This window comes from Rhinolophus ferrumequinum, chromosome X (genome assembly GCF_004115265.2).
Source record: "Rhinolophus ferrumequinum isolate MPI-CBG mRhiFer1 chromosome X, mRhiFer1_v1.p, whole genome shotgun sequence".
In the NCBI taxonomy this organism is placed as follows: Eukaryota; Metazoa; Chordata; class Mammalia; order Chiroptera; family Rhinolophidae; genus Rhinolophus; species Rhinolophus ferrumequinum.
Genome location: NC_046284.1, coordinates 81,348,573 through 81,925,288, shown reverse-complemented (window position 1 = coordinate 81,925,288; position 576,716 = coordinate 81,348,573). Strand labels below are relative to the sequence as shown.

Below are 576,716 nucleotides of genomic sequence, written 5' to 3'. Positions count from 1 at the left end.
ATCACAGATTAAGGGCACCTTTGACTTTACTAGGTTATTCTAAACATCTACCTAAATTCTGCTCACTAAAATGATTGTGCCTATACTCCATATTCTCATGAACACTCTTATGATCTAGAGCTCAAAATTTTGCCATTCTTTTCAGTATGAAATTGTCTACGAAGGAGAATAGAAAAGTAGTCGAGCAGCAGGAGGCAGATGTAGAGTCAAGTGAGAGGTTCCCCACCCCTTTTCTTTAGATGGGACCTACTAGAACCATGTTTAAATGCTTATGTTAATGACCCAGAAGTGATTTAAAAGAGAGAGAGATGAATGAGTCTGAAAGTATATATTTGGGGTGGGGTGAGGGTGGAGTGGGGGGAGTGATATGTTTGAAGTACTAGAGAAGATGGGGGATGAGATCCAAAGTACGAGTGAAGGGATAAGAGGAGAGATATTTTCTCCCTTGTAACAGGAGGAAGAAGTTCGGTGCAGAATTAACATAGGTTTAAAGATGAGTTGGTGGGAAGATGAGGGTTTTGTTTCGGAGCAGACACGGTGTCTGTGCTCAGGACCTTCCAGTCCAGCAGGAAAACAGAATAAGTAATTAGAAGTTATACGTCCTTAAAGGGAACATGGTGCTGTGGTAGCACTCAGTGAGGGCTTTGACTGAGTCCATGGAAAGCCTGCTAAGACAATGACATCTGAATGATAAGGAAGAGTTACTAAGGCAAAGACTGGGAGAAAATTGTACTAGGCTGAGGGAATGATATATTATATAATATGTAATATTATAATAATCTATATATTACACAATTATATATTACATAGAATATAAGATATAATTATATAATAAATATATTACATACGTAATTATACATACACACACACACACACACACATATATGTATTTATATATATTTCTGACATGATAAAGAGCTTAAAACAATTGAGCAAGCAAAAGAAAGCCAGTAATGCCAGTCTAAAGATTGAGGAGGACCAAGGTTGAAATGAAGCTAGAGAGGTAGGCATGGTTCACATCACTTGAGGTCTTATGGGTCGTGTAAGGAGTTTGGACTTAAGTCTAAGTTAAGGGGGAAACTGTTAGAGAATATTAAGCAAGGCGACAAACTTGATCGGATGTGTTTCTTTAAAAACATCACCATTGTTGGCTTTGGAGAATGTATTGGAGATGGGCCAGAGGAGATGTGGTGGGAACCATTTTCAGTAGCCCAGTCAATACCGTGTTTCCCCGAAAATAAGACCTAGCCGGACCATCAGCTCTAATGCGTCTTTTGGAGCAAAAATTAATATAAGACCTGGTCTTATATTATATTATGTTAGATAAGACCCGGACTTATGTTATAATAAAATAAGACCGGGTCCTATATTAATTTTTGCTCCAAAAGACGCATTAGAGCTGATGGTCCGGCTAGGTCTTATTTTCGGGGAAACACGGTAGATGCTGCTGAGTTGGACTGGAGTGGTGGCAGCAGATATGAAAAAAATGAAGAGATATTTAAGAGAGAGAATTGAAAACGTCTGGTGATGGACTGTTGGGGTGTGGCGGTCGGGGGCAAGATTCAAGGGAAACTCGTGTGTTTTTGACTTATAAGGACAGCTGGGTAGATGGGCAAAAATTGCTAAGGTAGAAGAGACCGGAAGAAAGAGAATCAAGTTCAGTGGTGAGGATCATGAGTTCACTCATGTTCATTTTGAGGTGTGTGCAATAAATGTGTCACGGTTAGAAATTCTTTTGGCTGCTGATACCAATGTAGATGCCAACAGAATACCCAATTAGGGGTAGTTTAAACAAATGGGACTTAAACTTTCACAAAGCCAGAGGCCTAGATGAAGGTGGTTGTTGGGTTGCTTCAGTGATTTAAAAGGTCAATGCTGACATCCCCATAATTCTCTTGCCTTTTTCGCCCTCATGGTTACAAATGCTGTTCAATGCATCCAAGTCCACGGCAGGAAGAAAGGAAAAGCAGGAGAAGGTTTTCTTCCCTCAAGGCTTTGTCATTTTGTTAGAAAGCGAAGCCTCTCCTTAGTAGAATCCTTTTTGTATCACATTAGCCTCCCTTGCGTGCCCACCCTTAGGTCAATCAAGAACTAAGAGGATTGTGAACACTGTCGCTCATTTAGATCAGTTCTCACTTCCTCCATGAAATCAAGGAATCTCTGTGAAATACCTACCTGGGAAAGGTTGGGCAGGAAATCGTTGTTGGGTAGGCCAAGGACCGTGATAGCCACAACACAGAAAGGGGGATGCCCATGACTCTTTTGGTTGTATTGACCTAGAGAGCAAAAGAGAAATCCAGACTGGAAATATAAATTACGCTGTCAGCTGCCAGGGAAAAACATGGTGGCATAAAGCCAAATCACAGAATTTCCCTCCTCTAACGTCTACTAAAACGAACCCAAAAGAAAAAATAGTAAATCCAGCAAAAAGCACACCCAGCAACAACAAAACAAGGAAGGAACCTCATCTCATAAATTTGAAAAGTGGTAGAGCCCAGACCTCCCAGCAACTATTCACCACCACCACTATGACCAGCAATCTGTGAACCCTTACGGTACAGAGAGATGGACAGCCAGACACACATCTTACAGTGCAATCCTGAGAAAGGCACAAAACGTTTTCAGATAAGGTAAGTCTGAGGATGGGAGAATTCATCCACCCCATATCAGAGAGAATAATGGACTGAACACGGTTTTCCATGTAAGTGTGAGCCAGATGAAAAAAAAGCGGGCTATTATGCAAACATACTGAAGCAAAAAAGTAAACAGGAACATAATATGCAAAGACAGGTTTAAAACCTAGTTTGAAGGAAATCACAACCCAAGGGACAGAAGAAAATTGCTCGCTAGTGCATCTTCTTGCCAAAGAACTGAATAACAACATTTTCTCATGCATTGGGAGATGTCTGAAATGATGTTCACTCAATGTTAATGATGGCTGTTTTGGAGTGTGGCATTTTAAGGTGATTTTTTGCTTTCTTCTTTGTGCTTTTCTGTATTGCTTGAATTTCTTACAATGAGATTTTTTTTTTATCAGCATGCAGGTAGTATTTAGATCTATAGAGGTGTGAGAGATTTCTTAAAAAGATAGAATAATGTACTGGAGAGATCTCTGTGGAATTTTTTATATTTGATGATGGCATAGCATAAAATTTTGGTGACAAAATGGACTCAGGAGAGTAATCCAAGGATTGGAGGGACATAGGAATGTTATATCAAGGATGAGAAGCCCATAATGCGGTTAAAATGAGAGGCACTAATAAGCTTTGTGTTGAATGCTGATGAGAGGTTAATGAGATGAAGACTAAAAAGCTGTCATTGAGTTTTGTAACCTAATGATCATTAGTGTCTTAGCAAGAGCACTTTTAGGAGTGGTGGAGGCCCAACCAGTCTCATGTGGGTTTAGAAGTGCATGAATAGTAAGGAAATGGGGACAGTGCTTACATAGACTATTATTGTAATACATGTAAGAATATTTTAATACTCATGAGATGGAGCCATTAGAGGTGGAAATGTTGTAGTACAGCAATACACAGTGATAATCATTAAAGCGAAAGGCTGAAAATGCAGGAAGGGTACTAAGTGCAGGTGCTGTGTGAGGTTTAGGTAACAGGAGGGAAGGAGAGTAGGTAGTGACAAATAGTTAGGTTTATAGGTTTAGTGGTGGAGGGTAAGGTTCATCTACGTTGTAGTATATGTTTCAGCACTTCATCTCTTTTTACGGTGGAGTAATATTCCATTGTATAGATAGAGCACATTTTTAAATCCATTCGTCTGTTGATGGACATTTGGCCATTGTAAACATTGCTGCTATAAATGTTTATGTACCAGTATTTGTTTAGTACCTGTTTTCACTTGGAGGTGTATATACCTAGGAGTGGAATTGCTTAGTCATATGGCAATTCTATGTTTAACTTTTGAGGAACTGCCAAATTCTTTTCTGTGTGGCTACACCATTTTACTGTCCCATCAGCAATATACAAGAGTATCAGTTTCTCCATATCCTTGACAACAGTCATTATTTTCTGTTTTTTGTTTGTTTGTTTTTAAATAACTATAGCCCCCCTAGTTGGTGTGACGTGGCATCTCACTGTGGTTTCGATTTGCATTACCTGAATGACTAATGATGTTAAGCATCTTTTAATATGTTTTTTGGCCGTTTGTATACCTTCTTTGGAGAAATGTCTATTCAAGCCCATATTTTAATTGGGTTATTTGTCTTTCTGTTGAATTGTAAAAGTTTTTTTATATATCCTGGATGTTAGAACTTTATCAGATATCTGATTTGCAACCATTTTCTTTCATTCTGCAGGTTGTTTGTTTTTCACTTTATTCATAGTATCTTTTGATGCATAAAAGTTTTTAACTTTGATGAAGTCCAATTTATCTATGTTTTTCTTTTGATGCTTGTCCTTGTAGTGTCACACCTAAGAATGCATTTTCAAATCCAAAATCATAAAGATTGACTCCTGTTTTCTTTTAACAGTTTTATCTTTTTAATTCTTACATTTAGTTCTTTCATTCATTTTAAGTTAAAATTTGTATGTGGTGTGAGGTAGGGGTCCAACTTTATCTTTTTGCATGTGGACATCCAGCTGTCCAAGCAACACTTGTTGAAGAGCATATGGTTTTGCAGTTAAATGGTCTTGGGACCACTGTTGAATTAATCATACATGTATATGTTTATTTCTGGACTCTCAATTCTATTTTATTGGTTTATATGTCTATATTTATACAAGTGCCACAATATTTTGATGACTGTAGCTTTGTATTACGTTTCAAAATAGGAAAGTGTGAGTCTTCCAACTTTGCTCTTGTCAAGATTGTTTTTGCTATTTGGGGTCCCTTGCAATTTCATATGAAGTTAGGGTTTTTGGGTTGTTTTTTTTTTTTTCTGTAAAACAGTCCATTGGTATACTTCAGATACTTCTGAATGTGTCAATGAAAGTGGGGCTAAAAACAGAAGGATTGCGGAAAAGCTTGTTTGAGAAGTTCTGAGATTTACAGATCCCCTCCTCATTCTGTGAACTGGGTGATTTATTTCCTGTGTCTTGGCAGAAGACTCAAGGACTATTCTTATGAGAGGGTAACACAGAGTGTCTCTTGAACAGGGTACTCTAGGCATAACTGAGTTTAGGAATCTCATTTTGCAACAGGGAGTTAAGGGAATATGTTCAAAGAGATTATTAGTCACCTGAGGAAAGTCTCTAACATGAAAGATAAAGAGGGATGAGAAGAAACTTGCAGGAAGCTATGTGTTAATAGGGAACCTTTTAAAAAAGGTATTAACTTCTGCACAGCAAAAGAAACCATCGACAAAACAAAGAGGCAACCAACTGAATGGGAGAAGATTTTTGCAAACAGTGCCTCCGATAAGGGGCTAATATCCAAAATATACAAGGAACTCATGAAACTCAACAATAAAAAAACAAACAACCCAATTGAAAAATGGGCAGAGGACCTGAAGAGACATTTCTCCAAAGAGGACATACAAATGGCAAATAGACATATGAAAAAATGCTCAACATCACTAATCATCAGAGAAATGCAAACAAAAACCACAATGAGATATCACCCCACCCCAGTCAGAATGGCTATCATCAACAAGACAAATAGTAACAAGTGTTGGAGAGGCTGTGGAGAAAAAGGAACCCTCATACACTGTTGGTGGGAATGCAGACTGGTGCAGCCGTTATGGAAGGCAGTGTGGAGGTTCCTCAAAAAATTACGAATAGAATTACCATATGACTCAGCAATCCCTCTCCTGGGTATCTACCCAAAAAATCTGAAAACATCTACACATAAAGACACGTGTGCTCCAATGTTCATTGCAGCTTTGTTTACAGTGGCCAAGACGTGGAAACAACCAAAATGTCCTTCGATAGATGAATGGATAAAGAAGTTGTGATATATATACACAATGGAATATTATTCGGTGGTAAGAAAAGATGAAATAGGACTATTTGTGACAACATGGATGGATGTTGAGATTATAATGCTAAGCGAAATAAGTCAGAGAGATAAAGTAGAGAACCATATGATTTCACTGATATGTAGTGTATAAACCAAAAGCAGCAAAAGAACAAGACAAACAAATGAGAAACAAAAACTCATAGACACAGACAGTAGTTTAGCGGTTACCAGTGGGTAAGGGGGAGGGTCCCCTTTACCCTAGATGAGGGTAAAGGGGATCAAATATATGGTGATGGAAGGAGAACTGACTCTGGGTGGTGAACACACAATGGGATTTATGGAAGCTATAACACAGAATTGTACACCTGAAATCTATGTAATTTTACTAACAATTGTCACCCCAATAAATTAAAAAATAAATAAATAAATAAAAAAGGTATTAACCATTCCTCAGAAGATAAAAAAATATATCCATGTAATAAGAACAGAATACTATTTTTAAAACAAAAGAAAATGTGCTCTTCGAAATTAAAATTATATTAGCAGAAATGAAAACCTTGTTAGAAGGGTTGGATGTTTGAAGAAGTCTTCCAGTAAGTCAATCTGGAAGTATGAGTATATACTCAGTATATATGTATGTATATACATATATATATATGTACATATGTGTATATATATGTATATATGTGTGTATATATGTATGTGTGTGTGTGTGTGTGTGTGTGTGTGTGTATGTATGAGAGAGAGAGAAGAAATAAGAGGGTTTAGACCAGAAGAGCTAACTACCAATAACAGGGATTCCAGAAAGAACAGGAAAAAAACAGTTGAAAATTACCAAAATGTCAAGAAAAATTCCTAGAACTGAGGGTTATACATTTTCAGCTACAGCAAGGGCAGGAGTATGTTTGGCATTTTCAAGGAACAGCAAGGAGGCCAGTGTGGCTAGACTAGAGTAAATGAAGGGACAATGGAAAAAGAGGTCAGAGAATTGACAGGGGTAATAGGTAAGGCCGAGCAAACTAAGAATTTAGACTTTTACTCTGAGTGAAGTGAGGAATCATTGCAGGATTTTGAGCTGAAGAATATAATTTAACATATCTTTTAAAACTTTTGTGGAAATTATAAACTGTTGCAAAGACACTTCAGAGAGGTCACATGTTCATCTAGTTTCCTATAGATCTCACATAATTATAGGACAATATTATATTGTTCCGTGTGTGTGTGTGTGTGTGTGAGAGAGAGAGAGAGAGAGAGAGAGAGAGAGAGAGAGAGAGAGAGAGAGAGAGAGAGAGAGAGAGAGAGAGAGAATTTGACGTTTGTGCACTGTGTTGTATATCATTTTATCATGTGTAGATTCATGTAATCACCATAATTAAGATACAGCACTATTCCATCTCCATAAAGATCTTCAAGCTTCCCCTTTTAGCTTCCCCTCTTTCCCTACCACCATCCCTAACTGTTGCCATCCAACCATCTTTTTTCAATTTATATAATTTTGTCATTTCCAGAATATTATGTAAATGGGATCATGCAGTTTACCACATTTTAAGATTGGCTTTTTTTCAGCTTCTGCACAGCAAAAGAAACCATCAACAAAATAAAGAGGCAACCAACTGAATGGGAGAAGATTTTTGCAAACAGTGCCTCCGATAAGGGGCTAATATCCAAAATATACAAGGAACTCATGAAACTCAACAATAAAAAAACAAACAACCCAATTGAAAAATGGGCAGAGGACCTGAAGAGACATATCCAAAGAGGACATACAAATGGCAAATAGACATATGAAAAAATGCTCAACATCACTAATCATCAGAGAAATGCAAATAAAAACCACAATGAGATATCACCCCACCCCCGTTAGAATGGCTATCATCAACAAGACACATAGTAACAAGTGTTGGAGAGGCTGTGGAGAAAAAGGAACCCTCATACACTGTTGGTGGGAATGCAGACTGGTGCAGCCACTATGGAAGGCAGTGTGGAGGTTCCTCAAAAAATTATGAATAGAATTACCATATGACCCAGCAATCCCTCTTGTGGGTATCTACCCAAAAAATCTGAAAACATTTATATATAAAGACACGTGTGCTCCAATGTTCATTGCAGCTTTGTTTACGGTGGCCAAGACGTGGAAACAACCAAAATGTCCTTCGATAGATGAATGGATAAAGAAGTTGTGGTATATATACACAATGGAATACTATTCGGCGGTAAGAAAAGATGAAATAGGACCATTTGTGACAACATGGATGGATCTTGAGAATATAATGCTAAGCGAAATAAGTCAGACAGAAAAAGCAGAGAACCATATGATTTCACTGATATGTGGTATATAAACCAAGAACAACAAAAGAACAAGACAAACAAATGAGAAACAAAAACTCATAGACACAGACAATAGTTTAGTGGTTACCAGAGGGTAAGGGGGGTGGGGGGTGGGAGATGAGGGTAAGGGGGATCAAATATATGGTGATGAAAGAGAACTGACTCTGGGTGGTGAACACACAATGGGATTTATAGATGATGTAATACAGAATTATACACGTGAAATCTACGTAACTTTACTACCAACTGTCACCCCAATGAACTTTACTTAAAAAAAAAAAAACGAAAAGGAAAAAGAAATAGTAAAAGGCTGTAAAAAACAACAACAACAAAAAGAAAAGATTGGCTTTTTTCATTCAGTATAATGACCCTGAGACCCATCCAAGTTGTTGTGTGCATCAATAATTTAGCACTTTTGATAGCTGAGAAGTATTCAATGGCATGGATGCACCACAGTTTGCTTAAGCATTTACCTGTTGACATATCGTATGAGTATGTGACATTTGGGAATGGATTTTTTCACTCAACCTAATTTCCTTGAGGTCCATACAAATTGTGTATATCAAAAGTTCATTTCCAGTTTTTGGTTATTACAAATAAAGCATCTATAAACATTTGTGCACAGGTTTTTGTGCAGACATATGTTTTCACCTCTTTAGGATAAATGCCTAGAAGTGGAATTGCTGGGTCATATGACAAATGTATGTTTAGTTTTTCAGGGAACTGAAAAACGATTTTCCAGGTGGTTGTGCCATTATATATTCCCACCAGCAATGTACGATAGATACAGTTTCTCCCCAGTTGTGTCAGCATTTCGTATTGTCATTTTTTATTTTAACTGTTCTAATAGATGAGTAGAGATAGCTCATCATAGTCACAATTTGCATTTCCGTAATGGCTAATGACATTGAACATCTTTTCATATGCTTATTTGCCATCCATATATTCTCTTCAGTGAAATGTCTCTTTATGTTTTTTGACTATTTTCTAATTGTATTGTTTCTCTTTTATTATTGAGTTTTGAGAGTTCTTTATATATTCTAGATATGAGTCCTTTTACAGATATGTAGTTTGCAAATATTTTGGTTTTTAGCTTGACTTTTTATCCTCTTAACAGAGTCTTACATAGAGCAAAATTTTGATGAAGTCAAATTTATCAGTTTTTTTCTTTTATGGACATATTTTTGGTGTTATGTCTAAAATCTCTTCACCAAGCCCCAGGTCCCAAAGATTTTCTCCTACGTTATTGTATAAGAGTTTTATAATTTTATGTTTTACACTTAAATTTATTATCCATTTTGAATTAATTTGTTTATAAGGTGTGAAGTCTAGGTCTGGGTTCACTTTTTACCTATAGATATCCAATTGCTCCTGCACCTTTTTGTTGAAAAGACTATTTTTCCTCTATTAAATTGCTTTTGTACCTTTTTCAAAAAATGATTTGGTTGTATTGTGTGTAGAGAAGTTAGCTATTTCTGGGTTCTCTATCTGTTCCATTGATCTCTGTGTCTATCTCTCTACTAAAACCACTGTCTTGATCACTGTGGCTATTCAAAGTGTTGAAGTCAAGTGGAGTGATTCTTCCCACTTTTCTTCCTTTTCCAAAATTGTTTTAGCTATTGTATTAGTTTCCTAGGGTTGCCATAACAAATTATCACAAACTTGGCAGCTTAAAACAACAGAAATTTATTCTCTTACAGTTCTGGAAGCCAGAAGTCTGAGATCAAAGTAATGGTAGGGTCGCCCTCCCTACAAAGGCTCTAGAGGAGAATCCATTCTTTCCTCTTTCAACTTCTGATGGCTCCCGGTGTTCCTTGGCTAATGGTGGTATAACTCCTATTTCTGCCTCCATTGTCACATGATTTATCCTTTGTTTCTGTGTCTTCTCTTTTATCTCTTATAAGGACAGTTGTGATTGCATTTAGGGCTCACCAAGATAATCTGGGATGATCTTATCTCAAGATCCTTAACTTAATCACATTTGCAAGGATCCTTTTATTGAATAAATTTACAGCCACAGATTTTAGGGGTTAGGAAGTGGACATATCTTTTGAGGGACCAACATTCAACCCACTAGAGTTATTCTAGTTCCTTTGCCTTTCCATACAAATATTAGAAAAATCTTGTCTATCTACAAAAATATCCTGCTGGGAGATTTGATAGGAATTGCATTAAACTTATGTATCTATTTGGAAGAACTGATATCCTTACTATGTTGAGTCTTCTAACCAATGAGCACAGAACACCTGTTTTTTAAAATCTTCTTTGATTTTTTTCATCAGCATTTTGTAGTTGTTAGCATACAAGTCCTATAAATGTTTTGTTTGATTTACATATAAACATTGTATTTTCAGTTATTGTATATTTTAATTTACATCATCTTAATTTTAGCTTCCAGGTGTTGATTGCTAGTATACAGAAATAAATTAATTTTTTTGAATCTTGATCTTGTAGTCTGTAGCCTTTGTGAAGTCACTTACCAGTTCCAGGAACCATGTTCAGCCTGGGTCACTTGTATTGTTCTATCTTCTTTATTTTTATTTTTCATTTGTCTTCATTCTGCTATCGAACTCATCTGTTGAGTTTTTATTTTAGTTATTTTACATTTTAGTTCCAAAATTTCCATTTGGTTCTTCTTCATATCTTCTATTGCTTTGCTGAGACTTTGTACTTTTTCATGTTTCAAATGAGTTTGTAAGTGCTTGTTGAAGCATTTATTTACGATGGCTCCTTTATAACACTTGTCAAATGATTCTATCATCTGTATCATCTTGGTGTTAGAATCTGTTATCTTTTCCTAATTCAATTTGAGGTTTTCCTGGTTCTTAGTACAATGAGAGATTTTTTAAATTGAAACCTGGACACTTTGGATATCACAAGACTTTGGACCTTAGTTAAATCTATTGTAGCTGGCCTCTTCTGAGAAGGCTCTGGTAGGGGAAGGTATGATGCCACCACAATACTGCCAGGTGGGGGTGGAAGTCTAGGTTCCCCACTTGGCTTTCTCTGACATCACCTCAGTGGTGGGTGGAGGGAGGTTAGAGCCTCTCATCACAGCCCGTAAAGAGTCTAGACTCTTCACTCAGTCTTTGTTGATTGAGTCATAGTTTTTCTGTGGTTGGCTGGAGTAGAATGGTCATTGTCTAAAAGTTTTCTGTGTTGTTAGGTTACCCCTTTATTGGTCCTTTAGATAGGCTTTTCTTTGGGCTTTTTTTTTAAATTTTTTTATGCATCCTTTGGTGTTTGTGGGTTTCCACCTTCTCCAGTATCTGGTTTAGGATGTATGAGGCAAAAAGAAAACCAAGAACTTATCACTGGGTTGTTCCTTAGATCCCAATGCCCTTAGCTTATCTCCCTTCTCTCTACATTTCAAAGCCTTACATCTGTTTTACATATAATACGTAACCACAGGGTTTGTGGTTGTACTTAGTGCACAGAATAGGAAAAAGTATGTCTTCTCCATTATCTCTGAAGTGGAAGTCCCTGACCTACTTTTTGAAAAGATCCTTTTCGATGCTGTGTTGAGATTAGACTGCAGGGAAGGAATGGAGGAAATAGCAAGATAGGTTAAGAGGGTATTGTAATTTTCCAGGTGAGAAATGATGATGGTTCTGGTCAAGGTGGTAGCAGTGGAGATGGTGAAAAGTGGTCAGACTCTGGAACTATTTTGAAGAAAAGCCAAAAGAATTTGCCTACAGCTTGGATATGGGATGTGAGAGAAAAAGATCAATCAAGGATTACCCAAGGATTTTGGCATATGACAGAGGCCAGGGAAGAAGCAGGTTTGAGGAAGGATCAGGAGTTACATTTTGGATATATTTCCAAGTGAAAATGTTGAGGAGGCAGTTGTATAATACTTTTCCCTCATTTGACCCCTATTTATTCCTTCTGCAACCCCAATTACTCCTTTGTGAGACCTTCTTATTCTGTCTTCCACATATCCTAGCCTCGTACCTTTTTCCTCTCTTTAACTGCATGTGCTATTTGCTGAGTAATTTCCTAAGATCTGTCTTCCAGATAAATTATCTTTTCAACAGTGTCTAATCTCTGTTTAATTCATTCATTGAGTTTATAATTTCAATTACTGCATTTTTTATTTCTAGAAGTCTGCTTTGGTTCTTTTTTCAAATCTGCCTGTTCTTTTTTCAATGGCGTTTTGTTCTTTTATGTTTTTATTTCTTCTTTTTATGTCCTAAATCAATTTTAACACTTATTTTATTAACTTTATTAGATTCTTCTATTATCTGAAGTTCATGGGGGTTTAATCCTGTTTGTTGTGTTTGCTTATTCTTGTTTATTATGTATTATTTTGTTGATATTCAAATGAAAATCCTGTTCAGCCTGACTTGCAGGCATGTTAATATTGAGAGGCTGGGTATTTGCTTTTGCCAGATGCTCCAGAGAGATCAAATTTTCTGTTAATTTCACAAGTTGTAGGTTCTGGGACCATATTAGTACTATAGGTTTGAACCACAAACTCATGTGAAGCTCAGTTACATGGTTAAGAATTCATAAAGGAGGGGCGGCCAGATGGCTCAGTTGGTTAGAGTGCGAGCTCTCAAGAACAAGGTTGTCGTGCTGCCTGCAACTAAAGATTAAAAACGGTAACTGGACTTGGAGCTGAGCTGCGCCCTCCACAACTAGATTGAAGGACATTGACTTGGAGCTGATGGGCCCTGGGGAAACACAGTGTTCTCCAATATCCCCCAATAAATTTTTTTAAGAAAAGAATTCATAAAGGAGAAAATTTTGTCCCCCATCCAAAGCCCACACCAAGATACACAAGCTGCCTCATTGTGTCCCTATGCCAGTAGGAAGGCTATTTTCTAGTCCCTTTCCCTGAGGGTATAGCTCTTTAAGGCCCTCAGCATCTCAAGTGGACCCATGAGTTCATCTCCTATCTCTTTTGTGTTAAGACTCAATCCCCTAGGTGGAACTCATTCTATTTCTTGAACTGGGAACTGATTACACAAATGTGTTTACTTTGTGCCAATTCCTCAATCTGCACATTTAGAGTTTGTGTCCTTCTGTGTATGTATATTATACTTCAATTAAATATTATATAAAAATCTAAAAGTATTCTAAATACCTCAATATGTCAGTGATCTCCAAATTGATCTACAGATTTAACACAATTCCTTTCAAAATACCAGCAAGGTATTTGTAGGCACAGAAAAGCTTATTCTAAAATTTATACGAAAAGCCACAGGACCTAGAATAGATAAATAATCTTGAAGAAGAATAAAGTGGGAGGAATCACTCTATTTGATATTAAAGGTTATCATGTAGCTAATTAAAACAGCATGGTGTTGGTGGAAGGATAGAAACATAAAATCAATGGAACAGAATAGAGATTCCAGAATTAGACCCACACAAGAACGGCTACCTGATTTTTGACAAAGGGGCAAAGGCAATTCAGTAGAGAAAGGACAGTTTTTTCAACAAGTGATGTTTGTACAATTGGACATTTCTTAGGCAAAAACCAAAAAACCTTGACCTAAACCTCTTACAGTATACAAAATTTATCTCAAAATGGATCATAGATCTAAATGTAAAACATGAAACTATAAAATTTTGGGATGATAACACAGGAGAAAATTTTCATGACCTAGGGTTAGTCAAAGAATTCTTAAACATGACAATCCATAGAATAAATAAAACTGATAAATTGAAATTTATCAAAATTAAAAACTGTTGCTCTGTGAAAGATACTGATAAGAGAATAAAAAGACAAGTTACAGACTGGGAGAAAATATTTGCAAATCACATATCCAACAAAGAATTTGTATCTTAAAATGTATAAAAGTTCTCAAAGCTCAATTGTAAGAAAACAACCCACATAAAAATATCAAAAGACAAAAAAGCACTTCACCAGAAGACATATAGATGGCAAATAAGCACAAGTGGAAGCATTGTGTTGTGTGCAACCATCTTGTAACCATGAGGAAATACCCTGAAGACAATGCTAACACATACACAAGACGGCAGAACTGAGATAATCAGAACCAAAGTCTGATTAAACAGTGCCTAAAATCCACAGACTTGTAGACTTAATTACTTGAGCCAATGTCCAACGCTTGTGTTTTCTGTTATTTGCCACTTAAAACATTTTTATGTCTACCACACTTATTATCAAAATATTCATCCTTCAAGACAACTCCCCTTTAAAACAACTCATTTCCAGGAAATTTCTCATGGCTGCTTAATGCTCTTTCGCCCTTTTTCCTTTGAGCTCTTCTAGTCCCAAGAGTCTAAGTCACTCACCTTACCACTTTACCTCACCTCTCCCCTCTGCTCTTTCTTTTCTCTTCTCTTCTCCTCTACACACACACACACACACACCTCAAACCCTGTGGCACTTTTGTTTTACCTCATTTTCCATTCTTTCCTCTGTTATACGTAGCATTGACCCTTGCACAATGCAACATTCAATGTTTGTTTTATTTAATTGTGACTGTCATGTTTCACTCTGTTTCCCTCACAAGACTGTTAGCTTCTGAGGGCCCTCGAATCGACTCCTCTCGGCTTCACTGTTTCATGCATTGACCCATAAAGATGAGGCTCAGCAAGGGGAGGGGAGGAAGGCTGAAAGGCATTCACTTGGGTTCATTTACTAATGCTTGTGCACCCCCCCTTGTTACCTGCTTACACGACTGCTGGAGAGGGAGCCATCTAGCTCCCTCTTTCTATTTTCACACATTCCAAATCCTACCCTTTCAAACTCAAAGCCTACTCTGGAAGAGGGAAGGGCTGTGATTGAGTGGGAAGGGACATGTGGGAACTTTCTGGGTTGATGATAATGTTTTGTATCTTGATAGAGGTGTGGGTTACACAGGTATATACATTTATCAAAATTATACTCTTAAGATATGTGCATTTCATGGTATGGATATTTTACCTAAAACATAATCAAAACATACACTGGCATGCATGCAGAAGTGTTGAAGGGGATGTGCATAGATGCCCAATTTTTAAATGCATTAAAATGGGTTGAAGGAAGGATAGAGGGATGAATAGATGTGTGACAAAGTATAGTAAAACGCTAATTGTAGAATCTAGATGGTGGATATATGGGTGTTCACAGAATAACTACTTTGACTTTCTGAATGTTTAAACTGTTCATAGTAAAATGTCAGGGAAAAGATGGGGTGTGGGTTAACATCTCAGGTATCTTCACAGCCACTGCCCTGGTTTAGACCTCACTGCATCTTAACTGGAATCTTGAGATCACCTTCACAGTGGCCTCCCCACTAACCCACTTCTGTCTCTCCCCACCCCAAGGATCACCAGAGAAAACATTCTGCAACAAATTGATTGGGTTCCTGTCAACCTCTTCAGCTTCATCCTCCATTTGCTGTCTTACTCTAGCCGGTGCACCAGCCCAATTCAAAGGCTTGTGGTTCCACCTACATACCAGGCTGCTTCAACTTTCTACTTTTGCTTATTCTGTTCCTTTTGCTTGGAATGCTCTACTCCAAACTCATCCTTCTGCCTTCCCTTTCCTGGTGAATGTCCTTCAATATTCAACTCAGGTGTTGCTTCTTCCTAGTCTTTTATGCTCCTCAGACTGGGTTCCATCTCCTTCCTTCACGTTTCCACAGCACCTCATACTGATTTGTAATAGTACAGCAGGTCTTTGAATAACATCGTTTCTTTCCATGTCATTTCATTATATTAATGAGATGTTATGGGAACTTCTGCTTATATTAATTAGCATATGGTAAAATTGGGTTCCTTGTATGTTGTTTTGCTTAAAGTTGCAGAATCTATCTATTGACAACGTTGTGAGGACTTTCTGTCTGTATCCCAGTGTGCTGTACTTGGGTTTCCATGTCTGGGCACTAAACCACGTGCTCCTTGAGGACCAAGCCCTCCAGTGGTGTACAGAAGGCCTGATACAAAAGAGGCTTTGATAAACCACTGTAGAACCGAACCAGTGAGACTGAACTGGCATGGATGATACTCTGGCACCTTCCAGAAACTGTGTCACAGATTTAGTTGTATCTCCTCTCTACAGAAGTGTAAGGATCACCACACCTATTGACTTAGCCACCTATGTCCTTCAGTTTCCTCATGAAGCCAACTCGATTTCCTGCCCCAATTTGAAATATTCTCTCCAATTCCTTTAAAGATTTACTTTCTCTATAGTTCTTATAAGATTATAGGCCTTGATGGGCAAATATTAACTGAGATAAATGAAAATAGATTCACTGATCACCTGAGTGCTAGACATTAAGTTCTTTAAAGACAGGAGCTACCATAATCCCTAATAAACCTATGAGGTAGGGATTTTTATCTTCATTTTACAGATGACAAAACTGAATCAAGGAAATATGAGATAACCAGCTCAAGATCACATAGGTGGCAGAGACGGAATTGAATCGTTGGTCTTCTCAACGCCCAGGCATATCCTCTTTCCACCACAGCCCTTTGTCTCCAGGTTGGGCCAGGTTCTGGAAAGCCTTGAAACGCAGAAGTATAATCACGCCGTGGGAAGCTGTGGATGTTCTTAAGCAGGAGGGAATGATGAAAACAGGGCTCTGGGGAGAAATCCTGCAAGGTTGTGTATGATGGATTGGACTGGAACGAAATGCAAGGGAGGCTTGCTGGACCCCTGACAAGGAGAATGTACTCGTAAAATGGGTTTTGTATCTTTCTTACCACATTCATTGGTGAATGCTGACATTATGTTGTGGTCCTATGGGGAAAGGTCTGGAAGGATGAGCTATTTTGAGTTAAAAAGCTGAAAAGGGGGGTGGCTGGTTAGCTCAGTTGGTTAGAGCGTGGTGCTAATAACACCAAAGTTGCCGGTTTGATCCCCGCATAGACCACTGTGAGCTGCACCCTCATTTAAAAAAAAAAAAAAAGCTGAAAAGGTGATGGAGGAGTGCAACTTCTCTTGCTGTGGTTGTATGAGTGACCAACTCCATGGTTCTGCCTCCTGGAAATGGCCTAGGATTTCTGCCTTTTATGAGATGTAGAAGTCCAGAAAAAAGTCAGAATTGACTGGAGAGTTGGGCGAAGGCTTCCTTAGGGAAGTGGCATTCAATGGGGTATTAGATGAGATGGTGCCCTCCTGTCTCCTTCAGTAACAACCTCACTGGTCTCCCTGGCTCCATCTCTCTCCCTCTTAATCCATTCCTATGACTGGCAAAAGGATCTCTTATAAAAGCAAGTTAGATCATGCCATGTTCTGCTTAAAACCCTTTAATGGTTCTCTATCATTGGATATAGTTAAGTCTTTTGACAAACAAAATTACATGTCCTCCATTATCTGAGGTTTTAAAATAAATATTATGCCTAAAACTAATCAGTTTTGATCACATGCCTTCTCAAACTAAACATTCCCTCTTGGAGAGTCTGCATTCGTTCCCTCAGGTGAAAGCCACAGTTGTACTTATACTAAATATTTTGTCCTCTATGCGCACATGGGTTCCCCCACCTACCTTTTTTTATTCATGTGATTGCCTTGGCTTGGAATATTCTCCCCACTGTTCTCTGCCTGACTGGCTAATTACTTTGCATCTTTCGGCTGAGGCATCAGCCCTGAGACGAAGCCTTACCTGGACTCCCTGCTTCCCAAGGAGATTCCCTGACGAGCGTCCGGTACACACCTCTGTTACCACACTGTCCCATATGGTGCCCTTCATCTTCACTTAGCTTACGGGAGGGCAAGTGCCCCTTCAGTCAACTTGGCATGAACAGGGTCGTGATAGAAAGGGAGGGGGCCTGTGTACCTGAGGCAACACCACAAGAGCAAATAGAAATGGGGATTTGTATTTAGGACAGGTGAGAGTTAGAGGATTCTGTTTAGGAATCAATAGCATCCAGAATGTTTAGAGGTGACCATCCTTCTAGAGGGCTTCATAGTTGAGACAATTCCAACTGGCAAATGTAGAAACTGACACCCAGATAAGCAATGTCCCCGAAATTAATTGGTTAGTTATTGAGAAGGTGGGCTCCTAAAATGACAAACCCTGTGCACCTTTCCACTGCATGGTGGAAAGAGGGAACACCGAAGTTGGCTGCCCTTGTTTTCCTTCCAATTTTTAGACAGGAGCCTCTGATTTGTTGGCACCTCCGACCAGCATGAGTAAGGTGACCAAGACTCTAGCTTATCCTTTAACCTGAGGCTAGTGACAGTGCTTTGGTCCCTCATGAGGGGGAAGGAGGGGTGAGAGTTGGTGACAAAAAGAACCCAGCCCACCGTTCCTACAAGGGCTCTGAAATGCTTTCCCTCTTTCCTGTTGCCTTTCTACCAGGAGACACAGTTCCCCATGCCCAGACAAGAAACTTCTCTACCCAAATCTTGCCAGATACCAAGAGTCAGATTGGGAGAGCTGGAGGAGGTCCTTTAGCCAGTAGGTACCAAACCCGGACAGCCTCATCCCAGACCCGTCAGAAGCAGAATCTCCAGGATGAAGAAATCTGATTGGGTTCAAACTCCTTTTACAGTGACCCTCAGACAGTCCACGGCCCTGCCCTGGGTCACACAGAGTCACAGTGGTGGTCAATTTGGAACTGAGGCTCCTGACATCACCCCAGGGGCTCTCCTCAGGACGCAAACTGTCAAGGCTACATCTTGCATAAAAACAGGTGCTCAATAAACATCTGTTGGGTCAGTGAGTTACAAAAGATTTTCTAACATGGTGAGGGGAAAGAACGTAAGTTTGGGAGTCAAGCAGATATTGCTGTGGAAGACCACTGGCAAGCTTCAGTGTCCTTCACTACAAAATAGACCATTAATTATCTCCCAGAGTTGTCAGGAAGGATTTAAATGAGATATCCCAAGTAAAACCCCTAGTCCAATGCCTGGCACAGAAAAGGCACTTAATAAATAGTAGCGATTATCAGTGAGAAATGGTAGAACAGTGAAAAGAACACAGACTCTGAAACCAGGTTGGCCCCACAACTTATGGTATATGACGCTGAAAGGTTTTTTTGCCTGTTTCCTCCTTAGTAGGATGAGGATATTGGTGAGGATGAAATGAATGAGAGAGAGAGAGAGGAGAGAGGAGAGAGGAGAGGAGAGAGGGGGGAGAGGGAGAAGGAGAGGGAGAGGGAGAGGGAGAGGGAGAGGGAGAGGGAGAGGGAGAGGGAGAGGGAGAGGGGGGGGGAGAGAGGAGAGAGAGAGAGAGAGAGAGAGAGAGAGAGAGAGAGAGAGAGAGAGAGAGAGAGAGAGAGAGAGAAAGAGAGACCCCCACCCAAAACTCCACATTCGCAGAAAGAAGATACAGGTGACACCACTAAAAACAGCCCATGGAAGCTATGGAAAGCCTTCCCAACAAACTTGTCAGGCCCCTTTGAATTGATGCACCCTTTTTTATTTTTCTGCTCACTGTCCTTTTCATTATGTTTCTGGTGTGTGAACTGTGTCTCTCATGAAGGCAGGGATCCTGTCCCCTCCCCACCTTGGGTATACGGCTGGGAACCAGGGCTGTGCTGAGTTGATGGAAGGGAGAATCAGACAATGTAAAGAGAAGGCAGCACTCTTGTACCCCATACCATAACCACCACCACCGCCGCCACCAAAAAAAAAAAAAAAAGAAAAAAAAAGAAAGAAAAAGACAAGCAAAGCAATTGCCAAGATAAATCACTTTTATCTCTATAGGAAAGGGAGGATCTAAAAAAAAAAATATAAATTACATTAGTAACACAACATAAGAAAAAAACGGGGGGGGAAAACCAAGTGTGTATGATGCTATTCTAACCTGTTTATAAAAAGGCCCTGCATCAGAAATTCACAATCCTACCCACTTCTAAAAATATATTTAGACATGTACAGAAGCGGTGGGCTTGTTTTTAAATTGTTTGCTTTTTTGTAAAAATATATTAAAGGTGAATAGAAACCCTCTCTCCCTGCCCCCTATCTTACCCCCAGCTGTGTGCTGGGGATTGGAGACCAGAGGTTAACTCTCTCACCATGTTCTAAACCTTGGTTACTACCACTCCCAACCCCTCCCCAACTCACTTCACTTAGAACCTGAAACATAAAAAAAAGAAAAGCACACTAGCCTCTTTGGAAAAGCATAACTCTGAGGGTAAACTTGCTTTTCATTTGAAACACAAAACAAACAGGAAGCTCTGAGAGCCCAACTAAACTAAAGGGAAACCCAGTCAAATGGAGTTGGGTTTCAGCTCCACAGAAACTTCTAACAAAGAAACAGAGGGGCAAGAGGCCTGGAACTAGGGGGATTTGCTAGCAATTAGCTGCCTTTGAAAGATCAAGGGGGGTTGTTAATGGGCAGAAGGGCGGGGGTCCTGGTCTTGGTTACAGCAGTCAGGGCCTCGTCAGGCAGTTGCCTGCACAGGAACACAGCCTGCCCCCCTTCCCTCCCCTCACTACGCTCTGCTGCCTTGAAATCCCCACGAAAAGTAAAGCTGGGCAGAAACAGAGAGGAGAGGAGTGGGGACCTCATGTGCTAGGGGGGAGGTAGCCAGGCTTTTTGCCTTTGGTGTGACTAGATGGAGGACTGCTTGGCCCCTGGGGTCCCCAAGATAGGAAAAGCAAACGGGGCTAAGGGACCCCTGATACCAAGGAAGAATAGATATGGGCTGTGGAGAAAAGACAAACTGGAAACATAAAGACAACAAGGGAAGTCTCACATATTCCCTGTGGTTTGCATGGTAGCTGTTAAGTTCCCCAGAAGCACTGGGCCAACTGGGGTGAGGTTGGAGTGGGGTAGGGGGTAAGGATGCACTCCACGTGGGCAGTGCCAAAACGGAGGGAGGGGGACATTCTCCATCCAGTCCAGGATGCCAGGGAGGGAGGAAGGGTGGTCACTGTCTAGACCACAGAGACATCCACAAAGGGAAGAGGAGGAGGGGAGGATCAGGTGGTCTGCTCCTTTACAGATGAGTGTCTCCTCTCCTAGGCTTGGGCTCCCAGGTGGCCATCTGCACTCTGCTTGAGCATTAACCCGACGTCTGGGAGTGCAGAGGCCCAGGAGTGAAGATGGGAGTTCTGAGGTCTTCCGATCAAGACATCAGGTGGAGAAAGAAGCAGGGAGGCTCCGGATAGAGAACCCAAGGCTGAGAGGTCCTGCCACATCCTCCCCAGAAGGTCCAGGCTGTGCTCTGTGGTACAGGTGAAGGGAGCAGACCGCAGAGCCCAGGTTATCTGCTTCGGTGGGAGGTGCTTTCAGGCTTTTAGGAGATGGTTTCTCACCTGCTGGGACCCAGCCACAGCCACACGGATAATGTTCTGCAGGACCTCAAAATCCAGGCAAATTCTTGGAGCTCAGCCTGGGATGGGGGCTTCATCTCTAGCCAACCAAAAGTAGCTTCCTCCAATGGGCAACAAAGTTGTGGTCAAAGGCTTGGGCATCGGTCCTCTTCCCGCCTTGAGAAGTGACAGGAATCTGTCCTTTTCCCAAGGATGAGAGAAGTCAGCCCATGGTCTTTCTAGGCTACCTCTGGAAATGGCCCATGGTGGGGCAGTAAGGAGACTCTGGGCCCTCCTCTTTATTCCCATGAAGCATTTGGCAAGAGAGGGCAGAGGCAGACCCTTCTGCCAGGAACGAGTCTTGAGTGGGACATGTCCACTGGGCTGAGGGGAGGAAGGGGAAGGAAGAACAGGCAGAGGTGGGCAGCCTCCTGGAGACACGGCTGGAGTTGTGGAAAATGTGGAGCACTGGGCCTCCCACTTCATGAGCAGGGAAATACTGAGGGGAACCAGGCTGTCCTCGTGCTCTCCTCATCCTGCCTTCTGGCTCTAGGTGGGGATGAGAGTAAGGGGCACACAAAGCTGGTGAAAAGGAAATGGGTTGGAGTAGCAGAAAAGAGGGTTCTAGGCAGCTGAAACCCTCTCCCATTTGCTTGCTACTCAGAGGTATGGAGAAGGCAGGATGTCCCCAGTGGAAGTGGGGAAGGGAGCTGGGGGTCAGTGAGGGGGCCATGGAGGAGTCCCTGCCTTTGGTCAGTTCCAAGAAAGCAGGACAACGCGCCTCAGCACCTTGTCTGGGGCAGACAGGATCCAGGAGCGCCCCGAGAGTTGACAACGGAGAAGGCAGTGGGGGTGAAGGGGTGATGGGCAGAACACGAGGGAGCTCACAGAAGCAGTTTGCCATTTCTGTGGATTTTCAGGATACGGCCGAGTCTCTGCTTTGCTGTGGCCAGGCCCTTTTTGGGACGTTTTCCTGTGGGGGAAGGGAGAGAGAGCAAAGGCTACGGCAAGGGCTCCAGCAGCAACTCCAGCACCAACTGCCCTTGGGCCAGTCCCTCCTCCGTTCCTCTGCCCAGTCTCCCCATCCTTACACCAGGCCCATCTTGGGCAAGAAGCCCTCCTAACTACTCCCATGGAACACCACGTGCCTCGGCTCTTCCTCCTGTGACCTCATGCACCAACTCCCCGGTTAGTCTGTCTGGTTCTTTTTCCCACTGGTTTCTTTGGTCCCAATAATCTTCCTTCCTAAATTCTTCAGGGACGTGATTATGCCTCCCTGTTCTCTCATCCTGTCCACCAGTATTAGACAAGTGCCTGGTTAGTGCTTATAGCTCAGTGTCCCTGAAATTGCCACCCCCAGGGCCTGGTTTCATTAGAAACCCCCATCCTCATCACCCCAATGCCACATCAGCCCCACCCCCTTGAGCTGCATACTCTAGGGACTGGGCTTTGAGGGCCAAAGCGAATCAAAGGAGGGCCTGAGTCATCGACCCTGGCCTCTTCCCCTGCCCACATCAAATCACCTCCCATGTCCCATGTGATCTCCATATTTAATCAGTTTATCCCCTCCTTCTCCATTCTCTGTGCCAGAGCCCCAGCCTCTCTTCACTGTAGCTTGGACCTGTGTATATGCCTCTTTTTAAGACTCCCCACCTCCAGCTCACTCACCCTCTACTCTGGCCACCAGAAGCATCTTTCTGAACCTACATCTGAGCTTGTCTCTGTTAACACCAGTCAATGTCTGTCTCTTCATGGACTATGAGATCAAGTCCAAGCACCTTAGGTTGGCTGCCAACGTCCCTCCCAGGTATTCTCATCTACCAGAGTGCATAGGGATTGGAGTGCATAAGATCCTGCTCAGTTTTATAACCATATGGCAGTTGTACCTTGTCCTGCTTGATTGCTCTGGGAGCCAATGGAAGGGCGCCGCTGGGTCAAGAAGACGCCGGGGGCCATGGGTGTGGTGCTGCGGTTTGCCTGAGCCATGCCAAAGGCATTGGGACGAGCAGTATACTCGTGGTCAGCAAGACTTCCTGAGAGGGCCTCTTGTTTAGGCTCAGGAGGAGGCAGGGGTGAGGAGGAGGTGAGAAGCGGGGGTGTAGTGGTCAGAGTCGGGGCTGGTGCTGCCACACTGAGATTGGACTCTTGAGGGCGAGGCTGTTCTACTTCCTTCAACAAAGGCTTCTTCTTGATATATTTCTTCTTTTGGGCCTTCTGCAGCTCCTGAAACACAAGCCAAGTGGAAAGCGAAAATTCAGGAATGGAGAAAAGAGAATTTCCCAGAAGGGAAATTAGACAATGGTCAGTGTGGACCTCAACCTGTCCCCACCCCAAGTCTAGCCTGGATGCATGGACACACCAACATACCAGCCTTCAATACCTGAGGTCATCTCTTTGGGACCATCCATCCGGAAGTCATCACTGCTACTAATCAGTACAGTGGCAATAGGAGGGTAAATGAGTTCAGAGACTTGGGTTTTGGTAATAACACTGCCAGTTACCAGGTGGATCGTGGCCACTTGTAATAATAATAGCTAAATTTATGTCAGCAGCTGAGACCCTTTATATACTTTATCTTATTCACTCCTCAGAGCAGCCCTGAGAAGGAAAATTCCTCAGTTTACAGATGAGAAAACTGAGGTGCAGGGATATTAAGTATCTTGAGCTCAAAGCCTCACAGCTGAAGAGTTACTGGGCCCAGGAGTCAACCAGGCGTATCTAAACACCCGCCCTGCACACTTCTCAAAATGGGACATCTCAGAGTAAAAGGGTAATAGTAGGTTTGGAATGAGGTAGACCTGGGTTCAAATCTAGGCTTGTGCTCCTAAGTTGGATGATCTTGGTCAAGTTACTAACCTTTCCGAATTTCAATTGCCTCATCTGAAAAATGGGCAAAATAATGTCTGTTTTTCAGAATTGTCAGAAAGATTAAGTAAAATAATGACATACAAAAATGTAGCATATAGTAGGTACTCAACAAGTGGTAAATTGTTATTCTATCTTCATCTCTTACAATGGTGTATCTTCCTCTTTCTTTTTTAACATTTTTTTAATTAGTTTCAGGTGCACAAAACCATGTAATAGTTACACATTTATCATTTACATCCCTCACACAGTGACAACCCCTCTCCCCCCATCCACTACCCCTCTGACATCACACACAGCCATTACATTTCCACTGTCTCTATTCCTAATGCTGTACTCCGCTTCTTGTAACTATATACATATACAGAAAATTATAGTTGACATTCATTACTGTTCATCTTCCTCTTTCTTTTAATAGAGGACTTGACAATCCTCTAGGTCATCAGTCTTAAAACCTCAATCTGGGATGAAGAGAAGAATAAGGAACTATATCACTTCTCCCAATATCTTGGATTTCATCCATCCATTGCTCTGTGGATTTACTATCCACTGGGTAGTGGGTACCTGTGTAGTGGGCATCTGGAGCCCTGAGGACCTGGAAAAGTGATGCTCAGAGCATGTGAACGATGGTACACAGCCACACAGACCAACTCAGTGATTACATATCTTTGCCCTCTCTTGGCAACACAGGTCTACTCCTGCCTTTGGAAGATCTGACAGGCTGCAGCTACAATAGGAATTTGTGGCGGACAAGAATAATAATATTAGTAATACATGCCAGGTACTGTTCTATAATTTAACTCATTTAATATCTGTAAGAAGTATCAGAAGAATCATAATCCCATTTTTAGGAGAAGAAATCATGGCACCAAGAGCTTAAGTCATTTCCCCAAGGTTACAGGACCAGTAAGTGGCAAACCTGAGATTCAAACCCAAGCCATCTGACTTCAGAATCTCTTTTCTCAGCCACGCTGGTATTCCACCCATACCAAGAACTGTATTTCTGACCCCATTTCTCTTATCTGAATCCAGAAATCTGTTTATATCTAGATCACATAGCCTAAATTTGCTACCTTTATTGCCTATTTACTTCTCATATAATTCACCCAGATTGCCCCACAGAAGACTAGACTGTCTTATGTTATGACAAGGCCCCTTTCACTTGGACAACTCCTTTGCTCAAAAAGCCTAGCAAGTGTGCACCCAAGTTCAAACTCCCTGGCCTGACACTCATGGTCTTCCAGACTCTGGCCACTTACACGTAGCCAACCCATAATGATAATGATGAAAAGCGAACATGTCTATAGTATATATACTACATGGCAAGTGCTGTTCTCAGAGCTTTTATATACATTACCTCATCTAATCCTCAAAGTCTATAAAAAAACTGAGGCACAAATTAAATAATTTGCTCAGTGGTACAATGAGGATTCAAACTCAGGCAGGCTGGCTCCAGAATCCATTTTTTAACCTCTATTTATCTTACCCTGCTCCTCACCATGAAGCCTCCAATCCAGAAAAACCTGCTCATTCATTCATTTACTCACCCAACACTGACAGAACATATGCTTAGCATGATGGGGATACCAAGTTAAATTAGATATAGCCCCATTCCTGCGGCACTTACAGTTTAATAAGGGCCACAGAAAAGTACACTTATGATTGTAAATACCATGAGAGAATGTTATGGAAGCACAGAAGGATACTAAAATAAATTGATAGTAAATGGTGTGAAGGAGGGTTAGGTAAGGCATCTGAGAGGAAGGCATGATTCTCAATGAGCAGAGGGAACAGCCTGTGCAAAGGCACAGAGGCGTGAGACAATCTGATACACAGAGTAAACTATGAGTAGCATAGTGCAATAGTATGGCTGGTATAAAGGATGTACATGAGGGGCTGGCAGGAAGTCAGGGAGGAGAGGTGACCAGAGACCAAATCTAGATGGCCTCTGTGCTGTATAAATTAGTTCTCTTACCCTGAAATTCTTCCCTGTCCCCTACAAAAGCTTCACCTGCAAAACCCCTCCCCGATTTCAAAACCTCTTCATTGAGGTCATTCCTGATTAACTCACACAGAAGTGAGCTCCTTAGAAGGCTGAGTGTAGTTTTCACACCTTTAATTAATTTTTCTTTATTTAAAGCAGAACCCCATTGTTTTGTTTTTTTTTCCAAATTACATTTTACACGGCACTAAGGTATACATATCAGAGAGAAGTTGTGTTCGAAGAAGGGCTGCCTGACAAAACCCAAACAAGCAGCATCTGGCTTCAGTGCACCCTGTACCTCTTGCTGAGCAGCCCCAAACCCAGCATTGGCAGCAGCCAGTCTCAGTTCATGGCTTGGCCTCTCCCAGGCACCTCCAAGCCCAGCGCAGGTGGAAGCCATCTGCAGAATGCTTTGTGGCTTATGCCAGGTAGCTCTGGACAGGGTACAGGCTATGGCTGAACTTGGCCTGTGGCAAGGCCCCTCCCAGGAGGCCCTGTGGCTGGCAAAACCAGCGGCTGGCTTCGGACCCAGCCAAAGCACCACCCGACTGCCTCCCTGGGTGACACACCCAAAGGACAGACTAGGCAGGCACCAGAGCCCCGCCAAAGTGAGTCCTGCTCCCTAAGGTCAGCCCCTGCACAACAGCTCGACTGTAGTCATGGTCAGTCCTCACAACTAACCAGCTCAAGGGTCAATCTCTCCCACTGATGTGCAAACAGAAACCAAAGCACAACTATAACAGGAGAGCACACACAACCCATACAAGGAACACAACTGAAGCACTCGGCTCAGGTGACAAGGGAGACTGTGCCACTGAGTCCCACAGGACACTTACTACATAAGGCCACTCTACTAGGACCAGGAGACATAGCAGCCCTACCCGATACATAGAAACAAACCCAGGGAGGCAGCCAAAATGGGGAAACAAAGAAACATGTCCCAAATGAAAGAATAGAACAAAGCTCCAGAAAAAGAACTAAACAAAATGGAGACACAAATGTACCAGATGCAGAGTTCAAAACACTGGCTATAAGGATTCTCAATGATCTCGGGGAGAACTTCAACAAAGAGATAGAAAACATAAAAATGGAGATAGAAAACATTAAAAAAAAAATGAGTCAGAAACAAAGAATAACTGAAATAAAGAATACATCAGAGGGAATCAACAGATTAGATGAAGCAGAGAATCAAATCAGTGATTCAGAAGTTAAGGTAGCAGAAAACACACAATCAGAACAGCAAAAAAGAAAAAAAGAATCCAAAAAAAAATGAAGATAGTTTAAGGAGCTTCTGGAACAACATCAGGCATACTAACATACACATCAGAGGGATACCAAAAGGAGAAGAGACAGAGCAAGGAATTGGAAACCATTTTGAAGAAATAATGACAGAAAACTTCCATAACCTGGTGAAGGAAATAGACATACAGGCCCAGGAAGTGTACACATTCCCAAACAAGATGAACCCAAAGAAACCCACACCAAGACACCTCATAATTAAAATGCCAACGGTTAAAGACAAAGAGAGAATCTTAAAAGCAGCAAGAGAAAAGCAATTAGTTATCTACAAGGGAGCTTCCATACGACTGTCAGCTGATTTCTCAACAGAAACTTTGCAGGCAGAAGGGACTGGCAGGAAATATTCAAAATGATGAAAAGCAAGGAACTACAACCAAGATTACTCTACCCAGCAAATCTATCATTGAGAATCGAAGGACAGATAAAACAGCTACCCAGACAAAAACAAAAAGCTAAAGAAGTTCATCAACACTAAACCAGTATTACAAGAAATGTTAGAGGGACTTCTTTAAGAAAGAAAAAAAAAGATAAAAAATCTGAATAATAAAGTGGCAATAACTACATATCTATAAACAATTACTTTAAATGTCAATGGATTAAATTCTCCAATGAAAAGAAATAAGGTGTCTGAATAGAAAGGAAAACAAGACCCTTACATATGCTGCCTACAAGAGTCTCTGTTCAGATTGAAAGACACACATAGACTGAACATAAAGGGAAAGAAAAAGGTATTTCTTGAAAATGAAAACAAACACGCTAGGGTAGCAATACTTATACCCAAAAAAATAGACTTTAAAACAATGGCTATAATAAGAGACAAAGAAAGATCCAGTAATCCCACTTCTGGGTATTTATCCAAAGAAACCCAAAACACTACTTCGAAGAGAAATGTGTATCCATATGTTCATTGCAGCATTATTTACAATAGCCAAGATATGGAGGCAACCTGGGTGTCCATCAATGAATGAATGGATAAAGAAGACATGGTACATATATACAATGGAATATTCCTCAGCCATAGAAACGAATGAAATCTTGCCATCTGCAACAACATGGATGCAACGAGAAGGTGTTGTACTGAGTGGAGAAAGTCAGACAAAGACAAATGTCATATGATTTCACTTATATGTGGAATCTAAAGAACAAAACAAACAACAAAACAGAAATAAACTCATAGATACAGAGAACATTTTGATGGTTGCTAGCTGGGGGTGGGGTTGGAGGTTAGGTGAAAAAGGGGAAGGGATTAAGAAGTACAAATTGGTAGTTACCAAACAGTGATGGGGATGTAAAGAATAGCATAGGGGAGATTGTCAATAATATTGTAATAACTGTATATGGTGTCAGGAGGGTAGTACTAGATTTATTGGGGTGATCACTTCACAAGTTATATAAATGTCTAATCACTATGTGGTACACCTGAAACTAATATACTGTTGTATGTCAACTGTAATTGACAAATAAAACAATTATTTTTTTAAAAAATAAAAGGGTCTCCTGGCCTGCAGGCTCCCAACAAAAGCCTCTGAGACACTTCTAAGCAACTTCAGAGCGCCATAGAACATCATATTAAAAACACCATTTTATTAATTTTTTAAATAGAATTACTGAATTATATAAACACTTAGCTATTTCATTTTATTTAAATAACAAGTAACATGAAAATTAGAAGATATGAGTTGAATCCTGTCTCCTCCATTTACTGGCTGTATTATCCTGGACTAGTCACTTAAAGAGAGCCTCATTTTCTTCACCTGTAAAACGATGAAAATATCACCTATTGAACAGGGGTACTGGGCATATCACATGAGACATTGTACATGGAAGCACCTAACATAAAACAGATGCTCAATAAATGCTCTAAACTACGGGATGTGGCACGAGGAGCTAAGCAGATGTTGATACGGAGAGAATCAGAAGATTCCCCTCCAACTGCTCTCAGGGTTGCTGAACACAGTATACACATTCAAGAACTCTGCCACCTCTAACAGGCTAAAAAGTCAACTTGATTCTAGTGAAGTGACCCTTAAAGACAAAACTTAGTGGGTGAACTTTTCTTGGGAGGTAGGGGGTAAAGATCAAGGTAATAGTATTTGATATAGAGAACAAGAAAAGCCTCTTCCCCAAAAAGCAAATTCCAATACTGGTGGGTGGGTAGCTGAAAACTTGAGTATACTCAATTGAGTCACCTCCTTGGGGCTTCATCTGAAGGCTAATGCTATTACCCAAGGACAGACCTGGTCCTTCCCATCTGAGAGGATATTACATACCCAGAAAAGCAAGGGCCTTCCGCTGGCCCTTTATTTTCTTTCGCCCTAAATCATGTCAACTGTGTGACCTGTGGAAGTAGCTTGTCATTGAGTTGGGATCTGAAGGATATAGGAGGGACTAGAATACTGTCATGGATAAGGATCAAAGGTTACTCACTCCCCAGTGAAACAACAGTGGGATCCTATCAACTCAAAGGTCTGAGCTTTGAGGCTCTAAGTTAAACTAGATTCAGTAGCAGGGCCATTGACTAGGTGTCAACACCTACCTGCTGGGCCAGCTTTGCAGCCGCTGCAGCCAAACCTGTCTCAATGGAAGCTACCCGGGTCCCCTCACGCACAGGACGGTCCTGCTTCGGCAGAGTTGGGGTCACACGGGCTGCAGAGGAAACAGGATGAAGACATTTATCCGAATGGCAACCATATTCCCTACCTCTGAGCCCCCCAAAGATGATCTCAATTGGTCTTCCTGCTTCCAGCTTAAACAAAGTCAGATTTTGCTTCCCATCTGGTAAGAAGCTAGTTCACAAATGCCTAAAGTACACAAAGTATACACTTATTAATGGATAAAAGTTAACCTCCCTGAACTGGCATTTAAGGTTGTCCATATTCTGCTCCTGGCCAACTACCTCACCAACCTTATTTCCATAGCCATATTCTCGGCTTCTCTAGACAAAATGGCTTCCTTACTATACCTTCAGAATATGTACAGTTCATCTTCTCTCCCTGTGCTTTCATCCTCACCATCCACACTGCCTGGAGTACCCTCTTCTCTTTTTAACTCCTCTTCGAAACCTGTCCATCCTTCAAAAGTTAGCTGAAATCAACCTTCTATGATGCAAACCTCTAAGAGGGGCTCACATTGATTTCTCCATCCCCCGAACTTAAAACATGTAGAAGTCACTTAATATTAGGTTGGTGCAAAAGTAATTGCGGTTTAAAACGTTGCAATTGCAAAAACCGCAATTACTTTTGCACCAACCTAATACATAGCACATACCATCTTGTCTCATTCCCTAATGTTTACATGTGTTATTTTGTCTACCAGCCTGGCCATGAGCTCCTGAAGACCTTTTATAATTGTATAATCCTTTTATAATTCCTTAACAATCTTCAATCAAAAAATAGTTATTCATTCCACATTTTACATAGGAAGTATATTTCAGTATAACCAAACTGCCCCAGATGATGAGGGAAAGCTCTTCTTTACAGAAGAATACCAGCTAATAAACGTAGAAGCAATGACAGAATTAGAAAATCACAGGTTTGCAAGCCCTTAATGGAAAAACTGGTTCAAGGGCACTGGATATTCACACAGTACCAAAGTGTTACCTCACAGATTACTTGTAACTCTCTAGAAGAAAACACCAACTTGACGAGGGTGAGATCAGGAAATCGCTCCCTTAACTAAGTATTAACTTTATTGTCACTAATAGTGAGACAGACACTTTCATGTATTTCCTGATGCAATACAATAGAAAATTCACAGCATGATCTGGGAAGCAGTTTTGCCAAAGATCTAAAATCAAGTAAGCAGTTCACATTACTTCCAGTTTTTAAGAAAGAGAGAGATACAAGAACAAGTTAAATGACACCATGAGAAAACAATCAAACATTCTACAAGATAACTGGCCTGGTTTCATTAAAAAGACAATTTCACAAGGAAGCAAACAAATCTAAAAGTTGGGATGTTCTACAGGACGATTATACAGGTTGCTGTTTTTTTTTTTTTTTAACAACATAAAACAAAAGTGGGGTGGGGGAACTGCTCTAGATTAAGAGAGACTTAAAAGGCATGACAGCCAAATGCCATATGGATACTATTTAGATCCTGACTTAAACAAATCCACTGTAAAAATACTTTTTACTTAGACAATTGAGGAAATTCGATTATGGACTTAGTGCTAGCTAACGTCAGGAAATTATCAAATTATTAATTTTGTTATGTATGACAACAGGATTGTGATAATGTGAGAAAATGTCCCTATTTTTTTAGAGATGCATACTGAAGTACATAGAAGGTGGGAATGGCACAGTATCTGGGAATTGCTTTAAAGGATATACAATTTTGAAAATAAGAAGCAACAGATGAGTCAAATATGGCAAAATCTTGATAACTGTTGATTCTCGGTGATGAGAGTATGATAACTCATTGTACTAGTCTATTTTTAATTAAAGAAACAAATCAATGTCACAGAAAAAAAGGAGGTGATGGTGATACTGACCTAGATTTAAAGATTACTTGGTTAGCTATTATTATTACAAAGGAGACTTTCTGTATAAAGATATGCAGATTGTAGAACAGGCAATTCAGGAAGTTGAAGTCTTTCCTTCAAAGGTGGTATTTTATTTGTTTAGAAAATGATCTGAAGCAAATCTAGCAAAAATGTTAATGCACAATTTTCAGTTATGGATTTATAGATATATTTTATATTGTTCTCTATAGTTCTGTAAGTGTGGTGGTTTAAAAACAAGCGCCCAAATTCTATTGATAGGTGGGGTCTATGTTCCCTCTTGTTGAATTGTGCAGGCTCATGTGTAGCCTATAGAATGTGCTGAAAGTGACACTGCATGACTTCTGAGGCTAGACCAGAAAAGGCAATTTCAGTTTCCACATTGCTTATTGGAACACTCACACTTAGAGCCCTTAGCAGCCATGTAAGAAGCTTGATTGCCTTGAGGCCACCAAACAGTGAGGAAACTAGTCATATGGAGAGGACACATGTTGGCACTCTGCTTGGCATATCTAGTATCTGAGTCCCCCCAGTCCAGGCACGAGAGATGTGAGTTAATGAAACTTCAGATGATTCAAACTCTTAGCCATCAAGTGACCTCCAGCCTTCAAAATTACCCAGCTGAAGCCCTAGATAGCATGGAGTAGAGACAAATTGTCCTCATTGTGCCCTTTCCAAATTCCTGACCTATACAATACATGGGCAAGTTGATGTGTCAAGCTGAAGAAAAAACAAACAAACAAACAAAAACAACTGTTTTGATTGCACCTAGGTTTTGGAAAAAACACCATAAAAGAAATTATGGAGGAACACTTGAGAAAATTTGATTATGGACATGGTATTAGAAGATCTTACGGAATTATTAACTGTGAAATGTAACAAAGGCAGTATGGTTACATAAGAGGGTGTCCTTATTCTTAGGACTTACTGAAGTATTAAGGGGTAAAATATCATGTTATGATAGCTGCACATTACTCTGAAGTGGCTCAGCAAAAACTATAGATAGACAGACAGATATAGATAAGTGGATGAAGCAAATACACCAAAATATTACAACTGTAGGATCTAGGTATTGAGAACATGAGTGTTTGCGTACTACCCTTCTATATATATGTATGTTTGAAAATTATCATTAATAAAATGTTTTACATAACCAATGAGACTAACAGATTATACAAATAAAATGTACAGTCCTTGAATAGATACTGGTTTGAATAAACAAATTATAAAAGATATTTTTGTTACAATTTTGGGAAATTTAAATAAGGATTTGACATTAAATAATATAGGAAATAAATGTTACTTTACTTAGGTGTCATATAATGGTCCTATAGCTATGGAAGAAAATGTCATTTTTCATAGAGATGTACAATGAACTATTTAGTATGTCATGATGGGTGGCATCAGCACAACTGACAAAGTTAAGGACCTCCAAAAACTCGCTCCTGAATTAAAGCAATGAAAAAACTGGCAAAAATTGCCCAAATAAACTTTTTCAGAACTCTGAAAATTAACCAAAGACTTACAGCAAACTGGAGAGCATGTACTTAAGAAAAATTGCTAAATCTCAGTAAGAGCAGTGAGCTTTACAGCATTTTACCTTGCCTTACACCCATTCAGGTCTCCTCAGCTCAGCAGTATCCTTGAAAAATAACAGCCCACATTCTCAGCAACTAGGGAACAGAATGGAGCTGGAGCTTTCTTTCAAAGCCTAGTGCTAAAAAGCTTCTCCCTAGGTGGCATTTAACAAAAATATTTAAAGGCAAGTGCTTTAATGTCACAGCTGCTTAAGGTGATAGATAACAGTTGTGGCAAACAACAGACTAACCCAAAAGCTTAAAAGGAAAAGCTGAAGAATGAGTTATCCACTGGGGATTAGAAAAACTCCCACATATTCACGGGAATGTAGAAGGCCATAAACATGCATAGGGTCTATATGCATAGTCAGGAAAGACTTGAGAATACCCTAGCACTCACGTCCGGCTGAAACCCAGGCTTCGGCAAAGCAGGAAGTGAAGCCTAAGGCAGAGTTGTAAATTGCCTGCCTGAGTGCTGAGGCATGTCCCAACATGCACATAGAGTCCCTTGTCAAACACTGTGAGATTTACTGGTTTCAGGCATTTAAGGAAATCTCTGTCCAGTCATTAGTTGACCACTAAACTGAGACTTCAGTGGCCACAAATAAAAAGAATATATACTTTAATGATTTTTCTGAACTAATTATAAACAAACAAATAAAAACAAGTAGCAACAAAACAAACCCTGGGGAACAGAGTGGGGAGTATCTCATTTCCAGAGTTGCCACATTATTTAAAATGTTCAGTTTTCAACAACAAAATTCCAAGATATGCAAAGAAATAAAGTGTAGCCGTACATAGGAAAAAAATAACCAATAAACACTGTACCTGACTTTCTAAACAAAGTTGGACTTACTAGAAAAGGACTTTAACCAGCTATTTTAAACATGTTCAATGAGCTAAAGGAGACCATGTATAAAGAACTAAAGGATACTACAAACAATTATATGTCAACAAATTGGACAAGCGAAGAAATGGATATTTTCCTAGAAACACACTATCTTCCAAGACTGAATCAAGAAGAAACAGAAAATCTGAACAGACTGATTACTACTAATGAAATCAAATCAGTAATCAAACAGATCCCAAATAACAAAAGTCTTGGACCAGATTGCTTCACAGGTGAATTTTACCAAACATTCATTCAGAGAAGAAGTAACAACTATATTTCTCAAACTATTCCAAAAAATTCAAGCAGGGAAGGCTCCAAGATCATTGTATGAGGCCATCATTAATTACCCTGATTCCAAAACCAGACAAAGACATTACAAAAAAGAAAACTACAGGCCGATATCCCTGACGAACACAGATGCAAAAATCCTCAACAAAATATTAGCAAGCCGAATTCAGCAATATATTAAAAAGATCATATACATCATGAGCATGTGAGATCTAATCCTAGAATGCAGGGTTGGTTCAATATACACAAAACAATTAACGTGACACACTACATAAACAAAATAAAGCACAAAAATCATATGGCCATATCAACAGATGCAGAAAAATAATTTGATAAAATTCGGCATCCATTTATGATAAAAACTCTCAGCAAAATAGGAACATACCTCAATAAAAGCCACATATGACAAACGCACAGCTAACATCATACTAGATGGAGAAGAGCTAAAAGCATTTGCCTTAAGATTAAAAACAAGACAAGGATGTCCACTTTCACCACTTTTATGCCACTAGTATTGGAAGTCTTAGCCACAACAAGCAGACAAGAAAAAGAAAAAGGCATCCAAATTAGAAAGGAAGAAGTAAACCTGTCATTATTTGGAGGTGACATGATACTATATACAAAGAACCCTAAAGATTCCACCAAAAAAAAAAAAAAAAACTATTAGAACTGATAAATGAATTCACTAAAGTAGGAGGATATAAATATTCAGAAATCAATTGTATTTTTATACAATAACGAACTATCAAAAAGAGAAATTAAGAAAACAATCTCATTTACAATTGCATCAAAAAATACTTAGGAATAAATTTAAACGAGGTAAAAGACCTGTACTGGGAAAATTATAAAACACTGAAGAAGATACAAATAAACAGAAGATCTGATGCGGGTCCTGGCCCTGAGCCCACCCACCTCCCCGCTGCCTGTCTCCCTGTCTCTGTCTGTCTCCCTGTCTCTGTCTGTTTGTCAGAAGGTTTCATTTTCTTTCTTCTCTCCTACCCTCAGCTTGTTTTTAAACTAGATTACTTTAGAAAGACTAAAGTTTCCCTTAAGTTTAAAAAAATAACAAACATTGAAAATATCCATGCTCGTGGATAAGAAGAAACATCATTGAAATATCCACAATACCCAAAGCAATCTATAGACTCAATGCAATCCCTTTCAAAATACCAATGACGTTTTTTACAGAACTAGCAGAAAATAATCCTAAATTTTATATGGAACCACAAAAGACCCCAAATAACCACAGCAATCTTGAGAAAGAACAAAGTTAGAGGTATCATAATACCTGATATCAAACTATACTACACGGCTATAGCAATCAAAACAGCATGGTACTGCCATAAAAACAGACACACAGATCGATGGAACAGAATAGAGAGCCCAGAAATAAATCCATGCCAATATGGTCATTTAATCTATGACAAAAGAGGCAAGAATGTATAATGGGGTAAAGAAAGTCTATTCAATAAATGGTGTTGGGAAAACTGGACAGATACACACAAAAACATGAAACCAGACCACCTTCTTACACCATATACCATAATAAACTCAAAATGGATGAAAGACTTAAATGTAAGACCTGAAACCATAAAACTCCTTGAAGAAAACATAGGCAAGTAAACTCTCTGACATTGCTCTTACCGTGTTTCCCCAAAAATAAGCCCTAACGGGAAAATAAGCCCTAGCATGATTTTTCAGGATGACATCCCCTGAACATAAGCCCTAATACGTCTTTTGGAACAAAAATTAATGTAAGACCCAGTCTTATTTTTGGGGAAACACAGTAGCAATATTTTTTCCTGACATATCTCCTCGGGGAAGGAAAAGAATCGAAAAAATAAACAGATGGGACTACACCAAACTAAAAAGTTTTTGCACAGCAAAGGAAATCATCAACAGAACGAAAAGAAAACCTACTGAATGGGAGAAGATATTCGCCAATGATACATCCGATGGCTTAATATCCAGAATTTATAAAGAACTCATATAACTCAACACCAAAAAATACAAACAATCCAATTAAAAAATGGGCACAGTACCTGAATAGACATTTCTCCCAAGAGGACATTCAGATGGCCAAGAGACATGAAAAGATGCTCAACGTCATTAATCACCAGAGAAAAACCACAATGAGATATTACTTCACACCTGTCGGGATGGCTGTCATCAATAAATCAATAAACAACAAGTGTTGGTGAGGATGTGGAGAAAAGGGAACCCTACGGCATTGTTGGTGGTATTGCAAACTGGTGCAGCCATTATGGAAAACAGTATGGAGGTTCTTTAAGAAATTAAAAATAGAACTACCTTATGACCAAGCAATTCCACTCCTGGATATATATCTGAAGAAATCCAAAACCCAAATTCGAAAATATATATGCACCCCATGTTCACTGCAGCCAAGAAATGGAATCAACCTAAGTGTTCATCGATAGACAACTGGATAAAGAAGATGTGGTACATATATACAATGAAATATTACTCAGCCATAAAAAATGAAATCTTACCATTTGTGACAATATGGATGAACCTAGAGAGTGTTATGCTAAGTGAAATATGCCAGATAGAGACAAAAACCATATGATCTCTCTTATAAATAGAATCTAAGGAACAAAATAAATGAACAAACAAAAAAGAAACAGACTCATAGATACAGAGAACAAACTGATGGTTGCCAGATGGGAGGTGGGGTAAGAGACTGGGTAAAAAAGATGAAGGGATTAAGAAGTACAAATTGGTAGTTACAAAATAGTCATAGGGATAAAAAGTATAGCATAGGGAAAGGCAATCTTGAGAAATAAGAACAAAATGGGAGGTATAACAATACGTGACTTCAAATTATACTACAAGGCTACAGTAATCAAAACAGCATGGTACTGGCATAAAAACAGACACATAGATCAATGGAACAGAATAGAGAGTCCAGAAATAAATCCACGCCTATATGGCCATTTAATCTACGACAATGGAAGCAAGAATGTACGATGGAGTAATGACAGTCTATTCAATAAATAGTGCTGGGAAACCTGGACAGACACATGCAAAAAAATGAAGTTGGACTACCTCCTTACACCATATACAAAAATAAATTCAAAATGGCTTAAAGACTTAAATGTAAGGTCTGAAACCATAAAATACCTAGAAGAAAATATAGGAAGAAACTTCTCAGACATTACCCGGAGTAAGATTTTTACTGATATACACCCTCGCTCGAGGGAACTAAGAGAAAAAATAAACATGTGGGATTATATTAAACTAAAAAGTTTTTTCACAGCAAAGGAAACCATCAATAAAACAAGAAGGGATCCTACCGAATGGGAAAAGATATTTGCCAATGATATATCTGATAAGGGATTAATATCACAAATCTATGGAAAACTTACTCAACCCAACTCCAAAAAAACAAACGATCCAATTAAAAAATGGGCAGAGGACTTGAAGAGACATTTTTCTGAAAAGGACATACAGATGGCAAACAGACATATGAAGAAATGCTCAACCTCACTAACCATCAGAGAAATGCAAATAAAAACCACAATGAGATACCACCTCACCCCAGTCAAAATGGCTATCATCAATAAATCAACAAACAACAAGTGCTGGCGCGGATGTGGAGAAAAGGGAACGCTTGTGCACTGTTGGTGGGATTGCAGACTGGTGCAGCCGCTATGGAAAACAGTATGGAGGTATCTCAAAATTCTGAAAATGGAACTACCCTATGATCCAGTAATTCCACTCCTAGGTATCTATCCGGAGAAATCCAGAACTTCAATTCAAAAATCTTTATGCACTCCTATGTTTATTGCAGCACTATACACAATAGCTAAGACATGGAAACAACCAAAATGCCCATCGGTAGATGACTGGATTAAGAAACTGTGGTACATTTATACAATGGAGTATTATGCAGCCATAAAGAAGAAAGAAATCTTACCATTTGCAACAACATGGATGGATCTAGAGAACATTATGTTAAGTGAAATAAGTCAGACAGAGAAAGATAAGTACCATATGATCTCACTTATTTGCGGATTCTAAAGAAAAGAATAAGTGAATGAACTAATCAGAAACAGTTTGGGAGACAAGGAGGAAAAACTGAGGGTTGCTAGATGGGCGGGAGGGGTAGGGGGTGGGGGGGAGGGTGAGGAGATTGGAGGGCAGTCGGTGACCACAGGATGGCCACGGGGTTTGAAAATTAATCTGGGGAACGTAATTTGGTGGTTACCAGAGCGTAAGGGGGTTGGGGGGGGGATGAGGGTGAGGGGGATCAAATGTATGGTGATGGAAGGGGAGCTGACTCTGGGTGGTGAACACACAGTGTGACTTATGGATGATGTGATACAGAATTGCACACCTGAAATCTATGTAATTATACTAACAATTGTCACCCCAATAAATTAAAAATAAATTTAAAAAAAAAAGAGTAAATGATAATTTTCCACATGTGGTTCTTCTAAGTGAGGGATCTAACAACTATTTTTTGTTTTTTATATCTGGATATCATAATAATAAAAGGAATAGAACAAGAAAAAAAAAAAGTATAGCATAGGGAATATAGTCAGTAATATTGTAAAAACTATGTAGAGTGCCAGGTGGGGGATCACTTCATAAATTATATAACTGTCTAACCACTACACTGTACAGCTGAAACTAATATAAAATAATACTGAATGTCAATTGTAATTGAAAAAAATAAATAAAATAAAAAGAATAAAGCAAAATATGAGAATGTTTCCTCAAAAAGAGAATACCAGGCCGGTCCGGTGGCTCGGGCGGTTGGAGCACTATGCTCCTAACGCCGAAGGCTGCCAGTTCGATTCCCACATGGGCCAGTGCCAGATGGCTCAGTTGGTTGGAGCATGGGCTCTCAACCACAAGGTTCCCGGTTCAACTCCTCGACTCCTGCAACGGATGGAGGGCTGCGCCAATGCAAGTAACAACGGCAACTGGACCTGGAGCTGAGCTGCGCCTTCCACAACTAAGACTGAAAGGACAACAACTTGAAGCTGAATGGCACCCTCCACAACTAAGATTGAAAGGACAACAGTTTGACTTGGAAAAGCCCCAGAAGTACACACTGTTCCCCAATAAAGTCCTGTTCCCCTTCCAAGGAAAAGAAAAAGAATACCAATAGACAGAAACTACAAGAAGGAACCAAATAGATATTTTAGAGTTGAAAAGTAAAATTCAGTAGAGGTTTTCAACAGATTTGAGCCGGCAGGAGGAGGAAGAATTAGTGAACTTAAATATAGGTTTACTGAGATTATCCAGTTTGACAAGCAGAAAGAAAAAAGACTAAGGAAAATGAGTAGAGACAAAGGCACCTGTGGGATGCCATCAAATTTACCAACATATGTATATTGCATTCTCCAAAGGAGTGAGTGAAAGGGGCAGAAAGACTACTTGAAGAAATAATTGCTGAAACGTTTCCAAATTTGATGAAAAATGTTAATCTATAGATATCCAAGAAGCTCAACAAGTCCAAGTTGGATAAACTGAAAAAGACAACACATCATAACCAAAACTAAAGACAAGGATCAGATCTTGAAATCAGCAAAACTGAAGTAACACAACACAGAAGGATTCTCAATAAGATTTATAGTGTATTTATCATCAGAAACCACGGATGATAAAAGGCAGTGGGATTATTCAAAGCACTGAAAGAAAAACACTGTCAACCAAGAATTCTAAAGCCAATAAAATGAGTTCATTACTAATAGTCCAGCCCTATAAGAAATGCTACAAGGAGCTCTTCAGGTTAAAATGAAAGGACACTATACAGTAAATCAAATCCACATGAATAATGAGCACTAGTAAAGGTAACTACACAGGGAAATACAAAAGAAAGGATAAACATTTTTTTGTTGTATCTCACTTTGTTCTTCTAATTAAAAAAGATGCATAAAGCAATAATTATAATTATGTTCATGGGTACACAATGCACAAAGATGTAATTTGTGACAGTAATGGCACAAAGAAAAAAGGGAATGGAACCATATAGGAACAAAGTTTTTGTACACTATTGAAATTAAATTGATATGAATCTGAATTAAAATGGTATAAATTATTAATGTTAATCCCCAGGACAATCACTAAGAAAATAACTCAAATATGTAGAGAAAAGAATTAAAATGGGACTCTAGAAATTAGCTAGAAACTAGAAAATAAACACAAAAGAAGGCAGTAATGGAAGAATTGAGGAACAAAAAAGAAATAAGACAGAGAAAACTGAACAATGTAAACCATACTTTGTCAGTTATTACATTAAGTATAAATGGATTAAATTCTCCAATTTAATTGGTAGAATGGATAAAAGCCCATAATCCTACTGCATGCTGTTTTACACATTTTAGATTCAGGACACAAACAGATTGAAGATAAAAGGATGTAAAAGACATACCATGAAGAAACTGAATAGCTACACCAAATGAGAAACTGAATAGCTATACTAATACCAGACAAAATAGACTTTAAGACAAAAATTGTTATTAGAAACATAGAAGTGACATTTTATAATGATAAAAAGGTGAATTCGTCAAGAAGATATAACAGTTATAAAAATATACGTACCTAATAACAGAGCCCCCAAATACAGCAAAAGCTGACCGAATTGAAGGAAGAAACAAATAATTCAACAACAGTTGGAAACTTCAATGCTCCACTTTCAATAATGGATAGGACAATTAGACAGAACAGCAAGGAAATATAGATTTTATGATGTCTCAAACTTCACTAAAAATGCCTTGAAAAAAAGGATGTGCAAATACAGCAAAATGTTCATCATTAAATCTGGGTGATAAATATATGGGTGTTCATGGTACTAACCTCTCTAATTTTGTGTGAAAAGTTGCACAACAAAATATTTGAAACATAAAAAATATTTACTGTTTATTTTTGCTTTGGTAACCACATTAATTTGATTATTGTAGCACTGTAGTATATTTAAATATCTTATAAGGCTAATTTCTTTTCATTTCCTTTTTCTAGTCTAACACTCTTTAAACTAATCATACCTGTTTACTCTTTTAAATTAATTTTAAAATGAGTTTCCCATAAAATTCCACTAGGATTTTTATCAGGGATAGTGTTGAACATATACATTTAATTAATGACCCTTTACAACACTCAGTTCTTGTAACCAGGCACATAACACACCTTTATTTATTCATGTTCATGACCTCTTTTATGTTCATCAGTAAAGTTTTGAAGTTTTCTTCATGTAGGTTCCACACATAATCTTAAAATTATTCTTGGGTATTTTATACAATTGTTGTTATTATCAATAGAATCTTGTTTCCTCGGTGTATTAAGGTTATTACTGATATATAACAATCCTTGATTTTTAGATATCTGGTTTATAGTCAGTGATTACCCAATTTATTGAATTCTTATATTAGTTTTAATAGTTTTTCAGTTGGTTCTCTTACATTTTCTAATTATATAATCATATCATTTCTTTCACTTGTCAAATATCAAATATCTTACGTGTGCCAGGCACTATGGAAGGTGCTACATATAATGAAGGACAAAAATAAACAGGATTCCCTGCTTAGGAAGCCTTACATCATGATAATTTGGTCTCTTAATTTCTAATAATTACAGTTCTTATTTCTGCTTTATTCCTAATTTTGCTGTCTAGAACTTTTAGAATAATACTGAATGATAGCAGTGATAATTGGCATATTTATCTCATTCCTTATTTTAATGGGAATACCTTTAGTACAATTGCCTCTATCTTTTTTGGGTAAGAGTCCACTTTGAAAACGTGATAAAAGTTATTAGCTTTCTACCTACAGAACGATACAGGCATATATGCATACATTTACCTAAAAAACACAGAGGGTTAATTATCTACTTTCTGAATAAGAAAACAATAAATGATCAACTTTTTTATAGAAATATTCATATTTTTTAATGTAGAATGAGGAAAAGTACCGTAAACAATTTACATACATATATGACTATTTCCTTACTGTATAAAAAGGGCAATTTGGAAAGCTTGAAGACCTACATGGATAAATTGGCGAAGGTCAGAAATAAAATTTACAAAGAAGAAATTCTAATGCTAATACAAACATATAAGAAATGTTTACTCAAAGAAATGAAAATTAATCAGATACTGTTGTTTGCTTGTGAATTACCAAAGATCAAAAAAATATGGTGGAGACTGCTTGTTCTCAACCCAGTATCACTTACCCTTACTTGCTTACTATCAAAAAACATGACAGTGTGGGACAGAAATGTACCTAGCTAAAAATTACATTTCCTGGCCTCTCTGGCAGATAATCTTGGCCATGTGACACAGTTTCAGCCAAAGATGATATTAAAAAAGTGGAACGTAAAACTCCTTGTAGAGGGGTGCTCAGCAGGCCCGTTCCTTTCTCCTTTTGCTCTTCCTCTTCTTCCTGACTGTAACTCAGAGCCCTCTGCTGGAGGTAAAGCAGCCATTGTGTGACCCTGAGGGGATACGCACTCACTAAGGATGCCTGGGAGGTTCTTGTTACAGGCAAACACTATTCCTAACTGATAAGTTCCAAGCCTGTGAGGATTCATAAACAAGTACTGTCGCACATAGCTGGTGAGAGTGTAAACTAGTATAACCTTTCTGAAAAGCAATTTGGCAATACATATAAAGAGCTTTTAAAACGTTTGTATTAACAAATTGTATTGGCAAGGGTCCAGGGAAACAGGCACCCTCACGCATTGCTTGTGGGAGCGTAAACAATCTCTAAGATGTAATTGTTAAGTGAGAAAAGTAAAGCACATAACAGTGTGTAAAATATTCTTCCCATTGAGTGAAAAAAAAAAGAGTGGGAAAGAAAATATATACATGTATTTACTTGTATATGCATAAGCTACCATGAAAGAATTAACATGAAACAGTGGCTGACTCCAGGTGGGGAATTGGAAGGCTTTGGAACAGGGGTTGGAGGAAGAATTTTCACTCTGTACCCATATATAAAGGCACACACTTTCATACACTTTGGCCCTTCTAGAGTTTCATGGGGATCCACCCTAAGTAAATAATCAGAAATACAAACACTTACATAAAAAGATGTTCATCCCAACCAAAGGGTAAGGGGGGAGAGGGGTTTTGGAAGAGGGTAAACGGGGTCAAATATATGGTGATGGAAGGACAACTGACTCTGGGTGGCAAACACACAATGTGATTTATAGATGATGTAATACAGAATTGTACACCTGAAATCTATGTAACTTTACTAACAACTGTCACCCCTATTGGGTGACAATTAACTTAAAAAAAATGTTCATCCCAAATGTTACCACTAAGTGTGAAAACTTGGGACTAGGCTAAACACCTCACATCAAAGGAGAAGTTAGGTGAATTAGGTATATCCATGGAATGGAATATTTTGTAACCACTAAAATATTATTTATAAACAATAGCATAGGGATATGTTTATGATATAATATTAACTTAAAAGGCCAGATGTATTTATTGGTTTTCAACTTTTACAGTCAACTTCTAGTCAATGTAGAGTATTAATCACAAGACAGCGTAAATGTTAACCACCTTGACAACATAAATGAAAAAGTGCGGCTCATAGAAAGTTTGAGGAAGGAAGAAAAAAACAGCGGCACTAATGTCCATATCTTAGAAAGTAGGTAATCAAGAGAGATTGACAGAAGTTGATGGAAGGAGAAACAGAAATTAATAAATTAAGAAATGGTGTTACAGGGCAGCTGGGCAAGCTCTGAACAACAGGGTTGCCGGTTCGATTCCCACATGGGCCAGTGAGCTGCACCCTCCACAATTAGATTGAAGACAATGAGCTGCCACTGAGCTTCCGGAGGGGCAGCCGGATGGCTCAGTTGGTTAGAGCACAAACTCTCAACAACAAGGTTGCTGGTTCAATTCCCGCATGGGATGGTGGTCTGCGCCCCCTGCAACTAAAGACTGAAAATAGCAACTGGACTTGGGGCTGAGCTGTGCCCTCCACAACTAGATTGAAGGACAATGACTTTGAACTCATGGGCCCTGGAGAAACACACTATTCCCCAACATTCCCCAATAAAATTTAAAAAAAAAAAGAGCAAAAAAAAAGATGATATATTTTTAAAAAAAGAAAAAAAGGTGTTACAAATCCTATTATATTGATTTTTTTGGAGGTAACTACCAGAAAAATTAAAACTATGAGGTTGCCTCTCTGGCATGGCATTGTAGGTGGAAAAAGCAGAGGCAAAAGACCATTGCATTTCATCCTAAACTCTGTACAATTTGATTTGCTACCAAATATACACATATATTTTGAATAAAGGCCAAAACAATTTTAAAGTAGGATATATGATTGTATACATAATGCAATTTCAACCATAAAAAGAAAAATGCATAAGAATAAAAGACTACAAGGAAATATGTAAACACATTAACAGCGGTTATTTCTGGGTGGCAGAATGATGAGTGGTTTCTTCTTTATACTTTCCTCTATTTTTTTCTATTTTTCAAATTTTCTATTATGCTAATAAGCCAGAAACTATAGGACAAAATAAAATCAGAAAATACGTCTGAAGCAAGAAAAAAGAAACATTTGCTGATTGACTCACTAAGAGAACTCTTTCCAGGACTGCTCTACCACCCTACTCCCCCAACCCCAAACAAACACCAGAAAGGCCAAATAAGGCTGGGTGGGGTTATCAGGCCCTTTATTTCCTGGGGAAACACGGGGACTGAGATGCCAGCACCCTCTGTGGTGAACTGCTGCGGTAATGGCTCTCAGTTAGCTCATATTTCCTCGTATACATAGGAGGATTTTGCAGCTCCTTGTCATAAGATGGAATCTATTTCTCCATGCCTGGAATTGAGGCTTGGCCATGTCTTTGGCCAATGGAAAACATGACACAAACAGTGGCTTGAAAAGGGCTTACACATTGGGACTTGTCCTTTCTTGCTGCTGGATACTCTTCTGCTTGCTACCTTGTGAAAAATCTTGGGTGGGCCCCCTGGTCGATGAAAGACCACATGGAGAGAGGCCCTAGCCGACCCAAATTAGGTCCCAGACACCTGAGGGAGATCTTTTCAGACCATCCAGACCCAGCCAAGCTGGTCCAGACTGGAACAGCAGCTCAGTCAACATAGATAATTGTGAGAAGTAATCGACTGTTGTTCTATGTCATTAAGTTTTGGGTAACTGGATAAGCAGCAAAAGCTAACGAACACACCCTCTAATGTGAAAAGCCAAGCCAATGAGATGAGTTATTTTATTATCCTTTAAATTACATGTTCAACTCAAATGATCATTCTTTCTTCCTTTCTCAGAGATGGCCTCTCAGCCAGTACAGGTGACAGTCTAAGGAGTCTTGGGCCTTGTACAGCTCAACACTCAGAAGAATTTCCCTTCTTTGACATTAATATTACCAAAGGGTAGGAAGATGGTAGCAGAATGTTCTCAGAAGCCTTAGACTGCTTGCTAGAATCTGTTCAAGGTCTTCCTCTTTTCATCTCTAGCCATAAAATATCAGAAGGAACATACTACATTACTTCTGGCTTTGCTGAACTGAATACATAAACTCTGTGTCTCACTGATCGTTTTCACTGTAGCACCTAACACAGCAGACAGTCAACAAATGTTTGCTGAATAAACAAATGAACAATTGAATCATATCTTCCTATATTAAATATCTCACCTACCCCCAGCCTATTTTCCGCCAACTACCCCCACAGAGTTTAAGGACAGAATACTAAATCACCTTTAGGACTCCATGGAGCATCATCTGAATTCTTCTTTTTCTTGGGTCGAGATTTCAAAGCAGGGTCATCATCGTCAGACTCCAGGGAAGGGTAAACTGCAGAGAGAAAAGCAAAGTCAACTGAGATCTCATCCGGAAGAGGGAAAACAGAACAATACCTACCTCAAGTCCTCCTACTCCCCTATAAGTAGCCCCTTTTACTTAACCCATACTCAACTGCAGGATTCCCTGAATATGCCACGTACTTTTCATGCCTTTCTACCTTTGTACCCTTGCTGCAAATGTTGTTCTCCAAGCATCACCTAATTCTGATTCATTCACCCAGCATCCATTTAGTGAACAACTTCATGAGTTACTTTACTCACCCTGCAAATTTCAGCTCTAGATTCACTTCCTAAAGAAGTCTTCCCTCGTTCTCGTAATCTGATTCAGATGCCTCCTCAACTCCCCATAGTATCCTCCGCATACCTTTACTGGAGTTGTTATATAATACTTAAGAGATGATTAGTAAATCTGTCACCCCTAATTTACCAGAAGAGCAGAAATATGTATTGTTTGATTTCAAACTAAGGGAGCCAAACATAATACAGAGTAGGTACTCAGTGTTTGCTTAATTAATGGAAAAAAAATGGTACACACTTCATTCACAAAAATGTAAGAAAAAGACTACCTGGGCTGAATTAGGAACAAGATTACTGGAACTGAATGTTCTGAATGACAAAACACACATATACAAGTATCTCATATGAGGTGTGACAGAAAAATACGATGACTGTTTAAATTTTTAAAAATTTATTACAGTAAAAGACACATTGCCATTAATCCCCTTCAAAATACTCCCCCTCACTTCGAACACACTTATCCCATCATTCTTGCCACTTTCTGAAGCAGTTCTAGAAGTCCTCTTTCATGACTGTCTTTATTTCATTCTCCGTCATGACACTCTCCATGTCACACATTGCTTCTGGTATGGCAATTTCTGTCAAATGAAAACATTACGGCGTGTCCTCATTGAACTTATTCACCGGGTCAGGCACCGTGCGACTCCTGGCTCTTCCCCAAAGTCAAAATGAGCATGAAAGGAAAACATTTTTAATCCATTCATGATATTAAGGTAGCCACAACAGCACAACGAAAGACACAAAAAAAGGATCTCCAGAACTACTTCAGAAACTGGCAAGAACAATGGTTAAGTATGTTCAAAGTGAGGAGGAGTATTTTGAGGGGAATTAATGGCAATGTGTCTTTAAGTATAATAAAAACTTTTTTAAAAGATTTTATTGGGGAAGGGGAACAGTGAGTATCTCCAGGACTTTATTGGAGAACACTGTGTTTTTCCCAGGATCCATCAGCTCCAAGTCAAGTTGTTGTCCTTCAGTCTTAGTTGTGGAGGGCGTGACCAAGCTCCAAGTCCAGTCGCCGCCCTCAATCTAGTTGCGGGCAGTGCAGCCCAACATCCCATGTGGGAGTCAAACCGTCAACTTTTTTGTTAAGATAACACACTATAACCAACTGAGCCATCTGGCTGCCCATCAGGAGCTCAAGTTATTGTCTTCAATCTAGTTGTGGAGGGCAAAGCTCACTGGCCCATGCAGGAATCAAACTGGTAACCCCGTTGCCCAGAGCTCACGCTCTAACCAACTGAGCCATCTGGCCGTCCCTGTAACAAATTTTTTTAATGTAAACATTCACCGTATTTTTTGATCATACCTCGTACTATACAAATACACACAAACATCCAGTTTTACCACACTCTCCTTATAATCCACATGCAACACCTATAGGATTTAATGTAAAGATGGTCTAGAAAGGTCTGACTGATGAGGTCAAACTACAAGAGAAGCAAAGTGAGACTGAAAAATTTCTCCTAATGACCAGCTTCATATTTCTCTAGAATTCTACTTCATTAGAGGAATCCAGTCTCCCATGTCCTACCAGAGGGCCTCTTTGTAGGAAAATTAGTCCATTTTTCAGGGCTTCCTCCTGCCTCCTGATTTATTAAAGAATTGTTTTAAGAAGGGTCATTGATTGTCCCTAGAAGGAAATGACTACTGGTAACAGAGTTGTTTGAGAAACCTGATTGGATGTCAATGTTATTTTGTTGCATCTGGAAGGTTATTCACTTCAAGGAAAGAAGTGTGATATGGTAGAAAGGCCTTGAGTCTCAGGACCAGACAATTACTTAGAAATCCTGAAGTGACCCACTAGCTTTGTAGCCTAAGAGAACTTCTCTAAGTCTCACTACCTTCATCCATAAAATTGAAATAATAGATAGGACCTGCCTTGCAAAGTTGTGAGGATTGAGATGTAATAGGTGTAAAGTAACGTGCAAAAGGAATTCCATTCTACGGTTCATATCTTTTTCAAGAGGGGGGAAAAGATGTAGATAATAATTAACTCTAGATGTCTAAACAAAATACAAGTTAAAATATGCGTATTAAAAATATAAGGGTGGAAGGAGTGATGGCCCCCAAAATGGTGGAGATGGGAGCACCAAGAATCTGTCCCTCCACTAAAGCAACCATTAAGCTGGCAAAAACTGTAAGAATCAATTTTTTTAGGACTTTGAAATCCGATTAAAAACTTACAACAAGGGGGATGCTTAACAAAGAAGAAGGCTGCTTGTCCCACCTGAGGGATCAGCATATAACATGGCAGAACTCAACGCTCATGACAGAGTGAAAATGGTGGTTTAAGCCTCAGTGCCAAGAAGAGATCAGAAGGTACAGGGAGCCTAGCCGCCCCATCCCCACCCTGTCAGAGTCTACCCCACCCCAACCCGCCCAGTGCTACTAGAAGCGGAACAGTAGCAGTGTCAGATCAAAAGAACAGAATATTTGCTGTTCTGAGAACTGTGGACCGCAGACACAGACTCACAGCCCAATTAGTTCTGGCGAACGGGAGGGATCCTTTGGTGCAGGACTGGCTGTGCTGGTGGTCACCGCCATTGCTCTGGGACACCTCTTACAACCCACCCTACCCCTTTCAGATCCCTGCAATAGTAAACAGAGCTGCTGAAACACATGGGCTCTGAATCTGGTGCAGGAAGAACTTTGGAACTTCAGAAACTCTCCACATCCCCCCACGGAGGCGGTGCCCTGTGACCCAGGCGAAGTGTTCACAGAGAAGCTCACCTTCCAGGGAATCCCCCCATTGTGTGAGAAGCCGGAACAGTGCACAGAAAATATAACACGACAGCATGAGAGAGAACAAAAGGCTGAGTCGTAGAGAAAATAAACCATTCTACCAACACCTCCTGGAAAGCAAAACAAACACCTCTTCCTATCAACCTGTTGCAGAACTCACTCCTGTAGATGCCTAGGAAGAAAAATAATACTTCACTAATTGCCACGAATAACAAAGGTAATAAGGCAGCACAGAAAGAAAATGAAACGTCTCCAGAAAAAGAACTGAAAGATATGGAAATATGTGACTTAAATGACAGAGAATTCAAGATTGCAGTTCTGAAAAAACTCAACGAGATGCAAGAAAACACAGAAAGGCAGTTTAATGAACTCAGAAATACAATCAAAGAACAAAATGAACATATTACCAAAGAGACTGAAATTTTTAAAAAGAACCAAATAGAATTTTGGGAGATTAAGTACTCAATAAAATAAACGAAGAATGAAATAACCAGCTTAGGTAGTAGAGTTGACCAGATGGAGGAAAGAATCAGTGACATCAAAGATAGAAATCTGGAAATGACACAGGTGGAAGAAGAGAGAGACTTGAGACTTAAAAGAAAGGAAAGAACTCTACAAGAAATTTCTGACTCCATCAGAAAGGGCAATATAAGCAGTAGGCATACCAGAAGGAGAAGAAAGGGAGAAGGGAATAGAGAGTATATTCAAATAGTCGACGAGAACTTCCCAAACTTGTCGAAAGAACTGGATCCTCGAATCCAGGAAGCAAACAGAACACCTAATTACCTCAACCCCAACAGGCCTTCTCCAAGGCACATTGTATTGAAGCTGTCAAAAATGAACGACAAAGAAAGAATCCTCAAGGCAGCCAGGGAAAAGAAGATGGTAACCTACAAAGGAAAGCCCATTAGATTATCATGAGATTTTTCAGCAGAAACTCTACAAAAGGGGAGGGAGTGGAATCAAATATTCAAACTACTGAAAGAGAAATTATGAGCCAAGAATAATATATCCAGGAAAGATACCCTTTAGATATGAATGAAGAATAAAGACCCTTCCAGACATACAGAAGATGAAGGAATTTTCTAACACACGACATGTACTACAATAAATACTGAAGGAGACTATTCGACCTGAAACAAAAAAGCAAAAGAATACAAAACCATGAGTAGTATTACGAACAGACAGAAGCACGAAATGGCAACACCTACACTAAATAGGACACTATACACTTAAACATAACATACAGAGTAAAGAAGGGAAAAAAAAACACTTAAAAAAAGAGGAAAAAGACAACTTGCTACTGCAGCGCAGAAATCAACTCACAGCATAAATACAGATCATTTCTGACAACAAAAACATAAAAGGGGAGAGAGTAAAGGTCTACCGGCACAAGGGAATGGAGAAAGGAAGCATGCTGAAGAAAATGGAATACTCTAAATATGAAACTGTCTTTTACATAAACTTAATGGTAACCACTCAAAAACAATCCAGTACTAAAATACATAACATAATAAAAAAAGAAATAGAGGGGAAAATCATAGAGTACCACCACACTGGAATAACAGACAGCAACACAAAGGCAAAGAAACAAGGGAGACACCATCGTACCAGAAAACCAGAGATAGAATGATAGGAAATTCTCATGCATCAATAATCACCCTAAATATAAATGGACTGAATTCACCAATAAACAGGCACAGAGCAGCAGACTGGATCAAAAAATGAAACCCAACCACATGCTGCCTCAAAGAGACACATCTCAGCTATAAGAACAAATATAGATTCAAACTGAAAGGGTGGAAATTGACACTCCAAACATAGTATCCAGAAAAAGAGGTGTAGTCATACTGATATCAGATGAAACAGACATCAGGATAAAAAAGGTAATGAGACAAAGATGGACATTTCATAATGATAAATAAGACTATACAACAAGAAGAAATAACAGTCATCAACATTTATGCCCCCAATCAGGGAGCACCAAAATATACAAAGCAACTACTAACAGAACTAAAGGGAGAAACTGACCAAAACACAATTATACTGGGGGACCTAAATACATCATTGACAGCTATGGATAGATCCAAACAGAAAATAAGAAATAGCAGCCCTAAATGACACATTAGATGAAATGGACATAATTGACATTTATAGAGCACTTCATCCTAGAACATCAGACTATACTTTTTTTTCCCTAGTGTACATGGAACATTCTCAAGGATAGACCATATATAAGGACATAAAACTAGCCTCAGCAAATTTAAGAAGACTGAAACCATACCAAGCATATTTTCTGATCACAAGGCTTTGAAACTGGATATCAACTGCAAAAAGAAAGCAGGAAATACCACAAATATGTGGAGATTCAACAACATACTTCTAAAGGACAACTGGGTCAAAGAAGAAATAACAGGAGAGATCAAAAGATACACAGAAACAAATGACAATGAAAATACATCCTACCAAAATTTCTGGATTGCAGTGAAAGCAGTTTTAAGAGGGGAATTTATATCATTACAGGCCTATTCTCAAGAAACAAGAAAAATCCCAGATAAATAACCTCACGTTACACCTTAAAGAACTAGAAAAAGAAGAACAAATGAAATAAAAAAACAGCAGAAGGAAGGCAATAATAAAAATCAGAGCAGAACTAAATGAAACAGAGAACAAAATAGAGACAATAGAAAAGAAATCAATGCAACAAGGAGTTGATTCTTTGAAAAGATTAGTAAAATTGACAAACCCTTGGCTAGACTCACTAAGATGAAAACAGAAAAGACACAAATAAGCAAAATCAGAAATGAAAGAGGGGAAGTTACCACGGATGCCACGGAAATAGAAAGCATCATCCAAGAATCCTATAAAGGATTATATGCCACCAAATTCAATAACCTAGAAGAAACGGGCACATTCTTAGAAACATACAGCCTTCTTAGGCTGAATCATGAAGAACTGGAAAATCTAAATAGACCGATCTCCAGTAAGACAATTGAATCAGTCATCCGAAACCTTCCCAAAAGCAAAAGTTCAGGACAAGATGGTTTCACTAGAGAATTCTACCAAACATTCAAAGAGGATCTAATACCTGTCCTACTCAAACTGTTCCAAAAAACTGGAAGAAGAGACAGTACTCCCTAACTCATTTTATGAGGACAACATTACCCTGATACGAAAATCTGGTAAGGACAACACAAAAAAAGAGAACTATAGACCAATATCCCTAATGAATACAGATGCAAAAATCCTAAACAAAATTCTAGCAAATCGAATGTAACAATGCATTAAAAAGATTGTTCATCACGATCAAGTGGGGTTCATCCCCGGGGCACAAGGATGGTTCAACATATGTAAATCAATCAATGTGATACACCACATAAGCAAAATAAAAGGACAGAAATCATATGAGTATATCAATAGATGCAGAAAAAGCATTTCACAAGATACGATATCCATTTATGATTAAAACACTTAATAAAATGGGTATAGTGGGAAAATAACTCATCCAAATAAAAGCCATATATGACAAACCCTCAGCAACTATCAAAATTAGTCGTGAAAAACTGAAGCCCTTTGCTCTAAGGTCAGGAACACAACAGGGCTGACCCCTCTCACCTCTGCTTTTCAGCACAGTATTGGAAGTCCTAGCCAGAGCAATCAGTCAAAAGAAATAAAAGGCATGCATGTTGGGAATGAAGAAGTTAAGTTGCCACTTTTTGCAGATGACATGATGCTATACATAGAAAACCCTAAAGTCTCCACCAAAAAGCTATTAGAAACAATAAACGAATATAATAAAGTTGCCGACTATAAAATCAATGAACAAAAGTCCATTGCATTCCTATATACTAACAATGAAATCTCAAAAAAAAGAAATACAAAAATCCATTCCTTTTGCAATTGCAACCAAAAGAATAAAATATCTAGGAAGACACTTAACCAAGGATGTGAAAGACTTATATACTGAAAACTATAAGACATTTTTAAAGGAAATTGAAGAAGACACAAAGAAATGGAAAGACATTCCATGTTCGTGGATTGGAAGAATCAACATAGTTAAAATGGCCATATTACCCAAAGCAATATCCAGATTTAATGCAACCCCCATCAAAATCCCAATGGCATTTTTTAAAGAAATAGAACAAAAAATCATCAGATTTGTTTGGAACCACAAAAGACCCCCAATAGCCAAAGCAATCCTAAGTATAAAGAACAAGGCTGGAGGTATCACACTCCCTGACTTCAGCTTGTACTACAGGGCAACAATAATCAAAACTGTATGGTATTGGCAGAAAAACAGACACACAGACCAATGGAATAGAACTGACAACCCAGAAATAAACCCTCATAAATATGGACAGATAATTTTCAATATATAAACCAAAAACATACAATGGGGAAAAGACAGTCTCTTCAATAAATGTGCAAAGAATGAAACTAGACTGGTATCTGTCACTGTTTACCAAAATTTACTCAAAATGGATCAAAGACCTAAAGATAAAACCTGAAACAATAAAATGCATAAAGAAAACATAGGTACTAAATTTATGGACCTTGGGTTCAAAGAGCATTTTATGAACTTGAACCCAAAAGCAAGGGAAGTAAAAGCTAAAATAAATGAATGGGACTATATCAAACTAAAAAGCTCTGCACAGCGAAAGAAACTATCAACAAAATCAAGAGGCAACCAACCGAACGGGAGAAGATTTTTGCAAACAACACCTCCGATAAGGGGCTAATATCCAAAATGTATAGGAAACTCACACAACTCGGCAACAACAGAAAAACAATCCAATTAAAAAATGGGCAGAGAACCTGAAAAGACATTTCTCCAAAGAAGACATACAAATGGTCAATAGACATATGAAAAAATGCTCAACATCACTAATCATCAGAGAAATGCAAATAAAAACCACAATGAGATATCACCTCACCCCAGTCAGAATGGCTATCATCAACACGACAAATAGTAACAAGTGTTGGAGAGGCTGTGGAGAAAAAGGAACCCTCATACACTGTGGGTGGGAATGCAGACTGGTGCAGCCGCTATGGAAGGCAGTGTGGAGGTTCCTCAAAAAATTAAGAGTAGAATTACCATATGACTTAGCAGCCCTTCTCCTGGGTATCTACCCAAAAAAATCTGAAAACATTTATCCATAAAGATATACGTGCTCCAATGTTCACTGCAGCTTTATTTATGGTCGCCAAGACAAGGAAACTACCAAAGTGTCCTTCGATAGATGAATGGATAAAGAAGTTGTGGTATATATACACACTGGAATACTATTCTGCCATAAGAAAAGATGAAATAGTACCATTTGCGACAACATGGATGGTTCTTGAGATTACATTGAGTGAAATAAGTCAGAAGAAAAAGTCGAGAACCATATGATTTCACGGATAATGTGTTTCCCCGAAAATAAGAGCTAGGCAGACAATCAGCTCTAATGCGTCTTTTGGAGCAGATATTAATATGAGACTGGGTCTTACGTTATATTATATAAGACCTGGTCTTATATTATAGTAAAATAAGACTGGGTATTATATTATATTATATATTATACTACATGAGACCCGTTCTTATAAGACCCGGGTCTTATATTAATTTTTGCTCCAAAACACGCATTAGAGCTGATTGTCTGGCTAGCTCTTATTTTCGGGGAAACACAGTATGTGGGATATAAAACTGAAAACAGCAAGACAAACAAATGAAGAAACGAAAACTCATAGACACAGACAATAGTTTAGTGGCTACCAGAGGTAAAGGGGGAGGGGGTGGTAGATGAGGGTAAAGGAGATCAAATATATGGTGATGGAAAGAGAACTGACTCTGGGTGGTGAACACACAATGTGATATATAGATGATGTATTACAGAATTGTACAGATGAATTGTATGTAACTTTACTAACAATTGTCACCCCAGGAAACTTTAATTATGAAAAAAAAAAAGAAAAAGAAAAAGGGTGCTTAATTTAGTTATTTAAGGAAATCTCTGTCAGGAAATATCAAGTTATACAGTCTTTGAAAACAATTGTTTGCAAAGTCACTAAATAAATAGATAACTATAGCTCACAATAAACAACAGCAAACGCTGGGAAGGAAGGAAAACATAACTTCTAGAGATACCACATTATACTATTCAAAATGTCCAGAGTTCAACAAAAAATTATGAGGTAAGAAAAGAAACAGAAAAGTCTTATTTACAGGAAAAAAAGAAATTGATAAAACTGTGAGGCAGTCACTGATTGAACTTTTTATACAAAGACTATAAATCAGCTGTCTTAAATACGATCAAAGAGAACCATGTCTCAACAGAAAATTGAACATCAATTTTCTATCAAGAAACAGAAAATATAAAAAGGAACTAAAAAGAAATTTTGAGGTGGAAAAGTATAATAGCTTGAATAAAAAATTCACTAGAGGGGTTCAAAGTAGATTTTGAGCAAGCAGAAGAATCAATGAAGGGAAGAAAGTTCAACTGAAATTATCCAGTCTGTCTGGGTGGTGAACACACAATGGAATTTACAGATGATGCAATACAGAATTGTACACCTGAACTCTATGTAACTTTACTAACAATTGTCACCCCAAGAAACTTTAAAAAAAAAGAAAGAAATTATCCAGTCTGATGAACAGAAAGAATTTTAAAAAAATGAACAGAGACAAAGGGACCTGGTGGGACACTATCAAGCCTATCAACATATTCATATGGGAGTTCCATATGGGGAGGGGAGAGAGAGAGAGAGAGAGAGAGAGAGAGAGAGAGAGAGAGAGAGAGAGAGAGAGAGAGAGAGAGAGAGAGGCAGAAAGACTATATATGAAGATATAATGGTCAAAAAATTTCCAAATTTTATGAAATACATAAAAATGTACATCCAAGAACATCAACAAATTCCAAGTAGGATAAACTCAGAGATCCACACTGAGACACATTATACTCAAACTGTCAATCTACAGGGAAAAGGAGAGAATCTTGAAAGCAGCAAGACAGAAGCAATTTGTCATCTACAAAGGATCCACAGTAAGATTAAAGATGGATGGAGAACTGACACAATGTGATATATAGATGATGCATTACAGAATTGTACCCTTGAAACCTATGTAACTTTACTAACCATTGTCACCCCAATAAAGTTTCATTAAAAAAAGATTAACAACAGTTTATCAGAAACAAAGGAGGCCACAAGGTAGTGGGGTGCTATATTTAAAGAGCTGAAAGAAAAATACTGTTAACAAAGAATAATATAGCTGGTAAAAGCATCCTTCAAAAATGAAGGCAATTAAGACATTCTCAAATAAACAAAGGCTGGTGGAGTTCGTCATTAGTAAACCTGACTTTTAAGAAATGTTTATTATTTGCCTTGTTGATAATAGCCATTTTAACAGGTGTGAGGTGGTATCTCATTTTGGTTTTGATTTGCATTTCACTAATAGCTAGTGAAGTTGAGCATCTTTTCTTGTATCTGTTGGCCACTTATACGAGGTCAGACAATTACACTCATGAGCTTGTTGCAATGATGTTGCTAACCTTTTTTTGATTATCAAAGAAATTATTCATTATGAATTTGTACCAACTGGACAAACAGTTAACCAAGTTTACTATTTGGAAGTACTGCAAAGGCTGCATGAAAAAGTTAAGATGACCTGAACTTTTCACCAACAATTCATGGCTCTTGCATCACGACAATGCACCAGCTCACACGACACTCTCTGTGGGGGAGATTTTAGCCAGTAAACAAGTAACTAACTGTATTGCAACATCCTCCCTACTCACCTGATCTGGTCCCCAGTGACTTTTTTCTTTACCCGAAGATAAAGGAAATATTGAAAGGAAGACATTTTGATGACATTCAGGACATCAAGGGTAATATGACGACAGCTCTGATGGCCACTCCAGAAAAAGAGTTCCAAAATTGCTTTGAAGGGTGGACTAGGCGCTGGCGTCGGTGCATAGCTTCCTAAGGGGATTACTTGGAAGGTGACTGCAGTGATATTCAGCAATGAGGTATGTAGCACTTTTTCTAGGATGAGTTCGCGAACTTAATTAACCGACTTCACATGTCTTATTGGCAGAAGTGTCTGTTCAGGTCCTCTGCCCATTTTTAAGTTGGATTTTTTGTTTTTCTGTTGTTGAGTTATGCGTATCCTTTATATATTTTGGATTATTAGCCCCTTATCGGAAGTATTGTTTGCAAATATCTTTTCCAATTTTGTTTGTTGCCTCTGTTTTGTTGATGGTTTCTTTTGCTGCGCAGAAGGTTTATAGTTTGACATAGTCCCATTAATTTATTTTTGCTTTTACTTCCCTTGACTTTGAGGTCAAATTCACAAAATCCTCTCTAAGACCAAGGTCCATAAATTTATTACCTACATGTTTTCTTCTATGCATTTTATTGTTTCAGGTCTTATATTTAAGTCTTTGATCCATTTTGAGTTAACTTTTATATATGGTGACAAATATTAATCTAGGTTCATTCTTTTGCATGTGGCTCTCCAATTTTTCCCAGCATCATTTATTGAAGAGCTTTCTTTTCTCCATTGTATATTTTTGGCTCCTTTGTTGAAAATTATTTGCCCATATATATTTGGGTTTATTTCTGGGTCTCAATTCTGTTCCACTGGTCTGTATGTCTGTTTTTCTGCCAATACCATGCTGTTTTGATTATTGTTGCTTTGTAGTGTAGTGTGATACCTCCGACCTTGTTCTTTTTTCTCAGGATAGCTTTAGGTATTTGGGGTCTTTTATGGTTCCATACAAATCTGATGATTTTTTTTGTTCCATTTGTTTAAAAAATGCCATTGGGATTTTGACAGGGATTGCATAACATTTGTGTATTGCTTTGGGTAATAACAATTCCTGGAGAGGTTATGGAAAAAGAGGAACCCTCATACACTGCTGGTGTGGATGCAAATTGACATAGCCACTATGAAAACAATATGGAGGCTCCTCAATAAATTAAGAATAGAGCTACCATTTGACCCAGCAATCCCTCTTCTAGGTATCTACCGGAAAAACTTGAAAACATTTTTTTATAAAGATATATGTATCCCTATGTTCATTGCAGCATTACTCAGAGTAGCCAAGACATGGTAACAACCGAAGTGTTCTTCAATAAATGATTAGATAAAGAAGATGTGGGACGTATATACAATGGAGTATTACTCGGCCATAAGAAAAGAAGAAATACTGCCATTTGCGACAACATGGATGGATCTTGAGAATATCACACTAAGCGAAATAAGTCAGATGGAAAAAGTCGAGAACCATATGATTTCACTCATACGTAGGATATAAAACTGAAAGCAACAAATGAAAAAGAGAAACAAAGAAACAAAATTCAGAGACACAGACAATAGTGCAGGGGTTACCAGAGGGAAAGTGGGGAGGGGTAGGTAGAAAAAGGTAAAGGGTGTCAAGTATACGGTACAGGAGATTTGACTTTGGGTGGTGAAAACAGAATGCTATATACAGATGATGTATTATAGAATTATACACTTGAAACCTATATAATTTTATTGATCAATGTCACCCCCAATAAATCTAATTTAAAAAAATGCTAAAGAGAGTCCAGGCTGAAATGAAAGGACATTAGAGAATAACTTAAAGCTGTACGAAAAAATAAAAAACACCAGTAAAAGTAGCTACAGAGGTAACTATAAAAGCCAGTATTGCCGTATTTGCAGTTTCTAACTCCTTTTTGTTTCCTATATGATTTAAAATTCCAATGCATAAAACAATAACTATAAATCTATGTCAAAAGGAACTCTCAGAGATCAACATATAAAAATCAGTGTGTTTCTATACACTAGCAATGAACAATCTCTAAAGTAAATTAAGAAAACAATTCCAGTAAGGGGGAAGGTGAGGGGATTAGAAAACAATCAGTAACCACAAGATGGCCACGGGGTTTGAAAATTAATCTGGGGAACGTAATTTAGTGGTTACCAGAGGATAAGGGGGTTGGGGGGTGGGAGATGAGGGTAAGGGGGATCAAATATATGGTGATGGAAGGAGAACTGACTCTGGGTGGTGAACACACAATGTAATTTATAGATGATGTGATACAGAATTGCACAACTGAAATCTATGTAATTTTACTAACAATTGTCACCCCAATAAATTAAAAAAAAAAAGAAAAGAAAACAATTCCACTTACAACAGCATCAAAAAGAATGAAGTAGGTCAGAATAAAATTAACTAAGGAAGTGTAAGACTTGTATACTGAAAACTACAAAACATTGCTGAATGAAATCAAAGACCTAAATAAATGCAAAAAAATTCCATGTTCATAAATTGCATGTCTTAATATTGTTAAGATGGCAATACTATCCGAAGTATTCTACAGATTTGATGCAATTCCTATCAATATACAAATGGCCATTTTTGCATAAATAGAAAAGTTGATTCCAAAATTCAAATTGCAAGAGACCCAAATAGCCAAAACAATCTTGAAAAAGACAGAGTTGGAGGATTCACACTTCCCAATTTAAAAACTTACTATAAAGCTACAGTAATCCACGCAACGTAGTACCGACATAAGGATAAATATATAGAGCAATGGAATAGAACTGAGTGTCCAGAAATAAACCCATACATCTAATAGTCAACTGATTTTTGACAAGAGTGCCATGACCACTGAATGGGGGAAAGGAGAGTCTCTTTAAAAATTGGTGTTATATAAGAAGAAAAAGAACTCAATTGATAAATTACAATGGAACACTAAAACTTAATCAAACAATCCAAATGAAGGCAGGGAATGAAAAACAGAGGAACAAAAGGCAGAGATAACCAAGAAAAAAAAGAAAAAAGAAAATGGTAAGCCTTCATTTGAACATATCATTAATTACATTAAATGTAAATGGTCTAAAATACCAATTAAAAGATAAAGATTATCAATAAGGAATTATTTTAAAACCAAAAGACTCAACTAAATGCTGTCTACAAAAAAACTCACTTTAAATGTAATCATACAGGTAGGTTAAAAATAAAAAGGATATTAAAAGATATACCATACCAATGCTAATTAAAGCTGGATTTGGCTGTATTATCAGACAAGGTAACTTCCGACCAAGGAAAATTACCAGGGATAAAAAGTGATATAATATAATGACAAGAGAGTACAATCAACAAGAAGACATAATCTTTTTTTTTCCAGATTTAATGGGTTTAATAAGTTTTCCCCTTCAGATCCTATTTGCAGCACGCAATATTCTTTAGAAACAACAGACAGAATCAACAGTGGCCGACAGTAAATTTCAGACCTCCAGAGTTTAAAAGTTTAGGTTCTCTGAGTATTCTGTGTTGCAGTGGCAGTTATCCAAAATTGGTACCTCCCTGTAGTTGGGAAACTTTAAATATAACAGTGGAAAAAGCTTTTTTTTTCCTCCTTCAAGGAGAAGAAAAATGACTCCTCAAAATCCAGCAGATCTGGCTGTGAGGTCTTTCCTCCTGTTCCATCTCTTTCAGGCTTGTTTTCTGCAGTGGAGCAAGAGACCAAAATCTAACCTGAGTTATGAGAAACAAAACAGTGATGGCTGTAAAAGGAGTGACCAGAAGCAACTGAGATACTCCTTTACCTCCCACATCCAATATATGAAAACAGAAAAACAACAAAAACAATAGGGCCACAAAATACAACAGCTAGAATTGCAAAATCCATTCATCTAAGGGTGGTGGAAGGCAGGAAGGGGAGGTACGAGGGTAAATGGCACAGGGAGAAAAAGTATTCAAATCAGTCCAGACACAGGGGCTGGTAAATGCTGGAAAAGAGCTGCAGAAAGACATGTGGTCCTTTCAGACTCACGGGTATTAAAAATCCACACATTAGTGTCAGGGAGATTGTGCCTTATGTTCACCGGAGACAAACTGGTCAGTTCCTCAGAGTGAAGGGACTATACAGAGGACCCTTGGCAGCGTGGGTCATGCCTGCCCTGGTGGGAGAGGTGACAATGAAAGAGCTGCTCAGCTTCCTTCCAATCCCATTCATCCCCTCTGGGTGGCAGGTGACTCAGTGGCCTGCAGCAGCCTTCAGTTTGGCAGGAGACAGGTTCAGTGAAGGGAACTTCTCTGCAGAGGTTGAGCTACTTGGGGCTGACTGTAGGTAGATTGTCTTGTGGAAGAGTCTGTTGCTTAAGAAGACCACAAGGAGAAGAGGAGCAACTGGAAAAGGGATGCTTTGCCAGGGGTCTTTGCTTCATTGGCGCTAATAATGAATAAAGAAAAGAGGATAGAGAGGAGGCAACCACTGATAATGTATGAGGACTGCATTGCTGTGAGGAGAGCCAAAGGCAAACCAAATCCGAAGTAGTAAGGCCAATTCCTCTCTGTCAACCATTGGTGCATTTCAATTCCTTTATTAAACCAACGATATTCAAAGCAGTATAGTGAGTAGAGAAGGGACATATGCAGGAGACTCACCAGCGGACCAACAAGATGGATGGAAAAGAGATTCACAAACATCCCCAGACGAGGAAGAGCCTGCAGCAGAAGGCTGAAGAACATGTCAGCAATGATTTTGCTGACACTAGGCAATGGGTGAGGCTTCCTCCCTGATACCTCGAATGCCAGATCAGCAATATATTGAAACCAAATGTCACTCACAACTTTGCTAAGCACAAACAGGGAGAGCACCCAAAGAGCAATGAAAACTGATGTGAGGAAGAATTCTAGCCACAACCAAACCTCTCCATGTAGTGACAGATCACCAATAATTTAGGCAGTTACTGACTGAAGCACAGGAATAAACAATCCATAAAACAAGAGGAGACTGAACCAGAATACTCCACCATTCCAAGCACAGCACTGGAAAACTCTACTAACAAAATCTGGCTCACTCTCTTGCTTCCTCTCTATCCTCTGGGCTCTCCTCTGCACTAGGACACTACTTGCCCTTCTTCGATGCTGCTCTCTCTTTCGCTGAATTCGAGCATCTAGTTTTGAGATGGTACAAATTCCCCAGATGGAGTCTTTCATTCCCCTGGCAAGGTCCAGGAGAAATGTTTTGGCACTGTCAGCCACCTCTTCATCACTCAAACTACCAATTCAGGTAGAGAGGTTTCTAGGGTAAGAAACTTCTGTTAATACTACCACCCCGCAGCTCCGCTGCCTGGTGCTGACCCAGCCGAGCTCCTCACCCACCACACACCTGGGTGCTCCCAGGGCCCAGGCCAATGCACCCACACTGGGCATGACCTAGGCATGAGGGGTGGCAAGAAGTCTGCAGACACAGAGCCCAGCTGCCCAGGGTGAGGGGATGGGGCCAAGCTCAAAACAACAATCTTAAATATGGATGCACCTAACAGCAAAGCTTCCATCTATATGAAGCAAAAACTTATGGAACTTAAAGGGGAAATAGACAAATCCCTAATTATACTTGGAGAGTGCAACACATCTTTCAGTAACTGATAAAACAAGTAGACACAAAATCAGCAAGGTTACAGAATGTCACCATCAATCAACTTGATATAACTGAAATTTATAGAACACACATTCTTCCCAAGTTGACAGTGCAAAATTTTCAAGACAGATTTAACCTTGGGTAATAAAACAAATCTTAACAAATTTTAAATGAAATGAAAACCCGGTTCTTTGAAAAAATTAATTAAAATGATAAAATCCAGCAAGAATGACAAAGGAAAAAAAAAGACACAAATTACTAATATCAAGAATGAAAAAGAAGATATCACTAAAGACCTCATAGACATTAAAGGGATAATAGGGGAATACTAAGATAACTCTGGGCCCATAAATTCTACAAGTTAGCTGAAATGGACCAGTTCCTTCAATGACATAAACTATCAAAATTCACTCAAGATGAAATACATAACCTGAATAATCCTATATCTACTAAAGAAAATCCACAGGGAAACCTGAAAAAGAAATCTCTAGACCCAGGTGATTTTGCTCACAAATCCTACTAACATTTAAACACACACACACACACACACACACACACACACTAATTCTACATAATCTCTTCCAGAAAACAGGAGAGAAAGGAACAGTTTCCAATGCATTCTTTGAGGCCAGCATTACGCTGATACCAAAATTAAAGACAGAGTACAAGAAAATTACAAACCAATACCTCTCATGAACATAGACACAAAAATCCTCAGTGAAATACTACTAGTAAATTAAGTCCTGTAACATATAAAAATAATAATACACCATAATCCAATAAAGTCTATCCTGTGATTTCAAGTCTGGTTTGATATTTGAAAATCAATCAATGTAATCTACCATATTAACAGTCTATAGAAAAAAAAAACATACGACCATATTCATTGATGGAATAAAAACACTGGACAGAGTGCAACACCCATTCATAAAAAAAAAAACTCTCAGCAAAATAAGAAGTGAACTTCCTTAAGTAAAGCTGCAATTATCTGCAGATGACATGATACTATATAGAGAATCCCAAAGATTCCACCAAAAAACTATTAGAACTGATTAATGAATTAAGTAAAGTAGTAGGATACAAAATATTCAGAAACCAATTGCATTTCTATACATCAATAATGAACTATCAGAAAGAGAAATTAAGAAAACAATCCCATTTACAACTGCATAAAAAAAAATACCTTGGAATAAATGTAACCAAAGGGGACAAAGACTTTTACTTGGAAAATTATAAGGCACTGAAGAAAAAAATTAAAGAAGATAAAATAAATAGAAGAATATAGCATGCTCATGGTGATACAATGAATTAACATTGTTAAAATGTCCATACTACCCAAACCAATCTATAGATTCAACGTAATCCCTCTTAAAATACCAATGTCAGTTTTCACAGAACTAGCACAAATAATCCCAAAATTTATGTGGAACCACAAAAGACACCAATAGACACAGCAATCTTAAGAAGAACAAAGTTGGAGGTATCGCAATACCTGATATCAAACTTTACTACACGGTTATAGCAATCCAAACAGCATGGTACTGACATAAAAACAGACACAGATCTATAGAACAAATAGAGAGCCCAGAAATAAACCCACACCTATATGGTCATGTAATCTACCGTGTTTCCCCCAAAATAAGACCTAGCCGGACAATCAGCTCTAATGCGTCTTTTAGAACAAAAATTAAAATAAGACCTGGTCTTATTTTACTATAATATAAGATCGGGTCTTATAATAATTTTTGCTCCAAAAGACACATTAGAGCTGATTGTCCAGCTAGGTCTTAATTTCGGGGAAAAACAATATGACAAAGGAGGCAAGAATATACAATGGAGTAAAGATGGTCTATTCAATAAATGGTGCTGGGAAAACTGCACAGATACATGCCAAAAAATGAAACTGGACCTTCTTACTCCATTTTCAAGAATAAACTCAAAATGGAATAAAGACTTCAACGTAAGACCTGAAACCATGAAACTCCTGTAGGTAAACAAAGGAGGAAGTAAACTCTCTGACGTTGCTCTTAGTAATATATTTTCTGATCTCCTCGGGCAAGGGAAACAAAACAAAACAAAACAAAAAAACAAATGGGACCACATCAAACTAAAAAGTTTTTGCACAGCAAAGAATACCATCAACAAAATGAAAAGACAACCTAACGAATTGCAGGAAATATTTGCCAATGACACATCCAATAAGGGGTTAATATCCAAAATTTATAAAGAACTCAGGCAACTTAACATCAAAAAATCTAACAATCTGATTAAAAAATGAGTAGAGGACCTGAACAGACATTTCTCTGAAAAGCACATACAGATGGCCAACACACATATTAAAAGATGCTCAATATCGGGGCCGGCCTGCTGGCTCAGGTGGTTAGAACTCCATGCTCCTAACTCCGAGGGCTGCCGGTTCAATTCCCACATGGGTCAGCGGGCTCTCAAACACAGGGTTGCTGGTTCAATTCCTCGAGTCCCGCAGGGATGGTGGGCTCTGCCCCCTGCAACTAAGATTGAACACGGCACCTTCAGCTGAGCTGCCGCTGAGCTCCCAGATGGCTCAGTTAGTTGGAGCACGGGCTCTCAACCACAAAGTTGCCAGTATGACTCCAGCAAGGGATGGTGGGCTACGCCCCCTCCAATTAGCAACGGCAACAGGACCTGGAGCTGAGCTGCGCCCTCCACAGATAAGACTGAAGGGACAGCAACTTAAACCTGAATGGTACCCTCCACAACTAAGACTGAAAGGACAACAACTTGAAGCTGAACGGCACTCTCCACAACTAAGATTGAAAGGATAACAACTTGACGTGGAAAAAAGTCCTGGAAAGTACACACTATTCCCCAATAAAGTCCTGTTCCCCTTCCCCAATAAGATCTTCAAAAAATAAATAAATAACTAAATAAAGATTTATTCATATGTTTAACAAAAAAAGATGCTCAATGTCACTAATCATCAGAGAAATGCAAGTTAAAACCACAGTGAGATATCACTTCACACCAGTCAGAATGGCTATCATCAACAAATCAACAAAGAAGTGTTGGTGAAGATGTGGAAAAAAACGGAGCCCTCGTGCACTGTTGGTGGGATTGCAAATTGGTGCAGCCACTATGGAAAACAGTATGGAGGTTCTTCAAGAAATGACATATACGGACATCATCAAAATGGCGGCGTGAGGTGAGCCTCTGAAAATCACCCCTAGAATTTACAATTACTCGAACAACTATAACTCCACAAAGGACTCCCTGCAGAAAAGACAGGCAAGACAAAGAGGCCCACAACTGAATTCACCTAAAGGTGGGCGAATCGCACGAGTGGGGGAGGAGGGAAGGGAGAAGTGCGGAGACAGAACCACGCGGGTGCAGGACGCAGACCTAGCTCAGTGCTTCGAGCTCGCTGAGTCCCGGAACTACCGCAGCTGTGGGAGAGGGAAGAACTCCGACTGCTAGGGCTCCGTTTGTGGCCCACAGGGCTGAGGGGACAGCACATAACATGGCTGAACCCAACGCTCAGGGCAGAGACCTCGGAGCAAAGACTGAGGGAAGAAGGCTGAAAACGGTGGTTTAAGCCCTCACTGCCAAGCAGAGAATGGAAGCCTTAGGCACTGAGACTAGCCGCCTCCTCCCTACCCTCAGAGCTCACCCCGCCCCCACCTGCCTGGTGGTATAAGCGGAACAGTAGCAGTGTCAGATCAAAAGAACAGAATATTTGCAGTTCTGAGAACTGTAGACCTCAGAAACAGATCTGCATCCCAACTAGTTCCAGCAAAGGGGAGGGAACTGCGGAAGCAGGACCCGCTGTGGTGGTGATTGCCGCCATTGCTCTGGGCCACCACTCACAACTCACCCCGCCCCTGACCCCACCTATCTGGGCGGATCCCTGCAGGAGTAAACAGAACTGCTGAAACACACTGGCTCTGAATCTGGTGCAGGAAGAGCTTTGGAACTTCAAAAGCTCTCCACATACCCACACGGACACTGTGCCCTGTAACCCAGGCGAACTATTAACAGAGGAAAAGCCCGTCTCCCAGGGAATCCCCCAATTGTGTGAGAAGCTGGAACAGTGCAGAGAAAACATAGCACTACCATGTGTGAGAGAAAAAAAAGGCTGCAGTCGGAGAGAAAATAGAACATTCTACCACCAAGTACTAGAAAACAAAAGAAAGACCTCTTCCTATAAACCTGTTGCAGAAGCCACTCCTGTAGATGTCTAGGAAGAGAAATAATAAATCAGTAATTGCCATGAATAACCAAGGCAACGAGACAGCTCAGAAAAAAAAGTGAGAAGTCTCCAGAAAATCAAGTTAAAGATATGGAAATATGTGACTTAAATGACAGAGAATTCAAGATTGCACTTCTGAAAAAACTCAACGAGATGCAAGAAAACACTGAAAGGCAGTTTAATGAACTCAGAAACACAATCAAAGAACAACATGAGCATTTTACGAAAGAGATTGAAATTGTAAAAAAGAGCCAAATAGAATTTCTGGAGATTAAGAAGTCAATACAAGAAATTACGAATGAATTAGCCAGCTTAGGTAGTAGAGTTGACCAGATGGAGGAAAGAATCAGTGACACTGAAGACAGAAACATGGAAATGACACGCATGAAGAAGAAAGAGACTTGAGACGTAAAAGAAATGAAGAACTCTACAAGAACTTTCTGACTCCATCAGAAAGAGCAATATAAGAATAATGGGCACAGCAGAAGGAGAAGAGAGAGAGAAGGGAACAGAGAATATATTCAAACAAATTGTCAATGAGAACTTCTCAAACTTGTGGACAGAACTGGATCCTCGAATCCAAGAAGCAAATAGAACACCTAATTACCTCAATCCCAACAGGCCTTCTCCAAGGCACATTGTATTGAAGCTGTCTAAAATCAACGATAAAGAAAGAATCCTCAAGGCAGCCAGGAAAAAGACGGTAACCTACAAAGGAAAGCCTATTAGATTATCATCAGATTTTTCAGCAGAAACTCTACAAACCAGGAACGAGTGGAACCAAATATTCAAACTATTGAAAGAGAGAAATTATGAGCCGAGAATGATATATCCAGCAAAGATATCCTTTAGATATGAAGGAGAAATGAAGACCTTTCCAGACATACAGAAGCTGAGGGAATTTTCTAATAGACGACCTGCACTACAAGAAATACTAAAGGAGGCTATTCGACCACCATCAACAGGGACTATTTGTGGCAACCGAAACATAAAAAGGGGGAGAGTAAAGGCCTGAACCGGCATATGGCAATGGAGAAAGTAAGGGTGCTGAAGAAAATGGAATACTCTAAATATCAAACTTTCTTTTATATAAACTTAAGGGTAACCATTCAAAAAAAATCCAGCACTGAAATATATAATGTAATAAAAGAAGAAACAGAGGGAAACATCATAGAATACCACCACACAGAAATAGTAGACAACAACAAAAAGACAAAGAAACACTGGAGACACAGCCTTACCAGAAAATTAAAGCTAGAATGACAGGAAATCCTCACATATCGATAATCACCCTAAATGTAAATGAACTGAACTCACCAATAAAAAGGCACAGAGTAGCAGATTGCATCAAAAAACTAAACCCAATCATATGCTATCTCCAAGAGACACACCTCAGCTACAAGGACAAGCATAGACTAAAAGAGAAAGGGTGGAAATTGACACTCCAAGCAAATGGTACCCAGAGAAAATCACGTGCAGCCATAATGATATCAGATGAAACAGACTTCAGGGTGAAAAAAATAACAAGAGACAAAGATGGACACTTCGTAATGGTAAAGGGGACTATACGACAAGAAGACATAACAGTCATCAATATTTATGCCCCCAATCAGGGAGCAACGAAATATACCAAGCAACTACTAACAGAACTAAAGGGAGACATTGACCAAAACACAATTATACTACGCGACTTAAATATGTCATTGACAGCTATGGATAGATCACCCAAACAGAAAATAAATAACGAAATAGCAGCTCTAAATGACACATTAGATGAAATCGACATAATTGACATATATAGAGCACTTCATCCTAAAACATCAGACAATACATTTTTTTCTAGTGTTCATGGAACATTCTCAAGGATAGACCATATATTGCGACATAAAATCAGCCTCAGCAAATTTAAGAAGATTGAAATCATACCAAGCATATTCTCTGATCACAGGGTTTGAAATTGGATATCAACTGCAAAAAGAAAGCAGGAAAAAACACAAATACATGGAGATTAAACAACATACTTTTAAAGAACCACTAGGTCAAAGAAGAAATAACAGGAGAGATCAAAAGACACATAGAAACAAATGACAACGAAAATACATCCTACCAAAATTTTGGGGATGAAGCAAAAGCAGTTTTAAGAGGGAAATTTATATCATTACAGGCCTATCTCAAGAAACAAGAAAAATCCCAAATACGTAACATCATGTTACACCTTAAAGAACTAGAAAAAGAAGAACAAATGAAACCCAAGGTCAGCAGAAGAAAGGAAATCATAAAAATCAGAGCAGAATTAAATGAAATAAAGAACAAAAAGACAACAGAAAAAATTAATGTGACAAAGAGCTGGTTCTTTCAAAAGATTGACAAAATTGACAAACCCTTGGCTAGACTCACTAAGAAAAAAAGAGAGAAGACACTAATAACAAAATCAGAAATGAAAAAGGGGAAGTTATCACGGACGCCACAGAAATACAAAGGATCATCCAAGAATACTATGAAGGACTACATGCACCAAATTCAATAACCTAGAAGAAATGGACAAGTTCTTAGAAACATATAGCCTTCCAAGGCTGAACCATGAAGAACTGGAAAATCTAAACAGACTGATCAGCAGTAACGAAATTGAATCAGTCATCCAACACCCTCCCAAAAGCAAAAGTCCTAGACCAGATGGCTTCAATAGTGAATTCCACCAAACCTTCAAGGAGGATCTAATACCAATCCTGCTCAAACTCTTCCAAAAAATTGAAGAAGAGACAGTAATCCCTAACTCATTTTATAAGGCCAACATTACCTTGATACCGAAACCTGGTAAGGACAACACAAAAAAAGAAAACTACAGACCAATATCTCTGATGAATACAGATGCAAAAATCCTAAACAAAATTCTAGCAAATCGAATACAACAATGCATTAAAAAGGTCATTCATCACGACCAAGTGGGGTTCATCCCCGGGGCAAAAGGATGGTTCAACATCCGCAAATCCATCAACGAGATACATCACATAAACAAAATAAAGGACAAAAATCATATGATTATATCAATTGATGTAGAAAAAGCATTTGACAAGACACAACATCCTTTTATTATTAAAACACTTAATAAAATAGGTATAGAAGGAAAATACCTGAACATAATAAAGGCCATTTATGACAATCCCTCAGCTAGTCTCATAATTAATGGTGAAAAACTGAAGCCCTTTGCTCTACGTTCAGGAACATGACTGGGCTGTTCCCTATCACCTCTGCTTTTCAACATAGTGTTGGAAGTCCTTCCCAGAGCAATCAGGCAAGAGAAAGAAATAAAAGGCATCCAAATTGGGAATGAAGAAGGTAAATTGTCACTCCTTGCAGATGACACGATGATATATATAGAAAATCCTAAAGACTCCACCATAAAGCTATTAGAAACAATCAACGAATACAGTACAGTTGCCGGCTACAAAATCAACGTACAAAAGTCCATTGCATTCCTATATACTAACAATGAAATCTCAGAAAAAGAAATACAAAAAACAATTCCTTTTGCAATTGCAACCAAAAGAATAAAATACCTAGGAATAAACTTAACCAAGGATGTGGAGGACCTATATGCTGAAAACTGTAAGACATTTTAAAAAGAAATTGAAGAAGACACAAAGAAATGGAAAGACATTCCGTGCTCATCTATTGGAATCCAGAATCAACATAATTAAAATGGCCATATAACCCAAAGCAATATACAGATTTAATGCAATCCCCATCAAAATCCCAATGGCAATTTTTAAAGAAATAGAACAAAAAAAATCATCAGATTTGTTTGGAACCACAAAAGACCCCAAATAGCCAAAGCAATCTTAAGAAAAAAGAACAATACTGGAGGTATCACACTCCCTGACTTTAGCTTGTACTACAGGGCTACAATAATCAAAACAGCATGGTATTGGCAGAAAAACAGACACATAGACCAATGGAATAGAACTGAGAACCCAGAAATAAAACCACATAAATATGGACAGATAATTTTTGACAAAGAAGCAAAAAACACACAATGGAGAAAAGACAGCCTCTTCAATAAATGGTGCTGGGAGAATTGGATAGCCACGTGCAAAAGAATGAAACTGGACTGTCACCATGTACCAAAATTAATTCAAAATGGATCAAAGACTTAAGCATAAGACTTGACACAATAAACTGCATAGAAGACAACATAGGTACTAAACTCATGGACCTTGGGTTCAAAGAGCATTTTATGAATTTGACTCCAAAGGTAAGGGAAGTAAAAGCTAAAATGAATGAATGGGACTATATGAAACTTAAAAGCTTCTGCAGAGCAAAAGAAACCATCGACAAAATAAAGAGGCAACCAACTGAATGGGGAAGATTTTTGCAAACAGTGCCTCCGATAAGGGGTAATATCCAAAATACACAAGGAACTCATGAAACTCAACAACAAAAAAACAAACAACCCAATTGAAAAATGGGCAGACGACCTGAAGAGACATTTCTCCAAAGAGGACATGCAAATGGCAAATAGACATATGAAAAAATGCTCAACATCACTAAGCATGAGAGAAATGCAAATAAAAACCACAATGAGGTATCACCTCACCCTAGTCAGAATGGCTATCATCAACAAGACAAATAGTAACAAGTGTTGGAACCCTCATGCACTGTTAGTGGGAATGCAGACTGGTGCAGCCGTTATGGAAGGCAGTGTGGAGGTTCCTCAAAAATTTACGAATAGAATTACCATATGACCCAGCAATCCCTCTCCTGGGTATCTACCAAAAAAATCTGAAAACATTTATATATAAAGACACGTGTGCTCCAATGTTCATTGCAGCTTTGTTTACGGTGGCCAAGACATGGAAACAACCAAAATGTCCTTCGATAGATGAATGGATAAAGAAGTTGTGGTATATATACACAATGGAATACTATTCGGCGGTAAGAAAAGATGATATAGGAACATTTGTGACAACATGGATGGATCTTGAGAGTATAATGCTAAGCGAAATAAGTCAGACAGAAAAAGCAGAGAATCAGTATGATTTCACTGATATGTGGTATATAAACCAAAAACAACAAAAGAACAAGACAAACAAATGAGAAACAAAAACTCATAGACACAGACAATAGTTTAGTGGTTACCAGAGGGTAGGGGGTGGGGGGTGGGAGATGAAGGTAAGGGGGATCAAATATATGGTGATGGAAGGAGAACTGACTCTGGGTGGTGAACACACAATGGGATTTATGGAAGCTATAACACAGAATTGTACACCTGAAATCTATGTAATTTTACTAACAATTGTCACCCCAATAAATTTAAAAAAAAGAGAAAAAAAGAAATGAAATATAGAACTACCATATAACTCAGTAATTCCACTTCTGGGTATTTATCCGAAGAAATCCAAAACACGAATTGAAGAGATATATGCACCCCTATATTCATTGCAGCATTATTTACAGTAGCCAAGATAGAGAAGCAACCTATGTGCCCATCAATATACAACTGGATAAAGCAGCTGTGGTACATATATACGATAGAATATAACTCAGACATAAAAAAATGGAAAATCTTACCATTTGCAAGAACACAGACGGACCTAGAAGGTATTAGGCTAAGTGAAATAAGTCAGACAGAGAAAGACAAATACCACATGATCTCATTTATATGTGGAATCTAAAGAACAAAACAAGTGAACAAACAAAACAGAAACAGACTCATAGATGCAGGGAATATGTTGATAGTTGCCAGATGGCAGGGAGGTTGGAGGGACAGGGTGAAAATGGTGAAGGGATGAAGAAGTACAAGTTGGTAGTTATGAAATAATTATGGGGTATAAAGTAAAGCATAGGGAATATAATCAATAATATGAGAATAACTATGTATAATGCCAGGTTAGTACTAGAGTAGTCAGGGGATCACTCTGTAAATTATATAACTATCTCACCATTACATTGTACATCTGAAACTAACACAAAATAACATTGAATGTCAACTGTAATTGAAAATTTTCTAAAAGGCGTGGGGGGGGGGTGTGAAGGTGAATAAAGGGTTCAAATTTCCAGGTATAAATCAAATAGGTCATGGGGATGTAATGGACAGCATGTGGAATATAGTCAATAATATTGTGATAGCATAGTATGATGTGAGATGGTTGCTAGACTTACCATGGTTATCACTTCCTTAGGTATATAAATGTTTGGGTTTTTTTAATGTTGAATTAACTATGGTTTACACCTTAATCTAATGTAATATTTTATGTCAGCTATATTTTAATAAAAAATCTTTTTTAAAAAACCCAAAAATCATTTCTAGATTGTATTAAAAACACTCCAACAAATGTAGAATATATAAAGAATACCTGCAAATCAGTAAGAAAAACAAATATCCTAATAGAAAAATGAGTGAAAGATTGAATAGATAATTCACAGAAAAGAAATAAAGAGACAATAAACATAAAACAAATTGAGACACCATTTTTTTTGCAATTGGCCTGGCAAAAATTAAAAAGGGTGACTGACAGCATGCACTGCTGGTAAGGATATGGTGAAACGGTATTTCTCATACACTGCTCATGTGCTGGCCCTTTTGGAGGGGAATTTGGCACTACTAACATTTATTTTGTACATCCCTTCACCCCAGCAGGTCCAGCTACCCTAAAGAAATATTAGGTGGCACATGGGCACAAAGGGTTATTTACAAGAGTTTTCATTACAGCATTGTTAGTAACATTAAAAAATTAGAAACGACCTAAATGTTAATCAGTAGGGAATGGTTAAACATATGAAGGTACATCTATGCTATAGACTACCTATGCAGCAGGCAGATCTCAATGTATTGATGAGGCAGATCTCTAGGAACTGATGTTGAAAGATATCCCAGCAAGCTGTAGAACCACACACACTAAATAAAACTATACCTCTATCTATTTTTCTGCATACGGGTGCAAACACACGAAAATGAAAGGTATACATCAAACTGATAACAAAGGTTACCTTTGGGTAACCTTCCTCAGAGGGGGAAGAGTATTAGCCAAAGGGAATTTTTGCTCTCTCTGTCTAGTTCTAATTTTTGGTCAATAGGATTAATTTTTCAAAATAATATTAAAACAAAAGCTCACATTAAAGTCAGCTGTACTATACAAAAAGTGCTTTATACACACTGTAGTACCCAATAAATCTTAGCTTAAAAAAAGGAGTCATCTCTTACATGTAAAAAGCCCATCGGAAGGTCATTATATACCTTTGCAAGGAATAAAATGAATGGCACAGAACACAAATGATACAGGTGATGGAAGTAAAATAGGCAAGAGGGAAAACAGTCACCAGTAGTGAAGGTTGGATAAAGCTAAAAGTGAAGGCTAACTAATTATAATAGCTACCAATTTTTGAAGGCCACCCATGAGCAAGACACTGCTAGGTGCTCTGTACAAGCATTATCTCTAACTCTTACATCGACCTGTGAGAGATCCCCGTTTTACAGATTAAGAAAATAGAGCTCAGAGAAATCAAGTATTCATCCTAAGGGCAAGCCATTGCTCACGGCAGGCTGTCCTGGATTGGGATTGGGATTGACATTGGGACCAGGGGAGCCCTTCTGGCCTGGACCCGAATGCTCAGCTGCCTTACTATACTCTGCATCCTTGAAGCATGCTCCCAAGCTGTCCTGTTCATCCAGACTGGCATTCTCCTCCTCCTCTTCGCTCTCAGTTTTCCAGTATGCTGGCCGCTTGATGGGCCGCTTCCCTGGGGTGCGCTGGGAAGCGGGACTGCCAGACACTGTGCCCAGCCCACTGCTGGAGCTCCCACTGCTTCGGTCCTGTGCCCCGGTCCACCAGGCCTGCAAGCTGGAGGTAGCAGGGGAGGACGACGAGGACTGCAGGTTGGCCATGCACAGCATGCCCTGGATGGCCTCCTGAGTGCTGGGAGAGGCAGGGGCCTCGCTGCAAGAGACAGAAGAGATATGCTGAAGGAGTTTCTCTAGACGTCAGGGGAAATCAGTCATCAGAATAGTCAGGGAGGAGGGGTCAGGGTGGGAGGAAGGAGGAGAGAGCCATCCCAGGTGAAAAATCAGAAACCAAACTAAAGGATTCAAATAGTATCTGTTTTCATGAAAAGGCCAGTCCATCTTGCCTCAAGTTTCTCCACAGACAGCAGGCAAGATGGCAAAAAGATGAGCGTTCTCCCTCCCAGTTCACTCATGCTGCACTTTTTCCTTTTTTTTTTTTTAAACAAGGTCCAGTTCTCCTTCCATGCCTCTTCCAGCCCCTCTTCCAACTTCCAAAGAACCCAAAACTGATTCCCCCTGATGTCTGTACAGCTTCTCTCTGTCAGATATTAAGTCCTTTAGGATAGATTGCACGTCTACTTTATTCTTTCAGCTCAAATGCCCTGGCTAATTCTTTGTCCCTGTAAATGATTCGATAAATATCTGCTGATTGGCTGACCCAGCCCTTCGGGCAGGGGATGGGGGTGTGCTGTTGGATCGCCTGGAAAGGGCAGAACAAAGCCATTACTCACGTGAGGGCAGCATAGTCAGGTCCCCCCACCTGCCTGCTGGCCTTGAGCAGATCAAGAATTCCACCAGCTCCACTCCCTTTCCCAAGCTTGCCTTCAACACCTTCTACCATGTCCTCATCTGTTGTATAGTCCTCCTGTTGGGGAAAGAAGGTATCACCTCAGCTGCCCAGGGTTGGTCTGGTAAGGCCCCAAAACGGGGTTGACAGTCTCACTCCTGATACTAATATCCTCTGAGCACCAAGTATATTCCAAATATTAAGCAGAATATTCATTCTTTCATCTTATCCTCCACAGCATCTTTGTGAGTTAAGTATTATAACTCCCTCGAACGGCTATCATCAACAAGACAAATAGTAACAAGTGTTGGAGAGGCTGTGTAAAAAAAGGAACCCTCATACACTGCTGGTGGGAATGCAGACTGGTGCAGCCGCTATGGAAGGCAGTGTGGAGGTTCCTCAAAATATTAAGAATAGAATTACCATATGACCCAGCAATCCTTCTCCTCCTGGTTATCTACCCAAAAAATCTGAAAACATTTATACATAATGACACGTGTGCTCCAATGTTCATTGCAGCTTTGTTTACGGTGGCCAAGACATGGAAACAACCAAAATGTCCTTCGATAGATGAATGGATATAGAAGTTGTGGTTTATATACACAATGGAATACTATTCGGCGGTAAGAAAAGATGATATAGCAACATTTGTGATAACATGGATGGATCTTGAGAGTATAATGCTAAGCGAAATAAGTCAGACAGAAAAAGCAGAGAACCATATGATTTCACTGATATGTGGTATATAAACCAAAAACAACAAAAGAACAAGACAAACAAATGAAAAACAAGAACTCATAGACACAGACAATAGTTTAGTGGTTACCAAAGGATAAGGGGGCAGGGAGGTGGTAGATGAGGGTAAAAGAGATCAAATACATGGTGATGGAAGGAGAACTGACTCCGGCTGGTGAACACACAATGTGATATATAGATAATGTTTTACAGAATTACCTGAAATCTATGTAACTTTACTAACAATTGTCACCTAATAAACTTTAATTTAAAAAATAAATTAAAGTATTATAACTCCCATTTTACAAATAAGGAAACTAAAGCTCAGTGAAGTTAAACAACTGGTGTAAGATCACAACTGGATATTTCAAATCAGATACTCTTTCTGCTACATCACACTACCTTTTATTCTACTCTGTATTAAAGGATTTTAAAAAATTTAAACTAAATTATAATCCCCCATTAATATGCTCAGCAGCACTGAGTATACAATCTTTCACTTAATAAATACCTTAGGAATTGAATGCATAGGATATCTTATTTTCCCCCAACTAGAATGACAACCTGTATTCTGTCTCTGTAACCAGAATGAGCAGAAGACTAGACACAGGAAGGGCAGGCTCCTACCTCAATGTCAAATTCAACTTCTCCTGGTTCACGAACTCTGTTGGGGTCAGAGCAAGGCTTTGCACGGGGCAGCTTTCGGGGAAATTCTAGAAAACAATGGAATGCACTTATCATGAAGCTAAGATTAGCATCTGAGCCAAACACTCAGGAGAAAGAAAATAAGACTATAATTTTCCTCAAAGTGATGACAACAGACAAACTCATTTAGGGAGCTTAGGAATTAGTTTATAAAAAATCTCTAGAGCAAAGGTTACATGGAGGCCTACAGAGCTGGTAAATCAGAAAGTCAGATGTGGGGGGTGGTGGGGGCATCAGAGTAGGATTAACAGGACTTCTGTGGCATGGGGGCAGGGGTGGTGACATTGGCAGCCATGTGTGGGGTGTTGGAGTCCAAGTAAGGTGATGAGGAATCCAGGTATTGAGCCCAAATGGGTTAAAGAGGGCATATGCAGAGGGGCTGGGATTGGCAGCAGGAGCAGCCTGGCAGGGTATTTGTGCCCAGATGAGTCAAATAGGACATTGAGCATTGAGGGATAGGTGGCAATAGCCCCAAGCTTGGTGTCAGAGCCCTGAGCGGGGCAAGGAGGGTGTCTGTCCAGGCAGAGGCAGCCATACAGCTTGGGAAATTAAGAGTCTGGGCAGAATGAGGAGTCACCCCCACAGCCAACGTGCTATGTTGGAACTCAGTGGAGGGAAGATGGCATCTGTGTGAGGTCAAGGGCTATATGTGACAATGGCCCAAAACAGGTTATGGGTGCTGAATAGAATGAGGAAAACAACTGGGGTGAAGGGAGGCAAGTGTCTACGGGGGTGGGGGGGAGTTGGAGCTTAATGAGGTGAGGCAGTCATCAGCGTGGGGTCAGGTTGAGGGAGCAAAAGCAGAAAAACAGAAAAAAACATAGAAAATCAACAAGCTCAGGCCTGAAGTCTGGAGCCTATCAAGGGGACCAAAAACAAATGTGAAATGAGCAAAGCAGGAAAGAGAAAACAGGTACACACTTGGTCTTATTATCAAGGTCGCCTTTTCCTTTCCCAGTCTCTCGTCAATCTGCAGTTCATCATCTGAATCCAAGCCAAATTCATCCTCCATCACCTGTTCTGCCACCAGCCTAGCCTTGTCTGCCTTCTTCGTGATCTTGGCTCGCCGAGACTTGGATAAAGTCTTTACCCTCTTGGTACTAGAGAGAAAGAGAAGGAGAACATAAAAACAGTCATGCTCAATATTGTTATGGTGGCAATTCTCTCCAAATTCATCTACAGATTAAATGCAATCCCCATCAAAATCCAGTTAGTGTTTTTGTAGAAATTAATAAGCTGATACTAAAACGTATATGGGCATACAAAGGACTTAACATGGCCAAAACAATTTTGAAAAAGAACAAAGTTGGAGGACTTACACTATTCCATTATGAAATTTACTAGAAAGCTACAGTAATCAAAGTAGTGAGATATTGGCATAAAGACAGATATACATCAATGGAACTGTGTTGAAAGTCTAGAACTAAACCCTTAAATTTATGGTCAATTGATTTCTGACAAAGGTGCCAAGGCAATTCAGTGGGGAAAGGATGATTTTTTCAACAAACGGTGCTGAAATAACTGGATATCACATACAAAGAAATGTGGATTCTTACCTCACATCATACACACACAAAAAACTCAAAATTGATCATAGGTCTAAAGGTAAAAGCTAAAACTATGACACTTCTAGAAGAAAATACAGGAAAATATCTTTGTGACCTGGGATTAGGTAAAATTCAAACATTTGTGCTTCAAAAGACACCATTAAGAAAATGAAGAGACAAGCCTCAGACTGGGAATAAATATTTGCAAATCATTTCTCTGGAAAAGGATTTGTATCCAGAATATTTAAATAACTCTCAGAACTCTATAATAATACAAACAAGCCAACTGAAAAAAATGAGCAAAATATTTGAATAGACATTTCTCTAAAGGTGATGATATACAAATGGCCAATCAATAAGCACCCGAGATGCTCAACATTGTTAGTCATTAGGGAAACGCAAATTAAAACTACACGAGATAGCACTGTACATCCATCAGAATGGCTGTAATCAAAAAGACAATAACAAGTGTTAACCAGTATCTGTAGAAATTCTTTATCGCTGGTGGGAATGTAAAATGGTACAGATACTTTGGAATCAATTTTGGCAGTTTTTTAAAAAGTTAAACATAGAGTAACCATATGACCCAAATTTCACTTCTAAGTGAGAAATGAAAACATATGTCCACCCAAAAACTTGTATGTCAATGCTCATAGCACTATTATTCATAACTGCCGAACAGTGGAATCAATCCAAATGAACATCAACGAGTGAAAAGATAAACAAAATGTGGTATATCCATACAATGGAATACTATTCAGCAATAGAAAGAACCAATTAATAATACATACTACCTCATGGATGAACCTCAAAAACATTATGCTGAGTGAAAGAAGCCAGACACAAAAGACCACATATTTTATGACTCCATTTATATGAAATGTCTAGAATAGGCAAATCTATATAGACAGAAAGTAGATAGATTACTGGTTGCTTGGGCCTGGGGAAGGGAACCAGGACTGACTATAAGTAGGTATATGGGATCTTTTTTTGGGGTGATTGAAATGTCCTAAAATTGGATTGTGGTGATGGTCGCACATTCTTTAAATTTATTAAAAGTCATTTACAAGTACACTTAAAACAGGTGAATTGCATGGTATGTAAATTTACCTCAAAAAAGCTGTTAAAAATATATCAAGTATGGGGAAAAACTCAAAAGTAGCTTAAATAATCCTGCTATACATGGCGAACAATATTAACCAGTACAAACTGCTAAAATAAAACTTATAGTTAAAAGGAAACAAGTTTTTGGTAAATCAGAACACCTGATACATTCAGCAAATAGTAATCTGGTGAAGTAGCTTTCAGTGAATTGGTTGTCATTAAATTGGCCTGTTCTCTACCTCATTGAATTGTTGGGAGGATTAAATGAGCTAATGCAGAGATTTATACATGGCTAGTGCCCAATGGTAGCTAATCTTTAAGTTATTGGGGACTCAGTTTCCACATTGGTAAAACAGAGATAATAACACTGACCTTCAGGGTTGTTACGAGAACTAAATAAAATAAAGTATATAAATAGCTAAGATAGAATCTGATACAGAGCAGGTGGTCTGGAAATGGTACCTATTTATACCCTGATCTTTTATTAACTTCTAATTACAAAAAATGTCAAACATATACAAAAATATAAAAGTATAACAAATTCCCGTGTACCTATCACCCAGTTAAGTTCCAGCAATTATCAACACACAGCCAATCTTGTTTCATCTACACCTCAGTCCCTGTAGAAAACTGGACTGTTTTGGAGAAAAGCCCAGATATAAGATCATCTGGTCTGTAAATATTTCTATACCTTGACTCTCTATCTAGGTTCACTTAACAGCTGCCTCTGACAGCTGCAGGAGGTAACAGAAGCAGCACGGTAAAGACTGGTGGGGAAGGGGGAAATGTCTCGTTGTGTCCTCAATAGCCATTACAGGCAGGACCCTTAGGACTCTCAATTTTCTCTTCCCCAGCACCTAACCATGGGTTCTGGACAAAGGCAATGCTCAACAGTCTCTCTAATCTTATTCTTTAGTAACCAGGTTCTCAAATCCCAAGAACAGCTCTGCTGCTTTCAGAATCTGCCCTACTCTCACACTTCCTTTTCCCTTATTGCCCAGCCCAGTGGACCTACTACACCCCTCTTTAGGATCTGAAGACAATCTTTTCCTACAAAAAGGCCATTAAGGTATCCTTGTCATTTGTATTCCCACACTGTTCATACTCTGTACTTGGCTCTTGACTGCTCCTGTCTGATGTTCTGAATGTTCAGATGATAACTTTTACTATCTTCTTCTGCCTTCCTACGTGTTTCAGGGCTTCTGATGACCCACTCAGCTTCTGACCACAGCCACGTCATCATCACCACTACCACCATCATCTTTCATCTTCAACTTCACCATTATATTTACGAGTTACCATTAATTAAGCATTTACTATGTGGCAGGCCCTATGATAAGCACTTTACATACATTATCTCATTTAGTCCTCCAACAACCCCAGGTTAAGTTTTATCTACAGAACAGATATAATGAGGACACTGAGGCACACACAGGTTAATTAACTTACCGTGGTCACACATGAATACACGTCAGAGCTGCGATTCATACTCAGGATTGTCTGATTCCCAAGTCCATGCTGTTTGTTGGGAACAGCTTTTATCTTATGCTTTTAGAAAATGCTCTATTAAAAATTATTTTAAGGGAGAAGACAACCAAGATGACACAGTAGATAAACACTGTGTTTACCTGCTCTCACAACCACATCAAAATTACAACTAATCTACAAAACCACCATTATTGAGAATCGCCTAAAATCAAACTGAACTGAAGCCTCTCAACTAAGGACGTGCAGAAGCCACCTCTAGAGTGGTAGGAAGGGCAGAGATGCGGAATGGGCTGGCCCCACAACCAAGTGTGACCATTAAAGATCAGGAGGAGTATTTCAGCCATAGGGGTCCCTAGAGGAGCGAGAGATCCCAGCCCCACCCCAGCCCAGGGTTCCAGTGCTGGGGAGAGATGTCCCATAATTTCTGGTTGTGAAAACCAGCGGAGATTATGACTGAGACTGAGTGCAGCTGCACTCACAGGCACTCCTCTTCAAGGGACCACGCGTGGACTTAACCCACCAACGGAATCACTCGCTCTGAGCTCCAGCGCTGGGGCAGCAGCTGGAGAGGCCACAGGGACATGTGGTGGGGAACTGAGTTGTCTGGCTTGGGACAATGGCTGCAGAGGCAGCTTTCTCCTGGACAGGGGAGCTGGCGAAAGCCATTGTTTCTTTTTTGAGCCCTCCCCCTTCCCTGCCTGTGGAACACAGGTGGCCTCCACATCTGAGTCTCTGCAGTTCGTCAGCCACGCCCTCGCGATTTGAGACCTGGCCTCGCTCAACTTTCAGGCACACCGAGGCTTCTTTCGGTGGCTTTTTTGTGCAGACTGCCTGTCTTGGCTCAAGCTGCAGACTTCCTAGACTCTCAAAGGTTAGCAGAACCCAGACAAGCAGCTTCTGGATTGAGCGTGGCTTGTACCTCTGGCTAAGCAGCCCTAAGCTGGCACTAGCAGCAGCCGGCCTTGGTTCATGGCTTGGCCTCTCAAGGCACTTCTAAGCAAAGCACGGGTGGCAGCCATCTGCAGATTTCTTTCTGGCTCCCACTAGGCAGCCGTGGGTGGGGCACAGGCTGTGGCTGAAGTAGACCTACAGCAGATCCCCTCCAAGGTGGTCCTGGGGCTGGCGCCCCCAGTGGCCAGCTTCAAAACAAGCTGGAGCATCACCCAGCCGCCTCTAAGTATGACACACCCAAGGGGTGGATTGGGCTGGCACCAGAGTCCTGCTGAGGCAGATCCTGCTCCACAGAATCAGGCCCTGCACAACTCTTCCACTGTTGTCAAGGCCAGTCCTCACAACAAGTGAGCCCAAGGGTCAGTCCCTCACACTGAGGTGCAATTATCAACCAAGGCTCAACTATAAGAAGAGGATACACACAACCCACACCAGGGACACAACTGGAGCGTGTGGCTCAGGTGACCAGAAAGATTGCACCACTTAACCCCACAGCACACCTACTACATAAGGCCATACTATTAAGAACGGAAGACATAGCAGCCCTACCTAATACACAGAAATAAACACAGTGAGGTAGCCAAAATGGGGAGACAAAGAAACATGTTCCAAATAAAAGAACACAAGAAAGCTGCAGAAAAAGAACTAAGCAAAATGGAGATAAGTAATCTATCAGACGCAGAGTTCCAAACACTGGTTATAAGAATGCTCACTGACCTCAGGAGAACTTCAACAGAGAGACAGAAATCATACAAATGGAGATAGAAACGAACAGAAATAAAGGATACAAAAGTGGAAATGAAGAATAGATTACAGGGAATCAACAGCAGATTAGATGAAGCAGAGGATCCAACCAGCAATGTAGAAGATAAAGTAGCAGAAAACACCCAACCAGAACAACAAAGAAAAAAAAAATCCAAAAAATTGAGGAGAGTTTAAGGGGCCTTCAGGACAATTATCAAGCATACCAACATTCGCATTGTAGGGGTACCAGATGAAGAAGAGAGAGCAAGGAATTGAAAATCTATTTGAAGAAATAATGACAGAAATCTTCCCTAACTTGGTGAAGGAAAATAGACATACAGGCCCAGGAAGCACATAGTCCCAAACAAGATGAACCCAAAGAGGCCAACACCACGACACATCATAATTAAAATGCCAAAGGTTACAGACAAGGAGAGAATCTTAAAAGCAGCAAGAGAAAAGCAGTTAGTTACCTACAAGGGAGCCCCCCCATAAGACTGTCAGCTGATTTCTCATCAGAAACTTTGCAGGCAAGAAGAAAGCGGCAGGAAATATTCCACGTGATGAAAAGCAATGACAAACAAACAAGATTGCTCTACTCAACAAGGCTGTCATTTAGAATTGAAGGACATAAGGAGCTTCCCAGACAAGAACAAGCTGAAGGAGTTCATCAGCACCAAACCAGTAATACAAGGAATCTTAGAGGGACTTCTTTAAGATGAGAGGGGGGTTAAGAATGGGTGAAATGGGAAGGGATTGAGAAGTATAAATTGGTTGTTATACAGTGGTCATGGGGATGTAGGGTATTGCATAAGGAACATAGTCAATAATCTTGTAATAACTAGGTATGGTACCAGATAGGTACTAGATCTGTCAGGGTGATCGATGGGAGTGGGGTAGGGGCAGGGTGAAAAAGGTGAAGGCATTAAGAAATACAAATTGATAGTTAATACAGTATGGGGAATATAATCAACAATGCTGTAAAGATCATGTAAGGTGCCAGATGGGCACTGGACTGATCAGGGGGATCACGTCATAGACTGTGTAGATGCCTGACGAATGTACTATACACCTGAAGAGCTAAAGTAGAATAATATTGAATGTCAACTATAACTAAATATATAGGTATATATAGTCACAGGATGTGGAGTACAACATAGGGAAGATAGTCGATGGTATTGTAACAGCTATATAAGATGTCAGAAGGGTAGTAACTTGTGGGGTGGGTTATCATTTTATGAGGGGTTTAAATGTCTATCTATTACGTTGCTTTGTACACCTGAAACCAGTAAAATAAGAGTCTAAGAAATATAAAAAAAAAATATTTTAAGAAAAGTAATACATGCTCATTGACTGCATAAAATTCAAATGCTACTGAAGTGAAAATTTCCTCTCCTGCCTCCACTACCCTACTTTCCAGAGACAACTACTGCTACAAGTTTGGTGTGACAAGTATCAAATATATAACAAATATATTTATTTGCGTGAATGTGTATAAATATCTCTGGAAGGAAATCACTGACATTGGTTGTCCATGGGGAGGTGAACTGGGGAACAGGGAGGAGTGGGAGCAAAATTTTTCACTATACATTCTTTCACACTTTTTGAATTTTAAACTGTATGAATTAAATTTGAAACCTCTTTTAAAAAGTTAAATTAAAGGGAAAAGTCTGTATGTTGCTTTTCTACACAAGCATACATGTGCATACAAGCAGTTTTTAAACATTAAAATGGAACTATTCCTATATATTATTTTATAAACTGATTTTTTCACTTAAGTATATATCTTGGCCAACAGCCTGATTTTGAACTAGTAGCTTGCAGAACAGTGTGAGAATAAATTTGTTTTTTTTTAAAGAATGTATCTTGGATATCTCCCCACATCAAAAGATGTTAAACTCATTTATTTCAACAGCTGCATGTGTTCTATTCTATAGATGTACCATAATGTATTGATGAAACACTTATTAATGAACATGTTTCCAATTACTATTCTAAACAATGATGCAGTGAACACTGAACATTTCTCTCTACACACCTGTGCAAATATTTCTGCAAAATAAATTCCTAAAAATTGAATTGCAACAGGTATATTAAAAACTAATGTGCTTCACCAGTATGCTGTACTACTTCTTATACCTGCCAGTGGTTCTGACCCACTGACTTGCGGAGATTTCTAGAACTTATACACGATTTTTCTCAGGATGGCCAATTAGATTCCAGACCTCTCGCCCTACCCATCCTCAAACATTACCATGGTTCTCTGAACTAAGAAATGATATTGGATAATATATGGGTTTCTTCCCAAGTAGAGTCCCTCCCAGACCCATGTTCCAGTTACAGGTCCCAATTCCATGCCCTGTGTTAGTGGCATGTTGCCACTGACAGTCCCAGTATCTCTGTGCTATTTCTCCCAACCTCACCTGCCATTAGACATGAGTAGGGCCAGCGGGCCCTCATTCCCATCAAGGTCCAAGTCTGGCGAGTCATCATCTGAGTCATTCAAGCAGGTACCAGTGATGTTGAGCTGCAGAAGGAGGAGGCTCGGTTGTCATCGGTCTGGGACTCCCATGTGAATCAGGATGGCCAGTTCCCTCCGGTTTCACTGGCTGAGTTCACTGTCAAAACCACCTGAACCAGGGTGTTCTGCTACACTGTCCCACACCCCCACCCCCAAATGATCACAGGAGGAGATTGAGAATGTATGGCTGGCTCAGGGAGAACCTATCAATCTTATAAAACATGTTCCCAAAAAAGAGTGGGGAGCATCTTCACATGCCCATGGACAGCACCACAATCTTGAAGCAAGGTAGAGCCCTGGAGGAGGGCTTTTCTCAAAAACCTGTTCAAGACTCCAACCTGACACTCATGTAACATGTTCTCAAATGTCATTCGCACCCCAGCATTTCAAGATTTAGCTCGTATCATGCTTTTTGAGAAGAGCTCCTGACCACTGCCCCTACCCAGACAGAATCATCCCCCCTCTGTGTCTCAGGGTCCCACACACACCCTTTGATTGTGGTATCCACAACACTTCATTGCACTCATTTGTTTTTATGCCTCTCTCTCTCACTAGCCTTCAGCCTCTTGGGGGTTACATCTACTGCACCTATCACAGTGCCCAGCATAGACAAGGTCTCAATAAATGCATGTTAAATGAGTGGGACTGGTAGCTAAACACCAGGGGCCCTAAGGGAGGTGGGAGAACAGGACAGTCGGTTCTTTTGATACTCTGCTCTTCCAAGGGACCCAAAAGGGTTGAGCTGAACCCATGGGCCAGCACCCACCTTTGCTTTGTGGGAAGAGCCTGTCTTCAGTGCCTGGTGATTGTATATGTCCATGAGATTATAGCTCAATTGGCCAGCAGGCCCCAAGGCTGAGCTCTCCTTGCCCTTTCGCTCTGCCTTCTTGAAGAATTCCTTGGACTTCAGGCCTTTCTTCTTTGAACCACTTTTGGAGGGCAGTGACAGGCTGGACATGGATACTGAAGTGGAATGGGCTGGCCTGGTTAAGGGAATGGAGCCAGATGGGAAGATCCTCTGCAGCCCAAAGATATTGCTCGTCTTCCCAACGTTCTGTTGGAAGATATCCTACAAGAGTATTAGCACATGAGGGGGTTAGAGCTTTACTCAAGGGTTCTCTCTTTGCTTTGCTAAGAGCAGAGGTCTGTTTATGGTATTGGTGGTAGTGCCATGGAAGTGGCTAACAGACGCTCCACATATGCACACCCTAGTTTTTGCATAATGAGTCATCAAGAATTTACCAGGTGGCATTTCTTTACCCAGCCACTGACGAGTAAGAAGACGAGCAGAGGAAAAGCCCAGCTTACTGTCAAAACTGGAGAGAAAAGACTCCAGGAACAGTTGACATGAGACAGAAAATAATTCAGTACTAAACTGTGTGGTTCCAACTCTAAGGACTGCAGTATTTGAGAGAAGGACAGAGGTTCCAGTCCTAATTCTGCTACTAGCTACCTCTGTGGCCTCAGGGAAGTGATCTGACCACTCTCCAGCTCTGTTTGCTCAGTTGTAAAATTGCAAGATTAGACTGGAAAGGTGGTTTTCAAAGATGCTCTGCGGCAACTTTGAGCTTCTTGGGAGGAGCACTGGGGACTGGAGGGAGGTGGCAGGCAAACAAGAGGAACAAGTGGAACTCTAAGCCTCTTGCCTTCATCTTATTCATAGTAGCTATACTTTGATTGGTTGTCTGTATATACTGGACTTCCATGTAAAACCTCATTTGAAAGAAAGGATTCTATTGCTTTAAAATATTTGAAAGCCAATGGACCAGATATGATCCATCTCTAAGTCCTCTTCCAACCAGCCCAAAGTTCTGTGTATACAAAACTGGTTTAAGTGGGGAGAGCTAGAAAAGGGATAGACCTTTTAACTACCTGAAGAATTCTGACAGATGGGAGTGGAGGAAAATGAGGCAGGAGGTGGACAATGTAAGCTGTGCTGTAGGCAGTGAAACATGCCGCCAGCGGTGAGGCTAGAAGCCCAACTTCCCAGTAGCTCATTCTGACCACGCTTCAACATGGATTTAGTGCTTATATCCTGAATGCCAGCCAAATCGAACGTTACAGCTTCTGAGCTAAAGGAAAGTTTAAACTTCCTCAAGTCCAGTTCTCCTCTGGTGCCTCTGCTACTTCACCAGCCCACAGTGAGTTCTGTCTTTGCTGCAAAATCTATTAATAACAATGACTCTCATTTATCGAGTACTTCCTCTGCCAGGCACTGTGCAGGGGCTCTATATATATTAGCTCTTGATCCTAACAAAACTCTCGAAATGTGGAGTGATCCCCACTTTACAGATAAGCATACTGAGGCTCTGAAAGGCTTGCAAGTGACAGAGCAGGAACTAGAACCCACGTTTCTCTGAGTCTCTTACCACTACACCTTACTGCCTCGCGGTATATGCCACCTGTTGAAACATGGCTTTGTAATCATCTTCAACCCGAGGAGAACTGTCACTTTGTAGAATGCAGAGACTGAGTCAAAGTATTAATAACAACAACTACTATGACCTCCACCATCCACCACCACCATGACCCACTGTCAGAATTCATTGAGCACCTACTGTGTGCCAAGCACTATGCTCAACCTGTATTACCTTACTGAATCCTTTTAACACTCCCTGAGTGGGTATAATTATCCCCCCTTCAGAGATGAGGAAACCGAGGCTCAGACAGGTTAACTTGGCTCAGGGTCCTCTACCAGCCTGTGAGTTCTTTGTGAGCAGGCATTGTATTGTGCATCCAAAGCACTTAGCCCAATGTATGGCACACCAAGGCACATAATATAGTTATTTGAATGAATAAATGAATCAATGAATAGGGTGCTTGGTGGGGTCTTCCCAACTCTTCCCCTGAGCTCTTATGACAACTGCAGAAGCCTGACCTTCCACTTGAGCCTTGAGCCCTTCCCAAACGCCTCCCCTGCTCCCATACTTCTTACTTCCACCAGGCGGATCTCCCTAGCCAGATCTTTAATGAGCTGTACAGTCCGCACTGTCTCCGGGATCTCATCCTCGTGGTCTGGCAGAGCCTGTCAAACAAAAGGCATGAGGAATAGACCCACACATAAAGGTACCAAGGCAATTCAATGGAGAAAGGGTAGTCTCTTTAACAAACGGCACTGGACTGATTAGATATCCATATGCAAGAAAAGGAACTTCAATGCATATCTTGCACCATAGTCTCTCTCTCTCTCTCTCTCTCTCTCTCTCTCTCTCTCTCAAAATGGACCACAGAACTAAATGTCAAATCTAAAATTATAAACCGGTTAGAAGAAACCAGAGGAGAAAATCTTTGTGACCTTGAGTTAGGCAAAGATTTCTTAAGACACAAAAAGCGTGAATCATAATAGGAAAAACAAAGACTATAAATTGCACTTAATAAAAAAGAAAAACCTTCTCTTAGAAAAGCACTGCTAAGGAACACCACAGACCAGAGAAAACATCTGCAAAACATATATCTGATAAAGGACGGTGTGAAGAGGTGCGAGGAACTCAGCTGAGGGCTTGGACCATACCCCTCAAAAGATCCCTGGGGATATCCCAGCCTCTCCATGTCTGAGGACAGGACTCGGCTGAGCAGCTACCGGCCTACAGCTAACTCGACAGCAACCCAGGGAGAAACCTGTTGGTTGTCCTCTTCTAATCTGTTAGCAATCTTTTTGAGTCCTCAAGATTTATATGTTTATGTAGACAAATCTCTCAAGCTTTTCCTTTGTGATTTCTTCCATCAATTTTCACTTCACTTCTGTATCCAGAGGATAAAACTTCCTCAGCATTTACTTCTTGTTTCTCATGGTTTGATTATTTTTTCCTTTACCTCTTTTAATCTATTTGGAATCTATTTTGGTGGCTGGGCAGAGGTGGGGCCTAGAACCCACGTGACCCAGCTGGATAAACTTAACAGCTCCCTCCTCCCAGCCCAGGGGCTCTGGAAGGGTGAGGGAAAAAGTGTCTCCCATGGAAGCTGTCTGCACTTCATAAAAGGCTTCTTTCATAAGTGTGGGCTCCTCATATCTGTGTCCTACTCTCCTCCAGCTCTCTTTTGCCACACTGTCTGGGTCTATCCCTTGGTCTGTGGAGCCATCCTGGCCCAGGGCATGAGTGCTTATGACCCCCCTCTTCCTCCCTTTTTAGTGTTCTGGGACAGAGTCACTTCATGGGGATGTCAGAGATAAATCTCAAGGTAGTCACACCTGAGGGATGTAAAGAAACAGAATCTCAGGGTAAAGTCCAAGTGTAGGTGAGTCTACGGAACAAGAGAAGGCACAAAACAAGAAGTTCAAGGATATCTGAGGGGATGATTAGCAATAGGAAATGGAGAGTTTGTACAAGTCAAGCCTGCAGTGGCTGAAAGGTTTCCTTAACCTTTACACTGCATTAATTGATTTCAAGTTTGTTCTCCAAAACGTGTCAAAAACCCACAGAAAATAATCACAGTATTTATGTTTTTAAGTAAATACAGTTAAGATGCTACGTTTTATTAAAATAAATGATTACTTTAAAGTATAAAAATTTCCTATTGCTATTCATTCTTGAAAAACACAAAAATACAGAAAAATGTATATCTGCTTTCCTAAACTTCCTTTCTGGAACACTGGGCTTGTGGGGTGAAGTAGAATGCTGCAATCAGTGGCATGGAAATATCATTCGACTATAGACAAACGTCGCAGTGAAAATGTTAAGCCACCGTATGTAGGGGAAGGAGTCTAGAAAGACTATTAGCAGCATAAAATAATATATTGATATTTCTTCTTCTATTTTTTGCATTTGTTAAAATTGGTTCTTTAAAAAAAATCAACAATTTGAGTAGGTAATCCATTCACACAGTTCAAAAATCAAACAACATAAAAAGATGTATATTGAAAAGCTTCAATATATATCTGTCCCTGCCATCAGCCCCATTAGGCCATGCCCGTATGTAACCACTTTTATTAGTTTCTTCTGCATCCCTTCAGATTGTGTCTTCAGGCAAATAAAAGCACATATAAATATAATTCTTACTTGCCCCATTTTTACAAATAAGGTAGGATACTATTCTATATACACAGTTCTACACCTATACTTAAATTCTGTAGATCTTTCCAAGTCAGTACATAGAGAGCTTTCTTAATATCTTTTATAGCTGTTTAGCATTCAACTGGTTAGATGGATATTGACATATTTCTAAAAAGCCATTTTGGCAGTACACATCAAGAGTCTTACATTTTTTCATATACTTTGATCCAGTAATTGCTCTTCTAGGATTCTATGCTGAAGAAACAATTAAGAGGTAAGGACAAAGACTGATGCAAATAGACAGTCACTGCTTGATTTTCTATAACTACTTCCAAATAAATACATAAAAAGGAAGCAGCAATAAACAAGTGATTAGGTAAGATGGTACATCCCTGCAAAAGAATATCATGTAACTATTAAATGTTTATGGAGAACTTGGGTGACACAGAAAAATTAAGATAAACTAACCAATTCAGATACAAAATTGTATGTACAGGGTGACAGCAATTATGTTTTTTAAATACATATAAGAAAGACCAGAAGAAAATATACCCAAATGTTAATGTTAATTCCCTGAGTGTTAACATTACAGGTTATGTTTTTCCTTTTTTATATTATACTCTTCTGTATTTTTCCAATTATCTAGAGCAAGCACATTACTTTTTATAATCGGAAAAATTTGAAAATGCAATTCAAATAGTCCTAGCCCAGTCCTCCCCTCTAATGCCAGGAACCCACAAGCCTCCCTGCCCTCTTCTGCCTCCCCAAAGCATCTACCCAAAGCCAGTCCTGACGGAGGGCAGAACTCTAGAGGAGGTAGGGAAATAAGTATATTTACTTCTTTCTTTGTCCAGGCTCTAAAGGCCAAGTTCAGGGCTTTGCCACCATGAACCAGATAGGAGGCAGGGTGTCTCCTGTTCTCTCGCAAACCTAAAGGGTGGAAGAGGAAGGCAGAGTGTCAACAAAGCCATGCAGGGAAGTGAAGGACTTGTTACTTTTTTCAGGCAACCAGAGAAAATGCTCAAGGTTCTAAACACAACTCCTGATCTCAGTTCTTATGATAGTGTGCATTTAATGAGTACCTACTATGTGCCAGGCATCCGACATCTACTATCTCATTTAATCCTTATACCCCACCCTGTAAGCAAGGCATCATTATCTTCATTTTATAGTTCAAGAAACTGAGGCTCAGAGAGGCAAAGAGACTTAACCAGGGGCACACACCTTGTAAAGTGCCAAAGTCAAGACTAAAATCATGTGTATTTGAATCCAAGGTCTGTGTAATTCCCGCCACACTACTCTTCCTCTTGGGTTTCAAAACGCCACAGGAGGCCCATGATTGCCATTTGCACAGATGTGAGCGGCCATTAATGCCCTTGTTCTAAGTTCCTCCAGGAGGAGGTTATGACGAGCAACCAGATTTAGGCTCAATAAAGAATTTTTCACTGAACTGGTAAGAAGGAGTAGTCATCCACCCTCTGATTGAACACTTAAGTGACAGTCTGTCTAGGTGGCAGAATATGGGCTGGAGGTATTGGGGAGGAGACTGTCTCACTAGCCTCTGAGATTCTTTGCAACTCTGAGATATTGATTCCTTCTGGCCAAGTCACCTTGCAGAATCTCATGTCTGAGCAAAGGAGCCACTCTATTTAGAGCAGACAAGGCAGGAGGAAACCCTGAAGGTGGGCTTCCACCTGGGCTGATGCCCAGAACCAACACAGCAATGCCAGGATGGTCAGGACTGGGCCTTGTCCCTACGGGAAGCACATCCAGGAAACTCTGAGACTATTCACACTGACTTTCTTACTTGACTTGGTAAGGAAATAGGGATAATTTCACTGTGGTTCAATTTTTTCAGCATCTTTGCTAAATAAAAATGTTAAAAATCTATGCTCTACCCTACATTATACTTCGTGAAAAAGCCAATCACAAAAGATCACATACTATATGATTTCAGTTTTATAGCACTCTTGAAATGACAAAATTATAGAGATGGAAAATAGATCAGTGGTTTCCAGAAGTTATGAGAAGTGCAGGGGGAGAGAGTGGGTGAGATTCTACGTGGGTAGCACTGGGGACATACCGTAGATCTCTGGTGAGGGACCGTGTCTTGATTGAGGTGATGGTTACGTGCACACACATGCACGCACACATACTCAGGGGACCAAGGGGAAAGGGACAGTTGGCAAAGGGCTTCATACCTCGAAAGATGTCCAGGATGTGCTTTCCCACATACCAACAGATGGTCTCAAAGTTGGGGAACTTGAAGAGGTCTGCTGTGCTCAGCCGCTTTTCAATCTCATAGGCCCTGGAGGAAGTAGGCACAACAATAATGACCATCACAAAGATCCTGTTTACTGAGTACCTACTGTGTATCAGGTACCTGGATGCTTTGTATCCATTATCTCTAATCCTCACAACTACCCTGGAAGACCCTACTTTATGGGTTAGGAAACCTGGGCTTAAAGATTATGTGACTTGTCCAAAGTCACATAACTACTAAGTGAGGAAGAGGTATTCACCCTCAGATTGAATATCGTCAGGAACCAGTATCAATTACTTTCTGGACATCTTGCCTCCTTCTGTGCTGCACTCCTCACTATACAGGAGAACCCAAGGACTCTAGCAGAGGGGAATGGCCAACTCGGGATCACCACAGCCTCAGGACTCACTTGAGCTGCATTTCGATGTTAAGGCTGTGTAAGAAGTTCCCTCCAAAGGCAAGGCAGTCCACGGGGGTCAGCACAGCATGGATCCAGCCTGCAGCGTAACAAGGCAAAATCAGAGCTGGAAGAGGCCCCTTCTTCCTCTGGACATCTCCGCTGCCCACTCAGCTCAAACACAAGTCCTTAGAGCATCCAGGCTGGCAGTGACTCAGAAAACAGTCGAACTTCCTCTAATTCAGAACATTCTAGGTCTCTCCATTCTCCTAATACCCACCCTGGCCAAGTCTGCCATCATTATAACCCTGAACTGGACCAACCTAAGAGGTCGATAAACTCCTACTTCCCTCTTCTCTACTTCAAAATATCTTTGTTGCCTCAACCATCCTCTCTCTTGTTTCTAAGAAGGGCATCATCTCCTGGCCATGACTACCCCTTTTAACTCTGCCCAAGATAAAACAAAGAGTTTTTGTGTTAGGCAGATCTGGATTTAAATTCTGTCGTATTATAACTAAATATCCACTTCACAGGTTGGTTGTAAGGCATGCACTTAAGTTGGAACTGTATTCACCTTGCCCTTAACCCTACAGTGCCTTCTGGGACCTTCTGATTTTTCTTCTGAAATCTCTGTCATAGTCACCTTCTCCATCCATCCATCCATCCATCCTACCAATGCTTTGATCAGACCCCTCATTATCTCTCACGGAAGCTACTTACAACAGCCTCCAAACTGGTTCCCCTACACCAGTGGTTTTGAAAGTGTGGCCCAGAGAATCCTGGGGGTCCCTGAGACTCTTCCAGAGCATATCTGAAGTCAAAACTATGCTCATAATAATACTAAGATGTTATTTTTGCCTTTTTCACCCTCATTCTCTCACAGGTGTACAGTGGAATTTTCCAGAGCATACATGGCATGATATCACAACATGCAGAAGTAGATTTGAGGATCCAGTTGTTTTCTATTAACCCACACATTAAAAAGACTTGCAAAAATGTAAATGTCAATCTTCTCACTAAATGTTTTTTGATTTGAAAATAGTTTTTTTTTTTAAATTGTTACTTACACTAATATGCAATGAGTTTATTAAGGTTATTATTAAATTGATTAATAAACACTTTTTAAATTTTCTGTTTTAATTTATAATATGGTAAATATTAATAAATGTAAACCAGAAAAAAAATAAAAGCTCTTTTGGGTCCTTAATAATATTTAAGAGTACAAAGGGGTCCTAAGCCCAAAGTCTTTGTTTACAAACCATGCTCAACAGCAATCTCGACCTCTAAAATCTATCTTCCAGGTGATGGAAGGAGAACTGACTCTGGGTGGTGAACACACAATGGGATTTATAGATGATGTAATACAGAATTGTACACCTGAAATCTATGTCATTTTACTAACAATTGTCACCCCAATAAATTTTTAAAGAAAAGAGTTAAAAGAAAAATCTATCTTCCACATCCCAACACAAAAGTGATATATCTAAAATACAAATCTGCCCATATCATCCCCTGCTCGCAACTCTTCAATGAAATGTCCATCTACAGGAGAATGGATAAATTGCTGTATACTCATACAATGAAATACTGGAAAACAAGTAAAATGAATGAACTGCAGCTACATGTATTAACATGAATCTCACAATCGTAATGTTCATAGAAAAAACCAAGTTGAGAATAATACATCTCTAATATGATGATTTCATTTATATAACATTCAAAAATATGTAAAATAATTGCATAATAAGGCATGCCATATAATAAAGGGATAGAAATTCATGAGAATGACAATCACCAACACTTCAGGACAATGGCTAGCTCTGAGAGGGAAAAATGGGAATGTAAATGGGAATAATGGCTAAAGACATAAACCTACACATTCAAGAACTTCTGTGAACATGTACAGTATAAAACCAAAGAAATCCATGCAAAGACACTGTTAAAAACTAAAGAAAAAATACTGAAAGTAGCAAAACATGACACATACAGGAAAAAAAACAATTTGAATGACAGTTGAAATCTCATCAGAAATCATGGAGGCCAGAAGGAAGCAGTACAACATTCTTCAAGTACTACAAGGAAAGAACTATTGAGCCAGAATTCTATATCCAGCAAAAATATCCTTCAGGAATGAAAGGGAAATCAAGACATTTACAGATAAAGGAAAACTAAGAGAATCTGTTGCCAGCAGACCTACCCTGAAACTGTAAACAGAGAGGAAATGATAAAAGAAGGAATCTTGGAATACTAGGTGGGAAGAAGAAAGAGTAAAAATACAGGTAAATACAACAGACTTTCCTTCTCTTGGGTATTCTAAATTATGTTTGACATTTGAAACAAAAAATTAAAACACTATGTGACATGGTTCTCAAAGTACAGAGGAAATATTTAAGACAAATACATTATAAATGGGAAGGGTAAAGGCACATGAACAGAGGTAAAATTTCAACACTTCCCTCAAACTGGTAAAATGTCAATTAAAATGTCAATACCTGTAGACTGTGATAAAGATATAGACATGTAAAATAAAACTAGAGTAACCACAAAAACCTATACAAAAACTGAAGCTAAAAACTCATACAGAAATTCAAGGAGCCCACAATAGCCATAACAATCTTAAAAAAGAAAAACAAAGTCGGAGGGCCAACACATTCTGATTTCCAAACTTAATACAAAGGTACAATAATTAACACAGTGTGATACTATCATAAGGGTAGATATATAGAAAAATAGAGTAGAATTTAAAGTGCAGAAATCAACCAATACATCTACGGTCTTCTGATTTTTAACAAAGGTGTCAAGATAATTCAATAGGGAAAGAATAATCTTTTCAAGTGGTTCTGGGACAACTGGACATCTACATGCCAAAGAATGAAATTGGACCTTTACCTCACACCATATACAAAAATTAATTTGACATGGATGAAAGACCTAAACGTAAGAACTAAAACTATAAAACTCTTAGAAGAAAACACAAGTATAAATCTTCACAACTTTGAATTAGCCAATGGTCTCTTAGATATGACACCAAAAGCACCAGCAAACAAACAAAAAATAGATAAATTGGACTTTGTGCTTCACAGGACACTATCAAGAAAGTGAAAAGACAACTCTCAGAATGAGAGAAAATATTTGCAAATAATATATCTGCTAAAGGTCTAATATCCAAAACATATAAAGAATTCTTACAATTCACAATACAAAAACAAATTACCAAATTAAAGAATGGGCAAAGGTTTAAAATAGACATTTCTAAAAAAAAAAAAAAAGATGCAAATGTCCAATAAGCACATGGAAAGATGCTCAACATCAATAGTCATTAGGGAAACACAAATTAAAATCTCAATGATATACCACTTCACATCCGCTAGGATGGCTATAATTACAAACACAGAAAAGAACAAGTGTTGGGGAAGATATGGAAATATTGAGAACCTCATACATCGCTGGTGGGGAAGCAAAATGATGCAGCTGCTTTAGAAAGCAGTTTGGCAGTTCCTCAAGAAGTTAAACCGAATTATATGACTCAGCAAATCCTCTCCTAGGTATATACCCAAGAGAACTGAAAATATATGTTAACAGAATAACTGGTACATAAATGTTCATAGCAGCATTACTCATAATAGCAAAAAAGTGAAAACAATCCAAATTGACTATAAAATGATGAATGGATAAACAAAATGTGGTATGCCCATACAGTGGACTATTATTTAGCCATTTAAAGAATGAAGGAAGTACTGATACATGTTATAACATGGATGAACCTTGAAAATAGTATGCTGAGTAAAAGAAGCCAGACACAAAAGATCATATATTGCATGACTCCATTTCTATGAAATATTCAGAATAGGCAAATCCATATACAAAGAAAAGTACAAAAGTGGTTGACAGGGAATGGGGGGATGACTAATGAACACAGGATTTCTTTTTAAAGTGATGAAATTTTCTGGTATTAGATAGCAGTGATGGTTGCACAACCTTGTGACTATTTAAAAAAAATACTGAACTGTATACCCTTTAACATTGTTAAGTTTTATGGTATGTGACTTGTACCTCAAATTTTAATGCATATTTAACTAAATGAAAATGAAAATACAATATGTCAAAATACGTGACATAGCTAAATCAGTACTGAGGGGGAAACTGATAGCACTAAATGCTTACATTAGAAAAGAAGGAAAGTCTGAAATCAATAATCTAAGTTCCTGTCTCAAGACTGCAAAAAGGAGAGCAAAATAAACCTAAAGCAAGCAGAGGGAAGAAAAAACAAAGATAAAAGCAGAAATCAATGAAATTGAAAACAGAAAGACAACAGAGAAAATCAATGAAACAAAAAGTGTTTCCTAAAAAGTTCAATAAAATTGACAAACCTCCATTAATATTAACACAGAATAAGAGAGAAGGCACAAACAACTAGGATCAGGAATGAAACAGAGGATCTCACCAAAGAATTGGAAGACATCAAAAGGATAATAAAGAAGTACTATAAACAACTCTACACACCCAAATTTCACAAATTAGATAAAATTGATCAATTCCTTAGAAGCATAAACTATCACAACTCACCCATTATGAAACAGATAATTTGAATAGCCTAATAAAGTTAAAGGTAATTGAATGCTAATTAAAAACTTACCCCCCCAAAAAACCTCCAGGTCCATGAGATTGCACTAAATTATTCTACCAAATGTTTCAAGAAAATTTAATACTAACTCTGAAATCAAGAAATTAAGAAATGAAGAAAAATCTAAAGAAATGGAGAAGCATACTGTGTTCACGCAAGACTCAACATAGTAAAAATGTCAACTTGCCCCAAATTGAGACAACTGGAGGACCTTTTCAAAATACATACACTCAGATCCCACCCCAGACCTAGGCATGTATTGTCTAGGGGGAAAGCCCCACCCTCACCCCAAGTCATTGTGATTTATAGCCTACAATGCCAGCCTTCCAGTCACTCAAAGTTACAGGGCTTAGACAGTCCTGTTCTCTGTATGTCCGCCAAGATGTCATCAGGCCACTGCAAAGGAGTCCATCAACCTCCTCCTGCACCTCCCCACCTGAAGTCTCCCCAAGCAACCATGCTGCTCACTGGCCACCATGTGACTTTTCTTGAAGTCCAGTTCTGAGCCTTCAGCTGATATGAAAGGGATATCCCACATAATCAGATCAACAAATTACGGGAAGGGGTTGGCTCTTGTGCCAGAAGCTCCCTTCCTCATCCCGCCCTCCTCAAACGCTCCCAGAGGGGCCCAGGGAAGACCTGTAGGAATGAAAAGTGTCTGTCCTTGCTTCACAGAACACTTGTAGCACTTGTCCACCTGGTCCCCAAAGAACATCTCATCCTGGTTAGAGGAGCTACTCCAGCACTCAAAGAGAGTCAGGTTGGCATTTGTTGGGCGGATCAGGTAGAAGATCTTCTCACCCTGAAACAAAAAGAGAGTGAAGTGCCAGAGAAGTCCTTCGGGTGTCTCCAAAAGGATATTCTCTCTCCCATGCTCCAAGACCATGTAGTATGCCAGAATTCTTTCCCAAACCCATCCATGAATCGGTTTTATGTGGATTTGGAAAACTTCAAAAGGTGCTTTTGCACACTGCACTTTTAAGCTTCTATAAGATTGACAAAAATAATTTGGAAAGGGTATTTCAAACAAAATTGTTCAACTTAGCACAAATGTACACCAAAGGCACCTATTTCAGATGCAATGCCAAATGAAAAAATGTCCTCTATAGATGAAAAGATCAATATTACTAGCCCTAGGAGAATTTAAGGCCACATTACCAATGAGGAAAAAATTGAATTTGCCTTTAAATGCCATTTACAGAGAGTGCTCTTTTTCACACCTGCCATCAAAGCTAATAAAAGTTTAAAAGTTCAGTAATCGCCCAAGGACTTCTGGAAGATTTTATGTTACATGATTATCTGTTAAAAGAACATTTTATTTCCTAATTATGTTTTGCCTGAAAAATCACCAGATAGATAATTTGGCACAAAAGAAGCAAAAACCCACTAGCACAAAAATATCCCCAACCCACAGCTTGATTAGTTTAACCATTATTTTATGATAATAAATTTCAATGTAGAAAAGCAACACTAGAAATTATCTATTGCACAACTGGAAAGATTTGAATCAGATTAATACTAATGTAGATTAATAGCATTACATAAATATTAATTTCCTGATTTTTATTACTATACTGTGGTTATATAAGAGAATGCCTTGTTTTAAAGAAAAATACACTAAATTATGAGAAAAAAGGACACTATGTCTGTAACTACTCTCAAATGTTTCAGAAAAAAAATTATATATATATATAACCATTTTATTATGTTTGCTTTAGAGAAAGAGAGAATATAAAACGGTAACATTTGGGGAATCTGAGTGAAGGGCACACAGAAATTCTCCCCATTATTTTTGCAAATTTTCTATAAAACATAAATTATTTAAAAATAAAAAAGTTAAATCTAACACTTGCATAATAGCACTTTTATTTACACGCTCCAATTTCTTCATGATAAACCAATGGAAACAACTATTTCAGGATTGGTGATCGTGTGGATAAGAGCCATATTCAAGTTTGCTGCTCTTTCCTTGGCATTTCTGATCAGAAAACTAAATAGTATGAAGAATGGCGGAAAACAACCACAATTACTTAAGAATTTGTTTTCCAGACCTCAAAACTCCTTTACAGTCATTGACAATCAATATGCTAATTACAAAATTGTTACAACCACAAAAGGGAAACTACCTACAGGAAGGCTGACATTAAAAAAACTTCTCCTATATGCTCTATCCTGATGGTGGTGGCAGTTATGCAACTATATACAAGTGTCAGAACTCATCAAACTATACACTTAAAACAGATTAATTTTATGGTATATAAATTATACCTCAATAAAGTTGGGGGAGGGGAAGTTTCTCATGTTACCAGGAATTTCTGCAGTAAATATGGACATTTCCATACACAGTGGTACGAGCATAGATTGGTTTAATTAAGAAGATAACAGGTGGAGGAAAAAAACATCCTCTGTTATTCAAAAACAATGTTAAGCATCATCAAAACCGTAGAGGCAGTTTATATGGCATATGCACTAAGTGTCCAACCCTGATAGAGCAGTTATATGGAAATGTCACCCAAATAGAATCCAGGAGGCAGGTAGGCCTCAGCAGCCTGTTTTGTGCTGCCACCTGAAACAAACAGGGAGGTCCAAGGCCAAGCTGCCTCCAGAAGCCATACCCATTCCTACCTTGAGCACATGGTACCAGACCGAGGTGCCGCCAAAGTCAATGTGAAAGTCTGTATAGCTATCCCGCACGCTCATGAGGCAGTACTTCTGCACATTGGGCCTCTCAAAGATACACTCCTCCGGCCACAAATTCTCCACCCATGAGAGCTTCCGAACAATCTTGGGTGTCTCTACAAGGTTAGAAAGCCTAGCAAGGAAGGGATGAAGAACAGATGTCAGCTGCTTGAGAATTGAGGTTGAAGTCTGAATAAAATACCCTCCATCCCCGTGAAAGTCACATAGGAATCCCCAAGGACACATAGGACACTTATTTCTGTAAGTCTGGTCAGCATCCTCATTCCACTCAGCTCTAGAAGTCCCAAGTCCCAGCTCCACAGCCTCCCCCAGTCAAAGGTGATCATTTCCTCCTCTAAATGCTCATACGCCCCGTTCCCCCCCCCTTCAGGGCCCACTCACTTGGCACTTGGTTTATAACAGCTATTGTACTGTCCCCATCTCATAGTGTCTTCGTTATGAGGAACCATCAGATAAACCTCTCCAGGCTCAGTTCCAGGTAAAGATGTGTTCCTCCTAAACATCTGGTTGTTTTTATCCTATGTGAAACCACAAATCTTGTAATACTGTATTCCTTTGTTTTTTCTGACCTTCAGGAAATTCAGTGAAAAGTCTACAGTCCTTCTTCACCAACTATCCAGACATTCATACATATTTCATGTGCAGATTGCCCACCAGATGTAGCCTATTTTCCCACCTTTATTTTCCTTTTATTCTAATTTTCTTTTTTCCCCCCTCTCTGCATCTCTTCAAGCTATTTCAAATAGTCTTTCAAGATGAAGGGAGGTGTAAGCGAACATAGTTTTTTAAACAATCTTCAGGTTGTTTACTTTGCATGTCAAAGCCAACAGCAAGGGTTTCAATATTGTACTATAGTTATTGTAAGATGCTGCCATTGAGGGAAACTGGCTGAAGGATACACAGGACTTCCCTGTACATTTTCTGCAATTTCCTGTGAATGTATAATTATGTCAAAATTAAAAGTTAAAGAAGTAAACAATTTGACAGTAAGCTTCCTAAGTGCAAAAAGATATTTTAAGATTTTTTTGGAATCTCCCATGGTTCTGAGCACAGAGAAGACTACATATATGTATTGAGTGCATGAGCCCAAACAGAATCATTTAAAGGTTATAAGCTTTTTTTTCTTTTATTTTAAATATAAAAAAACCTTATTCTTAGAGAAACTACTTGTGGGTAATTTTAGTAAATCTATTTCCAGGAGGAGAGGACCTATCTTGGGAATTAAAGAAGTGACCATGCCACATTCTGAATACCAGCAAAGAAAGCTGTCCTAGTCTTGAAGGAGATAAAAATTAATTAAAATAGCTAATGTATAATCACTCTATCCAATGCTAGACACTGCAGAGGAGAAATATGATTCGGTTGTTATAATGTGAGCAGCTCACCTAGAAAAAAGTATAAACCAGCTCCCCACCCCAAAGGAAGAAACCACCAGGAGGAAGGGAAAGGAACACTAACATATCCTCAGTATATCACAAGTTCCAGGCATTTGTCAGACTTTTTACTTACCCCTGACCCTCTTACCTGGTATCAGAGAATTCCAAACTAATAACATTGAGGACTTTCTCTCTCTTCCCGCTGTAGTAATATTTCACAAAATCACCAAGCTTCATTTTGCAGTCAGCCTGGCGGGTCACATCAATCACATCAATCTCTTTGTCAGAACCTGGAGTAAAGAGACAGGTTCTGTACCAAGTGGTCTCAGGGACCGGAGAAGAGGCTCTCATCCCCTCACAAGTCCCTAGAACAGCTTTACACTCAAAACCTCTCTCCTCAGACATTGTATTTGTATGTGCATGTTTGGAAGGTCGGGGTAGGAATCCCTCACCCTCTCCTTAGACTTATGTGCCAGGTCCAGGCCTGCTAGGGCCACAGAACTGCCTGACACACGGCCTCACTCACAGTATAGTCCACCTGCCTGGGCCCTGCGTCCTCACTTCTTCTCTTCCTATCGTCCAAAAGACAATTGGTAAGTGAGGGCAAAAGCCAAAGGCTTTCTCATCTCAACAGAGGACAGAGAGACTACCACGACCTCTGGAATTCCCAGGGAAAAAATGGGGCTCAGCCTGGGGTTTTGAGGTCTATTAGGAAAAAAAGGAAGAGAAGACTAAGATTTTGATTCTAGCTTTGCCAAAGAATGACTCTGGCCAAGCCACTTCATCTCCAATTCTCCAGATGGCTAGAAAGGACATGCAAAAGGTAGACTGGAGGGAAACGGTCACAGGTCTTGATGGTAGTGACCAATAGCACAGTTAAGAGGGTCTGTGTCGCTTACCAACATAGTGTTCCACATCCCTCACAGTGAATGATGGTGAGGGTAGCGTCATCCCCAACCCGTCCTTCTTCAAGACTAGGATGGGCACACTGAAGCTATTCTCTTCCAGAAATTCCACGGTCAGTTGACTTCCAGTGGGCTTCAGAATCACTTCTTCTGAGCTGTAGAACACATGAGAGAAAGCCTGAGGCCCAGGGGCCTTGCCACTGAATGCCTCACTGGATGCTGCCACTCACCAAAGTGTAGGGGGTCTTTCTGAGGGGACCTAAGGTGGGCTGGCAACCAATGGCATAAACTCCATGTGCCAGGGAAGAAAGGACCTATCCAAAGCAATAAGCCAGGTCACTGGAATAGGTGGGGAGCTTAACCTACAGCATCCTATCAATAGGGTGCTCTGCTCCGGGTGACAAAGGAAGAAATCAGTCAACAGCCTGCCCAGGAAGAAAAGACATAGCTGACAAGTTTAGCTGATTTACTCTAACCCAGAGAAGCATTACCCCATTTAAAAAATTGGCAAATATGTTTTGATTGGACTGTTTTTTAGTTGTTGAGTTGTATGAGTTCCTTATATATTTTGGATATTAGCCCCTTATCAGAGGCGTTTGCAAATACCTTCTCCCATTCGGCTGGTTGCCTCTTTATTTTGTCGATGGTTTGTTTTTCTGTGCAGAAGCTTTTTAGTTTGATATAGTCCCATTCATTTACTATAGCTTTTACTTCCCTTGCCTTTGAGGTCAAATTCATAAAGTCCTCTTTGAACTCTGAACAGACATTTCTCCAAAGAGGACATACAGATGGCCAACAGACATATGAAAAGATGCTCAACATCACTAATCATCAGAGAAATGCAAATAAAAACCACAATGAGATATCACCTCACACCTGTTAGAATGGCTATCATCAACAAGACAAATAGTAACAAGTGTTGGAGAGGCTGTGGAGAAAAAGGAACCCTCATACACTGTTGGTGGGAATGCAGACTGGTGCAGCCACTACGGAAGCAATGTGGAGGTTCCTCAAAAAATTAAGAACAGAATTACCATATGACCCAGCAATCCCTCTCCTGGGTATATACCAAAAAAATCTGAAAACATTTATCCGTAAAGATACACAAGTATGTGCTCCGATGTTCATTATAGCTTTATTTACAGTGGCCAAGACATGGAAACAAACAAAGTGTCCTTCGATAGATGAATGGATAAAGAAGTTGTGGTATATATACACAATGGACTACTACTCTGCCATAAGAAAAGATGAAATAGTGCCATTTGCGACAAAATGGATGGATCCTGAGTTATTATGCTAAGCAAAATAAGTCACACAGAAAAAGTCAAGAACCATATGATTTCACTGACATGTGGGATATAAAACCGAAAGCAACAAAGGAACAAGACAAACAAATAAAGAAACAAAAACTCATAGACACAGACAATAGTTTAGTGGTTACCAGAGGGTAAGGGGGGAAGGGGTGGTAGATGAGGGTAAAGGAGGTCAAATATATGGTGATGGAAGGAGAACTGACTCTGGGTGGTGAACACACAATGTGATATATTGATGATGTATTACAGAACTGCACACCGGAAACCTATGCAATTTTACTAACCATTGTCACCCCAATAAATTTTAATTTAAAAAGTTTTTTAAAAGTATTGGCAAATAAAAAAAATGATGAAAAAAATGAAACCAACTTTTACAACCACTTTCTCAACACGTGTACTTAATTAGAAAACGGGAGTTTTGGGGGTTTTTGGGTTTTTTTGTTTTTGTTTTTTTAATCATGCTGGAGAAAAGATGGACTACTTAAGTTGTGTGGGGATGAACATCTGGAAAAACATCTATGCACTCTTTATATAACTCTAGACAGATCAAGGATCAAACTGAAAAAAATAAAGCCATAAAGTAGTAGAAAAAATATGGGAGAGACAAGGCCCAGTAGTCATTAAAAATAGTAATAAACACATTTGTCTAGTGGGAACGTGAAATGGCATATCCACTTTGGAATAATTTGGCAATATTTGCAAACATTTTTAAAGCACATACTCTTTGACCTAGCAATTTCACTTTTAGGTAGTAAATCTACACCTACACTCAGCCACATATGCAAAAACTCAAGTACAAAGACATTCACTGAAGAATTTTTTCTAATAGCAAAATACAAGAATTGATTTAAATGTTTGTCAATAGAGGACTGGTTAATAATATATTCATACAATGAAATACTACACATCCATGAAAAATAATGAAGAACATCTGTATGTTCTGCTACGAATTGATCTCCAAGATATATAATTTAGAGTTAAAAAAAAGGAAGATGTAGAACAATATAGTGTGTTTCTATTTTGTATTTTTTTAGAAAGTGATACACATACACACACATACACACACACACACACACAACACACGTGCTTGTATAAGCAAAAATTATTTCTGAATGAATGCACAAGAAATTGGTTGACTTTGGAGAAGAGACCTGATGGGTTTGAGGAAGGAGACTCACTGCCTTTAAATAAACAGATAAAACAAAAAAATAGTAAGCTGAAGAAACATTTATAATTCTAAACATTTCAATTATAGGAAAGCTGAAAATGATCAAATGAATTAAAAACTAAGCTAAAGAGTGCTTCATTCATTAATTTTTCTAACTTATTATTTCTGCTCAATTGAAGTATTTTAATAAGCCATCTTAATTTTTTAAAAAGGAAAACTATTTTTGTTGATTGCAAAAGAAATACATGCCCAGTCAAAACTTTTTTTTATTAAAAACGAGTTTCCTCTTCTCTACAATGAGACAATTAAACTTTCTGATCTTTATGACTCCTTCTAGTTGTAGCAATCTTTGGGTGCATGTAAACACTGTCTCCTGACTTAGGTGAAAACTGCCACCCAATACCAAAAGTTTCCACAAGTGGACCTTAATGTACTGTGCACATTAAATGAAACTCTAGCAATGTTTCTCAGAAACTGATTAAAACAGAAGATCCCTCCCCACAGGGAACTTGCAGAACACTGCAGAACACCCTCAAATGGGGGAAGCAACTAACGGGGCAGCCAGTGGGAAAGTTGGGAAGAGATGGTTCCAGCTTCCTAGAGGCCTGGAGTAGGGGTAACTCACCTGTCAAAGGTCCTACTCCGGAGCTCTCGAATGAATGTAGGGCTTCCAGTCTTCACTGGCTTCCCCTTGTGTGTATCATGCCCTTTTGAAGACACACGGCGTTTTTTCACTAAGCCAGAAAAAGACAGGATACCGTAAGTCAGAATGGCCGCGAGCTATGGTTCCAAGACAAAGGCTTCAGTAGACCCTGCTTCTCTTCCAATCTAACAGGCCCTTGGAGCATGTGGGGTCAATGAGACCCTCACAGATTCAGGAAAGTTCCTGGTGAGAATAGGTTCCTTTGGGGAAAACCTAGGAAGGGAAGGAGGTGAAGCTCTGTACTCTGCCCTCTCAGCGGGGCAGCTGCTGGCCTGCGGGGCCTACGTAGGCGTCTGCCATTTCCCAAGGGAGATGAATCTGAAGTAATCTCCCTTCCACGCGACCTTTGCTTTGTCTCTCTTCTGGCCCATCTTCTCTTAGAAACCTTCAGATCTACTTACTAATGGAGGGCCCGTGTAAGACCTCACAGTTGGGGCAGTGGTACAGGTCAATGTCAGCAGCCCTCTCCTCTTCCACACCAACACAACTAGAAAAGAGAAACACGGAAATTTTATTTTTCATAAGGTCCAGAACTGTACTGTCCAGTACACGTGGCTATTTACATTTAAATTAATTCAAATTAAGTAAAAATTTCAATGCAGTTCCTCTATCACACTAGCTACATTTCAAGTGCTCAGTAGCCACATGTGGCTAGAGGTTACCATATTGGGAAGATTATCAAACATTTTCATCCATGCAAAAAGTTCTACTGGACCACATTGGTCTAAAAGATTTATGACAGAGTTAAAAATGTACAGACAGTAAAATTTCATTAAGATTCAAAATGGTCAAAGCTGAAAGAGACTTTAGAGCAATGCTGTCCAATAGAAATATAATGTGAGCCAAATAGGTAATTTTAAATGTTCTAGTAGCCACATTAAAAAGGTAAAAAGAAACAGGTGAAGTGAATTTTAATAATATTTTGTTTAACCAACATATCCAAAATATTATTATTTCAACATATAATCAAAAATTTAAACTTTATTGAGCTATTTTACTTCATTAATCGAAAAGGACTAAAACAGTATTTTATCGTCAACAGTGGTTCTGAGCAAAGGATTACAGGGAATCATTTTTTCTCTTATCTGTGTTTTCCAATTTTCTACAATGAACATGTGTGACTTCATATTGCAATGTCTAAAAAATATTTAATTTTGAAAATTTGAGTTTGCATGTATAATAAGATGGAAATCTCACAAAATTAAACCCTTCCTCACCACAGAAGTCATCAGCAGCCCTCCAAATAACTTCTGGCTAAGATCAAACTCCTCCAATCTTTTGGTCAGCCACACACAGCAGGGAGAATCAAAATAGGGCAGAGCTCCAACTGTTTCAGCCAAGATCATGCTCACAAACGAACTTCCTGGGATGAGGACCCACCACTTTCCCGCCTGCTAATCCTAATGCCTGTAAACAGGCCGCATAACAATAAACTGGGGGTATCACCATCAACTTGGCAGGATTTTTTTAAGGACTCAGATAATGTATATAAAGTCCCTAGCACAGTGAGTTCTGAGTCTGGTACACAGTAAGTAGTCAGTAAGTACTAGTTAATAGTTTTTCACCCAGTCTAGATCTCACCCCTCACCTGCCTAAACCTTCTTTAAATACCTTCTCCAGACCTTGTAGTATTTCTGACTCGCACCCGTTACCCTTGAACACTGCTCAAGAAGGAAGCCCTCTGGTCATCTCTCTTCTGAACTTTTACCCCACATAGTCATGTGCTTTCTCTACCCCAATCATCCACTGCTCATCATCTTTCCCAACTTATCTGTTGTACTTACTACCAGCAACCCCCTTCCTTGGTCAACAAACCTCTTTATATTCACATCCCCTTCAACAAACCCCTTCTTCGCCTTCTGGCTTAACGGAATGCAGCTTCTCCTGCGAGAAAACCATTTTTTCTGTACCAGTGCCACTCAAAGTGTAGTTCACAGACTAATGTGGTGGTGAGATAAGTACAGAAAGAGAGTAAGCATCTAAAAATTTTAATGGCAATTTGGCTGAGTAATTTTATGTCTGTTGAGTCTAATAATAAAAAATTGGGGCTTATCTTTTGTATAGCTTTTTTGTTCATACCATTTTTCTAGTAATTCATTTTTGTGAGTTGAAAATTAAAAAGTCTAGGAAGCACTGTGCTAGCGCCCTGTCAGACAGATATTGTACATTCTCCCAGACCCTTCCGACTCGGGCCTTGGCTGGGGGTAGATGTCCTCCTCGCTCTCCAGTAAGATTTCGAGATCATCTCTCCTCTACCTTTGTGTAAGATATCTAATCCTCTGAGTTTCATATCATCCGACCATACAATACCTCTTCAATGTCAGCTACTCATCTCCCCAACATACTCCCTTCACTCCCTGAAGAACCTACTCACAAATTCCTCTCTACCCAACTCCAATCAACATCCCACATGACATTTCTATCAATCTAGAGGCCCAACATCCTGGCCTTTTAGCTCTTTGACCTTCTCATCTTCAGAGTCTGCTGCCTCCACTCCCATTTCAGCTACCAACTCTCATGGCCATTCCCCAGACCTGGTCAATTTGCAGTTGCTCCACCCGTGAAATGTGAAATTCATACATCACACTCTCTGACCACAAATATATCCATCCAGCTTTCATTCATTACACCTGTTCATTGCCCTCCAAATCCCTTGATCCTACCTTTAACCTATTCACCTATTCTTGACTACCCTTCCTCCCTATCTTGGATTCCAGCATGCCTCACTTCTACCATTCCCTTACAGATATCCTCAACTCACTTGCTCCACTGCCTTTCCATTATCCCCACCTGCAAATCCCAACCCTGGTTCAACTACATAACAATGCACCATTGGACACGGCTGGCGAAAAATCACCCATTGGATTGGTGCCACAATAAATTCATTGTCCAAAATATCTGAGTCACAGAATAGCCAACACAATATTGAAGGAGAAGAACAAAGTTGGAAGACTGATACTACCTGACTTCCAGACTTACTACAAAGATAGAGTAATCAGGACAGCATGGTATTGAAAGAATAAACAAACAGATCAATGGAACAGAATAGAGAACCCAGAAATAGACCCACATAGAGATAATCAATTGATTTTTCACAAAGGAGCAAAGGTAATAAAATGGAGCAAAGATAGTACCATATTTTGCCATGTATAATGCGCTCCCATGTATACTGCACAACCATGTTTTTGGCCCAAACTTTCAGGGAAAAAAATGTTTCATTTTAATTTTTTAATTCAAATTTTTATTTGTTTACATTTAAGTACTTGTTTTTTGTATTATAAAGGAATTTTGGCATTTATTTTCTAACACATTACGGTACAAGAAATTTTATGTAACAAATAATTACAAAACACAAGAACAGATGCAAGGTACAAGAAATTTTATGTACCAGTAACAAATTTACGATATTTATGCATCATAGAAGGCCAAGAACTCTTTGTCGTTGCAAGTTTATCGTAAGTTCAACAAAACCGATTATCGTATTCCAGGGTATTATTTTGCATAAGGATATCATTATTGATTTCTAGAGTTACACTTTTAACTCATAAGCATAAATAAAAGAATTAAAGGGATGGCCGGTTAGCTCAGTTGGTTAGAGTGTGTTGCTAATAACACCAAGGTTGCCGGTTTGATTCCCGCATGGGCCACTGTGAGCTGTGTCTTCCTTAAAAAAAAAAAAAGAATTAAACACATTTATATAGATATGGAATCTACCCACGTATAAGGTGCATCCTTATTTATCCCTCACAAATTTAGGCAATAAAGTGTGCATTATACACAGCAAAATACGGTATTTTCGATGAATGGTGCTGAAACAACTAGACAGCCACATGCAAACAAATGAATCTAGACACAGATCTTACACCCTTCACATAAATCAACTCAAAATGGATCATAAACCGAAATGTAAAATGCAAAACTATAAAACTCCTAGAAGATAACATAAGAGAAAATCTAGATAACCTTTTGTGTGGCAATGCCTTTTTAAATGCAACACCAAAGGCACAATCCATGAAAGAACAAACTGATAAGCTGGACTTCATTAAAAATAAAAACCTGCTCTTTGACAGACACTGTCAAGAGAACGAAAAGACAAGCCACAGACTGGAAGTAAATATTTGCAAGACATATCTGATAAACGACTGTTATCCAAAATATACAAAGAACTCTTAAAAGTCAACAATGAGAAGATGAACAACCCAATTAAAAAAGATCTGAACAGACACCTCAGCAAAGATATATAGAAAAGGACATACAGATGGCCAATAGACATGTGAAAAGATGCTCAATGTCACTGATCATCAGAGAAATGCAAATAAAAACCACATTGAAATACCACCTCACTCCTGTCAGAATGGCTATCGTCAATAAATCAACAAATAAGTGTCGGAGAGGATATGGAGAAAAAGGAAGCCCTGTGCACTGTTGATGGGATTGCAAATTGGTGCAGCCACTATGGAAAACAACATGGAGGTTCTTCAAAAAATTAAAAATAGAACTACCTTATGACTCAGCATTTCCACTCCTGGGTATTTATCCAAAGAAATCCAAAACACTAATTTGAAAAAATATATGCACCCCTATGTTTATTGCAGCGCTATTCACAATAGCCAAGATATGGATGGAAACAACCAAAATGCCCATCAATAGACGACCGGATAAAGAAATTGTGGTACATTTATACAATGGAGTATTACTGTGCCATAAAAAAGAATGAAATCTTACCATTTGCAAAAATATGGATGGACCCAGAGAATCTAAAGAACAGAATAAAAGAGCAAACAAAACAAACAGACACAGAGGTACAGAGAAAAAAACTGATGGTTGCTAGATGGGACGGGGTTCGGGGATAGGGGAGAAGGTGAAGGGATTAGAAAGTATAAACTGGTAGTCACAAAATAGTCATAGGATGTGAAATACAGTATGGGGCATATAATCAATAGTGTTGTATAGATTATGTAGGGTGCCAGGGGTGGGTACTGGACTCATGGGGGCATCACTTCAGAGATTGTGTAAATGCCTGACCACTGCACTGTACACCTGAAGCTGATGTAGAATAATATTGAATGTCAACTATAATATATATATATATGTATATATATATAAAAACACACACACAGAGTCACGGGATGTAAAGTACAGCATAGGGAATAGAGTCAATGGTATTCTAACAGCTATGTACGATGTCAGAGGTGTAGTAGATTGAGGGGGGTTATCACTTTGTGAGGGGTGTAAATGTCTAATCATTATGTTGTTTTGTAAGCCTGAAACTAATATAAAATATAAAAGAGAATAAAAATAAAAATAAAAATAACAGCAAAAAAATTGTTTAAATTGGGGGGGAAAAGAAGATACACAGATAGCAAACAAGCGTATGAAAAAGTGCTCTATATCATATGTCATTAGAAAAACGCAAATTAAACCAAGAATGAAATATCACTATACACTATCAGAACAGACGAAATCCAGAAGACTGACACCACCAAATTTTGGAGGGGAGGTAGAGCAACAGGAGCGCTCATTCGTTGCTGGTGGGAATGCAAAATGGTACAGTCACTTTGGAAGACAGTTTGGCGGTTTCTTACAAAACTAAACATACTCTTACCATACAACCGAGCAACTAACTGCGCTTCTTGGCATTTACCCAAAGGAATGGAAAACTACATCCACACAAAAACCTGCACACGGATGTACATAATCAGCTTTATTCACAATTGCCAAAACCTGTAAACAACCAAGATGTCCTTCAGTAGGTGAATGAATACACTGAGGTACATCCAGACAATTCACTATTACTCAGTGCTTAAAAGAAATGAGCGGGGCCGACCCAGTGGCTCAGGTGGTTAGAACACCGTGCTCCTAACGCTAAGGTCGCCAGTTGGATTCCCACGTGGGCCAATGAGCTGCGCCCTCTACAGCTAAGATTGTGAACAACGGCTCTCCCTGGAGGTGCACTGCCGCAGGCTGCTGTGTGCTGCCATGAGCAGCCGGTGGCCAGCGTGAGCAGCAGGCAGCCGGCGAGAGGTGCTGTGAGCTGCTGTGAGCAGCCGACCGGGTGACCAACTACCTCAGCCCGTGGGGGCGGGGAGGTGGAGCGCAAGGCTCATAATACCAGCATGGGCCAGGGAGCTGTGTCCTACACAACTCGACTGAGAAACAATGGCTTGAACCGGAGAGGCGGGGAGGTGGAAGAAGGGGAAAAGGAAAAAAAAAAAAAGGTTAAAAAAAAAAAAAAGAAATGAGCTATCCAGTCATGAAAAGACACGGAGGAAACAAATGCATATTACTAACTGAAAGAAGCCAATCTGAAAAGGCGCCATACCGTGTTTCCCCAAAAATAAGACCTAACCAGAAAATAAGCCCTGGCATGATTTTTTAGGATGACATCCCCTGAACATAAGCCCTCGTGCGTCTTTTGGAGTAAAAATTAATATAAGACACAGTCTTATTTTCGGGGCACCATGGTATTTTATGATTCCAACTATGGGGACAGTTAAAAGATCAGTGGTTGCCAGGGATTAGAGGGAGAGAAAGAGATGAATAGGTGGAGCACAGAGGATTTTTAGGGCAGTGAAACTCTGCTGTATGATACTAAAATGTTATAACGGTGGATACATGTCATTATATTATACATTTGTCCAAACCCACAGAAGGCACACCACCAAGCGTGAACTCTCATGTAAACTACGGACTATGGGTGATTACGATGTGTTAATGTAGGTTCGTCAATTGTAACAAATTACCAGTCTGGTGCAGGATGCTGATGATGGGGGGCTGTGCATGTGGGGGCAGGAGGCACATGGGAAATCTCTGCACCTTCCACTTAATTTGGCTATGAACCTAAAATTGCTCTAAAACATAGTCTATTAAAAATAAGCTGGGTCACGCTGTCTGACAATCCTTCCACATTTCCCTGCTCAGTTCTCTCTCCCATTATCCACAGCGGCTATTTCAAATATCTGACCCCACTACCTCCCTCTTCTCTCTCAGCAAATGACCCTATTGCCTATTTCTTAGACACAATGAAGGAATGAAAAGGGCACTACCTCAATTTCCCACACTGAATCCACCTCCTTCTGCACCCATCTTTTCCTACTGTCACAATGAAAGAACTATCCTCCTTTCTTTCCAAAGTCAGTTTTTCCACCTGGGTCACTTTTTTTTTTTTAAATCTTCTCAATCAACAATCCCTTCTTTTTGCAGTATCTTCAACTCCCTCTCTACCTTCTCCTTCACAACAGCACGTTAAACAAGCTCACTGGGCCTTTAAGACAACAAAGACAAGATCCTCCCTCACTCCTGTCTGTCACTTCACAGCTAAATATCTTCTTTGGTTAAACCTGCCTGTACAGCTTCGTAATAATTTTAAAGAACAGGTATCAGTTATACGTGGTACAAAAAAAACTCAAAAGGTACAGAAGCGCATACAGTGAAAAGTCTCCCTCCTACTGCTAGTCACCGGGTAGTATCCAGAGATGTCCTATCAGAGCCAAACCTATAAAAAGAATTTGTTAGGAGTTTCTGTGTACTCTTTCTCACCCATTTGCTGCAGTCCGATTTCAGTCCCCACCTTCTTTAAAACAGATCTCACCGATGTCCTGACCTCCTTACTGATATGTGCAGTAAGTGTTAACAGTTCTCTCCTTTATCTCACTTGACCTCTTCGCACCATTACCACAGTGCCAACCCTGGGCTCTGTCCATTTCACAAGCTCTCTACCTTGGACTTCCAGAACACTCCACTTGCCTGGTGTCCATTCCTTCAGCTAACACTTAATGAACATCTTCCAGGTCCTGGTCTAGGTACTGGGGAGACAAAGAAACAGAACAAAGCATACAAAAAGCCCTGCCCTCATGTAGCTGACATTCTAGTGGGGGAAGCAGACAAACAAGAAAAAAATCAATGCAATCAGTGAAATATACTGTATGTTAGTGAGAAGAGCTAAGTAGAGAAAATAAAGAATGAAGAGGATTATACACGCATGTGTATATACGTGTGTATCTACACTCACACACACACGGTGGGGGGCATGCCACTAGTATTGACATCTTAGGTAGGGAAGTCAGGGATGGACTGACAAGATGACTTTTGAATAAAGACCTGAAGGGAATAAGGAAACAAGCCCTATGGCTATGAGGAAAAAGCATCCCAAGTAGAGAGAACAGCAAGTACAAAAGCCCTGTGGCAAGAACATGCCTCCATTATTATAAAGCAATGGGGGGGGGACAGTGTTCTGGAATAGAGCGAGCAAGTGGACAGTCATAGGTCAGAAAGGTAATAGACTTGTGTCGTAGGGTCCTATAGGCCAGCGTGAAGGGCTCTGGCTTTTCCTGAGTGGAGATCGGGGTAAAATCCACAGGAGGATTATGAGCAGGGATGTGACGTGATGTGATCTTAATTATGTCTCTGGCTGCTCCTGTTTCCCAGTGCGTTCTTTTTTTCCTGTCCACTCCTTAAATGTTGACGTTTCTCAGGCCCTCCTGCCTGGCACCCTTCTCGCCTCACTCTCCCTTGTTGATCTCCCTCAACTCCCAGGGCTCCAGGTGCCTTCTATGCACCTACAACTGCAAGCCAGATCTCTTTGCTGAGTTTCAGGCACCTCCCTCGAAATGCCTCCTGGGTATCTCTACTGAATAACCAACCCACTTACATCAAATTTAACATGTCCAAATTAAATCTCGCCCCCTGCCTGGCCCCTACACCTGCTCCCTTTCTTAGCAACCAGGTGCGTAAGCCAGAAACCTGGCAGCCACTGAGGACTCGCCTCTCACCCTCTCCCTCAAGTATACCCCAAGTAGGCATTCAAGTATCAAGAACTTAAGGCTTTAAGGTCAGACGGCCTGGGTTTACATCCTGGCTGTACTTGTGACTTACTAGCTGTGGGATCTTGGGCAAATTACTTAACCTCGGTGCCTCAGTTTCCTGCTCTCCAAGGCAGGGCTAAAAACTGTATGCATATCATAAAGTTGATATGAAACGTAAATGAGTTAATTGACATAAAGTGTTTAAAACAGTGCTTGGCACATAGTGAGTGTTCTGTATGTATTGGATTACCCAAGTTATCACCATGTCCTATCAATTCTAGCTCCTAATTAGCTATCAGTTGTGCTTTTCTGTCATCCTCATCGCCCCTGCCCTAACCCAGGCTGCTGTTATCTCTAACAGGGATTACTGTCCTGCCCTCCTAACTGGGCTCCCAACCTCTACTTTGCCCGCACCCAACTGGCCCTCCACACTGTAGCCAAAGTAATCATTTAAAAAAAAATTTGACCCTGTCAACCCGTGCTCAAGAGCCCTCACAGGCTTCCTATTTTTCTGAAGGTAAAGTATAAACTGACCATGGCCTTGCCTCTCTGGCCTCACCTCTTGCCCCTCACACACAGCATCTGGTGCAAATGAACATGAGGGGCCCCTTGTTCACAAAATGGAAAAAACAGCTTTTTCCTTTATTCCATGGTCTCTCAACTTGTCACGGGGCTTTTTATTTGCTATTTACTGTCACACTCTCTTGGGCATGGAGTGCGTGCAGGACGTCATAGGCCATGCCCTGCGACTCAGTGCACAGGCTGCAGGCACCTGGCCCTGACTCTCCTGCACCTGCACCCAAGCCTGGCACCCCAGGCAGCCAACCAAGAATTCATTCGGGGAGGCAGGACCACACATGAGGTAAAATTATTAGTCTCCAGGGCACAATCCATTGTCCCACGGGACTTCACATATGAAACACAAATTCAAAGGTAAAATTATTAAGAATTTTAAGACAATAATCATAGAGCATTAAACCTCAAGCTTGGGGTTTATCCAAATATGATGCTGTATGTTACTATGGTGGTCATACAGCCACATGTATGGAAGGCAACCCTGCTCTACAAGGCCAGCTGGACTCTCAGTGCCATGCTTTCTGGTCTCTGGGTCTCATCACATGTGGCTCCCTGTGCCTAGAACATTCCTGCTCTTCCTTTTCCCGATGGCTGTGGCGCCCCCCCACACACTATCCTTATTTCAGCACTCACCACGCGGACTTGCAACTGCTCACGTACTTGTGCAGGGATCTGGCCCACAGGCAGTCAAGGTCCCCCAGCTCCATGGGAACGCTTCTTATCAGCCAGCCAGTTCTGTACACAGGCCGGCAGTCAAGGTCTCCGGGCTTCTCCAGGCGCTGTGTGCCTGAGAGCAGCCTGCAGGGCCTGCCAGATGATTTCTCGCATGGAATGCTGTTTGTTTTGTTGTACCTGTATAACCTTGCTTCTTCTCCTCCTGAGGGCAGAGCACTACCTCTCCCGGAGGCTGCCACTGGAAACTCTCCCTGGTCTGGAAGTCTCAATAAACCTACGTCCCACACTCAGCCACCTAGTGTGTTCCTTGGCTTGCGGCTTCTCAGGCCCAAATCTTGGAACATCTCGGACTCTCAGTTCGAACAACTTGCTATCTGCCTCCACAACGTTCAGCAGATAGCATCTATCTTGCTCACCAGAAGTCTTCACCTTATCCATCTGTCTCCCAGTCTTGCTTTATTTATTATTCAACCCAATTGAACAAACATTCACTGGGCTTGATAACTCCTCATATCGGGAAGGCAGATGGATGAAAATCAGGCTTCTGTTGGCACTGTCTCAATAATTATCACCTGTGATCAAGGGTCCTAAATGTTATTTTTGCTTCCTTAGTGCAGACGGTAATTAGCACCAGGTCTCAAGATGAAGATGAATTATCCCCAGTGTATCTCACAGAGCCTGGTACATACCAGATAATCAATATTTAAGTAGGTAAATGCATAAATTCAATACATATTCAGAACAGCCACTGCCCTCATGGAGTGGACATTCTAGAGGGGGAGGTAGGTGATGCCAGAACAGTTTCATAAATGCTATAAAGTAAATAACGCAGGGTAAGGAGATGGTGAGTGAATGAGTACATTTGAAGCCTGCATAAAAGAACTGAGGAGAAAACGGAGCTATGAATTATACATGACACTTAATCTCCACAACAAATCAGGGCATTCTATACAGTATTCAGAGGCACTATATCATAGAGGTTAAAAGTAACGACTTGGGAGCCAAACTGCCTGGGTTCTAATCTCACCTCTGCCACTTACTAGCTCTGTGAACTTAAGCAATTTCCTTAACCTCGCTGTGCCTCAGTTCCTGCATGTATATGATGAGACTATTAATAGTACCTCACCTCATAGGGTTGTTATGATTAAATGAGCTAAAATAGGTAAAGTGCTAGAGTACCTGGCACATGATAAGTATTAGCTATCATTATCATTACTATTCTAATTTAACAGATGAGAAATCTGAGTAACTAAATAACTTCTGGGCCATTACAAAACTAATAAGCAGCAAAGCAGGATAAAAATCCAGATCTGGGTGACTCTACTATATCACCACAATGTGTCACTAGAACATAGTGTGGGGTCATCAGTAGTCAAGTGCTATGAGAACACAAAAGTGGGCACTCAGTTCTTCCAGGGCCGTGGAGGCCGAGGACTGGAGAAGCTTGAGAGGTGATGAGGCTGCACAGGAGCCTGTCTGGCTTATCTGCTCAAGCTCTGCTCTCTGAGGGTGCCCACAGAGCCAGGCCCTGTCACCACCTGTACGCTGGAAAAAGAATATCTTCATTCATAAATAAAGAGGAAAAAGAGCGTACTTTACTTTTCTTCATTATTCAAAAAATATCAGAAAAATCCAAATCAATTTCTGGTTTTCTGCAACAACCCGGACCAGGCTGAGCACAACCTATAAAAACAGGGATGGACCATCCCTAGAAGCTGGAGAACCCACTATTCCCAACAGTGGCCCCCCGCCTGCAGGCACCCAGGCCTTGAAAGAGTACAAAGGACACTGAATAAGTTCCAGAGCTCAGGGCGAGTTTCTTTTTGGTCTACCCGGTCCCTGACACTTAAGTTTTCCAATGACACATATCACTACATTCTGGATGCACTGACACAATCACTCCACATGCACTCACATGCACCACATGCACACAAACAGGCTATAACCGCTGTCTCCAAAAAAAAAACCCCAACCAAACGAAAAAAAAACTCTGTGCCTCCTTCAGTCATTGCCCCATTACTCTGCTCCCTGTATACCAAGACCTCCCCAAATGGAGTCATCACTGAGTACTTCCTTTCACAACTCCAATCTAATCCATCGGCAAATGCTGTAATCAATATAGGTTCAAAATCCAACCACTTCTCATCACCACTGGCTCTGGAACAAGCCACCACTGCCTAACTAGACCAGTGTTCCGCAAATATTAGGGAACACTTGGAGGGCCTGTTAAGCTAGATTCCTGGGACTCATCCCCCAGAGATCCTGACTCAGTAGGTCTGGGGTGGGGCCCACACATGTGCATTCCTAACAAGCTTCCAGGTGATGCTGACACTGCTGGTCCAGGGACCACAATTTAAGGAATAATGACCTATAGCAACCCCCAAACTCTCCTTGCTTCCACTCTTGCTCCTCACCTTGAGTCTGTCCTTACCACAGCCAAAGCCTAAACTAGATCACAAGTCTCCTTTGCGCAAAACCCTTCTGTGGTTCCCATCCCACCTGGAGTGAAAACCAAGTTTTTACAATGACCAGTAGGGCTCTATACCTGTGGTTCTCAAACGTTAGTGCACATTAGAATGACCTGCAGGGCTTGTCGAACCATAGATTCTTAGGCCCCACCTCCGCAGTGTCTGATTTGGTAGGTCTGGGGTAGGATGCAAGCATTTGCCTAACCAGCTCACAGGTGATGCCCATCCTACGGGCCCAGGGACCACACTTGGAGAATCACCGCCCCACATGATCTGCGCCCGCCCCCGACCCAGCCTCTATCATCAGTTTCTGCTATTCTCCCTTCACTCACTCCGTCCAATAACATTGACTGGAATGGTAGCACGTCCAGAGTGCTCCACACTCAGGTTCTTTATTTTCTTGACCTGGAACACTCTTCCCCCACTTACCAGCATGGCTACCTCCTTCACTTTTCTTTACGCCTCTGCTCATGTCTCAGCCATCCATAATCACCCTATATAAAACCACCACACCCCCAGCGCTGGGCACGGCACTCCAGCTCCTGCTCACTCTGCTTTATGTTTCTCTATACCACTTGTTATCACTTGACATATTATATATATACACGCTAGGTTTGCTGTCTGATGCACACTGCTGTAGCCTAACTTAACAGATGAGCAATCTGAGTAACTAAATAATTTTACTGTCTAGAATAATGCCTGGCACGTAGCACGTATATATTGAGTAAATCAGTACATAAATGAATGAATAAACAAATCCGTATTATTTTCTAGCTTGAGATAGATAATCTAGACAACCTGTGTCTTCTTCATCTTCATCAGTTCTTAGCCCACTCCTTGGCAAACAGTAAATATTCAATAAATATTTACTGCATGAATGTTCTAGGTGATAGCTAAAACTGAGTTGCTACTATGTGCCAGGGACGGTGCTAGATGTTCTACAGACATTCTCTTACTAATCTTTCACAACCAGATGAAACATGGATTTTGTTTGTTTGTTTTAAAGCTGAGAAAGCAGAAGCTTAGAGATGTGAAATGACCAGCCCGAAGCAATAGAGCTAGGAAATGGCAGAGCTGGGATTCCAGGTCAGGTTACTCTGACTCCCAAGCCATTCTTTCTCCAACATGCCTCTGTTTCCAAAGCAGATTCTCAGTTAGCTCCCATAAGTCAGCCCCGGGCATCATGCCTATCAGACCCTCCACTATATCCTAAATTTACAGGATGTTCCTTTTGGAGACACTGACCGCCCATACGTGTTTGCCATTCCAAACTCCTTCCAGGGGGGCTGGGGAAAAAGTATGCTACCCCAGTAATAAAGGAGCAGTTCTGTATTTTGATCGTCATGGTTACACAAATCTACAAATGTGATAAAATTGTGTAGAACTAAATACACAGACACACAAATGAGTACATATAAAACTGGTAAAAATGAAATAAGATGGCTGTATTGCACCGATGTCAGTTTCCTGGTTTTGATACTGTACGATAGTTACATAAGATATGAGGAAAACTGGGTAAGGACATACAGGCACACCCCATACATTTTTTTTGCAACTTCATGTGAATCTATAATTATTTAAAGATAAAAATTTATTTAAAAATTATGTCACTCCAAGAGACATTCCCAAGAGCCTTGACAGAGCAGGCTGTCCTCTGATCCTTCTAACTCTACAGCCTACAAGACCTTCTCCAGGGCAGGGATTCTGCAGTCCATACATTATATCTAGTAAACCCTGCATATTAATGCTGGGACTTCTCTTCCCTTTTCCATGCACTCTTAAAGCTGTGGGTTAGACTTCTGCAGTTTCAGAAAAAAAAAATGGTGTTCACTTTAACCTGATTTCACTTGGAACAAAAAAGTGAATTGCATGTAAGTTTTTAAACCTGATTTTTTCTATCTCCCACAATGTCTTGAAAATAGCTTAACCTGAACAGTGCTTTATACTATCTACAATATTGGATCTTATAGTAAGAGTCCAAGAGACCAAGGTTTGACTCATTTTCAAGCAACTAACTGGCTATGTAGCTTTGGGCAAGTTATTTAATCTCATGAGAGAAAACAATAGCTCCAAAGAGCTATTGTAACAATCAGTTGGTCACTTATGATTCTGGAACAATATGGAATAGACTCACTTCTCTCCACTCTTCCCACTAAGTACAGCTAAAAATCTTGGACATTATATGTATATATATAAAAGGCAAGACGACTCTGAAATATGGAGAGAACAAGGCAACCTGACTAGGGACAACAGGATGTGAGGCAGTGACCGTGGGGAATCTGGACTTCCACTCCCACCTGGCAGTAATGACGTGGTACCCCCTTCTCCTGCCATTGAAGTGCAGTGTCTGAAAAGACCTACAAGAACAGAAGATGTAATATCCAGAATCTCATAATACCTGAAATATTTAGGATATAATAAAATAATCACTCGTGATAACAGGAACAAGGAAAATCACAACTTAAATGAGCAAAGAAAATCAATAGTCTCAATAGTAAGATGACACAGATGTTGAAATTATCTGACAATGATTTAAAGGCATGATCATAAAAAATGTGTCAATGAACAATTACAAACATGCCTGAAACAAATGAATAAATCGAAAGTGTCAGCAAAAAGACAGTCTCCACAAAGGAATAGAAGATATAGAAAAGAACCAATGGTACTTTTAGAACTGAAAACTATAATAATTTAAATGAAAACTCATTGAATGGGCTCAACAGCAGAATGGAGACAACAGGAACAAAATAAACTTGAAGATAGGACAATAAAAATTACCCAACCTAAACAGAAAAAAATAGACTGAACTATGAACAACTATCCACCAACAACTGGACAACCTAGAAGAAATGGATAAATTCTTAGAAACATACAAACTACCAAGCCTGAATCAAGAAGAAAAAAAAAATTCTGTACAGACCAATTATTAGTAAAGAGACTGAATCAGTAATAAAAGACCTCCAAACGAAGAAAATCCCAGGACCAGATGGCTTCACTAGTGAATTTTGCCAAATATTTAAAGAAAAATTAACACCAGTTCTTCTCTAATTTCTCAAAAAAATAAAAGAGGGCCGGCCCAGTGGCTCAGGCGTTTGGAGCTCCGTGCTCCTAACTCCGAAGGCTGCCGGTTCGATTCCCACATGGGCCAGTGGGCTCTCAACCACAAGGTTGCCAGTTCAACTCCCCAAGTCCCACAAAGGATGGTGGGCTCCGCCCCCAGCAACTAAGATTGAACAGGGCACCTTGAGCTGAGCTGCCACTGAGCTCCCAGATGGCTCAATTGGTTGGAGCACGTCCTCTCAACCACAAGGCTGCCAGTTCAATTCCTCGACTCCCACAAGGAATGGTGGGCTGCGCCCCCTGCAACTAGCAACGGCAACTGGACCTGGAGCTGTGCCCTCCACAACTAAGATTGAAAGGACAACAACTTGACTTGGAAAAAAGTCCTGGAAGTACACACTGTTCCTCAATATTAAGTCCTGTTCCCCTTCCCCAATAAAATAAAAAATAATAATAATAAAAATAAAAGAGGAGGGAACACTCCCAAACTCCTTTTATGAGGCCAGCATTGCCCTGATTTAAAAAAAAAAAAAAAAAAAAAAAGCTAGATAAGTACATTACAAGAAAAGAAAACTACAGGCCGATATCCCTGATGAATAGAGATGCAAAAATCCTCCATAAAATACTAGCAAACTGGATTCAGCAGCACATTAACAAGAACGTTTACCATGATCAAGTGGGATTTATCCTTGGGATACAAGGTTGATTTGACATAAGCAAATCAATAAAGGTGATACATCACATTAATAGAATGATAGAAAAATCATCTGATCATCTCAAAAGATGCAGAGAAAGCATTTGACAAAATTCAACATCCATTCATGATCAAAACTCTCAAAAACAGGGTATAGAAGGAATGCACCTCAACATATTAAAGGCCATATATGACAAACACACACCTAACATTATACTCAATGGCGAAAGGTTGAAAGCTTTTCCTCTAAGATCAGGAGCAAGACATGGGTGCCCACTCTTACTACTCCTATTTAACGTAGTACTCGATATCCCAGCCAGAGCAATCAGGCAAGAAAAAGAAATAAAGGCCTAAGAATTGAAAAGGAAGAAGTAAAATTGACTCTATTTGCACTTGACATGATTTTATATAGAGAAAATCCTAAACACTCCACCAAAAAACTGTTAGATTGAATCAATGAATTCAGCAATGTTGCAGGATACGAAATGAACACACAGTGATGTCGGTGGCACACAGCATGAGAGGACCTCCAGGTCTCTCTCCTTGAAGCTACCAGCTGTAATTCAATAAAGGATTCCCTGCTCAACACACAAACACGTCTGAGGGATCTGCTCACAAGGACATCTGAAGGTGGGCATATGGGAGTGATCAGGAGAGACAGGATGGGGGAAGGACAGAGACGAGAGCCACAGAAGCAGCCTGGCACTCACTGGCAGTGGTCCCAGTGAATGTGATAGCAGGGAAGGGTCGGGGTTCAGCCCTCACTGGGCAGATCAGACCGGAGGGGCAGAGGCGACAATTGGGCCTGGATGGCCTGTACACATTGAGGCTGAGCCCAGGGTCAGAGGCAGGGAAGTGATGCAAAGGGCATCCAGCACAGAAATCACTACCACAGGACAAAGAAAGCGGCAGTTGTGCCACCATGCCCCGCCCCCCCACCCAATCCCCTTGTGGCCCGCCCAGTAGTAAAATCCTCACTTAGCAAATCGCAAAAAGCCAGGAAAAACTTTCCAGCATAAGTGGTTCATTTTCCAGACCAGTGCAGCTGAACCCACTGGAAGGTACAGAGCAGCAGACACAGGAACCCACCTACTCCCACCCACTCCTCCCCCACCATCCCAGCAGTGCCGCTGACAGCTTCTGGCTGCAGGAAGGCTGTGCCGAGAACACATGGGCCAGAAGACCCATCGCTACCACATCCCATCACAGGGCTGGTACCAGGAGACCAAGGCAACCCTGGTGTAAAGAGGATGGCCACTTCCTCAGGGAATACAGGACTCGGGACACTGCCCCACAGAGATCTGGAAAGCCCCCCGTAGTGCAGGTAAAAGAAAACAAAAAACTTTCGCGTCAGCACCACCTACTGGAAAACAAAAGAAAAACTCTACTTAACCTGCTAAACAGTTAAGAGTCAAATACTTAAAAAAAAAAAAAAAATCATTCCCACAAATGCTCAAAAAGAGAAATAATCCATCAAGAAGAATGAACAACCAGGGAACAAAGGAATTCAGAAAGAACCTGAAAAATCTTCAGAAAATAAACTTAAAGGCATAGAAGACTGGGATTTAAATGACAGAAAATTCAAGATTGCAGTTCTGAAAAAATCAACAAGATACAAGAAAACTCAGAAAAGCAATTCAGCAAGCTCAGAAATAAAATCACTGAATGAAAGAAGTACTTCACCAAAGAGATTGCAACTATAAAAAAGAATGAAACAGAAATTCCAGAGCTGAAGAACTCAAATGAGATGAACAATCAATTAGTGAGCTTAGGAAACAGAGTAGACCAGATGGAGGAAAGAATCTGTGATATTGAAGATGGAACTCCAGAAATGACCCAGGTGGAAAAAGAGAGAGAATCAAGAGTAATAAATAAATAAAGTAAAAGAACTCTACAAGAACTATCTGACTCCATTAGAAAGAACAACATAACAATAATGGTTATACTAAAAGGAGAAGGGAACAGAGAGCCCATTTAAATTAAATATCAACGAGAACTTCCCAAACCGGTAAAAAGAACTGGATCCTCGAATCCAAGAAGCTAACAGAACATCTAATCTCAATCCAAAAAAACCTTCAAAAGGCACATTACATTAAAGCTGGGAAAAATGAATGACAAAGAAAGAATTCTGGGGTAGACGGGTGGCTCAGCTGGTTAGAGCGTGAGCTCTGGGCAACAGGGCTGCCAGTACGATTCCCACATGGGCCAGCGAGCTGCGTCCTCCACAACTAGAATGAAGTCAATGAGCTGCCGCTGAGCTACTGGGTGGCCAGGTGGCTCAGTTGGTTGGGGCACGTGCTCTTAACCACAAGTTTGCCAGTTCGACTCCGGCAAGGGATGGTGGGCTGCGCCCCCTGAAATTAAGATGGAACACGGCACCTTGAGCTGAGCTGCCACTGAGCTCCCGGATGGCTCAGTTGGTTGGAGCGCGTCCTCTCAACCATAAGGTTGCCGGTTACTGCCGGCATGGTGGGCTTTGCCCCCTGCAACTAACAACGGCGACTGGACCTGAAGCTGAGCTGCGCCCTCCACAACTAAGATTGTGTGGGGACAGAGCCCCAAAAAGCAGTTTCCAGGCTCTCGGCCTCACATAGAAAGGTGCTGGCTCAGGTAGTAAATGGCCATCGACTGATCAAATGGCCAGCAGCTGTGGCTAGTTGGCCGTCAGCTGTAACCAGTGAGCCATTGGCCATGAATATAACTGCCGTGGCTACGCTAGCAGAAAATGGGAGCTAGCAAGAAGATGGTGGCTGAGTCTGCAAGCGGCACAGTGAGGGTTGAGAATTGTGTTGCTCCTGGTTCCTGTGTCTCCAACCCAGCCGCCAGTGAGAGTATAGTGGTATGACTCCCCTACCTATGGCTCCGTGGGTGTTCCTTTTTGGCCTCACCATGTCCTGCGTTCTTATGTGGGGAGCGGGACCAGAGACCCCGCAGGCCGCCCCGCATGACACTTGGCGTAGTCAGCGGGATCCCCTGCACTACAGATTGAAAGGACAACTTCATTTTGAAAAGTCCCGGAAGTACACACTGTTCCTCAATAAAGTCCTGTTTCCCCTTCCCCAATAAAATCTTTAGAAATAAATAAATAAAAACAAAACAAAACCCAATTACATGCTGCCTTCAGGAGACATACATTAGCTGCAAAGACAAAAATAGACTCAAAGTAAAGGGGTGGGAAAAGATACTTCTAGCAAATGGCATTCAGAGAAAAGCAGGTATATCCATACTTTATCAGACAAAATAGATTTTAATAAAATTCAATAAAATAAAAAACAGAGACAAAGATGGACATTTTATAATGATGAAAGGGGCAATACATCAATAAGACATAATACTTATTAATATAACCTGGAATCACCAACCTGGAAGCACCAAAATATATAAAGCAATAACTAACAGAACTTAAGGGAGAAATTGACAAAAATACAATTTTAGTAAGGGACCTAAAGACGCCATTAACAGCAATGGATAGATCATCCAAACAGAAAATCAATAAGAAATATTGACCTTAAATGACACATTAGACCAAATGGACATAATACTTATAGCTTTTCATCCCAGAACACGAGAATACACTCATATTGAGTACACATGGAACATTCTCTAGGATAGACCATATGTTAAGGCACAAAACTAGCCTCAACAAATTTAAAATTGAAATCATACCAAGCATAGCTCCTACCACAATGCTTTGAAATTGGAAATCAACTGCAAAAAGAAAGCTGAAAAACCACAAATGTGTGGAGATTAAACAACATGCTAAACAATGACTGGGTCAAAGAATAAATAAAAGATCAAAAGACACATACAGACAAATGACAATGACAATACGACATATCAAAATTTTGGGGATGAAGCAAAAGTGGTAATAAAGAGGGAAGTTTATAGCATTACAGACCTACCTTCAGAAACAAGAAAAATCCTAACAAACAACCTAACATTTCACCTTAAAGAACTAGGAAAAAAAGAACAAATGAATCCTAAAGTCAGATGGAAGGAAATAATAAAAATTAGAGAATTAAATGAAATACAGAACAAAGAGATAATAGAAAAAAATTAATGCAACAAAGAGCTGGTTCTTTGAAAAGATTAATAAAATTGACAAATGTCTGGGTAGGCTCAATAAGAAAAAAAAACGAAAAGACTCAAAATCAGAAATGCAAGATAAGAAGTTACAATGAACACCACAGAAATACAAATGACTATACAAGAATCTTATGAAAGGCTATATGCCACCAAATTTGATAACCCAGAAGAAATGGACAAGTTCTTAGACATATATAATCTTATGAGATTGAATCATGAAGAATTGGAAAATATGAATAGGCTGATCAACAGTAAGGAAATTGAAACAGTCATCAAGAAGTATAAGTTCAGGATCAGATGGCTTCACTAAGTGAATTCTACCAAACATTCAAAGAGGATCTAACACCTGTCCTCCTCAGACTCTTCCAAAAAATTAAGAACGAAATATACTTTCTAACTCATTTTTAGAGGCTAATTACCCTCATACCGAAACCTGGTAAGAACACACACACACACACACACACACACACACACACACACACACACGCACACACATAATTACAGACCAATATCTCTGATGAATATAGAAGCAAAAATCCTAAACAAAATACTAGCGTATCGAATACAACAATACATTAAAGAGATAATATTAACACATCATGGTTAAGTGGGGTTAATTCCAGGAGCGCAAGAATGGTTCAAAATATGCAAATGGTTCAATGTGATACACCACATTAACAAAACAAAGGATAAAAACCATATGATCATATTAATAGATGCAGAAAAAGCATCTGACGAGATACAACATCTATTTGTGATTAAAACATTCAATAAAATGGGTACAGGACGAAAGCACCTCATCACAATAAAGGTCATGTATGACAAACCATCAGCTAATATAATACTCAGTGGTGAAAAACTGAAAGCTTTTCCTCTAAGATCAGGAACAAGACAAGGATGCCCACTCTTACCACTGTTATTCAACATAGTACTGAAAGTTTTAGCCAAATCAGGAAACAGAAAGAAATAAAAGGCATCTAAATCAGGAATGAAGAAATAAAATTGTTATTTTGCAGATGACATAATTCTACATATAGAAAAGCATAAAGACTCCGCCAAAAAACTATTAGAAACAATAAACAAACATAATAAAGTTACAGGATACAAAATCAATGTACAAAACTCCATTGTGTTCCTATATACTAACAAGGAAACATCAGATAAATGAAAAAAAAAATTCAATTTGCAATTGCAACAGAAAGAATAAAATATCTAGTAATAAACTTAACAAAAATGTGAAAGACCTATACACTGAAAACTACAAGACACTGTTGAAAGAAACTGAAGAAGGCACAAAAAAATTGAAAGATATTCCGTGTTTATATATTGGAAGAATCACTATAGTTAAAATGGCTATGTTACCTAAAGCAATAGACAGATTTAATGCAATCCCCATCAAAATCCCAATGGCATTTTTCAAAGAAACAAAACAAAAAATCATCAAATTTGTATGGAACCACAAAAGACCCTGAATACCCAAAGCAATCCTGAAAAAAAAGAACAAAGCCAGAGGTATCAGACTTCCGGACTTCAAATTATACTACAAAGTTACAATAATCCAAACAATATGGTATTGGCAGAAACATAGATACACCAACCAGTGAAACAGATGAGACCCGAGAAATAAACCCAAATGAATATGGGGAACTAATTTTCGACAAAGAAGCCAAAAACATAGAATGGAAAAAAGAAAGCCTCTTCAATAAATGGTGCTGAAAAAATTGGAAAGCCACGTGCAAAAAGAATGAAACCAGACTGCTGTCACCATATACAAAAAATTAACTCAAAATGGATCAAAGACCTAAATATAAGACCTGAAACAATAAATTACATAGAAGAAAGCACAGATACTAAACTTACGGACCTTGGGTTCAGAGAGGATTTTATGAATTTGACCCCAAAGGCAAAAGAAGTAAAAGCTAAAATAAATGAATGGGACTATATAAAACTCCAAAGCTTCTGCACAGCAAAAGAAACCATCAACAAAATCAAGAGGCAACCAACCAAGTGGGAGAAGACATCTGCAAACAACGCCTCTGATAAAGGGCTAATATCCAAAATATATAAAGAACTCGTACAACTCAACAATCAAAAGACAAATAATCCAACTTAAAAATGGGCAGAGGATCTAACAGACACTTTTCCCAAGAAGACATACTAACGGCCAACAGATATATAAAAAGACTCTCAATTTCACTAGCTATAAGGGAAATAAATACAAATCAAACCCCCAATGAGACACCATCTGTTAGAATGGCTATTATCAACAAGACAAGAAATAATATATGTTGGAGAGGATGTGGAGAAAAAGGAACACTCTCAACACACTGCTAGTGGGAATGTAAATTAGTACAGCCACTATGGAAAACACTATGGAAGTTCCTCAAGAATAGAGGTACCACATGACCCAGCAATCCCTCTTCTGGGTGTTTACCTGAAAGTTTTGAAAACATTTTTTTCTAAAAGATATATGTACCCCTATGTTCACTGCAGCATTATACACAGTAATCAAGACATGGAAACAACCTAACTGTCCTTTGATGTATGATTGGATAAAGAAGATGTGATATATACAGAGGGTGCAAAAAAATGTACATTCATTTTAAGAAAAGAAAAAAACTATTAAAATTGTAATACTCAATATATACTGATAACAAAAGATGAACACAAGTCACATTTGACTTCTGCAATTACAAGAGGTGCTCAAAGTGGTTACCATCAGCGTCCAGACACTTCTGATTATGGCGAACTACTGCTTAAATAAGTCTTTAATCCATTTCGAGTTAATTTTTGGTATAAGTTAGGGGTCTAGTTTCATTCTTTGACATGTGAATAGTCAATTTCCCAACATCGTATTATGGTATTGGCAACGTTGACCAAAGTGCCCACTTGTATACATTTTTTTGGCACCCCCAGTTTATACAATGGAATACTCCTCAGCCATAAGAAAAGATGAAATACTGCCATTTGTGACAATGTGGCTGGACCTTGAGAGTATCATGCTAAACAAAATAAGTTAGATGGAAAAGGACAAGAACCATGATTTCACTCATATGTGGGACATAAAACAAAAAGCAACCAATGAACACACAAAATAAACAAACTGATAGACAACAGTATGGTGTTTACAGGAGGGGAATGGGGGTAAAGGGCGGTTGAAGAGGATACGGGGGTCAAATGTATGGTGACGCAAGGGGACTAGACTTTGGGTGGTGAGCACATGACACAATATACAATATACAGATTATTACAGAATTGTACATTTGAAACGTATGTAATGCTTTTAACCAATGCCACACCAGGAAATTTAATTTAAAAATTAACATACAAAACTCAGTAGCATGTCTACAAACTAACAACAAATTATCTGAAAAAGTAAAGAAAGGAATTCCAAAAACTATAAAATAGTTAGGAATGAATTTAAACAAGGAGATAAAAGATCTGTACACTGAAAATTACAAGACATCAATGAAAGAAATTTAAGAAGACACAAAGAAATGGGAAGATATCTCATGTTCATGCATTGGAAGAAATAATATTGTTAAAATGTCCATACTACCCAAAGCCATCTACAGATGCAATTTAATCCTTATCAAATTTTTTTTTCAGTTACAGTTGACATTCAATATTATTTTATATTAGCTTCAGGTGTACAGCATTGTAGTTAGACATTTATATAATTTATGCAGTGATCCCCCCGATTAGTCTAGGACCCATCTGGCACCATACAATAGCCAAAGCAATCCTGAGGAAGAAGAACAAAGCGTGAAGCATCACACTTCATGATTCCAAACTACATTAAAGGCTATCGTACTCAAAACAGTATGGTACTGGCATAAAAACAGACACATAAACCAATGGAACAGTAAGCCCAAAAATAAACCCATGCACACATAGTTAACTAATATTTGACAAAGCAGCCAAGAACACTCAATGGAAAAAAGACAATCTTTTCAATAAACGATGTTGGGAAATTGAATATCCACATGTAAAAGAATGAAACGAGACCCCTAACTTATACCAAAAATTACCTCGAAATGGATTAAAGACTCAAACGTAAGACCTGAAACCATGAAACTCCTAGAAGTAAACAGGAAAAAATTCCTTGACATGGGTCTTGGCAATAATTTTTTTGAATATGACACTTTAAAGCACAAATAACAAAATCAAAAATAAATAAAATCAAAAGTAAATCAAAAATTTAGTTTGAGGGCTGGCCCAGTGGCTCAGGCGGTTGGAGCTCCGTGCTCCTAACTCCAAAGGCTGCCGGTTCGATTCCCACATGGGCCAGTGGGCTCTCAACCACAAGGTTGCTGGTTCAACTCCTCGAATCCCACAAGGGATGGTGGGCTCCGCCCCCTGCAACTAAGATTGAACACGGCACCTTGAGCTGAGATGCCTCCCGGATGGCTCAGTTGGTGGGAGCATGGGTCCTCAACCACAAGGTTGCCAGTTCGATTCCTTGAGTCCTACAAGGGATGGTGGGCAGCGCCCCCTGCAACTAAAGATTGAACACAGCACCTTGAGCTGAGCTGCCACTGAGCTCCCGGATGGCTCAATTGGCTGGAGTGTGTCCTCTCAACCACAAGGTTGCTGGTTCGACTCCCGCAAGGGACGGTGGGCTGCGCCCCCTGCAACTAGCAACGGCAACTGGACCTAGAGCTGAGCTGCGCCCTCCACAACTAAGACTGAAAGGACAATTTGAAGCTGAACAGCACCTTCCACAACTAAGGTTGAAAGGACAACAACTTGACTTGGAAAAATGTCCTGGAAGTACATACTGTTCCCCAATAAAGTCCTGTTCCCCTTCCCCAATAACATCTTTAAAAAAAAATTTAGTTTGACCACATTAAATGAAATGCACAGAATGGGCATAATGCTTATATCAATGTATGCTTGGGAAAAAGCACACATTAAAAAAGAAAGAATAAGAAAAAACTGCACGGCAAAAAAATGATCAAAATGAAAAGGTAACCTGTGGAATGGGAGAAAATATTCGCAAATCATACATCAAATAAGGGGTTAATATTCAAAATGTATAAAGAACTCATACAACTCAAAAGCAAAAAACAAAAGAAGAAACCCAAACAAACAATCCAATTAAAAAATGGGCAGGGCAGCCGGATGGCTCAGTTGGTTAGAGCGTGAGCTCTGAACAACAGGGTTGCCGGTTCAATTCCCACATGGGACAGTGAGCTGCGCCCTCCACAAGTAAATTGAAGACAACAAGCTGCCCCTGAGCTTCTGGAGGGACGGCCGGATGGCTCAGTTGGTTAGAGCACGAGCTCTCAACAACAAGGTTGCCGGTTCAATTCCCGCATGGGATGGTGGGCTGTGCCCCCTGCAACTAAAGATTGAAAATGGCGACTGGACTTGGAGCTGAGCTGCGCCCTCCACAACTAGATTGAAGGACAACGACTTGGAGCTGATGGGCCCTGGAGAAACATATTGTTCCCCAATATCTCCCAATAAAATTAAAAAAAAAAACTTAAAAAAAATGGGCAGAGGAACTGAGCAGACATTTTTACAAAGACGTACAAATGGGACATTTTTACAAAGACGTACAAACAGTCAACAGGTACATGAAAAAGTGCTCAACATCACCAATCGTCAGGGAAATGCAAATCAAAACCAGTAAGATATCACTTCAATCCTGTTAGAATGGCTGTCATCAAAAAGACAAGAGATAACGTGCTGGTGAGGACATGGAGAAAAGAGAACCCTCGTGCACTATTGGTGGGATTGTAAATTGGTACAGCAGCTATGGAAAACAGTTCCTCCAAACATTAAAAACTACCATATGATCCAGCAATTCCACTTCTGGGTATATATCTGAAGTAAACAAAATCACTATGTCAAAGAGATATCTGCCCATGTTCACTGTAGCGTTACAAAAAACCAAGTCATGGAAACAACCTAACTGTCCATCAAAAGATAAATGGATAAAGAAAATGTCACACACACACACACATACACACACACACCACCATGAAATACTATTCAGCCATAAAATAAAGAAGGAAATCCTTCCATTAGCGACAACATGGACGGACCTTGAGGGCATTATGCTGAGTGAAATAAGTCAGACAGAGAAAAACAGTACATGATCTCACTTACATGTAGAATCTTAAAAAAAAACTCAAACTCACAGCAAAAGTGATCAGATTTGTGGTTACCAGAGGTGGGTGGGGGTAATTGGATGAAAGTGATCAAAGGTAGAAATTTCCTGTTATAAGACAAAAAAATACATGTGTCACGCGGGGCGGCCTGTGGGGTCTCAGCTCCCGCTCCCCACATAAGAACGCAGGACATGGTGAGGCCAGAAAGGAACACCCACAGAGCCATAGGTAGGGGAGTCATACCACTATATTCTCCCTGGTGGTTGGGTTGGAGACACAGGAAGCAGGTGCCATACTGTTCGCAACCCTCACTGCGCCGCTTGCAGGCTCAGCCACCATCTTCTTGCTAGCCCCCCTTTTCTGCTAGCGTAGCCACAGCAGTTATATTAGTGGCCAGTGGCTCACTGGTTACAGCTGACGGCCAACTAGCCACAGCTGACGGCCATCCAATCACAGATGATGGCCATTTACTACCTGAGCCAGCACCTTTCCACGTGAGGCCGAGAGCCTGGAAACTGCACTCCTGGCTCTGTCCCCACAACATGTAATGTACAACGTGATGACTATAGTTAGTTATCACTGTTCTATGACATATTTGAAAGTTGCTAAGAGAGTAAATCCAAAAAGTTCTCATCACAAAACCAAAAAGGTTTTATCTATTTTTTCATATCTATATGAAGTGATAGATGTTAAATTAACTAAACTTATTGTGGTAATCATTTCACAATATATGTAAGTTGAGTCACTATACTATACAGCTTGAACTTATACAGAGTTGTATGTTAATTATATCTCAATAAAAATGAAAGAAAAAAGAATATAGATTGAAAAAAATAAACAGAGCTTCAACAACCTATAAGACTAAAACAAAAGACAAACCCAAAGAAATCCACACTGAGAAATAGAATAATCAAACTCCTGAACACAAAAGACAAAGGAAAACTGTTGAAAGCAGTGAGCAAGAAATGACAAATTACATAAAGGAGAACACCAATTCAAATGACAGAGGATCTCTGATCAGAAACCACAGGCCGGCAAGATGATTCAGCTGGTAGGAGAGTGAGCTCTTAACAGCAAGGCTGCTGGTTCGATTCCCGCATGGGATGGTAGGGCGCACCCCCTGCAACTAAGATTGAAAATGATGACTGGACTTGGAGCTGAGCTGCACCCTCCACAACTAGATTGAAGGACAATGACTTGGAGCTGATGGGCCCTGGAGAAACACACTGTTCCCCAATAAAAAAATTAAAAAAAAAAAAAAAGAAACCACAGAGGCCAAAACGAAGTAGCACAATAATTTTTAGTGCTGAAAGAAAAGAATTAACTTAGAATTCGATATCAAACAAAAAGATCCTTCAGGAAATCAAGACATTCTCGTATGAAGGAAAACTAAGAGTATGTGTTGCCAACAGACCTATCCTAGAAGAGTGGCTAAAGGAAGCTCTCTGAACAGAAAGGAAGTGATTAAAAAATAAGATAAAAGAGAGAACAATGGAAAGATTAAAATTATGGATAAATATAATATACTTTCCTTCTCCTCTTTAGTTTTCTAAATCCTGCTTAACAGTTGAAGCAAAAATGTTAACACTGTCTCATGTGGTTTTCAGTGTATGGAGAGGAAATATTTAAGATAATTATATTATAAACAGGGGAACATCAAGGAATTTAAAGTGAAGTAAGTAGTCTTCACTCAAACTGGTAAAATGTCAATACTAGTTGACTGTGCTAAGTTATGTATGTACAGGCATACCACATTTTATTGCACTTTGCTTTACTGCCCTTCACAGATGTTGCATTTTTTACAAATTGAAGGCAAGACCCTCCACTAGTAAAAACATTATGACTCACTTTATTGTGGTACTTGCCTTGTTGAGGTGGTCTGGAACTGAATCTGCAACATCTCCAAAATACGCCTGTATTATGTAAATAACCTTGAGCAAGTAAAAAATTAAGCTTTTTGTACCAAAAAGGCTATACAAAGAGATACACTCGGGCCGGCCCAGTGGCTTAGGCGTTTAGAGCTCCATGCTCCTAACTCTGAAGGCTGCGGGTTAGATTCCCACATGGGCCAGTGGGCTCTCAAACACAATGTTGCCAGTTCAATTCCTCGAGTCCCGCAAGGGATGGTGGGCAGCGCCCCCTGCAATTAAAATTGAACACGGCACCTTGAGCTGAGCTGCCGCTGAGCTCCCAGATGGCTCAGTTGGTTGGAGCACGTCCTCTCAACCAAAAGGTTGCTGGTTCAACTCCTGCAAGGGATGGTGGGCTGCTCCCCCTGCAACTAGCAACAGCAACTGGACCTGGAAGCTGAGCTGCGCCCTCCACAACTAAGACCGCCTTCCACAACTAAGACTGAAAGGACAACAACTTGAAGCTGAACGGCACCCTCCACAGCTAAGATTGAAAGGACAACAATTTGACTTGGAAAAAAGTCCTGGAAGTACACACTGTTCCCAATAAAGTCCTGTTCCCCTTCCCCAATTAAAATCTAAAAAAAAAAAAAAGAGATACACTCAAAAACACTAGACAGTAGTCCTCCCTTATCTGCCAGGATACACTCCAAAACCCCCAGTGGTTGCCTAAAACGACGAGTACTATCAAACACTAATCAACTTGAACTCTTCCAGAAATGTGGCAGCAGCTTCTTCATTGGCAGATGCAGCCTCTCCAGTAATTTTTATATTTTTCAGTCCAAGCCTATTCTTGAATCTGTGTAACCATCCCTTACTTGCAGTAAATGGCTTGGTGCCACTTGTTTCAGGGGAATCCCTTGCTGAAGTCATTTTTATCATTCAACGTTTTCTGGCATAACGCATTGCAGTCAACTGCAACACATTTTCTGTTCATGTCTTCCACCCACAAATTTAATACCATTTCCATCTTAACTAAGCACTTATCACACACTGCGACCATAACTTTTGCAGTTTAAAGTGTGACAGCAAAACTAGCACACATTTCTTTTCCCTTCTTCACAATTTCACGGATAGAAGATTTATTCTTACCATAGATCTTAGCAACCTCAGCATATGATTTTTTTTCTTTCCTTATTGAGAATTCTAATCTTCTCACTTAAAGGGAGCACTTTACAGCTTCTCTTTGGCATATTCGAATTGCCAGCATCACTATTCTTGTTATTTGGGGCCATTATTAAGTAAAATCAGGGTTACTTGGACACAAACTGCAATACCATGAGAGCCGATCTGATAATCGAGACGGCTACTACTAAATGGCAGGTAGCATGTACGGCATGGATACGAGGGACAAAGGGATGATTCAGATCCCGGGAGGGATGGAGCGGGATGGTGTGAGATTTCATCATGCTAGTCAGAACGATGCAATTTAAAATTTATGAACTGTTTCTTTCTGGAATCTTCCATTTAATATTTTCAGACCATTGGTAACTGAAACCGCGGAAAGCGAAGCCGCAGATAAGGAGGGACTACTGTAGATACATCAAAATGGAATTCTAGAAAAGGTATAAGTAACCCACAGGAAGGCAAAAGAAAGAAAATAGAGAAAGAACAGAAGGAATAAACAGAAAACAAAAAAGAAAATGACAGACTTAAGCCCTAACATATCAATAATTGTATGTTGTATATATGGTCTAAATATACCAATTAAAAGAGATTGGCAGAGTGGATAAAAATAATACTGAACTATACGCTATATGCTACAAGAAATTCACTTCATATATAATGATGTAAATTCAAAGTAAAGGGGTAGAAAAGGATGTGCCATGCAACCTTAAATCAAAAAAAAAAAAAAAGAAAAGAAAAAGAAAAGGCAGGAATGGCTATGGTAATGGCTATTTTAATTTTATATAAAAAAAGACTTCCATGCAAAGAAAATTACCAAAGACAGAGGGCATTACATAATAATAAAAGGGTCAATCCACTAAGACATAGCAATCCTAAATACATACTCGTATGCATCAAACAACAGATGCAAAATGTAAAGCAACAAATGATAGAATTGAAAGGAAAAATAGGCAAATCAACAATTACAGCCAGACACTTCAACACCTCCTTCTCAACAAGTCACTGAACAATTAGATAGAAAATCAGCAAGGACAGAGAAAAATAAGCAACACTATCAACCAACAGGAGTAAATCGACATTTATAGAAAAATCCACCCAACAGCAGGATATACATTCTTTTTGGAGTGACTATGGAACATTTACCAAGACAGACCATATTCTGGGCCATAATACAAACCTTAACAAATTTAAAGGAACTGAAAACATACAGTGTATATTCTCTGACCAGTATGGAACCAAACCATAAACCAATAACAAAATAGTAACAGGAAAACCTACACACACTTGGAAATTAAACAACACATTTCTATATAATTCATAGGTTAAACATGAAGCCTCTAGGGAAATTAAAACTTACATTGAACTATGTGAAAAAAAAAACATATCAAAAGTTGTGAGACACAGCTAAATCAGTACTAAGAGGGGAGCTAATAGCAGCACTAAATGCTTACATTAGAAAACAGGAATAGTCTCAAATCAATAACCTAAGCTTCCACCTTCAGAAATTAGGTAAAGAGGAGCAAAATAAACCCAAAGCAAGCAGAATGAAGGAAATAAAGTGCAGAAATCAATGAAATTGAAACAGAAAGATGATAGAAAAAAATTAATGAAACAGAACACCTGTTCTTTGAAAAGATCAATAAAACTGACAAACCCCTAGCAACCCTGACAAAGAAAAAACGAAAGAAGACACCCAGCCTGCAGATATCAAAAGCATAATAATAAGGGAATACTTAAACAATTCTATACATTTAAATTTGACAAGTTAGATGAAATAGATAAATTCCTTGGAAAGTACAAACTACCACAACATACTTAATAAAATAAATAATTTGAATAGTCCATAACTACTAAATAAATTGAATTCCTAATTTTAAAACTCCTACAAAAGATTAAATAGTTTGGTGAAATGTTTAGCATACTGATCAGCGCCTTAGCTGGTGCTCAATGCACAAGTGCCATTACCATTGTATTTAAATCATCACAACCACTCTAGAGAAAACTGAGGTTTCACAGAAATTAAAGACTTTGTTTGCTAAAATGTTAACAAAGTCAGAATTGAACCTAGATGTGAAGCCAGTACTATTTCCTCCAGTGTTTACAGTCCATTCCACAGCTGCCCACTTGGGCCACAGCTATTCCCTTGGGGATGTGCCAACCAATACTTCCTTTATAGACAGTTGAACTGTAAAGGGGTTAGGTTTTGCCAGACATCAATAAATGCTTGTCAACTAACTTTCAACACCAGTGTAGAACAATGGTTCTCAAAAGTTAGAGCGCATCAGAATCTTGTTAAAATAGATTGCTGTGTCCCAGCCCAAAAATTTGCATTTTTAACAAATTCCCAGTTAATGAAGTATACGTTGAGAACTCTGTACAGTAATTGATATGTTAGCCCGCTAATTCCCCAACATCAGAAGCTGTCACACTCCACTGACAGGGAAGGAGACAGAATAATGCTTTAAATCAGTGGTTCTGAAGGTGGTCCCCACTCACCCACTGTGTCAGAAACCCTGCAGGTGGAGCCTATCTATCTTGTCTTTTAATAGGTTTTCCAAGTGATACTGAAGCACGCTAAAGTTTGAGAACCACTGCTCTACAAATCAAAGTATTTTGCAAATCCCAGCCCTTTACAGTAGGAGGAATGGAGCTATACCATATTTTTCCCACTTTTGGGAACCTAGGCTCTGGAGCCAGATAATTCTAAATTCAAATCTAGACTCAGAATGAAGTTTAACTTAATCTCCATGAATTCCAGATTCTCACCGGCAAGATAGCTTTCCTTGCTATAACCTTTCCAGGAAGTAACCTGTAATTATTAATCCCTAACTGGACTTCAAGAAACCTAGCTGGAAGTCATCAGAGATGTGAATAGATTTATATCACCTATTTGTGTGGGCTTAACTATTGTGAGCCCCATGGCAAGTCCAGGACATGTAGTCATTTTCAACCGGGCTGAAGCACAAACTTCAAAGAAGCACTGTGTATGGGAGAGGGAGAGGGAGAGGGAGAGGGAGAGGGAGAGGGAGAGGGAGAGGGAGAGGGAGAGGGAGAGGGAGAGGGAGAGGGAGAGGGAGAGGGAGAGGGAGAGGGAGAGGGAGAGGGAGAGGGAGAGGAGAGGGAGAGGAGAGGGAGAGGGAGAGGGAGAGGGAGAGGGAGAGAGGGAGAGGGAGAGGGAGAGGGAGAGGAGAGGAGAGGGAGAGGGAGAGGGAGAGGGAGAGGGAGAGGGAGAGGGAGAGGGAGAGGGAGAGGGAGAGGGAGAGGGAGAGGGAGAGGGAGAGGGAGAGGAGAGGGAGAGGAGAGGGAGAGGGGAGGAGAGGAGAGGGAGAGGGAGAGGAGAGGGAGAGGGAGAGGGAGAGGGAGAGGGAGAGGGAGAGGGAGAGGGAGAGGGAGAGGGAGAGGGAGAGGAGAGGGAGAGGGAGAGGGAGAGGGAGAGGGAGAGGGAGAGGGAGAGGGAGAGGGAGAGGGAGAGGGAGAGGGAGAGGGAGAGGGAGAGGGAGAGGAGAGGGAGAGGAGAGGGAGAGGGAGAGGGAGAGGGAGAGGGAGAGGGAGAGGGGAGAGGGAGAGGGAGAGGGAGAGGGAGAGGGGAGAGGGAGAGGGAGAGGGAGAGGGAGAGGGAGAGGGAGAGGGAGAGGGAGAGGGAGAGGGAGAGGGAGAGGGAGAGGGAGAGGGAGAGGGAGAGGGAGAGGGAGAGGGAGAGGGAGAGGAGAGGGAGAGGGAGAGGGAGAGGGAGAGGGAGAGGGAGAGGGAGAGGGAGAGGGAGAGGGAGAGGGAGAGGAGAGGGAGAGGGAGAGGGAGAGGGAGAGGGAGAGGGAGAGGGAGAGGAGAGGGAGAGGGAGAGGGAGAGGGAGAGGGAGAGGGAGAGGAGAGGGAGAGGGAGAGGGAACACGATGCACTACTGAGTAAGCAAGAGCAGCCACCCACCCAGCCGGCCTCCTTGTTCCCTGGCAGCCCATACAGAGAAGCATAAGAAGAGATACAACTTGGTCTCTTTCATAGAAAAAACAAATTAAGGCAGTTAACTTGTGTCAGAGTGTGCACAGCAACGCAAGACTCACCACAGAAATGTCATTGAGGAAGGGCCTGGCCCATAAACCCATTTCCATATTTGTAAATTTGGAATTCTTAAAGGCCTCGGTGGTGTTCCTTCTAAATGTCAAGTCTCTACTGTGCAAGGACGTTCACCACAATGTTCTTTTCATTGTAATCAGCACCCATGTCAAAATGCAAAACATTTCCAGAACCCCTACTTTCCCTCACATCACAATATTACTTATAATATAAAAAAAGTAGAGGGCCGGCCCGGTGGCTCAGGCGGTTGCAGCTCCATGCTCCTGGCTCCAAAGGCTGCCAGTTCGGTTCCCACATGGGCCAGTGGGCTCTCGACCACAAGGTTGCCAGTTCGATTCCCCGACTCCCTCAAGGGATGGTGGGCTCTGCCCCCTGCAACTAAGATTGAACACGGCACCTTGAGCTGAGCTGCCACTGAGCTCCCGGATGGCTCAGTTGGTTGGAGTGCATGCTCTCAACCACAAGGTTGCCGGTTCGACTCCCGCAAGGGATGGTGGGCTGTGCCCCCTGCAGCTGGCAACGGCAATTGGACCTGGAGCTGAGCTGCGCCCGACACAGCTAAGACTGAAAGGACAACAACTTGAAGCTGAACGGCACCCTCCACAACTAAGATTGAAAGGACAACAACTTGACTTGGAAAACAGGCCTAGAAGTACACACTGTTCCCCAATAAAGTCCTGTTCCCCTTCCCCAATAAAAAAATCTTAAAAAAAAAAAAGTAGAAATGGGCTGGCCCAGTGGCTCAGGAGCTCCTAATGCCGAGGTTGCCAGTCCCATTCCTACATGGGCCAGTGAGCTGCACCCTCTACAGGTAAGACTGTGAACAATGGCTCTCCCTGGAGCTGGGCTGCCCTGAGCAGCCCGAGGTTGGCGCCGGCTGCTCTGTGCTGCCAGGAGCGGCCGGTGACAGCGTGAGTGGCCGGCAGCCGGCGTGAGCGGCCGTGGACTGCTGTGCGCTGCCATGGGCTACTGTGCTGCCGGGGGCTACCGTGAGCGGCCGACTGACAACCAGCGGCCGACTGACAACTGGCGACCGACTGCCTCAGCCGGGGGAGCGCAGGGCTCATACCAGCATGGACCTGGGAACTGTGTCCTACACAACTAGACTGAGAAACAACGGCTTGAACCGGAGTGGGAGCGGGGCAGGCAGAAGAAGAGGGGGAAAAAAAGTAGAACTAACGTAAGCATCCAACCACAGAGGAAATGACCGAATAACTGAGGACATATATATAGGATGGGATATCAGAAATCAGGTTTAGATAAATATGTAACAACCTGGTAAAATACATTATAGTGTCAAGTAGGAATGAAAGTCAGGTTATAAAATGGTATGTATAATACAATCCCATGTTGTAAAAATGTTTATATTCTAAGTCAAACAACGGGAGTTAATCTGCTGGATAGAGTAGACGCATAGGTGATTTTTATTTCCTTCCTTATTTGTTTTCCGTATTTTCTACAATGAGCATGTCTCACCTATATAATCAGGAAAAATTTAAAACATTATTTTAAAAAGAAATATCTACCTTTCAGGGTTGGGTGTAGATTGAGAAAATTTATGCAAAGTCCTATCATGGGGCCTGGCACATACCGCGTTTCCCCAAAAATAAGACGTAGCTGGACCATCAGCTCTAATGTCTTTTGGAGCAAAAATTAATATAAGACCCTGTCTTATTTTAATATAAGACTGAGTCTATAATATAATATAATATACTACAATATCAGACCAGGTCTTATATTAATTTTTGCTCCAAAAGACGCATTAGAGCTGATGGTCCAGCTATGTCTTATTTTCGGGGAAACCAGTAGTAAGTAAGCACTGAGGAACTATTCGTTCCTGTTTCCTGTTCCTGGACTGTGGAGTTAGGATTTCTATACTGTGGGTAGGAGTTCACTTTCCAGGTTTGAACCTACACACTACCCATATAATCCAAAGTAAGGGCCACAGGAATAGCTTTTTTCAAAAAGACTCATTCACTAAATCATTCAAAAATGTAAAGGGGGGTGCGGGAAGGGCGAATTGGGTAAAGAAGATCAAATACGTGGTAACGAAAGGAAACTAGACTTTTGATGATGAGCGCACAATAGAGTATACAGATATTGAATTATAATGCTGTATAGATGAAATTTATGTAACATTATTAACCAATGTTACTTCAATAAAATTAATTTTAAAATGTACTCTAGGTTCTGGGGATACCAAGAATGAAAAGATGACATCTCTGTCTTCAGGTAGCTCTCTGACTAATAAGTGACACAGGTGTATTTACAACTATGATATGATGAAATAATGACTTTCAATAAGGATATATACAAAGTGCAATGGGAAGCCAAAGGAAGGCCTTTTACAGCACAGGTATGTTGTGAGTTGTAAAAGGAAGGAGATTAGTGGGAATAGCATACGCAAAGACAAAGAGCCACAAAGGAGTATAAAATTTTCCCAGAACTATAAGAGTTCAGTCTTGCTGGGACATAAAGAACAAGGGAAGAGGAATGGTGGGAAATGAGACAAGTAGATCACAAAAGATCGTGTCTGTCACACAAAGACCACTGAATTTTATTCATAGGGGAACCACCAAAAGAATCTTAGGCAGAGGACTGACTAGCAAAGATACCGGGAATCCTGAAAAACATCTGAATCCCCACTTACTTCCAGGGGAAAGGAAAAGGCCCCACCCTCTAGGTCTGTCCCCCCTGAAATAACATGAAGCAGTAAACAGAATCCTGCACCTGGTACACAGTGAATACTCAATAACAATCAGTTGAATATGAATTTGGATGTTCTGCATGAGGCAGTCTCTGCTAAGAGCAGAATTTTAGCAGCACGAGCACCTTTAGTTTGGTCCTGGGTGTGATAACAGGAACAGTTCCTTTGGAAAGGACTAGTGACAACTGAAAATTCTAGAATCTAACAACATGCAACAGGAGGGTGCCATATACTGTTTCGTTGTACTCCAGTGTACAAATCCCTCTCATGTTTTTCTTTCCATAGCTGGGATTTAAGTCCCAATAATGGGATAATATTACAGTGTTAGTCCACACAGTAACCTCTCTGGAATCCTGGATGACAGGTGCTTATGTGCACATATGGTAAACTGCAGGGAATTCATTAATGATTTTATTCCTGTTGTTTTACCCAATATCTCGTCTGCTTAATTCAAGTTAGTTAGATGGTTCTGCAGGTAAACACTACAGAAATAAAATACTACTGCATTTCTGCCTCCATTTACTGAATGCATGCAAAATGCTTTCAATAATCAGGAAGGCTGTGTTAGATATATTTTATTAGTGAAGACAATGAGGCTCAGAGAGGCAGCAACTTGCCCAAGGTCACTCTGATAGTAAGCTGCAAAGCAACAACTCAAATCCATTTTCGCTATGTTTTAACTATCTCAAAATTACAACAAAGTCTTCTCCAAAGCCAGGGTCTGAGACAAAACAAAATTGCTAGAATACAAAAATGATATTTTGGGGCTGGAAAGAAGATACTTTCTAAATTAAAAAATAAAAATCAAAAGAAGGGTGAAAAAGAGAAAATACATATGGGAAATGAAAAAAATATGGAGAAACCAGAAGCCAGTGTCAGCTAGGCCCTAGTCTGCAAGAAGGGATGGAGGAACCTGGGTCTGGGAGGTGGGCTGGAGTTCATTTTCAGCGAGCAAGGCGGGGAAAGTTTCTGTGGGAACCTAAAACAAAGCTGAGAAAGAAGCAAGTGAGCACCTGGCCACGGCACCCTGTGCCACCTGGCCTGCCTTCCTTACCTGCCGTGAAACCAGTCCTGGCACATGTCACACTCGATCATGAAGCGGGTCACATCGTAAGGCAGCCGGCAGAGGCAATACACCGGCACCGAGGCCATCTTCGCCTGGCCTTGAAGCGTTCTGCCGCGGATCAGTCTCAGAGCGTTACGAGGAGCGGGAGGCGGCAGCACGCGTCCTTTCTGGATGAAAGCTGGGCACAAACAACACTTTTTATAGTGAATCAGATCCCCCAGGGTACCAACCCACAGTTCACAAATGGGGAGTTACCACGGCCGTGATGCAACACAGCTGGTGCGACTGTAGGGGGCAATCGGAGAAAGTCCACCCGCCTCCAGAATTGCTTTAACAAATAAAGAACGAAGCTCTGCCGTCGAGGCTTTCCCCACACACACACACCTTCCTTGGCCCCCAGAGTCAGTGAGAACTTCTTTCCGGGCTTCAGGGAAATATCTGACGCCTTTAAGGAAGCTTTTTAAATCCCTCACTGCACCCTCTCTTTGCTAGAAACCTTGCTTCTCAGGGCGCTCTCTATTATGACACCAGCCCTAGCCTCAAGAATGAGACTGGGGGAGCTCAGCAAAAGCCCCTTTCTCTCCCCCCAAATAGAAGCAACTGGAGAGAGACGAGGGATCCCTAGATGTGGGCTCGGATTACTCGCAAATTACCTCGGTGCCTTCACGAACAAGGCAGAGGCGCCCAACTCAAATCACAGTTGTAGCGTCGTGTTCTGAGAACTCTCCCAATCATTCTACCCCAGAGCAGGCGGGAGCGTCATCATCCCCAACAACTGAAATAAATCTCAACTGCAAAACTCACCAGCTCGTCCTCTACTTCAAACATGACCGGGTTCTCATCGCACCCCTGAAACTAAAAAGGATCGCTACAAAACCCCTAAACTGACTACAATTTCCTTACACTCCCGCAACTGAGGATTTGTTTTCTTCCCTCCGCTCGGAAACGGGCATCTCCTCCCAAACCCCTCAAACTGACGAGGACTCCCCTGTTCCCCCAAACTGAACGGGATCTCCTCGTACATCTCGAAACTGACAGGAATAGTCTCGCAGCCCCGAAACTTACGAGAATCTCTTCACGCTTCCCAAACTGACAGGAACCTCCTCACGCCCCCAAACCGACAAGAATGTCTTCGGTCCTCGGCCCTAGGGGGATCTCCGCATCCGCAAAGCTGCAGGGATTCCTCCCGCCCGCGGAGCTCAGTCCGACCGACGCGCCGGCGGCCGGGCTCGCTGAGGAGCGGCTCGGCGCCTCCCTCAACGGAGGCTCGGCCGGCAGTTCTGGCCCCACCGGCGGCGCGCGCCGAATTCTGGGATCGTCACGGCAACGCCGCGACCCTAGCTTGCCGGCCCCTCCGACCACCCGCTGGGTCGTGCGGCCCTGGCCGCCAGGCTGTGCTTCCGGGCAGCTTTCTTCACAGCTCTGCCCCGGGCCGGCCGTTAGGGCCTACTAGAGACCGTGGCTCAGGCCTAGTCCGGCGGTTGTCCGGAGACTGGGCGAGCGTCGTTGTCGCTGGGCCGGCAAGAGCTAGCCGCGAGCAAACCAACGAGGATGGAGACGAACCGACGGCCAGATCGGAGAAAAATGGCCCGGAAAGTCGCCGGGAGAAGCCCGGTAGCGGTGGTAGGCAATTCGGAGTAGTCAATAAAGTTTATTCAAAACAACGAGGAAGTTGAGGCGGAGAGGGGAGGAGAAATATGGGGTAAACAGCTACCATATTGAGAGTGGCGGAGCTGCATCGAGGAGGCTACCCGACCGCCATCTTATGAGGGCTAGCCCAGTCAAGGCCCCGCGGCAGAGGCGGGGAAGGGAGCGTCTGCCGGCTCCCGCGGACGTCATAGGGCGGGGCACCGCCTTGAGACAGCGGGGCGGGACTAGGCTACCTTTGGAGCAGCTCGTCTACTCTAGGTGCCCAATGGACGCTGAGTACCTTGAGCCCAGAGGAAGGGGAGCCGCCATCTTAGACGAGGCGGTCACTTGGCTCCATTTTGAGTGGGGCCAGAACCTTCCCACCCTTCCCCCTCCTCCAGGCAAGCAGGGAGTTAAGCCCTACCACCACCACCACTACCACACACTCCTCCCAGCCTCTCCTCCTGTTAGACGAGGTGAAACGCTGTGACTGCAAACTGCAAAATGAAGAGGTGGCGGTGGGCATGGGCTCCGGCCAGGGCAGAGGCGGAGTATTCACTGCGGCTCCCGTTCAGTGAGCTCCTTTGCGGGCTAAGCTCTTTCAAAGGGTCCCTGAGTCGCGTATTCTTCATCCTGTAAGGAAAGCTCTATTATCCCCAAAAGAAGGACACGGGCATAGGGACGACTGGCATTTTAGAGCCAGGAAGTTGAATCTTACACCCTCTCCCACACCCGCGTTCTGTCCTTGGTCCCTCGTTCCTCCGTAAAGCTTCTGTCAGTTTCCTCGGAACTCTCTTATCTGACCCTGCTACTTCAGTTCAGTTCAGATACAGGTCAAAGATTTCCCTGCACATATCCCCCGATTTTCTGACTCCAGCCTGAGAGGGGTGGGAGAAGAGGTTGAGTGAAGGGAACTTTGCACACCTGCTTCAAGATGGCGCTGGTTTTCTCAGGCATTTTAGAATATTCTCTAGGAATGCTCTTACTATCTCATTTTCTTAAAGGGTCCTACCGCTTTAAAAAAGAAGATGGGTGTTTTGCACACCAGTTTCCTAAGTGATGGTGGTTTAGGCCCCGGGGATACAATGATAGAAAGAGGGACTTTGCGATGAGAAATTGCCAGCCAGTGCATCAGACAAGCTTGCAAGTCAACAATTGGAATACAACGTCCAGTAAGCACACAGATACCTTTTGCAAAATAAGGCTAAGAAAGTGCCTCAGCAGCTGCTGTTGCTGTCAAGGAAGATTTCAGGGAGACTTGGAGGATACATAAAAGTTCACTAACTGTAGATAAAAGGATCAACATGTACAAATGCATGGATGGAGGCACATGGGAACATATTTGCAAAAAGAATTTGAATATCAGATTTGATCCTGTAAGCAATAACAAGAAAGAGCAAGAGCAGCTGAGTCACATTTGTGTCTTAGAGGAAAATCCAGGTTTAGTGGAACCTGAAGCTTATACAGTTTACGAGGTGGGACTTCTTTATGAAAAGAATATAGAGTTGTGAATACAAAATTAGGTTCAAAGGTAGACGGTAAGAGTATTTCTAGAAGCAATTCCTATACCTGGGTAATACTGTGTTTCCCAGAATATAAGACCGGGTCTTATATTAATTTCTGCTTCAAAAGACACATTAGGGCATTTTTTCAGGGGATGTCATTTTTTCATGTACAGCAATCTACATTTATTCAAATACAGTCATGTCATCTTCTGGAACATCGTCATAACGTACTAAATGTGTCTGGCTGACGATCTTAACTGGGACTTACATTCGGGGAAACATGGTAGCTACAAAAAGAAGTGATATAGATCACATAGATGTCCCACTGAACCCAAACTAAATGTATCCCCCAAATCAACTTCCATTTAGCTGGATTTCAAATATGTCTGAGGCAGCTCCAACACCACCTCATTACAAGAGAAAATGTGACCAAGGAAACTCAGTGGGAAGGGACAACAGTTTTAACCAATTGTGGTTTAAATATATTTTACAAACTATAAAACATGACCATGTGACCATATGGCAAGTGATGGGCCCTGCAGCTTAAACTTTCTTAGCTTCACAAGGAGGCAGGAGGGTGCTCACTTTGACAGCACATACATTAAAATTGGAAAGACAGAAGACTAGCATGCCCCCTGCACAAAGATGACATGCAAATTCTTGAAATTGTCAAAAAAAAAAAAAAGGCAAGAGGGAAGAGGCTGTTGCAATTAGTCATGAAAAAAAAAAAAAAAAAAAAGATGAAGCCTGAGTCAAGATAGTAGCAGCAGGGGTAGAAAAGGATTAGATTAAGTGGGATATTTCGGAGTTTGAATAGGCAGGGCTTGGGGACTAATTGAAAAGGGTGGGTGAACGAATGAAAGGAGTGTGGGTTCATCTCTGGGTTGGATGTCAGAGTGGATAGTAGTGCCATTGACTGAGCCAGGGTACAGAGGAAAAGGTTTGGTAGGGAAGAAGAGACTAAGTTCAGTTTGGATTATGTTGAGTTAGGGTGTGTGTGGAACAGTAACTCACCCAACAATTCTTTGTTGAGCATCTACTATGCACCAGGCAGGGTGCTAGGTGCTGAGGATGTAGCAGTAACACAGATAAGGTCCTGACCTTCATGAAGCTGACATTCTACTGGGGGAGCAGTCAGTAAACACATATAGTTTCATTCACATATTTATTGAGCACCTATTATATACTGGGCACTGTTCTAGACACTAGGGATTCAAGAGTAAACAAAACAAAAGTTCCCTGCCTTCCTGTGATTCACATTCCAGTGAGGCAGACGATAAAGTGAACCACATAAGAGGATTCAGATTGCACTGAGCTCTATGAGGAAAATAAAACAAGTTATGAGATAAAGATTGGGGTGGAAGATAGTCTGTTTTAGGTAGGGTAGTTAAGGAAGGCCTCTTGAAGAAGGTAACATGAGCTGAGACCTGAATAACAAGAGCTGGCCTGGAACAGGGCAGAAGGAATAAAAAGTGCAAATGCCCTATTATGGTGGGGCCAGTTCAGGGCACCCTCTCCGTAACACCTCCTAGGCATTTATGATGGACGGGGTGGAGGACAGGTGGGGAGTGGGGTGGGTTCTCCAGACTTGAATAAGAGACGGTGTGTGTATCCTTGAGGAGGATACGCACAATCTAATGAGAGAGGCAAGGTTCTGTACACAATAACATGGCTGAGAAAGGACAAACTCTAAGTGCTTCCTAGAGGTTTAAGCAACATGTGTGGGAACAAAGGGAGCCACAATTAATTCAAACTTGTTCAGTGGGTGTGTCAGGACAGGCTCCACAGGAGGTGGCATTTAACCCTAGAAGTTCCTCCCCAGTGTTCTTGGGAGGTGGGGTGGGGGTACTATAGGATAATGGGAAAGGCAAAGCTGTCAGGGGGCTGAATCGAGGCAGTTAGGTTTGCTGACAGAAGAGCTCTTGGCACTGCTGTGGATGGGAGGCTGCCCTGGAAATGTGCATGTCTCTCACATCGTCAGCGCATGATCTGAACTGGCTGCCACAGTACGAGGCTGCCCTGAAAACCTTCCCCCCATCCCACCTCTGCTTAACAGTTGTAAACATTTTTTTTTCATAATAGGAGCAGGTTGTGAAAGACTTTTGCTACTCAAAAAATACTCCTTCCAGTTTCTGGTTGTGAGATCTTGTAGGGAATGTGTTTATAAGTTTCACTTTTTTTTTTTTTTTTTTTAAGGAGGGCACAGCTCACAGTGGCCCATGCGGGATCGAACCAGCAACCCTGGTGTTATTAGCATCACACTCTAACTAACTGAACTAACCGGCCACCCCCAAAACATTTATTTATTTATTTATTTCCCCCCTTCTTCTGCCTCCCCCGCCCCCACTCCAGTTCAAGCCGCTGTTTCTCAGTCTAGTTGTGTAGGACACAGCTCCCGGGACCATGCTGGTATTACGAGCCTTGTGCTTCTCCTGGCTGAGGCAGTCGGTCACCGGTCGTAGGTCAGCCGCTCACGGCAGCTCACGCCGGCTGCGAGCCACTCACGCCGGCTGCCGGTCACTCACACTGGCCACCGGCCGCTCCTGGCAGCACACAGCAGCCCGCGGCAGCTCACACCGGCTGCTCTGGGCAGCCCAGCTCCAGGGAGAGCCATTGTTCACAATCTTAGCTGTAGAGGGTGCAGCTCAGTGGCCAATGTGGGAATCAAACTGGCGACGTCGGCGTTAGGAGCACAGTGCTCCTACCATTAAATTAAAAACATTTATTTTTAATTATACAGGCATACCTACTGTAAACATTCAAACAGGCGGAAAATCTCTGCTGACCGCCACTCAATACTTGCTTACCTTCCTAGAGGGAACTTCAGCGGGCTCTTTTCCAATTCATCTCTCTGCGTGTATGTACATATAACTGTGGAGTTGAAAAATGAGGTCTAAGGTGGACTATAAAATACATGAGGAAAAAAGGGGAAAATGGGAAAACATTACATGATGAATAGGCTTGCTCCAAAACAGACTTGAAAGTACAGGGACAGGGAAAACAAAAGACAAAATGACAAATAACATTATCTGAGAATTTACTATGTGCTAAGCACTGTTCTAAGCTCTTTACATGCATGAACTCACTCAATCCTGACAGCAACACTATGAGTTAGGTACCAGTACTATCCCCATTTTATGAATAGGGAAGCTGAGTTAGACTTTAAATCACTTGCTCAAGGTCACATAGGTAGTATGTATCCAAGCTGGAGTTCCTGGTGATACAGGTCACCACTCCACTATACCACTGGTGTGGATTTAACAGCAGCTGGTGTGTCTCTAAGATCCATGTAATGGAGGAAGGTAATCAACGGTTCTTTGCATAATTTGAATCACAGAAGCAAAACAGGATTTACACTCACATGGAATAAAAACTAGCAGAATGATCCCCCAGGTGCCAAACTAGCTAACACCAACACACTTCTTGAGGGCCAGCTTTAGGGGTGTGCCACATGTGCAGAGCTCTGCTCCCAGGAGGGGCTTCAAGCCTGCACAAAGAGTAACTCTGCCCTGAGCCCTGGGATGAGGACTGCTAGCACGTAGGCAGCAAGCTTTGCCAGTAAATTACTACACAGTAAAAGCGGACCCATGGACATTGCAGTGAAGTACACCAAGGGGTTATTAGAATTTTATTTTTAATTTTTATTGGGAAATATTGGGGAACAGTGTGTTTCTCCAGGGCCCATCAGCTCCAAGTCGTTGTCCTTCAGTCTAGTTGTGGAGGGCGCAGCTCAGCTCCAAGTCCAATTGCCGTTTTCAATCTTTAGTTGCAGGGGGCCCAACCCACCATCCCATGTGGGAATTGAACCAACAACCTTGTTGTGGAGACCTCGCACTCTAACCAACTGAGCCATCCGGCCGTCCCTCCGAAAGCTCAGCAGCAGCTCGTCGTTGTCTTCAATCTAGTTGTGGAGGGCGCAGCTCACTTGCCCATGTGGGAATCGAACTGGCAACCCTGTTGTTCAGAGCTCGCGCTCTAACCAACTGAGCCATCCGGCGGCCCCTAGAATTTTTTGAAGACTTTTAGAATCTCTGGTTTTGAAAACTGGTGCAACATTGCAAAGCAAATATTGGAGGCTCAGATGTGGAAATTAGATTTAAAGATCATCACATTAGACACATTAGATGAAAGCTTTGGATGAACCAATTATTAATGAGAAAGACAATTTAAAAGTGTTTTCCTTGTAGTTGAAGATACAGTGGTGCAATGCATAAACAGGCATTTTGAATTATAAATAAATCATGAAGCCATTTTTTATTTCTTTTATGACCTTGTCTTAGACTGTTCAAGCTGCTAAAACAAAAACACCATAGACTGGGTGGCTAATAAACAAAAATTTATTTTTTCCAGTTCTGGAGACTGGGAAGTCCAAGATCAAGGTGCTGGTAGATTCCGTGTCTGATTAGAACCCACTTTCTGGTTTATAAATGGCCATGTTCTTGCTGTGTGATGGAAGGAGTGAAGGAGCTCTTTGAGGTCTCTTTCATAAAGGCACTAATCACATTCGTGACAGATCCACCCTCAAGACCTAATCACCTCCCAAAGGCCCCACCTCCTAATACCATCACATTGGGGATAAGGATTTCAACATATGAACTGGGGGAAGTAGGGGAACAGAAACATTCAGTCTATACCAGACCTTCACAAGTTATAAGAAATGTCAGAGGAAACATTAAATGCCATTGTATAAATTCATATTTAAAATTAGATTCAGACTTACACAAAACTGATTTGTATGAAGAGTTAAATTGTTCTAAAAAATTGTTCCACAAGAATTATCAGCTCTAGATACATTAAAATTAATATTTTGAAGTAATTTATCAGATATCTATCCCAATGTTGTCACAGCCAATAATAGTTGCATCAGCAGGAAGAACCTTCTCAAAATGAAAAGTTATATTATTTGCCACCTTGTGATTGATTTTGCTTTGTTATGTTGGTTGAAAATGAAGTTGCTAAAAACATAAATTTTGGTGACCAAATAATTGAATTTGCAGAAAAGCAAGCCAGAAAAACCTTATCATCAATCAAGATAACACATTAGTAACATGTTACAGTGGTACCTCGGTTTTCTAATGTAATCCATTCCGGAAGATCTTTCAAGTTCTGAAACGTTCGAAAACCGAGGTGCAGTTTCCCCATAGAAAGTAATGCAAAATGGATTAATCCGTTCCAGACCTTTAAAATCAACCCCTAACACTGCAAATTTAGCATGAATTTTACTATCTAATGATACCATAGATTCATAAGTTTTACGGCGTTCGTAAACTGAAATGTTCATCAATGGAGACGTTCGAAAACCGAGGTACCACTGCATTATTATATAAATTATGGTAACAAAAATATTGTTCTGCACTTTGTAAGTTTATGTTGTTATTCATGTAGCACTATTATCCCTATAATGTTTCATAAGTAATAAAGTATTTTTAAAAGAAAAAAAATTATATTTTAGTACCTTTAATTGCACTTCCCGCCTCTCCCCTGGTTTTTCAACTAGGAAACCTCCATTTTCATTTTGCATTGGCCCCACAAATTATGTAGCAGGCTCCCACTACTGCTGGATGGTAATTGTGAGGTGATTTGAGGGGAACATAGCCATTCAAGTAGCCTCTCTGCTGTAACCAAACTCCTTTCCACTGGGAGTGGGGAGTGAGGGTGGGTAGAAAGAGCTCGACAACACAGAAACATGAAGGTTACTGTGGATATTTATCATTTTCACGTGAATAGGATCATACATACTGTCCATATTGTTTGGCCAATTGCTTTCTTCACTTGACAATGTCTTGGAGATCTTTCTACCAAAAAAAAAAAAATCAACCTTGTTCTTTTTAAAATTCTTGTTCAGGGAATTCCATAATTCAGATGGGTCTTGAATTATTTCTCCATTCTCCTAATGGATATTTAAAGTGGCTTTATTTTTCACTAATACAGAGCTGCAGTGAACATACCTGTAGGGACTTCTGTATTTCTCTAAGTGGACACTCAGAAATGGGTTGCGGGGTCAAGGGGTATGGATATTTTCAATGTTTAACACATACTGCCAAATTGCCTTTCAAAAGCGCTATGCCGATTTTCACTCCCATCAGCAGTGTATCTTCACATTTCCTGACTCTGACCTTTAAATTGTTTACCAGCCTGATAGATGGGGGAAAAAAAGGTAACTCATGTTTGTTTAATTTGTACTCTCCCCATCACTAGTGAAGTTGAGCATCTTTTCATGTTTACTGGCCCATCCTCTGCGAACTGTTTGTAACCTCTGCCTAGTCTTTCTTACAAGCTTATTGAGCTGTAGGAGTCATTTATATTTCTGATTATTACCCCTTGTCTATTATGTTGCTAATATTTTCCCACAGTATGTAATGTGTATGGTTTGTGTTATCATACAAAAGTTTTAAATGTTTGTATAGTCATTTGATAAATTTATATCAATCTTTTTTTCTGTGGCTTTTTTTTTCAACTTTTATTTATTTGTGTTTTGCCAGGACCCATCAGCTCCAAGTCAAGTAGTGGTTTCAATCTAGTTGTGGAGGGCGCAGCTCACAATGGCCCATGTGGGAATCGAACTGGCAACCTTGTTGTTAAGAGCACTGCGCTCTAACCAACTGAGCTAACCAGCTGCCCCCCTTCTGTGGCTTTTCCATTTTATTGTTTTAGAAAACCTTCCTTATCCAAGGCAACAACCATATTATCCGTTTTCTCATTGTGTTATAGTGCTTTACATTTAGGTTTTAATCTGCCTTAAACTCACTTCCTTCTCAAAACCTTTGCATTTCTCCTATGTGGTACTCTCTTCCCCCAGGACTTCCTATGGCTGACACCTTCAGGGCTCAACTCAAATATAGCTTTATCCAAGGGGCCTTGCCTGACCACCCTAACTAAATCAACCTTCATTAAGATGTGCCCTATTTCATTACCTTGATTTATTTTCTTCATAGATCTTCTCTCTCTAAAATGATCTAAATTTATTTGTTCATAGTATGTCTTTCCTTAGTGTAAAGTTCACGAGAGTAGGAACTTTGTTTCGTTCCCAGCTTCTGGAAAATTTGTAGAGTTTATTCTGGTGAATTTGATATGGTGTAGGGATAATTTTACTTTTTCCCAAAAGGATAGATGATTGTCTCAACACCAGGACTCCTTTTTCTAAAGGAGAATTATTTCAGTCATCCTGTTTTCCTACTCCTACTTAATATTGAGTGAATCGAGGATGGTTATGATTATTATTCAGTCCAGTGGTTCTCAACCCTGGTGGTATACCAGAATCACACTTGAACATTTTTTTAACATTTAGATACAGAGTATATATTAGTTTCCTAGGGCTGCTGCAAGGAGGTACCACAAACTGGGTGGCTTAAAACAACAGAAATTTATTGTTCTGGAGGCTAAGTCTGGAACCAAGGTGTTGGCCGGGCCGTGCTCTCTTTGGAAGGCCTAGTAGAACATCCTTCCTTGTCTCTTTCTAGTTTCCAGTGGTTGCTATCCTTGACATCCCTTGGCTTGTAGACTTATCACTTTGCCTCTATCATCACATGGTGTTCTCCCTGTGTAGTTGAAGTTCCCTCTTCTTCTAAGGGAACCCAATCATTGGATTAATGTAGTATGACCTTATTTTAACATGATTAGATATACAAAGACCGTATTTCCAAACAAGGTCACAACCACAGGTTCTGGGTGGACATGAATTTGGGGGGCAACACTATTTTGCTTCACTAGGTCTGAAGTAGAGGCCCAGCATCCTTATTTTTTAAAAGCTTTATACACTTGACAAATGATATCAATGTTCACCTGGAAAGGTAAGCATGGAAGAGTAACTAGAACGTTTCTAAAAAAAGAAAGTGATAGAAAACTAGTTCTGTCAGATATTAAAAATAGTACAAAACTAAAATTATTAAAAGTTTAGTACAAGAAAAGAATTAGACCAATGGAACAAACAGATTCTGTAAGTAGAACCAAATACATAAAGGAATTTAATTTATTATAAAGGTGGTAATGGAAAACAGTGGGGAAAACAGGGCTTATTTCATAAACGGTACTTAGACAACTGGCTCTTTAGTGGTGAGTGGGGGGTATCCTTACCTCACTCCTTATACCAAAATATAATTCTTAATAGATCATAAGTGGAAAGGGAAAAAATTGAAAACATAATTCTAGAAGAAAATATGAACATACTTATTTGTAGTCTAGGAATAGGGAAGGCCCTTTTAAAGCAGAATCTTAAACCCAGATGCCAGTAAATAAAATTATTGTTGAATTTTGACGCACAAAAGTTAAAAGCTTTGTGAACCAAAAATACCATAAATAAAGTCAAAAGATCAACAAAAGTGGGAAAACATATTTGCAACATATATGACAAAGGGCTAGTTTCTTTAATTTACAATTAGTTGAAAAGAATCAATATAAAAAAGGCAAAACCCGGGGCCGCGAGCTCGGTGGAGAACCAAGATCTCCGTCTGCTTTGCGGACGCAGCTGGCAGTGGGGCTGTCTCCGGAAGGCGGACGGGCGAACGCCCAGTGCCGGCACTCGGACTCCTGCTCCTTGCCTGCCGCGCTGGTCTGCGTCCGTGACATCCTTACTCGGGACTCAGTGACCGTTTTTAAATCACAAGGGCGTGGGTCAGCCTCCCCTAGGACTTCATGTCTGTATATTTCCCCATTCACTGCCCTGACTATCTGAGATCGGCCGAGATGACTGAGGTGATGATGAGCACCCCATCCATGGAAGAGATTGGCCTCAACCCCCGAAAGGATGGCCTTTCCTATCAGATCTTTCCCGACCCGTCAGATTTCGACCGTTGCTGCAAACTGAAGGACCGTCTGCCCTCTATAGTGGTGGAGCCCACAGAGGGGGAGGTGGAGAGTGGGGAGCTCCGATGGCCCCCCGAGGAGTTCCTGGTCCAGGAGGATGAGCAGGACAACTGTGAAGAGACAGCGCCAGAGAACAAGGAGCAGTAGAGTCCTCGCTGACGCCTGGCAGGTCACAGCAGACAGCATTTGTACCTGAACTGTGTTCTTTCCCATTGTGATGGAAGAAGAGAGTGAGCCACAAGCGTTCTGAAATGTCAGACAATGGCTTTCGTTTTTGCACCTGCAAATCACTGAGTTGGTCTTCTTTTCTTTTCTTTTCTTGAACTGTGTTGGGCTGTGGAGCCCTCTGGGACACTTTGCAAGGCCTTCTGAGAAAGGAAGCTGCTTCGAGCAGGGGTGGGGGGTGGGAAACTGTGCGTCTTTGAGATCATTATCTGAACTCAAGCAACTCGAGGCCGTGGTGGGATTCCAGTGGGCTCTGGGGGTGGGGGGGCGGGGGGAATGTGCATGGCGAACAAGGAACATTTGAGGTAAGAACACAAACATGAGATGAAAGAGAAAATACACGTTTTAAAGAAAACATTGAGCAGAGAAGTACAGCCAGGAAGTACTGCTCAGTGAGCATTCACTCTGGCTGCTGGGGCGTCAGACAACAAAATCTTCATCTCTCTCCCGGGCTTCCCCCACCACTAGCCTTTGCTTTTATTCCAGGTGTGTTGTCTGTTTCAGGGGACGCGGGTAAAGCAGTGCAGTAGAAGCTCACTGCCTGCAAAGCCAGCTGGAGGAGATGCTCGGGAAAGGAAAAGGCCTCCCATTCCTTTTCCACGGACCCTCTGCTCTCGGCTCTAGCAGGTTCACATACCAGCGGTAATCTGGAGATTTTCTTTTAAGAGGCAGGGCTTTTGAGCTTCTTTCCCCTGATTTATCCTTTTTGCCCCCTAGCCCTTTTGAGAGTAGTGAGAATACTTCCTGCCCTTGTTGGAGGACCGAGGTGGACGCTTGGACATGAAGGTTCCTTCCCAATTGTTCCTCCCAGACTTGCTTTCTGTCTTAGCAGAGCTGGCAGGCAATCCTCGGCTGGCCCTTCCTTCTCCTTCCCACCCCTCGCCCCCCACCCCCAGGCACAGCCATCAGGAAAAGGTGGCTCCCAGCCATGCAGTGGGTTCCAGCCAGCCCGACCAGCCACAGTACCCGCTCCCATGGGGGCTCTTGGCCTGTTTTTCTGGTGAGAGCTGAGTGGAGACCAGAGGAAGCTTTTTCTGTTTCTTGTGGGGAGGTGAGCTTTACTGCAGGTCCCAAGAGCTGGCAAAGCCTGGGAATTGTTAGACGAGGGTGAGGAGGCTCGCGTGCAGCAGCCTGGGGATCAAGTTTAAAACTGAAGGGCGAGGAGTGACGTCATAGGAATGGCGGCAGCAGGGCGCACTTTCTGAGTTCTCCTCCAGATCTTGTTGCAAACGGGAACTATAACCCATCGAGGAAATTTTCGCTCACCACACAATATAGTGGAGAGATTCGTGGATTGCTTGAAGCTAAGAAATTCTTGGGGGTAAGCTAACTGGACGGAGCAAGGAGAGGAGGAGGAGAAGCGGCGTGGGAGCGCCCGGCCGGCAGCGGCGGGAGAGCCCAGCCCCCAGCGGAGCCTCAGCTGGCGGGGGCGAGGACCGAAAACCACGGAGCCGGGCAGGCGCGGGATCCCAGGCGGAGCGGAGAGCGCAGAGACCGGGGGTAGGCCCTTTCCCTGCTCCCACGGCTGATTTCTCCCGCCGGGAAGGCGGCGCGCCCTGCGGCGGTCGGGGGCGCAGTCCCCATACCTGGGCCCCTCCCCCCCGCCCTGCTCCCCCAGTCCTACCCCGCCCTTCCAGAGACTGGGACTGGAAACCGCGGTGCAGCCCCGCTGTGCCGGGCGCGCACAGGGGCCCAGGCGGAGCGGAGAGCGCAGAGACCCGGAGGCGGCTCTTTCCCTGCGTCCTGCGGCTGATTTCTCCAGCCGGGAAGGCGGCGCGCCCTGCGGCGGACGGGGGGCGCAGTCTCCATACCTAGGCCCCTCCCCCGCCCCCTCTTCCAATCTTACCCCGCCCTTCCAGAGACTTAAACCGGCCCCTGAACCGAGAAGTGGTATCTAACGCTCACGCTTTGGGAAGCCTGACGGGCAGCCCTGACCCAGGCAGACTGGGCAGTGTGCGTGATTTTGGCTGCGCTAGGAGAGAAGAGACGCCTCCACCCCCAGCCACCACCTTTTCTGGCCTGCGGGAAGAGGGCGACGCACGGCTGGGCTGGGAGAGTGAAGACCCCTCCATCTCCAGCCCCCACCCTTCCTGGCTTGCCTAGGGTGGGGTGGGTGCAGCGGCCGAGACACACCCGGAGATCAGCAGTGAGGCAGGCGCAGCTCTGGGCTTTCAGCAGATCAGAAATCTCCTGCCCGCACTCACACACACACACTGAAGAGGTGCCTTAAGACTCAAGAGTTTTGGTCACATATCTGGTGGTGCCACTCTCAGTGTGCATTTGTGCAGGCAAGGGCAGAAACTGCACTGATATTGTAAAAACTATCATCCAGACCCCTCAGGCCCACGCTTTTAAGTCTGCAGTCCCAAAGTCTCTCTGGGCACCAGGTGACCGGCTCTGCCTGCGCAATAAGCAGGGGGCTCCTTGGTACAGCAGAGAACAACCTGGACATTGCTTGGTGGGCTTAGGCCGAGACTGTCGCTGCTTTTTGTATTGCTTTGCTTTGTCTTGTTTTGCTTTGTCTTTATATCTTTGATATCTTTGCCTCTGTCGAGTGGGGTTATCAGGTGGTTTTTGCATGTGAACGTATTTGATATTTTTCTTTGTTGTTGTTGTTGTTGTTGTGCTTGGTGATTTGCTTTGTTCTGAAACTGCCCTGCCGGGGCCCAGCTTGTGAGGCACGGTCAGCAGATCAGAAATCTCCCGCCCGCACCCATACACACACACTGAAGGAGTGCCCTAGGACTCACGAGCTCTGGACAAAGGACTGGTGGTGCTCCTCTCGGTGTGCATACGCGCGGACAAGGGCAGAAGCTGCACTGACTTTGTGGAGACTATCATCCAGACCCCTCAGGCCCACGCTTTTAAGTCTGCAGTCCCAAAGTCTCTCTGAGCACCAGGTGACCGGCTCTGCCTGCGCAATAAGCAGGGGGCTCTTTGGTACAGCAGAGGACAACCTGGTCATTGCTTGATGGGCTCAGGCCGAGACGGTCGCTGCTTTTTTGTTTTGCTTTGTTTTGCTTTGCTTGGTTTTGTTTTGCTTTATCTTGTATCTTTGATATCTTTGCCTGTGTCGAGCGGGGGTTATCGGCTGTTTTTTTTTTTTTTTTTTTTTTTTTTTTTTCTTCTTTGCTGTTGTCGTTGCTGCTGTGCTTGGTGATTTGCCTTGTTCTGGGACTTCCCTGCCGGGGCCCAGCTTGGGTGGCACGGGACTCGGCATATCTGGGGGCCAACTCCAGACCAAATCGGAGTGCAGCCGGGGTTGACCTGCAGGTCACATACCTAGAGGGGGTTCTCGGCAGGCTCTGGAGCCCATAGAGGCCAAATCACATTGGGGTGGTCAACCCTCACGCAGCAGAGTGCCCTGCGGGGGGCAGAGCCAAGTCTCACGGCAGGTCAGCCCAGGAGTTGACCCCACCTGCTCATTAGCGGGAAGCAATTAAAGATCTTCTTGAACGGGACAGTGTACACAACACAAGACTCACCTTTGGAGCACACGCAGAGGAGGACGACGTGGTGCGAGTCAAATATAAAGGACACATACTACACAAGATAACCTAGCAAGAACTAAGAACTCTAGGGGATCTACCTAATATATCAAAATAAACACAGTCAGCCAGAATGGGGAAACAAAGATACACGTCCCAAATAAAAGAACAGAAGAAGCTTCCACAACTGGAACCAAATGAAGCAGACGTAACCAACCTCTCAGAGACAGAGTTCAGAACACTGGTGATAAGAATGTTTAAGGAGCTTAGAGAAGACATAAAGAAGGATGTAGAAATCATAACAAACGAGCTTAGAGAAAACATAAAGAAGGATGTAGAAATCATAACGAAAAACCAGATGGAACTAAAGAACACAATTACCGAAATTAAGAACTCACTTGAAGGAATTACCAGCAGGCTAGATGAAGCAGAGGATCGAATCAGCGACTTAGAAGACAAGGTAGCAGAGATCACCCAAACGGAACAACAGAAAGAAAAAAGAATAAAAAACAATGAAGATGGCCTAAGAGACCTCTGGGATAACATCAAGCGCAACAACATGCGCATCATAGGAATACCAGAAGGTGAAGAGAGCAAGCAAGGGATTGAGAACATATTTGAAGTAATAATGTCTGAAAACTTCCCCAACCTGATGAAGGAAACCAACATACAAGTCCAGGAAGTGCAGAGAGTTCCAACCAGGATTAACCCAAACAGGTCCACACCAAGACACATTATAGTTAAAATGGCAAAGCTTAAAGACAAAGAGAGAATCCTAAAAGCAGCAAGAGAAAGACGGAGGGTTACATACAAGGGAACTCCCATAAGACTATCAAATGATTTTTCTACAGAAACATTGAAGGCCAGGAGGGAGTGGCAGGAGATACTTAAAGTGATGGAAAACAAAGGCCTACAACCTAGATTGCTTTATCCAGCAAGGCTATCATTTAAAGTTGATGGAGAGATAAAGAGCTTTCCAGAAAAAAATAAGCTAAAGGAATTTATTACCACCAAGCCAGCATTGCAAGAAATACTAAAAGGTCTTCTGTAAATAGAAGAAAGATCAAAACAACCTAACTACAAATTTAAAAATGGCAATATCTATGTACCTATCAATAATCACTTTAAATGTAAATGGATTAAATGCTCCAATCAAAAGACATAGGGTGGCTGACTGGATAAGACAGCAAGACCCTTGTATATGCTGTATACAAGAGACTCACCTCAGAACAAAAGACACACACAGGCTGAAAGTGAAGGGTTGGAGTAAGATATTTCATGCAAATGGAAACGAGAAAAAAGCTGGAGTTGCAATACTTATTTCTGACAAAATAGACTTTAAAATGAAGAACATACTAAAAGATAAAGATGGGCACTATATAATAATAAAGGGATCGATCCGACAAGAGGACATAACCCTAGTAAACATCTATGCACCAAACATAGGAGCACCTAAATATATAAAACAGGTACTGACTGACATAAAGGCAGAGATCAACAGTAACACTATTATAGTCGGGGACTTCAACACACCTCTGACCACAAGGGACAGGTCTTCCAGACAGAAAATCAATATGGAAACAACAGCCTTAAATGATACATTGGACCACTTGGATTTAATCGATATTTTCAGAACATTTCACCCCAATGCTGCAAAATACACCTTCTTCTCAAGCGCACATGGAACATTTTCCAAGATAGATCATATGTTAGGCCACAAAACAAGTCTTGATAAATTTAAGAAAATTGAAATCATACCAATTGTCTTCTCTGATCACAATGCTATGAAATTAGAAATGAACTACAGGAAAAAAACGGGAAGACACACCAATTCATGGAGGCTGAATAACTTATTACTAAATAATGAATGGGTCAAGCAGGAGATCAAGGAAGAAATCAAAAGATATTTCGAGATAAATGAAAATGAAAACACGACGACCCAAAATCTTTGGGATGCCGCAAAAGCAGTCCTAAGAGGGAAATTCATAGCTTTGCAGGCCTACCTAAAGAAACAAGAAACATCACTAATCAACAGTTTATCTTCACATTTAAGGGATCTGGAAAAAGAACAGCAAAATAAGCCCAAAGGGAACACAAGAAAGGAGATAATAAAGATCAGAGCAGAATTAAATGAAATAGAAACCAGAAAAACAATACAAAAGATCAATGAATCCAAGAGTTGGTTCTTAGAGAAGATAAACAAAATCGACAAACCATTAGCCAGGCTCATTAAAAAAAAGAGAGAGAGGACCCAAATTAATAAAATCAGAAACGAAAGAGGAGAAGTGACAACGGACACTGCAGAAATACAAAGAGTTTTAAGAAGTTACTATGAGCAACTATATGCCAACAAATTTGACAATTTGGAAGAAATGGACAATTTTCTAGAGGCGTACAACCTTCCAAGGCTAACTCAAGAAGAAACAGAAAACCTGAATAGACTGATTACCACCACGGAAATTGAATCAGTAATCAACAGTCTCCCAACAAACAAAAGCCCTGGACCAGATGGCTTTACAGGTGAATTTTACAAAGCGTTCAAAAAAGAATTATCACCAATTCTCCTCAAGCTCTTCCAAAAAATCCAGAAGGAGGGAAGACTCCCAAACACTTTTTACGAAGCCACTATCACCCTGATCCCAAAATTAGACAAAGACACCACAAAAAAAGAAAACTACAGGCCGATATCTTTAATGAACATAGATGCAAAAATCCTCAACAAAATATTAGCAAACAGAATTCAGCAATACATTAAAAAGATCATTCACCACGATCAAGTGGGATTCATTCCTGGTATGCAGGGGTGGTTCAACATCCGCAAATCTATTAATGTGATACACCACATTAACAAAATGAAAAATAAAAATCACATGATCATATCAATAGATGCAGAAAAAGCATTTGATAAAATCCAACAGCCATTTATGATAAAAACCCTTAAGAAAGTGGGAATAGAGGGATCTTATCTCAACATAATAAAGGCCATATATGACAAACCCACAGCTAACATCATACTCAATGGGGAAAAGCTAAAACCATTCCCCCTAAGATCAGGAACAAGGCAAGGATGCCCATTATCTCCGCTTCTATTCAACATAGTTCTGGAAGTTCTTGCCACAGCAATCAGACAAGAAAAAGAAATAAAAGGCATCCAGATTGGTAAGGAGGAAGTAAAGTTATCATTGTATGCAGATGATATGATACTATATATAGAGAACCCTAAAGACTCCACCAAGAAGCTATTAGAGCTGATAGATGAATTTAGTAAAGTGGCAGGATACAAAATTAATATTCAGAAATCAGTTGCATTTGTATATACCAATAATAAAACATCAGAAGGAGAAATTAAAAAAAACAATCCCATTTACAATCGCTCCAAAGACTATAAAATACCTGGGAATAAATTTAACCAAAGAAGTAAAAGATCTATACTCAGAAAATTATAAGACACTGATGAAAGGAATGAAGGAAGATATAAATAGATGGAAACACATATCATGTTCATGGATAGGAAGAATTAATATAGTTAAAATGTCCATACTGCCTAAGGCAATATACATATTCAATGCAATTCCTATCAAACTGCCAACGTCGTTTTTCACAGAAATAGAACATATAATCCTAAAATTTATATGGGACCATAAAAGACCCCGAATAGCAAAGGCAATCTTGAGAAATAAGAACAAAGTGGGAGGTATAACAATACCTGACTTCAAATTATACTACAAGGCTACAGTAATCAAAACAGCATGGTACTGGCATAAAAACAGACACATAGATCAATGGAACAGAATAGAGAGTCCAGAAATAAATCCACGCCTATATGGCCATTTAATCTACGACAATGGAAGCAAGAATGTACGATGGAGTAATGACAGTCTATTCAATAAATGGTGCTGGGAAACCTGGACAGACACATGCAAAAAAATGAAGTTGGACCACCTCCTTACACCATATACAAAAATAAATTCAAAATGGCTTAAAGACTTAAATGTAAGGTCTGAAACCATAAAATACCTAGAAGAAAATATAGGAAGAAACTTCTCAGACATTACCCGGAGTAAGATTTTTACTGATATACACCCTCGCGCGAGGGAACTAAGAGAAAGAATAAACATGTGGGATTATATCAAACTAAAAAGTTTTTTCACAGCAAAGGAAACCATCAATAAAACAAGAAGGGATCCTACTGAATGGGAAAAGATATTTGCCAGTGATATATCTGATAAGGGATTAATATCACAAATCTATGGAAAACTTACTCAACCCAACTCCAAAAAAACAAACGATCCAATTAAAAAATGGGCAGAGGACTTGAAGAGACATTTTTCTGAAAAGGACATACAGATGGCAAACAGACATATGAAGAAATGCTCAACCTCACTAACCATCAGAGAAATGCAAATAAAAACCACAATGAGATACCACCTCACCCCAGTCAGAATGGCTATCATCAATAAATCAACAAACAACAAGTGCTGGCGCGGATGTGGAGAAAAGGGAACGCTTGTGCACTGTTGGTGGGATTGCAGACTGGTGCAGCCGCTATGGAAAACAGTATGGAGGTATCTCAAAATTCTGAAAATGGAACTACCTTATGATCCAGTAATTCCACTCCTAGGTATCTATCCGGAGAAATCCAGAACTTCAATTCAAAAATCACTATGCACTCCTATGTTTATTGCAGCACTATACACAATAGCTAAGACATGGAAACAACCAAAATGCCCATCGGTAGATGACTGGATTAAGAAACTGTGGTACATTTATACAATGGAGTATTATGCAGCCATAAGGAAGAAAGAAATCTTACCATTTGCAACAACATGGATGGATCTAGAGAACATTATGTTAAGTGAAATAAGTCAGACAGAGAAAGATAAGTTCCATATGATCTCACTTATTTGCGGATTCTAAAGAAAAGAATAAGTGAATGAACTAATCAGAAACTGTTTGGGAGACAATGAGGAAAAAATGAGGGTTGCTAGATGGGCGGGGGGAGTGGGGGGTGGGGGGGAGGGTGAGGGGATTGGAGGGCAGTCGGTGACCACAGGATGGCCACGGGGTTTGAAAATTAATCTGGGGAACGTAATTTGGTGGTTACCAGAGCGTAAGGGGGTGGGGGGGGGGGGGAGGGGGGTGAGGGGGATCAAATGCACGGTGATGGAAGGGGAGCTGACTCTGGGTGGTGAACACACAGTGTGATTTATGGATGATGTGATTCAGAATTGCACAACTGAAATTTATGTAATTCTACTAACAATTGTCACCCCAATAAATTAAAAAAAAAAAAAAAAAAAAAAAAAGAATAGCATACTAGGTAAAAAAAAAAAAAAAAAAAAAAAAGAATGCTTCTATTTTGAAAAAAAAAAAAAAAAAAAAAACAAAACTGAAGGGCGTCATGAGATCCTTGGCTTCTCCCCGCGTGTTCCTGGATGCAGGTGGGGGGACGGTGTGGTGAGGGAGCGTGGAGCAGTTGTCCTCCTCCCTTCCCACCTGCCCCACCTGTCCCCTGCAAGGGCACAGTTGCGTGAGAAAGAGCCTTGGACTGAGAGCTGCTTCTCATAGTTCAGAACCACGAGGAGCAGCAGGTTGCAGGACAAACTCTTCAAACCATCTCCAGCTCAGAACAGATTATGCCACCAAGAGGTTCGAGAGCCTCCCTGGGGCTGAACTGGCCCAACCAAGGCACCCACGTGCCCCCTTGGGTTTCTGGTCAGTCCAGGTTGACCCTGGTTTTGGACTGGAGTGTGGAGTTGTATTTAATACCTCAAGGTTCGTGTGGCTCTCGGGAACGTTGGGCAGTAGGACCAGTGTGTGCTGTTGACACATGAGCAGGATTTGGTTTTGGGAAGTTGCCTCTCCCCCTTCCTCCCTTCTGCCCCACTGCTCCCTTCCTCTGTGTTGTCTGCTTGTGTTACACACACTGATGGCAATAACTTCTTCCAGCTCCTTGAGGAAGTGGGAGAGGCCTGCAGCCTGCACTGCTGGGTGTTTCTCTCTCTTGCTCTCCCTTTCCTTCGGTTTTGGCTGCAGAGAGCCTTTCCTCCTGACTCTCATTCCCTCACAGCAGCATTTCTCATCCTGTGCCTCCCTTGTGGATGGGGTCTTGCCTTTTAAAATTCTGTGTTTCCGTGTCCGCCTCTCATCTGCGCCCCTGTATCATCTGTCCGTGTGATGGGAACGTGCTTGTAAACTGCATAACAGATCTACTTTGTGTATTTGTGTGTTTATGGGGTGGTTTATTGTTTTTGCTGGTCGCTAGACCCCTTTGTATGACCGTTTGGAGTCTGAGCAGGCCAGAGGCTAACCAGCTAACGTCAGGACCCTCAGCAGTGAGCTTGTTGGGGGGACCCAGCTGCTCTTGGACAAGTGGCTGAGCCTCCTGTCCGGCCTCCTCTTTTTTTTTTTTTTTTTTTTTTTTAAGTATCTTGTGTGTATTTCTAACTGATCGTATTGGAAAAAAAAAACCCTTAGTATTTCAGTAAAAATGCCTGTTGTAAGATGACCCTCCTGTAACTTCTATCTGTTCTTTTTTGAGGCTCAGGGAGAATCTAGCATTTTTTTTTTTCCAAACTACTTTTTGTCACTGTGACAGTTGTAAATAAAGTTTGAAAATGCTTTCCAAAAAAAAAAAAAAAAAGGCAAAACCCAACAGTATAAAGAGCTAAAAAATAAGCAAGTAATTCACAAAGACATACACACATCAAGAGAGATTTGAAAAGATGTTCAATCTTACCCATGATTAAAAATATAAGTCAAGAGCCGGCCCGGTGTCTCAGGCAGTTGGAGCTCCGTGCTCCTAATGCTGAAGGCTACCGGTTCGACTCCCACAAGGGATGGTGGGCTGTGCCCCCTGCAACTAATAACAGCAACTGGACCTGGAGCTGAGCTGCACCCTCCACAACTAAGACTGAAAGGACAACTTGACTTGGAAAAAGTCCTGCAAGTACACACTGTTCCCCAATAAAGTCCTGTTCCCCTTCCCCAATAAAATCTAAATATATATATATATATATATATATATATATATATATATATATATATATATATCAAAACAATAAAATACTATCTTCACTTATCACTTTGTGAAACGTTTAAAATTTGATTATATGTAGAGCAAGTGAGTGTATGAGGAAATAGATTCATATATTGCTGGTAGGACATGCATATTTTCTTTGAATGTTGTGGGCTTTGCTAGCACCTTCTCAGCAATCATTCCCCAGGTTTTCCTTCCTAATGATTTATAGATTTTCATTTGTGTATCTATTCTTCCCACTCACAGCCCATGTATTTTGGGGTAAACTGATTCTATTCCCAGTTCTTCTGGTCACAGACATTGGTTCAGGGGAGGACTTGTGACCCAAGCAAGCCTATAAAGGTGCACCTTAAGAGCCCTGCTTACTTGGAATACTGGGTCAGAAGTTTTCTCTGTTGGACTTAAAGGAAGAGACTCACAGCCTCCATTGCCACTTGCAGCCATCTCATGGCCACCTTGGTAAAGCAATGGTTCTCAGCTTGTAGAGTGCATCAGAATCACCTAATTTGTTAAAACTCAGATTACTGATCTCCACCCCTGGTGTTTTACATTCCGTAGGTCTGAGGTAGGGAACTTCCATAGGTCTGAGGTAGAGAACTTTTCTAAGTTCCCCCGTGATGCTGATGCTGCTGGTCCAGGGACCACACTTAGAAAACCACTTGGATAAAGTAGGACTTCAGAGCAGAGAGAATGAACGAAACTGTGTAGCTATAGCTTACCCTACCACTGGAGCTGTGTTTTGTTATTTGCAACCAAAAGCATCCTAACCAACAAACTCCACAATCTTGCCACTGAAACTTTACCCTATAGATATCCTTGCAGAAGTTCACCAAAATGTATGTCCACGCAGTGTTACTTGTAATAGCTAAAACTGGAAGCAATCAAAGCATTTATCAATAGGGAATTGATACATCTTACGGAATCATCCATCTAATGGAATACTGTGTAGTGTTAAAATTTATGAAATAGTCTGCCTATGCTCACAGAGAAATAGCTCTATATTAAGTATAAAAATCTATGATGACTAAAAGAGAGTAATTTATACCTTTTAAATAAAAGAATGGATAAACAGATAAAATATATGCAGGTACATGCTTAATTATTTCCTGGAAGACTAATTACTTCTTGGGAGGGTGAATTCTGATTAAGAATGACTGTATTTGAGGAGAGGGATTGGGAATGAGGTGGTGCTAGAGGTTTTTCAGTCTTCATTTTGTGCATGTTTATTGTTTGAGTTGTCTAACCTTAGGTAAAATTTTTTTTAAAAAGAGAAAATGTCATTCGGAGTTATCTGGGGTAGGTGTAGGCCAATTTTAATTTCCTTCTTGCATTTCTGTATTGAAAAAACAACTAACAAATGTTATATTATTTTTTAAAAGATAAATAAGATAAATGGAAAATTAAAGACTACTCAGGCATCCTGATGTGCAGCCAAGCCTGAGTGCCACTGACATGGTGCAGAGGTTATAAGCCGGTGAGGAATTATACCTATCCAGATTGAGACTCAACTAGCGAGCTGCTTATTATACTTCAATGTGAATATGAGTTGTAAAAATGCAGATTCTGATTCTGAGAGACAGTGAGTAGATCTGAGGTGGGACCTAATACTCTGCATTCTTAAGAGTCTCCCATGTGATGCTAACGTTGCTGGCCCACTGATTACACTTTGATAGCAAGAAAAAAGGAGAAGAGGAAGATGAAGGAAGAGGGGGTAGGGGTCCATGAAGATGAAGAGGAAGGGACAGATATGAGACACTGCGGAAGTAGTGGGCATTTGGAATGAGAAAAGAGCCTAGGATGACCAGGTTTCTGGCCTCAGTGATGTGAGAATGCTGGTGACATTAACCAAAGATAGAGGAATCGAGCTGGAGGAGGAGGTAGAGGAAACAGTAGAGGAGTGGGAACAAGACTTCACATTTAAATATAATGAGTTGTGATTTTTCCGAGAGAGTATTATGTGGACTTGTCCAGATGACATTCGAACTCTGCATCTGCTCAGTAGAGTTCTGAGAGGTAGATTTGGAAGTCATCTTATAAAGGTAAGAGTTGAGGCTATGGGATAGGATGAAACTGATCAGGGAGAAAGAATAGTGAGAAGATGGCTGAGAACAGAAACTCTGAGAAATGCTAACCTTAAGAGACACTCTAAGGAAGGCCTTTTGGCTCTTTGTGCAGCACCACGGCGGTCGGAAAGAGTAAGCACCTTATGAAAGGCAGCAAGAAGGGAGCCAAGAAAAAAGTGGCTGACCCATTTTATAAGTAAGATTGGTATGATGTTAAAGTACCAGCTATGTTCAATACAAGAAATATTGGGAAAACACCAGTCATGAGAACTCAAGGAACCAAAACTCCATCTGTGGTCTCAAGGGTCATGTTTTTGAAGTGAGCCTAGCTGATCTGCAGAATGATGAAGCTGCATTTAGAAAATTCAAGTTAATTACTGAGGATGTTCAGGGCAAAAACTGCCTAATTTTCATGGCATGGATCTTACATGTGACAAAATATGCTTCATGGTCAAAAAAATGGCAGACCATGATAGAAGCTCATGTTGATGTCAATAGTACCAAGGGTTATTTGCTTCATACAGTCTGTGCTGGTTTTACCAAAAAACGCAACAATCAGATTCGAAAGACCTCTTATGCTCAGCATCAACAGGTCTGCCAAATCTGGAGGATGATGGAAATCATGACCCAAGAGATACAGACAAATGACTTGAAAGTCGTCATCAATAAATTGGTTCCACATAGCATTGGAAAAAACATAGAAAAGACTTGCCAATCTATTTATCTGTTCCATGATGTCTTTGCTAGAAAAGTCAAAACGCTGAAGAAGCCCAAGTTTGAAATTGGGAAAACTCATGGAGCTTCATGGTGAAGGTGGCAGTTCTGGAAAAGCTACTGGGGATGAGACAGGTGCTAAAGTTGAACGAGTTGATGGATATGAGCCCCCAGTCCAAGAATCTGTTTAAAATTCAGACTTTTCACTGTGACAAATAAAATCCATTGGCATTGTGTGTGTGTGTGTGTGTGTGTGTGTGTGTGTGTGTGTCTTTTAAAGAGACATTCTAAGGAAGGAAATGAGGTAGTCAGAGACAGCACAGAAGACAAGATATTCTGAAGGATCCTCCTACTACAGAACTAGATCTTACATAAAACATAATTTTTCTTGTGTTGCTGGATGTATAAACTAGCAACTGCTGCATTGTAAACCATCCCAAAACTCAGAGGCTTGAAACCAAACTATTATTGCTCATGAGCCTATGGGTTGGCTACATAGCTCTGCTTATCTGGACTAGGTTTGGCTGATCTTGGCTGGGCTCACTCATGTATCTGGTTTGCTAGTGGGTTGGCTGTGGGCTGACAGGTCTAGGGTAGTCTTGGCTGGTGTAGCTGGACAACTGTGTCTCTCATCCTCCAGAAGGCTAGCCCAGGCTTGTTCACATGGTAGTTCCGGGGGTCTAAGAGAGTGAGTAGAAGCACACAAGGCTTCTTGAGGCCTAGGCTTGGAACTGACATATCGCTTCTACAACATTCTACTGACCAAACTGAAACACAAGACTAGTCCAGATTTGAAGGGTGAAGAAATTGATGCCATCTCTTAATGGGAGGACCTGCAAAAGGTGTAGATACACAGAGATGTGAACAACTGTAGCCATTTTTGTAATCAACTTACCATGCTGGTTTTACAAGTAAAAGGAATCTTTAAAGAGCAAGCAAACAAACAAACCAAGCCATGATAACAGTAACAAACCCCAGTGAGCTGGCTGGGGAGAGCAGGACTCTTGAGGAAACTTCCAGAAATAGAAAAGAGGTATATCCTTGGAAAACTGAGGTGGAAACTGACTGGAAGAAACAAGGAAAGGTTGCTGGTCAGGTAGAAGAAAACAGACATCTACCTCAGAATTCAAGCATCTATCCTTTTTCGGGAGAAAATTCTAGAAATACTTTAACTTGACATAGAATAGTCTTGGTCTCTTGGTCTTTCTGGTCTTTGAAACAAGTATGCACATTGGGCAACTTTTAGGAATTTAGCTTGGACTCAAAACCAGTATGTCAACTATGTCTTCTTAATGTGTTGGAAGTGTTTTCACATGCACTAGCTTGCATTATTCTCACAACTACCTGTAAGGGAGGTAACACAGGCATTATTATTTCCATTTAATACTAGCTTTTAAGAACAGTTTTTTCACTATCTTATCAAGATGAACATTTGCATGACTTAGGTTCCAGCAGGAGACATGTGCAAAAGTATTCATGGCAACATCAGTAGAAACAAGCCATTATTTCTATTGGACACAGGGTAAATTGTGGTATATTCACAAAATGGAATACTATATAGAAGTGCAAATGAACTACAACTACAGCAACATGTTTGAGTCTTAGAGAAATCAGTTGAGTGAGAAAAGGAAGTTGCAGACTACATAAAAATAACATTGTCATAAAATGTAAAAGTAAAACCTAACAATATATTGCTCAGGAATAATTACATATGTGATAAAACTTATTTAAAAACAAGGGAATGATAAATGAAACTCAAGATACCAGTTACCTCTGGGGAAGGCAGGGAGAAGGTAGTTCTTAGGTTGGGCAGTGGGCTTATGATTGTTCATTTTATTACCGAATTTCATAACGTATGTTACACATATCCTTTTGTGTTTATCAAATATTATACAATAATGTTTAAAAGTAGTTTTAAAAGGAAAGATAAACAGGAGGGAAGTGTAGGGGAAGCCAGAGTTTCAGGAAATAGGTTTTGTTTCAGTGTGAATTACTATGGAAGCCCTCAGCAAGATGAGGCCTATATGAAAACCCTGGACTTGGTGATTGGGGGCATATTGGTCACCTTTGGGAGCAGCCACATTCAAATTGGAAGGGCTGAAGGCAGACTATAGGCTAAGAAGGAATGCTATGTGAATGACTGGGAGCGTAGACATGTCTTTCATCTACCGTTTCCCCGAAAATAAGACCTAGCCAGATAATCAGCTCTAATGCGTCTTTTGGAGCAAAAATTAATATAAGACCCAGTATTATATTGTGTCTAATATCATATCATACCTGGTTTTATAGTAAAATATAAGGTCTTATATTAATTTTTGCTCCAAAAGATGCATTAGAGCTGATTGTTCGGCTAGGTCTTATTTTCATGGAAACACGGTACTACCATCTTCCCCCGAACCAATAACAACAGCTAATATTTTATCAAGCCTGCATTATATGCCAGGTACTTTACATACACTATATCATTAATCCTCACAACCAACCCCACAGGGTGGTCTAGGGGAGCTAAGCTCAATGCTTGTTACCACCAGATATTCACTTTAGCCCACATGCAGCGAATCCCTAGGACGCCTGAATGGGAATGAATGCTTCACTATCCCATTCCACATTTTAGGTACAGTGACTGACTCATGTGGTTAGGTAATGGCAACCAGCCAAAAGGTGATGAATCAAGTCCACTCAGAAACAGGTCATTTCTCCCTGTGATGCTATTATTGCAACTTGCCAAACTTTCCTCTCCCTTGTTCCAGGCACATAGAATTATACTTTGCCACCTCTATGAAATTAGGTGCAACCATGTGACTTGCTTTGGGCAATGAAAAGAGAGAAATGATGTGTGCCATTTTAAGCTTTAAGCCAGTGTGCATTTTGGTCACAGGCCTTCCCCTGACTCAGTGATGGGCCTTCTGTTAGTCTGAGTTCCCAAGTGACTATTGATAACAAAGCCCCCACTGCCAATCCACGTTGGACATACGAGTATAATATGGACAAGAAATATACCTTTGTTACATTGAGATTTGGGGGTTATTATTGCAGCAAAACCTAGCCTATTCTGACTAAAACACTCCTTTTTTTCTAGAGTTAGAGATTATCAATGTATAAAGACTGAGTTATGAAATGAAAATGTATATGGATGTGTAAAATAAAGTACCTCGGCCTCTCTCTGACACATAGTAAGTCCTTAATAGATCATAGACCGCTTTCTGTGTCTGCTCCTAATAAGTGACCATGGAATTTTCATATTTTTCACATACAAATAAAGACTGGTTGTAGAAGTTGTAAATAGAAGGCAATGTTCTGGGCTCACACTATTCTTTCTTTTTTTTTTTTTTTACACTATTCTTAATCCTTGTGATTTTAGAAGAGAAATCTCATTCTTTGTCACTTTCTCCCTCAAATACACAGAAAAGCCCTCCAATTGGCCCTTCTTGAGTCATATACCCATCCCACTGGGGGAGGTGAAGCCAAGTTACTGAAGGTCCACCCACCTTTACCCCAAGATAGAAAGGAGCAGTTCCCCGAAGGAAAAAAAACTGTGTTTAACTTCCAGAAAGAGGAAGGACTGCTGGGCAGGCAGAAGAAAAAGTTATCTACTTAGTCAAAACGAACTTAGATTTAGAACCCGGGTTGTATCACTGATTAGCTGTTTGTGAACCTGGGCCCCACTGAATCAATCTGTTCATATGAAAAGTGGGGATAGTATTTACTTTGCAGAGTTAAGGATTAGAAACAATGTACAAGAGACTAATAACTTGCCTGGTACCTAGTGGGCCCTCAGAAAACAGTAACTTTTAAAAGCCAAATGCTAAATATTTCCTACTATTGAATTCTGAGTTCCAATACCCAAAGATCAAAGGCTAGGCAAAGACAACTATAGCCATAACGAACCAAATCTAAAACAAAGTATGTTACAAATAATAGAGTTCCGTTTAAGGGTAAAGTGTTTATAAACTTCAGTAAGCCTCTAGGCTCAGCTGTTCCTTTAGTAATCTGTACACACAAGGCACAGAGTAGTCATAGAGACCACGCTCAGCTAGCGTCACTCAGCAGAAGCCTTAAGGATGCCCTAGAGTCCAGACTTGGCTCCAAGCATCCCTGTGTTGTTCAAAGGTGATTCAGAGCTCAGTTTTTTTCAGAGCCCATTTTAAAACACAATTTAAATGAATACTATTCAGCACTGAACCTGCATATTCAATCTTCTTATGTTTTTGCCATCAACTTATCTTCTGTCTTGGAAGTCTACAATCTGCTTTGTACCAGAGAACATTTTCAAAGGTGTTTTAGCTGTCCTTGATTTACTCATCAAACATTTACTAAGTGCATGCTGGGTGGTAGGTGTCAAGATAGAGGTGCTCAAGTTTAATCGAGGGGCAGAGATGCTACAAAGTGCTATAGGGACTGGCTGTGATGAGTCTACGCAGGGATCCCTAGTCAGGGATGAGGAAAAGAATCAAAGATATGAGCTGAATCTTGCGGGGAAACGTCAAGAATGCACGAGAGACAAGGGGAGAGAGGCAACGGTACAAGCAAATGAGAAGAAATGGATATTTACAGCTTAAAGTTTCTGGGATGCACTTTAGTGTCATTGGAGGGGGTTAGGCATGGTTGCAAACGAGGCTAGAGAAGCAGTCAGGGGCCACGTCATGAAAGTGAGGGTGCAGCATGTTACAAGGGCAGATTATTCTGGAAGCTGATAAGCATGGTGGATTAAAGCAGTGGTTCTTAATGTCTCTTGTGTTGTACACTTCTTCAAGAACCTAAGAAAGGTATGGGACCTTTCGCCGTGAAAACGTACATACACTTAGACACAAAATATTGCTTACAGTTGCCTGGACAGGAGTAAGACAGGGGAGCAACTGCAACAATTAAGGCGAGACATGACGAGGCCTGAACTAAGCCATGGCACCAGGGACAGAAAAGAGACAGATGTGAGAAACAGAAATATGGTTGAGTGTTATCAACAGAGCTTGTCACAAATTCTATTTGAGAAATGAGGGAAAGGTATGAATCTCAGATAACTCCATTGGTTTGTGATTTAGACAACTGAGCAGAACGTAGTGTCACTCATGGAGAAGAGCAGGCTTCAGAAGAGAAGATGAATTGAGTCAAAAGTGCCTTTAGACTTATTTCATTTAGCGTCATACCCTCTAGGACCATCCACGTTGTCGCAAATGGTAAGATTCCATTCTTTTTTATGGCCCTAAAGAACAAAATAAATGAACAAACAAAATAGAAACCTACTCACAGATACAGAGAACAAATTCATGGTTACCAGATGGGAGGGAGGGTTGGGGGCAGAGTGAAAAAGGTGAAAGTATTAAGAAGTACAAGGCAGTTACATAATAGTCACAGGGATGTAAAGCATAGGGAATATAGTCAATGATATGGTAATAACTATATACGAGGTGTGATCAAAAAATACGGTGAATGTTTAAATAAAAAAAAATTATTACACTAAAAGACACATTGCCAGTAATCCTTCTCAAAGCACTCCCCCTCACTTCAAACACACCTATCCCATCATTCTTGCCATTTTCTGAATCAGTTCTGGAAGTCCTCTTTCGTGTCTTTAATTGGGCTGTTGTGGCTGCCTCGATGTCCTCCATCGATTCAAAACGTTTACCTTTCATGGTCATTTTGACTTTGCGGAAGAGCCAGAAGTCGCACGGTGCCAGATTCAATGAATAAGCTGGATGAGGACACACCGTGATGTTTTTATTTGACAGAAATTGCTGTACCAGAAGTGATATAGGACACAGCATTGTCACGATGGAGAATGAAGTAAAGACAACCACCAAAGAGGACTTCCAGACTGCTTCAGAAAGTGGCAACAATGATGGGATAATTGTGTTCAAAGTGAGGGGGAGTATTTTGAGAGGGATTAATGACAATGTGTCTTTTACTGTAATAAATTTTTTAAAATTTAAACATTCTCCGTATTTTTCGATCACACTTCGTATGTTGTCGGGTGGATACTAGACTTATCAGGGGATCACTTCTTAAATTATATAAATGTCTAACCACTATTGTTGTACACCTGAAACTAATATAATATTGAGTGTCAACTGTAACTGAAAAATTAAAATTAAAAAACATACATATTAAAAAAAAAAGTTCCGTTTGAACACCCAAATAAAGAAGTTCAGCAGGAAGCAAAATATGCCCTTCCGTTTGATGATTCTTGTGTTGGCTCCCTTGCCCTGATATTCACCTACAAACAGGCTCCAAATCTCTGCATTGAGACAAGTATATCCACCATTTGCAAAAGGGATCCAGATATGGGAGAAGAAATTAAACTTCACACACTCAAAATTATTTCACATTATTTTTTACTAAAAGAATAGACTTTTATTAAGCACTGTAAGTTTCTTTCCATCAGCATTAACAGAACAACAACCAATTTCCATCACAGAACAACTCCTGAGACATTTTCATTCTTTTCTGAAACACTTCCATTAACTTCCGCAGTTTCTCCTACGAAGCATCCATTCAAACTTACATTAATAAACTATGGAGCTTTTGTGGTGAGGTGGGCCAAAAAGGCAGGGAATTTGGAATCTGGGAGTGGGAAAAAGAAATACATATTATCCACCCACTAAACACACTGTCAAGGGCACAGGAGAAGAGAGATTAACACAGGAAAAAACAATGAAATAATTTCTTACTTTTGTCAATAACGTCATTTATCAGGGAGCACAAAACATCGACTCCTTGCAGTTAAAGTTTCTTTACCTAGTATGTTATTCTAAAAATAGAATAAAATAAAAGGTGGGAGGGGAAGTATCTTCTGGGAAGTAACTAAAATTAAGTCATCAGATTTGGCAGGGTTACGAGAGATTAATGAAATGTGAAATATTTAATTTGCTTCATTTACATGAAAATTCACTAGTCATTAGTTACTAACAACATGGAGAAAAAGAACACCTATAAAATATAAAAGTACAAGGTCAATGTCAAAAGCTGAAATGGGCACCCTAGCACAGGGAGTAATTTTATTTTGCATTTAACTTGGAAAAGATGACTTCATAAAAAATGAAGTTATATTCTTAGAACATCAAAATAACCTCTGGCAATATTGAAGATAATTAGCAGTAATAGGGGAATAGGTACACTGAGCTCTACCTGCACCAGCAGACTACTTTAATAAGCCAAGGGAAAAGAAAATGGAAAGTCAAATAAAAGAAGATGCCAAAGTCAGGAAAGGGAGAAAAATATAGGGTGACACACAATGGAACAGTGAAAACTTACCCTCCCCCCGCCCCCAACACCCAAGCATATTTAGGAAATATGCATCAGGAAGTGAACAAGTATTATGATTAAACCTTAGTAGAGTTACACTAACTACTTTAAACTGTGATCTACTCGTACTGTCAGTTCAAAGGGCGGGGGTCTTCATAGGCTCAGAGGGTAGCACTGACATTCCCACAGGAGCCTTCTATGGTTCCAATGGACTTTCACATTCTTTCTACCCTACATAAGCATTCCTCCACCAACCCCCACCTTAACCATCCTCCCTAATGCCTTCTCTGGCTGTTTTTCTCAGCGATCAAAAAAAGTTAATGTGATTTGGCCAACAATGCCAGAAAATCAAGATAGAGACAAAAATCAAATGTCACTAGATGAAGGAAGTGCCATTTGGGGCTTTAAAGTTTATCCGAAGTCCTACAGGCTCAGAATGAAAATGATACAAGTGAGCAGAAGTTTGTCAGACCTGGTCCAGACCAGACCGGTCACTGAATATGGGTGGGAGTTATAGGCTGACCCCAAGGCACAGCAGCAGAAGTCAATAACTGCAATTCCTTGGGGATCAGTGGCTATATACAACCAGGGGGCTTTTGCTTGTGGCCCTAAAGGTAAAGGGGCCATTTCTGAGGGTTCCTATATAACTTTGTTCAAGAGAGGCCACATCATAGAAATGAAACCAAGTGAAGGATGACAGCCTCTTCAAGTGGTACTCACAGCAAACATCAGATCCGCCTTTCCCAATCTGTCCTCCAGTTAGAAACTGTAATGATCCTTAGTCTTTCTGGCTTCTGAATTGTGTGTTTTGGCAGATAAATTAAAGTACAGGAATATGGCCCTTTATGGTTCTTTCTTGTAAACTTCCAAACCCAAAATTCCGAATCCAAATAAAAATCAAGGTCGGAAGTGAGCCACTTGTTTCACCGTTGGCCAGGCTAGAAGAAAGTGGAGATTTGTAGAAGGGAGAAAAGCAAGCCTTTTGGCAAACTGGAATCATCCCTGTCAAAGTAGCAATTGTATTTCTCACAGTGAAGGTCTATAAAATAAATCTGTGAGTTAACAATACTGTCATTTGATTGTATCAAATAGATTTAAGATGCACAGAAACAGCAACTGAAGAAAATACCTTTCCCTATCACTCCAAGTACTTCCTACTAGAAAATGGAGATCTACATAGATTTAATTTAACACAGCTCAGTGACTCTGGTTACTTTTTGAGCTCCTAAGGATTCCTCCCCACTGTGGCTTCAGAAAGAAATTTCCAAGCCATCTAAGTTCACTACTGCTAGATATAGAAGTCATAACCTTCAAGATGTTGTGAAAGGTTGGGCAGGTCCAAGAGAAGAGTGGGGACCAAATTAGGGGGGCCAGTTCCACAGAGGAGATTTTTGTACATCTTGCTACTGGTTATATATCTGGCTTGGTGTGCATTCTTGTCATTCTGCTTTGGTTCATGTAAGAAGTATCTGGGCAAGGGGAGAGGAATTCTAGGGCTCCCTCCTCCTGCAAATTGTAGGTTTTCTTAAACTGGGCCAGACTAGGATTAAACAGTCTGAGACTGTTTTCAATCTCTCATGACATATTCATTGTAAGTAGGCAGTAAGCAAACAGCTGTCTGGTTGTCTGGAAAAAAATCAACAAGGACCTGCAGTGGGTTAAAGTGCATGGAGTTTTTCAAAAAGAGAGAGAGAACTCTGCTAGAAGTCTAGTCAGTTGTACTCCTGTAGAAATAGTACTTCTTGGGCAAAAATATCACAAAGCCCAAAGGAGGTGTGTGAGGCTGAAGGCCTCAATTCCTAAATGAAGACACAATGCTAATCTGTTGCAAGCCATGTTCCCATCCCTCATACTTAGACTGCTGAGGAGGGAAACTGGAAATGCAAGGTTGTCTTAAGAGTATCTCTGTTGAGGAGGAATAGCCTCTTTGTCCTGGGCAGATTCTGGCCTTACTGGGGCCTGGGAATCCCTAAAGGCCCGGGCCAGAGTCCTCTGAAGTCTTCCTTGCAAAGCAAATGAAAAGATCCAGTAGTCAAAATGTCAGTGAACAAATGAAACAATCTAGGTATGTAAAATCAAACTGTCGATTTCCTCACACTTCCCTACCTGTCTTTCCAATGCTAGTCCTCTCTCCTTCAGGGACGCATGGCAATCAATTCTAGCCTGAGGCCAATTTGATCCTGGAGCTCCGAATGAGATTTCCTCCAAATTGGCTGCAAGCCCTGATGGTCACTTCCTATCGCCTTTCTCTCTCAGATCTAGGCTGCTCCTTCAAAAGGAAATGCCCAAATCTTCCCAATCCCGTTCCAACCTCCTGTTTTCACCATATGGGATGTGAGGGCTCTGTTCAAGAATAAGCTGGTGACAACCCAACTGTTGTTCTGAACAGGCAATCTCTGGAAAGTACTTTTTGTCTGCTTTAGAGAAGCCCATCCATCTTCTCAGAATTGTGATGGGCTGTGACTTAGTAAGGATTTTAAAGGGTGGTCTTTTGAAACCTACCACTCCGTTGCTATGGAAGCATTTCTGGGAAATTCAGTAAATCCTCTGGGATATCACCATGTATGTATGTATGTAGTGTATGTATGTATATATGAATATATCTATATGTAGATATATATACACACACACATATACATATATTTATATATATAAAATATGTATAGATAAATAGATCTGTCTCTTTATATAAAGGGTATGTGTATGCATACAGATACACACATTCATATATACATCCACCCACGCACCCATACACAAATGTGCACATGTGCGCACGTGAACACACACACACACACACACACACACACACACACACACACACAGTCTTTTGAGTTCCCTTTCGTACTCAGTGTCTTACATCGATTTCCACCCTTTCAGGGTATGGGCAGCAGGGAGTGGGCGAACTGCACCACATCAACTATTTTACAAACAATGCGTTAGTTCAGAGGCAGGAAAAATCTGCCCAGTACTTTTGCGACTCACTTGAATCCCCCAGTACAAAGGCCATTGGTAGTTTTTTTTTTAAGTGTATAAAATAAAATAAAGATAAAAATAAAATAACCAATACTACCTCACTTCCCTGAAAACATCTATCTTTCTGATTGTCAGGCCAGAGCTAGAGGCGGTGGTACAAACTCCTGGGGTAGGTGAGGGGGGAGCAAGAAAGAGGTAAATACCGATTATATACAAAGGCCCCACTCCTTTATAGAGCAAAAAGCAACTTAGGAAGCCATAGGCAGGTGTCCCCACCACCTCGTGGGTTTTGTGAGTATCATGATGAAAACTCAGAAAACTGAAGTTGGCACTTTTCTATATATGGCCTTATGTGATGACACCCTAATTCTGACAGTCACTGCCTTACTAGGCTCCCAGGGGAGGTAAAGAGAATACTGGCACTCTATATTCAATTTGACAATAGGAGCTAGTCCTATTGCCATTCATCTTTGACCAGAGCTTCCCCAGAAGCAGACCGCTAAGTCTGGAGGCCCAGAAAAAGACAGGGAAGGGGAAAAGATAGATATAAAAGGACAGCCCAACAAAATCCTGGATAAATCTAGTGTAAGCATTTATGTCCTCCTCTAACTTGGGCCTAAAATCAGAAAAGTATGTTTTCCCCTCTTCCTGATCTGGTAAATCCATCTGCAGCTTGTTATTATTCCTCTTTTTGTTGTGCCATAGTTCCCAGTTTTTGCTCTCGCAAGCGGCTCTTCCCCACATTCTTCATGGGGAAGTAGCGATTACCATTATTACACATGCTGCTGTCTCTGGATAAGGCACACGGGGATGGAGCTGGAAGATGATGCTCACTCTTCTCTTCCTTGATCAATGTGACATTGCCTCCATTTACCTGTGAGCGGGATCGACTCTGATTAGGCTCCAAGGATTTAGAAACTCCATCTGAAGTGCCCTGCATCAAAAACAGAGATGCTCACTGGAAACGGTAATGCCAAACGGCTGACCCTTCCCAAGCACATTCATAAATCAACTTGTGGAAGCTGCTTCGGTTCTTCAAAGACACCAGAAAGCCCAAAGCTTGTTACTTAGGGTGAGAACCTAGGTTGACAACAGATAGAACTGACTGAAATCCAATGGCAATGACAACAGCACAATAATGACACAGCTACCATTTACAAAGCTTTACAATATATTTTTCGAATACTAATAGGGAACCTAAGTGGTAGATATTACGATGCCCTGTTTACAGATGAGGCAGCTGAGGCACAGAAAGATTAAAGTAACTTGCTTAAGAACACCCAGATAGAAAGCAGTGGGACCAGAATGTCACTCCAGGTCAGTCAGCCTCTAAAGTGTATTGTCTTAACTGCCTCAAAGCTGACATCCAGACATGTAAATGAAAGGAAAACAAACCATGAGATCTATGTGCAATATTCCACACAGTCTTTCATTAACTAAAAACATCATCTGTTTTTCTTTTAATTCCAGAAAGGTGACTGCTATTGAAATGCTAATGACACAAACTGCATTACTTTGCAGCACAGTGCTGGCTCTCAGCGAGTGTTAATAGGAATACTAACAGCTTGATTACTAGGCAATTGGGCACGCCAGCCACTCTGTTGTTCATTTTACAGATAAGACAAATGAGGCTCAGAAAAGTAAAACGACTTGTCCAAGGTCACTGGCATGCCTAGACTTGTATCCAAGTTTGTTCTACTCCAAAGGCTTTGTTCTTTCCACCAAGATACAATACATAATGGAAATCTAATTTCCGTTGAATTTGTGGTTAATTATAAATAACTACTAATTTTTATTGAGCATTTCCCGTGTTATGGGCCCCATGCTAAACTTTACATATATCATCTCATTTAACACTTGTAATGACTCTGTGAGGTAGATATCAATGTCTCCAATTAACATATGAGAAAACCAAGGCACAGAGAGGTTAAGTAATTTGTTCAAGGTCCCAGAACTGGTAAGTGGCAGAGCCAGATTCAAAGCTAGATCATTTGGCTCCAAAGCCTGTATACAACATGGGGGCTACTGTGAACTGCTGCTGAAGAATCTGGAGATAAAACAAAACTAGTAAAAATCCACACAATGGATAGAATTAGCCCTTCCCCCATCCCCGAGGGAGCGAACAAAGAAAGAAAAACATTACAAATAAGTGACTTAAGAATTTGAAAACACACAAAACTCCAGAGGCCTAGGAATACTCTTCGGAAGACATGACTATAATGTAAGCAGATTTAATAAGCTGGAACAGTGAATTATCTCACACTCTGAAGAAAGGGGGACTGAACAGCAAAAGGGGAGTCAGCAAGGCAATCTGTAGCAGCTCTGTCCAGGGAAGACGCCTTCGCTGAAAACAAAGTCAGCATGAGGATGGCCTTGCCAGGCTACCTCTACAGTAGGTAACAGTGTCCCCAGAAATCTTAGCCAAGAGAAACTTAGGATCATCAGCTATCTCGTGTTTTCTCTCAGTTTCCTCATCTGTGCAAGAGAGAATAATAGTATCTATTTCACAGGTTCCTATAAGGATTCAGTGAGACCCTCCATGTAAAGCACTCAGAACATGGTGTGCCTGGCACTCTGTAAGAACTCAACAAATGCCAGCTACTATTACTGTTCTGATTCCATGTCCCCAAGCAAACTTCTGACACCGTGGCCTCCCTTGCAGCTTGCACTTCGAGAATAAAAGCTCTGGTAGACATGGTTAAGAGCATAGTCACTAGAGTCAGCCAAGGCCTAGGTCTGGCTCTTGTTTCTAACAATTAGAGTTGGTACACTGTATTGCAATCAGCACAGCACAGGGCTTTGGATTGAGTCAGCTCGGGCTGAAATGTCAATTCTGATATTGACTTTATGGATAATTTTGGGCAAGATGCTTCATTCCTCTGAGCCTCAGTTTCCTCCTGTTTAAAATGAAGAATAATAAATCTCACATGTATTTACATGAGTGACTGGAGTAAAGTGTGTAATATATCGCGGTAATTATTTCTTCTCACCATAAGTCAGCACTTTATCTTTCACTCTCTCCCTTCTTATCCCCACACCCCATTCTTTTAGTCATATCTTTATAGCTATTTCTGTGATCTTGGTTAATGTAAGCTAACCACTGAGAGATGAAGTCACTCTTATTGTACCAAAATATGAGGTTTTTTAGACTATATACCTAACGATCAGACCCCGAATCATGGTGAATTCAACAAGGCTGTATTGCCTTATGGGAGCCTAGCTGAATGACCAGTTTTCCTTCTAGGTGCAATCCCTTTTACCTCACTGAACAGCTTCTGGAAAAAGCTGAGAAGCTTTGGAAAAAATTCCAAGGTCATTGCTTTCTGACTTTGGAGTGCATTACAAAATGCTTCATGTGGGGAACTTACCATTCTAGTTCCATTTTTGGCTCAAAATAACATTAGAGCAAATCTGTATTCTTTGGGAAAACATTAGACAATGGGGGTTAACACGGATAGTTTGAGGCCTCACTGTATACAGGAGAGCTGATTTGAGATTGAGAACTGATGACAAAGGTGCCTTGCAGTATGGTCTAGTCGGTGACCCTTGTGAAGATTAGAGACTGCATATGAAGTGTGTCGTAGACGAGATGGCTTGATAGAAAGTAGGCACTCAAGAAATGGTAGCTGCTATGAGGAGCCTAGCAGTCTGAGTCCAATGCAAGACTTTGGATCACTATAAGAATAGGCCTTCATTATTTGGGGGTGGGGGGGCAGGGTTGTGTCTAATGAAGACCAGTGAGGACTGTGATGTAATTCAAGGCGTAGATGGTGAGAAAGTTTAAGACCACTCTGAGCCATTAAGAATATGGAGAATGATAACACCTCCTCCTCTCCCACATTCAGCAAAGGCCACAGACCAATTTTGTAAGCATCTCTGGTAGCCCCTCAGAAGGTCAGGCATACTGCCGGCAATCCCACTGTTAACTTCACCCTGGCCCCTTCATGGCTGCATGTAGCACATATTATGCTATGTAAAGGTCTTTGGGACACAGTATCTGGTTTCCATCTTGTGGCCTCACTCAGTGAAAAGGATGACACTCTGCAGTCCTGTGGGAATGGCCTGGGCAAGCTAACCCTCACTAGGCCGCTAGAGAACAAGGGAATGAAATCAAATGGCAGGAGAAGCTATGAAAGCTCCCAGGTTTCCATGCCTGATCTGATCTCTTGCAATTTAGCAAAAAATGTCAAGAAGTATCAAACATAAGCTAGATAATCTCAAAAAGGTGCTTACTTGTTTATATCCTTTTTTATGTCCTTTGGATCCTCTACCAGTCTGTTCTTTTCCATGCCTTTAGAAAGTGAGGGGAAAAGTGATCATGAGGAACATATTAAGCCCATACTCCCATTTTCACTTAGTTAACAACTCACCTCCTCTAGGAACTGTGACCCTCTTAAGTTAGATGCCCCTCCTCTGTGCTACCTCTGTGCAAACCTCTCTCTCTCTGTCATTTCTATATTACACTAAATTGCTCTATGTCCCAGAATCCTCCTCCAGGGGCAAAAACTTTTTCATCAAGGCAGGGCATTTAGTATGTTTCCTGAACTAAACTGAACACTGGCTTTCAACATGGAAAGTTAGTTAATACCTTTACCTTAATAGGATTCAATAGTTGGGCATTTTCCCAAGGATGCCTGACTAACACTAGCTCATACCAACCTATTCGAATACATACCCCTTTCCTGGCCCACCGACAGAAACCACCTGCATGCCAAAGGAGCCTCGGCCCCTAGAGGATCTGCTGCCAGCCCACTGACCCACAACCATCCCGGCAATCTCCAGTTTTCCTCCTTGGGGTGGGATTGGATGGAGACCTGGAAAGAGAGGAATAATGGCAGTAATGAGTGGTTAAGTGCAAGGTAGGATAAGAGGCGGAACAAAAGATTCTACAGCCCACCTACTCTGCTTATTTCCATTTCTTTACGATAAAGACTTCATGATAACAACAAAGGGTCATGGTGGAGGCAAATTTAGGGACAGGGGTTAAAGATCTATACACACCCACTTTAGCAAGTGGAGTGTGGATGATTCATTTTTCAACTACAGAGCCCGGCACACAGCAGGCATTCAATACATGTTGAGAGAACGAATGTCTTAAAATCTAATTATTGGAAAATTATAGGCCCAAATCACTTTTGATTTAAATACGTATCATTATACACTGGAGAATTAGCCCAACAACCAAATGAAACAGAAATTAATGAAACTAAACTAACAGTAATTTATCATTAAAAAAGCAAGAATAGCAATACTGGAAAACCAGAACGAATTCAAGACAAGAGAGCATGATATCTCCTTAAAAGAGGAAATTCCAACTTTGTGTGTGTGAGCTCACAGGCACAGTAGAGTTTTGTAATTTGGCACAAAAGGAAGCCTTCATAGAACACAGAGTTCTAGTAATTCTAGTTCTAAAATTAAAAACCTTTAATTTTAGTTTATGGAGAAAACCCAAATGTTAATAATCCTTCACTCATTTAGCAGGTCATTAGTAAAGAGCCCTTTGTTTACATACAAGTGGAACCCTAAGGAACTAGGGTGCTAGCTCGTCCTAAGAGGGCAAGAGAAGACTTGCATTTGGGGATCTTGTGGCCTTTCAGAAGGGAGGAGGCTCCTCATGAACGACCAGTAACTGGAGACTAGGCATCACGGGGAGCTGGGGCAATGGTGAGGACTTCCTGAGAATCTAGCCTTACATCTGTCTTCTGAGACACCGTAAAATCAACAAGCAAAGAATGAGGGCCAGCCCGGTGGCTCAGGAGGTTGGAGCTCCATGCTCCTAACTCCGAAGGCTGCTGGTTCGATTCCCACATGGGCCAGTGGGCTCTCAACCACAAGGTTGCCAGTTCGATTCCTCGAGTCCCGCAAGGGATGGTGGGCTCCACCCCCTGCAATTAAGATTGAACAGGGCACCTTGAGCTGAGCTGCCTCCGGGATGGCTCAGTTGGTTGGAGCGCGGGCTCTCAACCACAAAGTTGCCAGTTCGATTCCTCGAGTCCCGCAAGGGATGGTAGGCAGCGCCCCCTGCAACTAAAGATTGAACATGGCACCGTGAGCTGAGCTGCCACTGAGCTCCCGGATGGCTCAGTTGGTTGGAGCGCGTCCTCTCAACTACAAGGTTGCCGGTTCGATTCCTCAACTCCCGCAAGGGATGGTGGGCTGCGCCCCCTGCAACTGGCAACGGCAACTGGATCTGGAGCTGAGCTGTGCCATCCACAACTAAGACTGAAAGGACAACAACTTGACTTGGAAAAAAATCCTGGAAGTACACACTGTTCCCCAATAAAGTCCTGTTCCCCTTCCCCAATAAAATCTTAAAAAAAACAAGCAAAGAATGAACAAGCAAAGAATGAGAGCAAGGATCCGTGAAGTCACCTTCAAGGGATGGAATGAAGGGCTGGCTCCCTGGTTTGTAGGACTTGATCATTACCTGACTGAACAGAGTGTTATCAGAGCAGACATCACACTGCTCATCTAATCATGGCCTTGCACTAAACATCCATACTGAATTCTGTGACCTTCAGTTTAACACAAACTTCAATTTCCAGTTTTATTTTTAAAAGTGACGAGCAATAGACTACAGACACCTTCGACCATAGCAATGACACTCCCACTCGATCACAGAATCTCTATATTTCATGTTAAAATGTCCCTATTGAAATATCCTGTTTCACCAGGGTACAGGTTGTTTGCATTCTCAGGATTAGTATCTTAGCTACCTAAGCATGACTGTCTATTCTCATTAAGCTGCAAGTCAGGCGTCATCATAATTTAATAATTTATACGTGTGTGTGTGTGTGTGTTTGTGTGTGTGTGTGTTTATTTTTCCCACTAAACCACATACCCTGAAGGGCATGGTCTATGGCTTATTTCTCTCTGTGCTTCTAGAAATATGTCAGATCTACCCTCAGAGTGGAAATGGGTACATCAGGCTATAGTCATCTGCCGACACTAGTCATTTACTCTTACCTCCCACTACTCTTCCTGCAACTCCTCTGTACATGTGCCTATGGGGACTGAGTGATATCACCAGCAACCATGAAGATCCAGGTCACATGAGTTATAGTTCTCAAAAGTAATCAAGTGGCTCTTGGTTTCTGTATCAGTTATTTCAGGAGTTTGGTTGGTGATAGTCAAATCCTTAGAGACCAACCACCTCTATGGACAGTGGTCTGAAAAGTCAGTGGACTTTCTTCCCCAGGCTACACCTTTCCATCTCAATAAACTCCTCTTCAAACTACCACACAACATAGAAGGTAAATGAGATAAATGTATGTGAAACTGCTGATTCTGTAACTGACAATAATTACCACATGGGTTATCATGAAACACATTGAGGATGACAAATACCTCATGCTTAGGTACTGACCTGCAAAGCCCCGGCTCCTTCCTTGAGGGGGAGGTGGCATACAGCTCATGGCTCGGGAATAAAGTGAAACAGGGTACAGAGAGGGCACCATGGGAGGCACAAAAGTAGGTGACGGAAGTAGAGCAGAAGGCGGTGGATGGTTCATGTTGACTCCTTCAAGGATACTCTGTCTCATCTTTTCCACTTTGGTTGCCAGGTCAGCCTTCAAATGAGGAACAGAATAATAATAGCAGCTGCCATTTTTAAATTTCTCCTATATTTCAGGTACAGTATTTATTGGGCACTCTAGGTACAATCTCACGAGTCAATTCCCGTTAAGGAAATCAAGGCCTGGAGTTAAATGACCAAAGTGACACACTCAGGAAAGCCTGTCTGGCACCAAGGCCCCCACTCTTCATACCACGCCACACTGCCACCATACTAGTTCTAACCTAGGGCTTGTGAGGCACACTGACTAGGTCAAGAAAGACAAATATAACAACAAGTATTTACTGATGGTCTATTACACAGCCAGCAATCGGCTAGGCCATTTTTCAAGAGGGAGGTAACAGAGAGAACAAAACCCTGACATATACAAAGCCTTTCAACCTTGTTCCCCATACCCAGGATCAGAGAACCCAACCTGTCCAGGATAGGTCCATGCCTCTAGGCCAGAGGTCGGCAAACTTGTCCTGAAAAGGGCCAGACAGTAGATATCTTAGGCTTAATGGGCCATATGGTCTCTGTTATAACTATTTGACTCTGTCATGTCAAATGAATGTGGCTGTGTTCCAATAAAACTTTATGGGAATAAAAATTCCAAATTTTGGAATTTGGGGGTAGTTTGCCAACCCCTGCTCTGGTCCTTCAGCTCATTCCTCCCAAATGAATAAAGGAATAAGTAAGGGTTCCTTTCCCTTGCCTTCCCTCATCTTTCTCAAGGTTTCTTTGGAAAAAAAATAAAAATAAAAATAAATCCCCTGCTTTTTACTCTGTATCTACATCACTACCCTCTTCTGTTTCCAAACATAGTTCCATTACAAAAATATCATTACTTGAAAAAGTAACTTACATTTTTGTAAATAAGGGAGACGAAATTCTAAGAATTGGAGGACAGACATATAGTATATCTGGGTATTCCACGGGGAAGAAATGCTCAGAGTAAGAAAAGATATATGAAAACATGAAGCTCATTTTTAAAAAGCTTTCCAACATATGATTTTATGACATGTACATATCAGACTCTGGGCCTTTGAGACTGTCACTGACCAAGTTAGGTCAAGGTCAGCCACATTCTCCCACTTCTGCTACCTCCCTCCCCAATGTCTTTGCACTGTTCCCTTCCCTGCCCATTCACCCCCACAGAAAATCAGAGATGGCTCCTAGCAGTTGCCTGACGTGCTGGTACCTGGCCATCACAGAGCTCAACCAGGGATACTCGATCTCGGCCCGCTTTAATTAGCTTGCTCTGGAACAGCTTGCCATCGAAGTAAATCCAAGGGCAGCAATGCTCCCAAGGGACTGGCTGACCACAGGCATCATTAGCAAACAGAGCCGTGTCGACTCCGCTCATGAAGAGGGCAGCAAGCTGGATACCTCGAGCATCCAGTTTCTCAATCTAAAACCACCACAGAGCAAAAAACATATTAAGAAATTACTGTTATTGGTTACATTTACTCTTGTTTCTGTTATGCTGATTATTCCAGTCAAATTTGAACATGTTGCCTTTCAATATAAACATTTGCGTGCACAGGCAGCTTCTATCCATTTCTTTCCTGAGATGGTTTGAAAGATGCTCATTACAAAAACAACAAAAAAGACATGTTTTGAAAGTTTAAAAAGCCACCAACTTGAGATACCAGTTTTTGTTGTTGTTGTTGTTTTGGCTTGTCAAATTAGAAAAAAATAAAAAAAACACTAAAGGCCAAAAGAATACCCAATGCTGTTGGTGATGCAGTGAAATAAATGGGCATGCTCATACAAAGTTCACGAGGAATGTATGTTACAATTAAGCAATATGTATCAAGAACTTTGAAATGTTCACATTTGTTGACTCAAATTCTACTTTTAGGAATCTATTTTAAGGAAGTAGAGATGTGAATAAAGTTCAATGCATAAAGATGCTAATTGTAACATTACACATAATAGGGGAAAACTAGAAAAAAAATGGCCAACATTATAATAATTAAATGATACAACTAAATGATAACATGTTATTTACTAAATTTAAGACATAGAAAATGTGTGCTATGTTAAGTAAAAAACAATGTATAGTTATATCAACAATATCTCAGCTATGTAAAAATGTACATGATGAAAAACTGGAAGAAATCATCAAAACGTTCACAGTGGGTTATCTCTACTTGGTGTGTTAGATGGCTTTAATAGGAAAAGGGAATATACTTGCAGGTCCCCTTCTAGGTGTGGTTTAGAGTCAGTAACTGCTGTAGGACCAAGCAACATTACATTTATAGTAAAAAGGAACCACCCATTGTTCATCTTAGACTGTGTTGTCTTTCCCTCAGTTGACCTCACTTGAATTAGGATTTTCCAAGTCTTGTTGGACTTGATCTTCTTCTAGTTTATCCTAGGGCTTCAAAGGTTTATGACTACTGAAGTTGGGAGAGGGGTGTCCTGTATTAATAGGCAAAATTTATCGAGTACTATGTAATACTTAAAATAGGTGAGGCACCATTCTAAGTGTTTTGCATCTATTATTTTATTGAATGTCCTCATAACTCTAAAAGTAAGGAAACTAATGCTAGAGAGGTTAAATAACCTGCCCCAGGACACACCAATAGGAGATAATGAAGCCAGGATTCAAATTCAAGGAAGCCTGGCTTCAGAGCCTGCCCTCGAACCTACTACCCTGTTTCCCCGAAAATAAGACCTAGCCGGACAATCAGCTCTAATGTGTCTTTTGGAGCAAAAATTAATATAAGACACCAAAAGACACACTAGAGCTGACTGTCCAGCTAGGTCTTATTTTCGGGGAAACATGGTATGTTCTACCGCCTTCAGTTATACTATGGATTCATTTTCTTCCTTATGCTGTTCTAGACTTCCCTCTAGCACCCAATAAGTATTATTTAAAAAGGAAGTTGTTCATCGACAGATGAATGGATAAAGAAGATGTGGTGTATATATATATATATACATATATATATACACATATATATGTATATATATATATATATATACACACACAATGGAATATAATTCAGCCATAAAAAAGGAAATCCTGCCATTTGGGATAGCATAGACGGAACTTGAGGGTATTATGCTACATGAAATAAGTCAGACAGAGAAAGATAAATACTGTATGATCTCATCTATATATGGAACCTAAAAAAAAAACCAAAAAACAAAACATCCAACCAAACTCATGTATTAAGATAAGGGCGGCCAGATGGCTCAGTTGGTTAGAGTGTGAGCTCTGAACAACAGGGTTGCCAGTTCGATTCCCACATGGGCCAGTGAGCTGTACCCTCCACAACTAGATTGAAGACAATGAGCTGATGCTGAGCTTCCGGAGGGAAAGCCAGATGGCTCAGTTGGTTAGAGTGAGAGCTCTCCACAACAAGGGTGCCGGTTCAATTCCCGCATGGGATGGTGGGCTGCGCCCCCCTGCAACTAAAGATTAAAATGGCGACTGGACTTGGAGCTGAGCTGCGCCATCCACAACTAGATTGAAGGACAACTACTTGGAGCTGATGGGCCCTGGAGAAACACAGTCCCCCAATAAAAATTTTAAAAAAAATAAAAGATGAGATTTGAGGTTATTAGAGGCAGGGGTGGATGGAAGAGGAATTGGATGAAGGTAATCAAAGGCACAAACTTCTAGTCATTAAGATAAATGAAGACTAGGGATGTAATGTACAACAGGATGACTACAGCACAGTTAACACTGCTGTATGATAGATAGGAATGTTGTTAAGAGAGCAAATCCTAAGAGCTCATCACAAGGAAAAATATATGTATTTATTTGGTATCTATATTTGATGATGGATGTTAACTTACTGTGGTGTTCACTGCATGATATATGTATGTTAAATGATTATGCTGTACAACCTAAACATATACAGTGTTATGTATCAATCCTATTTCAATTAAACTGGGGAAAGAAAGGAGGGAGGGTGGACATTTACTCAAGAGATCAACAGGGGACACCAGGATGAGTCCCCTGTAGTGTATCTTGAAGAGTCAGAAAGCTTACCATGGTCTATGGGCCACAACTTATTTGTCTTGCACAATATTCATCTTTTCTATCCATTCTCACCCATCAGCATGGGAACAGCGTTGCAGGCACCTCTTGGTTTTATTAACAGACATAATATTTGGTTAAAGTAAATCAAACATTTACCTATAGAACTTATTCTTCTCCCTAGCTCCAGGCAAAGCTCAAGTAAAGCTATGAGCTCATGAAATAAAGAATTTAAATGAGGATAGATCAAATCACCTTGAGTTCTTGAAGTTGATCTGGTTCATAAAGCTGGGTAGATACTGCCTGTGCAAGGAAGGTGTCTAGCTCATGGCGATGCAGGATTCGGCCACCAGGCCACTGAACCATGTACCTAGAAAATAAAAACATTGTTATTTGGTCATAAAAGCTTGGTTAAACTAAGAAACTATCATGGCCAGATCCTAGTCTAGGTTTTGGTGATTCCAATGGAATAAAGTAAAAGAATCTCTGTCTTTGGTTACTTGCAGTCTCAGTAGCAGAGGAGATAGGCACGTACATCAACTAGTGTGTTAAGTACCAAGATAGAAGAATGCTACAAGAGCACAGAAGAGGGCTACGACTAAAAGAATGAGGAAGGGCATCCTGAAAAAGTCAGCAGGAGTTGAGTTTCAAAGATTATGTAGAAATGAATTAATGAGACCAAAGGTGGGGAGAGGATGCTGTAGGTTGAAGGAACAGTATGAGTGAAGGCATAGAGGTATGGAGTTCAGCATGAGATGTCAGGTTAGATAATGCTGGAGCTAAGTAGGTTTGCAGTGATGGGAGGTGAGATTAGAAAGTAGGCCAGATCATGATGGGTCTCGAAAACAGTATTAAGGAATTTAAATCTTTACCCTGAAAATACAGGAAGATGGTTAAGGACTGTCAGCAGGAGAGTGATATTGACTGGTTTGAAGCTGACTTGGCTGAAAGCGTAAGAGACAAAAGGCATGGATACCAGTTGGGAGGCACTGTACAAATGTGTGGACCAAAGGTGCTGGCTGCTGAAGGGATGGAGAGGGCCGGGGACAAAGCTATTAAGGAGATAAATCCACAGGATCTGGTCATGGATTTTTATGGGGAGGGAGTAAAGGAAAGAGTCTAAGATTCCTAAAATTCTGGCTTGGGCAGATGGCTAGATGATGGAGCCATTCTCTAAGATAAGAAATGCACTAATTAAATAAATATTCACTTATGACTATTTGAATTGAATTTCATGAATTAAATATGCCTTACTGTTCTAGGCACCAAGAATACAGAAAGAGGAATAGAGAGAGATAAAAAAAAAAATACAAATAACATCAGTACAAAGTCTATGTTCTTAGCTCCTGAAGGCCCCACAAGACAATGTTCATAATTATTGGAGTTGTGTGAGACTTCAGAAACTTGGCATTTGAAGCAACAGCTGGTCTCTTTTAAGTGGCATATAAGGTGGGTTTCTGGGGATTCTGGCCCAGTTGCTACTACCAGGAGGCAGTGAGGTACCCTGGGAAGAACCTGGGCTCTGCAGCCAGAGAGCCTGGCTTCAAGTCTTTAACCTGCTGTTCCTCACCTGGAAAGATCACAACAGTGCAGGCAGTTCTATTGCCATCACTTTCTTCAAGCCCAAACGACCCAAGATGGTTCTGGGATTGCAGGACACAGCAACAAGCCCTGTTGCTTCTTTAGGAACTAAATTCTAAATGACTGGGATTTCCAGGGGGAATCTTCCTGGGCCACACAAACTTCCCTTTGCCCACACAATTACCTGCTTCCCTGCCCAGACATTTTCTACTTGAAAAGTTTATTCTTACTTTATAATGTATTTTATACTTTTTGACATTCTATCATATATTGCATAATTCATAGCTTATATCTTCTATCAATATAAAATATTTGTCTTCCTCAATGCTTTTTTTTTTTTGCCTCGAGGACTATATTACCTACTAATATTGTTTCTCTTTTGATTTGTAGTCCTATGCCCGTTCTTTTATTTTCAATTTTTCCATCTTATTTTATTGGCAAAATGTGAAGCAAAAATAGAAGAAAATGAACAGAAATGCGATTATAGTGGGAGGCTTTAGTATACTACCATCAAGCTATGACATATAAAATCCACCTAAAACACATTTAAAGTCACAGAAGATTTGAAAAATACAATAAATAGGTTCAAATGCTTGGCTGACTTTGTACAAAGAAAAGAAAACACATTCTTTTCAAGTGACCATGTGAGTTCCCCTGAGGCCTAGGATCTTGTTTGTTTGCCCTTGTCTATTGTCCTATTTATCATTCCAATTTATTATGAACTATCTAGCACAGCACATGGCATACAGTAAGTATTGGTAAATATTTATTGAGGGAATGACTGAATGCATCAGTCAGGCCATACCAAAAAACAAAACCCTCAGCAAAAACCCTCCAAAGCAGAATTGTAGCAGTCACACCCTGACCACAATGAAAGATAAACTCACCTACAGGAGTCAAGTGTGGAGATAGGCAGGCTCACAGACAGACTAATACAATGGGAGGGATGTGATTTGATAAACGGAACAGATTATTCTGAGTGCTCTAAGGAGAGAGTGACCACATTTACCTGGGAGAATCGGAGAATCACAGAGAAGTGAACATTTCACTTCCTAGGGATTTGAGTTTTTGGTTTGCTCTATACTTTAATGTTAATTTGCAATTTTCATGTCTCTCTAACCTCAGTATGGTGCATAGCAGAATGGGTGCTCAATAAATGTCTGCTGAATAAATGAGTCAATATCACGATATTCAAGAGGAAATGCTAGCTCCATCTTTCGGCCAGCACTGCTCTTTTAACAGCCTTGAATGAATTATGAGACAGAGTGTGTAGGGTCCAAGGAGTCAGAGGAGTGAGATGCTCATAAATGAGACAGAAGAAAATAATGATTATTAAATCAACCAATATTTAGTGATGCTCATCATATGCTGTTTTTTGAATATGATTCCATTGGGGGATTTTTATAGCATTGCTAAAAAATCCAAGGAAGTTCCTCAATCTCAATGACAAGATGACACCTTTATTATTAGTAGTAGTATTTACATTATTATACATGCTATATATGAGCATTATATATTACATTATAATATGTGCAGCAAACAACAAGTTACTCGTAGGAATAACATTTACTAAATTCTTCTTGCAGTCTCGATACCTTGGCAGACTCTTTGCATACATAGCATATAGTAGCAAAGAATACAGACTTGGAGTCTGACATACTTGGTTCCAATCTGGATTCCACTATTTCTTTTCTACGTGACTCTGGGCAAATGCCTTAACCTCTAGGGGCTTTAGTTCACTTATCTCTAAAATGGCGATGATGGGGCTGGCCCGGTGGCTCAGGCGGTTGGAGCTCCATGTTCCTAACTCCGAAGGCTGCCGATTCGATTCCCACAGGGGCCAGTGGGCTCTCAACCACAAGGTTGCCTGTTGGAATCCTGCAAGGGATGGTGAGCTGCGCCAACTGCAGCTAGCAATGGCAACTGGGCCTGGAGCTGAGCTGCGCCCTCCACAACTAAGACTGAAAGGACAACAACTTGACTTGGAAAAAAGTCCTGGAAGTACACACTATTCCCCAATAAAGTCCTGTTCCCCTTCCCCAATAAAATCTTAAAAAAAAATAAATAAAAAATAAAATGGGGATGCTGATGCTTATATCTCAAAAGGTTGTAATGAGGACAAAATGCATGTAAAAGCACTTAGCACAGTACCTGGCACAGCAGCAAAACTGTTTACCATTTGTAACTGAGCCACATAAGGTACAAATCCTTCCTTTACTACTTGGTGAAACCCTCATACCGTGTTTCCCCGAAAATAAGACCTAGCCAGACCATCAGCTCTAATGCATCTTCTGGAGCAAAAATTAATATAAGACCCGGTATTACATTATATTTTATTACATACCAGGTCTTATATTAAAATAAGATGTGTTAATTATGTTTTCTATCTCCATTTTTACGTTTTCTCTTTGTTGCAGTTCTTCCTGAGATCACTGAACATCCTTATAACCAGTGTTTGGAACTCTGCAACTGGTAGATTACTTTCTCCATTTTGTTTAGTTCTTTTTGGGGAGTATTGTTCTGTTCTTTTATTTGGGACGTTTCTTTGTCTTCCCATTTTGGCTGCCTCCCTGTGCTTGTTTCTATGTATTAGGTAGAGCTGCTATGTCTCCCAGTCTCCCAGTCTTAGTAGAGTGGCCTTATGTAGTAGGTGTGCTTTGAGGCTCAGTGGCACAATCTTCCTGGTCACTTGAGCCGTGTACTCCAGATGTGTCCCTTGTGTGGGTTCTGTGTGCATTCCTCTTGTAGTTGAGTCTCTGTTGCTATGTGCCCATTGATGGTAGGGACTGACCCTCGGGCTCACTGGCTGTGAGGACTGGCCTTTACTACAGTGGAGGAGTTGTGGTGCAGGGGAAGCCTACAGAGCAGGATCTGCCTCAGCAGGACTTTGGTGCCTGCCCAATCTGCCCCTTGGGTGTGTCATCCTTGGAGGCACCTGGGTGATACTCCAGTTTGTTTCGAAGCTGGCTTCTGGGGCACCAGCCCCAGGGCCACCTGGCAGGGGACCCTGTGCAGGTCAAGTTCAGCCACAGCCTGTGCCCCACCCAGGGCCAGCTGGCAGGAGCCACAAAGAAATCTGCAGATGGCCGCCACTCATGCCATGCTCGGAAGCTCCTTGAGAGGCCAAGCCATGAACCAAGGCCACCTGCCACTAGTGCCAAGCTTAGGGCTGCTCAGCCAGAGGTTCAGGACATGCTCAAGCTAGATGCTGCTTGTCTTGTTTCTGCAAACTTTTGAGAGACCCTAGGGAAGTCTACAGCATGAACCAAGGCAGGCAGTTTGTACAAAAAAGCCACTGGATGCCGCATGGGTGTGCCCAAAAGTTGGGCAGGGTGGGTTCTAGAATCACCAGGGCATGGCGAACCAGCAGCAAGAGGTGTAGCAATAGAGACTCAGATATGGCAGCTGCCTGCGTCTGCACACTGGGAAGGGGGAGGGTTCATCAAAGAAATAATGGCCTCCACCAGCTCCTCCGTCCAAGAGAAAGCTGTCCCTTCCACTGGTCCTGAAGCCAGACAACTCAGTTCCTCACATGTCCCTGCCACCTCCCCAGCTGCTGACCCAGCACTGGAGCTCACAATCAGTGATTCTGGCGGTAAGTCTGTGCACGGTTCCATTTAGAGTAGTACCTGGGACTCCCTCCATCCTCTGTCTCACTCAGTCACAATCTCCGCTGGTTTTCACAACCAGAAATTATGGGGACTTCTCTCCCCAGCACTGGAACCCTGGGCTGGGACCCCTCGCTCCTCTGAGGGGACCTCCACCAGATATCCCTCCCAATTTTTTTTTTTAAGATTTTATCGGGGAAGGGGAACAGGACTTTATTGGGGAACAGTGTGTACTTCCAGGCCTTTTTTTTTTCCAAGTCAAGTTGTTGTCCTTTCGATCTTAGTTGTGGAGGGTGCCGTTCAGCTTCAAGTTGTTGTCCTTTCAGTCTTAGTTGTGGAGGGCGCAGTTCAGCTCCAGGTCCAGTTGCCGTTTCTAGTTGCAGGGGGCACAGCCCACCATCCCTTGCGGGAGTCGAACCGGCAACCTTGTGGTTGAAAGGACGCACTCCAACCAACTGAACCAACTGAGCCATCCGGGAGCTCAGCGGCAGCTCAGCTCAAGGTGTCGTGTTCAATCTTTAGTTGCAGGGGGCGCTGCCCACCATCCCTTGCGGGACTCGAGGAATTGAACTGGCAACCTTGTGGTTGGAGCCCACTGGCCCATGTGGGAATCGAACTAGCAGCCTTCGGAGTTAGGAGCATGGAGCTCTAACCGCTTGAGCCACCGGGCCAGCCCCATCCCTCCCAATTTTTAATGGTCACACGCTGGTATGGGACCAGCCTGTTTTGAATCTCTGCACCTCCTACCAGTCTCGAGGCGGCTTCTTCTGCATATCCTTAGATGTAGGGCTTCAGTTCAGCAAGATTTTAGGCAATTACCAATGATGGTTGTTTTGTAGTTTAGTTGTAATTTTGATGTGGTCGTGACAGAAGGTAAACACAGCGTCTATATCTACTACGCCATCTTGACCGGACGCCCACTTCTTTTCATTTTAAACATTTACAATTTTATTCTGATTACAAAAGTTCAAGTTCATTCTCATTCAGAAAATGTAAAAAAAAAGCAAAAAAAAGTATAATGAAAATGAAAAACAAAAACTAAAATAATTTGTATTCTTACCATTCAGATATAACCATGGTTAAGATTGTTATGGTTTTGGCTTCTTCCTATCACTTCAAATCTCAATTTTTTTTCTCTTTTTCATACTACAAATATTGTATATATCAAGAAGTGCATCTTGTTTTCCATTCAAGATCATACTGTGAGAACTTTTCATTCATCACTTTTCAAAAACATGATTTTTACTAACTGCATGTTCATCATATAAGTTTATCAATTTAAACATTCCTGTAATATCGGAAACTTATACTGTTATATTATTTCTTGTATTATAAACAATACTACAAAGATCACATACACAAATCTCATTTGTATGTCTGATTATTCATTCCCTTAGGATAGATTCCTAGAAGTGGAATTATTACATCAAAAGTTATGTCCATTTTAATGGTCCTTAATACATATTGTAAAATTGTTTTCTAGGCCTATTTGTCCTAACTCCCAGCAGTGTGTCAGCATGGATTATCATTAATCTTTGATGATTTAATGGGCAAAAAGGTCTCTTGCTATTTAAATTTCTGTCTCTTTGATTGCTAAGGTTGCATATTTTTTTCCACACCCTTATTTACTTCTATGACTAGTCTATGTCTATCATAGACGTACCAGTTAATTTGCTTGTTCTGTCTGTACCTACCTCTCAGATAATCAAAAGTCCCATCTTTATAATAGTGACAGCTATTTGGACACAGGGCAAACAGCTGATCCAAGTCAAATCAATCCATGGCTTGCCAGAGTCTTGGTAATTTGAGCTAAGAGATTCAGAATTTGGTGAAACAGACAGGCAGAAAGAGCTACACAGGCCATGAGAGTAGGCAGTCTCTGTTCCTGCCTTTCCAGCATTATTCCCTGGGTGCAGCACTTTTCTTTCTTGTCCTTGGATGGCTGAGACTACCTGTTATATCTTTACAATAAAATAGCTAGAGGAGCTTTTATTTCTTGTAAACAAATGAATCTGAAGACTGTCATTTACCCGTTTTTAGAGTAGCATTACTTGTCTTAAAGTCTATTTTGACTGGTATTAGTATTAGTACAGCCATTTCAGTTTTCATGTGGTTATTGTTTGCATGACACATTTTTCTATTCTTTTTCTTTCAACCTATTTGTATCTTTGAATCTGAAGTATTACTCTTGCAAATATCTCATGCTTTTTATAGTGTTCAATCTATTTACATTTGATGCAGTTGTTATAGGCTTCATACCTTTTTTGCTTTTATGTTTGTTCCTCTTTCTTCCTTCTATTGGGTTAAACAGATATTCTCCAGTGAATTATTTTAATTCTTTTGTTGGGTTTTAATTATATTATTAGTTATTTTCATAATGGCTGCTCTATGGATTACGATATACACCTTAACTTACACACTATTTCAAATGAATACTAAATAATTCCAGAAGTATGTATGAACTTTGTTCCACTATAGTTCTCTTCTTCTTCCCTCCATTGTGCTATTATTGTCACGTATATTATACCTTTATTCTAAAACCAATACACAATTTTGTAATTGATTTATGTGATTGTTGTAGTTAAGTAAATAACTGAGAAAAATATATTTATACTACTTTTTATATTTACCTGTATAATTACCTTTACAGGTGGTCATTATTTATTCATTTAGTGTTATTTCCTTTCATTCTGAAGGACATCATTTCATACTTCTTTTCAGGCAAATTGGTAGCAATAAATTCTCTTAATTTTTGGTTATCTGGGAATCTATTTTATTTTCCTTTCTACTTTACAGCTTTACTGAGATAAAATTAACATACCATACAATTCATGTATAAAAAGTATATAATTCAATTTTTTTAGCATTGTCACAGGATTGTGTAACCATCACTACTAATTCCAGAACATTTAAATCATACCCCCCTATAAAAAAAAACTAGTATCCATTAGCAATCACCCTACATTCACACCTCCCACAGGCCCCTGGCAATAAGAAATCTATGGATTTGCCTATTCTGAACATTTCGTATAAATATAACCATATATGTCCTTTTGTGACTGGTGTCTTTCACTTAGCCTAATGTATTTCAGGGTTCCTTCATGTTGTAGATGAGTAAGTAGCTAACTCCTTTTTTATAGCTGAATTAATATTCTGTTGTATGAATATGCCACATTTTGTTAACCTATTCATTAGTTGATGGACATTTGAGTTGTTTCCACCTTTTGGTTATTATGAATGATGCTATATGAATATTCATGGACATGTTTTTGTGTGGATATATATCTTCATTTTACGTTCTCACCAGCAGTGTTCCAATTTCTCCATATCCTCACCAACATTTGTTCTGTCTTTTTTATTATAGCCACCTTAATGGGTGTATAATAGTATCTCATTGTAGTTTTGATTTGCACTTTCCTAATGATTAGTGATGTTAAGCATCTTGTCACGTGCTTATTGGCCATTTGTATGTCTTCTTTGGAGAAATGTCTATTCAAATCTTTTTCCCCATTTCAAAAATTAATTTATCTTTTACTGTTGAGTTGTAAGAATTCTTTATATATTCCGGATACTAGACCCTTATCAGACATACGATTTGCAAATATTTTCCCCATTCTGTGGGTGGGTTGTGTTTTCACTTTCTTCACGGCATTGTATCCAGCATACAAGCTTTAAATTGTGATCTACTCCAGTTTATCTATTTTTCTTTTTGTCACTTATGCTTTTGGCATCATATCTAAGAAACTATTGCCTAATCTGAAGTCATGAAGATTTACACCTGTTGTCTTCTAAGAGTTTTATAATCTGAGCACTTACAATTAGGTCTATGATACATTTTGAGTTAATTTATCTGTATGATGTGAGGTAGAGGTTCAACTTCATTCTTTTGCATATAGATGTCATTATCGCAGAAGTATTTGTTGCAAAGCTAATCTTTCCCCATTGAATTGTCTTGGTACCCTTGTCAAAAATCAATCGAGCATAAATGGAAGGGTTTATTTCTGGACACTCAATTGTACTCCATTAATTAATTAATTAATTAATTAACTAATTTAAATTTATTTTTCTTTTTATTGGGGAATATTGGGAAACAGTGTTTTTTTTTTTCCCAGGACCCACCAGCTCCATGTCAAATCATTGTTTTCAATCTAGTTGCGGGGGGTGCAGCTCAGCTCCAGGTCAGCTCACTGGCCCATGTAGGAATCGAACCAGCGACCTTGGTGTTATTAGCACTGTGCTCTAACCACAGGGCCAACCGGCTGCCCGTGTACTCCATTAATTTATATGTCTATCCTTATGCCAGTACACCACTGTCTTCATTACTGTAGCTTTGTAGTAAATTCTGAAATTAGGAAGTACGAATCTACAACTTTCTTCTTTTTTTCAAAATTGTTTTGGCTATTCTGAGTCCCCTGTATTTACACATTAATTTTAATGTCAGCTTGTTAATTTCTGCAAAAAAAATAGCCATCTGGGATTTTAGATTACGTCAAATATATGGATCAATATGGGGAGTACTGCCATCTTAACAATCTTGTCTTTTCAATAACGAACAAGGGATGTCTTTCCATTTATTTACATATTCTTTAATTGTAGTTTTCAATGTACAAGTGTTCTACTTGTTTTGTTAAATTTATACCTAAGTATTTCATTCTTTTTGATGTTATTATAAAAGGAGTTCTTTTCTTAATTTTATTTTTGGAATATTGATTACCAGTATATTAAAACATAGTTGATATTTGTATGTTGATCTTATATCCTGTGACTTTGCTGAACTCATTTACTGGTTCTAATTGTCTTTTTCTTTTTGTACTTTAAAAAACACTGGGGTAAAATATACATAAAACTTGCCATTTTAACCACTTGTAAGTCTACAGTTCAGTGGTATTCACTCACATTGTTGTACAACCATCACCATCATCTATCTCTATAACTTTTCCATCTCGTAAAACTGAAACTCTATACTGATCCCACAATAACTCTCCATTCTCCCCTCCTCCCAACCCCTGGCAACTACCATTATAATTTCTGTCTCTATGAATTTCACTACTCTAAGTACTTCACATTAGTGGAATCATACAGTATTTATCTTTTTGTGACTGGCTTATTTCTCTTAGTATAATGTCCTCAAGGTTAATCCATGTTGTGGCATATAGCAGAATTTGCTTCTTTTTTAAGGCTGAACAATATTCCATTTTATGTATATACTACATTTTGTGTATCCATTCCTCACGTGATGGACACTTGAATTGCTTCCATGTTTTAGCTATTGTGAGTAATGCTACTATGAGCATGGGTATACAAATATTTCTTTGAGACCCTGCTTTCAATTCTTTTGGGCATATACCCAGAAGTAGAATTGCTGGATCATATGGCAATTCTATTTTCAGTTGTTTGAGAAGCTGCCATACTGTTTTCCACAGCAGCTGTACCATTTTATATTCCCACCAGCAGTGTACAGGGTTCCAATTTCACTACATCCTCACCAACATTTGTTATTTTGTTTTTTTGATAATAGCCATCCTAATGAGTGTGAAGTGGTATCTCATTGCAGTTTTTTTTTTTTAAATTGAGGTAACATTTGTTTATAACATGTTTCAGGTGTGCAATATTCTATATTTCCCTGATGATTAGTGATGCTGAGCATATTTTCATGTGCTTATTTGCCATTCACATATCTTCTTTGGAGAAATGTCTATTCAAGTCCTTTGCCCATATTTGAATTGGGTTGTTTGGTTCTTCCTTCTTGAGTTTTAAAAGTTCTCTACATAGTCTGAATATTAATCCCTTATCAGATGTATGATTTGCAAATATCCTCTCCAATTCTGTGGGTTGATTTTTTTACTCCGTGGATAGTTTCTTTGATGCACTATTTTTAAAAATTTTCATGAAATCCAATTTGTCTGTTTTTTCTTGTTACCTGTTCCTTTGATGTCATATCCAAGAAATCACTGCCAAATCCAATGTTATGAAGCTTTTGTCCTGTTTTCTTCTAAGAGTGGTATTGTTTTAAATCTTACCTTTAGGTCCTTCATCCATTTTAATTCTTGTATACGGAGTTATGTAAGAGTCTAACTTCATTCTTTTGCATGTGGATATACAGTTCTCCTAGCACCATTTGCTGAAAAGACTGTCTTGTCCCCATTGAATGGTCTTGGCACCCTTCTCAAAAATCATATGTGAGAATTTATTTCTGGGCTCTCTAGTCTATTCCATTGGTTTTATATCTGTCTTTATGCCAATACCACACTTTTGATTACTACAGCTTTGTAGTAAGTTTTGAAACCATAAAGTGAGTCCTCCAGTTTTTTCTTTTTCAAGATTGTTTTGGCTATTCAGGGTCCCTTGAGATTCCATATGAATTTTATGATGGGTTTTTCTATTTCTGCCAAAAAACATTATTGGGATTTTAATAAGGATTGCATTGAATCTGTAGACCACTTTGAGTAGTATCAACATTTTAACTATATTAGTGTCTTCAAATCCATGAACGTGGGATGTGTTTCCATTTACTTCTGTCTTGTTTATTTCTTTAGCGACGTCTTGCAGCTTTCATTGTATAAGTCTTTCACCTCCCTGGTGAAGTTAATTCTTTTGTTTTTTTTAAAGAGTTTATTGGGGAAGGGGAACAGGACTTTATTGGGGAACAGTGTGTACTTCCAGGAAGTTAATTCTTAAGCATTTTATTCTTTTTGATGCTACTGTAAATGGAATTGTTTTTGTAATTTCCTTTTCAGATTTTTCATTTTTCATGTATAGAAAAGCAACCGATTTTTGTGTATTGACTTTTAGCCTATTTTGCTGATTTATTAGTTCTAACAGCTTTTTTTGGTGGAATCTTTAGGGTTTTATACACCTAAGATCATATCTTTTATTTCCTTGTGGATCTTCTGCATAGTTTTATCAATTTTTGAAAGTGGGGTATTGAAATCTCTAATTACTACTGAATTGCCTGTTTCACCTTTCACTTTTGTCAGCTTTTACTTCATGTATTTTTGGACTCTTTTGTTAAGTTCATGTACTTATGATTGTTATATCTCCCTGATGAATTGACCCTTTTATCATTATAAAATGTCCCTCTATGTCTCCAGTAACATTTAATTGTCTTAATGTTTATTGTCTGGTATTAGTCTAGCCAATTCAGTAATCTTATGGTTGTTGTTTGTATGTATATCTTTTTCTGACCTTTTACTTTCAACCTATTTGTATCTTTGAATTTAAAGTCTGTCTCCTGTAGACAGCATGTAGTTGGATTTTGTTTTCTTATATAGTCTAGCAATTGGGTTGGCTTTTAAATTCGCTCAAATTTTATATTACGATATGGCACATTTGCATCTGCCATTTGTTTTTTATATGTCTAACGTGTTATTTGTTACCCTATTTCTTTATTGTCTTCTTTTAAGTGGACATTTCTAATATAACATTCGAATTACTTTAATAGTAAGAGTATATTGTTACAATTATTACCTTATATAATCTTATTTCTTTTAAAGAAGCTGAGAAAAGAAAGGAGAGCACGTACATATTTCTAGTTTTTGCTGTGTTAAACCTAATTATTTCTAGTTTTCTTCTTGTAGATTAACGATCTGGTATTTTTTTTTTTTGTTACTCTAATACATCTTTGTTCCCATACACCTTTTTGTTGATATTGTCAAATACATTTCTATATATTATAGGCTCAACAATATAAGTATATACACATCATTTGATGTAATTATTTTTTAAATACTTTTCAAGAGAAAAAAGAATATATAATTATTCTGTCCTTTATAGTTATCTACATAATTACCTTTACTAGTGTTGATTTTTTTATATGGATTTGAATTACTATCTATTGTCACTTGCTTTCAGCCTATAGAACTTCCTTTAGGATTTCTGATAAGGCATGTCTGCTAGCAACACATTCTCTCAGTTTATCTTTGGATGCCTTTATTTCACCTTCATTTTTGAAATATAATTTTATTGGATATAAGATTGGCAGCTGAGAGTTTTATATTTCAGCACATCGCATTATGTTGTTGTACTACTACCTTCTGGTCTCCATTGTTTCTGATGAGAATCGAATCTTTGGGGTTCCCATGCATGTGATGATTTATTTTTTCTTACAGCATTCAAGATGCTCTCTTTGGCTTTGGCCATTTTGACTCTGATATGTCTTTTTGTATTTATCATTCTCGGAGTTTAATGAGCTCACTGGAGGTATAGATTAATGTTTTTCATCAAATTTTGGGAAATTTTAATCATTATTTTTTAAAATATATTTTCTACCCCTTTGTCTCTCTCCTCTCCTTTTGGTAGTCCCATTACATGTCATCGATTTGTGAAGCTTCCTTTAGCGTATTTTAAGTTATGTGTCTAGGGTCTTATTCAGTATTATCTGCTCTAAAACAATGAGCTGTCAATTTCTGTGCCAGTATCACATGATTTTAGTATAAGTTTATAATACATTTTGGTATTTTTTTGTTTGAGCCAATAATCCTCTTACAATGTTCTTTTTAAAAAATTCCAAGCTATTCTTGTTCATTTGCTTTTCCCAACAAACTTTAGAAATAGTCTGTCAAGTGAACAAAAATTAGTTCTTATATGTCTTTACTCTTCATATATCAGGATGGCATGTGGTTAACTCAAATACCCCATTATAGCTGAGAGTGAATCAGCTGCTTCTTAATAAAATTGTTTCTGAAAAGAGACTCCTCAATTTCACCCATGAATCTAGAGGAGTAACCTTGTCCAAATTTCAAGTTCTTTTTCTGGAAAACTGTTGATATTTGAATGAACCTTTGCTAGAAATGACAGAGCAGTGGTGCGTGACTCCCCACATTCAACAGGACTGCACCCCCCCCCCAAGAAGCCTGACAGAATTCCTCACTATCCTTCCCTTCTCATGGTGACTACTGTACATGTAAGATTCTGCCTTTCAAAATATATGGTGATGGAAGGAGAACTGCCTCTGGGTGGTGAACACACAATGGGATTTATAGATGATGTAATACAGAACTGTACACCTGAAATCTATGTAACTTTACTAACAATTGTCACCCCAATAAACTTCAATTAAAATAAAATTAAAAAAAAGATTCTGATTTCCTCAAAATGTATCAACCTATCCTAGTGGACTCATTTCTCTAGGCCAACTGCCCAAGAGCTTCACCAACATAAGTTTTAGTCACAACTTCCCCAGCATTACTTTACTTTCTTTTACCTATAGTTAATAGAAGCAATTGAGGAGTTTAGACTCCAGTACTCAATTAGGCCACAGTTCAGTGTTTCCACCAGTGCTTACCTGACGGCCGGGCAATGCAGTATTTAGGATAAGTTTATCTTCTTTCAAAGTTGAATTTTAAATTTCTCACCAGATTTTTGTTAATCTTTAAAACTGCATTATTGTACCATTTTGTTTGTTAAAAAGCATAGGAGATGGAGGCTGGAGAGACTTGGGTTCAAATTCTTGTATTACCCCTTACTAGCTATGCAACCTGTAAACCTTTATTTCCTCATCTATAAATGGAGATAAATCATACTTATTTTTCAGCACTATTATGAGGACTAGTAGCATCATACACAAAGTTCTAGCTTAGCACATTGCCAGGTACATAATATGTAATATTATAAAAACTGTTCTTGATAATTTTACGAACACTGATTATTGCTTTATGCTTTAATAATGCTCTTATATAGGTTACTGATTTATACAGGGCAGTTTCCCCTACACTTAACGACTCCAGATGATGCCTCTTCTTTTGGGGTTCTTAGGTCTTTTTAAAAGCAATCTTATGTCCTTTTCCCAGCTTTTAGGCAGTAGGCTATCACTTATCATTGCTGTCACTGGGCTGGTTCTCAGAATAACTCCTACTCCCTGAGTCACCTCCCTTAAAATTTGCTGCTTCTGATGTTGTACACTTGGCAATCAGATGATCAAACTGTCAGAAATGTGTCTGAATTAAGAATGAATAAATTGAGCAGGAGGCTAAGGGGTCTCTTCAGGGGAAGCATACAGAACCTATTAGACTATTATAGCACAGTCTTTGTGATAGCTATTATAGCTGTTCATAAGCAATTTTTACTTACTTTCATGTTCTTGGATGTGTTATAGGAAAAAACTCCCAGAGAACCAAATAAATGGGAAAATGAACTACTACTATACTTTTGAGAAAAAAAGTAAACAAAACACATAATTCCAGAGTTACCATGAGACAATGCAGGACTGTAGCCCAGGAACATATTAGGAGCTAGGAGGAATGAATCTTATCCGTTATTCTTATTAAAAAGACTTCTTAAGTCACCAATCTTAATCTCAAAGCAGTTAGAAAATTAATATATATTAAGCATTCCTTATGTGGTAGGGCCCCTGCATGTATTATCTCAATCCTCAAACATCTCAGAAGTAAGAATTATTATATCCATTTTATGGTGAGGAAATAGATGTTTTAAAAGGTTAAAGTAACTTACCCACACTGCAAAGTACCAGAGCTAGAATTCAAACTAAGGTCTATCCAGTTTCGAAGCTCAATACTCTATAACCTTCTGGTGACTTGTAGGGACTGACTTCATCTTTGTACAAAAACTTACTTCCTGTACATCAGCAAATAAACAATGAGGAAGTACAATAGAAAACAGAATACTGTCCATAATTGCAATAATATATATCAAGTACCTAGGAATTAATTTAAAACACAGAAGACCTCTATGGAAAAAAAATTAACTCTACTAAGAGATAAAGGAAGAGACCTGAATAAAGGGAGCAGTAAACTAAGATTCCTGGATAGAAAGACTTAACATCCTAAAGAAGTCAACTCTCCCCAAATTAATCTATAAATTCAATTCATTGGGAAAAAAAAGATTTTGTGGAAACTGGACTAATTCTAAGTTATATTTGGAAAAATAAAGGTACATGTGGTTCAAGAATAGCTACAATTCTGAAACAAGAAAAGCAAAGAGCAGGAGCAGACAGGTGGCTCAGTTGGTTAGAGCGTGAGCTCTGGGCAACAGGGCTGCCAGTTGGATTCCCACATGGGCCAGCGAGCTGCACCCTCCACAACTAGAATGAAGTCAATGAGCTGCCGTTGAGCTCCCGGGTAGCCAGATGGCTCAGTTGGTTGGAGCACGTGCTCTCAACCACAAGGTTGCCAGACAGTGACTGGACCTGGAGCTGAACTGCGGCCTCCACAACTAAGATTGAAAGGACAACAACTTGACTTGGATGGAGCTGATGAGTCCTGGAAAAACACATCACTGTTCCCCAGTAAAAAGTCCTGGAAATACACACTGTTCCCCAATAAAGTCCTGTTCCCCTCCCCCAATAAAGTCTTTAAAAAAAAAAAAAGAAAGAAAAGCAAAGAGCAGAGATCTGCCCTACCTGATATTAAGGCAAATTATAAACCCTTAATAATTGGAACAATGTGATCCTGGTGAGGAATCAAATAGGCAATGGAACAAAATAGAATCCAGGAATGGACTCATGTATATACAGGAACTTGGTACATATGAATGGTGGTAATATAAATCAGTGGGGAAAGAAGAGATAATTTAATAAACAGAGTTGGGAAAACTGACTTATTATGCAGAGAAAATAAAATTAGATCCTTTTTTACAGCATATACAGAACAAATATACACTATATTAAACACCTGATATGGAAGGCGACATAAAACTATACGAAAACGTAGAAAAATATTTTTATGACCCAGGGGTAGGGAAGAACTTATTAAATAAGATCCCCAAAGCATACACCATAAAGGTACAATTTGATGGGTTTGACAAAACCAAAATTAAATACTTCTTGGCTACAGATGAAGTGTACTGATAGCTGTAATTTACTTGGAAACGTATCAAAAAGGATGGGCAAATGGAATGGCTAGAGATGGATAGTTACATGGGATAAAGTATTGTAAAGTATTAATTGTAGAATCTAGGTGGTGGGAATATGGGTATTCGCCACACTATTTCTTCAGCTTTTCTGTATGTATGAAATAATAAAAGGTTGGTGAACATTTAACACTTCTGTTCAATAATGATTTTGTACATAAAGTTTTTAAAAACTGTGACTCGCTGGAAAAGATATTTGATATACACACAGGTACAGAAAAGGCACTTGCTATATATGTATGTGTATAAACACATATCTGACCAAAAAAAAAAAAAACTTCTGTAATTAGCAAGAAAAATAAGTAACCTAAAACACAATGTGCAAGATAAATAAATAGGCACCTCAGAGAATGAGAAAACAAATGGCTAATACGTATAAAGTAGAAGCTCAACCTCATCCATAAAGAAAAGCAAACTAAACCCCTACGCATTGTCTGGAGGACTATAAATTAGTACAGATATAATCTAGAGCAATTTGGCAATGTTTGGTGAAAAGCCTATATGCATATTTTATAGGATCCAGGAATTCTACACTGAGTATATACTTTAGATAAACTAACACAGGAACACAAAGAGACAGAGACATCTATGAAGACATTCCCTGCAGCATTGTTTGTAGTATCCAAGAACTGGAAACTATCAATCGATAAATAAAATACAGTTGACCGCTGAACAACACAGGAGTTAGGGGCACTGACCACTTGCGTAGTCGAAAATCTGTGCATAACTTTTGACTCCCTAGAAACTTAACTACTAACTGCTTACTGTTGACCCGAAGCCTTACCAATAACATAAACAGTCGATTAACACATATTTTGTATACGTATTATACACTGTATTTGTATAATAAACTATAGAAAAAATGTTATTAAGAAAATCATGGGGTGGCCAGTTAGCTCAGATGGTTAGAGCGAGGTGCTAATAACACCAAGGTTGCCGGTTTGATCCCTGCATGGGCCATTGTGAACTGCTCCCTCCTTAAAAAAAAAAAGAAAGAAAGAAAGAAAGAAGAAAATCATAAGAAAGAGAAAATACATTTATAGTATTTGTTGAAAAGAATCAGCACATAAGTGGACCTGCGCAGTTGAAACCTGTGTTGTTCAAGGAACAACTGTATTGATATTATTATTTGATGGAACATAATCTAGCAGTCATGGGGAGTGAACCATATATGAATATGGATAGTTCTCAAAAATCACACTGAGTAAAAAAAGTAAGAAATAGTTTGTCATCTACAGCACAATACCTTTCATGTTAAAAACGGAAAAAATCTACACACACAAATGATACTGTAGACTGTGCATGGATACACATGTCTAAGTAAATGTATGGAAGATGGCTTGGACGGACACAGAAGAAAAAGGAACTGGATCAGGAACAAAGACCAAAGGCGACAAAAACCAAATATAAAAGAGGAGTCATGCATGCACTGATGATGACAGCGATCATAAATTGAGGAGACTATCATAGCAATCAATTTCAGTGTTTCTGAAGTCTAAGCTAAATATAAAACAAAAAACTCCTCACCCCCAAACTCCATAAAAACACCTGATTAAAGACAATGTCCAAAAAGGAAAAGGAAAATGACCTGGCCACCTCCTTGTCACACAGCTTACCGGAGTACACAGCACATGAGCAGCAGATGGGTGGGGACATTAGCTGGATTGAGCATGCTGGGTGAGTCTGACTTCATGCAGGCCAGGAAGGCCCGCATCCTTCTGTTCTTGTCCTCAACTGCTTTGCCTAGCCAGAGCTTCTTGAGGTTTGGGCAAGTCCATTCCCGAAATGTCAGTGCAGACACCAGCTCAGGGGTTTGAGGTGACTTCCCTTTGTAGGCAGACCACTCTTTAAGGATCACTGAAGGAACTGGAAAACAGAAATTAAGGAAAACCAGGCTCTAGAGCATCTGAGCACTTCTGCATCTGGACACAACGGACAGGATCCATCGCATTTCAATATCTTTTTAATTTCTGTTGCTATGATTTTTACTGTTAGCAGTAGTAACAGCAGGAATAGTAATATAAGACCCAGTCTTATTTTACTATCATATAATATATTGTAATATAGTATAGTATAATACAATATAATATTGGGACTTATATTAATTTTTGCTCCAAAAGACGCATTAGAGCTGATTGTCTGGCTAGGTCTCATTTTCGGGGAAACATAGTATAATTGACATGTGTTAAGTCCTTTACATATAAATGTAAATCCATTTACTCCTCAGAACAATTATGAGAGAGAAGTATTATGAGTGTATTACTACAAAAAGTAGTGCTCACTTTGCAGATGAAGAAATCAAAGTTCAATGTCACACACACAGTTCTTAATGACTTTGAAACTTATTTCTTGAGTAGATGTACAAGCCTAGGCAAGGAAAGGAGTCCAAAGAAAAATTATCTACCTGGCTTCATAACAGACTATAGAACACCCCAAAAGACTTTAAAGAATTTCACAAAATTCTCAAAAAACCAACCTCAGATTTACAAAGGTGTATAGACATAGAAAACAGGGCTTTTGTCTACTTCTAGTACACCTCAGGCTCCTGAGCTATGGCCTCTTTCACTAAAGACGTTTAGCATCTACTCAATTACCCAAGCTAGTTATCCTAGAGCCCTCACTCTCCTTCACCTCCTACGCATCTGGTTATTCCCAAGATCGGCTGCTTCTACTACCTTATCATTCCTTATATCTGTCCCCTTTTCTTCATCACAACAAATATTAGACAGATTCAGGTCTCATCATCTTTCACCTGACAAGAGTCTCCAGACTTGTCCCTGCTTTCATCCTGTCTGGTCTCCCTCACACCCCTGCACCACAATCACTAGAGTGTTTTTTGAAAAACCTTTTAGTTTGGGGCAGCCAGATGGCTCAATTGGTTAGAGTGCGAGCTCTCAACAACAAGGTTGCCGGTTCAATTCCCACATGGGATGGTGGGCTGCGCCCCCTGCAACTAAAGACTGAAAACAGTGACTGGACTTGGAGCTGAGCTGCGCCCTCCACAACTAAACTGAAGGACAACAACTTGGAGCTGATGGGTCCTGGAGAAACACGCTGTTCCCCAATATTCCAATTAAAAAAAAACTTTTAGCTTGAAATAATTATAGATTCACAGGGAGTTGTGAAGATAGTAGAGAGAGGTCCTGTGTACCCTTTATCTAGTTTTCCTCAATGGTTATATCTAAAATAATTATAATAAAATATCATGGCTAGGAAAATGACATTGGTGCAACTGTGTGTATAGTTCTGTCATGTGTAGATTTGTGTAACCACCACCACAATCAAGATACAGAACCATTTCATCACTACAAAGATCTCCCTTGTGCTACCCACTTTTTGGTCACACCCAGTGCCCTCCAGCATCATCCCTAATCCCTGGCAATCATTAATCTATTCTCCCTATCTATAGTTTTGTTAACTTGAGATTATATAAATGGAATCATACAGTATGCAATGTTTTGGGTTTTTTTTAAACTTTCTATTTAAGTGTGTTTTTCCAGGACCCATCAGCTCCAAGTCAAGTAGTTGTTTCAATCTAGTTGTGGAGGGTGCAGCTCACAGTGGCCCATGTGGGGATCCAACCAGCAACCTTGTTGTTAAGAGCACCGCGCTCTAACCAACTGAGCTAACCGGCCGCTCCCAGTATGCAGTCTTTTGAGATTGGCATTTTCACTCAGCATAATGCCCTTGAGATACATCCATGTTGTTGCATATATCAATAGTTCATTCTTTTTTTGCCCAGTAGTATTCCATGGTATGGATGGACCATACCATTCACCTTTTGAAGGATATCTGAGTTGTTTCCAGTGTGGGGCTATTGTGAATAAAGCTGCTATGAATATTTGTGTACAAATTCCTGAATGAGAATAAGTCTTTATTTCTCTGGGATAAATGCCCCAAAGTGTCAAGTGATGGGTTATATGATAAGTCTATTTCTAGTTTTGAAAGGAACTGCCAAATTATTTTCCAGAGTGGCAATATCATTCTACTTTCCTACCAGCAATTTATGAGTGATCCAGTTTCTCCACATCCAATCCAGCATGTGGTGTTACCACCATTTTCATTTTAGCCATTCTGACATGTATGTAGTAATAACTCATTGTGTTTTAATTTGCATTTCTCTAATGGCTAATAATGAACATATTTTCATATCTTTGTCATATGCATGTCTTCTTCAGTGAAATGTTTGTGCAGGTCTTCTGCTGATTTTCTATTTGGATTGTTTTTATAATGTTCAGTTTTGAGTTTTTAAATATACTTTAGATACTAGCCTAGATACATAGTACTTGTTCACCTATGGATGGCCAACTGATCCAGGACCATCTGTTTAAAAGACTATCCTTCCTCCAATGAAGGGTTTCTGCAGCTTTATCAAAAATCAGTTGGCTGGGGGCAGCAGGTTACCTCAGTTGGTTAGAGCATGGTGCTCTTAACAAGGTTGCTGGTTTGATCCCTACATGGGCCACTGTGAGCTGCCCCCTCCACAACTAGATTGAAAACAACTGCTTGACTTGGAGCTCATGGGTCTTGGAAAAACACTTAAATAAATAAAAGTTTTAAAAAAAAACCTCCCTTAAAAAAAAAATCCGCTGGCTGTACTTATATGGGGCTAGTTCTGTATTCCTCATTCTATTCCATTGATCTGTGTCTGTATCACTGCCAATACCGCATACTCTTAATTATTGTACCTACCTAGTAAGTCTTGTAATCAGGTAGAGTGATTGCTCCCAATTTATTATTCCTTTTTAAAAATGTTTTAGCTATTCTAGTTCCTTTGTCTTTCCATATAAATATTAGAATATTCTTGTCTATACCTACAAATAATCCTGCTGGGACTTGGCTAGGAATTGTGTTTAACATGTATATCAACTTGGGGGAGAATTGATATTTTACTATGTTAGGTCTTCCAATTCATGGACATCTATGTTTCTCCATTTATGTAGGTCTTCATTGATTTCTTTCATCAGCATTTTGTAATTCTCAGCACACAGCTACTGAAAATCTTTTGTTAAATTTATACCTAAGTATTTCACTTTCATTGGAGGGATTGTAATTGGTATTGCATTTTTTATCTCAGTACCACATATTCATTGTTAGTATACAGAAACACAACTGATTTCCGTATATGTTTATCTTATATCCTACCACTCTGATGAACTCACTTTTCAGTTCTAGTTGTTTTGTTGTAGATGCCCTGTGATTTTCTACACACACTATATGTCATCTGCAATTAGGAAGTTTTATTTTTGATTTTAAGATCTGTATGTCTTCTATTTCATTTTCTTGCCTTCCTATACTGGCTAGAACTTCCAGTACTATGTGGAAAAGCAGCAGTAAGGGTGGGCATCTTGTTCCTGATTTTAGGAGAAAAATACTGTCTTTCACCATTAAGTATAATGTTAGCTGTAGGATTTCTGCAGATGTTCTTCATCAAGTTGAAAAAATTCCCCATATTCCTAGTTTTCTGAATTTATTTTTTTTACCATGAATGGTTGTCGAATTCTGACAAATGATTTTCTGCATCAACTGAGATGATCATATTATTTTTTTCTTCTTTAGCCTGTTTATATGGTGGATTACAATGAGTGATTTTTCAAATACTGAACCAGCCTTGCAACCATGTAATAAAAACTACTTGGCCATAGTGTATAATTCTTTTTATATATTGCTGAATGCCACTGGCTGATATTTTATTAAGAATTTTTACATCCATATTGATGAGAAACATCAGTCTGAAGTTTTGTTTTTATGCCCCGTCTTTATCTGGTTTTAGTATCAAGGTAATACTGACTTCATAGAAAGAGTTAGGAAGTGTTCTCTTCTAGTTTGTGAAAAAGACTATGTAAAATTTATGTCGATTCTTTGTTAAACATTTGGTATGTTTATTAAATTATAGCTGACATTCAGTATTACTCAGCTTCAGGTGTACACTGCAGTGGTCAGGCACCTACACTGTCCATAAAGTGGTCTCCCTAATAAGACAAGTGCCCATCTGACACCCTACAAAATCTTTACAACATTACTGATTATATTCCCGAAACTGTCTTTAGTATCCCTGTGGCAATACTGCGGTTACCAATCTGTGCTTTCTAATCCCCTCACCTTCTCCCTCATCCCTAACCCCTCCCATCTAGCAACCCTCAGTTTTTTCTCTATATCTCTGAGACTGTTTCTGATTAGTTTGCTCATTTATTCTGTTCTTGAGATCCCACATATAAGTGAGATCGTATGGTATTTGTCTTTCTCCGTCTGACTTATTTCACTTAGCATAATGTTCTCTAGTTCCACCCATATCGTTGCAAATGGTCCAAGATTTCATTCTTCTTTATGTGCGAGCAATACTCCATTGTATAAATGTACCACAGTTCTTCATCCAGTCATCTACCAATGGGCGTTTCGGTTATTTCCCTGTCTTGGCTATTGGCTCTATAGTAACAGGATGTGGAGTACAGTATAGGGAACATAGTCAATTGTATTGTAACAGCTATATATGATGTTAGAGGGGTAGTAAAGTGGGGGAGGAGCGTTATCACTTTGTGAGGGGTGTAAATGTTTAACTATTACATTGTTTTTGTACACCTGAAACTAAAAGAAACAAGAGAAAGACAGAAAGACAGGAAGGAAGGAAGGAAGGAAGGAAGGAAGGAAGGAAGGAAGGAAGGAAGGAAGGAAGGAAGGAAGGGAAATTAAATAAAAAAAAAACTTGGTAAACTTCTCTAGTGAAACCAATTGAGCCAGATTTTTTTGGGGGAAGTTTCAAATTAAATTTCATTAATATTTATAGGGCTATTCAAATGATCTATTTCATATTAGGTGAACTGCAGTTTGTATATTTTGAGAAATTGGTCCATTTTGTCGAAGTTGTCAAATGTCTGTGTAGAGCTATTTACAATATCGGGGTGCCAAAAGAAATGTATACAAGTTGACACATTGGTCAACGTTGCTCAAGCAGTAGTCCACCGTAATCAGAAGCGTCTGGACGCCCGCTCATGGCAGCACACAGCAGCCCACGGACGCTTGCGCTGGCTGCCAGCCACTCACGCTGTCACCGGCTGCTCCTGGCAGCACTCAGCATCCCATGGCCAACCTCTAGCTGCTCATAGCAGCCCAGCTCCAGGGAGAGCTGTGTTCACAATCTTAGCTGTAAGAGGGCGCAGCTCACTGGCTCATGTGGGAATCGAACTGGTGACCTAAGTGTTAGGAGCCATTGGGCGGGCCCAAGTATTACAATTTTAATAGTTTTCCTTTCTTAAAATGTGTATACATTTTTTTGGCATCCTGTTTTCCCATATAATTATTTTGATGTCTATAGGCTCTGTGGTGATATCCCTTGTCTCATTCTCGATATTAGTAATTTGTGTCTTCTCCATTTTTTTCTTTGCAGTCTTGCTAGAAGTTTGTGAATTTTATTGTTCTTTTCAAAGAACCAAGTTGTGTTCAATTTATATTTTTCCTATGCTTTTATGTTTTCAATTTCACTGATTTCTGCTCTTATCTTTATTTCCTCCCTTTGATTTACTGCAGGTTTAGTTTTCTCCTCCTCTTGTTTCTTGAGATAAAAGTTCAGATGACTGATGAGAGCATTTTCCTCTTTTCTAATGGGACCATTTATTGCTATAGATTTCCCTCTCAGAAATTATTTATCATTAGCTTGCAAATTTTAATAGGCTTTATTTTTATTTTCTTTTAGTTCCATTATTTCTTTCTTTTGCTTGAGACTTCCTCTATGACTTATGGATTATATACAGAAGTGCTTTGTTATTTTCCAAGTATTTACAGATTTTCCTGTTATCTTTCTAGTTTGATTCGATAGTGGCCTGAGAATATTCTCTGTATGGTTTCATTTTTTAAATTTATTAAGGTTTGTTTCGTGGCCCAGAATATGATCTATCATGGCATGTTCTTTTTTTTTTTTCAATTACACTTGACATTCAATATTATTTTATATTAGTCTCAAGTGTACAGCATAGAGGTTAGACATTTCTGTAATTTATGAAGTGATCCCCCTGATTAGTCTAGTACCAACCTGGCACTATACATAGTTACTAAAATATTATTGACAATATTCCCTATGCTGTACTTAACATCCCCATGACTCTTTGGTAACTACCAATTTGTACTTCTTAATCCCTTCACCTTTTTCATCCAGCCTCTCAACCCCTCTCCCATCTGGCAACCATCAGTTTGTTCTCTGTATCTATGAGTCTGTTTCTGTTTTGGTTTTTTTTTTATTTTGTTCTTTATATCCCACATATAAGTGAGATCATATGGTATTTGTCTTTCTCTGTCTGACTTATTTAACTTAGCATAATACCTTCTAGGTCCATCCATGTTGTCACAAATGGTAAGAGTCCATTCTTTTTATAGCAGAGTAATATTCCATCATATATACTATATGTACCACTTCCTCTTTATCCAGTTGTCTACCGATGGGCCTTAGGTTGCTTCCAAATCTTGGCTATTGTAAATAGTGCTACAGTGAGCATAGGGATGCACGTATTTTTTGGAATTTGTGTTTTGGATTTCTTTGGATAAATAACCAGAAGTGGAATTGCTGGGTCATAAGGCAGTCCTATTTTTAATTTTTTGAAGAACCTCCATACTGTTTTCCACAGTGGCTGTACCAATTGACAATCCCACCAACAGTGCACGAGGGTTCCCTTTTCCCCATATACTTGTTGTTTGTTGGTTTATTGATGATATTCACTCTGACAGGTGTGAGGTGGTAACTCATGGTGTTTTTATTTGCATTTCCTGATAATTAATGATGCTGAGCATCTTTTCATATGTCTATTGACATATGGACATAGCCATTTGTTATGTCCTCTTTGGAGAAATGTCTATTCAAGTCCTCTGCCCATTTTTTAATTGGGTTGTTAGGTTTTTTTGGTGTTGAGTTGTGTGAGTTCTCTATAAATTTTGGATATTAACTCCCAATTGGATGTATCATTGGCAAATATCTTCTCCCATTCAGTAGGTTGTCTTTTTGTTTCGTTGATGGTTTCCTTTGCTGTGCATAAACTTTTCAGTTTGATGTAGTCCCATTTGTTTATTTTATTCTTTTATTTCCTTTGGCTCAAGGAGATATATCAGAAAAAACTATTACTAAGAGCAGTGTCAGAGAATTTACTGCCTATGTTTTCTTCTAGGAGTTTTATGGTTTTGGGACTTACATTTAAGCCATTAATCTATTTTTTTTTTAATTTTATTGGGGAATATTGGGGAACAGTGTGTTTCTCCAGGGCCCATAAGCTCCAAATCATTGTCCTTCAATCTAGTTGTGGAGGGCGCAGTTCAGCTCCAAGTCCAGTTTCCATTTTCAAACTTTAGTTGCAGGGGGTGCAGCCCACCATCCCATGTGGGAATTGAACTGGCAACCTCGTTGTTGAGAGCTCGCGCTCTAACCAACTGAGCCATCCGGCCAACCCCGCCATTAATGTATTTTGAGTTTATTCTTGAATATGGAGTAAGAAGTTGGTCCAGTTTTCACAGAACCGTTTACTGAACAGACTGTCTTTACCCCATTGTATATTCTTGCCTCCTCTGTCATAGATTAAATGATTGTATAGGTGTGGATTTATTTCTGGGCTCTCTATTCTATTCCATGGATCTGTGTGTCTATTTTTATGCCAATACCATGCTGTTCTAATTACTATAGCCTTGTAGTATAGTCTGATATGTTACTGTGATACCTCTAAGTTTGTTCTTCTTTCTCAAGATTGCTGTGGCTATTTTTTGTGGTTTAACATACATTTTAGGATTATTTGTGCTAGTTCTGTGAAAAAATGCCATTGGCATTTTGATAGGGATTATACTGAATCTACAGATTGCTTTGGGTAGTATGTACATTTTAACGATGTTAATTCTTCCTATTATTATGGCATTTGTTCTGGAGGCATGTGTAAAGAAAGTGTATTGTGCTCTTGTTGCATGTTCTATGAGTTGATTAAATCCTATTCGTTAATGATGTTGTTAAGCTCTATATTCTTGTTGATTTTCTGTCTAGCTGTTCTACCCATTATTGAGAGGGGAGTTGAGGTCTCTAATTGTAATTCTGGATTTGTCTATTTGTCACTTAAGTTCTATCAGGTGTTGCATCACATATTTTGTAGCTTTGCAGTTTGGTGATAGATATTTAAGATTGCTACGTCTTTTTATGGCCAAGTAATATTCCATTGTATATATATGTACCACTTCTTCTTTAGCCAGTTGTCTATTGATGGGCACTTAGGTTGCTTCCAAACCTTGGCTATTGTAAATAGTGCTGCAGTGAACACAGGGGTGCATATATCTGTTTGAATTAGTGTAAGAATGAAATCTTACCATTTGCGACAACATGGATGGACCTAGAGGATATTATGCTGAGTGAAATAAGTCACACTGAGAAAGACAAATACCATATGATCTCACTTTTATGTGGAATCTACAGAACTAAATAAACCAACAAAGCAGAAACAGACTCATAGGTACAGAGAACAAACTGATGATTGCCAGAGGGCTGGATGAAAAAAGTGAAGGTATTAACAAGTACAAATTGATAGTTACAAAATAGTAACAGGAATGTAAAGTACAGCATAGAGAATATAGTCAATAATATTGCAACAACTATGTATAGTGCCAGATTGGTACTGATCGGGGGGATCATTGCATAAATTATATAAATGCCTAACCACTGTGCTGTACACCTGAAACCAATATAAAATAATATTGAATGTCAAATGTAGCTGAGAAAAATAAATTTTAAAAGAAAGATTGCTATCTTTTTTGATGGACTGACCCTTTTACCATCATGTAATGTCCCTCTCTGACCCTGGCAATTTTCTTTGTTCTGAAGCCTACTTTACGTGGTATTAATATAGCCATTCCTGCTTTCTTTTGATTAATGTTTTCATGGTATATTATTTTCCATCCTTTTACTTTCAAAGTACCTATATCATTTATATTTGAAGTGAATTTTTGTAGATAGCATACAGCTGGGTCAGGTTTTTTATCCAGTCTGTAATCTCTGTATTTTAATTGATGTAGTTAAATCACTTATTGATTAACATGTTAGGGCTTAAGTCTGTCATTTTATTTTTTTGTTCTGTTTTTTGTAGCTCTACTTTCTTATTCTTCCCTTCCTATGAGTTACTTGAACCTATTTTAGACTTCTGTTTTATTTTATCTATAGTGTTTTTGAGTGTATCTCGTTGTACATCTTTTTCAGTGTATTTTCTAGATATTACACTATACAGAAATGCCAAAAAATGTATACATTTTAAAAAGGAAAAAAAACTATTAAAATTGTAATACTCAATATAGACCGATAACAAAAGATGAACACAAGTCACGTGTATACATTTTTTTGGCACCCCTGGTAAACGAGTATACATAACTTATCAAAATCTACTGGTGTTGACATTTTACCAGTTCAAGTGAAGTGTAGAAATCTGATCTCTGTTATATCCCTGTATCCACCTCCATTTATAACTGTCTTAAATATTTTCTCTACAGACATTGAGAACCACATTAAACACTGTCATAGTTTTTGCTTCAACTGTAAAACAATTTAGAAAACTCAAGAGATAAAGGAAAGTCTCTAATATTTATCTGTATTTTTGTTCTTTCCATTGTTTTTTCTTTCTCCCTGATGTTTGAAGATTCCTTCTTTTATCATTTCCTTTCTGGGTAGAGGACTACATTTAGCCATTCCTTTAGGGTACGTATGCTTGTGAAAAATTATCCTAGTTTTCCTTTATCTGATAATGTCTTTATTTCCCCTTCATTCCTGGAGGATATTATTGTTTGATATAGAATTGAGTTGACAGTTCTTTTCTTTTGCCCCTTAAAATGTTGTGCTACTTCCTTCTGGTCTCCACGGCTTCTGATGAGAAATTAGCTGTTATTCATATTATTTTTCTCCTGTAGGTGAAACATTATTTCTCCTTGGCTGTTTTCTATGATGATGATGATGATGATGATGATGATTATTATTATTACATTTCAGGTGTACAAAAGAACATAATGACTAGACATTTACACCCCTCACAAAGTGATAACCCCACCAAGTCTACTACCCATCTGACGTCATACATAACTATTACAATGCCATTGACTATATTCCCTATGCTGTACTTTATATCCCGTGAAAACACATACACACACACACACACACACACACACACACACTCACACACCCCTTTAATTATAGTTGACATTTAATATTATTTTATGTTAGTTTCAGGTGTATGGTGCAATGGTTAGGCATTTATATAATCTATGAAGTGATTCTCCCAGTAAGTCCAGACCCATCTGACACCCTACAGTCTTTACAACATTATTGACTATATTTCCCATACTGTACTTCACATCCCCGTGACTATTTTGTGACTACCAATTTCTACTTCTTAACCCCTTCACCTTTCTCATCCATCCCCCAAACGCCTCCCCATTTAACAACCATCACTTTGTTCTCTGTATCGATGAGTCTGTTTCAGTTTTGTTTGCTCATTTATTCTGGTCTTTACATTCCACATATAAGTGAGATCATATAGTATTGGTCTTTCTCAGTCTGACTTATTTCATTTAGCATAATATTCTCTAGGTCTATCCATGTTGTTGCATCTCTCTGGCTGTTTTCAATAATTTTTATGTTTTAGCTTTCAAATATTTGACCAGGATATGTCTTGACACGGATTTCTTTAGGGTTTATATATTTTATAATTTACTTAGCTTCTTGAATCTGTGGGCTTATGTTTTTTGCCAAATTTGGGGGTATTTCAGCCATTACTTCTTTGAATACTTTTACAGTCCCAACCCCTTTCTCCTGTCCTTCTGGGACTCTGATGACACTGTATCTTCTGTTCGACTGGTCCCCGTTCATTTCTTCAGTCTGTTTTCTGTTATTCAGATTGGATAACTTCTATTGTTCTGTCTCCAAGTCCACTGATTATTTCCTGTTATCTCCAATCTGCTGTTTAACCCATCTATTGAGTATTTTATTTGTTATTGTATTTCTTACTTCTTAATTTCCATTTGTTCTTCTTTATGTCTTTTATTTCTTTGCTATGACTTTCTGTTTTTAATTTATGTAAAGTAAAGTATGCTCAGAATTGTTTGTCAAAGCAGTTTTATGATAGCTGACTTGAAGTCCTTGCTAGGTAATTTAAACATCTGTGTCATCTTAATACTGGCATCTATTCATTGTCTTTTTTGGTCAGTTTGAGATATCAGTTGGAAATATTTCTAGTTCTTGGTATGATCAGGGATTTCTCAACTGAAACATGGACATTTTGGGTATTAAATCTTGTGTCTTAGCAGGTCCTTTCTGACACCACTCTGGTGGTTGAAGGGGGACACTGTCTATAGTCAAGTGGGAGTAGAAGTCCTGGCTCCCCACTTGGCCTTGCCTCACACCTCCCCAGCAGGAAAGGTGGGGCACCCTGTTGTAGTCTGGCAAGCATAGAAATCTAGACTCTTCATTCAGGCTTTGCTGGTTGGGGTGGGTGGACCTCAGTTTTTCTGTGGCATTTGGCTGTAGAGTGGTTATTATCTCAAAATGTTCTATGTTGCTAGGTTGTTCCTTTTAGGTCCTTTGGCTAGAGAAAGCAGGCTTTTGTTGGGGTTTTTATTGGTCTGGACCTGTTGGCATTTCTGGGCTGCCAGTTTGTCCCACACCCAGTCTGGGATATACGCATATGAGGCAAAAGAAAACCCAGAGAACTTACCACTGCATCGTTTCTTGGATCCCAAGGTCCTTGGTCAGTCTGTCTTCTTCTCTTCACCTTCTAGAGTGTCTAGTGCTTGTTTTACATATAATATCCCGGGCTTTTAGTTGTATTTAGCAGGAGGAATAGGGAAAAGTATATCTACTCCATCTTCCCAGAAGCAGAAATTTAGAGGGTTCTTTTGAACACACTAAATTGACCATGTCACTCTGCAGCTTAAAATATCTCAATGGCTCCAACTACCTACAGGATCAAATCCCAAAATAAAAACCTTACTGAGGAGAAGACACTGTGTAAGATACACCTCTACATTCCCAAAGTCCAGCATGCTTCTTATAAATAGTAGTCACTCTGAACGCTTAATGATTAAAGAACTAGGGCTAAAGTTAATGCATTTCCCATATCAATATGTATCCTGGTGAATTATACATTTTCTCAAGGACTGCTCCATAGCCAAAAGTACTATGTGCTTACACAGACATTTTTGCTCTGCATCAAGCTTTGAGAGATCTGTCAAAGAACTACACTTACCTTCCACAGGCAGCCGTCGTCGTATGGCCAGGCGTTCCATTTTCCGCTGTGTCTCTGCCAGACTGAAAAGGACTCCGTACACATATTGACGAGCTGACCGGAACAGGAGAGCAGCTGGAGGCAGCTCCAAGTTACACTCATCCTCAATACATACGGGGATCTTGATCTCACCCTAATAAGAAAATGGTCCAGGGGAAAGGAGTAAATAAATTACCAGAAGTTTTGAAATTGAGCTGAGAATAACCAGTAATGAACTGGAGCCTCTGTAGCCTAACCGTTAAATTTTCTACTTGTACTTAGACAGAATTTCAGACTAAAAGAAGTTGTAACAAGCCCAACTGACCATAGCCAGGTTAAAAGCTATGTTCTGTTTTTAAAGTGTCTGCTATGACTGACTGTAGCTGACTAAATGGGAAAGTCTATCTTAGACATTTTGCTGGATTTGTATGGTAAGAAAGGGTAGAAGGGAACAGCTCTGGAGAAATAGAGGATGGACCAAAGAAAAAGGGCATAGAGCCTCTTCTTAGATCATGTCCACCCCTAGACCAGAGTCCAAGTTGGTGTATTATCTTCTTCGAAATCTCACAATTACACTTTACTTGAGGGCCTCATTTACTGCACAGTCCCATCTCCTGCTGATCTTGCCTCACCTGAGACCTTTAATACAATAAAGGGCCCCAGCACAGTTGGTTTCCTTTTATTTCCTTTCAGATACCAATGATCAGAATTTATCCTGGCAACTTACAGTTCTAGGAAGTATGAAGGACACTATTAAGAGCAGGGAGATAGGTGGGTGCTGATGTGCTTTCTCACCTTAGTGAGGACATGGTAGATATATGGGTACATAAGACCCCTTCGGTGTCGGTGTTCAGCAACTCGCAAGACTTCTGGAGCTACTGGAGGTAAGGGTGGAATGGTGATGTCCATGTGGTTCCTTGTAGACATAGACAGCAGAGATGGGATGTGGGGCTCACCATCCCCCAGGCTGGCATCTGAAACTCCAGTATCAATGGGCTGTACCCAGGACCCTCTGTCATCAGTTGGGTCCTCCCATACAGGTGGCTGCTGAAGGGTTTCTGTGATGTGACTAAAAAATGTAGAAACACAGCAAAGAAAAGAGAAAGGAGGTGGATAAAGATATTTCAACTCAAGATGTCTATTCTGATCCCAAGGAATCTTACAAACCCTCTGGAAGTCAGAACTCTGGGTTAGAAATAGACCTGATACCTTTCCTCTCAGTGGTCATCACTACCTTCCTGGCTTCTTTCATCTGACACAAACCAACGCGATCAAAAGTTGTGAGGACTATCTTGAATCCTTTGCACCATGTAAGAGGCAATGTTTAGAGTCTGCTTATGTTCTAAGAAAATAATTACAATTGAAACTGCAAACCTCAAAGCAGCCCTGTTTCCAAGGAATAATCTGCTTGGAGGAATAATCTAGAAACAAATAAGCTAATACAAAATCCCACTATTCTAATCCTTAGGACCCTGTCTTAGTTACTAAGCAATATAACTGCCTACTCAACTGTTCCAATACTTCAACTCTATAAATTCTTTTCATTTAAAAAAATTCAGTCAACCCCCCTCACAAATTGAGACATGACAGTCATGACATGTAGCACACCCATAACAAGGCTTCCCTAACCAGCTACTATGCTGCCTTTACCTGAGTGGCCTGTGTATCCGAAAATTACCATTGGTACAGGGTCAAAATGAGCACGAAATGGCCAAGCATAGAGAGAGTTTCCCTACTTTGCTTAAGAGCAAAGAGCCACAGAGAAAAGCTGGAAACATATACTTCCCCACATCCCCGTCTAGGTTACCAACAAGAGAATACAGATGCTTCAGAAGTCTGTTCCCTTGGGTGCCTATACAGATACTTACTGAGAGCTGGCTTCATTTGGCTCATCACCATCAGAGGAAGAGTGGGAAGAGTCTGGTCCCAGAGGAGATGAGGCCTTGGAAGTCAGGTAATTGGGAAATTGGGGTGTAGAAGAGTCATAAGAGACAGCCCAATTGGCAAAGGGGCTGTTCTGTAGCATGGGGTCCTCAGAAAAAGCACGGGATTCCCCCAAAGCATGGGAGGAGAAGAGGAGAGAGGAGTTGGGTCCCATTGGGAATGATGGTGGATATTTCATTTTCTGGGGCACGTGGTGAGAAAACTAAACGACAAAACAGACAGAAAAGCTATTTAACATTTTACCAGGCTCCAAGATGGTTTCCTTAAAAATTGTGACATAGTGGATGCTGCCAGGAACAGGGGTTATTGGGATATAAAGAACTTACTGAGAATAACAAGAAATAATCCTAATAGTGTTGTATGGACAGAATCTTCCAGAGGCAGGACAATGGACCAATCTATGTCTCCTAGTCCACTCTTCAACATTAGCTAATCTACCTTCTCAATGCCCTAGTAGTTACTGATTTGGATGTTTTCTTTATAGTCTGCCAGCGTCAGGTTGAGAACATGACATAGGTATATAGAGCCTCGACATTCTGATAACACTGAATCACCCTATCTCCTAAACCCTAACTCTAATGCTAACAAATGGTCTCAGGCTTCATAAAAGATACTTACCATTGGCTTTCCAGCAGAGATAGTGCCCATTGGATGCCGTGGAAGGGGAGGATTTCCAAGTCGATTATTACGAAAACCTGAAGCTAAGAGAAAGGGCTATAATTTAGTCAATCCTAATAATTCTACCATGTTACATTCTGCTAACCCCATTATCACATGAAAAATTATTCATAATAAATAAGTAACAATTTACTGAACAGCTACTATGCACCATGCCAGAAATGTTACATAAATTATTTCATCTGATAACAACCCTATAAAGTAGGTTTCACAAGCCACATTTCATACAAATGTGACTTGTCAAGATCACACAGCTAATAAACAACAGAGACGAAATTCAAACTCAGGCCTAACCCCACAGATAGGGCTATTTTACATATACCAGGCCACAATGGAGTTAGCACCAAAAGATGCCCAAACTAAGGAAATGGCATTAGACTCCATCTAAAGTTTTGAGAAATCAGGGCCAGTCTCATGTCACCTCTCTTATTACATGGAAATCAAAAGGAGAATGTCTACCAAATAGGAATGACTTCTAGGAGGGTGCAATACGAACAAGTGATTCCACTCTGGCCCAAGATTCCCTGAGGGACGGACTCAGTTTCCCCTATGGACAGAGCAGCTCCGGGTCAGATGGAAGCCTTACCTAGAAAGGAGGAGGGACCCACTGGCAGCGAAGAAAGTTTGGTTGTGACTGAATAGTACTCAACTGCTTTCTTGAATCGCTCTATTTTATCTTCTGTCCTGGACTGGATGTTGGAACATCAGATGTTCAGAAGAAGAAACAACACGAGAGTATCTTTTTCATGCAATTTATAATTTGAGAGTCAGAACAGTAGCAGAAATCAAATATTTAAAGAAACCCAAATGAGCAATTTTTCATGTTGCAGAAAAGATGAGACAGGGAGAAAGCATTGTAGACCATAAAATCTGCAAAGTTTTTAAAAATTAAGTTTAAAAATAAATAAAAGTCTACTCACATGTTGTGTTATTCTTAAATGGCCACGTGATATTAGAAAAAAATACATAAGGATGGGGGTAAATTACATAGTACCACCACCCAAAGATATTTTGGTGTGTTTCCTTCTAGTAGTGTTTAAAATAATTTTTTTTCTTGAAGTATAGCTGGACTCTTTTAATACACATATTTTTCTATAGTTGATACCTTATGTACAATTTTGTATCCTGCTTTTAGTATAAGACAATTTTGAATGGCTGTGGATTTTATCATTACAAACACGTCATAAATTATGTAACTATTTCCCTAATACCTGACATTTAGGTTATTTCTCACATTTGGCTATTGTAAGTTATGCAGCAAAGAACATATGTGTACATATAAGTTTTTTCTGGATTTCTTATTATGTCCCTAAGAAAACGTCTGTCCCAAAAGTGAAATTACTGGTTCAAAAGGTATGAATATTAAAACCAAAAGCACTTAAACAATATATAAAAACCACAATGTGACACCACTGTATATCTACCAGAATGGCTAAAATGAAAGATTATAAATATCAAGCACTGTCCAGGATACGGAGTAACTAGAACTCCAGTACATTGCTGGTAGGAATGTATGTTGGTTTAGTGTGGAAAACAGTTTGGCAGTTTCTTATAAGTTAACCATATATTTGCCACAGGGACAGCAATCCTACTCCTAAGTATTTACCCAGGAGAAATGAGTACATTTGTCCACCAAAAGACATGAAGAATGCTAACAGCTTTACTCATAATAGCCCCAAACTGCAAATAACTCAAATGCATATCAACAAAAGAATGGATAAATTGTGGTCTGTTCATATAATAGAATATTATACAGTAATTTAAAAAAGAACAAAGTACTGATACATGCAACATACAGATAAATCTCAAAGACATACTGAGTGAAAGAAGACAGACACAAAAAAGTACATATAAAGTCCAAGTAGAAGCAAAACTAATCTATGTCAACAAGAGTAAAAATACTGTTTACCTCTGTGGGTTTGGGACTGATTAAGAAAGGGCTTTTCCTTATCAAGCCTTTTCTAATGTAATTAAAAAATCGTCTTGGATATAATTTTATGAACTTCATAATATTTCATCAAGTGGAATATAAGGTATTAAAGTCATTTCTAATATTTCTTTATAAAAAATGCTCTGATAAACATATTTTTACATAAGTTTTTTGGGTTATTTCATAGGGCAAATTCTTATAAGTGGAATTACTAGGTCAAAGGATATGGTCATTTTCATAGACTCTTGGCACATGATACCAAATCTCTTCCCAAAACAGATGTCTCAAGTTATACTCTCATCATCAAGCATAAGAGTGCCCAATTTACCGTATGGCCCCAGTGTTGACTACTTTCTACAAAAAAAAAAAAAAAAAAAAAAAAAAATCTTCTAACTATAACAAACATTTGTTTCTTATAGAACAATTAAAATACATAATCAAAAAAGGAAAACTTAAAATATTTATAATCTCATCTCTCAGGGTTTGTAATTATTAATACCCCAGGATCTAGACAGCATTCCAGATCTCTTCATTTGCATGCATGCAGGCACACTAACATGGAAATCAAGACCTCCAGGGCCTCCAGCCTCACAAAGAAACAAAATCACTCTGCTTTCTAAAAAAATTGGACTTAACACAATTGTTTGAAAAAAGGGTTCCATGTCTAAAGAATGTTTGCAAATTACTTACTTACATGGTTGAATATCTACATGGTTGAATAAAGTTCCATTGTATCAAAGTTCCATTATTTATGTATTTATTATTTCCTTATTATATTTAATAATATACATAATAATTGAAAACAAGCTCCTAAAAAATACAAGCTATACACAGTGTTCCTTAGTATCTTTGCCTCTGTACCCACTTCCTTCCCCAGAGGTAACTCCTATTATCAGTTTGGTATATGTCATGTCATAACTTTTGCTGTGTTTATATACACATACGTATGTACACCAATATGGTTTTTTTCTCACACAAATGGAATATCAGCGCATTATTTTTTAACCTGCTTTCTGTACTTAACTAACAATATGTCTTGCAAGTGTAGATCTGTAGTGCAAAACCCTGAAATACTGAATTATGCATACTTCCTTCAATCTACCACTCTGTTCTGTGCTCTGATAGGCAAACATTTATTCTTCCTTCAAGAGGCACTACTTCTATGAAACCTCTCTCTTGTGAAACCTTTATTGTATTTTTTCTTTGTTGTGCTTATTTATTTGCTTCTGCCTTCCTCTTTAACCTCAAGTTCTGTGAGGAAAAAGAATGGTTTATTCATATTTATATCCCAGGGTCTAGCATGGGGCCTTGCCTATAGAAGTTCAGGCAGTACTTGATATAATTGCATTTACTAAAGTTCTACTCTTTTCTTTCATAGATTCACAGATGCCACAAGTAGCAGAGTAGAACCCCACACTCTGACACTATTACCTAGCAGTGTTTGCATGTCTGTTTAGAAAAGCTCTCCTCATAATTCTACAACTGTCAATAATAATGTTTATGAAAATTATACAGCAACAATGACAAAAGGTTTAAGACATAATATTAAATGAAAAAAGCAGGTTAAAAATTTTTACACTGAGATGACTACCACATCAAAATACACATGTAAAAGGAGACAAAGAAACATTGTAAAGAAATTAGGGTGAAATTAGGATCAAAGTCTCTGTTTTTAATTTTTTGTTCTTTTTTTCAATGAAAAAAGGGATCTTTGTTATTAAGAATAGTCATTGTCCAAGTTTTAAAATTCATGAAGCTACAAAGGGAAGCAAAAGCTGTAACACTGAAAATATTCAACTGAGCACTTAAACAATTCTTCCTCCATCTACATACAATGGAATATCATTCAGTCTTAAAAAGGAAGGAAATTCTGACACATGCTACAACATGGATGGACCTTAAGGACATTATGCTAAGTGAAATAAGCCAGTCACAAAATGACAAATACTGCATGATTCCATGAGGTAGCTAAAGTAGTAAAAATCATAGAGACAGAAAATGCAGTGGTGGTTGCCAGGGGCTTTGCCGGGGGAGGGAATGGCAAATTCTCATTTAATGGACATAGAATTTTAGTTTTACAAGATGGAAAAAGTTATGGAAATGGATGATGGTGGTGGTTGTACAACATTATGAATGTATTTAATACTACTGAACTGTACACTTAAAATGGTAATGATGGTAAATTTTATGTTATATGTAAAAAAAAAAAATTGGAAGAAAAATTTACTCTCCATTTCACCAGTATCCTCTACTTAACACTAGCATTTCTCCCTACCCGACATGTCAAATTCTTTCTTTGTGGGTCAGTCTCTTCCTAATTGTTTGGTGCAAACAGCTGAAAGTACAATGCAAATCAACAAAGTGAATAAACAAGCAAATCTGTCATTTAAATTAGGATTCCCTAAAGTCAAGGAAAATAATGGAGGACTGTTCACATCATGCTAGGAGCCACTGATGAATCAGAATCTGGAACAGTATTAGTGTTCAAAACTGGGAAAGGATGCACAAGAGAATTACAAAAGATGATGGCAGGAAAGGCACCTGAAAAGAGAATGATTTGAGTATCAAAAGAATGTAAGCCCTTTGGGAAAATAAAGACCAAGTATACTTTTTATAAAAAACAATGATCTTTATGATTGTGCTAGAACGTTAAATGTGAAGCAATGGATACAAGATGGTGCTGTCACAAAATTTTATCGTGAAAACTTATGTACCCAACCAAACACTGGTATTTTATTCTTTATTCATTAAATAAAATATCTATAGAGAGGTTTCTGTCCTGGTTAAGATGGAGTACCAAAACTCCACCTTGTTCTCACTGAAGGTAGTCGTAAAAACCAACAGCAATTTGAGGACTCTGAAAAGTGAACAGCAGCAGGACTGGAGAAGAACACCAGAATTCAAAGTACTACTAAACCAAGGGTGAGTTTAGCATTTCTTTTTCCTCCAGTGTTCCCTGATGTGGACATAATGCAACCTGAAATCTGGAAGCGTCCATTGACGTGGACAGAGAAAGCTCCAGGAGAAACCTCAGTCTCGTTCTGGCTTGAAGAGTGGAAAAAGGGTCTCCAAAAACTCAAGAAAGTATACAGAAACATCCCATTTTTCTTTCTTTTTCTTTTTTCTGTTGTTACGTGTGCAAGCCCAAAGCCAATCTGTGGTGGCAGCAGTGGCAATAGGGGAATGGCAGAAAACTAAAATTGAATAATGGAAACCTTCCTCTCCGATCAGCAGTAGTCTCAATAGGTGGAGTGAGCCTTTGATGCTTTTTCTCTTTCTGTCCTCCTGCTACTTGGCTCCAGACACTGAAAAAGGGTGTTCCAAGGAATTGGGAAGTATTGAAGAGATCGCAGACAAGGAGCAGCACATGTATGGACCTGACACTAAACAGCAGACGACAGCCTCTGAGAACTGAAGAGATAAACCGCAGCCCACGTCCCAGACTGGCCACTGAGTGGCATGTACACAGGACCGATCCAAATAGGTTTGCAAAGGCTTTGAAAATTGTGCTGACATTGAAACCAAAGCCCACAGATTGATGGTGAGAACTTGTGGCCTCCACCTAAATGGGTCAATTGCCTCTTAAAACAAAACTATCAACATTCCCCATTATATTGAAAGAAGACCAAGAATCTCATAATATAATACTCCAAATGTCCAAGATCCAATCCGAAATTGTTTGGCCTTGGACAGAACCAGGAAAATCCTTCCTTGAATGGAAGAACTGAATTAATAGATGCCAATGCTGAGATGACACACGTGTTGGAATTATCTGATAATGACTTCAAAGCAGCTTTGTAAAAATGCTTGAACGTAAGGGGAACACCTTTCAAACAAATAGAAAGATGGAAAGTCTCAGCAAAGAAATACAATCTATAAAGAAGAACCAAATGGAAATTTCAGAACTTAAAAATATAATAACCAAAATTTAAATATAGAGAGAATAATAATTTAAAAAAAAACAACAACAAAAACACAGTGCCTCAAGGATCTATGGGATAATACCAAAAGGTATAACATTGGTGCCATTGTAGTTACGGAAGGAAAGGAGAATGTGGAACAGAAAATTTATTTGAAGAAATAATAGCTGAAAACGTCTCAAATTTAGTGAAAGACAAACTTAGAAATTCAAGCTCAGCAAACTCTAAAGAGGATAAATTAAAAGAAATACATGCCAGACACATCGCTGGCAAATTTGATCAAAGAATTAAAGAAGAAATAACACCAATTCAACATAATCTCTTCCCCAAAATAGAAGAGGAAAGAACACCTGCCAACTCATTTTATTAGTCCAGCATACCAAAACCAGACCAAACAGTATAAAAAAGTACAGACCAATATACCTCATGAAAATAAATGCAAAAATACTCAATAAAATACTAGTAATGCAGCAATATTAAAAAGGAATACACCATGACTATATCTTGGGAATGTAAGGATGGTTCAATATTCAAAAATCAACGGACTAAGAAGAAAAACTACATGATCCCATCAATAGATGCAGAAAGTGCGTTTGACAAAATACATCCATTCATGATAAAAAATCTCAGCAAACTAGGAATAAACTTCCTCAACCTGATAACATGCAGCTACAAAACCTATAGCTAATATCATTCTTAATGCTAAGTGAATGCTTTCCCCGTAGATCAGGAACAAGACAAGAATATCCTCTCTCCGTACTCCTATTTGACACTGCTTGGAAATCCTAGATAGTGCAGTTAAAAAGGCATACAGACAGGAAAAGAAATAAAACTGTCCCTATATACAGACAACACAATCACCTGCACAGAAAATGTCAAAAAATATACCAAAAAACTGCTAGTGAGTTTAGAAAGATGACCTACAAGGTCAACACACAAAAATCAATCATATTTTTATATACTAGCAATGAACAATTAGAAATTGAGATAAACAAAAACATATCCTTTACAATAGGTACTCAAATATTAAATACTTAAGTATAAATATAAAAAGAAACATATATAGGAATTGTATGCTAAAAACTACAAAACACTGATAAAAGAAATCAGACAACCTGAATAAATGGAGAGGCATAATGTTTTCTGGGATTTGAAGATTCACCAAATTCATACACACACACATAGAAACACACACACACACACACACACACACACACACACACACACCCCAGGGATACCAAAAAATTTATACAAGTGGACATTTTGGTCAACGTCACTCAAGCAGTAGTTTGCTGTAATCAGAAGTGTCTGGACGCTGATGGTAACCACTTTGAGCACCTTTTGTAACTGCAGAAGTCAAACGTGACTTGTATTCATTCATCTTTTGTTATCGGTATATATTGAGTATTACAATTGTAATCCAGTTTTCCTTTCTTAAAATTTGTATACTTTTTTTGGCGTACACACATACACATACACATACACACACATACACACACACACAAACCAAAGAGGTTTAATTAATGTTTGAACAGGACTATGCCCTATGCCTAAGCATTCTCAGAAGTCTCTCTGCATATGCCAACTTTTTCTTTTTTTAATTAAATTTATTGGGGTGACACTGGTTAGTAAAATTACACAGATTTCAAGTGTACATTTCTACAATACATCATCTATATATTGCATTGTGTGCTCACCACCCAGACCCAGAGTCAGTTCTCCTTCTATCACCATATATTTGATCCCATTTTCCCTCTTCTACCACCTTCCTACCCCCATTACCCTCTGGTAACCACTAACTGCTGTCTGTATCTACGAGTTTTTGTTTGTTTGTCTTGTTCCTTTGTTGCTTTCAGTTTTATATTCCACATCTGAGTGAAGTCATATGGTTCTTGACTTTTTCTGTCTGACTTATTTTGCTTAGCATAATTATCTCAAGATCCACCTGTATATTGAAAGGAATCCCGATTATAATACCAGCAGGATTTTTTTTGTAGATCTAGACAAGATTATTCTAAAATTTATATGGAAAGGCAAAGAAACTGGAATAGACAAAATAATTTTGAAAAAGCATTAAACTGGAGTAACCACATCTGAAACTAAAAAAAAAAAAAAATGGAGGAATCACTACCCAATTTTAAGACTTACCATAAAGCTCCAGTATTCAAGACAATGAGCTATTTGCAAAGAAATAGACACATAGGTCAACTGAACAGAAGAGTCCAGAAACAGATCCACACAAATGTGGACAATTGATTTTTGATAAAGGCAATTCAATGGAGAAAGCAGTCTTTTCTATAAACTGTGTTGAAACAATCGAACATCCATATGCAAAAACAACACACTCTACACTTTATATAAAAATAAACTCAAAACAGATAATTTGACTTAAATGTAAAACTATATCATTTTTAGAAGAAAACGGGAGAATTTGTCATGCCTGCAGTTAGGCAAAGAGTTCTTAGACATGACACCAAAAGCAAGATCCATAAAAGATAAAAACTGATAAAAGTTTAAAACTTTTGCTTTGCAATAGACACTGTTAAAAGAATGTAAAGACAAACTACAGACTGGGTGAAAATATTTGCAAATCAAATATCTGACAAAGGACTTGTATGCAGAACATATACAGAACTCTCAAAACTCAACAGTAAGTAAACAAATAACCCCATTAAAAAATGGGCTAAAGACTATTAACGAACAGACCACATTCTTCAAAGAGGATATATGGATGGCAAATAAGCACAAGAAAAAGTGTTCATCATTAGTCATTTGAGAAATACAAATTAAAATTATGATGAGCTACCACCATACACCTATTAGAATGGCTATAAAAAATACTGACAATAATAAGTGCTGATGAGAAATGGAACAGCCACTGTACAAAATGGTTTGGCAGGGTCTCATAAAGTTAAAGTTATACATATACTTACCATATGACCCAGAAATCCCACTCTTAGGTATTTATATTAGGGAAATTTATTTTCAGACAAAAACCTGTACACAAATGTTTACAGCAGCTGTATTCAAACCACCAAAAATTGGAAACAACCCAAATATCCTGTAGGGATGAATGGAAAAACAAACGAAGGTATACCCACACAATACTACTTGGAAATAAAAATAAATTGATAGATGAAATATGTAACAATTTAAACAAATTTTAAAGGCACTATGTTGAATAAAAAATGCCATTCTCAAAAGATTACATACTGTATGACTGTAGTCACATGCTCTTCTCTAAAAGATACAACTACACTGAAAGAATAGACTGGTAGTTGCCAGGAGATAATGGTAAGTTTGGGTGTGATTGCAAAGACACAGCCTGAGAGATTTGGGGGTGGTTCAACTGTTCTGATGCTGAATGTGATGGTGGTCACATAAATCTAATTAAATCTGTTAAAAATTCACAGACCTGTACACACACATATATAAAAGTCAGTCTTACTGTATGTTAATTGCAAAAATAAAACTGGAAAACCCAGAGTACAAGATTAAATCAACTTGTTAAATATAAAACTAACATTAACTTTTAGTTTCATAAGACAAATCCCAATCAAGCCCTTTTTTCACTATTAACAATAAAATATTGATTCTTGTTTTATGGGGATCTACTTTAAGTGTCTTTTTCATTACCCATTACCCTCCACCAGCAAGACATCCTTTATATTAAAATATACATTGAAACAATAGAGTCGAAGGACATATGCTAGAGTGATAATACAGCAAGTTGTTTCTGGGTAATGAGGTTTATGTGACAATTTTTCTTTATTTTCTAATTTTCCAGAATGAGCTTGCATAACTTTTGATAAAAATCAGTGGAAAAATGGTACAGAACGCTTTCAATCCAGGCCCTTTTAATGTTTTCTCAAAGAAACCCTGGGGCTCCAGCCTGTAAAAATGGAGGCGACAAGCAGCTAGGAGAGAAGGGAGGCAGCACCTGAAGGATCAGATGTGCCGGTGGTACTGGTGAACGTAAGAAAACTAGCAACTCTTTGAAAGGGGGAAGCTAGCTCACCTGAGACTGTTTGAAAACATCCTTCCCAACCACATCCAGGTTAGAGGGGTCTTTGATGGAACTAACATACTCAGAAACAGCCTTGATCACCACATCACAGGGAGGAAGAACCAGCTGATGAGCTCGGACCTAGAAGGGTAAGATAAGCAAAGAACACTGACTTCACACGAGTCACTATGAAAAAGGGTGAGGTTGGGGTTAGATCCAGAATTCAAATTCAGTAAATCCACCGAAAGACAGGTAAAATCTTTTCTATAAAAAGTTTTCCCCCTAATTCTCAGTACAGAATACTTTGAAGAGATTGAAAAGTATAAAAGAAAGATAAAATCTTATCATCTATAATCTTACTACTACAGAGATAACCAATGTTTTATGACACTGCCATAATTAATCAGTTTTCTTTCACGATACGTTCTGCCTGCTTCCAATTTTTCACTATTAAAGGTAATGTCGAAATATGTGGACCATGTTTGGATCCTGATTTGAACTAACCACAAAAAGGCCTTTTTGAGACAATCAGGAAAATCCAAAAATGGACTGACTGTATATTAAGATGATAAAAAGAAATTATCAATTTTGTTAGGCATAATAATGGCATTGTGCTTATATATGAAAATGCCAATATGCTTTAGAGATGCGTATCGAAGAATATGGAAGTGAAATGACTTGAGGTATGGAATTTATTTTAAAATACATTAGCAGCAGCAACAAAAAAAGCCCCAACAATTGTGGCCACATCTTGATAACTGCTGGAGCTGGAAGATGTTACAATGGTATCATATTATTTTTTCTACTTTTGTGATGCTTGAAAATTTTTAATATAAAGGTTTTTTTTAAAAAAATTTTTATTGGGGAAGGGGAACAGGACTTTATTGGGGAACAGTGTGTACTTCTAGGACTTTTTTCCAAGTCAAGTTGTTGTCCTTTCAATCTTAGTTGTGGAGGGTGCCATTCAGCTTCAAGTTGTTGTCCTTTCGGTCTTAGTTGTGGAGGGCGCAGCTCAGCTCCAGGTCCAGTCACCATTGCTAGTTACAGGGGGCACAGCCAGGGGCACAGCCCACTATCCCTTGCGGGAGTCGAACTGGTAACCTTGTGGTTGAGAGGACACACTCCAACCAACTGAGCCATCCGGAAGCTCAGCGGCACCTCAGCTCAAGGTACCATGTTCAATTTTAGTTGCAGGGGGCACTGCCCACCATCCCTTGCAGGACTCGAGGAATTGAACTGGCAACCTTGTGGTTGAGAGCCCACTGGCCCATGTGGGAATCGAACCGGCAGCCTTTGGAGTTAGGAACATGGAACTCCAACCGCCTGAGCCACCGGGCCGGCCCTAAAGGATTTTTTTAATGCTGTGATAAAATATAGATATGATTTGTTATCCATTTCCCAATTATTTAATTACAAGCTTCCTAAAACAGCAGTAATTACTGAGTCAAAGGGTGTAAACTTCTTAAAGTCTTTTTATATAAATTGTTTAGGCAAAAACCTGCACCATTCATTCCTTCAAAAAATATTTACTGCCTACTGTGTGCTAGGCACTGTCCTAGGCACCAGGGATACAGCTGTGAACAAGATAAACAAAGATCCCTGCCCTCACAGGAGCTTACATTCTAGTGTAGGTGTGACTGGATGGGGTGAATGGAATCAAACAAACAGAATAAATAAGTAAAATGTATAGTGTGCTTGATGTAGATAAGTGGTATGGAGAAAATCTAAGCAGAGAAGGGGCTAAGAAATATGTGTGTGTGTGTGTGTGTGTGTGAGAGAGAGAGAGAGAGAGAGAGAGAGAGAAAGAGAGAGAGAGAGAGAGAACATGCACACATGAGCAGATAATTTTATTAATAAATAGGGTGGTCAGGACAGGCTTCACTGAGAAAATAACATCTGAGAAAACCTGTAAGAGTGAGGAAATAGCTATGTGGGAGGAAAAAGCCTTCCAAGTAGAAAGAATGGTAAGTGCAAAGGTTCAAAAAGCAAAAGAAAGGGAAGATGAGATCAGAGCTGTAATGGGGCCAGACAGTATAGGGCTTTGCAGGCCACGGTAAAGACTGGGTGAGTGATATGAAGAGCCACTGGAGAATTTCAAAGAGAGAAGTGACATTATCTGAGTTGGTTTTTAAAAGAATCACTCTGGCTGCTGTATGGAGAATAAATTTGGAGGGAGGGGTGACAGAAAAGAGAGCGAGCAGAAGACCAACAGTTAGTACGCTTTTATAATAATCCAGGCAAGAAAGAATGATGACGTGAGCAGGGTAGTAGCAGGGAAACCTGGTGGTATTTGATCACAGTTGGAAATGTGGGACATGAGAAAGAGAGAGAAGTCAAGCATGACTCCAAGGTTTGCAGCATGAGCAACTGGAAGGATGAGGTTGCCATTAATGAAAATGGGGAAGGCTATATGGGAGGAACAGATATAGGGAAAAGATCAGGAGTTTCCATTTGGACATATTTCTTTGAAGTGTTTAGTAGGTCATTAGATATTAGAATCTGGAGTGCAAGGAGGAAGGCAAAGCTGGAGACATATATTTAGGAGTCATCACTGGATAGACGGTGTTTAAAGTCATGAGACTAGATGTGATCAATTACCAAGGCAGTGTCTGTAGATAGAAAAGAGAAAGGACTAAGGATAGAACTATGGGACATTCCAAAGTTAAGAAGCAGGGAAGACAAAGAAGCAGCAAAGGAGACGGAAGCAGTAGCCACTGAATGAAGTAGGAAGGAAACCAGAAGATAGTGTCCTTACAGCCATGTGAGGAACATATTCTATAGAAGAGAAAGTGAACTGGGTCATATGCTGCTGATTGGTCAAGTAAGATGAAAACTGAGAGCTGGCCACTGGATTTACTAACATCAAGGTCATTGGTGACTTTGTCAAGAGCAATTTCAGCAAAGCACATTGAAGAGAGAACAGGGAAAAGGGAGAGTAAATAGTTGAAGTATAGACAACTCTCTAGAAGAGTTTGACACAAAGGAAGAAGAAATATGGAGCAGTAGTTTGGGTGGAGGGAGTGAGGTTGATTTTTTGGGTGCATGTTTATATATCTGATGGGAAAGAGCCAATGAAGAGAGGGAAACTGAAGATGCAGGAGAAAGAGGGGAGAACTGCTGAAGTGATGCCCATCGGTTAGCTAGAGGGGAGGGGATCTGGGGGAAGGGGGTGGTGTTAGGATCAGGGACAGGTCCTCCACAGTTAACAGGAGGCAGGCAGAGCATCTGGGCGCACAGATGCATGCAGGACAGATGAAAGGGTGGGAGTGGTGGAAGCTCTCTTCCCAATGCTGCAATTTTCTCAGTGAAATAGTACGCCAGGTCATGAGCTGAGAGTGAGCGAGGAGAAGGGAGCATTAGAGGCTTGAGGAGAGAGCAAAAGGTATGAAATAGTTGTCTGGGAGAATAAAAGAACTAGGGATATAAATACAATCACCAACTTACACTACTACCATAGCCTTGATAGAAATGGGTAGATTAATTTTTCAGTATTTGCTAAACTGTTAGGTGAAGAGAAATCACACTTCTCAATTAGTTTGTATGTCTGATCACCAACCAGTGAAGTGTAGCATTTAGTCACACTATTGGCAACTGTACTTCTCCTTTTGTGAATTGTCTGCTTCTGTCCTTTACTCATCAGTTCATTTATTGGGGTATTTGTTTTTTTCTTCATAGGTTTGTACAAATCCTTTAAATATTAAGGGTGTAAGATAACAGAAAATATATATTGGTCTCTGCCTCCAGTTCCTGGCACAGAGCTTCTAAAACCCTTGCAATATCCTAAGTGGTATGATCACTAGGAACATGTCTTGTTCTATTGAGGTGACTCTGGGCGGGCTCCTGGATGGTTCCTGGATAAGAGCTGGTTACCGGCAAGACCAAGTTATGATTAAAAACTTGGAACTTTTAGCCCCACTCCCATTCTCTTGAGAAGGGAAAAGGACTGAAAATGAAATTAATAGTCAATCATGCCTACGTGATGAAGCCTCCATAAAATTGCAAAAATATGGGGTTCAGTGAGCTTCCAGGTTAGCGAACACATCTACACTAGGGGATAAAGCACCCCCACTCCATGGGGACAGAAGCTCCTGCGCTTGGGACCCTCCCAGACCTCACTCTATATATCTCTTCATCTGGATGTTCATCCTGTATTTTATCACATCCTTTAATAAATTGGAAAATGTTTAAGTAAGTGTTTTCCTGAGTTCTGTGAGCTGCTCTAGCAAATTAATCAAACCCAAGGAGGGTGGTCATTGGAACCGCTGACCTATAGCAGGTTGGTCAGAAGCACAGGTGATAAACTGGGCTTGCAACTGGTGTCTGAAGTTGGGGGGGGGACAGTTTTGTGGGACTGAGTCCTTAACCCGTGAAATCTTATGACATCTCCAGGTGAACAGTATCAAAACTGAGGTGAACCATAGTGGGGGGGGAACCCATATATTTAGCGACCAGAAGTATCCGAAGTGACGCATTCTGTGTGAGTGTGGTAACAGGGTGAAAGTAAAGGAGATATACAGGAAAGAAAGACAGAGGAGGGAAGAACTGGAGGTGGAAAACTGAGTTTTCTTTTTATTAAGAGTATTGATCATAATTACAAATTTTGTAAGTATTTTGGAATATTTTAAACCTAATGAAAGATAATTATTCTATCAAAATTCCAATCAAAACCTGATGTCATGGATGTATATGCAGGAAATGGGGCACATTACCTTCAGTGATGCAAGGGGATGTTCTGGTCCCAAGAGGCTCCAATGAAAAGCAGCCAGGTCCTCATCTGGGAGAATGTGGTTACCTATAAAGTACATTTGTCATTTACTGACTGTGCACATGTTTTTAGACCCTCCATGCCATGAAAGGGCTTCTGGGAGAGAAAAATGATCAAATAATTCACGCCAATCTATATTCTTAATATAATGACTACAAGTAGCTATGTGTTGATTACCTGTGTATCACATGCATTATACGTATCATCTTTATGATAACCATGTACGGTATTATTCTCCCCATTTTACAGATAAGGAAACTGAGGTTTGGACAAATCTGGTGACTTGGCCTAAGGGGGCATGGTTAATAAGTGCCCACACCAGAATAAGCAGCTCAGGACTGTCTGACTCCAAAGCTTATGCTATTTTCTATCACCTAGTCATGCTGTCTTTTGTAATAGCAGCTACAACTGCCTGACTAATAAGTGCTGGGCATTTCATGTATCTCATTTCATTTGATCTTATCAATAACACCATGAGGTACTATCATTCCATTTCACAGAGGAGGAGACTGAATCCAGAGAGGTGTAACTTCAGTGATTTGCCAAAGGCCTAATTCCAAAACTTTGCTGACTCCGTGAGATTATCCAAGCTCAACCCCTTCGGCATTACAAACAGAGTTCACACCTGAGATAAGATACTAACCTTCATCCTGTCAATACTTGGAAAACCAACTCAAAACACAATCAACAGTCTGTAATTTACTCTGAAATATGTCTTTAAAAGACAGATGGATAGATGGCTAGAATGGATAGATAAAGCAAGTATAATAAAATGTTAATGGCAGAAAACAGGTGATAGATACAGGATTTCCACTATAAAATTCTTTTAATTTTGCTGCATGTTTGGAAATTTTCATTATAAAATGTTAGCACAACAGAAGCAAAAAGAAAAACATAACAATTTGTGTTCATGATCCAAATTTAGACACTGGGGAAGAAATGTGAATGCTCTGAGTGGGAAACCAAAACTGTCCAAGGCTAGGAAAACATTTGGCCTAAGAGAGTACTCTGCAAAAAAGTTATGGAATGTTACAAAAGAATTTAATAAGAATCAAAATAATGTTCTGGAATATCCTGTATTAATTCATAAGACAAACATGCTGAGTTTCTACTAAAGCCCAGAAGCACAGTGTTGGCATGTGGACTTTCAGAAGATAAATCCAGTAACGACAGACTAAATTGCTCTGGTCTTCATCTCTTATTACAGGAAGGGGAAACTTTACTAATCACTGGAGTCTGTTATGGGACTACCTACCTAGCAGTGCAGCAAATATGGGAAAATTCATCCGCTTCAGGCCCAGCTGCTTGGCCACCTCCTGCATCAGGAACTGGTTGGTAGTGAGGTTCTTCCCATTCCAGCTCAGCTTCAGAGCATGGGAACTGTAGTAAAAGGGAATATTGTAGAGCGCATACTCGGAGTCATGGGCAAGAAGGCCATGGAAGCCATTTTCCCTCAAGAAAGCCACCACTTCCAAATGGTGGTCTTCAAGGCTCTGAAAGACCTAGGAGGGAAGAAGAGAAGAACAGGTCATGCAACAGAAGCTGACCTGTATTTGGTTAGAAGTCAGGAAGTTTAGCAACTGAACTTTGCAGTTTGTTAAAACTTAATATTATATGAGGCTAAACAGAACACTCTTAAAAAAAAAAAAGCCTCTTCTATAAACACAGGCAGCATTAACCACATGTTCATTCAAATGCCCAGAGTTTTTTGACTCCTTTCATGAAATTGAGGCCTGCGGCTCTTCAAAAGAATACTGAAATGAACATGGTATATGAATTTTTATTTGAAACAATGACAGAAGAGACATTCGTTAGATAATAGAGCTGTTAGTTATTGCTCAGCACCTCCACCCACCGTGCATACTTTACATACATTATCTCAACTTCAGAACCATGGCCAATGTAGATATGGATGAAAAAACTTACACATGGACATAGACAAAAAGGTTAAACAACAGATAGCTAAAATCTGAATCTAAGTACATCTAATTCTTTTCTAAACAAATCCTTGCTTTCTTTCTTAGAAGCATCTTAGATGGCAAGACACCCAAATAGGTCACTTCCAATATGTGGGGTCAGAAACTTCACCCCATTTTAGAAATGGGAAAACTAAGGCTCCAAGAGGTTGGCTGCCCCCAAAGTTACATGAGTGACTGTAGACAGGATTCAAACCCAGGTTGATCTGCCTGCAGAATGCACACTTTCCACTGCACCAGGCTTCTTCCTGGAGAGCACTGTTTTTTATGTAACAGAGGCAGACATTAAATGCCCTTTACTGAGTATGCCTCTGTTGCTGCACTAGAGCATGCTGAGTACTGGTTCCACAACACTAAGTACCTTGACGGCAGAAAATTCACTTATCTCTGTATTCCTGGCTCCCACATAAGACCTAGAACATAGTATAATGAATAGTAATGGCTAACCGATACTGAACATGTACTATGTGCTAAGCAATGTTCCAAGTACTTTACATGTATTAACTCATTTAATACTCAACACAATCTTATGAGGCCATAACTATTATTCTTAAACCCATTTTACATTATTATCCCTAAGGTCACATGGCTAGAAAAAGCAAGCCTGGATTTGGGCTCAAGAGCCTGTAGATCGTGACAATTTTGTCCAACTAAACTGACCTATTTCTTCATTTAAGTTGTAAAAAAAATGGTAGTTTTCTGGAGTCTGACAGGAGTTTCAATGCATTAAGCTTCTGCTAGGCTATGTAACGAAACTCTAGTTAATAGTATAGTCATGTCACACATTAAGTCACACAAGGAGCGGGACACTGGTAAGCAGAGAGCAAAGCAAGGTCTGTGTTTGGTTTCCAAAAATCCTTCCTTTGCACTGCAACATACTTATTCCTAAGTTATGATTAATTCGAAATGGGTCAGGGTAGTACAGTTTTATGCTGCCACCTGGTGATAGTTTCTTCCAGCATACCTTTCATACAAGTCACTGAGAATTCATCTACCTTTATCAGGCATAGTGCTAAGTATGATATGTTCTCTCCCATCACCACAACCTAACCATGCAAGCATTGTAAGTCCCATTTTACAGATGAGGAAACTGAGGCTTAGAGAACTGAGGGGCCATGCTCAGGAACACAGAGCTGGGAAACAGAAAGCTGGGTCAGACTGACACCACAACACATGCTTTTTCTACTACAACATATGACCTTTAGCTGGTCTAAAGGTGATTCTGCCACCATCCAAGTGATTTCAACTCCAGAAAGCCAAAGACTAGCCGAGTGATTTTTAACTAATCTAGTGGCTCTTACAACACTAGGAATGTAAACCACAATCACTTGGAGCCCAGTTTTCAAAATATACAAACCTGTGCCTCACCTCAGATTGGTTGATGACAATTAACTCGTGACCAGGGCAAAGGAAAAGCCTTCTAGCCACACTGCCTCTTAGAATAGCTGTGTGCCTGGCTCCATTTCACACGACTACCACCACCTATAAGCAGAATAACTTCAGTTCCTGGCCCAAACTGATCCAGTTTAGTTGTCAACCTTGTCATTTTCTACGAGACTAAAATGATTTAGGCAAAATTAAACAACAAACAACATAGCCAAACAACTGATCAGAAAAAAGTACACGTAAGCTTTAAAGAAAGTAAAAGTTGAGATTCTGAACAACTATCTACAGCTTTTAATTGCTGCCTCACTTTTTGGTCCAACAAATATGAACTAAGGGCCTACAAGGTGCCAGGATGCAGACAGCACAGAGTGCCATGGGAACTCAAGTAAAAGCATCTAACCAGTCAGTGGGGTAATACGCTCTAGAGGAAGTGACACCTATTTATAAAACTTAGGGGATGGGCAGCCGGATGGCTCAGTTGGTCAGAGCGCATGCTCTTAACAAGGTTGCCTGTTTGACTCGCGCATGGGATGGTGGGGTGCACCCCCTGCAACTAAAGACTGAAAACAGCAACTGGACTTAAAGCTGAGCTGCACCCTCCACAACTAGATTGAAAGACGATGACTTGGAGCTAATGGGCCCTGGACAAACACAGTCCCCCAATATTCCCCAATAAAAAAATTTTTTTAAATTAGTAATAGAATTACCACATGCCTCAGCAATCCCTCTCTTGGGTATCTACCCAAAAAATCTGAAAACATTCATCCGTAAAGATATATGCGGTATGATCAAAAAAAATATGGCGACTTCTTAAGTTAAAAAAAAAATATTACAGTAAAAGACACATTGCCCTTAATCCCCCTCAAACTACTCCTCCTCGCTTCGAACACATTTATCCCATCGTTCTTGCCCCCTTCTAAAGCAGTCCTGAAAGTCCTGTGTCGTGTCTTTACGAGCGTTTAAGTAACAACGTGCACAGAAAACAGCCTTAAAAATTGGCAAACGGTTTCATCATCATGACAACTCTCTGTGTCACACATCACTTCTGGTACAGCAATTTCTGTCAAATAAAAACATTACAGTGCATCCTCATCCACCTTATTCACCAGATCTAGCACCGTGTAAATCCTGGCTCTTCCCCAAAGTCAAAATGACCATGAAAGGTAAAAGTTTTGAATCGATTCAGGACATTGAGGCAGCCATGACAGTGCAACTAGAGACACTCACGAAGGAGGACTTCCAGAACCGCTTCAGAAAGTGGCAAGAACAATGGGATCAGAGTGTTCAAAGCGAGGGGGGTATTTTGAGGGGGTATTAAGGACGATGTGTCTTACTGTAATAAAATTTTTTAAATTTAAACATTCACCGTGGTTGTTTTTTGTAATCATACTTTGTATGTACCCCTGTGTTCATTGCAGCATTATTCACGGTGGCCAAGACATGGAAACTAAAGTGTCCTTTGATAGATGATTGAATAAAGATGATGTGGTACATGTACACACTGGAATATTACTCAGCCATAAGAAAAGATGAAATACTGCCATTTGCGACAACGTGGATGTATCCCGAGATTATCATGCTAAGCGAAATAAGTCAGACTGAAAAAGTCGTGAACCGTATCACTTCACTTACATGTGGGATATAAAACTGAAAGCAACAAACGAATAAGACAAACAAAAACTCACACAGACAACAGTTTAGTGGTTACCAAAGGGTAAGTGGGGAGAGGAGATGGCAGAAGAGGGTAAAGTGAATTAAATATATGGTGATGGAAGGAGAACTGACTGTGGGTGGTGAGCACACAGTGTGACATACAGATGATGTATTATAAAAAAGTACACTTGAAACTTATGTAATTTTACTAACCAGTATTACCCCAATAAATTTAATAAATTGGAATCTAAAAAAAATGTAACTAGATTGTGAGCCTATTAGTTGCAGTTACAACCATCTGGGTCTCTAGAACCCTGCCTGTTCCATAGAAAGAGCTTAATCCAGAGGCAGTATCACTTTCTGACCTCTGCAATTCTTGACTTCCTCCAGCTCATCCCAAATTCCGTTGGAATACTGGCGTCACTCCCATCTACCACGTTAAATACACCAAGCTGGTGTCTGACACATGCAGGGCGCTGTGCTCCACCTCCACGTGTTCGCAATTCCAAAGCAATAAGAAATCAGAGGGGGGTGGCAGGATGGCTCAGTTGGTTAGAGCGCGAGCTCTGAACAACAAGGTTGCCGGTTCAATTTCCACAAGGAATAGTGGGCTGCGCCCCCTGCAACTAAGACTGAAAATGGCGACTGGACTTGGAGCTGAGCTGTGCCTTCCACAACCAGATTAAAAGAACAACGACTTGGCTTGGAGCTGAGGGGCCCTGGAAAAACACACTGTTCCCCAACATTCCCCAACAACAACAACAAAGAAATCAGAGATGACAAGGAAGCATCATCTTGTAAGAAAAGGGGAGGGTGGATTATATCTAAGTCTTCTTTAGCCATAGAAATATGGATACTTTATATTTCATCTGCAAGGCCTATGTGCCTTGAGGTCTAACCCCTGAACAATCACAGACCCAAACTGCTGTTGATACCCATTTACATCACTACACTCTATGGAGTTCAATAAGCATAGAGACTAAATTGATAATCACAAAACTAAAGAGTAATGTAGAATTAAAAAGTAAGACTAGCAACGATCGAAAACCATAGCAAATTCAAGGCAATATTGACAGTGTCCTTCCCGATAGAATTTCAATTATCTACATACACATGCATGGGAGAGTATTTACCATTAAATACCAGTCAAGCTGGAGGTAGGATACAGATCCAGTGTTCAGTAAAGGCTATTAAGGTGCTAATGTTAAAGAGCAAATACCCAATTTTCATGCCCTTAATTTCTCTTAGGCTGCCAGGAGCCAGCCTATTTCTGTAGGTGAAACTGCCTGTCACATGTAAAAACAAAAACTTAAGTTTTAAATATCCTGTGGCTCTTCTGGGGGCTTGGAGACTACTTTGAGAGTAACTTGTAATCAGGGAACAGGAACTTTGGCATCCAAGTGGTCAGGCAAATCACTTAGCTTCTTCATGTATAAAATGGAGATTTTGCTAATTCCTACCTGATTGTACGACTTAGAAATTGCTTATAGAAAATACCTGGCACACAGGATCCAAAAAAGCGGTTATTACAAAATAAATCATAGCTTGTTTATTTTGCAGAGATAAAGTCTACGGTATACACTACTGTCTGCAGGTCTTCAGAAATCCCTTGAGACAAGTAGACACTAGAATAGGCAATTGTTCTGCCCAATGCAAATTTTCAGGATTGAAAAATCAGAAGGCCTGATGAAAGGTATCTGTAGGAATAAGAGGCAAACAAGAGTCCAAGGGAGCTTTTGGGGCACCTTGGAAAGGAAAACGGGAAGTGCAGAGAGCACAATGACCGCAAGAAATTTCTAGGAATCCTTGAACCAAGGGCTGCAAATGCTTACATGGGCTGGAAGCTAACATAAATGAACAAAGGGGGCCAAGTTAAGAAAATCAACTACCAGCAATGTAGTCCCTTGTTTTCACTAAACTGTATCATGGGTGTTAATACAAACATATAAAACATTGGCATTTACGTTTGAAATTCAAAGTTGAAAACACAAGTCAAAAAATAGAAAAATTTAATCATTACATTTTTGTGATTTACACTCCTTTGACTTGTAACAGAAGTATGATGCCTTTCTTATGTACCAAGAGGTCAATGTTAGGTCTTTTATTTTTGTTACACTGTGCAGCGTTTAGCCTTGAATCCTTTTACTGGGAATAATTAATTTTACCATATTTCATAATGGAAAACAGTTGCTTAGAAATGTAGGCATTTCCAAACACAGACTTTTTGCACTGTTTTTCATATTTAGGGTAAGTACTCCCAAGATATTTGTAGAATTCTGGTATTTCAATGACATCATGCTTCATTTTCAGTACTATGGCACAGTAATTCAGCATCTCCACTGTAGCTCTTCTTTCACATCATGAACATTGAGAAAGGCTAACTGAACAATATTAGTTCATCTTCATACAATCTAAAGTGAGAGCCTTTTCTGGAATTCGATAGGCAGCTGTACAATTTTGGGAATGTAATTCAGGCTTCACTTTCATTTCTTGGAAAACAATTTCAGTTAAGGAAAGTCAGCCAGATTATCTCCTGGCAAATGAGTCTCCCAACGGCATAATTTTTGCTAGGAACGAGCAATTAGAACGATACATCTGTGAAGGTATTCCTGAGCAGCCCTGCTTTTATTCAGTGTCTAGACGAGTTGTAATGTCAACGAAACAGGTCAAATACGTTATTTCATTCATTGCTGATGCACTGAATGCCCTTTGGATGGCAAGTCTTTTTTTTTTTTTTCTTTTTCAGTATCTTCACAGTATCTTCAGTACCATGCCTCAACTAAGCCAGTCAGTCTGCACATAATAGGACAGATTTCCGTAACATGCATCATGTAATTCAACTGTGTTTGGTGCAAACCACAATATTAATTATTAGTTCCTGACATGATTCATTTTTAACATTTTGCACAAAAGTGAACACGAAGGAGCGATAAGACAAACAGCGTTAAGCATTTGTAGTGTTTCTGCTTCAAATTAAAGTTTAAGTCCAATAGTAATGCTATTGCAGAAGCATAAATGTAGTTATATTCAATAATTTTGACCAATCTATACTAAAAATTTCAAGACTTTTCTCATCACACAAAATCCAGCTATTTCTGGAGGTACCTATCGCAGGCTGCCAGTCCAAGAGTTAGATTGCACCAAAATTCTTAACACATGAATTATATCTAGGTGCAGCGTTCTCAAACTTCAGGGTGTTATTAGAATCAGCTGGAGGGTTTGTTAAAGCAGATTGACAAACCCCATCTTCAGATTCTGATTCAGTAGGTCTTGGCTAGAGCCTGAGAATTTCCATTTCTAACAAGTTTGCAGGTGGTACAATGCTGTTGGTCAGGGACCATACTTTGAGAACTACTGGCTAGGCATATAGCGAAGTACACAACTATAGGAGTCGTGTTTACATCTGTTGTAACCAGCTGCAATCCAAAACTTCACAAGTAACTTCTGGATGCAATTTGACCCCAAAACGTTCAGCCATGTCTTTAACATCTGGAGCAAAAGTACTTCCGGCCCTTGCAAATGCTTGTTTATGACGTAATTTCTGCTATATTCAACAGACACTCTTTTCTTAAAGGACTACCTACAAAAGGCTTTTAAGGCCTAGCAATTGTTTTCATTTAGTACATCGCATTTTCTAGCAGTATCACTTATTCTGTCTGTATTCAAAAACACAGCCTACTGAAATTCCAAGCTCTTTTTCAAGTTCTTTTTGTTTTCAGTATTCATCATTTTTGTATACTGGTTATATTTTTTATAATGGTTTATCTTAAAATGGTGTTTTAAACTGTAGTCTTTCAACAGACACATTTTATTTAGCTATAAATTACACATCACTTCCAACAATAGGCTCTCTCCAATTTTCCTTTAAGTATGTGACTTTCTTGTATATATAACCTTTCCCCCCCACTTTTCATAGATGTGGATACAAAAAATATTTCGTGTTCATCAAAACTACTATAAAAAAATACAAGCACGGGGCCGGCCCGGTGGCTCAGACGGTTGGAGCTCCATGCTAACTCCGAAGGGTGCCGGTTCGATTCCCACATGGGCCAGTGGGCTCTCAACCACGAGGTTGCCAGTTCAACTCCTCGAGTCCCGCAAGGGATGGTGGGCTCCGCCCCCTGCAACTAGCAATGGTAACTGGAGGTGAGCTGCGCCCTCCACAACTAAGACTGAAAGGACAACAACTTGAAGCTGAACAGCACCCTCCACAACTAAGATTGAAAGGACAACAACCTGACTTGGAAAAAAGTCCTGGAAGTACACACTGTTCCCCAATAAAGTCCTGTTCCCCTTCCCCAATAAAATCTTTAAAAAAAAAAAAGTACAAGCACAACAATCAATGGTGTTTTAGTTATCTATTTCTGTGTAACAAATTACCCCCAAAATTTAGTGGGTTGAAAAACATTTATTATCTCATAGTTTGTGGGCGTGGCTTAACTGGGTCCTCTGGCTCAAGGTCTCTCACAAGCTGCAATCAAGGTGTCAGCAGGGCTGCAGTCAGTCATCCCAAGGTGTGACTTCCACCCTTGGAAGGATCCGCTTCCAAGCTCAGACATGTGGCTGTTGGCAGGATTCAGTTCCTTGCGGGTTGGACTGAGGATCTCAGTTTCTTTCTGGCTGTTGGCCGGTTTCTTGTCACGTGGGCCTCTCCAGAGGGCAGCTCACAGCATGGCAGCTTGCTTCATCAGAGTGATAAAGCAAGAAGAGCCAGAGAGAGAGAGAGTGCAAGCAAGATGGAAGTCGCAGTTTTTTATAACCAAATCTTGGAAGTGACATCTCATCACTTTAGTTATCGTCTGTTCATTAGAAGCAAGTCATTTGGTCCAGCCCACAGGGAGTGGGGGGAGACTACACAAGAGTATGAATACCAGGAGGCGGGAACCACTGGGAGCCATTGCAGGAGATGGGTACCATGAATGGCCAGTGGCACTTGGTCACTGCGTTGGGGAGACACCATGGAGTGGTGCAGACTTCAATAAATGAAGACACGTATTTCAGCCAAAGGGAGCAACCAGTATTGCCAGAGGATCTGATATTTCAAGAGTGCTTAGAGAGTCAGACTGTTCTGTAACATTTCACAATTTTAAAAATGTTGGCAAAAAATTTATATTTATTAAAACAGAAATGTGTTCATATAATGCAAGTTAAACTATAGAGGTAAATGAAAAAAATTATTCAACTATGTGATGCCTTAATATTTGGTCCAAAACTTCACATTCTAGTAAACACGACTGATCAATGAAAATCAGTCAAGTTCTTTAAAAAACAGCTGGGCCTATGGGCTGCCAGTTTGCCATCCTTGCCATAACCTTTGTAATAGACTTTGTGGTATAGATGAAAGGGCAAGGATTTTCGTGTCTGGTGAGCAAATCTTGGTTCTGCCACTTCCACTATGTCTTTGAGCCTATGACAAGGGACAAAGCAATGATCCTCGGGGCTCACACTGTTAATATTGTCTAACTTGTCTCCTCTACTAGACTATGAGCTCCCAGAGGGACAGAGTACCCTCCTGACCTCAATTCACTCTTATCTCACTTCCCTGCTACACTTTTCTCCACAGCACTCCCCTATACCACCTAAAATACTATGTTTTGTCTTTTTATCTTTTCTGTCCTCCCCACTAGAATATAAACTTCCTGAAATCAGAAATCTGTTTTATTCACTGCTTTATCCTCATACATCTTGAACTGTGCCAGGTACACAGTAGGAGCCCAATACATACTTGTTGAATGAATTTCATTGTTTATAGTACTTAGCACAATTTCATTGTTTATAGTACTTAGCACAGGGTCTGGCATAGAATAGGTGCTCAAAAAAATGTTAACTGAACTGAAAATTATTCACTGTCCTGATTAGAAAAATGGGGTGAAATGAAAACAGAGAATGGTAGGCAGATGCTATGCCATGCTAAGCTTAAAGCATGAGAATGAAATGATCAATGTCCAACCTACTTGGCACACAAGATATTTTGGTCAAAGTAATAGTAGCAGGCATTTATATGGCATTCACTATAATACTGTATAATATTCTAAAAATTTATTTACGCGGTCTGACAATTAAGTTTGTGAACTTGCCACCGTGTGCTTACATTGGCAGCACTGTACAAACACCTCAGTGAGGTTTCATAACCCTAGCATATCAGTGTCACAGAGTTGTGTTCGTGTCGACGTGTGGTGGTGTCTTACTGAGTGGCGTTCATTATTGTTGTTGCGTGTTTTTGTGTGCTGTCGAGAGAATGTCTGAGCTTGAATTAGAGCAACGAACAGACATTAAATTTCTTGTTAAACTTGGCAAGAGTGGGAAGTGAAATCAGGGACGTGTTAGTCCAAGTTTATGGGGATAATGCCATGAAGAAAACAGCAGTGTACAAATGGATTAAACATCTTTCTGAGGGGAGAGACCATATCACTGATGAAGAGAGGTCAGAGCCTCCAATAACGAGCAGAACTGATGAAAATATTGCAAAAATTAATCGAATTGTGCATCAAAATCCTCTGCTGCCTGTGAGAAGCACAGCAGACCAAGTAAACATCAATAGAGAAAGTTAGGAAAACCTGAATTGAAAATCTTGGCATGAGAAAGGTGTGTGCAAAAATGGTCCCAAAGGAGCTCACCAACAAACAAAAGCAAAGCAGAGTCGAAGTCTGCCAAGACCATTTGGAGAGACAAGACGATGTTTTGGGCCGTGTTATCACTGGTGATGAAACATGGGTGTACCAATATGAGCCTGAAGCAAAGCATCAAAGTGCACAATGGAAGTCAGCCAATCCTCCACGACCAAATAAGTTCTGTGAGTCCAAATCAAGAGTCAAAACAATGTTGTTAACCTTTTTTGCTATCAAGAGGGATTATTCATTATGAATTTATACCAACTGGACAAACGGCTAACCAAGTTTACTACTTGGAAGTGCTAGAAAGGCTGTGTGAAAAAGTTTGACAAAAACGACCTGAACTTTTCGCCAACAATTCATGGCTCTTGCATCACGGCAATGCACCAGCTCACATGGCACTGTCTGTGAGGGAGTTTTTAGCCAGTAAAGAAATAACTGTATTGGAACACCCTCCTTACTCACCTGATCTGGCCCCCAATGACTTCTTTCTTTACCTGAAGATAAAGGAAATACTGAAAGGAAGACATTTTGATGACGTTCAGGACATCAAGGGTAATACGACGACAGCTCTGATGGCCATTCCAGAAAAAAAAAAAGTTCCAAAATTGCTTTGAAAGGTGGACTAGGTGTTGGTGTCGGTGCATAGCTTCCCAAGGGGAGTACTTTGAAGGTGACTGTAGTGATATTCAGAAATGAGGTATGAAGCACTTTTTCTAGAACTTAATTGTCAACCATAATCGTTATATATTAAATCATTTAACACCACAGTCTGTGATATAGGTATTATTACTATCCTCATCTTCCAGATGAGGAAACTGAGGCACAGAAAGGTTAACTTGCCCAAGTTTATATAACTAATAGGCAGAAGAACAAGGATTTACACTCAGGCAGTCTGGCTCCAAGGTCTGTGCTTTTAGCCATTATGATACTCAAACTAAATATAAGAAAAGTATTCTGAGAAAAAGTTATTAAAATGCAACTATACTGTTTTTAAATGTTAAATATGAAGGATTTTGGTGTCAAATACATTTAGTTTCATATTTTGGCTGAACCACGTTGATGCAACGCAACCTTGTGCCAGTGACTATGCTGAGCCTGGTTTAATTTTAGCTATAAAAAATGGAAATTAATATGTGACCTGAAGGGTGGCTGAGGGGATTAAATGATATAATAAACCTATGTAAGGTACCCAGCCCATGTGGTAGCTATTATTACTACCACCAATGGGGAAGGTATTCTGTAAGGAGCTACAGAACTAAGGAGCTACAGAACTTACTTATAAATAACATTATAAAACACTGGTTCTAAATTCTTTTTAATTTGACCTTTAAAGCCCTCTATAGCCAGTCTATCAACCTATCTCTCTGTCTCAACAACCATTATTGAATATAATGTGTCAAGCCCCAGAGCACATCCTTGCCCTCTTGGAACATAATTAAAAGAGAATTATATAAAAACTTCCAGTTATAAGATAAGTAAGTTCTAGGGACGTAATGTACAGCTTGGGGGCGGGGGAAGAGAATTATAATGTGATGTGAAAATACTACGAGAGAAAAAATGAGAGGTAAGAAAAGAGCACTCTGGTAGCACAACGGAAGGTACCATTCATCATGACTGGGAAAGATTTCAGTGATAACTTTTGAGCAAGAATAAGTAGGAATTTGCTAGGCAAGGGTGAGGTAACATAAGAAAAGCACTATGTAAGAAGACATGGTGTGTCTAGAAAACCAAAACTGTTCAGAATGGTTGGGACATTCCAATTGCCGGAACAGGCATGGGCAGAGGTAAGCAGGAAATAATGCTGGTAAGAGTTTGGGATCACACTGTGAAAGGTATTGTTTGCCCATGCTGAGAAGTCTAGACTTGGTAGGGTAGGCAAAAAGTAGCCAGTGGGTATCTTTGGGAACACAACAAAGTCAGGTTTGGATTTCAGGATGTATCTCTGATAGCAATGTGGAATATGGACTATAGTCCAGAGAGTGGTGAAGGAACAAGTTGAGGCTACTTTCATGGTTCAGATGAGAAACGATGGTGGGTAAATACCCAAAAGATGAATTGTTAGATCATATGGTAATTCTATTCTTTGAGAAACCTCACAACTGTTTTCCATAGTGGCTGCACCAATTTAGATTCCCACCAACAGCGTGCAAGGGTTCCCTTTCCTCCATATCCTCTCCAACATTTGCTAAGATTTCTTGTGTGTTTGCTAATTGCCATTCTAACAGTTGTGAAGGGATATCTCATTGTGGTTTTGATTTGCATTTCCCTAATGACTAGTGACGTCGAACATCTTTTCATGTGCCTGTTGGCCACCTGTATGTCTTCCTTGGAAGTGTCTATTCAGGTCCTCTGCCCATTTTTCAATCAGATTGTGTGAGTTGTGTGAGTTCTTCATACATTTTGGATATTAGCCCCCTGTCAGAGGTATCATTTGCAAATAACTTCTCCCATTTGGTTGCGTTTTTTTATTGTTGTTTTGTTGATGGTGGTCTAAACCAAGGCCCTAAGGGCAGAAGTGGCTGGACTCCGGAGACATTTTTGAGGTAGAAGTGACACGATTTGGTAACCAAGTAAATATGGAAAGGGACAGAAGACTGAAGAATTGAGAACTCCACGGTTTCTGCCTTGAAATGGATGAAAGACAACATTCATTAAAAAAACAAAAACGAATACTAAAAGTAGAACAAGTTTTCGGGAAAAATATTGAGTTCCATCTTGGATACTTTTTAGTTTAAGTGACCTATATGACACCGACTGGTAGAGAGCTGAAAAGATATGTCAAAAGCTCATGAGAGAGGTTGGGAGTCGAGAAAGAGCTCTAAGAATCATCAGAATATAGCTAATATTTAAAGCCATAATAATGGATGAGATTGCTCAGGAAATGAATAGAACATGACTAGGACAGAACCCTTGAGAGCACCAGTGCTTAAGGAAGCAAGGAGAGGAGGAGAAATAACTTAGGAAAGGAGCAACAACTAGAGACTTGTAAGGAGAATCAGAAATGAGCAGCATTGTGGAATCCAAGGAAGGGAATTCAAGGGAAGGATGGCTTAATAGCATCAGTTATCTCCAAGAGGACCAAGAAAGGGTTAGAATGGAAATGGATTTGGCAGCTTCAAAATGGCAACGGCAAGTATCAAGTGGCCACAGGTTAGGGAAGGGGAATTAATAGTTTTCTTTTTTCAAGAATAATGTTTAAAAGGAAAGTACAGAGATAAGGATAATGGCTTAAAGGAATTACAAAGGGGGAGTTTTTGTTTTTTTAAAGGTTATTTGTGTATGCTGTAAGTGAAAGAAACCAGAGAAAGACTAAGAATGAAGAAAAGAGATTTTTGTTACTTTTGAATTCCTGTAACATCACTACATGACTCACTGCACTTGGCACTTAGCTTGCACATTAGCCTGTACTTGCACTACGGAACACTTAGCAATGCTGACACAAACTAAGTGCTCAGTAAATCTACTTACTGTTTTCCTTCATGTATGTATGCATGTTATCTGGCCAATAAAAGTACACAATCTTACACAAGAATGTACAAAACAAAGTTGGTGAGATTGGGAAAAAAAGTCTTTGAGCAATACAGACCCAGAACATGGATTTTTATCCATCACTTACTAGTGTCCAGACCAAAGAAAAATCGTTTCACCTCTATGCACCTCAGTTATTCAACTGTTAGATGGGAAGAATACCATGCATTCTTGCAAGCTTGTAAGGACTAAACAAGATTTTAAAAGCACTTTATATACAACTTGTGCTCAAGAAATAGCAATAATTACTATTATGATTTTTTCCTACCACTAGAGCACCTAGCAGAGTCACTGACTTTTCAGGATGTATCTATGGCTAAGCATTATCAGCAGGAGGCAGAGCAGGCATTGCTGTAATATATTTTAGAGAATAAATGCACAAAATGACACCAGCTCTTGGTCACCAACGAATCTAAAGAGCAAAACCAAACTTTGGTCATTTATGTACCACCAACATGATTTCTGCCATGTCCAAGCACTGCACCTCACTACGTTTCTTCAAATCAACTCACTTTTATTTAATTGGCCCCATTCTAAAGAATTATAGCTGTGAAATGGTGGGTTTGATGTGATTTTTTTTCTAATACAGATTAACCATTAAAACAAAGCATTTATCCCCTTAACCACCCACATCATCTGCCAGATCATTCTAACTGCTTTAGGTTGCTCTACTTCTGAGACCTTTAGGAAGATATTAGACTAGCAATTTATGGGTTTACTTAATTTTTCTGCTACTGGTGATTACCACTTACAAAGGTTTGAAGAACACACAAATGAAAACAACCAAATGACGACCTCCATCCCAATAACATACACTGAATCTTTTCAATACAAATGAAAAGGAAATGGGAATAAAGGCCCATCTTGTGGCCTAGTCTCAAGAACAAAACCATGAGAAGAAATACAGTGGTGGGTTCTGTTCTGAAGCACCAGCATTTCAGCCAAAAGAAATGGCAGGTGTGCAGACCATCTAAGTGTAAAACTGTTACCTTCAAGATAGTGGAACACTCCTATGACTAGGCAAACCACAATCAGTTATGAACCAATACCTTTCAAGTCTATGCTGTAAACCAGGAAGTCCTCTGTAACAACAACAACAACAAAAATCACTGAACAGAATCAGGAGAGAGAACTTCACTCACCAATAACATCTACAGATACTTTACATATGCAATTTTGGAGCCAGTCTTAAATCCACTATATTAAGAGCCACACTACACACTCTTTAAGTAATTCCTACATTCCATTCTCTTAGGATCACCGACCTATTCATTCAGGAAAAAAAAAATGTACCCTGCACCTAAAATATCCAAGACACTATGGAAAATATAAAAAGATCAAAGTTATTTTTATAATCTAGCATGGGGAATAAGATTTCTATTTTCCCCAAATGTTGTTTCTCAGGACTAAAGAAGACTACTGGGAATTTTCCCCCCAACATTTTATTATGAACAATTTCAAACATATGGCAAAGCTGAAATAATTTTACAGTGAACATGCGAAAACCCACCAAGGTTCTACCGTTTTAACTAAACTTGCTTTCTCACACATCCATCCATCATACTTTTTGATGAACTGCTGGGACTTAAAAAATGAGACTATGTGTGATGAAGAATTTCAATAGGCCATGTCAGGGCTGCTTCTTTAAAATTTTGACTGATGGGGAACATGAACCAAAAAGTTTGGAAACCACAAAACCATGTTGTGTGTTCAACTCTCCTGCCAACCTCCAATCAAAATCTATTCAGAGCTCACAGCAGGCCATTTTAGGTCTCCACACCCTTGCCCACAATCTGAACTATCCTTCCCTGTCCCCTTCAAGGCTCAGCACCAATCTGTGAAGGCCTCCCCCAACTTTCACACCCTCACCCAGAATTAACCATGCCCTCTCTGAAAAGGCCACATTTTTCATTATTTGCAATTAGCTCACAGTACCTGCAACTTTCTTCATTCAGTCTGGCTTTTACTAAACTCTGACCTCCTTGAGGGCACGGATCCCCTTATTTACCTCTGAGTCCTCAGCAATTAGCACAGTACCTAGCAGCCTATAGCAAGCACTCAAATGAATAAAATAAATGAATAATGACCCACACCTGTCTTTACCCAGGACCAGAGATTTTAGTCAAATGTGGGAATGATCTAATCACGCTGGCACTTAGAAAGATTTCTCTTAGAGAGCACCATTGTTCAGAGCAGGGGCTTTGGAAACTGACTGCCTGGGCACCAATCCCAGAAACCCAGCTCTGCCTTTATTTGCTAGAACCTTGGGCAAGTTTCTAAACCTCCTGTGCCTCAGTTTCCTCATTTGGAAAACAAGTAATACTGCTCCACAGGTTATTGTGGGGATCAAATGAGATCATTTTTTGTTCAAGCACACAGATTGGCACCTGGCACTTAGTAAGTCTTCCATCAATGTCAGCCACTGTTGCCAGCAACCAGGTTAATAATGGCACTGAGGTAAAAAGTCCTTAAAACTTGGGTGGTAGCAGTGAAAACAAAGCGGAAAGAATGGCCATGATGATGCATCTACTGAAAAATGTTCAGTCAGGAAGGCAAGCAAAATGAGTGTGTGATATTTTTTTCTCCTTTGTATGTTTGACATAGCTCACGACTGAATTTTTATTATTAAAAGCAGCTATAATCTACCCAGCCTGGGCACAGATTTGATCCTGGGCACAAGGAGTCTAGCACGACTGGACTCTAGCCACAAGCCCTATGACCACAGCAAGCTTCTCTATGCAGGTCTTTCAGTCTCTTGGCTGCAGTTTTTTCCATTTCTCCCCACAGCACCATGTTTTTAGTTTATGATTCCCACAATCCCCCGTTGCCTTTTGATTGTGAGCACGTCACCAAGAGCCTTGGTTGAGGAATAGGTTTGAGGTTTTATCCCACCCAACCCTGTACTACTTTTCTTTTTCTTCCTCCTGCCCACCTCCTTTACTTCTCAAGCCTTGCTATTCCCCACACGTAGGAACTTGAAACCTAAGAGTATGGGAAAGCAACAGAGCAAGAGCAGTGGTGCCAAGAGCTCAGGATGCTTCCAAGCTCTTACCCAGGCCCCATATGCAATGACCAACTACATACGGAGACTGGACTTAGCTGCCCATGGGGCTTCACATGCTTGATATTTCTTTTTGATTATGCTCATTTTCTTCTTCCCCCTTAAAGCAGCCTTCTCCCAAACCCTCAACCAATTCAAATGCAACCCATCTTTGAAGACCCAGGTGAGGTCCAATTTCAAGGAAGCCTCCCCTGAACATTTCAGCCCACAGATATCCCAACACACCACACAAAACAGGTACTGTACTTACAGTCTGTACCATAAAGCATAATCAATACACATTTATAACATTAAATAAATGTTTCATGTGTATATATTTGAATTTCCAAGGGCAGGACCATGTCTCACATGTCTTTTTAAACCTCTTATTCTCAGTGGGTTAATACTTGTTGAACAGTGATTGAATCAGTGGGTTTTTTTGTTTGTGTGCTTAGGCTAAGGCAGGAGGAGGGAGAAGCACGTTGAAACGATAAAGGCTGAATGGACAGAAGCGTTAAAAAAAGCACTTGGTCAAAATGGGGAAAAAACGTCGTAAAAGGTGTTCAATTAACACGTTTAACTGATTTACTGCAAGGTTGGAAAGAGACATATAGAAGATAGATGCCAACTGAAAAAAACTGGAAAAAGGCATTTCAGCTTGAGGCAGAAGACACCAGGAGTAAGATGGGATTACAAAAGAAATTCTGCTAAAACCTAGGGCTAGGCCAACTGGATGCACGGACGGCAAAGGGAGTTACTGGGATGATACGGTTAGAGATGTAGTTATGTAGGTGAGCGAATCGGTAGGGGGTGATATGAAGGGGGAGTAGATGGATCAAATGAGAGGGTAGTTAGGCAAGTTGGTTAGCTGACTGGGCGGTGAGTGGGTAGATGGGAGGCAGGTAAGTGGGGGGGTTAGGTGTCTAGTTGGGAGGGAATAGGTGTGGGGCTTATTATTTAAGATCCGGCCCCTCCCTCACCTTGACCCGGAAGCGGATGAGTGCTAGCCTCACGCAGTGGCTCAGGCAGGCCGGTGGCAGGAACCAGGCCCGTGGAGGAGGGGTGCCCTTGTTGCCCACGTGTCCCACGATCAGTTGCGCTGTCTGCCGCTCGGCCTGGCACCGACGGCCCCACTCAGCCAGCCGGTCCTTGCCCAGGCCCCCGGGGAACATGACCACCAGCTCCAGGCCGTCGCCGCCGGGATAGGCACAAGCCTGGCACAGCGCTGATAAGTAGCCCAGCATGGCGTTCCATTGGCCGCCACACACCCAATCCGTCTGATAGCCGCCATAAAGCCGCGGCAGCGCCGAGCCCGCGTCTACCAGCACCCGGGCCCCGGGAAGCGGAGGGGGGGGCGGCGGCGGCGGGTGCACACCGGGCTGCGCCTGGCCGTGGTGGTTGAAGTGGTGAGCGGGGTGATGGTGCCGAGTCGGCCCCGCGCCCCCGGAGTAGGCACCCAAGGCAGCGGGCGGGAGCGGCGGTTGCTGAGGAGCGGAGCTCCGGGCGGCGCGCGGAGCCCCGGGCGCTAAGGGTGCCGTAGGCGGCAGTTGGCGATGTTGGTGCTGCTGCTGCTGCTGGCGCGAGACCGTGCGCGCGAGTTTGAGGAGGTCCACGGGCACCACAGCCCCGGGACAGCGCTTCTCCAGGAACTCTTGAAAGCCCTGGACGCCCATGCTTGGTCGGTGGGCAGACGAGACGGCGGCTGCGCGAAAAAGCTAGGCGGCGATCTGGGCGCGAAGCTGAGGGCGGGCGCGTGCGCACTCCACGGGGGGCGAGGGGGGCGGGAAAAGGATTCCCGAGGGGAGGGGTGAGCAAGCGAAGGAGTGAGGGCGGGGTGGGGAGGAGACCACAGATTGGATTTGGGTGGAGAGAAGGGGTGAAGCCAACCGGATTTAGGAGAGGCTAGGAGAATAAAAGCGATGACGGGCTCTAGTCACTTCTCTTTTTTTCCCTCTCCGGCCGCTCTTCGCCGCTTCAAAACTGGTGATGCCTCTTCCTTCCACCTCCGGGAGCCATGTTGCCTCGTCTTCTCGATGGTACCGTACACGCTTTCCAGCTGAAGCTGGGGGGGCGGGGGCAGGGCGGGGCGGAGGGGCATCTTGGGAGTTGTAGTCTTTTGTAGGGCCTCGTGAGACACTCGAGGAACAAGATTACCATCTCTGTCAGCCCTAGAGTTCACAGGATCACAAATGGTGGGTCATGTTGATATGTGTTTAGGACTTGCGCCTCCAACCCCTGGCATCCACCGAATTGCTTCAGGCTATTTAAGCCTTTCCCAGGAAAAGGAGTTTGGGGGGAAGAAGTGATGTATCATGGGAAAGGAAGTGGAGTGGATTAATTGAAATCAGCTAAAGTATGCTAAAATTCTCCAGGTAGTGGTAATTTTCCTTTCAAGGGAAAAAACAATATGTGTAGCTTTTAATGAATGAGAAAGGACACTTGTGGAAGATAAAATTAGTAACCACAAACATTTCTGTAGCAAACCCACTTAACTTTTAGCTACTGCAATTCTTTGAATAAGAGTTGTTGGCCCCAACTTATGAATGGGAAAATTACATTATTTATTTGCCCAAGGCAATGCAGAGAAGTGAAATTAAGGATCCCTTGTCCTCAGGATCTCTTTGGTCAGGGAGATAAGCACAAATACAAATTAAACTACAGGTTGTACCTTTCTGGTAATCACTGAGCTACAGTGTCCTATGCTTAGGATTCTGTGTTCAGAGATCATTGTGAATCAATATGTCAGGGAGCTCTAGCAAAATTACTGTAAGGGCTCCAATTCCAGGCATACAGAATCATAATCTTTGGAAAAGATATATTTTCAGCATGCTCTTCAGTTGATTCTGATGCAGCACCAGTCTTGACTGGCTTTTAGGGCCCACTCTTTCAGCAAAAGGACAGAAAACAATATCTGTAACAATGAGTAGTACCCAGATCTGGCTTGGAACTTAATGGGAAGTGGGAGATAATGGCAGGAAGAGTTAGAACCCAAAAAATGCAGAACTCAAGAGTAGTCAGGATGAATGAAGTCTGAGAACTGTCTAATAGGTTGCAAAAGCTGAAAAAGCTTCAAGCTTCATAAAGGAGTTTATCAAAACAATATTGGAGGTAAAACAAGCCAGATTGGCAAAGAATAAGTAGATTGTGAAGCAGTGCACCTAGGTAACTCTTTTGAAAACTAGCAATGAAAGGAGAGAGCAGTGGCTTAAAGGAATGAAGAATGTAAGGAATTGAGGTTTTCTAGTATAGTGGGCACCTATTGAATTGTCTGTTCAGCTGTCCTTTTCTAGGAATTGACCCTCCCACAATTTACAGAGTTACAGCAAAAACTGTTATGTTCTATCACCATGGCTGATTAAGTCAAAAGTGGACAACTAAGCGAAGCTGGGTCAATCAGAATTTCATTTTCTAGAAATTTGGAATTGGACCAGAGAGATAATTTTTCCTCTAAGTGTAAAGCTTGGAAGCTGTCAACAGTCAATTTTCTCACCAGAGGGACAGAAGTAATAGATGCTGGTCTGCAGAAAGAGAAGAAAAATGCAGACTCTCAGAGCAGAAACAAGAGCTAGGGAGTCATTGTGTTTTAGTCCCAGGTTCAACATCATTCCTGGGGCCTTCTTGTTCTTGGTTTTTCTGAGGTCACCCTATATGCTTATTATTACTAGTTTTGATTAAGATAGAGTTGGGTTAGAAACTACTTATGACCAAAAAATATTTATTCAGGAACTGGTACCGGAAATGGCGTATGACAAATTAAAGACCCTAAAATATGAAACTGGCAGAGATTGGTGATGTCCCATATGAGTTAATGGGAAGTTGGCATTCGATGTTATTTGGCAGTGAGGCAGTTGTTTATTGCTCTTGGGACTTAAACCAGAGCAGCCCTTCTACTGTATTAAGAGATCTGCAGTTGCTGAGGGTCAGATAATGATGAGCTTTGCTGACATGTAACAGACAGAAAGTCATAGACACAGACAACAGTTTACTGGTTACTGGAAGGAAGCGGGGAGTGGCGTGGTAGAAGAGGGAAAAGGGGGTCAAATAATGGAGATGGAAGGAGAACTGACTGGGTGGTGAGCACGCAATGCAATATGTAGATGGATGATATAGAAATATACGCTTGAAACCTACATAGTATTACTAACCAATGTCGCCCACAGTAAATTTAATAAAAATTTTTAAAATTTAAAAAATGTTTCACTGATTAGGAAACTGGCATCTAGGCAATTGGAATGAGGTTATCTACATAAGCCTCCATAGTGTGCCTTATTCTCCAACTCTCCCAAATGTGATGATGTCTCTGTAAATGCATTCAGCTGGGATGCAAGGAAGAGAGGGTAACTGTAACATTCCCAGAGCAGATCAGAAAAGAGAGGCTTCACAGCCTTGAACTCAACCTACTATTATTTCCTATCCAAGCTCTGAACTGAAGACCTGGAGCAGAATGTCAGGGAGAATGAGCCAAGTCCTTCGGTGGAGTGCTAAGAAATAGAAGCTGCAACAAGATGAACCATGTTATTCTCTTTAGCAGATCTGCAGATAACTTAATAATATTCTTGGCACTTGTTATTAGCATTCAGAGTTCCCTCGAGTGCAATATACAGGCGGTCAAGTGAGCTTTTGAGGAAGCTGTATCATTAGAAAATTATATCTTGGTGAATGGGCACCATGAGCCAGAGCAGTGATTCTCCCTGGACCAGCATATCAGCATCAACTACATGCTGTTTGAAATGTAAATACTTGGGCCTCATCCCCCCACACACACCTCCAGAATCAGGAACTCTGGGGGTGGTGCCAGCAATCTGGTTTAAGTAGGATCAAAGATAAACAAAGCTGGACATTAATTGAAGCAGTGAAAACAGATTTTATTCAGTAACTACTGCCAGTAAGGAAAAGCTGAGCTCCATTCCTATTTGTACAGAGGTGACTGGGCATTTTTAAAAGAGAGAGAGTGATAAGGGTAGGTAGATACCATGTTTCCCTGAAAATAAGACCTAGTCGGACAATCAGCTCTAATGCATCTTTTGGAGCAAAAATTAATATAAGACCCGGTGTTATATAAGACCAGGTATTATATTGTTCAGACAGAGTCCCAGAGAGCAGTTTCCAGGCTCTCGGCCTCACATAGAAAGGTGCTGGCTCGGGGAGTAGATGGCCGTCAGCTGTGGCTAATTGACCCTCAGCTGTTACTAGTTAGCCAATTAGCCCCTGATATAACTGCCGCGGCTGTGCTGGTTGGAGAGTCGAGAGTGAGTCAGTCGCTTGGCAGGCAGAAAAGCGGACAGCAGGTTGCAGGTTGTGTGACTCCAGCATCCAGTGAGACTATAGTGCCACCAGTGACACTATAGTGGTATGACTCCCCTACCTATGGCTCCGTGGGTGTTCCTTTTTGGCCTCACCATATCCTGCGTTCTTGTGTGGGGAGCGGGAGCTGAGACCTCGCAGGCCGCCCCGCACAACAAATGAAGCAAGCAGGGTCTCCCGCGTGACATATATTACATATTTGTCATGAGAGGTCTCTGGTCCTGCTCCTGGCAGGTGAATGCAGGACATGGTAAGGCCAAAAAGGAACAACAACGGAGCCATAGATAGGGGAGTCATACCACTATATTCTTGCTGGCGGCTGGTCGAGACACAAAAGCAAACATCTGCCAGTACCCTAACAAGGGGTCTTTCTGCACCCCAGTCTCGCTGGTAGCCGGGTGAGACACAGGAAGTAGGATCAACACGATCCGCAATCCATAATCCACTTGCTAACTGCACTTGCTAGTCGCAACCGCACTCTGCTTCTCTGTCTATCAACCAACCCCCTAGTGTAGCCACGGGAGTTATTTTCGTGGCTAATGGCTAACTGGTAACAGCTCATGGCCAACTAGTTACAGCTGACGGCCATCTACTACCTAAGCCAGCACCTTTTCACGTGAGGTCAAGAGCCTGGAAACTGCTCTGCTGGCTCTGTCCCCACAATATTACATGACATTACACTACGCTACATTACATGACACCACACCAGGTCTTATAGTAAAATGAGACCCGATCTTATATTAATTTTTGCTCCAAAAGACACATTAGAGCTGATTGTCTGGCTAGGTCTTATTTTCGGGGAAACACGGTAGATAGAAATGAGCAGGAGAAGGAGAGACCTAGCTCCAGTTAGAAAGCCCCTTGCTGCAGCTCCTACTTGGGTCAAGACCCCTTGCAGCTGCCCTCACTTAGGGCACAAATGCCTGTGGGACAGAGTCCCAGAGAGCAGTTTCCAGGCCCTCGGCCTCATGTGGAAACTTGTTGGCTCCGGTAGTAGATGGCTATCAGCTGTGACTAATTGACCATCATCTGTAACAAGTTAGCCAATTAGCCACTGATGTAACTGCCGCGGCTGCGCTGGTGAGTCGAGTCGGTCAGTTGGCAGGCAGAGAAGCGGACAGCAGGTTGCAGGTCGTGTGACTCCAGCCTCCAGTGAGACTATAGTGCCGCCAGTGACACTATAGTGGTATGACTCCCCTACCTATGGCTCCGTGGGTGATTCTTTTTGGCCTAGCCATATCCTGCGTTCCTATGTGGGGAGCGGGAGCAGAGACCCCGCAGGCCGCCTCTCACGACAAATGGCTCAGCGAACAGGGTCTCCCGCACGACAATGCCTTACTACCCCAGCAGGATTCCAGGCTCACATGTACCCCTAAATCAAAGGGATGTGTTGTTAGAAGCCAGAGAAGAAAGGAAGACATCCCACTTATCACAATATACATCCTGCTTATCAGGACCATTTTAGTGAGCTCAAACAAACTGTAAAAAGAAAATTGACAGAAACTACCTTGAGAAGGACTGGGCACTTCAACAGGAGAAAGAGATAAAGAGGAGGGAGAGGAGGAGGCAATTCTACCCATAGAAATAAGAGCCTCCGTACAATGTAAAGAGACACCATTCCCCCTCTTGGGATCGGTCTGCTCCACACCTTGGAGTGTATCTGACTTTAGTAATACACTTCTTACTACCCTATACTAGCACAAAATGCTGTCTCTTGGACTGAATTCTTTCCCTCGAGAAGACAAGAGCCAAGGAAATCATCACAACCCAGTAGGGTTTCCAGGTGGGAACTTGTCACACGGGGTGTCATGTGGGGGTCTCTCGTCCCGCTCCCCACATAAGAACGCAGGATATGGTGAGTCCAAAAAGGAACACCCACGGAGCCATAGATGGGGGGTTCATACCACTATTCTAGCTGGCGGCTGGGTTGGAGACACAGGGAGCAAACATCTGCCAGTACCCCAACAAGGGGTCTTCCTGCACCCCAGTCTCTCTCGCGGCCAGGCGAGACTTAGGAAGTAGGATCCACATGATCTGCAATCCACCGTCTGCTTCTCTGCCTGCCAACCAACCAACCAATGCAGCCACGGCAGTTATATCAGTGGCTAGTTGGCTAACTGGCCACAGCTGATGGCCATCTACTACCCAAGCCAGCACCCCCTCCATGTGAGACCGAGAGCCTGGAAACTGCTCTCTGGGACTCTGTCCTCACTCTTCACCCCTCCAGCGTCTCGCCTCACAATCTATGTGACAGGTGTCTTCCACGAGGAGTCCTGTGTCAGGAACCCAGCTCACGAGAAAACCCAGCTCAGTCCAGTTCAAGTAATTTCCCAGGGGGTGTCCCTCGATGTCCACCTATTTTCTGGGCACAGCCAGGGTTCCCAAAAATAAGACTGCAGTCTGCGCTGGAGTCAACTATGGCCAAAACCCTCTGCACATTAGAAGAGGACCAATGTATGGACAGTTCCACGTGGGGCCTCTGGTCCCCATTCATCCCCTCTGACTGGGTACCTTGGCCCCACCCCTAATCAAACTGAAAGGAGTTGGCCTCAAGCGGCTGCATGAAGTCCTAGAGGGAAACAGGTCGCACGTTCCCAGACTTTCCTTTTGGGCTTTGCTGGAATTACTGTTCCAGACGCAACTGTTTCAAACTTTCAACAAGACTGCATTGGGTTGTCAGTCTATTTTTTCCCGATCCAACCCTGCTGCCACAAGATCATGCCACATCTGTGCAAGTGTTACTCTCTGAGGCCCGCGACCTCGCCCCTTTACTTTTGATTTGGGCTTCCAGGTCTTAATTTCTCAGACCTCCTGTCTTAACTTCCCTTGCCGCCAGCTTTCAACATCCCCTAGGGTGGCCATGGCAATGGTAACTTCATGGATCCGCTGCCCCACACAGGGCATAAGAATGGCAACCAAGGATCCAAAAGCACTTGCAGGTGCAGTATCCAAAACCAGATCTCTCATGCTGGTTGTAAAACGTTCGTCATCCGGCCCCCACATATTGGGGTTGAAAATAGCATGTCTCATACCCATTTCATGGATGATTTGAGTAAGTTCAGTATACGATGGCCATTTACTCAGTGTCTGGCAGCTCGCCAGCCTGTCCCCATACTTTGCGTACCGCAGCAGTGAGCCACTCCATTAGAGAGTGGTTGCCCTGGTCTTGGGCCAACCTATGGCAGTTCTGTAACCTTTGTCGCAGGGACGGATGCACTGTCACGAAGGCTAGCTTTTCCATCTCGCCTGGGGAGCAGAGAATGTTGTCTGCTCCCTCATCCCATATACGTAATAGCCAAGCCGAGACTGGCTCTCCAGGGCGCTGTCTGTACCGCCTCCCCAGCTCCTGCAACTCAGTGGGAGTGTAAGGGGTGTAGGTTGTGAACTCAGTCACAGCTGGGTTGCCAAATGCCCCCGGGGCCCAAAGGTTGCTCATGCTTTACCTTTTGCTTCAAGATCGGCTGGGCATGGGGGGTGGGAGCTACATTGTCTCCACTTGCGTGGGCTGCCTCTGCCTCAGAGTTTCCACTGTGGGGCTCATCCTCTAACAGGCGGACCCGAGTTTCCAGCGCCTCCCACCGGGGCTGCTGGCCTGGTACCTGAGCTATTTCATTAAGTGCGTCCTCCATGTTATGTCCCAAGGCCGTGAGGAACATCCAGCCCACACGGTGGGCTGTAGCCTTCGCCTCCTCCGGCAACCGCTCAGCTAGAACCTGCAGGGCGCTCTCCACGCTGGCCGGAGAGCCGTCCATGTCCTCCCACCCCTCCTTGGGGGTCCAACTCCTGAGAACAGTGGCTACTGGGTACCACACACTGTGTGGGGGCCACCTGTCCTTCCCAGAGTGAGACACCGTGAGACCCCATTCCTACCTGGTCGGAATCCTGCTCACTGTGCCAGACATCTCATTGGGTGGAGGCCTCAGTGCAAGATGTCCGCAACCCTCGGAGCCTAAGGCCGCAGCAGATTACCAAAAGGAAGGCGATGCCTTCTATGGCCAAGAAGGTTGTGTGCCACCTGGAGGCTTGAGTCTCCCAGGCACACCGTGCCTCCCGTTCCCGGCGCAGCTCCTCACAGTACCCCCGAAGCTGAGTTTTCATACGCACAAACTGCTCCACCATCTTTCGGAGAGTTTTGGCTGGCACCGTACCCTGCTTGCTGCGCCATTTGTCATGTGGGGTGTCATGTGGGGTCTCTGGTCCCGTTCCCCACATAAGAACGCAGGATATGGTGAGGCCAAAAAGGAACACCCACGGAGCCATAGATGGGGGTAGTCATACCACTATAGTCTCGCTGGCGGCCGGGCGAGACACACGAAGTAGGATCCACATTATCTGCAATCTGCCATCCACTTTTCAGCCTGCCAACCAATTAACCAACCAACGCAGTCACGGCAGTTATATCAGTGGCTAATTGGCTACCTGGTTACAGCTGATGGCCATCTACTACCTGAGCCAACACCGTTCCACGTGAGGCCGAGAGCCTGGAAACTGCTCTCTGGGACTCTGTCCCCACAGAATTCCGGCCCATTCCCAGGAATTTTCTTTGCTTTCCCGTTCCCGAATCCCTAGATATAAACTGTTTTCTGTTCTCCACGATGAATCATTTCCACAAAGTGACGGCCAGTACTACCAGCCACCTGGGTTCAAGGACCCATTTTCCCGACCAACTTTTCTCGGGAATGGAAAATAAAAAATTCCTGAGAACGGGCGGGAATTCCCACCCGGAAAATCTAGCGATAACTAGGGAAAATGTCTAAGAGATACATTGTGAGTAGTACGTTTATTTCCCATTGTGGGTATTACTGGGTTCAAGGAGCTGATTTTCCTGATTTCCCAACCAACTTTTCTCAAGATTCGGGAACAGGAAAGCGAAAAAAATTCCTGAGAACGGGCGGGAATTCCCGCCTGGAAACCCTACAACCCGGTAACAAGAGGAGAAAGCATGGGCTTGGTAGAGTCAGGCAAGTGAAAAATTGCAAAGTGTTGGTCAGTATAAGTATAATTAGGCCAGCTGTGTCTGCTTGCTGTCAATTATTGAGGTTAAGTCTATCCTTTCACAGAGACTGGGAGACAGAGGCTCTAGGCTTCCTGATGATTAGTTTGCAAAGGAATGGTCCTTGAAAGAGACACTGGAGTTGTAGGAGGTAAAACCTACATCTCAGAGGGAGGGGAAGAATTCACAATTGTAAGCCCTTTATAGTAAATGGTGTCAGAAAGTGAGGTCAGGGACCTATGTCAGGTATCAGTTAGAGCAACCTACAAATTCTTTTGACAGCCTTGAGCTTTTCCAGATGGGAAGTAGGTCATCCCAGGGATTCAGCCTTAGGCTCCTAGAAGCCATGCTAAAGTTTGGTCATGTCTCTTAGTGCAGGTTTTTGAATGGAGTGTTTGAGTTTTTACAGGTCTCACTACCTACCCTCCAGGTGATTCTAATGCACTCTCAAGTTTGAGAATCACTGCTGTTCTAGAGCAGGCCCAGGCCCAAGTAGACTGGTTAAGCAAGAAGGTGCATCAGTAAATTGACGCCTGTAAGTATTTCTATGCCCATAATTTATTTCCTGTATTCCTGCCCAGGTGGAAATGGTGCATACTTGGACCTGGTGGCTAATAATGGTGTGCACCTCTCCTTTCCTAAAAGGGAATTTTGATCGTGGTTAATCTAATTTCTTTACTGTAGTATGTTACATCTGGTGGCAGTCAAATGGATCGAGAGCCACATTTAGGTTGTCACTAGACAAAGAAGGGACATGTCCATGCCATGCTGTTGCTTCTGGATGAAGTAGTTGCCTGTGACTTGCAGTTGTTCGTGGGTTGTGTTAGGTATGGGCATTTGGAGAATTGTAGAAAAGGGCGTGGAATATATGTTTATGAGAAGTAAAGAGGACTGTAGGTAAACATCTATTGTCTCCCCAGAAATTCCTTCCTGCCATCTTTTCTGCCTTATCTTCACAATTGCAGCAGGAGCTATCCCTTATGTACCTTCCAGAGAACTTGGGATTGAGCTCAAAGAGGAGGAAGAGGAGGAGAAGAAAAATCCTGGCTGTATTAAAGAATCTTCATTTATTTATTCCTAAAGCCAATCTGCATTATCCCTGGGTTTTGTGAGATACTGCCATCTTTATAATAAATTCCTTTGTGTTTCAGCTTGTTCAAATTGGGTTTCTATTACTTACACACGAGAGTCTTAACATGGATAGTACAGGAGAAACTTTAGGCTGGACACAGGCACTAGAGAGGGTAGAGCTAAGAGGCCAAAGTCCTGAAAGCAGAAGGGGATAGTAGGTGTCACAGAATAGTGGTTAAAAGTGGGCTTTGGAGTCAAGATGTGGGTTCCAGTTCCCGTTCAACTCCTTATTAGCTATATGACTTTAACAAGTTACTTAACCTCTTGATCCCTTACAGTATTTGTGAAATAGGGACTCATTAATTTATTCAACCAATTTATTTGGTACCTACTACATGCCAGGAATAAAGCTGGGCACTAGGAGAAGGCAGTTTTCAAGACAGCTTGAAAACTTAGAATGGAGCTTAGAATGGTGATGGCGAAGATACTTTCCTCAGATGTTTGTGAAGATGAAATGATGTACTAACATGTTTATCATAGTAACTGGCACAGTCAGCACCTAATAAATGTTATTTCTTATCATGAAGGGTGGAAAGAAGCATAAAGAGGTTTCCTGGGGAGCCTACCTTGGAATCTTCTGACTTCTTCCACCTAAGTAGTAACTAACTGTAGCTGTTCAGTTTCAGCAAGGGGCCCACTTAGCTTTCTCTGTTGCTCAAATCCTTTGGGCCTATTTGAGAGGATGTAAGCTCACATGGTTATAGGAAATAATTCATTAGAAGGTCTAATGAGGCTGCCATATAGCTTGAGTTTTTTGAACCAGCAACTGGCTAATACAAGGGAGATCATTTGATTAGTAAACAATGACAGTGGCTCTCAGCTTTAGTTACATTAATATGTACGAAACACATGTATACATGAAATATGTACAGTACACATTAATATGATACTGATATATCACCTGGTGAATTTTTAAAACAATACTGATGAGACCCAGAAACTATTTCTATTTTAAATTGTGGCCAAATATAAAAGCAAATACCAAAGGCTGATGTCTATATATGGGGCAAAGGGTCAGTATGGTATGTTTTTTCGTATCAGCTATTTTGCATTTAAAGTGAAAATTGTAAATGTTTGAAATAATTTCTAAAAATAAATTGTGACCAAACATATGTAACATAAAGTTTGTTATCTTAACCATTTTAAAATATACAGTTCAGTAGTGTTAAATATAATCACATTTTTGTGTAACCAGGAGAATAATTTTTTTTAAAAAAGCTCCCTGGGTGGTTTTAATATGCAGTCAGGGTTGAGAATTGCTGAGCTGGAATGGGGGAACAGGAATCCTTACAAATAATGGTTAAATTCCAGAGTCTATTTCCTCATTTGTAACATGCATGTGAGCTAGTCCTTTCCAATTCTTTATCCCAAGTTCCTGTTCCTATTTGGACCACCGTCTATGCTATACTTCGTTTCCATCTAAAGCCTCTGTCATAAGAACTTCCTCTTGTCCTCAACTACTACTTCAGCTACTTCTAAACTGCTAAGTCAGACTTAATTCTGTCATCTCCTTCTTTTATCTAGTGCTGCTCATTAATGATGGCACATTTTAAATGGGTTGTATGTTGTCTTATCCCCTAACCTAAACACTCACTTTTGAACCTTATTTTATTCCACCATCTAGCACCTTTTAAGCCAATATGTAATCTCTTCCACCAACAGACCTCACGTTGATTCACAGGTTGGGCTGTTTACTCACCTGTTTCCTCTTCTCTTAAAAGTATTATGTAAGATGCTGTCGGTCATTGTTACTATTATTTGAGCAAACCTACTACACCAGACACAGTTCTAAGCCCTTTATATATCCCCCTCCCCGGCAGTTATTCCTTTACAGATAAGGAAATTGAAGAGGAAAAGTTAAGCAATTTTTCCAAGTTTGCAAAGCTAATATACAAATGCAGGTCTGTTGGACCCCAAAAGGATCTGTATTAACTGTAGTAAGAATCAGGGCCCATTTCCAAACCAGCCTGACTACTTAAGTGCAAGTTTAGTGTGAAAGTCACCAGAGATGTCTAATGATAAGCACCATTAGCAAATTAGGGCCAGGGTAGCTGCCTTTACGTGTCTCATTTAATACAAGCACCTCATTTTACAATTGAGAACATGAACGTTTAAGAGGTCTGTAAAATGAAAAGCCCATGCTTATTCCACTGTGCACCTGCATTCTCCTGTAGATAGAATTCCTCAGTCACTGGGTCAATAAATCAAGGTAATAGATTTTTAAACTTTAAAAATCCCTACCTAATCATGAATATGTCTACTCTTCCTCCACGGCCATTTGCATAATCATATGTATGATTCTTCTACCTAAATTATCAAATGAATAAGTGAAAATGAGTAAGTGATCTGACCTCATTTGAGTTTTCTAAGTAACTGTGGTGTGAATGAGAGACACGGGGACATTTCCAAATGCATGTTTTTCTAAAGGTGGACCATAATCACTATCACTATGACAGGAAATACTCCTTAGTAAGTTTGTGCAAAGGGCACATTTTTAAAGATTTTATTGGGGAAGGGGAGCAGGACTTTATTGGGGAACAGTGTGTACTTCTAGGACTTTTTTCCAAGTCAGGTTGTTGTCCTTTCAATCTTAGTTGTGGAGGGTGCCGTTCAGCTTCAAGTTGTTGTCCTTCCAATCTTAGTTGTGGAGGGCGCAGCTCAGCTTCAGGTCCAGTTGCCGTTGCTAGTTGCAGCCTTGTGGTTGAGAGGACGCTGGCCCATGTGAGAATTGAACCGGCAGCCTTCAGCACTAGGCACACGGAGCTCCAACTGCCTGAGCCACCAGGCCGGCCCCCAAAGGGCACATTTTGAATCCTTGCTTGCACCATAAACATACAGTCTTGAAATTATGAAATAAGCACTAGATAGAACATCATGAAAGATATGTAAAAAGAATACATACTAATCCTAATAATTTGATGAAAACCTATTGATTATAAATGCATTTGGATTTTTTTCATGCAGCACATCTGAGAGGATGGATAGCCCAGGGTTTTTCCCATGAGATTTGGAGCCAGACAGACCTGAATTTGGATCCAGGCTTCATCATTTACTTAGCTGTGTTAACTTTGGTAAATTCTTTTATCTCTCTGATCTTCAAATTTTGTCTTTAAAGTGGAGATAGTAACAGACCTAGTTTATAGGCTAGTTTTGTGAATTAAAAATAACACAGGTAAAAGCCTAGCTAACACAGTACGTACTCAGTAAATCATTCCGTAGTGACTGTCAATCATCGGTCATTGACAAGTGTGGAAAAGAGGTTCAATTCAAAATTTGTTGGAGTTATAAATCAAGAGGTAGAGCAGTTTGGTTAGTTTGTTCAGCCAGCATAATCTACAGGACTAAACTTTTAAAAAAAATATGCTAATGAAGATTTTGGTAAATGATGAGCCAGATGACTGCAGTGACTATGACAGCATTTTTTTATTATTAAATTTATTGGGGTGACATTGGTTAAAATTATATCAATTTCAAGTGTTATATATATATAACACATATATATATATATATATATATATATATATATATATATATAATATATATATATTAGGTTGGTGCAAAAGTAATTGCTGTTTTTGCAATTTTTAACCTTTTAAAACTCAATTATTTCTGCACTATATATACACAAAACACATCATCTGTGTATTGCATTGTGTGCTCACCACCCGAAGTCAGATCTTCCGTCACCATATATTTCACCCCCTTTACCCTTTCTACCACCCCCGTGCCCCCTTAACCTCTGGTAACTACTAAATGGTTGTCTGAGTCTGAGTTTTTTTGTCTTGTTCATTTGTTGCTGTCAGTTTTATATCACACATATGAGTGAAGTCATACAGTTCTTGACCACTTCACACCTGTTAGAATGGCAATTATCAACTAGACAAGTAATAACACGTGTTGGAGAGGTTGTGGGGGAAAGGGAACCCTCATATACTGTTGGTGGGAATGCAGACTGGTGCAGCCACTATGGAAAACAGTATGGAGGTTCCTCAAAAAATTAACAATAGAATTATCATACGACCCAGCAATCCCTCTCTTGGACATCTACCCCAAAATGTGACAGCATTTTAATAAGATAACAAATTCATTGTAACACAACCTTTATTTTCTGTTTCAAAACAAAATTTCCAGGAAACAAAACAAAATACTTACAATGGTTGGGTACAAATAAAATAAAAATCACAGTTTCAAAGAACCAAAATAAGACAACTGCATAAAGGCAGATCACTTGGTTTACCAAAAGAGAAGAAAAGGAAAAAAGTTAATGTCAAGAAGGATTAAAATTAAGTTTAACAATATTCTATATAATGCTACATTCCCCAATTAAGAAAGGAGAGTTCACATATACAACTAAATGTTAAATGTAGAGAAGTGACTGAAATTCTGCGTACTTCAAAGTAAATTATGCATGAAAGTTTATTAACTGCATAAACTTCCTGAGTGACTCCCATGCTGTGCTAGGTCTACATGCTTCATATTCATATCAAAGAAATGACAGCTTTAAATGACTGAGCACGACAGACCTTGAACAACTGCACTTTCCCATCAGTCACTATGTCTGCTGAGGGTGTGTTCTGGACCACAAACCTCAATCTGAAATCTTCAGTTATAGTGAAAAAGAACTGCAACTTAAAAAAACAAAAGTGGAAGGATGACAAGCACACATTTAGGAGTTTATTTTACACTGGCACATTTTTTTCTCAAGAGCCCAGTTTCTCTCTTCCCTTCTTGCTTGACTTGTAGCCTTTTTGTTTGAGTTTTTTTTTTTAATTTAAAAGAAAACCTTCCAGAATGGGAGCTGTTGGTTTGTACACTCTTCTAGCTATCTCAGCTGAAAATAACTTCAGTGGAACCTAGTTGCTACTCCAGGCCCCTGCCTATGTTGGCTATCAAGACATGACCAATGTTTGTGTTCATCCTTCACATACAGACTATTTCCAGGGTGACCTGAAAGCATTTGGTGCCATAAAACTTTCATACTAATTTCACTTCAAAGGGTGTTACCAATTTGAGTGTCACCATTGTACAGCCTGGACTGTTTTTAAAAAAACAAAACAAAAAACTTTCAATCTCAGAAATTAAACTTACCAAATCAATGGCCTTTCTACTTCCCTCACCCACCTTTCTGGTTCATCTCTATACCAAAAGGGTAAAAACAAGTCTGCAATAAATTACAGATTGAAAAATGAACAATCTGAGAAAATGGCCTGCACACCATCTCAAATATCTCAAATTTTTTCTGAACCAAAGAGAAGATGAAAATAACTGAATCCCAAACTGATGGCAAATATACCTCAGGAATGTACATGTGCAGGAAGCCTGAAATACAGTATTTACTACCATTAAATATTCTGTAGTGTTACACACAGTAAACATGTGAAACAAGGAACATGTGGTTTACAAACATTTGCTGAGTTTTTTTGGGGAAAAAAGGAATGCATCATTTTCATCACTCAGAAAAGACAGCAAAGAAGAAAGTCAATGCCGTCCATAAACTTTAGAGAGAGATTGGATAAACAGTTACCACCAACTACAGTTCAACTAAAAGCATACAGCTATTTTAAGGTAACAAAATATCACTGCAAATATCTAGCAGTATGCTAATATATGCTGAACGACTGGCCACAGCTGTAGGATTTGTCAAATATTTCACTGTGGTAGTTAAAGCAATTTCAACCCATAGCCCTTTAGGCACACAAATAAGAAATGCATCTCTAATAACAGATGCAAAATTACAGGCACTGGACTGTCTAATTTAGGTACTTTCTTAGCATTTGTTTACTTTACAATTAACACCTACAACTAAGTCCTATATTGCCACCAGCTGGATATATTTCTCTGCTCTCCATCCCCAAATCCCCAAAGCTTATTTCAGAGGCACAAGGCTCTCGTCGCTTAAACACATATTGGCAGCAGAGTGATGGTCCGTCTCATCTCACACTCATAGAGCTCTGGGATGAGGAGGCAGGCCAGATTTATCACCTGAAAGAATACTGAGTGAGAATCAAGGCAAAAAAAGCAAGTTTCACAGGCAGTGTTTACTTGTGCACCCCAAAACAGCACTGAAAACGAGGTAGATAAATAAAAGTAACTGGACTGGAATTAAATCTGGGATTTTAAAATGATATATCATCCCATCATACTGTACATTCAATAAACTCTATACTCAATCCAAAAATCGCAGTGGAAAAGTGCCTTTTAAACTTTCACAGATAATTTTGCTGTCAAACCATTAGAATTAATGCTTGATATAAAATTGGCAAGAAAAGGATGAAAAACAGAAGAGATATTTGTTATATTACAGCAAATTACCTTAAATAGAGATTCAAGACTGCTACAAATATACATAGGGCTATTTTCATTAGATTTACACCAATACTGGTTTCATAATCTTATGATGTTACACCCAACTTCACAAACATAGCAGCAGGTACTTCATGATGAAATGCTCACATTGCCACATATGGAGATACAATACTATTCATCAGACTTGCACTTTGAGAAGTAAACATGGTGGCTGGACATACAGACTACCCACCAAATAAATGTTACAAGCAGGATGGTTTAATACAACCTTTTTCTCTTGCACAAGAAGGAAAATGAAAAGGACAGTTTGTGTGTTTTTTGGAAATGGGGAGAAGGCCCTTATTATACAGTAGGCTCTTTGTTAAGTAAGAAGGGAATTTTTGAGCTTTACCTCGAGAATCATTTCTGGGGAGGAAAAGTACCTCAGCAAGGATGAAAACAGCACTATTATATGATTTAGTAAAAATTATGAAATAATGAAAAACCCCTAGATAGAAAACTAGGCAATATTTACAGTCAAAGTGACTATAATCTGAATCAAACATTTAAGTAATGAGAAAAAAATAAATAAAACCCCACAGTGATGTGAATAACACTGTTTTCTTCATTTCTGCACAAAATCACTTTTTTCTGTATTTTTAAACTTACACATGTTATATATACATAATGTATACATAACATATATGTTAACCCAACTACTGCAGTCAGCATGGAGATAGCAGTACACTGTTCACCATCTTCAAAATTTAGAAGACTACTTTCCTTTCCAGCAAAAAATCTGAAAAGTTTCTAAATATTACAAGGCACTGCAAAAGTCTGCAGGCAAACTAATGATGAATTATACATAAAACAGGTGGTGGCAAAATGTGTGGGACATGTGCTATAGAGCAGCCATTACTAAGTGTAACTGTGCATGTCATCCATGAAGCTTTTTTTCATCCTTGGGTACACTGTTTAAAAGGATTAGAGAAGTGATCTTAAAATCTGCAGTATTTTTACTTTACAGGTTATAAGTCTCAGTGTAATCACATAAAGCCAACTCTTATAATGAAACACAAGCAGTTTTAAAGAATTATGGATTTTAGGCACATTGTTTTTGTACACATGGAAAACACTGCAATGCAAGCATTTGCATTACACTAATGTCCTAAAATCACTTTAACTTGCTAACCAATATTGGAGAAGAAATTTGAAGAATCTGTACAGAAGATTTAGAAAGACTCATCCAAACCAGAGTGTTTTATGAAAAGAAACTGTGGCTCTTAGCAACAGCAATTCTCAAAATGCTGCCCTAGATGCCCCAAATGATACCAACACAATCTTCAGAATGGTGAGTGTGATCCTCAGGTAAGCAGAATAAGACACTTTTTTTTTTTTTTTTTTTTTTTTGGAAAAAGGGTACTGTCACGAAGTAGACTGTGCAAAAAAAAAAAAAAAAGGTACACCCATTAAGTTTTTCTCATTAAGAACCTGGCAAGCCCAATGGGGTAAAATTTTTAGAGGAATATGGAGGAAAATCTGTTAACAGAAATGTTGGGTGGTAATTTGGAATGTTTACCAGTACAGAACTCGTTATTAAGGTAAATGTGTACTAGAAACAACCTTGAAATCTTCAGAGTGAAAGGTATTTTAAAAATGTATACGGGGTGGTTGGTAAATACCATTTAAGAATTCTATTTGGGTTTCACAGACTGAGCATTAGGGAACTCTGTGGCCATCCTTTTAAGATTATAATTAACTTTCTTGAAAACCAAAAGTGTAAATTTTGACATTGCCTCCCCTCCTCCTATAACTGGATAAAACCCAGTAAAGTGCAACTTGACAGTGATCTCTCTCAGATTCTAAAGAGGCTGCCGCAATCATCTAAGTTCTAAAATAAGATGCTATAGATACTAACACGAAATTATAACAACTAAAAAATGGCAATCCCAACAAAAGCTAAGGGCAATTTAAATAGTATCCTTTCAGGGCCTACTATTTCACTGCAGGACAGTGTATACCCCACATCTCTTAGAACCCTGTAAAGCCAGTGTTTCGTGTGTAAGTCTCAAAACCTACAAAACCTACTGTCAAGTAAATTTCACTTCAGAAGAATGGATCAATAGAGGTGTAACTTGAATCCTCTTTGTTAGGAATACAAAGATTCCCCCCAAATGAGATTCATATCAGCTGCACTATATCCCTTGCAAAAGAATGCAAGCCAAACCAGTGCCTCTCAGATGCTCAGAGACCAATGCAGTGTGCACATGAGAAACAAGGAGATAGCTGCTTTGAATTACTATTGAAATCCTTAAAGCAGCTACAGTATCTGCAGAATCAAGGAACTGTTACAGTTCTGTTTTTTTCCTTTCTCTCCGCCTCACCTAAAACAAGGCTTCATTTCTACTGCTGTGACGACGGGAAGAAAATCACATTAAAAAGGGCTCATGTTCTATATTGGGTGGCAAAGTTATTCTAATTTTATATACCAAAACGTTTCCTGTAGTGTTACCCTGCCTTCTCTGAAAGGTAAACCTAAGATAAACACGTGAAGAATCCCGTAGACTCCGGCTGTTGGAGGGTCTCACTTCATCCACGTTTGGGGAATATCAATTTAAATAGTCCTTATATATTTTAAAGAAAAGTATCATCCACCTGCAGACAGCAGTAAAAAAATGAGGGCTTTTCAGCAATGCATGGAAAGTGTCCTGGAAATGGTAATGCTCAAGCCGAGCTTATTAAAGCATTCTGAACAGTATTTTTAAAAAATCAAGTATCAAAGAGGATAGGATTTGAAGTGAAAAAACATTTCTGTGTGCAGAGTTCCACGTACAACCTGCACGTTTCTACAGAACAATGAACTATATCAAACACTACACTGGAACAACAACAAAAAAATACAGTGGAAAGTATAAACTCAAATGAGGGAAAACATGGCAGAACCCAAGAAGAAAAAAGTATAATATCTCAGGTGTCCTGAAAATAATTCTGAAAAAAATCTCCCTTTTCTTCATCATCTACTCTGATTCATTTGGGACCAGGAGGGATCGTGGATGGATTCTGCACTGATGAAGCTGGAAACGCTTGTAAATTCATTCCCGGCTGGAACGGTCCCCCGGGCTGGGTAGGAATTACTAAAGACTGTTGTGGTGTTCCTGAAATTCCTACCCACTGTACTACTGGATACCCTGGCCCCCCCACAGCATTATACTGACAAACATGGGGCATTCCGTATGATGATAATGGCCCAGGAAATGTAGGGAGTGAGAGTCCTTGTGGCAAGGAGGTTGGGACAGCTCCACGGATTTGGGACAGAGAAGAAATCCACGTTGGTGTGTAGCCCATAGTAGATGGAGTATTCTAACAAAAATAAAAACAAAAGATCAGTTTATTTGGTAGATGCTTTTTTACTCATCTATATTCTTCCCTATTCTTTTTTGTCTTACTATTCTCATTATTACTATGAGTGGCTACCATTTCTGCAGCACCTTTCTGTGAGCTAAGCATAGTTATCCATTATCCATAATTATCCATACCTTATCCATTTCATCTTCATAACTGCCCTGCAAGGTAGGCATTTTCAGATGAGGAAACAGAAGTTCAAAATTGGTAACACCTAACACACTAAGCAAGTTAATAGAGAGGAGAGGATTTGCACACAGTTCCACCTAACTCCAGGGCCCCTGCTAAATCTCTGTTCAGTTTAGTGTCTCCTTTCCTTGTGCTAGCACTCTTCTATTTTTATTTCCTTCTGTCAGCCCCAGGAATTCTCTCATTCAGCACTACAGACAATAGCCCATCTTACTATACTACATAATTCTTTAGAGACAGAGAAGCACGATTTAGTGTGGCACAGGGGAAAGAGCCTGGCATATAGTAGGTGCTCAATAAATGTCACCTCCCTACCCCCTTCTACTCACTATCTTAAATAAAGTCTGACATATGCTATATTTTTGGAAATTTCAACTCAAGACAATTACGTTTTGGACAATATTGAGAAAATTTATTCCTGCCTAACTCTTCTTATCATATTGTATTATGATTATGTATATGTATACCGTGTTTCCCCGAAAATATCTGGACCATCAGCTCTAATGCGTCTTTTGGAGCAAAAATTAATATAAGACCCGGTCCTATATTATAGTAAAATAAGACCGGGTCTTATATTTATTAATTTTTGCTCCAAAAGACGCATTAGAGCTGATGGTCCACCTAGGTCTTATTTTTGGGGAAACATGGTGGAGATTACTGAAATCTTATGCACATGGGAATAATAAGTCTAATGGAAGTAAATACTACTCACTTAAAGGAGACCTTCGTATCAGTCCCAAATGCTTAGTTCTTCTAAATTAAACAGTGAAGCTAAAACCCTTTCAACTAAAGTTTCAAACTAAAGTTACAATAAAGGTTTTTAGCTTGACTAAAGAATGAATGACAATCTCTCTTGAGGTGGGAAAAAAACATTTATTTTAAGTTCAGCAATCCCTTCTTCATATCAGCGTTTTTGTTCTATTAAAGTAAAATTAAAATTCACACTTCTGATTCAAAACAGCACATATTATATGATGGCATTCTTATAAAGTTATTTCCACATATCCATATACAGAAATAGAAAGATACCTGAAATGATGTTTATCTAAATTGAGTGACAATTATTTCTGGGTGGTGGGATTTTAAAATTTGTACTTTTCTGCACTGATTAAATTCTATAACAAACAATAACAATGTTATCTTTATTTTAAAATAAGACTGAATTGAAGATGACTTATGTTTAATTATCTCCTGGATATCTCAAAGGCATCTCAGATTCAAATGACCAAAACCAAACATACAACTTTTCCTCTACCAAAACACACTGCCTGCTCATGTTCCCCATCTTGATGATTGGTATGCTGGAGTGATAACCAGTTATACCGGCCCGAAACCTAACCCTGACACCTCCCCTCTGCCATACATCTGCTCCATCACTAAATATGGTCCATTTTATCTCTTAAATACTTCTTGGAATCTGTTCACTTCTCTTTATCTAAATTCCTCTTTATCTGACCTACTGTGACTAATTCTTAAAATTGGTCTACCAACATCTACCCTTACCCCTAAAAATCCTTTCTTCTTGCTTTAAGTCAGAAGTGATATTTTCAAAAAGCAAATCTGATCATGTCAACCTTAGGGCTTCAATGGCTATCCATATTCCTTTAAAATAAAGACAAAGTTCCTTATCATCACCAGCCACTTCCTACTTCCTTAGACTCACTATGAACGTACCAACTCTTCTCTGCTCTCTTCACTTCAGCCAAACTGCTTACTTTCAGTCCCTTCATGCTCCCTTTCCCCATACAGGGCTTTTGCCCATGCTGTCTTTTATGCTTGGAATCATGTTCCCTCTACTTTGCACCCAGTTAACACCTACTCATTCTTCAGATCTCTGCTCAATCATTGTTTTCTCAGGGAAGCTTTCCTTGACTTCCCTCTACTAGGTCAAATGTCCCTTACTGTACAGTATTCTATATCGCTCCTTTGTAGTCCTTATTAAGGCTGGAATTTTTCATTTATTTATACAAGTCTGTTCATGTCTAACTGTCCCACTAGACTATAAGTTCTATGAGTATAGGGAACATAACTGTTTTTGCTCATCAAACCCAGTGCCTAGCAGAGGACTTGGAACATAGTAGAGGACTTGGCACATAATCATGACAACATTTTTTATGTAAGGCTTCAGAACAGTAACATGCAAGAACATTCGATAGTGAGATGGACTCCCCACACAAGGTTATAAGCAACTGAACCGAGGCAACTTTATAAGCGTTACCTCATGTAATCCTCACAGCAATCCTGCAGGGCAGGTAGGTATTACCCCTGTCTTAAAGACATGAAAATTGAGGCACAAATCACATGTCTAAAGTCACACAACTTGTAAATTACTGAGCTAACACTGGAACCCAAGTCTGTTTAAAGACCTTCACCACCTTCATTCGTTCTCCATTTTTACTCACTCTTCCTCTAAGCATCCTCCAGTATACTGCAATAAACCAACCTCCTACTAGTCAACGAAAACTTCCATTCACACAGGACTCAGAGGATGTCTCATATTCATATCTTGAAATTTGCCTCAAAAGGATTTCAATTTTTAAAGTAGTGATACTATCTGTGTATAAACTGGTGCCAGAATAAGATAAAAATACAGAGCCTCCAAACCGATAAACTGCTTATAAGTTTGGGAAATCTAGGCTTTCGAAAATTTTTCTTCAACATTAACACTAAATGTATTTTCAGACTTTCTTTACCAAACTATATGCAATGACTATATATACACACAGATATGTGTAGACAGACACACACACACACACACACACAGATATATCTCTTTCAGTTACGAGGGTTCAGATTCTAAGTTCTGATCCACATTTTAATAGATTTATTCGTTTTGAAAAAATAATACTTACAGAAAAGTACAAAGGCCCAAATTCCACCATCTAGCCTTGTGTTAATGGCTTTTCATATTTCTATGCATATACACATATATCTAATATATACAATTATATGTAAATACTATTCTATAAAAGCCTGCATTCTCTCCATTCCAGAATGCATTGTGGACATCTTTCTACATTTCAATTGCATGTATACCTGACTAGGGCCATATGCAGTTAACTAAGCATCTTGTCCATAAACTTAAGATACCTTTCATAATATTCTCGCTTAAAAAGCTTTATAATTCTTTTTCATACAGAACAAATAAGATAATTTACTGGCTCTAAGAATACTGATGTACAACGTAACAGCTTTTTCTCAACCTCTTCTTGTACCACAGGATGGAATGAACTCACCCTCACTCAAGATTATTTCTTTTTTAATACTTGATGGCTTTTTTTTTTCAGATATAATAGTCTAAAACAAGGGTCAGCAATCGAAGACCTGCCACCTCTTTTTTTTTAAATTTTTATTTATTTTTTTAAATTTATTGGGGTGACAATTGTTAGTAAAATTACATAGATTTCAGGTGTACAATTCTGTATTACATCATCTATAAATCCCATTGTGTGTTCACCACCCAGGGTCAGTTCTCCTTCCATCACCATATATTTGATCCCCCTTACCCTCATCTCCCACCCCCCACTCCTCTTACCCTCTGGTAACCACTAAACTATTGTCTGTATCTATGAGTTTTTTGTTTGTTTGTTTGTTTGTTTGTTTTTTACTTAGACATTTATCATTTATATCCCTCACACTGTGGACCTGCCACCTCTTTTTGCAAATTGAGTTTTAATGGCACACAGCCATGCCCATTCATTTATGTACTGTCCATGTCTGCTTTTGCTCTACAATGACAGAGTTGAGCAGTTGCAACTGCATGGCTTGAAAATATTTACCAACCGGTCCCTTCCGAGAAAAAAGTGTGTTGACTTGCAGTCTAAAAGATAATTTGCTCAAAGACATAATTAATCTAGACAAGGATAAAAGTCTACATGTTGTCAAGTCACACCGCACTCTCATAGCGACTGTAACCATAGGCTGAAGTGAACCAATTTTTATGGTTTCAGTTCTCATAAATAAACAGGATGGGATATAAACAACTTACATCATATACTCTGTTCCAGTTGTCTGTCTCTTGTTTGTGTCGACTCTGTTTAAGTTGGTTTAAACTTGGCTTTATAAGAGAATTTCCTACTGTTTCCTTTGTCCAGTCGTCCACCAGTTTGTGTAAGTCGTCTGTGAACATCCCCTTTTTACTAGCTGGAGGCTGCCGGCGTGATGCTACATTACTCTCCACACACTGTACATCTATAAGGAAAAACAGAGAGACCATGAGAAGGAATTAAAATTGATAAATACTCTTCCTTGGACAACAGTGCAGTTGACAGAACTACACATGGGGTACAGAGTGACCAGATATTTCAGTTTATCTAGGGCAGTTCTGGTTTAAAGCTGTTGTCCTGGAGTAATTATTAACAGTATCCCTTTCACTCTCAAAACTGTCCTCTTGTTTGGATGGCAAATTGTATGGTCACCTAGGGTATAAGTCAAATATATCAAGTTATTATCAAATATAATAAATAGTATCTCTAAAAAATTAGTATAAACCCCAATCTTTTCATCAGTTTCCTCAGATAGATACTTAGAAGAGTTTTGAAAAACCATCACGGGGGAACATTTGAGGTCTTGCTTCCCCACATATGTTGTCCGTTTGGTTCAAATATACTCTTATAAAAAATCTTTACGGGTTTGGACGTTTCTTATGTTGGTATTTACTTGGCTTAGTCAGCAGGATTTCAAAGAAGCCCACCCCAGTGTCACCCTGTGGACTCGGACCTGGTGTTAGGTCCAAGCAAGGGCCCACTGTGCCCCAGCAGCTCTCTGCTCTGCACTGGGTATACTGGGGAGAGTCTTCTCTCAGAAGGTTCTGGGACTCCTTGCCTTAAGTACTAGGCCATGGCTTTATTTAAGCTGCTCTTAGAAAATCCTCGAGGTGGATAAGGGTTGAGATAACCCAGGTAAAGGAAAGAAAAAAATGGGTTGCTGCTTCTAATTTTGGCTTTTTAATTGGACTGCTTACAAAGAGTCTGAACAAAATCTTTGCTGGTTAAATGAGATACTGAACTGTCTTTAGTTCCGAAAGAGAAAGGACATTTCCTCAACTGGAATAGCCAAATGATGGTAGTTATTCAGATCCCCGAATCCAGACTGGCACAGATGGGTGCTGGGAGTCATCTAATGCAGTAATGCAGCCGATCCTGGAGAAGCCAGCAGGAGCCCCGAAGAGAGGGGCAGGGTGCTCTGGAATGGGTGGAGAGAGAGACAGAGAGACAGAGAGAGACAGAGAGAGGCCCAGGTCTTGGAAAGCATCACAGTTCCAGAGGTGTCCACTAAGCTTTTGCTGGCCTTTGCTGGGGTATTCTTAGGTGACTACGAATCTTTGTGGGGTTGCCTGAGGAAAAATTTTCCTCTAGGGTGTAAAGCAGTCTTATAGGGATATCCATAGCATTTGGCTCTACTGGAGACATTCACATAAAGGTTGGTTTTTTTCCTACAAATGTTTTTAAACTCTACAGATCTCAAAGAAACAATGGTCACAGAATGTTAAAAGTAGAAAGAACCTTAGAAGTCTAATCCAAACCACTTGTTTTATAATGGGGAAATGAGGCCCAGAAAAAGTAAATTGACATGACTGAGTTTTTACAGTTACCAGTGTAACTGCACATGAACTTCATTTCTTTAGCGTGCATTCTGCTCTAATCCAAGCTAGCTTTGTTTAGCCTGCTAGCACCACGACCACTTGCATTCTTTCCCCCAGGTCCCCCCACCTGTGCATATACTATATGTCCACTCCTTTTAATCACTAAGCCCTTAGGATATTAGGTTCTGGTCAGCATCAAACTCACTTAAGAATAAAGCTTCAGGTCTATCAACCACAAACAAGATACCATAACCAAACATCAAATTAGAATAAGGTTTTAGTCCAAGACAACACCTTGGCTTCAGTTATGTTTCAGCTCCGGACTCATGAAAGGAGAACGGCCCATGGACCGCATCCCTGGAAACCAGACCGAACAATGCCATAACTGACACCAGGACCTGAAGCCATGATCAATTTCTCCCTGCCTTCGCCCCAACCAGTCAGTAGAGCCCATGACCCCAATTCCCATAGCTCACCTTGGCACCAACTCCTTAAATAAACCTTTCCTTTCTTTACTGCAAACTCATGCCCGTCTTTTTGGGGGGGCGCCTAGGGTGCACGCAGGCAAGCAGATCCTTTGAGTCTGCAGTAACACCAGCAGAGCCAGGCCTGAAACTAGAAAGCCTAGACAAGGACTCATTCTCTTTTCAGTATACCACACTAACTTGCAACAACTTCAGAAAACTAGAATCTCATTTAATTTTTTTAACCAATATTTCTGTTTGTCAATGATAAAAAGAATGTGTGTCTAGACAGCAGAAACAAGGATGCAGATGGTTTGTGAGCTACATGAGGTCTGGAGCACAAGATGTCCAAATAGAAGAACGAAATCCATTGCAGGTGTCTCCATCAGTGAAGTTTCCTAATCTGAACAGCACACTGTCTTTGAATTATTTAGCATTATACAAGCTTACTAAATCATTCTCATAGAAAAGATTCCTAAAGTTCCAATTACTCTGACTGATTACAAACCAAAACTGCCAGAGTGGGTCTAAAATGAATTTTAGGAAATACAGTTGTGAAGTTGAAGCACAATAACATTCCAGGGATTTATTTAAATAAGCATGTAAAAATCTCTTGTACATTTGCTATGGTACGTTTTTTAATTGTGAAAACATACAGAATATGCAAAAGATAATGCAAGAAGCCTCCATATTAACACTTTCAAAGAACTTTTCTTTCTTTGAAACCTAATAATAGGCCTGTGAGATATATATCACATATATATATATGTATATATGAATATATATATTCGTCAACTATCACTCGGTTTTTTAGATGGGAAGACTGGGATCCAGAAGGAAATCAGCCAGGGTTACATACGGGACTAGAACCCAGGTATCCTAACTGTTAGGTCAGTGTGCTTTCCATTGTACCACGCCAAGCCATCCAATAAACTGGGAAATGGATGAGGAAATTGTTTAATAAGGAGGAACATGAAAATCTCAATGACTACTTATACACAGTCTGTGATTCTCTATGAATCCTGTACTACTGAAAACTTAAGACTCAAAGAGATTATATATTAAATGGAAACATATTAGTAAAAAATGCTTAAGAAAGAAGAGCTTGATGAATTAATTGGAACATATTCACATATACAAAGAGTTTTATAAAAATAAGGTTTCCTAATTTGGGGGCCACTATGATGCGCCAAAATGACACACCAATCTTGTTGTAACTCCTTGTTTTCTAAGACTTAAACCCGAAAGATACACAAGTCAGTCTATAATAAAAATATCATTCTTCCGGTTATCTTTCCGCACATTTATCTAATCCTATGCCATCTCCAGTGAAGGAACAAATACTGTGTTTCCCTGAAAATAAGACCTAGCCGGACCAGCAGCCTGTAATGGGTCTTTTGGAGCAAAAATTAATATAACACCCGGTCTTATTCTAATATAAGACCTGCTCTTCTATAAGACCGGATATAATATAATATAATACCGGGTCTTACATTAATTTTTGCTCCAAAAGACGCATTAGAGCTAATTGTCCGGCTAGGTCTTATTTTCGGTGAAAACACGGTATCTCATTTATTAAGCTTAAATATATAATTATGTATTAGATCAGATATATCATCTTATACCAAACTGTAGCACAGACCATCTGTGACAGTTGCCAAGTTTTTGTTTGTTTGTTTGTTTGTTTGTTTTATTAAGTATGGAAGAAAAACCTATTTCATCGAACTGTTATATTCTTTCTCCCAAATAAATCTTGCATTTTAACATTTTATGCCTTTATATCATGTATTTCTATTGACAGTACTGTTCCCACTCCACTTCATCAATTTGAATCCTGTCCATTTATTCTTCAAAGCTAAGTCAAATCCTACCTCCCGTATGAAGCAGTCTCAGACCACTATCACCCTGGATGATCTTCCATTGCCTCTTCTCAAACCACAGCAGACACAATTTCTGGTACTGGGAGGCAACTCAGTATAACCGCAAGAGCCAAGGCTTTGGAGTCAGACAGATATGGATTATCTCTCTTATGAACTGAGTTCCTAGGGAAGTTGCTTAACCTCATTAACTTTAGTCTCCTTGTTTATAAGAGACAGACACTAATTTCTACCCACCTTAGAGTTGTTTAGAGGATTGAGTTGATCTAATGAACTTATATTTCAGGATCCCCAAGACCTCTCACAGATTCATGGATTCAACAGAAGGTCTCACAGGTCTCAGCATATAGTTACATTCATGTATAAGTATATCATAGCAAAAGGTGGCACGGTAACATCGGCAAGGGAAAAAGACAAAGGAGTCTAGAGAAATTTGTGTACAGAATTCCTTATGCTCTCTTTTTATCATGAGGGGACACACTTGAGTATGCTCCTTTCTCTCAGAAACAAACAAAAAAAATGTAGCAACACATATGCAAATTTCTGGCCAGGAAAGCCCATTAGACACTCAGTGCTTTTTATTGGGGACTAGTCATGTAGTCACCTTCTACCTAGCATGTACCCAAATTCCAGACTCTAAGAAGGTAAACAGGTGTTCAGCATAGATCACGTTATTTGTACCAACAAGCTAGGCAAAGTGAACTACACTTATCAGTTAGGGAAGAGAGTGAAACCAAGTTCATCCACATCAGCCAAGAGCAAGCTTTGCAAGCAGATCTTTCTAAAAACAGCAGTTTTGTGCCTGGTATGTTAACTCTTTTCTGCACAGTTTATCACAGTACTCATAAGGTAAACTACACACCTACACTGTGGATACCATTATACTGTAATACCACATGAGTTCGTGTTTCTCACCAAATAGGTGCAATTATGGGCAGTGAGGAGTGGATGTGAATCTCTGTATGTATGTTAAGGCAGTGCTTCTTAAAATGTGTTCTTTGAAAAATGGGTTGTCTGTTAAAACTGTTTTGGGAAATGCTGTATATTATTTCTTTTCTTAGAAATCCTCAATTGGTATTAGCACATTAAAGGATTTAAGAGGTTCTACAGTGAAAAAGTTTGGTTTTTATGATTGAATCCAGCATTTCTCATTTGACCATGCAACACCTATTAACTCTTTGCTGACAGTTTATGAAATGCTGCACTACAGCCAACAAATATATCCACCAATTTAGGCCAGGGAAAATATGAAATGTCAGCAAGTTTGGAAAGAGAGATATTAGAACTAGAAATATGAAATCACCTGCTCCTGTGATAACCAATAAAGTGACAAAACCAGTAGAAGGTATGTGTAGAGAACCCTATCTTGGCAAACTTTGGCCTTGATAAATTCTTAAAAGAAAGAGAAAAATGAAGATAATTAACAAGTTAATTTAACAAAAGTACAGTAGACAGATACTAACTGCTAGAAAATTTTGGGCTTTCAGCATGACAGAGTGAGGAGATTATTGAATCCTCTCCCCCAAAAGCATTATTAAAACTGGACAAATCTCTGGTAAATAACCTTACAGTAATATGGAATTTGTACAAAGGTATACAACAAAATCAGAAGCATTTATTCATGATTACTCCTTAACTTCAGGGAAGAACTAACTGTGTAATCTGTGGTGTTTTTGTCCAGGACTGCTCTTGTCACCCCCTGCCGCAGCTCTTTCTGCCCAGAAATTCAACCAAGATAGGGAAGGCTGAGAAAACAATAAGTTTCACTGCTGCTGCCGCTGCCGCCGCCGCCGCCGCCGCCATAGGAAAGTCACTTGATTTGGAGCTTTAGAAGTAGTGACTCTATTAACCTGAGGTTAAGAGGGAGACCTGGGAGGTGAGACAGCCCTCGGGGACTTGATCAATTCTCCACATATCTCAAGTTGACTGGAAAATCATCACATACACAGTATAGACTTGAGGGCCCAAAACATATACACATCACTGGCTTACAGAGTCTGAACATGCAAAGAGGAGGCAGAAGAGATCCCAGGGGAAAATAAAAGCTGGGTCAGACTAGAATACGGCCTCAAGTTTGAATGAGCTTTCTGGCCTATACACAGATTCATCAGCAGAAAAGTGGAGGCCCTTCTGGCTTCAGGTGTTTAAGTGCAACCTCTGACTGAACACTGAACAATGCAGATATATGGGCCACTCCCAGGAAACTAGGTTTAAAAGTAAAAACTAGGATAAAAAATTAAGCAGCGATGTTAGTGGCTACACACTACAAGGAACACAGGCTTCATATATTTAGTCCATCAATAAAAGCTAAATAGAATGCATGGAGCAGCTATTTGAACATTCTGAATAGTAAACAGTAGCAGGAGACTAGGGAATAAGACAAAAATTCAAAGAACCTACCCCCAAAAAGAGTATCCCAAGGCTAAACTAGATGTGGGTACCAGGGTATGCAAAGAGAGATCTCCAGAGGAAATCCTCTACTTCTGGCATGAGAAATGGGAAAGGGAACTTCTAAAGCTCTTATAAGTACAGAACTCTGTTTTTTTCTTCTTTTCCCCATACTCTTTCCCCTGACTCCGAAGCAATCTTGTGGTGGCAGAGTCCAGAGCCACAGTGGAAGCTCCTAGAAGCCAAATTCTAAAGAAGAGGACCCCTCCTCCCTGATCAGTGGAGCTATGGTCCTATGAGGGTGAGGGCAATCACTGTTTACTGTTCTCTCTAATCTCCCAAAGGTTGGTCCTGGACATGTGCATAGTGGTAGATTAAAGAGATTAACGAAAATCCCAGATTTCTGGCTGAGGAACAGAAACAGGAGTCACTGGGACTCAGAAAGTACTAGAGATATTGCAGGGAAGGAGGAAATGAGAAGTTATTTTTGAACTCCTGGGTTTACCACTAAGCGGCACATACATGAATCTGATCCTATTCGGCATATCAAGGATCTGAGAACTGCGTTAACAGACAACTGCCCAAGAATGAGACTGACCACTGGGAGACCCACATGTGGGACAGCTCTGAAGAGAGCTACAGAGGAAATACAACTGAACTGACATTGGAACAACAAACCAGAGAAGACAGGTTGGCACTCATACGGTAAAAATAACTGAGTCAATTACTTCCTGTAATGAAAACATCAACATCTACATAGGATTTTAAAAACACACCAGAGTCTCATAACAGAGTATTCAAAATGTGCAGAATAAAATCTAGCATGACTTGGCATAAACAGAACCAGGACAATTTCAACTTATATGGGGAAAGACAATCAACAAATACTAATTCAAGGATGATGAAGATGTTGGAATCATCTGACAAACACTTTAAAACAGCTACTATAAATTGCTAGTAGTCACAAAAAATAAGTAGTCATAAAACTACTGAAACTAATGATAAAAATAAAAAGTCCCAGCAAAGACATAAATATAAAGAACATGAATGAAATTTGAGAACCAAAAAATACAAGAAAAAGCCTCCTTGGATGAACTCAATAACAGAATGGAGATGACAGAAGAAAATTCAATTTTAACAGAAATAAATAAGATTACAAAATAAACATGAATGGAAACTAAGGAAAACGTATGGGACAATAGCAAAACGTTTAAAATTTGTATCATCAGAGTCTCAGAAGGTGAATGAAAAAAAGAGTGTGATAAGAAAAAAATATTTGAAGAAATACTGGCTGAAAACTTCCTGAATTTGGCAAAGGACATAAACCTACATATTCAAGAAGCTCAGTGGAATCCAAAACAGGAATACACACAAAGAAAGCAGTGCCTATATTGTAATAATTGCTTAAAATTAAAGAGAAGAAAAAAATTTTGAAAGCAACCAGAGTAAAACAATGCATTTCATATAGGAAAACAATGATTTAAATATCTGTGGATTTTTCGTCACAAACCATTGAAGACAGAAGGAAGTGGCACAGTATTTTTGAAACACTAAAAGATATCTGTGAACTCAGAAATCTATATTAAGCAAAAATATTCTTTAGTAGTGAAGGTGAAAAAAGACATTCTCAGATGAAAAAGGTACGAAAATTTGTCAACAGCAGTCCTGTTCTGAAAGAATAACTGAATGAAGACCTTCAAACAGAGGGAAATTATGCCAGTGGGAAACATGAAAGAGCAGGAATGAAGAACACAAACAGAAATAATAATAGATATCTAGGTAAATGTATTCTTTTGAGTTCTGAAACTGAAGCAAAAATGAAAATTATAACACGGTGTGATGGAGTTTTCCATATATGTATATGTAATACATAAGACAAGTATAAAGAAGAAACCTAAATGGATGTAAAGTATCCGCATTCCTACTGAAATGGTAAAAGACTGATTTTTCAGTAGACTGAAAAAATATGTATATTATAATCCTTAGAACAACCATTAAAAATATACAAGGAAATATAGAAAAAACATAATAGATGAATTAAAATGGAATACTAATATATATTTAAAAACCAAACGAAGGTAGGAAAGGATAAAAAATGGAATAAAAAAAGAACAATTATGCTAAGCGAAATAAGTCACACAGAAAAAGTCGAGAACTATATGATTTCACTGATATGTGGAATATAAAACTGAAAAGAACAAAAGAAGAAGACAAACAAACAAAAACTCATAGACACAGACAATAGTTTAGTGGTTAATAGAGGGTAAGGGGGATGGGGGGTGGGAGATGAAAGTAAACAGGGTCAAATATATGGTGATACTGACACTGGGTGGTGAATACACAATGCAATATACAGATGATGTATTACAGAATTGTACACCTGATACCTATGTAACTTTACCAATCACTGTCACCCCAATAAACTTTAATTAAAAACCAACCAGAACAAACAGAAGACAGATTTAAAATATGGTAGACCAAAATACAAACATATCAATCATTACATTAAATGTAAAAAGAATTGAAAGAGAGAGATTGCCAGAATGGGTATATTTTTAAACATGATCATAAGCTGTCTCACTTCAAATATAATTATATAGGCAGGTTAAAAAGAAAAAGATGAAAAAGATACACCAAGCAAACACTAACAAAAGGAAAGGTGACATGAGTATTTAATACCAGATAAAGTAGACATCAAAGCAAAAAAAAAATTAGAATAAAGATGGACACTAAATGATAAAAGGGTCAATTCACCAAAAATACACAACAATGTTAAATTTATGTACAACTAACAAAATAGCATGAAATACGTCAGGCAAAAATTGACAGAACTGAAAGAAGAAATGAACATATCTACAATATTCTCTCAGTAAACACAAGTAGTAGACAGCACTCAAACAAGGATACAGAATAACTGAACAATACCATTCAAACATCTGTATCTAACTTAGATTTATAGAACAAGCAAAAACAGGGCATACGTAATTTTGAAATGCACATGAAATATTCATGAAAATAGACCACATTCTGGCTCATAAAACCAACCTTAACAACTTGAGAGGAATCAAAACCATTAAAAATACATTCCCTGGGGCGGCTGAATGGCTCAGTTGGTTAGAGCGCGACCTCAGAACAACAGGGTTGCCGGTTCAATTCCCACATGTGCCAGTGAGCTGTGCCCTCCACAACCAGATTGACGACAACGAGCTGCCACTGAGCTTCTGGAGGGGAGGCCAGATGGCTCAGTTGGTTAGAGCGCAAGCTCTGAACAACAAGGTTGCCGGTTAAATTCCCACATGGGATGGTGGGCTGCGCCCCCTGCAACTAAAGATTGAAAATGGTGACTGGACTTGGAGCTGAGCTGCGCCCTCCACAACTAGATTGAAAGACAACTTGTTGGAGCTGATGGGCCCTGGAGAAACACACTGTCCCCCAATATTCCACCCCAAAATTAAATATATACATATATACATATACATATACATATATATATATATATTCTCTGATCATAATGAAATTGAAGTACAAATTAGTAACAAAGAGACAACAAGAAAAACCTCATAAAACTTGGATATTCAACAACACACAACCAAGTGAACCATGGAACAAAGAAAAAGTCTCATAGGAAATAAGAAAAAATTTCATCCCAGACAAGAAAAGGCTAAAAGAATTCATGACCATAAAACCAGTATTATAAGAAATGTTAAAGAGACATCTTTAAGAAGGTAAAAAATATGAATAAAATAGCAATAACTACACACCTATCAGTAATTAAATGTAAATGGATTAAATCCTGCAATAAAAGACATAGTGTGGCAGAATGGATAAAAAAACAAGACGCATACATATGCTGCCTACAAGAGACCCACTTCAGATTGAAAACCACCCACAGATTTAAAGTAAAGGGAAAAGAAACTTCTTGCAAAAGGAAATGAAAAAGAAAAGCTGGGATAGCAACACTTACATCAGACAAAATAGACTTTAAAACAAAGGCTATAACAAGAGACAAAGAAGGACACTGCATAATGATAAAGGGATCAATCCAAGATGATATAGCCCTTGTAAACATTTATGTACCCACCATAGGAGTACCTAAATTTATAAAGCAAATATTGACAAGCATAAAGGGTGACACTGACAGAAATAAAGAAATTATAGGAGATTTTAACACCCCAATGACATCAATGGATAGATCCTCCAGACAGAAAATCAATAATCAATAAAGGAACAGCGGCCTTAAAAACACACACTAGGGCTGGCTAGTGGCTTAGGAGGTTGGAGCACTGTGCTCCCAGCCCAGGTGGCTGGTTCGATTCCCATATGGGCCAGTAAGCTGCGCCCTCTACAGCTAAGATTGTGAACAATGGCTCTCCCTGGAGGTGGGTGCCATGAGCAGCTGGAAGTTGGCGTGAGCTGCGGGGGGCTGCTGTGTGCTGCCAAGAGCAGCTGGCAGCCAGGAGAGCTGCCATGAGCTGTTGTGAGCTACGCAACCTGCAACTAAAGATTGAAAATGGTGACTGGACCAACGACCGGCAACCAACTACCTCAGCCATGGGGAGTGCAAGGCTCATAATACCAGCATGGGCCAGGGAGCTGTGTCCTACACAACTAGACTGAAAAACAACAGCTTCAACCGGAGTGTGGAGGGTGGGGAGGCAGAAGAAGGGGGGGGGGAATCACACACTAGTCCAGATGGTAATTTGGATATTTTTAGAGCATTTCACCCCAAAGGAGCAGAATATACATTCTTTTCAAGCGCACACGGAACATTTTCAAAGATAGACTACATGTTTAGCCACAAAACAAGTTTATGTAAATTTAAAAAGACTGAAATCATAACAAGCATCTTCTCTGACCACAATGGTATATAACTAGAAATCAATTACAAGAAGAAAACTGAAAAACATACACACATGGAGACTAAATAAAATGCTACTAAACAATGAATGGGTTAACAGTGATATCAAGGAAGAAATCAAATGATTCTTTGAGACAACTAAAATGAAGACATAAGGTCCCAAGATCTTGGGACACAACGAAAACAGTCCTAAGAAGAAAATTCACAACAATACAGGCCTACCTCAAGAAACAAGAAAAACCTCAAATAAACAATGTAATGTTGCACTTAAAGGACCTAGAAAACGAACAGCAAACAAAGCCCAAAGTGCATAGAAGGAAGGAAATAACAAAGAGCAGAAATAAACAAAATAGAGTCTAAAAGAACAGTATAAACGATCAATGAAACCAAGAGCTGGTTCTTTAAAAAGATAAACAAAACTAATAAACCTTTAACCAGACTCAATAAAAAAACAGAGGACCCAAATAAATAAAATCAGAAATGCAAGAGAAGTGACAACTGACACAACAGAAATACAAAGGATTGTAAGAAAATACAAAGAACTCATACACTCAACACCAAAAAGCAAACAATCCAATTAAAAAATGGGTGGAGGACATGAACAGACACTTCTTCCAAGAAGACAAACAAACGGCCAACAGATACATCAAAAAATGCTCAACTTCACTAGCTATTAGGGAAATGAAAATCAAAACCACAACGAGATATCACCTTACCTGGTAAAATGCCTTATCATCAACAAGACAAGTAATAGCAAGTGTTAGAGAGGCTGTGGAGAAAAAGGAATCCTCATACACTGCTGGTAGGAATGTAAACTGGTGCACCCAACTAAGGAAACAGTATGGAGGATCCTCAAAAAATAAAGAGTAGAATTACCATACAACCCAGCAATCCCTCTCCTGGGTATCCACCCAAAAAATCTGAAAACATTTATCTGTAAAGATACATGTACCCCCATGTTCACTGCAGCATTATTCACAGTGGCCAGACATGGAAACAACCAAGGTGTCCTTCGATAGATGATTGGATAAAGAACATGTGGTATATATACACAATGGAATATTATTTTGCCATAAGAAAAGATGAAATACTGCCATTTGCGACAACATGGATGGACCTTGAGATTATTATGCTAAGTGAAATAACTCAGACAGAAAGCATCAAGAATCATATCACTTCACTCATATGTGGGATATAAAACTGAAAGCAACAAATGAACAAGACAAACAAGCAAAAACTCATAGACACAGACAACACTTTAGTGGTTACCAGATGGTAAAGGGGGACGGGGGGTGGTAGAAGAAAGTAAAGGGGGTTAAATATATGGTGATGAAGGGGGAACGGACTCTGGGTGGTGAACACACAATGCAATATATAGATGATGTATTATAGAACTATACACTTGAAACCTATGTAATTTTACTAACCAATGGTACCACAACAAATTTAATAAAATTTTAAAAATAAATAAGGAAAATATATTATGAATAATTATATGCCAAGAAATTGGAGAATCTGGAAGAAATGGATAAATGCCTAGAAACAGACAATCATCCTAAGGCTGAATCTGGAAGAAACAGAAAAATCTGAATAGACCATTCACTACTAACAAAATCAAATCAGTAATCAAAAAACTCCCAGCAAACAAAAGTCCTTCACCAGATGGCTTCAGAGGTGAATTTTATCAAACATTCAAAAAATAATTAACACCTGTCCTTCTCAAACTATTCAAAAAAATTAAAGAGGGGAGGGAAGGCACCCAAGCTCATTTTACAAGGCCAGTCAGTAATATTACTTCTGGGTAATTTATCCAAGTGAACTAAATATGTATTTTCACCCCAAAAGCTGTAGATGAATATTTACAGCATCTTTTTTGTAAAACTCTGGACACAATCCAAATGTCCTTCAACAGGTGAATGGATACTGTGGCACATCCATGCCATGGCATATTACTCAGCAATAAAAAGGAAGAAGCTATTATGACACAAAATAACTTTAAGAATCTGGATACGATGTTGTGAGTAAAAAAAGCCAGTCTCAAAAGGCATGATTTTCCCATGAGATCCCATGCCTCTGCCTATGGTGGTTTAGAAAGAAGTGGTGTAGTATAAATCCTTGACATTAAGCTTTTGATTGTGGCGTCATCCATTTCGAAGACATCCATCTCATATAAACACAAGGCCAGCTACATAACTAGACGAAGAGCCAGGCTACCCCACCCATGAAGTTCCTTTTTTAGAAAGCCCTGGCTGACCTAGATAACTGATCATTTAACCCTAGGCACCTCCCCCTTGACCCCAATAAAAGCAGAACCCAAGGTCTGCTCTCTCACCTTTACCCATGACCTCTCACTGTGTGGCCCTAGGCATGCTGTGTATCCTCCAGAACCTGCGAATAATAAAACTTGTTTTTCAAATTTCCCTGATTGTTGTTGCTGAGGTGTGTCTTACAATCATAATAAGAACCAACCACAAGAGGTTGATCCACCTGCTCCGGTCACGGAAAATGCCTGTGGGGTCTCCCCACAAGTAGTATGAGCCCAGGTGAGTGCCCCTAAGCATTCGCAGTTCCTAGCGTCACTATTGATAGGCTGAAACACAAAACAGGTGGATACCTGACTGTAGAAGAGCCTCATAAAAGTCCAAGCAATGGCCCCTGACCCATTTCTTGGCATGAGAAAGACGAGCAGGGTCAAATTTTCTACCTCTGGAATCTGATAAAGGCAAGGTAAGCAGTGATTCAGAAGTGAAAGAATGCTGTGCGATCACAGCAAGCCAAAGCCACCTGAAAGTCAAAGGTCTGGAGAACAGAAACTACCGTGTTTTCCCGAAAATAAGATGTAGCTGGACAATCAGCTCTAATGCATCTTTTGAAGCAAAAATTAATATAAGACCCAGTCTTATATTTTAGTAAAATAAGACTGGGTCTTTAATATAATATAATATAAGATAATATAATATAATATAACATAAGTACAATATCGGGTCTTATATTAATTTTTGCTCCAAAAGACAGATTAGAGTTGATTGTCCGGCTAGGTCTTATTTTCAGGGAAACAGGGTAACTGTAGAGCATTAGACTAAAGAGCCACATGCTTCTACAACTAAACCTCCAAAGCTGCCTTCGACCCAAGTCTATCCTTCAGTGCTATGTTTATTAGGATCATCAAAGTAGACTTCCTGTTCGTGAGTTCTGCCTTCATTTTCTATTGTTGCTATAACTGATACCACAGATTAGTGGCTTAAAACAACACAGATTTATTATCTTGTAGTTCTGTAGGCAAGAAGTCCGACATGGGTCTCACCAGGCTATAATCAAGGTGTTGGCAGGACTGCATTGTCGTTCTCGGGGATGTCGGGAGGAGATCTGTTCCCCAGCCTTTTCCAGCTCCTAAGGGCTGCCTGCATTCCTTGGTTGGTGGCCCTCTTCCTCCATCTTCAAAGCTTAATTCCAACTACAATCTCAATTCCCCTTTGCTACATAACTAAACACAGTCACAGGTTCCAGGGATTTACACACGGACATCTTTGGGGTGGGCATTATTCTGCCTAGCATAAATTCTACTGACATCTCACATATATCCTTACAGTTCACTCTCAACCCCTACCTTGACTATGCACATGTAACCAAGGAAGTCTTACCTGATTAACAAATTCTTCAGTATTACTTAAGTAGATACTAATCCTCTTTTTTTTCAAAATCAGAAAGTACATTTTTTAAATTTCTCATAAATAATAAACGGAGATCTCTTATGTCAAATAGAACATGACTATATTTTAAAGATTATCTTTGTTAGCAACAAACTCTAAATGTGAGACCAGCAGTTCCCATTGCCTGCTAACATTTCAAAAACTATTTTGGGGATTGAAGTTGGGCCTTCAGGTGTTTGTTTTCCAAATGAAAACAAAAAACACACTCATCTGCTATCCAAACTCTCATCTGTCCTCAACAATAGTTCACAAAAAACATTTAACGCAAAAAAGGGTAGAAAAGAATCTCAAAATAATGTGCACATCTTTAAATCATCTTAGCTTAATAAAAAATATATTATCATTGTTTTTCTAATTTTGCTGATCTTTGATTAGTTTTTTTTTTTTAAATCACTTTTAAGATTGATTTACCTGTAGCAGCTGTGCCACTGTCCACATGTGTCAAGGACTGAGGGCGGCTGCGAAGTTTGCTTTTGAAAGATCTTGGTCTACGTGGTGATGCAGGTGGCAGGGGAGTCTCTGATGATTTGCTTTTGCTATCTTTAATTGCCCGAAGGCGTTCATAGAGCTCCTGCAGCTCCTTATTCTGCTGGGTTTGAAGATTTACCACCTCCTGAATGTGTCTGAATGAAAATCATGCAGAAAGCATTTTAATTGTACTGGCACCGAAGAGATGAGCCAACCAAGAAACTCTACACCAATACAAGTAAAGTTTATTTCACAAGGAATTTAGATTAAGAATGTGGAAACACAGAATATTTTCACAATTTAATAAGGAGAAATGCCTTCTTAAGCATAACATTAAACTAACCAGACATAAAGAGAAAGGTCAACAAATTGACAAGAACAAATTTCTAAAACTTCAATATAGTGAAAGACAACACAACAAAATTTAAAGTTACATAATATTGATAATATTAACCTTTTCTTTATTATATACTGCACGTATAAATGGGAAGAAAGTATTTGCATTATATAGTAAAAGGTTAATATTTAGAAAATATAAATAGCTCCTTAAAAATCAATAAGATAAAAAAGAAATTTATAGAAAAGAGAAAGCATATGAAAAGGCAACTCCAAAGAAGAAATACAAATAGCCAATAAATATGAGATGATGCACAACCTCACTATTAATTAGGAGAATACAATTTAAAAATTTTTTAATTCATCTGATTGGAATAAACTAAAAGGATCAATAATATCCAGTTGAACGTTGTTCAGAAGTGGGAAAAGAAGCATTTCCATAGATTTTTGTTTGGTATGTAAAATGGTAGAGGTACATTAGATGACAAAATAGCAATGTCTATCAATTTAAAATGTATATATCTTTTAACCTAGCAATTCCATTTTTAGGTATCGATCCTACAAAAATACTTGCATAAATATGTAAAATTATTAAGCTGTTCACTTCAACATTCTTTACATAAACAAAACATGGCATAAAACTGAAATGTCCATTAAGGAAGGATTAAATAAGTTTTAAATGGCTACATGCTATTCCAGTGTATGGAATGGATTATTGGTGCAAATACGAATACATATAGGCAATAAGGTTAAGTCAAAAAATTGTAGAATAACATGTATACCATGATCTTAATTTTATAAAAAGCAAAAACTATGTATTTGTAAATGCATAGAAAAATGATAAAATATATATATACATATATATATATATCCTCCAAACAGTTCACAGTGGTTGCCTCTGAGAAATTAGATTAGGGCATGAGAAATAGGAGATTGGTTTTTTTGTGTGTTTTACTGTTGTGATATGATTTATAATAAAATATATATATTTAGTCTTTGTCCCTGTTCTTGGATCATAGCTCCTAAAACCCTTGCAATTTCGTTAAGTGATAAGAGCAATGGGAAAATCTTATTAACATTTGGTCTCTTGTCCTCAAAGAGCTCCCGTTCCTGAAATAGCTCCAGAGTGATAAAGGTGAAAGGAGTATCTTGTTATTCATGGCAAGCCCCTTTGAATCACATCTCATTTTAGGTTAATGAAGTGACTTCTGGAAAGTCCCTAAGGATGGGGGGCTGGTTGCCAGGGAAGCCAACCACATGATTACAGGGGGAGAATTTTCAGCCCCTCTGCCCCCCACTCTGGGGAAGGGAGAGGCTAGAGATTGAATTAATCACCAATGGCCAGTGATTTACCTACCTACCATGAGGAAAATTCCATAACAATTCCTGAATTACAGGATTTGGAGAGCGTCCAGCTTGGTGAATACGTGAAGGTGCTGGGAGAGCGACACTCCCAAGAGGGCATGGAAGCTCCATGCTCTTTCCCCTGTAACTTGCCACCTGGCTATTCTTGAGTTGCATCCCTTTATAATAAACCAATAATCTTGTAAGTAAACTGTTTTCCCGAGTTCTATAAACCACTCTAGCAAATTAAGCAAAGCTGATGAAGTGTTCGAGGAAACCTCCAATTTATAAAAGGCTCGTCAGAAGCATAGGTAATACCACCTGCTCCTGTGGTGGGCATGGGGGGGCGGTGTTGTGGGGCTGAGCTCTTAACCTGTGAGATCTCCTGCTATCTTTGTAGTTTTCAATCATAAAAAGTTTTCAATCATTTAAATGTCACCAGTCCTAAATTAGCTAACAATCAGACACTTAGTTCTATAAAACCCAAGGCTACTAGATTGGCAACAAAAGAGAAACAATTCTTACTTTTCTCGTAATTTTTGAAGCTCCACCTTTAAGTCCTCATCCTCTATTTCTGACTCATCATCACTGCTCATTGGGGAAGATGGAGAATAGAAGAGTGAGCTCTGTGTTTGAGCATAGGCTTTTTCTTCACAGAGTGGTAAGCACTGATCACTCTCTGGATGAGTCTTTGCCACTGACTTCCCTCTGCCAGCAAGAGTGGCTGAAAATTCACCATCAGAGCTAGGCTGTTTCCCTACAGTAAGTCTCTCTCTCTCTTTACGCAACAGTTTAGATCCAGACTGCATGCTACTTCCCGTGGCTGAAATTTCTTCCAGTTGCTTTTTTGGGGTCATAGAAGATGTATCAGTCTTACAAGCTGTGCTGAAAGATGAGAAGTTGTCATCTTGCTTGGGAATTCTTTTATCTTCCTTAACGGATTCATGAGCAGATTCATGAGCAGCTCGTAACTTCTGAGGAGAAAATAAAGTTTGTGGATTGTGCGTGGCAGGTTCCATTTCTACCAACTGAGCCTTTGTTGTTTCAGTAAAGGCTAGAGCTTCTTCACTAGAATGGCTTGTCATTTCATTGAATGCTGGTATGTGCTCTTTTCCAAAAGATGTCACTTTCACTGACTGCTCCTGAGGAACTGTAATCACCTGAGATACAAAAAGGCAAAAAGTGGCTGGCTCTGCCTAACCAAAGAGTAAACCCACAAAGAAATTCATTATCAATATAGGGCACAGACAAGTGGATGGTCTGCTTCTCATGCACACATATCAATAACACCAAAACTTAAAAATCCCGGCTATATACCTCACGTTCAAAGTCTTTCACATGGTCCCCTTGGGTAAAGAAAGTTGGATTTGTATTGCTCAAACAAAAGACCACAACTTAAAAAAAATCCCATAATTAACATTGCCGAGATTATAAAAGATTTATAAAAAAGATGACCCAACCGCCCACCATAAAATGATGACTCATTTCTGTGCTCTCTTCCAGCTACTAAAATTCCCATTTCTGCAGATTCATCTTTACTAGATAGCTTCAAAAGGTGAGGAAATGCATATAATGGGAACAAGTTAAATATGACAATGATCTAGTTTAAAGTAAGTGTCATCTACAGACCAAGGTCCTTAATGCTATTACCTGTTATAATGCCCTTGTAGGTAAGGATTCAACCAAAGACACAAACCTGAAACCGACCCCGCTGAAATGATCCAGGCATCGCTTTACATCTACTCAAAGCCCTAGTATCAGCTGTGGACTCTTCTGTCATAGGAATGGGATCTGGAGTAACTGCTGATCTCTTATCTTCTGTTTCCACTGCACGTTTTGCCAAATTGTAAGCAGAAAAGAGAAAATTATTTAAGACTTAATTTGTTTACATTACCAAAAATGAAGAAAAGTAGAAAAAGCTTAACTCCTGCTAGACAATTAAAAAGTGTTAATGTAATAAGCAACGTTGTAAAGTCCCTAACTCTAAATCAGACATTGCAAGACTTATCCCAAGACTTAGTATCTATATGAAATGAAGAACTGCACAATCAAATTAGTTACAAAAGGAAAAATAAAATGGCAATGATATTAATGGGATATGTCACATACATGGGCTACGTGGAAAAAGTGGCAAGATTCGCGTATGAACAACAACAAAAATCCAAAAGCAAAACAAGTAAATGAAAAGTGATGTTACCTAGGCTATGTCCCTGACTGTAAGCACACTACCTTGACAGACTTTTGATCTCTTGAAAAAGCTGGTTGACTGCCGTAGCCTGTATGCCCAGCTTTTAAATTTGCGAGTCCAGGATTTCTTGCTAATAGGATTTTTGAGACTAGGACAAGTAAAGCTTAGGCCAAAATATCCACCTCCTGTCTGCAGACGAATGGCTCCACCACTTGACACAGCAGCAGGATAAGCCTCTGGATCCCCTGGAAGTGAAGTATCTGGAGACATCTCCTAATGGAGACAAGAAGAGAAAAATCAAAATGGTAATAATTTAGATAAGGTGGAGCAGTTGTTCAAACCTTTGAGGTTTCTAGTATGGACTAATCAGAAATCAAAAATAGAATGCTATGTATACTTGCATTAATAGTGCCGTATCAGACTGAACTTGGAATATTCAAATTACAGGAATTAAGCCTTCCCCTTTCTTTAAAAACATTATTTAGACTTCAGACAAATGAGAAGAATATTAATCTTCTACCTTAGAATATTTTTCCTCAAAGCAACTTTGGAAGCGGAAAATTAAAATTATTTCCTTCATATGTACCCATTTACTAAAAAGGTAACTGAAACCCTATACTCTTAAAATGAAAATTTTTATTAATGCTTGTGTTATTTAAGAGTTAGTGAAAGATGCCTGACATAAATGGTAACATAGAAAAACAAGATAACTAGGCATTTAGATTTACAGAGAAATATTACCAAATCCAGTTTCTTTCTTTATGTAAGTACACAGGAATTTACAATGGACCTTAAAATTATTTCAAATCAGGCTCTAAAAACTGTTAACATCAGGCCATGGCTGACTATAAAATCACTCTCCCCTCTTCTTGTCCTCCCATTGCTTCCCTAAAAAACCCAGAACTATTATATTCCAAATGAGTACTCTAAAAACAAACTCCCTATAATAATACACAAAATTAATATATACAATCACAAATACATTGGGAAACATGAGAATGGTCACCAGAAATCTAGAAAATTAAGAGTATTTAAAAGCTGAAAGAATGGGATTTAGCATATGTCTAAAAGAAGAGCGCCTAAGCAGCACTAAGCATACCACAGTCTTGGGTAAGAATTATTAAGGCTTAGGGCAGGTCAGCAGTTACTGAAAATAAAATCCTGAACAATCAGTTTTTATTTTCCAAAGTCCCATTTTTATAATAGTAATACTACTACTTTCATGAAGAGAAAAAAGACTGTCAATAATATTATGATTTAGAAAATGTTACATTGGTCCCACTGAAATTACAGAAAAGATTTTTAATAAGTAATAACTGGATCAACATAGTAAATTAAATACAAGTTGTAGCCTCCTTTACCAATCCAAATCCATAGACATGACAGGAAAAACAGATGTAGACATATGCATATATAATTAAAGGAGGAAAAAGCGGCCCATGACATACGCAGGAACTATTTCAAAATGCTGCAAATTCAAGCGTCAGATAGAGGCAGGAGGAGAGAACCCTGGGCAACCAAAGGATGAGTGGTTGGCTAGAACTCTTACAAAGCGCTACAAGATCTGTCTTCTATATGCCTCTTCATAACCCCATTAACACCCTCCTATTACTGGCCTTCTTTTGGTTCATTGAACAGCTCTCCACCTGTGAATGTCACCATCAAATACAAGTTTCTCCTTGACCACCCTATATTAAGTAATCCCGTAGCTTTTCTATCATAGCTCTTTACTTATTTGTTTAGAGTCTATCTTCCCCCACTAAAATGTGAGGTCCACAAAAACAGAGATCTTGACTTACTCACTGCTCAGGAGATAGTCACTGAGTGAAAGAGTGAACTGGTTGGGGTACCAAAGAAGGAACAGCCAGGTAGTTCTGGCCCTTCCCTCCCCACCTCCATAGCAAGCAAAAGACAGCAGAGGTATCTGCTCCCAAATCAAAGTGGGAAGAGGAAAATGTTAGTAGCCAAGAGAAAGGTCAGCAATGTAGGGAGGAGACAATATCCAGGAGGAAGGGGAAGCTCTTCTACCTTTGAAAACTAGCTACTGGGCCATGCTCCACACAGCATTAGTCAAGGTGCAATATTCAGTGCCAGGAAGCATGTCCTACACCTTTCTCACAATTACTAGAGGAAGGCTACAGTAATTGTGTACAGCATTTATGGAGAGACAAACAAGAAATATGATAGGAAGAGGGGAAGAAGAGATGAGTACACAACTAAGAATCACCAAACACTGAATGGGAAATCAACACAATAAGAAAACACTAAACTCAACAAACAGAAGAACAGCCAAGGAAATAGCATTATTAATAACACAGATTAAGACTTTAATATCTCCGAAGATGTGTGAATATACTATGTCCATAAGAAAAAGAATACGGTTACAAGAAATTAAAAATATAATCCTTGACATAAAAAATAGCTGAATAGGACATTGGAAACAGCTTAAAAACTGAGAAATTCTCCCAGTACAAAAATCAAAGGGACAAACAGATAGAAAGCATGAAAAGTTAATAGATAAGAAAAACAGGCAATGAAGAAATAAAACTATCTCCATTCACAGATCCTGAACAATACACCAAAAGCTGTTAGAGCTAATTGATAAACTCAGCAAAGTTATAGGACATAACATCAATGCTCAAAAATCAGTTACAGTGGCAATGAAAATCTGAAAAGAAAATTAAGAAAACAATTTCATTTATAACAACAACAAAGATAATAACAAATGGCTCTGGAACAACTGGATAGCCACATACAAAATAAAGAAGCTGGACCCTTATCTCATACCATATATGAAAATTAACTCAAAATAATCCTACCATATGTACTTAGTCAATCAAGTGTGAAGCAAAATAAAGACATTTTTGGACATTAAAAAAAAACAAATTAGTTACCCATGTAACATATTTAAAAATATCACTCATAGAAGCATTTTGAGTGTGTGTGGGGGTGAAGGAATTCTAGGACACCAGAAACAATGGCAGGTGAGTTTGACCCAGATGTAGCAATGGTCACTTGAATCGAACAAAAGCATCCACTTGACCTTGACAGTTGGAAGAGTCTCCTTTGAGCAAAAAAGTTTAAATGACAGAGAAGTGCATTTCATTTTTTTTATGTTTCTAATCACATTACGTGATCATTAGATAACACAAATAATCATAATATAAATACTGTTTATTGATTTTCAATTGTTTGAATCAACCTATAGGCAAAGCACAACCAATTGTTACAGAAAAACAATGTAGATATTAAAACTTTACCAATGTTAAAAAGTAATATAAGTAATAAAAACTGAGAGGTGTATGGGGAAGAAAAGTGGAGGAAAGGGAAAATACAGTAACTTCCTCACCCTTCATAGCAGTGAGTCAATAGGTATTGTCTAAAATTATGAAATCAAAAAAATAGATGAATAAATATATATTTACAAGTTACTAATGGCAATGACCACAAGAATTAAGACCAGGAACTTAACAGTGTTTGGGGAGTGCAATGGAGTGTGAGAGGGTGTTAACACGATTACTTTTAATTTTCTATCCTTCTGAATTGCTTTCATGTTTATGTATTAATTAAATAATCTAAAATTACTTGTTTATGAAAAAATATTTAAATTACATCGATTCAATGGAATATTATGTCATGGTTTAAAAAAGTTAAGTGAGGTAGAACTCTGTGTACTGACATGATAGATGTCCATAATAAGTGAAAAAAAATGCAGACCAGTACATATATGTAAAGAAGTATATGTAAATATATATCTATACCTTTGCAAATATATAATACAGATAAATAAAAATATGTATATAAATACGTGTATGTTAATTAAAACCATGTCTGGAAAGATTTGGAAGTGGGGTGAATTTTACTTTACATATATGTAAATATTACTTATGTAATAATAACAAAGAGATACAGTGGTAAAGATTTAGAATGATGTCTATAATATAATGTAAAATGAAAAAATCAAGTTGTAGACTGATATATATATATATATATATATATATATATATATATATCACAATCTTATTTTTGTAAATAAAAAGTTGCAAGTATGTAAATAGACCTGTGTAAACTTAAGTCAAGAAGGGTAAGTGCCAAATACTAGATAAACACCAGATAATGGTTACCTCTGTGATTTGAAGAGAGAGAAAAGAGAAGTTAAATTCCTACATTACATACTTAAAAAACAAAAAGTCATGAGATTATGGATGATTTTTACTTTATTTTTTAAAAAAAATTTCAAATAAGTTAAAACCCACAAAACAGATTAAATTAAAACCCTAACCATTTTTGAGGGAAACTGATAGCAAGCATTTTTAAGTGGAAATATAAAAGTAAGTTCTTCCCATCCCTGCACATTTCCACCTGGTGGGACGCCCACTCTGCGCTCAGGTATGTCACACATTATTGAATGTGACATGTGATCCTCTAACATTTACACGAAGTGAAAGTGCTAGTGCTAGACCATACGACAAACATTAGTAAAGCTTAATTTATTTATTTAACAATGCAAATAGAATTTCACTGCACACTAGTGGACCCTTTATTCCAACATAAATCCCAGAGTGGTGTACCCCAGTTTAGAAGCCACTGCATTACAAGCTTCCAGAAAAATGAGTTTATTACTTCTTTTTGGGCAGAGAGGATGGTGAAGGAAAGCTCAGAGGAGCAAACTTTCAGGGTGCACAAATACTAGCTCCAGGATGCTGGGGGAGGAATCTCCCAAATTGCGATTCTCCTTGGTGCTTTATCATCTTCCTTTCCTCATCCAAGCAGGCAGACTAAGTAAAGAATAGCAGCAAAGCAAACAGTACGAACAGTCAACTAGTCTGGTGGCAAGGAATATGGATTTTGGGAGGTGCCCTGGAGTAAGAGGTGTTTAAATGGAGACCGAGAGTACAAGCAGGAGATAGCCAGGAAAAGGAGAGGGGAACAGTGTTCCAAACAAAGGGAAGGTCATATTTGAAGCCTGTATTCAGTGTAGCTTGAGGCAAGGGTGAGAGCGGCTGCATATTGACTGCATACAGGGAGAGAAGGGTACCTGGTTTTAAGTGATAACGGTGGAGGGCAGCCATGCCTCTGCCCAACTGGTAAGTATCTCTGAACCAGGACACTGGGTCTGCTGGTTAAGAGTGTAAGTTCTGAAGTTGACTTGATCTGAGTTGATATCCCAGCTGCATCACTCTGGGAACTTGGGCAAGTTATTTAATCTTATTTCCATATGGGGACCACAAGAATCCGTACGTCGTCATAGTGGTGTGATGAGGATTAAATTAAATAATGCATGTAAAGAGTTCAGTCCAGTATCTGGCATATGGTATTCAATAAATATTGGCTATGATTTCCCCTGAACAACAACAAAAAAGTAAGTTCTTCCTACCAACTAAAACAACCTATAAATCAGTTCTGTTCTTATCATTAATACAAAAATAGACATAACAAGTTCCTAGCTCATTCACCAGAGGGCTCTCTCACCAAAGACAGCTCTGCAATCTATTGAGAAGTTCTGGGTACCTGCAGCCTAAGTCATGGCCTTCTCAAATATGTGTGACCTCAGAATCTTGTGACCTAGACAATTTCATTCCAAGGAACAGAACTTCAGAAAAGAAGGCATTTCTTTAAAGGCATAAAGGATAAGGAATTGGTTAGAAAAAAATTATACTTACATGTAAACATAATTCGCTGGGCACAGAAGTTATCACATTCAGGTCCCTTTTGAACACTGATATGTTAGCAGGCTGACTTGCAGCCACATTGGGCAAAATCTTAGAGCCTGTTTGCTGAAAATTAGGGGACTGTGCAGGACTCTCTTGAATTCCACCGTGACCGATGGCTATGACTTCTGGCAGTGGACATGAGAGTGTATCTTCAGCAGAAGAAGAAAATGGAGAGTCCATGCTTTGGGTATCCTTCTGGCTCTCAGGATAGACACTAGATATGCTATGCTCCTGATAGAGCAAGTTTCGTAATTTTTCATCCAGACTTTTAATTCGGTTATCTGCAAACTCCATTTTTGGAGGTCTTTCCCCATCTGATTCCAGGACAGTAGTGGGTAGAAGGGTAGTCGGTTCAAGGCCAGAGGTTTGACTGGGAATGACCGTCTTAGGAGAACTTGCTTCAGTGTTCAGTGTGGTTTCTCCTTCTTGGGAAATAAACTCTGCATCCTTAGTTGGCTGCTGTACTGATAAGGACTGAGGCTTTTGATCAGACATAAATGCTGGAGTCGTAAGAGAGTTACCAGTAATCTGAGTTGACTCACCAGGAGGAGCCATAATTACATCAGCCTGACTGGCAGCTTGGTGACATGGATGCACAGATAGGAATATGCCTGCTTGGTTGGAGAGTCCCTCACATTCAACTGGAACTGCACGAACTGAAGTGGCAGTGCAACTGGAACTACTAGCAACTGGTGCCATTATACGCCTGTCATCTTCCACTGGATAAACCATAGCTGGCTTAGTTTCTACACTGGTACATTCAGAAATCTTACCATCAACTACATCCTTGTGTTCTGACTTGGAGGTGAAAAGTGCACGCTGGCATGTATTATTTTCTAGAGTGAGCAGTGTGTCCTGTGATATTTCCTTATTATTTGTGTTTCTTGGACCTGGAACAATAACAAAGAATGGCTAAGCATGTATGGATAACTACAAAGCATAGACTAGTACCCAAACTCAAAAGGGACGGGAGGAGGGACAAACAAGAACCTGTGTGTAAATGAGTCTCAAAATACACAAAATTCAACCTGTCAAAAAAAAAAAAACTTTTCTTTTTTCATAAGTATTAAATAAAAATGTCGTAAGTTATACCCTAGTATTAACAACGTCAAAAATGCTTATGAAAATTTTCATAAGCACAAAACACCCCTGAAAACAAGTTAAAGATGTAGTCCATATCTTGCAGCACCGTCATACAAGTCTGAATAAAGTTAGCAGAGAATGCACACTTACTAGAAAGTGGATGCAGCCCAGGAATTGTAGACATGGACTGCTGAAGTGAAGGAGGAGATTGAGCCTCACGGTTTCTTATTGTTTGATTGATACAGAATCGCCACCGACCAACTGGGGATGACTGAGGAGCAGATTCATCTGTAGAAAGAATTAGCAAAATTTAATATGCTAAGCAATTATCAATATGTTTACCTTATTAACTAAGAAAACCAGGTTAAAACACCAATTTGTCTCATATCTCCATTTCCAACAGCACTAGGGTATGTGTACTTTATCAGAACAGACCTCCTGACCGTGAAGACACTCTAAAGAACAAAGCATAAAATGGGTTTAGAGAAGAATTTTAGATTCTACTGAAACAAACATTGTATCAATAGCAACAAGAAGCGGGGCACTTTAGGGGGGTGGAAATGGAAAGCACTTTTACCACGAAAACCTACATTTCCTGTTTTGTATCCTGACTATGGTGGTGTTTACACAAATCTATACAAGTATTAAAATTTACAGAACTAAATAAGTCAGACGGAGAAAGACAAATACCATATGATCTCACTTATATGTGTAATCTAAAGAACAAAATAAACGAGCGAACAAAACAGACAAACTCGTAGGTACAGAGAAAAAAACTAATGGTTGCTAGATTGGACAGGAGTGGGGATGAGGGAGAAGGTGAGGGGATTAGAAAGTACAAATTAGTGGCCACAATATTGCCAAGGGGATATGAAAGACAGTTTGGGGAATACGATCAATAATGTTGTAAAGATTTTGTAGGGTATCAGATGGGCACTTGACTTATTAGGGAGACCATTCATGGATGGTGTAGATGGCTGACCACGGTGCTGTACACCTGAAGCTGAATAATACTGGATGTCAACTATAATTAAATATATATATATATATGTATATATATATATGGTCATAGGATGTGGAGTACAGCATAGGGAATAGTCAATGGAATTGTAACAGCTATATGCGATGTCAGAGGGGTAGTAGATTGGGGGAGGGGGGCTGTCACTTTGAGAGGGGTGTAAATGTCTAACTATTACGTTGCTTTGTACACCTGAAACTAATAAAAAAAATTTCTTAATTAAAAAATAAAATTCACAGAACTATACACCAAAAGAAAAAGAAGTCAATTTTACTGTATGACAACTTAAAAAATAAAGTAAAATAAGCCCCTACATCTTTACTCCTACTTCGTAAACATATTCAAATAAGTAAATTTCTTTTAAACTTTACCCTAGTTTGTCAGACAGAAATCTGCTCAGGCTCCTGCTAATGAGAAAAAGAAGATAAGGAAGACCTTGGCATTCTAACACAAACTAAATTTCAGGGTAATGATATCTGGTTCCAGGACTCCCACACCACCTGTTGTTTCTTCATGTCATTATAATTGCTTTCGAGGTCCTCATTTGTCTGTGGCTCTTCTCCCACTCCTAGATACTCTAAATATACCCATGACCAGAGCTGAGAAGAATGGAGAGATAAAGTCGTCAGAAAAAGAAAAAGGACCCCATTTTTAGTCCCTGGAAGCTTCTCTGGTATCTGATTTACAAAAACTTAGTGATAGGAGCAAGCAGGAGCATATCACTGGTGAATGAAATCAAGATATGAATGACTATTAAAACGTGAGGTAAACTTAGAACGATTTTGGTTAAGAAAGTTTCTGTCCGTCTCATGATGGGGTGGGGCAGGGGGAAGAACTTACCAGTTAAGTTCAAACAGTAAAGCCGTTAAAGGTCATCAGTACTGTGACTGCATTTCTGGTAACATACCATGCGACAACTCAGAAATAAATTAATCAGATAAAGAACCAACACTTAGAAGAAATTTGGAGAATGATTTTACTTCTTATCCTCCTTTCTTCAGGGCCATGAAGTCCTTTCAAAGTGTGGGAAAGCCTACATTAACAATTCCTTTATTGGCTAACATCTTTCCCAATGAAGACGTGTAAATTAAAGTTTCCAAATGTCTTGCTCCAAAAGCCAAATGGTAAATTTTATTAAATATACTTACTGCTGGTTTGAGTGGATGCAGAATTTATCTGTACTTGTTCAGATGATCCTGTCTAAATTAAAAATGAATAGATAAATAAAGAAGTTCCTGATACATATCAGAGAAGACCTATTTACTAAACAATTGCTCTTACTTGGCTACTGTTGGATTCCACGGTAACAGAGTCAATTCCAGCGGCTCTTTCTGCAGCAGAGTGAACATGAAGGATCTCCTGAGCTTGACCTACGATAGCCCTCAATTCTTCTACAAATTTTTCTTTCTCACTTTCCAGCACAAAGTTATCTTCGACCTGTCCAAAAGTAAAAGTAAGTCTGTTTATGAGAATGAATTTAGTTTGTTCAAAATTATAATACTGTATCAATGGTGATTACCCTAAAGAAAAATAAATTAAAATTAAGTATTTAGAGCCAAATGCCACAACAAAGTTAACAAAGACCCAGGGGAAAATGCCATATAATACATTAAATTATTATTTCTATTTTGAGACCATTGACATTTGTCAGATTGGCACTATCCACCAAAAAAGAAGCTAGCATTTTAAAAACTATCTGACATTCTCTAAATTGTCGTTTGAGTAACATAACGGAGGCAATGTTTATATTTAAAACTGCATGTCCAAATCCAAAAGTTTTTAAATCACAAAATGAAGCCTCTCTAAAGATAAAGATAAACACAAAGATAAAGATAAAGAATGGCCAGGAGACAGTTCAGAAAATAGTAGTATGTTAAACAAGAGGCAGAACTGACAAAATTTTTAACTTTAAAATGTTTAATTCTGCTTGGCCGGGAATGTATAACCAAAGAAAATTGGCAGAAATAAAAGCATTATGAACTCTTCCTGCCACCCGAGCCTATCCTCATTTTTAAAAAAGGGAAAAACGATAACTTAGGCCTAACAATTTAAAGAAAATATGAAAACTAAATGAAATGATGAACATTACTTGAACACCTATATATAAGATGTATCAGTAGGTAACAAATTAGAATTTGCTAGGGAATTTTACAAACTCTTGATGCTTAGGCCTCACCTCTAAAGATTCTGATTTAATGAGGGACCCAGGGAATTGTTTTTCAAAAGCTCTTCAGGTGATTTTAACATGCCGTCAGGCATAAGAACCACTGGCCTAGATCATCTACTAATAAAACCCCCTCATATTTTGCAGATAAATACATTGAAACCACAGGAGGTGCAGTTAACTTCTTGATCATAACCAATTTAGCTCTGCACAAATTTTAAAAACTTACAGTACCCTAAAAAACCATGGATCTGAATAAATGAGGGAGAGAGTTAGACAGGAAAAAAGAGACAGGAAACACTAAAGGGAAAATCATTTGGTTTTATTGTACTACCATATAGTCTGCAATGTCCTCTGGTGAATCACCATCAACATCAAACTTGAAGGTGACCATTTTGTTATTGTGTGTCTCCAGTTGACATTCCACCATGTTGTCTCCAGAGGTTGACACCTGGGAACAAACATTTTACCACCAGTTTAAGAGTCAATCATTATCTTCTCTTTGCAAATGGTGCAGGGAACATTTAGATGAGCTCACATATAATACATGGGAAATACGGTTTAAATTGTTCAGAATCTTAAAAGATTGTTTTTCCCTAGGTGAAATACTGCCTAAACAACCATTCTATGACAAATCTAAGGCTCAAATAACTTGGCAAAAAATAAGTTACAAATGTGATGCTGTGGGGAAGAAAAGGAAACATAACTTTTAAAAAAAGGCAAAAAAAGTTGTAATAGTCACTATAGCTATCTGCTAAGCAAAGATCTAAATTTGGTCATTCATTTCCAAAATTCTCTTAATCCCACAGATAGACTCTTCAATCAGAAGAAAATGTACTGCTAATGGAAATGTAAACTGGTCCAACCTTTCTGGACAGTGATCTAGCAACATGTAATTTTCATACTCTTTGACCCACTAATTCTACTTCTAGGACTCTAACATAAGGAAATAATCAGGGATATGTACAAAGATTTGTGCTCAAGGGTGTTTGCTGCAAAGATGGAGATGGACAGATGGACATAGAGAGAAAGACAGAGTTAGAAAAAAGACAGACTGGCAGAAAGAGACAGAAAGAAAGAAACAACCTAAATGAAGAACAACAGGACTGATTAAATTATTATATCTCTATAAAAGGGCCTATCTAAGACAGCCATTTTAAATATGTTATTGAAAAATTAATTAATGACACAGTAAAGTGTATGTAAGTTTTTGAAAAGGCAGGGTACAAAATTATACATAAGGTTTAGCATCCATCTGAAACCTATACTATACTGGCTAGAGATATGGGCTTTACAGTCTGATCTGGATTCAGATCTAACTCTGGCTTGCTAGTTGATGTCCTTAGGCAAATTACTTTACCTCTCTAATCCTCATTTGTAAAGATGAGTATACTATCACCTATCAAACAAGGTTATTAAAGGATTAAATGATACAACTAATGTATAATATTTGGGGTGTCTACCACGAAATCACTCAATAAACTCTCACTACTATTACTAGTACTATTACAATCTTAATGTAAAATACTACACATGCATACAGAAAAAGAGATGAAACAAACTAAAACTTTAACAGGAACTATCTCTGAGAGTACAAGTGATTTTTATTTTCTTCTTTACATTCTCCCTATATCGCCTAAGTTTAACAAGTAATACGTAATACTCTTATCAGAAATTTTTTTAATGGAGGAAAAGTTAATTTAGAGAGTTTCACAATACATCACCCCACCCCCAACCCCCAAACCTCTACACTCACTTAAACGAACCATATTTGCACACTGACCTGAAGGACAGTAAGCTGGAATTTAGTCCCCTTCTCCGGTCGAGGACAGGAAGTTCTTCTCTGTTTCATCCGATCTTGTTTGCCATTTCCACTTGAGTTATCAGGGGTATTGGTGTTTTCCTTCACAGCTGCCACATCATGATGTAAACTAGTAATTAAAAACACAGAAGCAACTTCTATTCAATTTATCAGAGCAGAAATTATTCCGTGATTCTCAAAGCCCAGTATTTAACCCAAATCAGAGTTAACGTTTGAAATCCCTTCACGGCTAGAATCATTCCATCCTGATTTTAAAATTTGAAGAAAAACTCCCTATTCTAAAATCACAAATAATGAATTTAAGGAAAATAAATAAGTAGAACAATATCTTTTTAAAAGTTATGACTGCACAGCTCTAGGAATGTACATTTCATACAGGATGGAATGATACTAAAACCACTGAATTGTATACTTCAAATGGGTGAATTTAATGGTATGTGAATTGTGTCTCAATAAAGCTGTTCAAGTTATGAAAAACTGAGATCACATTGTATTTATTTGGCAAACATCCTCTCACAGTAAAGAAAGTGAAAGAAAAACACTGCCACTGATGGGCCTCTGGGGAACCTTTTATCAGATCAATTTTATCTTGTTTTTGGGGGTTTCTTATTAATATGTTCAAATAAACATTCTAGAAATCAAGTCTTACTCAAAATATACTTTTTTATGTAATGAACTCAATAGGAGATAGACAGATCAGGTTTGGGAGACAGGAATAGTGCAGGAGGCAGAACAAGAAATGAAAATAAGATAAAGAAAATGTGATATATATTATGCAATGGAATATTATCTGGCCAAGAAAAGTAATGAAATTTCAGCATTTGTGACAAAATGCGTGGACTTTGAGGGCATTATGCTAAGTGAAATAAGTCAGAAAAAGAAAAACAAATACCACATAATCTAACTTACATGTGGAATCTAAAAAAAAAAAAAGAAAAAGAAAAATGCTCATAGACACAGAGAACAGATTGGTGGTTGCCAGAAGTGGGGAGTAGAGGAGTGGGAGTAGGAGTTTGGCAAAATGGGTGAAGAGAGTCAAAGGCACAAACTTCCAGTTATAAAATAAATAAGTCACGGGAATATAATGTATAGCATGCTGACTATAGTTAATAGAACTGTACTGTACATTTCAAAGTTGCTAAGAGAGCAGGTGTGAAAAGTTCTCAGCACAAGGAAAAAAATCTGTAACTGTGAGGTGATGGATGTTAACCAGACTTACTGTGGTAATAATTTCACAATATATACAAATGTCAAATCATTATGTAGTGTACTGAAAATAATATAAAGTTGTATGTCAGTTATACTTCCATATCAATCAATCAAATTCACCACAGTTTTAGTTAAAAAATGAATCATGTGAAAAAGGTTCAACATGACTAATTCTAACTAGTTGTATTTTGCAAGTTCAAATCAATATGATTATGAAAGAGCAGACTAACTTTCAGTTTATCTGTGTCAAGGGAATTTTTCAGTCTTTAATAAGTTTGAAGATCTTTCAATAAATACAAAAATTCCAATAAACACATTTGAAACTTAAATAAGAGCTGTGAGCACCAAAAATATATATTTTAAATTATTTTTTAGGTAAAGTCCTCTTAAAAACTACTCATGAAGTATCTGTATTAAGATATAGAAGGAGAAATAAAAATACCTCCTAAAATTTTTTCTATGTCCATGTGAAAAAAAGATTTTGCATAAATACAAGTGGTAGAAGATCCATTAATACTGCTTAGTTTTTTAATACACAGAGAAATACCAATAACAAAAAAACCCTTCAGTGGATAAATAGGATGCAATTTAGTCAATGGGCTATATCATTCAACTGCAGAGTTACCTTAAAACACTAGTTTAGGGTTTGGGACAAGATGGCAGAAACTCAACTCTCCCTGTTCCTCCCCTCTAAGTATAACTAGAAAATCTGGAAATAATACAGTAGACAATCACAGGAGGGTAAAAAGATGAAGGCGGACTGTCTGGGGACTCCCCTGGACTTAAGGAAAAACAGCAGCTTGGCTCTCCTTCTTAACCCACGCAATGACAGAAGACAGTCCAGGCTTACTGTCTCCCGACTCCCGGACCAAAGGCAAAGGCAGCCCAAGTCTAGTGGCCTCTTAACCCCCAACCCAGTGGCAGAAGGTGGTTCAGGTGAACCCTTTCCTCCCTTAGTGATGCTGGCGGGAGCTCCACCAGTAGCAAGTGGCCTGGAAAGCTGGCCTGGGGAAGCAGGCCTAGAGGAGTGCTCTCCCACCCCTCCATCCAGCGGTGGGGCCCAGTGGTATTAGGTAAACTGAGCATACCAGAATCATACTATAAGGACTCCGAAAACTCAATTGTCATTAGAACAGGGTGACTGCCTGAAAACATACAGTATTTGAATAGGATCTAGAGTCTTCTAACATAATATTCAAAATATCCAGGAAACAAATGAAAATTCCTTGTCCTACCAAAACCCAGGAAAATCACAATTTGAATTCAAAAAGAAAATCAACAGATGCCAATGCCAGGATGAATCAGATATTGGAATTAACTGACAAGGATTTTAAAGCAGCCATCATCAAAATGCATCAATAAGCAATTATAAATACTCTTGAAGCAAATGAAAAAACAAAAGAAATCTCATAAAATAGACGATATTAGAAAAGAACCAAATGGAAATTATAGAATTCAAAGTACAATCATAGAAATAAACAACTTATTGAATGAGCTCAGTAGCAGAATGAATAAGACACATGAATAAATCAGTGAACTTGAACACAGAACAATAGGAATTACACAATCTGAACAACATAGAGGAAAATATTAGTTTGTAACTACCAAATAATATATATCTAGTTATAATTTATATCTTTAGATTAGCTGGAATTCTACTCTAAATTACATTATTTCTTACTTCCTTTTTTAACACTCATAAGCCTGTCTTAGGAACAGAATGCTGAGAACAGCATTCAGCATAATAATGAGAACAAGAAAATGGTCAATAATTTCACAATACATACGATCTTTACTAATATAAAAGGTAAAAATAATAGATACTATTTTTATTGAACATACACATAAATACAAGAACACAGAAGTCTCTCCAGTCAAGACATACTAAACCCCTAATGAATGCAAATAATTCAACATACCCTTATCGGTTTCATAGTATTAATTTGAAGATACTCACCTTCGAACTAAATCCGGTTTTAGAAGAGTTGCTTGTTGTTCAACTCCAACTAGTTGGGAGACAGGCTGTACATAGTACAGAAAGAAAACTTGTTATGATAATAGCAAACTTTAAGCTAAAGATGCAAATTGCTATTATTTCAGAAAACATACTTGTTACATTTCATATTTTGGACCTCACAAACCAGGTAGAATATCTACATTATTAAATGTCTGTATCAATCCTATTGTTGATTTTACTACCAAAAATAAAGAAAAATAAAATGTAACAGTACTCATATTCACTAAGATTTTTCATCAAGCTAGCATTGTTTTATATGCTTTTGTGTTATTTTTCAATGGAGAACATTGACATACAATTTCCAGTCCTGATTGTAAAACTACTACTAAAAGGAAGAGTTGCTACCATTACACAAACTGATAAATCAATGACTCAAGCTTTAGCATATTGTGTCGTCTTTCTCTTTCTCACTCTCTTTTCACAAAACTACTGCCAACTATCCCTCTGTCATTAGTACCAACAGCTGCAATACTGACTCCTAGGAGAAAAGTTTGAGCACTCTAAAAAAGGCAAATGCCAACCCCACTGGAAAACAACTTTAAATATTTATCTAATCCATCCTATATACTGCCACTGGTGACAGCAGAGTGACCTTAAAATTCAAATCTACCAAAATCGATCACTTCCCCAACCAGTTTAAATCCCCTACGATGGCTCCTTATCTTCTACAAGGTTTTTTTCTTTAGCTACAAAAAGCTTTACTGTTTCAGTTTGGTTCACGGCATGGGAGAGGGCTCCAGGGTGGTTAGAAGGCTGTCTAGTGGTTGCAGGAAGAAGCTCAGGTAGAAGCTCAACACCAGGGTGATGTAGAGGAGCCGCTTAAAGGCACTGGGCTCCAAAGGCTCCTAGTTGAGCTTGAGGGTGAGCCTTTAGAAGAGATACTCGCCCAGCACAGCCTAGGGACCGGTCATCCTGCAGAGGTTAGTCAGGTGGTCTCCCATCTTGATGAGTTGCACCTCCTCATCTAGGAAGTGGCTCTCCAGGAAATCACAGAGATGGAGGTCTGTGTGGGCAGAACCCAGGGCATGCAGATATAAAAGGGCCTGGTTCATGTTCTTCTCCATGACCATGGCGGATTCCATGGCTTCCTAAGTTTTATTCTACGCATCTTGGGAAGGCTTCTGCACATCCTGGAAGAAGGCATGGCTGCCAGACTCGTATTACAACTTCAAAAGACATTCAGCGACTTCGTGCTTCTCTTGAACCAACTTGTGAAAAAAAGGACCCATGCCCTCCAGAGTTACATTGTCGCAGTCAAAATAGAAGCCCAGAGAGAGGTAGGTGTAGGAGGCTCACAGGTTCAGGTTTACCAGGAGGCTGATGGCAACCTCCACCTTGGTGGACTAATTGTGGTGAACTTGGGAGCTCATGGTTGCTCAACAATAAGGAGATAAGCTCAAAAAATGGTGTTGGCTGCTCTTGGAGACCAAGGATGAATAAGATGCCTCTTAAGGTTATGACTGGAAAAGAGGTTGGAGGATGTTTGGAGGCTGAAAGAAGGGGCATTCCTGGGTCTATTCTGTCCAAACACTGTTGAAGCAAGAGGCAGATCCGGAGGCCAGCCGAGGGCACTGCCAAGGTTAAGTTCCAGTGGACGGCAAATAAAGTCATCAGTTAACCAGTCCCTGCCTTATTCTCTAGCCTCTTCTCTGCTTGAAGCCACAGTGAAAGTGAACTCAAACTCCTCTCAATGAGTTGGACTTTTCCATATACTGTGACTCTACTTATATTCCTTCATCTCCCCAGACTATCTGAACTCCTACTCAGTCCTGTCCATTTAGCAAGTATCTGAAAGAGAATTCCTATATAAAAGAAGCCTCTATTACAGTGGGCTCCAGAAAAACCACCAAAATCACACTGGGGACTCTTTAAAGAACCTATACCTTAGCTCATATCATGGTTTCTAAACTGAAAAGGATGAAGGTTCCTTGGAGAAATGGCTGATTCCAGCACTGGGGCAAGGAAAGTACAAGATGCGCCTGGATCATCTTTATGCCAAAAAATTAAAAATTGCTTAAAGAATGATGAAAGCATATCAAAAGCAAAGAGGAGACAGCTTGAAGGGTTCCCACTTCCCAAATATGGGACAATTTGGGCATCAAAATAAATGATAGTAACAGACTATAACCCATTTAATAAAATAAGTATCCAATTCCGGTCAAGATTGTGGAGTACATAAATGCTGTGGTTGCCTTCTCAAATGACCACATCAAAATTAAAACTAAACTAAAGAACAACCATCATTGAGAATCACCTAAAGTCTAGCGGAATTGAAGCTTAAGGACAATTAAGGACATGCAGAAGAAGCCACCTCAACACTGGTAGGAGGAGCAGAGAAATGGAACAAACTGGCCCCTGGTGTAATGGTCCTACACCATGTAAGAACATTAAAAATCAGGAGGGATATATCACCTGCAGGTCACTCCAAGAGGAGTGAAGGGTCCCAGCCCTGTACCAAGGTTCCCCAGCCCAGGGTTCCAGAGCCGGGGAGAAAAGTCGCCATACTTCTGGCTGGGAAAACAAGTAGAGATGGTGGCTGAGTGAGATGAGAGAGGCTGGAGTCCAAGACGCTCCTCTTAAAGGGCCCACACACGGATTCACTTGCTGACGGACTCACTCACTATAAGCTCCACTGCTGGGGCAGCAGTTGAAAGGCGCCACGGACATACAAAGAAGAACTGAATTCTCTGGCTTCAGAGCAAGGGCGTCAGGGGCAGCTTTCTCCCAGACAGAAGTGCCAGTGGAAGCCAAAGTTTCTTTGTTGAGCCCTCCCCTCTCCAGCGAGCGAAGTAGGTGACTGCCATATCTGGCTCTCCAACTACCTGGCTAACACCGTTCGTTCACCTTGCCTTGGTGATTCCTGAGAGCCCACCACACCCAACTTGTGGACCCACCCATGCCATTTCCCATGGTTTCCCATACAAACGACCTATCCCGGCTTACACTACAGACATTGCTAAAATCTCTTAAAGGTTCACAAAACCCAAACAAGCAGCATCTGGCTTCAGTATGGCCCGTACCTCTAGCTGAGCAGCCCTAAGCCCGGCACTAGCAACAGAAGCCTCGGTTCGTGGCCTGGCCTCTTGACACACCTCCAAGCCAAGCGTGGGTGGTGACCATCTGTGGATTACTTTGTGCCTCATTCCAGGTGGCCCAGGGCAGGGTACAGGCTGTGGCTGAACTTGGCCTCAGATGGGGCCTCACCCAGGACGGCCTGGGGATGGCAACGCTGGGTGGCTGCCTTGAGACTGAGCTGGAGCATCACCTGGCTACCTCCAAAGACGACACACCCAAAGGGAAGACTAGGCAGGCAACAGAGCCCTGTTAAAGCAAATCCTGTTGTGTAGGGTCAGCCTGTGCACAACAGTTCCTCCACTGTAGTCATGGCCAATCCTCACAACCAATCAACCCAAGGGTCAATCCTTCCCACTGATGTGCAAACAGCAGCCAAAGTTCAACTACAACAGGAGGGCACACACAACCCACACAATAGACATACCTGGTACACCTGCAATGCTGACTGGGGAGACTGTGCCACTTAGCACCACGGCATACCTGTTACATAAGGTCACTACTACAGCAAGCCTGGGAGGCATAGAAGCCCTACCTAATACATAGAAACAAACATAGGGAGGCACCACAAAATGGGGAGACAAAGAAACATGTCCCAAATAAAGGAACAGGACAAAGCTCCAGAAAAAGAAATAAACAATATGGAGACAAGCAATCTAACAGGCACAGAGTTCAAAACAGTGGTTAGAAGGATTCTCAATGATCTCAGGGAGAACGTCAACAAATACATAGGAAACATATAAATGGAGATAACAAAACATACAAAAGAACCAGTCAGAAATGAAGAATACAATAACCTAAATGAAGAACACATTAGAGGGAATCAACCGATTAGATGAAGCACAGGATCGAATCAGCTATTTAGAAGACAAGGTAGCAGAAAACACCCAATCAGGACAGCAAAAGAAAAAAGAATCCAAAACAATGAGGACAGTTTAAGGGGCCTCTGGGACAACATCAAGCATACCAAATTCACCATAAGGAGAAGAGAGAGAGCAAGGAATTGAAAACCTATATGAAGAAATAATGATGGAAAACTTCCTTAACCTTGCGAAGGAAATAGACATACAAGTCCAAGAAGCAATTGGAGTGCCAAACAAGATAAACCCAAAATGCCCACAGCAAGACACATCATAATTAACATGCCAAAGGTTAAAGACAAAGAAAGAATCTTAAAAGCAGCAAGAGAAAAGCAGTTAGTTACATACAAGGGAGCTCCCATTAGACTGTCAGCTGATTTCTCAACAGAAGCAGGCCAGAAGGGATTGGCAGGAAATATTCAACATGATCAAAAGCAAGTACCTACAACTAAGACTACTCTACCTAGCAAAGCTATCATTTAGAATCAAAGGACAGATAAAGAGCTTCCCAGACAAGAAAAGGCTAAAGGAGTTCATCACCACAAAACCCGTATTACAAAGAATCTTAGAGGGGCTTCTTTAAGATGGGGAAAAAAAGATATAAAGCATGAATAATGAAATGGCAATAACTACATATCTATCAAAATTACTTTAAATCTAAATGGCTTTAAGTGCTCCAACCAAAAATTGGGTGGCTGAATGGATAAGAACACCTTTACCACATGCTGCCTATAAGAGACTCACTTTAGATTGAGAGAAACTCACAGACTCAAAGTAAACAGATGGGGAAAAAGTATTTCACGAAAAAGAAAACAAACAAAAAAAAGCTGGAGTAGCAATACTTATACCAGACAAAATAGACTTTAAAACAAAGGATATATAACAAGAGGCAAAGCAAGACACAGCAATCCCACTTCTGGGTATTTATCCTAAAGAAACCCAAGCTACTTTGAGTGGACATGTTCATTGCAGCATTCTTTGCAATGGCCAAGATGTGGAGGTAGCTTGGGTGTCCGTTGAAGGAAGAATGGATAAAGAGGAGGTGATACATGTATACAATGGAATATTGCTCGGCCATGGAAGGGAATGGGTTCCTGCCATTTACGGAAGCATGAGTAGACTTGGACGGTATTGTGCTGAGTGGAGGATGTCACAGAGAGAAAGACAGATGCAATGTGATTTCACTTATATGTGGAATCTAAAGAATAAAATAAATAAATAAAACAGAAACAGACTCATAGATACAGAAAACATTTTGATGGTTGCCAGATGGAAGGGGGAGTTGGGGGTGGGTGAAAAGGGGAAGGGATTAAGAAGTACAAATTGGTAGTTACAAAACAGTCATGGGGATTTAAAATAATGCATAAGGAATACAGTCAGTGATATGGTAATAACTATAAATAGTGCCAGGTGGGTACTAAACTAGTAGGGCGATCACTTCTTAAATTATGTAAATGTCTAACCACCATGCTGTACACCTGAAATTAATATAAAATAACACTGAATGTCAACTATAATTGAAAATTTTAAAAAAGTAAAGAGGAATAATAGGTTCAAATTCCAGATGGGGAGGTAATATACAGCACAGGGAATATAGTCAATAATATTGCGATAGTGTGGTACAGTGTCAGATGGTTGCTGGACTAATGGTGATCACTTCTTTAGCTATATAAAATGATAACTATAATGTACACCTGAAACTAATATTGTATGTTAGCTATATTTTAATAAAACTCGTTATTAACAAGTAAGAATCCATGAGGTCATACTGATATGAACAAATAAATAAAGGAAAGCTCTACAATGCATAGTCACGTAATAAACAGAAGGAATGATGAAGTTAGAAAATCGTCAATGGATGATAAAACTAGTGGGTAAATTTGGTTAAGGAACAGAATATTTACATAGTTTCAAAATATCTCCCCACAGATTACTTATTAACTACAAAAGCAAAAATGGTCAGTTTACAGTAAAAGAACTTGGTGGCCTCACCTTAACCAAGTAATCAAATTTGTCTTCAGCAATATTGGTACAAACTGACATCACATGCTTCCTAACATGAAACAATGTACAAAGAAAACATCACATGCTTCCTAACATGAAACAATGTACAAAGAAAACAACATCGCTTACATGGTATTCCTGACAAAAATGAATGATCTGAATCTGCACAAGAAGAAACTTCAAACAAACTCAAATTCAACAATATTCTACAAAATAACTGACCTTTATTCTTCAAAAATGTCAATGCTATGAAAGACAAAGAACAGTGGAGAAATCTTTCCAGATTAAAGAAGATGAAAGAGACAAAGAGCATAACTAAAGGTTGTGTGTGATCTTCTATTAGATCCTGGATCAAGGAGAGAAGTTGCCATTAAGGACATTATTTGGACAATTGGTGAAATATTAACATCGACAATAGATTAAATAATAGTATTATATTCACGACAAAATCCCTGGATTTGGTCATTGTACTGAGGTTAAGAAAATGTCCTTGTTCTTATATAGGAGTATTCAGGGGTGAAAGGGCATTGTGTTTGCAATTAGCTTTCCCATGCTGCAGAAGGAGTATCTTATGTGGACAAATAGTGGATAGATGGATGGATGGATGGACGGACCGACCGACCAATTGATGGACCATTATCCATTAATGTCTTTTATCATGTCGCTCTTTATCATATATGTTTAATGTCTGACTCCAAGGACTCTGTGACTTATCTTTGTATTCTCAGTGCTTCTTAGCACAGTGCCTAACACATCTTAGGCTTCCAATAAATGTTTGAAGGTAGAAAGAAATAAAAAAGCAGTGAGATAAGAAGAAAGGTTGTGCCATAAAAATGTTCATGATCCGGGACCGGCCCGGTGGCTCAGGCGGTTAAAGCTCCATGCTCCTAACTCCGAAGGCTGCCGATTCGATTCCCACATGGGCCCGTGGGCTCTCAACCACAAGGTTGCCAGTTCAATTCCTCGAGTCCTGCAAGGGATTGTGGGCTTTACCCCTGCAACTAAGATTGAACAGGGCACCTTGAGCTGAGCTGCCTCACGGATGGCTCAGTTGGTTGGAACACCGGCTCTCAACCACAAGGATCTTGTTCAATTCCTCGAGTCCCACAAGGGATGGTGGGCAGCGCCCCCTGCAACTAAGATTGAACACGGCACCTTGAGCTGAGCTGCCGCTGAGCTCCTGGATGGCTCAGTTGTTTGGTCCTCTCAACCACAAGGTTGCCGGTTCAACTCCCGCAAGGGATGTTGGGCTGTGTCCCCTGCAACCAGAAAACGGCAACTGGACCTGGAGCTGAGCTTCGCCCTCCACGACTAAGACTGAAAGGACAACAACTTAGAGCTGAACGGCACCCTCCACAACTAAGATTGAAAGGACAACAACTTGACTTGAAAAAAAAGGCCTGGAAGTACACACTGTTCCCTGATAAAGTCCTGTTCCCCTTCCCCAGTAAAATCTTTAAAAAAAAATGTTCGTGATCCAATATTACCAATCCTGGACACATCAATCTGAAAGAAATAATACAAAGCAATAAAAAGGTACATAGTATAAAGTTTGTTTCATAGTTTATGTTCAATAAATGGTAGCTATCTCTGTGTTTTTATTTTGATATTATACATAATAAAAACTGGTAGCGAATTACTTGTCCAGGAATAGGAGCAGAGTTAGGTAAATATGAATACTTATTGCATTATTGTGGGACCTTTGAAAACGAATCATGAGGGCCAGGTAAAGGTAGGGAAAGTTACTTAAAAATTAATGAAAAAAGCAGAAAACAAAACTGTATGTATATAATTATAACCACTTATGCATATGATAAAATCCTGGAATACTATAACAAATATGATAACCACTGCCATGGTGAGGAAATGGCATTCTAGGTGGATTTTTCCCCATTTCCCTACTTTTTATAATGTCACTACATGCATTTTACAACTTAAAACTTTCAAAGGATAGCAAATACTAATCATACAGGAAAATAGGTACTTTTGTAAACCACTGGTGGGATTATAAACTGGATAGACCTTACGGAAGGGTAATTTGACAAGTCTTAAAAATGTCTAGCAATTCCATTTCTAGAAATTTATCCCAAAGTAATAATTAAGAGTGCATACAAAGATTTAACTATAAGAAGTTTCCTTACAGCATGGGATATAGTTGCAAACAGGAAAAAAAATCACAGATACTTGTTTCCTTTACTTGCTCCATTAAATAAATAATGGTAATCCATATTATAGGATATTATTCAGCATTTAAAACTGTGCCAAAGCATATAAGATAGTGTTATAAGCAAAAAAAAGATTATAAAGAGTTTGTACAGTATGGGTACAATAAAATTACATGTATGCATAAGCATATAAAATGGTCTGGAAGAATATATACCAAGGTGTTAAACAAGTTTATCTATATTCATCTTGCTTTGCTAATAGGAAAAAAACATTTAAGGTTGTATACAGATTTATCAACCCTCAAATGTAGTAATCTCAGGGCAGGTCCCCATTATTTTAATGCACAACATTATAGTAGTTTTAGACAGAAGTGAAAATGAAACATTTCACTAAATTTGAAAAACATCTATAAAAATGGCCCTACATCTATTTGTAAATGTCAGTTTTGAAACTCTTAGAAATATTGTGACAGAACTTGATTTGAAACTATCATATAAAAAGGCAGATGAGTCAAACCATTAGCCATGATTCTGAGGGCCAACACAAAGTAGCATTAATAAACCTGTTGATAATTATAAGTGGTTATAAAATATAATTCCAGATTGTTGTCATAACAACTATGTTTTGTTTGTCTTAATACATAGGCTTTGCTTTGCCTCCAGATTTATGCATCTGAACACCCTGTTACTGCTCTATCTTGCTAGGACTCACCACAATTCTTTTAAAATTTGTTTAATACAAACATTTGTTATGTTGCCTACATTTTGTTGAACCTTGCGTGTACAAGAAAAAGAAATCTCTGGTATTTGTTCTCAATATTTTAGAAATGAGTATAGTGAAGAGCTAACTACCTAATCTACAATTAGAAGCTAATCTAATTTATCCAGAAAAATACCTTAGCATGGGTTGACTAGATTGCAGGAGGAAGTAGAAGGCAGGAAATGGTATGTTGTGCTCATCTCTTTCCCACTCGTACCTTCAAATCAAAATGAAAGACAGCCACCAATCCCTTTTCCTAAATAAGATCTTGATACCTGGATACTTGAGACCTTAATAACTTGCTAGCAAAGTTTAATAAAACTAAAGTACCTCTGCACATTTGCAAACTGAGGATAAGGCCAAAATGAGAAGCAAAACTAGGCCTGGATCCCATGGGAAACACCATTCTCTCCCTTCTATTTTGGCACCTAAAACTGTCTCTTGAATTTGTTTCTAGATCTTTCTCAGCCATGATACTGTGAGCTCTTGAAGGGAAGAGACCGTATCTGTAAGATTTATCACAATATTTCCAGGGCCTAACCAATACCTAAAAGAGAACTAGCTGCTCAATAATGTCTTTCACAATTGTAATGTTCTCATTTTTATTAGTTTTTATTTTTATTATAGCAATAAAACAACTACTATTTATTGAACGTTTAATTAAGTGCTGCACACCCTCTACGCATTATTTAACAAATTCAAGCCTTACAACAACTCTAAGTGGTATGTACTGTTACCTTCATTTTACCAATGAGGAAGCTGAGGCTCTAAGTAAAAAACAATGAGGATGGCTTAAGAGACCTCTTGGATAACATCAAGCGCAACAACATGTGCATCATAGGAATACCAGAAGGTGAAGAGAGGAAGCAAGGGATTGAGAATATATTTGAAGTAATAATGTCCGAAAACTTCCCCAACCTGATGAAGGAAACCAACATACAAACCCAGGAAGTGCAGAGAGTTCCAACCAGGATAAACCCAAACAGGTCCACACCAAGACACATTATAGTTAAAATGGCAAAGGTTAAAGACAAAGAGAGAATCCTAAAAGCAGCAAGAGAAAGACAGAGGGTTACATACAAGGGAACTCCCATAAGACTGTCAAATGACTTTTCTACAGAAACATTGAAGGCCAGGAGGGAGTGGCAGGAGATACTCAAAGTGATGGAAAACAAAGGCCTACAACCTAGATTGCTTTATCCAGCAAGGCTATCATTTAAAGTTGATGGAGAGGTAAAGAGCTTTCCAGAAAAAAATAAGCTAAAGGAATTTATTACCACCAAGCCAGCATTGCAAGAAATACTGAAAGGACTTCTGTAAATAGAAGAAAGATCAAAACAACCTAACTACAAATTTAAAAATGGCAAAAACTATGTACCTATCAATAATCACTTTAAATGTAAATGGATTAAATGCTCCAATCAAGAGACATAGGGTGGCTGACTGGATAAGAAAGCAAGACCCTTGTATATGCTGTATACAAGAGACTCACCTCAGAACAAAAGACACACACAGGCTGAAAGTGAAGGGTTGGAGTAAGATATTTCATGCAAATGGAAATGAGAAAAAAGCTGGAGTTGCAATACTTATATCTGACAAAATAGACTTTAAAATGAAGAACATATTAAAAGATAAAGATGGGCACTATATAATAATAAAGGGATCGATCCGACAAGAGGACATAACCCTAGTAAACATCTATGCACCCAACATAGGAGCACCTAAATATATAAAACAGGTACTGACTGACATAAAGACAGAGATCAACAGTAACACTATCATAGTAGGGGACTTCAACACACCTCTGACAATAAGGGACAGGTCTTCCAGACAGAAAATCAATATGGAAACAACAGCCTTAAATGATACATTGGACCACTTGGATTTAATCGATATTTTCAGAACATTTCACCCCAATGCTGCAGAATACACATTTTTCTCAAACGCACATGGAACATTTTCCAAGATAGACCATATGTTAGACCACAAAACAAGTCTTGATAAATTTAAGAAAATTGAAATCATACCAATTGTCTTCTCTGATCACAGTGCTATGAAATTAGAAATGAACTACAGGAAAAAAACTGGAAGACACACCAATTCATGGAGGCTGAATAACTTATTACTAAATATTGAATGGGTCAAGCCGGAGATCAAGGAAGAAATCAAAAGATATCTCGAGACAAACGAAAATGAAAACACGACGACCCAAAATCTATGGGATGCCGCGAAAGCATTCCTAAGAGGGAAATTCATACCTTTGCTAAAGAAACCTACCTAAAGAAACAAGAAACATCACTAATCAACAGTTTATCTTCACACTTAAGGGATCTGGAAAAAGAACAGAAAAATAAGCCCAAAGGGAGCACAAGGAAGGAGATAATAAAGATCAGAGCAGAAATAAATGAAATAGAAACCAGAAAAACAATACAAAAGATCAATGAATCCAAGAGTTGGTTCTTAGAGAAGATAAACAAAATTGACAAACCTTTAGCCAGACTCACTAAAAAAAAGAGAGAGAGGACCCAAATTAATAAAATCAGAAATGAAAGAGGAGAAGTGACAACGGACACCCCAGAAATACAAAAAGTTTTAAGAAATTACTATGAGCAACTATATGCCAACAAATTTGACAATCTGGAAGAAATGGACAAATTGCTAGAGGCGTACAACCTTCCAAGGCTAACTCAAGAAGAAACAGAAAACCTGAATAGACTGATTACCACCAGGGAAATTGAATCAGTAATCAACAATCTCCCAACAAACAAAAGCCCTGGACCAGATGGCTTTACAGGTGAATTTTACAAAACGTTCAAAAAAGAATTATCACCTATTCTCCTCAAGCTCTTCCAAAAAATCCAGAAGGAGGGAAAACTCCCAAACACTTTTTACGAAGCCACTATCACCCTGATCCCCAAATCAGACAAAGACACCACAAAAAAAGAAAACTACAGGCCGATATCTCTAATGGACATAGATGCAAAAATCCTCAACAAAATATTAGCGAACAGAATTCAGCAATACATTAAAAAGATCATACACCATGATCAAGTGGGATTCATCCCTGGTATGCAAGGGTGGTTCAACATCCGCAAATCAATTAATGTGATACACCACATTAACAAAATGAAAAATAAAAATCACATGATCATATCAATAGATGCAGAAAAAGCATTTGATAAAATCCAACAGCCATTTATGAGAAAAACCCCTAAGAAAGTGGGAATAGAGGGATCATATCTCAACATAATAAAGGCCATATATGACAAACCCACAGCTAACCTCATACTCAATGGGGAAAAGCTAAAACCATTCCCCCTAAGATCAGGAACAAGGCAAGGTTGCCCACTATCTCCGCTTCTATTCAACATAGTGCTGGAAGTTCTAGCCACAGCAATCAGACAAGAAAAAGAAATAAAAGGCATCCAAATTGGTAAGGAGGAAGTAAAACTATCATTATATGCAGATGATATGATACTATATAGAGAGAACCCTAGAGACTCTACCAAGAAGCTATTAGAGCTGATAGATGAGTTTAGTAAAGTAGCAGGATACAAAATTAATATTCAGAAATCAGTTGCATTTGTATATACCAATAATAAAACATCAGAAGGAGAAATTTAAAAACAATCCCATTTATAATTGCTCCAAAGACTATAAAATACCTGGGAATAAATTTAACCAAAGAAGTAAAAGATTTGTACTCAGAAAATTATAAGACACTGAAGAAAGGAATGAAAGAAGATATAAATAGATGGAAACACATATCATGTTCATGGATAGGAAGAATTAATATAGTTAAAATGTCCATACTGCCTAAGGCAATATACATATTCAAGGTAATTCCTATCAAACTACCAACGACGTTTTTCACAGAAATAGAACATATAATCCTAAAATTTATATGGGACCATAAAAGACCCCGTATAGCCTCAGCAATCTTGAGAAATAAGAACAAAGTGGGAGAATAACAATACCTGACTTCAAATTATACTACAAGGCTACAGTAATCAAAACAGCATGGTACTGGCATAAAAACAGACACATAGATCAATGGAACAGAACAGGGAGTCCAGAAAGAAATCCATGCCTATATGACCATTTAATCTACAACAATGGAAGCAAGAATGTACGATGGGGTAAAGACAGTCTATTCAATAAATGGTGCTGGGAAACCTGGACAGACACATGCAAAAAAATGAAGCTGGACCATCTCCTTACACCATATACAAAAATAAATTCAAAATGGCTTAAAGACTTAAATGTAAGATCTGAAACCATAAAATACCTAGAAGAAAATGTAGGAAGAAACATCACAGACATTACCCGGAGTAAGATTTTTACTGATATATCCCCTCACGCGAGGGAAGTAAGAAAAAAAATAAACATGTGGGATTATATCAAACTAAAAAGTTTTTTCACAGCAAAGGAAACCATCAATAAAACAAAAAGGGATCCTACTGAATGGGAAAAGATATTTGCCAATGATATATCTGATAAGGGATTAATATCAGAAATCTATAAAAAAAAACTCACTGAACTCAACTCCAAAAAAACAAACGACCCAATTAAAAAATGGGCAGAGGACTTGAAAAGACATTTTTCTAAAAAGGACATACAGATGGCAAAAAGACATAAGAAGAAATGCTCAACTTCACTAACCATCAGAGAAATGCAAATAAAACCCACAATGAGATACCACCTCACCCCAGTCAAAATGGCTATCATCAATAAATCAACAAACAACAAGTGCTGGCGCGGATGTGGAGAAAAGGGAACCTTTGTGCACCGTTGGTGGGACTGCAGATTGGTGCAGCCACTATGGAAAACAGTATGGAGGTATCTCAAAAATCTGAAAATGGAATTACCCTATGATCCAGTAATTCCACTCCTAGGTATCTATCCGGAGAAATCCAAAACTCCAATTCAAAAATCTTTATGCACTCCTATGTTTATTGCAGCACTAAACACAATAGCTAAGACATGGAAACAACGGAAATGCCCATCAGTAGATGACTGGATTAAGAAACTGTGGTACATTTATACAATGGAGTATTACTGAGCCATAAAGAAGAAAGAAATCTTACCATTTGCAACAACATGGATGGACCTAGAGAACATTATGTTAAGTGAAATAAGTCAGACAGAGAAAGACAAATACCACATGATCTCACTTATATGTGGAATCTAAAGAATAGAATAAGTGAATGAACTAATCAGAAACAGTTTTGGAGACAAAGAGGAAAAACTGAGGGTTGCTAGATGGGCGGGGGGGGGGGGGGGGGGTGGGGGGGGGGGTGAGGGGATTAGAAAACAATCAGTAACCACAAGATGGCCACGGGGTTTTGAAAATTAATCTGGGGAACGTAATCAATAATGATGTAAAGATTTTGTAGAGTATCTGATAGACATGTGTCCCATTTTGGAGACCATCTCAGGGAAGATGTAGATGCCTGATCACTGCACTGTACACCTGAAGCTGAACAATAATGAATGCCAACTATAATAGTATATATATATATGTATCTATAGGTATGTATACATTTACAAGAGGCAGAGTACAGCACTGGGAGTGGAGATAGTGGAAATGGGATGGCTCGGTGCGATGTCAGAGAGATAGTGGATGGGGGGAAGGGGATCCACAGTGTGAGGGATATAAATGATAAACGTGTAAGAAAAAAAAAATCTCATAGACACAGACAATAGTTTAGTGGTTACCAGAGGGTAAGGGGGGGTAGGGGGTGGGAGATGAGGGTAAGGGGGATCAAATATATGGTGATGGAAGGAGAACTGACTCTTGGTGGTGAACACATAATGTAATTTATAGATGATGTGATACAGAATTGTACACCTGAAATCTATGTAATTTTACTAACAATTGTCACCCCAATAAATTAAAAAAAAAGTAAATAACCAACTACTGATACACATAAAAACTTGAATAGATCTCATATCAATCTCAAATGGTTACATATTGTATGATTCCATTTATGTAACATTCTCAAAATGATACAGTTATCCTGATGGAGAACAGATCAGTGGTCACTAGGGGTTATATGTGGGAGACGGTGTGGCTATTAATGAATACCTCAACGGAATTTTGGTGGTGATGGAATTGTTCTGTGTCCAGATTGTGGTGACTGTTATATAAGTCTATACATGAAATAAATGCACAGAACTACAGACAAACAAAGTAAGTGAATGCATGTGAAAACTGGTAAAATCCGGGCCCGCCCGGTGGCTCAGGCAGTTGGAGCTCCGTGCTCCTAACTCGGAAGGCTGCCGGTTCGATTCCCACATGGGCCAGTGGGCTCTTAACCACAAGGCTGCGGGTTCAACTCCTCAAGTCCCACAACGGATGCTGGGCTCCGCCCCCTGCAACTAAGATTGAACTCAGCACCTTGAGCTGAGCTGCTGCTGAGCTCCCAGATGGCTCAGTTGATTGGAACATGTCCTCTCAACCACAAGGTTGTCAGTTCGACTCCCGCAAGGGATGGTGGGCTGCGCCCCCTGCAGCTAGCAGTGGCAGCTGAGCTGCGCCCTCCACAACTAAGACTGAAAAGACAACTTGAAGCGGAATGGCACCTTCCACAACTAAGATTGAAAGGACAACAACTTGACTTGGAAAAAAAGTCCTGGAAGAACACACTGTTCCCCAATAAAGTTCTGTTCCCCTTCTCCAATAAAATCTTTAAAAAAAATAACCTGGTGAAATCCAAACAAGGTTTGTATTTAATAGTATTGTACCATTGTCAATTTCCTGGTTTTGGTGACTGTACTATGATTATATATTATTGGGGAAAGCTGAGTAAAAGGTACACAGGAACTCTCTGTACTATTTTGGCAGCCTCTATATGAGTCTAAAATCATTTAAAAATAAAAAGTTAAGACACCCTCTTGTCCTCCCTCCTGTTTCTCTCTCACTCTGTCACCTCCTAGCCTGCTCTGCCTATTTCTCATTCTCTCTCTTTACTTCTTCCATCCCTTTCCCACTTTGTCTATTTCTCACTCTCCTCCCTTGCTCTGCTCTTTCACTCCTGCTTCTTCCATTTGTCTGTTTCTCACTATCTGTCTTTTCTCCTCCTCATCCTGCCTCCTTTCTGTTCCCTCTATCTCTCTGTTTTCCTCTCTGCCTTGCTCATTTCCTGTATCTTTTTAAGCTGTTTTTCACTGCCTTTCTCTTTGTCTCTGGATCTGCCTTTCCCACTGTCACATGCTTTTGCTTGCTCACTGTCTCTATTTCTCCATGATTCTAAACCTTTCGTGCTCATTTTTATTTGTTTCTCTTTCTCTCCTTTGGGACTCGCCCCCATGCTGCCGTGCCCCTTCTCCCTTTCTCCTCCTCTCTCCCCAGTAATTACGAGCTCTAGCTGGGTCGCTACAACCTGTTTGAGAACGAAGACACAGCACAGTTCGTCCAGGTCAGTAAGAGCTTCCCACACCCTCAATTCAACTTGAGCCTCCTAAAGAACCACACCACCTATCCAGAAGAAAACTAGAGCTATGACCTCATGCTGCTCCACCTGGCAGAGCCCACCCACGTAACAGATACTGTGAAGGTCCTGGACCTGCCCATCCAGGAACCCCAACTGGGGATCACCTGCTATGCCTTTGGCTGGGGCAACATCAAACTAGATCCACTTCTAGTTGAGTACCCACATGAACTCCAGTGTGTGGACCTCAAGCTCCTGACCAACGATGTGTGTGCCAATGCTCACCCTCAGAAGGTGACAGACGTCATGCTGTGTGCTGGACACTTGCAGGGTGGCAAGGACACCTGTGTGAGTGACTCAGGGGGCCCGCTGATCTGTGATGGTGTGTTTCAAGGAATCACATCTTGGGGACATACCCCGTGTGGCCGAACCCATATGCCTGGAGTCTTTACCAAACTTCTCTCCTTCCTGGACTGGATCAAGGAGACCATGGCAGCCAACCCCTGAATGCCTCCCGCCCTGTCCCTGACCCCCAGTAAAACCAAATATGCATCAAAAATAAATAAATAAAAATAAAAACAAAAAGTTAAAAATAAATAAACATATGAAGAAACACTCAATCTCTAGTACTCAAGAAATGTAAATTAAAACAAGATATTATTTTCCACTCATCAGCCTAGCAAAACACACCTGAATTGTCAAATATTGACAAGAAGAGTATACCACTAGCTGATGAGAACTGAAATTGCTCCAGTCCCTTGGGAAAGCAATTTGGTAATATGTATTAAAATAGCTCTCCCAGCGCCCCCCACATGAATCCCTAGCTCTCCCAGTGCCCCCCCCCCATGAGTCCCAGCAGCTCCGGCGGGCAGCGAGAGGAGTGGCAGCTGCCAGGCAGCCCAGTTTCGGAAGCCTCGGCAGCACGCCATAGCCTACAGGCACCCAACACGCGCTAGCCCGCCATGAGGCCCAAAAGGAAGGTCAACTCCTCTGAGGGGGCAGCGAAGGAGGAGCCCAAGAGGAGGTCAGCGAGGTTGTCAGCTAAACCTGCTCCTGCAAAATTGGAAACGAAGCCAAAAAAGGTGGCAGGAAAGGATAAAGCTGCAGACAAAAAAAAGTACACACAAAAGGGAAAAGGGAGCAAAGGGAAAACAGGCCCAAGTGGCTAACCAAGATACTAAAGAAGATTTACCTGCAGAAAATGGAGAAACTAAAAACGCAGAGAGTCCAGCCTCCGATGAAGCAGGAGAGAAAGAAGCCAAGACTGATTAATATCACACCATGTCTTGTCAGTGGTCCCTGTCTCCCTTCTTATACAATCCAGAGGAATATTTATCAACTATTTTGTAAATGCAAATCTTTTAGTAGCTCTAGAAACATTTTTAAGAAGTGAATTCCACCTCATCCCATTTTTTGTTTAAATGCTTTTTCTTTTTAAGAAGTAAAATCATTTGCTGGTTGTTTATTTTTTGGTACAACCAGAAAATAGTGGGATATTGAATATGGGAGGCTTTGATTGTCTTGGGTGTCAGCTTAACTTTCCATAGATGAGGATAGTTTTTATATCCTATAATACACAGCATACCAAGTGGCCATTTGGAGTCAGTCGTGCATTTAATATGTCTTCAACATTTTGAATTCTATTCCCCCGTTTTTGGTAGAATTGTTTCCTAAACAAAACCACTCCTTGATCTTGGCTCTCCTTAAACGGATTTTGTGCACTCTGTACCATCTTTGGTCGTGGTAGTCCAGTTTTCTTAGTCATTTTGTTAATGTGCTGTGAAAGATTGAAAATTTGAGTATGTAGTGCATATGATATTAAACTGTGAATTAGTAGGACTTGGATGTAACAGTGTAGCAACATTTAAAGATATTGGTACTTGATAGTCTATTAAGGAAAATTAACCTCCAAATTGTAAGCTGGAAAGTCACTGGAATTACTTTAGAAAACAATCACAACTACATGACTTTTTAGGTTTTGGAGACATACCTTAAGAATTGTGTAGAAATTGAAATGTGTGTGTACTTGTCCTCAAAACAATTAATAAAATCACAGTTATGAAAGAAAACAAATACATAAATAAATAAGTAGAACTTATGGTCCTGATTTTGCCCTAGTATCTCCTCTAGCATGATCTACTTTGTTCACTGCAATCTTAGTTAAAACAGTGAACAACTGGAAACAGCCAAAAGGTCCGTCAACAGGAGGAATAGCTAAACAAACTGCAGTATGGTCTTATTAATGAATACCACGGGGCAATTAAATAAAATCTGTTATTACATAGAGACATATTTCCAGAACACATAATTGAGTTAAAAATTACAAAGTGACACATATGATAGGATCTCTTTTATGTGCTTAAAGACAAAAAACAAACCAAAAAACAATACCAGAAGGTCTAAGGATACATATCTATGTATGTAACTACCTTGGAAGAGATCTGGAAGGACACATATCAAGCTCATCACAGAAAGGACAAGGACACAGGGAGGGGTTTTGCATTGTTTTAAATTTTAACCAGGAGTATATATTGGTGTATCACCTATGTAATTAAAGTAATTAGATAAATATTTTTAAAAAGAAAAAATAACTCAAATATTGTGGTAGAGAACCAAAGTGATACTCAAACACTGTACTGAGTAGGTAGGCAACTGCAGAGAAGAATGCTGAGCTCTAATATTTCTAGCCAGAGGCTGAAAATGAAACCAACAAAACAGATGTTTGATTAGACCACAATGCCAACTGAAAAGGAACCAATCTTAACCACCAAAAGTACTAATGCTCTAGTACTAACAGATCACACAACAGGAGGTAAAAAATGCTGACCTCAGCAGTAGATAAAAATCAGAATAAGTGGTTTGCCATATTATTAGATAAAACAATCAAAACCACAATTGACACATCTGAATTCACGCTTCACTTCCTGTCTCCTATATGCCTTAGTCTATTACTACATGGAGAAATAAGAACAGACCTTAGGTTACCCACCAATATAAGTTCATTATCAATTTGGAAGTCCTGATTAGGCAACAAGAATGATAAACATCAACAAAGAACCCTTCCCCCACCGAGAGTAGGCTGACAGAAATACTTAGAGCAATTCTTATTAAATTATTCAACAAACATGTAACAAGCAACTACTTATATCAAACACTATGGTAGGTGCTAGGAATACAGAGCTAAATTAGATACAGATCTCTGCTGCACAGAATTTTCAATTTTACCTGGGACACAGACACAGAATATAAGCACAGCTTTCTATTTGATCAGGCTGAAGATCCCTCTCAACTTTGCCTTGGCATAAAAATACCCAAACATCAGAAACTCACTTCATTTTTCAACTGGATTGTTTGTTTCTTTTGTTGTTTAGTTATAGGAGTTCTTTATATATTTTGAATATTAGCCCCTTATCAGAGGCATTGTTTGCAAATATCTTCTCCCATTTGGTTGGTTGCCTCTTTTTGTTGATGGTTTCTTTCGCTGAGCAGAAGCTTTTTTGATATAGTCCCATTCATTTATTTTTGCTTTTACTTCCCTTTGATGTCAAATTCATAAAATCCTCTCTAAGACTAAGGTCCATAAGTTTAGTACCCATGTTTTCTTCTATGCGACTTACTGTTTCAGGTCTTATGTTGAGGTCTTTGATCCATTTTGAGTTAATTTTGGCACATAGTGACAGAAAGAAGTCTAGTTTCATTCTTTTCCACGTGGCTTTCCAATTTTCCCAGCACCATTTATTGAAGAGGCTTCTTTTCTCCATTTTATATTTTTGGCTCCTTTGAGATGATGCATTAAAGAAATGTACACTTGAAACCTATATAATTTTACTAACCAATGTCACTCCCAATAAATTTAATGAATGAATGAGTGAATGAATAAATGAAATTCACTTCATCCCTGTCATCAGCTCTTCAGGGCTTACTGATGGGCATACAGCAGTTACCTCAATTAAGTCAGGGTTGATATTTTGCTATGACAAAAATTAGGAAAGAGAGGTTCTACATCTGGTAATGGTTCCATCAGACTAATCCCACTGTAGATACCAACAAAAAGTGCTAGACAAATGTTAGAAAATAACTGCCTGAAGGCATAAGAGAACAATCAAAAGCAGGTAGAAACTGGGAGGAAGGTGTCAGTTGGGTGAAAGGAAGGACAGAGGATGAGTTTCCCATATTTATGGCTTTTCACTTGAGGGAAAGCCCTATAGAAGAAAAATCATATTCTTACAAGACCAAAGGAAAACAGGAAGGAGTCTGGTAGTAGAGAGCCTCAGGAAGCTCTTCATGTTCCACAATGCAGCAGAGAAAGATTCAGGCCAGGTGTCTCCTGACCCTTTCACCCAAAGGGGAAGGCAACCGAGGGCATTATGTCCCAGCCCTCTACCCAGTGGCACAGAGCCATGCAGATCCCACAACTACTGACCTTCTACCCAGCAGTAGACACTGGCCAGGTAAGTAATTCCGTATCTCAGTGTCCCCAGCAGAAATGGAGTACGAAGGAAACCAGCATGAGGTGGCCAGAAAACTGGCCAGGGGAAGGGGAAATGTTCTCCATCCTGTGGGTCCAGCATGCCCTACTCCCCAAATCTAACACTTGACAGCGCAGAGGAGCACCTTCCACTCCTCCTGTGGTACCAATAGGGACTCAGCAAGAGTTCAGCCAAAGCCAGAAGACAAAGCAAACCAGAATAGCATTACAAGAGCTAAAACTAAATTATTAGAAAACGAAATTATCATTGGAACTAATACTCACAAAAGTAGGCTAGAATCTACAGACTCAACAAGGCAAGTGTCTGCTAAAAGAGAAGATTTAAATATGATCAAAAGTCTCCAATCATTATATCTAAAATGTCCAATATACAATAAAAAAGTCACTTGTCATACCAAGAACAAGAAAAATCACAAGTCAAAGGAGGAAAGAAAATCAGCTCACACCAATAACAAGATGCATCAGATGTTGGCATTATCTGACAAGCAACGATCAGAAAAAGAGCCTCAGTGAGTAATTATAATTTCTCTGAAAACAAATGAAAAAATAGAAAACTGCAGGAAAAATAGAACTTATAAAAAATCATAGAAATTATTGAACTGAAAAATACAATAAACTAAATTTAAAAACTAACTGGTGGGCTAAATAGTAGACTAGAAATAACAGATAATACAATCAGTGAACTTGAGGCCAGATTAATATTTTTTACTCAGTTTGAACAGAAAGAGAAGAGACTGAAAGAAAATGAACAGGGCCTCTGAACCTGGGGAACAATAGGAAAAGACTAAAAATTCATACAAGTGGAGCCTTGGAAGAAGACAAGAAGGAATGTGAAGCAGAAAAAAACATTCAAAGAAATAATGGCTGAAAACTCCCCCAATTCAGCTAAAAACATGAAACAGATTCATAAAGCTAAGCGAACTTCAAACAGAATAAACCCAAAGAAATCCACGTCAAGATACATCATAATTAAACTTCTGAAAACAAAATTTTAACAGCAACTAAGAAGCAACTCCACATTACTGACAGGGGAACACCAATTTGAATGACAGCAAATTTCTTATCTGAAAACATGGAGACCAGAAGGAAGTGGCAAAACATTTTTCTAATGCTGAAAGAACTGCTAACCATGAATACTACATCCAGCAAAATACATATTTGGAAATGAAGGGGGAAAAATATATACTCAGACATAAGAAAACTAGAAGAATTTGTTACTATCAGATTTATCCTTAAATAATGACTAAAGGAAGCTTTCTACAGAGAAAAGAAATAATACACGGAGGCGTGTAATTTCAGAAAAAAAAGAAAAACAATGCATTGGGCAAAAATAAGGGTAAAATATAGTAGACTGTTCCCCTTATAAGTTTCTTAAATCACATTTAACGGTTAAAGCAAATTTTATAACATGTATAGTGGTGAATACCATATGTAGAGGAAATATTTGAGAAGTATTTAATAAGTGGAAAGGGTAAAGGGATCTAAATGGAAGTAAAGTTTCAATACTTAACTTCAAATGGTAAAATGTCCATACCAGTAGAATGTGATAAGTTATACCTACAGAAACCACTAACTATACAGCACAATATACTCAAAATAGTATAAATAAAACAAGAAGGAATCCGAAGAAAAATTACAAGTACCTCATACGAAGGCAAGAAAAGAGAAATATAGGGAAGAAATAAAAAGCAAATACTACAATGGCAGACTTAAGTCCTAAGATATAAATTATTACTTTAAATGTAAATGGTCTAAATACACCAATTAAAAGGAAGAAATTGGCAGAGTGGGTAAAAAAATAACTATATACATTTACATTCTACAAGAAACTCACTTCAAAAACAACAAAGATAAATAGGTTGAAAGTAGAAGGATAGAGAAAGACATGCTAACATTAATCAAAAGAAAGCAGGGGTAGATACGTAATATCAGATAATGTAGACTTCAAAGAAAAAATTACTAGGGAAGATGAGGGACATGATAAAAAGATCAATCCACCAAGATACAACATCCTAAATGTGCATGTACCAAACAAGAAACCTTTAGAACAAATGGGGGAAAGACATCACTTACCTAAAAGGATAAATATATAAACCCACAATAATAATTAAGAACTGCAACACCCTACTCTCAGCAATTGGTAGAACTCTCGACAGAAAATTAGCCAAGATACAGAAGAACTAAACTACAGACTAATATCTCTCATGAACTTAAGATTCAAAAAATCCTCAACAAAATTTAGTAAATTGAATCCAACAATGTTTACAAAGAATTATATATTATGACCAAATGGGTTTATTACAAGGATGTAAGGCTCAATCAATCAATGTGATCCACTATATCAATAGGTGAAATAAAAATAATATAATCATATTAACTAACACAGAAAAGGCATTTTCTCAGGGAGTCAGGAATAGCTGGGCACTACCTCAACTTGATAAAGAACATGTATAAAAAAATCTATAGCTTATATCATACCTAATGGTGAAAGACTTAATGCTTTTCCCCTAAGTCTGGGAACAAGGTAAGGATATTCATTCTCACCACTCTTATTCTACACAGTACTCAAAATTCTAGCCAGCACAATAAAAGGAAAATAAGAACTAAATGGCTTACAGATTGGAAAGAGATTAAACTGCTTCCATTTTAAAGATTACATGACGGTCTACATAAAAAACGTCCCAAGGATTCTATACACACACACACAAAAAAACAAAAACAAAACAAAAAAAAAACACACACACACACCAAAAACCCTCCTAGTACTAATAATAAGTTCAGCAGGGTCATGGGATACAAGATACATAGATACACACACAAATCAATAGCATTTCGATGAACATATGGAAACTCAAATAAAAAAAATACCATCTTAAAATCCCTCCAAAGAAAAATACTTAGGGATAAACTTAGCTAATAAAAGCAATCATTGAAGACCTAAATAAATGGAGAGACACATCATGTTCATGTGCTGGAAGACTCAACATAGTAAAGATGTCTATTCTCCCCACATTTATACATAGAATTAATGCAGTATCTATAAAAATCACAGTAAGATTTGCTGTAGACAAGTTTATTCTAAAATTTATATGGAAAGGTAGAAGTCCTAAAATAATCTTTTTTTTAAATTAAAGTTTATTGGGGTGACAATGATTAGTCAAGTTACGTAAGTTTCAAGTGTACAATTCTGTATTACATCATCTTTTAAAAAAGAAGACAGTGGGAGGAATCACTTTACCCAATGTTAAGACTCTCTATACAGCTACAGTCATCAAGACTGTATGTAAGTAACAGACGGATTAGACAGATAACTGAATTTTAAAAAATAGTTCAGAAAAAGACCCACACGAATATGCCCAACTGATTTCTGACAAAGATGTAAAAAGGAACTCAATAGAAGAGTAGACTTTTCAACAAATGGTATGGTACTAGAGCCACTGAACACCTACAGGCAAAAGAAAAAACTAAAACCCTTACGCCGTATACAGAAATCAACAAAATAGGTCCCACCTTGGCCTCTCCAGGCATAAGGGGATGCCACCCTTCTGCTGAGAGACAGGCTCCAGGAGCAGGGCCAGGTTCTGCCAGGCTGGCCCTCACACCCTTCCAGCCCCGCACTGGGTTCCCTCCTGACACTGGCAAGGACCACGGAAGTGGGACACAGTTCTGGAAATATACTCTCCGAGTGTAGTTGCAACTCCAGTTTGTTCCCCCAGCTCGCAGTGACGCCTAAGGCCCAGCTGATTTCTCTTCTCTGCAAAGTTACTGCACCATTGCAGGCCAACTACTCCTTCAATGGATGCACAGACCTCAATGCCAGAAAATGCGAGAACCTCAAAGAACAATGAAGAAGTCTTAAAGTTTCAAAATTAGGATTATTGGCCAAGGAAAACTCATTTTGGAGATAACAATAAATGGGTAGACACTCTGAAGAAAATAAAAGAATATAGTTCATTTACTTTAATTTATACACATCTATGGGTAAAAATGTCCCTCGAATGTATAATGCAATCATGATCATGGAGTTAAGATTAGGGGAATCTCTTTTGGAAAACCACATCTCTAAAATATCTGGGATAGGTTCTCAAGGAAAAACTGGAAAGGTACAAGGCATTTCTAAGGAACTACCATAAGAAAAAGATGATAATGCTTTCGAATGAAATGGAAACAAAGAAGCATATAGAGGGTTACAACTTCTCAGGATTCAAAACAGATGAGCTTACTGAACTACCCAGGTATTTGGATGCTGAATTAATTTATCTTTTTATTTTAAAAGCCCACAACTTTGATTAAAAAGTTATTAAGGGTGGGGGGGAGAGTGAGGGGATTGGAGGGCAGTCGGTGACCACAGGATGGCCACGGGTTTGAAAATTAATCTGGGGAACATAATTTGGTGGTTACCAGAGGGTAAGGGGGTTGGGGGGTGGGGGATGAGGGTGAGGGGGATCAAATGTATGGTGATGGAAAGGGAGCTGACTCTGGGTGGTGAACACAGTGTGATTTATGGATGATGTGATACAGAATTGCACACCTGAAATCTATGTAATTTTACTAACAATTGTCACCCCAATAAATTAAAAAAAAAAAGTTATTAAAATCTACACAACTTATTTTCTCTCACAAGCCTCTATTGCTCTTTTGAATGACTGCTTTTGGTTGTGGTTTCTCCATAAATTTAAGGTGTATCCTGATTGTTTGACACAAGCTATCTGTGCAACATTCCAGGAAGCATTTCCAAAATCCAGTAATCTCTTTAATAATGAATTTAAAGAAGATCTTGGGAATAATATTTTCCTTGGTTGTCAGGTTTAAAACCCCAAAAAAGCTTTTGGATGAACTTGAAACTGAAAGAACACTCCACCACAACATACATGGTACCAAGAAAGCACCTTTAAAATCTACAAAGGATAGGACTGCAAGAAGTCAAGAACACTTATCAAATTCTATAGACGTCAATATGATGAAAATTTTAAAGAACCCAAGAGCATATACAATGTCCACATCCAAGGAAGAATCAATATCATAAAGACGAACAACAAAGTCCCATTATAGTAGCAGTGGTCCAAAGTTTAACCATGTGCTCTTTAATACTGGAGGTCAGCGTCCACTGATTTTATATTATTTTAAGATGCATGATATAGCTGGTATTTTCAAAGCCCCTAGAAAAACCAAGATTAAACTCACTGAAAAAATGCGAGAACCACCACCTGCTCAAACTTACCATGATATTAAAAAGGAAGCAAAAACACAATTTGCAGGAACCAAAAGGATTTTAGGATAGCAAAGCACAGAATTAATGAAGAAATAAAACTCCTAAGGCAGAGGCAGGAAAGAATTAACAAAGAACTTGACAGACTCCAAGCAAAGGCTATCAAAAAACCTTACAAAGTTGAGGATGACTGACAAGTTCCTACATAATCTGCGTTCTGAAGCTCAAGTTGAGAGAATTTTTGGCATTACTACCATAATCAACAACAGAAGACTACAACTTGAAGAAGAAGAACACCAAGAGAAATCAGAAATGAACTGTATACTTTAGTGGTTACCAGAGGGTGAGAGGGTTGGGGGGGGTGGGAGATGAGGGTAAGGGGGATCAAATATATGGTGATGGAAGGAGAACTGACTCTGGGTGGTGAGCACACAATGGGATTTATAAATGATGTAATACAGAATTGTACACCTGTAATCTATGTAATTTTACTAACAATTGTCACCCAATAAACTTTAATTAAAAGAGAAGGGAAAAAAAAGAAATGAACTGTATTTAACAATATTGTATACAATTCAATTCTATCAGCTTAATAAATCAATAAATCTCAGTAAATCATTCTTTTAAAAAAATAACATAGGGCTCATAGATCATAAATGAAAAACCCTAAAATTATAAAACTTTAAAAAACTAGAAAAAGAATCTCTGGGATCTAAGGCTAGGCAAAGAGTTAGACCTCATATCAGAGGCACAATCAGTACAAAAAAATTGAAAAATTGGACCTTATAAAAACTTAAAAATATTTTCTCTTAATTTCGTGAAAAATGCATGTTTATATAAGACAAAAATTATAACATTGCATTGCATGGCTTATGATATATGAACATGAAACACACACACACACAAAACAACTATAGCTTAAAACCTGGAGAAAATAAATGGTTGCATGGTTCTTATATTTTATATAATACACTATTAAATACAATATTAAATCTACGTAAAAACTGAAGAATTAAGAATGTAAATTAAAATCCTTGGAACAACCATAAAACAATATATACTGAAAAGGGACACAAGAAACTTTCCTGGGTTTGTGAAATGTTCAGTAGCTTTATTATGGCATATACCCTGTTTAGAAAATAAGACCTAGCTGGCCAATCAGCTCTAATGCATCTTTTGGAGCAAAAATTAATATAAGACTGGGTATTATATTATATTATATTATATTATATTATATAAGACCCGGTCTTATTTTACTTATTTTACTTATAGTAAAATAAGACCGGGTCTTATATTAATTTTTGCTCCAAAAAACGCATTAGAACTGATTGCCCGGCTAGGTCTTATTTTCGGGGAAACACGGTATCTGTCAACTCACTGACTTGTACGCCATAATATATATGCAGATTATTGTACATAAATTATACCTGAATAAAGTTGGTTAAAAGTAGAATGATCCACAGCTAACATCACACTTAATAATGAAAGACTGAAAGCTTTCCCACTACAACAGGAAAAACACAACGATTACCCCTCTCTCCAATTCTATTCAACATGACACTGCAAGTTTCAGCAAGAGCAATTAGGAGGGAAAACAAAGAAAACAAAAAACAAAGTCAAAGGACTCATACTTTTACGGTCAATGGATTTTGAACAGAGGTGCCAAGTTTGTTCAATAGGGAAAGAACAGTATTTTCAATAAATGGGGCTAGGAAAACTGGATATTCACAAGAAAAGAATGAAATTGAACCAAAGACCTAAATTTAAGAGCTAAAACTTGAAACTCTTAGAAGAAAACATAGGGGAAACTTTACTTCACCTTGGATTAGGCAAAGGTTTCTTAGATGTAACATCAAAAGCACAAACTAACCACATAAAACATAAATTGCACTTTATCAAATTAAAAAAATTTATTCTGCAAAGGATACTATCAACAAAGTGAAACGATAACTTAGAAAATGGAAGAAAATATTTGCAAACCACGTATCTGATAAGGGTCTAGTATCCAAAATGTATACAGAACTCTTACAACTACAACTCACCAATAAAGAGATAAAAAAGAAACAATGAAAGAATGGGAAAATGATCTGAATAGATATTTCTCTTAAGAAGATACACATTTGCCAATGATATATCTGATAAGGGGTTAATATCCCAAATTTATTAAAAAACTCAACTCAACTCCAAAAAAACAAACGACCCAATTAAAAAATGGGCAGAGGACATGAAGATACATTTTTCTAAAAAGGACATACAGATGGCAAACAGACATATGAAAAAAATGCTCAACCTCACTAAACATTGGAGAAATGCAAATAAAAACCACAATGAGATACCACCTCACCCCAGTCAAAATGGCTATCATCAATAAATCAACAAACAACAAGTGCTGGCGAGGATGTGGAGAAAAGGGAACCCTTGTGCACTGTTGGTGGGATTGCAGATTGGTGCAGCCACTATGCAAAACAGTATGGAGGTATCTCAAAAATCTGAAAATGGAACTACCTTATGACCCAGCAAGTCCACTCCTAGGTATCTATCCGGAGAAATCCAAAACTCCAATTCAAAAATCTTTAAGCACCCCTATGTTTATTGCAGCACTATACACAATAGCCAAGACATGGAACCAACCAAAATGCCCATCGGTAGATGACTGGATTAAGAAACTGTGGTACATTTATACAATGGAGTATTACGTGGCCATAAAGAAGAAATCTTACCATTTGCAACAACATGGATGGAACTAGAGGACATTATGTTAAGTGAAATAAGTCAGACAAAGACAAATATCATATGACCTCACTTATGTGTGGAATCTAAAGAAAAAAAATAAATGAATGAACTAATCAGAAACAGTGTCAGAGACGTAGAGGAAAAACTGAGGGTTGCTAGATGGGAGGAGGAGGTGTGGATAAGGGGGAAGGTGAGGGGATTAGAAAGCACAGTCAGTAACCACAAGATTGCCACGGGGATACGAAAGTCAATTTGAGGAACGTAATCAATAATGTTGTAAAGCTTTTGTAGGGTATTCGATGGACACTTGTCTCATTAGGGAGACCACCTCAGGGATGATGTAGATGCCTGACCACTGCACTGTGCACCTGAAGCTGATGAATTTCAGTAATGAATGTCAATTACAATTTTCTATATATGTATATACTTACAAGAAGCGGAGTACAGCATTAGGAATAGAGACAGTGGAAATGTAATGGCTGTGTGTGATGTCAGAGGGGTAGTGGATGGGGGGAGAGGGGTTGTCACTGTGTGAGGGATGTAAATGATAAATGTCTAACTATTACATTACATTGTGTTGTGCATCTGAAACTAATAAATAAATGTTAAAAAAAAAGAGAAGATACACAAAGGGCCTACAAGCATATGAAAGATGCTCAACATCAGTAGCCTTCAGGGAAATGCAAATCAAAACCACAATGAGATACCACTTCACACCCACTAGGATGCTATAATCAGAAAGACAAATATCATGTGTTAATAAGGATATGGAGAAATTGAAATCCTTATACTTTGCTGGTGGGAATATAAAATGGTGCAGCTGCTTTGGAAAATAGGGCAGTTCCTCAAAACCTTAAACGTAGAGTTACTATACGGCCCAGGATTTCATTCCTGGGTATATAACCACAGAAATGAATGTTCACATAAAAACTTGTACACAAATGATCACAGCAGCATTATTCATAATAACAAAAAAGTGGAAACAATCCAAATGTCTATCAACTGATGAATGTATATACAAAATGTAATATAACCTATACAATAGAATGTTATTTGGCAATAAGAAGGAATAAAGTACTGAACATGCTACCACATGGATGAACTTTGAAAACACTATCATAAGTCAAAGAAACCAGACACTAAAGGCCGTATATTATATGACTCCATTTATGTGAAATGTCTAGAAGAGGTGAATAAATAGAAAGTAGATAAGTGAAGGCCAGGGGCTGGAGTCAAGAAGGAAGAATGACTGCTAATAGATATGGTTCTTTTTAGGGCGATATAAATGTTCTGGAATTAGCTAGTGGTGATGGTTGCACAACTTGTGAATATACAAAAAAAAACCACCGACTTGTATACTTTTAAAAGGTGAATTTTATGTTGTATGAATTATATCTGAAAAAAAATTGTCTAGATAAATTTGGATAGAAATTGTTAAAACAAAAAGATTGTATTGCTAAAAAAGATAATAGAAAAATGGAAATTGGATTCTAAATAAAAGTTTGTTTTTACCCAAAAGAAGGCTGGCCATGAGGAATGAAAAAGAGGGGCAAAGAAAAAAATAGTAAAATGGTATATGTAAAGCCATATTATTCATATGTCAGCATATCACCATTTCAAGAGATTCAGAAAAAGCATCAGAAAAAATTCAATATCCACTCAAAATAAAATATTCTTAGCAAATTAGGAATAACGGGAAATTCCTCACCTGTTAAAGGGCATCTAGAAAATTTTACAGCTAACAGCATACTGAATGGTGAAATACTGAGCACTTCCTCTAATATCAGAAACAAGATAAAACATCCAGTATCTTCTTTACTGTTTACCATTGTATTGGAGGTTGTTGCCAGTGCAATAAGGCAAAAATAAAAATAAAAAGCATAAACATTGGAAAGGAATAAGTAAAACTGAATCTATTTGCAGATTACATAATTATTTACATTGAAAATACCAAGGAATAAAAAAACTAATGAAAATAAATTGACTTAATAAAGTAAAAGAATATAAGAGTAATATACAAAACAATTTTCTTTTATATACAAACGGCAAACAATGGCAAATATAATTTAAAATTTCTATTTACAGTGTTGTCAAAACATAAAATATCCAGGAATAGGTTTACCCAAAAATGTGTCCCCATACACACTCAAAAAAGATGTGCTGAAACCTCCATACTACAAAATTTTGCTGAGAAATTAAAGATATAAATTAATAGAGAGATATGCCATGTTCCTCGGTTAGATGATTTAATATTATTATATCATTTCTCTCCCAGTTAACCTACAGATTCGATACAATCCCTATTAAAATTCCACCATTGATTTGATTTATGGAAATTGTCCATCTGATTCTAAGATTTATATGGAAATGCAAAGGACCTAGAATATCCAAAGAAATCTTGAAAAAGCAAAAAGAAGTAGAAAGATTTGAACTCCTAAACTCAAGACATACTATAAAGCTACGGTAAGGCTTATGGATTGACAAAAAGATCAATGCAAAAGAATATACAGATGAGAAACAGATTCACATTTACACGGTTATTTTACTTTCGTCAAAGTTGCCAAAACAATCTGATGGGAAAAGGAAATCTTTTCAACAAATGGAGCATAAACAATGGGATAGTCACATGGGTAAAAAAAAAAAAAAAAGTATTTTGATCCCTTATGTTACACTATTTATAAAAATTAATTCAGGATGGAATATAGACCTGAACAGAAACCTAAAACCATAAAACAGGAGAGTACCTTTGTAATGTGAGTAGAGGCAATGGTTTCTGAAGCCAAACAAAACAGAAAACTTTGATGAATTAGACTTCATCAAGATTAAATACTTTGTCTCATCAAATGAAACCATTACAAAAATGAATGGGCAACCCACAGATTTGAAAATATATTTGTAAAGCATGTATTTGACAAAGGACTAGTTTCATCCAGAATATATAAAACCTCCTATAAGTCAATAATAACAGGGAAAACAACAAGCAAAATAAAATGGGCAAATGCCTTGAACAGACACTGCATAAAGAAAGATATACAAAGGCTAATAAATATACAAAAAGGTACTCAACATCAAGTCATCAGGGAAATGCAAATTAAAACCACAATGAGACACCACTGCACATCTACCAGAATAATTGTAATTAATGTTGGTGAGGGTGTGGAACTCTTATACCGTGTTTCCCCAAAAATAAGACCTAGCCAGACAATCTACTCTCATGCGTCTTTTGAAGCAAAAATTAATATAAGACCTGTTCTTATTTTACTATAAGACCAGGTCTTATCTAACATAATAAGACCGGTCCTTATATTAATTTCTGCTCCAAAAGACGCATTAGAGCAGATTGCCCAGCTAGGTCTTATTTTCGGGGAAACACAGTATATTGCTGGTGTTAGTGTACAAGATGGTGCAGCCAATTTGGAAAACTGGCAATCTCTTAGAAAGTTAAACAAATACGTATCTAATGACCCAGGAAGTCTACACCTAGGTATTATCCAGGAGAAATGAAAACATGTTCACAAAAAGACTTATATAAGAATGTTCATAGCAGCTTTGTTCATAATAGTCAAAAACTAGAAACCACTCAGGTGTTCATTAATACCAAAATGGATAAACAAATTTAGCACATTTATGCAATGGAATACTACTCTGCAATAAAGAAAAGTAAAAAGAACAAACTACTGATACATACAACATGGATCATTCTCAAAAACATGTTGACTGAGAGAAGCCATACACAAAAGTACATATTGTATGATTCCATTTATATGAAGGTCTAGAACAGGCTAAACTAATCTATGATGAAAAGAATCCACACTGGTTGACTCGGGGGGGACGTGGTAGGGACCGACAGGGAAGGGGTATGAAGGAACTTTCTGCAGTAGTGGTAGTATTTTATACCGGGTGGGCGAGCTACAGCCTGCGGGCCAAATCTGGAGCACACCTGTTTTTGTGAATAAAGTTGTGTTGGAACACAACCATGTCCTTTCTTTCACATATTGTCCATGGCTGTTTTCGTGCATGCAATAGCAGAGTTGAGTCATTGCAACAGAGACTCGATAACCCAACAATGCCTAAGATAGTTTATCTATTTGGGAACAACCTTTACAGAAAAGGTTTGCCAACATCTGTCCTGTATTTTGATAATCATTGTTAGTCCTAAAGTGTTAGGAGCCTATCTTATTATTCTACATTTATAATAAAGCATTTGCCTTTATGAGAGGACAGTAATGATCACTCACTATTGATTCCTAGGTGTCAAATGTTGTTCTCTAACAGCTTGACGTGTACTGTCTATCCTTACAACAACCCTATGAATAGTAGCTATCATTACCTGCATTTTGTATGTGAGGGAACTGAGGTTCAGAGCAGGTAACTTTCCTGGTGTCGTACAGGAGGGTGAGGATTTGAACCCAGGTGTAAGCATTTGTCAAAATTCACTGAATTATGATCTGTGCATTTTACTACACATAAGTGTAAACTAAAAAAGATAAACAAATAGTACTGAGTTCCAGTCAATGATATGCATGTTCAAGTATTTATGGATGAAGTATACTGATGTGAGCAACTTTCAGTTTGAAATGTACCTGAAAAATAAGATGGATTGATAAATGCATACAGGAATGGATAGAGCAAATACAGCAAAAGTTAACTGTAGAATCTAGTTGGTAGGTATACGGGTATACACACTACAATTTTTTCAACTTTTTTGTACCTTTGAAATTTATCTTAATAAGATGTTGGGGAGTTTTTTTTTGATTAGGTAAGGAAAGTATACAACACATGCCCACAGAAATAAACATTCCAAACCAAAACACTTTGTGAAGAACTTTATTCTAAAGAAATAAATCCTGGAATAGGATGCTTTGTCTGAAGAAAGTTCAGCTACAACGATCTTTTTTAACCCCTGATCATTCCTGTTAGGAGTCAGCACGCACACATTGGAATTCATGATAATATATGCCCTTGATAAAGAGGGATTTTTTTTTTTTAAGGAGGGCACAGTTCACAGTGGCCCATGGGGGATCGAACCAGCAACCTTGGTGCTACCAGCACCATGCTCTAACCAACTGAGCTAACCGGCCACCCCAAGAGGGGATTTTATAAAACACACAATACTTGAGATGATAGCTATTTGGAACAGTAATACATCATCATTAGAAAACTTACAGTACAGCACACCTTTTATCTAAGAACCTCAAAGCATTTTATTAGCGAAACTCAATAACTTTAGAGAAGCTAAAGAAAATAGAAGAGCAAAAAAAGAATGAACTAGATTCTCAGCTCCTTTCTTTAATTAATCCAATCAATCCCCTGAGTTAAATAAATCTCACTGAAGTCATCGTGCCCTTTTTCTCCAATTCTGGCAAGGAGAATAACTATCTTATAAAGAGGCTGGATGGTGTAATGATTAAGAACACAGCCTCTGCAGCCAAGTAGTCTGGGTTCAAATCCTGACCCTCCTGCACGACACCAGGAAGGTTACCCGCTCTGAACCTCAGTTGCCACACCAACAAAATGCAGGTAATGATAATTACTATTCATAGGGTTGTTGTAAGGATAGACAGTACACGTCAAGCTGTTAGAGAACAACATTTGACACCTAGGAATCACTCAGTAGTGATCCTTTCATGAAGGCATATGCTTTATTATAAATGCAGAACAATAAGATAGGCTCCTAACACTTTAGGACTAACAACTACACTGGCCTCCTTGTTATTCTTCAAACATGCCACACACAATCCTCCCTAAGTGCCTCTGCACTGGATATTCCCTCTGCCTGGAATGCACACTGTGTACCTTCAAGTGTTTGCTCAAATGCCATCTTCTCAATGAGGCCTACCCTGATTGCCACCTTATTGAAAATTGCAATCCACTTTTCGTCCTTACCCTGCTCTACATTTCCCCAGTCTCCTTGTACCATATTATATCATTTACTTTTTACTATGGTTATCAACAATCTTCCCTCAATTAGGCAACAAAACTCAGTGACAGAAGGTATTTTTGTTTTTTATTCACTGACATATCCCACGTAGGTGCTCAAATACTTTTATCATCTTGTCTAATCCCTTCACTTTACAGGTAAGTAAACACCAAAGAAACTTGAATCAAGGCCATCCAGTAAGGAAAAGAGCCAGAAATGGACTGTAACTCCCAGCTAAGTGCCATTTCTACTATCTCCCTGACACTTGAACATTACAGAAAAATCACAATCATCCACAATTTTCCCCCAGGAGGATTTAGCTTTGGAATTTCTTGGCTTTGCAAATGCTGCTGTGTCTGTAACACAGAAATATTCTGAAAGGCAGTGGAAGCCTGCATTGCAATACTGAGTGTTGATAGATGAACAGAAGAAGATGGCTGATTTGGAAGGGCCACCCCACAGCTTTGAGAGATGATCTGCCGTTGTAATTGTGTTTCTAATGATCCAGAAACAAGTGTTAAACTAGAACATGGCTGCCACTGTGGCTGGACAGCACAATGCTGCTGAATACATGCTGGCTGGTGCTGTGCTTGGTTTTTCTGCAGGGAAAAAGTTTGACTGCTGTCTAATGGCTGAAGCTCTTCAGGCTGCTCTAAAGGTGTATTACATATTGGTGTTTCATTGCTACTGGTTGTTACTATTCTTGGAAAGGAGGAGTAACGTGGACCATAGTTGTAATGGCCTTTGGAATACCTGGTAATGGCTGAACTTATTTAGGTACCTGTGAATGAGGTACCAGCCACTGGAAAGCAGCATGTTGGCTATAAAGACTGCTACTGATTTACGTTGACCTTCTTGAGTGGATAACTGATGGCTTTTCCGTGCTTGTCAAAGAGATGAATGAGTTATCTGCTGATGCTGAATGAAAGCTGAATGAGAAACCTGGCTCACTGTTAGATGTGATTGGGAAAGCTGTGCAGAGAAGTCTGGGGGCTGGATCTGGGCCTGTGAGGAAGCATGCTGAATAAAGGACATCTGTGCAGGGTGTTGACGCTGTCCGTCCACAGCCCTCCGCGATGTAATGCTAGTGGACTGGGCTAATAGCTGCTAATGTCCAAAACTGACACCTAATTGGGCTGGTGTTTCTGAATGCTGGACTTTAAGGCTAGTAGAATGTGTCTGTGTATCTAAGGTTGATGTTAGATATGTCTTGTGTTCCAGCATTGAAGAATTACTACCTTGGGGTTGTGTTAAATAGGCTTGTAGTTCAGAAGTCTTTGCTACATAAGGTAGTACTGAGTATAACTTCTGGTCTGCAGAGTTTGTAATACATACTTCCTTGCTATCAGGAGTGTTTACTGTGTATACTTGATGGATTATGAAGATTGCCTGTTCAGTTGTCTGGATGGTGTAAGCAGTTTGTCCTGAATAAGGGGCATGGTTGCACAGAATAAGCTGTTTGGGTCACATGTGCTGGCTGGTCTGGAAAAGGTGAATCAATGAGAGGTTGTACTGAATAAGCAGGCTGCCTTTGGAATAAGGCTGCATAAGGCAACCATGGGTGAGACTGGATAAGAAGTCTGCACAGAATAAGCTGGCTATGATCCCAGTGGTTGTACAGTATAAAGAAGGTGCTCCTGGGCTGGCAGGGAATAAGCATGCTGTGCTGGGATCTGGGTTGGGCAAGTTGGCTGTGACGGTTAAGATGCTTGTTCCCACGGATGTATCACAAAGGGCAGCTGCTCAGCAGCCTTCAGTGGGAAGTTGGCAGTGCTGCAGGTAGTCTTGGATAAGTGTGCTGAACAGAGCAAGATGGCTGTTCCAGGGGCTAAATCACACACTTTCAGTATCACCCTTTAGCTACTGCCAACTTGCATGAGCTTCAGATTCTCACAGAATATAGTCCCATTGAACATTTTTTCCATGGTGATTCTATCATGCAGGGTCTCTGGTCCCGCTCCCCACACAAGAATGCAGGATATGGTAAGGCCAAAAAGGAACACCAATAGAGCCATGGATGGGGGGTTCATACCCCTATAGTCTCGCTGGCAATACAGCGAGTTGGAAATACAGGAAGCAGGCTCCTCACGATGTGCAATCTGCCGTCCACTTCTCTGCCAACCAACCCCACTTGCTAGCTGCAATCCACACCCGCTAGCCCAGCCACGGTAGTTATATTAGTAGCTAATGGCTAACTGGTTACAGCTGACGGCCATCTAGTCACAGCTGATGGCCATCTACTACCCGAGCCAGCACCTTTCCATGTGAGGTCGAGAGCCTGGAAACTGCTCTCTGGGACTCTGTTCCCAAAGATGCCATAATCTTAGGTTGTAAAATTAATGGCTGCTGCTGAATACAGGCTTAGAAGCAAGGCTTTTTCCAATGTACAGTCTGGCTTTGAGGCACTGAAGAACCTACAGTTATAGACTGGGGATGTACCACTGGGTATGGCTGGGATACAGCATGTATCTTTTGTGAAAGGTGTTGGGCCCCTGAGTGGCCCATAATGGAATTAGAAGGGGGCTGTGCTGTATCAGTAACATTCTGTGCACTACTCACATACTAAGCAGAAGACGATTCGACAAAGCTTGAGGATGATTAACCGATAAGATACTAGCAGTCTGGTTGGCATCTGGTGATTTTCTTAATGCCTGATTCCTATTTCTAGGGTCAGGCTCAAGTTGAAGACCGACTCTTGGATGCTGCAAAGTCATTTGTGAAGCAGACAATGTCTGAGGAGAAACTGCAGACAAGACTGGTTGTGGGAATCCAGTAACTGAGAAATCTAAAGTCATAGGCTTGTCCATCTACTCCAAAGGTCAGCTGCAGTTCCTGCTGCTGGTGCACGGAAAATTCAAACTACAGAGGGTGCCAAAAATGTATATACATTTTAAGAAAGGAAAAAAAACCTGTATTAAAATTGTAATACTCTATATATACCAATAACAAAAGATGAATACAAGTCACGTTTGACTTATGCAATTACAAACGATGCTCAGCATAATTCTAATACAGTTTTTTCCTTTCTTAAAATGTGTATACATTTTTTTTGGCACCCTCTGTATAAATGCATATACCATGCCCATTTTAATGGGACTGTCCCAGACAGAATGATACATAAAATAATGCTATGTTCTAAAAATCTTAGCAAGTTACCAAAGAGCTGCTGGGCATAGCATAGCATTAATCCTATAAAAATCCTAATACCATGAGTAAATGCTAGTTGAATACTCGAATACTCTAAGGGGCTGAAACCAGTCCCAGCAATATACTGCTCGTGGCTTCTCTATTCTTCTATTGCGATTGCCACATCCCTCATTCAAACCCTGGCAGAGATTGAGAGTAACTGAATCTGACACCTTTACACATCACACAGGAGAAGTTCCAAGAAAAGGCTCAAAATGATTTCAATATCACAGCTAAATGAACACAGAAACTCTCAAGAGGAGAAAGTTGGCTGAATAAATATATGTTGGCTGCAATAATTCCTAGAACTTGAACCACTACACTCATAAAAAGACCCCAATGGTCAAAATGCTTCCTTATGTGGCTTCTAAATACTAGGGGTGCCAAAAACAAAATGTATACACGAGTTGTATTCATCTTTGGTTAACGCTATATAGTATTACAATTCTAATACAGTTTTTTTCTTTCTTAAAATGTGTATACATTTTTTTGGCATATCTGTATTAGGTGAAAAGGGCAGGCTACAAAATAGAATGTATCTAATGTTTGTGATTAAAAAATTACATATGTATACATAGAAAAAGACAAATCTACAGGCTCTACCCTCAAAATGTAAATAATATGTTGTCTCTAGCTGGAGTGATGTCGTGCGGGAGGACCCTACTTGCTCCGCCATTTGTCGTGCGGGGCGGCCTGCGGGGTCTCAGCTCCCACTCCCCACATAATAACACAGGACATGGTGAGGCCAAAAAGGAACACCCACGGAGCCATAGGTAGGGGAGTCATACCACTACAGTCTCACTGGAGGCTGGATTCACACGACCTGCAAGCTGCTGTCTGCTTCTCTGCCTGCCAACCGACCGACTCACTATTGACTCGACTCAACTCTCCAACCATCACAGCCGCAGCAGTTATATCAGTGGCTAACTGGGTAACTGGTAACAGCTGAGGGTCAATTAGCCACAGCCGACGGCCATCTACTCTCTGAGCCAGCACCTTTTATGTAAGGCCAAGAGCCTGGAAACTGCTCTCTGGTACTCTGTCCCCACACTCCACCTCTACAGGGTCTCACCTCACAATCTACACGACAAGCGTCTTCCGCGAGGGTCCCTGTGCAAGGAGCCTGGAGGTGAATGCAGTATCCTGGACACAGTAAGGGCTCTCAGGGCACTGCCACTCTCTCTGGGCACAGCCAGACTTCCTGGACTTCTTAGGGTACCACCAGTCTCCTCCTGCCCTCCTGCCTCCTGGCAGGCGATACTGTCGCACTGTAATGATGCGCCAGGGCTGCGGCAACACTTGAGGAGGGTGGTGAGCATGCCCGCGTGTCACCGCTTTCACCACCCGTATCCGGAGACGGAACTCTCCTACCGACGTCTGTAAGCTGAGGCCATGTAGCACGTCCACCCCTAAAATATACTCCGGAACGGGGGAGACATAAACCTTATAGGTACGAGGGGGAATCCTTCCTATACCCAGTGGTAAGGAAACGGCTTTCACAGTCACAGTCTTTCCCCCGTAGCCATCAATACAGATTGCTGGTCCGGGGAACAGTTCTGGGTTCCCATAAACAAGACTACAGTCTGCGCTGGTGTCAACTAGGGCCAAAACCCTCTGCACATTAGAAGGGGACCAATGTACGGACAGTTCCACGTGGGGCCTCCGGTCCCTGCTCGTCCCCTCTGACCGGGTACCTTGGCCCCACCCCTAATCAAGCTGAAAGGAGTCGGCCTCAAGCAGCCGCATGAAGTCCTGGAGGGACACGGGTCGCGCTTTCCCACACTTCTCCTTCAGGCTTCTCCGGAATAGCTGTTCCAGACGCAACTGTTTCCAAAGTTCCAACAAGAGTGCATTGGGGTGTCGGTCTATTTTTTCCCAATCGACCCCTGCTGCCACGAGATCATGCCACATCTGTGCGTGTGTTCTCTCTGAGGCCCGCGACCTCGCCCCTTTACTTTTGATTTGGACTTCCGGGTCTCAACTGCGCGGACCTCCTGTCTTAACTTCCTTCGCCTCCAGCTTTCAACATCCCCTAGGGTGGCCATGGCAGTTGTAACTTAATGGATCTGTCTCCCCACATAGGGTGTAAGAATGGCAACCAAGGATCCAAAAGCACTCGCAGGTGCAGTATCCAAAACCAGATCTCTCCTGCTGGCTGTAAAAAGCTCGTCATCCGGCCCCTGCATGTTAAGGTTAAAAATAGCATGTCTCATACCCATTTCACGGATGATTTGCATAAGTTCCGTATATGACTGCCATTGACTCACAGTGTCTGGCAGCTCGCCAGCCTGTCCCCATACTGTGCGTACCGCAGCAGTGAGCCACTCCACTAGAGAGTGGTTGCCCTGGTCGTGGGCCAACCTATGGCAGTTCTGTAACCTTTGTCGCAGGAATGGATGCACTGTCACGAAGGCTAGCTTTTCCATCTCGCCTGGGGTGCAGAGAATGTTGTTTGCTCCCTCATCCCATATACGTAATAGCCAAGCCGAGACTGGCTCTCCAGGGCGCTGTCTGTACCGCCTCCCCAGCTCCTGCAACTCAGTGGGAGTCTATGGGGTGTAGGTTGTGAACTCAGTCACAGATGGGTTGCCAAACGCCCCCGGGGCCCAAAAGTTGCTCACATTTTACCTTTTACTTCAAGACTGGCCAGGCTTGGGGGTTGGGAACTACATTGTCTCCACTCGCTTCCTCCGCCTCTGTCTCAGAGTCTCCACTGTGGGACCCGTCTTCTAACAGACGGACCCGAGCTTCCAGCGCTTCCAACAGGGACAACCTGGTCTGGCACCTGGGCCATTTCATTAAGCGCACTTTCCGTGTTCCTCACTCAAGGCCGTGAGGAACATCCAGCCCACAGGGCCGGCTGTAGCCTTCGCCTCCTCTGGCAACCGCTCGGCCAGAGCCTACAGGGCCCTCTCCATGCTGGCTGGAGAGCCATCCATGTCCTCCCACCCCTCCTTGGGGGTCAACCGGGCACCACACACTGTGTGGGGGCCACACATCCTCCTGCCCAGAGTCAGATACCATTCCTACCTGGTCAAAATCTTGCTCAACGTGCCAGGTGTCTGAGTGGGTGGAGGCCTCCATGGAAGATGTCCAAAATCCTCAGAGCCTACAGCAGCAGCCCACCAAAAAGTTGGTGATGCCTGCTATGGCCAACAGGGCAGCATGCCATCCGGAGGCTCGAGAGGACCACCAACTCATCAACGGGTCATGTCTCTCCCAGGCAGACTGCGCTCCCCATCTCTGGCGCTGCTCCTCATGGGCTTCCCGAGACTGAGTTTTCACACACACAAACTGCTCCACCATCCTTCGGAGAGTTTTGGCCAGCGCCATACCCGCCTCGCTGCGGGGCGGCCTGCGGGGCCTCTAGTCCCGCTCCCCACACAAGAACACAGGATATGGCTAGGCCAAAAAGGAACACCCACGGAGCCATAGGTAGGGGAGTCATACCACTATCGTCTCACTGGCGGCACTGTAGTCTCACTAGAGGTTGGAGTCACACGACTTGCAACCTGCTGTCCACTTCTCTGCCTGCCAACCGACAGACTCACTCTCGACTCGACTCACCAACCAGCGCAGCCGTGGCAGTTATATCAGTGGCTAACTGGCTAACTGGTAACAGCTGATGGTCAATTAGCCACAGCTGATGGCCATCTACTACCCGAGCCAGCACCTATGTGAGCCCGAGAGCCTCTCTGGGACTCTGTCCCCACAAGTGATAACAGTTGATTTTTCAGATAACAGTTGATTTTCACTGTCTTCTTTATAACTTTATGGGCTTTATTTTTAAATAGGTAAAGAACACTTTTATAATAATTTTGAAAACCTTTTTTTTCAGCTTTGTGAACACATTGAAAAATACACATACTTGTATACTTACATGTGGTTGAACCTAAGTTAATTTAAGCAGCCACTCAACATACTTTGCATTATAGTCTTCGAGACAAAGCAAACCACAATATGAGCTCAATTACAAGTATATACCATATCACCCCACAAACACTAGCCAAACACCAGGCACTGTCAACTATATCAAATTAAATCTACCCCCAGCACATTTTAAATGCATCAGGCATTTGTCAAGTATGTGTATGCTTTCCCCTACCAGACTGTGCGTTCCTTGTGGGCAAGGACCACAAGGACCATTATTTTACTTTATATCCCCAGAGATGGTAGTCATTAAAGTTTGTTGATGAACTGTGACAGACTATATACCAATTTCTTACAAGAAACAGATGCACCAGCTGCTAACTACATCATATACAGAGAATGCCTAGGAGTTCAGACCATCTCATTCACAAAGTAAGAAGGCACACACAGGGGATGGTGGGGCTGAGGAAAGAAAAATGGAGTGATGGCCAAAAAAAAAGCCCAATCACGTGTCTAGATTCCATAACTAGAGAACCAGGATATAGTCTTGATATATAAACTCCGACAAACACTGTTTACTCCTTGTCAGAAATGAATAACAATGACTTTGAGAGTTGTAAAAGATAAAAGCACTTATTTCTCTTACAGGAATAACCATGAATCAACAAAAATTAAGAATTTAGATGAAAGTGCTAAAAATTATAAGAGGCTATGAAACACTATTTCTAATTAACTATAAAAGACATCCTTCCATATTCAAACCAGGCTGGAAAAGTCCAATTCAAAGAACAAATCATCATCACCAAGATCAAGAAATCCAAGTACTAAATAAACATTTTTATCCTTATACAGAGTTCTTAGTTTCTTTTCCAATTATACAAGCAGTGTCTCAAGATTCTAGTTACACAATGTTAGCTTAGGCACATCCTCAAGAAGAATGTCTTAGGTGAAGGAAAACAAAAACAACTTTAAGCTTTCAGTGACTTTTACATACATTATGATAAATTTATGAAAGAGAGCCCTTGCTTGTAAGAAAGTCTAGGAAGTGTTAAATATGTCTAACTGAATACAGAGCCTCTAAACTTTATCTTACCTTTATCTGTGAGACCTTCTGGACAGTTAATGGGGAAACTTGGGGGTGTGAGACAACTGGAGGTCCAAGGACCTGTACAGGCAAAACAGTGGACTGACCTTGAACCAAAGGCAAAATTTGGGGCTGAGTCACGTTTGGTTGCTTCTGCAACTGTTAAATAAGAAAAAAAAGATTGAAGATAAATTCTCCCATTTACAGTAAATATACTGATTATATATTTAAAAATATAATAGTTCACCTCACCCCTGAAATCTGCTGGTAATGTCCTACTAGCTGCTGGGATGGATATATTTTCCCTGGAACATTTATTTTGGCCTGTGGGATGTTAGAAACTATTTGAGAGCCCATCATCTGGTCTGAGGAATAGGCTATACTGGGCTGACTTGTATCTGACTGTTTAACTGATCCAGCTCCTGCCTCGGACAAATTGTCACCTACAACAAAAAAAAAAATAAGCAACAGGTAGAAGTGAAAACTCGAAGCATAAGGTCCAAACGGTGTTTAATTTTTTTTTTTATACTGACAACCTGAAACATCTTCAAATAAAATATGTGAATTGCAGAATTAATCAAAAACGATCATGTAAACTTTCTATGCTGACACTATAGTATAATTAAAATTTTCTTAGTAAAGCACACCTGAAAACAAAGAATTGCATAAAAATCAACTCCATTTGCTGGCCATTTCATGTATATCCCTAACTAATCTATACTTGCTGTTAGGTAAAATCTAAGTGTCATATTCTCATTCTCATTCTCCTATAACCTGGCTAGAAAACAATACTGTCTTTATATAACGATTACTTATAACTATGAAAATACTGTGTCCTTCTAGAGAACAAAATGCATTACAGTAGAAAAATTAGAGGAACTGTGTAAATTTTATACTTGAGTCTAAAATACAAAGAGTCTTGGGGGAAGGGCAAAAAAATTAAAATTAAAATAAAAAATACAAAGAGTCTTAAAGTCTAGAAAACTCCTTCTTGAATAAATTATATCCTTAATTCCAAATTTTCTTTATTAAATGATTTAGATTAGATCATTAAAAATGATAACAACAACAACAACAAAAAGACTATAACCCTTATGCAACTAGTACCTTAGACAAGTCACTTAACAGAACAGCAAAACTAACTGGTTTGTCTAGTTCAGGGATTTTGTAAAAGGACTGATGAAATGATAGATAACAGAATGCTTTGAAAAATACAAAAGTACTACTTAAAGAGAAAGGAATACAATTACGTATTTGTTTGCTTTTATGCATTATGACTGTGTTACCTGTAACAGAGGAACAGTGCTGCTGTGATGTATTATGTAGAAGCTGTTGTCGAACATGTTGCTCAACTTCAGTTTCTTCACAATCAGCCCCAGTGTGCTGAGCAGGAGCAGGGGGCAAACATTTATTCTGGGGCTGAGGAAGAACATTCCCCACAGACTTGCACTGTGAATCCCTGCGTTCTTCTGAACAGCCTGTTGGCTTCTTCTCTCTAGTCTTTTTTATCAGGGTCACCCGGTCTCTAATGGACTTAGCAACAGCTTTGGAATCACTTTCATGGAAGAATCCTGACTTGACCTACAAATGAAAACATAATAACCACACTACATCTTTAAAATGTAAGAGTTTAACCTTTTTTTAAAATTAGTAGAGTTATTTTGTGCCCCCAAATTCCACATGCTATTAAATAACAGCTAGTTTCTCTGTTCTTTCTTAATCAGACATACATAACTGTCAGAGTGTTTAATCAGCATAAGAAGAACAATACTATTACCAGGCATTGTTGAAATACTTCTGGCTTTAAACAAACAACTTGATGTTTCAGTACATGCAATCTTATTACAGGTCATTTATGACTGCCATTAAGTTATGTCAACGATTAAAAAGGTTTCTTCATTCAACAACTTTAAGTGCCTACAACGTCCCCAGTAATGGACTCCAGACAGACAGATGATTAAATAGGTCCTTTGTCCTATATAAGCACACAATCTGGTGGTGAGGGGTGGATACAAATTAAACTTAAAATGAAATTAAGAGGTAGAAATGCTATGCTGCAAAAGCCTTAAAGGAGTACCCGCCTCTCTGGAGGAAGTAGAGAAAGTATCACAGAGGAAGGTAAACTCTAACCTGGATTAGAACAACAACAAATAAAAGGAACTTGCAGTCTATAGAGGAAGGTGTAGATGAAGATTAGAGATGAACACTCTAGGCAGAGGAAAGTATGCTCATAGCAGAGTACTGCAGCTTACTTGGCGTTAGAAGAGTGACAGAAGAGCAATTAAAGGTTTGTCTGACAGGAACAGGGCTGAGTAGCAGAGAAGACTTGAGGAGGTGCCATGGTATATCATTGTCAGTGCTACAATCTGCTTTTTAAAGCATGTGTTGGGAATCTGCAGACTTGGAGAAATTTCATGGTAGTTGAAAGATGATTAAAATGTTAGATGGAGTCCACATTTTTAATCTCACTCCCTTCCAAAGCTCTAAAAAAAACCCCCACAGTAAATGAATTTTTAAGTTATAAACCAACAAGGACAGGACAATAAGAGAAAGACAACAGCAACAATATTTTGGACTCTTTCTAATATGATAATAACTGACCTAGCAGACCTAAAAAAGGTGTACTAGAGAAAGCTGAGAATCATTCCCATTTATGCGGAAGAATACTTACTCATAACGCACAGGAACAGGCAGTATTAGGTATGTCTAGAACTGGGTAAAGTCAAGAGATGACTAAAACAAAGACTAAATGAAGGGTTTTGAGAAGCAGTTAGATATTTAGGTCCCTGTGCCCTGTGCTTCATTCTACACCTTTGGGGGATTCCTTCCTCTCTACCCAAGAAGTCTGGAGTTCTCTGGAGAGGGTAAAAGAGAGGATCTCTGGACTATGGAACACTAGGCACAGTTAAGGGTATGGTCACCATGTGGAGAACAAGATTAAATGACCATATGCATGCTGAAAGCCATATGCACAAAACTCCAGCCCTCTTCCCCACTTGGCTAGCAGAATACCAGTAACCAGACCTTTACCCTCCAGGAAGGACACTGAAAGATGCTTCTCTAAGAAATCCAATCCAAGAAGAAAGACCTACAAATACTGATGTAAGAAATTCCCCAATTAATGGCCCACCAAGATACCCTACAGTAGAGGTCAAAGTTAACATGTCAAACACAAGCAATCATACTATCCAATCACCTCCGTTAGTCCCTGTGGTAGGCAAAATTATGGCCCCCTGAAAGATGTCCTATCCTAATGCTCAAACCTGTGAATATGATGAGATATCACTGTGCTATGCACAGTTGACATTAAGGTAGAAAGATTATGTGGGTGAGCCTTTTACCTGATGGCAACACCAGAAGGATTCAACATGCCATTGCTGATTTTAACGATGGAGTGGGGGCATGTAAAAGGACTGAAGAGCAGCCTCTAAGAACTGAAAGTGACCCCCAGTAAACAGCCAGCAATGAAATGGGGACCTTAGTCTTACAACTGCATGGGATTATATTTTGCCAACAACCTGGATGAGCCCGAAAGCAGATTCTCCCCTGAGCCTCCAGATATGAGGCACAGGCTGCTGACACCTTGATTTTAGCCTGTGAGACTTTAAGCAGAGAATCCAGCGAAGGCCACCAGGACTTCTGACCTACAGAACTGAGATAATAAATGGGTTTGTTTTAAGACACTAAGCTTGTAGTAATTTGTCAGGCAGCAAGAGAAAACTAATACAGTCTCTCGCCCACTAATAATTGCAAACAGTCGGCCAAGAATTACCAGAAATATGAGAAAAGCCTCCAACAAGAAGATGGAGCACAAAACCAACAAAGAGTAAACAGTTACTTGCAGAAACGAGACTATGCAGGGATAAAAAAATTGTCACAAACACTCTCTTTGCTAATGTTACACAGAGATACAATAATACTGCATCCACAAAACAAAGAATAAGAGATGTTTACTCTAAAAAAAGAACAGACCAAAAAATGGAAAGAAACTCTTGAAATTAAAAACATGATAGCAGAAATGAAAAAACTCAATGGAAGGGTTAGAAGATAAAGCTGATAATACTGCCAAAAAGGAGAATAAAAAGACAATAAGATGGAAAATAAAAAAGATAAAAACGTTGGAGGAACAGTCCAACAGGTCCAACATCTAAATAATAACAGTTCCAGAAAGAGAAAACAAAGGGGAAGAAATCATCAATAAAATACTTCAAGAAATCTCCCAGAAACTAAAGCATATGAATTGACAGAGTGGAAGGGTCCACTAAGCATCCAATACAGTAAATGAAAACAGACCCAAATCACGACACATCACTGTGAAACTTTAGAATAATGAGAAGGAAGGGAAGATGTTACAACCTTTCAGAGAGGAAAAAAATGAAGCACATGCAAAACATGCAGAAAACAGAACTTTGCACTTCTCAATATCAATACTAAAAGCTAGAAAAGCATGGAGCAATGACTTTACTTTTTTAAAACTGCCAACCTAAAATACTTTAGGCAGCCAAATACTAAATTAAAAATGAAGACAGAAGAAAGACATTTTCATACATGCAAGTCTCAAAGAATTTACCTCCCATGTACCCTTTCTTAAGAAGCTAGCTGAGGAAGTATGCCACTAAAACAAAAGGGTAACCCGAGAAAGGGAAAGACATGGGATTTAGGAAACATGAAGTCCAATAGAGGAGAGAGGCAGAGAAGTCTATGAAGACAGTAAAGGGAAATACCAGGATGACAATTATGCACCAGATGGCCAAGGCAATCATTGCAGATAGGCTTTCCAGGCGGGAATTCCCACCTGTTCTCAGGAATATTTTTCGCTTTCCCATTCCCGAATCCCGAGATGTTAACTGTTTTCTGTTCTCCATGATGAATCGTTTCCACAAAGTGATGGCTGATACTACCAACTACCTGGGTTCAAGGAGCTGATTTTCCCAATTTCCTGACCAAACTTTTCTTGGGATTCGGGAACAGAAAAGCGGAAAAAATTCCTGAGAATGGGCGGGAATTCCCACCCAGAAACCCTAGCGATAAACAGGAAAAATGTCTAAGACATACATTGTGAGTAGTACGTTTATTTCCCATTGTGGGTATTACTGGGTTCAAGGAGCTGATTATCCCGATTTCCCGACCTACTTTTCTTGGGATTCGGGGACAGGAAAGCGAAAAAAATTCCTGAGAACGGGCAGGAATTCCCGCCTGGAAACCCTAATTGCAGATTAGAACAGTGTGACTAGAAAGACAGATATGTTAAAGGCTTTCATCTCCAAGATCCCCACTGTCACTGTCCCATCCTTCTTTTTAACCTGAAGACAGAATGCCCAGGTGAGCCTGCCTCAGAGGACCTGTGCTTGGCTGACCTCGACCATGTACCACCGAAGCTCCTGCAGCCCTCCGTCCAAGCACTGCAGCAGCCGTGCCTGGATCGGTGTGGACATGCGTCCCTCCCCACAGAAGTCATCTGCTGTCATCTATTATTGGGGGGTGTCATGGGGAGATTAGAAGTAGAAAAGTCAGAGAGACCCACTCCCCGTCAAGCCATCTTGTTACCAGACAACTCATTTCAACAACAGCCCCACAGGTGCCCTGACTGTGGTGACTGTGTGTGTATTTCCCTCAGGTGTGGCCTCACCTACTCACTTCCCCAGGAGCAGCTCTGGTCAACTCTCAGGGAAGCTGAGGCCAGACTACAGCTGAGAGGCTCTGCTCAGCTCCTCCCCTGCTGGGCATCTTCACCTAAGAGTAACTTCACTACGCAGCAGCGTGTGTGCTTGCCACTCAGGTTCTCAAAACAAAACAATATATTACTTAGGTAAACTATAATGAAAAGCAAAGGAATGAGTAACACAAACGTCAGAATAGATATTGCCTGTGGTGATAAGGGACGGGAATCCAACTGGAAGGGGCACACAGGTGGCTTCTAAGATAGCAGTAGCGTTCTATTTCTTAACAAAGGCAGTGTTTTATCAGTCTTTATACTGTACATACAGATTTAATATACTACGCTATAGAGATACGTTTAATAGGAAAATATCAATTTAAATAAATAAAGGGAGAAAATGAGAAGAAAGCAAACAATGAGAAAGAGAAAGGAATAAACCCTGATACTATAAGGGGCAGGCGAAACAGCAGGATTCACTTACCATTTCATAAGCTACTTCCTCAGGTGTATCTTTCTCTAAATTGAAACTGAATTCAATAGCTTCATTGTCTTTGTGCTTGCCTTTCAATTTTTTAGGGTCTTCAACCCAGAGTCTTAAAGCCAGGGACGAATCTGAGCAATCACCTTCCTCTGCTAACTCCACCCTCAGTCCTGTATCCTCAGCAAAAAATGCGTGGTTTAGTAGGTTCCTGATAGACAACCTAATAAACAAAATACATAGCTCATTATCAATTCTTCCAATCATAGGCAAGATACAGAACCCTTAATTAGTAAAAATTAATTGTATCAAAACGACAATCTTCTTTAAAATTTTCTCTTAATTAAACCATTAGTCTGCCTTGTTGTAATGCAGGGTCTCAGCTCCCAGCAGGTGAACACAGGATATAGTGAGGCCGAAAAGGAACAACAACGGAGCCATGGATAGGGGGTTCATACCACTATAATCTCAATGGCAGCTGGTCGAGACACAAGAAGCAAACATCTGCCAATACTCCAACAAGGGGTCTTCCTGTACCACAGTCTCACTGGCGGTCGGGTGAGGCAAAGGAAGTAGGATCCACACGATCCACTCCATCCGCAATCCGCACTATCTGCAATCTGCAACATCCACAATCCGCGCTTGCTAATGTAGCCACAGCATTTATATACAAAACAACAGTGGCTAATGGCCAACTGGTTACAGTTGATGGCCAACCAATAACCGAGCCAGCATCTTTCCATGTGAGGCCGAGAGCCTGGAAACTGTTCTCCGGGACCTTTCCCTACACTTGTCAGAAAAAACAAATCTTACATCCAACTTATTATTACCAAGTGTAGGAACAGAGTCCCAGAGAGCAGTTTCCAGGCTCTTGACCTCACGTGGAAAGGTGCTGGCTTGGGTAGTAGATGGCCATCAGCTGTAACTAGTTGGCCATCAGCTGTAACCAGTTAGTCATTGGCCACTGATATAACTGCCGTGGCTACACTAGGATTGCAGCTAGCAAGTGTGGTTAGCAAGTGGATTACACCGAGGATCATGTTGATCCTACTTCCTGTGACTCGCCCAGCCGCCAGCGAGATGGGGGTGCAGGAAGACCCCTTGTTGGGATACTGGCGGATGTCTGCTTTTGTGTCTCAACCAACCGCCAGCGAGAATTTAGTGGTATGACTCCCCTATCTATGGCTCTGTTGTTGTTCCTTTTTGTCCTCACCATATCCTGCGTTCTTGGGCGGCGAGCGGGAGCTGAGACCCTGCATTATACCAAGGATGCAAAAAAATTCCAACTAACATGCACTTGTAGTGACCTTCATTAAACATTATTAGTAACATATTAAACAACAAAAGAACAAGACATTATTAGTAACATATCTAGATACTGAATTTAAACATACCTAAAAGTATGCCTACAGAGAGTTGGAGAAGTGCTACAGTACACATTATATGGATTAAGTAGTTTCCCTAAACTACTGGCTTAAGTTACTAAGACTCAAACAACAGATTCTCAGCAAAGGAAATGAAAAACTCTTCCAGATATATAAACTCTAAAGTAAATTAGAAATTTAAATAGAACTCATAGACTCCATTAGCAATAATCTAGACAGTGTACTTCACTCTTTAGAGAATCCCACGGGTGAAGCTAATTTATAATTTAGTTTGGCAAAGTCCAATGGTTTTCTTAAAGTATTTATGTCTAGTGTTTTAAGCCAAAGTATCCATACAATGGATACAAGACTTGCATAATATTAGGGATTAATCATCTCTGAAGAGAAAAAAAGTATAGGGTTCAAAAGATTATTTTATAAGATGGGGCAGTTACTTTCCTTTCCTTTGAGCAACTTATAAAACAGATCTGTAATACCTAAACTTTCTGTATTACAGGCCAGAGAGAGCTAAAACTGATATACCCCATAATGTCTATATAGAAAGCTCCCCCCTCCCTTTGCTATTTGAAACAGATAAAGCATATTGACAACATGGGATCCTATAAGTTAAGGATTTTCAACTCTCTTTTTTTAGTCATCAAGAGACAAATACTTCACTAAGACAGTGTTATAAACAAATAATCTTTCTCACACTAATTAGGTTTTTTTTTAATTTATTGGGGTGACAATTGTTAGTAAAATTACATAGATTTCAGGTGTACAATTCTGTATCACATCATCTATAAATTACATTGTGTGTTCACCACCCAGAGTCAGTTCTCCTTCCATCACCATATATTTGATCCCCCTTACCCTCATCTCCCACCACACTAATTAGTTTTAAGATTAAGGTGAGATGTGTTTAAGAAGGCACAACCAAGTTAAACCCTTTGCCTCTCAATGAAAATTCTGCCTAAATATTTTACTAAGGAGTAATTATAGCAATAGCAGCAGAAGATACCATTCATTAAATACTTACCACTGTTAGGTATTTTATATGCATTCATTATCTTTTTTAATAATCAAAATAATACCTGTTTTGAGGAACAGTTAAGTAACTTGCTCAAGATCACATTGGCTAAATGAGTCCAGATTTGAGTCTTAGTCTCACACTAAAGCCTGTGCTCTTTCCAGTAAAGTAATATGCCAATATTATGAATATGAATATGAATCTTTTTGCATATTCCAGTGTTCTTTGGTAATCAATCATAATTAAAGTGTTGCACAAACAACAATCAGAATCCAAACTAAAATGGCTACTTCAACATAGTATTTTTAGCTGTGCTTGTTAACAAAAGCATGCCTAAACTCCTGCAACTCAAAAACAACAACCAACCAAATTTTCAAAAAAGAGCAAAGGACTTGAACAGACATTTCTCCAAAGATATGCAAACGGACATCAGCACATGAAAACCAAAACCACAGTGAGATACCACTTCACACCCATTAGGATGGCTATTATCAAACAACAAAAAATAACAAGTATTGGTGAAACTTTTGAAAAATTGCAACCTTCCTACATTGCTGGAGGGAATGCAAAATGGTGTAGCCACTGTGGAAAAAAATTTGGTAGTTCTTCAAAAAATTAAATGTATGGGGTGACCGGTTAGCTCAGTTGGTTAGAGCGTGGTGCTAATAACACCAAGGTTGCCGGTTCGATCCCTGCATACGCCACTGTAGGTTGCACCCTCCTTAAAAAAAATAAATAAATAAAACTTAGTATTATCATATGATCTAGTCATTCCATTACTAACTATATATGGTACATATATATATGTGTGTATATATATATATATATATATATATATGAAAGCAGGGATTCAAGCAGATATTTCTATACCAATATTCATGCAGCATTATTCACAATAGACAAATGGCAGGAATAACCCAACTGTTCATCAACAGATGAATGGATAAACAAAATATATGTGCCTGCACACGTGTGTGTAATTATTATTCAGCCTTAAAAAGGAAGGAAATTTTCATACATGCTACAATACTTTACATGGATCAACCTTGAAAACACTACACTAAGTGAAATAAGCCAGACACAAAAGGAGAAATACTGTATGATGCCACTTATTTGAGGTACCTAGAATAATGAAATTCATAGAGACAGAAAGTAGAATAGAGGGTTGAGGAGGGGAATGGGGAGTTATTGTTTAATGGGTACAGAGTTTATGTTTGGGATGATGAAAAAGTTCTGGAAATAGACAGCTGTGACAATTGTACAACAATGTGAATATACTTAATGCCACTGAATTGTACACATAAAAATGACTAAGATAGTAAATCTTATGTTATATACATTTTACCAAATTAAAACAAATATATACATAGACATGGCCTGTTGGTACAAACACTAAGAATATTCTGTAATAAAGCTATAATTAAACAGGTTTTACCTTAGTGGCTTTATGGATTCTCAGATATGCAACACTAAGATAGAAAAATAATAAAAATAGGGGACAGTCAACGAAATGACGGTAGAAATAATTTCTATAAAGGACCTATCACCTTTATTAATCATAATCAATAAGGAGGTAAAAGTCAAATGATTAAACTTTCAATTTAAGTCAGCAATTGTCCAAAGTTCAAATTAAAGGGAAATATAAGCTAAAACTAAAGGGAATTATCCGTGAGAAAAACACCAATTGTGACACAAATAAATCTAGAATACTATTTCTTGAACAAAAATAGCTGTATCAGCTTTACCATTATCATAACAAAAGGACATATGATCAAATAAAAAACATCTGGTGAGCTGATGGTTAAACTTTTTAAACTATCATTAAAAAAAAATATATTTTAGTACTTACCTGAAGGTGACATTGCAGAAGCTCTATACTATCAACTGCTAGAAGTAAGTTAGCCTAAGGGGAGGAGGCCCACTGACTGTTAAAATGATGCTTCAAGGTGATGAAAGCTTGTCACAACACACACTGACAAAAACAACCCAAATGCTGGTACAAGGAAAATTCAGCACGTGATATTAAAGTCTAAAATGGCAAACAAGATGCAATGATAACACCTCACTCCAGACAGTATAGTTTGGCTTCTACTCAAAAGTCATACCCAGCATGATTCAAAGGTAAAAAAATGACCCAGTGCAAGGTAACAGAAAAATGCATCCATCAGTTATGTCATTTCACTATATTTGCACCCACCTTTCAGATTTGTTTTGACGAATACATCCTTCAATGATTTCTTTTACTTCAGGATCAGTGACTTTATTGAAACTAGCTGGTTTTATGCCCTGGGAGAAGAAAAATAGTTTCTAGTCACAAATTAAGCAATTGAAAAGCCCACTTGTGAAAATATGATTTTTACCACTAAACCATATTCAAGTTTTAAATGAAATGAATATATACTGTATAAGTTTAACAACTTTTTTGACAAGAATTTTTTCATAGCTCTACAAATAACAGTGAAAAGTTATAATCTAAATCAGGAGAGCCAAAATTACATAAATTATGTAATATATATGCTAATATTATGTAGAAATTTTAAATGTTCTCAAAGTAACTAATAAACTGGAGAATTCTCATACTGTAACATTAAGAAGGGAAAAAATAGGATCCCAAAATGTACATGCAGTATAACCCCAATTAGCAAAATATAATAAACAAGTATTTTGAGGGATTAGAAAAAAATCAATGTTATTAAAAAACACTTTTGAAAATTCCTAAGAAGGGCTTCTCTATTATAAACATTCCAAATCAATATTATTTCAAAGTCTCCTATAATGGCTATAAGTAAATGACTTTGTTGGAGAAACTAGGTCATTTGTCCTATAGAATGTCCCACATTCTGGACATTGGCCTTATTTCTTATTGTCTCCCTACACAAAACTCTCGAGTCAGACTTGAGGTCAAAATCTACCATTAGTAGTTGCTGTGTGAACTTGGCTAAGTCACAACCTCTGATTTTCAGTCTCATCATTTGTAAATTGAAGATAGCACCATCTTGTAGGGATATAAAGATGAAAGCTTATGACATACAGCATATATTTAAAGGCAGTACTTATTAGCATTAGTTATCTGAAACACTCGAACAATTTCTTTTGCAGCCTACCTTGAGCCACTCAATTGGATATGAAGTAAACCTCTTTTGAACAATCCTAACACTTTGCTTCTATCTCCCTTACAGCCCTCCCTCACTATACTCCCATCTAGGGTTTCCAGGCAGGAATTCCCGCCAGTTCTCAGGAATTTTTTTCACTTTCCCATTCCCGAATCCCGAGATATTAACTGTTTTCTGTTCTCTATGATGAATCGTTTCCACAAAGTGACGGCTGATACTACCAACCACCTGGGTTCAAGGAGCTGATTTACCTGATTTTCTGACCAACACTTCTCGGGATTCGGGAACGAGAAAGTGAAAAAAATTCCTGAGAACGGGCGGGAATTCCCGCTTGGAAACCCTTCCCCGCCCCTCGTTTTTATAGATTTTTTGTGAATTTATATTATCGTCCTACTAAAAATGTAAGCTCTATGTGGGTAGCAAACATTTCTTATTCATCTATGTGTTCCTTGGAATTTCTAACACAAAATATTATTCATAGCAGGGAATCAAATACTATTATCTATTTAAATATATTTTGAATGCCCTTTCATAATCAGGCTTTTAGAATAAAAAGGAACTTCAAAATCATTTAGGCAATCTGTATTATTCAGCTATGGAAAATAAGATGCATCTAATAAATACCTAAAAATTCCTTACAAACAATTGAATATAGATAATATATCTGCATGTTTTCCGGAAGGTTCTAATACAAAGCATTTTATATGACCCCAATAGAGTACACGTATATAGCATAAATCTAAAGTTGTTTCTTTACAATTATGTTAAATTTAGCACTGTTATGCAAAACTAAACCAAAACTATGTTTTACTAAGTTGACTTTACCCAACTTCAGTATAAAATATGGAAATTTATGAAGTAAAAAGAATAAAGTTATACGTACACTAGTTACTTTACGGTATATTTGAGCTGCATTCTGGCACTCAGAATAAGGGTACTCTGAAGTAGCCATTTCTAGCATACACATTCCAAAAGCATACACATCTACAGATTCATCGTAGTGCTCTTCATACATCTCTGGGGCCATAAACTCAGGAGTCCCTACAAAATAACAGCACAACCACAGTTTTATTAAAAAGAAAAATGTATCCAGCAAGACAAAATTCCCTTTGCCATAAGGATTATCTGAGTTAATTTCTGCTCCCTAAAAGCAAATTTATAAGTATAAAATTTGTTGAGTAGTTGCTATCTCTATATAAAGCACTTATTCTTTAACTTTCCATGCTAATAAAGTACAATCCATAATGCTCAAGATTAAGTAATGATAACTAAAATTTGTTTTTATTTCTATCCTTCTTCTAACTTATTCAAAATTTCTCTGAATGAAATTACTAAATTCTCTTTCTGAAATACTCAGAACCTTTCAATAATCTTAAATATATCCCACAAAATAAATACACTAGGATGTCTCCAAAATAAGTCAATATATAATAGATATTTCAAAGCAAATTCACATTCTAAACCAGAGGTCAGCAAACTTCTCTGTAAAGGGTTAAATGGTAAATATTTCAGGCTTTGCAGTCTATATGGTCTCTGTCACAATTATACAACTCTGCCACTGTAATAGAAAAGCAGCCAGACAATACATAAACAAGTGGATATAGCTATGTTCCAATAAAGCTTTATGTACAAAAATAGGTAGCCAGACCAGATTTGGCCCACGGGCTGTAGTTTGCTACATCCTGGTCGAGACATATATACAATTAACAAATCTCTTTACCCAGCCAATAAAACATAAAATGTTAATTACCAATGACACTCTTAGCAAATGATGTGCGCATTAAGGTGGCTAGTCCTAGATCACCAATCTTCACAGATCCAGTGGGTCCCGTGATGAAAATATTGTCACATTTCAGATCACGGTGAATAATAGGAGGAGTCCTAGTGTGCAAGAACTGCAACCCCTTTAAAATTTGCCTGCACCAGCTCCTTAAGACCTTTGGTTTCATGACTTTAAATCGTTTTAAGTACCTACACAAAGAAACAAAAGACCACATGTAAACAAACATACCTAGCTTATTGTATGATCAATATCAGGGTAAATCATTTAAGCTAGCATATACTGCATGTGCTCTACTATGACTGGCATCACTGAGTTGTTTTTCATTGTCTGTTATGGCAAGAAAATTTTAAATCTAAGGCCTTATTCTTAGAGAAGGCATCCTACCAAGTTTAGCGTTTTTAATTCAAAACAAGAATCATTCCAATCAGAATAGCCTTTTGTGGTATGGCACCACAATTTTAAAAAGAAAGTCCTTCTCTACTTCCTAAAAAGTGCTTATATAGAGTCACCAGAGGGTTTAACTATGTAAAATTCTAGTGCAAAGATGCTAGGAAACAAAAAGTATGTATACCCCACATTTAAAAGTCACCAATAAGTGATTATACCATCAAATGAAAAATGGTAGTCAGAAACAAAACAATAGATTATAATTACATAGTATTGCTCACTAGGTATGTGAACCTGGCCACACACTCAACTTTTCAGTATTGTTTACAAAGTGACATTATATCATCTCTACAATGATTTCTAATTCTAAAATTCTATGATATCCCTCAAACATTCATTTTTCAACATTGTATTTTCTTTTTTTTTCCCCCTTCTTCCACCTCTCCCACCCCCACTCCAGTGCAAACCGTTGTTTCTCAGTCTAGTTGTGTAGGACAGCTCCCTGGCCCATGCTGGTATTATGAGCCTTGCGCCTCCCCACTCCCACCAACCCCGGCTGAGGCTGTTGGTTGCTGGTCATCAGTCGGCCACTCACAGCAGCTCCCAGCAGCTTTTACGGCTGCCGGCCACTCTTGCTAGCCACGGGTCGCTCATGGCAGCACATAATACCCATGGGCAGCTAATGTTGACTTCCAGCTGCTCAAGGCACCCAGGTCCAGGAAGAGCCATTGTTCACAATCTTAGCTGTAGAGGGCGCAGCTCACTGGCCCATGTGGGAATCCAACCAGCGGCCTTTGGCCTTAGGAGCACTGCGCTCCAACCACCTGAGCCACCAGGCCGGCCCAACATTGTATTTTCTAATAAACTTCATTAATATCCTAACATTTTAACCTGTCCTGAAGTCACACACTCACTAGATTCAGATTCTACAAATTCTTTAATAAAGTAGTGTTATCTTACAAGCAACTTTTATGACTCCTGAAAATTACTTCCAAATAAAACTCCATTAGCACTATCAGGATCAACTTACGTCTTTAATGTTCCTGATGTCATAAGTTCAGTCACCAATACAATACATTTCTTTCCTTTTAATATAGACTCCCAGGAATCATAAAATCGAACTATATTGGGATGTTGGAGACCCTTTAACATCTCTGCTTCTTCCTTGAATCTTTGCTGCTCAGCTTTGGTTAATTTCCGGTCCTGAAATGGAGGAACAAGTTCCAAATTAAAGCCTAGAAATTCTTGTGCACATTTCTAATACCACTCAAATGAGTGCTTTATTATATTTATGTGTATGTATGTATGTATTTTTGCCTGTCAATTCTTTTCTCAGGACCTATATAATCACTGATATCCTTTGTTAGATATCTTGACACCTCCATACAGCAATGCACTTGTTGCTACATTTCATAACTGTTATAAACCCATTTGCATAATAAATCAATACCTTGAAAAACAACATCTTACATGTTAACTTTTTGTGGTAGTCATTTTGCAATATATACACATATCAAATCATTACGTAGTACATCTTAAACATTGTTATATGTGAATTATATCTCAATAAAACTGGAAAAATAAAATTTCCTTTACTGGAAAAGAAAATCAATATCTCAAAATGAGAAAAAGTAATAATAAAAACAAATAGTAGGAAAGTTTCCCTAAGAAATCAATGAATTTCCACATCTAAAGGATCTACAATGTCAGGACAGGAATAATCAAATGTTAGACACCTAGACATTTATTCTGGTCAAATATATGAATTGCCAACACATTTCCAGATAGAAATATGAGGTTAGCAACCAATGAAAGACCTTCAAGCACGGTTTGGACCTCTAATCTACTGTATTAAATGCTAGAAGTCAAAAGAACAATGTTTACAAAATTCTGAGGGAGGACTATGGCCCTAAAATTCCGAACCCAGACAGGCTATCAAATTTATAACGGAAAAATACATATATTTCCATAAAAACAAGGACACAAAGTAAACCCTTTCTGAAAATATTACTCAAAGAATTACAATTAAAATGTCACCAAATAAAGTCGCTAGAAAAATGGTGTGGCGTACAAGAAATAGTAAGGCATTTCCAATAATGCTTAGAGTTAAGCCTAAATAATTGTGGTTTATGTGGTTGGTAAATTTGAATGCATTTTCTAAACAGCAATTAAAATAAATGATATATAATGCAAAACGAAGAGCCTGGAATTGAAATTCCAGTTTACTTCATTAAAATCTAATAGATACAGAGGAACAAATTTTTTTGTCTTCTTCAAGGGGAAGCAGTTGAGAAGGGAGTGATAATAGAACTATTTTAAATTTTGATGTGATAGAGAAATAATCAAGTATGCTAGTTATAAATTCAGGTATGATTTCCATTTCATGATGGTTGACAACATATTAATTCTCCTTTCCTAAGTGTCACCAAAATGACCAAAGAAATATATAAATAAATCCATAATAGTGATGCAAATATGATAAGTGTTCAAACAAAAGACTTTTTAAGATAAAAATATATACCTTGATAGAATACATTTTTATGAAACTCAAGAGAGTAAAAGAAATGGCAACTTGATAGAAGCAAAAGACTTCCGTTAAAGGGATTTTTTTTTGTTGTTAAAACTTAACTTTTATAAAGCAGCAGACCAGAGCTCAGACAATTTCATATTTGGTTCCTTTTATCATATTATTCCTTGATGTATATAAGGAAATATATAAAACAATATTCAATGCAGCATGGTTTATAATTGTTTAAAATTAGAAACAACGAAAATGTCAATAATAGTTTATTGTATGCCAGGCAGTGTACACACACACACACACACACACACACACACACACACACACACACACAATTTAGTCCCCGCAACAACCCCTAAAATAGGCATTACTACTGTCATACCCATTTTGGAAATGAAGGAATTGAGGTTAAGATGGTTAAGTAGCCTGATTAGGATCAAATGGGTCACAATATGCTAAACTTGGTTATAACCAAATAGCAATTAAAAGAATGAGCTAGATCTATGTGTACTAATGTGGATGGATCTCTAAGACACACCATTGAATAAAAAAAATCTAAAAAGAAATGTACAATATGATACTTTGTACATAAAAAAGAACCATCTTGACTAATGCTACATTTTCTAGTATATATTTAAATGCATAGAAAAAGGACTAGATGGGTACACAAATGAATACTTAACTGCAATTATATCTGTAAACCTAGCAAAGATTGGCATGTAGTCTTTTGTTCAGATGATAACCATTTGGTACACCCCACAGTCACTCAGCAATCTTTTATTTTGCTGAATATCTATTATTTGACTATCTAAATTTTAGTCTCCTAAGACTTTATTTTTTATATATAACTTTTCAATCCATCTGGAATTCATTTCCAAACATGCAGTATTCTCATCTAGATGGTTAATCAGTTAAACTATTCTTCTCTCACTAACCTGAAGAACATATTTGTTCTATATATTAAGCTTCCATCTATACTGGGTTGTGTTTCCTTCCACCAATCTGTCTATTCCTATGGCAGTGGCTTTCAGTATGTTTAATAACTGGCAAGGCCAGTCAATTTCCTCCTCTTCATTATTTTCTTTTAAAATAAGAGACTCTCTCGGAATCTCAATTGGAATTATATTATATTATATTAAACATATAATTATATATAACATTATATATATAATTATATTATTACATATTATATATTATATATATTATATTATAATTATATATTAATATTATATTATATAATTATATATATTATATTATATGTATGTGTATATATATATATATATACACAGAGAGAAATGTATACATTTTAAGAAAGGAAAAAAACTACTAAAATTATAATACTCAATATATACCAATAACAAAACGTGAATACAAGTCATGTTTGACTTTTGACTTCTGCAATTACGGGAAGTGCTCAAAGTGGTTACCATCAGCATAATTTTAATAGTTTTTTCCTTTCTTAAAATGTGTATACATTTTTTTGGTACCGTGTGTGTGTGTGTGTGTGTGTGTGTGTGTGTGTGTGTGTGTGTGTATGTGTGTGAGAATTTGGAGGAAAGTGGCATCTAAAAGCTATCTAAGAACATTGTATAGACCTTTAAATTAGTGCAGTTGCAGTAAGATTTTTTTGTGCGGGCAGGGGCAGGGAGAAAGAGCTGGTACTCTCTCATTTTTCTTCCTTAGCAACTTACCTATTTTAAAATTTAGACTTAGTAAAAGTGACTCTTTTGTGTATAGTTCCATGAATTTCAACATATGCATAAAGTCATGTAACCACTGCCATAATTAAAATACAGAACAGTTCCACGACTCCCCCAAAAACACTCCCTTGCACCATCCCTTTATAGTCAAACCCTTTCCTCACCCTTAAAATTCTGAAAAACATGGATCTACTTGTATTTATTATTCCTGTAATTTTGGCTTTTCCAGAAAGTCTTATAATGGGAAGAAAGCATACACATCTCTTGACTGGCATCTTTCACTGAGCATGAACTCTTTTAAATTGATCCATATTGTTAGTATCAATAATTTGTTGCTTGTAATTGTTGTAGTATTCCATCTATGGATGTACCACAGTCCGCTTCTCCATTCCCCAGATGAAGGACATTTCGGTAGTTTCCACTTTGAGGCAATTACAAATATAGGTACTATAAACAAGCAGCTTGTGTTTGTGTGAACATAGGTTTTCTTAAATATCTCAACTGGGAATGATGGGTCATATCGTATGTTCAATTTTCTAAGAAACTGACAAAGTGCAAAAATAGTTCTACCATTTTGTACTCTCACCAACAATATATGCAAGTTTCTTCACATGCATCATCTTCACCAACAGTCAAGGGGTTTTTTGGTTGGTTTTTAGCCATTTTAATAGGTGTATTGGGGGTATCAGATTATGGCATTAATTTCTACTTCCCTATAGATTAATGATACTATCTTTTCACATGCTTCCTTGCCATATGTCTGTCTTTTTGGTGAAATGTCCGTTCAAATCTTTAGTCCATATTTAAATTTGGTTGTTTTACCTTGTTGAGTTTTGAGAGTTCTTTATGGATTCTGGATACAACTCCTTTGATACATATGTGATTTGAAAATAAACTCTGCCAGTCTATGGATTATCTTTTCATTCTCTTAATAGTGTCTTTCATAGAGCAAAATATTTTAATTTTTATGAAGTCCAATTTATTTTTTTCCTTTTATGTATCATGCTTTTCTTGTTATATACAATGCTTTGCCTAAAAAGAAAAAAAAACTCAAAAATATTTTCTCATGCTTTCTTCTAGAAGTTTTATGTTTTATTTTTAGGCCTATGATCTATTTTGAGTTAAATTTTATATAACCTGTGAGAGTTAGGTTAAGGTTCTTTTTTTTAAGTATATATATTTTTTTAAATATACTTTTTTTTTTTAATTGGGGAATATTGGGAAACTGTTTCTCCAGGACCCATCAGCTCCAAGTCGTTGTCCCTCAATCTAGCTGTGGAGGGCGCAGCTCAGCTCCAGCTCCAGTCGCCATTTTCAATCTTTAGTTGCAGGGGGCGCAGCCCACCATCCCATGCTGGCAACCTTGTTGTTGAGAGCTCCCCCTCTAACAAACTGAGTCATCTGGCTGCCCATGGTTGTTTTTTTTTTTTGGCAGTTAGGTTCATTTTTTGGAATATGCATGTCAAATTGTTCCACCACCTTTTGTTGAAAAGACGACCGTTTCTATGCTGAATTGACATCACAACTTTTTTCTTTTTTAAAATCACTTGACCATATCTGTTTGGGTCTATTTCTGAACTCTATATTGTTCCACTGATCTGTGTGTCTATCTTTTTGTCAGTGCCATGCATGTCCTAATTACTATACCTTTAGAGTAAGTCTAGAAATGAGTTAACATGAATTCTTCAACCTTGTTATTCTTTAGCAAAATTGTTTTAGCTATTCTAGTTCCTTGCTTTTCCATATTAATTTTAGAATCAGCTCATCAGTATCTAAAAAATTTCCTGATGGGATTTTGATGTAATTGCATTGAATTTCTAGGTTGTATAGAAAGAACTGACATCTTAACAATATTGAGTCTTCCATTCAACCAATCCATTTATTTAGGTCCTTTTTTATTTCTTTTATTAATATATACTTTTTTAGTTTTCAGCATACAAATTCTGCATACTTTCTTATATTTGTACTTAAGTATTTTATTTTTATTTTTATTTTTTTATTTTTTTTAGATTTTTTTATTGGGGAAGGGGAACAGGACTTTATTGGGGAACAGTGTGTACTTCCAGGCCTGTTTTCCAAGTTAAGTCGTTGTCCTTTCAGTCTTAGTTGTGGAGGGCGCAGCTCAGCTCCAGGTCCAGTTGCCGTTTTCTAGTTGCAGGGGGCGCAGCCCACCATCCCTTGTGGGAGTCGAACTGACAACCTTGTGGTTGAGAGGACGCACTCCAAACAACTGAGCCATCCGGGAGCTCAGCGGCAGCTCAGCTCAAGGTGCCGTATTCAATCTTAGTTGCAGGGGGCGGAGCCCACCATCCCTTGAGGGAGTCGAGGAACTGAACTGGCAACCTTGTGGTTGAGAGCCCACTGGCCCATGTGGGAATCGAACCGGCAGCCTTCGGAGTTAGGAGCATGGAGCTCTAACCGCCTGAGCCACCGGGCCGGCCCAGTATTTTATTTTTTAGTGCCATTGTAAATGGTACTTTTTAAAAATGCAATTTCCAATTATTCATTACTAGTTTATAGACATACACATATAATTGGTTTTTATATATTAACCTTGTATCCCACAACCTTGTTAAAAATCACTTACTAGTTCTAGGAGCTTTTTTTAGATTCTTTGGGATTTTCTATGTAGATAATCATATCACCTGTGAGTAAAGACAGTTTTATTGCTTGCTCCCTTTCTAATCTGCATTCCTTTTATTTCTTTTCCATGCCTTACTTCACTGGCTAGAACTTCCATTATGATATTAAGAGCATCATACTGAAAGTAGTGAGAGCAGACATCCTTGCCTTGATAGAGAAAAAGCATTCACACTTTCAAGTGTGATGTCAACTGTAGGGTTTTTTAATTAAATGTATTGGGGTGACAATGGTTAGTAAAATTACATAGGTTTCAAGTGTACATTTCCATAGTACATCATCTATATATCATATTGTATGCTCACCACAGAGTCAGTTTTGTTTTTTCTTTTTTTAATAGATGCCCTTTATCAGGTTAAGGGGGTTCCCTTCTATTGCAAATTTCCTGAGTTTTTATCATAAATGAACATTTAATTTCTTCAAATGCTTTTTCTGCATGTATTGAAATGATCATGGGTTTTTTTCTTCAGTAGTCTGTTAATAAGTCGAATTACCTTGATTTTCAAATGTTGAACAATCCTTCCCGTCCTGGGGAAACCGCACATAGCCATCGCATTATCCTTTTTATAAGTATATTGCTGGACTTGATGCACAAATGTTGTGTTGGACATTTTTTCATCTGTGTTCATGAGGGATATTAGTCTGTAGTTTTTCTTATAATGGTTTTATCTGTTTTTGGTGTCAAGTTGGTGAGCTGTGGCTTGATTCTCACTCTGCTGTCTTGAGGCAATCACTTCTCAGAAAAAGTTAATATACAAATGATGGTTTGGGCCTCCACTTTGTCATCCCATACCCTCTAACCTTCTCTCCACGGGTCTTTTAGAGAGCAGATATTAGAAACTGAGATTTTCCAGGAATTTCATTCTAATATCAGTGGAAAATTATAAAGTTATCTCTTTCTTTCACAATGTTTGTTTGTACTGCCAATTTTCTTATTTATTGATTTTGTTAAACATCCACAATAGTGAAAAAAATAATGGTGATAGTATCACTGCCTTTCATTCTATTTTAATAAAAATAGCTTTATTGGGCCGGCCCGGTGGTTCAGGCACTTGGAGCTCTATGCTCCTGACTCCGAAGGCTGCCGGTTCAATTCCCATGTGGGCTAGTGGGCTCTCAACCACAATGTTGAGAGTTCGATTCCTCGAGTCCCGCAAGGGATGGTGGGCTCCACCCCCTGCAACTAAGATTGAACACAGCACCTTGAGCTGAGCTGCCTCCCGGATGGCAAGGTTGGTTGGAGCACAGGCTCTCAACCACAAGGTTGCCAGTTCGATTCCTCCAGTCCTGCAAGGGATGGTGGGCAGCACCCCCTGCAACTAAAATTGAACACGGCACCTTGAGCTGAGCTGCCGCTGAGCTCCCGGATGGCTCAGTTGATTGGAGTGCATCCTCTCAACCACAAGGTTGCCGGTTCGACTCCTGCAAGGGATGGTGGGCTGTGCCCCCTGCAACTAGAAACGGCAACTGGACCTGGAGCTGAGCTGCACCCTCCACAACTAAGACTGAAAGGACAACAACTTGACTTGGAGAGAAGGCCTGGAAGTGCACACTGTTCCCACACTGTTCCCCAATAAAGTCCTGTTCCCCTTCCCAAATAAAATCTTTAAAAAACAATAGCTTAAAAAACTCATAGACACAGACAATAGTTTAGTGGTTACCAGAGGGTAAGGGGGGTGGGGGGTGGGAGATGAGGGTAAGGGGGATCAAATATATGGTGATGGAAGGAGAACTGACTCTGGGTGGTGAACACGCAATGCAATTTGTAGATGATGTGATACAGAATTGTATACCTGAAATCTATGTAATTTTACTAACAATTGTCACCCCAATAAATAAAAAAAATAAAAAAAAAACAATAGCTTTATTATCTCATAGTTTAGAATGTTTACTCAGTTTTGTTTGTGTTTTCACAATATGTTGAAGCCCTTTCCTTATATTCCTACTTTACTTTTATTTTTTAGTTAGGAGTGGCTGCTGACTTTTATCAAATGTTTCCTCAGCACTTGCTGATCTGATTATATGGTTTGTTGATAGGTAATCGATACAGAGCTTGGTTGGCTTTATTTTAAGATTTTAGAAATAGTTCTGTATCGGTTACCTATCAACAAACCATATAATCATATCAGCAGGTGCTGAGAAAACATTTGATCCACTGGTGAATTCTTTTTGCTAATATAATATTTTACTAAGGATTTAAACATCTACATATACCGGCAGGTGCCAAAAACATGTATACACATTATAAGAGATGTTACCTTAAAATGTGTATACAGGGGCCAGCCCGGTGGCTCAGGCAGTTAGAACTCCATGCTCCTAACTCTGAAGGCTGCCGGTTCGATTCCCACATGGGCCAGTGGGCTCTCAACCACAAGGTTGACAGTTCAATTCCTCGAGTCCCACAAGGGATGGTGGGCTCTGCCCCCCAGCAACTAAGATTGAATACGGCACCTTGAGCTGAGCTGCCGCTGAGCTCTCAGATGGTTCAGTTGGTTGGAGCACGTCCTCTCAACCACAAGGTTGCCAGTTCGACTCCCACAAGGGATGGTGGGCTGCGCCCCCTGCAACTAACAACGGCAACTGGACCTGGAGCTGAGCTGCGCCCTCCACAACTAAGACTGAAAGGACAACAACTTGAAGCTGAATGGCACCCTCCACAACTAAGACTGAAAGGACAACAACTTGACATGGAAAAAAATCTTGGAAGTACACACTATTCCCCAATAAAGTCCTGTTCCCCTTCCCCGATAAAAATCTTTAAAAAAAAATGTGTATACATATTGTTGGCACCCCGTATTTGTGAGAATATTTTTATATGATATAAGGATTTGGTATTAAGATTATAATAGCTTCATGAAATTAACCAGGGTTCAGCAGCTTTAACATTGAAATCACTTGTCATTTAAAAATCAAGCTCTGAATTCACTTGCTCCTGGTGTGTTTTTTCTCTTCTTAAATTATAAAAACATTCAGGCATAAAGAATAAAACTCTAACAACTAGTTTTGTTGAATTGTAACATTTTACCAAATTTTCTTCCATTTTAACAAGACATTACAGATATAGTTCAAGTCTCTAGATATCCCTCCTTGATTCTATCTCCTTCCTTCTCTTCCCAGAAGTAACAACTGTCTAAATTGTTTTTAATACATGCAAGTTTTAAAACTATTTTTAATTATATGCTTGTATCCATAAGCAATATTGTTGTTTTAAAGTTTATTAGTGTGACAATGGTTAGTAAAGTTACATGTTTCAAGTGTACAATTCTGTAATACTATCATCTATATGTCACATTGTGTGTTCACCACCCAGAGTCAGTTCTCTGTCCATCACCACATATTTGATCCCATTTATCCTTATCTACCACCCCCTCCCCCCTTACCCTCTGGTAACCACTAAACTATTGTCTGTGTCTATGAGTTTTTGTTTCTTTGTTTATCTTGTTTCTTTGTTGCTTTCAGTTTCATATCCCACATTTCACATATCAGTGAAATCGTATGGTTCTCAACTTTTTCTGTCTGACTTATTTCACTTAGCATAATAATCTCAAGATCCATCCATGTTGTCACAAATGGCACTATTTCATCTTATGGCAGGATAGTATTCCATTGCGTATATATACCACATCTTCTTTATCCAATCATCGATCGAAGGATACTTTGGTTGTTTCCATGTTTTGGCCACCGTAAATAAAGCTGCAAGCAACTGGGTGAATGGATAAATTGTGGTAGAACTTTATAATGACATAGTGTACAATATTTAAAATAAATAAACTAGAACTACACATATTTATAAACATAGGTAAATATATAGTATTGAGCAAAATAATTTGCAAAAGAACATATAACATAATAACCACCTATATGAAGTTTTGACACTTATAAATCTATATTGCTTATGGCCAAAACATATCTTCTATAATAAATGGCCTATCCAACTTTTACTTTTCCTGGGTACATTTTGGATTTATATTTTGTTCAAGAGTAATTCATTACTTAAGATTTAAGATGTGTTATCAGTGTTAGAGGTAGAATCTAGATGGTGGGTACTATGGATATTCTCAACAAGCCTTTCAACTTGCTCTATATTTGAAATGTTTCATACTTAAAATGTTGGAAAAAAATTTGTTGTCAAAGTTACAGGTCATGTTCTCTTATAATTCTTTCCCAGAGCAAATTTTTGCCCTCTTATTTTTCTTCATCAGGTTCATTAATCATTTTACAGATAGCCAAAATTAGAATTTACTTATTCTATTTTATGTTAACAACTTTTTAATAATTTCAGCTATCTATTAATTGCCTCTCCTTTATTTTTCTTTCTTTGGCTGTTATTTCTCTAATGTCATAAAATGAGTCCTAAATTCCTTCTAGTTGTTATTAATTAATAATGAAGACATTTTTGGCAATAAAATTTCATTTGGGTATAGCTTTTACAATGACCCACAAGTTTTGTTGTAATGTCTTCTCTTTTTCATTACTTTCTAGATAGTTTATAATTTCAGTTTTGATTTTTCTTCTTTATCCAAAATTTAACTAGGAGTGTGATTTCAGATCTCCAATTAGTTAAGAATCTTTTGGCTATTTGTTCCATTGTTTATTTCCAATTTCATTGAACAATGTAGAATATAAAATCTCTTTCTTTAACTTAGGTTTTCTTTAGGTCATATATTTAACCAACTTTTTTAGTGGCTTGTGGACTATAAAAGTGTATAATCCTTATTTGAAAGGTATAAAGTTCTATATATCCATCAAATGGAGTGTGTAGATTATATTATCCAATTCCTCTATATTTATTTACTTTATATCTCCTAGATATCTAGACTTTATATCTCTATTCTGAAAGAAATACACCTGGAATTTCCTACTATAGCTACATGTTTATTCATTTTCTTCAAATCTATTAGAAGTTCTGGATTTAATTTATTAGCCAAAATATTTCTGGTGCCTACAGGTCTTTGACATATCTTCTTAAGTGAAGTAAATAACTTCATAATATTCTCTTTAATGTTTCAACTTTACTTTCTTCCTTCTGTGATAGGTATTACTATTGCCATTCCTGCTCTTTGCTTGCTGATACTATTCTCTTAGCCTTTCTTTATCACTGTTTTAAGTATCTTTTTATAAACAACACATGTAGGTTTTGTCTTTTAACCTCATCTGACAGTCTGAGTTTTGTTGTTTTGTTTTTAATTTCTATTGGGGAATACTGGGAAACAGTGTGTTTTTCCAGGACCCATCAGCTCCAAGTCAATTTTTTTTTTCAATCTAGTTGTGGAGGGCGCAGCTCACTGGCCCCTGTGGGAATCGAACTGAGCCAACAAGCCACTCCAAGTTCTTTTAACAAGCAAATAAATGCAATATGTGTGCCTTTCATATTGCAAAAGATATACTTAATTTTACTCCTTCTATCTTATTTTAGGTTCTTTGTTGTGTCATTTATTCCTGTTAATTTAGAAGTAAGTCATTCTTTTTTTTCCTTTGTACTAGTGGTTAGCTTCCTTTCCCTGACACTCAAAATGAAACACTAATAAACTAATTCAGCAAAGTTGCAGGATACAAAATCAACATTCTACACTTAAAAATCAGTTGTGTTTCTATACACTAAACTAAATAATCCAAGAGGGAAATTAAGAAAACAATTCCATTTACAATAGCAACAAAAAGAATAAACTCAGAAAGAAACGTAACTAAGGAGGCAAAAGACTTGTAATACTGAAAATTACAAAACATTGCTGAGATTAAAGAAAATATTAATAAATGGAAACACATGCTGTATTTATGAATTTTAAGACTTACTATTTTTAAGATGCCAATGCCAAAGTGATCCGCAAATCCAAAGGAATCTGTATCAAAATCCCAATAACATTTTTGCACAAAATAAAAATCCTACAACTCCTATAGAATCTCAAGCAACCTCAAATACACAAAACAATCTTGAAAAAGAACGAAGTTGGAATTCCTGATTTCAAAACTTACTACAAAGCTACAGTAATCAAAACAGTGTGATACTGGCATAAAAACGACATAAAGATTAATAAAATAGACTATAGAGCCTGAAATAAACGTTCACAAATATGGTCAAAAAAATCACTTTCAGCAAGTCTCAAATTCATAATAGGGAAAGGATAGTCTCTTCAACAAATGGTTGGGTAAACTGAGTATCCACATGCAAAAGAATGAAGTTGGATCTTTACCTTACACCAAATACAAAAATTAACTCAAAATGCATTAAAGATTTAAACATAAGAGGTAAAAACATAAAACTTTTAGAATAAAACATAGGGGAAAAGCTTCATGACATGAGGTTTAGCAATGAATTTTTTTATATGACACCAAAAGCACACAGGTAACAAAAACAAATAAATCGATTTAATCAAAAGTAAAAACTTTGTGCATCAAAGGCACTATTTAGAAAGTGAAAAGGCAATCCACAGAATAGAAGAATATATTTGCAATTCATATCTGATAAGGGGTTAATATTCAGAATATATTAAAAAAAAAACTCCTATAACTCAACAACAAAAAGACAAGCAACCCAATTCAACAATTGGCAAAGGCAAAATATTTACATGATCTGATATATACAATGGAATATTACTCTGCCATAAAAAGAATGAAATGTTACCATTTGCAACAACATGGATGGACTTAGAGGGTATTGTGCTAAGTGAAATAAGTCAGACTGAGAAAGACAAATACCATATGATCTCACTTATATGTGGAATCTAAAGAACAGAATAAACAAACAAACAAAACAGAAAGACTCATAGATGCAGAGAACAAACTGATGGTTACTTGATGGGAGGACGGTTGTGGGCTGGGTGTGAAAGGTGAAGGGATTAAGAAGTACAAACTCGTAGTTACAAAATAGTCACAGGGATGTAAAGTGCAGTATGGGGAAATGTAGTCAATAATATTGTAAAAGCTATGTATAGTGTTAGATGGGTACTAGAGTTATAGGAGGTATCACTCCATAATTTATATAAACGTCTAACCACTAAACTGTACACCTGAAACTAATATGAAATAATAGTGAATGTCAACTATAATTTTTAAAAAAGAGTCACAGGGATATATAGTAGGGCATGGGGAATATAATCAATAATATTGTAATAACTACGTACAGTGTCAGACAGGTAATAGACTTATTTATTGGGGTTATCACTTTGTGAGGTATATAAATGTCTAATCACTATGTTATTTGGTACACCTAAAACTAAAAAAAAAAAATTGGCAAAGGACTAGAATCAATATTTCTGCAAATAAATACAAATGGCCAATAAACACATGAAAAGAGGCTCAACATCATTAATAATTAGGTAAATGCAAATCAAAATGAGAATGATATACCATTTCACACCAATTAGGATGGCTGTTAAAGGAAACAACAAAATAACAAGTGTTGACAGGATGTGGAAAAGTTGGAACCCTTGCACATTACTGATGGGAATGTAAAATGGTGCAGCCACTGTGTAAAATAGTTTGAAGGTTACTAAGAAAGTAAATATAGAACCGTGTTTCCCTGAAAATAAGCCCTAGCCAATCAGCTCTAATGTGTCTTTTGGAACAAAAATTAATATAAGACCGGTCTTATAGTAAAATGAGACCGGGTAATATAATATAATACCAGGTCTTATAGTAATTTTTGCTCCAAAAGACACATTAGAGCTGATGGTCCGGCTAGGTCTTATTTTCAGGGAAACAGGAAATTACCATATGATCCAACAATTCCACTTCCAGGTATATACTGAAAAGAAATGAAAGCAGCGACTTGAACAGATATGTGTACACCAACGTTCACAGCAGCATTCAACAGTCAAAAGGAGGGAGCACAAATATCCATCAGTGGATGAATGGATAAAACAAATGTGGTATATACATACAATAGAATGCTGCTCAGCCTTAAAAAGAAATGAAATTCTGATACATGCTACAACATGGATGAATCCTGAAAATATTACGCTAAGTGAAATAACCCAGACACAAAATGGAAAATATTGTATGATCCCACTTATATGAGGTACCTAGAATAGGTAAATTCTTTGAGACAGAAAGTAGAATAGTGGTTACCAGGGGCTGGGGTGATTGAGAAATGTGGTGGTGTTATTTAATGGGAATTTCAGTTTGTAATGATGAAGAAGTTCTGGAGATAGATGATAGTGATGGTTGTACAACAATGTGAATGCACTTAATGCCACTGAATTCTACACTTAAAATGGTTAAAATGGTAAATTTGATGTTATGTACATTGGACACAATAAAAACTTAATTTAAAAAGTGCTAAGGAACTCATACAGTATTTATCTTTCTCTGTCTGACTTATCTCATTTAGCATAATGCCTTCAAGGTCTATCCATGTTGTCAGAAATGGAAGGAGTTCCTTCTTTCTCAGAGCTGAATAATATTCGTGTACGTGTCACATCGTCTTTAACCATTAATTCATTGATGGACACTTAGGTTGTTTTCATAGCTTGGCTATTATGAATAATGCTGCAATGAACATAGATGTACAGATATCCCTTTGAGATACAAATACGGTATGATATCATTTATATGTGGAATCTGAAAAATAAACTGAAATTGTAAAAACAGAGAAGTAGAACAGTGGTTGGTTACCAGGGGCTGGAGGGTAGGGGAATTTGGGAGATGTTGTTTAAGGGTGCAAACTTATAACTGGCAGATAAATAAATTTTGGAGATCTAATGTACAACAGAGTGATTATAGTCAACAATGCTGTATTACAAACTTCTAAGCTGCTAAGAGACTCTATCTTAACTGTTCTCAGCACAAAAAAGAAACCATAATTATGTGACATGATGGAGGTGCTAGCTAACACTGTGGTGGTAATATATTGCAACAGATAAATGTTTTAAATCAACATGATGCACACCTTGAACTTATACAGTGTTGTCAATTGTATAGATCGACTCAATTTTTTTTAAAAAAGGCTTACAAAGAGTTAAGGTACTCAAAGAACAAAAGCAAGCAATGTTAAACTCAAAAGAGACCTAAAAACAAGTGTTTATGCTTTTCTGTCAACCTAAGATGACTAATAAGTCCTAAATGTCCCTATAATTAGCTAAAAGTCTTCTACTAGTGATAGGTCAGCAGATCTGCTCTGAAGAATAATGAATAAACTTTGATGCCTTCTGATTAAACTAGTAAATACAAGTCTTTCATTTGCCAAACTAAACTACTCCACTTTATCCTTTGATCTTATGGATTAAAAGTAGTCAGCATTAGGAGCAAACAACTTTACAAAGTTGTAACTGCTACCCCAGACGTACTGCTAGAGGTAAAGTCCACTAAAAAGGTATGGCCAGGGTCTTCAAAGGTCCACTTCTAATTCAGTGAGTGGAAAGTAAACCTGTCAAAGTAGCACCAAAATCCAGAAGAGAGCTTTCAGCTACTACAGTAATTCTCCTTTAAACACGGACACACACACACACTATTGTATTAATGATAACTACTTTGATAAGGTAACTTTCACACATTGCCAATGAAGAGCTCTTACACAAGAAAGGAATGACGAACCATAAATGGCAATGAGCAGAGACAACTAAAGGAGCGGACATAGTCAGAAGCCAGGAAAATTACAGTCTACAAAAATGATCCCTAAATCTTACTCTCTCTAGGCAAGGTCACCCTCCAAAAAGCATCAAATATCAATTTTTAAATGTTATAAATGTTAATTTATATGGCTGATAAAGAGGTAAAATAAAATACAAATTTACCAAATAGATTTCAACTACTCCACAGTACTTTAAAAAGAATTAGTCCTTTTATGAATGTTAACTAAACACTTAATCTATTATAATATATGGCATGCTAAAAATGTACACAAAATCTTTCCGGAGACAAGACACAATACCAACATGACTAACCTGCATGTGTATTTCTTCAAGATAAGAAACAATTTATTTCCAAAAAGTAAACTATGGCTTTATCAGCTATGTCTCTTAATGCAAACACCAACAATGAACTACAGAACCAGGTCAGAGGGTATATGGATTTGTTTCTGCAAACATGAAAGAAGGAAGAAATCATCAACAATGTTATAAAAGCTGTATTATTAAATAACTTGTTCAAATAAGGATGAACACTATTAAGGCTTCAAAATGGTGCTTAACTTACAAAGCAGTCTATCAATGACTCTTCTGGATAAATACGAAGTTGCTCAGTATTTTATCACTAGCATTTAATGAGCAAACATATACCACATGTTTTATAAGCATTACCTCTAATCCTCAACATTTTATTTTTCAAGATGACCTGTAGGTACTCAAGTTCCATTATGCTGTTCTTTATTTTTTGTATATCAGAAATAATTATTTTTCTTTTTTAAAAAAAGTAAAACACTAAGACTTCAAAATGTTAAGCAGCTTAGCTTGCTAAAGGTATCTGACTAGCACAGGCAACACTGGAACACAGGTCTGCCGAATTCTGAAACCCAAGAACTTTCTAGTTTATCACTCCACCACTCAGAAACAATATTCACAAAAATGTCTATAGATACCTCACTCACAAGCCACTTTTCATGGAAAAACAGTGTACAACCACAGAACTACAGCTGAATGAAACAACACACTAGGGCAATGGCAATTTGTAAATAGTAACATCAAAGAATTAATTAAGAAATCAGCATATATAAGCCACAGTCTGGCCATATTAGCATGTTAAAGCTTTTAAGGGGTGTCTGGTTAGCTCAGTTGGTTAAAGCATGGTGGTGGTAGCAACCAAGGTTGCCGGTTCGATCCCCATATGGGCCACTATGAGCTGCACCCTCCTTAAAAAAAAAAAAAAAAGAAAGAAAGAAAGAAAGAAAGAAAGAAAGAAAGAAAGAAAGAAAGAAAGAAAGAAAGAAATCAAATTTGTTTAAAATAAAATTCAGCCAGATTGTTGCATAGAGAAATAAAATATCCATCGACTGTTGAATAGAGAAATATCGTATATGCATATAATGGAAAATTTATTATTAAAAAAGCTTTTAGACAGCAATGTATTAATACTAAAGAAAGGTAATCATCAGCGGTGGACAAGATAACATATGGAAAAGGGGAATGAAACACAGAACCAAGTTCACTTGTCTTCCAGTACCATTGAACAAAGAGGACTTGAGCATCCAGAACATTTGGTCAGTCTATTGTCTTAGCAGGAGGACACTGAGGAACATCTAGTTCCTTTGTTCTGACTCTGGACTTACCAGGCCAGCTTCTGATTATAATTTAGCTTCCCATGTATGATGTGTGATCAAAAAATAAGGTGAATATTTAAATTTAAAAAAATTATTACAGTAAAAGATACACTGCCCTTAATCCCCCTCAAAATACTGCCCCTCGCTTTGAACACACTTATCCCATCGTTTTTGCCACTTTCTGAAGCAGTTCTGGAAGTCCTCTTTCTTTAGTGTCTTTAGTTGCGCTGTCATGGCTGCCTCGATGTCCTGAATCCATTCAAAACATTTTCCTTTCACGATCATTTTGACTTTGAGAAAGAGCCTTAAGTTGCACAGTGCCAGATCCAGTGAATAAGGTGGATGAGGACACACCGTAATGTTTTTATTTGACAGAAATTGCCGTACCAGAAGTGATGTGTGACATGGAGCATTGTCACGACGGAAGATGAAGACACTCACGAAAGAGGACTTCCAGAACTGCTTCAGGTAGCCAGAATGATGGGATAAGTGTGTTCAAACCAAGGGGGAGTATTTTGAGGGGGATTAATGGCAATGTGTCTTTTACTGTAATAATTTTTTTAATTTAAACATTCATTGTATTTTGTGATCACATCTCGTATCTAGCCTACAGACCAACTACAGCATTTGACCTAACAACTATATTCCTCACTCCAAATTAATAAATTTGTGTCTTAGATTTAGGCCTTTAACTTAGATCGAATCAATCTCCCCATGTGTCCAGCCACCTCTAGACATTGATAAAAGGTTAAGGCCAGACTTTAAACAAGGGCAACCCAACCATGAATCTGTTCCTCAAGCCAGAGAGTGTCCTTAAATGACACCATTAATTAGTACCCCTTGAGTTTCAGCAGTTTAATGCTAAGAACTTTATTTTAAATAAGGTCAATTTAAGAAATAATTTGTTCAAAAATGGTTGAAACCATAAAAGAATGATCTGCTCAAATAACTAATGAAGGGGAAATTCTTAAGTCATCTATACAAATGTTTTATATATATAATTGATGGAATACAAATCCCTGCTCTGCCCACTTGGACAAATTACTTAATATATCTAAACATCAGTTTCTAAACCTAAAAATTAATTATCCCTATCTCATGTAACTATTGGGAGGATTAAATAAAATATTCAAATTAAGTACCTGTATAAGTGCTCAATTAATATTAATTTTGATAATGGAAAGTGTATACCATATTAATAACAAGAAATACTAAAGGTCCTCAACAAATTCCCCAATTTTGGGGTTTCCGGAAACTCAACAGTCATACCTAGGAGGAGACCCCATAAAACCAAGAGGTAATTCCAATTAATAAATGTAAAAGGAATTGTGATCATAGAAACATCACCATTGGCCTGCCAGCCAGGAAGGAGGCATGGGCATGAAGCCTGTTGCGACAGTCTGGCACAGGGCTCTGTCAGGGCTCCTGTGACGGGGGGGGGGGGGGGGGGGGGGGGCACAGGGCGCCTCAGGGGCTCCTTCACGGCTCCTGTGACGGGGAGGGGGGAGAGGGGAGGGGGGAGAGGGGAGGGGGGGCGGGCCTGGGCTGCCCAGCACTGGGTGGAAGCTCCCGGGCTAACACTCACTCTCCTCCTCCTGACTGCTGTGCTCAGGTGTCAGGAGCCGGCACCGCCAAAGACTGGAGGGCCACCCAGATCATCTGGAATAGCGTTCACAAGACCAACATACCCGAACGCCACCTTGAACCTCCTGGGAGGCGAGGACAGGCTCTGCCAGGATACAAGCAGTGACGGATCTAAGCCTTTCCCATGTTATGGTTATAAAACCTCCCCGCCGAACGGATGTGGCGCTCCACTATTTGGTGTTCATCTTAACATCGGCATCCCTTCCCTGACAAAGGGCTACAACTACCACGACAAGTGTTGAGACCTGTAGCAAAAGCAAGAACGACTGTGAGGAGAAGTTCCAGTAGTGCTTCTCCAACATCTGCCAAGACGTGCAGAAAACACTGGGACTAGCGCAGCACGTTCAGGCATGTGGAACAACAGTGGAACTCTTGTTTGACAGGGTTACACGTTTAGGCTGTAAACCATACCTGGATAGCCCACGAGTCGCCGGTAGGTGTCGCTGCGAAGAAAAAAACTGATCTTTAAAAAAGATGCTGATAGTGACAGCAGATGAGGATGGAAGAACATAATCTTTAGCAAAGAGCTAATATTCTTACAACATAAAGCTGCCTTATTTCTTTGAAAGGATTATTTTAATACTTTATTTTGACAGTAAAACTTCAAACTAAAAAAAAACAAATCACCATTATAACACCACAGTATACTTATTACAGGCAAGATACACCAGTGGATGCCAAAACAATGGGGGAAAGATTGAGGAGAAACAGATTTTTGCAGTCTCAAAGTACTCTCAAGATATTAACCTACAAAGGGAAAATACTAACTTTACTGTATAGAAAACCTATCAGACACCCCCCAACCAAGTGATCAAGGTTATCATCACCAGTAATCCTTATCAACATCATGTACCCCCTGCTATGATACACTGAGAACGGTGCATCATTCCTGTGGTATTCTTGCCAAAATTCATAGCCTAAATCTAATGAGAAACCATAAGGCAAACCCAGATTAAGGGATGTTCTACAGAATAACTGAGCAGCACTCTTCAAAAGTTCAAGATCATGAAACACAAGGAAAGACTAAAGAACTATCACAGATTGAAAGAGACTGAGGGAACATTAACAACTAAATGCAATGTGGGATCCTTGATTGGATCATAGCATTTAAAAAGGACATCAGTAGAAAAACTGGTGAAATCCAAGTAAATTCTGTACTTTAGTTAATAGTATTGTACAAATGATAATTAAGTTCCGATAAATCGTCTCTGGTTAAGATATTAACAGAAGGGAAAACTGAGTGAAGGACATATAGGAATTTTCTATACTATCTTTGCACCTCTTCTGTTAGTAGCAAATTACCTCAGACTAAAAAGTTAAAAAGAGAAAACTAAATAGCAAGAGGAATGGTATCCCTGACGCCTACTTCTCCCAACCCGACGATTTCCTGCAAACAAACCTATATTTAACAGCCCTTTCATCTGTTTTCACTAATTCCAATCGCCAAACCTCCTTCTTACTCTGAACTCCCTCTAGTTATGCTTTATGGAAATGAAACTGTATCTGCTTTTTCTCCCCGTTAATGTCCCTAGCACTTAGCACAGTTCTGATATATTATAAATACTAAATATTTATTTGTTGAATGAATGAACAAATGAATGAATGGCAGCTCTGTAATATTATATTCATTTCCTATTGCTGTTGTAACAAATTACCACAAATGTGGTGGCTTAAAACAATGCAAATTGGGCGGCCGGTTGGTTCAGTGGTTAGAGTGCAGGGTTCACAACACCAGGGTTGCCGGTTCCATTCCCACATGAGCCAGTGAGCTGCACCCTCCTCAACTAGATTGGAAATAACAGCTTGAGCTTGGAGCTGAGCGGCCAGTTGGTGGCCAGTTGGCTCAGTGGTTAGAGCACAGTGCTCATAACACCAAGGTCACCGGTTCGATTCCTACATGGGCCAGTGAGCTGCACCCTCCACAACTAGATTTAAAACAACGTCTTGACATGGAGCTGATGGGTCCTGGAAAAACACAGTTCCCCAATATTCCCCAATTTAAAAAAAACACAGAAATTTATTATTACCTCCCAGTTGTGGAGATCAGAAGTCCAAAATGAGTCTCACTAGACTAAAGGTGTTGGCAAGGCTGTGTTCCTACTGGACGCTGTAGGTAAGAATCTTGTTTCCTTACCTTTTCTAGCTTTCAGAGGTTGCCCACATTCTTTGGATCACTGCCCACTTCCAGCAATTGCATCACTCCAACCTCTGTTTTCAATGATCAGATCTCCTTTGGACTACGGCTGTCCTTCCTCTCTCTCATAAGTACCCATGTAATTACACTGGGCCTACCCAGATAATCCAGGATAATCAACCAATCACAAGATCTTCAATTGCACCTGCAAAGTCCTTTTTGCAATGTAAAGTAACGTACTCATGCGTTCCAGGGATAAGTACAGGGACATCTTTGTGGTGCAATTATTCAGCCTACTATACGTATCAATTTGTTATCTATCAAGCAGATAGTTAGCTCAAAACTAGCTCATGGAAGTAACTGGAAAAATGAATATTTCTCAGACCAAGTCTGTCTCCTGCCGCTCACCCTTTCTCATTTTATGAAAGCATCTGCCTTTAGTTTATACTTAATAAAGTCATTTGACTAGTTTTTAAACAGATACTAGAACATACATATTTAAGCAAACTTTATCCCTCCTCCCTTAAATGTAATCATTCTTCGCCCATGAAAGTATTCCACTTTGAGGGCTGGGTCTGATGAAGACGATGGGAAATCAAACTGAACAACACTATTTGGGGTGTGGCTATATGTAATGAAGCATTTTCTTGTGTGACTCAAACAGAATCTAAAAATATTTCCAAGAGGATCATAACAAAAATACTTTTAAAGTATCCCAGAGTGAATACTTTGGACAAATATATTTATTCAGAAACAGAAATTCTAGCATATATTTTTAAATTACTTTTTCCTTCATTGGAAACTCAGCAGTTTTCACATTACTATTTAATTTTAATTTCACAATTAAATGCAAAGCTGATGTCTAAAAATATACTTCTCCCCAAAGTATTTTTAGATGATAAATGAAAACAAAATGGAAACAAGTTTCTCCACAATTTTGATAGAAGCTTTAGGTGTAGAAGTTTAGATTTTTAAGCTGTTACTTCCATTGCATTGCTTTGAATATATTCACTACTATAATGAAAGTGTCTTAGAATGCTCACTCACTCAACATGTCAACCTGCTACAATTTTCTCTTTTTTTAATCTTTCTGTTCAGTGACATTTTAGTTCAGTTCAGAGACTATAGCTAGATCTGTTACATGTCTAGTTAGATGCTACTTAAAGGAGGCCTGTTTAATTGCCCTGAGAGGCAAATAATCACTTATCTGATCCACTGTGAAGCTTATCACAAGCACACTCAAATACAGTTTAGAAACAGTCAAACAACAAAAATTTTCAGACATCAATGACGTTCTTCATTTGGAAAATAGCCCCACTATATGAAAACTCAGTTCCATCAAGAAAACAAATGAAAAATGTACTAGTGGAAGTATTTTTCCAAGTTATAACACAGCAAAAACTGGTTATGTTTCCATATGTAAAAGCTGAATGCTGCTAATTCTGAAGTTGTTAGTGGAGGAGGAAACTACTACAAACTCTTATGATTGACTCCTTCTAAGAGTTACTAAAACAGATCTTCAAGTAACATCTGACCAGGTCTTTCAACATCATGAACTAAAATAAACAGTCTTCTAAACAGAAATTATGACTTATAGCCCTCACTCACAGTAAATTACCAATTTACCAAGGTATTACCAAGGAATTTACCAAGTTCTTTACAAAGAACAATAGGACAAAGTCTTTCTACTAATGCATAAAAAAATCAAGTTATAGGAACCATAAAATATGACAAACTGTTGAAATGCATTATGGCCAAATCCAAAATCTGACCTACACCATCAAAGGGTTTGTTTGTTTGTTTGTTTGTTTATAACATCCTCAAAGTCAAAAATCAGCAGTAAAATCTTTCCCGGTTCACTGTACCTCCATGAGGTCAATGTATTCTTAACAAATGGATACAGTGTTTTTCAGAATTGTTACACAAGGCTTAAATATCCTCAATGGGGGGAAGTGCCATAAGAAAAAAAGATAAAAAAAACCTTTTGTTGAGTTGTGAATTTCAAATCCAACACACACAAAAATAAAATTTTAGAAAGAAAAGAACTGATTTCAGGGGAGAAGACTAAGCAAGAGGTGGTATGAATATCGTTTACATATTTTAATAATGTTAATAAATCAAAAATACATATCAAATTGATAGCAAAAGTATTACCAGCAATTTTATATATTACACATACATAAACAAAGATTGGAAAAGAATCTAGAATAATTGAAACATTCAAACTGCTCACTGGGATGTTATATAATAAAGAAGTAAGAATTTATGGAAAAAATACGATAAATTGTCCATTACAAACTGCATAACACTCACAGGAAGGTAATTCAAAGATGATGCCCTTATCCTTCTGGGATTCTAAATAAGTTACTTTTGCTTAATTCCAAATATGCAAAAAATGAATTGTATCAATTAATTTCACTAATTCTGACATTCCTTTCAGAATAGAAAATTGTCATTGTTGATCTCTGTGTAGATTAAAATGTACTTTATGTAATTTACAACATTTGCTCCACATGCGAGTCCCAAATCCAGCCACGTATCCAATTACCTGGGGAACATTTTAGAAATAAGTTCCTGTGCCCCCGTCTCCTGGAGATTTCGATTTGGAAAGTCTAGAGTGAATGCCAGGAATCAGTATACATAATGTGAAGCTCATGTTAGTGTATTAAGAAAATTCCTCCTCTAATTTCAGCTAGTTCTTGGAACGGGTCCCTTCTTTCAGTGCTTTTCAAACTCTGCTGTACACACAAATCACCTGCAGATGTTACTAAGAGGCAGATTCTGATTCAGTAGGTCTCGGATAAAGCCTAGGAACATGCAGTTCCAATAAGCTCCCAGGTGATGTCCATGCGGCTCGTCCAGAGACCACACTGTGCATCATAAGATGTTATGGGATCTTTGAATCTTTCCACAGGTGAGTGATAGAAGGGAGTTGCTACCACTAGGATATTTTCTTCAAGTTTTACCTAAACATCCTTAGCGTGGCTACAGTACACAATTTGCAAAATACTTGACACATCTTTACTATGTAGCCTACTACCAAGAGAATGGCAATTATTCCCCCATATACAGAGTATCACTTAAAGATGAGAGTTAACAAAGTCACAATGCAGAGATGAAATTAAAATTTACACAATTTTCAATATACATACAAGGATGTTGACCACAACCATGGTTATAATAGTGAAATATTGGAGAAAAATCTAGATGTCCAATAATAGAGGACTAAGTAACTTAAAAGGGCACCTATTAAAATAATGACATAAACATACAATTATTGGTAATGAAAAGATGTTCGTGGTAAGTTAAAGAAAAGTTTGTAAAACCTTATAGTATGATTCCATTTTGTGTGTGTGTGTGGGGGGAACATGCAGTCAGATATACATTTATGCAAAAGAAAGAGTCCAGTAAGATACATAACTAAATCGTTTAAAGCATCCTCAAAGTAGTGGAATTTCAGGTGGTTTTGACGTCCATTTGCTTGCATTATCTAATATTTCTACTGTGACACAGACCTTACAAAATTCTTAAAGGGGAAAAAGAGGGTGAGAAGAAAATCAGGCAAACACCACACCTACATACACCTTTCAAGTACTTGAAGGGCTTGAATGTGCTACTAAGTAACTTGCATTTCAAAGAGTCATTAAGGGACTTCCTGCACTTTGAAAGCATGTTAAAAATCAGTCTGCATCCCACCCAGATTTACTGAATCTGAATCAATGACAATAAGCTCCAGAATCTGCATAAGAAGCACACACTGACTTTTACAGATAGCAAAGTTAGGAAACCATAGTGTTAAACAAAAGGCTTACTAGAAATGCAGGGACTTAGACTAAATTTCAACCTATCTAAACAGCAACCTACGCCACATTCAGAATGGGTGGAATCAGAATACAAACATACATACCTACAGGCACAGAGACCACTGGAATTTGAACAACCTATTGGCTTTATTCAATGTTAATTTTAAGCATCTCATGTGAACACTGACCATTTGAGCTGATTGAGATCACAAAGGATTTCTTTATATTTGACCTATATCTGTCTGAAACTATTCTTATTACAAATCCTTCTGTGATGTTTATCCCCATTTAGTCATTCATTAGTTAAAAGTCCACATAAATATCTATTATGGAACCAAACACCTAAGTGATTCAACTACTGTCCTGTTGCTTTCATTTCTCCTTTTAAAACACATTCCAGCTGACTAACCTCAGTATATTCTGATTATTTCTTCCACAGATCCTCTTTGAGGTAAACTCAAAGGCATTGGGGAGTTTATATTAATACAAGCACTCAATCAAGAAAAGCATTTCCTGTTCTAAAAAACAGTACACGAATCCCCAAGAATTGGTTGAAAGAAAAAGAGAAAAGAGAGATATACAGAATATATCCCTAATATATCACACTCTCAAGTACTTATTATAACAATCAACTCATAAGGCATAAATTTATTAAGTTTTCAAAATGAGACATTAAGAATTTCAGGAATTTCCTAACGTTAATAAATTAATATAAGAGCTTTTTCCCAAGGAAAGCCACAATAGAGTTTTCCCCCCTCAAACCAAAGGGGGAAAATAACAGAAGAAAAAAAAGGTTGGCGTAAGCTCCTGAGGATCTAGGAAAGGAGCATAATTACAGGGAGGTGGGGGGGGGGTCAAGCCCTTCATTTTATTTTAATCCATTATACATTTTAATCCTAGATGACTCAGATGGCTAGGTCAGCTAAAACTGGAATTTATTAAAACCAAAAAAGATTATATACCCACCTGCAGCTCGCACCAAGCAACCTCAACCCATGTTTCAGTGTCCAGTCCTTTATATACTGTTTTAAATGCTCCTCTTCCTAGCTCTATGTCAAATTTCAGGAACCTGCCACTAGGAGAAGTAGCTACAGCTTTCATTTCTGCTTCTTCTTCCATTTCCTTTTCATTTTTCTCCTTGAAACAATCTTTTGAGGATTCGGAAGTTGCCTTTGAACATTGTGCATATTTAACTTCTTGTCCACCTCTCAACACATTTGTAGGATGTTTTTCTACTCTTGGAATATTTGTTGCAGTCTTTATTCTCTCATCTTTGGAGGAAGATTCAACAACTTTGTCATCTTCAGTCATCTCAACACTCTTTCGGAAAAATCTCTTCCTTTCTGTAGTTTCTCCAGAAGCAGAGAAGGTACCGTCTTTTTCCTTCAGTCTAGCTTCCACTGTCAAAGTTGCTGCCACCTGATGAACTCTGTTCTCCAATGAAACTCCATCAGGTTTCTCAGAATCTTCTGTGCTAGCTGGCTCCCCTGAATCAGTAGCCATTGTAACTAAGGTTGGCACTAAATTTTTTCCTGTTCTACTCTTCAGTCCAGTTACATATCAGGTATCAGAATTTTCAGAATGGACTTCCTTTTATGTGGTCATGTTTCCATAGTAACCTGAAGGGGGAAAAAGGGATATTTTTAAAGAACCCCACAAAGGAAATCATTAAGGAGCAAACAAATCACCTGATTGTTTAATCCATTTTTCCTTAATAAGAAGTTTGTTCTTTTTTGTGTCCAATCTTAGCAACCAGCAGACTCCAGGGACTGTGTCTTATCTTGTTTACCACAGTAGTCCTCAGTGCCTAGCAGGCTACTTGGCATATAGCTCAGTAAGTCTTCATGTTGCATGAAGGTTGGTTAGGAATCTAGTTCTCAGCCTCATCTATCAGTCCATCACATTTAAAACAAGTAACCAAACCCTGAGTTCACTAACCTACTAGGTAACACACAATTATGCAAAACAAGTACATAATTTCTCAGTAGGTGGTTTTTGTCTAAACTTCTGGAATTAATATGATAGTAGTTTTTTTATTGTGGTAAAATATACGTAATATCAAATTTACTATTTTAACCATTTTTAAGTGTACAAGTCAGTGGCATTAAGTACATCCGCAATGTTGTACAATCACCACAATCTATTTCCAGAACTTTTCATCATCCCAAACAGAAATTCTGTACCCATTGAATAATAACTCTCAATCTCCTCAGCCCCTAGCAATCTCTATTCTATTTTCTGTCCCTGTGAATTTGCTTATTCTAGGTAACTTATGCAAGTGTAATCATACAATATTTGCCCCTTTGAGTCTGGCTTATGTTTTCAAGGTTTCATTTGACATGTTTTCAAGGTTCGTTGATGTTATGGCATGTATCAGAATTTCATTCCTTTTTAATGTTGAACAATATTCCAGTTTATGTATATACCACATTTTGTTTATCCATTCATGGACTGGGTTGTTTCTACCTTTTCAAATTGTGAATAATGCTGCTATGAACATCCAATAGTAATTTTGAGTACACAAACACTTGTTAATGAGCCTGCCTTCAGATTTTAGCAGAAACTACTGTCATTAACACACTATAATCCTAAAAAAATATATATGGCAAGAAAGACTTTAAAAATATACATCCTCTTGAACCAGCAATTCTACTTATAAGGAACTTGCCCTAGAAAAGTCAAGAATCTGTGCAAAGATTTAATCATAAAGGCATTCATATAGCACTTATAATTTAGAAAAACTGTAACTAAACATAAGCCCAATAGAAATTTAAATATCTCAAAATGAGACAGGATACAGCATTTTAAACAACCACTAGTTTTTAGTGAGATGAAAAGATATTCCCTACATACAAGTATTATATGGTTAAATAAAATATATAAAACAAGCTTACATACATACACACACGATATTAATTCTGAATGGTGTAATTATAGACTTTTTCTCTCTTTCTGCTTTTCTGTATGCTCTAAAACTTTCCAAAAAGAAGATGTGGAATATATAGGGAAAAGGTTTTTCAAACGAATTATCACACCACCAATTAGAAAATTCTCTTCTCACAACAAATACACATCACAAAGTTAAGCCTGTATACCTATTATTGTGTTATGTGCCTTAGAAGGCACAATTTGTCATGTCAAAAAAATACACAGAAATATCAAATTTGAAAAACTGAAGGAAAATAACCCTTAACTAAAACAAACAAAATGCGGAGAAATACCCCAAATTGCCTAACACATTCAACACAATTCCTATCTACATCACAGCTGGTTTCCTTGCAGAAATTATCAAGCTGATCCTAAAGGTCATATAAAACTTCAAAGAACCCAAAATAGCCAAAGCCAAAACAATCTTGAAAAAAAATGAAGTTGGAAGACTCACATTTCCCAATTTTAAAACCTACCACAACGTTACAGTATTAAGACAGTGTGGTACTAGCATAAGGATAGATGTATAGATAAATGGAATAAAAATAGAGAATCCAGAAATAAACCCACATATTTATGGTCACTTGATTTTTCAACAAGGGTACCAAAACAATTCAATTGATAAAGAACACTCTCTTCAACAAATGGTGCTGGGACAATTGGATATCTATATGCAAAATAATGAAGTTAGATGCTCTAAGGAAAGCTTACTGAAAAAGACGCTAGGACTGAGTCTCACAGAAAGAAAATTAGCTGATCCAAGCAGAGAGAAGATCACAAGTCATGAAATAGCAATGGAGTAAGTGTATGAGTGGTACCATAAACAATTTACTCGAATATTATTATAGAAACAGGCAGATGAGAACAGAGAGTCAGTCACCAAGGAATTCTATGCCATACTATATAAAATCCGACTAGTTAGACAACTGCTGTAATAATCCAGAAAAGAGATACTGAGGTTTGAATGAAAACATTGGCAAGAGGGATAGAGTCAAGGTACATTAAAGAAGTACTAAATTTAAGATTTACTGCCTAAACGAGTATGATTATAAGGGGAAAGAAAAAAATCTATGATAACTCCAAGAAATTTGCCTATCAGATGACACTACTAGGACATAGCTGTGTTAATACCAGAGCTAAGAACTACAGTCATGCTGGAATTACAATGACCGTTCAGTCAAGGATGGACCACATATATGAAGATGATATTACCACATAGTCTAGATGTGTAGCAGGCTATATATACCATTTAAGTTTGCGTAAGTACACCCTATGATGTACACACAATGATAGAATTGCCTAACAATGCATTTTTCAGAACATATCCCTGTTGTTTAGTGGCACATGACTGTAAACTAAGGATTCATGAAGCACTCTAAGAGGTTACATTGCAAAACCAAAATACTTTGAAAGTTACTTAATAAGACTACCATTGCCTGCAAGTAAGAAAAGGTGACTAACAGCACCTCATTTAGGTGGAGATTTTTTTTCTTTTAAGTTAGTTCAACACAATTTAGACTTGGAAAAAACTTTAAAAATATATAAAGAGGGCCAACCCGGTGGCTCAGGCGGTTGGAGCTCCATGTTCCTAACGCTGAAGGCTGCCGGTTCGAATCCCACATGAGCCAGTGGGCTCTCAACCACAAGGCTGCCGGTTCAATTCCTCAACTCCCACAAGGGATGCTGGGCTCTGCCCCCCAGCAACAACTAAGATTGAACACAGCACCTTGAGCTGAGCTGCCGCTGAGCTCCCGGATGGCTCAGTTGGTTAGAGTGCGTCCTCTCAACCACAAGGTTGCCGGTTCGACTCCCGCAAGGGATGGTGGGCAGCGCCCCCTGCAACTAACAACAGCAACTGGACCTGGAGCTGAGCTGCGCCCTCCACAACTAAGATTGAAAGGACAACTTGAGTTGGAAAAAAAACCTGGAAGTACACACTGTTCCCCAATAAAGTCCTGTTCCCCTCCCCCCCAAAAAAAGAATATACAAAGAATCCAAATATACCCTTCACTCCATTCCCTAAATATTAACATTTTAGGCAAGATATTACTCACTTCACTTAATTAAAGGTCAGTTATTCAGAAACCTCAAGAGCAGAGATCTATAAGTAAGACAAAAGGACTTCTAAGCTGACAAAAATAGATAAAAATCAGAGAAAAAAAAGCCTTCAAAAATTTAACTGCAGTACCTCTTTTAAAGAGTAAAATATTACCAAAACTCTAATATAAAAATAGAAGGGCAAGTAGTACTGCTCTAATGCTCTAATAATTTTAACATGTTTGGTCACCTGGTTTCCCAAAATATAAGATAAGCAGTGACAAATAAGAGGAATAGGGAAAGGAGCTTTCCCTCAGTCTTTTAAAAACTAGCCCTAAGACAAAAAAAAGTTACTAGAGTGGCGGCCATTTTGTTAGGACTCCAAGCTGGAGTTGGCAGCAGCAGCTGTGGTGGCACAGACAAAAGGCAGGAAGGGACAGGCCAGGCAAGCAGGCGGACCCGCTGACCAGCCAGCCAACCAATAACAACAAACTAATCTAGCAATCTACCACTTACCCATCTAACCAGCCGCCCACCTAGTTAACCCCAGTCCCGCTACCATCAAGCCTGGTTCGGCTGGGCCCCTGGCCCGCCTGCTGCAGCTGCGGTGGCAGCCCCAGGAGGAGCACCGGCATCCTTTTCCTTCGATTACTGGGATTTGAAGATGGTGGCACTGTCAGCAGCGAAAGTTGTGCTAAAAAAATGCCACCAAGATGTGTCTAAATAACAGCTTTACTAATACAATGGTACCTTAGTTTAGAAGAACGTTCAAGTTCTGAAACGTTTGAAAACAGCCGACAGCAAGGCCGCAGGATCTTGCACTCAGCAGAAGCCCCGTGACATGTTCAACTTCCAAGGCATGTTTGAAAAACCGAAGCATTTACTTCCGGGCTTACGGCGTTTGTAAACTGAAATGTTCATCAACGGAGATGTTCAAAAACCAAGGTACTACTGTGTGCTGAAGAACAAACAGCTGATGTCAGTGAATATTTGGGCTTCGATGCAGCAACAGCAGCAGCTAGTCAGTGCCAGAAACAGACCACTGGCCCAGAAGATGGAGGATAGACCCTCTGTTCAGGGCATTGAAACTTAAACAGAGGGGCCAACCTGGTGCCTCCGGTGGTGGTTGGAGCTCCATGCTCCTAGCCAAAGGCTGCCGGTTCTATTCTCACATGGGCCAGTGGGCTCTCAACCAGAAGGTTGCCCGTTCGACTCGACTCCCACAAGGGATGGTGGGCTGCGCCCCCTGCAACTAGCAACGGCAACTGGACCTGGAGCTGAACTGTGCCCTCCACAACTACAATTGAAAGGACAACAACCTGACTTGGAAAAAATCCTGGAAGTACACACTGTTCCCCAATAAAGTCCTGTTCCCCTTCCCCAATAGTCTTTAAAAAAAAAAAAAAAGGAAAAAAAAACTTAAACAGAGCTTAAAGCAGCACCTGGGTAAGAGTTAACATCCAAACACAGCTAGGCCTGCACGTAGGGGCCCTGCTGGGGGAGCCATCTGAGGACGAGGCCTGCCCACAATCCAGAGAGGCTTGCCCAGAGGAGGCTACATGGCGGACGTGCCACGAGAACCCTACTTAGGGGCGGGATGTTGTTCCGAGGTCCGGGTATGATAGGTCGGGGAAGAGAGGGCTTTGGAGGCTGAAGCCGAGGCTGTGGACGAGGGGGAGGGACCCTTGCTCGCCCTGTACTGACCAAGGAGCAGCTTGACAACCAATTGGATGCGTGCATATCAAAAACGAAAGATCACCTGGATGCCTACATAGCACACACAGATCCTGAAGCCAATGATTGAAGCCTGTCTGCCCTCCTGTGAGACTCATGTTAAAGTTACCTGTCTATAAATAACCTAGAAATGAACCCAATTGCTGGAAGAACCTACCACGATAGGCTGTGGACTTATTTCCCACCAGTCTGTGCATTTAGTGTGTTCCTTTTACATTTTGATACTATGTTGTATGAAAACCTTTATTCCTCTGACTTGGATTTGTTTTTGTCTTGTTCTTCTGTTGTTTTTTTTTCCTTCGCCCAGACTTCTCTTTGAACATGAATATGTCAGCCTTGTGTCTAGGACACCCTCTTACCACTTCTGCCTCCCCTCACCTGTCATTGCTCTGACATTCTAACATTTCCTGAAAAGTCCCAGAGGGAGCCCATCAATGTTCCTCCCTAATACCTAGGTTCCTTGAGATACAATTCTGTTCTACATCCATATAATAGGCCTCTCTAAGTGTTCAGAAAATCTAGAGTTCAAAAATGCATCCCACCACGTTGATATTTTAGTATAGTAAAGTAGGAACATTGACCTAGTTACAGGGCAACATAACAGGTCACATGTGAAAACACCAGTGACTTGACTCAAGTTGCTACCATGTACATTGACACCAATAATGTGTGCTGGGTAAGGTATGTGCACCCTGAAATAATACTTAGAACTTCCCTCTTTTCTTTGCATCATGTCCTAAGGGGTACTGTTGCGTTGGCTTAACACCTGCAATAGGGGGGAAAGCCACCGGTTAAGGGATAGGGGTGGGAGAATGATGGCAAGATGCCTTCTGGGGAGGGGGTCAGAAGAGACCCATGCGAATTACTATTAACCTTGTGTTTATTCCAGTCTTGAGTTTCTCCATATATTGGCTTTGCTTGACCCTATTTCTCTTTTTTTTTTTTAATTAGTTTCAGGTACACAAGACAAAGTAATACTTAGACGTTTATCATTTATATCCCTCACACTGTGTGAACCCCCCTCAGACCCTATTTCTCTTGAAGGTTTAATTAAGTTCAACCATATTCTGTCAACTACTCCAAGTTGCAGTGGAATCTTGTATTTCTGGTGTATTATAACAAGAAATCGTTCTCTCAACTCAAAAGAAAAGTTACTAGAGACAAAGATGGACATTTTATAAGTATGAAAAGGTTAATACATCAGGACAATTATAACAATTATATATACATCTAACAACAGGGCCCCAAAATGCATTAAGATAAAACTGAAGAAATAGACAATTCAATAAAACGAATAGATTTCAATACCCCACTCTCAATTAATAGAACTAGACAGAAAACCAGCAAGAAATCTGGAAAACTTGGCCAGTACTATCAACCACCTTGACCTAACTGCCACCAATGAAACACTCCACCCAATGAGAGCAAAATACACATTTTTTTCAAGCACACATGGAAAAATCTCCAGAACAGATCATATACTATGCAATAAATCTCAATAAATTTAAAAGGATTGAAATCAAAGTATACGCTACTACCACAAAATAATTAAATTAAAAATGAACAAGGATAAGAGTAGATATATAGAGATCAATCCAATAGAACTGAGAGTCTAGAAATAAACCTTAAAATTTATGGTAAATTGATTTTTAACAAAGATGCCAAAACCATTCAATGGGGAAAGAACATTTTCTTTTGTTAAAAGAAAAGGTCCTGGGACAACTGGGTATCCATATAGAAAAGAATGAAGTTGGATCCCTGACACCATAGAAGAAATATACTTAAAGTGGATCATAGACCTAAATGTAAGAGCTAAAACTATAAAACTCTTAGAAGAAAACATGTAAGTAAACTTTAGTGACTTTGCGTTAGCAATGATTCCCCAGCTACAACAAAAATACAAACAATAAAATAGAAAATTGAGAAGCTGGACCTCATCAAAATTTAACTTTTGTGCTTCAAAGAATGCCATTAAGAAAGTGAAAAGTGGATCAACATATCATCCTCCTATCTGTGTAGCATTAAAACCACTAAGTGCTTTAAAAATAAAAAGTGAAAAGGTTTGGAAAAAACATGCAAATCATATATGTGGTAACAGACTGGTGTTTAAAACATATGAAGAATTCTTATAACTAAACAATGAAAAGATAAATAATCCAATGAGCTGAAGATCTAAATAAAATAGACAAATGGCCAATAAACACATGAAAAGATGACTCTGGGTGGTGAACACACAATGTGATATATAGATGATGTATTACAGAATTGTACACTTGAAACCTATGTAATTTTACTAACCAACGTCACCCCAATAAATTTTAATAATAAAAAAAAGATGTTCCACATCATTATTCATTAGGGAAATGCAAATCAAAACCAAAAAGAAATACTACTTCACACCCATGAAGATGCTACAATAAAAAAAGATAGACAGTAGCAAGTGTTGCTGAGGATGTGGAAAAAATGCACCCCTCATACATTGCTGGTGGGAATGTAAAATGTGGCAGCTACTTTGGAACAAAGTCTGACAGCTCCTCCACAAGTTAAACAGAGTTACAATATGATACCATCTACTCAATGAAATGGAAACATATGTCCACACAAAAACTTGTACACAAGTGTTCGTAGCAGCTCTATTCACAATAGTCAAAAGGTGGAAACAACCCGAATGTCTATCAACTGACAGCTGAACAAAATGTGTTATATCCATGCACTGGAATATTATTCAGCAACAAAAAGGAATGAGGTATCAACTTGTACATGCTACAACAAGGATGAACCTTGAAAACATTATGCTAAGCGGAAGAATCCAGAAGAAAGGACCACATACTGTATGGTTCCATTTGAATGAAATATCTAGAATGCAAATCTAGAGACAGAAAATATATCAGTTCTGGCCTGGGACTGAGGCATAGGAACAGGACTGACTGCAAAGCAGCACAACGGATCTTTTGGGTGTGATGGAAATGTCCTAAAATTAGATTGTAATCAAGGTTATACAAGTCTATAAATTCACTAAAAATCATGGATATTGGTGAATTTTGAGGTATGTAAATTATATCTCAATAAAATATGATGTCCCTCTTTCAGATCATAAAACATTTTTACTAAAATCAAAGCCATAATAATATAAAATATGCCTTTTTAAAACTACACTCTCTACCTCTCCCCACCATTCTGTCTACTCTCCTTATCTTCAGCCTGGCCTCCTGGGTTGAGAATCAGTGTTCTGAAGCGAAGAGACCCAACAACAATAAAATGTAATAGCTGGTAGCCTAAGGGTAAACAACGAATGAGAAAAACAAATTTTAAAAACTAGGCCAAGAACTTCACTAAGCATAGTATTATCTGGGGCCTTTTCATCGTGGATCCACTAGCTTCTTGAACATAAAATGAAGTTTCAGAACACAGGCTTTGGAGTGGGAGAAACCTGGAATCAAATCTTGGCTGTGCCTCTCATTCCTCAGAATAGATTTGAGGCAAATTATCATACTTAACCTCATCATTCTTGATTGCCTTTGTGAAATCTCACAGGACTGATATGAAAATAAAGTGAAAATATACGTATAAACTACTTAGCACGATGCCTGGCACAATACAATAATCAATACATGGAAGTTTTTATTTTCTATCTCTTAATAACCCCTAGTGACAGCACTACATTAAAGCACTATTCAACAATACTCAAGAAAATGTTAAATTATTTTCAGGAGACTCTATTTAGTAAGGCCAAAAAGTAGATAATACATTCTTTTAAAGCTTTATAGTAACACACCACGTTGGCATTGTTAAAGGGATATGCTTCAGTGACCAGGATAATATTTCTTCTACATTCAGCAATGTAGAAACATAGCTCAGTGACATGGTCCACAAGAATCAGGCCTCAAACTTGAAGTCTCTTACTGAGTTCGACAGCTATATACCATAACCCACGTGTGACCATATCTTCCTTCCTAAAATGGTAACACATTGCTCTAAGCCCTAGGATTATGTAGAAAGAGAACTGTAAAAGCACTTCTATAGATATTGAAATTAGAGGAAAAACCTCACAAATTGGCACCCCGTATGTACTCCTTCGACATGTTTGATATATAACCTTGGAGCATTTGAGTTAAAAGTTACAAATAATTTTTCCCCTGTAGCTTAGTTCTATTCATGGGAAGTACTGCATACAATCAGTACTTTGTCAAATCAGTAGCTCAAGAATTTCTTCAACTTTTGGAACCAGCAATTGAAAGAATGAATATTTAGACAGTCAAAATTACACAGAAAATTTCCATTAACAATCTTCTCTTTCTCTCATATACACATATTCATGCCAATAAAAATTTACCAAGTGCTAAGCACTATGTCAGGGATAAAAGAACAAAAGACATACCGTGCTCATGGATAAGAAAAATTAACATTATTAAAATGTCCAACTACCCAAAGCAATCTATACATTCAATGCAATCCTTATCAAAATACCAATGGCATTTTCACAGAACTAGAACAAATAATCTTAAAATTTATATGGAACCACAAAAGACCCTGAATAGCCACAGCAATGTTGAGAAAGAAGAACAAAATTGGAGGTATCACACTATCTGATATCGAACTATACTACAAGCCTAATCAAAACAGCATGGCACTGGCAAAAAAAAAAAAAAGACACATAGATCAACAGAACAGAATAGAGAGCCCAGAAATAAACCCATACCTATCTGGTCATTTAATCTACGACAAAGGAGGCAAGAATATATACACTAGGGTAAGGACAGTCTATTCAATAAATGGTGCTGGGAAAACTGGACAGATACATGCAAAAAATGAAACTGGACCACCTTCTTATTCCATATAAAAGAATAACCTCAAAATGGATTAAAGAGTTAAATGGAAGGCCCAAAACCATAAAACTCGTAAAACGAAATATAGGCAGCAAACTCTCTCACATTGCTCTTAGTAACATTTTTTCTGATCTATCTTCTCGGGCAAGGGAAACAAAAGAAAAAAGAAACTGGAACTACATCAAAATACAAAGGTTTTGCACAGCAAAAGAAACCCTCAATAAAACAAAGACAACCTACTAAATGGAAGAAGATATTCCACAATGATACATTGATTAGGTCTTAATATCCAAGTTGTATGTAAAGAACTCATACAACTTAACACCAAAAAAACAATCTGATTAAAAACTGGGCAGAGGACCTCAATAGACATTTCTCCAAAGAGGACATACAAATGACAAATAGACATATGAAAAGATGCTCAATGTCACTAATCATCAGCGAAATGCAAATAAAAACCACAATGAGATATTATCATCTCACATCTGTCAGAATGGCTATCACCAATAAATCTGCAAACAAGTGTTGGTGAGGATGTGGAGAAAACAGAACCCTCGTGCAATTGCAAAGTGGTGCAGCAACTATAGAAAACAGTATAGAGGTTCCTCAAAAAATTAAAACTAGAACTGCCTTATGACCAGGCAATTCCCCTTCTAGGTATTTATCCAAGAAATTCAAAAGTGATTCAAAAAGATATGTGCACCCCAATGTTCACTGCAGCACTATTTACAATAGCTAATATATGGAAGCAACCCAAGTGCCCATCAATAGATGACTGGATAAAGAAGGTGTGGTGCATAAATACAATGGAATATTACTCAGGCCATTAAAAGAAATGAAATCTTACTATTTAGGGGGACATGGATGGACCTAGAGGGTATTATGCTAAGTAAAATAAGACTGAGAAAGACAAATACCGTATGATCTCACTTATATGTGGAATCTGAAGAAAATAAAACGAAGAAGCAAAACAGAAACAGACTCATAGATAGAGAACAAACTGATGGTTTCCGGAGGGGAGATGGGTTGAGGGGCTGGATGAAAAAGGTGAAGGGATTAAGAAGTACAAATTCTTCAAATATATGGTGATGGAAGGAGCACTGTCTCTGGGTGGTGAACACACAATGGGATTTATACATGATGTAATACAGAATTTTACACCTGAAATCTATGTAATTTCACTAACAATTGTCACCCCAATAAATTAAATAAATAAATAAATAAATAAATGTGGCTAAACGTGCAAAAAAAAAGAAGTACAAATTGGTAGTTGCATAATAGTCATGGCCATGTAAAGTATAGCATAGGGAATCTAGGCAATAATGTTGCAACAACTATGTGCAGTGCCAGGTGGGTACTAGACTTACGTGGGAGAATCACTGCATTAATTATATGTCTAACTGCTGTGCTGTTCAATATTGAATGTCAACTATAACTGAAAAAAAATAGCTTTTAAAAAAAGAACAAAAGTCAGTCCTAGTGCTCAAAAAGCCTACAGTTTCTCCAAGCTTAAGCTATACTGCTATTGACTTCTGGTTCAAGAAGGTGAAGGGAACACCTATATATCTCTTGTACTTTCCAAGACCCTGGAAGAGTGATGGTAAAAGAGTACAAAAGTATAAATCACAAGTCAAGGACATGAATGGGAAATGGCATAGTAAATACAAGATTTCAACAATTTCTGATAGAGAACACACAGGAAAGAATTGGCTGATAACACAAGTCAAAAGATGCTACAAATCTAAAGTACTTACCGTGTTTCCCCCAAAATAAGACCTAACCGGAAAATAAGCCCTAGCATGATTTTTCAGGATGACATTCCCTGGAACATAAGTCCTAATGCATCTTTTGGAGCAAACCTTAATATAAGAGCCGGTCTTATTTTGGGGGAAACACGGTAATAGAAAGAGTTCCAACTCCAGAGGCAACAGACTTGCAGGGCAAAACCCCAGAGGGGCTCTACATGCGTGCAAAACAGACTAAACCCAAAGAGGGTCCGAGTGAGAAAAAGGCTGAAAACAGGGATTAACTGGAGGTCTGAGTTATGACCCAGTTGATGAACTCCCCCCAAACCCCAACCCAAAGAAAGAAACCCCTGCATATAGAATAACGAATTCAACAAACAAGGGTGAATAGGGCACCCCAGAGCAAAACCCTCTGCCCTCTGGCATTTGGGTCCTCCAAATGTGATAGCTAGCTACCCACCCACTCACCCCAAACATATAGCCTACCAGCTGACAAACGAGCCTAGGTGTACAGAACTCCCAGTCAGCCCGTCGACTAGCTCATTCTTAAATACGAACAGAATCAGGAGACACATTTGAAGAAAACATGTAACACACAAGAGAAAGATCACGAGAAACAAACAAACAAAAAATATCCTTGGAGGAGCTGAAATAATTCAAGAAACCATTTTGTTTTTGTTAGGGCACATCTTATGTATTTTAAATGAACAAAAAATTAGTGTCATTCACAGTATCTTAAGATTAAACTGCCTTTGAATGGGACTTTCCTTTCTAGTACTTTTGAGGTCGACAAGACCTCAAAATTATCTAGAAACATATCTAGAAAGTTTACTACTGTGGAAAACGAAGACTGCTTAAATTGGATGTGGCAAGGGGAGGGCCTGTGGTTTTTCTTTTTGATTAATTGCTGTAACACTGTCCTGCAGGTGGCTGAAGGAGTTTCCTATTTTCTTTAGACATCATTAGGCGCCGAAGCTCTTGCAGGACAACTTTGATGCTATATGAATTCTGCCATTCTGCTAGCACTGATGTGGCTCTTGGGTCCACCACCTCATTAGAATTATCAACTCCAATCGTATTCATTTTTGTTACAAATCTTACAAAGGGGTGTTCTTCTGGGTATTTAGGTCTACATTCTATTTTAATGCTGTATATTCAGTTTTCATAAATTGTCCGAGCCCTTGGTCACTGCCATATTGCGTCACTTTCACTCGAAGACCCCCAAGAAACCATTTTTAATTTAAGTTTTTAAAACATAATCATGGGCCGGGCCGGTGGCTCAGGCGGTTGGAGCTCTGTGCTCCTAACTCCAAAGGCTGCCAGTTCGATTCCCACATGGGCTAGTGGGCTCTCAACCACAAGGTTGCCGGTTCAACTCCTCGACTCCCGCAAGGGATGGTGGGCTCCACCTCCTGCAACTAAGATTGAACACAGCACCTTGAGCTGAGCTGCCTCCCGGATGGCTCAGTTGGTTGGAGCGTGGGCTCTCAACCACAAGGTTGCCAGTTCAATTACTCGAGTCCCGCATCGGATGGTGGGTGGCACCCCCTGCAACTAGCAACAGCAACTGGACCTGGAGCTGAGCCGCACCCTCCACAACTAAGACTGAAAGGACAACAACTTGACTTGGAAAAAAGTCCTGGAAGTACACACTGTTCCCCAATAAAGTCCTGTTCCCCTTCCCCAATAAAATCTTTAAAAAACAAAACAAAAAAAAAACAACAACATAATCATAAGACTCAAAAATCAAAGAAAGAGGTATATAATGAACAAGTTCCCTCTCAACCCTGTTTCCCATCTATTTAGTTCCCACCACTCCCCCAACAGGTAACCACTCATTAAATTCTTATGTAGCCCTCCAGAGCTTCTTTAGGCAAATGAGCAAATGTAAATATATGTTCTCGCTCCCCCTTTCTACACAAAAAGTAGTATACTAAACTTTTTTTATAGTCACAATATTTTAAATTACTTTTTTTCCTGCCAGTACATGGAGGTTCCTCATTATTATTTTTATTTTTTTAAATTAAAGTTTATTGGGATGGCAATTGTTAGTAAAGTTACGTAGATTTCAGGTGTGCAATTCTGTATTACATTATCTATAAATCCCATTGTGTGTTCACCACCCAGAGTCAGTTCTCCTTCCATCACCATATATTTGATCCCCTTTACCCTCATCTACCACCCTTCGCCCCCCTTACCCTCTAGCTCATTATTATTTTTAATATCTAAGTAGTATTCAACTATTTGCTATAACAGATAACATTGCATATTTCATTTTGCCTACATATGTGTATAAATATGTGCCAGCTCCCTGAAATGGGATTGCTGGATCAAAGGAAATTTGTATATTTAACTTTTACTGAAGTATGTTAATATATCCAGAAGAGTATACATAATACATGTATATCTTCATACAATGCTACCAAAGTGCCTTCCATGGGCATTGTACCAATTTAAACTCCCACCTGAAATCTGTGTCTTTTACTCCACAGCCTTGACAACAAAAAAGGTGTTATCAAACATTTTGATTTTTAACACTGATAGATTTAAAAAAGGAATCTCACTGTAGTTTCAATTAGCATTTATCTTATGAGTGAGGGTAAGCATCTTTCACATAAACAATAATTAAAGCAAGAAATAAGCCAAGAATTCCTATTATCACTGCTACCACTTAAGGAAATAAAATAAGACCTATGAATATTGGAAAGTAGGGGACAAAACACAAAACTTGCAGACTACATGATTATCTATCTAGAAAATCCAAGAAAAGCAACCAAAAAAAAAAAAAAAACAAGAGGAACTAACCAGAAAGCTCAGTAGAAATGCTAAAGATAAAATCAACAAATGAAAATCAATAGTTTTCCTATATACATAAGCAATAATTAGAAAATGTAATTTACGTCAAATATATGGTGATGGAAGGAGAACTGACTCTGGGTAGTGAATACACAATGTGATATTAGATGGTATATTACAGAATTGTACACTGGAAACCTATGTAATATTACTAACCATTGTCACCCCAATAAACTTTAATAAAACAAATAAAATAAGTAAAAAGAAAATGTAATTTACAAACCATGATCTCAAGGTGAGGGCTCAGGAGTGGGCAAAGCCGGAGGGGTCAGGAAGGGCTGGGTACCCTGGAAAGTGGGAAGTCAGTGCGATTTTTTTAAAACATTTTTTAAAAAAACTATCCTATTTGTAAGAGCAACAAAGCTATAAAATATTCATCTAGGAATAAACTCAAGAAGAAATATGCAACACTTATATAAAGAAAACTGTAACATTTTACTGGAGTACATAAAATACACGTTTCCTTGTAGAAAGACCCAATATTGGCATCTTCACAAACTCTCCCCTTCCCGATTATGCCCAAGTCAATGCAAACCCAATCAAAATCCCAAAGAGATGTTTTTATCCAAAAATTGAAAAGATGATCCTAAAAGAACACAAGCAAAACCAAGAAAATGTTGAGAAGAACGAAAATTTGCCTTCCCAGATATTACATACATATAACTACAGTAAGTAAAAACAACACAATTTCAGCACAGAAACAGACAAATGGACTAATGAACTAGAGGAATCAGTACAGAAACAGACACATTGTGTATGGGGATGTACTCCATGGTAAAAAGAGTAAAAAAATTCAAATTTGTGAGAAACACATAGCATAATAAAAGGTGTTGGAATAACTGGCTACTCATTTTGGGGGGAAAAAGTTAAAATCCTTCTTAAAACCAGTCACAAAAATAAATTCCAGGTAGATGAAAGACCTAAATGCAAAAAGCAAAACTGTATAACTATTAAAAGAAAATATGGCAGAATATATTTCTAACCTGAAAAAAGGCTTTCTTAAAAAGACAAAATGCACGGGCGGCCAGATGGCTCAGTTGGTTAGAGCACTTGCTCTTAACAACGTACTCTTAACAACAAGGTTGCCGGTTCAAAACCCACATGGGATGGTGGCTGCACCCCCTGCAACTAAGATTGAAAATGGTGACTGGACTTGGAGCTGAGCTGCACCCTCCACAACTAAGACTGAAGGACAACAACTTGACTTGGAGCTGATGAGTCCTGGGAAAAACACACTGTTCCCCAATAAAGTCCTCGAAATACACACTGCTCCCCTTTCCCAATAATAAAAAAAAAAGGACAAAATGCAAAGCCCATTAACAAAAAAGCTAACACATTTGACCATTTGACCATGAACAAGGTTCAAAGACAAGCAACAGACTGGGAAGCAAACATTTGCAACATGTATAGTTTTAAAGCATTAATATCCATAATATATAAAGAACTAAAAAAAAAAAAATCAGTAAGAAGAAATACAATTGACCAATACATGTATGGTAGGGGGATGGCTCAAACACTTTAGTAAGCAGGGAGATGCAAATTCAAACAATTCAATGTCATTTTTTGTCCATCAGATGAGCAAAATAAAAACTCTGTTAATATTATGTTTTGAGAAGTGTATGAGAAATTTGGCACTACTGGCCGATAAACTGGAATAGTCTTTCCATACGGCAAATTCCAAGTATCTAGTGCATACTTGTCACCCAGTAATTCCACTTCTTAGTATCTACCTAAGAAATATTCCTGTATGTGTACAGCTATGTATGTACAAGGATTTTTTTTTTACTGAAGCATTGTTTGAAATAGAAAAAAAAAACCTGAAAAAAAATTAAATATCCATCTATAAGAGAATGGTGAAATAAACAGTGATACATCTGTATTGTGTAATAATATGCATCTGTTTAAAAAATGAGATGGATATATACTGATATATAAAACTCTACATATATACTACTGAGAAAAGCAAGTTGTAGTACAACATGCATTACACCTATATATATGTATCATTTATGGTTAAAAAAACTCTTCACTTATAAATGTACTCATATATGTGTAAATGAATATTTGAAAAGACTGGAAGGATATGCTCTAAACTGATCCTACTACTTAAAGAAGCATGTACTATGAAATACTATGTATCTATTAAAAAGAATTTAGTGAGCATAATCATACCAACATGAAAAGAGCCCTAAATCATATTCTTTGGGGGGAAAAAGTAAGTCATAAAATATATTTTTTTATTGTATATACACATACATATATGCAGGTAACTATGGAGAAAAAGAACTGTGCAAGCTCACAGTCAACTATTAACAGTTACCCACAGGGAGGGCAGGACACTGGGTAAAGGGGGGTGTTAAGGTTTTAATCTATCTCTCTATTATTTTAATCCTTTAAAGCAGAATTGTCCATCAACAACCTGTACAAAAGAACCAGTTAAGGATGTTATAATTTCCTAAAATAAATGAAGGAAGGACAAAACTAACAATTATGCACAACATATATTCAAATGAATATTATCAGTTAACACTTACTGAGTGCTTTGTGCCAGGCACCATGAGCCCATTCATGCATTTTCTCATGTAATCATGACAAGAATCTTGAGGTAAATAATAGTTTGTCTCATTTTACAAATGAGGAAACTAGGCTCAAAAAATTAACTTTCCTAAGATCGTACAGCTAGTAAAAACCAGGGCCAGAATTCAACCCAGGCATCTGACTCAAGTTCCTTCTTAACTACTCATACTAGGGGGGCCCCATATGACTTACAGCCAGATGTACACACTATATACAAACAACCCTGAATCGCATAGATACGCACACTGCACAACCACATCGCAGTCCTTGGGATTTATAACACTAAAACTATCTTCTTCCTCACTCCCATCCTCGTTTTGCTTTGGCAAGGTCATTTACTCAATTAAAGATGCCCATTTTATGTAAAAACAATGTCTGGGTCCAAATGAGAAAAGGGGTTGAAATCATCTCCATCTTCCTTCATCATCAAAATTAAACAACCTATCAATCACCTACCCTCAGGCCTTAACTCACACTTTACTCTGCCTAACCCTTTTAAAACAGTGGTGGGCAAACCATGGATAGCAATCAAGCCAAACCCTCCTCACAGCACTGCCTGTTTTTGTGCAGCAGGTGAGCTGAGAAAAAGTTTTGCATTTTTAAACGGTTGAAAAAATAAAAATAGTATTTCATGACACATGAAAATTATTCAAAATTAATATTTCAGTATTCATGAAGTTTTATTGGCGTATAGCCACACTCATTCATTTATATATTACCTAAGGATGCCACCATAGCCGCTGAGTCATTGCCCACAAAGCCCAAAATATTTACTACCTGGTCCTTTACAGAAAAGTTTGTCAAACCTTGCTTTATAGTTTTCAACAGAACTTCATCCTAAAAACAACCCTGAGAGCTACTTGGTATTAGCCTGACTTCTGAAAATTAGGAAGGCTCAACAAAGCTTAGTGTCTTGAACAAGTCACAGACCTACTAAGTGAAGGACAATTCTAGAATCCTGGTTTTCTAGTTCCAAATCCAACATACTTCCTACCACACTACCACTTTCTAAGAACCCAACCCCTTCTGATTAATCAATGAGTTCAGACATTTGGTGCTAAAATATACCAGATGGGTAGACATAAAAGCTTTAAGCTGATGGGAAAACATTTCTCAATTGAGAAACTTGGACTCCAAAAACATATTAATAGAATACATTGTATTTCATATGTAGCTGTATAATTTGTAAAGCGTATTCACTCATTTAATTAGCAAAGGAATCCTGCAAAATTGGTAGAGCTTTTATTTTGTTTAATAATAAATATGGAAATAGATGCTTATAGACATGTGCAAGATTATACTGAGGAAAGACTAGAACCCAGGCGGACTCCTGCTCCACTGACATTTCCTCTTGGGAACACCATCTCATCTCATAAGAAATGTATCTTTTTTTTTTCTTAGAAACAAAAAGCAGTAATTCACACATTTCAACTAGCAAAAAACATAAAGTGTTCTTCTAGAAGGGATAAATTGACAATTTAACGAAATAACAATTACGAGAAAGGATACCAAAAATTGCTGTTCTCCTAACATTTCTGTTAAATGTTAAAAGTTCGGATTTCTGTTAAAAGTCACCTCCTCAAACTGACCACCTGAGCTAAAGAGGCTCCTCTCCAACATCCAGTACTCTTTTAGAATTTTCCTCTTAGCATTTATTTTCTGAAATTGTTCATTTGTTGGCCACTGTCGTTCTCCATTGCAATGTAAACTCAAAGAGGGTAGAGTTGCCTGTTTTGCTTCCTTTGCATCTACCCCCAACAAATCAACCTTGGCACTCTAGAGAAATGCAATAAATATTTGTTGAATGAATGGTAGAACCTACAAATACTTTGGGTAAGTCATATTCTACAATTCACTTGGGCTAACAGCTTCAGAGTTCGTTATCAGCGCGTTTTGAAAGGTTCTTTAGCAAATGAACCATATATCTTCAAGGGTTTTTTCCTCTTGCCAGAAACCTTCAAAGGCTAACTCTGAATGGAAATGCCACAGCAGCCCAGCAGGACAAAAATTATTCTCTGGGCAGTAGTGAATATAATCAGAGCTGAACTACCATCTCATACGTCTTGGGGCTGGCTGATCAAGCAGATTTCCCATTCTTGTATTAAAACACATCCCCTAAGTTTTTTAAAAATACCAAATTAATGTCCTTATTTAATTATGCTTAACTACAGGCTGATATTTACCAACCAATTGTGCTGCACTAAATTTTAATTCTCATTTTTACAAGTAACCAAATTAAAATAATCTTACATCGTTCCTAAATAAATGGGATAATATATGGGTAATTGTAGCCTAAACTACAAATAAAAAGTATCCACAAGGTACTGACTGATACACATTTTGGTTAAGAAGTTAACTCATAATCATAAAACATATAACACATAGATATAATTGCTTTTCGGGTGAATCTAATAACAATTTCTGGTTAAATATAGACTATGTTTTCCCCTAGTTTTAAGCAAAGATTTCACCCTATACAAACAATTTGAAAATAAAAATATTCTTTATTGGAAAAAAAAAAACTTATGTAACTTTAGCATAAGGTTTGTCCAGCTTGCCATATTGAAGTTTCCTGATCATAAAAGTCTCACTGACTCATAAAGAGCTTTAGAATATCCCACACTTCAAATATAAAGCATTACCTTCAAAAATGCTACAATGAAAAAAATGCATCTAGAAACATTTCTCTCCCACAACTGCCCTAAGAGTGATTAGATATCACCATAATAGCTTCATTTAACTAATGTACACACATAGCATTGTGTACTATGTATTTTAAAGTTTTTTTAAAGCTAATATAGTTTTTTTAAGCTAATTTTATAGTTTTTATAAGCTAATCCACATGCAAAAGAATGAAGCTGGACCCTTACCTCATACCATATACAAAAATTAAATCAAAATGGATAAAAGACCTAAATATTAAAACTAAAACTATGAAACTCTTCAAAGAAAACATAGTGGTAAATCTTCATGATCTTGGATTTGGCAACGATTTCTTAAATAACAATAAAAAGATAAACAACCAGATTTTTAATAGGCAAATGACTTAAACAGACATTTCTCCAAAGACATTCAAATAGTCGACAAGCACCTGAAAAGATGTTCCAAATCATTAGTCATCATTAGAGAAATGTAAATAAAACCACAATTAGATACTAGCATGGCCATAAAACACACACACACAGAAAGTAACAAATACTGGCAAGGATGTGGAGAAATTGGAACTCTTATACATTGGGGATGGCAATGTAAAATGGTGCAGCCACTGTGGAAAACAGTTTGGTGGTTCCTTAACAAGTTAAACACAGAATTACCATATGACCCAGAAATTCCACTCCTGGGTACCGTACATAACCAAAAGAGTTGAAAACAGGTGTCGAAACAAAACCTTGTAGCCAAATATTCATACCAGCATTATTCACAAAAGCCAAAAAATGGAAAGATACCAAATGTCCAGGAACTAATGAACAAACAAAATGCAGTATATACATACAATGGAATGTTATTCAACAATAAAAAGGAATGAAGTACTGATATATGCCACAACGTGAGTGAAGCTCTAAAACATGCAAAGTGAAAGAAGCCAGACACAAAAGGCCATATACTGTATGATTCCATTTATATGCAATATCCAGAATAGGCAAATCCATGGATACAATACATTAGTGGTTGCCAGGGGCTGGGAGAAAAAGGGAATAGGAAGTGACTGCTTAATGGGTACACAATTTCCTTTTGGGGTCATGAAAATGTTTTGGAGCTAGACGTGCAACATCATGAAGGTACTTAATGCCACTGAATTGTACACTCTAAAATGGTAAATTTTATGTTATATGAATTTTACCATAATAAAAAAAGTTACCAGGCAAAAACACAGAAAACAATGTTATTATACTTCATTACTATTAAAACAACAGTTCATTAAAAAATAGTATAGTTCAAAATAGTATAGTTCAAAAAAAAAAAGTACCTGAAGGTACATTTAGAGGCTCATTTCTTCAGTAAGTTAATCTCAACATTCTCCAACCAAATATCTCATGACAAGTTCTATCAAAACAATTAAAAACGGCATCAAATTCTACTTTTGAAGCTTTGAGAATTTCTGAACGAATTCTTTTATAGATGTCCTTTACAGTCATCAAATGTCTCTTAACAGTGCCATAAATTTTATAATCTCAAACAAAAATGGAAAAGACCCATCCCTCTGAAAGTATTCTGGCTGTTAGCCAAGAGACATAATCAAGTATCTGCAAATAGAGTTGGACTACTTATACCAAGATGGGAGACTGAGAAAGGAAGGGGTTTTCTTGCACACAACCCCGCTCCCCATACATATACGCAAAAATTTAGGCCTTCCGTTAATTATTTTTAAAGTAAATTACCTGATTAGCAATCCGACAGCAATATAACAGTTATCATTTTCTTTACTTGAGACTGGTTCATTGCAACCACTGGCTTTATCATTTACTGGCTAAATGATGCGACACTGTAATGAAAAGAAATCCCTCTACAGAAGAAAGTTGAAGTTCACATTACAGAAATCTAACTCCTAAAACACTACAGAATAATTACTTCAACGAGTGTCGACTTGTGATGTGAGGATCAGCATTGGTCTAGAAGTAGGAACTTCAGGGTGTAAGAGACCGTTAGCATAGACCTTAACAAGGGGTCTACGACTTCTAGGGCGAGTCTTATTTTTCTAAGCTTTACTTTCTGTTCTAGGTATAAAAACGAAAATAACTTTCCTGCCTGCCTCCCAACAGAAGTATGATAGTAAAAATACGTACAAGGTGTATTGGGACCACGAAACAGGGGCACCTAACGTAGCTTGGTGTAGGATGCTGGGGAAAGGAAAAAAGAGGAAAACAGGAAAGGCTTTCAAGAATAGCTAATGGCAGAGATTAATCTAAAAAGAATGAGTTCAAATTCAAAGGGAGGAGGCAAGAGAGCATTCCAGGTTGGGGGATGGGGGTGCATCAGAAGTAAAGGCGGTGAGATGAACACAAATCTGCTTAAGTTATTCCTCTTCTTAATAAACAGTTAAGGGCTGCTAACTCTGCAGGGTAGCCCTTCACCCCAGCCTCAATCTAAGATTCCAGCCTTATCTCATTCCACTCCCCAAATATACCATGCTTAAACTTTCCAGCCTCAATACTTGAATGTTCTTCCAGTCCAGGAACACCTAGTTCAAAACTGGGAGACTACCTTGCCTGCCAGAGTCAGTGCAACTTTTTTCCAGGCTCCCACAGTGCTTTCATACTTCTACTCTACCACTTAATACACTAAGTATTCATCTTAATCTAAGAGAATATGAACATAGTATTAACTTTTGTATTTAAACTCTGGGTAGCCAAAACAAGGATTACATTCTTTCCAACATCAAAGCAGAATAAAAGGAAAAGGGAATAAGAATGTTCTCAAATTTGCAACATTTCCAAGATAAATGAATATATGTCGATAAAGTTAAAAAAATCCATATACTATTAATCTTGATTCAGAACACAATGAGACTATCACAAGACATCCTTACCAAATGATAAGTAATGTATTTAAAAAACAGAATGTCCAAGTAATCTTAATCTGCTGGAAACATACCAAAATGCAAGCGCCAATTTTCAAACAAGGTAAATTCATTATGACAAAAAAAATATGTATAATTATTTTAGCATTCAAAATCAGCTTTTGTGCATTTTAGCTATCCTTTAATGCGAAGTAACTTTTTTTTGGACTGTTAAGTCTAAACAATTTTTACACTCATCAATCCAAAGGGTAGAGACTGTCTAGAAGAAACCTGCTACTCTGTGTCATATATTGAAACCTCTTCAAAAGTTCTCTTAGCATTACAATTTACTATAGATGAAAAACAGGTAACAATGCCTCACAAAATTGGATGCAATCACTACTGTACAGAAGATCTGCACAACTTTAAAGGCTATTATTCATATAATTGCTTGAGTCAACAGTAAGTCTTATGAAGGAATAGCCATACCATTCCCACGTTTTGAGGGTTCGATTTTAACAAGATCTATCAACTTCCAAGACATGAGACACACACGTGCAGGATTTCCACCCACACCCCACTACATAAATGTTTCACCACTCTTAACTAGTCAAACAAAACCTCTTTCAGTACAGTGAAGCCAGCTCACCACTTTTATCCTAACCCCATCATACAGATGGTAATCTCCTCCCCATTCCCAACCTGTCGGCCACAGAACACACCACTCGTCCCAAGTAACACCTCTCAATCTCCTTGAACATAACCCATGGACACAACCAGCCAGCACTATTCTTCACCCGGATCCAGTCCTACCGACCTTCACACAGCAATTGAATCTCTCAATTAAATCTACTTTCCCCCACCCCAATACCCACTGAAACTCAACTTCCCACACCCGAAGCGATCTTTCCTTTCAGTAGCCTCAATCTCACTTAAATGATCACTCAGTCCTTTGTCAACTGTCTCCCGCCCCCCTCAAGTATTCTCCGCACCTTCCCCGTCCCCTAGTCTTCCATCAACTCCCAAAGTTGCCACCCCCCAACAAAAACAAAAAAAGACAAAAAATGCACCTCATCCTCAAACCTGCCCTTCCCCACTTCTCCCCTCTGAATTTTCCTCTCTGCCCGTTCGCTCGCACCGACAACAGCTCCGACAACCCCGAAGACTGGAGCCCGGCCTCGTCCCATCGTCCCATACCTCTTGGTGACTGCAATCACCCCGCCTCGGTCAAACCGCCCCCCACTAGGGCGCTTACTCCTCTAACAGACTCTTGGCCGCCGCTGCCTCCCTCCATTCATCCCCGGCCCATTCATCTCGCAGCCTGATCCCAGACACGCCCCCCGGCCTCCTCCCTCTCTCCTAGTGCCCCGGCTGGCCCGGGACCCTCACCAGATTAGGGGCTCTCGCAGAGGGAGACTCTGACTCTTTTCGCTTCTCCTTCGCCTTCTTTCAAGCCTCGGGTCGCCCCTCGACGAGCGACACCGTAGAACACACACATACACACACACCTCCTCCTCCTCTATCGCCTTCTCGGATGCTTCTTACTCTCCTCCTGAATGTCTGGAGCTCTGCTCCGTGTCGTGTGCGCGTGCGCGCGCGAGCGTCTCCCCGCGAGCCCACCGGGCCAGCTACCGCGGGTAGGTAAAGAGCGGGCGGGGTTGGGGGAGCGGGGTACGAGCCCAAGCTCGCGCTCGCCTGGGAGCTAAGCAGGCGCACGCGTACTCCAGCCAGGGAATTCAGATGGAGAGAAGAGAGGGGCGGAGGGGGACGGGGAAGGGAGGGGAGGAAAGGAGAGGGGGAGGGGCGGAGAAAGCTGACAGAGCAGCCCCAACTCAGAACGGCCCCCAGCGCTGCGAGGGGCCCAGTGGCTAGCCAACTGGAGCGTGCGCGCTCCTCCTCCGCCCTCTTCAGCGCAGCGGGAGAGAGGGATGCGCTTCGAGGAGAAAGGCTTCTCTCCTTTCCAAGAAGAAAAATCTCAGTGAGGAGCCACGCGTGACACCTTCTGTGTGTTCAAAAGCTCTCTCCACAGCTGCTTTACCCTTTTCAGAAAAAAAAAAGTCCAAGCACACACTACTTCCTAGCCACCCCCCGCCCATTCTCAGTTTTCCACATGCCTCTAAATGCGGTAGCTCTGCCGAGATGTGGTACCCGCCGTCACCTTTTCACCCGCCACCCCTAAACTACCTTTTTGCAATCCCTGACTTTTCTCGCGAGACCCATACCTGCTGGTTTTGGGATTAGAAGTCGAAGCACAGATTTACAAATACGGGTCCCCCAGTTACGTTGCGAGGGCAACGGCCACGGTATGTCCCCCCCCACCCCCCAGGACCGCAGTGCGCGCGCGCGGGGGCTGGGCAACAACGACAGCGGGGATGGGAAAGGGAAGCTATGAAACGGATTTTTGACGGCTTGTAACCACTAGGCCTAGGCACGTGCCCTGCGCCTCGCGGGCAGGTGCAGTGTACCCTGGGAATTGTAGTTTTTGTTCCCACCTCCAGTTCCACTCCCACCCTCAGCCTTACTTAGACCTCCTGCCGGGAGGGGTATTAGCGACGCCATTTTGCCGGGAACAATGGCCCTCGGCCCAGACGGTGGCGGGTGGGGGAGGGAGTAAGGTTTTAAGGGTTTGGTTAACCTCCCCTGGCCCCTCGGTGCCATAGCAACCCCTTCAGAAACCTGGCCCCGCCCCGTCACTGCTCCGCAGGGCTCCTAGAATGCGCGCATGCGGAAAGGCCACCTCCCCCTGAGGCTGGCTCTCACCATCTCCTACCATCCACCTTCCAGATCCTCTAGTTGGTATAAATGCTACCTCCTTGGAGCTTTCACTGCATGTTAACCTCGGCGTAGCAGCTTTGTTTAAGAACTGCTTCCTGCCCTGTGTCAGGCGCAATACAGAATTGTTTCTGTCATTCTCACATGAACAATCCTGGCTCCACAGAAGAGGAAACTGAGGGTCAGGAGGGGAAAATAGACATGATTTGCTCAAGTTCACATAACTATGTATCAAGGAGTCAGAACTTGAACCCAGGTGTGCTCACTCCTGAGCCCAAGCATGTTTCAATCGCCCAGGGTGCATCTGGTGTCACAGCCCCTGAATGAAAGCTCCTTAAGGGCAGGATTTCTTTCCCAATGCCCCACAAGACTTAGCAGGATGACTTGAGAGTAGGAGGCTGGAAAATGCCAGGCTAACATGTTCAACTGCCCAGCTTCCAGGCCCTATCACTGAGTTCGGTCAATCTCTCCTCTCTCCAACACGTTTTTTTTCTTTTCTTACTGTAGGCCTCAGAACCTCAGTCTTTTCAGCTCTTTAAAAACCAATCACTAAATTTAACTTTCCATAGTCCAAATCAAGTGGAATGGTGGCCCTGTTTCTTGTCTCTGCATCTTTCCTCTTGGAAGTCGCTGTTGAATCCCAGTATTGCCAGACATGCAAGTGAACCAGACCTTGCCCTTAATAAATTCAAACCCTCATCTCCAAATTTTGACAATGGGGGGAAACTCTGAGGCAATGAAATTCAGAGTTATAGGGTCCAGCTATTCCACCGGTGAAGATCTTCCTTCCTGGCTAAATTTGGAGGACCAAGGTATGGTTTCTCCAAATAGTCCTACCACTCTACTTTAGAGGTCTCTGCATTCCAAATTAGCTGTAGAATGGATGGGATCTCCCCAAATCCTTCTTTCCCCACTGCCTCTGAAGATACTTCCTTTTCCCTGTTGAATTATTGACTACCATGGGGAAAATGGGAAGCATAGCCAAATAACCACCCAAGGACAGTGTCAAAGGCTACCAAATCATTCCAAGTCTTTGTAGGTCCTGACTACCACTGAGATGGTAACTAGAAACTTGTACCCACTATTTTTATTTCTCAATGTCACCCTACTCCCACTACCACCACATACCGTGTTTCTCCAAACATAAGATCTAGAGGGACAATCAGCTCTAATGCATCTTTTGGAGCAAAAATTAATATAAGACCCAGCCTTGTTTTACTATAATATAAGACCGGGTCTTTAACATAATATTATATAATATAATGTAATATAATATATACCAGGTCTTACATTAATTTTTGCTCCAAAAGACACATTAGAGCTGATTGTCCAGCTAGGTCTTATTTTCGGGAAAACATGATACATCCACCTTTAGAAAAAGCAACAGATACCTCCTGCAATTGTGACGTGCTCCTCTTCCTTTGTCTCTGAGCTTGATGATGTAATCAATGCAGAACAATATTTAGAAACATTAGCCCCTCAACCTGCTCAGATGTGAACTCCTCTTTGAGTACCTCTTTGACAGTCAAACATTTGTTAAATAACTACAAAGTAGTGTGACTTTTATAAACTTCAGAAATTAGAAAATCAAATAAGTCTGCTCCCCATCCAAGTACACGCCCTTCTCAATTTAGGCCTTTTATTGACATATGTGCTCTTCTGTTTGAAACAACCTGTCTACAACTCAACACAAATGTCACTATGGGCAGAAAGGGGAGTGGGCAATTATACTTGTAGCTAGTCAACAACGAACAGCAGAGAACATTCCCTTCTTACCTAATGGTTTCCACTGTCAAGTGGCATTTGTATGCTGTTTCTATTCATCAAATAAAAAATTCGACTTACGGGCCAGCCTGGTGGCTCAGGCGGTTGGAGCTCCATGCTCCTAACTCCGAAGGCTGCCGGTTCGATTCCCACATGGGCCAGTGGGCTCTCAACCACAAGGTTGCCGGTTCGATTCCTCGAGTCCCGCAAGGGATGGTGGGCAGCGCCCCCTGCAACTAAGATTGAACACGGCACCTTGAGCTGAGCTGCCGCTGAGCTCCTGGATGGCTCAGTTTGTTGCAGTGTGTCCTCTCAACCACAAGGTTGCTGGTTCGACTCCCGCAGGGGATGGTGGGCTGCACCCCCTGCAACTAACAACTGGAACTGGAGCTGAGCTGTGCCCGACACAACTAAGATTGAAAGGACAACAACTTGAAGCTGAACGGCACCCTCCACAACTAAGATTGAAAGTACAACAACTTGACTTGGGAAAAAGTCCTGGAAGTGCACACTGTTCCCCAATAAAGTCCTGTTCCCCTTCCCCAATAAAATGTTAAAAAAAAAAAATTCGACTTACATTAACCACTTGTAATTTGGCTTTACATTATTTCAGGAAAACATTCTTCCAATAATCTAGTTAATCTTATCTGAAGGCTCTGGTGCCAAGAAATTACAAAAGCCTTCACTAGATCCATTTTTAGACCCTAGCATCCCACAGGAATGGGGGTGGGGGTTAGTTTCATGGCCTTGCTAGCTGTTCATCTTCTCCGGACTACACAGGATGGTAACTCCTTCAATGAAAATGGAACCAAAATGAACCTCAAAGTTGAGAGTCAGCTGACTACCACAGCCATGGGTAGAGTTGTACCCATTTCTGGAACTCAGTTTTTGACCCTGATCCCTCCTTTTACCAGGTTATTGGGGAAACAATATAAATTATTCTTGACTTTCATTTTCCTATCCCAGGTGATGCCATAGTTTGGTGATCTTATGTAGTGGCCAGTCATGGGGGTGGAATAAATGTATCTACTTGCATATCCTTAGATCTTGTCAGTTATTGATGAGCCCTCGAACCACCTGGGTTCTTTCAAGTGCTGTGGTCCTCTCCAACAGCTCTGCCACACTTAGGACACAGAACTCATTGCCAAGGTCACCTGTTGGTCCATCTGCCTAGACATTCCACACAGCCCGTCCTCTCTTGACTCTTCCTACCAACCAAAGGTTGCTTCTGGGAGTGTATGCTGCTTGAGCTCCCACAGAGCTCCCTCTGCCTCTTCTCCCCAAGAAGAGAGGAGTGAGAAAGAGAAGAATCTTTTTATAAGCTTGTGCAAATCTTTCTTCCTTTTACTTTTCTGGCCCAGATACTTCGTCTCTGCCCCTGCACCCTAATCCCCCTTCTCTAGGGCTTTCTCTTTTGGAACACAAAAGCCAGAGAGACTGACAGAGTATTTGTTTTCCTGACTTGCCACCTCCCTCCCCTGATATACACCCAAAGCTGATCACTTTGGTAGGGGGAGTATGGGGGGCAGAGAAAAGGGAGCAATACACAAAAGAAAAAAATCAATTTTTATCTCAAAATAATATTGCAGCCACATTCTCCCTCTATTAAATCTTAACATCTCAGCTATGAAAATTTACTTCTCATCAACATTCCCCCTACTCAAGGCAATAACTCCCAGGGCTCAGATGCCTGGGTGATCTTTTTCTCCAGACAAGCCTTGGCACTGGGGGAATTTCCACCTGGATCACCTAGAGGCTGTTAATGTGCTCCCAGCACAATTTGAGTGTACCCTACTTCTGGTGGACTTAAAATGTGGATGAAAAGATAAGGCATAAACACGTGAAAAGGGAAGTAATAATTCAAAAATTTTTACAGGATACTGAACAACTAATTGACACATGCTTTTACTTATAATAAGTGCTACAGGCATTCATTCATTCATTCATTCATTCATTCAATCAATCCATTCATATGGGTTTAGTGCATAAGCCAAGATGTTGGATCTTACCTGGGTAGCTGTCTCTGCATTCCTCCCTTTCTCAAAATTGGTGTCTGAAACTTAATTCTCATCTGATTTCCCTGTTTTGGTGACTGATCTTCTGGCTTGGGCTTGGGGCCCAGCCTTGCTCTCCCCTGCCCCCTCAGTTCCAGAAACAATTCCTGAAATCTGTCCTGGGAATGGCTGTTTGTGCTTATTCTGCCAGATTTCCATAATGCTGCTTACAGGAATCTAAATTGCATCAGACTCTTTGCTGCTAATCTCTCTGCCTATGGTCCAGTAACACCAGTCCACCTCTCACATCAGCCATCAATGATCTTTCTAACCCATAGATCCATCCATGTCATTTAACCTGCTTAAAACCCTTCAATCAGCTTCCAGCCACGATGAAATAACAGGGGCCAGATTTACCCTCTGCCTAAAACAACTAAAAACACACAAAATATATGAAAAAAAGGTTCCAGATATTAGACATCAAGCAGTACAGAAAAGTAAGCCCTGAGAGATGGGAAACAAATGAGGTGAGTTCTGCAATTGCCCCCAGCTGACCCCTGAAGAGAGTTTCCAGGCCACAGTGCAGGGAGACGGGATTCAAATGGAGCTTGGTGTTCTCCCTAAGTTGAAGAGGTAGAGCTGAGGAATCACGGAAGCCAGGATGGCTACAATTCATAGAGCAAAATACCACAGAAGGAAGCGCTGCATGCAGAGTAGAGTTGCACAGAGGAAGAACCAGAGATCTGCAGAGAGTTTTGCTTCAATTTTCAGCTGAGTGCTGGTCAGTACATGCATGTGAAGAAATTATTCAAGGCTGAGGAAAGAATCACCTGAAAGGAGCATGGAGGAGGCAGAATTCTTAGGGCTCACGCAAAGCTGGGATCATTCACATTTTCAACAGTTGGAGTGGAAAATACATGGGACATCAAGAAAAGTATGCAGAGACGTACTGCTTCAATAGTAAGGCAAAATAGCCCTAGACTAAAGACTACTCTGGTGCCATCTACAATACTTGAAAATCTGCCTCAAAAGGATAAAATTGTTTCTAAGGAACTTATCTCTGTCATAAAACAGAACTCAAAATCATTTAAAGGAGGTGTGCTGGTTAGCTCAGTTGGTTAGAGCGTGGTGCTGGTAGCGCCAAGGTTGCTGGTTTGATCCCGGCATGGGCCACTGTGAGCTTCACCCTCCTTAAAAGAAAAAAAAATCATTTAAAGGAATAAAAAATAAAATCCAGAACCCAGCATGGTAGTATTCACAGTGTCTGGAGTCCAATAAAAAAATTGTCAGGCATGCACAATAGCAGAAAAAAATGCAACCAATAAACAGAAAAATCATTCAAAAGAAAGAGACCCAGAAATGACATAGATGATAAAATTAATTGAAAAGGACATTAAACAGCTATTATAATAGGTTAGAGGTTACCAGAGGGTAAGAGGGGTGGGGAGTGGTAGATGAGGGTAAAGGGGATCAAATATATGGTGATGGAAAGGGAACTGACTCTGGTGATGAACACACAATGTGATTTATAGCTATTATAAATATATTCTATATATTGAAGAAGGTAGAGGAAAGAATGAGCATGTTAAAGAGAAAGATGAAATTTGAACTTCTAAAGATGAAAAATTCATCGTCTGAGATGAAAAATACAATGGATGGGATTAATAACCTCATTATTTTCCAACAAATATATGCTGAGGTGCATAGAAAAGATAACACAGTTGTTGGAAAATAGAATGCTTTCAAGTATAAGGAATACTTTGAAGGGAGCTTCTGTTCCCTGTAGGTGATATTGTTTCCAAAAGGAATTCTGCTATCTTCCTTATCATTGTTCTATACATGAAACATCTTTTTATAAAACAAACTGCTTTAAGATTTTCTTGGACATTGGACACTGCAAAAGAAAAGATTAATGAACTTGAAAACATAGTAATAGAAACTATTCAAAATTAAACACACAGAGAAAAAAAGACTGAGAAAAAAAATGAACAGAGCATTAGTGAGCTGTGAGACAACTTCAAGGGGCCTTAGTATACCTATAATTGGAATCCCAGAAAGAGAGGAGAGGCAGAAAATATTTTTTTGAAGAACTATTGCCTGAAATTTTTCAAATTTTGTTGAAAATTAGAAAACCACAGATCCGGGAAGCTAAAAAAAAAAGCAAAAAAAGCCCAAAAAAACCTAAGCAGAAGAAACATACAGTAAACTATAATAAGGCATGTCATAACCAAACTGTTTAAAACCAATGATAAAGAGAAAATCTTTAAAAAGCTTGTTTTAATAAATATACTTTATGTACAAAACAATGATAAGGATGATAGTAGACTTCTTATTAGAAACAATATAAACCTATTAGGAACAAAAGTTCTCTTCGCAAGTAAGCCTTACACCTCAAAGCATTCTACTTTCAAGAACTGTGTTATCTCTTCTGTAGACCTCAGTAAATAATTCTTGGAAAATTATGAGGTTCATTTATTTATTATAGTCATTAATTTAACACACTCTGTGCTCAACTAGGGTGAGAACCCAGGACGGAAGGCTAAATTGGGTCAAGTCCCAACACTTGAGCTTACAAGTTACTGACACACACACACACACACACAGACACACACACCAAAAAAAAATCTGTGGTTTTATAATCTTCAACAAATTTTTGAATAATTTTGGCCATTAGTTCTTCAAACATTTTTTGTTTTGTTTTAATGTTGGGAAGAAACACTTACTAGATAATGACTTTCCAAGGATTGAGCAGGGAATTTATAAGTTGATTTTGAGGTGTAATTTCAACTCTCCTGACAAGTTTGTTCAAAGGAAGGTTAACGCCATCCTTCTTTTTTCCATGTCATATGAGGTCTGACAATTAAGTTTGCGAACTTGCCATTGTATGCTTACCTTGGCAGCACTGTACAAACAGTTCAGTAAGGTTTCATAACCTTGGTATATCAATGTCTCACAGCTGTGTTTGTGTCAACATGTGGCGGTGTCTTGCTGAGTGGCGTTCATTATAGTTGCGTGTTTTTGTGTGCCGTTGCGAGAATGCCTGTGCTTGAATTAGAGCAACGAACAAACATAAAATTTCTTGTTAAACTTGTCAAGAGTGGAAGTGAAATCAGGGACGTGTTAGTCTAAGTTTATGGAGCTAATGCCATGAAGAAAACGGCAGTGTACAGATGGATTAAACATTTTTCTGAGGGGAGAGAACACATCACTGATGAAAAGAGGTCAGGGAGGACAGTAACAAGCAGAACTGATGAAAACATTGCAAAAGTTCATCAAATTGTGTGTCAAAATCATTGGCTGACTGTGAGAAGCACAGCAGACAAAGTAAACATCGAAAGAGAAACAGTTAGGAAAATCCAAACTGAAAATCTTAGCATCAGAAAGGTGTGTGCAAAAATGGTCCCAAAGGAGCTCACCGATGAATAAAAGAAAAGTTGAGTCAAAGTTTGCCAGGACCTTTTGGAGAAAAAAGACGATGTTTTGGGCCGTGTTATCACTGGTCATGAAACATGGGTGTACCAATATGACCCTGAAACAAAGTGTCAAAGTGCACATTGGAAGTCAGCCAATTCTCCATGACCAAAAATTTCCGTCAGTCCAAATCAAGAGTGAAAACGACGTTGCTAACCTTTTTTGAAATCAGAGAAATTATTCATTATGAATTTGTACCAATTGGACAAACAGTAAACCAAGTTTACTATTTGGAAGTGCTGAAAAGGCTGTGTGAAAAAGTTAGACGACCTGAACTTTACACCAACAATTCATGGCTCTTGCATCACGACAATGCACCAGCTCACACGGCATTGTCTGTGAAGGAGTTTTTAGCCAGTAAACAGATAACTGTATTGAACCACCCTCCCTACTCACTTGATCTGGCCCCCAGTGACTTCTTTCTTTATCTGAAATTATAGGAAATATTGAAAGGAAGACATTTTGATGACATTCGGGACATCAAAAGTAATATGACTACAGCTCTGATGGCCATTCCAGGAAAAGTTCCAAAATTGCTTTGAAGGGTGGACTAAGTGCTGGCGTCGGTGCATAGCTTCCCAAGGGGAGTATTTCGAAGGTGACTGTAGTAAAATTCAGCAATGAGGTATGTAGCACTTTTTCTAGGATGAGTTTCTGAACTTAATTGTCAGACCTTATAGTGTTGCATATAGTAAATTGTGCCCCCGTCAATATTTCTGTGGAACTGTGAATTTCTGATTCTGGAAGCCCATATATATCAGAAATCTATACTGATTCTCAGTCCAAAAATCTAAAAAAAGTCTCCATTTCCTTTATCCTTACTCTATACTTTTCTGACTCAGTTTTCTTTTTCTTTTAATTAAATTTATTGGGATGACATTGCTTCATAATATTATACAAGTTTCAAGTGTACAATTGTATAATACATTATCTGTATATTGCACTGTGTGTTCACCACCCAAAGTATAGTCTCCTTCCATCACCATATATTTGACCCCCTTTACCCTCTTCAAACTCCACCCACCCCTTTTACCATGTGGTAACCATCACAATGCATTCTGTCTATGAGTTTGTTTGTTTGTTTTCTTTTTTCCTTTGTTGCTTTCTATTTTATATCCCACATATGAGTGAAATCATACGGTTCTCGTCCTTTTTCGTCTATTTTGCTTAGCATAATAATCTCCAGATCCATCCATGTGTCACAAATGGCAGTATTTCATCTTTTCTTATGGCTGAGTAGTACTCCATTGTATAAAAGATCAGACAATTAAGTTCGTGAACTTTCGACCGTGTAAGCACATGGTGGAAAGTTCACGAACTTAGTTGTCTGACCTTTTTATGTGCTACATCTTCTTTATCCAATCATACATGAAAGGACACTTAAGTTGTTTCCATTTCTTGGATATCAAGAATAATGCTGCAGTGAACATAGGGGTGCAGATAATGGAGAAAAGAAAGCCTGTGCAATAAATGGTGCTGGGAAATTTGGGAAGCCACGAGCAGAAGAATGGAACTAGATGCTACTTGACACCGTATACAAAAATTATCTCAAAATGGATCAAAGATCTAAATATAAGACCTGAAACAACAAAATACATAAAAAAAAAAGGTACTAAATGAATGGACCTGGTGTCAAAGAGGATTTTATGAATTCGATACCAAAGACAAGGAAAGTAAACGCAAAGATAAATAAATGGGACTAAAGCAAACTAAAAAGCTTCTGCACAGCAAAAGAAACCATCAACAAAACAAAAAGCAAACCAACAGAATGGGAGAAGATATTTGCAAACAAAACCTCTGATAAGGGACTAATATCCAAAATATATAAAAAGCTTGAATAACTCAACAACAAAAAAACCAACAATCCAATTAAGAAATGGGCAGAGGACCTGAACAGACACTTCTCCCAAGAAGACATACAAACAGCTAACAGATATATGAAAAGATGCTCAACTTCACCAACCATAGGGGAAATTAAAGCAAATCAAAACCACAATGAGATACCACCTCACACCTGTTAGAATGGCTATTATCAACAGGACAAAAAACAACAAGTGTTGGAGAGGATGTGGAGAAAGGAACCCTCACACACTGGTGGTGGGAATGTAAATTGGTACAGCAATTACGCAAAACAGTTTGAAATTTCCTCAAAAACAATTAACAATAGAGCTACCATAAGACCCAGCAATCCCTCTTCTGGGTATCTACCCCAAAAATTTGAAAACATTTATTCATAAAGATATACTGACTCAATTTTCAGTGCTGTATTTTCATTCATCTGTACACATTCTTTTACCTTTTTCTTTCCCTGCAGAAATGAATCCGTTGTTGACCAGGTCCTCCAATATGCTTATCTCAAGAGTAATTGCTTTTGACATGTTTAATGTTATTAGTCTTTATCTAAATTGTAGTATTAGCTTTCATTTTCTGGCTTTCCATTTGTGTTTTTATAACATAAATAGAAACATGTAATAAAATATTTTAATCAGGCTGGCCTGGTGGCTCAGGTGCTCCTAACGCGGAGGTTGCCCATTCGAGTCCCATATGGGCCAGTGAGCTGCGCCCTCTGCAGCTAAGATAGTGAACAACAGGTCTCACTGGAGCTGGGCTGCCGTGAGCAGCCAGAGGTTGGTGAGAGCTGCCACGGGCTGCTGTGTGCTGCCGTGGGCTACCGTGTGCTGCCATGAGAGGCTGGTGGCCAGTGTGAGTGGCCCGCAGCCAGCGTGAGTGGCCAGCAGCTGGTGAGAACTGCCCTGAACTGCTGTGAGCAGCCAGCCACGACTGGCAACCAACTACCTCAGCCGTGGGGCGGGGGGTGCAAGGCTCATAATACCAGTATGGGCCAGGGAGCTGTGTCCTACACAACTAGGCTAAGAAACAACTTCCTGAACCGGAGTTGGGGGGGAGAGGCGGAAGAAGTGGGGGAAATTTGAAACACAGTCTAAAATCTGCCCTACCAAGGGGGCTTCATTGTAGGAACTGGAGGGTTTGCTGGCAAGCAATAGCTGGAAATGGTTGTTGTCTGGTGTTTTCAAGTCCAGATTCAGCCCAAAGAAGGTGGTTTGCTTTATTTTTTTGTATTTTTTTATTTTTAAATTATAGTTGACATTCAATATTATTTTATATTAGTTTCAGGTATTCAGTGTAGTGGTTAGACATTTATATAATTTATGAAGTGATTCTCCTGATTAGTCTAGTACCCACCAGTTACTATATATAGTTATTACAATATTATTATTTTCCTTATGCTGTACTCTACATCCCCGTGACTATTTTGTAACTATCAGTTTGTACTTCTTAATCCTTTCACCTTTTTCATCCAGCCCCACCCAAACCCTATCCTATGTGGTAACCACTGTGTTTCCCCGAACATAAGACCTAGACAGACAATCAGCTCTAATGCATTTTTTGGAGCAAAAATTAATGTAAGACCCAGTCTAATATAATATGTAATATAATATAATACAATATAATATAATATAATGTAATATAATACCGGGTCTTATATTAATTTTTGCTCCAAAAGACGCATTAGAACTGATTGTCTGGCTAGGTCTTATTTTCAGGGAAACATGGCAACAGTATGTTCCCTGTATCTATGAGTCTCTTTTTGTTGTTGTTGTTTTCTTCTTTAGATTCCATATATACATAACTGACATCATATGGTATTTGTTTCTCCCTGTCTGACTTACTTCACTTAGCATAATACACTCTAGGTCCATCCGTGTTGTTGCAAATAAAATTTCATTTTTTATGACTGAGTATTATTCCATTGTATATATGTACCACTTCTTCTTTATCCTATCATCTATTGATGGGCACTTAGGTTGCTTCCATATCTTGTCTATTGTAAATAGTGCTGCACTGAACACAGGAATCCATATATCAATTTGTGTTTAGGATTTCTCTGGATAAATACCCAGAAGTGGAATAGCTGGGTCATAAGGTAATTCTAGTTTTAATTTTTTGAGTAACCTCTACACCGTTTCCCATAGTGGTGGTACCTATTAGCAATCCCACCAACAGTGCACCAGGTTTCCCTTTTCTCCGCATCCTCCATCCTCACCAACACTTGTTTGTTGATTTATTGATGATAGCCATTCCAACAGGTGTGAAATGATAATGATAATATCGCATTGTGGTTTTAATTGGCATTTCTCTGATGATTAGTGACATTGAGCATCTTTTCATATGTCTGTTGGCCATATGTATGTCCTCTTTGGAGAAATGTCTATTGAGCTCCTCTGCCCATTTTTTAATTGGATTTTGTTTGGTGTTAAGTTGTATGAGTTCTTTACATATTTTGGATGTTAAGCCCTAATCAATGTATCATTGTGGAACATCTTCTCCCATTTAGTAGGTTGTCTTTGTTTTGTTGAGGGTTTCCTTTGCTGTGCATCAAACCATTTTAGTTTGATGTAGTCCCAGTTGTTTATTTTTTCTTTTTCTGTTTCCCTTGCCCGAGAAGATAGATCAGAAAAAGTATTATTAAGAGCAATGTGAGGGGGCTGGCATGGGAGGCTCCCGGTTCCATTCCCACATGGGCCAGTGGGCTCTCAACCACAAGGTTGCTGGTTCGATTCCTTGACTCCCACAAGGGCTGGCAGGCTGCGCCCCCTGCAACTAACAACGGCAACTAACAATAGCAACTGGACCTGGAGCTGAACTGCGCCCTCCCCAACTACGACTGAAAGGACAACAACTTGATTTGGAAAAAATCCTGGAAGTACACCCTGTTCCCCAATACAGTCCTGTAAAAAAAAAAAAAAAAAAAAAGTGCAATGTGAGAGAGTTTACTGCCTATATTTTGTTCTAGGAGTTTTATGGTTTTGGGTCTTACATTTAAGTCTTTAATCCATTTTGATGTTGTTCTTGTATATGGAATAAGAAGGTGGCCCAGTTTCATTTTTTGCATCTATCTGTCCAGTTTTCCCAGCACCATTTATTGAATAGACCGTCTTTACCCCGGTGTATTTTCTTGCTTCCTTTGTGATAGATTAAATAACTAGATAGGTGTGGGTTTATTTCTGGGCTTTCTATTCTGTTCTATTGATCTATGTGTCTGTTGTTGTTGTTGTTTGCCAGTACCATGTTGTTTTGATTACTATAGCCTTGTAGTATAGTTTTATATCAGGTAGTATGATACCTCCAACTTTGTTCTTCTTTCTCAAGATTGCCATGGTTATTCGAGGTCTTTTATGGTTCCATATAGATTTTAGGATTATTTGTTCCAGTTCTGTGAAAATGCCATTGGCATTTTGATCGGAATTGCATTAAATGTATAGATTGCTTTGTGTAGTATGGATATTTTAATGATGTTAATTTTTCCTATCCATGAGCATTGTATATGCTTCCATTTATTTGTATCTTCTTCAATTTCTCTCTTCAACATCTTATAATTTTCTGAGTACAGTTCTTTTACCTCCTTGGTTAAATTTCTTCCTAGGTTTTTCTTTTTCTTTGTTTCTTTTTTTTTTAGCAATTGTAAATGGGATTGTTTTCTTAATTTTTCTTTCTGATATTTCATTATTATTATATAAAAATGCAACTGCTTTCTGAATATTAATTTTGCATCCTGCTGTTTTACTGAATTCATTTATCAGTTCTAATAGTTATTTTGGTGGAATCTTTGGGACTCTGAGTGGGCAATAGGCCATTGTCACCTCATCCCCACACTGTAGCTGATTGGACCAGGATAGACACCTAATCTAAGCTGAGCTGATCAGCTTCTCTCCCCTAAGATTTTGGAAGGGGACACAGACACTCCAGTTAGCTAGCTACAGGTTCTGGACTGATAAGGACATAAATTTGGAGTTTTAGAGCCCACATTTGGGCTATATGAATTAATAAGCTGGCAGAGAAACTGAGTCTTCATCCAGTCTGTTTCCCCTACAAGATGATAAGGTCAAAGAGCACAGGAACCATGTCTCTTTTGCACATCACAGTAGTTCCATAGTCTGGTAGTATCTGGTGCATAATAGACAGCCAATAAATATTAATTAAATTATGTTATGACCAACTATACCACTTAAGAGTATTAATAATGGCTATTTGTCTTCTCTCTCAATTAACATTTTAAATAATCATCTGCCTTTATTAATAAGTCACGATCTCCCTTTGGAGCCCTTGTCCCCCACACACACTTGATAAATAACCTAGCTACCTATTCATTCAAAGGTAATGAGTCCTATTTCTAAACTCTAGGCAGAGGGAGAAAGAACTAGAAATTCCTGTGAGTTCACTAGCCCCATTGCTCTTTTGCCATCTTCTATGGTCCTGCACAGTGCAAGAGATCAGCATACCAAGGTTATGGCTCTTTGAGTTCATTCTTCATGCTCAGCTGTTGACCCTCAAAATTTATCAGTGTGCCTGCCAGGTTTAGTCCTGGAGCTTTAAACCTTAGTACCAGCCCAACCCCCCAAAACTCAGGCTTTCTTGTTGAGCCCAGATAAGCTGCTCAGCTTCTTCTTCTTTTTTTTTTTCTTGCTGCCTTCAATGTAATTTCTCCTTTGGGGCCACTGGTGTCCTTTCTTGCCACTTCAACAAATTCTTAAAACTTCAAATCTAGGGAAGAAGGGGTGGCTGGCTAGCTCAGTTGATTAGAGCATAGTGCTAGTAACACCAAGTTTGCTGGTTAGATCCCGGCATGGGCCACTGTGAGCTGTGCTGTCCTTAAAAACAAAAAACAAACAAACGAAAAAAAAACACACAGAAATAAGTCTAGAGAAGAAAGTATTGGATTCTTGGTTCCTTCCTGCTTAGAAAGCCCTTTGTCTTCTTATGCAAATTGGTCTACTCCCTTATTAAGACTCTCCAGAATTTGGATAACATTGCTAAAACACGGGAAAATGATCTTGTTATTCCATGGCTAAGAATGCATAAGGAATAGAGTCAGTGGAACTGTAGCAGCTATATACGATGTCAGAGGGATAGTAGATTGGGGGAGGGGTTATCACTTTGTGGGGACTATAAATGTCTAACTATTACATTGTTTTGTACACCTGAAACAAGCAAACAAAAAAAAGAATGCCTTCCTGCCTTTCATTTACATGACTTAGGGAACTATTTTTTTATAATAAAAAAAATCTGCCTAGAATGAATCACAATCTTCATGACATCAAATAGATTGGAGTAATTTTTTTAATTCCACTTTTCTAGGTACATAGTTATAAAAGAAGAAACAAAGTTGCAATTACCTAGAATGTGCTTTCAGCATAACTCTTTTGAAAGTCTGCAGAGGTAGTAGGCCAAGGATTTGGGTTATCAGGGTTCTGACTGTCCTCTGAAGTACCTAACAACATGCAAGGGCAAGATAGAGGAGTATCCAGTATGACCTCAACTTAATTTGATTATATCTTCAAAGATCCTACTTTCAAATAAGGTCACATTTACAGGTACTGAGTGTTAGGACTTCAGTATATCTTTTTGAGGAACACAATTCAACCCACAACAGAGTCTAACACCCACCATGAGAATACCAACATCCCTTTATGGGTTGTGTCTCTTGATGCTTCCAATGTTTGAGTTGCTAGAGATATTCTGTTTTCTGCATAGAAGTGGGGATGAGTTTCATTTTCTCCACTCCATGTCACCTTTTGTCCCCGTGTCTCATAGAATTCCTTGTAAAGTCAGCTCCTCATATTCTATCTGAAATCTCTTTCTCCCCAGATTCAGAAACCAGTCCATAAGGTTAGTCAGGTGACAGACAATTTATATAACAGAGTGGTCAAGAATGAAGTCTCTGCAGTTAGACTTTCTAGATCTACTAGTATGTGTCATGTTGGTCAAATTTTCAATCTCCTTAAGTTTCGGCTCCTCATTTGGAAAGTAGGTATAAATGATAATCTACCTAATTTGAGGATTAAATGAGCTATAAGACTCACAAAACATTTAGCAAAGTTCCTGGCACGTGGTAACTGTTTAAATGCGAATGAGCTCACCACTAAGATTAAACATATTAACATATTTCCCTAATTGCTGCAGATATTTTTATAGAGAGAAATAAAACATTACAGGTACTTCTAGATCCCCATCCCACATTGCTTTCCCCTCTGTCCCTCCTCAGAAGTAGCCATCATCATGAGGTTAGTATATATTGTTCCAACGAATGTTTTTATACGTTTATTTCATATTTCAGTAGCCATAAACAATATTTAACATTGTTTTTACATAAATAGCCTCATAGTGTTTGTATGATTTTGCACCTTCCTTTTTAAACTCAACATTGTTTTTCTGATTTATCCAAGTTGGTTCATGTAGATCTAGTTCCATGTATTATATTCCATTGAATGAATAAATCACAGTTGATTTATCTATTCCTTTACTGAGGGACAGTTGTGTTAGTTCCACTTTTTTGTATTATAGACAGTGTTGCACTAAACATCCTTGAACATGTCTACCTATATTCATGTTTGAGATTTTTTCTCTAGGATAAATACCTAGAATTGTAATACTGGATAATAGGGGATATGCATCTTTAATTTTTCTCCAACATTTTACTATGAAAATTTTTAAACATACAGAGAAGTTAAAAGAGTTACACAGTGGGGTCGGCCCAGTGGCTCAGGTGGTTGGAGTTCCGTGCTCCTAACGCCGAAGGCTGCCGGTTCGATTCCCACACGGGCCAGTGGGCTCTCAAACACAAGGTTGTCTGTTCGATTCCTCAAGTCCCGCAAGCGATGGTGGGCTGCGCCCCCTGCAACTAACAACAGCAACTGGACCTGGAGCTGAGCTGTGCCCTCCACAACTAAGATTGAAAAGACAACAACTTGACTTGGAAAAAGTCCTGGAAGTACACACTGTTCCTCAATAAATTCCTGTTCCCCTTCCCCAATAAAATCTTTAAAAAAAAAATTATACGGTGAATTCCTATATACCCACCACCTAGACTCTACAATTAACATTTTACCATACTTGTTTTATCATAAATTACTATTACTTCATTGATCCGTCTTATTTTTTGATGCATCTCAAAGTTGCAGACGTCAGTGCACTTTACTCCTAAATACCTCAGTACATCATTAAATAGAGTTCAATATTTATTTATGGTTCTTTTTTATTTTGAGGTAAAATTTACATGTAATAAAATGAACCAATCTTAAGTAATAATTCAAAGACTTTTGATAAACACATGTACTTGCATTTGTCAAAACCTTTATCAAGACATAAAACAGCATCAACCCAGAAAGTTCCTTCACATCTCTTCCCAATTACTGCCACCCCAGGCAACCGCTGTTCTGATTTTTTTCAACCACAAATTAGGAGTTTTGCTCATAGATACAGACAATAGTTTAGTGGTTACCAGAGGGTAAAGGGGTAGGAGGGTAAAGGGGGTCAAACACATGGTGATGGAAGGAGAACTGACTCTGGGTGGTGAACACATAATGCAATATATAGATGATGTATTATAGAATTGTACACTTGAAACCTATGTAGTTTTGTTGACCATTGTCACCCCCAATAAATTTTAATTTTAAAAATTAGCAGTTTAGTCTTTTATAGAACTTCAGGCAAATTAAATCATGCACCATGTATTCTTTTGTATAAGGCTTCTGTTACTCAACCTTTTTACTACTGAATACTATTCTATTATATGAATGCACCATAGTTTCTTTAGCCATTTTCCTATTGATGGACATCTAAGCTGTTCCCAGTTTGGAGCTGTTATTAATCAAGCTGCTATGTTAGGCAACCTCTAAAATGGCCCCAAATGATCTCTCACTCCTGGTATGCATGAGCTTGCATAATCCATCCTTTTCATTTGAACCTTCAGATGAGACCACAGGTCCCAGATAATGCCTTAATTACAGCCCTGTGAGAGAGCTTGAGGGAGAAGCATTCAACTAAGCCATACCTAGATCCACAGAACCTGTGAAATAATAAATATTTGTTGTTTTAAAACACTAAATTTTAAGTTAATTTGTTATGTAGCAATAGGTAACTAGTACAATAGCTATTAACATTCTTGTAAAAGTCTTTTTGTGAACATTTTTTAAAGATTTTTTTATTGGGAAAGGGGAACAGGACTTTATTGGGGAACAGTGTGTACTTTCAGTACTTTTTCCAAGTCAAGTTGTCCTTTCATTCTTAGTTGTGGAGGGAGCAGCTCAGCTCCAGGCCCAGTTGCCGTTGCTAGTTGCAGGGGGCGCAGCCCACCACCCCTTGCGGGAGTCGAACTGGCAATCTTGTGGTGAGAGAACATGCTCCAACAAACTGAGCCATCCAGGAGCTCAGCGGCAGCTCATCTCAAGGTGCCGTGCTCAATCTTAGTTGCAGGGGGCGGAGCAGCCCACCATCCCTTGTGGGAATCGAGGAATCAAACCGGTAACTTTGTGATTGAGAGCCTACTTGTCCATGTGGGAATCCAACTGACAGCCTTCGGCGTTAGGAACACGGAGCTCCAACCGCCTGAGCCACCGGGCCAGCCCCTGAACATGTGTTTTGATTTCTCTTGGATGTCAACATTTAACTTTATTAGGTATTTCTGGATTAATCTCCAAAGTGGTTGTACCCCAATCATTTATATCTGGGTTCCTTTTTCTTCACATTCTTATCAATACTTGATATTACCAGACCTAATTAATTTTTTAAATTTTAATTAATTTTTGCCAGTCTGATGGGTATGAAATATTACCATCCAGATTGCATAGATGTGGCAATAAGTCCCATCTCTTTCACTCTGTGTCACTCTACTTTTAATTTTCCTGATTATTAGTAAGATTTACTATCTTTTTATATGTTTATTGGCTCTTTTGTGGTTCATTCTGTGTGATTGTTTAATCTTTTTTATAACAGATTTTTATATATACTGGATATTAATCCTTTGCTGCTGTATTTATGGCTATTTATCTTCTCCCAATTTGGAACTTAAATTTTCATAAAATTATTCCTATCCATCCACCATCCATCCACTCAATCATCTCTATATCCTTCTTGCTGTTTGAATACATCCTACAGAGAGACCTCAACAATTTGTTAACTCTGGTTATTCCTGGGTAGTGGGATTTTGGGGGTACTTATTGCCTTCCTCTTTGTCCTTTTCTTTATTGCTTAACTTTTCTATAAAAAGCACACATGATTTTTGTGAAAGCAATAAAGCTTACTTCTCCTGGTTAGTTGAATGTGTGAAATGAGAATCTGGAGAAGGAAAAAAGAGGGAAAACAAAAAGATATTTGCAATTTGCTTGGGAGATGGGCGAGATTTGGCATCAAGTGAAGTTGCGCAAGTAGGCTCAAATGAACTGCTGTCTCTTACTTCTAGCCGAGGTAGGTATGGAGTAAGTTTCCCAATGGGTGACAGCCCCCTGTATTTGATGAAAACCTACATATGTGCTCAGATTTCCTTATTCAATATTCCAGTAAAAGAAACTATAGAAAAAATTTTGCTGAGCCTTCTCTGTTGCAGGAAAAGCTGCATTAGAGGTATCATCAGAAAAAATGAAAGGGCAGTACTTAAGAAGCTTCAGGGTAGCATTGGGTTACCTTGGTGACTCACATTTCAGAGTCTAGCCCTCAGACTTACAGGTTCAGTGTGGCTGGATAAATTTTAGGTAAAAAATTTTTAGGTAAACCTTTTATTGAAGTATTACATACATATTAAAAGTGCACAAATCTTAACTGTAAACTTTAATGAATTTTCATAAAGAGAACACAGTTGTGCAACCAGCATTCAAATCCCAAAACAGAACATGACTAGTCCCCCAGAAGTCCTCCTCATGTGCCCTCCCAAAGGTTATCATCTCAATGATGACCACTATCCTGATTTCTAAGACCAAAGATTAATATTGCCTTGTTTAGAAATTTATATAAATTGAATTATACAATACGTACTCCTATGTCTAGCTTTTTTTCTCTACTGTTGTGTTGATGAGAGTCTTCCATGTTGTTTCTTGTAGAAATAGTTTATTCTCATTGCTGTATGTTATTCCATTGTATGAATATACTATACTTTATCAGTTTTACTGATGATGAACATTTGGGTAGTTTCCATTTGGGGCTACGATAAGTAGTGCTGTCACAAGCATTCTTATATATGGCATATCTATTGATGAACATATGTATATATTTCTCTTGGGTATACATCAAGAAGTGGAACTGCTGGGCCATTGGGTATGTGTACGTTTAACTTTAGTAGTTATTGCCAGTTTTCCAAAGTATTTGTACCATTTTATGTTTCCCATCAAGATATTCCACATCTTTGCCAATATCTGGTATTGTCAGACTTTTCTGCGTTAACCATACTGGTAGGTGTGTAGTGGTGTTACATTATGATTTTAATTTTCATTTTGATGATGACTTATGAAGTTGAACAATTTTTCATATGTTTATTGGCCATTTGGATGTCCTCTTTTGTGAAGTGCTGGTTTTAAGTCATTTTTCAATTGGATTGTCTGCATTTTTCTTACTGATTTGTTGGACTTTGTTATATATTCTTAACATGAATCCTTTGTTGGATATACGTATTTCAAATATCCTCTTTTTGTCTTGCCTTTTCACTTTTTTTAACAGTATTTTTTGATAAAAAAACAGTTCTTTATTTTGAGGAATCCAATTTTTTTCCCTCTACGGTTAGCATTTTTTGAGTCCTATTTTCAAAACTTTTCCTTATCTCTAGATAATATTTTGAAGTATTAGGGTGTTTTTCTCCCTAAATTTTACCCTTTCCTTTTCTCCTTTTCTGTCAGATAGCAGACTCCATTGCTTTCTAGGAAGTATGTGGCTGAGCTGAAAGCAGATTAGCTTGGAAGATATTTGAGCTTTCTTTTCTGAAAAACCCAAGCACATTAAGGATAATTGGGTTCTTCCACCAAATGGGACTTCCACTAAACTGAGAAGAAATGTCCCTTGGGCTGAGGGGAGAAAAGGTAGGAGAAATCAGCTGGGACATGGGCCTTGCTTCCCACAGTCTCCTGGTGAGACCCTAAAGAGGAATGGCTGCTTTAATGAACTTAAGGGACAGGGATGCAAGACCTGGGATTTCAAACATTATTAAGAGATTTCTGTGTCCCAAGGCTGGCACAGAAGCCACAGAGAGACTGCCAATCTATAGATGCCAAGTGAACTATGTCTCTCAGTAATAACCTGTGAGGATAAATGATCTTCCTCAATACGTACCCAAGGCTTGGCATTGCTTAAGACCCCAGAACCAGTTAGGGAAACCCCAAGGGAATAACTGAGACTGACCCCTCCCTACTCTAACCCCAACAGAAGTAGCTCTATCTATTTCCTTATGTGGCAGTTTCTGAAGTTTGAGATTGATTTGAGAAAGGAGAGCATTAAAAACTATTTAAAGATACAGACAGGAACATGGATGGAAATTACTTGATGTGAACTGCAGGTGAAACTATAATCTTCTTAATAAGTTCCAGTTTTAGCCAGCATAGCTTCCTGAATGATCTAGGATCAAAATAATAACATGGTCTAATAGGAAGATTTTTTTTCTTTTTCCCTGAATTGTATTCCTTTTCTTGATCCTCTTAGGAGTTCACCAAACTTTTCTTCCTCCTGTATTTTTCCTTTCCATTTAAAAAATGAACTTTGTTTCTTTCTTTAGATGTAAAAAAAAAATGCTCTTAATTTTCCATAATAAAAAATTAAAATACTCCTAATTCATTTAAAATGAAGTAACATTTGACACAAAATATTTGTAACTTATGTTATAAAGCTTAATAATGAAATAAACACCCATGAACCTACCACCCAACATAAAAACTATAACATTATCAATAAGTTACACTTATCTGAATGTTTCTTTCTATCCCATCCCCTGCCTCTCTATATAACCACTATTTTGAATTTTATATTTGTGATTTGTTTTAAAAAGTTATATTGCCTATGTATGTATTCATTAATAAATAATACATTGCCTCACTTTTCCTTATTTTTAACTTTATAAATATAATGCATCTTGCTCTTTTCACTCAATCTTATGTTTCTAAGATTCAACTATTTTGCTACATATAGCTGTAGTTCATTCATTTCCAAAGATATATAATATTCTCTAGTGTGCACATATCACACTTTATTTTTCTCTCAATGGACATTTGAGTTGTTTCCACATTTTTGCTACTACCAAAAATGTTGGTATGAACATGTGTCATAGCACACATGTGAGAGACTTTCCAGGGCATATACCTAAGATTGGAATGTCCGGGTTGTAGGACACGGGTATGCTCACGTTTATTAACCAGGTAATACCAAAGTGTTTCGGAAGTGGTTGTCCCAGTTTAAATTCCCACAAGCAGTCTATAAGCTTTCCCCTTCCTCGCACTTTGTATTGGTAGACTTTTTTCTTTCTTAAATTACCTGGGGTTTTTTGGGTGTTTTTTTTCAGTTTCAGGTGGGCAGACTTCTTAACTTTTGGCAATCTGGTGAGTAAAGACTGGAACCTCACAGAGGTTTTAATTTGCCTTGTTCTGATTACTAATGAGGTTGAGGCACCATGTCCAGCCTACTCGCAAGGAAGGGAATTATACGAGAGTGTGAAAACCAGGAGAAGGGGATCATTGGGACTAAGAAAGTGGGAATTTGGTCTAGATTGGAGGCCATTGGCGGGGGGTGGGGGGATTCTATGATTGGGTATATCAATAAATCTTATTTATAGGAAGAGGAGAGGGCTAAAGCTGTAGGAAGAAGGCTATAGGAAGAGTATAAGGCTAAAGCTGTAATTGATAAAGAAGTAGAAGTCACTCATTTTAGTTAAGAGAGGGGGTGTTTGGTACTTTGTGTGTGGCACAGTGCTTAGACAAAATTATGAAGTGACCTTGCGCTGTGTCAATTTATTATGGTCTCAGAGTAACCTTGTCTGAGGTTGATATTCTATGTTTATGTCTAAATAAGAGAATAACACAGCCTAGATGTGAGTGCCAGGCCAGTTTCTGAATGTCAGGGGCTGCTCTTTTTTTTCCTTTTCAAAAAGTTTTGCCTTTATTTTTAATTGTCTAATATACCTTGAGATGGATTTTGTATATGGTATAAGGTATAGTATATAAGGTACAGTATAAGGCTCCAATTTCATTTTTTTCTTATGTATAAGCAATTGCATTACTATCATCTGCTGCCAAGTCTCTGGTCTTTAACTCTCTGTTTTGAGAGCTTTTAGTAAATGTTGTTATGAGTTGATTGTTTTACTTGAGAGTGTGGTATGTTAGGGATATATTCAGTGTGATATGTATTTACCTTTTCTCTTTCTCTTTCTCCACATTTTTTGGGGGGTTCATGTGGTGTCTTTGCAGAGCAACAAAGGTTTAACTTGATTCATTGAGAACCTCTATTGATATAAATCATTCATGCCTTTGAGTTTACCTCCAAGAGGATCTGTGCAAGACATAACCAGCACAATCTACTGAGGTTAGTTAGCTGGAATGTGTTTAGAAAGGAGAAATGAAAACAACAGGAAAATGGTTGAATCATCTAGATATTTGGTTCAATTATAAATGTTTATGTGGACTTTAACTAATGAATGACCAGAAAGAGGTATAGTACAAATAACTTCAGACAGATACAGGTCAAATATAAGGAAAAACTTTGTGACCTCAATCAGCTCACAGGAAATGGTCAGTGTCCACATGAAATGCTTAAAATTAAGATTGAATAAAGCCAACAGTTTCATACAGATTGGTTATTGTTGTGTTTGACGAACATAAAGGAACCGTAGAGATCAGGTGAAAACTGGGTCTTGGGGAGGAAAAGCAACTTATCTGGGTGAATTAGTTGTTGAACCTGAATCTAGACATTGAGTAGTATAATATCGTATTATTATGAGCTACCATTTATGGATCACTTATTATGTGCTAAGTGCTTCTCTTATACTACTGTGTTTAATCCTCACAGCAGCCCTGTAAAAATTAGATACTCTAATCATCACTGTTTTACTAATGGAGAAGAGAGGCCTAGAGAGATGGAGTGGGTCACACAGCTGGTAAATAGCAGGAGCTAGAACCAAATCTAGGCATTCGCCCTCCAAAGCCTATGCTCTTGATCACAGAGCACTGTGGCTGCCTTAGTGGTAGAAAAAGCAAACACTTCTGAGTCAGAATAGCAGAGTTAAAATCCTGATCCTTCTACTTACCGTGTTTCCTTGAAGATGAGACCTAACTGGAAAATAAGCCCTAGCATGATTTTTCAGGATGACATCCCCTGAACTTAAGCCCTAATGTGTGTTTTGGAGCAAAAATTAATATAAGACCCAGTCTTATTTTCAGGGAAACACGGTAATAGTTGTTCCACCATGGTTTAGTTACTTACCTTCTCTCAGCCTCAGTTTTCTCACCTGTGAAGTAAGAACCATACTTGACCAAGGTGGGTTGCTGTGAAATGCCTGGTTATTCTGTGTAGACCCTTGAGTTATAGTGGTTCTGATTGTTCCTTTCTTCCTCTTGCATCCCAGCTCAGTTCTCCTTTCATTGCACCCTGCTCGCTGCCTCCAACTTGGTGAACATTAAACTCAACACTAATGTGATCTCGTTTCTGGCCCTTCAAATTCCAGTTGTCTTAGTGAGTATGGATGTATATGTATGAAATACCATGATTTCACTCATTCTGAATTTGTTGTAAGTTGCCATTTAGATAGGTTGAAACTTATTCCAGGTCCCGGAATTTCTAGGAATCTTTTGTTTTAGTTTGTTTATTTTTTAAGTGAATTACCCGTGGTCATTCAGGGCATCAGTGGCAGAAGTAGGACTGGAAGCTTGACCTCCAAGATCCCAATCCAGAGATCTCTCTGAAAGACAAAAATGAAATACTAATCAGATGTACCATTTTATTAGCACTTATTGGGAACCAGGCACTGTTCTATGTCACATGGATTAATTTTTATATATCTAACAACAACCTATCTTCACTTTAAAAATAAGGAAACTGAGGCACAGAGAAGGGAAGTTATTTGCCCACATTGACACTACTTAGCAAGTGGCTAAGTTAGGATTAGAACTAGGCGGTCTGACTCCAAATTCTGTCCTCTTAATCTGTATGGTGTTATACACAGCCTCTCAAGAAGAAACAATGATCTTTGATCTTTAATATGCACCGACCTTAGATGGTGCCAGCGGTTATTGTAGAGACGATTTCACATTCATTTCAATCCTCAACCCATTGTAAATAAATGTTAGCCCCCACCCTTCCAGTGAAATTGCCCTTAGCAAGGCTACCAGTGAACCTGAGGTTGCCAACTGCATTCGACATTTCTTTGTTTTCATCCAATATTTCTTTATCCTAATTTTACTCAACAACTTAACAACTGTTATGGGCTGAATGTTTGTGTCCCCCGCCAAATTCATATGTTGAAATCCTAACTCCCAGTGTGATGATATTAGAAGATGGGCCTTTAGGAGGTAATTTGTTCATGAAAGTGAAGCCCTCATGAATGGGGCTTGTTCCCTTATAAAAGACGCCTCAGAGAACTCTCTTGCCCTTTCTACCATGTAAGGATATAAGGAGAAAATGGTCATCTGCATCCCGGAAGAGGATCCTCACCAGAACCCAACCATGCTGGCACCCTGCTCTTGGATTTCCACCTCCAGAACTGTGAGAACCAAATTTCTGTTGTTCATAAGTCACCAAGTCTATGGTATTGTTATAGCAGCTGGAACTAAGGCACTAACGTTCAACAGAGTTAATCATTCCATTCTTAAAATACTTTCTTCTCTTAGTCCTCATAACACTGAAAGTTCATAGTGTTCCTCTTATCTCACTGGCTGCTCATTCACACTGTCCTATGCTAACTCCAGTTTTTTTTTGCCCCAGCCTCCAAACTTTGGAGTGTTTAGGGCTCGGTCCTCAGATATTTTTCCAGATAATCTCATCCAGTCCTCGTGCCATCTATATACTAATTACTCCAAAATAGACATCTCTTGCCTCATACCCTGAACTCCGCATTTGTATATTCAGCTGCCTACCTGAACTTTCCACTTGGATGTCTCATAGGCTTCTCTAATTTAGCATGTCTGAAATAGAATTTTGATCTTCCCACCACCACAAACCTGCTCCTGCTACAGTCTTCCCCATCTTGGTTATTGACAACCTCATCTTTCCAGTTGTGTGTGTGTGTGTTTTTAAAGATTTTATTGGGGAAGGGGAACAGGACTTTATTGGAGCACAGTGTGTACTTCCAGGACTTTTTTCCAAGTCAAGCTGTTGTCCTTTCAATCTTAGTTGTGGAGGGCGCAGCTCAGCTCCAGGTCCAGTTGCCATTATTAGTTGCAGGGGGCACAGCCCACCATCCCTTGCGGGAGTCAAGGAATCGAACCGGCAACCTTGCGGTTGAGAGCCCACTGGCCCATGTGGGAATCAAACTGGCAGCCTTCAGAGTTAGGAGCATGGAGCTCTAACCTCCTGAGCCACCGGGCCAGCCCACTTTCCAGTTGTTTTGACAACCTCATCTTTCCAGTTATTTCCCCAACATGGGGAAGTCGTTAACCAGTCTTCCCCATCTTGGTTAATGACAATCTCATCTTTCCAGTTGTTAAGAGTCATCCTTGATATCTCCCTTTCCTCCACACTTTACGTCAAATCTATCATTAAGTCTTCGCACCCCAATCTCCAAAATATATCCTAAATCTGTCCACTTCTCTCTATCTACACTGAGAAATCTTTGAATCATTGATAAGAAATGTAAGAGAAGGAACATTTGTAGTTTCCCCAATCCGAGAATAGCACATTTGCTATACCCATGGCAAATGAGCCAGGGGTGGGGAGTAAAACGCATCATAGTGTCTCCTACCATTAATCATAATTGATGTTCACAATGTGATAAGCTCACTATTAACCTCTTTATCCACTTATTTAAAGGAATATTTTTTGGGGGCAGCTGGTTAGCTCAGTTGGTTAGAGTGCAGTGCTCTTAACAATAAGGTTGCCAGTTCGATCCCTACATGGGCCAGTGTGAGCTGCGCCCTCCACAACTAGATTGAAACCACTACTTGACTTGGAGCTCATGGGTCCTGCAAAAACACACTTAAACAAATAAAAGTTTTTTTAAAAAAGGAATATTTTTTAAAAAGTCCTTAGGAGCATCACACACCTTGCCCTCTAAGGAGTTGGAGAGGGTTCTTCTTATGCCTTTGTATATTTACACATGTTCTCTCACCTGCACTTCCCATCTCATTCTTGTCTGGATAGCCAACTCTTAACTCCTTAAAGTTTTAGTCCAAATCCAATTTTCCTCTAATAACTACTTATTAAGTGGTATCTATAAACTAGCCTATTGTCTATCATGTTGCAGAGATAAAGATGAATGAGACTCTGTCCATTTTCAAGTAGCTTCACAGGTGGGTATCAGAGAAGAAAACATGAAGGAATAAATGTGATGAGGAGTTACAGATGCTATAACAGAAGTCTGAATAATTTTCAACATGGTCATGTCTAGTCCTACCTGAGGGCATCAGCTTAGTATTGAAAATAAATAAGTGTTCACCAGGTACAGAGAGAAATAAGGGAAAAGATTCAAAGGGGTGAAACAGTCTGGTGAATCCAAGAATACTGAGCCATGAATGGGACATTAGGGTGTTAGCAGGGTGGTTTGATAAAGATGGTGAAGACTAAGATGAAACTGGTGAAGGCTGTAGTGACTAAATCACAAACAAACGTGAGTACTGAGTTGAGGAACTTGGGATTTACCTTGTAGGTAAGAGAAAGTCATTAAAATTTTAATCAAGGGAGTGACCTAGTCAAATCTTCATGTTATAAAGATTCAGTTGTGCCAGTTTTCTGGTTTTGTGGAGCTGGCTCAGAACCAGCTACCAAGAGAGAAAATTCTTAACATTTCAGGAATTTTGTAAGCCAACTGTCGTGCGGGGCAGCCTGCGGGGTCTCAGCTCCCGCTCCCCACATAAGAACACAGGATATGGTGAGGCCAAAAAGGAACACCCACGGAGACATAGGTAGGGGAGTCATACCACTATAGTCTCACTGGAGGCTGGATTCACACGACATGCGACCTGCTGTCCGCTTTTCTGCCTGCCAACCAACCAACTCCACTTGCTAGCTGCAATCCACCATGCTAACTGCAATCCACGCTTGCTAGCTCAGCCATCATCTTCTTGTTAGCCCCCATTTTCTGCTAGCTTAACCACAGCAGTTATATTAGTGGCCAATGGCTCATTGGTTACAGCTGACGGCAAAGTAGCCACAGCTGATGGCCATCCAATCACAGTTGATGGCCATTTACTACCTGAGCCAGCACCTTTCCACGTGAGGCCGAGAGCCTGGAAACTGCACTCTTGGCTCTGTCCCCATAGTCCACCCCTACAGGGTCTAGCCTCACAATCTACGCAACAAGCATCTTCTGTGCGAGGAGCCTAGAAGTGAATGAAATATTCTGGACACAGCCAGGGTTTCTCAGGGCACCACCAATCCTTCTGGGCGTAGCCAGACTTCCTGGGCTTCTTAGGGTACCACCAGTCTCCCCAGACACAGCCAGGGATCTCAGGGCACCGCCACTCTCTCTGGACACAGCCAGGGCTCTCAGGGCACTGCCACTCTCTCTGGGCCTCTCAGGGTACCCTGCCGGAACAACAGCAGCTCACAGTCAAGGTGCTTACATATTCTCGATGGTGGCTGGTCAAGCCACAAAAGCAAACATCCGCCAGTTCCACTACATGGTGGTAAGTTCCCAAGCAAACCGTCAAATGGTCCATTAATTTAGGGATAGAAGGCAATTCCCCATAGTCCATAGTCATTCACCAGGGCTGTCCTGGGGGTGAGGGACGACCTTGACCTCACCCTCAGCTCCCACGGAGGACTCAGCAAGCCTTTCCTCCTGGGACAAGTCCCGCATCCGGGCTGCCTCAGCAAGAACTTCCCAGCCCACAGGGCCGCAACGACCTTCGCTTTCTCCAGCCTTTGCTGGTTGGGGAACCGTCCACGTCTTCCCACCCCTCCACGGGGGTCCCGCTCTCCAGCAGCTGCTCCTCCTGGTCTTCCTGAGACTGAGTGTTCATTCGCACAAACTGTTCCACCGCCCTTCGGAGGGCTTTGGCCGGCACTGTACCCTGCTCGCTGCGCCATTTGTCATGTGGGGTGTCATGTGGGGTCTCTGGTCCCGTTCCCCACATAAGAACGCAGGACATGGTGAGGCCAAAAAGGAACAGCCACGGAGCCATAGGTAGGGGAGTCATACCACTATAGTCTTACTGGAGGCTGGATTCACATGACGTGCGACCTGCTGTCTGCTTTTCTGCCAACCGACCGACTCCCACTCCCCAGCACAGCCATGGCAGTTATATCAGGGGCTAATTGGCTAACCGACTACAGCCAACGGCCATCTACTACCCAAGCCAGCACCTTTCCACGTGAGGCCAAGAGCCTGGTAACTGCTCTCCGGGGCTTTGTCCCCACACCAACTAACATGTAGTAGCTTGAAATCAGTCATGATGGGAATATTTACATCATGGAAATCAGTAAACGCTACAAATCAGACCTCTTTTCCTAGAGAGCCTGTTGTTAAACATTTACCAGGATACAATTGGCAGTGGCCATTGTGGTAAGTGGACTGAAGGAGTAAAATTGGAGTGAGAGAGGTAAATGCAATAATCAAGGAGAGAGATGTTGAGACCGGAGTTAGGAAAGTGGCTGTGGGGGTGAAGAGGGGACTGATTTGATAGACCTTTAGTTGTAGAGTCATCAGACCTTCGTTAGAGGAATTGCGCAGGGAGCAGGAGAGACAACTGCAAAGTTCCTGGCTTCAGTCATTGTGTACATGGTAATATACCATGTACATAGGAAAAGAAACAAGTTTAGGTAACAAGATGGTGAATTTGGTGAGACTTGTTGAATTTTAAGTGCTTATGGGACATTCAGAGAAAGATGTTCAGTAGGCAAATAAAGGTCTGGGTCTGGAGCTCAGGGAAGAAACCTGGGCTGGAAATAAATATCGGGCATCATCTGCATAAACAGCCATGACCCATGGCCTTTGGTTCACTGACTTTTTTAAGATTCTCATACCAGCTCCAGACCTTAGGAAAATACACATTAACTCTTTTTTTAAATGTATTTAATTGCATTGGGAATAGCAAAAAAAAAAGTTAATCTTTTCAAATAATTATCTTTCTCACTCTTATTTGTTACACAAAATATATGGGCCAGTTTGGGGTGTTGAAGGAAAGAAAGTAAAAGGAAATAAATCAAAATTCTGAAATTAAAACAAATACAAAAATCCTCTAATTCTACTCAAAAGTAAATTTAAACCAACAATGTATATAGAAAGAATTATAACCATGACTTAGTGGAATTTATTCCAGATATACAAGCGTGGTTCAACGTAAGAAAATCAAAGGGTGGCAGGATGGCTCAGTTGGTTAGAGTGAGAGCTCTTAATAACAGGGTTGCCAGTTTGATTCCCACATGGGCCAGTGGGCTCTCAACCACAAGGTTGCCAGTTTGACTCCTCGAGTCCTGCAAGGGATTGGTGGGCTGTGCCCCCTGCAACTAACAAAGGCAACTGGACCTGGAGCTGAGCTGTGCCCTCCACAACTAAGATTGAAAGGACAACAACTTGACTTGGAAAAAGTCCTGGAAGTACACACTGTTTCCCTTCCCCAATTAAAATAAATAAATAAATAAATAAATAAATAAATAAATAATCTTAAAAAATAAAAAAAATCACAATGAGATTTCACTGCATACCTACCCAGAATGTCTAAAATAAAAACAATAACATCAAGTGCTGATGAGGACGCAGAGAAAAGCTGTATCACTGATACATTGTTGGTGGGAATGTGAAATGTTATAGCCACCCTGTAAAAAGTTTTGCCGTCTCTTAACAAAACTAAACATGCAATTACCATATGACCCAGCAATTGTACTTCTGCAAATTTATCCCAGAGAAATTAACATTTATGTTCACACAAAAACCTGTACATTAATGTTCATAACTTTATTTGTAATAGCCAAAAACTAGAATTAGTCCAGATGTCTTTCAATAGATCGATGGTTACAGTAACTGTGGGACATCCATCTATTGAATACTACTCAACAATAAAAAGGAAAGAATTATTGATACATACAACAACCTGGATGAATCTCCACAGGATTATGGTGCATGAAAAAAGCCAATCCCCAAAGGTTATGATTTGATCAATATAACATTTTTGAAATGACAACATTTTATAATTGCAAGACAGATTAGTGGTTGCCAGAGTGCGGGTGGGGAAGGGGCATGATAGGGAAGTGGAGGTGGTTATAAAAGAGCATCATGAGAGATCCTGTGGTGATGGAAATGTTCTATATCTTGACTGTGTGGTAGACACATGGACCTGCACAGGTAATAAGAGTGTACAGAATTTAACATACGCACATAAATGAGTATTAGCAAAACTGAGAAAATCTGAATAAAATTAGTAGACTGTATCAATGTGAATATCCTAAATGTGATATTCTATTATAGTTTTGCAAACTGTTCACATTGGAGGAAACTAGGCAAAGTGTATAAGGGATCTCTCTGTATTATCCCCTCACAACTGCATGTGAATATACAATTATATAAAAACATTTTTCAATTTAAAAATGTTTAAAATGATCTTTGATATATGGCAATCAATTCTAACTTTTTTTCCTGAAAACAAGAAATATACAAGCCTTGCTATATATATATGTAAGAAACAGATTAGAGCTCCCACAACTCAGTTTGCTAGATGAGAATGCTATGTCAAGAGAAAGCAGCTTTGGGGGCCGGTCCGGTGGCTCAGGCGGTTGCAGCTCCGTGCTCCTAATGCTGAAGGCTGCCGGTTCAATTCCCACATGGGCCAGTGGTCTCTCAACCACAAGGTTGCCAGTTGGATTCCTTGACTCCCAGAAGGGATGGTGGGCTGCGCCCCCTGCAACTAACAACTGCGACTGGACCTGGAGATGAGCTGCGCCCTCCACAACTAAGATTGAAAGGACAACAACTTGACTTGGAAAAAAGTCCTGGAAGTACACACTATTCCCTAATAAAGTCCTGTTCCCCCCCTTCCCCAATACATACATAAATAAATAAATAAAGCCTATATAAAAACCAATGTAGGCGGACGGTTAGCTCAGTTGGTTAGAGCGTGGTGCTCTTAACAAGGTTGCTGGTTCAATCCCCGCATGGGCCACTGTCAGCTGCGCCCTTCATAACTAGATTGAAACAACTACTTGACTTGGAGCTGATGGGTCCTGGAAAAACACACTTAAAAAAAAAAGCAATATAATAATTAAAACTATAAAACTATTTGAAAAAAAATAGGAGTAAATCTTTGTAACTTTGAATATGGCAACCGTTTCTTAGCTATAACACCAAAAGCACAAGCAACTAAAGGAAAAAAACGATAAATTAGACTTCATCAAAATTTAATTTTTTTCTGCATCAAAGGACATTATCAAGAGAATAAAAGACAACTTACAGAATGGGAGAATATATTTGCAAATCATACATCTGATGAAGGACTAGTATTCAGAATATATAACAAACTCCTATAGCTCAACAACAAAAGACAAATAATCCAATTAAAAATGAGCAAAGGACTTGAAAAGACATTTATCCAAAGAAGATATACAAATGCAAATCAAAACTGCAATAAGATACCACTTCAAACCTATCAAGATGGCTTTAATTAAAAAACAAACAAACAGAAATTAACAAGTATTGGCAAGGATATGGACAAATTGGGACCCTCATACATTTCATTTAGCAATGTAAAATGGCACAGCCACTGTGGAAGACTGTTTGGTGATTGGTTTCTCAACAGGTGAAACATAGAATTACCATATGACCCAGAAATTACATTTAAAAGAGTTGAAAGTAGGTTTTCAAACAAAACCTTAGACACAAATATTCAGAAAAACACTATTCACAAAAGCCAAAATGTAGAAACATCTCAAATGTCCATGAACTGCTGAATAATCAAAATGTAGTATATCCATACAATGGACTATTATTCAGCCATTAGAAAGGAATAAAGTACTGATACTTGCTACAACATGGATGAACCCTGAAAACATTATGCTAAGTGAAAGAAGCCAGACACAAAAGACCACGTAGTATATGATTCCATTTAAATGAAATATCCAGAATGGAGAAATCCATAGAGACAGAAAGTATAGTTTTGGTTTCAGTATCATGGGGAGCAGGGGGACAGAAAATGGGGGTGACCGATTAATGGACTTGGAGGCTTCCGTTTGGGGTAATGAAAATGTTCTAGGAAATAGTGGTGATAGTTGTACTCAATGCCACTGAATTGTGCAATTTAAAATGGTTAAAATGGTAAATTTTATGTGTTTTTTACCACAATAAAAAATGGAAAAAGAAAGAAAAAAATAGAGCTTTTCTGATAGTTAAATATACTTGTCCCCCAAGCCACGATACAAGATGGTCCACGACATACCAAATAGAGTAAGAAATGGTCCAGAAACTTGTGAGTTCGGCAGAGATGATAAAATCGACAGCATAAACAATCTCAATAGTATAAATGTGGAAGCTATAGGGATGAAGATGGAACCGCCACCCCCCCCATTAAAAAAGCAAAACAAAACCTAAAAACACTCATATATGTGCCAGGAACTGTTCTAAGGTCTTTACAAAATTAAACTCATGGTATTCTTATAACAACCTTATGAAGAAAGTGTTATTATTATCTCCATGTGGTACCATGTCTGGATGGACAATGAGGCCACTAAGGAGCAGGATTGCACTTGTTTTCTATTGCCGTGTAACAAACGGCCATAAATTTAGTGGGTTAAAATAACACACATGCGTGCACGCACACACACACACACACACACACATTTATTGTCTCCCAGTGTTTGTGGGTCAAGTCTCAGCACAGCTAAGTTGGGTTCTCTGCTTCAGAGTTTTACCAGGCTGCACTACAGGTGCTGGCTTTTTCAGAACCAGCAAGGGAGTGTTTCTCTGACTCCAATCTTCTAAGGCCGAGACACTTTATAACAACATTTTCGCAGGAGTAACAACCCATCCTCTTTGCCATGTTCTATTGGTTAGAAGAGAGTCATAAGTTCTGCCTATCTAAACGCACAGACATCAGGATACACAGACATCAGGAGATGGGACCCTTTGGGGGTCATCCTTGAGTCTATCTGCCACAATGATTGAGCAAATCAATCCAATTCTGGGCCCCAGAGATCCAGGACTTAAAACAATTTTGAAGGATTTTGAAAATTAAAAATTTTGGGGGCCGGCCCAGTGGCTCAGGCAGTTGGAGCGCCATGCTCCTAACTCCAAAGGTTGCCAGTTCGATTCCCACATGGGCCCGTGGGCTCTCAACCACAAGGTTGCCGGTTCAACTCCTCGAGTCCTACAAGGGATGGTGGGCTCCGTCCCCTGCAACTAAGATTGAACACAGCACCTTGAGCTGAGCTGCCTCCCGATGGCTCAGTTGGTTGGAGAGCGTCCTCTCAACCACAAGGTTGCCGGTTCAACTCCCGCAAGGGATGGTGGGCTGCGCTCCCTGCAACTAGTAAAGGCAACTGGACCTGGAGCTGAGCTGCGCCCTCCACAACTAAGATTGAAAGGACAACAACTTGAAGCTGAACTAAGATTGAAAGGACAACAACTTGACTTGGAAAAAAGTCCTGGAAGTACACACTATTCCCCAATAAAGTCCTGTTCCCCTTCCCCAATAAAAAAAATCAAAAAATTAAAAATTTTTAAGGAAAAGAAAAATTCCCCAGACAAGACCCATCTTCAATTGGTGGGAGGAGGACTTTGTAGGCCTCTTGTTTCCTTGACCGGTTTTGACACTTGCTCTGGCTTTGGCTTTGCATTTCCTGCCAAGATGGCCATACCAGCCACTACCTTCAAGGACCTCACCACCTCCCTTTCACTTCGTCATGGCAATTGTCAAGTGATTGCTTTAAACCGAGGCTCCCACTTCATTGCCTAAAAACATGACAGTTGTTGTTTTTTGGGCTATCCAGTTTCATACTTTCCACTGTATGTATGTAGTCTTGGCAGTAGGGGAATTCCCAACACCTGTTTCCCACTACTGGATCCCCTTACAAAAGCTGATGGGGCCAAATCCTTTTTTTACCTCCCCCCGGTATAGACACCATATAGGCACTTGACCCACATTTGACTCTCTTTTAGGACTTTGAATCCTTAATGAGTGATGCAACAACGATGAAGGAAATTTTGGAAGGGAAATTGTTCGCTGCAATTCCAATGATGTCATACATCTTTTTCCTTCCCATGTCTCAGGATGAATAATCTAAGAAACCTGTGCCCTCAGTACTAATGTGGGACTTGTGGAACTGAGAGTATCCTAAGTTTGTCCCCTAAATATCAGCTTTGTTCCCCCATGTTGGTGAGTATATTCTATGAGACCCTGTAGCTGAGGCCACACTTTTGGTTACCAGAGAAAAGTCATCGATTAGTTCATTGAACGTAAATTTATTCAGCATCTGCTTTGGGCCAGGCAATGCTCTGTGTGTAGATGCCAGAGATACAATGACATACAAGGCAGACATGGGTTCAGCTCTAATCAGTTTGCTTACCAGTGGGGCAAGACAAATACTGAATAAATAAACAAGTTCAGAGAGTAATGAGTTACATAAATAAAGTAAAACAGGACAATGTAATCAAGTGAGATTTGGGGTTGGGATGGGAAGGACCATATTAGATAAGGGAGTTAGGGAAGGCCTCTTTAAGGAGATGACGACTTTGAAGTTGAGACCTGAAAGGGTCAGTGATGTTGGTATCTGGAGGAAAAGAATTCCAGGCAGAGGGAAAAGCAAGTACAAAGAACCCGAGATGAGATGGGCTTGGTGTGTTTAAGAAACTGAAAGAAGCCCAGTGCAGCTGGGATAGAGTGACTGAGGAGGAGGGTGGGAGGAGTTCAGAGGATAATAGCAGTATAGGGAGGCCAGATCACACAGGGCCTGTAGGCCACTATAAGGACTTTGGTTTTGACTCTGAGTGAAGTGGGAGCTGTAGGAGGATTTTGAACACAGGAGGTATGTGAGTAATTTCGATTTTCACAGGAACACTTTGGCTGCTGAGAAAATAGGTTGAAGGAGGCAAGGGTGGGAGCAAGAATAAAGTTACTGTTTAGATGCTTTCTGCCTATCATTGTATGACTTTGAAAAAAGGTGCCCCTTCCAGGTGGATATTGCCTTGTGGCACTTGGCTTGGAAGAAAGGGCCTTTGTCTAAAGAGAAAGATGCCCCTTCTTCCTGTAGATGCAGCTCCACACCAGGGTACATGACTTAGCACCAGAATACAGGCTGGACTTCAGCCCCTACCGGGCCCCTCAGCCAGAGGTATTTGTGCAGTGCACAAACCACACAACTGTCCTGATCAAAGACTACAAGGAGGCTTTTGCAGTCATCCAGATGAGAGATGATGATGGCTTGGATCAGGAGGCATCAGGGTGGTGGGAGGAAAATACACAAGGAGTACACTGAGGAAATCCTTAGCCGTAGTTCCCAGCCCCAGCCCTAGAAAGAATGAGTGCTATTGCTTCTCTAAGAGCAGCTCTATTGTCCACCAAACATGTGGGCTCAGACTCATTCCAGCCTTAAACAACTCCCTCAAGGAAGGGGTGGGGATAGTTACTCTGGAGGAGGGAGGAGCTTTGGCCCCCAGGAAAGATGATAGCCAATAATAGGCTGTTCTCCCAAGGAGTTCAGGAGCAGTTGTGCATCTGTGCAAATTGTGAGAAAGGAAGATATTAATCCCTACTTAATGTCATAAGGTTGTTGTGAGGATCAAATATATATTCACAGCAGCTAGACTGGACCTGGCACTTAGTAGGCACTAGGACAAAGTAGTCCTGAGGGATCTTAGACAAATCACTTTGCCTTTCTGAGACTCTAAGTTTCTTCTTTTGTACAACGAACATAATATTCCCTGCAAAGAGGAAGTTGATGGAGCAAATAAAATGAAACCCTATGTATGAGGGAAGTTCTTGGAAAGCTGGCCATGTGGTAGCTGGTGGCATTGTGATGTTGCATAGGTATGTCTGCTCTTGTTCCAAACCTACTTTGGCTCCCTGAAGCCGACCAGATTTGTAGGGGGAGGTGACAGTTAGGTGCCCTGCAAGGACTTGGGCATGACAAATGAAATTGCCCTAAGAAAATTTAGTGGAGTGGTACTCAGAAAGTGGTAATTATTCCCCCAAAGATGTTAGAGGAGCCGGTTCTACCCACTTTTTTTTTTTTAACTCTTTCTTCTCGTCCATTATTTCTGCCTTTCTTTGCCTTTGTCTCCCTCTGACCTTTTCTCATTCCTGGCCTCTCTTTGTGTTGTCCCTTTCTCTTTTCTGTGATTCAGATTTCTACTTTTCGGTTTCTCTGTCTCTCTCTTCCTTTCAATGGGTTGGTCTTTGGGTCCATCTAACTCTCTACCCATCCCCCACCCCCACTCCCATCTCCACCTCAACCCCCAGCTCTTGGTCTCCTGTGTCCACCCCACCCCCACTCTACCCTTCCTCTCCCCTCCCAGGTTGAAGGATGAGCAACCTCTGCGAGTCTGGAGCTACCGCAGCTGTTCTGAGCCACTGGGGCCTCCCACCTCCCAGGCCTGAATAAGGCTGACCCTCAGGAGGGGTTGGGGGGAGGGGTAGCAGGAAAAAGGGGGCGTTGTTACACTTATAGTCTCCTTTTTTGCCCTCCATTTTGGAGGGGAGAGTGAAAAAGAAAACAAGCAATTTAAAACTTCCTCTTTTGTCTTGCCCCAGATGCAATTAATGATGGTCTAAGAGCTTGGTTTGACTTTCTAGGAAAGAAAACTCCTCTAAGAAACCACATCATTTAAACACTAGGTTTGCCTGGACCACAACATCTGATAAGACAATGAAAACAGAAAAGGCTTTTAAAACCATTTTAACCCACACACAAATGTAATTCTAATGAAGAATCGATAGTCTGGTGGATCACTTTTCCTGAGACTCCTTGGAGAAACTTAAAGAGACTTTCAATCTATGGGGCGGATAGTGAATAAAATGTTCTTTTTGAAATAGATTGAGTTGATTTAAATATAAAGATTAAGTAAATAATAGCCAAGGTGGTACTTGGTCTTGGCAAACATTATTCTGTGCAATTGGTCCCCAAGCTGTTTAGTAAACACTGATCTAATGAAATCAATATATAACGGGAGGTGGCCAAATGCCTACACAAATTCATCAGGGCTGTGAGCATATCTGAAGGAAGAATAGTTCCACGGACAAACAGGCTCAGCCTTGAAAAGAAGAGGCACAGAATTGGAAGATAAACGTCTTTTGGGATGGCGTTATGTGGACGTGATGCTGAGACGCAGCAGCCCGCAAGGCCAGGTAGCTTCCAAATCCCAATCAATGCACTGATTTTCTCGCAATGGCAAGGTGGAAAGGACTGGGTGCTTGAGGTACTGAATTAACCAGCCCAGAAGCCCCTTCTACCTTAGGACTTCGTGTTTTGTAAAATAATACATTTCTTTGTTATTTAAGCCAGTTGAATATGGTTTGAAGTTGCTTGCAACTTAATTAATTAATATACCCATTGTATGCGGTCTTGGTGGGACAGTAAAACCCACTGGGAAAACCTGAATAAGCTAGATATTACCTCTTTTCTCCCTAATGTGTTGAAGGGTGCAGGCTTAAAACCTAAGCTTAGCCAACCAGATGCTATCTTTGAATTATGAGCCAAGAATATGAGGATGGAGGGAAGAGCATATAGTTGTTTACTCCCCATAGCATTCCTGTGGCTCCCTTATTTCTTGCTCTGTCCTCGGCCTGGTCCTCCAGTCACACATGGATTCTACAAGCACAGAGTTGATATTTGTTGTTCATAACCAACAACCTTAACAGAGATGCAGGGTCAGAGACAGGAAAATACCAATCACTAAGAGGGGCTCTCTCTTTCATCAGGCAAATATCACTCAAGATGCTCCATTTCTCTTGGCACTGATTCTCTGCTCAATCAAGCAGCAACTCCATAAATTAATTAAATGGTATCTGTTTGGGGGAGTAATTGAGTCTACTGTTTGCTTGTGTCATCCAGCTCTAAGTCGGATCAGCTTTGGGTGTTCTCCAAAGTCAGGTTTCTGGACCCACGTAGCTGAGGCTCACAGGCATTGGATTGTAGAAGGTGAGAAGTTTGAATCAGCAATGAGTAAGTCATTCATTCAGACAGCCACTGAATATCTAACTGTTCTAAGATAGGAATCCAGCAGTAAACAAAACAGACATAGTTCCTGTCCTTGTGGAGCTGACATTCTAGTTGGAGACACAAACATTAAACAATCAATTGTACAAGTATTTAATTGCAATCAATACTAGGAAGGAAAAGTGTAGGGTATCTTGAGAATGTGCAATTGGGCCCCAAGCTAGTCTGTGGTGTCAGGGAGGGTTTGCCCTGAGAAAGGGACATTCAACATTAGGCAAAAGGGTGGAGGAAGTGTTCCAGGCAGAGAGAGTAGCATCTTGTCAAAGTCCACAGGTCATACACTAGGGGGATAGAAGGAAACTCCTGGTTGTTGGAACACAAAGTGAGGGGAAGAATGGGGCCAAATGAGGCTAAAAAGATGTCAGGGGCCAGAAGTGACTTTGTAGGCCAGCCCTTCTTTTTAAAAATTTTTATTGTGGTATCTTAACCATTTTTAAGTGTACAGTTCAGTGGCATTAAGTACATTGACATTGTTGTGAAAACATCACCACCAGCCATCTTCAGAGCTCTTTTCCTCTTGCACTGAAACTTTGTACCCATTAAATAGTAACTTCTCATTCCCCCCTCTCTCCAGCACCTGGCAACCACCACTCTACTTTCTGCCTTTGTGAATTGGCCTATTCTATGTACCTCATATAAGTGGAATTATACAGTATTTGTCTTTTTGTGACTGGCTTATTTCACTTAGCATAATGTCCCCAAAGTTTATCCATGCTGTAGCGTGTGTCAGAATTTCCTTGGACCAGCCCTTCTTAAACTGTAATTCTGCTGCTTCCTGGACCCATTTTGATTAGCAAGGTGGTAGGTCATGCTAAAATTCTCAGGATAAGATCTTGAAATCTTAATCTTTGTGTTTTTCTATTTTGCTTTACCTTTCCTAACTCTTCCACTAGGAAACTAGTGCATCCATATTTGTATTAGTTTCCTAGGACTGCCACAACAAAATACCATAAACTGTGTGGCTTAAAACAACAGAAATTGATCATCGCACAGTTCAGGAGGCCAGAAGTTTAAAATAATGGTGTCAGCTGGGTTAGTTCCTTCAGGAGGCTCTGAAGGAGAGTCTGACCAATGCCTCTCTCCTAGTTTCTGGTGGTTGCTGGCAATACTTGGTATTCCTTGGCTTGTAGATCCATTTTTCTGAACTTTGCCTCTGTCTTCACATGGCCTTCTCCCTATGTGTCTGTAAACTGTGTCTATGTCTAAAATTCCCTCTTATAAGGACACCAGTCATTGGATTTAGAACCCACCCTAATCCAGTATGCCCTCATCTTAACTTTACTACATATTTCCAAATAAGGTCACATTCATAGGTTCCAGGTGGACATAAATTGGGGGAGGCACTATTCAATGCAGTACATTATTCTTTCTAAGGGAATTTGGAATTAGGATTGTTAGGGAAGGAATACAAAGGAAAGCAGCTCAGGAAAGCCCCCAGTGAAAAGGACTGCTCCTGGTGTGTGTAGCAACAAGAATGGCTATGGCACCTAGCAGGGCAGAGTAAAATAGCAGAAGGGGCCAGAAGAAGTCGGAAATCTGGTCAAGATAAATGAGATTCTGCCAAGAATCTTCAGGGATACTAAGGGAGATACTGGATTTTCCAAGTGGCTACGATTTGAGCCATTGTATAAAACTGTTAGAGAACTAAGAGACCATATCAGGCTGTATTTTGGGGGTTCATCCAGGCAGAAGGCATTTAGCTGCCTTTTGGATTTGTCCAAGATCAATGCCTTGTCTTGAAGCCACTACAACATTAACACTCTTATCACATTCATTTATTCAACAAACGTTTGTTGAACACCTACCACGTGCTAGGTTCTGGGGATGCAGGGATAAATAAGGCAGGCAAAGTCCCTGCCCTCCTTGGTGTTTTCTGGTTATGAAGAGAGACACTGAACTAATAATTACAGAAAAATATATGTAGACTATATGAATAACTGTACAACTCTTGAGGTGGAAGTACAGTCACATCTTTTGTGTTTCTCCAAATTAAATGAAAACTGGCTTGACCCTTCATGGGCTAGATTAACCAGAAGTTCAACCCCCCACTCTGGCTCTTCTCTACCTCTGGCTTACTCAGAACTTACATAGTTCACAAAGGAAGTTGGCCTGATGTTCATGCCTCAACAGAGAACAGCCTGCACTGCCATGCCTGCCATTGTGTTTCATTGCCACAATGTGCCACTATTAAACACTGGCCTGCTTCCATCTGGCACTGCTGGTCTACTCTAGAACTAAAGCTTTGCTGACTCCACCTTCTAGCACGGGTCATTGTGGTCCTTCAAAGGCTCCCCAAGTTGCAGCTCTAAGTGACCAGTGCTTCTGGGCATACATTTAGTTCTTCCCAGAGACCTCATTGCCTCAGGGACACTGGATTCAGATTGAATCAGGTATTTGTTCATCACAGACCTGCCTTCTTTCTATTCCCTAGGGATTTACCTCAGGCATTGAGAGGCTTTCCTTTTCAAGCCCCTGAAATTCCTTTTCTTAGGCTAAATAACTCCATTGCCTCCAAGGAGGGCCCAGATCTAAGGAACACACAATGTTTTGTTAACCCTTCCTGAGGGAAAATACCTTCCAAACTTCACTGCCTCAGGGGCTCCCAAAGAAGACCAAGGGTAGAAATGGATATTTATTTGGTTCTTGGACATCCAGCATTCATTCCCTATTCTTTTGGTAACAGCACCCTGATTTAGGAGATTTGAATGATCACTTCTCCCACTGGATGTAGTCTGACAGGACTGTCAATGATGGTACCATATCCTCCTCTAGTCAAGGGATGGGTACATGACCCAAACTAGACCAGCTGGATATTGAATAGGGCAGTGCTTCTCTGCACTCTACTGTGCATACGAATTACCTGGGAGTCTTGTTACAATGCAGATTCTGAATCAGTGGAGACTGAAATCCTGCATTTCTAAAAAAACTGCTGGATGATGCCAATGCGGCTGGTCCACATATCACCCTCTGGACAGAAAGGGAATAGAGTGAACAAACAGCTGGAGTACCTTCATCCACATGCAGCAACCTTAAAAGCTCATCAGTCCAGAGCTGCTCTGGATCTTGTCCTCTCTGACCAGAATCTTCAGCCTTTCCTGCCATTCTGCAAGCTCCCTATATTCTTACAGTAAATTATAATCTGTATTCAAGGTGACATAATTGATTTCTGATGCTTGCAACCAGAGGAAGGAGGAAAGAGAGGGAGGAAGGGAGAGAGGGAGAGAAGAAGAGAGGGAAGGAGGGAGGGAGAGAGGAAGACAGAAAGCAATTTCCCTTCAGCATGCAACTGGGTCAAGGCACTGTTGTCTCTCCGTATAGCTAGCACCTAGTTTTCAGCCTTTATGTGCTGCTGATGTCAAAGTCATTCTATTTTGTGAGCCCTTTTGTGACACTATTAAGGCTCTTGGGCATCTTCAAAGTGATAGAAAGTTTCTTTGTCCAGCAACAACTGGAAGAAAACGGGGAACTATGTGCATAGATGCTTCCCTGTTCATCTAGTTTTATTACTTTTGTAAAGGAAAAAGATCTGCATATCACTGAGATTTTTGCATTGATGTCAAAGTAACCTTTAATAACTGTTCTGATTCATCAAGTTGCTGGAAGGCCATGTTCAAAATATTTGCCATTGCAAATGCAGAACTTATTAAAAGCTATGTGGCTGAAAGAAGATATGGTTAAAGAGTGATCTGACCTTGATGTTCCAAACTCACTGTTCTCACAATTCAGGTACATCACTGCAAGACAAAGTACAAGATTCTCATTGTGTGCCCAAGAGATTATTTCTAAACTGATAAGGACAATGCAGAAAGTTCTTTTTTTTAAAAAAATAAATAAAATTTTAAAAAGACTTAATTTAATCTCTGTGAGGGTGAATCTTTGAACAAGCCCTCATGCGAAACCCTGGTTCCCAGAGATGGAATAAATGTCTGAGGACATAAACATTATTGTGGATGGGGCCCAGCAGCTGGGAATTCCAGGAACTGTTCAGCTCTGGTTTCTCCCAGGCAAGGTAATGGAACACTCTTACAGGATTTTCATCTAGTGCCATATTTAGTATGGAGCAGATTCTATAGAGGAGGAAGCAAAAATTTGAGTGAGCTTTGCTTGTCCACACTGTTCTCACAATCAGTGGTCCCAACCTGCCCACCATTCTGACCAAATGACTCTGTCTCCAAAGGCTCCAGAAATTTTCCAACAGCAAATAGCATGAGGTATTATGTCCACTCGCATTTTGGTTTACAATCGGGTTATTATCACATATCACATAGTAATTTATTAGATTCCACCCACAGGGAGCAAAATTTGAATCAGTAAGACTTTGTTCATTAGTATTCAGAATGCTATTCAATGATATCCCCTCAAAATCATTCTTTTCTTTAATTAAAGTTTATTGGGGTGACAATTGTTAGTAAAGTTACATAGATTTCAGGTGTACAATTCTGTGTTACATCATCTGTAAATCCCATTGTGTGTTCACCACCCAGAGTCAGTTCTACTTCCATCACCATGTATTCGATCAAAATCGTTCTTATAAGGTTGGCAAAAGGCCAGCTCAAGCTCATCCTAACTTATAACTGTGGGTTTTGATCAGGATTCTTTGGTTGCAAGTAACAGAAAGTGGCCCTGACTACCTTAAGCAAAAAGGGAATTATTTCAAGGCTGGGGGCAGAACTCACAGGATAGAAAGGAAGGCTGGACAGACAGAAGTCCTTCAGCTCCCAAGGGAACCTGCTAATAGCAGAAAATTATTAACAGGTTATCCAGATACCACTGCTGGAATAAATGAATGAATACCAATCATTTTTTCCATCCTTACATCACTAGATAGTATGAAGCCTTGATATCCCAATAAAAAATAAAGAAGAGATATGAACAGACCATTCACAGAAAAGGAACACAGTGGTGGAACGAGTGTTAGAGTCGACTGTGAGAGACACTAGACAAACAGAGGTGGTCCCTGCCCACAAGAGGCCACACACACTATCAGGCTGAGTGTTCCTTGGGCAGGACCCAGATCTCACTACCTTCCTCAGGGCTCCATATCAAATGCTTTGCATAAGTTAGCTTCTTTAATCCTCACAACAACCCTGTAAAAGAGGTGTGATTATGCCCCATTTGTCCAACAAAGAAAATGAGGCTCAGATAGGGGAGGAGGCTGACCCTGGGTTATCTAGCTAGGAGGTGGCAGAGCTGAGGCTGATCTCATACTGGTCATTTCCCCTACACACGCTGCCTTGGCTGCTGTACGTGGTTGTGCCGTTTATGCAGTGTATAAGAGTACCCAGTCTAGAGGATGAGTGGGGACTGGGCTGAAATCTAGCCTGTGATCCATTCAACAAGCCAACTAACTGCCCCTTTGTGAACCTGTGCATATCCAAGAGAAGAGGCTCATTTAAAAAAATTTGTCCACCCAGGGGAGTGCCTTTTTCACTACATTCAGAGAATGGCACTGTATGGTCTAGTAGCAGCCTTACCTGCTGCATCTCCCTCACGTGGAGTGTGTGGGTAGGGGTGGCTGGTTAAGGATGAGACAACATAGGATGAAAAGCTATTAGTTGACAGAAGCGTAGGGTAACAAGAAGAAACATTGCAAGAGACTCAGGTGGGTACTCAGAGCAAGAGCTGATGCTGGGAAAAGGACAAGCTGGGGGCATAGACTCTGCCTGGGAATTTCCTCAGGCTTATGTGACCTTCTTGATTCAACCTAGGGGCTTGATTTTGGGGCAAGAGAATATGTGGGGCTTTACCTTAGGATCTTAGTTTGAAGGTTCCATGTAGGGGTTTTCATGAGGGTCTCCTGAATGGCCAGGTCTTAGATGCAGATGACTCATCCACCATCCTGGCCTCTCAGTTCTCTGGCATCCTCATCTCCAATCTTGTCCTCCAGCCACCTCAGCCTCCCATTTGCATGGTCACAGCCTAGCCCTTATCCTCAGCAACAACAGAACTTCCTCCCTATATCTCAAATTCAAACATACCACTCTCTAATTATCATTTCCTGGTCCTCTAGCTGAGTTACTCTCATACCTGTTCTGCATAAGAATTCTTCAATCACATTTCAACCTCTGATTCTTTCACCCCACCACCTTTCACTACCCTTTTCTCTCCTCATGATCTCACTTCCCTCCTTACCTAGTGAGGTAAGCAGAATTCTAAGATGGTCACATGATCTCTACCCCCTAATATTATGCCCTGTATAATCTCCTTCCCTGAAGTATGGGTAGGACTTGTGACTTGCTTCTAATCAATAGAATATGCCAAAAGTGATGGGAGATTATCTATCTATCTATCTATCTATCTATCTATCTATCTATCTATCTATCTACTATCTATCTATCTGTCATCTATCCTCTGGCTCCATTTTGCTGGCACATGAGGAACTTAACCACTGGCCTTGAGGAGGAAAGCTGCTATGCTGTGAGCTGCCTACAGAGAGTGCCACATGGTAGGGAACTTCAGGCAAACCCTAAGATCTAAGAGCCTCAGTTTTACAACCACAAAGAACTAAATTCTGCCAACAACCACGTGAGCTTGGAAGACAATAGGAAATAATATGTGGTCACATATGAGACTGCAGCCCTGGCCAACATCTTGATTGTAGCCTGTGAGACCCTGAACAGAGAACTCGGCTAAGCTGTGCTTGGATTTCTTTCTTTTTTTTAAATTAAAGTTTATCGGGGTGACAATTGTTAGTAAAGTTACATAGGTTTCAGGTGTACAGTTCTGTAATACATCATCTGTATATCACATTGTGTGTTCACCACCCAGAGTCAGTTCTCCTTCCATCACCATGTATTTGACCCCGTTTACCCTCATCTACCACCCTCCTCCCCCCTTACCCTCTGGTAACCACTAAACTATTGTCTGTGTCTATTTGTTTTTGTTTCTCATTTGTTTGTCTTGTTCCTTTGTTATTTTCAGTTTTATATACCATATATCAGTGAAATCATATGGTTCTCTGCTTCTTCTGTCTGACTTATTTTGCTTAGCATTATACTCTCAAGATCCATCCATGTTGTTGCACATGGCACTATTTCATCTTTTCTTATGGCAGAATAGTATTTCGTTGTGTATATATACCACATCTTCTTTATCCAATCATCTATCGAAGGACACCTTTGTTGTTTCTTGGATTTCTAAGACATGGAAACTGTGAGATAATAACCATTTATTGTTTGAAGTTGCTAAATTTATGATAATTTGTTATGTAGCAATAGAATACTAATACACCCAGCTTAGATTTCGTTATTCATCATTATAATCACTCCCTTGCAAACATCCTTACTATTTATTGTGGCTGACAGACCCTAAAGTGACCCCCAGTGATCCCCACCACCTGGTGTTCATGCCCTGTGTAATTCCCTCCCCTTAAATGTGAGTGGAACCCGTGACTTGTTTCTAGCCAATAGAATATGACAAAAGTGATGGGATATCACTCTGTCTTAGCAGACTGAAGTTAGAGAAAGTCTCTCTTGCTAGCTTTAAAGAAATAAGCTGCCATTTTGTGAAAGGGCCTATGGAGAAGGCCATGCGGCAAAAACTTGGCTTCTAGCAGCTGGGAACCATACTTATTTGAAAGCTAGCAAGAAAATGAGGACCTCACTCCAACAGCTTCAAGGAGATGAATTCTTCCAACACCCTCAGGGAACTTGGAAGTGGGTATTATACCTAGTCAAGATTCTGAGGAGACTGCAGCCCCAGGTAACATCTCTATTGCAGCCTGATGAGACCCTGAAGGAAAAGACCCGGGTAATTTGTTCTCAGAATCGTCATAGAAACTGTGAGCTAATAAATGAATGTGTTGTTTTAAGCCTCCAAGTTTGTGGTAACGTGTTATACAGTATATAAAACTAATACAGCACCCCCCTCATCTTTGTAATGGCCTGGCATTAGAGTCACAATGCCCCACCTACTCCACATGAGTATCAGAGCAGCTGAATGTTATTAGAGAAAAATAAAAACCACACAAGTAATTCATTTCACTCTAAATTGATTGCAGACCTCAAATGGGCATTAATAACATAGCAATCCTGTTATGCTCTCTTCCACACTCTCACAGATAACTCTTTCATACCTTCTCCTCTTCTCCCAAGAGGCTCTCACTTCTCAGCCTCTGTCCTCACCTTCAGCTGATGGCCTCATGGTCACCCTTCATTAATAAGATAGATGCTTCAAATGGGAATTTCCCTATCTTACCACCAGATGTACAATCCTCTTTGCATCCAACTTGCTCTTCTTCTGACTTGTCACATGGGGAGACTGTCCCTCCTCATGTGGAAGCCCAGTCCCTTAACTTCTGCTTTAGACACCTCCCACTTACTCAAGGACTTCATTCCTTCAGTTACTCCCACCTCCTGCATCACCAATCTTTCCTCTCTTGTGCTATTCTGATCAGTGCATGCACATGCTCTATCATCTACCATCTTTAAGAGACCTCTTCAATTCCAGGAGCTCTTCCTGCTACTACCTGTTTCTGTTCCTTTCACAGCGGAACTTCTCAAGACATAGGTTACACATCGCTTTCTCCACTTCACCTCCCATTAACTCTTCAACCAACTCCAGTCTAGTTTTGTACCAATCCATGCAACGTGCTTTTGTCAAAGTCACCACAGACTTCATGTTGTCGAATCCAATAGACAGGTACTTTTCTTTTCTCATCCTACTTATCCTCTCAGTAACATGTGACACAATCAACTAGTTCCTCCACCTTTTTTGGGGGGAGGGGAATATTGGGGAACACTGTGTTTTTCCAGGACCCATCAGCTCCATGTTGTTTTCAGTCTAGTTGTGGAGGGCGCAGTTCACTGGCCCATGGGGGAATCGAACTGGCGACCTTGGTGTTATGAGCACTGCGCTCTAACCACTGAGCCAAACAGCCGCCCTAGGTCCTCCTTGGAACACTTTTATTTCTTCTCATTCTCCTTTGCTGACCTCTGAATGTTGGTGTTTTCTGAACTTGTAGACCCGATTGCCCCCTTGTCATCTCCACTTTAATATCTCACAGGCACCTCAAGTTGAACATGTCTAAAAGAGAAATCTCGATATTTTCTCCAAGTCTGTTCCTCCTGCCATCTTCCTCTATCTCAGTACAACTAGCAGTTACTGAACTAGAAAGCTGAGAATCATCCCTTCCCCTCACCTCTTCCTAGGGTTTCCAAGCAGGAATTCCCGCCTGTTCTCAGGATTTTTATTTATTTTTATTTATTTATTTTTTTTGCTTTCCCGTTCCCGAATCCTGAGATACAAACTGTTTTCTGTTCTCCACAATGAATCGTTTCCACAGTGACGGCCGATACTACCAACCACCTGGGTTCAAGGAGCCGATTTTCCCAATTTCACAATCAATTTTTCTTGGAATTCAGGAACGGAAAAGCGAGGAAAATTCCCGAGAATGGGCGGGAATTCCCACTCAGAAACCCTAGCGACAAATAGGAAAACTGTCTAAGAAATGCACTGTGAACAATATGTTTATTTCCCATTGTGGGTATTACTGGGTTCAAGGAGCCGATTTTCCTGATTTTCCGACCAACTTGTCTCGGGATTCGGGAACAGGAAAGCGAGGAAAATTCCTGAGAACAGGCGGGAATTCCCACCCAGAAACCCTGCCTTTTCCACACTCAGTAGTACTTATTACAAAGTACTATTGGTTTTATCTGAAATTTACCTTGAATTTGTCCACGTCTGTCTGTCTCCACTATCACTAACCTACACCAAACCACCATTGTGTCGTGTCTGAACTATTATAATAGCTTCCCAATGGTGTCTCTGTTCATACTTTTGCCCCTCTATAATTCCTTCTCCACAGAGTAGCCAGAGTGGTCATTCAAAAAGGTAAACCGTGTCATTTAATTCCCCTGCATAGAACATTTTCCACTGTATTTCAAATAAAATTTTTCCTTTCATACTAAGTTCTCTTACCCTGTCCTTTGTGCTTGTTGTTCCCTTTTCTTGGAACCTTCTTCCTCTGGCCTTCTATCTCCTCCTCCTTGTGAGAACAACTTAAATGTTAAATCCTTAGAAGTGCTTTCCCTGGTCACCCTATTAAAAACACTGTTCCCTCTCCCCTGATATCCTCACTTGAATGTAAGTCCTGTGAAAGTAGAGCCCTTATCTGTCTTGTTAGCTCCCTAGTGCTTAGTGCAGTGTTTGGCACATATGCAGCACTCAATCAATATTTGGTGAATGAACGAGGCAGTTTCTCTGAGGAGCTGAGTGAAATGTACCTCAATGTGAGGACTGAGATTGTTGTGAAAGACAAAATGTACTAGACAATTAAAAGGATCATTTTATTCAGGCTGTTACAATAGAAAGACTGTACACTAATGATAAATGTCTCAAAGAAACGGAAGGGAGACTGGGAGCTGAGTCTTACCTTGGAATATGTGGGAACAGGGAGGTCCTTTGCAGTTAGTCCTTTCTCAGAGCACAAAAGGGTGGGGGGATTTTTGACCATGACTGTTTTCCAGGAACGCAGGACTCAGAAAAGTTTCAATATTGTTACTGGTAATGTCAGTTTCAGAATAGGGGCTTGATCTGAAGATTTCAATCTGAGGAATCAGTTTGGGGGCCTAGTCTAGGCACTCCCTCTGGGGGCCTATATTTGTGTTCAATCTGAACAAATTGAGTGGATCACCTAGGGCTATCACTGCAGGTAAGTCAGTCTGGACTCTTAGTCTGAGGGACTCAATCCCAGGACCTCTAGTAGATCAGTTTCAGGGTGCTCCATCTCGGAATTTTACTCTGGAGAATTCAGCGTGGGAGCTGCAACTGGAGTGTCTGTCTACTAGGCACAGTTGAGGGGCTCACTCGGGATGTGACAGTCTGGTGCTTCATCCAGGGGTTCATTGTGAGGTTAGTGCTATAAGTTTCACTTTAGGAGGCTCAGAGTGTGCCCTCAGTATGGAGATCTGAAACTTCATTCTGAAAATGGAGTGTCTTTCACAGCCTGGGGAGCTTCTTCAGGGGACTCAGGCAGGGTATCTGTTCTGGGGATTTTGGGAGTTTGGTCTGGAAATTGGGCCATCTACTTTACGGTTGCCTTCTAGGGGCTCAAACACGGCTAGCTTAGTACTGGGGATCAATCTTGCTGTATTGGTCTGTCAGGAGCTCTGTCTGGGTCACTTGCTGTTGGGTGCTCACCATCAGGATTCAGGTTTAGAGTGCTGAGTCACTGTGGCTCAAACATCAGCCCACTCAAGAAGGCTCAGCTGGCATCAGATATGATTGTATGTAATAGAAAACCACCAAATAATAATGGTTTAAACAAGATAGAAGGCTTTATTTCTCTCATGTAAAAATAGTCCCAAGGAATTGCACCTCTCTTCCATTTAAATCTCATTGGCCAAAGCTTATATCATATGGCTGTACTCAGTTGCTAGGGAGACTGGGAAATGTAATCTTGTAGCTAGACTTATGTCCACCCAGCTAAAAATGCAGGTTCTGTTCCAAAGAAGGAAAGACGGAGTAGAAGTTGGAATGTGAGGCTAACAGCCTTGACACACAAGTGTCTCAACCCGAGCCCCTGATTCTATGGATACCATTTTGGGTACTCATTCTGAGGTACGAATTTAGGGTCTGAGAGGTTGGAAGCTCAATTTTTAGGAATCAGTTTTATGATCACAGTTGAGGTAACCTTGGTGTAGAAGCTGACTCTAAAAGATTCAGTTCAATTTCTGAGTCTGTAGACAGTCTGGTAAATTCAGTTTACGGATTCCCATTGTTTGTGTTCCATTTATGCGGCCTCAGCCTGAGTGTGCTCAGACTGGGCGATCATTCTAGTAATTCAATATGAGAGTTCAATCTGGGAGCCTGATTCTTGGGGTTCTGTCTGGGAGCTCAGTCCAGAGTCTGCCTGAACCTCTGTATTGCCAGTATGGTGTTTCATTCTGGGCTTTGGGCTTGTGCACCCAGATTTTGGAGGCTCCGTCTAAGAGAACCAGCTCAATTTGGGGGATTAGCCTTCTCTCATCACTTTTGGGATTCAGTGTGGCATCCTTAGTCTGGATTGTCAGGGACCCCCTCTCTCTGGATGCCTGTCTGGGGATTCATTTTTGGCATAATGTCTCGGGAGCTCAGTCTGGGGGCTCAGTGTCAGAGCTTCTTCAGGGGCATCAGTTAAATGGATAATCTAGGAGTTTATTCTGAGGAAGTTATATTGAGGCTCAGTCTTGGCTGCTAATTCTGTGAACATAAGCCTAAGGTTTTGAGAGTGGAAGTTCAATTTGGCAGCCTCTGGTGTGCACTTGGGTTGCTCCCTTTTCCATACAAGTCTGAGTCAGACTGGGGTATTAGTTTGGGGTTGAGATTTTGGAAGCTCATCTGGGAGCACTCTAGCTCCTGATCTCAAAATGTATGCTTGCACTGAAAATGGGAGTTGAGGGTCTCACATGTTGGCAGCTCAGTCTGGAGCAATTAACCTCACAGTCTCATGTCGGAAAACTTGTGTTAGTCCTGAGAAGCAGACACCAAGATGGGATTAAGTAGCAAGGATTTTTATCAGGGGAAATCCCATGAGAGAGAATGGGGTGGGTGCCATGGAAGGTTGAGAGAGCCATCAGAATGTAGTGCAGTCTGACCCAAACTAAGTAGAGAAAGAGGGAAGATTGAGTGGAAGTGTTCTAGACTGCTGTGCAGTACATGAAAGTTTTGGCAGGCTGTCTGGGATTCCTTGAACCAAAGTTGTTAAAGTATCTACCATACTCAGACACTGACCGGAAGTAGCTCACGGGAAGCATGGTCTCTGCATAAATGTGGGGATGAATTTCAGAACGTAGCAGCTGGGGCCCTTGATCAATTATGCTCCCTGAAGTCTAAAGTCTATAAGATGCATTCTCATGGCTATTATGGGGTGCATACTGGTGGTTTCCTCTGGGGGTTCCCTCTAGGGCTCATTCTGGGCATATTATTTGGGGGCTCAGACATTAGGCTTTCCGTCTGAGGGAACCTGTTTCAGAATATAGGCTCAGTCTGTACTTTTAGGGGAGGGATGTATCTGTGGCCTCAGTGTGAGAGGTCCTTCTGGGAACTCAGCCTGGACCCACTTCCAGGATATTGTCCTCATTTTCCTTCTGGGAGTTAATTTTGCAGTCTCCGACTAATGGCTCTGCTTAAAGGCTCATTATGGGGACACGAATTTGAGGATGTAGACATTGACAGTTCACTCTTGAGACACCTGAGGATTCAATATTGGAGCCTGATTTGTGGTCTAAGATATGACTAAGCCTCTCACCAAGTGAGTGCCATGCTCAAGGCTCAAAATGGGTGGCTGGGTCTGGCCTGCTTTGGGAGGCTTTGAAATATTGGGAGCTCTGTTTGAGTGTTGTAGCCTTAGAAGTAAAGTCTAGGGAATCTCAATGTGGTAACCTCATCTGGGGATCTCTCTGGTGGGCTCTATTTTGTAATCCCAAAATGGGTCCTAGTCTGAAAATGTCCGTCTGGAAGCACCCTCTGCATTTAGACACCAGCAGTTCAGTTTGGTGGTGCAACCTGCATTTCAGTCTTGGAGCTCAGTCTGAGTCCTCATGCTGGGGATTGAGTTTGGGTTTAGGTTTTGAAAGTTTGGTCTTTGACATGTCAATCTGGTCATCTTCACCTGATGACTTAATCTAGCCTGAAGTGTTCGCTCTAGAGTAGGGCCTAGAGTAGGAGTACTTAACCTGGGATACATGGACTTATAAAACGTCATGCGTAGAATTAGAGTGTCTATGTACTTTAATGTGAAAAAAATACATCTTATACGCATATTCACTAACCTCCAGCGAAATTTGACATTTCTTTCAACAATAAATGTAGGCAACCAACCACAGTAGTGTTAGCAGTACCTATGACTTTATCACCAATATAGAGATATTTTTCACAGCAGATCTCTTAAAATATTGTTTACATTCATCATTAATTTGAAATCACAGTACTGTAGTCATTCAATCTGCTAGCAGATCATAGTATTCAATGCATTAATAAAGAAACACATATATTACAATTAGTGTTTGTAATATTTTGATAACTATTTTAATATAATTGGTTTCCTTTGTAGTCCTATATTTTATTTTATGCATTTAAAAACATTATTCTGGGAAGAAATGTATTGTCCTCACCAGATTGCCAGATGGATTCAAGGTACAGAGTAGATGAAGAAGTCTGCCACTTAGTATACCCAGCCTTGAACTTCAGTCTCAAGGCTAAATCTCAGGGTTCTTGGTTTATTGGAGCATAAAGGGGGCTCCACGTGTGGGGATTTCTAGCAGGCTTATTGTGATATTGTGATTATAATAAGATACTATGTATTTGGATATTTGGTCTTTCACCACTTTCCAGGCACAGAGCTCTTAATTCCCCTTTAGAATTTCCTAAGTGATGAATGTGGTAAAAGGTGTCTTGTTATGTTAATGAGGTGACTTTTGGAAAGCCCCTAGGTAACCTAAGGATGGGGGCTGGTTGTGAAGCCAACCAGGTGAATAGGGGGTTGGACTTTTCAGTTTTACCCCTCGACCTCCTGGGAGGGGAGAGAGGCTAGAGATTGAGTTCACTCACCAATGGACAATGATTTACTCAATCATGCAGCTGTAATGAAGCCTCCACAAAAACCCAAAAGAACAGGGTTTGGAAAGCTTCCGGGTTGATAAACACGTAGAGATATAGGGAGAGTGGTGCGCTCAGCCAGCATGCAAGCTCCATGCCCTTTCCCCAATACCTCGCCCTACCTAACTCTTCTATCTAGCTGTTCCTGAGTTATATCCTTTTATAATAAACCAGTAATTTAGTAAGTAAAATGTTTCTCTGAGTTCTGCGGGCTGCTCTAGTAAATTAATAGAACCCAAAGAGGGGGTCGTTGGAACCTCTTATCCATAGCTGGTTGGTCTTCTAGAAGCACAGGTGACAACCTGGACTTTTCATTGGAGCCTGAAATGGGGGTGAGTGGGGCTCAGACATGTAGGACTGAGTCCTTAACCTATGGGATCTGACGTTACCTCCAGGTAGATAGTGTCAAAACTGAGTTGAATTGTAGGACACCTATTTGATGTCAGGGAATTGCTTGGCGGCATGGGAAAAAAAATTCTGGTCCACATTGGAACTGGTGACCAGAATCTTATCTACTCTCTCCATGTATGTTTGAGGCCTCAGATTCTGAGAACTCACTCAGAGATGCTTAATCTCAGTTTCTTCAGTTGAGACTCTTTGAACTCAATCTAAATTGCTGAGTCTTCGAGAATGAGTCTCTGCAGCTCCATAGGAGTTTATGCCTCCTGAGTTTATCAGTCCTGGGAATGCTCACCATGCTCATCACACACCACAGTAGTTTCCTGCCCCTGAGTCTTTGTATACATTGTTTCCTAAGCATGAAAGGCTCTTTCTTTTGGTAACACCCTCACTCTTATACACAAAAACTCCCCATCACCTGGCAAAATTCCACTGAAACTTTGCATAAGCTCTGGCATCTTGTCTGAGAGGCTTGCCACAACCCCCACAGCTGGGTCAGGGACCTCCCCCCTCTGCTGGACTCCACAGGGCTCCTGTGCTCCTTTCTCCTCTAGCATTGCAGAGAGATGGAGGACTAATAAAGCTTAATCCTCAGCGCCCCACACTTACACAGGCAATTTCCAAGTCCCTGGTTATTTTATTAAGCATTGTCAATTTGAAGAGTATTTAAGATTTGTCAAGAACAGTTAAAATACCCTGAAATTTTACACTCACGTGTAAAAGAAACTAGATAGAGGTTCTCCAAAATTTGACAGCAATCTTAAAATTTTCATTATTAATAACGAGCTGTGAAGTTGAAACTTTACTAAACTACCAATAATAAAAAACATTTTTTTGATCAACTGAATGAAATTGAATTCAATTGAAATCTTTTTATTCTCTCTAGGAAATGTTATTATAAAATAATGGTCATATTTATTTACAAGAGGATATCAAAGAGTTTGCAGCCAGAAAAAAGGAAAAATTAATAGAGGAGTAAGTCAGGCAACTAATAAAAATATTTTACTTTTCTGGATTTGAGGATCTTTGTGGCATTTGTCAGTTTTAAAAATTGTACTTTGTAAAATTTGTGATTTATTTTGTAAATCTAAGCCAATACTCACTTTAATACCTAAATTTGTACTATTTTTCTTAAAGACTGCTTGCAAAATTCTGCTTCAGACCCTTCAAAACCTAGATTCATGGAGTGGCTGGTTAGCTCAGTTGGTTAGAGTGTGGTGCTAATAATACCAGGGTTACTGGTTCGATCCCCGCATGGGCCACTGTGAGCTGAGCTGTACCCTCCTTAAAAAAAAAAAGAAAGAAAGAAAGAAAGAAAGAAAAGAAAAGAAAAAAAAAACCCACCTTGATTCACCCTGAGCACTGGTCATACTACTCGATGGTCCTTGGACAAATCTTGCATGCCAGACTGCGAGCTCCTTGAGCATCTGACCAAAACCCATGACCCAGCAGCATTCAGCACAGACAGGGCCAGGTATAGAAGCATCAGTACTCTTTGTTAACATGGTCTTGTCCAAAGTTTGCAACATTTGCTGTGAGTGGGTGTCACGTACAATATTTTTCTATGAACAGCTTTATTGAGATATTATTTATATATCATAAGTTTCACCCATTTAAAGTGTATGATTCAATGGTTTTTAGTATATTCGCAGAATTGTGAAACTGTATTAGTTTCCCAGGGCTGTCATAACTAATGCTACAGATTGGTGGCTTTAAAAACAAAAATTTATGTCCTCTGACCATTTTTTAATTGGACTGTTTTTTTGTTGTTGAGTTGTACGAGTTCTTTATATATGTTGAAAAATAGTCCCTTATTGGAGGCATTGTTTGCAAAAATCTTCTCCCATTCAGTTGGTTGCCTCTTTATTTTGTCGATGGTTTCTTTTGCTGTGAAGAAGCTTTTTAGTTTGATATAGTCCCATTCATTTATTTCAGTTTTTACTCCCCTTGCCTTTGAGGTCAAATTCACAAAATCCTCTTTGAACCCAAGGTCCATAAGTTTAGTACCTATGCTTTCTTCTATGCAATTTATTGCAGCTTTTTTTTTTTTTTTTAAAGATTTTATTGGGGAAGGGGAACAGGACTTTATTAGGGAACAGTGTGTACTTCCAGGACTTTTCCCAAGTCAAATTGTTGTCCTTTGAATCTTAGTTGTGGAGGGCACAGCTCAGCTCCAGGTCCAGTTGCCAGTTGCTAGTTGCAGGGGGCAACTAGCCCCCAGTTGCTAGGGGATGCAGCCCACCATCCCTTGGGGGAGTCGAACCGGCAACCTTGTGGTTGAGAGGACACGCTCCAACAAACTGAGCCATCCGGGAGCTCAGCGGCAGCTCAACTTAAGGTGCCGTGTTCAATCTTAGTTGCAGGGGGGCGGAGCCCACCATCCCTTGAGGGACTCGAGGAATTGAACTGACAACCTTGTGGTTGACAGCCCACTGGCCCCTGTGGGAATTGAACCGGTAGCCTTCGGCCCTTAGGAGCGCGGAGCTCCAATCGCCTGAGCCACTGGGCCAGCCCGTTTCAGGTCTTATGTTTAGGTCTTTGATCCATTTTAAGTTAATTGTGGTATATGGTGACAAATAACAGTTTAGTTTCATTCTCTTGCGTGTAGCTTTCCAATTTTCCCAGCACCATTTATTGAAGAGGCTTTCTTTTTTTCATTGTATGTTTTTGGCTCCTTTGTCATGATGTATTAGAGAAATGTACACGTGAAATGTATGTAAGTTTACTAACCAATGTCACCCCAATAAATTTAATAATTTATTTTTTCTAAAGTCTAGAAGCTAGAGGTTCAAGATCAAGGTGTTGGCAGGTTTGGTTTCTTCTGAGGTCTTTCTCCTTGGTTTATAGATGTCCACCTCTGTGTTCACATGATCATCCCTTTGTGCACGCATGTGTCTGGTGTCTCTCTGTGTCCTCTTCTTATAAGGATACAAGTCTTATTGGACTAGGGTGCACTCACACCTCATTTTAGCTTAATTATCTCATTAAAAGGCTCTTCCTCCAAATACAGTTACATTCTGAAGTATTGGGGGTGAGGGCTTCAATATATGAATTTTTTGGGGGGAATGCGGCCCCTAATAGCAACCATCATCACATCTAATTTTAGAACATTTTCATCACTCCAAGGAGAAATGCTGTACCCATTAGGAGTCAGACCCCATTTCCTCTCTTCCCAAGCTCTGGGTAACCGTTAGTCTATTTTCTGTCTCTACAGATTTGCCTATTCTGTACATTTCAGATAAATGGTATCATACAATAGGTGGTCTTTTTTGTCTAGTCAGTAGTGATGTCACCTCTTTCATTCCTGATTTCAATAATTTGAGTCTTCTCTCTCTCTCTCTCTCTCTCTCTCTCTCTCTCTCTCTCTCTCTCTCTCTCTCTCTCTCTCTCTCTCTCTCTCTCAGATTTTATTGGGGAAGGGGAACAGGATTTTATTGGGGAACAGTGTGTACTTCCAGGACTTTTTTCCAAGTCAAGTTGTTGACTTGGAAACAACTTTCAGTCTTAGTTGTGGAGGGCGCAGCTCAGCTCCAGGTCCAGTTGCCATTGTTGCTAGTTGCAGGGGGCACAGCCCACCATCCCTTGCGGTAGTTGAGGAATCCAACTAGCAACCCCGTGGTTGAGAGGACACGCTCCAACCGACTGAGCCATCCAGGAGCTCAGCGGCAGCTCAGCTCAAGGTGCCGTGTTCAATTTTAGTTGCAGAGGGCGCTGCCCACCATCCCTTTCGGGACTCGAGGAATCTAACCCGCAGCCTATGGAGTTAGGAGCATGGAGGTCTAACCGCCTGAGCCACCAGGCCGGACGTCTCTCTCTCTTTTTTAATGTAGTCAATGTATAGCTAAAAGTCTGTCAATTTTGTTAATCTTTTCAAATAACCAACTGTTGGTTTCACTGATTTTTGTCTATTGGTTTTCTATTTTCTATTCCATTTATTTCCTCTCCAACGTTTATTATTTCCTTCCTTCTGCTTGCTTTGGGATTATTTTGTTCTTTTTCTGGTTTCCTAAGGTGGAAAGTTAGGTTATTAACTTGAGATCTTTCTTTCTTTCTAATAAGGGCACCTATAGCTATAAAATTCCCTTTAAGCATTGCTTTAGTGGCATCTCATAAATTTTGGTGTGCTGTGCTTTCGTTTTCATTCATTTCAAGATGTTTTCTAATTTCCCTTGTGATTTTCTTCTCTTTGACCTATTCGTTATTTGGAAGTGCATCCATTTCCACATATTTGTGATTTTCACAAATTTGTTTTTGTTATTGATTTCTTACTTCACTCTATTGTAGCAGGAAAACATACTTTGTATGATTTCAATCCTTTTAAATTTGTTGAGGCTGGCTTTGTGATTTAGCATATGGTCTGTCCTGGAGAATGTTCCTTGCGCACTTTGGAAAAAATGTGTATTCTGCTGTTGTTGTGTGCAGTGTTCTACGGATGTTAGGATGCTTTATTTTGTTTTTTTAATTTTTAAAAATTATGTTTTTCAGTTGGTTGTCATTCAATACTATTTTATATTAGTTTTAGGTGTACAGTGTAGTGGTTAAACATTTATATAATTTATGCGGTGATCCCCTGATTAGTCTAGTACCCACCTGGCACTCTACATAGTTATTGCAACATTATTGACTGTATTATCTATGCTATACTTCACATCACTGTGACTATTATGTAATCACCAATTTGTACTCCTTAATCCCTTCACCTTTTTCACACAGCTTCCCAACCCCACCTCCCCTGTGGCAACCATAAAATGCAGATTTTTAGGCTATGCTCCCAGGGATTGATTCCTGTCCCAGGGACTGGAATTTATATAGTTAAGTTTCCCACATCTTTCCTGTGCAATACCGGCACCCATTACTCATGGTCCCATGGCCCCACGCGTCCTCCACTTCTGGCTTCCTTTCATTTAATTATTGTATGCAAGTAGTAACTGTGGTAGTGTCACCCATTGCTCTGACAGAGTTTTCTATTGCTCTAGTCTTGTTTGCAGGTCAGCGGAAATGAGAATCTGCGTTCTCAGGGTCCGCTTTCGGCTCATTCTGCCTGGGCCGGTCAACGGAAGGATTGCACAGTTTGGGCATCACGTGACCTGCAGCCAGAAAATGGCGGGCGCTGGGGAAGATTCGAGAGCGCTCTTCGGCGCTGGCGTCCGCGCGGCGCTGGAGGCCTGGCCGGCATTGCAGGTCAGTGGGACCGGGGCGGGGTAAAGGTTAGGGCCTGGGACACAACAGGAGTTGGTCGGCCGAGGCGCCTGCGGCTCGGCTGGGCGGCGTAACTGGCGAATGCCTGCGCCACCCCAGCCCGGCTCCTGGGCTGACGTGGTGGGCTTGGGCCTGTTCACAGATCGCTGTGGAGAACAGCTTCGGGGGCGTGCACAGCCAGGAGAAGGCCGAGTGGCTGGGGGGTGCCGTGGAAGAGTACTTCTTCCGCAATGGTGAGTGAATGTGAGGCGCTGCGACCTGTGTGTTGGGGGGTGTGTGGGGGGGTTGGAGGCCTGTGGTGGAGAGCCCGCACTTCCTGTTGCGCAGTTGAGGGTTGGTTCCTGACTAAGGGTGAGGTGGAGTGAATATGAGCTTTGGAGTCAGAATCCTGAGTTCACATGCTTTACAGGCTGTGCCATTGACTCATGGTGTTACTCTGGACAAGTCATTTTACCTCCTTGAGACTCAGTTTCCTAATTTCTTTAAAATGGGTATAAAAGTATCCACCCCAGCTCCGTCCAATAGAAATATAGTGCGAGTCACATCATGTACCTTAAAATTTTTCAGCAGCCACTTTCATAAAATAAAAAGCAGATAAAATGAATGTTATTCACTTCAATATATCCAAAATATTTCAGTTTTATACTGAAACTCTATTTGCAGTATAAGACTCTATTTTCAAATCCTGGTGGGTATTTCACAGTTTTAGCACACCTCAGTTTGGCCTAGCCACATTTTAAGTGCTTAATAACCACATTTGGCTATTTGAACAGCAAAGATCTACATCTTTGATGTGTCTTGAGAGTCATATAAAAATAAGTGGCCTAGCAGACGGCCTCTTGCTAGTACGATTTTTACAAAATTCTTCACTCTTTTTTTTTTTTTTTTTTAGTTTTGGAGATGACATTAGGCAGAGACCTTTCTCTCGAGGCAATTTACAATCTAGTGTCGGATCCAGATAAAGCATTTACACACAGAGTGATAGGTGTTCTAATAAAGAGGAGCTCAGGGTGTGTGAGTAACCAGACAGTGAGGAGGAGGCTTCTTTTGGAGATTGTTAGGGGAGGTGGTGATTGGGCTGAGTCTTAAGGCATGGAGAGTTAACTAGGTGTGGGAGGTAGGGAAAGCAACGCTCAAATTCTGTCCTATGAAGAGATTCTGTTACACTTGTAAAGTGGTAGGGCACTCAGTATTGGAGTAAGGATGTGTGTGTGCTTATGGGTATGTGGAGGGCAGGAATGTTAGAGAGTAACGCTAGGGGGTGAGGAGGCTCCTGGAAAAGGGTAAGATATGTAAGGCCTTACATGCCTTTGATTTTGTCCTTTAGGCAAGTGTTTGTCAAAATGCATGCTATGGAAGACTAGTTTTGTTAGACGTTCAGTGAAGAAATGCTTCTCTAGTCATATTATGTAAGAAAATCTCTTTTCTTTAGCTACTACTTAAGAGTCACAATAACCCTTAACATAGTAAAGGCTTGGATAAGGATAGAAACCACTGAAAAAGAAGCCTGTTTACCTTTGTTTCCCATTAGCTTTCTATGGATAGATTTTCTTTAAAACCCAACAGGACAGTTATTTCCCAAAAGCAGAATATGAAACACTGCAGTAGGTGAGAAAACTCCATGGGGAGGTCCTAAGGTGAGTAAAATGCTAGGATTTGCTAGTTAGGAAGTTCAGAAAGTAATCAGTATGGAGCATGGCCCGGAGAGGGAATGACTAAGGCTGTTTCTAGAAAATGATGAGGCCTGAACTAGGGCAGTGGTGATAGTCATGGAAAAGAAGGGGTGGATTAGGGCCTCAGAGATAGTTTGGCTCTAGAGGGGGAGGGAAAAGGAGGCAGGTTTCTGGTTTGAGTCACTGGGTGGATTGAGTGCCTTGCATGGAACAGAGGAATCCTGGGATGGGAAGTAGGTTTGGAGGGTAAGGTGAGTCTGGCTTTGGATATGGAGGGTCTGAGGCACCTGTGAAACAAGGGGAACATAGTCTGGGTTAGAGACAGATTTGGGGTATATTAGGTTAGAATGGTAGGGAAAGCCAAGGGGGTGAATGAGCTCTCCCAGAGGGAAGAGAGAGTGAGGAACTTTGTGGAAGACTGAGTTAATTCTCTAATTCAGAAGAAGAGCATGGCCCAATAAAGTAACTGAAGCCCAGAGAGGAGGGCTTAGCCGAAGTCACACAATAGGGTGTTGATGTCAAGGCTATGATGATTTCATCATTGCAAGTACTTATATCCATTTCTTCTTACCTATCCCGTTAGTCTGTGGCCTCCTGTATCAGTGGAGAAACAGTTGTGAAGGGTCTCTCCATTTAAAAAAAAAATGATGTTAAAACCTGGAATGCAGAGCACTGCAGCGAATAAAAGGCTCACTGTTTGGACCTTTACCCACCAACCAGATGTGGACCCAGCAAGTAGGTATTGAAGAGTAGTAGGCAGGAGTGATGAAATTGGCTTGTCTTTGACCAGAGGGTCCTATCCTTTCATACTCAGCTGACTTGGAGCTAGAGGAGGTGGAGGACTTCCTTGGTGAGCTCATGACGAACGAGTTTGACACAGTGGTGGAGGACGGGAGTCTGCCCCAGGTGAGCATGTCGTGGACACAACTGCCATCTCCTGCCTGCAGTCTTTCTTCTCCCCAAGTGTCTATTTTAGGCCAAGACTCTTGGCTCTAACCATTCTTTTCTTAAGTCTTGCACAAGAACCTTTCATGACTCCCTATTGCCTAATGGGAAAAATCTAGTCTTCCTAGGCCTTTCCAAACCCTTCTTTTTTATTTCTCTGTATACATCATCCTTAGCCAGGTCTGTTCCTCACCCTCATCCTAAGGGCAGGTCAGGCAGGTACATTTCCACCCCTGCTGTGGTTAACATCACTCCCCCTGCTGGGATTGCTTTCCCTTTTACATCTAGCTTTCAAACCCAGTTCTAGTGCCTTCCCTGCTAGGAGGCCCTCCTTCAAAGCTTTAGGCCCTTACCTGAACCTTTCATATGTTGTTCCTTCATTAGTGAACTCCTTGGGGGAGGAAAGAGCCCCGTTCTCTGGAAAATTCCAAGCCCCTCTCCACATTTGCTGCAAACATGGGCTGGTTGTATTGTAGGTTCTCTGGAAAGTCCAAGCTGGTTGAATGTTTTCTTGATAGGTGAGCCAACAGCTGCAGACCATGTTCCAGCACTTCCAGAGGGGTGATGGGGCCGCTCTGAAGGAGATGGCCTCCCACATCACCCAAAGAAAGTGCAAGGTTAGAGCCACCGCACTTACGACATCCAGCGAGGCAGATAAGGATGATGCAGACAGCGTGGAGGAGATGGAGGTGAAGGGTTGCCCCTTGGGCAGGGAGATACAGCTAGCTTTACAGGGAAGAGATGGGGGTGGTGGGGGGTGGTTGTATTATCCAGAGGGCAGGGCACTTCCCTAAGGTCACACAGCCAGTCCTTGTAAAGCTGGGAGGAGAGCCTGGGTCTCCACGGGCCACAGCTAGGTGTTGCATTTAGCTCTCTTGTATTTCTCCTCCAGGTCACAGCTACAAATGATGGGGCAGCTACTGATGGAGTATGCCCCCAGCCTGAACCCTCTGGTCCAGACTCCCAGACTATTAAGGAAGAGGATATAGTGGAGGATGGCTGGACCATTGTTCGGAGAAAGAAATGAGTGGGGCTGGAAATGGTTTGGGCCCTTGTTTGTTAGTTGTTTTGACATTCGTTTTGGAGGGTTGTGGACCTCTGGACTGGTTATCCCATCTCCACCCTCTCCCTGTTCCCGTCCAGCTCCCTCCAGGGGAAGAAGAGCTGTAGGGTCCTCGGTCTTGCGGTGGTAGGACCTGGTTCATCACATCCCCTTGGGCCTTAGATTATAATCTGAGCGATGAGGCTTGGTTTCCCAGCACAGTGCTTCTTGGATACAGTCAGCGTGAAGAGGGAAGAATGAGTGGGTGTGAGCATGGCTGGAGGACAGACCTACATGCTGGTTCGTGCCGGGCATGTGGATTTGTGAAGGGAGAGGACCAGCGAAAGCTGAGATGATGAACAAGCAACCTGGGGGAGAGATTATTTAACGATACGAATGAAAATAGCTGTTGTACCTCTCCCACTCCTCCTGCCCCCACCTGTGTACACACACACACACACACACACACACACACACACACACACACACACACACACACACACACACACACACACACACACACACACACACACACACACACACACACACACACACACACACACACACACACACACACACACACACACACACACACACACACACACACACACACACACACACACACACACACACACACACACACACACACACACACAGTAGCTCTGCACCTCTGCCCAGAAATTGGAGCCTTCCTGGAACACTTCCGATTTGCAGTCCCGTCTCCAGCCCTGGGTTACTTCTGGAAGTCTAAGACCTTGGCAGGGTGGTAAGCTTGGGGGACCTGGGCTTTGTTTTCTGTCTCCTCCAACCTCATTCCAAACTCTTCATCCCATCCCAGTCCAGGGATGAGGATTAAGATCTCAATACCTTATTGTTTAATCTGTGGCTTGACCTGTAAGTAGCCTTGGATCAGCCTTCTGGGAACTGAGCTTCAGAGCTCAGCAAGGGAGCAGTTTCTGGGCCCACCCTTGCAGCCTGGTACTTTGGACAAACAGATGGGCGAATGGAGCACAGCAGTGCTCTGAAAGTTTCTGTAAGCCTGAAATAAACTGTATTTTCTTTAAAAACAAAACGAAACAGAGTATCCATTGTTCTCCCCCCCTCCCCCCTTCCCCTGTCCTGCCCGGTGGCCCTGCCATGGGTCTGGACGATAAAATATTGGGTAGCCTTGGGACTGGGTAGAAGCTGTAAGCCATGGGAAGGCAGGAGGGGTCTGGGCACCACCCCATGTAGCATCATACATGTGAAGACACTGGTTGAGGGGGCAGGGGTGGGCCAGTGACAGAGCTGGCACTCGAACCCAGGTCTCCTGCCTCTGGTGCTTTGGGGGAATTGGGTGGAGGCAGGCTCTGTAGGATATTGAGGGGATCGGGGGTGGGGGGGAATGGCCTAATTCAGGCAGGTCTAGTAACAGCTCCCACCCTCCCTGGGGACAGGGATTAAAAAAAATTAACATCACTGTAGGAATATTTCTTTTAAAAGCCCACATTTTGTGAAAAGATGAATTAAAAAAACCCAAGACCCAGCATTCTGGATTGAAAGTGCCCATGATGGGAATTCAAGTATTGACTGAGCTGGGAGGGAGGGGGTTGGGGCCCCCAATTGGACATGGGCAGCTAGTGTGGGGCAGGGGGCCCCAGTTCCCCCCAAACCCTCTAGGTCTTGTCTCGGGTCTGGGGGGCTTCGGAGGCTCCAGCAGTGGCTCCTGAAGCTGCCACCGGTGCCGCCTCCACCTCCCTGTCCTCAGACAGTGTGGGCCCTGGGCAGAACGTGTCCCCACGGCCTGCCCGGCCAAGCACGGCCATCCAGCGCTGCTGCAGCTCCTCTGTCTCAGGGCTGAAGTACCAGCTCAGGTGGCTTTGGGTGATCTTGAACACGTGGCGTCTGTCAGGCCGCTCCCCTGCCTCAGGAGGCCCCACTTCAAAGCCAATGAGGGGCAGGCTGCGTTGGGCTTTTACATCCTGGGGAATAGGGATAGCCGGGGTTACCTTGGGGGCTGTGCTTCTCACTGGTTTTGTATCTGCTAAACCCCTCCTTCCCTCTCCCTGCTTGAAAAACCTTCCGTGGCTCCACTAATAGTGACAGGAAAATGTCTGAACTGGGGTTGGACACGGGGTGGGTTCTAATACCTGTTTCCTCCTGTATCCCCAAACCAGCTGGGCTGCTCTTTAGCATGCGTATACCAAATGTCTTCAGGCCTTTGTCCAGGCTGTTGCCCCCATCTGTATGTTCTTCCCCACTCCAAACTGGACCTAGCAGTGCCCCATCTTCACTCCGGCTACCTCCAGAAAGCTAGCCCCCTCCCCCAACTCACCCCATCTTTCCCTGCATGTGATGGCCCACAATCCTTGTCTCAAGCTAGTCTTTGTCTCACAAAGGTGAGGGTTCTGACTTCCATTTAGGCTCACCCTATCTATCCCCCATGGCCAAGGAGAGGTCAAGGACGGGACGGGGGAAGCCTGGTTTTGCCAGGTGGTTGAAACGACCCAAAGGAGTAGGAGGCACACCTGAGGGGCTCCATAGATGTACAGCACCAAGGGTTCATTCTCAGGGACCACAAACCATGCCTTGTGCCAGCCTTTCCCACCCTTCTCCATGTAGTGCAGGAAGCTGCAGATGATGCTGTTCTCCGCAGCCACCGACGCCTGTTTCTGTGGTCAGAGACACGGGGAGCATGAGTGTTGACAGAAGTCCTAGTCTGGCGCCTCGGCTTTAGTACCCCCTCAGTGCAGTTACTGCTCTGCCCATATTTCAGATGAGGATGCTGAAGCTCAGGTGGCAGGACTGATTTGCCTACTGCCTGCCAGCGAGTCAGTCAGGCCATGGCTGCTGCCTCTGAGAGTTAGTGGGAGGGGTTACATACAGCTCTCAGCAGGGACACCTAAATGCCAGGCATTCTTCCACCAGTCCATTTATTCCTCAAGTCACTTACGCATTTCCACCTCACCTTTTTTCATCTTTCTAGGTTGGTGCAAAAGTAATTGCGGTTTTTGCAATTATCTTTAAACTTTTAAACCACAATTACTTTTGCACCATCCTAATACATCACATCCATTCCCTACACTCAACGAGAGGCCACCTAGCATTATGGTTAAGGGGGTAGAGGGATGGGTAAGGCAGTCTGGCTCAGAATCCCAGCTCTGGATGAAAATGTGCTGACTTGGAAGGAGAGTATATAGAACTGTTGTAAGGATCAAATTAATTAATAGATGCAAAGCACTTATAATAGTGCCTGGCACAGAGTAAGTGTTCTTTAAGTGTTAAACAAGACAAATACCTTGATTTTGGTTAAAAAACAAAACCAAAATGTGCACATGCCTAGGAATCATAAGTGTTAGTGGTAATCTAGTGAGTAGAATAGGGTGTTTTTATTATTTTTGTTTATATTGTCTAATTTTCTTCAGTGTACATATTCTTTGTAAGTAAAGAATATGTTAATTAAAAAACATGCAAGCTCTGCCACTCACTGGCTGTGTAACTTGGGCAAATAAACTCCTTGGGCCTCAGTTTCCTCATTTGTAAAATAGGGATAGTAATAGCATGGATAGATTAGTTACTATAAGGATTAAAAGTCTGAAGCACTTAAATAAAAATTACTGGCTTTCATTCACTCTTGCATTCATTTTACTCACTCCAAGCCTTGGGTCACTTGTTCAGTGGATGAACACGGCACCCTATGGTTTCACAGATGCCCAGGCCTCAGTCACACTGGGTGGGTGGCTGGAGCTCATGTGGTCGGTGTAGGAGGGTTAGTGGTTGTGGGCCTGGCTCTTACCTCCAGGATGGACCTCCGGCGCTGGGGTGTATGCTGGCTGCAGGCTGGGCTGCTCCCAGGAACCCCGTGCAAGGCCACGTAGCAGTCAGTGCACACACGGTTGGAGCGGTTGTTGTCATAGATGAGGCGGGCCCGGAATTCAGAGCACTTCCCACAAACCACCTGGAGTGGCAGCAGGTGGGCAAGAGAAGCCTGATTCCAGGAGGCCATCCCCTTCAGTGTACCAAGTCCCACACCCGACTCAGCCTCTCCTCATTTGGAGGGTGCCCTCTCAGAAGCAGGACTTCAGGCCACCAACCTGTCCCCTCCCTAGCTCTGCCCCCCTCCCGACACTCACATGCCCGCAGGCCTTGCAGTGGTGCCTGCGCTTGGTGATGGAATTGAAGGGCTCCTGGCAGCGCATGCACATGGTAACTTCCTTTTCTCGGATGGGTGTAGGTGCCCGTTTCCCAAGATCCACGTTCTGGAGAGAGGGCCAGGTCCCAGGTAAGAGACAGCTACTCCCCAGCCCAGTCCCGCCAGCCCTTCCCTTTCCCCTTCCCCATAGCTTGGATCATCACTGGGAGGCAGCAGACATGTTCAGAAGACCTGCCTCTGAATCCTGGCTCTGTCCCTACCTCACTGCTACTGAAGGCAAGTCACTTCTACTTTCTGGGCCTCCATTTCCCTAGTGATTGCGGCCCTACCAACAGAAGACTGTGCTTCTGAAGCCATGCAATGCCTTTCTGGTCTTTATTCTCTGGGAAGGGGAGAGGAGCATCTCAAGGTAAGGTGGGGACTTGGAGGCTTGGAAGGGGTCCCAGTATAAAGGAAGGGGGTGGGGACTCTTACTGGAGAGTGAGGGGGTGTGTCTTCATCTTCCCTGTTTGTTGAGTTCAACAGTTTGAAGGTCTCCAGCGTCTGTTCATGCTTCAGGAGGGTGGAGTTGATGGCCTGAGGAGGCAGTGTAAGAAATGAGGGGTCAGATCACCTCGCAACCCACCCATTTCCACCCTCACCTCACCTTCCTATGACCTAGCCTGGAGTCAGAAAAGTTGGTTCTGGGCGTAGATCTGCTCCTTGCGAGGTGTCTAAACTCAAGCAAGTCTCTTCCCAAATCCAGGTGTCAGTTCTTATATTTGTGAAATGGGAGAGGGGGATCAGTGGCTGAAAAACTTCAGAAGGCCTTCCTAGCTACTGTCTGGGCTAAGGTTTTACAGGGCTTCACTCACTGGGGTTACACACTCAGAGGATCCAGCTCTCTAAAGGAAGAATTTGTGAGTTTCTGCTTAACATCTGGACCTCAGTTGGTTTATCTGTAAAACGAGGATGGTAAAGTTTGTTGTCCAGGCCCATTCTGGTCAGAAGTGAGTTTTAGAGAGTGAGCGTCCACCAACCCCTAGGAGAACTGTTAATACTCCTCCAGCCCCTACTACAAAGCCTTCTCGGATGTTACCTGGACCCAGTCTTTCTTCTCCTCCTCAGTCCTTGGGGGCAAAAAGAAAGATGTTGTTAGGCAGGCCAATCAAAAGCAATTGGAGTGGTAAGAGCAGGTGTTTTGGAGTTGGATAGACCTGGGCTTGGCCATCTGTGCCTTAATTATTACTCATGTGACCTTAGGCAAGTCATTTAACCTGCCTGAGTCTATTTATTCGATAGTTACCAATACCTTCCAGACCCTGTGCTAGGAACTTGGACCTCAGAGAGGACCTCACCCTCAAGGAGCTCATGATCGGGGCGGGGGACGGTGCAGACAGGGGCAACACAGGGGGACCAGTGCTGTGACAGAGTGAAAACAGGGCTGAGGAGCCCAGAAGAGGACTCGTGCCCCAGCCTGGAGTTTATGTGGGGGCTGCTAAGGAAGGGTTTCCGCATGGAGATGCTAGGCTTCAGGTAGAGGGACATGGGTGAGGTGTGTGCACCGTGTTGCCTCGAAAATAAGACCTCGCCGGACCATCAGCTCTAATGCATCTTTTGGAGCAAAAATTAATATAAGACCCGGTCTTATTTTACTATAATATAAGACCAGGTCTAATTTATATAACATAATATAAGACTGGGTCTTATTTCACTATAATATAAGACCGGGTCTTATATTAATTTTTGCTCCAAAAGATGCAAAAATCCTTAGAACTACATCCTTAGAACCGCTTCATGAAAAATTAAGGATGTAAGTCAATGTTTAGCTATAAGAATGTCCACTGCAATGCTATTTATTGTAGTGAAACATTGGAAGCAGCCTACATGTCCGACAACAGAGGATTGGGTACAAAAAAAAAAAAAAGAAATAATGGTACATCATTACTGCCAGCGAACATAAATGAGGTACAAACCTGTTTATAATATGTTAAGTGAAGACAACATATATAACATACACATAGCATTTCATTTTGGTTAAAAAATACGAGTTTACATTTGTCAAAACTCATCCATGGATCCATGGTACACTTAAGACCTGCACATTTCATTGTCTGAAAATTTTGCCTCAAGAAAAGGAGGGGACCTTAAAGAAATATTGAACTTCAGTTAATGATATGCACAGCAAATTCTTCAGGAGTAAGGTATAGCGATGTCTACAACTGACTTTGAAAAGCATTAAAAACATCAGATGGATTGGTGGATGGATAAAAGGATAGATTTGTGATAAAGTAAATATAGTACCATGTTAATATTTGTAGAGTATATATGGTGGGCTTATGGGTGCTCACTGTACAATTCTTTAAACTTTTCCATTTTAGAAATTTTTCATAATACGGAAAGAAAACTCTGTGTGTGCGCGCGCGCACACACATGCAAATAGAGGAAAGGCCTGAAGGGTTCTGCCAACACATCAGTACTGGTTCTCTCCAGGTGGTACAGTTCTCGGGAATTTTACTTTATTCTGATTGTATTCTTTTTTAAAATTAATTTTTATATTTTCTAATTTCGAATTTCTTTGAAGTAAAAAATACTGCTTTTGATTTTTAAGAGCCACAATAGTGTTTTTGGCAATGCATGCTGAAGTATATAGGGGTGAAGTGTCATGTCTAGAATTTAAAGTGGTTCAGCAAAAGAAATAAATGGCAAAAATGTCAATAGCCATTTTTCTAAATCAGTGGTTCTAAACCTTGTTGCACACATTAAAATCAGCTGGGGAGCTTTTAAAACTCCCATGTTCAGGTTACACTCCACAAATTAAATCACAGTCTCTGGGGGTGGGTCCCAGACACGTTTTAAAAGCTCCCCAGCTGATTCCTATGTGTCACCAAGGTTGAGAACCAGTTGTCTGAGTGGTGGGCATATGGGTGTCTGTTGCATTTCTACTTTTCTCAATATTTGAAATTTTTCATTAAAATACATTTTAAAGAGCAGTGAAAGCAATTGCAAAGCAAACTCTCAATGCCTTCCTTCTGCCACTAGGAGGAAACCGTAGACTGCTCAGCTTACCCTTCTGGGCTCAGCATCCCTCTGCAGCCCCCTCCCTCCATCCTGCCAGCAGAGGACGTGTCCCAGTCACGTGGCTTGTCACTCAGGCTCTTCTGACGTATGACTGGGCCCCACACCTGCCCTCCCCCCGGATGTGCCAGTCGGCTTTGTTCTCGCTTTCCCGGGAGGCCAGAGATCTCCAGGATGCTCTGTTTCCCAGAGCTTTCAACACCCTCTAGCCCACGTTCACCTCTCCCGTCTTCACGCAGTCCCAGCAATGAGGGTTCTGACTCTCATGTCTCACTTCCTTGCAGCCTTTCAGAAGCAGATCATCTAGACATGTGCACCCATTCTCTGGCCCTGACTGTGACCTTGATATCCTATCACTTGGGCCCTCAGAAGGCAGCATGAGCTCCAATCCCAGCTCTGCTCCTTTCTAGCTGTAGGATCTTGGGCAAGATGCATAACTCTTCTGTGCTTCAGTTTCCTCATCTGTAAAATGGGGGTGATGGTAATAGTAGCTACTTCAAGTATTGTTTTAAGGATTGAACTAGTCAATTTACACTTAAATGATTTAAATTTAAATTAACCTAAAACAGTACGTGCATTAAAAGCAAGCCTTCATTATATGTGAGCTATTATTATTATAATCATCCAAATAGAAGATGGAAATAAAAGAAGCCCCTTTCTTAAATGGCTGGGCATTATTTTTAAATTTGTTATTCAAAATTCTTTTCTCATGAAAAATTTCAAGCATATGGAAAAGCAGACAGTATAGCACAAGAACATTAACTATATACCCACTATATAAATGCCAAATTTTAAAATATTTTGCCATATTTACTTCATATATGTATATATTAATATACATATTTTATACGTGTATATATGTGTATTTTTTAGTTGATAAACCAATTAAAAATAAATTACAGATATCATGATAGTAAATCCTCAGCATGCGTCATCAGAAAGCAAGGCGAGTCTCTTACATAACCACTATACCATGATCATACTTAAGGAAGTTAGAAGTAATTCCCCAACAGCTAATGCTCAATTCACATTCAGATTTTCCCTGTTTTGCAAATACCTTTTAGGGCTGTTTTTCTCAAACCAGCCTTGCACCATGGCTCAAGCACTGCATTTGGTATTTCTCTTAAATCTCTGAATCTACAATAAATTATTTGTGTTGTTGTTATTCATGTTTGGATCAATATCTCATTCTTCCCTCTCCTCTAAGGAAGCCCACCAGAAGAGCAAGCCTGCTTCTTTGGGGAAAGGTGTCCACCCTTTCTCTGGAACACTCTCTCCCTAGGGAGGTAGCCTATCGCTTGGCATTAGGCCTAGAATGCCTCAGCATATCAGAGAAGTTATGGGCGAGGGCAAGTACCTGGCCTGGAGCTCCAGGGAACGCTGCTTTCCTGACACCAGGAAGGTCCGAGGCAGATTGAGGTTGGAGCTTTCCTTGAGCTGAATGGAGAAAGGCTTTGTGAGGCTTCCTGAGTTCCACAGGGCCCTCATCCTCTGTACACATGCGTGTACAGACTTGGGGTCAAAGTCAGAACATCTTTGTTCCAACCTCCCAGCACCAAGGCCCCACTCCAGCTCCCTATTTCCCACCTCCTGGTGCTTACCTCCATGCCATCTACATCAATGCGTGCCCGCACGCTAAACTTCTGGCCAAGGAGCCGCAGCCTGGGCACGCAGTAAAGGAGGCGGTCATTGAACTAGGAAGGAAAAGGTTTGGGATGTGTGTGCAGAGGACCCAGGAGGGGTGTGGCCCAGCTCCCTACCCTTATAGGACTCCTGGAGCTTTATTACTGGGGACTTAAGGCAATAGATGGAGAAAACAGCCCAGACTGGGCACACAGGTTACAAGGAAAGAGCCTAGGCATGGGAGTCGCTCCCTCGTTGGGCAGCCTTGGGCAAGTCACATCTCTCTCAGTCTTAGTTACACCATCGGTAAAATAGAGGTAAAAAAATTCCTAGTGTAGGTAGTGAAAGTACAATGAGTTAATGGAGGAAAGAACGACTAGCAGGAGGTGTAGTCTTGAGTGAGTACAAGGTCAACGTGTGGGGACACGGCCCATCCGCAACCCCACACCTGGCACTTACTAATATGAGGTATCGGTCTTGAGTGGTCCCATTCTTCGCTGACAGCTTAAGGATGTGGCCTTCTTTTATGAGTTCTTTAGTGGGGCTGACAATGTCTTCCTCACCCCCTAGCAGCTCATATACTTTCAGCAGCTTGTGCATTCGCTCCTGGCGGGAGACAGTGAGCAAAAGGCAGGGCTGGGGTGCCAGCCTCCCTCAGATGGCCACAAGTCACAAGCCCAGAACAGAAATACCACAGGTCTGTGGCCAAGGAAGGGCAGGATTAGAAGGGCTACTCACCATTTTTCGGATGGCAGCGTTGGAGTGCTCTGCTGCGGTGGCTATCAGCTCCAGAGACTCTGCGGGCAGAGTGCCAAGTTAGATGGGGGCCTAGCAGAGAAGAAGCTCTTGGGGGCTTCTTTGCTCCCTGAGTGCCTCCTCCTGGCCTGACCACAGCCTCCCCATCCCAGAAAGCACCAGCCTCAAAGATGTCCATAGCAACATCACTGAAAATCAGAAACTGTCTCAATGCCACAATAGCAGAATCATAACACAGTCTGGGGGATGGATCTGGAGAGTCAGTCTTTTGGCCTCAGGCTAGAAGTCTCTGTCTGAGGGACAGTAAATGGAGGGACTAATCTAGGGTGCTCAGTTTGACGATACCCATCTATAGAATGGTGGCCAAGGAGACCAGACTGTGAGGCTCTTTTGGGGGAATCTCACTCCAGGACCTCAGGCTGAGGGCTCTGACTGGTAACCAAGTCTCAGAGCTCAGGGTGGGGAGACCATTGTGGAGGCCCAGTCTGGGGATCTTAATTTGAGAAAACCAGTGTGGGGGATCTATAACTAGGATCTCAGACTGGGTTCAGCCTAAGGGCTCAGGTTAGAGCTGGAATCAGTGTGGAAGGGTTTTTCTAGAGTTTTAGGTTATATTATGTAGCTCATCTTGGCACCTCAGTGGGGAGGGAGGGGGTGGCACTCATTCGGGGAGAGGAATATGGTACTTACTCTGCAGCTGTCTGTCTGTAGAGCTCAGCTATCAAACTTTCTAGGGTTCTAGCTCTTTCTAGAGGTCCAGGCTTGGTAGTAGCAAAGTACCCCATCGGTTGGGGTACAGGGGGTTCAGTTTGGGAAGTGGATGCAACTGTGGCTTCCAGGACCCCACACTTTCCTGGTTTTCCTGCTACCTTTAGGGCTGCTCCTTCTAAGTCTCCTTTGCTTATTCCACCTCCCTCAGCTTTGTCCTTGGCCCTATTTTCCTCTCCATTTATACTCACTCCCTAGTGTTCATATCCAGCCTTATGTCCAGCTTTGCATACTGTCTATGTGCCAGTGACATCCAAATCTCTCTTCCTGGGATTCTAGACTCACCTAACTGCCTCACTTCGAACAAGTCCAAAATCAAACTCCTAAGCTCATCTCAGGAACCATCACCACCAGCCAAAACTCTGCAAGTTGTTCTTGACTCTTTCTCCCAAGCCCCACACCCATTCCACCCTAGTTCTTTCCATGCTACTTCCAAATACAGTTGACCCTTGAACAACACGGGTTTGAACTGTGCAGGTCCACTTAGACACAGATTTTACTCAATAAATACTATAAATGTATTTTCTCTTTCTTTAGGCTTAGTAGTTGAGTTTTGGGAAGTCAAGTTATACGCAGATTTTTGACTGACCCGGGGGTGGGGGGTTGGCGCCTCTAACCTCTGTGTTGTTCAAGGGTCAACTGTATAATAAATGTATCCTGAATCCAACCATTTCTCACTACTTTCACCACTACCATCCTCGTCCAAGCCAACTTGTCTCACTTAAATTATTGCAAAAGGCTTCTAGCTGGTATCTTGGTGCTCTCTCTTGCTCCCCAAGTAATCCCGATCAAAACCTTCCCATGGCTACCCACTGTACTCAGAATAAAATCCATCTACTTATGTCTGCCTTCAAAGTCTTGCTCCTCTCCCCAACACTATTTCTACCATTCTCCCCTCACATGTCACGCTCAGGTCATACTGGCCCTCTCGTTGGTCCTGAGATAAGTGAGCTGCCACCCCGTCCCCTGAACCTCCTCCTTAGGAACGCTACACCTGCCTCTGCCTGGAACATGCTCCTCCCCAATCTGCATGTGGCTCCCTTCTTGTTATTCAGGTTTGATTCAAATATTTTCTATTCAGATAGGCCACCCAATCTAGAGAAGTCCCCCCAGCCACTGTCACATCACCCTCTTGTTCTCTGAATTACACGTAACACCTATCTAATCGTCTCCTGTATATTTATTACAGTAAGTCCTCACTTAACGTTGCTGGTTGGTTCTTGGAACTGCAGAGAAACAACGCGTAATGAAACCAATTCTACCATAGGCTAAGTGATATAAAAAAGAGTTAAGTTCCTATGGCATCCCCTCCATGTTGAAGGAAATGATGTTATTTGAGGACCTGCTGTGCTTTTGTTTATTGTCTGTCTCCCGGACTAGAATATATGCTCCCTGAGATCAAGGACCTTGTCTGTCTTCTTCATCTCCATATCCCCTGTGCCTAGGACAATGCACAGAAAACTGAGGTGCTCAGTAAATGTTACGTTAATGAAGGAATGAATGGAAGTAACAGTCTGGGGGAAAGGTGGAGAAACTCTGGGGAGCACTTTTTAGGATGTGACCCTGTGAGGTGGGTCTCATACTGGAGGAATCAGAATGAAACACTCTCTAGTGGTTCAGTGTGTGAGGACTCAGTCTGGGGAGGTGGTATCTCAGCCTAGAGAACTAAATTTGGGAGGCAGAAAATATGGGGCTCCATCTGGGGTGCTCAGTTCTGGAGAGGTGTTTCTGTGGGGCTCTGATCAGACTTGGAGGTTCTTTTGGGAGGTTCACTCTGGGTAGTGGCTGGCAGACACAGAGTGGAGCTCTAAATGTGGAGGATGGAATATAAGGGGCTCAATGAGGCAAATCTCCTTCTGGGGAGCTCATCTGTGGAGATTCAGTAAAGAGGGCTTGGCCTAAGGGGCTCAGTCCCTGGGGGTTCAAGCTCAGTGTCACTTTGGACTTAGGACAACTTCATTTGAACACAGATCTAGGGGTCAGCTTTGGGGTCTTGGTCTAGGACACAGATGGCTTCCTTTAGAGGATCATTCTGGGCATGCCCTTCAAACTGTAGCATTCCAGTTGGGACGTTCAGACTTGGGGACTCCTGAATGTTCTGTCTGGGTCCTCAGGCGGAGATTGCAACCTGGAGCTTCATCCTGGGGTCTCATTCCAGAGCCTCAACGTTGGTCTTTTAGTTCGGAGATCCTATTCTGGGATCTCAATTATGTGGCAATGGAAGGCTGAGTTACGCCTTGGCGGGGGGGGGGGTGGGGGGGGCAGGGCACAGGTGTGTATACTCACTTTGGGCGTCCTTGCTGTCTGGGGAGCCATGGGGCAGCTTTAAGAGATAGTCCTTGAGAAGCAGCTCGTAGCGGGGGATGCGCTGCACGGGCTCCAGCATGTGGTGTTGCAATGTCAGGTTGCCACAGGCTTCCTCCTTCTGTGACCGGCAGAGGCAGAGGGCTCAGGTCAGGACACAGACCCCGCACTGGGTCTCCGTAGACCTCTCCTCCCCAGTCTGCCCCATCCAGCTTTGCTGCTTACCTGCACCTCATGGATGATCACTTTAAACTGGGTGGACCTCTCTGTCCAGGTGTTGACCAGCTCCACGGCCCGGTCAAAGTTCTTCACATACTCGCCATACATCTTGAGGAAGGGTGCCAGCTTTTGGAGGATGTCTCCGATGCGTGGGTAGCGGTCCCTGGGGTGGAAGCAGGGGCTGACATGGTCCTGTTGATCCTAGTCCCCTAAGTTCCCCCACCCCATAGGTCTCTAGCCCTATGCTTCTACTTCTCACCTTGTCTGCTCCTTTGGAAATTCTGCTTATATTTATAGGTCGATTAGGCCAAGAGGCTCAGTGTGATCTGAGACCACGGTCTGGGCTGTCACCTGCCCAACTCTGCCCTGCTCAAGCACCAGGAATAACATGTCCTGAAATACCTGCCCTGACCTCAGTGCAAGGGCCACTTCATACACTGATTATTAATTCTACGCCCAATCTTGTGCTGGGTGATTCTGGGGACACAAATGACTCACACTTAGTTGAGCCCGGAGAGGGTCACTGTCTGGTAGGGGAGGCCTGTTCACACTCCTCAGTAGTCTCAATCAGCTGGGGAACACACAGGACCAGGCCTGGTCCAGCCCTCAGGGGTCACAGTCAATTGGGGAGATGTAGGAAGTGGCTTCATGCCAGCTTTCTCTGGTCACAGTCTGGTGAGGGGGACAGACTTTATCCTGTAGGTATGGGGAGTGTGGGGATGATTTTAAGCAGGAAGTGACATGGTCTAATTATTGTTCAAAGACCATTATGGCAGGTGGTGTAGACACTAAAGGATGGACTGGAAGACGAGAGCCTGGAGGCCAGGCGACTGCCTGTCAACCCTGCCCTTCTACCTCAGGCCTTAGCTCAGGCATCACCTCCTCCCTGAATCCTTCTCTAACCCCTAGACTAGGTTTGGTCCGTTTGTCTGGCTTCCCATAGCCTCCCACTCTCAGCTTTGTAACAGCACTGATAAGAAAATAACAGCTCACATTCATTGAGCACTTATTATATACCGGGTACTGTTCTAAGCTCTCTACATGTATTGACTCATTTAATCCTTAAAGCAACCCTACAAGATAGGCTATTATTATTACCCTCATTCAGAGAGAGGAAACTGAAGCACAATAATTTAAGAAACTTGCTTAATGTCACAAAGCTACAAGTGGCAGAGCTGGAATTTGAACCTAGCCAATTTGGCTCTCACCCTCATACTTTTAAGGGCTTTGCTATTCTGTTGTAATTTTCTGAGTCCTGGTCTGTGTTTCGTATTAGACTGGAAGGGCCTAGAAAGCAGAACTGGGGCCTGATTCTTTTTGCGACAGGCGGTAGGTACCATGTTTCCCCAAAAAATAAGACCTAGCCGGACCATCAGCTCTAATGCGTCTTTTGGAGCAAAAATTAATATAAGACCCGGTCTTATTTTACTATAAGTAAAATTATAGTAAAATAAGACCGGGTCTTTAATATAATATAGTATAGTATAGTATAGTATAATATAATATAATATAATATAATATAATATAATATAATATAATACAATACCGGGTCTTATATTAATTTTTGTTCCAAAAGACACATGAGAGCTGATGGTGCGGCTAGGTCTTATTTTGGGGTAAACGGTAAAAGGAGAGGGCAAGCAGGATAAACTCTCCTGCACACATCTGTCCTGGGCTCGGCAGGCAAGTGCACAGGATGGCGGGGAGTCTAGTTCTGGAGCCACTCACCATTCTTCCATGCGCTTCTCTAACTCAGGCAGCAGGAACTGCTGGTGGAAGCAATAGATGGAGCAGATGTTAGAGAAGATGCCGTGGACAACGTCGGCCGGGAAAGAACTGCGGTTCCGAGCTTCTTCCAGCAGCCGGGCACAGAACACCTGTGGGGCAGGGAAAGAGTGCATAGCTCAGCTGGGCCTGGGGCTAGGCTGGGGAAGGGGCAGCTTGTAGGCAAGGGCAGTGTTTGTGGGCAGCTCTGTGGACCTTTGGGATTAGCATAGTCTTGAGACTGAGGAGAGAGGGAATGGAGTTACGCTTATAAGTGGGGTTGGATTTCAGGTTGTCAAGGTTAGGACCGGGAAGTACGCACTGGAACAATGAGAAGTCAGGATCAGGGTCCAGGTCAGAATTACATGCAGGGTCAGAGAGAAAGTTGGAATTAGATCCATTCATTTAGCAAATCTTTTTGAGTGCCGACTGTGTGCCAGGCAGTGAAGAAAGCAGACAAAAATCCCTACCCTTAGGGATTCTAGTGGATTTCGGGTCAGGGTTAGAATGAGGTTTAAGGTCTAGTTTACAGCCAGGGGTAAATTCAGGATCTGGGTTGGGGTTGCAGTCAGGGCTGGTGTACCCACCCAGGGTTAGACATAAGGGTTGGTACAAAGATCAAGTTTGGGGTTATAATCAGAGTTGGCCTTAGAGATAGGATGTGGGTCAAGATCAGAGAGGAGTCTTACCACCTCTAGATTCTAGCCCCAGTGGTAGGGTTGAGCTCAGGCCCTATCACTTTCTTGTTGGCAACCACCTACCAAGTCCTAGGATCCCGGGACCCCTGAAGGGCCATTCACCTGATCCAGGAGATGGAGCCTGGAAACATAGGCCTTCTCAGTTTGCAGGAGCTCATTGGCAATGTGGAACACCTTCTGCTGCACGGTCAACTGGAAAGGAGAAGAGGCAACGGTTGAGCCATCCTCTTGTACCCTAACCCCTCTTGTACCTAAGCCCTCAGAATTCTCAGAACAGCTCAAATGCTACTCTAAGCCTAATGCCACTAGGAGATAACCTTACCTGCCATCCCTAGACCCACAATCCCCTCATCTTTATCCCTGACTCCCCAGTGTATCATAAAGTTCACCCCTCAATTCTGATGCCATGCACTCCCTCACTCAGCCACCCTACCCAGCCATCTAGTCTCTCTATTCTTTCAGCATAGTGCAGTGGTTAGGCGTGGGGGTCGGGAAGTCAGACTTCTTGGACTCAAATCCTAGCTCTGCCATTCATTAGCTTGCATAAGTTGTGTGACTGCTCTTTATTTAAGTCTCATCATCTACATATACAGGTAATAATAGGACCCAAGCCCATTTGTAACTGAGACAATTAAATGATTTACTGTAAATAAAACAGCAGGCTACAGATTAAGTAAACTATATTTAGTTATTGATTCACCCACTCAGTTCACTGTCAGCACAGGCTTGCTGAGTACCTGAGGTGGGAGGAAAACACAAAAGTCTAAAAATGTATAAAACTCATTGCCTGTTGGCCCAGTATCCTATTCATTGGACCCACATTTGCTGAGTCCCTGGCCTTGGCTTCCACTTTGAGCTGGGTCCTTCGGGCAGAGCAGGCATCCTGGTTATGACCTAAGCATGCCTTTGGAAGCAGTGTTAGGCTGCCGGGGACCAGAAAGGGTTTCCTGCGGCTGAGTACCTTCACCCCCACAGCCTCAGGTCCCTGGGGGGCTCTTGCTCTTGTGCTTCCAGAGGCAACTGTCGAGGAATCTCTCTGGACACGAGAGACTTTCCATTTTACAAATAAGGAAACTGAGACTTGTGGTGGGGGAGCGGAGACTTGCCCAATGTTACATAGCTACTGAGTCATGGGATTTCCCAACTAGAACAGGACTTTAAAGATCCCTAACCAAGATGTCCATCATCAAGATGTAAAAACTGGGGTCCAGCTAGTGGTTCTCCGATGAAGGTAGAACAACTTTCCAAGTGGGCATTTGGAACTGCGTGGTCATTTTGGTAATCAGTGATGGGGTGGGGGCAGGGGGTTGCTACTCATATTTAGTACCAGTGGACCAGGGAAGCCTAACATCCAAAGTGGAAACATGCTCTGCTTCAAGAAATACTGAGATAGGGGAAGAACCAAGTGGAACAACTAGGCTCCTGGTTTCTCCCCACGGTCCTGCCACCAGTGAACATGGGTCAGTACCTCCACAGACTCCTGTCTCTCCATCGGGGGCACTGGGATTTCTCTGTCCTTCTCATCCTCCTCCTCGTCGTCTTCCTCCTCCAGGTCACTATCAACCTCCTGGGAGCTGGGCCGGTGGGGGTCAGCCAAAGCAACAGGGACACTGGCCAGGGCAGGGGGCCCGGGGCAGAGGCTGTGGCTGGGGGGCCCGTCATCACTGACGAAGCACGTCTCCTCGCTGTTGGATGGTGAGCTGATGCTGTCAATTCCGCTGTCTCGGTTGGGCACCTTCTCGCCGTCCCGGGGCCCAGGAGCCAGCAGGAACAGGCAGCGGGACGCCTCACCCTCAGGGAGCTGGGGCACTGGTGGTTGCGGGGGTGGCTGTGGCAACATGGCTGGCTCTGTGGGACCTGGGCTGGGGCCAGGGGCTGGCCTATCCGAGGCGACAATCACAGGCTCTCTGAGGTAGGCGGTGGATACACATGGAGGCAGGGTGTGAGCTTGACTAAGAGGCCTATCTTAAAACTGTCCTTCCTGTCCCAGGCCCACCCTCGCCCCCACAGGGTCCCCCAAGGACTAGACTCACCTTTCAAATTTCTCAATCAGTGAGGATACTGCTGCAGAACTGGGGCTGACTTCTGCCCTGGGGGCTAGGCCCTTGGCCACTCGAGGGTCTGCAGGCAGTGGTCGTGATGGTGGAGGGGGGATGGGCTCAGGTGGAGGGGGCATCCGGGGATTCTGCAGGTAGCTGGGCTTCGGGGGGACTGGAGAGATAGACATGGAAGAGAGAGGGGAGATCCCAATGAGCTGGGTTTGGATGTCGCTGGGGGAGTAGAGGCCACAAGGCCCTCCGCAAAGCCCCTGTCTGCACCTTTGCCCGAGGCAGGCACAGAGCAGGCCTGAGGTGAAATAGCAGTATGCACACGTTAGCCTCAGGTCACAGCCCTCTGCCCCTAGACGACGGTGCTTACTGTTCTTCTACCGTGCCCTCTCCTCTGCCACTGGCCAACCTTTCCCTTCCTCTGTCCCCTCTCCTGGGCCACTTATCTGCCCCTCTCTGGAACCACTTACCCTGTGGCTTTGGGCCTGGTGCCCGCTTCAGTGGCGAAGGCCGCTGGCTGGGGGTTTCAGTGGGGGGCCCGGGGTCTGAGCGAAGCCGCTGGGGACCTTCTGGATGAGGCTCAAGGCTCTGGCCAGGGTCAAGGGATAAACTTTTAACCAGGATCCGATTTCCCTGGTGCATCCCTGCAGAAAGGGAGAAACTGGGTGTGACATGACTGATGTTACTGCAAAGGGGGCTGCAGAGTAGCAAGTCTTAGGCAGGTTATCTGGGTGTCAGATTTCTCTGAGCCCCTTCCTTGGCCACACTACTTTTCTGGGAAGCCCCTAACCCAGCCCACAGATGGGCAGCCATGCCCAGCAATAGACAAGAGTTCTTTGTGATCAACACATTGATTTCTTGTATGTCAGCAGGCATTATTTACTTGGGAGTTTAAGCCGGTGGAGGTGGGAGTGTGGTTTGTGTATGTGTTTTCAGCCCTTGTTTATTATATAGCCAAGTGGGTACGCTTCACCCTTTTTCTTAAGGTCCTGACCATATGTGGACTTCCTTGTCTACGATTTTATACAGCTGAGTATGCTAGCAAATGGCAAAATTGCATTTCATGAGCAAAAGTTTTGCTTCTTAAAATCCCAGCTTCTCACTAATCTGCACTACTCTCCTCTACTTTCACACGCACACGCACACACCCAGCACCCAGAGTTCAGGTCACAGGAACAGCTTTAAGACAGCAAGCAACAAATTCAGAAAAGGGAGATATTTCTGCACTGTCCTTATTTCTTCGCTGTGGGCTCCCTAAACCCACCTGTCTTTGGCTCACACTTGGGAGAGAAGATTTGGTGTGGATGGCAGTGAGGGAACTCCCCAGGGATGGCAAGTCCTGAGGGAAGAAGTGTGGGGCTCAGGTGGGCTTGGCTGGGCAGAGAGCTGTAAGAGGTCTCAGATGATTGAGAAGTCAGTGGGGGCCAGAGCAGAGAGGGCAAGGCCTGGATGACAGGCTGAAGAGCCGGGTGATCATCCTGTGGGCAGAAGGGAGCCATGAAAAGCCATCACGTAGGGAAGTATGCAGGCAAACAGGTATGAGGACAAGAGAACAAGCGGCAGTCAAGCTCCCACCCACATGGCCTCACACAGCCACAGAGGGTCTGTTACCCTGTGTCACACAGTCTCACGCATGACCAGTCACAAATGCGCCCACTCAGTCACAGAGACACGTGGTGTCATTTACACGGTAAGACCCGGTCTTATATTACAGTAAAATAAGACCGGGTCTTATATTAATTTTTGCTCCAAAAGATGCATTAGAGCTGATGGTCCAGCTAGGTCTTCTTTTCGGGGAAACACGGTAGTCACAAAGCCCCACAGTCACACCCTCACACATTATTACACAGCCTTACAGTATCACACACACTGGCAAACATGGTCAGGTACAGTCACAAAGACACAGTCACACAAGGGCAAGCCAACCATTTCACAAATAGCCTCACACAACAATCACCCAACCACTTATCATCATATACCCACTTATATACTCCTCAAACATGGTTCCACCGAGTTACAAAGATACGCAGTGTCACTTATAATGTGTCTCACAATTGCAGGGTCACAGAGTATCACACACACCATAATATGGTGCTGCAGGTTCATACACCTGCACTTGGTTCACAGTCATAAACACTACAGCCACACGGGGTCATTAAGTCAGACAACCTCACACAATGGCAAAACAGCACAAAGTCATATATTGCCATGTACCCAAGAACACAGAGACACAATCACAGACCCATGGCATACTTCACACACACGAAACAAGCATGTCCATGGTGTCCCTGGGTCTTGGGGGCTCAGGCATATGCACATGCGCACACACACACAACACTTGCCTCCTGGTCTAATCAGTCATGTGGCTTCTGTTACAAAAAATACAGCTAAACACACACAAAGAGACACCCTACAGGGTAACATAGGCAAAAAAGAGCCACAGGGGATTTTAGGTCTCCCAGTCCTGGAAGGAAGGAGTAACCCCACTCCCAGGGTTCCAGTAGCTTCCCTGTGTCCCTGACCCCACCCTGGCCACAGTCCAGCTAGATAGGTCCCAGGGGACTCAGGCCATTGTCCCTTCCCAGCCCGGAGGGAACACGGTGCCCCAGCCTAAGACTGAGTCCCCTCCCCCACCCTGTACCTTGCTTTGGGTGCAACTTCCTCACTTCCTTTCCCACCTGAGCAGGCAGGGCCCTGGCCGGGAGTGAGGAGGTGCTCCTCTCAGCTCGGCTGGGCTGCTCACCCTGCCCTGCTCAGCACATCCTGGCCTGGTCCTGCCCTGCCCTCCCCCTGGGCGTGGGGTTGAGGAGGATGAATCACTTGGAGGGTGGCACACGCAGAGACATAGTTCGAGAGACACATGGCCAAAGTGAGAGACACAGAGAGTAGCTGACAGGCCCAAAGATCCAGAGAGAAAGCCAGGCACTCCACTGAGCAGAGACCAATCCCAGAGATACACACAAAGGTGCCGGAGTCCCAGGTGCCCCTTGTCTGCCTCCATGGGCCTGGAGGAGCCCACCTGGCCCTGTCTCCACATCTCAAAGCAGGCAGGCCTCCCTGGGCAAGCCCTCCTCACCCAGTCTGTACAGGGCAGCAGGGCCCCTGGCTGGGGCTTGTCTCCCTCTGCTCCACTGCCTGTCCTGGGGGTAGGGTTCTTCTAAGTCAGGAGTCTGACCTGCGGCCCTGCTCTGGCCCACCCTCCTCCCTCCTCACCCACCTCACCTGGGAGCCCATAGATGGGCCTGCCTTTCCTTTCTCTTTGCCTCCATGTAGGCAGCCCTGCAGAGTGGGAGGCTGAATGAAACTCAAATATTCTGGGACACCCTGGATTCCCAGGTGAGAGGGACAGGGATTGTCAGCCCAGTTTCTAATGAGGAGATGAAGGCAAAGGGAGGGGCAGTGACTTGCCAGAGATCACACAGCAAGTCAAAGGCAGACTTTCAGTGATCTGCTAGTTCTGGACTGGACTCCTTTCTTAACCATGCTCTCCAAGGGGAAGCTGGAAAAGAGGGGAACCAGGAAAAGAGGGGAACCAGGAGGAGCAGGAGTGTATCTCAACGCTTCAGAAATTGTGACCTGCAGTGTGGCTAGGACAAACAATGACCCCAAGCCTGCCATGGATGATGGGAGATGAACAGCAGGGTTCTTTTAGGTCAGGAGTCTGACCTGGCCAAGAACCAGGCCAGGTTCCACTGACGGAAAGAAGGTTCCAAGACCCCTCCCTCTCCTATTTCAGTGCTCCCCTTCCCTGTCCCTCTGCCTACATTCCCGTCTCCTGTGTTTTGTCTCAGTGGCCCCCTGGCCCCAGGTCTTGCTCCAGGTGCCTGCATGAACCTTCAGCTCAGGTAATGCCACGTACTTGCACAAGAACCTTCTGTAACTCCCATGGGGAAAATAGGAACTTCTCAGCTAGGCCTCTGTGGTACCTCATGACCTGCTGGACTTTCTGGCTTCCCTCAGCTTCAGCTAATCCCTCAAGTATTTCTGAGCCCTGCTCTGAGCCTGGTCACTCTGTGCTGGAGGATGTGAAAATCCCATCCCTGCTCTAGCGGACCTCAAGGGGAGGCTTTCCCCTTCCTAGATAGCACAGCCCTTCCCATTGCCCCATTCTCTCCCCACCCAGCCAGGCCCTGCATTGGTTTTCTCCAGCCTACTTGTTATAGTTGACAACCCACAACATTCTCTGTCTCATATATGCACACACACCCATATCTACGCACCTGACAGGGTCCTCCACACCTGGGTTTACCAAAGTCCCCAGTGCCCACTGGAGCAGATACCACAAAGGCCCCCCACACACTAACTATGTGCAGCCCTCAAAGACCCAGTGAGAACCGCAGAGCTGTTCACGTGTTCCAGTGCAACACGCTTTGCACAGTGTACACATACACAACCACTGCTGCCACTAGGGCTTCTCTCGTCACCCATGGGAAGCCCACCCTGGGCACCCCAGGAGTACCTGGGTGCTGGCCCAGCTCTGCTGTGGGGTGGAGGTGCGGGTGTGCGCCCCCACAAGCTCTCAGCAGGCCAGAGGACAGTCTTGATCCTGACCCTCAGGGAGCTCCCAATCACAAAGAGGAGAGACTTTCATTCAGGAGAAGATAAGAGCAGCTCAGGAAGTGCAAGGGGGTCAGCCTGTCGGGACTGGGGAAGCTCAGGGGAGGAAGAGGCCAGCCACAGGGTGGCCAGATAAAATACAGGCTGCCCAGTTAAATTTGAATTTCAGATAAACAGTGAATAATTTCTTAGTATAAGCATGTCTCATGCATACTTACACTAAAAACTTATTATGCCATACTAAAAATTATTTGTTGTATATCTGAAGTTCAAATCGAATACTACTTTTTTGGGTGAATTCCAGCAACCCTAGTCAAGGAGGGATTTGAGTGAATGAGGCAGAGCCAGGCTTCCGAGGTGGCACCTGGGAACCAGGGCCCCTGGACTCTTGTTCACGTAAGCCTCAGGCAAGCTTCGGACTCTATCCAATTTCCCTGCAGTGGGCTCTTAAATGCTGTTGACAATGACATTATTTCAGGGATAAACTTCAATCTGGTCTTATACTTAAACACTGATGGTACTTGGCTATTCCAAAGACGGGTGGCATAATCACACTCGCTGACTGGACGGCACGGGTTAAAGTGTTGTGGCACTTTCATTAGGAACAGCTGGTTCAGGAGTCACACCGACCGAGGTTAACTCCCAGCACCCCGTTTACTAGCTATGTGACCCTGGGCAAGTCTCTCCAGCTATCTGAGCCTCAGTTTCCTTGTCTGGAAAATAGGATGATAATCACAGCTCCTTGGTTTGGGGAGTCCATGAGACAATGACGGGAAAGGGCACAGTGCCCCCCCCATCCACAAAGCAATGTGGGTTAAACGTGAAAGCCAACAGAACTGCAAATGCACAAAGACTCCGCACTACTCACACAGATACACTCACACAGATAAGGTAAACCCGCAGGCATCAGGCTGCAACCCAACACAGAGCTCTGGACAAACGGAGAAACACAAGCAAACCAGGCGGGGACGGACACAGAATCCAGCTCTCTCTAGGACAACTCCTCTTCCGGTCAGGGTGGCATTCCTGCTGGAGGCAGGAGTTCAGTGAAAAGACGATGGCGCCCCACCTTCCCCATTCAAATTTAATTCAAGTGATAAGCCGTACAAAATTGCAAAGTAAGTGTTAAAAATACCAGTTTTGAATTTTACTACCTTATTGTTATTGAAATAGCAAAATCATTCCAAAACTTGTTTCTGGTTGCTGCACGCTCCTGATTGGTAGGTGCATTGAGCCTGTTTCTGGGCTTACTGGCAGATCAGATCTACCCTCTTGCTGAGTTTGAGGACGAGGACCCTACATATCCAAGGGAACCAGCCCGTTTCTCCCTCACCTCTTTCTGGGAATCTCAGCTCCCAGCTTTCCTCCTCCCAGGCCAGCAGCACCCCCTCTCCCTTCTTCCAGCTGTAACCTTGGCTCAATTTCAAGTCAGCTAATAGGGCCTTACACTGGACCTCAGCCAGGCCATTAACTGCCCAGTAACGTGGGGAGTCACTTCACAGCTCTAGACCCCAATTTCCCCATCTGCAAAATGGAGAGAATATGTGTGCGCTCCTCCCTGTGAGGAAATGGTGAGATGCGAGAGTGGGCCAAAGCCAGCAGCAGCCCTCAGGCCTCCGGAGGATCCCCAAAGCACGCCCAGAGCTCTGCCTCTCCAGGCTGAGAGGTAGGCCCCAGGGACCGCTGGAATTCCTGGGGGTGGGGTGGGGTGGGGTGGGGGGAAGGGAACAGAGGGAGTAGAGAAGAATGAAAAACAACAAATACGAATGTGCGTTTTGGGAAGCCAGCTCCAAAGGGGGAAGGGGAATCCCTCAGCTTGAGAAAAAAGCTAGGATAAAGGCATAGCTCCCCTATGCCTTTATTCCCACCTGCCCTTTGAACATGAGGTGCAGCCCAGCTGCCCCACTCCACTTTTGTGGCCAGACTGCACCCAGGCCTTGCTTGACCTGGCAGATGTTCTGTGTGAAAGTTCAGACATGAAGCTCTGTCAAATGTGAGAAGTGCAGGGGGTACCCTGTGGGTTGCTGGAAGGTTCCTTCCCTGAACCGGACTGGTCTTCTGAACATAAGGACTCTGCAGAAAAATGGAGGCACCCTATACAGAGTGAAGGCACTTTGGGAAAAGTGGAAACAAGTAAGGAGCTTCCCTGAGTGTTCCCTCCTATAAAATGGATAAATTCTCTTTAAAATGGGGAAGTTTCTACAAAATGGAGGAAGCTTCTTCAAAGTGGAGGGACATTCTGTAAAGTGAGGAAGAATTCTATAAAGTAAAGACCCTTTTGTAAAATGGATGACCTGTCTGTAAATGAAAGACTCTTTGACAATAGAAAACTCTTCAGTAAAATGGAGGAACTTTTTTGTAAAGTGAGGACCTTTCTGTCAAATGGGACAGTGTAAGACAATAGGGAATGGTGAGGACTGTGGTCAACTGGAGAGCACATGCCTCACCCAAAATAGAAACAGCAGCTCTTCCCCTCCATCTAATTGTCATCTTGCAGTAACGAGGCCCTGTATTTATGTTCAGATTTTCCAGTATTTCAAGAAAATCAGAAATCCAGACTTTTATGTGAAATCTCCTAATTTTAAAAACAATGAGTAGGCCAAATGAAACCTGTGAGTCAAATTTCATTTCTGGGCCACCACTTTGCAATGTCCCAGTTAGATGGTCCTTAAAGCCCCTTCCACGTCTGCTGTTTACCTCCGGCCCTATCTTATGTGCTCTGGCTCTTAGGTGGCCACCTTGAAGGTCCCCTCTTCCACCTCCACCCCCCCCCCACCGAAGGGCCCAGTCTCCTCTGGACCTGAGCAAGCTCAGGGAGCTGGCTCATGCAATACCTGTCAGCAGTTCCCTGAACTGGAATCTGCCTTTTGTTCTGTCTGGTCCAGTTCACGTTCTGCCCTGGGCAGGACGGCTGGAGAAGAGAGCAGGGAATTACAAGAACTTTCAGAACTCTCTGGAACTCAAGGTGTTAACTTTTTAGCGGAGGATATATGGTATGGTGATTCAACTGTTTGTTGAGCACCTACTCTGGGCCAGGCACTGTTTTGACACTTTCCTGTATGGCACCCTCCTAACAACCCTGTGTGCTATTAGCTCTGTTTTACAGATGAGGAAACTGAGGCAGAGAAGCAAAATAACTTGCCTGAGAGTACACAGCTAGAAGTGGTTGAGCTGGAACTGGATCTCAAGTGTGCCTGTGTCTAGAGTCACAGAGCACATCCTCAGTCAATGTTTGCTGAGTTGGGAAATAAATCACATTTAAATGGGGGAGGTGACTTTCTAAAGGAGGTGGTTTTTGAGTTCAGCCATCCAGGATGGGGTGTGTTTTTACAGGTATAGACTGGGCATGGTCCTGCGGGCAAGGGAAGAAAGTGAGCAAAGGTGTGGATATTAGGGGTGGGGAAGTAAAGAGTGAACTGAGTGCCTGGGTTTGCAAGAAGGTTCCAGAGCAGAAGGAAGGGGCAGGAAAGGGCAAAAGACAGACAGGCACCCCCCCACACACACATTCACAAACCACCACCACTAAGATACTAGGGGGCATACTCAGATGGACGCCAGCAAAGAAACACACACACGATCTATATACAAAGACCCACATACAGAAACATCTAGAAACCCCCAGGGGTTTAGACAGAGCCAAGGTGACACACACCTATGTATACAGGAACATACAACAACATATACAGACCCAAAGACACACGTAGACATATACGGATATACAGACACACACTCAAACATACACACAAACAGAAATAAGAACTTTAAGATATACACAAAACAGACCTACCGGGACAAAGACAGCCAGGCAGCAAGGCACATGTATGCATGCATATGCGTGCGCGCGCGCGCGCGCGCACACACACACACACACCACAGCCACATGGGAGCACAGGCAGCCCTTCCCTGTTCCAGTTGCTAGATTGCTGTGAGGGCCTGGCTACCTCCTCCCAGTGTCTCTAGACCTAAGGGCAGAGAAGGATGGGGGTGGTAGCTCCACCCCCCGGGAGGGGCTGGGGACTTTAGAGGACAGGAAGGGAAGGGAGTGGAGTGGAGCTGCAGCTGGGAGCACTGGGGGCAGTAATTAGCGGGTGCTGGGGCTGCCACGCTGGCTGGGATTTCCCTTCCAGTGAGGACAAAGCCACTAGGGATGGCCTCTCTGACCCCTGCTGTGTATGACCCCAGGGACCCCAACACCCATCCATCTCCCTCCCCCCTCACCAGAGGCCTGGTCAAAATTGAGAGTTGGCAACACTGAGAGATTCTGAAGGAAAAAGACAGACTGGGACAAAGACAAGGGAGGGAGAAGACAGGAAAACTACAGAGATCGAGAGAACCGGACAGCTAGAGAGGGGGACAGAAAACTTAGGGGCAAGTCAGGAGGGAGACAGACAGTGAGGGATGCTGGCCTGAGAGAGGCAAAGGGGCAGAGACAGAAAGGGCAGGGAGGGTCATTTGTTGAGAATGGTTACAATGTGCCATCATGAGTGCTGCAGGCTTTACCTGTGGCATTTAATCCTTACCACAACCCTAGGTGGTGGGGATGATAACCCCATATTCTAGGTGAGAAAACCAAGGCTCAGAAACAGGAGGTGACTGGCCCAAGGTCACATGAAGCTAGAAAGTAAAAAGGCTGGATCTGGGGGACTGTCACCACTGCCTTGCCCTGCCAGAGCTACAGGGAGCAGATTCCTGAAGGAATTCTCTACAGAGCAGTCAGGGACTTGGAGGCTGGAACCCCTAAGAGATGCATTGGGAGACCCACACCTTCCCTGCCCCCTCCCAGCCCCCTTCCCAGCCGCCCCGGGGTGGGGGAGGGGCCACCCTGAGAGGGGGAGGGGCTGTGTCCACACCTGGAAAGTATTAGGCCGGGAGGCCCAGCCTAGGGGAGCCGGGCAGAAGCTGGAGAGGGAGCAGGGGAGGTGAAGGTAAAGGCGAAGGTGGTGGCGTGGGCTTAGCACGCCCAGGTGGATGGGCTTCTATGCCAGCTGCAGTTCCTTGGGGCCAGGCCTGCCAGTCCCTCATTTCCCGCTTTCCCCAGGAGCCTTCCCGCGGTGACTTAACCCCTTCCCTGCACTGGGAAGCACCCTGAAGGGCTAGAAGCTGCCAGCACCAAGCAGAAGCTGCCACTCCCTCCCTGGGCCTCACCCACACACCTGTGCCCCTCACCCCCTTGTCTTACTCTGAAGCAGGATGAGCACAGCCAATGTCTACTGGGCACCACCACCTAGATGTCACGTCTTCAGGCTCCTGAGACTCAGTGCACCCTAAATCACCCCCCTACCCCAGCCCCTCACTGGCTCCTCCTCCTTCCCTCCCCATCCCAGGAATGGCACCTCTATTCACCCAGCTCCCCCAGCCAGAGGCAGGGCTTTTTCCATGACTCCTCCCTCTCCCTCAACTCACATCCAACCAGGCCCCAATCTTGCAGACTCTACTTCTTAGCAGCTCTTGAATCTATACATATGTTTTCCCACCCGAGCCTACCTGGTTTCCCTCTCATCCTTCAGGGCGCTCTAACAAGGCACTCTCCACACTACAACCAGCTTGTGAAAACAGGCCCCTTCAATTCTTGCAGCCTAGTGAAGGGCTCCATTTGCTTTGTCTGGGGGTGAACTCCAAACTCCTGAGCAAGGGGACATTTAAGGCCCAGCTCAGGAACACTTCCCCACCCCCACCCTCCCGCCACAATGGCCTCTTGTCTGTTCCTCGAAAGTGCTGTCTTCCGCCTCGGGCTTTGGCACATGTCATTTCATTCCCTTGGCCTGAACAGCTTTTCTGCTTCTCCTTACCTCTGGACTCCTATTTTTCCTTCAGGTCTCAACTCAAGTGTCCTCTTTTCCTTGCCCACCTCCTCCTCATATGTTCCTGCAACCTCTATGCTTAGAATTAGTTGTCATATTTGTCTTCCCTGCTAGAAAGGAGTTCCATGAAGACAGGGGTTGTGCCTGCTTTCCTGTCCACCCAGCACCTCACACAAGGCTAAGCAAGCGCACAGTAGGTACTCAATAAACCTTTGTTAAAAGAAGAAATGCCCTCCTTTCTCCCGTGTCACTCCCTGAACTGCTCACCAAGTATTTATTGACACCCTATTCTATGCCAGACGAATGCAATGACCAGATCCACAACTTACAAATGGGGAAACTAAGGCCCTAAGCGGGGAAGGGAGGCCTGAGGGTTCAGTGAACCAATGGCAGAGCCAAGAGTGCTGAGGCTCCTTGATGGCTGCCCAACAGCCTTGTTTCCAGCCCTATGTGTGTTTTGAGGTACCTTTTGAAGGTGTGATACCTTCTAGCTCCAAGGAACTGGGTATTGGAGCCTAGAAAGGCTGGACTTTCTGCTCCAAGGATATCTGCTCTCTCCAGATGAGGGAACTTAACTCTGCAGGGCTGGCCAGTGGCAGACTGTGCTTCCAGCCCTTATTCCAGACAGGTCTTAGCCCCACCCAGCCAGCGTCTGGCCAGCTCCACATCTGCCGAAGGCATTTAGCTAACTGGACCCCCAAAAGCCATAGCTTGAGTCTGTCTGGGGTACTGTTAGCTGCCACTCCCCCTTGAGGGAGCAGATAGCCCCAGCTGGGCCTTGCCCCCAGGGAAAGAGTCACCTGAAAGGACCAAGGAATGCGGGTGCCAACCATCTGCAACTTGGAAACTTCAATTCTTTTACTTCTGTCTGGGGAAGTCCCTTTCCCAGCTACCCAAGTCTTTACATTTTGTTATGTTTGTTTGGAAGGCCCCAGCTGACTGGGAACCAAATCTGGGTCTTTTTTCAGACACTACCTTGGAATCTCAAACTGCTGCTCTCCAAAAATGCTCTACAGAGCCCACCACCCCCTCCCATCGTGAGCCACCTCTTCTCCTTACCTTACCTGCTTACCTTGAGCCTCCCTCTACGGCCACTCAGGATGCCCTCAACAGGGAGAACATCGAGGGAGCTACAGGAATTTACTTTACCAATGTGTGACTTGGTTTTCAGGAGTACTGCCTCAGGTCTTTGCAACAGCCACTACCCTGAGTGTATGTGAATTGGGTTTCTGCTTTATGCACATATGCTTTCAAAAGTGCCCCTGCCCCGGCATTTCTAAGGCAAAGTTTGGGGGGTAATGAATGTTCTACCAGAGCAAGCATGACTGCTGACCTCACTATTTATGTCTTCAAGGATGGGACTGGTCCCCAGAACCATGAACGCTTTCCCCAGGAGCCGCTGTGTAGTCTGTGGTACACACTGGCTGGCGGTGAGAACTCCCAAACATCTCTGGCCAAGACTTCTCTTCTGAGCTTTCCAACCCTACATCCAAATGCCTGCTGGCCACCTCCACCTGGATGTCCCCCCAGGCCTCTGAAACTCAGCTCGTCTCAAACACAACTCAGTATCTTCCCCCAAACCTGCTTCTTCTCTCACATGCAGATGGCCTCACCGCCATCTACCAGGTCACTATAGTTGGTTTCAGAAAACAAGCCAGACTCCTCCTGGACTTTTCCCTCTTCCTCGGCCTCTATATCCAAGCCACAAACAAGGCCTGCCCATGCTAGCACCTGAACATCTATCTCTCAGGTCTTACCCTGCCGCGGCTCAAACAAGGCTAAAATCACCTCTCGCTGTGATGACTGCAATCTCTGCCTGCCTGTCTCCCTGCTCCCACTCTTACACCCTTCCTATCTACTCTCCAGATGTAGCTATGGGGATCTCTCAAACATCTGAGCACATCATTCCCCTACTTAATAAACCCTTCAATGGTTGCCCTTTGCCCTCAGCATAAAGTCCCTTTGTCAGCCTTACCCCTCCATTCCTTCCTCCCAATACCAGCCCCAGTCCCCAGGATGCCCTATGTCTCAGTACCTTTGCTCCTACCAAACTGCCTACGTGAACTGCCCCCCATGTTCCTCCTAGCTCTACAAACCTTGCTGACACCACTCTGGAACCCTTTCTTAGGGCTAGGCCCTGTGCTAGGTGCTGCTGATGCCAGGATTTCCTCTTCCTAGAGTCCGAGAACTGCAACTGCCTTCCAGCTTGAACTGCCAAATGGCAGCCATTCAAGAGAGCTGGGCATAGAGAGTAAACTGAGGCAGCCAGTGTTTGTGTTATGTGGGTGAGAGGTTGACTCATTTTCTGTAGCTTAGATCTCATGCTACCTTTGGGGCTGGGAATGAGCGAGGCCCACCGAGGGTGATGGGGAGAGGGCCTCAGAAGCAAGGCCGGTGCATTCCGTTGGCCCTAATGATGCTGACACACTGTAGAACAGGGTTTCCAGGTGGGAATTCCCACCCGTTCTCAGGAATTGTTTTCTCTTTTCCATTGCCGAATCCCAAGAAAAGTTGGTCGGGAAATCGGGAAAATCCGTTCCTTGAACCCAGTAATATCCACAATGGGAAATAAGTGTACTACTCACAATGTATTGCTTAGACATTTTTTCTATTTGTCGCCAGGTTTTCTGGGTGGGAATTCCCACCCGTTCTCAGGATTTTTTTTAGCTTTCCCGTTCCCGAATCCCGAGAAAAGTTGGTTCGGGAAATTGGGAAATTTGGCTCCTTGAACCCAGGTGGTTGGCAGTACCGGCCGTCACTTTGTGGAAACAATTCGTCGTGGAGAACAGAAAACAGTTTATATATATCTCGGGATTCGGGAATGGGAAAGCGAAGAAAATTCCTGAGAACAGGCAGGAATTCCCGCCTGGAAAACCTACTGTAGGACCATGGCTCAACTGCCTCTCTGAGCCTCCACTGCTCCAACTGGGAAATGGGCTTGACTGTAGGGGGTTCCCACTGTAGGGAGTGCAGCAGAATCACCTGGGGAGCTGTGAAAACAGATTCCTGCATTGCAACCCCAAGATTCTGGAGCTCTGGGGTAGAGTCCAGGAATCACATTTATTTTTTCAAAGTCAGCAAGGGATTCTGATGCTCAACCAGTTTGGGAAACCCAGAACAAGATGGTGTCTAGGGGCCTTCCCAGCTCCAATTCTAACTCCTGGAGTCTGTAAGGATGCCCCAGGCCCCAAGCTACCCCCCACGACTCAGCCTCTGGAAGGATACTCTAGGCCTCAACCCTGAGGAATAGGGTAGAGTTCCCCCCAAATCTTTATGAGTAAACCTACACCTGGGAACTCCTTTCTGACTCTCAAAACCCTCTCTGGCATCTCACTGGGTTATCTCAGTAAACCAATGAGGCCGTAGGTTTTATCAATCTGGGAAATGGGCATAACAACGAGCCCGCCCCCCAACAAGAATCAGGATAACTAAAAGAGAAAGCACTTTGAAGCAATTCAAGGCTCTTCACATGGATAAGATATAAATATAAATATTACTTTAAAAAGTCCCCCTTCAGGATGGGCCACTGGGCCCTAAGGATGGTGATTCAATAAAGGCCCCAGCAGTCTGAGTGAGGAAGTCAGCAGGCACACAGAAATCTTAACACGTGGACTAAAATGTTTCAACCCTTCAATTGAAGCTCAGGTCTCTCTCTCTCTCTCTCTCTCTCTCTCTCACACACACACACACACACACACACACACACACGCGCGCACACACACACACACACACACACACCCTACAACCACGAACCCTGCCCTCTTTAGGCCAATTATAGGCGAGTCCTGTGGAGAGAGAAACAAGTCACTTGTGCCTACCCCTGGGCTGGCTGGGCAGTTGGGGGAGGCGGGTCTCTCACACCCCATGCTGCTGTGAATCACATGGCCTGGTGCCCGCCTTACCAGGGCCTGAGTAATTCCTCCACCTCCTCTTCAGAAGGTTTTTCTCTTATTTTTTAAAACAATTTTATTTCATTCTGCAGGCTTTACAACCAGTACCTCATAGATTCCTCATGGCATTCTCTAGATGAGGAAATTGAGGCTCAGACAAGGGAAGTCGCTCACCCAGGTCACACAGTGTAGTCAGTTAGGAATGGTTGGATGGGAGGCCAGGTCCTTCCCTGACACCCGCCTTAGTCCCAATCCTCATCTTGGAGGTATAAAACAAACAAACAAAAAAGATACCCACCAATTACAGAGGCAGGGACTTCACTGGGAAAAGGATCCTGTGACCTTTTTTGAGGAGGAGGGGAATGGTTCAGGATGGGCATTGTGATTGGTAATTTGGAAGGACTGGTGGGGTGGGAAGGCAACTCGGAATCGCTACTGTGTATTGATCAGAGGCCAGGGACCAGCCATCTAGATGCTGCCCAGCTGCTGACTTCCAGACCAAGAGTATCTGGAGGGCAGGAGTTCAGTAGTCCTACTCTTAGATGACAGTTACTGAGGGCCTTGTATGTGCTTCCTTCAAATCTGTTCAGGCATTTGTTCAACATGGATTTATTGAGCACCTACTGTGTGCCAGGCACTGCACTAGTCATTGGGGATACAAGAATGAACAAAACCTCATGGAGCTCACTTTCTAGTGGAGGGAGACGGGCAATAAACAAGTACACACATACAATGAGATCACTGCAGACTGTACTAAGTACAAGGATGGAAGTATACCGGCAACTGCAGTGGAGACTCACAAGTAGCCCTACCTAAAGTGGTCAGGGAAGGTGTCTCAGGGTATCTCCTCTGAGCTGAGACCTAAAAGATGAGGAACAAGCCAGGTGGACAGCAGGGGGAAGAGCAGCCAGGCAGAGGGAAAAGCAGATGCAAAGGCCCGGAGGTGGGAGTACTTGTGGCACGTTTTGGGATCTGAAAGAAGTTGCTGTAGTAAAATGGGTGAGTAGTCTGCTCCACACAGTGTCTGTCAGGGGGAGTTTGGAAAGTCAGCAGGCGTAACAGGTAGGGCAGGAGGTTAAAGGCCTGTTGTCAGCTGGATATCTCCAGCCCACTGGGCGGGGCGGCAGGAGACCCTGAAAACTCCCATAGGTTCCATGATTAGCCCAAGGTCATAACAGCAGCAAGAGGTCCATCTCGCCTGCACTTTATGTTTCACAACCGCTGCCTGGTGCTGAGCCACAGTCCCAAAGACCTGTGGAGGCCAGGGACGGGCAACAGCTTGATCAGTGTTGCCCAGTGGAAGGCAGAACAGATATGCACTGCTTTTTCTCTATGGCTCCTGAGCTCAGGTCCACATGGGGATGTCCCCCGATGGGGGAGGCCCTGCTGGACTCCTCAGACACTCAAGTCTATGCAGTGCAAAGGCCTCTGCAGTCAGTGGTCTGTAGCCTGACCTAGAGCTGCTCCACCTCTGCAAATCCAAGTTCAAGTATCCTGATTTCTCCTCAGAAACAACCTTGTAGCCCTGCAACTCTCCCTGACCTTTCTGCTGTCTCCCTACCCACTAGCCCCTCCAGGCCTCCCCTCCAGCTTGACCCCGAGGCCCACCTCTTCCACCTATCTCTCTCATCAGCACCTTCTATTCCCTCCTTCCCTTGTCCTCCCGCCACACACACCTGGCAAAACCCCAACCTTGGATCAATCCACCATCCCTTTTTTTTTCCACTCATACTCCAGAGCTGCTGAACAGTACAGGAGAAAATCACATAAGCAGAAGGCTTGGCATTACTTTCATGGTCTCCAACCTCAGTTTGGGGGGAGCAGAAAGACCACAGACTTCGGACTCAAATAGATCTGGTTTTGAATCCTGGCTCCATATTAGCCGTGTGACCTTGGGCAAGTGACTTAACTTCTCTGAGCCTCAGTTTCCTCCCCTACGAAACAGGGCTAATTACACTTTACAGGGGGCTCCTGAAAATGAAATGAGAATCCACATAAAGTACCCAGCCCAGCGCCTGGCACAAGGTAGGCGCTTGGCAAATGGGAGGCTCCTTTTCTCCTATTCTCCCAAATAAACCCCAGTTCCTCAACCAAGTCCCCTCTACTGCCTTGCAATCCTGCCTCTTTTTCTTGGAGTGCTCCTTCTCCCATTAGCCTCAGCAGACAGAAGAGACGGGGGTTGAGGGGGCAAAAGGGACAGAGAGGAGTCGGGGGACAGAGGTTGAAAGGACTGGACGAAGGTCGAGGAGGGAGAGAAGGGGTTGGGGGCTGAGAAGACTCCAAGGGCTGGGGTGAGCGACCAGCCCCGAGGTGGAGCTTAGAGAGCCGGAGAAAAAGAACCCCCTCCCAGTACCAGGCCCGTGGCCGGGCTCCCATGCTCTCTAGATCACTTACCAGGCCGGGGCTGCGAGCCCTCCAGGTGGTAGGAGAAGCGCAGGGCCCGGTGGTGCTGTGGACTGGGGCCACAGGGCAAGACCCGCGGGCCTGGAGCAGCGCCCAGGATGGCGTCTGAGGGTCCAGAAAGCTGGGGATCCAGGGGGCCGCCGAGAGCCGAGCCTGAGCCCCTGGGCACCCACAGTCCGGGATCCAAGACTCCAGGGTCCGAGTCAGCATAGGCCGGTGGAGCGGCGCCGGGGGGGTTCGCGCTCGGGTGTTCAGGTTCAGAAGGCCCGGCGCCCCCCGGGACTCGGTGGCCATGCATGGTCCGGGCCTGGGCGCGGGGCCCGGGCTCCCCGCTTGGCTCCAGCTCCTGGGGCGGAGGCGCGGGCGGAGGAGGCCCGGCGCCCCGCGGAGAAGCGGCTTCAGGCTCGGGGGGCGGGGCTGCGGGCTCAGCCCCACTGCGGAGCCTGGAGCCCCCGGCCCGGGCCCGGGCCAGCAGCCGTGGCAGCAGTGGCAGCACCAGCAGCAGCCGTGGCCACCGCCGCTGCCGTGCCAGGCATCGCCGGCCCGGGCCCCGCGCGGGGAGTGGGCTTGGCGGGGCCGGGGGCCCGCTGGGGAGCGCTGTCTACGCCGCAGCGGCCGGGTGAGGTTCGGGAGGCTGAGCTGGGCGCGGGCTCTCCCGCAGGCGGCGAGCCACTTCCGAGGCCCCGGGGCGAGCGGCCGGTCTGTTCCGAGCGCGGGGTCTCTTCTTTTTCCTCGAATGGGAAACGATACGGGCTCCCCTAGCTGGTCGGAAAGCGTTCTTCCTCCAGCCGCAGCGGAGGCTGGGGGGCGGAGGGGAGGTCAAGGGAGGGGAGGGAGGGAGGGTGGAAGGAGAGGACGGCGGTGGCGCGGGGCGCGCGTGTGCGCGCCGCGCTTGGGCTGCGGGTCTCGCCCTGGGCCAATCCCTCCGGACGATGCTCCAGCGGCGGGGTCAGGGGAGCGGTCTCGGCCCGGCTCCACCGTCCTCCTCACCCTCGGTCTGGGTCTCCACGGCGGCGGGCGGGAAGGAGCCCCGGGAAGGGGGGTGGGGAGGCGGGAGCCTTCGCTGAGGCAGCCGCAGGCACAGCGGCGCTGGGACCCAGTTATCCGGGCCCCGCCCCCTCGCCCGGGATTGGCGCTTGGCCACGCCCCCTCACTCGGTCCCGCCTCACTTCTCCCAGCTACTGCCCTCAAAGCCCTCCTCCCCCTTGAATATTCCCCCTCAGCCTGCTTTCCCCATCCCTTCCTGGTCCCACACAGTCAAGTCTTAGGGTTCAATCCCTCAAACCTGCCTTTGTGTCCCACCTCAGGTCTTCCTCCCTCCACTTGTCCTTCAGTCTCTTTCCCAGAAGCCTTTCCACATGTTCCAGTTTCCCTAGGGCTTGGCTCATAGAGGACTTGTCTTTGATCCTCTTCACTCTGCTCGGACCAGACCTCATGTTCTTTTACTTCACCATTCTCTTGCCAATAGCCTCAGTTCCCAGGATTGTCGCATGTGCCTGGCAACATCCCAGGCAACTGTCAGTCCAACTGTCCGCCTTTTCCATGCCTGCGCCCAGGCAACTAAACACTATTGGAGAAAACGGTCCAACCTCACAGATTTGTGGCACTATAAACTCATGGTTTCCAGCTTCTACCAGACCCTCAGTGCTGACAACATTACTGTGTGCCCCTAGGCAGCTCTCTCTCCCATATTCCACGGCATCCATTTCAAACCTCCCATCTCGTCAAAAGCCGTACTTCTCCACATGCCCCGTAACCCTCAGCAGATGACCCAACCTCTTAGTTCACAGAGGAAACAGAAGTCACCAAAAAGGAAGTTCTTGACTTCTTCCCACCAAACCTGCAGATCAACAGTTACCAAAGAGTCTCCCTCTCCAACCACCCTCCTGTCTTCTCTATAAACTTCTCAAAAGAGTCGCCTACACTTAACTGTCCCAATTTTCCCACTTCCCACTTGTCTTTCAACCCACTGCAATCTGCCTCCACTACTTGCCTGATATTGCTCTCTCATCAAGGTCCACCATGGTCTGTGTCACTAAATCCAACCAAAACTTTTCAGTGGTATTCCTACTTGACTTCTTGGTAGCATTTGACACTGGTGACCATTCCCTCCTCCTTAGGCCACTTCCATGACACCGCACTCTCATTTTTCTCCTACTTCCTTGGTAATTTCTTTTTACTATCCACGCTCTTCTTTGTCCAATCCTTAAATGTTGGTGCTCTTTAGGGCTTTGGCCTGAGTTCTCTTGTCTTCTTGCTCTACTCTCTTTCCTTCGATTATCACATTTGCTCCCATGGCTTCAATGATCATCTCCTTGCTGATGACTTCCAAATTGATAATCTCAAGCCCAGGTATTTCTCCTTACCTATGTATTCAACTGGTTACTAGACAGCTGTACCTGAATACCCCAGAGACACCCAAAACCTAAGCTTCTCCCCAACTCAAGGGATCCTCCTCTCAACCTGTTTGCCCTTCTTTGTACTTTACCTTAGTGACTGACTCCAGTCAAAGCTGAAACCTGAGCTACACCCGACTCTTCTGTCTGTTCCACCCCCATGCAATCACCAAGTCCTGTCATTTTCACCTGCTGAAAATCTCTCAAATTTATGTATGTAGTCTCTTCATTTCTGCTGCCACCTCCCTAGTCTAGCTAAGCATCATTTCTAACCTGCAATGGTGTCACAACCTTCCCGTTTCAGTCTTGTTCCCTGGAATCTATTCTCTACACAGTAGGCAGCATATGTTGAAAAGGTAAATGAAATCATATCACTCTCATGTTTAGAACCCTTCAATAAATCCCCATTGGCTCAAAAGAAAACCTACCTTCCTCAAGAGGGAAGGTTAAGCTGGGCCCTGCATGATCTGGCCCCTGCTAGCCTGTCCAGACTCCATGCGAGGCAAAGCTGAAATTCTTAGACCATTCCTTAGTCTCTGTAGCCTCCGAGTCTTTGCATATGCTGTTGCCTCTATGAAACTCTCCACATCTCCCCAACTCCACTTCATTTGTTCTTCAGCTTTCCACTCATTGGATGAATGTCTTTGGAGCACACACTATGGCCCAGGAACTGTATGAAGCAGTAGTGAGTAAGACAGACACAAATGAGACTGGTGAACAAACTCAGTTCTCAGAGTGTCCAGTCTGGTGCTGGAAAGGACCATGATGTAAACACACATAATTACAAATTGTGATAAGGCTATAAAAGGAGAGAAAAGGGTGATAGGAAAGAGAATAAGAGATAGGTGGGGACACCTTAGCTTGAGGCAGGGGTCAGGCAAGGGCCTGACACTTAAGCTGAGACATGAAGGAATGGAAGTGAGCAGATGATGAGTGGAGGCAAATGTGTTCCAGGTAGGGGCCGCCAGATGGCTCAGTTGGTTAGAGCGCAAGCTCTGAACAACAGGGTTGCCGGTTCAATTCCCACATGGGATGGTGAGCTGCGCCCTCCACAGCTAGATTGAAGACTAAGAGCTGCCGCTGAGCCTCCGGAGGGGTGGATGGATGGCTCAGTTGGTTAGAGCACGAGCTCTCAACAAGGTTGCCGGTTCAATTCCCGCATGGGATGGTGGGCTGCGCCCCCTGCAACTGAAGATTGAAAATGGCGACTGGACTTGGAGCTGAGCTGCGCCCTCCACAACTAGATTGAAGGAGAACTACTTGGAGCTGAGGGGCCCTGGAGAAACACACTGTTCCCCAATAACAAAAAAATTAAAAAAAAAAAGTGTTCCAGGCAGAGGACACAGCAAGTGGGAAAGCTCTGGGAAGAAAGAGAAATGGTATACTTATGAACCTCAGGAAGGCCACTGTGGTTGGAGCATAGTGAACCGAGGGCAAGAGGGGTGGAATACAAGGCCGAAGAGGTAGGCAGGTGTCAGCTTATGTAGGGCTTTATAGGCCATGGTAAGGGGAATGAGTCTGATTCTATGAGCAACAGATATTGAAGCATTGCTGTTAAATGGGTATCAAACTGCAGAAAGTACTGAAATCAATTTCAGAAAAGAATAGAAAATATCAGAATGTATCACAGGCTCAAGTAGGAAGGGTAAGTATGTTTCATGAAACTTTTGTTTCAGTTTGTATCACATATAAAAGTTTGTATCACATATAAAAGTTACAGTTTGAAACTTTTGTTTCAGTTCGATCATGATGAAATAGTATCTCTTTTATAGATACTTCACATCCCCCAAATGCTGAAATACACTACATTGAAAGGGATTAAACTTGGGATTGATAGGGTATACTCATTGTTTGAAGAAGATTACTTTGGCTGCTATGGATTGAACTGGAGGTGGACAAGATCAGGAGCCTACTGCATGCGATCAGAGGTGATGGTGAGTGGACTAAGGTGGTGGTGGTGGAGATGGAGAGAGGTAGACAGATTTGAGAGATATTTAGAATTGAAAGGGCTTGGTGGCATGGGGGTGGAAGGGAGAGGGAGGAATCAAGGATGCCTCCCAGGATTCTGATGATGTGGAGCCAGGTCATTCATTGAGATGAGGAAGACAGAAGAGGAACAGGTTTTCAGAGGAAGATCAAGAGTTTAGTTCTACATGCCATTAAGATAGCCAAGTGGAGAAGTCACATCCTAGGGGAGAGGTATGGGTTTCAGATAGACATGAGAGTTGTCAGCATAGAGATGGCATTAGAAGCCATGAGAGAAGAGGTCAATCTGAAACAGAGCAAAGAGAACAGAAGAGAATCCTTGACTGAGCTCCAAAGAACACAAACTTTAGAGGTTGGGTGAAGGAGCAGGAGGTGCCAAAGAGGCTGAGAACGAGGTGAGGAGATAAGAACATATTGGGGGTGTGTTGGTGATGTTTCAAGAGTGCTGAGAAGTCAACTAAGATGAGGATTTAAAAGGGTCCATTGTATATGGCAATATGGATATTGGTAGTGACTTTGATAGAAGTAGTTTTGGAGGAGTGGTGAGAGCATACACCAGAATGAATGAAGAGTGAATGGATACACTATTGGTGGGAGTGTAAATTGATACAACCACTCTAGAAAAAGTTGGACATTTTCTAGTAAAGTTGAATGATGTACACACTCTATGACTCAGCAATTATAGGTATATACCAGAGCCGTGGTTCTCACAGTGTGGTCTGGGGACCCTCGGGGTGGGGTGGGGAGCCAAAACCATAATACTAGTAAGATGTTATTTGCTTCTTTTACTCTCATTCTCTCAAGAATGTAGAGTGGAGTTTTCCAGAGGCTACATAACATGTGATATCACAACAGATTGAATGCAGAAGCAGATATGAGAATCCAGCTGTCTTCTATTAAGCAGACAGTAGAGATTTGCAAAAATGTAAAACGCCACCATTCTTCTCACTAAATTCTTTTTCTTTTGGAAAATATAGTTGTTTCTCATAAAAAATGTTATTTGTGTTCAATGTAATGAGTTTATTATTGTTATTTTAAAGTTAATATATGAAAGCTTTCTCAGTTTTTATTTCTGATAGAGCAAGTATCAATTGATATAATCCACATGCACCAAAGCTCTTTGGGGTCTGCAATGATTTTTAAGAATGTCTTTAAAGGAAGTCCTGAGACCAAGACATCTGATAATTGCTCCCCTAGAGAAATCCTTGCATAGTGTACAGGGAGACACTATAAGAATGTTCACTAAAGCCTGTTTGTAACAGCAAGAAATGGAAACGAGTATGGGATGAATAAATTGAGACATATTTATACAATGGAATACTATATGAAAATAATATATGAATGAACTCTAGCTACATGTATCAACATGGATGAAACTCAGGAAATGTAATGCTGATTCAAAAAAGTCATGAGAGAATGTTTATATAAAGTTGAAAAACATGCAAAATTACACAATATATGGAGATGGTCATATGCTGTAAAACCATAGAGAAAAAGCAAGGAATGACAAATGAAAAACTCAGGACAGTTGTTATCTCAGGGAAGGAAAGGAGATGTGACTGGTGACGGCTACCCAGGGGGTTTTGCCATTCATAAATGATTGGTTTTGGCAGCTGGCTGATGGGTACACAGATTACTTGTTTGATTATTTATTCAAACTCTACCTATATGTATACCCTAAAATTTACAAAGTATCTCATGAAAAAGAAGTAAAATTAATTTTAAAAACAGGAGTAATTGGATAGGGTGCTGGTGGAAGTGTAGCTTATTACAAGACCTTTTCTGAAGTCCGAGGAAACAGAACACCTCCCCCCATCCCACTGAAGTGCAGCTAGGTGTGTAGGCAATTCCCTCGAGAAACTTGGCCATAAATGGGCACAGAACTCAGAGAGATAAGGTGATGGTGAGAGGAGGGTCAAAGAACGATTTTTTTTTTAAAGATGGCAGATACTAGACTATGCTTGTTTGCTGCTGAGAACGATTGGGTAGAAAGGGAGAGGATAAAGACACAGAAGAGAAAGGGAATAATGCAAGCGAAAGGAGGGGCTGGGACCTGGGGCCACTGGGCCTCCAAGAGGAGGAGAGGTCCTCAGGGCCCTCAGTGTAACAGGAAGGAATGAGGCAAGGACGAATGCAGATACTGGGAGGTTTAGAGACCTAGTGGTAGGAAGATGGGGGCCCTGTAACAATTCTCAATGCATGATGGCTTCTATTTTGTCCCTGAAGCATGAGGTAAGGTCATTTTCTATAGAGAGAATAGAAATATTAGTCTTTCTTAATAGCATGGCTGATAGAAACTTGTTTTTTAATCAATAGTGTAGAATAAAGATTCAGCTTCACAGTAATGTACATTTTTGGGACTGTTGTCTAATTTGAGAAAATTTGTTAAATTTCATATAGGAGCTGTAAGATTTCAGGGCAATTCAATTTTCTCGTAGAGTGACAAATCTTCAGTACTCTTTGATTTTTTACTGTTCATTAACCAGGCCTTGGAAGGAACCTGTGCAAATGAGGGCCCCTGAAGCTTCATTGACTTCTACGGAAATCTGCCTCTGGCTTCTTTGAACTACCTCCTCCTCCGGGAAACATTCTGATTTTCCTAGGCCAAGGTTCTCCCACAGGGCTTTATTCCTGCCACTCACTGGACTTTTCCCAGTCTCTCTGAGCTAGCCAGGTCAGCTTCCTTCACCAGATAGAGGGAGCTCCAGAGGGTAAGGAGTCAGGACACACTTACCTTGGCTCAGCAGTCCTCCATCGGTCTGTCAGCAAACTTTCACTGGAACAATGTGGGATGGTGGTCAAATATGTAGGCCTGGGAGTCAGGCAGACTGGAATTTGGTATTTTGTGCCTCGAGCGCACAGACAGAACAGGATTCATCCTCATCCTTGATTCATGATATACTCTCACCATTGGTCCAGGCTGAGTCTTCACTCGTAGGTCTTCTGTGTGACCTTGGGCAAGTTTCTCATCATGTGGAGCCTCAGTTTCCCCGTCTGTAAACTGGAAATGATACTAATAATACCTACTAGATCAGAGGTGTGAGGAATCAATGATATAATCCATGCGATGCATGCACAGTCTCCGGTACCTAATGTTTAATAAATGATAGCCCTCCGACGTGACTGGGACTACATTGTTGGTATAGGATACAGCAGTGAACAACAAAGGCCCAGGTCCTGCCTTCCTGAGCTCATCGTCTAGGGGGCACCACACAACCCAGTGCAACCTTGGTGTATCAAAATGACTCCTTCTTTTGTCTCTATTGCTCTTATTTATTTATTTATTTTTTTTGCTGTCTGTCCCCCCCACCCCCCACCCCAGTTCACCATCACTGTCACCACCTCTCAGATATCCATCCATCTCTTGTCTCCATTTTGCTTTCTCTTGTCTTTCTCTTTCTGGTGGCTTCTCTTTTCCTGTCTCTAATATTTTCTCTCAATCTCTCTCCCCTTCTTGCTCTTGCTTTCACTCTCACTACGTTGCCTATATTGGGGGGTCACCTGTCTCCATCTAACTTATGGATCTCATCGTGCTCTGTGTCTCTGCCCTCACATATATAATACCACATTACTCTACCTCATCTGTTTTTGACCATGTGTTCCAGAATTTCTGTCTTTTCTGTCTCTCTTTCAGTTTTCTTTGGCTCTGGCATCTTTTCTGTCTGCCCTTTTGTCTCCATCACTCTATCCCTACTTATCTTATCTCTAGCTGTCTCCTAGTTGTCATTCATCTTTCTATTTGTGTTGCAGCATTCATGTGCCTGTGTTCCCTACCTATCTTTCTCTGTCCTCACCTTTCTGTTCCAATTTCTGTCTTCATCTGCTCCCTCCCCTAACATTTACATTCTTTGTCTCTGTCTCTGCCTTTCTCTCGAATATACACATCTTTGTTGGTTTTCTTGCCCCCCTTTCCCTACTTGATTTTCGGCTTTCTCTATCACCCTTTTTCTATCTTTGTTACCATCTTGTTGGGTCACTCTCCTCATGTGCCTGTCTCTTGTCTCCATCTCTCTGTCCTTCTGTGTTTCATCTGTTTGCTATCTTGTCCCCAGCTCCCTGTCCCTCTGTCTCTATCTCTATCACCAACTCAGTAGGCAAGAGTATGGCCGCTGGCGCTAGATGGTTTGGATCTCAATCCTAGTTGTGCCACTGCCTTCCCGTGCCTCAGTGTCCTCATCTGTAGAATAGCGCTGATAACAGTACCTTACAGTATCACTACATATGAGCATAAAATGAACTAACACATGTACAGCTCATGGAACCATGCCTCAGATATAACAAACACTCAGAAATGTTAGTTTCTACACTACCTGCCTCTTCCTCCTCATCTTCATCATCATCTGTTTCTCTTTGTCTGCCTAATCCCAGTCACTCCCTCCCTATCTACCCAGTTGTTATCACGTCTATGTCTCTCTGTCCTCATCTTTTATGCAGCTACCCCTCTGACCCCAATCTCTCTCTCTCCCTCCCTACATCCTTACCTTATTTCTGTCAGTCCCTCGTTCTCCACGCTGCCCACTCCATCTGTCTGTATAGTTCTCTGTCCCCATCCTTCTTTGTTTCTTTATCCTCATTTCTGACTATCTGCTCCCAATTTCAGGCCCTATTTCTTGGTCGCTGTTTCTTTATCTCCTGTTCTCATTTTTCTATCTGTTCCTCTGTTCCCATAGCTATCTTTATTTATGCATTTCCTTTAAAAATCCTATTCTGTTTCTCTGTCCTCAACTCCCTGTGTCTTCCTCTGGCCTCTCTGGACAATTTAGATTAGAATTAGTCTAGTAGATAATGTGGAGCTATAAAAGGGTTTAGGAGGAAGAAGTGGGCCTGGCAAGAGGCGAGTGGCAGGGTGTGGAATTTCATGGCTCTGCCAAAATCCTCCTAAAAGATGTGGCCTCTGAGGTCAAGGTTAGCATAAACCCCCTCAACTCAACCTCCTGAAGAAAGACAAAGAATGCTGCAGTTATTGGGAGGACCAGGAAGGGGTATTTTTCTGAGTGAAATTCCATCCGGAAGCTGGAATCCAGAGCATTTCCTGTTGTAATGTTTCTTCCAGACTTGGAGAGTCTGAACTTGCCACGTAGCATGTGCACTCTATGCATATATTTCTACAGTGAAACACAGAGATGCATACAGAATCCTCTGCCCTTAGAAAAGCAGACATTTGCAGAGGCATAAAAATACACAGAGAATCACGAATCCTCACAGTTAACAGATACTGTGAGACATGGAAAAGTACACAGAACGAATCACCCACTGGCAGAGATACAGACATACACAGAGACATTGAGAGACCCACGGAATTACCCCCTCACAGCTCAGGGACTCATGCAAACAGATACAGAAAAATAGCTACACAGAGAATCATCCAGTTAATTTCCCTTTGGAAAACTGTTTTTTTCAGTCTCTTTTCGTATAAACAGAAACACACAAGAACCTCATGTATAAACACACATATTTATAGAAGTGTGCACTTTCATAGACAATCACAAATACCCAAACAACACAGAATCACAAATAGCCATTGCTCTGTTGGAAGTGCAAAGGTAGCCAAATTCCCTCTGACCCCCAAATGACAGACATGCTGCTCCTCCAGCACTCCCCTCTCTGTGAAGGCACCACCAGGAACTCAAGCCAGAAACATGACTGTTAGGAACTGGACAAAGAGTTACTTTGCTTCTTATACAAGTTATTGCAGAAAATAGAAAAAGAGAGAAAGCTGCTCAGCTCATTTTATTAGTCTAGTACAATCTTGAAATCTTGATTCTAAAACCAGGTAAGAACAATGAAAGAAAAGAAAATCATAGGCTTATTTCACTTACTAATATAAATGCATAAATCTGAAATAAAGTATTAGCTAATTGAATCCAACAGTATTTTAAAAAATACATCATAATCAAGTGGAGTTTATTGCAAGAATGCAAGAATTCGTTCAACCTCAGAAAACCTATCAAAGTAATCAATGTAATTTATCACAGTAATACATTAGAGGAGAATAATCATGATTATCTCAATTAATGTAGAAAAAGTACATTACATGCCTACTTATGATGAAAACTCTTAACATACTAAGAATAGAAGGAAAACTTCTTAACTTGGTGAAGGTTACATACTCAAACCTTACAGTACATTTTATACAGAGTAAAAAGCTTATTACAAAAAAAAACCCCCATTAATCACAACAAAACAGGCCACGATTCAAAATGAAAATATAAAGTTATGTCTATTTTTGTACCAAATAACAGCAACATTCACAAAGCTGAAATGTTATGAGATACATGGAGAAATAGAAAATAGATTGAAACATACTAAAAACAGGAGAAATTTAATTTGCCTTTCTCATTCCAGGACAGGTCAAATGAACAACAACAACAACAAAACAAAAACAAAAACAACCCCCCCAAAAAAAAATAAACTGGTAAGAATATTAAAAACCTAAACAACAAAATCAATATTAGGTCAAGAGGAAAATCTCAGTAAATTCCAAAAAGTAGAACTAATACAATATCCTCTGATCATAGCTGGATGAAACTAGAAATCAATGTAAAGTGGATCTTCTATCTGAGTATGTTATAAACTCTCTATCAAACAACTCTTGGGTCAAAGGGGAAACCCAAACCCAAATTGTTCAATTTCTAGACAATAATGATAATGAAAACACCACGTATCAGAATCTATGGCTACAGTTAAAGCAGTGGTCAGAGGAAAGTTCATAGCCTTAAAATACCTATATTAAAAATCAGGGAAAAATTAAGTGAATAAGCATCTGACTCAAAAAGTTAGAGAAAGGAAAACAAAATATATTTAAGGGGAACAGAAGGAAAAAATAAACAAAGAGAAAAGTTCAAGATAGAACTTTTATAGAAGATAGAAGACAGATAACAGTAGAACTAACAAATAGGTAAGCCGATTCTATCAAAAAAGAACTATATAATCCATTAAGTAATCAAGAAAATGAGAAAGCAAAACATGCAAATTAGGAAATGAAAAGTTGGATAGAGCCATAGTAAGAGGACATTTTATTATTTTTATTATTTATTTATTTATGGAAGGGAAACAGGACTTTATTGGGGGACAGTGTGTATTTCCAGGACTTTTTCCAAGTCAAGCTATTGTCCTTTCAATCTTAGTTGTGGAGGGCGCAGCTCAGCTCCAGGTCCAGTTGCCGGTGTTAGTGGCAGGGGGCGCAGCCCACCATTCCTTGTGGGAGTTGAACTGGCAGCCTTGTGGTTGAGAGGACGCGCTCCAACCAACTGAGCCATCTGGGAGCTCAGAGGCAGCTCAGCTCAAGGTGCTGTGTTCAATCTTGGGACGCAGCCCACCATCCCTTGCGGGAGTCGAGGAGTCAAACCAGCAACCCTGTGGTTGAGAGCCCACTGGCCCATGTGGGAATCGAACCGGCAGTATTCGGCGTTAGGAGCATGGAGCTCCAACCGCCTGAGCCACCGGGCCGGCCGTAAGAGGACATTTTAAACATCATAAAATACTTCCTCATACAACTCTATGCAAATTGTTTTAAAGACCTGGAAGAAATGGGAAACATCCTAGGAAAGTGTAATTTACCAAAACTGACTCTAAAAGAGAAAAGTCTATATAGACCAATTTCCAAGGAAGAAATAGAGAAAGTTATAAAGATCTACTTTCCCCCAAAGTACCAGACTCTAATGCTTTCACAGGCAGAAGTATACTAACACCAAAAAGCAGATAATTCAAATGCTATTTTTATTTTCCTGAGCCTAGATAAAGAACAAACACTTTGAAATTCTTTTTATGAAATGAGTATAACATTGACACTGAGATCTGACAAAGATTCCAGAATAAAAAGAAAATTATGGGGGCGGTTGGATGGTTCAGTTGGTTAGAGTACAAGCTCTGAACAACAGGGTTGCCGGTTCGATTCCCACATGGGCCAGTGAGCTGCACCCTCCACAACTACCGTGTTTCCCCAAAAATAAGACCAACCCCGAAAATAAGCCCCAGGTAAGGTTATCAGCCAGAGGGACACATTTAGTACGTTATGATGATGTTCCAGAAGAAGATGACATGACTGTATTTGAGTAAATGTAGATTGTTGTACATGAAAAAATAAGACATCCCCTGAAAAAATGCCCTAATGTGTCTTTTGGAGCAAAAATTAATATAAGACCCAGTCATATTTTCAAGGAAACATGGTAGATTGGAGACAATGAGCTGCCAAAGGGGCGGCTGAATGGCTCAGTTGGTTAGAGCACGAGCTCTCAACAAGGTTGCTGGTTCAATTCCCACATGGGATGGTGGGCTGCGCCCCCTGCAACTAAAGATTGAAAACAGCGACTGGACTCGGAGCTGAGCTGCGCCCTCCACAACTAGATTGAAGGACAATGACTTGGAGCTGATGGGCCCTGGAGAAACACACTGTTCCCCAATATTCCCCAATAAAAAATTAAAAAAAAGAAAATTATGTAGACCAATCTTTACTTACGAATATCAATGCAAAGTCCTACATAAAATATTAGCAAACAGAATCCACAACTGTATGGCATTTATTCCAAGAATGCAAGGATTATTCAAAATTAGGAAATCCATTAATACAATGGAACATTAAATCTAACGAGAAAAATAATTTTTTCAGAGATACCAAAGAATCTTTGACAAAATTTAACATCCATTGTTTATAGCAACATTCAATAAAAGAGGTATATATGGTTTCTCCCTTGATATATGAGTAATTGTGTGTTTGTGTGTGTGTGTGTGTGTGTGAGCGGTGTCTGCGTGCGCATGTTTTCATATGCTTCAAAATCTAGCAATCCAGCATTTTACTCAACCAGGAAACACTAGCAGTGTTAATGTGCTAAAATCAGAAACCAGGTAAGGGTATGTATTCTCTCCACTACAATTTAACATTGTATTGGAGGTAGGAAGCATTGTAGTTAGAAAAGAGAAAGAAATCAGAAGTATACAATTGGAATAGAGGACGTAAAGCTATCATTATTTATAGTTAAGATGTATAGCCAGAAAATCCAAGCAAACCAACTGAGAAACTACTCCAAACAAGATAATTCAGTAAGGTAGTAGTATATAAAATTAAGATATAGAAATCATAGAGGAGAAGGTTCCATTTATTAGAGCAACAGAAAAGATAAAATACTGTCTTAGTCTGTTGGGACTGCTATAACAGAACACCATAGACCGGGTGGCTTACAAACAGCGGAAATTTATTTCTCACAGCTCTAAAGGCTGAGAATTCCAAGACCAACGCATGTGCAGACTCTGTGTCTGTTGAGAGCCTGCTTCCTGGTTCAAAGATGGCCATCTTCTGGCTTCACTTGGTGGAAGGGGCAAGCGAGCTCTCTGAGCCTTTTCTACGTACAAGGGCACTAATCTGATTCATGACAGATCCACCCTTATGACCTAATCACCTCCCAAAGGCCCCACCTCCAGTTACCATCACCTTGGGAATTAGGTTTTAACATAACATACATATTTGGGGCAGGGGAGGGGGGGCGCACACAGATATTCAGTCTATAGCAATTACCTAGGAAAAACCTTAACAAGAGATGTCCAAAACCTTTATGAGAAAATATTTATAACACTGAAGGAACAAATGGAAAGGCATCCCACATTCTTAAATAGGAAGACTCAAAATTATAAAGATGTCAAATTAATTTATAAATTTAACATAAGCTTATTAAAAATACCATATTTTTCCTTTTTTTGAAACTAGACAAGCTGAATTCAAGTTTGAATGGGAAAATAACAAGCAAGCACAGCCAGGATATCTCTGCAAAGGAAGAACAATGGATGGGATGGGGGACTATTGTCATAATAATGCTCTGTAAAAAAACAAAATTAATATTTATGTACCAAAACTTAGAGTCTATGGATCAGTTGGGAGGTTCTACGGTCTGGATCAGGCTCTCTGTTGATCTCAAGTGGGTTAGCTCATGTGTCTGCATTAAGTTCTTGGCTTGGCTGGAGTTTGGCTGCTATAGGACGCCTTGGCTGGGAGGACCAGACTCATTTCTACATGTGTCTCACATCCCTCCCGCAGGCTAGCCTGGGTATGTTCTCATAGCAGGGGCAGGGATCCAAGAGAGGAAGCAGAATATGCAAGAGCTTTACCAAATCTCTGCTTATATCAAGTTTCCTTTTGGTTAAAGCACGTTACATGGCCAAATTCAGTCAGTGTGAGAGGACACTACCAAAGGGTGTGGATACAGAGACACATGAAAAATTGGGGTCATTAATGCAATCTATTGCAAAACTACCACTCAAAATCAGGAATCCATAAAAGAAAACATAGGAAAATTTGTTTACATAAAAATAAAATTTGCTTGGAAAAAATTCATTAGCAAAGTCAAAAGAATGACACACTGGGAAAAATACTGACAAATGACATCATTCACAAAGGTCTAATTTCTCTAATTATATAACAAGGTTCTAGAAATCAAGGAAAGGCCAAAACCTAACAGAAAAATAGAGGAAGTCTTTAACAGTACACTTTGTTGGTGAGGCTGTGGTGAAACAACCTCACACGTGTGTGTAAGTGCAAAATGGTAAACCTATGGACAGAAATTTTGGAAATATCCACCAAAGTTCCAAGTATAATTCTTGGAATTTATTCTAAAAATATCTGCATATGAATGAAATGTCTAACTCATTATGGCATGATGTGTAATACCCAAGCACCCATCAATAAGGGACTGCAGTCATTAAATATTGTACATCCACATAATGTAACATTTTGAGGAAGTACTCTATCTGCTTCTATAAGTGACTTTCTATGTACTAGAAGCTCTTTAATGCTCTGATATGGAAATACTTCCAAGAAATATTATTAAATGACAAAAGCAACATTTGTAACAATATGTATAGCATGTTACCATTTGTGTAAGAAAGAAACACTAGAAGAATACAAAATAAACTAATAAAACTGGTAACTATGGGGAAGTGTGGTGACAACTGGGTAGAATGGAAAAGAGTGATATTTTTCAAAGTATAATTTTTGTATAGTTTTGATATTCAAAATACGTGTATTATCTATTGAAAAATATTCATGATAGTAACCAAAACTATAAAGCAATTAGGAATTAAATTAGAAGAAACACAACTATTCTAAAAAGAAACTTTAAGCTCTTAATAAAGAACACAGACAGAAGGTGGACTGGACAAATGAGATATTCCATAGCCTTGGATGAGATGAGTTAATATTTTGATGATGTCCATGTCCCCAAATTAATCTATAAATTCAGTGCAATCCTAATCAACATTCCAGTTGGATTTTTAAAGAGCTTGATGAACACTTTTTCAAATGTATGTGGAGATATAGCTAAGACAACCCTAAAAGAAAATTAGAGGAGGGACTTGCTCTATCAGATGTTAAGATACATTACAAAATATTACAAACAAGGTGGTATTAGTGCAAGAACACAAACAGACCTACGTGTGTGTTTCATACTATATGACAAAGATGGCCTGGCAAATCAATGAAAAAGGAACGACTCTTTAGTATTTGATGGTGGGCAATGCGGCTCACTATATGGAAAAAAATAAAATTGCATCCCTACCTATTCTAGATGGATTAAAACCTAAAGGTGAAAGGTAAACTCTAAAGTTAATAGAAAAAAGTAGGAGAACATCTTTCTGGCCCAGGTGAAGGGGACTACTTTTTAAATAAAACCCCCTCAAATCAAAAACCATAAAGCAAAAATTTGAAGAATTTGATTACAGTAAAATTAACAATTTCTTTTCAAAGAAGGCTATTCTGGGCAAAGTTAAAAGAGGGAGAGAATATTCACAATGTCTGAAACTGACAGGGGAGTAATAGCTAGACTATATAAGGAACTCTAGCAAATCAACAGGCAAGAGGAACCCCAACAGAAAAAAATGGGCCAACTATACAAGCAAGCAGTTTACAGAAGAGGTGTTTAAGATATGTACCAAGAGATGCTCAAAAATTCATTAGTAATTAGAGAGATGCAAACTAAAACAAATATTACTTGATAGTTGTTAGACTGGCAAAAACTAGAAAGCTGAAAAATGTCAAGTGTTAATGAGGATGTAGGGATACAGGGATCCTTGTACACTGATGTTAAAACTGCGGACTGGTGTAACCATCCCAGAGAACCATCTAGCAATATTAGTGTTCTTAGTCAAGCTAAGTACATGCACACTTTAGGATGCAAACATTCTGTTTCCGGGTGTATGCTCCAAAGGAAATTCTCATGTAGGCCTTTAAGAGGACATGCACAAAGCTGTTCATCACAGTATTATTTGTGGTATCAGGGAGTTGGAGGCAATCCTGCTGCCTGTTATTATAGGAATATTCAGGGAAAATATAGTAAAGGCACACTGTGGTTACACGAGCAGTTAGAAGCAATGGATTAGATGTATGAATAGCAATATGGATAGACTTTAAAAACACATGGCTGAATGAAAAAGGTAAGAAACAGAATGAGATATCATTTATATAAAATGAAAATGCACACACACAAAGCATCCTTTATCATGGAGCAACCTGATGTCAATGTGCCTCCCGAGGTGATACAGTATGAAGTAAACAACATCCCCTATGTATGTTAAGGCTGAAAATATTTAACCTGAATCTAATCATGTGGAAAGAGCAGATGAATCCAGAATGTGGGACATTCTACAAGAAACTTGTCAAAAATATCAGTGTAATATAAAACACACAAAAATACAGGGGTACCATTCTAGATTAAAAGAGGTTAAAGCAATACAACAGCCAGTCATAACGCACAAACCTTGATTAGATCCTGGGATAAAAAAAAATAAGAGAAGGTCTAAAAACATTTTGGGCACACTTGGAAAATTTGAACATAGGGTGTCTTTGATGTTATTATCGAATTATTGTTAAGTTTTCTTAGGTGTGATAAGGGTATTGAGGTTAAGTAGGAGAATGCCCTTATTCCAATAGGTGTGTGCTGAAGAATTTAGGGATAAAGTGTTACATAGCCTGCAACTTTCAACTGGTTCATCAAAGAAAGAAATGTACAAATACACATACTGTATTTCCCACAAAATAAGTCCTAACCAGAAAATAAACCCTAGCATGGTTTTTCAGGATGCTCGTAATATAAGCCCTACCCAAAAAATAAGTCCCAGTTAAGATCGTCAGCCAGATGGACGCATTTAGTACGTCCGTGGCAACACACGATGTGGTACTGAATTATAAAATAAAATAAAATTAATATATAATTAAATATAAATAAATAATATTATTGACATTAATACTTAAAATAAATAATATAAATTATAATTATTTGTAAATACCCAAGCGGGCACCTCTGGATGAGAGGTAAAAGCCTATGTAAACAGATGAACTCGATACTTATTGCTGAATGATCAATCGGAGTACAGACACAATGCACAAATAACATGTGCACATGATAATGAACGGATGTGGTTGTGTCTAATATGAATCTTCATAATTCAATACGTCGTGTGTTGTAACGGACGTACTAAACGCACTCGTGTGAAATAAACGTTTTCTGAATTCTGGTGCCTGCAATTTTTTGTCGCTTTTGTGTGGACCATTATTCTTAAGTGTCATCATTTTTGTTGCCACTCCTGTCTCGTAAGTCTTCAATTAACACTTGATTTAATGGTAGATTTAAAGGGAATAATATTTTGAACCCCAGACAAGGTGAGTGCAAAAAGAAAGAGCTATTCCACTGAGTACAAGAAAGGAATCATGGAGGACTCCCGGGGCAAGAATCTTGCGGCTTTCTGCAAAGAGAAGGAGTTGGATCTCCGAATGGTCTGAAAATGGCTAGTAGAGTACGATAACCTCAGTCAACAGGTGGACAAGGGAAATACTAAGAAGCACAAGTGTGGATCAGGTCAGCAGCCATTATTTCCTGAGCTGGAAGACATCATCTGTGAATGGATTGCTGACAGGAAAGCAAAGGCTTTGGTTGTGCGCAGGGCTGATATTCAAGCATTTGCCCTTGCAATGGCACCACAGTTAGAAATATCCCCAGAAGAATTCAAAGCATCACAACACTGGCTGGATGTCTTCCTTCAGCGATACGAACTGTCTGTAAGATCGACAACACTGTTCAAGCTGCAAGATGCTGAAGTTATTAAACGTGCACTTGCATTCAAGTCCTTTGTTGATGGCACTGACTTTTCTAAATACCAACTCTCCAACATGATTGCTAAGGATGAAACTGCAGTGTTTATGGGTCAAGGATCTCAAACGACAATTGATCAGAGGGGTGCCTCATCAATCTACATTCCCTCCGCTGGTTACGAAAGTGCACTTGCTACCTGTATTTTGGCAATTCGTCAAGATGGAAAGAAAGCCCCACCTCTAATCATCATTAAGAGCTCTCAGATAAGGTTGAACACGTTTCAGGCATTTATGTTCTTGAAACTGAAAAAACCTGGTGCACACAAGCAGTTATAAGGAAGTGGTTCGATTTAATGCTGCCACTTGTTCTGCGAGGTGGCCAAAGAGGTCTGCTGGTCTGGGATTCAGCCAGCACTCACCGCGATAAAGACATGAAGATCTTCCCTGCAGAGAGAAGAATAGATCAAATAATGATTCCCACAGGAATGACTGCCTATCTCCAGACTCTTGATATTGCAATAAACAAGCCATTCAAGGACCATTTGCACATGGAAATCAATGACTACACTGAAAATAGAATGGAGAGAAATCAGCGTGGAAACTTTGTGAAGCCTAGCCTGCAAGAGGTCGTGACTTGGGTGAAGAATTCATGGGATAAAATCACTGACAGCTGTGTTGCCAGTGCACTATGACCAGGCTACATGGACAAGAAGTGCTCATTTAAGGAGAGCTCTACTGCTGGACATGAGAGATTGGGGCCAATGGTTCTATAGGAAATGGAGTCGCAAGAAATTCAAGCCAGAATTTGGGGTTTGGAGAGTTATGACGATGTTCCAGAAGATGACATGACTGTATTTGAATAAATGTAGATTTTTGTACATGAATAAATGAATCAATGTAGATTGTTGTACATGAATAAATGTAGATTGTTGTACATGAAAAAAATAAGACATCCCCTGAAAATAAGCCCTAATGTGTCTTTTGGAGCAAAAATTAATATAAGACCAGGTCTTAATTTGGGGGAAATACGGTATAAAGAGAAGTACAGCAAATTTGGCAAAACATTAAAAATAAATAGGGCGGACGGGTGGCTCAGTTGGTTAGAGCGCAAGCTCTGGGCAATGGGGTGGCCGGTTCGATTCCCACATGGGCCAGCGAGTTGTGCCCTCCACAACCAGAATGAAGTCAATGAGCTGCTGCTCAGCTGCCAGGTGCCAGATGGCTCAGTTGGTTGGAGCGCATCCTCTCAACCACAGGGTTGCCAGTTCGACTCCCGCAATGGGTGGTGGGCTGTACCCCCTGCAACTAACAACGGCAACTGGACCTGAAGCTGAGCTGCACCCTCCACAACTAAGATTGAAAGGACAACAACTTGACTTGGAAAAAGTCCCGCCTGTTCCCTAATAAAGTCCTGTTCCACTTCCCCAGTAAAATCTTTAAAAAAAGGTAAATAGGCTTTCATTGTACTACCCTTTCAACTGCTCTGAATTTTGAAAAATGAAAATTTGGGGAAAATATATGCATATAAAACAATACATATTTTGCAAGAATACATATAGACAAAAGATATACATAAAACACTTTAGAATGGTTGTGTACATGAGGGAAATAAGAGTGGGAAGTGGAGATGAAAGTGAATTTAAAAATAGCAAAAACCTCCCTAAAGTAATACATATTCATGGAATATGTGGAAAACACAGATAAGTACAATTAAGAAATCTAAATTCACTGATAACCTCATTTTCTGTCAGTAGTTCTCAAAATATGATACCTGTACCACCAGCAGCAGCAGCAGCAGCAGTGACAACTTCACCACCATCATCATCATCATCATGATCACCATCACCACCACCACAACTTGGGAACTTGTTAGAAATGCAAATTCCTGGACCCTACACCAGACCTACTGAAACACAACTCTGGGCGTGGGGCCCAGCAACTGGTGTTTTAACAAGCCCTCCCAGTGACTCTGATGCTGGCCAAAGTTTGGGAACCACTGATCTAGATTTAACCACCATTAATTTTGTTGTAGATCCTTGTGGTCTTTCTAAAAAAAAAAAAAATTATGAAATCTTTCAGGCATGCAAGTAACTATAGAGAATAATGTAATACACACCCATGTACCTACTACCCAGATAAACTATTAAACAATCAGTTTAAGTCCCCTGTGTATCTCTCTCTCATTCTGTTCGTTTTCTTCCCCAGAGGAAATCCCCATTCTGCGTTTAGTATTTAATTCTCTTGTAAAAATATTTTTATATATTTGTATAAACAAAAAGTTGTTTTCTAGATTTAAAATATATATATAAATAAATGGTCTCATACTTCATGTATCTTTCTACAACTTGTATTTTGTCTCAGCATTGTATTTTTGAAATTTATCGGGGTTGATACATGCAACTCTCGTTCATTTTTCACTGCTGTATAGTATTCAGTGGTAGGGGTATACCACTATTTATTTATTCATTCTGTTGGTTAACTTTTAGATTGTTCAGATTTCTCTATTACAAACAGTTGTGCAATGCATATTTTTGCACATGCCTCCTTGAACATATGTATAAGAATTTCCCTAGGACTTAAAGTCTAGGAGATGGATATGTACCGGGGGTGCCAATAAAAGATATACAAGTGGACACTTAGGTCAACATTGCCCAAGCAGTAGTTCGCTGTAATCAGAAGTGTCTCGACACTGATGGTAACCACTTTGAGCACTTCTTGTAATTGCAGAAGTCAAATGTGACTTGTATTCACCTTTTGTTATTGGTATATATTGAGTATTATTTTAATAGTTTTCCTTTCTTAAAATGTGTATACATTTTTTTTTGGCACCCTCTGTATATGTAACTCTAACAGTAGAATTGCTGGGTCCCAGGGCCATCTTCAACCATTCTGGATATTTCCTAATTGTTTTCCAAAGTAGTAAAACCAATTTTCACTTCTATCAAAGATTTCATTACAATTGTTTCCTTATAGTTTGCGCTTTTGATACTTCAAGAAGTCCATCCCTGTCTTAGGTCACAGATATTCTCCACCCTCTTATGTGATAAATAAGTAGGGATCCAGTTTTATTTTTCTCCTTATGGTGAGCCAAATTTCCCAATGCTGTCTATTAAAATGTCCATTTCCCATTGATTTGTGGTGCAGGCCTCTACTTTCACCCATTTAACAAACATTTGCTGAAGCCTGCCTTATACCAGTCTTGTTGAGGGATCAAAGATATATGGCACCTAGTTTTAGGGAGTTCACTCTCCCCGTGGAGATACAGCTATGTAAATATTACAGTATTAAGTGATAAGGGCAACAAAGTGCTCTGGGTTTCTAGGTCAGCTGGGAAAGTTCTTAGAAGTGACAAGGGTTAGGTTTTAAAAGAAACAGGGAAGACTTTCGTATCCGCCCCATCCCGAAGTTTAGGCTAGAGGAAGAGCTGGAATTAAACTGTCATGAAGAAGACATTTTTCAGACTAACATTTACTATTTTTAGGGGGAGACCTCATTCTCCTGCCAGGTCAGGAGCTCCTGGAGAGGGTTTCTGAAGAAACTCTTACTTGCCTCCACTCGAGATATAAATTCATTCCCTTCTGCAGACACCGCTCCGGGACATGAGGGAAGGAGGGAGGAGGGGAAGAGGGCAAACCGGTGGAAGAGGCTTCTACTTGTGTGGCTGCTGGCCCTGGCCGTGGATCTTAGCTTCTGCAGAAAGAGCTGGGAGTGGCTGCCTACGGGTTTGTCTGGGGCCCTACGAGCCGGGAAGGTTGTTGGGAACAGCAAACCAAGTTACTTCAGGTGGGGAAATACTCGGCAAGACATGTGACCCAAGCAGCCATTTTCCCACACCCTACCCGTCGCCATCTTCCATTGTAGACAAAGGCATTGACCCCCACCCTTGTCTGATGCGGTCATGGTGATCGTCCGGTCATTAAGTTTCGGGAACACGCAGATTTAAGCCCAGGCAGAGGACCGCAGAGAAGATCTTGGTTTCAAGTAGGTTACATGGCCGCACCAGTCAACCCGCCGCTTCCCCCTCCCCCTTAACTCTCCCCGTCCCCACCTCCCTCTTCCTCTCTCGACTTCATTACCTTACAGGACAGCTGGGAGGCGGGGCCAGCGCGGCCGCTGGGAAGGGACCGGCGGGCGCGAGCCGTCAATCCGAAGCCCCGCCCCCCAGGCGCGCAGCAGGCGGAGCAGGCGCAGGGAGGCTGGGATCCGGAAGTCGGAGCCTAGCGGCGCGAGCTCAGCCTCCAGGCCGAGCGTGCTGTCGTGCTATCCTCTCCTCTTAGATCCCCGCCGGAAGTGGAGGTAAGGGACGACTCTCTTTTTCTCGTGGTGAGCGTTCTCCCAGCTGGCCGCGCGGTAAGGGTCGTCTATTTGAGGAGAAACCAGAGGCGCCCTTCACTTTGGAATAGAGAAGTAAAGAGCCGGCTGCGTTCCAGGGTAAAGGGCCCAGATGAAGGGCAGGGCACGTGGACATGCGCCCAAATGCATTCTTGCGGGGTAGTGGGGCACGGTTCCACCCCATTCAGACAGGTATAGACTCCTCCACGCTGTGTAGAGTCGTAGACTCCGCTGTGTGGAGAAGCGTCGAATGCCCTCCTCCGTTCATGAAAGTGAGGTCCCATTCCGCACTCTCCGTGTTTAGAGAGGCGTCGATCCCCCCCGTATAGAGACCTAGCCACCGGGTCCCCACAAGGCTGACCGGCGCAGACCTCCACCGGCGCTAAGGCATACAGAACTGCCTTGACGCATCTTTTCCCTTAGAATAGAGGCTTTGATGTATTACCGCCTGCTTCACCGCCTCCCGCCCCACCACTGGTATAGAGAAGCTTAGAAACTTAGTAACAGAGGGAGGGAAACATTCTTCTCTCACTGCCTTGCCTGGGTGTAACTAATTGACGGAAGCTCCGCCCCCGCTCCTGCGGAGATGGCAGGTCGCCCCTCCCGAAGTGGTTGGAGGTACAAGCCTCAGCTTACGGAGAACCGTGCAGATTTCCCCCTCCTCCTAGGGTAGAGTGAGTACACATTGTGAAAATCAGGCCCGACCCCGACCCCTTTAAGGAGGTGCTGGTTTACTGAATTTGTAAAAGCCGGACCCCAAAAATGCCCGGCGGCAAACTGCAGTAGACCTTAACCCTTAAAGAGACTGTCAGATCGACCTCTTTTGGGGCTCCCAGGGGAGAGGGGTTTAGATTTGTCCCCCTTTTTCAGTAGATACAGATCATTCTCCCCCCCCCCCCCCCCCCCCCCCCCCCCGATTTAGAATCATCAAATGTAGCAAAGCAGAGACTACAAGGGAACAGTTAGGTGCAGCTCCCCCTCTCCGCAGTGTTGAGTAGCAGTGACATCACTGATCACACCCCGCAGTAGCGGTACGTGCCTATGGGCTTCCCACTTACCCAAGGTAGAGGAGCTCAGATCTATTTTTCTCCATCCAGAAACACAGGACCCTTCCCTACCAAGTGTAAGGGCCAAGCCATTGAATTTGTAACTGTTGCGGTGCCCCACCCATGCAGAAAACCAGAGGTCCTAGTACCTTTGATGTTAGTGCACTGCTGATTTCAACCCATATAAAAGATGAACAGATCGTCCCCATCCCACCTCCCATGGAAGGGTCTAGAATAGTCCACAGCAGGCGACATATAGACCCCACTCATGCAAAACTGCATAATGCCCCCCCTTTCTTAGTGTGGCACAAATATTATCTTGTAGTAAAGACAGTCATATCAGTCCCCTCACATCCCTCCCCAGGGTAAAGGGCTCCAGGACCACGCTCTGTACAACTCAGAGATGTACAGACCTGCTCTTCTCTTCCATGCAGCAGAGATGCACACAGCCACTGTGCCAGTTTCCCCAATTCCTCTGCACCCCCAGAGTAGAGGGACAGAGGGCATCTCCTCCCTCCCAGTCACCAAGGAACTGACCCCAACCACACATACAGGCACAGATTTTTCCCCCCTTTCCCCAAGATTTTGCACTGACCTCAGTCCACATAGACACACAGATAAAAAAACTTCGTTCTGAGATCCCTTTTCCGAAGGGTAGACACCTGGGACCTGTCTTTCCCCACCTTTCCGGGTAGATGAGACACAGAACCCCTACTTTGGAAAAGAGGTACTATTAATACCTTATATAGAAATAGATCACCCTTGCATATCCCCTCCCTTCATCATAGAGAGGTTCAGTGCTAGTCCTTTACTTAGGATATATACAGGTTGGAGGATTGAAGACCAACGACCCCATGTGATGCATTGAGGCACTGACTCCACCCAGGAAGAGAGGTTTGGACCTAGCCTTCCTTTGGGTAGTGTGACACTGCCTTGCCTGTGTAGACTCAGCCATACCAGGCCCCAGCTTTACTATAGCCCCTTCTTCCAGTTCTTCTAATTGTTAGGGCTTCCTTATCATGTTCTTTAACACTTTATTTGGCCTTTTGGGGGCTCAGAGGAGGCTTGTGGCATTGTGGCTTCCTGCTCCTGTCTTCAAGTTAGTTCTCCCATTCCAACAGGAAGAAAGCCTGAAGATTTGAACCTACCTCCTTTCAAGCTGGTCATCATGATGAAACTTAGACACAGTGAGTTTCTTTTACCACCCCCATCCCAATCCTAAACTTTAATGAATATTTATAGTGTTTCACAGCAACTTTAAGATATTTGCCCAGCATGTACCAGATCACTCTGCCTTTTACCCCAACTTCCTTGTAAGGTAATGCCCTCCTTATTTTACATTCCCATTTTACAGGAGAAACTGAGGCTCAGCAAGGCTCAGCAAGGCTCAGCAAGGTTACGTGAATAGCAGTAAATACCATATCACGCTGCTTGGAACCCTAACATGCCCTAACATTTTTCTTTTTAAGTGGTACCATTAAGTTCGTACCATAAATTGTATCAGTGGTTAGGAGAATGGACTCTGGAGCTAGACTGAGTTTGAATCTTAGCTCTTCCACTTACTAGTTGTGTGGCCTTGGGCAAGTTACTTCACTTCAGTCTCCTTATTTACAAAACGGGGTAATAATGGTATTTACCTAATAGTATCTACCAAATAGTGTTGTGAGGATTTAATAAGTTAAAAGAGGTAGGATACTTAGAGCCTGGCACTGTGGATGGCACACTGTGGATGGGTAGACTAGACAAGAATTATACAACCCCAGTAGCCCCATATTCTGTGTAAATGGTGGCCCTGCGTATGTAGGACTTGATGAAAAAAAATTCAATACATGTACTTTATATAAATCATAAAAATGTCATCGTGAGTCAGACTTTGGTATGTTAAACAAATAATCATTTTTTTCACTGTAACAAGAAAAACGAAAAAAATCAACTACACTCTAAGAACATCAAATATCAGCTGATAATAAAATTATTGATAGTGATGAAAAAGACAGTGATTAGCTGGCCTAATAGAATACATGCATACGAAAGAACCCTGGCAGTTTAAAACAATGAGGAAGTATTGTATGGAAAGATTATATGGAAGACTGTATTGTATGGACAAACTATTAAATGGAAAGATCTCCAGGATTTGTTAAATGGAAAAAGCAAGTTGCCGGCAGGTAGTTACCTTCTGTGGGAGAAAATGGGGTAAATAAGAATATTCACGGGTGGCCCGTTAGCTCAATTAGTTAGAGCACGATGCTCAGCTCAATTAGTTAGAGCACGATGCTCGTAACACCAGGGTTTCCGGTTCGATCCCCGCATGGGCCAGTGTGAGCTGCGCCCTCCACAAGTAGATTGAAACAACTACTTGACTTGGAGCTGATGGGTCCTGGAAAAACCCACTTAAAATAAATTAGAAAAGTTAAAAAATATATATTTGCATTTGCATAAATAAAATGAATGATGCACGATAAACTGAAAAAATGGTTTCTTGTTATGGTGAGGACTCTATAGTGGCCAGGATAAGTGTGGGAAGGAGACCTCTCAAAGTACACCTTTTTATTTTGGAACTCTACGACCTATTAAAGAGCAATCATACAATAGTCACATTAGTGGGGGAAATGGTGAACATTAAATTCAATAGAAAAAACTTTACATGTGCACACAAAACAAAGGCTTTCACTGGTAGGTAAATGGCAACCAAGGTACGTAATGATGAGTCTAACTGGGATGATTGCAGAGGAAGATGGGGAGCGGTGCCGGGTGGTGCAGCTAGAAATACCTTGGACCCAAATGGTAAGGATGGTGATTAAACCTGGGAAGTTATTGAGGAGCCCTACAAAGAGTGTTCAAATATGGTTTCAAGTGTTGTACATTTTTGAATAATTAATAAGGGGGGTGTGTTTCAATACTTAAAAGATTTACAGCCATCAGTGATTGGTGGCATAGGTGTATAACCCATTGTAATGACAGACCGTGAATGTAAACTGCACAGAGAGGGAAGGGGGTGCCTGATGAATAAGGAACAGTGGCGTGGAGGCTTCAGTGTTCTGGAAGTCTTTAGGAGGTTGAACAAATGAGCTTGAAGATAGTTGAGAGGGGTGTCTGAGACTGCTTTCTGAAGTCCAAGCAGTTAGAGATAATGATCAGTGTCACCATGCCAGTGGGTGGGCAGGTGGCTGCATGGACTGGGGGCCCCTGGAGGTGAGGATGTCGAGGGAGTGGGAAATCTGAATGTTGGAAGGGGCCCAGGGATTGCTAGTTACCCAGGTTGATGATGGCAGGAGTCGGGTTGAAAGCAAAGCTCTGAGCCAGGTGCTTCAATAAATGAAGAAACGTGACTCATAGGTGATAGGCATAGCAGTGGTCTCAAAAAGAGCAGGATTTCCTCCACCTCCCATTTTTTCCCTTTATTAACAAGAGGGAGAAATAGTCTTGGTTTGGCAATGGTGAGTCCAGAGGACAGCTCTACCTACTGGCCTCAGGGTATTCATCGGTCAGAGAGAACAACAGCCACCTTTCCAGAGGCCTGCAGGTGAAGCAGTGTCCTCAGAGCTGAGTCTCCATTAAGGCAAGAGGTCGGGGAACTTCCCAGGGAGAGATGGAAGACTTAGGGGAGTGCTGATCTCCCAAGTGGGAGTTTTAGAGGGCATAGTGGGAAGTTTGAAGCAGGGGCAGAGGGACGATGGTGGGGGGTAGAATCAATGCCAGGCTGGGTGGACAGGGATGTAGCGGGGTGAGAGTATGGGAGATGATGGGTGAATGAAGAGATCTGCCTTTGAGTGGTGATGTGTGAGAGTTTATGGATGGAGACATTGAGGCTCAGAGAGATTTAATAAAATTCTTTAAGAGATTTAAGAAAATTCTTTAAGCTAGGTAGGTAGTTACTGAGCCAGACCTAGGTCTGGCTGGCTGCAAAATGGTAGCTGTTTTCTTTCTGAAGGTGTTAAAACATGAACAGTGGCTCCTGGGAGCTGCAGTGCCATGAGTGATAACTGCACCCTTCCCTCTTACCCTCTTCCTTCCTGCCTTCTCTCAGAAGCAGATGTTTTCCCCCTATCTACGTGATGTATTTTCTTTCATTGTGTGCCTGCATCCAGCGCAGGCTCTCAGTTTCCAGGGAAGTTAGGCAGATGGAAATTGTTGAGTAAAATGGCCAGACCTGGTTCATTCCAAACCTCACATTCTTTTCATTACAACATAAGTACTTTGGAAAGAAAAGGAGACTTAAGGTCTTTTTTTGTTGTCGTTGTTACAGGAAAATTCAACCCATTCACATTCATTATGATAACTAATATGTTTGGTCTAATTCCTACCACTGTATTTTATATTTTTTGTTTGTTTCTTTTTATTCCCTTATTTACTTACTTTTACAAAAATTGATCAAGTTTTTAAAAAAATCCTCTTAACAGTAATTGAACTTATGTTGGTAAGTACATTTATATTGACATCAAACATAATTAAACTTAAATTTCTCTATCTCTTTACCAAAGTTAAATAATTATTTTTATCCTACTCTTCCAAAGTGAGACTTTTAGCATGCTTTCATAGTTTTGCTTTTCTAACTCTTATTGCTTGAATCCTGGGTTTTGTTGAAATAATTTGGTATTTTAGTTCTGACCTATTTCCTTATGCTGTGCTTCCTGGACTTTAAAAATAGTTTCTTCATACATATCATAGTTATTAGTCATATTACTAGCAATTTTTCAGATTTACTGGTAAGTTTTAATAGATTTCCTGCTTACTATTATTTGTTTCCTTTAGCTTGAGATCTTTATTTTGATCTAATTTTTATTTTTGCTGGTGTACTTCCTCAAGTAGTTTTTACCAGAAAGGGAATAGAGGTGGTAATCTTTGCACATCTGAAAATGTCTTCACATAAGAGTGATTTATTGGTCAGGTATAAGGATTTAGTTTGGAACACAGCCCCTTTTTCCAGAACTTTGTAATGGTTATTCTTCTGTCTTAAGTGTTTAGAGTTGTAGATTTGAGAAGGCTGTCTGCTTCTCTCGTCTTTGTTAGAAACTCCTTGTTTGGGTTTATAAGATTTTTCTTTTTCCTTGGAGTAATTGCCCTAAGAATTTTTATTTTTATTTTCATTGGGGAATATTGGGGAACAGTGTGTTTTTCCAGGACCCATCAGCTCCATGTCAAGTTGTTGTTTTCAATCTAGTTGGGGGGGGGCGCAGCTCAGCTCCAAGTCAAGTTGTTGTTTTCAATCTGGTTGTGGAAGGTGCAGCTCACTGGCCCATGTGGGAATCGAACTGGCGACCTTGGTGTTATGAGCACTGCGCTCCCACCACTGAGCCAACTGGCTGCCCACCGGTGGTGGCTCAGCTCCAAGCTCACACCATTGTTTCTTACTGGCCCATGTGGCAGTCGAACTGGCCACCTTGGTGTTATGAGCACTGTGCTCTAACCACTGACCCAACCGGCCGTCCTCGCCTTAATAATTTGCAGTCTGGTAGTTCCCCCCTGCCCCCTTATCCGTGGCTTCATTTTCTGTGGTTTCAGTTGCCCACAGTCAACTGCGGTTTGAAAATAATAAATGGAAAATTCCAGAAATAAATGATTCATAAGTTTTAAATCGCACACCATTCAGAGTAACATGATGAAATCTCATGCCATTTCAGCTTTGTTCCACCTGGGACGTGAATCATCCCTTTGTCCAGTGTATCCATTCTGTATATGCTGTCAGTCACTTAGTAGCTGTCTTGGTTATCAGATCGATATCGTGGTATTACAGTGCTTATGTTCAAGGAACTCTAACTTCATAATGGCCCCAAAGTGCAAGAATAGTGATGGTGGCAATTTGGATATGCCCAAGAGGAGCCATAAAGCGCTTCCTTTAAGTGAAAAGGTATATACTCATATGTATAGGACAAAAACAGTATATTTAGGTTTTGGTACTATTCGTGGTTTCAGGTATGCACTAGGGGTCTTGAAACATACCTCCCGTGGATAAGGGGGGACTACTGTAGTATTTAATTTCTCTGTTTCCTACATTAACTCTGCTTTAGTGTGAACCACATGAGGTGATTGGGGAGCCTGTTTTGGTAATCTCAAGCTGCTCCTATATTTGTTTGTATATACCCTAACCTTCCAGAATCTCCCCTTCTAGGAATTCCTTTAGCCCCATTGCAGGTGGTGTGAATTAAGGAAAGCCATTCTTCCCCAAGAGGCCAGCTGTGAAGGGGATGACAGATGGGACTTCTCATTGAAGAGGGGAGAGCGATCTCTTAGGTTTTTAGGCTTTGTTAAGGCGTGATTGGAGGAGGTGGGCTCTCTCCTCCTCGTATTCAAGGGAGGCTGCAATTTAGCTGAAGAGGGCACCTCCCTTTGGAAGCAATGGCCTGAGCAGGGTCGGCAGGAAGGGGCAGTTCTCTCCCCATGTGCTGAGGGCATCTACCCTGGCTTAGCCAGCTGGGACTCTTCAGGTCACCTTCCCATGCTGCCAGCTCCCCACCTCAGCCTGCCCCACACATTATATCCAGTACTTTCTCTAACAGTGTTGATGCCATCTCTATGTCTGTCTTGTGCTGGGCCTAGACAGACATACATAAGTGTCTGAGGTGTCCTCAGGTTCCCAGTGTGGCCTGGCCTTGATTAAGGTGTCAGCAAATGTTGGGTAGCTGGATGATGGCTTTTTTTTTTTTTGTAGAAAATAAGAAGCCAGGTAAAAGTTCCAAAGGTTGCAAGAAGGTAAGTTGGCCCCACCCTCAGGTAAGGTATACCCATTGTTGGGGTAAGGACAGAACAGGTGGCCTGCCCTAGAAGAGGCCCACAAAACCTAGTAGATGTTGGGTGACTCTAGACAGAATACCGCATTGGACTCAGTGGATCTGGCTTTCCTTCCCTCTCTGGGTGGCTGCAGCAGAGAATCAGCAGCATTTTTTAAGTTTACACCACAAGCCATATACTGCTCTGTGCTTGATTTGCACTGGTAGGGATTGTCATCATTCCATTTTTTAGATGAAGAAACTGAGCCTCAGTGAGAAAGTTGCTAGGTTCAAGGTAGCATAACTGGGACTCAACCTGTTGAGTCCCAAATCCCTGTCACTCATGGAGAGGAGGAAGTCCAAAACATAATCTTTGGCCTCAGCTCCTGGATTTGGTCCTGCTCCAAAAGGTGTGGACAAGTAAGGCTTGGGCCAGAGCAGTGGTTCTCAAATATTTAGCATGGTTAAAGTTCTCACACTTCAACCAGGCCTCCAGAATTATCTGCAGGCTGGTTAAAACATAGATTCTGGGCCCCACCCCCGAGTTTCTGATTCATTGGGTCTGTCATGGCACCCAAGAATTGGTATTTCTAACAAGCCCCAGGTGCTGCTGTTGCTGCTGCTGGTCCAAGGACCACACTTTGAGAACTACTTAGCTTTTTCCTTGGCCTTTACTTGGGGAACCTTCCCATTTGTACCCGCCCCCCCCATTTCCTGGGGTGCTTCAGTCCGTCCCTGCCTGGCTAGGGGAAGGAGGGTCTCTCTTTAGCCAGATGAGCATACCTCTGGGGCAGAACCTCCCCTCCTTTTTTTTTTTTTTTGCTTACTCCACTCCTCCCTCCTACCCCCTCCCTGACAACTACATTTCTGAGCAGCCTTAATCCTCCAGGAGGGGTGATTTCCATGGATTCATTAGCTCTGTTTGACGTTTTTCTCTTGTGTGGTGACCATCCTGCTAAGCAGAATGGGAAGAAAGCGGCTTCCAAGGTGGCCTTTGCTCCCCAGTTTGTTCACTCCAATGATCATGCCAGCCGGGAGGCTGAATTGAAGAAGAAGAGGGTAAGCCCTTTTACCTTGGGGGAAAGAGAGGGCCTGGCTTGACTGCCAGGTCCGCAGAAGTGGTAAATGGAAGGGCAATGTCCAGAATGGTTAGGATTGTTGAGACTGTTTGTGGAAGGGGGACGGGAGGATGGTTGCTTTGATACTTGATCTAGTGTCTCCATTTGCTCACCTCCCAGTCCATTGCTGTTTGGCTTATGTTCCCCCTGTGCCACTGAAACGGCCCCTGCCAGCCTCATGAGTGTATTCTCCGGCATCAGACTCATGGATAGTTTTTGTCCCCCATCTGATCCACATTTTCTGAATTTGAGAATATGCTTTCCTTGAAACACTCTGACTTTGACTTTCTTGTCACCTCACTCTTCTGGATGTCCTTCCTATTTCCCAGTCTCGCTTCCTGCTCTTTAAGTGATGGGCCATCCCATGACCGTGTGCTCTTTCCCCTCTGGTCTTAAGGGATTCCCTCTGCCTGGAACACATTCTCTCTCAGCTTCTCATGCCCTCTTTATATTGTCCTCTGCCTTGCTTTCCCTCCCCACATCTCTCTGTCTTTTTCTTTTTCCCCCAACCCCTTACCTCCTGCTGTCATATCTGCTTTCTCCCTCTATCCCTGTTCCTCCCACCTCTGCCATGTCACACTCTTTCTTCCCTCAGTCACCCACTTCCTGTTACTCTCGGTCACCCATTCCTCCCTTAGGCTGCAGACTTAATCAGCTACACTTCCAGTGTGTGTTCACTTGTTAGGTTGAAGAGATGAGGGAGAAGCAGCAGGCTGCCCGGGAGCAAGAGAGACAAAGACACAGGACGATCGAGAGCTACTGTCAGGATGTCCAGCAACGCCAGGAGGAGTTTGAGCGCAAGGTAAGAGAGCAGCCTTTGCCCCTGGGTAGGTCTGGTGTGGATTTACTCAAAAGCATCTTTCGCCATTGCTCTATGAAAGGGGAAGAGAAAGGGTGTGAGATTATTGGGAGGGAAGTAGGGAATCAGTGCGGAAAGGATGGGAAACAGTGGGGACAGGATGAGAGGGAGGTAAAGGATCATTTTGAGCCTTATCTGTGACTGGACAACCCTGGTTAGGTCCTTCCTCCCCTGCTGGCACCCAGACTGGGGGTTGGGAGTCGGGGTGGGGAGACTCAGGACTAGGGGACGGGGAGAGAGGGAGGGAGAGTATGGGGGGGGTTGAGAGGACTGTATGTGAGGGAGGTGTCCTTTTCCTTCTAGGGCTTCTGACTGTCTTTCTGCATATAGTCTCTTCTCACAGAATGTGCACCTTCCAACTCATAGTCCCTTTTCTAACCTAAAGTACGTATTTTGCCTTCCTCATCCCATGTCTCCCATAGATTGTTTTTCTCACTTACAACCTTCCTCTCTCATCCCTTACACACCCATGTGCACACTCAGGCCTCTAGCTGGGGCTCGAACCCACACTTACATATGCACACACATGTACCATGTGGGTCTGTCCATTGTTTTTCCAGTTCCCAGCTTTGTTGACTGGTCAGAGCTACTCTTCGGTGGGCTGGGGCTCACACGGCGCTCCCAGCTCCCATGGTTTCCAAAGCCTGGCTCTCACTCTGTTTCCTCCCCTGGACCATTCTCTTCTTTTTCCTTTAGGAGGAAGTTTTGCAGGAATTAAATATGTTTCCTCAGCTGGATGATGAGGCCACAAGGAAGGCTTATTATAAGGAGTTCCGTAAGGTATGGGGCCCCATTTCTCAAGGCTCTTTAGGGAGGCCAGCAGTCCCTGTCCCATCTCCTCTCCATTTCGGTTTTTCCTGACTGAGATGAAAATCTTCTCTTTCATGACCCTGTGTGATTGCTACCCAATCCTTTCCCTGCCTTCATCCCCCGTCGTTTGCCCTGCAGGTGGTGGAATACTCTGATGTGATTCTTGAAGTCCTGGATGCCAGGGACCCGTTGGGCTGCCGCTGCTTCCAAATGGAGGAGGCTGTCCTGCAGGCAGAAGGCAACAAGAAGTTGGTCCTGGTCTTGAACAAGATTGGTGGGTGTTGGGCAGGATGGGGTAAGGCAGGGCGGGGGCCAGGCCTTCTTGAAGGATTAGCTCTGTCTAGACCCCGTGACCCAGCAACACAGTGGTATTCCTGACAGTTGTTCAAGGTAGGAATTCTTGTTCCAGTTTTTAAAGCCAGGAATCTGAGAGGCTGTGAAGTCATTTGTCTAAAGACACATATAGAGTGTAGTAGAAGTTGGGAATGGAGTCCACACCTGTCTGCCTTTCCCCTGTTCTTGTCATTTTGAGCCTTATTGACTAACCCTGGAGAGTTTCTGTCTTCTCTAAGCTGGAACCCAAAGGTTAGGGGCAGAAGTGCATGTGGGCTCAGGAGTCACTCAGGTCTGTGTCTCATCCCAGTTGTGCTGTTTTCTCTGGGGTCTTGGACAAGTCATATCACCTTGAGAGCTTCCATTTCTCTAGCTATAAAATGGGCTGTGACTGTCCCAACCTCACAGGGTTGTTGTGAGAATTAATAATAAAGTGCTTGGTGTATGTGTGGTCCGTACTTCATTCTTGTCTAAGTTGTACTTGACATTTGGTTCAAACTAGAATGATCCAGAGAGGGGATGGGAAACACAGTCTTTGGGAGGCCTCTGACACCCTGGGTACCCTGGCTTCGAAGGAAGGCATCTGGGACCAAACAGCTAGTTTGCTCATTCTCCCTGAGAGAATAGAAGTCCCCTCAAGGAGGGCCAAGTGGTCCCCTACACTAGACTGTCCTTTCTAACTCTAACCTGGAAACTGGACAGGGATTGGCAGGGCCAGGGAGATACCTGTTTGGGGGGTGGGATGGGACTAGCCTTGGGTGTGGGTAGATGTGTCTTTGGAGGGAATCATAGTGATAATGTTCTTCTTACAAGTCCTATCTGCCTATTTTCCCCAGATCTTGTCCCCAAGGAGGTTGTAGAGAAGTGGCTGGATTACCTTCAGAATGAGCTGCCGACTGTGGCTTTCAAAGCCAGCACACAGCATCAGGTTAAAAACCTGGTAAGCTTGGGCCAGGGGCATCTAGATTCTTTCAGGGTAGCCTGGGCCAGGGTTGGGGAGTCATGACTTGGACTGGGGAGTCCAGCTCTTTGGTAATTGAACTGGGCCTTCAGCTTTGAGCCTTTTGCTTTACTGGATGACATGAATATTAGTTTCATTTCACTCCTGCCTATATTATTGTTCTTTAGGAAGTATTTTTTCCAGATGTAAGGGCAGTACATACTGTCTATAGAAAATTTGGAAAATATGCTTAACTATTTGTTGATTTTTAAAAATACATGCCTTCGTTCGTTTGTCTCTTTAAAATATCACACTACTTTCTAATTATATCATTAACACAGAAATACATTTTCACTGTAAAATATTAAAGTATACAGAAACATTGGCTGCTTCTAGGGAGAGAAACGGGGTGCTGGGGAACATCTTTTCAATTTTGCACCAGGACTGCAACTTATTTATTAAAAAATAAAATAGAAAAAATAAAAACAATTTTAGATAAAGCTTAAATACCCTTTCACCAGTACCCCTAATTCCAGTATCCTTTATCCATATGTACCCAGAGGTAATCACCATTGTCAGTTTGTTGTGTATCCTTTCACATGTTTTTTTGTACTTTATATAGAGATGGATGTCTATATAAAGAGAAAATAGTGTTTGGAAGAATCGTATGTGTCATCCTATGACTTGCTTTTTTTTTTTTTTCTCCTTGGAGATCTTTCTGTAGCAGTCTACTTTTTTGATGCTAAATAAAATTAGTTTCCAACTTTTTTATTGTTACAACGCGTACTTCAGCACAGACCCTTACATATGTCTTCTTGGCCCATGGGCAAGTGTTTGTGTAGGCTAGGTATTGAGAAGTGGAGTGGCTGGGTAATAGGCTTTAATGCATTTTGTATTTTATATATTTGAGGGGGACACAACACTGATAAGTTGCGTCCCCCTCAAAGTGGTCGTACCATTTATCTACCCACCAGTAGGGTAGATAAAGGTGTGAGAGGGCCTATTTCCCCCTACTCTTGCTGACATTCGATATTATTAAACGTTTTAATCTTTGCTAATCTGGAAGACACACGATATCTCATTTAAATTTTTTTGGCCTTTTTGATGGCAAAAATGTGGTAAGCATCCTTTGCTAGCAGATTTCTTTCATTTGTATTCCACTTTAAGAATATATCTCATTACTCTGTTTCTTGTTGGTGGATATTTAGGTTAACTTCTATTTTGCAATGCTGTGGTGGGTAAATAAGGAAAGAGAGATGGAAAGGCATCTGGGCAGAGGAGGTGGCGTCAGGAGTAGAGAAGGAGGCTGGAATGGCCTTGTCCTGTGTGAGGAATCAAGGGAAGGTAGGTTGTGTGTAGGTCAGGCACTATCTCTTTCCTTTGCAGGCAGGGAGGGCAGGTGTCCCTGTTGTGTAGGCAAGCAGGGCCCCAAGGCCCAGAGAAGGGAAGCAGTATTTGCATACACCTGTGAGAGGCAGAGTTGGAACTCCAACCTTACCTGTCTAGAGGCCAGATTACCATCCTGCCCCTGCTGAAGGAGGCAAGAGACATATGTCTAGGCGGAGGCAGGGACAGAGAAGACTGGAGATGCAAAGGCAGTGGAAAAACACGCCTTGTGGGTCTCCGAGGGGAGCAGGGAAATGTCAGGCGTTCGGGGCCTGCGTGAGAAGTCTTTCACTTCGGGTTGGGAATCTTGGTGACCACAGGCAGGCCCTGAAAGTTTCTCTGAATGTTGGAAATCTGGCCTCCAACTACATCTCCCACCTGACACCTCTTCTGTAATACCCCTCATTTTCTAGAACCGTTGCAGTGTGCCAGTGCAGCAGGCTTCTGAGTCACTGCTGAAAAGTAAAGCCTGTTTTGGAGCTGAAAACCTTATGAGGGTTCTGGGGAATTACTGCCGTCTCGGTGAAGTGCGCACCCATATCCGTGTGGGTGTTGTGGGTAAGGTACTTGGGGGGAAGTCACGAGGCCCAGGCTCTTCCCTGAGCAGGGGCTTCATTGGGGGAAAGGATCCTAGGAACTTTGTGTTACCTTTTTTGCGGGGAGAGAGTAGCAGTTCAGGAAGGGTTTTGTGATTTGTAATTTGGCTTGATGGATGTGAGATGGCATACTCAGAATCACCACCATGCATTTAGTGTTAGAACCATGGACCAAATGCACGGGGCTGACCTTGGAGTTCGTACCGTCTCATCCTGCCAGAGCTGTGGGAGGCAGCGGTGAACATCTCCCTTTTAGAGATAAGAACACTGAGGCCCAGAAAAGGGAAAGGGACTTCAGGGGCTCAGCCGTGTGTGAGACAAAGCAGAGCTGGGCCTCAAACTTGGGCCTGTCTGGATCCCAGGACATCGAGGGAGGGGTGGTGGGATGGGAACAGGGAAATGGAGACAGGAGAGGAGAAGAAGTGAAGCCAAGAGAGAAAGACATTGGAGAGAGAGCTGGACACAGAAAAAGATACAGATACGCATACCTGGATAGACACAGAAAACGAACTGGGAAGCCAAATGTCGGGGTTGGTGGGCAGTGGAAAGGGGAGACATTGAAATGACAGAGGCATGCTGAGAGACGGAGATATCAGAAAGAAATACCAAAGGGACAGAGGCAGACATGTGCACAGAGACCTGCCGAGAGAGACACAAGAGGGCTAGAGACACCCCATGTATGTGGAGAGGCAGACACACCCCAAAAATAGAGAGAGATGAACAGGAACAGAGAGACAGATTCAGAGAGATACATGTAGAAACAGGCAGAAACAAAGATGGAGACAGAGGAATGCACACATACAGATCTACAAACACTTGTGCAGATCCACGTATGTGGAGACATGTAGGGACCTAGAGGAGGCATGTCTAGTGACGGACCTGGGGTAAAACACATGCAGACCAAGCCCTTCCCATACATTCACTCCAGCTCTGCCTCCTCCAAGCAAATAGACCCAGAGGCATACAGCGTGTGCCCCAGATACACTAGGCCCTCAGACACAGCCATGCACCCAGAGTCACAGAGAGAGACAAGTACACACATATCTATGATGAGACAGATATATATGCATAGAGAGAGAAGGGGAGGGAAGGAGGGGGTTAGGGAGACACAGACAAGGAGAGAGAAAAAGAGACACAGTGAGACATACAGAGGGGCACATATGAAGAGAGACCACAGAAAGAACGTGTACAGAAAGACTGAGCAGAGTTGACATAGAAGGAATTACAAAGAGAGGCAGAATTGGTGGGGTGGGGAGAAAAGGACAAAGGACAGTGGCCAGAATGAGAAACAGACAAACCGGCAGGGAAAGAGATGCTTAGACAGAGATAATACGGAAAAAGAAAGACAGGATAGTGAAAAAGACTGAATCGGAGAGAAAGACAAAAATAGAAAAAGCAGTAATATTTAGAATGAGAACAACAGAGAGAGAGAGACAGAGACAGAGACAGAGATAGATGTATAGAGACTTCCATGCACACATCTGTGAGAGAACAGCAAGATATGTAAATTCTAGGACACACAGAAGGACAATAGTGAGAATGAGAGACCCAGGGAAGGAGAAACAAAGACATACATAGACAGAGAAGGGTGCATAGACCCCCAAACAAATACACCGCAGGCAGACAGCTGCTCAGAGAGCCGGACATCTGGAGATGAGCCTTCCTTCACACCCCGGTGAATTACACACCAGGACAGATGGTTCTGTTTCATTAACACTTCCCTCTGTCCACCCTCTGTGGGATCATGTCACACAGGCCTTGCATTGAGCATCTTTCCCAGGCTGGTGGTAGGTGGGAGGTGTGTATCACAGCTAGAGAGTAGGGCACCGCTACCCACTGTGTTCGCAAATGCAGGGGAGGGGAAAAAAAGCCATGTAGCGGCTTGATCCGGGCCTGGGGTGGGAAGGCAAGAGGCCAGGTTCTGATTTGCATTCCCCGTGGCCTGGTCACTGCCCCTGTCTGGGCCTCCCACACACGCTGGCCCAAATGTTCCCGAGGGCCCTTCCTGCCCTGAGCCATTTGCTGCTCCTTTATAGGCCTTCCCAATGTTGGGAAGAGCAGCCTGATCAATAGCCTGAAGCGCAGCCGTGCGTGCAGTGTGGGAGCCGTTCCTGGGATCACCAAGTAAGCACCTGCCTGCTCCCCCACTTCCATTGACCCTACCATTTCCCCAACTCTCACACCTTCAGCCCTTGCCCCTTCCTTTCCTTATCTTGGACCAACCTCTGATTCTTCCCTGGGCATGGGAGTCTCATTTAACAGCTCGCATTTACCTGGCACACCCTAGGTGTGGGCCAGGCACCCAGCTGGGTACCTCTACCATTAGCTCCTTGAAGCCTCCTAACAGCCATGCAAGGTTGGGTTATGAATAAGCAGCTCCACTTCCTAGGTGGAAGCTTAGAGAGGCTCAGACTCAGAAGCTGGCCCATGGTTCTGCAGCTCAGTCTCCAACGGCAGAGGCCAGACTAGAATCAGTTCCAGGTCTGTAGGGCCCCAGAACCCCTGGCCCCACACCTCTCCACCTTCATCTGTACACTATCCACCCCTCAGCCCTTCTCCGAACTATGTGCCTGAGGCCTAGAGGATGCCAGACATATCTGGGCTCATCAGCGTCCTACGTCCTCTTATCTCCTGCCCAGGTTCATGCAGGAGGTCTACCTGGACAAGTTCATCAGGCTGCTGGACGCCCCAGGCATTGTCCCAGGACCCAACTCGGAGGTCAGCACCATCCTGCGCAACTGCGTCCATGTGCAGAAGCTGGCAGACCCCGTGACCCCGGTGGAGACCATCCTGCAACGCTGCAACCTGGAGGAGGTGCGCAGGGCTCTTGCTCATGCCCTACGCCACTCTAAGGGCCTTTCGTTCTTCCTCATTTCTTCCTCTCTTCACCAGATTTCCAACTATTATGGCATCTCTGGGTTCCAGACCACTGAGCACTTTCTGACTGCGGTGGCCCAACGCTTGGGGAAGAAGAAGAAGGGAGGCATATACAGTCAGGAGGATGCAGCTAAAGCGGTCCTGGCTGACTGGGTGAGGTGAGGAGGGGCTAGAGGTAGGGGTGAGGCTCCACAAAGGGGCTCATCTGTATTCATTGCAATGGCAGGGCAACCTGACTTCTGGATCCCAGGGCAGGGGAAAGCCAAGGCGGTAGGTAACCTCCCGCTCGGGGATTTATGGCCAGTGAGTTTCCAGCAGTCTCTTATTCAGAAGCCACCATGTGGGTTTGCTTGTTGTTCCTCACTGTTTTTGACATGGGAACTCATTCTCTCTTTGATTGGTCATTTGTTCTCTTAATGACCTCACCAGTTTCCTCCCACCTCCCAATGCAGTGGGAAGATCAGCTTCTACACATTCCCCCCTGCCACCCACACTCTGCCTGCCCATCTCAGTGCTGAGATCGTTAAGGAGATGACTGAGGTCTTTGACATTGAAGACACCGAGCAGGCCAACGAAGACACCATGGGATGTAAGTGAGGGCATGTGGGCTGGCCTGCCTGGTACCTGGTCTTTCCCTGGTAGAGCCACGTGCACCTTACAGCAAACCTCATTTTTGACCTCCCCCTGCCCTGGCCCTGGCAGTGTGCAAAGTGAGGTGCTCAGGAAGTGTGAGCTTCCTTTCCCAGTCTCTTGGGACCTGGAGTGGACTGAGACACTTCTCTCATGTAGCCCTAGGCTTTGCCTCAGCCACCGCATGTCCATTCCTAGATTTTCATTCTCACCTCTACTGGCGGGCGAGGCATCTGAGTTGCAGAAAGGTGATATTTGCTCGATGGCGCATAGTCAGTGGCAGGCAGTGGTAGTATTCAAAACATCTCTGCTGCCCTGTTGTTGAGGACTCTCCCAGCTCAGTAGCTAGGCTGGGAGAATGGATTGCCTAGATTCAAATCCAAGTTTTGTTTTCTGTTACCTAGCTGTGTGATCTTGCACAAGCTACTTACCTTCTCCATGTCTCAATGACATTTGTAAAACGGGGACAATAGCACCCACCCGTTACATAATACGTAAAAACACTTTGAAAAGTGCCTGGAATATACCTAGTATTTGCTTGGTAAATATTAACTCTTACTGAGCCACGTGGCTTTCAGAAACTCCAGAAGGAAGTTGGTTCTCTTCAGATACTACCATCTGCAGCCTTGGCTTATGGCTTCTCCTTCCTTCTCTACACCACCCAAGAAAGGTATCTGGTGCTCTCTGGGCCTGTCTGTGGGCACTGTGGTGTAGTGGAGAAAGCCCTGGCTGGCCTACCTTCTAGTTTCTCTGTTTCTCTTGAGGACTAGTAGCTTTCCTTCTCTGGGCCTGTTGGTGTCCTTGGGTTACAAATGAGGACAAGAGGACTTTCTTGCTTTAGAGTTTATTCCTCAGGTGGCTTTGAGCAAGTCAGCCCCCTTTCTGAACTTTATTTTCCTCTTCTATCAAGTAGGCAGTTGGGAGGAATTCCCACTTCCATTCTGAGGATGCTGCTTGACTTAGATGACACTTGGCTGCATGTGAGGGCAAGAGGGATTCCATCACCGACAATGCACTTGGGCAAAAGATAGAGGTCTGGGAAATTGAGAAGAGGAAGAGGTTACTGGTGAGAGTTTCATAGAGGAGTTGGCCCTAGTGTTGGTCTTGAAAAGTGAGTAAGGATTAGAGAGGCCCAGGAAAGGGATGAGGCAAAGTTTAGAAGCAGGTGTGAAGGTGGTGTGGGCCCAGGGCAATGGGCGTTTATGGTTTGCAGTGGAGGCCAGCTGTAGGCAAGGGGCCAGAGGGAGGGGAAGGGAGACCTGGTCCTGGGAAGGGCATCCCTGTGGCTGTCATTTACAGGGCAGTGTCTCAGGCCAGTGCATTTCAGGCAATCCTATGCTATGACTCACAGCAGCCTTGTGTCATTGGACTTTATTGGACTTGTGGCATTCTCATTTTCCAGATGAGGAAGCTGAGGCTCTAGGACTAGTTCCCAGCAGGCAAATGCCCTACTGCAAAGCCCATGCATTTAATCCTTTGTCATGTGGCCTCCCAGCAGGGATGAAAGAGTCTTCCCTCCCAACTCTCCTGGGCAGTGTCCGCTTATCTTTTCCACTGAGGCCTGACCAGGGGGCTGGCAACAGGGAGGAGCCAGGGCCCTGACAGTGGTGTTGGTTGTGTTAAAGGCTTGGCCACTGGAGAATCTGATGAGCTGTTGGGTGACATGGACCCGCTCGAAATGGATATCAAGTGGCTCCATTCTCCGATGGTGAAAATAGCAGATGCTATGGAAAATAAAACCACCGTGTATAAGGTACCTGTCCCCTTTCTTCATGGCAGTCGTCTCCTCCATCCAGGGCTCTGGGAAGTGGTCAGTCCCTTCTGCCTGGCTCCCATGAGATCTGCCTATAATGGCGGGGACATGCGGGCTGTTCACTTGTTCCCTGTGGGCTCCCTGGGTACCTGGTAGGGTGCATCTTTTGCCAAGCAATGGCAGGTCCAAGGAGGAGGCATGCTTTCTCATGCAGCTTTCCCAGCCCGGCTCCAGCCCAGAGAACTGGTATACCCATCTAGCCACCCAGTTGTTCAAGTTGCACACCTGGGTATCCCTGATTCTTCTTTCCCTCCAACTAGTATCTGGGATCCCATACACAGTCTGTCACCAAGTCCCATAGCTTCTCCTTCCTAAATCTCTTGGGAAGCTGTTGGCTTCTTTCTATCCCTACCATTCCTGTAACCCTCACCTAAGCTTTCAGTCCTCTTTCACCTGGACATACATGTCCCGTGGTTTCTAATGGCCCAATTTGACCATGTCACCTCCCCATTCATGGCTCCCAGCACCTACAGGATCAAGTCAGTATGCTGTGTTATGATTCCTGGAGGCTTTTCAAGCTGCTTCTTCTGCCAGTCCCCCCATCTCTGCCCTTTAGGAGGTCACGCTTGAGTGGGTTTCAAACACAGACATCTTCACTGTGATGGGAGACACACAGGCTGGGGGAGGGAGAGCATGGATCTAAGGGCCCTAGCCTATACTACTTGTGGGCCAGGAAAGTCTTGGAGGTTTTGATACGTGCTCCACCTCTCAAGGCTGAGGAATTCTCTGGGCAAGGGGGGAGCAGCAACCTCTGGGCGGTGGCTCAGCTTATGCTCATGCCAAGGCACCAAATGGTGAGACTGGGGTGTTTAGGGAAATCGCTAGTGGGCTGGGGTGGCTGGAGTGGGGTAGATGGGGAAAGATGACTCTGGAGTCAGATCACAGAAGGCCTTGAGTTTGACTTTAAACAATAAGTAATAGGAAAATCCTGAAAGTTGGTTATTGTTTTGTGGGTCAAAGGGTTTTTACTTTTTTTTTTCATTTTGTTTCTTATATATATGTGTATGTGCGTGTGTGTGTGTATACACACACACACGCACACACACATACATATATATATACACACACACATTTTTTTTTAGTTTTTTCACTAGGTAATACGTGTACATGGTATACAATTTAAAAAGTACTAAAGGTTATACAGTGAAAAGTAAGTCTTTCTCCTGCTTCTGTCTCCCAGCCACCCTGTCCCCTCCTTGTAGGCAGTCATTATTGGCAGACTTGAATATCCTTTCAGCTATTCATCTTTATACACACACGTACATACATACAAGCAGACACAGGGATCTATTTTAATTCAAATAGTAGCATGCTATTCATATGGTTCTGCACTTCGCTTATTTCACTTACAAATTCATCTTGTAGATGGTTCCACTTGATCATTTAAAGAGCTGTCCTTTATTTTTGATGGCTACATAATATCTGGAAGGGTTTCTTAAGCAGGGATGCAACATGGTCAGGTTTATATATAAGAACTATTACTCTGGCAGCTGGGATAAAAATCAGGTTAGAAAGACAGGGGCCAGGGTGGAGGCAGGGAGTCCAGGAAGGAAACTCATTTGTCCTCTGTAAGAGATGATGAGGCCGGCACTGGCAGGAATCATGCCATTCCCGTCCTCGCTTAGGTAGTTTCAAAGGTTTCCCCTGGTGCTTGCAGGAAAATCAGTGTGAAGTTGTGTGCTTAAGGCCGTTCCTGATCATATTTCTCACTGACGCCCCAGATGTACCATTTTTCCTCAGGGCCCCATAGGAGTTCCCCACTCTATACCATATGTTCCAGACTCAGGCTCAGGGCCCCGAGCAGGGCCACTGCATTGCACAACTCCAGGAGACACCACTTAGGTGTGCTGTGTTGTGAATGGTGCCCCAGACTGCAACCTGAGAATTATACAGTGTGGTAGCCTTGCCTTTCCCCATTGTAGTGTAGCAGGTCGTCATACATACATAAGCTTGGCTGCTTGGATTCTAATTTATTCCATTGCTTACTAGCTGTGCAACCTTAGGTGCCTTGTCATAGCATTATTGCAAGGATTAAATGAGTTAATATTTGTGTGTGTACACATACACGTATACATGTACATATATATGTGTACATACATGTGTGTGTACACGCACACGCTTAGAATGATACCTGGCACATAGTGAGCTATCTGTCAATATTAGCTTTTACTACCCACATCTACCTTCCCCTCCAGCCAAACAGACACCCCTTTGGGTGCCCAGGTATGCACCATGCTTTTCCAGTGTTCAGTCAGGATGACCCTCCTTTCAGAAGTATGTTGACCACCACCATCCTCTCACCATCTGTCACTTATGCTGTGTCTCTCTGGTGTGCATTCTGACTTGTAGCGTGGTTGGTTGTATCCTCTTTTGCCTGGTTGCTTCCCGAAGATGGGACCTCCTTTGACTCATTTCTCCAGCATTTTCCCACACAGAGCTGGGCACAAAGTAGGTGTTGTGCCGGGTACCCTGCTCACTGTGCCATTTGTCATGTGGGGCGTCCGATGGGGTCTCTGCTCCCGCTCCCCACACAAGAATGCAAGATATGGTGAGGCCAAAAAGGAACACCCACGGAGCCATAGGTAGGGGAGTCATACCACTATATTCTCGCTGGCGGCTGGGTTGGAGAAACAGGAAGCAGGAGCCACACTGTTCGCAACCCTCACTGCACTGCTTGCAGGCTCAGCCACCATCTTCTTGCTAGCCCCCATTTGCTGCTAGCGAAGCCATGTCAGTTATATTAGTGGCCAATGGCTCACTGGTTACAGCTAACAGCCAACTAGCTACAGCTGATGGCCATCCAATCACAGTTGATGGCCATTTACTACCTGAGCCAGCACCTTTCCATGTGAGGCCGAGAGCCTGGAAACTGCACTCCTGGCTCTGTCCCCACACTCCACCCCTACAGGGTCTCACCTCACAATCTACGCGACAAGCGTCTTCCGTGAGGTGCCCTGTGCGAGGAGCCTGGAGGTGAATGCAATATCCTGGACACAGCCAGGCTCTCTGGACACAGCCAGGGTTTCTCAGGGCACCACCAGTACTTTTGGGCACAGCCAGACTTCCTGGGCTTCTTAGGGTACCACCAGTCTCCCTGGACACAGCCATAGTTTCTCTGGGCACAGCCAGACTTCCTGGACACAGCCAGGGCCTGTCAGGGCACTGCCACTCCCTCTGGGCGCAGCCAGACTTCCTGGACACAGCCAGGGCCTGTCAGGGCACTGCCACTCCCTCTGGGCGCAGCCAGACTTCCTGGACACAGCCAGGGCCTGTCAGGGCACTGCCACTCCCTCTGGGCGCAGCCAGTCTTCCTGGACACAGCCAGGGCCTGTCAGGGCACTGCCACTCTCCCTGGGCCTCTCAGGGTACCGTGCTGGAACAACAGCGGCTCACAGTCAAGGTGCGTACATATTCTCAATGGTGGCCGGTCAAGACACAAAAGCAAATGTCCACCAGTTCCACTACGTGGTGGTATGTTCCCAAACAGTCAAGTGGTCCATTAAATTAGGGATGGAAGGCAATTCCCCATAGTCCATAGTCATTCGCCAGGGCTGTCCTGGGGGTGAGGGATGACCTTGACCTCACCCTCATCTCCCAAGGAGGACTCAGCAAGCGTTTCCTCCTGGGACTACAAGTCCTGCATCCGGGCTGCCTCAGCAAGAACTTACCCGGCCCACAGGGCCGCAACGACCTTCGCTTTCTCCAGCCTTTGCTGGTTGGGGAACCGTCCACGTCTTTCCACCCCTCCACGGGGGTCCAGCTCTCCAGCAGCTGCTCCTCCTAGTCTTCCTGTGACTGAGTGTTCATACGCACAAACTATTCCACCGCCCTTCGGAGGGCTTTGGCCGGCACCGTACCCTGCTCGCTGCGCCATTTGTCATGCGGGGCGTCCGACGGGGTCTCTGCTCCCGCTCCCCACACAAGAACGCAGGATATGGTGAGGCCAAAAAGGAACACCCACGGAGCCATAGGTAGGGGAGTCATACTACTATATTCTTGCTGGTGGCTGGGTTGGAGACACAGGAAGCAGGAGCCACACTATCCACAACCTGCCGTCCGCTTCTCTCTGCCAACCCACCTCACTTGCTAGCTGCATTCCACTATGCTAACTGCAATCCACTCTTGCTTGCTCAGCCACCATCTTCTTGCTAGCTCCCATTTTCTGCTAGCGTAGCCACAGCAGTTATATTAGTGGCCAATGGCTCACTGGTTACAGTTAACGGCCAACTAGCCACAGCTGATGGCCGTCCATTCACAGTTGAGGGCCATTTACTACCTGAGCCAGCACCTTTCCACGTGAGGCCGAGAGCCTGGAAACTGCATTCCTGGCTCTGTCCCCACAGTAGGTGTCAGAAAATATTTGTTAAATTGATTAAGACCGTGAAGGCTCACTTGAGAGCAAAGAATCGTAATACCAATTGTCTCTGATGAAATAACTGTACGTTTTCATTTTCTTCTTGTGAAAGCCATGGAAGCTACCCATTGTCCATCCCATTTGACAGATGAGCAGACTGCAGCTGAGAGGTTAACTAAGCACCTGCTAGTCTGTGGTAGAGCCAGACTTGGAGCTTGGTTCTGTGTGTCTCCAGGCTCCATTTGTACCCAAGCCTGTCCCTGCCTCCTCTGCAGAAGTCTTTGGAGGTACTCTGGCCAGACTTCACCGCTGTCCTCTGTCTCCCCAGATTGGAGAGCTCACTGGGTATTGCACCAATCCAAACCGTCATCAGATGGGGTGGGGGAAGCGCAATGTGGACTGTCCCAGGAACGTTTGCCCAGTGGACCGCCGCCCAATGCTGCAGAGGATCATGGAGACGGACCCCCTACAACAGGGCCAGGCTCTGGCATCTGCCCTGAAGAATAAGAAGAAGATGCAGAAGCGTACAGGTGGGGGCGCCTGACCACTCCCTTGTGCTCCAAAAATGGGCCCACCTGGGGCCTTGATTAGGAGCTCCTGAGTGAGCACCTCCGTGTCCAGCCCCAGGCCCAGGTTAGGGGGCAGGGATGGGTTAGGAGGCTCAACTATAGGCACAGTGGTTCTCAATTTAGCTTATATTAGAACTGCCTGGAAGGCTTGTTAAAACACAGATATCTGGGACCCAGCCCCAGAGTTTCTAATTGAGTAGGTTGGTCTAGAGACTGAGAATTTGTGATGCTAACTGCTTCCCAGCTGATGCTGATGTTACTCCTCCGGGGACCACACTGGGAGAACCACTGAGTTAGTCTGTGTATCATATAGCCACCATTTACTCGTGAGCTGCTTTCTGTATGTCAGGAAGCTTACAAGCTATCTGTGTTGTCGTGCGGGGTGTCAGGCGGGGTCTCTGGTCCCACTCCCCACACAAGAACGCAGGATATGGTGAGGCCAAAAAGGAACACCCACGGAGCCATAGGTAGGGGAGTCACACCACTATACTCTCGCTGGCGGTTGGATTGGAGAAACAGGAAACAGGAGCCACACAATTCTCAACCCTCACTGTTCCACTTGCAGGCTCAGCCACCATCTTCTTGCTAGCCCCCATTTTCTGCTATCCTAGCCACGGCAGTTATATTAGTGCCCAATGGCTCACTGGTTACAGCTGACAGCCAGCTAGCCACAGCTGATGGCCATTTGATCACAGTCGATGGCCATTTACTACCTGAGCCAGCACCTTTCTATGTGAGGCCGAGAGCCTGGAAACTGCTTTTTGGGGCTCTGTCCCCACACTCCACCCCTACAGGGTCTCACCTCACAATCTACGCGACAAGCGTCTTCCGCGAGGGGCCCTGTGCGAGGAGCCTGAAGGTGAATGCTATTTCCTGGACACAGCCAAGCTCTCTGGTCACAGCCAGGGTTCCTCAGGGCACCACCAGTATTTCTGGGCACAGCCAGACTTCCTGGGCTTCTTAGGGTACCACCATTCTCCCCGGACACAGCCAGGGTTTCTCAGGGCACGACCAGTACTTCTGGCACAGCCAGACTTCCTGAACTTCTTAGGGTACCACTAGTCTCCCCGGGCACAGCCAGGGTTTCTCAGGGCACCACCAGTACTTCTGGGCACAGCCAGACTTCCTGGACTTCTTAGGGTACCACTGGTCTCCCTGGACACAGCCAGGGTTTCTCAGGGCACCACCAGTACTTCTGGGCACAGCCAGACTTCCTGGACTTCTTAGGGTACCACTAGTCTCCCCGGGCACACGAGGGCCTCTCAGGGCACTGCCACTCTCTCTGGACACAGCCAGACTTCCTGGGCTCAGCCAGGGCTCTCAGGGCACTGCCACTCTCTCTGGGCACAGCCAGACTTCCTGGACTCAGCCAGGGCTGTCAGGGCACTGCCACTCTCTCTGGGCCTCTCAGGGTACCGTGCCTGAACAACAGCAGCTCACAGTCAAGGTGCTTACATATTCTCGATGGTGGCCGGTCAAGACACAAAAGCAAACATCCGCCAGTTCCACTACATGGTGGTATGTTCCCAAACAGTCAAGTGGTCAATTAAATTAGGGATGGAAGGCAATTCCCCATAGTCCATAGTAATTCGCCAGGGCTGTCCTGGGGGTGAGGGATGACCTTGACCTCACCCTCAGCTCCCACGGAGGACTCAGCAAGCCATTCCTCCTGGGACTACAAGTCCTGCATCCGGGCTGCCTCAGCAAGCACTTGCCAGCCCACCGGGCTGCAAGGACCTTCGCTTTCTCCAGCCTTTGCTGGTTGGGGAACCGTCCATGTCTTCCCACCCCTCCACGGGTGTCCAGCTCTCAGGCAGCTGCTCCTCCTAGTCTTCCTGCAACTGAGTGTTCATAGGCACAAACTGCTCCACCATCCTTCGGAGAGCTTTGGCCGACACCGTACCCTGCTCGCTGTGCCATTTGTCGTGCAGGGGATCCTGCCGACTACGCCAAGTGTCGTGCAGGGCGTCCGGCAGGGTCTCTGGTCCCACTCCCCACATAAGAACGCAGGGTATGGTGAGGCCAAAAAGGAACACCCACGGGGCCATAGGTAGGGGAGTCACACCACTATACTCTCGCTGGCGGTTGGATTGGAGAAACAGGAAACAGGAGCCACACAATTCTCAACCCTCACTTCTCCACTTGCAGGCTCAGCCACCATCTTCTTGCTAGCTCCCCCTTTTTTTCTGCTAGCCTAGCCACGGCAGTTATATTAGTGCCCAATGGCTCAATGGTTACAGCTGACGGCCAACTGGCCTCAGCTGATGGCCATTTGATCACAGTCGATGGCCATTTATTACTACCTGAGCCAGCACCTTTCTATGTGAGGCCGAGAGCCTGGAAACGGCTTTTTGGGGGCTCTGTCCCCACATATGTTCACTTTATCAATAGGCAGTATACTGAAAAATCCAAAAAGTACAAAGGGATATACAGTAGAATGTCTTCTTCCAATCTCCCAGTCATCCAGGCCTCCCCCCAGAGGGTGACCTGTTAATTTCTTGTATCTCATGCCTGAGATAGGTACACAGGCAAACATCTGTATATTCTTTGTTCTCTTTTTCTGTACAAATGCTGGTCTGCTGAACGTACAGCTTTGCCACATCATTTTTCCATTCAGTATATATTAGAGATATTTCCATGTTAATTCACAAAAGAACTTCCTCCTTCATTTTAATGGTGGTCTGTTGTGTGGCCGACCCATTTAGGTCTTTATGCTATACTAATTTTCACTTGACACGTCGCAAAAGTCGTATCCTCTTTTGGTAAGTGAGGAAACTGAGGCCCAGAGTCATTAAGTGACACACTCAAGGTAAGACAACTAGTATTTGATGAAGCCAAAATGAAAACCTAGGGTTGATTGACCCAATAAGCTCTGTTCTTTGGACTAGGCTGTGTTTATAACCATTTACTCTTGGCCTGGTTCCCACACTGCGACCTGGGAATCCAAAGATAAATTGCCCTGGAACTCCTGGTCTTATTGGGGAGTGGGGAGGAAACAAGAAAACAGACACAGAGTGATCACTGTGAAGACACAGAAAGCACACTGAGGGTACCTAATCCAGCCTGGAGATGGTAGTGGGGTAAGGGTGATCAGAGAAGGCTTCCTGGAGGAGGTGATGTCTGAGGGGAATCCTGAGGAACAGTAGGGTGTGGCTGGAGGATGGGAGATAAACATTCAGGCTCAAAGTCTTTACTACTATGCTGTCCCTTTGCTGAGAGAGCTTTGAGGGTAATAGAGTGCTAGTAAGTTTAGCATAGTACAAGAAAATTGTTTGATACCAGGAAGGGATAAAAGTATTTAGAGCCCAATGAGTCTAACATTCTGAGATAGAAGCTGTGTTGGGGTGATGATTTCATAGGTAGACAAATGGGTCTGCATGTGAAGTTGAGCAGTCGTTTAGTGTTGGGGGAGGGTAAGTCAGCCAGTTTGGGAGTTTGGTGCAGACAAACGTAGATGTAGGCCAGCTCCTACAGGCCTCCCATTGGCAAGCCAGCCACCAAGTGACTGCCTGTATTTCTCTATCTGCAGATAAACTCGCCAGTAAGCTGTCCGATTCCATGATGTCTGTCCTTGACCTCTCTGGCAACGCTGATGATAGTGCTAGTGACTGATCGACTGATCTCACCCCCTTCCCTGTCCCCTCTCGAGCAACAGTTCCAGTGGGATGGGGGAATACAGATGAAATGAAATGGTTTGCTTCTCCCTGAAGCAGTTGCATATTAAAAGAACCCCACCACCATACCGCCCACCACCACTCCTCCCTCCATTCTCCAGGGAAAGAGTCCTGAGCAGCTGGAACTGCCAACCCAATACCCTCTATTTAACTCCTACTCTGTTTACAAGAGAAATGAAATAAATTATCAGCAGATCCCTAATACTAACAATTTATCCGCCACCCTATAGGTTGGGCTGGTCAGGGGGCTGACCCCTTACAGAACCCTCTAAACATGCAACTAGAGGCTAGGCTGCTAGAAGACCTGGGGGTCCCTGAGAAGGTGATGATTTCTTTCCCAATCCACAACAGATCTCAGCGGCATGACATTCCCACAATGGGCTGTAGGCCACATATCTTCCACCCAAGTCCACAAATCCTCACCTGCGAGGCATTGGGAGTTGGGGGAACAGTGATGAGCTTTCTGTGTCTCTGGGAGGGTGTGGGGATAGGTTAGAGGGAAAATGAGAATACACAAGTCTGAATGGTGCTGAAGTGTGGTAAACACTACCTTGTTCGCATTAAGGGAAAACAAGGCACCTGTTGGTAGGGTGGCTAGGTGTATTAGGGTCAAGGCCCACCTTGGGGCATTTCTGGGAAGATGTAGTTGGAGGAATCCCTTGAACTGAAGCACTCTGGGCCCTGCACTTGTGTGACCACATCTCATCTAGCACCAGCAGTTGAATTCTGTGATTCAAAAGGGTTCTCTAGTTGCATCCTTCAGAGAGCTGCTATGGGGTGTGATCAATATGGTGAATGTTTAAATGAAAAAAAAAATCACAGTAAAAGACATTGCCATTTATCCCCCTCAAAATACTCCCACTTGCTTCGAACACACTTATCCCATCATTCTTGCCACTTTCTGAAGCAGTTCTGGAAGTCCTTTCCTGAGTATCTGTAGTTGGGCTGTCGTGGCTGCCTCGATGTCCTGAATCGATTCAAAACATTTACCTCTTATGGTCATTTTGACTTTGGGGAAGAGCCAGAAGTCACCCGGTGCCAGATCTGTTGAATAAGGTGGATGAGGGCACACCGTAATGTTTTTATTTGACAAATTGCCGTTCCATGGAGCTTTCCCATTGTGATCAAAACATATGGTGAACGCTGCTGCCGAGTGCCATCCAATGGAAAGGCAGGGATTTTCAATATGGGAAGCAGCACGTTAAACCTTAGTAACAGTGTGTGACAAGTTTCAACTTGTTCGGTGCAGTCAGTCGAGTGTGAGCTACAGTTGAGTTTTTTTAAGTGTGCCATGAACCATTCTCCATTATGACAGTGCTCTGTGTCACACATTGCTTCAGTGTACGGCAATTTCTGTCAAAGAACATTATGGTGTGTCCTCATCTGCCTTATTCACTGGATCTGGCACTGCGACATCCAGCTGTTGCCCCAAAGTCAGAATGGTTCAGGACATCGAGGCAGTCATGACAGTGCAACTAAAGACCCTCATGAAAGAGGACTTCCAGAACTTCAGAAAGTGGCAAGAACGATGGGATAAGTGTTTGAAGCAAGGGGGAGTATTTGAAAAAAAATTTTTTTTAAACTTTAAGTGTGTTTTTCCAGAACCCTTCAGCTCCAAGTCAAGTAGTTGTTGCAATCTAGTTGTGGAGGGCGCAGCCCACAGTGGCCCACGTGGGGATCGAATCGGCAACCTTGTTGTTAGAGAGCACTGTGCTCTAACCAACTGAACTAACCAGCCGCCTAGGGGGGATTTTTTGAGGGGGGTTAATGGTAATGTGTCTTATTGTAAAAAATTTTTTAAAATTTAAACATTCCCCATTTTTTGATCACACCTCGTATATTGAGGGTGGTCCATCCAGCTCCTTTTCCACTGTGTAGAAAGTCATACCCCATTAAAATACAATGAAGCCTACCCCATCAGACAAACACAGACAAACCCAAGCAGTGTCAGGGACTCTCAGGGACAGGTGGCTGATAGCAGCAGAAACAGAATCTTACTTTACCTAGGATTGTTTGGGGTAATCACATGAACTCAGTTCCCAGCAATCTACTTGAGACTGGATACATTTGAAGGAAGTGGGCACTAGATTGCTTCAGTCTTTGCACCCCCTCCCCCAAACTTCCACACCACCTTTGGACCCAGAGCCACAAATTAGCCTTGCCTCTTATGCTGTCTCCCCCAAATTTACCTATTTAAATCTTAAAAGCGGAACCAAGAGAAGCCCTTGGCTGTCAGCTGATTGGCAGGAAAATGCAGACCACTTCTGCATTCTGGGGCAGCCAAAGGAGAGAATTATGGAGCACAAACCACCAAACCTTAGAAACCTGTTAACCTTCTTTAACCCTCAATACAGCTTTGCCAGTAAGGGATTAGCCTCCCCATATGTGAAAGATGAACAGGCTCATAGTTGTCAGGATGTACCCAAGGTGACATTAAGTGGTGCCAGTATTGTAATCCAGGTGTGATTAAAACCTTATGCAGTCCCTTTCCTCTGCATTGTACTCCCTCTTTGACATTGATTAAGCACCTACTTTGTGCCAGCCTCTGTTACTAGCCCTTTAAATACATTCATTCTTTTTGGGTTTTAAAAACTAAAATTTCTCTCTGAGTCTACTTGGATGAGGTCCAACTTATTTCACACTATTTTATCAAACTCTCCTGGTAGATAATAGTGTTAACAATGAAAAATTGGGATACTAGGACAGTGAAGGCCATTTTACAGTCATGGCATTTCATAATTTAACATTTAAAGTATGTTGTAGTACTCCTAAGAGATGCTGGTTACTAAGTGCAAGAAATAAGAGGTATCTCATTGATAAAGAAATAGCATGGGAAGATAAATTGGCCCAAATCAAATAGAAGAACTAAAGTCATGTCAGGGTAAGAATATGGGACCCCCGATTCTCTACAGCATATCACAAGTTTTTAAAAAGCTATTCCTTGAGTCTTCTTACCTTTTAAAAAATTAAGGTACCTTTTTACCTTCTTACCATTTTAAAAATTACATACAAAAAACCCTTTCATCAGTTATAAAAATAGTCACAGGGATGTAAAATACAGTGTAAGGAATATAATCAATATCGTAATAACCATGTATGGTGTCAGATTGGTACGAGACTTATCAAGGTGATCACTTTGTAAGGTATATAAATCTCTAATCACTATGTTGTACACCTGAAACTAGTATAACATTGTATGTCAACTGTAATAGAAAAGTAAATTAAAATTTTTGTTTAAAGTTTTCCCTTTATAGCATAAGATCTGGACAAATGTACACAATAGTGAACTAGCATAAGAATTAAGATATGCATTAGTTACATCACCCCCCAAACTCTCAGGCCCCTTTGTAGTAAACCCCCACACCCACCTTCACATCCCAGGAACCACTGATCTGTTTCCTGTCCCTGTAGTTTTGCTTTAGCATGAATGTCACATAAAAAGAATCATACATTTATACAATGGAGTATTATGCAGCCATAAAGAAGAAAGAAATCTTACCATTTGCAACAACATGGATGGATCTAGAGAACATTATGTTAAGTGAAATAAGTCAGACAGAGAAAGATAAGTACCATATGATCTCACTTATTTGCGGATTCTAAAGAAAAGAATAAGTGAATGAACTAATCAGAAACAGTTTGGGAGACAATGAGGAAAAACTGAGGGTTGCTAGATGGGCGGGAGGGGTGGGGGGTGGGGGGGAGGGTGAGGGGATTGGAGGGCAGTCGGTGACCACAGGATGGCCACGGGGTTTGAAAATTAATCTGGGGAACGTAATTTGGTGGTTACCAGAGCGTAAGGGGGTTGGGGGGTGGGGGATGAGGGTGAGGGGGAT

The 576,716-nt window shown here is 40.8% G+C and overlaps 8 protein-coding genes, 1 non-coding gene and 7 pseudogenes across 17 annotated transcripts; 9 read left to right on the top strand and 7 right to left on the bottom strand.

Annotated features, from left to right (window-relative positions):
• Nucleotides 1–19,821: 19,821 nt before the first annotated feature.
• PHF8 (PHD finger protein 8) lies at nucleotides 19,822–144,662 on the bottom strand. 3 transcript variants are annotated; one of them, XM_033113100.1, is made up of 22 exons: nucleotides 144,525–144,662; nucleotides 143,448–143,637; nucleotides 106,497–106,582; nucleotides 106,018–106,126; nucleotides 102,906–103,066; nucleotides 102,155–102,296; nucleotides 100,556–100,742; nucleotides 98,570–98,732; nucleotides 93,319–93,406; nucleotides 92,848–92,954; nucleotides 91,485–91,576; nucleotides 88,591–88,680; nucleotides 86,422–86,724; nucleotides 85,558–85,661; nucleotides 78,222–78,400; nucleotides 77,223–77,308; nucleotides 75,805–75,938; nucleotides 74,914–75,227; nucleotides 46,525–46,620; nucleotides 30,091–30,200; nucleotides 23,293–23,629; nucleotides 19,822–22,379 (listed from the first exon to the last, which is right to left on the bottom strand). In XM_033113100.1, the coding sequence occupies exons 2-22, from the start codon at nucleotides 143,543–143,545 to the stop codon at nucleotides 22,291–22,293; spliced, it is 3,075 nt and encodes a 1,024-aa protein (XP_032968991.1). In that variant the 5' UTR covers nucleotides 143,546–143,637; nucleotides 144,525–144,662; the 3' UTR covers nucleotides 19,822–22,290. The 3 variants fall into 3 exon arrangements, with proteins under 3 accessions (XP_032968991.1, XP_032969000.1, XP_032969008.1); XM_033113109.1 differs by having other exon boundaries at nucleotides 19,864–22,379; nucleotides 75,838–75,938; XM_033113117.1 differs by lacking the exon at nucleotides 86,422–86,724 and having other exon boundaries at nucleotides 19,864–22,379.
• LOC117024699 (etoposide-induced protein 2.4 homolog) lies at nucleotides 61,680–62,860 on the bottom strand. Its single transcript, XM_033110144.1, is given in 3 exon segments — nucleotides 61,680–61,819; nucleotides 61,822–62,705; nucleotides 62,817–62,860. Coding segments are annotated over 3 exon segments (1,068 nt in total).
• A 2,508-nt stretch (nucleotides 144,663–147,170) lies between the features above and the next one.
• LOC117030355 (U6 spliceosomal RNA) lies at nucleotides 147,171–147,273 on the top strand. The gene has a single exon (XR_004424371.1). It is a non-coding gene; the product is annotated as a U6 spliceosomal RNA (small nuclear RNA).
• A 7,750-nt stretch (nucleotides 147,274–155,023) lies between these two features.
• Nucleotides 155,024–156,775, top strand: LOC117028993 (protein LBH). Its single transcript, XM_033117944.1, has one exon. It carries the CDS (start codon nucleotides 155,225–155,227, stop codon nucleotides 155,540–155,542), a length of 318 nt encoding a protein of 105 aa, XP_032973835.1. The 5' UTR covers nucleotides 155,024–155,224; the 3' UTR covers nucleotides 155,543–156,775.
• A 7,734-nt stretch (nucleotides 156,776–164,509) lies between these two features.
• Nucleotides 164,510–169,115, top strand: LOC117015638 (40S ribosomal protein S3a-like; annotated as a pseudogene).
• A 6,145-nt stretch (nucleotides 169,116–175,260) lies between these two features.
• Nucleotides 175,261–259,461, bottom strand: FAM120C (family with sequence similarity 120C). 2 transcript variants are annotated; one of them, XM_033107086.1, is made up of 16 exons: nucleotides 258,415–259,461; nucleotides 240,493–240,739; nucleotides 239,182–239,264; nucleotides 234,485–234,613; nucleotides 225,203–225,305; nucleotides 224,557–224,639; nucleotides 223,863–224,140; nucleotides 222,790–223,063; nucleotides 221,977–222,148; nucleotides 209,356–209,605; nucleotides 190,941–191,055; nucleotides 187,890–188,099; nucleotides 186,503–186,704; nucleotides 183,812–183,950; nucleotides 183,370–183,427; nucleotides 175,261–180,070 (listed from the first exon to the last, which is right to left on the bottom strand). In XM_033107086.1, the coding sequence occupies exons 1-16, from the start codon at nucleotides 259,105–259,107 to the stop codon at nucleotides 179,816–179,818; spliced, it is 3,291 nt and encodes a 1,096-aa protein (XP_032962977.1). In that variant the 5' UTR covers nucleotides 259,108–259,461; the 3' UTR covers nucleotides 175,261–179,815. The 2 variants fall into 2 exon arrangements, with proteins under 2 accessions (XP_032962977.1, XP_032962982.1); XM_033107091.1 differs by lacking the exon at nucleotides 183,370–183,427 and having other exon boundaries at nucleotides 179,872–180,070.
• A 17,148-nt stretch (nucleotides 259,462–276,609) lies between these two features.
• On the bottom strand, nucleotides 276,610–425,199 carry WNK3 (WNK lysine deficient protein kinase 3). Its single transcript, XM_033118064.1, has 23 exons — nucleotides 424,804–425,199; nucleotides 400,181–400,833; nucleotides 374,612–374,784; nucleotides 373,162–373,382; nucleotides 372,295–372,452; nucleotides 370,496–370,584; nucleotides 365,908–366,127; nucleotides 361,054–361,348; nucleotides 360,020–360,210; nucleotides 359,777–359,926; nucleotides 316,923–316,987; nucleotides 313,718–313,865; nucleotides 312,269–312,385; nucleotides 311,052–311,207; nucleotides 310,919–310,970; nucleotides 308,903–309,040; nucleotides 307,619–308,559; nucleotides 302,138–302,228; nucleotides 301,464–301,594; nucleotides 300,293–300,927; nucleotides 298,031–298,242; nucleotides 282,727–282,929; nucleotides 276,610–278,507 (listed from the first exon to the last, which is right to left on the bottom strand). Exons 2-23 carry the CDS (start codon nucleotides 400,715–400,717, stop codon nucleotides 278,175–278,177), a joined length of 5,256 nt encoding a protein of 1,751 aa, XP_032973955.1. The 5' UTR covers nucleotides 400,718–400,833; nucleotides 424,804–425,199; the 3' UTR covers nucleotides 276,610–278,174.
• LOC117030189 (ferritin light chain-like) lies at nucleotides 317,828–318,352 on the bottom strand (annotated as a pseudogene).
• On the top strand, nucleotides 324,634–333,783 carry LOC117024693 (kallikrein-1-like; annotated as a pseudogene).
• On the top strand, nucleotides 334,239–334,548 carry LOC117024676 (non-histone chromosomal protein HMG-14-like; annotated as a pseudogene).
• Nucleotides 341,579–354,403, top strand: LOC117024675 (protein FAM227B-like; annotated as a pseudogene).
• On the top strand, nucleotides 404,844–405,983 carry LOC117029590 (chromatin target of PRMT1 protein-like; annotated as a pseudogene).
• LOC117015537 (ubiquitin-conjugating enzyme E2 variant 1-like) lies at nucleotides 413,385–424,601 on the bottom strand (annotated as a pseudogene).
• A 59,328-nt stretch (nucleotides 425,200–484,527) lies between the features above and the next one.
• Nucleotides 484,528–488,705, top strand: TSR2 (TSR2 ribosome maturation factor). Of its 4 annotated transcripts, none has more exons than XM_033103442.1 (5): nucleotides 484,528–484,685; nucleotides 484,846–484,936; nucleotides 487,191–487,282; nucleotides 487,840–488,010; nucleotides 488,214–488,705. In XM_033103442.1, exons 1-5 carry the CDS (start codon nucleotides 484,605–484,607, stop codon nucleotides 488,346–488,348), a joined length of 570 nt encoding a protein of 189 aa, XP_032959333.1. In that variant the 5' UTR covers nucleotides 484,528–484,604; the 3' UTR covers nucleotides 488,349–488,705. The 4 variants fall into 4 exon arrangements, with proteins under 4 accessions (XP_032959333.1, XP_032959341.1, XP_032959322.1 ...); XM_033103450.1 differs by having other exon boundaries at nucleotides 487,167–487,282; nucleotides 487,840–487,938; XM_033103431.1 differs by having other exon boundaries at nucleotides 487,167–487,282.
• A 257-nt stretch (nucleotides 488,706–488,962) lies between these two features.
• FGD1 (FYVE, RhoGEF and PH domain containing 1) lies at nucleotides 488,963–523,485 on the bottom strand. 2 transcript variants are annotated; one of them, XM_033103394.1, is made up of 18 exons: nucleotides 506,997–507,099; nucleotides 506,203–506,376; nucleotides 505,718–505,895; nucleotides 505,153–505,591; nucleotides 503,787–503,876; nucleotides 502,951–503,099; nucleotides 501,229–501,385; nucleotides 500,986–501,124; nucleotides 497,914–497,972; nucleotides 497,635–497,781; nucleotides 497,154–497,246; nucleotides 496,910–496,989; nucleotides 493,574–493,604; nucleotides 492,970–493,071; nucleotides 492,476–492,601; nucleotides 492,139–492,300; nucleotides 490,871–491,014; nucleotides 488,963–490,324 (listed from the first exon to the last, which is right to left on the bottom strand). In XM_033103394.1, exons 2-18 carry the CDS (start codon nucleotides 506,372–506,374, stop codon nucleotides 490,019–490,021), a joined length of 2,574 nt encoding a protein of 857 aa, XP_032959285.1. In that variant the 5' UTR covers nucleotides 506,375–506,376; nucleotides 506,997–507,099; the 3' UTR covers nucleotides 488,963–490,018. The 2 variants fall into 2 exon arrangements, with proteins under 2 accessions (XP_032959285.1, XP_032959276.1); XM_033103385.1 differs by lacking the exon at nucleotides 506,997–507,099 and adding an exon at nucleotides 522,375–523,485 and having other exon boundaries at nucleotides 489,395–490,324.
• Nucleotides 523,486–544,696: 21,211 nt separating this feature from the next.
• GNL3L (G protein nucleolar 3 like) lies at nucleotides 544,697–572,899 on the top strand. Of its 2 annotated transcripts, XM_033103408.1 has the most exons (17): nucleotides 544,697–544,817; nucleotides 544,920–545,132; nucleotides 547,336–547,401; nucleotides 552,864–552,904; nucleotides 553,885–553,980; nucleotides 554,725–554,841; nucleotides 555,595–555,678; nucleotides 555,847–555,982; nucleotides 556,878–556,981; nucleotides 558,781–558,925; nucleotides 561,000–561,087; nucleotides 561,603–561,777; nucleotides 561,856–561,998; nucleotides 562,293–562,429; nucleotides 564,096–564,223; nucleotides 568,966–569,167; nucleotides 572,736–572,899. In XM_033103408.1, the coding sequence occupies exons 3-17, from the start codon at nucleotides 547,383–547,385 to the stop codon at nucleotides 572,816–572,818; spliced, it is 1,698 nt and encodes a 565-aa protein (XP_032959299.1). In that variant the 5' UTR covers nucleotides 544,697–544,817; nucleotides 544,920–545,132; nucleotides 547,336–547,382; the 3' UTR covers nucleotides 572,819–572,899. The 2 variants fall into 2 exon arrangements, with proteins under 2 accessions (XP_032959299.1, XP_032959306.1); XM_033103415.1 differs by lacking the exons at nucleotides 544,697–544,817; nucleotides 544,920–545,132 and adding an exon at nucleotides 545,153–545,267 and having other exon boundaries at nucleotides 572,736–572,871.
• The last annotated feature ends 3,817 nt before the right edge of the window (nucleotides 572,900–576,716 follow it).

Coding starts and splice junctions, on each gene's coding strand:
- GNL3L (XM_033103408.1), top strand. Junction 552,905..553,884: donor GTTCCAAAGGTTGCAAGAAG/GTAAGTTGGCCC, acceptor CCTGCTAAGCAG/AATGGGAAGAAAGCGGCTTC. Junction 561,778..561,855: donor AACGCTGCAACCTGGAGGAG/GTGCGCAGGGCT, acceptor TCTCTTCACCAG/ATTTCCAACTATTATGGCAT.
- TSR2 (XM_033103431.1), top strand. CDS start 484,605: ATGGCGGGCGCTGGGGAAGATTCGAGAGCGCTCTTCGGCGCTGGCGTC. Junction 484,937..487,166: donor AGAGTACTTCTTCCGCAATG/GTGAGTGAATGT, acceptor GTCTTTGACCAG/AGGGTCCTATCCTTTCATAC. Junction 488,011..488,213: donor ACAGCGTGGAGGAGATGGAG/GTGAAGGGTTGC, acceptor TTTCTCCTCCAG/GTCACAGCTACAAATGATGG.
- FGD1 (XM_033103385.1), bottom strand. CDS start 522,681: ATGCATGGCCACCGAGTCCCGGGGGGCGCCGGGCCTTCTGAACCTGAA. Junction 501,125..501,228: donor TGATCATCCATGAGGTGCAG/GTAAGCAGCAAA, acceptor TGCCGGTCACAG/AAGGAGGAAGCCTGTGGCAA. Junction 493,072..493,573: donor AGAAGAAAGACTGGGTCCAG/GTAACATCCGAG, acceptor CTGCCTCCTCAG/GCCATCAACTCCACCCTCCT.
- WNK3 (XM_033118064.1), bottom strand. CDS start 400,717: ATGGCTACTGATTCAGGGGAGCCAGCTAGCACAGAAGATTCTGAGAAA. Junction 302,229..307,618: donor CCAGCGAATTATGTTTACAT/GTAAGTATAATT, acceptor TGTCTCCATTAG/GAGATGTCTCCAGATACTTC. Junction 301,595..302,137: donor CATTCGTCTGCAGACAGGAG/GTGGATATTTTG, acceptor CAAAACGTGCAG/TGGAAACAGAAGATAAGAGA.
- LOC117028993 (XM_033117944.1), top strand. CDS start 155,225: ATGTCTGTATATTTCCCCATTCACTGCCCTGACTATCTGAGATCGGCC.
- FAM120C (XM_033107086.1), bottom strand. CDS start 259,107: ATGGGCGTCCAGGGCTTTCAAGAGTTCCTGGAGAAGCGCTGTCCCGGG. Junction 224,640..225,202: donor GGGTCCCTCCTCCTTTCTAG/GTAAGGCTTCCA, acceptor CCTTTCTCTTAG/CTTCAGGTTTTCGTAATAAT. Junction 209,606..221,976: donor ACGACGGCTGCCTGTGGAAG/GTAAGTGTAGTT, acceptor TCTGTTTTCCAG/TTCCTTCAGTGATCCTTAAA.
- PHF8 (XM_033113100.1), bottom strand. CDS start 143,545: ATGGCCTCGGTGCCGGTGTATTGCCTCTGCCGGCTGCCTTACGATGTG. Junction 102,297..102,905: donor GGATGTGGAACACTATGTTG/GTAAGCGACACA, acceptor TCTTTACTCCAG/GTTCTGACAAAGAGATTGAT. Junction 22,380..23,292: donor GAGCAATCAAGCAGGACAAG/GTACAACTGCCA, acceptor CTTCCCCCACAG/GAAAACGTCCCAAAAAGGGC.